We start from the raw sequence: 487,587 nt of genomic DNA, 5'->3' as shown, positions 1-487,587 counted from the left end.
GAAACGAGGCTAACTTTTTTTTTCAAAATTTCAAAAAACATGGGCTATAACCTTTCGTTTTTGTCATTTCGTCATTTTTTTCAAATCTTCAAAAATGATGAAAAACGGCGCGCTATAGTATGCCGTACGATATGGGCTATAGCCCATGGTCCAAAATGATGAGAAACGAGGCTAACTTTTTTTTTCAAAATTTCAAAAAACATGGGCTATAACCTTTCGTTTTTGTCATTTCGTCATTTTTTTCAAATCTTCAAAAATGATGAAAAACGGCGCGCTGTAGTATGCCGTACGATATGGGCTATAGCCCATGGTCCAAAATGATGAGAAACGAGGCTAACTTTTTTTTTCAAAATTTCAAAAAACATGGGCTATAACCTTTCGTTTTTGTCATTTCGTCATTTTTTCAAATCTTCAAAAATGATGAAAAAACGGCGCGCTATAGTATGCCGTACGATATGGGCTATAGCCCATGGTCCAAAATGATGAGAAACGAGGCTAACTTTTTTTTTCAAAATTTCAAAAAACATGGGCTATAACCTTTCGTTTTTGTCATTTTGTCATTTTTTTCAAATCTTCAAAAATGATGAAAAACGGCGCGCTATAGTATGCCGTACGATATGGGCTATAGCCCATGGTCCAAAATGATGAGAAACGAGGCTAACTTTTTTTTTCAAAATTTCAAAAAACATGGGCTATAACCTTTCGTTTTTGTCATTTCGTCTTTTTTTTCAAATCTTCAAAAATGATGAAAAACGGCGCGCTATAGTATGCCGTACGATATGGGCTATAGCCCATGGTCCAAAATGATGAGAAACGAGGCTAACTTTTTTTTTCAAAATTTCAAAAAACATGGGCTATAACCTTTCGTTTTTGTCATTTCGTCATTTTTTTCAAATCTTTAAAAATGATGAAAAACGGCGCGCTATAGAATGCCGTACGATATGGGCTATAGCCCATGGTCCAAAATGATGAGAAACGAGGCTAACTTTTTTTTTCAAAATTTCAAAAAACATGGGCTATAACCTTTCGTTTTTGTCATTTTTTTCAAATCTTCAAAAATGATGAAAAACGGCGCGCTATAGTATGCCGTACAATATGGGCTATAGCCCATGGTCCAAAATGATGAGAAACGAGGCTAACTTTTTTTTTCAAAATTTCAAAAAACATGGGCTATAACCCATCGTTTTTGTCATTTCGTAATTTTTTCAAATCTTTAAAAATGATGAAAAACGGCGCGCTATAGTATGCCGTACGATATGGGTTATAGCCCATGGTCCAAAATGATGAGAAACGAGGCTAACTTTTTTTTTCAAAATTTCAAAAAACATGGGCTATAACCTTTCGTTTTTGTCATTTCGTCATTTTTTTCAAATCTTCAAAAATGATGAAAAACGGCGCGCTATAGTATGCCGTACGATATGGGCTATAGCCCATGGTCCAAAATGATGAGAAACGAGGCTAACTTTTTTTTTCAAAATTTCAAAAAACATGGGCTATAACCTTTCGTTTTTGTCATTTCGTCATTTTTTTCAAATCTTCAAAAATGATGAAAAACGGCGCGCTATAGTATGCCGTACGATATGGGCTATAGCCCATGGTCCAAAATGATGAGAAACGAGGCTAACTTTTTTTTTCAAAATTTCAAAAAACATGGGCTATAACCTTTCGTTTTTGTCATTTCGTCATTTTTTTCAAATCTTCAAAAATGATGAAAAACGGCGCGCTGTAGTATGCCGTACGATATGGGCTATAGCCCATGGTCCAAAATGATGAGAAACGAGGCTAACTTTTTTTTTCAAAATTTCAAAAAACATGGGCTATAACCTTTCGTTTTTGTCATTTTTTTCAAATCTTCAAAAATGATGAAAAACGGCGTGCTATAGTATGCCGTACAATATGGGCTATAGCCCATGGTCCAAAATGATGAGAAACGAGGCTAACTTTTTTTTTCAAAATTTCAAAAAACATGGGCTATAACCCATCGTTTTTGTCATTTCGTAATTTTTTCAAATCTTTCAAAATGATGAAAAACGGCGCGCTATAGTATGCCGTACGATATGGGCTATAGCCCATGGTCCAAAATGATGAGAAACGAGGCTAACTTTTTTTTTCAAAATTTCAAAAAACATGGGCTATAACCTTTCGTTTTTGTCATTTCGTCATTTTTTTCAAATCTTCAAAAATGATGAAAAACGGCGCGCTATAGTATGCCGTACGATATGGGCTATAGCCCATGGTCCAAAATGATGAGAAACGAGGCTAACTCTTTTTTTTCAAAAATTCAAAAAACATGGGCTATAACCTTTCGTTTTTGTCATTTCGTCATTTTTTTCAAATCTTCAAAAATGATGAAAAACGGCGCGCTATAGTATGCCGTACGATATGGGCTATAGCCCATGGTCCAAAATGATGAGAAACGAGGCTAACTTTTTTTTTCAAAATTTCAAAAAACATGGGCTATAACCTTTCGTTTTTGTCATTTCGTCATTTTTTTCAAATCTTCAAAAATGATGTAAAACGGCGCGCTGTAGTATGCCGTACGATATGGGCTATAGCCCATGGTCCAAAATGATGAGAAACGAGGCTAACCTTTTTTTTCAAAATTTCAAAAAACATGGGCTATAACCTTTCGTTTTTGTCATTTTGTCATTTTTTTCAAATCTTCAAAAATGATGAAAAACGGCGCGCTATAGTATGCCGTACGATATGAGCTATAGCCCATGGTCCAAAATGATGAGAAACGAGGCTAACTTTTTTTTTCAAAATTTCAAAAAACATGGGCTATAACCTTTCGTTTTTGTCATTTCGTCATTTTTTCAAATCTTCAAAAATGATGAAAAACGGCGCGCTATAGTATGCCGTACGATATGGGCTATAGCCCATGGTCCAAAATGATGAGAAACGAGGCTAACTTTTTTTTTCAAAATTTCAAAAAACATGGGCTATAACCTTTCGTTTTTGTCATTTCGTCATTTTTTTCAAATCTTTAAAAATGATGAAAAACGGCGCACTATAGAATGCCGTACGATATGGGCTATAGCCCATGGTCCAAAATGATGAGAAACGAGGCTAACTTTTTTTTTCAAAATTTCAAAAAACATGGGCTATAACCTTTCGTTTTTGTCATTTTGTCATTTTTTCAAATCTTCAAAAATGATGAAAAACGGCGCGCTGTAGTATGCCGTACGATATGGGCTATAGCCCATGGTCCAAAATGATGAGAAACGAGGCTAACTTTTTTTTTCAAAATTTCAAAAAACATGGGCTATAACCTTTCGTTTTTGTCATTTCGTCATTTTTTCAAATCTTCAAAAATGATGAAAAACGGCGCGCTATAGTATGCCGTACGATATGGGCTATAGCCCATGGTCCAAAATGATGAGAAACGAGGCTAACTTTTTTTTTCAAAATTTCAAAAAACATGGGCTATAACCTTTCGTTTTTGTCATTTTGTCATTTTTTTCAAATCTTCAAAAATGATGAAAAACGGCGCGCTATAGTATGCCGTACGATATGGGCTATAGCCCATGGTCCAAAATGATGAGAAACGAGGCTAACTTTTTTTTTCAAAATTTCAAAAAACATGGGCTATAACCTTTCGTTTTTGTCATTTCGTCATTTTTTTCAAATCTTCAAAAATGATGAAAAACGGCGCGCTATAGAATGCCGTACGATATGGGCTATAGCCCATGGTCCAAAATGATGAGAAACGAGGCTAACTTTTTTTTTCAAAATTTCAAAAAACATGGGCTATAACCTTTCGTTTTTGTCATTTTGTCATTTTTTCAAATCTTCAAAAATGATGAAAAACGGTGCGCTATAGTATGCCGTACGATATGGGCTATAGCCCATGGTCCAAAATGATGAGAAACGAGGCTAACTTTTTTTTTCAAAATTTCAAAAAACATGGGCTATAACCTTTCGTTTTTGTCATTTTGTCATTTTTTCAAATCTTCAAAAATGATGAAAAACGGCGCGCTATAGTATGCCGTACAATATGGGCTATAGCCCATGGTCCAAAATGATGAGAAACGAGGCTAACTTTTTTTTTCAAAATTTCAAAAAACATGGGCTATAACCTTTCGTTTTTGTCATTTCGTCATTTTTTTCAAATCTTCAAAAATGATGAAAAACGGCGCGCTATAGTATGCCGTACGATATGGGCTATAGCCCATGGTCCAAAATGATGAGAAACGAGGCTAACTTTTTTTTTCAAAATTTCAAAAAACATGGGCTATAACCTTTCGTTTTTGTCATTTCGTCATTTTTTTCAAATCTTCAAAAATGACGAAAAACGGCGCGCTATAGTATGTCGTACGATATGGGCTATAGCCCATGGTCCAAAATGATGAGAAACGAGGCTAACTTTTTTTTTCAAAATTTCAAAAAACATGGGCTATAACCTTTCGTTTTTGTCATTTTGTCATTTTTTTCAAATCTTCAAAAATGATGAAAAACGGCGCGCTATAGTATGCCGTACGATATGGGCTATAGCCCATGGTCCAAAATGATGAGAAACGAGGCTAACTTTTTTTTTCAAAATTTCAAAAAACATGGGCTATAACCTTTCGTTTTTGTCATTTCGTCATTTTTTTCAAATCTTCAAAAATGATGAAAAACGGCGCGCTATAGAATGCCGTACGATATGGGCTATAGCCCATGGTCCAAAATGATGAGAAACGAGGCTAACTTTTTTTTTCAAAATTTCAAAAAACATGGGCTATAACCTTTCGTTTTTGTCATTTTGTCATTTTTTCAAATCTTCAAAAATGATGAAAAACGGTGCGCTATAGTATGCCGTACGATATGGGCTATAGCCCATGGTCCAAAATGATGAGAAACGAGGCTAACTTTTTTTTTCAAAATTTCAAAAAACATGGGCTATAACCTTTCGTTTTTGTCATTTTGTCATTTTTTCAAATCTTCAAAAATGATGAAAAACGGCGCGCTATAGTATGCCGTACGATATGGGCTATAGCCCATGGTCCAAAATGATGAGAAACGAGGCTAACTTTTTTTTTCAAAATTTCAAAAAACATGGGCTATAACCTTTCGTTTTTGTCATTTCGTCATTTTTTTCAAATCTTCAAAAATGATGAAAAACGGCGCGCTATAGTATGCCGTACGATATGGGCTATAGCCCATGGTCCAAAATGATGAGAAACGAGGCTAACTTTTTTTTTCAAAATTTCAAAAAACATGGGCTATAACCTTTCGTTTTTGTCATTTCGTCATTTTTTTCAAATCTTCAAAAATGACGAAAAACGGCGCGCTATAGTATGTCGTACGATATGGGCTATAGCCCATGGTCCAAAATGATGAGAAACGAGGCTAACTTTTTTTTTCAAAATTTAAAAAAACATGGGCTATAACCTTTCGTTTTTGTCATTTTGTCATTTTTTTCAAATCTTCAAAAATGATGAAAAACGGCGCGCTATAGTATGCCGTACGATATGGGCTATAGCCCATGGTCCAAAATGATGAGAAACGAGGCTAACTTTTTTTTTCAAAATTTCAAAAAACATGGGCTATAACCCTTCGTTTTTGTCATTTTGTCATTTTTTCAAATCTTCAAAAATGATGAAAAACGGCGCGCTATAGTATGCCGTACGATATGGGCTATAGCCCATGGTCCAAAATGATGAGAAACGAGGCTAACTTTTTTTTTCAAAATTTCAAAAAACATGGGCTATAACCTTTCGTTTTTGTCATTTCGTCATTTTTTTCAAATCTTCAAAAATGATGAAAAACGGCGCGCTATAGTATGCCGTACGATATGGGCTATAGCCCATGGTCCAAAATGATGAGAAACGAGGCTAACTTTTTTTTTCAAAATTTAAAAAAACATGGGCTATAACCTTTCGTTTTTGTCATTTTGTCATTTTTTTCAAATCTTCAAAAATGATGAAAAACGGCGCGCTATAGTATGCCGTACGATATGGGCTATAGCCCATGGTCCAAAATGATGAGAAACGAGGCTAACTTTTTTTTTCAAAATTTCAAAAAACATGGGCTATAACCTTTCGTTTTTGTCATTTCGTCATTTTTTTCAAATCTTCAAAAATGATGAAAAACGGCGCGCTATAGTATGCCGTACGATATGGGCTATAGCCCATGGTCCAAAATGATGAGAAACGAGGCTAACTTTTTTTTTCAAAATTTCAAAAAACATGGGCTATAACCTTTCGTTTTTGTCATTTCGTCATTTTTTTCAAATCTTCAAAAATGACGAAAAACGGCGCGCTATAGTATGTCGTACGATATGGGCTATAGCCCATGGTCCAAAATGATGAGAAACGAGGCTAACTTTTTTTTTCAAAATTTAAAAAAACATGGGCTATAACCTTTCGTTTTTGTCATTTTGTCATTTTTTTCAAATCTTCAAAAATGATGAAAAACGGCGCGCTATAGTATGCCGTACGATATGGGCTATAGCCCATGGTCCAAAATGATGAGAAACGAGGCTAACTTTTTTTTTCAAAATTTCAAAAAACATGGGCTATAACCTTTCGTTTTTGTCATTTCGTCATTTTTTTCAAATCTTCAAAAATGATGAAAAACGGCGCGCTATAGAATGCCGTACGATATGGGCTATAGCCCATGGTCCAAAATGATGAGAAACGAGGCTAACTTTTTTTTTCAAAATTTCAAAAAACATGGGCTATAACCTTTCGTTTTTGTCATTTTGTCATTTTTTCAAATCTTCAAAAATGATGAAAAACGGTGCGCTATAGTATGCCGTACGATATGGGCTATAGCCCATGGTCCAAAATGATGAGAAACGAGGCTAACTTTTTTTTTCAAAATTTCAAAAAACATGGGCTATAACCTTTCGTTTTTGTCATTTTGTCATTTTTTCAAATCTTCAAAAATGATGAAAAACGGCGCGCTATAGTATGCCGTACGATATGGGCTATAGCCCATGGTCCAAAATGATGAGAAACGAGGCTAACTTTTTTTTTCAAAATTTCAAAAAACATGGGCTATAACCTTTCGTTTTTGTCATTTCGTCATTTTTTTCAAATCTTCAAAAATGATGAAAAACGGCGCGCTATAGTATGCCGTACGATATGGGCTATAGCCCATGGTCCAAAATGATGAGAAACGAGGCTAACTTTTTTTTTCAAAATTTCAAAAAACATGGGCTATAACCTTTCGTTTTTGTCATTTCGTCATTTTTTTCAAATCTTCAAAAATGACGAAAAACGGCGCGCTATAGTATGTCGTACGATATGGGCTATAGCCCATGGTCCAAAATGATGAGAAACGAGGCTAACTTTTTTTTTCAAAATTTAAAAAAACATGGGCTATAACCTTTCGTTTTTGTCATTTTGTCATTTTTTTCAAATCTTCAAAAATGATGAAAAACGGCGCGCTATAGTATGCCGTACGATATGGGCTATAGCCCATGGTCCAAAATGATGAGAAACGAGGCTAACTTTTTTTTTCAAAATTTCAAAAAACATGGGCTATAACCCTTCGTTTTTGTCATTTTGTCATTTTTTCAAATCTTCAAAAATGATGAAAAACGGCGCGCTATAGTATGCCGTACGATATGGGCTATAGCCCATGGTCCAAAATGATGAGAAACGAGGCTAACTTTTTTTTTCAAAATTTCAAAAAACATGGGCTATAACCTTTCGTTTTTGTCATTTCGTCATTTTTTTCAAATCTTCAAAAATGATGAAAAACGGCGCGCTATAGTATGCCGTACGATATGGGCTATAGCCCATGGTCCAAAATGATGAGAAACGAGGCTAACTTTTTTTTTCAAAATTTAAAAAAACATGGGCTATAACCTTTCGTTTTTGTCATTTTGTCATTTTTTTCAAATCTTCAAAAATGATGAAAAACGGCGCGCTATAGTATGCCGTACGATATGGGCTATAGCCCATGGTCCAAAATGATGAGAAACGAGGCTAACTTTTTTTTTTCAAAATTTCAAAAAACATGGGCTATAACCTTTCGTTTTTGTCATTTCGTCATTTTTTTCAAATCTTCAAAAATGATGAAAAACGGCGCGCTATAGTATGCCGTACGATATGGGCTATAGCCCATGGTCCAAAATGATGAGAAACGAGGCTAACTTTTTTTTTCAAAATTTCAAAAAACATGGGCTATAACCTTTCGTTTTTGTCATTTCGTCATTTTTTTCAAATCTTCAAAAATGACGAAAAACGGCGCGCTATAGTATGTCGTACGATATGGGCTATAGCCCATGGTCCAAAATGATGAGAAACGAGGCTAACTTTTTTTTTCAAAATTTAAAAAAACATGGGCTATAACCTTTCGTTTTTGTCATTTTGTCATTTTTTCAAATCTTCAAAAATGATGAAAAACGGTGCGCTATAGTATGCCGTACGATATGGGCTATAGCCCATGGTCCAAAATGATGAGAAACGAGGCTAACTTTTTTTTTCAAAATTTCAAAAAACATGGGCTATAACCTTTCGTTTTTGTCATTTTGTCATTTTTTCAAATCTTCAAAAATGATGAAAAACGGCGCGCTATAGTATGCCGTACGATATGGGCTATAGCCCATGGTCCAAAATGATGAGAAACGAGGCTAACTTTTTTTTTCAAAATTTCAAAAAACATGGGCTATAACCTTTCGTTTTTGTCATTTCGTCATTTTTTTCAAATCTTCAAAAATGATGAAAAACGGCGCGCTATAGTATGCCGTACGATATGGGCTATAGCCCATGGTCCAAAATGATGAGAAACGAGGCTAACTTTTTTTTTCAAAATTTCAAAAAACATGGGCTATAACCTTTCGTTTTTGTCATTTCGTCATTTTTTTCAAATCTTCAAAAATGATGAAAAACGGCGCGCTGTAGTATGCCGTACGATATGGGCTATAGCCCATGGTCCAAAATGATGAGAAACGAGGCTAACTTTTTTTTTCAAAATTTCAAAAAACATGGGCTATAACCTTTCGTTTTTGTCATTTCGTCATTTTTTCAAATCTTCAAAAATGATGAAAAAACGGCGCGCTATAGTATGCCGTACGATATGGGCTATAGCCCATGGTCCAAAATTATGAGAAACGAGGCTAACTTTTTTTTTCAAAATTTAAAAAAACATGGGCTATAACCTTTCGTTTTTGTCATTTTGTCATTTTTTTCAAATCTTCAAAAATGATGAAAAACGGCGCGCTATAGTATGCCGTACGATATGGGCTATAGCCCATGGTCCAAAATGATGAGAAACGAGGCTAACTTTTTTTTTCAAAATTTCAAAAAACATGGGCTATAACCTTTCGTTTTTGTCATTTCGTCATTTTTTTCAAATCTTCAAAAATGATGAAAAACGGCGCGCTATAGTATGCCGTACGATATGGGCTATAGCCCATGGTCCAAAATGATGAGAAACGAGGCTAACTTTTTTTTTCAAAATTTCAAAAAACATGGGCTATAACCTTTCGTTTTTGTCATTTCGTCATTTTTTTCAAATCTTCAAAAATGACGAAAAACGGCGCGCTATAGTATGTCGTACGATATGGGCTATAGCCCATGGTCCAAAATGATGAGAAACGAGGCTAACTTTTTTTTTCAAAATTTAAAAAAACATGGGCTATAACCTTTCGTTTTTGTCATTTTGTCATTTTTTCAAATCTTCAAAAATGATGAAAAACGGTGCGCTATAGTATGCCGTACGATATGGGCTATAGCCCATGGTCCAAAATGATGAGAAACGAGGCTAACTTTTTTTTTAAAAATTTCAAAAAACATGGGCTATAACCTTTCGTTTTTGTCATTTTGTCATTTTTTCAAATCTTCAAAAATGATGAAAAACGGCGCGCTATAGTATGCCGTACGATATGGGCTATAGCCCATGGTCCAAAATGATGAGAAACGAGGCTAACTTTTTTTTTCAAAATTTCAAAAAACATGGGCTATAACCTTTCGTTTTTGTCATTTCGTCATTTTTTTCAAATCTTCAAAAATGATGAAAAACGGCGCGCTATAGTATGCCGTACGATATGGGCTATAGCCCATGGTCCAAAATGATGAGAAACGAGGCTAACTTTTTTTTTCAAAATTTCAAAAAACATGGGCTATAACCTTTCGTTTTTGTCATTTCGTCATTTTTTTCAAATCTTCAAAAATGATGAAAAACGGCGCGCTGTAGTATGCCGTACGATATGGGCTATAGCCCATGGTCCAAAATGATGAGAAACGAGGCTAACTTTTTTTTTCAAAATTTCAAAAAACATGGGCTATAACCTTTCGTTTTTGTCATTTCGTCATTTTTTCAAATCTTCAAAAATGATGAAAAAACGGCGCGCTATAGTATGCCGTACGATATGGGCTATAGCCCATGGTCCAAAATGATGAGAAACGAGGCTAACTTTTTTTTTCAAAATTTCAAAAAACATGGGCTATAACCTTTCGTTTTTGTCATTTTGTCATTTTTTTCAAATCTTCAAAAATGATGAAAAACGGCGCGCTATAGTATGCCGTACGATATGGGCTATAGCCCATGGTCCAAAATGATGAGAAACGAGGCTAACTTTTTTTTTCAAAATTTCAAAAAACATGGGCTATAACCTTTCGTTTTTGTCATTTCGTCTTTTTTTTCAAATCTTCAAAAATGATGAAAAACGGCGCGCTATAGTATGCCGTACGATATGGGCTATAGCCCATGGTCCAAAATGATGAGAAACGAGGCTAACTTTTTTTTTCAAAATTTCAAAAAACATGGGCTATAACCTTTCGTTTTTGTCATTTCGTCATTTTTTTCAAATCTTTAAAAATGATGAAAAACGGCGCGCTATAGAATGCCGTACGATATGGGCTATAGCCCATGGTCCAAAATGATGAGAAACGAGGCTAACTTTTTTTTTCAAAATTTCAAAAAACATGGGCTATAACCTTTCGTTTTTGTCATTTTTTTCAAATCTTCAAAAATGATGAAAAACGGCGCGCTATAGTATGCCGTACAATATGGGCTATAGCCCATGGTCCAAAATGATGAGAAACGAGGCTAACTTTTTTTTTCAAAATTTCAAAAAACATGGGCTATAACCCATCGTTTTTGTCATTTCGTAATTTTTTCAAATCTTTAAAAATGATGAAAACGGCGCGCTATAGTATACCGTACGATATGGGCTATAGCCCATGGTCCAAAATGATGAGAAACGAGGCTAACTTTTTTTTTCAAAATTTCAAAAAACATGGGCTATAACCTTTCGTTTTTGTCATTTCGTCATTTTTTTCAAATCTTCAAAAATGATGAAAAACGGCGCGCTATAGTATGCCGTACGATATGGGCTATAGCCCATGGTCCAAAATGATGAGAAACGAGGCTAACTTTTTTTTTCAAAATTTCAAAAAACATGGGCTATAACCTTTCGTTTTTGTCATTTCGTCATTTTTTTCAAATCTTCAAAAATGATGAAAAACGGCGCGCTATAGTATGCCGTACGATATGGGCTATAGCCCATGGTCCAAAATGATGAGAAACGAGGCTAACTTTTTTTTTCAAAATTTCAAAAAACATGGGCTATAACCTTTCGTTTTTGTCATTTCGTCATTTTTTTCAAATCTTCAAAAATGATGAAAAACGGCGCGCTGTAGTATGCCGTACGATATGGGCTATAGCCCATGGTCCAAAATGATGAGAAACGAGGCTAACTTTTTTTTTCAAAATTTCAAAAAACATGGGCTATAACCTTTCGTTTTTGTCATTTTTTTCAAATCTTCAAAAATGATGAAAAACGGCGTGCTATAGTATGCCGTACAATATGGGCTATAGCCCATGGTCCAAAATGATGAGAAACGAGGCTAACTTTTTTTTTCAAAATTTCAAAAAACATGGGCTATAACCCATCGTTTTTGTCATTTCGTAATTTTTTCAAATCTTTAAAAATGATGAAAAACGGCGCGCTATAGTATGCCGTACGATATGGGCTATAGCCCATGGTCCAAAATTATGAGAAACGAGGCTAACTTTTTTTTTCAAAATTTCAAAAAACATGGGCTATAACCTTTCGTTTTTGTCATTTCGTCATTTTTTTCAAATCTTCAAAAATGATGAAAAACGGCGCGCTATAGTATGCCGTACGATATGGGCTATAGCCCATGGTCCAAAATGATGAGAAACGAGGCTAACTCTTTTTTTTCAAAAATTCAAAAAACATGGGCTATAACCTTTCGTTTTTGTCATTTCGTCATTTTTTTCAAATCTTCAAAAATGATGAAAAACGGCGCGCTATAGTATGCCGTACGATATGGGCTATAGCCCATGGTCCAAAATGATGAGAAACGAGGCTAACTTTTTTTTTCAAAATTTCAAAAAACATGGGCTATAACCTTTCGTTTTTGTCATTTCGTCATTTTTTTCAAATCTTCAAAAATGATGAAAAACGGCGCGCTGTAGTATGCCGTACGATATGGGCTATAGCCCATGGTCCAAAATGATGAGAAACGAGGCTAACCTTTTTTTTCAAAATTTCAAAAAACATGGGCTATAACCTTTCGTTTTTGTCATTTTGTCATTTTTTTCAAATCTTCAAAAATGATGAAAAACGGCGCGCTATAGTATGCCGTACGATATGAGCTATAGCCCATGGTCCAAAATGATGAGAAACGAGGCTAACTTTTTTTTTCAAAATTTCAAAAAACATGGGCTATAACCTTTCGTTTTTGTCATTTCGTCATTTTTTCAAATCTTCAAAAATGATGAAAAACGGCGCGCTATAGTATGCCGTACGATATGGGCTATAGCCCATGGTCCAAAATGATGAGAAACGAGGCTAACTTTTTTTTTCAAAATTTCAAAAAACATGGGCTATAACCTTTCGTTTTTGTCATTTCGTCATTTTTTTCAAATCTTTAAAAATGATGAAAAACGGCGCACTATAGAATGCCGTACGATATGGGCTATAGCCCATGGTCCAAAATGATGAGAAACGAGGCTAACTTTTTTTTTCAAAATTTCAAAAAACATGGGCTATAACCTTTCGTTTTTGTCATTTTGTCATTTTTTCAAATCTTCAAAAATGATGAAAAACGGCGCGCTGTAGTATGCCGTACGATATGGGCTATAGCCCATGGTCCAAAATGATGAGAAACGAGGCTAACCTTTTTTTTCAAAATTTCAAAAAACATGGGCTATAACCTTTCGTTTTTGTCATTTTGTCATTTTTTTCAAATCTTCAAAAATGATGAAAAACGGCGCGCTATAGTATGCCGTACGATATGGGCTATAGCCCATGGTCCAAAATGATGAGAAACGAGGCTAACTTTTTTTTTCAAAATTTCAAAAAACATGGGCTATAACCTTTCGTTTTTGTCATTTCGTCATTTTTTCAAATCTTCAAAAATGATGAAAAACGGCGCGCTATAGTATGCCGTACGATATGGGCTATAGCCCATGGTCCAAAATGATGAGAAACGAGGCTAACTTTTTTTTCAAAATTTCAAAAAACATGGGCTATAACCTTTCGTTTTTGTCATTTTGTCATTTTTTTCAAATCTTCAAAAATGATGAAAAACGGCGCGCTATAGTATGCCGTACGATATGGGCTATAGCCCATGGTCCAAAATGATGAGAAACGAGGCTAACTTTTTTTTTCAAAATTTCAAAAAACATGGGCTATAACCTTTCGTTTTTGTCATTTCGTCATTTTTTTCAAATCTTCAAAAATGATGAAAAACGGCGCGCTATAGAATGCCGTACGATATGGGCTATAGCCCATGGTCCAAAATGATGAGAAACGAGGCTAACTTTTTTTTTCAAAATTTCAAAAAACATGGGCTATAACCTTTCGTTTTTGTCATTTTGTCATTTTTTCAAATCTTCAAAAATGATGAAAAACGGTGCGCTATAGTATGCCGTACGATATGGGCTATAGCCCATGGTCCAAAATGATGAGAAACGAGGCTAACTTTTTTTTTCAAAATTTCAAAAAACATGGGCTATAACCTTTCGTTTTTGTCATTTTGTCATTTTTTCAAATCTTCAAAAATGATGAAAAACGGCGCGCTATAGTATGCCGTACGATATGGGCTATAGCCCATGGTCCAAAATGATGAGAAACGAGGCTAACTTTTTTTTTCAAAATTTCAAAAAACATGGGCTATAACCTTTCGTTTTTGTCATTTCGTCATTTTTTTCAAATCTTCAAAAATGATGAAAAACGGCGCGCTATAGTATGCCGTACGATATGGGCTATAGCCCATGGTCCAAAATGATGAGAAACGAGGCTAACTTTTTTTTTCAAAATTTCAAAAAACATGGGCTATAACCTTTCGTTTTTGTCATTTCGTCATTTTTTTCAAATCTTCAAAAATGACGAAAAACGGCGCGCTATAGTATGTCGTACGATATGGGCTATAGCCCATGGTCCAAAATGATGAGAAACGAGGCTAACTTTTTTTTTCAAAATTTAAAAAAACATGGGCTATAACCTTTCGTTTTTGTCATTTTGTCATTTTTTTCAAATCTTCAAAAATGATGAAAAACGGCGCGCTATAGTATGCCGTACGATATGGGCTATAGCCCATGGTCAAAAATGATGAGAAACGAGGCTAACTTTTTTTTTCAAAATTTCAAAAAACATGGGCTATAACCCTTCGTTTTTGTCATTTTGTCATTTTTTCAAATCTTCAAAAATGATGAAAAACGGCGCGCTATAGTATGCCGTACGATATGGGCTATAGCCCATGGTCCAAAATGATGAGAAACGAGGCTAACTTTTTTTTTCAAAATTTCAAAAAACATGGGCTATAACCTTTCGTTTTTGTCATTTCGTCATTTTTTTCAAATCTTCAAAAATGATGAAAAACGGCGCGCTATAGTATGCCGTACGATATGGGCTATAGCCCATGGTCCAAAATGATGAGAAACGAGGCTAACTTTTTTTTTCAAAATTTCAAAAAACATGGGCTATAACCTTTCGTTTTTGTCATTTCGTCATTTTTTTCAAATCTTCAAAAATGACGAAAAACGGCGCGCTATAGTATGTCGTACGATATGGGCTATAGCCCATGGTCCAAAATGATGAGAAACGAGGCTAACTTTTTTTTTCAAAATTTAAAAAAACATGGGCTATAACCTTTCGTTTTTGTCATTTTGTCATTTTTTTCAAATCTTCAAAAATGATGAAAAACGGCGCGCTATAGTATGCCGTACGATATGGGCTATAGCCCATGGTCCAAAATGATGAGAAACGAGGCTAACTTTTTTTTTCAAAATTTCAAAAAACATGGGCTATAACCTTTCGTTTTTGTCATTTCGTCATTTTTTTCAAATCTTCAAAAATGATGAAAAACGGCGCGCTATAGTATGCCGTACGATATGGGCTATAGCCCATGGTCCAAAATGATGAGAAACGAGGCTAACTTTTTTTTTCAAAATTTCAAAAAACATGGGCTATAACCTTTCGTTTTTGTCATTTCGTCATTTTTTTCAAATCTTCAAAAATGACGAAAAACGGCGCGCTATAGTATGTCGTACGATATGGGCTATAGCCCATGGTCCAAAATGATGAGAAACGAGGCTAACTTTTTTTTTCAAAATTTAAAAAAACATGGGCTATAACCTTTCGTTTTTGTCATTTTGTCATTTTTTTCAAATCTTCAAAAATGATGAAAAACGGCGCGCTATAGTATGCCGTACGATATGGGCTATAGCCCATGGTCCAAAATGATGAGAAACGAGGCTAACTTTTTTTTTCAAAATTTCAAAAAACATGGGCTATAACCCATCGTTTTTGTCATTTCGTCATTTTTTTCAAATCTTCAAAAATGATGAAAAACTGCACGCTAGTATGCCGTACGATATGGGCTATAGCCCACGGTCCAAAATGATGAGAAACGAGGCTAACTTTTTTGCTATAACCCATCGTTTTTGTCAAATTGCGGAATTGCGGAAATTGAGGAAATTGAGGAAATGGTAATTGCGGAATTTGCGGAAATGGAAATTGTGGAAATTGCGGAAATTGCGGATTTATTTTTTCATTTTTCATTTTTTTCAAATCCTCAAAAATGATGAAAAACGGCGCGCTATAGTATGCCGTACGATATGGGCTATAGCCCACGGTCCAAAATGATGAGAAACAAGGCTAACTTTTTTGCTATAACCCATCGTTTTTGTCAAATTGCGGAATTGCGGAAATTGAGGAAATTGCGGATTTATTTTTTCATTTTTTTCAAATCCTCAAAAATGATGAAAAACGGCGCGCTATAGTATGCCGTACGATATGGGCTATAGCCCACGGTCCAAAATGATGAGAAACCAGGCTAACTTTTTTTTTCAAAATTTCAAAAAACATGGGCTATAACCCATCGTTTTTGTTATTTCGTCATTTTTTTCAAATCTTCAAAAATGATGAAAAACTGCGCGCTATAGTATGCCGTACGATATGGGCTATAGCCCACGGTCCAAAATGATGAGAAACGAGGCTAACTTTTTTTTTCAAAATTTCAAAAAACATGGGCTATAACCCATCGTTTGTCATTTCGTCATTTTTTTCAAATATGATGAAAAACTGCACGCTATAGTATGCCGTACGATATGGGCTATAGCCCACGGTCGAAAATGATGAGAAACGAGGCTAACTTTTTTTTTCAAAATTTCAAAAAACATGGGCTATAACCCATCGTTTTTGTCAAATTGCGGAATTGCGGAAATTGAGGAAATTGAGGAAATGGTAATTGCGGAATTTGCGGAAATGGAAATTGTGGAAATTGCGGATTAATTTTTTCATTTTTTTCAAATCCTCAAAAATGATGAAAAACGGCGCGCTATAGCAGGGATACTCAAATAGATTTACCTGTGGGCCACATTACAAAAATGGCAAATTACGACATTAATGATACTTGATAACTTCTCTCTTTCAATTGCTTTATTTTCTTATTTTTTTAAAAGCACAACGTCAATGTCATAATATACAATGGCTGAAAATGAGATAAGATTACATATTTATATAAAGTGCAATAAAAATAAATGCAACACAGTGAAGACCTGAACACTTACTAGACCCCAACGTACAGGGGTCTTCAACAGGGGGCGTCCTCAGGGTGTCAGAAATTCTGGGGGATGGAGTTTTAGACCAACCATCCAGATTCTCGGGGGAACATTGGCAGGGAATAGCAGATCTATAAGAGCAGATTTCAACGTGCGGCGCCATCCATGTTTTGGCCATGTCGTGACGTCATTTATGCATCCTACCTGGGTCAGTCCCCGTCCCCCATTCTGAATTCCCATAGACTTGTTTAATAATTTAATAAATAAGAACTGTATTCCAAATTAAACCAAAGAGCATGGCGGTTTGATTAATATGGATATGAAGTATCAACTGACTGCGAAAAAACACTAACACACTAATATTACACACCGACAAATTAGTAAACATTTCGCCAGAAACGGACTGTATCAAAAATGAATGACTATCGTAAACGATACAGAGCCACGTACCTGACAATATCGCCAGGACAGTTTATTTTTGGACCACAATTCTTATGAGATGATTCTGAGATGATCCAATTTTATTGACGTCTGGACTTCGGTACTCTATTGGCGTAGCAGAATTGGCTCAAGAGACTAAAAGCCCAATATCTCACCAGACCCGTGGCGGAAATTACCCTTTAGGCTAGTGGATAAGATGCTTCCCAGCGTACGTGGGAGACCTGGGGTTCGAATGCCGGGTGTTGCATAGACGAAAATGGTGTCCAGGCTACTGTGCAACATAGGTACAGAACACACCTCTTCTGCCTACACCAAACTATCAGCTATGCCCTTCCTAAAAAGGTCTGCATATAAAAATAGTAACACCTCTGGATCCCTGTAGATTCTTTCTACAGAAATGTCTTCTTGCGCACACACAACAAAGTCACACCAATGCAAGCCTGACATTAGGAGCTGGCCTTGAACTTGCCAGTAGTAGGCATGCTGTTTCTTCAAGACCGGTGAGCCATTCTTCATGGTCATGTACTTGCAGTCTACATAGCTAGATAAATTGGGACACTTGAACTCTACCAAACCGAAAGGTGGGTACTCAGGATCGAAAACCTTGCCATCAGGAGAGGCTGCCAGCCAGGGAGCATCAGGGTGAATCACAAGGCCACACGGGTGATAATTGATGTTCTTCCTCTTGGCATACTCCATTGCTGCCTCCATCTCCATCGCCAGGCCCCTCTTCATGTCAGCTGTTTGTACGGTGCCCCTCAGAATTCTTGTAGCCAAATTAGTAGCTGAAGCCTGCCCCCTAACATGGCACGCCTCTCGAAACCTGTAGGTAGTGCAACAGTTCATATAATCACAGGGTCATCTTATGAGCTTGTAGATCAGCTGTTTTTGGTATTGTTGTGGTGATTTCTTTATACGTCCGTGATTAGACATGGTAACGCCGCGCCTGCCTCTGAGGTGGTGGAAAGCCTGGGTGAGGCGATATTATATAATACAAGAGAATGACAGCTTGGCACGCGCAACAGTAACTTTTATTTTTTTTAGAAGAGGCAAACATTATTGTACTGTAAAAAGGTATCTTTTCCCTTGATCTTTATCTTTTTAGTATTAGTACTATTAGACAGAAATCATTATGATTATTATGATCATCCAAATCAAATCATAGTTGTTCAATCAATTATTAAATCAAAGCAAACTGTACAAACAATATTGGTTTGCCTCTTAGTTACAAGTTACTGTCGCGTAAGTTACTGTCGCGTGGCAGGCAGGCGTTACCATGTCTAATCACGGACGTAGAAAGAAATCACACTTGATTGAGAAAGTATTAAATAGGGCTTAGAAAGAAATATAGTTCTTGGTATTCTAATTTAAAAGTAAAAAAACGTTAAGCGTTAATAAAATATTCAATAGTTTCCATACCTGGAAGAGGTCAGTCTTTGCTTGCGCAGCGTCTTCCACTCCAAACTGGCACTCTGCTCCGTTGTTGCTTCCTCAATTTTCTGAGCTGTAGGAAACGTGACCTGAAGAGCCTTAATGTGAAGTTCTTCATGTTCACTTAGGACAAAGTCTGGTCTGGTCTGGTCAAGTCTATAATCATCCAGGGGGAGTGGGGGGAATGGTGGAGCATCTTCATGATGCAGTATGTAGCGTGTTTTCACTGGGGGGTGTTGGTAGGACAGAACACTTCCAGCCTGGACAGGTCCAAATCGGGAGTGAACCAAGGGACTATCTGCAGACATCCCCATGGTGCAGACTAATGGCCTGGACAGGGGGTCAAAGTTCTTGTATGCCTCATCAACCTTGAGCACAGACAGGTCAATGAGAGGTCCAGCAAGAGCCTTGTAGAGTGTGCTTCTGTAACACAGATGAGTGACACTAGTTGGTCAACACATTTTCTAGACTCAAGAACTTTGTAGGAAGTATTTCTGCACACGTACAGGGACAGGTGTGTCGTAGCAGGCAACCAGTGCAAATAATGAGACAAAAAGGAGATTGATATACAGTGCATCCGGAAAGTATTCACACTCCTTCTAGTTAGGTAAAATTAGCTTAACAAAATAATCTTGTCATTGTTTATGATTGTCAGTAGACGTAAAACAGCAGTACATAATTACATACCGAATTCCTCCTTCCGATGTTCTTGTCTTCGATGGCTTCATGATGGTCATTTGGCCGACTTGACCGGGTTTAAGCCCCTATGAGTTAATTCAGGAGTGCTTAGATTTATGCTAAAATATGACATAACAAAAAAAAATATATATATATATATATACCATATTTAACTCACCATGGTTCTTGGCTTATGCCACTGTTGCTCAGTTTCAGTGCAGCTGTGGACGGGGGGGACAACTTTGGCACCTGTCTCTGAGTAGTGAGCAGACTGCAGCAGGAGTGCAACGATGTGGTTGCAAAGTGCAGTTCCAGCGACACACGAACACTGATGCCGAGTCATTATGACTGGCTTTGAATGTTTCAGGACAATCTGAACATTAAAGGGAGGGAAAAAAAGAGGGAAAATTAAATTAGAAAAAATAGATTGAATTTGAATGTTTCAAATATTTTTTGGTAACACATGAGACAATGAGACAATGATAACCCAGCAGTAACTTACCTGTTGAAGACTGCTTTGATACTTACACAATAATTGAGAAGACATACCATGAAGAGAGAACACTGCCATGAACAGGCTTTGAACGAAGAACAAGTTAAAGAACATGCAATCAACAGAAAAATAGGCCATGAACGGGCCATTAACAGAAAGCTAGGCTGTGAACGGGCCATAAACGGCAACGCAGGCAGTTGACAAAAGTCAATAACTAACACCACAAGGGCTCCAGAGTGCACCCATTTTGGGGATAACATGCACCCAAAAATCTGTACAGTGCAACTACAAATTTCACTTGGTCACACTAGTGCACCTTACATTCAGCAGGTATGTCTATGTGTAGGTGCATCTTTAACAGGGGGTCCAGGAACCCTAGGGGGTCCGACTCCTCAGAGTTTCTACATGGGAGCTGTCAAATCTTTGTGCGATAGGAACCTTTCATTTTAATGTATTTTACCCTTGTATTCCCTCTGAGGGGAGCATTAGCTGAAATAGCAGTATACAGGCTCGATAACACTCGCACCGTGAGATGTTGTGAGCTTGTAGATCAGCTATTTTCAGCAAAGAGGTTTGTTTGTTGTAGGGGGCACAAAAAAGCAGACTAAGAACACGTTTTTGAGGATTTAAGTGGTTAACTGTCTGAAAATATGAATGTTATATTTGTGTAGTGTAGTGCTGTCAAATAAATCTATGAAGCTATCTATGAAAATGTTTAATCTGCAACACAATTTTATACAATACTGTATGTAGTGGGGGCCTCATTGGCCTGAAAAACGTTGAAGACTCCTTAACTAAATGCTGTACTGGTGATGTCTTATGTACATGAAAAAGATGGGTGCACCAGTGCAACCAACTAAAACGTTAGTCTGGAGCCCTAACCCAACACTGCACCATCCCTAGATTTCACCCTACACTTAAACTGTGAGGCTTCTCGTTCTTCTTCAGTGACCTGTAGCAACAGGCTCTGATGCTGACTTCTCCTGTCAGCTTGTCTTTATTTGAAACTGTCAGACATAAAATATGACAAGATAAATAACATAGATTGACCAAGACTCATGTGTTAGTGTTCATTGTATTCTGTCAATGCAACTTGAAAGGGAAAATGAACGTGACTTACCTTCATAGTTGAATACATAACATGGAGACATACAACCTAAACCCTTTGTCCAATAACGATGTTGAAGCTTTACTGCTCGCCTTTGCGATTCTGTGGACATCAGTCACTTTCATTTTTGGCAGTTCGTCCAAGCATCTTAATTGTGTAGAAGAACACAGCTGCGGCAGCCATGGCTGAACGAAGTAGTACACCTCAGTAAAACGATGCCTAAACCTAACCCTATTCTTAAACCTACCCCCAGTAAAACTATGCCTAACCTTAGCCCTGGTCCAGTGCTAACAGCGAGTCTCTGGGTCGGCGGAAAAAAGCTGGGGCGAGATGGAATTGTGGCGACCGGCCGGCACCGGACCTGTTACCCAGTGGTAGCTTGTAGCTGGCTGACTGACGTTACTATACTTAAAACTAATAAATAACTGAGAAACTGACAAAACAAACGATGAAAACGAACGGTACGTACATTAACAACATAAACACAGACTTGGACAAAACAAAAAACGAACAATTTAGCTTAGTTAACAGTATCGGAATAAAGCTATGATATTACTGAAGCAATCCCCATCTGTTTTGCATAGACGCGGAAGTAAAGGGGAAGCCCCGGCCTGTGTACTTGGCTAGACTCCGCCCCTTACTCTTACTAGACTTTGTGCAAGAGGAGAATAGTAGTACCGGTATTTAAAGTACACAGACACATCTTTCTCCACCCGGGTGCACGCCTGTGTAGGCACGCACACACACTCTCTCTCTCTCTCTCTCTCTCTCTCTCTCTCTCTCTCTCTCTCTCTCTCTCTCTCTCTCTCTCTCTCTCTCTCAGGTCCCCAAAACAGGTCAGCCCGGCCTCTCGACCGGACTGTGCAAACAAATGGCAGTGGCAGGGGAGATGCACATACACAAGGGGAGGGAGGTACACCGGGTCCAACACACACACACACACACACACACACACACACACACACACACACACACACACACACACACACACACACCCTAACTGATCTAAGTAAGATTACAATGACTGGCACATTTAAGGAAGCTCACACATACACACACATAAAGATGATCTCATAATGACTGACATTTAATTGAACACAACATGTCACATACACCCACACATATAGGGAGCAGAGTCCGGAATAAAAGACCAACGTCTATGGGACCAACGCGACACTTCAAAAGAGGGAGGATGCACCCCCCTGAAGAAATGGACTATTCTGATTGGACTATATTCAAAACTTGGAACTATTAAATATCTCTCCATCCCATGGAATATTCACTCTCTAGAAACGATGTGGCACCGAGGACGGAATGGAGAGTCCAGAGGTCTACCGGTGGCTAATTCGTTGACTTCTGTCGGTAACATTGTCCACATCCATATTTGATTCCTTATGATTGTAATAGGCTCATATTATATTGTTGTAGACTATAGGACCAAACATAAATGTACACTATTTATTAGGGCTTTGATTATTAAAACGTATAGATAATTATAACTCTTTGCTGTGTATTTATTCCAGAGGTTGGTACCATTTTATGGGAAATATAATCATGCAAACGAACACGTGTTGATATCTGGTTTTCTGTCTGTACCTCCTTGGAGGTTAAAGGTGGAAGGCCAGAGGTTAAAATCTTCTCCACACAGCGAATCAGGCTGGATCCCAGACTAGCAAAAACTGTGAAGACAAAAACTTGTTAGGTGGAAATGGGCGTGGCTTATTTAGGGAGTTGTGTAATGACATTGCGCTCATGATTTGCGGCATTTTGTGCAAAACGGGCGACTCTTGCAAACTTTTGAAGCCATCGTACGTAGCCAATCAGGGTTGAAGATTTAAAAACGGACCAATGGGCCTCGATCACATGACAGTTGAGAGAATGTGTACTGATTTGCATCAGGTTTGGACAAAATTGGTATAGATGTAATATAAAATAATGTGTTGGCCACCTCCTAGTGGCACTATAACAAAAATGTGTGTCAGAGGATTTCCCTTGGCCTTCTGGGAGTGTTCACGAAGTTTCACACATTCATAACAAATGAATAATTTGCAACTTGCAACTCATATTTCATACCACATAAATAATAATACAGAACTGGACTAAAATGTCATCATGAAGTCATACTGAGTTTGTTACTTAGGGTCAGGTGAAACACGTATCAAATAGTGTGGAGAAATGGGATCACGCATCGAAAACTCAAGAGAAAAAGGAGCATTGTATGAAATGCTCAGAGGAATAGTACTCTAGCTCATTGTAGAATACATTAAAAGTAAACATCCCTTAAAGTTACAAGAGCTATTACTCTTAAACGAAAGTACTTTCTCTCTGTGTCATATGCAAAAATACACCTTAATTGTATTCCAGTATCATATTTCATTTTAATAGGGACTTGAAACAAGAAGACTCAAGCTCACTGACATCAATAGTATATCATTGTCATCTATCTGGCATAGAAAGGGTTAGAATAACCCATAACATTTTTTTCCCCTTCTTCTTATTTTTTATTACAGGCAAGAGAGAGTCTCATTGGTTTTTGCACAAACCTTCAAAAGTTAGTTTACATCCTGTGGCATAGTTTGTGACAGGCCGCTTCATCACCATTCCAAACACATAATGCAACAGTTGAGTACAACAAAAGCATTTCCAATTACACCAATCTGACTCCTGTTGTTAGAGCCTGAAGACACGTACACATAGGAATGCATACAGAGCTTACTGTAGAATATAACAGGGTTCCTTGAGGGGGGGTTCTAAATGGACCCTTACAAGTCTGTAACTCCATTAAGTGTTCATTTGGTTCCAGAGTTATAGGGGTCCTTAAAAAATAAATAAAAACAAATTAGAACCACTGGACTACTATACTGCCTAATTTATGCTTTGTCGTAAGATGAAGCATAAATGAGACTCATGACTCATAAATTAGATTCATGATTTAGGCTTAACAAAGCATCACATTATGAGTCACTTGTGCGGTATGTACGTTTTAGCCTGGAATTGTTCTCTATTTTTCAGTCAAGGAAACTTAAAAGGTCTCCTGAACACAACATGGTTGCAGTAGTGTGTGTGTGTGTGTGTGTGTGTGTGTGTGTGTGTGTGTGTGTGTGTGTGTGTGTGTGTGTGTGTGTGTGTGTGTGTGTGTGTGCACCTAAACAAAAGCTTTGTGTTAGCAAAATTATTCAAGATGATTAAACTCTCATTCTCAAACTTTCCTAAGATATTCATGTAACATCTACTCCATCTGCAGCTTAGAGGTGGAGGTGTGTACCAATTTAGCCAAGCAAGGATGTTTTTTCTTTTTTTCCCCCTCCTCGGTTCTACTAATGGAGATTTATTTAGCCCTCCAACGCTACAGTGGTCACTTACTGAGGTCACTTACTGTGATTCAAAATGCATTACTTGGCTAACAGAGCTTGTGTGACCTTGAATACAACTCATAATTGTATTAATCACATTAAATAAAATAACAGAACACTTCAGATAATAAATAAAATGTACAGCCAATTGCTAAAAGCGAATACTTAGTATGCCAAAACTGAAGTGACTGATGCTAATAACCGGTGGTCAGTGTGTGTACACATCCCGGACTGGACTGTGGCATACGTTTTGTTTAATCATTCATGGTGCAGAGATGGAAGGCCACCCCCCACAGAAGCTTCAAAGAGCGAGACACTGATTCTCTACCAACTCTGTTCTGCCGGTGACCCTTGCACTTTAAAACTTCTGATAAACAAGGGCACAAATTACAAGCCCTTGAGTTTCAAAACAAGACAGCTCTCCCCCTCCGCTATGGGCCATAGTAGTGCCAGCACTTCCCCAGGCTCCCCAGCTATTGTCTATCAACACATACTGACTACTGTCTACTACTGCAGCCAAAGCCGAAAATAAAATTGGGAAACCAAGAATAAACAAATCCACCCCAGTGTGTACATGTGCACGCGAGCGTACGTGCTTGCGTGCGTGTGGAGGGTCTGGCAATAGTAATGAGTGACTAGGCTTTGCTTGAAATGTAACAGCTAAATAGAGTAGGCCTAGCCACATTTTGAGTTGTTAAATCATCAGCTGGATTAATTCATTGGAAAGATTCACTGCACAATTTTTAACATAACTAAGCCATTTCTCAGTTAGCAGCATTAATTATACTGTCTATTAAGCAGCCATATTTATGTAGCTATTAGATCATGTCAACTTTACTATACAACACATAATATCAATTTATAATCTGTAGTGTCTGTAGGCAGTTTGGGGGGCTTAAAATGTTACATTCCTGCACATTAAACTGGCACACGGTTCCACATCTATGACATAATGACGCATATTTCACATGAATACTTTATTTAATCTGACTAAATGGCGTGAATACTCAAAAAGGTGTTACAAATGTCCTATTAACCAGATTTTAAGTGTTCTCATTTTGAAGACAAGGTGCTGTCAATACTGTGCATAATTCAGTTTCCATTGTACACACACAACAATAGAATGCAATATCCAGATGAATTCTTCCATAGGACTTTGCCTGAGAAATTATATATTATATATTATTCAGAGTTTTGTACTGTTTATTGTGAATGGCCTGTTCTTTCTGTTCGTTCTTTCTGCATACAACTGTAAAAATACAGTAAAATTCAACAATTACATTACATTTCCCATTTTTTTCTTTACTTAAAAAAAGCTTATGGTATCATACAGAGATCATACAGGACGTGACACACTATTAATCTGAATGTACACTTCAATATTGGGCAAAAACAGTCAACTATCAACAGGTACTTTTTTTCCGCTTCTCACATACAAAAGGTTGGGGAGACATAAACTCAGTAGTTCTACCATCATCAATTAGTGCATGATTCAAATCCTCCCCTCCCCAGTTGGACGCGTCATCTCGTCTCTTGGCAGGCCCACAGAGGACATACCCTGACGCCAAGCCAGAAAGAACACACAAAAAAAAGAGGGACCCACTGCCATTCTTGGATTTTCATTCTTCTTACAGGACTGAGAGTCTGTTGTTGCTGTTCCAACACTGAGAGAGGCTTGACGATGCTCATTGTCATATCAGAACTTGAGCAGACACAATAAGGTTAGTGTCAGGGGATATGCAGAGCAACGGGGAAGTAGTGCCGCTCGGCTGACATCGTGAAGGGCACCAGGACCTGCCGGGGAACATTTTCAACATGAATACCAAAGTAGATGAAATACACCTTGCCCTGAGAAGCGACCAAGCTTTAGGGCTGGGCGATATGACATTAGTTCAATATCACAATTTCATTTCATCTTTTGCCTAAATTTTAGATCAGCTATTTTCACTATTTTTGTACACCACCATTGTACAAGCTGCAAGTGCTTATCAAATTAATAGATTCAGTCACTTATAAGAAATACATTTGTTGATATAAGAAATTAAAAACAATTATCCATTCTCGATTAGGACTACTAGATTATATGTTATATATTTTCAAGTTAATTGCCCAGTTGCCTGGTTTATTGTTGTCCATCCGTGTCTCACACCGAAAATAGTGTGATGTGTTGTGAGCTTGTAGATCAGCTATTTTCAGTGCAAGACATTATGCACAACTATTTTCTTTTTAAACATCTGTTTATTATGATTTTTGGCATAGAAGCATTTCAGTAATTATTAACCATAAAATTACAGATCGGACAAAAAATAGCAAAAAACATACAAACAAGAGACTTACAATAAAATGAGACAAAACATAACTCAAAGAAAAAGACAAAAACAATAAAATTATAACTGACAAGGCTGATGACTACACGGCACTCCGAGGACAGAAACAACATCACTATCAATTCTAAAAAACATTTCTGATGTGAAAAAGAAGACATATGCATACATGTGTACCCTCATAGAAAATACAAACATACATACAGTATACACATATCAAACATTAATTAGATGACACTACGGGGCAGAACAACATTAAATTACACCACTTCAGTCCAATGTAACAAGCATTTCAATAATGGGCGACCAGGTTTTTAGATAAAGGTGTTCCCTTTTTGACAAGGTGAATCTGATTTTCTCCATATGCAGCACTCCTCCCAGCTCCCTTAGCCACATTATGCACAACTATTGATGTGAAATGTATTATACTACTATAAATCAGGCTTGTATAACTTTAGACTAGAAAGGTTCAGAATATCTTCCCACAAAGTAAGTTGCATGAACATCCATTTTGTTGCACGCGCACATGCACACACACACACACACACACACACACACACACACACACACACACACACACACACACACACACACACACACACACACACACACACACACACACACACACACACACACACACACACACACACACACACACACACACACACACACACACACACACACACAACACAGATACTGTGTAGAATCTACAGTATCAAGCCTGATCTACTATCTACAGTGTATATAGTAGATACAAGATACACAAATCACTCTGGGCAGGGTAATAATTCAAGAACGTATTCATTCTTCACAGTGTGCATGTTTTATTCTGATGCAACACTAGACAAAATCATTCCTTGTCCCCAGGACAAACTACAATATGAGTAGCTGGGGTTAAAGTGTCAGTGAAAGACAACTACCCTACCCGTGGTGTCAATTACAGTCAGGGTTACAATGTTTATTTTAAGTTTTAACCCAGCAATGGAATGACGCTCATTCCTGGAGCAAAAAACCCACAAGAAAGAATCCCACACACAGTATATGCTCATTTAAATTCAAATTAAATATAGCCATCAGTAGCAGAGCTATACAGTGAGGGCAAAGGCTGTGAGAGTCCTATAGACGCCATTGCTCAGTGAAGGGCTGTCTTTAGTGTGTTCGTTTTATCACGTGCCAACCAAAAACTTTAATATGTGATAAAACATGGCAAAATGATTGAATAATGTTATTTCATTACAATCTGGAATCGATCTGAGTTTTTTCACGTTACCGGTATGTGCAGTTGCGTCTGTCATGACCGCTGTGCCGCCGTGTTTTATCTTAAAATAGGCTTCATAATGTTGTAGACTTCCGCATCTAACTTGTCTTTCAATGTTTTGAACTTTTGTTAACAGCTATGTTGCCCAATACGAGTATTATACACAATGACAACTAATTTGTCATCCACAATGTAGCTTGTCATTGCATTGCATTCTGTCTATCTCTTTGCATCTATCACTGAATCTGTATTGTTCCATCCGCGACCCATTGTGGGCTTGTAGGTCTGCTATTTTCGGTGTGCGGTGAGCAAAAACCAGGCTTCAGACAGTCAGGCGCCGGCTCTCCATGCTGCTTTGCTCTCTTGGGTATTATTTTGCATGTATAAACGGCACGGTGCTGCCGGGGCACATGGTGCATGAATTGTGCCTGTTGCTGTCCATAGGCGGTGGTGCTGAACTATTGCTGTCCATAGGCGGTGGTGCTGAACTAGCCACCAATTGATGCCTTTTGTAGAGCGACCTGCTTTCTTTTCTGTGACCTTCAGCACAAGCGTGTCAAGCGTGTTTATGAAAGCTATTTTACAGCAATCAACATTATTATAATGCACTTGTTTGAGATCCATTGTTGTTCCTTGTTGTTCATTGATGAATTGAAGTACAGAAAGACAATATAGCTCTCTCTTAACCACTTAAACCTTATAGTGTTGCCATAGGGCAAATCCATATTTTATTTGTAAATTGATGCCCTACAGTACTTCATCGTAGCTTGTAAATCGAGTATTTACAAGCTTTACAAGCTTAAAAAAGTGGTTAAATGTGTCTCTGTGTTTTTATAATTATTGAACCAATGGAAAGTATTAAGAAGAGCTTGGTGTGACTAAATAGTAACATTTGATCCATTGGAATGAAGGTTATTTTCTTCCATGTCCTGAAAAGTAATCATTTCATCCAACATGTACTGCATTGAGCACGGTCTCCCAGGGCTGCATAAGGTCGGGCCTTTTTCCCCTCTACACCAAATGTCTTGGCCAAGAATAGCCAATCTATAAGCTAGTACAGTTGATCTAAATTACTTGAATGTTCGTCCCATAATAGGGAAGCTGGTGTTCATGTGGTTAAGATGACAACTCATATGTGACCAGATTTGACTGATAGCCTGCCATCGCGCAAACTCCAGCTTTTCACCAGACGAGAAAAACGTTTATTTTTATTTTTATTATGAGTTAATACCACAGGCAGACTCTTCACATACATACTAGAGCATGTCTGAAATAAGTGTAAGAGCTGAAATCGACATGTAAATATGAAATAAATGAACAACCAATATGTCAATTTGAAGCTATATGATTCCCTGCTTTCATATATGACATGGAAAAACGAAAATTCAAATAAATCCAATGGCAGTCCCTCACTCAAATGTAGTCACATATTATCTTGGCGTGTACAGTAAATGCATGTTGCACTTCATTAGAATGCAGAACATGGAGTGCCATGTACTGTTATGCTAATTCTGTTCTATATTAAAAATTAAACTGCTTACCATAAAGGATTATGCTGGCATTGGTGTTTCCCATGGCATTCATGGCCACACACGTATAGTTTCCATAGTCTTCTTCCGAGACATTGAAAAAGACGAGCATGGATTGTTTACCCTCGTTCTCTATTTTCACTCCATTCAGTCCATTGAAAAGCCTGTGAAAGAAAATTGGCATGTTGAAGGTTTATACATACAATGTTGAAGGTTTAGACATACAATGCAAAACAATTTGCAAAACAAATCTGCTGCCTCTATTTGTCCTCATTGTCAAATTATTGGATTTACAGTATGTATTTATTTATGTACTGTATATGACTGTATGTCTACATACTACATAAACTAGGACAATAATGTCTACACCAACACGTAGCCTACCTCTTTTTTGTACTGAAAAGCTGTCTTACAATGTATTAGTACAGTATACACCACATTATCTGTTTGTTTTATGCATTGCATTGCATCATGTCGTTTTGCAACTTTTGCCTATTTTACAGGCAGCTGCAGAAATACCTTTCGTTATATTGGTAATTACACTGTGCAAAGACCTTATGATGTGTGGAATATCAGCGTCACAATAAGTAGATTGACAGAAAGAAAGTACCCGAGCTGAAACAACCTGACAATGTCATCAGGGTTCTCCAAAGCTCATATGGCATGTTTTTGCTTGTTACACAGTTACGCCTGATATTATACGTGGCTGCACATCAATAATCTCATCTAAAAGCTCACAGCGGCTCGCGGTGTGACGTGTTGTGAGCTCGTATGGCTGAGTTTGACCATCGGCTATTTCCGGTGAGCGACACCGGCATGCAGCTAAATATAAATCAGGCTTTTCTCTTCCTGTGCCTTTATTTCCTTGTTCCATGTTTGCAAGTGGTACACATTTATTGTGACAGTGTTGTCAGCGGGGACTGCAGGGGTGTAAATATAGACGGTACAGGCAGTGCATTTGTGCTGGGGCCCGTGGGGGGGGATAGGGCCCGTGGGGAGAACGGGGCCCTCCAACAATGTGTTGAGGTGGAGAATGGGCTCTCGTGAGTGATTCAGATAGCCGGTGTTCAACTCATGTTAAAATAAATATTTTCTGTACTGTATGCCCTTGAAAAGTTTTTGTTTAGGTAAACTAGTCGGTTGCAATCTATAACAAAATGCATGCTGATTCTATATAATCTATATAAAATAAACTACGAATAAACTATAACAAATAACGGGTATATAATAATTGGTATATTGTGATAATGTGTACTGATATGCAATGACGAGTTTAGATCAGGATCAGGTTCTCAAACTTTTTCATTTCAAGGACCGAAAATATAACATGTATTTAGCTGTGGGCCCCCATTTGAAAAGATGTAGAAAATGCGTATTGTTTCAAACATATTGAATTTCTTTCAATATTTCTTTTTTTTAATGTTTTTTTTGTTTTTGTGGCTTTCGCCTTTATTTTATATTTTGTATGGAGGGACAGACAGTAGGCTGACAGGAAATGGGGAGAGAGATGGGGGGGGGGTGACATGCAGTAAAGGCCGTCGGGATTGGGAGTCGAACCCGCGGCCCAGGCCTTCTTTCAAGCTTTTTTTTTGGTTCGTAAAATATAACCAAGCTATACTATACTTTCAAATAGCTATATAGCTAATAGCTATACTATACTTTCAAATAGCCGATGGGTTAAACTGGTCCTACGGACCCCACTTTGAGAACCACTGGTTAACTGAACGTCTATACGTCAAGAAGCAGAGCACATCTGGGAGAGGCAGTAAGAAACAACCAGAGATAAATTAACAGGAGGAGAAGGTAGTGTAGCAAAACTCCCTAAATTAGATTCCTCTTGCTCTATAGCTAAAGCATAGAGCACCAAAGTCCTGACGTCACTGTCGGAAGAGGGCGTCAGTCCCCAGGTTCATGTATTTTTTATTTGCATTGAAATCCCCATTTTAGATTTGAGATCTCTTCAAATAAGAACTGCGTTTGAAAAATAAACCGATCATCCCGGCCTTTTCACTCCTATGGATATGAAGCATCGACTGAAGGTGGAAATGTACAAATATACCCAAAGAGTAACAAAATAAGCGTTAGAAATGAGTCAAACAACCCAGAGACTACATTTCCGGGTAGGCGGGTGGCGGACACTCCTTTCCCCTTATCCCTAAACTTATTTGCCAAGTTTGAAAAACATTTTAAAATAGTCCCTTCTCATATGACCCACCCTTTTAGTTTAAAAAATAATCACACCCCTCCACCTCTCTCTCTCTCTCTCTCTCTCTCTCATTAGCAGGCAACATTGCAGCACTATCTCTCTCTGTTTCTGGCGCCCCCTACTGGTACCCTATAGTCATATACTCGTGCTCATGGCCACACACATGGGTACATACCACACACATGGGTACATAGGTGTACACGGACATTGCTGGTTGTAGGAGTGGTTGCACCACTCAAAAAGCTGTAATCTGCTAGCATGTCAAACTCGCAAAGCCATACATTTTGCTGCTAACACTATAAATGCCACTTTCAAACTAGAGGCCTCGTAGTCAAATAAACACAGGCTTCTGCTGTACATTATGTTCTGTAATATCCTCTACCGAGCAGGGTAACCCATTCACATAAACACATTACATAAACATAAATATAATCTGCCTTTGGTGGCCGTGGCTGTTTTGTGAAGGGTGTGACTATGAGGAATCGTAAGCCAATGATGTGATTAGATTAGGTCGTTGCCAAAGGGAGAGCTGAGAATCACGGAGATAATCTTATGCTAAACAGTATGGGGAAAAGCCATCACCTACAGTAGTATTGCTAATGTGGGTCCTTTTAAATATAGTAAATCAATGCCCTATACCTGCACAGTTAAATCCTCAGTGTTCATTTATACATGTGTAAAACTGCAAGTGAACAAATATATCCAAATGGACCCGTACATTATATGAACACTCAGGATTCTACGGCATGCTTTTTTAACTAGTTGGTGTCCCAATTTTACACATCAGATTATAGGTGATAAAAAAGAAGAGAAAACAATACTTAATTGAGCATGTGAGCTTGTAGATCGCAATTTTAGAAATCATTTTGAAGTCAAGCGGTTAAGTGGTGCAGTGTTTAAAATGCAGGGAACTTCATTACTGCAAATCTAAACTTGCTGCAATATATCCTGGAATTGATGATAAATGTGATAGATGTGCTCTCTCACCAGCTAATCACACACACATGTTCTGGTCTTGCCCCAAGCTGGTACATTATTGGACTAAAATATTTGAGATTTTATCTGATATATTTGAGGCTCGTTTGGAGCCATATCGCTATTTTTGGGGTACCACCAGATTTTGAACTTCTAACCCAGAAACAGTCTGATATGGTAGCATTTGCCACACTGATAGCAAGACGTAGAATATTGTTAGGATGGAAATCCCCAACTTCCCCTTCTATAGCTATGTGGCTTAAGGATATTATGGGATTTTTAAAATTGGAAAAAATAAAGTTTACAATTAGAGGTTCAACAGAAAGGTTCTTTTCTAACTGGCAACCATTTATCACCTACTTTGAGAATCTGAGAGTACTTCCGACAGACTAATTGAATCAATACTATGTGTTTTTTTGCTTTCTCATAATGATAGAACTGTGTATAGAGGGTGATGTATGACAACGTTCCGAACACAATCTTTTCCAACAACTTGTGACTATCTTTTGAATTTGAATAACCCAACTCATACTTGTATTTATTTTGTTTTATTTTATTTTATTTTTTGTTATTAGTGTGATTGCCCTGAGGGCAATCAGACTATTGTTTTACTGCACTTTTCTTTCTCCTTTATTTTCTTTATACTAGATAAACTTTATTTTGGCGTGCTACTCCTCCCACAGTTTTTGTGGCACGCACTCGAGCCATATGTCAAAACGACGGGCTACATCGGGAATCGTGTGCGTATCAACTGCTAAGACATTTGTCGGATAGTTTAATTGATATGAATTAATTAGTGCATTAAATTTCCACATAGACATGAATGGGAAAATGCAAAAACTCACTTTCAAGTATTTTTTCCTCTGAGACCGTAAGGGCTATACTTACAAGACTTGGAGGAGAGATTCATCATAATTACTCAAATTAATTACCTTAGAAGTATATCGGTCGGCCTCATGGTGGCGCTATAACAGCCAACTTTACGTTTTTGGGTATAACTCTTGAACCGTAGGTCGTAAAATCAAACATATTTTTTCCCTGGATTCCTTGGGTCATGCCGCATCTCCCCATATAGGCCACGCCCATTTGCGTCTAGATAGATTTCCCGGCATTTTGAATTTTGTTCAAAACACACTTTTTGCTCCTCCTCCTACAGATTTTGTCCAAAACTCACAAAAATCGGTACACATGATCTCCGGACCTATCCGGTTAAAACGGCACAGTCAACGGATTTAGATCTTCCGTATCGTTCGGCCGTAATCGTCTTCCGAAGTTAGTGGGAGGGGCCTATTTCACGCAAAACCCCACAACTCACGCACGGAATGTCCGATCCGTCCCAAATCTGAACCGTGTGTCGAGGGTGGCTTAATCAACGCGGAGCCAAAAGCGATTCCATTTTCGACGGCTGCGATGTAGGCAATCACACTTTGCAATTTCCCAGAATTGCCTCTTTCTAGTTTATATTGTTTTTTTTATCTGTACCTAAATTATTATTTTTGTATCCTACTGTTTATATCATATGTCTGTATGTATGTTTGTTTTTGTATGTCTGTACCCAATTATTGATGTTATGTCTTTATATTGTTTTAATGATGACGATAACTGGGGGGAGGGATGGGGTGAGGGGAAAAAAAATGGTATGTTCAAACTGTACTAAATTGTTGATGCCTACTACCAATAAACATATATTTAAAAAAAAAATGCAGGGACAAAACAAGGCCAGTCCTAAGATAATCACTGAACCGAAAAGAGGGACTTGCCTCCGGTCTTCTTTGTACCACTCAAAATCTGCTTTCGGTACAGCAGATGCCTCGCATTGGAGAATTCCTTTTTGTCCAACCGGAGTACCCGTACCTCTTGTCTTGGAAATGAACGGAGGATCTGCAGAATGGACAACGCATCAGAATTGAATACGTTCTACAGTAGCATGCTATAATCTGCTAAATATGCATGATAGTACAGGACAGCAACACTCTATATGTTATGACATAATCATACTGGGTGAAGAAATTATGGTGACTGCAAGGTAAAAAGTGTAGGGTACCGCTGCCCACAGTCCCTCAAGTATGACATGAGAAGTAGGAGAATAATGGCCACACGTGTGTTTGTTTTTGTTTGTTTGTTTTTTGTTCTTACAGTTGACGGTGACTTGAACTGTCCTAGTGTCCGTAGCGGAGATGTCACTGGAGGCAATACATTCATACGTTCCCGACTGTTCTTTGGTGATGGCTGCCAGCTCCAGATGTTCCCCCTCTGTGACAAATCTATGTACGCCTGTAGAAAATACAAGGATATAGAAATAATCAAATTCAACACATACAAAAGCTTCAGAAGGACTTAGATGAAAACAAATACGTACAGGTGAAAACAGGCAATGGTGTTTCTTATTTCTTAGTAATTGAGCCTGTCTGAGGTGGGTGTCTGAGGTGGGTGGGTCCTTGGGTACCTTCAGGATGCTCAGTGACATCATAGAAGTTACAGTAGTTTTGTTTTCCTGCCCACATCCCTGTTTTTGAGGAGCGCTAGCCCCTCCTATAGCTTTTGTCCCCACAAAATTTCCGCAACACAAACATTAAATGCCATTGACAGTAAAGGGAAAATGTACGTCATCTTGTCCCCACACGTCTCATATTTGCCATCGACAATGAAAGACGTTGCCTGTCCTCGTTTACATTTGCGCAGTTCAGGCATTCAAATGCTGTTCACAATGAAACCACCACCAGCCAAGAAGAGATTTCCCTGCTCATTATAAATCACATTCCGTGCTCAGCCAATCAAATCATCACAAATGTCATTCCAGCCAATCACTTTTGGCATCTTCACTTTTATGTCCTCACTTTTATGGCTCAATATGTACTTTGCTCAGCCAATCAAATCATTGCTATGGGGTGATCAGCCAATCATCAGCCAATGTTTGTGTTCACATAAGCTTGGCATCGGATTGTGCTCCCACAATGGGCAGTTGATGCATTTATTACTGGACCATTCGCACATGTCCCAGGAAGGGTGGACCAAACGAGAAGTTTCCAGCTCCATTATTTGCTTTTAGGAATATTTTAAAATAATACGCACAAGTTTTCACCACCCCGGTAAGATGTGCACATGCACGCACTACAGTGGGGGGGGACGTGACAGGCCAACAGAACACACACCAAGGCCCGCCCCCGCTCGATCATGATTGGCGGAAGTGCCTATTCTGGGCATGTGATCTTGGCAAACATTCTGAACAAATAGGTAAACATTTGGCTCACAGCACAATTTGTTGTGAACTTGTGATCAGGCAATGAATATAGTGTTTAAGACAGTATAGTAGTTGAAAATACCAAGATGCAGATTTCATACATACTGTAGGTCTGTGACTTACTGCATGTTCAAGTTTGTCAACAAGTTACTGTGTGGAACACAAACACACTGTGCTGACTACTCATTTTCAACAAGACAATGGAAAAAAAATGCAGACAACTGCTCATTATACAAAGCAAACGAAATCATTGCAATCAAACTACTCCGCTTGAGTAAGACCACAAATTGTCCCAGACACTTCTAGCAATGCTCAAAGCATGTTCTGGTGACAGCTAAACCCTATAAGCTAGCGCTTGTGTGGGTGGGAAAATAGATAGCAGCACTTATCCCAATCAGTGGAAATGTCAATCCAGCAATATCTCTACATTAGCATAATATCATTATGTTTTCCCCAAATCCTCTGCTGCTGCTGGCTGGGGATTCACAGGAAAGGTTGTATAGGCTATGGATAATCAGCTTGTCGCAGAGAACACCATGGGAACTGCTAGAACAGAGAATTGTGTCTCTATACATCTATGAATAGATGTAAAGCAAATGGAGGAAGAAAAACTGAGGTGATGATGGTGATGGTGATGGTGATGGTGATGATGATGATGATGATGATGATGATGATGATGATGATGATGATGATGATGATGATGTCATGATGATGACTATATAATACTAACCTGGCATGGCCAGACTATAGAACTTTGGTGTTGAAATTCATTCAAACTCATTTTGAATAGTGGGCTCAGATTGGTCACTGATTCTGGGGTGAGCGAAATGTAATTCAAACGGAGGATTGCAAGAACAATCTCCCCAGGGATTTATTTTTTCCTGTGACAGAATCGTCTGGTTTCCAGGCATTACCGATTCCTGAATGAATGAATATGTGCCTTAAAGCTGTTTATATCCATGGAGAATCCATGTTTCTGATTATTTTCAGATAACATTTCTCTAAATGAATGTGATTTGAGCTAATACTGGCTACAAGCTATCCTTAAAAACAATGTGGATTTCAAAACAACGTTAAGGCTTTTTGGGGGAACATAAAGATCTAGGAGCTGATGAGCTGTGGTGAAAGAGTTGGTAGCCTATACGTTTCTAGGTCACCTCAGCATTTCCCTCATGCTGGAGTCAGTGGAGTGGTATATCATGTTATCATGATGTATATTCAACCTTTGATGAATTATTCCTTGACAAATCTTTAACCGGCGATTTGTCCGGATTCTCTGTCAATGAGCTCATCACAATTGCATTAGCGCTTTATCAAGGTCAAGGTAAACTTAAGTATCCCCCAAGGGACAATTTGTTACGCTGCCAGCAGCAGTAAATATGTACAATCATCATCAACAATCAAAACACAAAAAATACCCATTAGAAAGAAAATTACATTGACAAGGCCACTAACAGTAGGGACAAATTAGTTTTAAAATCACTTGGTCCTGCATCTTGGCAGATCATATTCTGCGACCAGATGGGACTAACCTGAACTCACTGAACGGGGGTGATTAGCGTCAGCAAGAATTGACTGGGCTGTTTTTGTAACTCTGACTCTGAGAGGTGAAGTTTTGCCCGCACATTCTGACAATACCTTCCAGCCTGTTTCAGTTTTTTCATCAAACCAGGAAATAAAAGAAAAGGTTAAAACAGATTCAATAAAACCGGGCCCTTGCTATTTATAATGAGAAGCGGACGGGCGCTGGTGCCTCTAGGACCCGGAAGTAACCTAGCACTACAAAATGACGACTAAAATACTGAATAAACATCCTTTATGAGGATGTTTGTACACTGAAGGGCCTTTGCCCTAACCTAACAACATCAGTGTTTTCTTCAGAAGTTAACTTGTAATCAGTCTCAGTCAGACACATTCTAACTACGTGTGTTATTTTGCCAAATATGGCAGCATCTTTAGCATAACATAGAAGATACAAAATATACAGGACAAAAAACATTGAGCGCTGAGAGGAATTTTGTTTGGCAAGCAGCAACTTATTTACATAATGCATGACAAGGTAACACCGTTGGAAATCTAAAATATGCTGTAATTGGTACCAGCCAGGTAGTCTAGACCTAGCCCTGGTCCAGTGCATCAGCGAGTCTCTCACTGACGCCCTGCCGGACACCCATCCACTGCCCTCTAGCAATTTTCCCACTGAAAATGAAAAAATGAAAAAAAACGATGGGTTATATGTTTTTTGAAATTTTGAAAAAAAAAAGTTATCCTCGTTTCTCATCATTTTGGACCATGGGCTATAGCCCATATCGTACAGCATACTATAGCACGCAGTTTTTCATAATTTTTTAGGATTTGAAAAAAATGAAAAAAACGATGGGTTATATGTTTTTTGAATTTTTGATTTTGTTTTTATCCTCGTTTCTCATCATTTTGGACCATGGGCTATAGCCCATATCGTACGGCATACTATAGCACGCCGTTTTTCATTATTTTTGAGGATTTGAAAAAAATGAAGAAAAAAAAAACGATGGGTTATAGCCCATGTTTTTTGAAATTTTGAAAAAAAAAGTTATCCTCGTTTCTCATCATTTTGGACCATGGGCTATAGCCCATATCGTACGGCATACTATAGCACGCCGTTTTTCATCATTTTTGAGGATTTGAAAAAAACGAAAAAAACGAAAAAAAAAACGATGGGTTATAGCCCATGTTTTTTATACTTTTATCAAGGTCTAGCAGGCTTTGTTTCGGTGAGTAGTTACGTAGTTTTGTTTATTTTCGGGGAATTCTAAAACTACAGAGCAGTAGCAGGATGGGTGTCAGTGAGAGACTTGCTGACGCACTGGACCAGGTCTAGTCTAGACCTGTCTATCATTTAAATGACAATAACATGATGTCTGCCACTGAAACCATAACATAACTTATTGTTACAGCAATTCAGTATTTACTGAATTGCTTGATTGATTGATTTTGACAGCTATTTAGCTGTCAAAATCATCATCAGATCAAAATTAAATTATGGGTTGATCAGGATGTTGCAAAAATAGTCTACGTTTATTATATGACACACCCAAGTGGCCATTGGCCACTTGGGTGTGTCATATAATAAACGTACCAGACAGGTAGTTCTTTGTTTGGGAAAGAAGGACCAAACACTTTTTGCTGCAAAGCCTGTCTTCCTCACAACAGAGAACAAATACATTTACAATATGACTATGGCATAATAAAAACACACAGAGCAGACTAAGTACAAAATACAAAACAGCACAACACAGGCCATCCAGGCTAGTGAATGTAAAGAACCAAACCATAGCTGACAGATCTACTGATCAAACTACTTAACATTTGGCACTTGTCCGTGGCAGTATATCCTCACATCACATGCTATTTATAGGACCACAATGGAAACAAGCCCCCTGGACCTTTTTTGTGCGATCCTTCTAGCCTGAATGTCTAGTAAAGTATACAGTGCATGGTCATGATATTGCACTACAAGTAGAGGTACTATGCTCACCACCTGGGATGCAAGGCATGAAGTCAAGGCTGAATTGTTCACTGGACTGTTCTTGAACCAAAGACACCTGAGATGAGGCGCTAGGACTAGCATGAAAGGAACCAGCAGCTGATTCCAGAATTGTTGCAGTTGAACTGTTGCAGAGCCCTGTGGCCAGTCTCCAATTTACTCACAAACAACTTGTATTGCCACAAACCTATGGACCATTTGATGGCTAGACACTTTGCCTGCCCAGCTGACACAGCTTGTGTGTCCCACAGGGACACTTTTCTCCCGTTGCAGGCCACTGGCCTTTTCTCTTCTCCCTCACCTATTGCAACAAAGCAATACTAGTCCCCCTGCCTGAGGCATCAGTCTGCACGGTGAAGGGCAGGCTAGAGCTTGGGTAACACCTGCTGCCATCTTTTATCCTGTGTGATGACCTTCCTGTCCTACCTTTAACTGTCCCTTTCACAGCTCCCTCTGAAGCCAGGTGAGGTGAATGTAGCCTGAAAAGGTCCTCCGGCACCACTCATAACCTCTTCACTGAATTACATACTGCGGCTTCCACCCCATGGCAGACCCCTACTCAATGGTACATCCCCCCCCCCATCTTAACATAGCGCCGACGATCTCTCTGGAGACACCAGATGTAGAAATGACAGACAGGAGCTCTACACATACTGTAGTAAGAAAATGGAATATATTATTGCATATATATAATGCATAATATAATGCATTATTGCAAGTGATTCTGTGTGCAACCTCTTCATTTGTAGGAACTCATTGGTCAAAAATGTTGACATGATCCTTATCTCAAAGTATATACTGTAGATTGGAAGGGATCTGGTTGGTTATAAAATAAAAATGAACCGTGTGGATCTTGGGATACAGTATCTGTGATGTACTGTAGTATGACTCCAAATTTGGGCTAGGTTTCGGCATATATAAGTTGTGGTGTACTTCTCACGCGCACGCACGCACGCACGCACGCACGCACGCACGCACGCACGCACGCACACACACACACACACACACACACACACACACACACACACACACACACACACACACACACACACACACACACACACACACACACACACACACACACACACACACACACACACACACACACACACACACACACACACACACACACACACACACACACACACACACACACACACACACACACACACACACACACACACACACACACACACACACACACACACACACACACACACACACACACACACACACACACACACACACACACACACACACACACACACACACACACACACACACACACACACACACACACACACACACACACACACACACACACCTCGCAGAGCAAGACCAAACCACTTCCCTCCTAAGACATCCATGATTCACCCTCATCTAAACCTCTAATCAAGCAATTTAAGTGCCAGCATCTGAGTGGGGCACAACCTTGCTACTCCTCAGTACAAGCTCATTTACAAGGGAAAGTGGGCTTCCCCATCACACTCCATAATTCTCCAAAATAATGGAGGTTTTATGAAGTGTCCATATTTCACTTAATTTTCACCCTCTCCACTGAAGACCATCTGTCTTCCTCCTTATGCCGATTTATTCATTCATCGTGCAACGTTGTCGTGTGCCAAAACTAGCTGATTTACAAGTTTGCAATACATCTAAGCATTACACGTAGCTCTCATCTGCATTGTGGTACAGTAGTTCACAGCATGTCTGTCTACTGCATCACCGTAGAACACAAACAGGCATGCCAAACATAGGGGTTAGGTTATGCACACGCAGATTACACAGATAACGGCCATGGTGTGGCGGTTGTGGGGTTGTAAAATATTTGGATAATTACCTACTTTCTAGTATAATTTTTCATCCGTTTACTTAGTACCACAAGCATACCACAGAGCGCATAGCTTCAAGCGAACTCATAAATCGCAAACACACTATTTAAAGTGATGTTTTGCTGTGGCACAAACAGCAAAACATCACCTTAAAATAGTAAACTGAAGTAGGCCTATAACTTAAAGAGCATTCATGGCACACAGTGTGCCATGAAAGCTCTTTACCAAAGTTATACTTCAGTTTGTTCTGGACTGTCTGATAGTTGTTTTTTTACAGAGAAAATACACAAGCAACTGAATTCATCAAGTAGATGAATACACTTATATACTGTACAATAAAGTGAGGGCTATAATCTAGTGTGTTCAAGCTACTGTACGTTAGTCTGAGGAGCACATATCACCAGCTACTGCATGTCTGCCTACCAATAATCTGGATTTTAAATTCATTGTATGGGCTAAAATTGGATGGCCGCCGAAGGCAACCGGTGACACAACAACGCCCTCGTGGTTATTTTTAAGGACACGACCTTAGCAAAGAGACTGCATGTCCGATTAGTAAGGACCGCCCTCCATCCTTCACATCGAGTTTTATTTTTTTCTTCTCCGAAATTGTTACCACCATCTCGCCTACACAGAATTAGAGCATGGCCACATTTATCAGGAAAATTAAGTTTGAAAGTATGGCTACGCGAGACTAGAGACACTTTGGTCTGGCTGCGAGGAGCAGCACATATAGTAGCACTACTAGACCCTTAATGTGATCCATTACCATATTCATATTATTATAATACCCTGGCTATTGAAAACTGTGATTTTTCTCCGTCAACTGCGGTCACAACAGGAAGCCCAATTAGAATAATCAATGGCTGCTGCATTCTCTGTGCTAAAGAATCTGGTTGTCAGAGCAACCAAAGTGTGAACGTTTCACTGGGAAATATGGACCCAATGTGGCTGTGATGTGAAGCCATCCAAATAAATCTGATGGGTTTTGTGAAAAAAAAAAAGACAATAATGGCGTGGTTTGGGCTTTCAGACAGTTTCAGACTATTCAGCAGTTATCCGACTAGTTGGAGTTAATCCGACTAGTTAGTCGGATAACTGGTTTGAATCCCTACAATAATAAACAATATCTTAAAATCAACTGCAAACTAATTTGTACACTCTCAGAGTTAAAGACCCATGAGTTCTCTATAGAATAGATGACTGGCCCCTTCAACAACACACTGTAAATATCTTTGGCCCCATTTATACATCATTCACATTTCACACTCACGTGTCTCTTATCACGCTATCGGGTTACCCACAAGGAAAACATACAGTCCTGGATGTAATGTACGTACGTGAAACATCACTCCAATTCACTGATTTATGTACCACTGCTATAAACACAGATTCCCTTTGTAATCTTTGAAATAGATTTGAAGAAGCCAATGTACTGGTGATAACATGTTTGTTTTCTCTGTTGCTGTTTGAGCATTATCCCTGAGCTGTAAAACAGAGTAGAAGCAATCATATTTCCTATACTCATATAAAAAACACCCGACTCTGCTCTTTCTTTTAACCACTTAAGCCCCATTATGTATTGACTAAGGTCCCCCAGGGCTCAATAACTCTCTCCCTTTTCTTTTCTTCGAAGAAATAGCCAATCTACAAGCTTGCAACACTTCAAAAAAGCAATGTGTGTGGTGAGCTTGTAGATCGCTAGTAGAAAATGACAGTGTTCATTTCACATACTGCAGTATACAGGACAAAGCTTTTACAGAGTTTTTACACGCATATACTGTAAGCATATACTGTATATATACTGTACTTGCATGTACTTTTGTGAGTGACCAATATCATATGTGAGATCATCACATCAGGTTCTTAGCCGATGATATCAATTGACTGCATGTAAACAGTTTTCGGTTAAGTCTGGAATGTTTAGCTTTAATAGCAGAGCAATGGTCACAGAGTGAAACAAGTGACATTTAGATTTGCATTCTCATGCCAGACCCCTGAAGGGTTTGTGCCAGCTTTGGTGTGGGTCGGAGCAACGGTGCACCTCAGCAACGTTTGGCAGGATTGTTGAATAGTACATACCCATCATACCCATCAAAGGGATATTTTTGCTCAAAGATCACAAATTAATGTAGTCAATGTATGTATGTCAATGCATTTTAAATACAGACTTCTGTGATGTATTGATTTTATATTTAGCTTTCAAACATGTTTGGGTTCATTTTTCTACTCAGGATTTTGTGAGCACCCCAGACAGTTTCCAGTTTACTGCTGTAGTTCAGCAAAAGATCAGCAAATGGTATCCCAATGTGCGCCCTTTGGGGGGGGCAAAAAATATGTACAGTAGGCAATAGAAAACTAAGATAAATGACGCATATCAGGAAGAGCCTGAAAATACAGATAAATCGCCTCACATTTCCCTGGATGACGCCGTTCTATTGAAAAGGATATCGCTGCTTAGACATCTACTCTAATTAAACAAATACACTACAGTATACAGTATGCTGCAGCTTACAAAACTAAAGATTACTAAAGATGTATTTGTAAACACAGCATGCATTAAAACAGCAACATTAAAACCCACCATTGCATAAAACATATAGGCTAAAGGGATAAAGATGGTATGATAGTTATTGTTAAAATAAGTGGTAAAAATATACTAGACTAGTCCTTATACCCGTTTGAATATATGAACACGACACACACACACACACACACACACACACACACACACACACACACACACACACACACACACACACACACACACACACACACACACACACACACACACAATGCGTGCATGTGAGACAGTGTTGTTATGAGGCTTGGAGCTGTGGCAACCACGCATGCGCAGTAAGGGTGTACTGTAACAGTGGGAAAATGCAAATAAACAGCGTTCAGTTTGTTAATTTGGAAAAAGGGCTTTGTGGTGCCCTGCATAACATGATGGTCGATATCTGTGTGCAAAATGCAGTTGAACTGTGCAAGTGAGGGAGAGCATGGGGGGGGGGGTACGACATACAGAGAACACACACACACACACACACACACACACACACACACACACACACACACACACACACACACACACACACACACACACACACACACACAGACAGATATTTCTTAGCTTAGATTCTGATATCCCACAATAATTGCTATACAGTTCAGCAGGGCTGTACTGGGACAAACATTTGGCCTGGTCATTTTCATGCAGATTTGTCACTCACTGATAGGTACAGTGAAATTATCATGATGGCCCTGGCAGAATGGCAGAAGACCCGCAGTGGTCCGCAGGACCACCGGGACCTTTCCAGGTGGCCTACCACCAATTGGCCTGCCTGCCTGCCTGTCTAAAAGAATAATAATCTTTTATTTATATATATATTTTTTTAATCATATGATAATTTCAGCGGCATCCTACGGTCGTGGCCCACCGGGAATATGCCCAATACGTCCTGTGGCCAGTCCGCCCCTGCACTTCAGTGAAGGGTCTCCCTGTCTCTCCAGCTCTTAAACAGACAACAATACATTTTCAGATCAGGAAACCAATATTATCCAATCAGGAGAGAGAACTCATACAGTATACAGGATAAATAAATGCAATTGGAAGTGATGCAACCAAGGAAATGAGCAGACAATATTGCAACTGGAACACTATAAAATGCTCTACAAGCTCACAATGTGTCATACACACACTGTGTGATGCATTGCCTGCTATTTCCGCCTATTATGTCGTACCCAAAACAGGGACGCTAGGGTTCATGTTCGCATTTGATTACATACATAGCTATGGTCCTGGAAAACATATTCCTCATAGTTTAATATCGTCCTAATTATTAGACTGGAATTCGGAACAGCAAGCACAAGCATATTCTGTACCAGCCAAGACACAGAAGCCATCATTGTTTCTCCACAAGAGTGTAAAATAGCAGTGCATTGTTCAAAGCAGCTATTGTCAGCTTAAAAGGGAGGAAATATATTGGCCTTCTGCTCCCACCAGCCATTTAATTCATGTATGACTTCTGCCATATGCCCTTTAAATCTGGAGTGGTCGTTTAGCATTCTCCCTAAATATTAACTACCAAAGCTTCATTGAGATACCATCTGTCCGGGGAAAAAAAAGGTTTTTCAGTCACAGCTGACGTTGGAAGGACGCAGGAACCTGTCCATGTCAAATGCAGATAAAAGGCCATCAGAAGATTTGAAATGAACTGCGTGCGTGCGTGCGTGCGTGAACAATGGCCTTTAAAATGATCAAATAAAAAAAGTCCAACGTATCTTACTAACTTGTGGACCTGTTCTGTGCAAAAGTAATACAATTAATTCACCAAGCCAAATAATGCATTTCCAAGAACAGCAATACAGTTGTTTTAAATAGAATAGGCCTATATACAATATAAAATATGTTCATAATGGCCTTGATTGGAGATCATATTCTTCTTTTATTGTCTCTTGCTCAGGCTGGTTCAACAGTCAGTCACTGTGTAACCTCTACCTCACATGCCTCACAGCCCCTACAGTTTGCCATGATTTAATATAAACACATCACAGGATGCATTCCAGCAATTATGAGATTCCCCAGTGCCAATGATTAATGATGAATTGCTGACCATTATTGTTGCCCAAAACATCTAATTGTGATATGCAATCATCCATGAATGTAAAAGGTCCTTTCATATGACAATTATGACTTATGTGAGAGTAAACTACACTAATTAAAAGACTGTTGACATGCGTGCAGGCGCTATGTTGAAAGTAATGGGTGCACCAGCACATTTGTTACTCTGCAATGCAATGGAAAACTAAACATTATCTTAACCAGAGAGATGCCACATGCAAATCTATTCCTAATTTCCACTCAATTGCAAACCATCTGTTTCACATTTAGTGCTATCATTTATTGAAAAATTAGGGCCTAATTCACGGCAGCATTTTTTCCAGTCGAGCTCTTATTTTGAAAAGCCACATTTTCACTCGACCGGAAGTGGATTATCCCTGCCAGCTAGACGTTGCCAAGACAACCTTTGTTTACATGATGGATCTATGCCGGAGCACTGGAGAGCTCCACATCGCCGTCTCTGTGCCGTCAAAGAAACGCTGTTTTGACCAAAATGCCATCTGGGACAAGGAATAGGAGATACAGGCGATTTAAAGAAACGGATAGAATGGATTATTATGGCGACGACGATCTAAGATGAACGATCCAGTGCTGTGCTAACAACACAGCTAGCTAACCGGCTAACGTGAGTAGCATTATGGGTCGCTCGATCGAATGCACTATAAAAGCGCAATTGCCGAAGGGCTTCGGCAATGGCGTTAAGCGTCAGCATCAAAATTAGGCTTCAATTGCCGAAGGGCTTCGGCAATGGCGCGGAAACGGTTAAGTACTAACTAAGCCCCTTCCTTTTTTCTTTCTACAGCAGAAACGTGTTGCAGTATGCTTGTAGATCAGCTCTTTTCAAAGATTGTTGGCACAGAATAGGGACGGTGCGGTTCATGTGGTTAAATAATGGGTTGATCCAACATACTGTACTACAGTATGTGAGATAGCGGCCATGGATCAGCAGGTAGAGAGAGAGGCCATCTGGGAATAGGAAGGTCACAGGTTCCATCCTCGGCTCCTCCAGACTCCACGTCTGAGTATCTCTGAACAAGACACTTAACCCCCAACTGCTCCCCGGGCGCTGTTAAAAATAGTCACCCACTGCTGCTAATACTTAGGATTATATAGAAAAGGCTAGATGGCGCAAGGCGGTGTCTATACAAAACAGTTCACCGTCATCTTGCAACAACTTTTCTGGTACGTTCTATGGTAGCTGATGATCTGCTCAAACAAAAATACTTTTAACTCGCTGAAATTTTGATGGATTTACGAAGGTTTTGTTTTTTTCTTTTTACAAATTTCTGCTTCACTATGATCCTGGTCGTTTTAAATATGCTATACATACATTTGAGTGGAGAGTTGAGTAGGCTTTATGAGGTAAAATGTCGGTTACATACAAATCTGCTTAGCCTTTAGCTTGTTAACATGCAGCAATTGACCAATCAAATGTGATAGTTTTGTATTGTAATGTTTTCACCCTGCAGGATATACTGTAGCAGTTATGAGTTGCACAAAACCTGGGTGAAAGGTTGGCCGGGGAGCGGGGACCATGGAAGAAATTATTAAAACTTCACGCCGATTGGCCAAAAGGGACCATGGCCAGGCACAAAAATGCACAACTAAAAATAACAGTTAATAATAGATAGAATAACATAATACTACAAAACTTTGAAAAAAGGGGTTGTGTTCATGCAGCAGCATCGTTTAACGTGCATGTCTCCGATTGGCTAGTTGGCTAGTATTCCATACACACTTTTTAGATATTCACGATGGAATGTACACTATGTGCTTGGCATGCTCAGCATGCATGACACTGATTGGCCTAGCAGTATGAACAATTTGCTGTGGACACGCAGGACCGAACGCATGGTCTCTTAAGCTCGCAATAGAATAAAGTTTTTTTTTCCATTGACCTACTCAACTTAAAGCGGATTACTGTAGCTCTGCTTTCATGCCTGTCACATAAAATAAGGAAACAGTTTCACATCTATGAATAGCCCCTACTCGTGTCAGCAAAGGCCCGCCCAAATCAACACCTGAACACAAAGCAGCAAAAATCCCAAGATATACAGCGTAACAGCGGGGTGTGAAATTCCCTGGTTGCGTAATTCTACCTGATGATAATTAATAACGATTCACCAGTGAGGCATTCATGCACACGATCTCAGCTGTACCCTGGTGGCATTTGACAATGCCCAGGCGGAGACAGTAGTTACACATGTGAGATGATTCTGAAAGGGGAAGTGATGTGTACAGGGAATACACATTGCATTCAGGCTTCATCAGGTATGTGACTGGTTTAATAATATGTGGAAAAGACTGATTGTGCATAAAATTCAGCGAAGGATGCCCTGGTAATGATGTGATATGGGAGCTAGAGGAGATAAAGTTTAAAGAGCTCTCGGGAGAGACCCTAACCCATTAGCAATTGCTTTTGGGACCAAAGAGCCTGAGCACATTGAACAGTTCATTAATGTTTTTAGTTCCTTTGAAATCTACAAGAAGACTAGTGTTCAATGAAATGTGCTCATGAGGTTTCTGTGCAGGTGAGCCGGATGTGAGAACAAAAGGAGATTAGGCTACTATTGAGTGGAACAAGACAGCGGACTGCGTGCTAAAACAATGATCTATTACGTACATCTGAGCATAGTGTACAGTACATTACGTATGCAATAGAGTTGGTGGTACAGTACCTTCAGGTCTGCTAACATACAGTAATGTCAGATTTGTACCACAAATTAACCTAAACATTGTATACCACCAACCATGTCAAAATGCATTTCTGCCGGCCTGGGCCGACTTAGCGGTCCAGGAACCTTGGCTGGTAATCCAGCATTACAGTGTGTTGCAGGTTTGAGCCCCAATCCTGATAAACTTTGCTGTGTGTCTTCCCCTATCTCTCTCCCCGTTTCCTGTCTACCTACTGCGATCTATCAAAGGCAAAAAAGAGCCCCAAAAATATGTTTAAAATGCATTTCTGCTCATAGGCAACTCTTGCATGGCCTTGCTATAACCTATTACCTGGCCACGGGCGGCTTGCCATGTGATCACTTCCATGAAATCAAATATGTTTTGAACACAGAATCCCATGTGCCGAAGTTCTCATCATATGTGTATTTCAAAACCTTTGTGGGGAAGCTGTGATATTCAATCACGTGTTACCCTTTACCCTCACTCTCGAGATCAGAGTGGAAAATCTTTCTGACAGGCATCACCTACAAGAATGACTGCAGCCTGCTCTCTTCTAACTAACGTCTGACAGCCACTCAGCATGTGGCCCTTTTCACCTGTCTGCCAATGGCTCTGTCATCCCTGGTGGGCCAGGATGGCGATATGTCAGAGGTTCTGTCATAAAGAAAAGCTCTTCACTTAGCTGCAACATTAGTTTAAGTGCATGGAAATGCCACGTCGACTTATAGGAGACATTGCATTACCTATACACTTATCTGCAATGCCACATTCTGTCAGACAGAATGTTCAACACATCTATCAAGACTTTTAAAATCACTTTTTAAAGAATTCTTTTGGCTTTTTCTGCCTTTATTGATAGGATGAAAGTAGTCTGACAGGAAATGAGGAGAGAGAAGGGGGGAAGACACGCAGCAAAGGCAGTCGGGATCGGGAGTCGAACCCGTCGTCAGGCTGGCTCAACAGCCTAGGTGCCCAGACAGTTGAGCTAACCGCCTTTGGAAAAGTGCTACTGCTGTAGCGACTATTCTAGTGATCTTCCAGTATTACAAACCGGTTTATTATTCCTCTCACTCACAAACAATATAGCCTTAGTTTGGCCCAGGCCGGCTGAGCGGTCCGGACACCTAGGCTGGTAATCTAGCCTCACAGCGTGTTGTGGGTTCGAGTCCCGAGCCTGACGACCTCTGCTGCGTGTTTCCCCCCATCTCTCTCCCCCTTTCCTGTCAAAATGACTGTGAATCTATAAAAATAATAATAAAGAAATATATATACTGTATATCTTAAAAACAATATAGCTTTAGTTCTATACCTTTTGATGGTAGAATAATTATCATACTGATAGTTTTTTTAATTATTATTATTTTTACTGGCACACTGAAAATACTTTATTCATATTGTAGACTTAATAGTCCATTAGTTATTCAAGTAGTGGTTTTAATCAGTCAGTGTAAGTGAACCTTATTCTAATCGAGGGGTTCTCAACCTGGGGGTCGTGACCACTCAGGGGGTCCCTCGGGGTCGCGAGACATGGCCAAAGCATTTTTTTAATATTTATTGAAAAGATAATAATCTTCCACTACCCCCATCCCTGAAACTAATTTACTTATACCTAGACATACAGCTCTTGACGGGAAGTCCGTAATCTATAATGATGACAATCTTGGATGGTAATGGAAGGGGACTATCACTTCACAGAAGTAGACATTTGCATATCTAGCTCAATTTAGAATATTCACAATTATTACTTTGTCTTTTAGTTCTACTGGATCTCTTCTCAATTAGTCCCACTAGTCAAATCCTTGGGTCAAAAAGTTCCATCAACAAAGCTACAGTACAGTTTACCCAACAGAAAAAGAATAATAAAATAGGCAGTAGACACTCATTACAGTACAACCTCCCATACAGATGTGCCATTTGATAACTTCAATTTACAATTTACAATTTAGGCATTTAGCAGACGCTCTTAATCCAGAGCGACTTACATTAAGCAAGAACAAAAGCATGGGAATACATCACATAAAGACATTTATCATGAAACATGCGTAGCTAAGAAAGTAACAGTGGAATATCTATAATGAAACTATACATATAAGCTATACATCTATACTACTATGCTACACATATGTACTATGACGTGCTATGACTACTAGAATTGCTATCTAAGGGGGTGGGGTAAGTGCTATGGGCCATGATGGAGTCTGAAAAGGTGGGTTTTCAGACTGCGGCGGAAGATTGGGAGTGATGCTGCAGTTCTGACTGCAATGGGAAGTGCATTCCACAGTTTTGGAGCCAGAAGGGAGAAGAGTTTGGGACGTGTGGAGCGTTGTCCCGGCGTTTTTAGTGAGGGTACTTCCAGCTTCCCTGCGTTCCCAGCTTCACACGTCATGCCAAGACTGTGAGGCCTGTATTATCAGTCAATTGTCAGAACATTGTCAGTGAGAAAGTAGGGCATTTGCAAAGGTGTTCTTATGAAAAGCTATTCAGATCATATTTTTTTACAATGAAAAGAAGTGTCGAAAAGTATTTCCAGGAAAAATGCAGGAAAAGTACAGGAAAGCGTTGGAAGTGTTGGAATGTCGCATCTGTAGCTTTACATTCCTAGCTTTGAATGTGCTACTCTACTGAATCAAATTGACACGCTCACTTACCGTCACAGAAACCTTGTATTCCTATATTTCGTATATTTGCCATGCATTGTGAGCTCGTACTGTAGATCAGTTATTTACTATGCACAATGTATAAAAAGATGTCCTTCTTTTATAGAGAGGCTGCAGCTAGGTTGAAAGCTGTTAAGTCTGTCTGTGGATTTGATAAATATTTAAACAATGCAAAATATTAACAAGAGCTTGTGACTATAACAACTGTACTGGATCAATTGGAATAAAGCTTTTAGTTATTTATTTTTGTATTATTTTTCATTTCCTGAAAAACAAAGTTTGTGGCTTAGTTTCCACCCAAAAAGCAATACTAAATAATACAGTTGGATGTCCTTGGAATAACATTTCACAATCGAATGTGAGGAAACAGCAGCCCCCGTTGGGCAGGACTACATTTTAAAGCAGTGTAAATGAAGTGAATTGGGAATAAGGTCCCGGGGCTGCATTTTGACCTTATAAGCCATGTCCAACACATATACAGCATGTCTCCAGAGGCCTGGAATACAAATATGACAAAATACATAATTCCACGATCTCAGTAGAGAGAGGCTTTCAAATGAGTAAAAACAAAAGTCTCATGGAGGAATACAGAAGAGTAAGAAAGATTAATCAAATCAATTAATTTGTCTCTGATTTAACGACAGCATCTGTTTGTGCCTTCATTTTCTAGTGACCCATATCCTTGCTGAACAGGAAAAGAAAATCCACTCTCAGCCAAGAAAGTACTCTCACTTTCTTGGTTGGGTCTTCTTAGAAGTTGACAGAATGGGGGCAGTCTAATTTGATATATGGTGATAAAAATCTTGCTTTCTCAGCAGTGCATAACAAATTATATATTGAAAAATGGTTACACTTTATTTCACAATGCCCTAATTATGGCAAGATAACAGCATAATTATGAAAAGAAAAAAAATGCTTCACTTTGCCAGTAAGTAGGTTGTTTAAATGTTTGATAAATAATGCACAGAGAAACAAAAGTTGGAGGACGCAGACTTTAAGAGTACTGTATTGTATACTCCACAAATACCCAAATGCTCAAGCTCACATGCAACAGGAAAACAGAACAACTTTTCTCTTTGCTATGTAGGAGTACTGAATCATGTATCGTAGCCACAGTACAATGTTATTGAACAGTGGGGGGATTTGCACACCTGAGTCAGAAACCCAGTGTTCCACAGTCATTTATGACTAAAATACACAGAGAGAAGAGGATAAACTGAGTTTCTGCAGTCTCAGTCCATGGTAAAAACTAAAAAGCAATATAGGCCTACTACTATAAGGGGCAGCTCTCAGTGTATACAGTACATTAAATGTATCTGTGCTTTCTCCCTGTCGACAAAGTGCAACATAGATTTAGATTCACAGGCCACATATGGCACATACTGTATGACTAAGCGATTTCCCCACAACTCCAAAACTTCTTCAAATAACTAACCAACCTAAAATAAATAATAGGCTAATAGTAAAGCTATTGTGCATTTGTTCTGTGTCTAATACACACAACATTGTCTTTTACTGTTGTGGCTCTCTCCATGCATGTGCAGTCAATGCACATTACACACCATACTGTAAGTTTTCTGATGTCTGAGGCTGTGGGCATATATTGTCATGAGATGGCAGGTGAGGTTTGCTTTGTTTAACCATAGCTCGTCCACTGTGTGTTTGCATTTGTATAGTTTCTCAGCAGAGAGAGATAGAACAACATTGAACTGTGACAAACATCTCTGTTTCGTTGTAGTCCCAGGCTAAATATGCTCTGTATATAAATAACAATATACATTAAATTGATAGTATATTTTAGTAGTAATTCTAGTATATTGTATGCATGTGCATGTAGTGTACTGTACAGTCCCCTCCAACACCCACCCCTGAAAAGTAATAAAGCCATGATGTGATTTGGACACTGAAGTCATGTCATGAGCGCCATGACTGCCATGACCGAAGTGACCACTATACTGAGAAAAGCGAACCATGATACTATACAAAATGTTGTCATAGCCGCCCATCATTAGCCTATAAAATAAAAATATCCTTTCACTGTGATCCCCTCACCAACTGTCTGACTTCTTCGACACATCTAATAATGAGTCTGTCTGTCTCTGTGCTAGTCTGTTTGTGTGTTAGTGTTATTAGCGGTGAATTCAAATGTCAGCTCGGGTCGTAATGTTTCCAACCCCAGATTGCCTTGTCTCTCCCAATACTGCCCTTGCTCATTTGACAGAAGCATAATTTTCCCTCCGGTTCCCCGAGCCTTTCTTGATCTCTCTCAGTCTTGCTATGATGGATTCACTGGTCGTTCTTTGAAGTTCGGCCCCAACTCCCTGACCCCTCGATGTACACCACCTCCGCTAATCTGTGGACGTCGTAATTTAATCACGGGAAATTATCCCCGTCTCTCAGACCACCTCATTCACTCCAAATGCATGACCTTTACAGAAAAGAATACGCAATCACTAGTTGTGTTTTCCCCCTCAATCAGACCTGTTCTGATTAAAGGCAACCGCTAATGAAAAAATAAATAAAAAATATTATGAAATGCTGTTGCCACTGCATGGGTTCCACCCCATGTGGAGATAAAAATCATTTGATGCATTTTCTGAAGATTATGTCATTAACTATTCAAACAAGCTTGTCCATAAATAAAACTACTAATTAACATCACATTACATACCTTCTGATTCAGTTCCCACTGGAAACTGCAGGGCTCACACTACTACTAAGAACAGCAACTTCAATACATTGAACTAATATCCATTATGTTTCTTGTATCTGTGCACAGATTTCTCTTGGGATTTGCCTGTAGTACAATGATTCACCAGAATCACCACAGGCTACTGCATTATTAATACGCTTTCTTAAAACATCTGGTTCTGCATCTGGGCATATTAATAGGTCTACCTAATCTGCTATCTTGCCTTCTGTTATCAGGGAAGCAATCTGTGGACAATGTCCAGTGCAATAAGGAGAGTGCACATTGATAGAAAACAAGTGTCTTTGCCAAATAATCTAGTTAAAGAAAAATATATTTCTTTACCGCTGGTTTTACAGCTACAGTATACTACGTATTGCTGTTATGTGCAAAATAAGTGTTGCTCAGATGGTTCTTCATACTGCAGTGATTTTCTTTTGGAAACAGTGACAGTGGGGCGGCGGGGCTCCATCCCCCATGAGAAATTGGACCTGAATATATATATTCGCCTCGGTTCGTCCCGTTTGTACCGCACCAGGTAGCACCGCGCCCGTTCGCACAATTCTCAGGGGGGGGGGGGTGAAGTGAGCTGTGCAACTGTATTGTGTGGGGGTCCCCGAAACATCCAGACCCCTGGTTCCGGCGAGCCTTCCCGCATCCGAAACGGTCGAGAAGTGACAGAGTTAACGTGTTGCAGCGTTCCGTGCTCGGACACGTACGTACACACACACACATACATACACGTACGCATACGGACACACATAGCTGCGTAATGGAGCGGAGGCACCGCACAAAAATGTCATTGACAATGAACAGAGAACTAATGCTTGTGTTGTCTGAACAAAAATGCCATTGACAATGAACGGATCATTTACGTCATACGTGTCTGAGCAAATCGGCATACCGATATGTTTGTCGATGGAAACTCTTGGCCACCATTCTTGATGCTGATGTACGATAATGTACGATGATTAGAGCGCCACTCACTTCACACAGGAGTGACTTTTTCTTTCCCAACTCGTCATATTCCAATGTACCTGGCCAAGCTGACGCAGAGGACGTCATTTCGCATACCATGTTGATGACAATGGATGGATCATAAGCGATACGAATCCTATTGGATTCGGTATGCAAATCGGTCTGCAGAAGTCATGTTCAATGTTTTTAACTAATTTTAATGTTTGCCTAATTCTCTATAATGTCCACATTTTGTCACCGGTTACATGACAGCACAGTCTACTTATCAGACTAACACTACACATGAACAAGTGATGCCAGCCAGGGTGTCCTGAGTGTTGTGAGTGAACAAGCAATAGGCCTACAAGCAGTGGTTGTTATTCAGCCTTCAACATAAAACGCAGAATGTGCAACACATCTGTTTTGCAGACAGCTACAGTAGCATGACATCTCGTTGTTCTCCTGGAAAACTGAAGGCTGTGGGTGGTATCCATTATCGCCGGTAGCTGTAAGAAATGCCTCCTTCAATATCTCATCATCCTGAGATGATATGTTGCGTTTGGCACTGTGTGTGGATATCAAGAGGATACCACACATGAGAGTGAACGCTGAATCCTCTCTTGATTCACTCTCCCTGCATGGGAAAGAATGTCTCAAAATAACACTTTTAGCACATAAACAAACACAGACTATGAGGACTCTGCTCTAACACAACAAAGTGTATTTTGTTGGTAACAATATGCAAATTACCTTTAAATGTCACGATAGGTGTCTTGTGTCAGTGTATGTCAAATTGATGTTGGCATGCATACACATGGTATAGGATGCTGGATTTTTATTGTATATCGCCACACAATTCAAGAACTTATATAATGGCCCAGAGACACACCAAGAGCCATTTCATTGGCACGATCATCACTATGCACGTCGATTTAGTCCACTTTATATAAAACATTACATGATTGAATTGATGGCGTCGTAATGGCTGATTTTACATTTGGCTGCATGCTGAAAATATAGGGTATGCACATGCATGAAGTGAGTGGCAAATCGAGTAGCAAAGTGAGTTTAACGCAATCAAATAGGACTCAAATAGGACAGACTAGGATGTATGGGCTAGAAAGTAGTTTATTTGCCATTCCCGCATAACGTCCGGATATGATGATTATGTCATGTCACGTCCATACCCTCTATAGCCGATTGACAAGCTCACAACGTGTTGCAGCACGACACGTTGTGAGCTTGTAGATCTGCTATTTTCAGAGTGCAACACCCGAGCGCAACCAAACAAAATGACTTGTCATTTAGTTCTGGATCCACTAGTCCCATACTAACATAAAATCATAGTTCTAGTCGACAAAATCAACACTGCCATAGAGAACTGTGAGGTGCAGTTCTGACGCACAACCCTTATGTAAAATTCCTTTTCAGTTCAAGGAAGCGCTATTTAGAACTACTCTAGATCTACTCACAGATAGAAGAGAGTGTCCATTTTTAAATAGGCTAACATTTAGGTTTCTCTAGTGTTCTTGAGTATCCTTGTATTTGAGGTCAAAACTCGGCCACTTCTACTGTTAATAGTTTTCTTCTGTTTTGTACCCTTTTGTACTCCTTTGTGTCCTTTTGTAATGTTGCTTTTTGGGCTTTTTCATGCCTTTATTTATAGGACAGTGGTCTGACAGGAAATGGGGAGAGAGATAATTTGAAGCATCAAATCATCTCTGTATATTTGGCTGCACTGCATGTTATCAATCATTTGAACGGTATTGCACTGACCCAAATCAAACGAGGGATAACAAAAGACACACATACGCAAGCACATACACACGACAGTGTTGATTTTGACAGCACATTTTCCTTTCGTTTTAGTAATAGTCGTTTTAACAAAAAATACATTTAGTTTTAGTCACATGTTTGTTTGTCATCTGAAATGCATTAGGTTTTTAGTCGACTAAATATCCTACGATTTTAGTCGACTAAATCTAGTTGATTTTGACGAAAATAATACATTTTGACGGTGCCTTGATGACATTGTAATGTCAGGTTTTCGTCAGTGAAAAAAGTAGGTAGTCGACAAACACTGACACAGTGACACACGCCCACTGGGACTGTGGGACTGGGACCTTCATCATTCAATTCACTCTTCTCTCTCTCTCTGTTCTACTCTGCTACTCTTTTAGCTGCTTAGGTGTCCACAGAATGTTTTAACTGTTTTTATTCATATATTTCTTTGTAAATATTTCAGCTTGTAGCACTTTGAGATTTAATTGTTTCAAATATAAAGTGCGTTATAAATAAAATGTATTATTACTATTATTACTCTACATGGACTCATGCTGGCAAAGAGGTATTGAACTTCAATGTAGTTTCTATGCACACACAAATATCTGTGCTATAATTACAACAATTTATTTTTCAAACTGCAATACACGCTTGAACTCGTTATTACGGTAACTTAATAACTAGATGCAATGTACACATAGTCTGGAAGACGCATCAGTCTACAGGTTTTGACACGTCCACTTGACGCCTCTATTGTTTTTGCTTTTGTGCCTTTATTAATAGTTACAGTGAAGACGGACAGGAAAGAGGGAGAAGGGGAGAGACATGTATCAAAGGTCGTCATGAACGGGACTAGAACACGCAACGCGCTGTCAGGCCAGAGCCTATATGTGGCATGCGCCTGGACCACTAGGCCAGTGGGAGCCCTGCCTCTATTGTTGTTAAAACAATGGGTGTGTTTGATGGCGGGAGCGTCTCGACACTGTCAGGTGTCACAATAAATCACCACCTGCACAGTCAACATCCTCCACATGAAACATATCTTTCCTGACTCGGAAGGAAGGCTATTGTTCACATCATCTCCCAATAACAGCCTGGCTTTGAATGAGTTGGAAGAGTTATGAGTCAATTACTCCAATGTTCTCCCCGTCCAAGGTTAAGTGTTAGAAGTGTGATGAAGGTTTAATTGCTTCATTCAGTCTCCTGCAAATGGTTTCTGATCTTTTTCTCAGTTGATTTCTAGGGAAATAAGTCTGTAAAAGGCTTTATTTTTATTCAAGTGTGACTCAGTAGGCACTTTTACACAGAGATCGCGCAGTAGTGGTGCAACAAAGAACCATCAACAGTGTCAGTGTATATGTTATGCTGTTTATTCACATCATAATGTGAATAAATCTATTGGAGTGTGGGTGAGTTGCGTGGGAAGCAATTGTTCCAATGATGGCCAAGGTCATACATTCAATGAGAAAATAAAGCTATAGCTAACCTGACATTGTCACGTTACATTGTACAATCTGTTTATTTCTGGTCAGCTCACGTAGCAATTATATCCAGTAACCAGCAATATAAATAAAAAAAGAAAATCAACTAGGTGCTCAATAGAGGTCCAGAAAAAGTTTAAAAGGTTGGCTGGTGCTTCAAGGATCAAATGGACTGAAATAATGAAGAAATGGCGATCCGAGCACTCAAAAAAGTAGGAGGAGAGTACTTTATTAATAATGTTAAAACGCCAACATGTTTCGACTCACAAAGGAGTCTTCATCATCTTTTGAGTGGTCAATATCATTATCATTAAATTTGTGTAATAGTCACTCTTTTATCGTTTTGTAATAACTAGGCCTGGATTTATTTCACAAAATACCAGCACAAATGGTTGTTTCCCCAAATGAGACAATCATATGTTGTGTTAGCCTGGTAAAACATCCAGGTCAATCACAGGGCCCTGAGCACAGACACTGAATTGGATCTTCCACGTTTTGGTTTCTGCAAAACGCCCACCCATTGCTTGGGGCCAGACCAGGTCTGCAGAAGACACATGATAATGTTGTGAATTCACCCGAGGAGGATGGTTTTACTAACGTTGTGGCCCACAAATATCTCTAAAGTTACAAAACTCACTTCATGATTTCACTCTCTATCCCTTTCACTCACTACCCCTCTCGCTCTCTAGCTGTCACAACATGCATGAGATGATAGCTGACTTTAGACTTTTTCGCCTACAACAATTCTATTTCACAAAATACAGACTCATAAGATTTATGTAGCATATGGATATTCATTTAGGGTAGGTGAATAGATTTAAATCTGTTGTTCTAGCAAGGTAGGACTGACTTGTGTCTCGACCATTTTGTCCCAAACTAAAAGCTTTGTATTTTTCTACAGAAAACACTCTGTCTTTGCCTTTATTGACAGCAGTTCAGGTTAGATTGTGAAAATAACAATGTGTTCACAATTTATAAATAATATATTAGAGGAGAAATTGAATGGAAGCAGGGAGCGGTTCAAAGCAGACAGGTGCACAGATCTTAGACAAGTGCTTCTCAAACGGTGCGTGGTGGCCCAATGCTTTGCTGTGAAACAAGTCAAGTTGTGCCTTGGGGATTTTGTGTCAACCATACATTATTATTGCAATATATACAATAAATTATACAACTCAACTATACTTTTCAATTTATACAACTATTATTTTATTTGTTTACTTACTAAATCAGTACTTTGTGCACAGTATAATTTCCAAATACAGAGGAAATTCTATTAAAAACATATCAATTTAAACCACTTTAGACCATGGTATCCCTAGTGTGGGCATACCATTATCCACAAAAATATTTGTTTTTGTGTGGCGCTTCTAGCCACTCCAACATTTGACGGTGTGTGTTTGGGTGTCTATTTCATCTGAAATGGGTGTCGATTTCAGCACGGTTACTGTGGTTACTGTGTCTATTAGTCTATTTCAGTGACTTATCGATTACTTAATCTAAGGCATCGCTCACTTCACACTGGTTGTGATTTTTTCTAAAATAGTGATCTACAAGCTCACAACGTGCCACGATACAACATGTGAGCTTTTAGATCTGCTATTTTGACTATGAATACAGGTGTGCCTTGAGATTTTGACTTGCACTTTGGCATCCACAGACTTCGATTCGGCTCTGTGGCTACCACTGCCGGCTCAAAGGCGCCACGACAAATTACATTTCTGTCCCTTCTATTCATAACAGCAAAGTGGAATAACAGGCTCAACAGCCTTGAACAGGCTGTGTAAAAGGATCCATTGTAAAAAAAGATTAAACAATAGTAAATAGCAGATATTAACAGACACATCTTCTGACTTCAATCTTAAAAGGATAAGACAATGACATTTAGACCTTGAAACATTACTACATTCAGTGGGAAAACAATACATAGAATGCCTGTCTTCAGAAAGACATTCAAGTGAAACAAGTTGTTGGAGAGAAAACAAGGGACAACAGGGACATTGTCCAGGGACATAATTACCAAACAATGAATAGAATATGTGCAGTAAAAAGTCTTCACTAGCATAGTAAGCCTTGCAGAGCCCTGAAGCCCATAAGGCAGGGGCCAACCTCCTGTTTCCTTAGTGTGAGGCAGCTAATGTAGATGTGCAAGTACATCCCTTTGACATGACGCTAGTATGTCATAGGGACTTACTCCAATCCAACCCTTGATGCAGAGTGCCAAGCAGGGAGGCATTGGGTCACACTTTTAGAGTCTTTGTTATGGCCCGGCCGGGGTTTCAAACCCCGACCTCCCAGCCTCAGGGCGGACACTCTAACCACAAGGCCACTGAGCTGGTGACTTCACAAGCTAAGCAACAATTCCAGTATTTTCAATCAATGTGTTTCAGCTGCATTTTTAGCCATTGGTAAGTCGATTGATAAATGTGACACGGAAACGGATTCACAGACCACATTAGAAGCAGGTGAGGTGTACGGTAAGATGGATAGCAGTATTTCAAAGAGTCAACCTCCAAACAAGAGCTTGCTTAACCACAAGTGCTTCTTCTAGTCGTATCTTCTTTCCATGCATTGAATATAGCTGAGGAAACCTGCCAGTTGAAAGAAGAGGCTAGCTTTGCTGTCTTCATACTCAAGATTTTTGACCACTTAGAAAGATCCTTGTTGTGTCGGAATCCATAGGAGAGGTGCAGGGAGAATCTCTTATTTCACAGCGGCATCAAGACGACGCCACTGAGTTCGAAACGTTTTAGTTAGTTATTCGAATTACTTGCAAGTAGATTTAAACCACTAATTATCTCATTAAAATGACTTAGTATCTCGTTGAATAGTCGTCGTCGTCCCCCCATCAGAATGAACTAATCTTTCCCTTGAGGACAGCAGTATAAATGAACAATCCATTATCTTGATATATAGCAATTAATTAGAAAACACCACTCCTCCTAACCTCCAGTCAAAAGATAAGATGCTGCAACCATTGCCTCCCTCTAAACAGAAATAGGAAGGGGGGAAACAGGTGTGGGTCCAAATGTCCACCTTACTGTGTTATTAATGACGAGGGTTTGAAGAGGAATTAGCTGCATTTGTCTGTGATTAATGATATAGGACACGAGAGCAGAAGCCATTCAGTTAGAACGCGCCGCACCTGCCTGAGGCTTGATGACTCTTACCTTGAGAACGCTACGGATGAAACACCGTTCGGAGCTCCGTGGTGTACTAATCTGTCCTTTAGCCTCCTAGCCCCGTCTACTCTTTCACAGCACCCCCCCCTCCCCTACAGGTCTCACATTGTTGTGCTTCCAAACTATCTATACCTGGCTCCGACTTAAACCCATTTTCACTCTAACTGTACACTACTTTATGTTCTCACAGCCTTTTGCGTGTGTGGGCGGCAGGTCAATAAGAGAAAGTTTAACTAAAACCAACATAGCCCCCCGGAAAGCTTGTGCAGACACACATGCGCACACTGCACACAAATCACATTCTACTTTGTACTTTGCGCTCCCCCCTCTCAGTCAAACAACATACCATACTCCCACACTGTGATTCTGGAAGTGTATTCAACCAATTAATTTGAAAAGGAAGCTGGCTAAGAGACTACGTATCCCCAAAGGACGCAAGCCCATGCAACAGGCCACCGGCAATAGCTTAATTTAATCTCCTAGGCATTATTTTTACTGGTCAGGATCATACAGTGTCATGCTGGCAGGTCAAAAAAACATCTTCAACGTTACTATTAGTTGTTGGCTCAAGTATGGCTTGGCGTTCTCGCTACAGTAATGCATTTCTCATGCATCCTTGCTTAATTCTTGTTACAGTTTGAATCATAAAGACATGAACAAAAACAAAAACGTGTTACCGGCATGGAGACCTTCATTGTCACCACCGGTGATTATTAGCATTAGCTTACACTGTTTACCTTTCGCCAGAAACGTTTACATGTCAGGAGCAATGCGATACAAAGTCACAAATGCCATCTGAACATCAGATGAATCTGGATACCATGGACAGCGAAAGTAGAAGCAGAGTTATGGCACTTTGAAAATCCCGCTGTTAACTCATGTAAATGGAGTTGATTGTAAAGAACCCATAGCTGGTGGTGACGGAGGTGCTGTATAGCAGCCGGACCAATGTAAAAGAAAATATTTGGTGCTCAACGGCTTCATACTGTATATGGAGTATAGGGGGGTAGGGGGGTACGAATATATACGTACCTAGCAGATAACGTCACATAGCTGGGGGGTACGGTAAATAATTACTGTAAGTTAATGGCAGTGTGTCAACTTGCCACCTTTCAATGCAAAATGCATTTCTATTTCTATTCAGCAAAAGCTTAGGTGTATACCATGACAATCAATGGCGTGAAAGTGATATTACTCACTTTAAAGGCTCTATTATAGATTTAAATGTGTTTTTCCTAAAAGCAAAAACAAAACATTAGGTGGGCATAAATGGCTGGAAACACTACTGTAAGCTTTCAAATGCATTCTCACCTTCCTATGGTAAGTTGTGTAGGCAACACAATGTGTACATCAATAACAGTGGCCATGCATCATTCAGCAACATGGACAGCGCAAGTGCCAGAGCAGAAGAGGGCGAAATTATTCATGGAGGTTTAAAAACAAATCTTTTAAAACGGGTAGTCCCAATACTTCATTCTGATTGGCTGGTTACCGTCACGTGACCAGTGTAAACTCACCGATAACCCACTCCTTCAATCACTTTGTATCAAACTGCAGCCTTGTAGCTGAACTGGGGATTGCTTTACAAACACATGCCGTGCGGGCGTCTAAGCACCGCCCGTCTCATATGACTGTGAATGTGTGGCTCCAGGCAGCCCCGTAAAGATATCAAGCGCTATTCTCCCGTCACATAGGCTACTTGTGGGGAAAAACAAGGAAGTGCTGTGGCTCTGGCTCGCTCGCTCTGGTGGCGCAAAGCGTAGATACTTTTGTGAATGTAATAGTTTTATTAGGTTAATATTGCTATAATGTTTGTAACCGTTTTAGAAAAGCAATAAGCCACTCGAGGCCCCAGCTTACTGGGTATTTTACACTGGCTGTGGGGGTAAAAGACCCTCCGCTGCGCGTCGGGTCTGCCTACGCCCCCAGCCAGTGTAAAATACCCGGTAACCTGAGACCTCTCGTGGCTTATTGCTTAATTTTTGAATTCATCACTGAGATGAGGCCTGTTCCGCTTGTGATGGCAATTTCAGTTGAAACTAATTAATATAAAACATTGTAAGCCACATGCGGCCTTGACAAGCAACTGATTCCATCCATACTATTATGCAACAATATTACACAAAACAACATGTTTGCAAGATCCACAGTTTCACAACCATTGGCATGAGATTAGTTACCGGGTAATCTAATAATCTATCATCACTGGTGGTGGTCCTCCAGTAAATCAGAACTCATTAAAATATAACAGAAAAAGCTCTCATTTGATCTTAGACTTATAGATAGGTTCTTGCCGGTTTACTTATGATCCTAGATTACTATTTATATGGATGTATTACCTTGTGTTGCCCTTGTAAATCGCACTGGATTAAGAGCGTCTGCTAAATGCCTACATTGTAAATTCTGAGAGTTGCTTATGTCCTCCTTACTTCAGCTCAGTAAAGTAAAACCTTTGGCAGTTTAGCACTGGCTCTTACTGAGCAGGGTGATGTCTATTGGATTGTGTCATACATTGGTCTGGTCACACCTATCCATTGTACTCGGGTCCATGAAATTGGGAAGAACAATCAAATGCCCGACTGCTCCTCTGCAATCTACACAGGGAGGAGCAGCAAAGCCAAGAGAAAACAGCAAAATTAGCATTTTCCTGAATGAGCATTTAACCTGATGAAAATGAGTAAAATAAAATAATAAAATAATTAGCGACTTGCAAAGCGTTAGGCTATCTCTGGCGATACCCCACTACCTTGGTTGTATTTTCTTTTACAACAATTGAATGCTGAAATGTTTCCTGAAATTAATTTCAATTCTGACCAGGGAGCAAAGATATTGCAGCTGCCACACCTGGCCACAATTGACACACCTGACAACAAGGACAACAGAAACTTTCCGTAGCAGAACAAAATCCTTGGATAATCACCTTGGATTTGACATTATATTACATTATATAACGCAGTGATTAATTATGTGTCTTGTGTTGTTCCCCAGCTACATTTCCCTTACATTATCACCATTCTGGAGAAGAGGGTTACAATTTTGTCCAGAAGGAGATCTATACACCTTTGACATGGCACGCTCAATGGTGTCTGTATTCTTGAAACAGTGCCATTCCAGAGGGAAGAATGTACTTTCAAACCTGAGTGAAAGTCCTCTGTCACAGATAGTGCTTCAGTCCTTGGCGCGACAGCATATTCTTTTTTATTTCACTTCTAGTCGAGATTCTTTGATTTTATATCAATTTGGTACCATGATGATTCAACACTGTCACTTTTGTTCTCCCACTGTGCCTTGCTTTTGCTACATGCCATTTCATTATTTTCCACCACCCAGTAGCAGCAGAAAACAAGTTGTATGATGTTTAATCTGAGATGCCTGCTGACCCATGTCCCTCATTTATATTAGAATTGTCCTGTGCAGCAATAAAAGGGGTATTTTGAGCTCCGCCAGTCTGCTCTACATACTGTAAGTGTAGATGAACAAAGCCCTATTTATTCAAGGACTATTAGGAATCCCAAAGTATTCCTTGGAGTGCAATAACTTTCTATTTGGCCCAAGTGTACTCTGTAATTGTCCCAACTGGATTATAGTGTTCGGGTCAAAATAGGCAAATTATGAGCAGAAGAATATTTCCACATCGTCGATTGTCCTATTTCTGCTCGGATATAGTCTAGTTCTTTCCAAGGTCTTTTCTGGCATGGGACCCTGACGCAGGCTTGTAGCCGAAACGCGCTGGTCCTTCCTTTTTTAATGATCTTTGCCATGCCATAAAATAAAATAAAGACCTTTTCACTTCACTGGAAGTGCCTGCCTTGGACCCCCTCTTTTCTGGCATGCTTTAGCATTTTTTTAATATAAATCCGGTAATTTTGTTCTTCTATCTATCAGCCTGAGCAATTTCTTTGGAAATAATTCCCATTAAAATAATACAAAATTTTAAAAAAAAGTCCAAAAGGCTATTTGTTTTACAAGCCCACAACATGTACATCGAATATTTTCAAACAATGTCAGAAAATTGTGAATTTAAAAGTAATAATAATAATAATAGTTACTGCACAAATTGTCTGTTTTGGGGGACCCTGGCACAAAATGTAACTTGCAGATGGGAGTGAATACAACGGGGGACTGCCCATAACTTCAACGAACACTGATGACAGTGCTATCAAACAAAGATTTTATACAATATGTGGTGGGGGCCCTGCTTCAATTCTCTCTCAGCTAAGGGGTCCTTGGGCTGAAAAGACTGTGCTTGAAGACCCCTGCCCTAATGAATCACAGCAGCAGCACGCCGCAGCACAAAATAGCATAGGAATGGCCCCGGCAGCACATTGGTTGTCCAGGTGTGTTATACCTGTCAAGTACTACAGCTAACGAGACGAGACAAGACAATAGTATTAAGAATGAATTTGGGAAAGATGCTAAGAGACAAAAGACATACCCTTTCCAGGCAGGATGGGAAGAGAATATATCTTTTTTATCATGTCAAAATGTGTTTGCCTCCGCTGCAACACCTGGTGAAAGATAACGTGGAAAGACACTTTCTGACAAATCATTTGACAAAACCTTTTCCAGACAAAAGTGAACCGAGACAAAAGAAAGGAGGAAGTGAAATCTCAAATAACAACATGCCAGTCTGTTTTCACAAAGCCGGATGGTAAAGTTAAAGGCGGCAAGGCGGCCACTTCAGCCTCTCCCATTGTGTAGGAGTTGCTCACAGTTTAAGGACACACGATTCATGATGTTCATGATGAATGCATGGACTGTCACCTCCACCGGTGCTTCTCAACGTGGGGTGCAGGGACCCCAGGGGTCCTTGAGGCAGTTCCAGGTGGTCCTCAGCTAAATTGTTGATAGTTTGGGACTAAATGGACCCACAAAATGTTGAGAACCACTGACCTACACTGTAAACTGAACTTCCTTCGTTCAAACTTGCTTTCATAACGATAGTGGTAAAGCACAGCTAGTTGCTCGACATGACCATGCACACTTTTCTACTATAATTACACTATTTACCAGCAAGCACTGAAGGACGCGATGTCTGTGGTTTCTCATGAAGGCTTTCAAGTCATACGGATCATCGGTGACAGACGACCAGCATGTTACCTCCGAGAATTGCAACCAGCAGCTGGCAACCTGCCTTTAACGGACTGGCACCTCGTTCCCAGTGCCAACTCTCCCACTAAGTGTGAGACACCACAGAAGACAGTTTTGTGTTGCTGCATGCATTAGACGGTAGCCGACGTGAAATTAGATTTCATGCTATCATTGCGACTTTATTTTTCCATTTGATTTTATATTGAAGTCATACTTGCTTGGACTATAACAGTGATTGTAATGTGATGTGATGTTTTGTTGCCAAATAATCCTCTTGAAGTCTGAGAAACTGACTTCTTTCTTTCTTGATCGAGAATTGAAATCATCTGGTTTGCCGGGAATCGAACCAGGGACTCACTGTCAGGCAGTAAAGCTTAGGGTGGTATGTGCCATAACGATTTGTCGCACAATTATTGTCATATTATGCGTTTGTTTTTAATACAAACGCAGCACTCCAGACCCTTTGCATGCATTCAAGAATCAGTTTGTCATTTTCTTGTGTAGTTACAAACAGTACTGTAGCTAAACAAAACACTTGTCTGAAGTGAGGGGCGCAGTGAGGGCAGTATTTATCAGCCAGATGACGTCTTACGTTGTCATTTACTGCTCTAGACAAACATTAAAAGTCCATAGACTTGGCTGACCTATGACTTAATTTTGTTATAGGCTAGCGCTTTTGTTATAATGCTGTTCATCCCAGCCCATAGCTGGGGGAAATAAATCACACTTGTGTGAAGTAAGGGGCGTTCTTAGCATCATACATCATCACATTCCCTGCTCAGCCAATCGAATCATCACATTCCGTGGTACACATAAACACACCACAAATTAAACAAAAACATGACAGAACCAATTTCAAGTGAATATCTGTTTCAGTTCTTAACAGCTGGTATATTATGTCAAGGAGTGATGGGGCATGTTGGGGGTCAGAGGGTGGGTGGAGGGGGCAGTGGGAGGCACAGTCTGTATATGGTCCTGACAGCTTGTAGACAAAAGATAGAGCATTTTGCTATATTTCACACAGACGGCAGGAAGGAATACAGACTGTGGGAAGGGTGGTTGAGGTCCTTGATGATGCTGGAGGATCTGTGAAGAATGCAGTGTAGATAATAAGTCACCAGCAAGAAGGGGAGAGGGTCACCAATGACCATCACTGTCAGCTGGTACCGTTTATTCACTTTGCAGTTACCAGACCAGGATGCTGTGCGTTAGAAGGTTTTCAGTGGTTCCATTGTATAAGGCGGTGGTTGTTGATGGGGTGACGTACTCCCCCTCCAGAAGGGATGGATACACTGTTTTTGATGACGGCCGAGGTGTTAGTGGTTGAGGTCAGATCGTACCGTAGTCGGTGCACACCACACTGTTAGCTGCTCCACCTCCATTGTGTAGTGCATATCCATTATTATCACTGAAGACGAGACCAGACTATTGTATCGTCGGTTGTGTAACGTGATTGTGTCGAGTCTGGCAGTACAGTCATGGATTAGCACTAGCAGGAAGAACAACAGGGGACTCAGAAGTCAACTCAGGACGCAGACCTGGGGTGAACTGAGATGGATCTTTTTTTCCTCCTCCCAATATTGTTATGCCAATTCCCCGATTTTCCCTACACCCATGAGGTCCCTGTCGCAGCTAACCCCTACAGTTGGTGGGAGGGTGCAGATGAGCATCACCATGTGGAGGAACGCGCTATCCGACCTAGTTCTTCTTCGTGCTGAACCGGCTCCCTGACAGACTCGTAGGAATCACTAGTGCAGCGAAGGAGATTGCACTCCCCGCCCAGTGTCCCACCCTCAAACATGGCCTATTGTCAGGATTCAAACTCCTGGTCTCCTCGGTGGTGGGCAGGAACATTTCCCTTAAACCACCCGGATGCACTGAGATGGGTTTTGATGTGCGGCTGCCAACCCTGACAGCCGGCTGCCTCTGTGTCAGGAAGCCCATCACCCAGTTGCACAATACAAACATAGCTACAATATATCCAGGATACTTAGACAATTTACAATTACAATTTAGGTATTTAGCAAAAGGTTTTAATCCAGAGCGATTTACAGTAAGCAAGAACAAAACATGGTAATACAACAAATACATAAAAATAGCCATCAAGAATCATATGTAGGTCAGTGGAATATCTATATAATGATTGCTCCTCTTGCTGTTTGAAAAAGCATACCCTAGGACAGTGGTTCTCAACCTGTGGGTCAGGACCCCCAGGGGGTCCCCGAATGATTTTTCTGGTGTTCCCCAGATGACATTGAAGTGCTTGCAAGCATAAGGAACATATCGTTGTTGTCAGGCAGTTACCTTGTATGTCCAAAATGGTTCCAATGGACCCAATTTTGTTAATATTTAGTCACAAGCCATTGTTAATACTTTTCATTGGTTCAGTATTTAGTGTTGCGACACGGAGATTGTAGATCGTCTATTTTTGCTACTTTTGCGTGACACTGACGAAGTAGGACATTCATTTATGATAAGAAAATATAAAAACTTTAAATATGGATATAGAATTTAATTGTACACGGACATACTGTACAATCACATTTGTATTCATCTTCACAACTGCTGGTAGCAGTGGCAGTAGTGTAGCCAAATCGTTTGGGATGTTTATGCATAATAAAAGATGCCTATAGGCAGTTTCTTGTCCAAAGCGGGCCTGTATGCGTATATTGTACATCTCCAGAAATAGAGGATAAAAGAAAAAGGCACACATCAAACACAGCAACAGCAGGGGTTACCACAATGAGATTGTGCACTGCGAGTTCAATTCATATCTTGTGATGAATTTGTCTCAGCTTGTGCATCCCGTGGCCAACCTGCGCATTTCGAATGAATTGCTGAGTGTCATTTCTCTTAAGAGCCAAATCGTTCAATGTCAAAGCAAAGGTGCAAATTAAATCTCAGTCCATATGCCCTCAATGAAGGTAAATAATAATATTATTGTATGACAATACCAATAGCAGAAACCACTATGATTTTAACTAACAAAGAGATTATATTTGGTGTAAACCCGTACTACTTGATGACTCTGTCTTACATCAATGTATGATTTCATGTATGAGGTACAGTATGTCTATACTCATTAAAACCCAAATACTAATGTTAGATGTGGTCTCCCTATGTTTCCATAGAGGAATGTTGACCGCGATTGAAAATGTCAACAAAGGTATCTGAAGCAGACGGTGTCATGGCGGAGCAGACTGGACACAAGCATAGACCGTAAAAAATACAAGATGCGCCGCCATCTTTATTGTAGTTTGAACATCACTGCAATTACAGAGACATAAAACGTACACAATGTGCTATATAAACAATAGCTTTAACTTTGTGGGGTATTAGTGTCAGTGATGAAAAGTGTTTCATGCAAATGAATGCCGGCACTAAAGAAAATATGAATATGTAAAATTATTTATAGGCCTGCGGCTAGCCTTGACACTGCACATTTCATCATAGATTGCAGCAGGGCTGTTTCCAGATTCTCTCCTTACAACAAAATTGCAGTAAATCTGACAACTGCACCCTCTTATTCTCAGCTCGACAAAAAGCACTAAACACATTAATTATAATCTAAAAGTTATTCTGTTCCACCCACGGTCACAAGGTTCTATAGAGCAGTGTTCCTGTCCCGTGGGCCATTAGATTATTGCAAGTGGGCCCCCAAATAATTGGCAAACCACTTTTTTGGGGGGTTGATGATTTTAATGATAAAACATTATTATTTCAAAAAATAAAAGGTTGGGAACCATTGCTATAGAGGATGGCTAAAACAACACAGCACGTCAGTAACCACCAGGACTGATCTGCCTGTCATATGCAGTCATGCAGCACTCATACACCCAGATGACCACCAGGGAACCCGGTCAAATTGATTCTGTTCATGACATTGTTCACACTGCTACCACCTGGCAAACAGTACTGGAGCACCAGGGCCCTGCATGCAGCAGGCCCAGGGACACTGTCTATGGACTGTGACTCCACCAGGGCCCTGCATGCTGCAGGCCCAGGGACACTGTCTATGGACTGTGACTCCACCAGGGCCCTGCATGCAGCAGGCCCAGGGACACTGTCTATGGACTGTGACTCCACCAGGGCCCTGCATGCTGCAGGCCCAGGGACACTGTCTATGGACTGTGACTCCACCAGGGCCCTGCATGCAGCAGGCCCAGGGACACTGTCTATGGACTGTGACTCCACCAGGGCCCTGCATGCAGCAGGCCCAGGGACACTGTCTATGGACTGTGACTCCACCAGGGCCCTGCATGCAGCAGGCCCAGGGACACTGTCTATGGACTGTGACTCCCACTCCCCATACAGAGTTGACACAGCTTGTGTACAGTGCATTCACAGTGCTATAATGCATGGTTCACTTTATCACCACGACACGACTACTACTGCAGGCTATGTAACTGACCTAATTATTGCTGTATACAGTGATCTAGTGTAATATTTACCATATAGTATGTATGTGTGTGTGTGTGTGTATATATATATATATATATATATATATATACACACACACACACACAGTTTTATAGCCTCACAAATACAGCTATGCAGGTGCTTTTATTCATTTATTCGTTTATTTGTTCATTCATTCATTCATTCAATCCATTATCTGCACTGTTGAGGAATGATGTCATTTGACATAGATGTACATATAAAACGTTTTCTGCCAATATGCATCTAATAAATAGTGTCAGTTTTGGACAAATTCATATACAAAATAGAGTGATACTAGCCTGGCTCCAGCCCTGCTCCAGCCCATTAAGAAAATATGTTCTGGCGATTCAACGAAATGAATATTCAGAGCTAAAAGTGAATTCTAATTCTAAACCACTTAATTTTTCAATAAAATATTATTTCATCACACACTTCCCTGACAAGCATGACACTAAATTATATTCATTGAGGTGGAGGTCAGATGTGCGCTTTGAGTTATCAATTAAAATGCCTCAGGCAGATTGAATTAAATGACTCTCATTAGTCTTTAAAAAAGTGGTAAAATATGCAGATGGTTGAAGGAACAATGTGCAATTTTTGAGTGAAGCCGTTTAGTAACTTATTTTGAAGCAATTTCCTTAGGATTGGTAATCAACCAGCTGTACAGCTAATTGAAAAAAACTAAAACAAACACAACATGCCTCAGATCATTACCATTTTGGAGTTGTTGGTCTTTTTATTTGCTAAATGTTGTGCATTTCACAACCACTGACATACGTATTACAAGAATGAAAGTTATACAGTACTTGTTATACAGCTTTCATCATGGTATACCCTTTTTATTATAGTCTAATGCTCTGGTTCTGAAACTTTTTAGCTCGAGACCCATTTGTCCGGGACCCAAATTAGTGAAAATAGCAGATCTACAGGCTCACAAGGCAAATTTGTTTTTAATTTATGAAATATTTAGCATTTTTGGGGGAATGGTTTTTGAAAATGTTTTGAAATAATAATAATACTAATAATAAAAAAGGAAAAGTAGGAAAGAAAATACGAAGGGAAACAGTGGTCTAATGAATGTGCTTCTGCAACTTTTTCTGTTGGTATGTTTTACCTAGGTAGGATAATTTAGCAGTGAAGAGAACAAACAACTCTGAATAAGCAAGTCTTTATTTAGCAAATGCCTCTGGCTGCTTTGATCTCAAAGTAATTCTGAATTTGCTACAAGGCCGCTTTTCTCTTAAACGCGGCCTACACTACAGCTTTCAACTCCCCCTCATAGACCTATTTAAGCTTAATATTATACCCAGAATTACGCTATATTGTGGGTCAAATGTCACATCTGAAGCATAAATTGATTATAATACAATAAGGATTTCAAGCACCATTCTTCAAAACAGCAGTTGAAGTGGGACTATAGCCTTTCATTGTGTTTACAGTGTGTGTGTGTGTGTGTGTGTGTGTGTGTGTGTGTGTGTGTGTGTGTGTCTGAAACAGAGGAGGGAAGGAAACCTGAAAGAGGGTGTTGGGCAAGGTACCCGGATGGCTCACTCCAAAACCCCATTTTATTCCGCCGACCACACACTGGGGCCATTCTTGTATCCTTTTATTTGTTTTACTGACGATAAGATTAAACTAGACCAGGTCAGGTCAGGTCAGGTTGTGGCCTCCTGGTGGCGCTATAATATGCCAATGTGAAAAGGGTGCGATTTCCTCTTACGCCTTGGATGGCAATTGGATGATTTGAGGCATTTTGTTCCAAAAATGTGTTTTGTGGTGTTATAACAGGCCAATGGTGCGAACGAACCTATGACTCAGACATAACAATATAGCGTTTCTACTGTATAATTATGTTGTATTCTTGTATGAGCTTGTACATGTAGATCAGCTTATTATTCATATTTTTGACACATCCACACATCCAACACACCAGCACGCAACAAAGTCTAAATGAGGCATAACAGTATATGCCTAATCAAACAGGCTTATTGCAATTATTGCTATGTTTTCCAGAGGGAGGGAAAGATTGCTGCCAAGTGGCATACAATCCCGTTTACTAAGGATACATTCTCTTAACTACTTAGTGAGAAACACAACACCTGCTGACGTCTTTTTCTTCTTTACCCCCTGCTGATTTCTGCGTGGTTGATGTCAACCAGCCTGACTGTTATTTTCACTAACAAACGCGTCAGGGAATATGGCATGCCATACATTTACGCTGTATAATAGTGTGAATTGCACTCATTGTGGGACCAATCACTGACTGACAATGTCTGTCTATGGTGCTATAGTTTTGTCAATCACATGAGACAAAGGGGGTGACAAAAGTCTTCCTCACACTTGTCGTCACGTCAGATTGGAGTGACCTTAGGGAATTATAATTTTTTTCCCCAGGTGACCTTTCCTAACTACGATTTATATTAGGGGAAACAATGAAATGAAATAAAAAACTACTCTCTTTTTTCCCTTTCTTTTTTTTGCCCCCGCCCCCTTGTCAAAAATAGCTAAAATCACTAAAACGAAAGAAAGCAGCAAATGAAAATGAACTAAAAAGTTCCCCTCGGGGCTGCAGGTCTCCACCAGGCCAGGTCAGGTTGAGGCTTCCTGGTGGCGCTATAATAGGCCAATGTGAAAAGGGTGCCATTTGCGCTTACACCATTGATGGCAATTGGATGATTTGAGGCATTTTGTTCCAAAAATGTGTTTTGCAAAAATTCACCTATTGTTGGCGCTATAACAGGCCAATGTGAAAAAGGTGAGATATACAGGTATATATCTAGTATACGGTACAGTATATATAGTATATTATATATATATATACTTGCCTAGTAGGAAAGTCTGTGAAAGATGTCACGTAATTTTGGGGCAGAGGTTCATCGTTGGCATCCAGGGAGTGTGTGCGCAACAATTGGCATTGACCGGGTTAACGGTGCCGGAGATTAGCTGTTCACAGACGGACGGACGGACACACGGACGGAGTGCAAAACATACTCTCTCCCCATGCCTTTGGCCTGGTGGAGACAATTAATACTCGTCTTTTACTTTCTCTAATAACAACCTAAAACATGAACCTTGGTTGAAACAAGAATTGATGAACATCAATTAATTATCAGCTGCCTTATTATATCTGCCGAATTGTGCTCTCCTATAAACACACCAAGCCTGTTTGTGTGACACAACTGTGTGACACAACACACACACACACACACACACACACACACACACACACACACACACACACACACACACACACACACACACACACACACACACACACACACACACACACACACACACACACACAAAATGTCTGGTTGCCTAGAGATGAGGCAGCCAATCAGGAAGCTAGGTGGCAACTACAGCATCCAATGACATATTGGTCACGAAAGCCATCCCGGGCATTTATTGACCAGTAAAAAACTAAAGTTGTCCTTTAAGTAAAACATTTGAGTACATTTTCCCACCAATGACAATTACATTAATGGGACAAAATAACAACCAACTGACAGGAGAGTGAGTACATGTTCACAACCTAATCAATATAATGAGTCTTAATGGGTCAAATTGATCCATTTAGTGTTGTCCTTTGAATTCACTGCTCTCTGCATATATAAATCTTTTTGGTGGCCAGCAGCCAACGATAAGTGGACATTGTTGAATAATTGATGTTGCACTCACTGACTTGAAATAAGAACAAGGGCTTGTAGTCCACAAAACAAAGCAGAAAGGTAAATTGATAGGATTTGTGGCCATGGCAGCTAAGAGATTGTGGGTTTCTCCTATGCGCATATCACAATAGAAATATAAGTTATGGATGTACTGTATAGAGTGGAGCCTTCAATGTCAAAGTTAAAATAACTTCCTTTTTGTTGACAATTAGGATTAGACCGGATTAGACAGCAAGCTTTTTGTATCGTTCCTCAGGACAGTTTTCTCCTGTCACTTGCAATGAAATCTGTTAAAGGTTGACATGCCTTTCTGCATCACTAGCTCCTACAGTACATTTGCTCGGATTTCTGGCACCAGTGAGTGTGAACAGCTGAAATTATATACACTGGGAAGAACACGCCACTAAATGGAAAGATTGTGATTTTCTGGAAACGCTATCCAAGGCCCATAATCACTGATGTTGACAAACATGAAAAGCAAATGGTGAGGGAGCTACAGTAGTCTGGAAAATGCCATGCTGAAGGGAAAACATTTCAAGTTCTCATTGTCAGAGAGGACTTCTTTGTCTCGCCAAACATCCTCACCATAGCCTTTCTTTTCATTAGTGCTACTGGAAAAAATGTCAGATAAGATAACCCACTATGTTCTCTTCTGACAGCAACCCGTGACCAGCACAGAGCACACAACAACAGTCTCCCTACATGAGCCCAGGGGTGAAAGTTGTTATTTTATTAATCCACCACCGCACGCCACGGACTGGAGGAGAGAGAAGAGTTTCTCCCTTCGGTTGGCTCGCAGGGCCGTGCAGGCAGAGCGCCGTGCAGGCAGCACCAGTTCACTTTGCAGGTTGGAAATCCGCTAGAGAGCGGATACGGAAACGGACGTTTGTCTGCCTGCCTAAGGTATGCGTGCAAATGACCGGATATAGAAGGCGGGCTCTCTACTACGACGAATCCACCAACGTTCAAACCATGTTTCTGGTTGGCTGACAAGACTGGCACAATGCAATAAAATACCAGTTCTGATTGGTTCAGGAAACGAAATGAAATGCCGGCGGCAACTGTTTTGAGAAGTACAACTACAAAGTCAGTAGAAGAATGCGCTAAAAAAAAATATAAGCAAAATGGCAATGCAACCAACATTAGCTCAGCTCTTTAAGAGAAAGGAAAGAGTTGAAGATGAATTGCAGATGCATTTTTAAAATTCCTGATATAATAATACATTATTATTATTATATCAGGAATTTTATAGCACTTATTTTCTAAGTACTCAAATATGCTTTACATGTGTCTGGGGGACCGGGGAAGGGTATCCAGAGCAGGTTGCTGGGCAAAGGAAGAAGAGCAGCTCACTCACTCAACGGGTTGACTCAGGACAAGAGGATAAGGATAACTACCACAGGCCTCTGTGGACTTTGTTTTAAGTGTTCTGCTCTGTTCTGTTCTGTTACCCGTTCTGCTCTATCAATCCTCAACAAAGATATTAGGAGATGGAGTTTTGGGTAATTTTTGTTATTTTGCACGTTGACAAAATACATTCTTAAATGATAATCTGTTTCTCGTGTATGTCTCAAATACAAAACTGATCAAATTCAGGTTTGTGTGTCTTAGACTAGTACATGGGCTTATTGTAGATATCTGGTATATGGTTGAAGCATTCCATTTCCTTGTGATTATGGTATAAATAGGATAGGAGTAGGACTTGTTACAATCGATCATGTTATAGTAAGTGTAATGAAATAGGTAGCCTAATGCAGGTGTAAGACCTGTTTTGTGTTATATTGTGTTATAGGTTAGGTATAACTGTGCAGTTTTCTATGCATTTCAGGGGTACTGTGGGATTTCAACCCCAAAAGAAAATTCGTCCGCGCGTCCGGGTGTCGTCGCAGAATGACATTTCTGGGAGCTCCTGTAAGAAATGAAAGCCACTTTCACCCCAGCATGAGCCCAAATATTATCTTTCAGATCAGTTATTCCATTGTTTCTGCCCGTGGTCTGTAGGTTTGTTTCCATAAACATATTTCATGTTTTAAAATATCAAATGGAGAGGATTTTCTTTTATTCAAAAATAGGCTACCCAAATTAGCTAAAATGTTTCATGTTTCCAAACACATTTTGATTGTACCAAAGAACAATTTCTTTCAGGTGATAAAATAAATGACGATTTCCACTATGAAACACTCTTCAGTAGATTACACTTGCACGCTTCATTTCTTCATACGGTATGTACTGTAGCAGTTAATCGCTGTATCCAACAACACAATCCATAATTTTGCAGGATTTCACAGAATTTTTCAGGAGGTGCCTACGAGCAGCCTTGACAGTGCTGGGCTTCACAACATACAGTACATAGGCTACCTTGGTTCACTGGCACTATAATGCTACAGTATAAGTAAAAAGGTGCTCAGGTCTGTCTGTAACAAAAACATTCAGTAATTCCCAAATGAAGCCTAATTGAAAGAAGTTTGCAGCTAGCACACCCTCTCTGCTCAACCAATGGATGTGCACATTCTTTTTGGACTAAAGAGTGTGAAATTGCCAATGTTTGAGTCCATCAGCTCTAATAATTGTATAACCTGGACTGGCACCACCTATTGTACTACTTATGTCAATAATCCAACTCATATCATTCATATAATAGTAGTTATCTCTGGCAGCAGTTATCTGTGTGTGTGTGTGTGTGTGTGTGTGTGTGTGTGTGTGTGTGTGTGTGTGTGTGTGTGTGTGTGTGTGTGTGTGTGTGTGTGTGTATGTGCGTGCGTGCGTGTGTGCGTGCGTGTGACTGCATGCGTGCGCGTGACTGCATGAGACTGGAGCTAATCTCACAAACTGATGGACTGATCCGCATCAAACCTTTCATGCAGGCAGCCAGAAAGCCAAGGAAGGCGCTATACAAGCGTGCATTACATTTTGGGCTATGACTGAACCACAGGTGTTACAATCAAAATGTATTTTTCCCTGTATTCCTTGGACCATGATGCAACTCCCAAAACATTTCCGCCTCAATAGTTTTTCTTCCATTTTGAATTTCCTTCACAACACACACCTTATCTCTGGAATGATGTGATACTGTATCGTACTGATTTTTCATATTCCATTCCAATTAGCTACAATTCTGGCTTCCAAAGTTTGCAGGAGTGGCCTATTTTTGGGGAAAACTAAAAAGGCCAAGAATCATAAACACAATTGACCCCACATTTTAATTTGAGCCAATAGTGATTTCACTTATAGACCCATAGGGGACACAACAAAAGCTACAAATGTTACTGTTTGTAGCAGAAACAAGATTTTTCCACCACATGATCTTGGGAATCATGTGACAATGATGTGATTAGAAACTGGGCATTGGGCACATGTCTCTGCCAGGCCTGGCAGATACATGTGCTCCACAGAACGCCGCTTTCTAGGTTTTTCATATTTGTGAAAGTTTGGTTATAATTCACTTGATATTTCATGGAAAAACACCGGGTTGTGAATGGTTATCGACTTCCTGCTTTTGGACCTGAAATTTCAAGCGACTAAGGCTGGTATAGGACTAACTATGTATAAAGACCCAGTTCCTTTAAAAGCATAGTGTGCACCAACTGTCTGGGGTTTCAAAGCCTTCTGCTGACCATTTCTCAATGTGATTAGGATCCATTCTTCAGTTGAACAGTCGGTTAGGAGATTATGATGTTCAGTGGTCATAATAAGGAAAATGAGGGAGTGAACATGTTGACGGAGGAGGTAGGCGACAGTGTCTTGGCTGCGGCTGGCATACTCCTTCTGGCTTCCTTGTACAGAAACGGGGAAGGAGGGAGGAACAGCTGGGCTGTAGATATTCATGTCATGATGGAGGCTGCACATCTGATCCTATGGCAGCGCATGACTCACGCTGCTGAATGTTCAGTGGGAAGTGCGGGGCCACCGCGATTAAAGCACAGAACTCTGTGTGTGTGTGTGGGGGGCACACAAACAGCTACTTGGCTCTCCTTCAGGCTTTAGGTGCCAGCACAACAACCCCTACCAAGCCAATGTTGGCCTCGGGCCAAATCATTTGCACAGTTGATTGGAGCCTGGCCCCGTCGGGGCACAGGTTGCGTGGCACCAACCCCTTCATCCTCCATATTGAAAAGAAAACACAGCCTCACTCAACAGATTAAAGGCTGGCATTATTTATCATCGTTTCAGTCAGGATATATACAAACAAAAGCTGTAAATTAATTTAATCCCATAGGAAGGGAACAGCTTGTGTAGGCAAATGTTCTCATTGAAGTGTAGGGAGAATTTGCATTGCCTGGGAAGATTGGGTGCAGGTCTTTTTTCCGACAGCATATTGATCCGAAACCTCAATCCTAACCTAACCCTAACCGCAAGCACGGGAGCAGCGCATGTCGGACCATCGCTTTTTCGCATCGCAGCGACGGTCCCCTCGCTGCGGAGCGGACCGTTGCCCCGTCGGCTAGAATGCTGTCGGAAAATAGTCCGCCTCCCGGGAAGATTGACAGCAGCCACATGCGGAGGAATTGATTCAGTAAACTAAGAACTTAAAGCAATTCTGTTGAAGCTTTGTCAATATCCATTATATAGGAAAACATCTCAAATAACCACTTCATTAAAACTCCAGAGTAGACTCCAGAGTAGACCATAAGTGAAGTCTTCACTCTTCACATCATGAATGATATGACAAAGAGTGGCCATTGCACAGGAATTCTCCACATGGTATCTCTTACATCAGGGATAATAAAAGAGCATATTAAGCTGATTGCTCACCTCTTGCAGAATGATGCTTCCATATGACACTTGGCTCAGGTCGACCAATCGCCAGGCACATTAGATTGACATTGCTGCCCTCATTTACTGCGATGTCCGTCGATATGTTAGTGATTCTCGCAGGTACTAAAAGAAAGAAAAGAAAAAGAAAAAAAAACGACAAATGACATATTTTTGCTGTTTGGTAAAGATGGCAAGAGGCAAGTTGTCACATGAGTTAGTCTGTCTATCAGTATGTAACTGCATGTTCCCAGAGTTAATCATTGACATTTTTGTGCAAGCTGCCAGCAGGCAAAGACAGTAATTGTGCATTTTTTTCACCACATTATGTTTAATGTATTTTGAAATATATTACTTGAAATGGCAGTATATGGAGTCATATGCCATACTTCATAAATGACTGCATGGAGACCAAGATCCACATGGAAGCCAACCCGATATTAAAACTGTTCAATTAATGACATGCACCTATCTTTCCCACTAAGTACACCAAAGAGGTTAGAAAATGTAGAGGATTTGGGGACTCTGTGATGATGCAATAGCTGAGAAATATGACCTGGCTTACTGTGATATCACATGATTCATTTGTACACTGCTCATTAGATAGAGGAGCATTAGCTAGATATAAAGTAAAGCACAATTGACAGGCCAGCTAGATTTAAGTACAGTACTTGTGTATGGCTAACCTGTGACTGACTGTGGGTCGAGGTCAAAAGGCATTGATTAGTCTTAGTTAGTATAATTTAATTCACCCAAAGTGACTGAACATTATGCTAATAAAAATCTTCCTCACCTGATTTACACTACACATGACCCTTATGTTCAACTTGCTATAATATGGATATTCAAAGGGATTCACTCGCAATTCCGACTGTGTGTCTTCACGTGGTGTTAGAGTTAGGTTTAGGGACAGGGTTAGTAAGTTGGACCAACACGCCGTCGGAATAATGATGCTGACCCATATTCAAAGCTGGAACTGTTTAGCATACCATTTTACTTTACTTAACTGATATTTAAACATTTAAAAACTGGTGAGATGCGTTACAGTTACTCTTACAGATTGACTATATTGAAACTGATCTCTGAAAACAAATGCCACATTACCATATGCAAAGTATTCTGATTCATGTTTTTCTACTTTTTAAAATCTGTACACAGGAATGAGAATAATTTATAGTGTGCATGATAGGGTATCAGAGTAGGCATTGAATATAGTGATTCACATTAACATTTATAAACTGAATGTTATTTAACAATATTTGCAATTATCTACAGAGAAAAATACTTTTCAATAATCTTACACTATATCACAACCTCTGTGTGATAGAATAACACATAATATGTACTGTATATTGTATGTACAACTGTATGTACAAATTATGTATTGCACATACAGAATGCATGTGTAATAGGTGATGGTTTTCACATTTTCTTTTGCCCAAGGCACACCAATATAGGCAAGTCAATATCTCAAGGCATTTGTATTCACTGTGAAAATAGCCAATTATAATGAGTTGTGAGACTATTTTAAAATGGAAAATTTAATATAAAAAGAAAATATTATGCCTATAATGAAATGACCAAAAGAGGGACACTGGTTAAAGGGCCACTTCACCCCATTTGCAACTAGATCTTATTTTAATGTTGTTTGGGTGACAAGAAACACTTTCCTGGGGTTTTGATGTGGGTAATATGCATTTTTTGATATTGTAGTATTTCAAAGTGTTTGTGATCTGGTCTCACTTCCTTCCTGGATTACATGTTGTCTCAGTCTCAGTCTTTGTGAACCCCTCGAAAACGAGATATTGTATCTCAAGGGGTATTCCAAATAAAGAAAGAATTTCAATCAGTAAGGTGTGTATCTATTTTGCGTCCAAGCCATAGACTGTAAAAAATATGGACAAAGCGTTCCCCGGGTCTAACATGAACGTAAAATGAAGCCTGTCAGTCCTTGCAATGGAAGTCGCCATCTTTCTAGATCCGTTTGGGCCCAGCTGGCCCATTGGCTGGCCCCGACAACGAGGCGGGACTTCCCCCCTTCTTCTTCGTTGGTTTTTATTTTGACTCGAGTGGGTGGGGGATCCCGTTCATAGACTGTAACGGCAGCCACGCCCATCAGAACATGCGAGACTTTATGGTAAAAAAATATATAAATGGGACCATAATTTATAAAATCCTTATATTATATTATATATTTCATTAGAAATTAGACTTTAAACTAGTGACTGGAAGCAAAAAGTATTCATGACCATGTTTATTAAGGTAATACAGTCTAGGTGAAGTTGGGCCCAAATACATGGACTTCTATGGGGCTATGGGTTTTTTTGGGCCCAATGACAGCGCCACAACAGGCCATTATATGATCCCGATTTCCTTGTGGCTTCACAAAATATCTGTCTGACTGCCCCCCTGGTCCAAGCATAAACATGGTAACGCCCCCGCCTGCCTCTGATTGGCCTTGGAAATAATACAAGAGAATGACAGCTTGGCACGCGCGACAGAATGCAGCCTTGTAACTAACTTGTAATTTGTATTTTTGTAGAACAGGCAAACTAATATTGTTTATGCCGTTTGCTTTGATTGAATAATTGATTGAACACACGTGTACGTTGTATGATGATTTGGGTGTGTTCTAAATAAAGCGTTCGTGTTGATTATGGTGTATTACTCTAATTATAGTAAACTAATACTATTATACTAAAAAAGATAAAGATCAAGGGAAAATAGACCTTTTTACAGTACAATAATGTTTCAACAAGTCACGTTTGCACTTGTCTCATGGCACACCGCAAAAGTAAATCAAAGTCTAACTATAAGGTGAGGCAGAGTTCTACTCTCTTTGCTGCATTTATATTTTGTTTCCTGCTCTGTCAGTAGTTGTAGTTATTAGTTAACCTAACTAATAACTAACAGCCTATGAATACAGTTCATCTCTCAGATGAAGAGTGACAGGCAAGCAGGAATACAAGGACGCTCACCCTGTGTCAAATGCGGCGACCTCAGAACAGTCCCCACCAAGTATTCCTAAATGTAACCTCAGTAAAACTATGCCTAACAATAACCTTATTCTTAAGATTAGGGGGCGAGCGGCCAGTGAAAAAAATGTGGGCGACTGTGTTTTGGGGCGAGCGTTCCGGTTACCACAGGCAGCCCGCTATGCTTGGCCATAATGAGCTCTAACCAAGATGAATGAATGAAATACTGCCAGTGTGTGGAAGAGGGGACAGGTCCATCACCTTGATAATGCCAGGGGCTGTGTGATTAAAATGCATCTGTCTTGCCACAGGGCCCTATAGTAGATGGTGTCTGTCGTTCCATGGACATGTCACTCTTCATATCGGCATGGCAAAGGTTTTGCAGCAGTAATTAATTGGGAAATGGGATCAAGAGGCTGCCGAAAGAGGAAATAGACACCTGCTTTGGGCGCTTATTTAATCATAGGCCTCCAGTGATAAGGCTTCTTCTCCACTTATCAGTAACATTTTCATCAACATTTCACAATTAAATGTGCTTATTTGAGAGCTAAAGGAGCAGATAGTTCATTAGTGACACAATGTACGGTTTCAACCCATGTTATAACATGGGTTGAAACCGTACATTGTGTCACTAATTAACTATCTGCTCCTTAACACTGGGGCAGACAAATGCAATGGCAAACAATACATTAAGCAGTTACCAGTAGTGTAAAGTAAGTACATACATTTACTCTAGTACTGTACTTAAGTACAATTTTGGTACGTACTTTAATGGACTATTTCCAATTTTCAGTACATTTACTTCTACTCCACTACATCTAAATCTTAGTTATACTCCACTACATCTCAATCTTAGTTACTAGTTATTTTTATAATTATTATTACAAAACACTTCTGAATACATTTTGGCCATTTGAAAATAGCCGTACAGTACTGTATGTGGCCACTGATTTGACCATTTTTGTATTGAGTTGTGCTTAGGTAAATGGTGCATTTATATAGCGCCTTTATCCAAGGCTCTTTACATAGATTGTGCATAATACATTCACCCATTCACACACACTCATACACCGATGGCGGTGGAAACCATGCAAGGCACCAACCAGCACATCAGGAGCAATTAGGGGTTCAGTATTTTGCTCAAGGACACTTCGATACTAACTCTGGGGGAACCCGGGTTCGAACTGGCAACCTTGCAGTTACCATCCGGCCACTCTACCCCTGAGTCACCGCCGCCGTGCTTGAAATGTACTGTAAATGTAGGCCTACTGTAATTCTTCAAACTGTTAATAAATACTTCAATCAATCAATCAAAAACAAAGTTATTATAGTATCATTTCTCAATTTGTATGGTATGAAGAAAGGTGATAATTATGACAATTGAATGATTATGAATTCTTACAGAAAGTGAACAATGAACAAACAATATAATTCAGCCACACAAGATAAAGTTACTGCTGTACAGTATGTGTTAATTAATCATCACATCGCAATTTGAAATGAACAATGTAGACTACAGTAATACATTTGTCCTACAATTGAGCAAAGCAACAGTGTTTGTGTATGAGTGGGTAAGTGAGAGATTTCTCACAGCTACCATGTCATGTCATGTCATTGGAAAACCTCATTCATATGTCATGTCGTGTTCAGTCATTACAATTTCAGTGAAGTACACAAGGACAGCTGAACGAGAAGGAATATTCACAAAATGTTGAGCCTGATAAAACACATGGGGCTGCCGGTGCTTTGGAGGGGCTAGACATGAACTAGGTTAGTTTTCCCACCGGTCGGTGGTGACACCTGCCTTCAAACTGCCAAATGTTCTCAGTTCAAAGGCAACTTTCCATGGGGGACTTACTTAAACCCATTGCATGTTGTGTTTTAGGCTCCAGTCCAAAGGGATGAAAGTGCCATTGAAGTGAAACCAAATGGCAGTGTGATGTTTTGTGAAAGCTCTTGTGACTCAATCAACAGTGATGGGAAATGGGAATGCCATGCATTCATGACAGTTCGAAACATTACAATATTGCCTTGGTACCCTTGTTGTGTAATACTGTAATGTTCAAATATATAACCACTTGAGACCTACAGTATATATCGGTACCTACATATGGTGAATCGAGAAAATAGCCGTGTAGATCCACAAATCGCTATTTTAGAAGTTTGAAGTTTTGGGATAACCTATATATTGTTTTACCTTTAATGCCGGATGCTACCTCTGTGTCACATATACCTGTGTCTCATATAGCAACATATATATATTTTTTTTAAAGATTTTAAGGTTTTTAGAAAACCTTAGGTTAGGTTTTACGAGGCGTTTTTAGAATCGGCAATGTCATACGTAAATTAGAGACGGGGTTAAAATGGTTCAATGTATGACCCTATGTATTATATCTGGCTAAGTAAAATATAGTGAATAAAATCCAAATCCCTTGCATAACTAGGTAGTGGCTGCAACCATCACGACAAGGTAACGTCACAAACAAAACTACCCAGTAGCTCAGAGCAGTGAGACAAAAATGAATCCATGACCTCAACCCAGAAATGCGTACTTCATAGTTGACTGGGTTGTAGCATGGGATGATGCAGAGCAAACGAAGCGCTTAGGTGCACAGAGTTTTTCCCCTCTGAAAATCCTGATTATCATTCAATCATGACTTTCAGCGTGTCCTTCAATTATCCTAAACCAATTCTGACTCTGAAATGATTGACTCATCCCTTGGATTCAGGTAATGAGGCACACACAAGCTGATTGAAAATATAAACTGACATGAAGAGATGTGCACAATATAAAGACTAATGCCTAATTTATGCGTCACATGACAGTGCCACACGCTGAAAATATCAGAGATACCTTTATTAAAACAAAGGTCGCAATGGCTATCTCAAGACCAAAGTGGCACAGTACTTAAAATACAACCCATATAATTACATGGTTGTTCACCACAGCTGTGTTGGAGGTGTGTAGATGATTATGCATGAGTGCGCGTACTTGGGCACGGCATGCATACACGCACGTACACACACACACGGCACGCACGGCGCACGCACGCACACCCACACACCCACACCCACACACACACACACACACACACACACACACACACACACCCACACACACACACACACACACACACACACACACGCACATGCACACGCACACGCAGAGGGGTGTGTCAGTGTGCGTGCGTGTTATCAATCAAGATAATCAAATAGAAAAGGGGCAGGACACAGAACAACTCTTGACAATTCCACACAACAAGATTGTCAAGAGTTGGTCTGTGTCCTGCCTCTTTTCTATTTGATTATCTTGATTGATGTGAGCACCCCCACCCCCACCACACACACAAGCACTATAGACATATATTTGTGTCTAGTGTCTACAGTACATAGGTGCAACGCATTTTACTTGTCAGCTTGTGTATCTGTTCTTTTTGGGAAGCGACGGCAACACTGATGTGCGATGAAGTATAACTTAAGCCAGAAACTACAATATTACAAAGACTAGTACTGGCCTATGGTCTACTATTTTACTACTAAAAGTATGGTCTTCTTACAGTAGTATATAAAACCAGAGGGCATTGACAGATTTTAGATCAATTCTAGACAACAAAACAGTCAAAACTGGAGGCTGTGTGCTTACATGTGAGCCATCCGATCAACCCCTGTCAGCCTTCCACACTGCATCAGGAGATCGGATCTACCTCAAATATACAATTATTTCTTTGAAATATGGTGCTTTCACCTTTATATAAATTAATTAATCAATCATTATCAGATCTTGCTATATTTGGAGAATGTCACATTTAAATCTCAAAGCTCAGCACACTTTGTGATTCAATTGGAATTATCAATGACGGCATTAACTTAGATGTTCCATAAAGGCCTGTCTGCTGGTGTGTATTTGCCTTCTTCGATGTGTTGGTCAATCTCCTTTACTCTGTGTTTTCTCTGTGTTACCTTTACGTTCTCTAATATCGAACATATTAAACAGCTTCTTCTGAAATAAACCGTGATGTAAACTCAAGCAGAATGCTACTGTTCATTTTCTGTTTAATTTCTTGAGGCAGGTTGGTGTTTGAGAGAAAGAGAAAAAGAAAACTTCTTGATCCATTTAATGAAATATTGTTTTCTGACTGTAGTGGCTATACGTGTGTAGGTGACTCAACAAGAGATTATGCTCAATCTGCATGGTTTGGCTATGTGTGATGAAAATAATGAGACTGTTGCACCTTGGTGGCATACAGTATCAAGTGTGTGTGTGTGTGTGTGTGTGTGTGTGTGTGTGTGTGTGTGTGTGTGTGTGTGTGTGTGTGTGTGTGTGTGTGTGTGTGTGTGTGTGTATGTGTGTGTGTGTGTGTGCGTGCGTGTGTGTGTGTGTGTGTGTGTGTGTGTGTGTGTGTGTGTTAAGAACATTGAGTTACACTGCAAGCCTTATGTCGATTCTATTGTTAAAGGACCACTTCACCACTTTTCAAAAGAATCTACTCTGTCTGTGTCTCATAGGAGGGCTGTGGGCAGTTCAGAAACCGTCCTCCAGTAACATCATCGATGGGGAATACAAGCTAATAGAAACTGCAGGCTTTCTATTCCTGAAAAGTTGCAATGCAAAAATGGAAGCCATCATTCTCACGATAATGAAAATCTAGAAAAAAATCGCGCCATTTTCTCATGATTATTAGTGAGGACCTATGAAGATTGAAAGTTGAAAAGTGGTGAAGTGGTCCTTTATCTTCAAGTCCTCCATAAAGATCTAGCTCAATAGCAGCTGGACCTCATTACAATCATCATAATTATATTATTTAGTTGAGTTGTAACTGTTTCAATACCCATGTTGATGTTGTTTTTGCTATTGACAATACTGACAAACAACAAAATCAGCCTAGGGTTGAATGCACCTTTAAAGCATTTTGATTTGATAATGAACACTGCAAACAATGCAATGCATATTGGTATTCAGTTACAGTACACATGGTGGTACGCCTGTGTGTTTTGCACCAGTGCACTGGTGACAGTATTAAGTGTGGATATCTAACATCAGCTGGGTTTATCAGCTAATGTCAACACTGACCGCATATCTATCTTTTCAATCTGATCATGTAATCCTGTGCTAGCCAACAATAATCACTATTGGGAATGTTGCCGTAGTGTTGACGTTACACAGGGGTGCAAAAGCAAATACGTGTGTAATACCTGAAAACACTGAATTATGTCTCCAGTACTCATTTCAGATGTCTTTATTGTTTTATTTATATATACATACATACATATACGGTATATATATATATATATATATATATATATATATATATATATATATACTGTATATATATATATAAAGCATATATCGTCGAAACGCATCGCAACCTCTTCTTTTCTGTTCAAGATGTCTTTATGTAACCACATGCTAGAAGTACCTGTCCACCACCATGGATTCAAGGTCTCCCATTCACCGTGCATGGAACATTCCAGCTTAAAAATGATTGGCTACTCTAAATAGAAATCGGCCAACTATCAATGTCCTAGTAATTGCTCATTCAATGCTCATGCATTGAATCGCTATGCTACTGCAGCTTGTAATAACAGTAAGGAGGTTTTCCTTGCATTTGCGGTTTCAGCCTTGACACTTCATTATGTGTTGGATGTCAAGAATCATTTCCCCATAAATCTTTAGGAGACCCTGTTGAAGGGCCTGATGAAGTGGAAGCTACTGTAGTATACACTGCATTTATGTATCACAATGTTAGCTAATAACAGACAGTCCATGTCATGACAGGCTGATGGGTGCACCAATTTCTGATTGCATGAGTCTTGTTTCAGCCAGGCACAATTTCATAAACTGGGCTATAAAAACGAACGAGCTTGTTATTGTGTGTGTGCCTGTATACTGCATTTGTCGAAATACGGATATTGAAATGAGCATGGATTCCTCGTTTGCTACACATCGGTGGCAACATATACCGCATGCACAGCAAGTTCCTGTATGTTCGACTGGGTCTAAAGGCTGTCAGTCACAATCTACAGACTATACTTAACTTGACACTTTCAAAGCAAAATAATGTTTTTATTTGACTAGGCAAGTCAGCCAAGAACAGATTTTGTATTCACAAGGAGGGCCTGGGATAGCCATTCTCTGGCTTCTCCGAACCCACTCCGGCCATGCACTCAGGCCAGTGCCCCTGGACAGTATTGTATTGTATGTCCGCAACATAAATGGATTTTGGTGTCATAATGAGTAAAAGTACTCATTATTATGCAGAAACGTTCAAACGTCCCATTTCAAGTTGTATAAAAATCTTTTGAAAATAGCCGGAATATATATACAGTATATAGTGCTGTGTGGTTCATGCCTATGTTTAGACTTTAGAGCTAAAGTTTTCAAATAATTGTAGTGCAGTAAAAAGTACAATATTTGCCTCTGAGATGTAGTGGAGTAGAAGTAAAAGTATTGAACATTGTAGATACTCAAGTAAAGTAAAAATACACAGTACAGTACTTGAGTAAATATACTCAAGCTACAAGCTCACAATGCGTTGCACTGCATACAAGTGTCTAGATCCGCTATCGATCAAATGGTTAATACAAGTAGCACGCTGAAGAACCATCTCCCCATCAATCAGCGTCAAAGAGGAACAATAAAATAACATATCATTTTCTATTGTCATTGTGAGCTTGTATAATTGTAAAATAGAGCATTTCACTTGTGAAAAATCATATAATGACCAAATATGGAGATACAAGGTTTCTGCCCAACAGTGATGAATATGTTATATGGTACCGTTAAGCACAAGTAATATAGGCAATAAGAAAATGGTGAAATAACGATAATAACAAACAAAAGATTATGACTATTAATAATAAATGATTACAATATTAAGCGGTGCAATTGGGATTATCATCCTAATCGTGCAGCCATACTTAGTGGCCTGTGTCACTGAGCGGTTCTGTGTTCCATCCCTGACTGACTCAGATCAAAGACTTAAAATATGGGAGCTGATGTTTCTCTGCTTGCCATTCAATGTTTAAAAGATAGATTTGGGGTAAGCCCCTGTAATGGACCGGCTTCCTGTGCAGAAGCGTATACTGTATGCTCACAGTAAGCAGTTTCATGCCTCAGAGACAACAGATAATCTCTTTAGCAATGAGCCACATCAGCTCCAACAAGGCTTGCTTACTCTTGAAATTATGCATCAGATGAACCTATTATTGTCCAATTTTAATGGCTAATTGGCAAATACACATTACGCCACTCTGCCAGGGTAGCCCTAGGGTACAATTCAACCATAGAAATGTGCAGACAATTAATAGTAAACAGTTATGGAATACTGCATTTGAAAGGTTATGTTTGCCATCGGATGAAAACCAATAAAGGCATGTGCTCAAATTGTAAACACTGTCGTTACACAAAGGCAACTGAACACAGCATGTATCAGGTCAAATACCCATAAACCTCAGTAGGTGAGAAATGTAATGAAATACCCACACAGCCTCAAGAATACAGGAACACTTTTAATATGTTACACAAGTAAAGTTTATAGGGCTTGCTCTCCAATTTCAGTTATCCTAATGTTGTGGAATATTTCAAATGCCTCATTACTTGCACTCTGTGGAAAGAAGAGTAGCTTCTCTCTGCTCTATAATGAGGCCTGAAGCTTATTAGACCAATGTGCATTGAATTTGAAAGGGCCAATGCTTTCCCTTTCTTTTCCTTATAGCAGAGAAGGCTTGGGTCCTAATCACAAAAACACAGAGCCACATCATTACACTTGACGAAACTAACGGGGATAATCCTGAAGTCCATTTATGGTGTTATGTATATAATTGAATTTAATTACTCTTGCACTTTAACATATCACAATGTCTGTGGCATTACTTTCAAGTGATGGTGTACATATGTATGATCTCTCAGTTGCCCTGAAATGGCCATATGAATCACAGTGTTCCTTAACCAAGTCTAATGTGAGAAGTGTTGCTAATGCAGAGTCTCCCCGTGGTCTAGCCCTGTGTTGTCAGTGTGTGCCACTACCACTGGGAAGGCTAAACGGATTAACAAATGCTCAACTCACTGCATCTTCACTGTTAGCTAGGATTGAAAGAAGTAAACACTTTAAGCATGGCTATATAAAAATTTAAAATTTAAAAGTTAGGGCAATGATCTTTTGTGTTTTTTTTGTGTTTAAATGTTAGAAATATGCAATAATCCAAGCAGGGACAATGTCAGCTTCATTCTTCTGTCCTCAATATAAAGAAGCCTGAGGAAGGTCGCAAGACCGAAACGTTGCTCAATAAAATGCTCTGAACCAGCAAGTGGCAGTGTGCGGATGTCCCTCCTTTCACTTCATCTGTCCTCAATATTGAAATGGAATGGTTAGGTTTGGGATTGATGGGTTCAGTGTGCTAAAACCATTAGCTACCATATGGTCCTACTGTATATATACCATATAATGGATGGGCTCATATCCTTTTTCTCACACCTGGAAGACACTGAGCGATGTATGATGCATCAATAGCATGTTGCATTAGTAGCAGGACCATGCACAGACTCTGGGGAGGGCTGTCGCTATAGGATAAAGGGCACGGGGCCACCCAACATAAGTAGAGATTGGCATTTTAGACCGAGTGTGGTGCTAGAGGACTGGCCATTTGATCACTTAAAGGATTAGGGTTCATCCTCTGGGGAGCATGCATTTCTTCAGCAAGTTGCATAGCAATCCATCCGCCCAGTCGATTTTTTCATTTATTTTGCAAACGTGTACAAATGTCATGGATCACCAAAATCATCAGGTTCCATCCTCCGCAGAGCATGGAGGTGCACTGCACATTCTATGTCAATTCATGCAGTAGTATTCAGGATAACTTGTGTGGGCATAAGACACACAATGGAAGCTATAGCAAGTTCACACATGAGGGTGTAACATGCATGAGACAGACGTTCTAGGCATGTCATAAGACCAGAATTGTCGGGAGGGAAAACGTGGGTCTCTGCCAATGAACGGATCAAATGATTTCCTGAAAATCTGTACTTCATGTTGGCAAATGCTGGTTGACTGCTCCTGAAATCCTAACCATAACCCAGCAAAATAAATGTGGCCATCATCAGGGCTGCACACTTTACACTTACAGGATATAGGATATGTTATGCCAGAGTTAAAACATTGTCTATATCTGCCCAGTGCCCAGCCATTCAGGGCGTTTTCACAAATAATATTATAATATTATTCTTCACAACGATCCACCCGCCGATCGCTTTGAAAAAAGCAGTATAGTCTTGTAGAGTCGGGGGGGGGGGGGGGGGGGGGGGGGGGGGGATTTGCCGCCACAATAATCGGTTCCATAGCTATCTTTTTCAAACAGTGTATTACATTTTACACTGAAACACTTGAATGATTTGGAAAAAAATATAAATGAAATATTATGGTTCGATTTCTGTCAAATATGTCCTTACTGCTACAATTCTACCATGCCAAGTTTCTCTTCTCTGACTTTCCAAAAGGGTTGTTCAGAGTGATACAGCATAATGTTATTTATTACTGCCACCAACCAGTCAGGACATTTTCTTTACTGCTATCTGCTTCTGGCCTTCTGTGTGCTTGCAAGAGTGGAAATGGAATCCATAGTACTCTCAATACATCAAGAAAATAGTCCTCTTGCCGAGGGTATCAAATTCACAAGGGCCATACTGACAAATCCAGTCAAAATAATACCACATAAAGAATTGGACATTCAATTATTAATTGTTTTCAACTTTAAATGCCGGTTACCATAGGGAAATGCACAAAATAAGAAAAAGAAAAGCTGTGTTATGGTATTTTGAACTGGAAGTGTTAAACGCCCATGTTAATTCTACTACGGGTCACGGCTGTGTTTTAGCGAGTGATCCATTGATATGGTTAGCGGCAGCTCAAGTTAATGTTTTATTAAGCTCTGAACATCATACTTTATCCCATTATGAGCCCTAAAAGCACTTTCACACGCGTGAACGGAGGATTTGGAATTCTGGCTGTTTCTACCATGGATGCTAGTGTGACTAGCGACGGAAGCTAAAATAAGGTAAACATAAGTAAATAAATAAACCAAGCCCACTACGTGTCACATCGCAATGCGATGCAAGCTTGTAGATCGGCTATTTTCAAATATCCAATGTATAGGGTTAAAGCAGTTAAACTGAATTTTATGCTATATTAACTAATGTATTAATTTAAATGTATGGATGGAGGGATTACACCGAATCACTGGCCTTGGAACACCTTGGGATCCCCTAGGAGGAAGTTACCAATGTTGTTCTGGAGAGGGAAATCTGGAGCTCTATGGTGGAGCTGTTGCCCACACGACCCGACTACGGATAAGCGGTTGAAGATGGATGGATGGATAGATGAACACATTTCCCAGGACCCCTCCCCCCGCAAAGACCCCTTTGAGAACCACTGCTATACCATACAGTTTCTCTTAACTTAGACAGATCTATACTAACTTATGAAAACGTTTCTCAAGTACCATATCTCTAAAGCAAGTTCCCTAACAAGTTGCACACAGTGCAACCGTTGCAATATAACAAAATGATGCCAAACACTGCAGACAAAAATCTAAGCTTACCCTGGCACGTGCAAGTTAAAGACTGTGTGGGAGAGAAGAGAGTTCATGAAGGTAATGACCCTGAACTAAATTACTCAAGTGTTCATTATGTATTTAAATGCTTGTCAGTCTGCCAAACATCAGTTCAGATTTAACTACATTTCGAGGTTTGAGTTATCCAATATCCACATGAACCCTGTATACTTAGTTGACTGGAGTGACGGAGTCCCCCAGGTTTCTATACTAGGCCCCCTCCTGTTTCCCAAATTTTCACCCCCAGAATAGGGACGTATGGGTTTTATAGTTGCTAAGAGGGTAAGGTTAGAGTAGTTGAAATGCAGCTGTTTCACAATCTTCCCTTTGTATTTAGGGTTTCTTCTGTTCCAATATCATCTGTTCCCCCAACCCCTCCCCCTTTATCATACAACAGCTGTGGGTGTGGCTTCAGTTCAGGTGGATCACCACCCATCACCACCCACCAGGCAAACCAGGCATATACCGTACTTAATAAACTGGTGGGCGTGTCCACATGACATTTTAACACTAGAAACATTTTTGAAAAAAATCCATCTTTAAGTTTGCTAGTATCAGTAGTATTAGTGAATTAGAAACCCAGCTGTTAAAAATAAATGTGTATGTTATGAACTATGAAGTATGAAGTAATGTAGATGCAATATTTAGACTTAGGCTATAGACTTTCACGATCCAAAGGGGGAAAAAAGCAACCATTGCAGGCATGTTCTTATACAAAGAGCAGAGTAAGCTTACATTGAGTCAGTTTAACCACTTCTGCAATAACCGTAGCAATATACTATAGGCTATATGCATTACAACGCATTCCTGGATGGTATTCTTTCTGACACTGTTGCTTAACTGCAGACGGTCTGGATTTTCTGTGCAGTCACCATGCCCTATATTCCTGCGGGTATCACTTGACAAGGTCACTGGGCTGATTGATGCTAGCCTCCAGAGTCCTTCTCTGTGTTCAGGTTCAACTCGGATCTCCATTTCAGTGGTGCTAGAGAGAAGAGGGCTTGGGAGAGTCTATGGGGACCAGAGGAACACTAACACCCCCATGGAATTTATATTTCATAGCCATTAAGGTGGGATTCTATACTGTACTCAGGCACAGCTCGCATTTGAGTGTGACACAAATGTATGCAACCTCCCACCAGGAGAGGGAAATTTGCTCAACAAACGAGCTGAGAGGCAATGGAATTTACATGACTTCATGCTCACTGCATTTGAACTCTTGTACTGTATCTACAATCACACGGACACAAACTATACATCATGCGACCACGGAAGCGGTTCCATCTTGCAAGACATATTTGTCACACTATTACGTTTTTCTGACCTAAAAAACAGTAATACTTATACTGTACCGGTATATGAAAATAGCCTGTTGCAAACCCTAAATAAATTGTCCACCCTTAAGGTCTGTGTGTTGGTTAAAAAAAATTTAACCAATGAAAAGAATTTAAAAGTACTTTGACAAAAACCTCCACAAAAACCTCCACAGCTGGATATTTTTTCATTTCCTGAAAAAATTACATTTTAGAGTTAGGCGGTTTCTTCCAGACAGCAGGTCTGGAAGAAAGTTTAGGAATTATTTATTTCTTGCAAAACTGGTGACAAACTTTGAAGTATCATTCTTACATTATGCCTTGAAAATGGGGCCTTTGATATCGTCTTCACCAGATTATACTTTACTATTAACAATGAGGCTCGTCTTACGCCAACATATTAGAACCTGGTGATATATTTTCATTACACTGAATAGCTGCATAATAGCCATACTGATAATTTCTAACTATGTATAAATAGCCCAGTGGGTGGTGAACAAGGGAGTGTGCTAAATTGATGTAGCATGCACTCACTATGCTCCTTATAGGAACAATTTATGTCTCAGCCCAAAGTATGGTAATACCTGTGGTTTGCTGGTTACTGAGATAATTTATATGAGGTAATCTGACAATTTCACATTTACAGTCAATTCTGGAGCAGGTGAACTCTAAGAAGGATCTTTCCATGCTTAGAAAAGGCACTTTTCAGTTGTTACTTGTTGTTACTTGTTTTCTTGGTGTATCATAAAAACGTGCCGTGCCCGTGAGCCCAATTGATACATTGTCCTATGATGGTGTCCCACATCGGAAATAGCCAATCTACAGTACAACCGTTACCTCACGATGCGTTGCGGATGTGCTGCATTGTGATCTTGTAGCTCGGCTAATTTTGGCATGCGACACTGTCGTAATAAGACTGAATTAAGCTTTATAACTAAGAAGAACAGTGTGGCTCCTTTTGAGTTTGAAATATGAGCTACGTAGCACCATCCAGGTAATTCATGAGGTTACAGAAGGTCAGAAAAAAGGACTGATAAAGTGCAGAGGAAAATCTAATTGAATATGTCTATCCAAGCAAATGCTAAGATATAACACCCTGGCCTTGATTAAAAATGTCCTGTATAAAGCACCTTCATCTGAGCTTCAGTAATGAGTTAATAACACATCATTATGAACCATATCGCGTGACAGAAAAGCTCCACGTTAATTACACTTTTCAATGAGGTCTCAGCATCACCAATTTGTTCATGAAGGACACGTGTTGATGCATTTCGTCCGCTAAGATGATAGTGACCGCAGTGTTTCTCAAATAATTTTATTACCACATTCTATAATTAGGATCAAAGCGTAATGCATAAAGGTTAATTTGTACTACGTGAACTTATGAAGTTGCTTTTGCTTTTTTTTAATAAGGCTCTGTGGTTTCAAATCTCTAGTGGTGCAATCAGCTGACCTTCAGGTCTTTGTGATTATATTACTTTTGTCAGTGGCGGTGTAGTCCTATTGTAAAAAATATGATTCAACACAAGGAGGAATCTCCTACAATTATAATCTAATTTTTAATTGCCAGGTGTTAAATGCTTACATGATGTGGACTAGCTGTGTGTTGCTTTTGGAAACTAATGACGCAGAAAATTGATTTTATTTGAAAAGATAACGAGAGTCAATCCACTGGCAGCTAAGTTCAATATCCTATATACAGAAGCTGACCCAGGTACAGTACGCATGCTGTATCCTAAATAAATTATATCAGCAATCTGAAATGTAGTCAAAATCGGTTCCCAATCACACGGTTGTCAAGTGTGGTGAATTCCACCCAGTTACAAAAGCAGGGATTTCCTATATGTAGTATATTCACTGAACACTACCCATAATGTTCAAACAATTAATCTGGTTATAAAGTACTCCTTAAATAACACCAAAACTGGGATTGACTAACTATTTGTATTTTTACAAGACTCTCAAAAAATAAACGTATAAATATTTTTTCTTTCAATATTTTTCAAAAATGTTTACCAAATATAAAGTCTTACCAAAAAGAGCAGATGTACAAGCACACAATAACCAACGCTAAAATCTGAAATGATACAGATGCTGCTGTGCAGGGACAGAGGGGTGAGAGCATGGTGACGTGTCATTGAACCGCACACAGAGTCTTAACCGGTCATATAGTCAGAATAATGGATTGTCGTTTAATTTACCTTGAACAATGAGATGTACTTTAGTGGACTTGGGTGTCTTGTTTGTGAGGATGGAGCAGACGTAGGGTCCCTCATCGTGGACGTCCACATTCTGGATTATGATGCTGTATTCCGTCACCGCGGTGTTCTCCATCATCACCACGCGAGGGTCCAGGGACCATTTCTCGTTGCCCGCAAACAGAATGGTGGTCCGGTTCAACCACGCCACACGTGACACCAGGCTGTCCACGCTGCATCTGGTAGGAGGAAGATACAATAAAAATAGGTCACTGTTTAATATTTAACCCTGGCGTCCCTTTTTGGGGGAGAACTTTCACAAAAACAAATGCATTTTTGATGTATTCAAAAGTAGTAGATAGGGAGGGAGGGAGGGCTGTCACAATCATGGCATTTTAAATACTTGATGATTAATTGTCACAAAACTAATTGTGATTAACAATTTAATTGTGATTTTTGGCATTCAACATGGGAAAAGTGATTAGCCTTTTAGGCTACATAAACATCAGAACGTTCAGAAACTGTTGACAAAAACAAAGAGAAAAGGTTTTCGGTAACATGTGTCACCACATATTCTCCTCACTCTCGTGAGATAAAGGCTATGTTTAAAAAGCACTGGCATATTTTAACCTCTGACCCTGAATTATCGTCATTGTTTAAGTACCCTCCCCTGTTTTCTTTTTTAAAAGACCAGCTTGTACATTCTGACTTTCAGTCCCCTAAGGTTTCACTCAGACGGGTGCAGTACTTAGTTTAGACAGTATTTGGTTTAGACTAGTCATTGGTTAGACCAGTCATTAGTCCTACAACTACAACCTATCTCAAACCCTCACCCTAAACCTAACCTCCCACGGGGCAGCACACCTAAAGCTAACCTTAACCCATGTCTAACCAATGACTAGTCTAAACTAAGTATGCACCCCACTCAGACAGACCTTATTGAGTCCTCTGCCACAGGGCAATGTGCCCATGTGGCAATACACACAAGACTGTGGCAAGAAGTTCAAGATTTACAGCATTATAACTTGTGTCTCAACCCATGTGGTATACTATACATGATCAGATGTCCCTGTGGTTTAGCATATATCTACTAGACAGTTAAAACAGAGAATAAGAGCTCTATTCGAAGAAATGACCGTGAATATCCTGTTGCCATTCATTTCAATGATCTTAACCCATTTAGGCCTGACGTCGAAATAAATAAAAAAGTCTTCTGAAAGAATATAATTTTTCAAAAATAGCAGACCTACAAACGTGCCACCGAGTGACACGCTATGAGCTTGTAGATCAGTTATTTTTCAATAGCTAAAGCATAACATAATGCTAACACCAAAAGGGGTTCCCGTCCTTCTCTAGAACGTTTGCTGCTCTGCCAGGACCTATACGCACCTGCTGTAAATTTAAACCGGGTGTGTGGAAGTCATCTCTCGAATAGTCTACTCTACGTAAACAAGAATTGCACAGATATTGTGCAACACAGATATTGTGCAATAATTGAAATATGCAATATGAAATTATAAAAATTAAAACAATGTGTCCCATTGCAATAGAAAACTATGTAATTATTGTGACAAGCCTGCATTAACCCTGGCATCCCTATTGAGTGGGAAACAATATGTATTTTCTTTTTATAGCAGTTCTACTGTACACACTCCCAACGCTCACTGTGAGCTTGGAGATGGTCATGATTCATGTCTTGTTGCAACAAAAAAAAAGCCAACCAAAGAAGTTTTAGAACAAATAGGTCAACCTGTCTTACTCTCAATAGATTTTCAAACTGAAGCCCTGTCTGAGATTGGTTTCTGAAAGTGGTTTCTAGAAGATGACATAGCTAACATGATATTCACTGCTTGAAGCTATATACTGTAGATAAGAGCAAGATAGAGTCTCAGAGTAATCAACAAACACAAATAAAATAAAAAATCTTACACTACCCACATGGCCAACATACTGCATAACCCTTAAGCCCAGACCACATCGGGTCGGGACAAAACGTTTTTTAAGGTAAACCACACCAATGCAACTCAAGTTGTATTGGCATGGTTTACCTTAAAATCCGTTTTGTCCAGACCTGACCCTTTGGTGTGGTTTTGACTTTATACATTACATAGACATAGAGTGGTGACATACTGTATAGCACAACCCTTATTATGCATGGCCACTGTCCATTTTACCACAATCCACTAGACAAGACACTACTATGTTTCCCCAATATGGAGACACTTGAATTTATTTCAGCATCTATTCTAAAAGTGACCGCAAACCAATCAAAGCTGAAATTACAGGACTTTCTCTGTGGAGAGGACTAATGCGGCCAGGACAATCGGGAAATAAATTAGTCCCTACCTGGTAAAAATATTACATTTGTATAGTTTTCTTTCTAAGAGGTTTGGTGGATTCAAATATGTGCAGGAAATGTGCAGTACACTATGCAGAACAGCTACAAGAACAAAACATACAATAAATATTTACACCCCCATTTACCTTACTATTTTAATCCCAGCTTCAACACATTTGCCATGTGCATGTTGCTAAAACACCTATATTAATTTATTCACAGTTAGGATTTGTTAAGATCACGTCATAGGATTTCTCAGAACATATTTTGGGCAAGTGGCGCTGTGAACAATGAACATTCAGAGAGCCACAATGAATTTTAAAATGTCCAACAGTACTTAACACACTGGTCATGAAAGCCCAAAGCCTATGTCTTTGTACCCAAGCTTTGTTTAAATCCACAGCACAGAGAGTCTCCCACACAGATGAAGGACTTCAGCCTCAAGGGTCACATGGCTAGACAGTACGCAGTTTCAGCCAGGGCATGTTCTACACCAGTGGTTCCCAAACATGGGTCATACATATCCCTCTCTCCCCATTTTTTCAGTTTCCTAATTATAATTTTGATTTCAACAGATTTTCTTTAAATAGGCCTACAATAAAAAATAAATAAATAAAATGTTCCAAAATGTATATTTGTTGGAAGAAATTCCATATAATTTTAAATAAAATAAGGGGGAGGCGTCATAAGCCGGCATGTGGCATGAAGACAGTTAATGCATGCATACATTTAAAGAATTTGTGAAAATAGCAGATCTACAAGCTCGCAATAGTCTGATTAGTATCACGTGAGAAGCAGTCTGGAGTGGGCGGGGTCTATGGTCGGCTATACCAGAACACTCGCCTCAAAACAACAGCAAACTCGATCTGAAACGGTCTCTACCTGGTATTCCTAAACCAAACCTCAGTAAAACTATGCATAACCCTAGACTAATTTCTAACCTTATCCTCAGTAAAACAAATACAAGAACCCCACCACCGAGCGGTCAGCGTGCGGTCTGCATAAAACAATTAGGGCGAGGGCGTTTTGAGGCGAGCATTCTGGTTACCCCATGGTCTGGACTCTGGAGCCAGGCCAAGCTCGCAACGCTCTGTGAACTCAACTTGTTTCACTAGTTTGGGTCCCGGGAGACATTTCTGGATCTCAAGCCTGTTGTACACAGGCCTAGCTAGCATAAAAGGTGGCCTACAGTATAAACAAAATATTCTGCACACAGATTTTCAAATGAATAGACTACTTTCATGGTATTTATTTGTCTAAAATGTGTCTTTCTTTCTTGAGTAAAGACAGTGAAGAGAGACAGGAAAGCAAAGACAGAAGTTGCTGAAAAGCTTGGCAGCCACCCTCAACATCAAAATAGGGGCATTGCAGATATGTGGTTGGTGTGCTAAAAGCAATCATCAGTGCATCTCAGCACATCACATGTTGATGAGTTTAAGTGAGGATTTCAGACACTTTTTTTCGTCTATCTTATTTTGGATTTGTATACTGAGAAACAAAGAACATTCATGATAGCACTGAATAGAGTGAGTGAATGGACACATATTTTTAGCCTGTATTTTTTGTCAGTAAGAAGAAGATTATCTGAGTACAAATCTCTATATTCTCTTGGCAACGAATTTCATTGAGAACAATTAAGGCGGGAAGTGTATTTCGAAGTGTTGAGTTTTTAATCAGTGAACTTTAATTGTGACCGCAGGTCGCATTTACTATGAAAACGTCCCCATACTGTAGATGGTCTCGTGACATCATCAGGGATGGTGATCCCTTGCTGTCGCAATTTAGCCCATATTTAGAGATCCCTGATGTCATCAATATTGACCGGCAACTCTACATCGGACCTCAAACCCTTAGATCTCCATATATGGATGTCAGAACTTGTTCTGACATTCCATATGATATCCATAAGATATCCTTCCTCTTCGATGTCTCCCTTTTGACTGATACCTGTCCATTCAAACTCTAGACGGTCCCAAAGTTAATAGTGCAGAGTTCTCAACAGGCCCGAAATTTAAGGCCCAGCCCTACCTGGGCCCTCATCACACCCTGTACACTTAAGAGAATGTCCCCGCTACCACCCTTAGATCTCCATATACGGAGCTGACCTGTTCTGAACAGAATTCATTCCATGTTGATCTGACCCCCCATGCCAAAGCGCCAGAGCTCGCCCAGCAGTCTGCCGTCGAGTAGAAAACATTTATTGGATTGAACACTAAAGTGAATTACCTTCATGTCTTGATATCTTCCCTTAGGCTTTAATCAAGCATTGGTTGATCAGTATATGATTTTCTTTCTTCCTTTTTAATGTGAATGTATATCTGCAAAAATTAAGTCAGTGGTGCCCAACTTTGTGTCTACAAGCTCACAAAGTGTACAGTAACGGGGAATTAATGTCTCTTGCATTCATCTCAAGGGAAGAAGAACGTTAACAGTAATAATAAAACAAAAGAAAAAAACAGGATTCGCCCCTCATCCTGACTACTACAGACCATGGCCTGAGATCAGTCAGGTCAGACATTGTGCGCCTGTGGTGTAGTATATGTGTTCGGGATAGGAATTGAGAATATGGAATTATAGCTAAAATGTGCTGGCTGTGGCTTATCTAAGATTGTTGTTCCTGCATTAGAAGCCGAAGAGAAGGAAAAACAATTTCCCCCGACTGAACAAGGCTAAAAAGTACTCCGTTATCGATGGGAGACACGGATTGTTCTTAAGGGTTGGGTGAGCAACAAACACAGACACCTCACTTCTACTGATGGCTGTGTACACACCGGATTAAACCTATAATATAGGTATAGTGGACTGGATGCGTATACTGTATACTGTAGTATTATTAATTTGCAGTAGATCCATTCTAATGGGCCCTTGTGTCTTGTGTAACATATACATCTCCATTAAAGTGTTTGCTGTGACAGGGCATTGGTAGGCCTACAGCCAAATTGTACTGAGGTCTGCTCTTACAGAGTGCTTTCATGCGAGATATTTAGTACTCAGTTTTGACAGGGTTTTCTCCAACTAAGGGACCTTGCTGACAAGATGGCACATCAAGGTCTTCAACCTCTATATCATAATCCAGACAGTTTTCAAAGAGGGTACATTTCTGAGTATTTGGGGACTGTCCAACAATGGGTGACACTGTCAAAAACTATTCTCCCATAACATGGGAGAATAATAGAACATGTCGTGTCACAATTTATGTACTTTTCTCAATTACACCACATGGCAAAGGGCTTTTTGCAGTCTGTCTTCTATACCAGTGGTTTTCAACCAGTGGTGCGGGGACCACCAGTGGTCCTTGAGGGGTTTCCAGGTGGTCTCGAGCTAAATGATGTAGAGTTGGTAAACAAATGGACCCTTCAAGACAACAGAATATTTTTAGTTTTGGGTCTGAGACAACACTCATCAAATGGTGAAGTGCTGAATAATGGGCCTGTTCTAAACACTTTAATATGGTGAAACGTTTAAGACTGAATAGCGGCCTACATGTCTACAAATCTACTCTAAAAAGTTATATTTACACAAGGAAAAGTAGATCCAGGTCATATTGTTCACATTCTCAATATTTCATTTTATTTTCTGTGCTAAAAGAATATCTTTGTTCAAGGAAAGTCAGGTGGCCTACAGTTTGAGGAAATCCTCAAGGACTAGGTTAAATTAGATCGTTTATAGCACTCAGTTATCATGCATGTCCTCATGCATATGTATGAAATATGAATAAATGAAACTGCGAGTTTGTTCTCAATATAGGGTCTAAATACATAGTTAGATGCTTAGTAATTATAGCTCAGTTTGAGACTTATGTGCTGCCAAGTATTTAGGGTAACGTATTCCAGATGTCTTCTTGCAAAACACATTAAACAATAATACTAGTGCGTATACTTCCAGGTTTTAAATCAAAATTTGCATAATCCTCTGTGTGTGCTCCGGTCCTATTATGTTTGCAACTGTCCTTCATGAAACTCCTGTTTATTTTTTAACTTTGCTTCATACGTATATGAGAGGTGATGTTCAAATAACAATGTAGCTAACCCCTGCAAAGAAATATCTCCCCAGTGATATGCAATATGGAAGAGGATTGCTAAGTACAATAACAAGTAAGACGCGTGAAGCGAACAAAGCTGTTGTGGCAGTCTGACACACACACACACACACACACACACACACACACACACACACACACACACCTCTGTCGTTCCAATTTCAGTTCCTATTGGTTCTCTGTATCGTTCCAATTTCTTCTCTGTGTCGTTCTAATTTCAGTTTGTAAGCCCTCTGGTGGCAGGCGGGTGGTGTTACAGCGTGACACACACAAACTGTCTGAACCATCCCTAAAGCATATGGGACAACGCTCCACACATCACAGACCTTTCTCCCTCTTGGCTACCTAACTGTGGAACAAACTACAGATTCACTCCCAATGTTCCGCCGTGTAGCCCCCCCCAACACACACACACACACACACACACACACACACACACAAGCTAGGCCGGCTTCTAATCACTTCGTTCGCAATCACTTCATTCGCAATCACTTCGTTCACAATCACTTCGATCGCAAAATAAAGTACAGCACATGTGCATTGATCCTTTTTTTTTCTTCATAAACACGTCTACCCTTTTTGATTAGCCTTTGTACATCACGCATACGGTAGTCTGGTATGTTCCACTCAAGTACTTCTCTGCAAATAAATAGTTGCCAAGCACTGGGAAAATGTGGGCAGATCGACCACATTGTATGTTGTACACAGGCTGTTTCAAATATCAATAGTGTTCTCTGAGGACAGGTACAGTATTTGAAAGCTCTTTGATCTCATACAAATGTGGGTACAATGATTTCCACAATATATATTGCAGTTCTTTACAATGATAATACAATGCCTTCAATTACAGTAGTCTAGTCATATCCTGCTGATCCAAACAACAAGTTGTGCTACGCTTCCTCACAGATGTGTGATTCAAGCTAATAATAGCTTGAATTTATATAGCCACTTTCATGAACCCAAGGACAATGTTTCATGAACAACCAAACAAACAAACAAACAAACAAACAAACAAACAACTTTTCTCCATTAGCCTGAGAGACAGGTGTATTTTCTTAAAAGAGTCCCATGTTGGATCATGGCGAATCTCCATTGGGAGAGTGTTCCATGTACAGGGTGGGGGCTGCCACAGTGAAGGCCCTGGCTACAGGGTGGGGGCTGCCACAGTGAAGGCCCTGTCTACAGGGTGGGGCTGCCACAGTGAAGGCCCTGGCTACAGGGTGGGGGCTGCCACAGTGAAGGCCCTGGCTACAGGGTGGGGGCTGCCACAGTGAAGGCCCTGGCTACAGGGTGGGGGCTGCCACAGTAAAGGCCCTGGCCCCCAAGGTCACCATTAGACCTGCCACAGTAAAGGCCCTGGCCCCCAAGGTTCGCTTGCTTGTTTTGCGGACAGAGAGGAGGTCCAAGTCTGTGGACCACAGGTTCCGTGACAGACTAGGTTTATGGAGGAGACCTGAGACATACTTTGGAGCCAGGGCGTTTTGACATTAGGTGAGAAGGAGGAATGTGTAATAAATGCACAGGAAGCCAGTGCAGTTGTTTACGGGTGGAATACAATACCTTATTTCCCCACAAACTTTAGAGTCTCATATTTCATATGATATAGTACTTCCTGTCACCCTGACATTAATATTTTTTTATACTGTAATACCCTGCATCAAGAAACGCAAAGCAAAATAATAAATGAAACTCTTTTTTCCTGAACCATTATAACAATATAATTAGGCACAATTGGTTAATTCCACGACAGGAGATATTGCGATGTTGTTACCTGACATTAGTTTGGGTGAAAAAAAGGCTGCATATATTATCTATGGGTTGATATGGGAAATTAAGAATTGGACAATATTGGGAAATTCGATATCGCAAAAAAGCCAATATCGGACATCCCTATACTGTATGTACATTTATATGCCAAAGTTGAAGACAGTGTTGTCAAGCCAATTCTATTCTATTTATACAGCATCACATTTCTCTCACGAGCAAGAAGTTTGCAATGACAACAAGGAAAACACTCCCCTTTAATGGGAAGAAACCACAAGCTGAACCTGGCTCTAGGTGGGCAGCCATCTGCCTTGACTGGTTGGGTTTTAGAGGGGGGGGGGGGGGGGGTGGAGCGTGAATGAATGAGTGAGAGAGAGCGAGCCTATCTATAATAGCATTCCGCAGCCATAATCCATGTAATAATGCTATAGTCCATTGTATAATGATCATCACGCTTCACTGGGTGAACTGTCAGCACGTTTGAAATTTTCAATTTATAAAGACTCTGGGCTGATTTGCATATCTTTAACATTAGCTGGAGAGCACAATGGAACATTTGGCCATCCTTTTACAACAATAAAATACACCCTGAACTCGCTCTCTTTTTCCGATTGGTGACAAAAGATTCATATTCAGGACAGATTCATGTTTTCTCCGTGCCTAGCCTTCCACTCACAATGGATGAATGTCATAACGTGTGTTGTTCTGTATGATGCACAGTCAAAGGAGAGAGCTAGGTGAGAAAGCAGATCTATTACAATGTTCAGGGTCTCCATGTGAAGCATAAGTACATCTGAATGCAAGTTAAAGACGTAGTAAAAAAAAAAAGTATAATCTGAATACAGTCATTTTGGTTGCTTGTAAGAAAGCCATCACGCGGAAGTGGCTACTAAAGGTCTCACTACCAACAACAAAAAAACTAAACGCCATATACCGTGAATGCAATGAACCCCAATTTGGAATGGAATCCAAATCACATATTGAGGGGCATCATACAGCCGAGGGCACCTCCATAACCGCTTTCACTTCTGCCCACATTTGTGAAGGAACCAAATATGTCTCCCCCCTTTTCTGCTCCGTCCATTGGCTCCCATTGCCTGCAGCATCAGGTACATAAACAGGTCTACAAGGCAGCCAAAGGCATGGCACCCCCATACCTGCAAAACTTGATTGAACCTTCCAACCTCTCCCGCTCACTTAGATCAGCTAACACAGGGAAACTATCTGAACCATCCCTAAAGCATATGGGACAACGCTCCACACATCACAGACCTTTCTCCCTCTTGGCTACCTAACTGTGGAACAAACTACAGATTCACTCCCAATGTTCCGCCGTGTAGCCCCCCCCAACACACACACACACACACACACACACACACACACACACACACACACACACATGGGCCTGTTATAGCGCCACCAGGAGGCTAAATATTGCAAAACACATTTTTTGACAGTACACCTACTCATTTTGTCCAAACATCCCGCAAATTGGTACATAGTCTCTCTATAGCCAGTAAACGAAAAGGGTCTTTCAGATTTTTTCTCCCATCGAAGCCGGAGATTTGCTGGTAACAGACGGACGCACACACACACAGACCGGGTGCAAAACATGCCTTCGGCCTGGTGGAGACAACAAAGGCTATTTATTTCTGCAGCTTTTGAATGTACACATACGTTAGTGTGTGACGTTTGTGTGTGTGTGTGTGTGTGTGTGTGTGTGTGTGTGTGTGTGTGTGTGTGTGTGTGTGTGTGTGTGTGTGTGTGTGTGTGTGAGAGACAGTATTTGAAGCGTTCCAGCGGGTCTGTCTGTCTTGTTAACTAAAGGTAAAAATAAGAATTGCCTGGCTGTCACTCTGGGGGCAATATAACCCAAAATAGAACCGAAAATACGGCAAATAAAGGTGATATACTCGATTTTTGTCCGTCACGAGTGCGTGCATGACGGCCCAGCTATCTGTCGGCAGGCCCATCTTGGACTGCATTTCTGGCTGTGCCATGCACTGAACTGCACAAATCTGTGTAAAACTTTGTATGCAGACTCCCTAGAGGCAAAGGAAAAACCTTTCTAATGCATTTTATTTTTTCTCTTTATAGGACCAGGACACATCTTTTTATATTACTTAATTTCACGCTAATCGTCGGTACACAAGATCTCTATGGTCATGTGTTTGATTTCTCATATTCCATCCTGATTGGCTAAGATTGGCTTCCAAAGTTTTCAGGAGTGGAACGTTACTCAAATCATGAACGCAGCATCCTATTGCGGTGAAACTGTGCATGCATATTCCCACTAGCCTGAGGAAGAAATGCCACTTGACATTTTTCAAAAAAATGCTCCTTTCCTGGTAGAGACATGCGCCCTGAGGGGCACTTTTTCTAGTTGGTGTAATGTGGCAAAAGGGTCTCAGCATGCACACTAAAATTAACAATATAATATAAAACAATATAATATAAAAATGTGTAATATTTGTCAAATCATGTTAAATCTCTTTTAATAACCTTCTTTTAGGGAAATCGTCAAAGCCACAGTAAAGGGTCCTTCTAGTTGTGACACTTGGATGCACTATTGAACTTAAGAATTACCATAAACTATTCATAATTATCCAGGCAGCATACATGTATTCAAGAGCAAGGTCATCAGAACTGGATAAAGTGTATACCAAACGGCTGTTACTATGGCCTGTCTGGCTGGCAGCCTCTGTCAGAGTAACTTAATATGATGTTCTACGACTACAACACACATTCATTGTATTTGTGATGTTCAACAATATACATTTTAGTAGTCCCACAGAAGGTGCACATTCTGCTGTGACATACCGGTATGTGAAACTACTTATCTATGCAGATTCAGTTATTGGGGGTAGCTGCCTTGATTTCCTGAAGAGTGACTAATTCTCGTGCCAGTTACTGTACCGTGCGCTATATCTTATAGGTCCAGTGCTGGACTGCTGGTTGATGTATTTGTAAAGAGTTATACTTTTAGTTTTACGATTTCTTTGCTCCCGATCCGATTCCGATCATTAGATTTTTGAGCATCTGCCGATACCGATATTTATAATTTATATAACACGTTTATGCCATATCACAAGAGTACAATATCCAAAATCATAGACAATTTCCAGTCTATCATAATATGGATATAATATTGACAATAGGGATGTCCCGATCAAATTTTTTGGCTCCCGATCCGATTCTGATCATTTGAAAATGACGTGATCGGCCCCGATTTCCGATCACCCGATCTGATCGGGACAACCCTACTATTAGTATTTATTATAGAGCGCCAAAGTCCTGATGCAATCACTCATCCCCTGGTATACTCGCTGAAGAGAGCTCTGATTGATTGCATTATGGGGAGCAGCATGGGTGTATTGCTAATGCATTGTGATTTGCTGACTGCTTAGCCAGGGGTGGAGTCAGAGTTTATATACAGTAAAGGGGAAATGCTTCCATGGAGAGAGGTTTGAGTTACTTTTCTTTTGGTTGTCCAGCTGTTTCCTATTATGTTATCCAGGCCTGGAACACATTAAAACTAAAACATTTTCACCTGCAAGTCTGTCTCCTGGTCCATTATGTCATTCTCACTGACAAACATCCAATACAATCCCACTTGGTAACACTATGACCTGTCACAATTCATAATAGCGAGTAGATAAGTAATGGACTGGCTCCAACCTCATGTCAAGGATTCCTCATCAGAGCTACACAATTCACGGCCACAGTCAAAATCTTCCTCACACAACACGCGCACGCTCACATGCCACCACATTTCACACAACACTAAGTACCCCGCCAAGGTTTGTGATCTATCACCCCGCTCCCAATGTCTCCATATTGTACAGTATATAAGCAGACATTGCCTAATTATGCAACATCACTTTATGCACTCCCCCTTCTTTAAATTCTCCCCCCCTCTCCACAATTAAACAGATTGGACTGATTCAGTACAGTATGGTACAGTACGGAACGGTACAGTACGGTACAGTACAGTGCGGTAAAGTACAGTACAGTATTGTATGGTACAGTACAGTATGGTACAGTACAGCAAAGTACAGTACAGTACGGTACGGCACAGTATGGTACTGTAAAACACATCACAGTACAGTACAGTACAGTACAGTACAGACACCCATTGACCACTGCAGCAGCAATCTTTCTACAGTATAATTACGATAGTGGATGCCAGACAGCACTGAGTGCATAGCCTGACCATGTTCTGCAAATAGAATGCACTTAAATTGGTCTGAAGTGCATTTAACTGGTTTCCAAAGCATGTCAGTTTCCAAAGCATGTCAAAACGTTATTTCCCCCCACACATTGAATAGACAATTGCCACAGATATTCAGGCCATTTTATTTGTGTCATTTGTGTATGTTATGCTAGTAAGTACACTTACTTCCTTCAGTCTCAAACTCATAAATCCTGTGCCCTCCTGCATAACGGATGCAGTGCTTGGTGTATAATGTATTCTTGGTGTTTAATGTATTCTTAATGGCAATGGCACCTCTGTGATACTTTCATGAAGGAAGCCAAACTATACTTGTATGTACCTGTACACAAGATGTAACAATAAAGTACAACCTTGAACGCTGAACCTTAAGCTTTGATAATGTACCCATGCACAAAATATAGAGCATTGACACTGCATGGTGGGGAGTAGTGTGCACAATTACTGGAGGGTGTTTATCTAATAATATGAATTAATTAAATCTGTGTAACTCACTTCATTGTCGCAATATTGCTTGCTCTGGGTTGTAAAGTGTCTTGAGACAACTTGTTGTGATTTGACACTATAATAAAATTGAATTGAATTGAATTTAACTTCAATGTTTAGGATACTATATATGCTCTAAATAACCAGCATGCTCAGTCAGGCACTCTTTTTGCTATATGCAGATAACTTATTAAAAATATAATCCTAATTGTTTTTATTTTTAATTGTTATTATTTGTATTTGTGTATTGTGTCCAATAATTGATTCATTCCTGTTATTTTTTAATATGTATATGTATTTGTATGTGCCTTTTATTGGGTTTGTTACTTTTGACTCAAATGTGACTTGAAAAAAAGAAATATAATCCTGCTGAGTCTACTGAATGCATAATTATCCTATCTAACTGATTTATTTGAAATGACTTCATGTATTGTGTCATCATCAAGTGTCATGTCATGGCACTTGATAACTAGTAACTACCAATGCATTGGGCCAGAATTTAAGTTTAGCAAACATCAGTATTTAAAGAGGATGATTTCTGAGCTTGTGCATTTAGATATTTCCAGGGAATGCTTTACCAGCAAACACGTTCCTCAGTCCAGTCCCACACAATCACACATCTCACAGAGATTCCCCAGGTGTGACTGGGGCTTCCTTTGAGTCAAACGAATGCATCTTCCATTGTGCACCTGGCTTGGCCCGGCGCTCCAGCAAACACAATTGGCTGTGTTTGTGGGTGAGAAGCCGGGAGAGGAGGGTGATCTCTGTCTCTGCCTGTTCAGCGGGGATACTGTGTTCCTCCGCAAGAGTGACTCCTCGCTTTCAGGTGATAAGAAGTGGCTAGACACTAGATGATCATGTTTGTCTACACCCACCCTCGTTACCGACTGTAGCCCTTGGTAGTAGTGACACACAAGCGTGGTGCAAATCGGGAATTGGTATAATGATGACTAGTTGAAGAAGAAAAAGAAACAACATAATGATCTGCAAATCGACATACACATACAAACATACACAACATACTGTACATATGCTACCAATACCATACTATAAATAATTACTCATCTGGCATTCCTTTGCATCTTGCACAATTCTGTATCGCAGGACTTTTCACACTGAACCACTTTTCAGCCCTAGCTATTATATATTCTATCACGTCCATTACTTATTTACAGCATCTCATCCTACAGTGAATAATCTGCTGTACAGTACACGTGTGGTCTACTGTCACTACTCTTGGACATAAATATTGAATGTGTGTGTGTGTGTGTGTGTGTGTGTGTGTGTGTGTGTGTGTGTGTGTGTGTGTGTGTGCGCGTGCGTGCGTGTCCACTATATTCAAGACAGATATCTGTGCATTTTTGTCAGCTGAAAGGTTAAGTGGCCGTGATTAGTACTAAACCACCTAATAGCATAACCATTCAGATCTCATTTACTGCCAGAAATCTGCTGAGGTCACATCATGGTCTATTGCTCGACTGTTTACACTGAAAAGGGGGAACGTTACAGTAATTCAATTGCCCTCCCAATCCAACGTCATTATTCTATCAGGATTAAGATAGTAAACAACAGTGACAGTGGCATCAATTTGTGTTCATTGGATTTCTCACAGTCACTATACAAACTAATCTCAAAATGATTTGTTCTTCTTTAAAATGTTATTTCCTCCATGGCAGCTTTGGACAAGGTTCACAAAATCATTTTTGATTTAATTCAAAAGCACTTTAATGCTTTAATGGTAAGAAAAGATAAACACAAATAAAACACAGGGAAATAGTTGGCAATTTGGAGAGAACAAATCTTTCTCCGTGTATCTTATCTGGTCAATCTGATCAATCAGTGGTTCCCAAAGTGGGGTCCTTGAGGGAGTTCCCAGCTAAATGATAGACCCTTATGGGTCTGCAACTCAAAGAGTGTACAAATGGAACCAAATGGACCCGTTAACAAATGAACCCTAACGGGTCCATTTGGTTCCATTTGTACACTCTCAGAGTTAAATTAGCTTTGATTTTACAATATATATTGGGGTCCCAGAGATAGAAATGCCATTAAATAGGGGACCGTAGCGTAAGTCAGGTCAAACCGGGGGCCCTTGAAATGAAAATGAAAACTGTTATGGGGGTCCTTGGCATATATTTTCAAATGGGGGTCCGCAGGCTAATGAGTATCATTTTGGGGGTCCTTGATATGAAAACGTTTGGGAACCACTGCCCTAGGGCAGGTACCCTCACAAAAAACATGAAGTACTCCTGGTCTCTATACGGTACGTGCCTGATGGAGGGGAAAGGAACAGGTTGGAATAACGTGTTCCTTCCACGCCATACGTCCTACCGGGGAATGTCCCCCCTGCCAGGTGATAAGAAGCGGCCTGCTCTCTCCTCATGCATGAAGAACGTATGAGCTCAGTTCCGGGCTCTCCCCGGGTTGGCAGAGAGAGAGAGTAGCGCCCAGGATTACAGCCTTAGACAATTGGCAACGGGTGAAAAAAAGGGTTACAAAATGGTGGGATAAAAAATTTAAAGAAAGAAAAAAACCACTAAACCACAACAAAAAACACTATTACTACCAGCACAACTAATAATAGGACCAACAAGTCACTGCAGCATCAGCCTTTAATTACACAGGTCTTTGGTTACATTGATAATAAGGCAACACCACCTCTACACAGCAACATCCTAAGTGATATTTTAACTCTGAAAGGGTCAGTGTTTTATACTTCTACAGTTAAATTAACACTCACAATTTTTCTGTGTCCAATATTCCACCAATGGAAAAGCAACTCTGGTTAGAACTGGATCGATGAAATAACAATTGTCACGCTCTTGTTATTCCTCTAATTCAGCTGGAATACAATCACAGTGAGTGTTACACACTGTTACTCCGAGTGCAAGGTGAATGAGGCTGCGAATAGAATAGAATGGGAAAAGATGGCCAAAGGAGGTGGTGCTGTAACATCAAAGTATTGGTCAATGAACTTTTCAAGGCTATATCACACTTTAGCCTATCCACTGCTGCCACCCTGCTACATTCACTGTGAAACAAAAAAAAATCACTCAAATCAAGTCATAAACATCACTCCAAAAGGGGAAATGAAAACAGCAAAACATCTTAGCTGAGCTTATCTTCTGCATAACATCTCATATTCCGATAAAGGCATTCTGTCAATCTCTGTCTCATTACAGACTATTTTGACCAACTTACTTACACATCCTATTAAGTAGGAAATATCTATTGCATTTGTCAATATTGTCAATATCCATAATCACTAGAACTTGAGAGCTCTAGTGAAGCTGTCCTTTAATGGGTTTCATTCAGCTGTTTCCACTGTGAATGTTAAATGGCTAGACAATGTGTGTTAACAGAAGCATACTGTAGTGTTATCGGTGGAAACTGATGGAGGCTTTAAGCTGCAGGTAGAGTACAGTACATTTACAAAAGCTGACACTTGAAAGTGGCTCATCTATATGCTGTATGCTAGAAATCAGGTCAATATTCTGATGTGAGTCTAACACTATGGGAATTATGGTACACAACAATCTCCTCTGCCCAGAAGAATCCCAGCGCCCTTCCAGCAAAACAACTCAACTCTCGTGTGACGTCAGAGTGACAGATAGATAAACATGGGGATAAATGCATACTATTATTCTGCCACCATCCATCAAACTTTGAGACTTCATATCAAAAACACCCTAAAGAGTACCAGTCCGCGAATTGATAGTATCAGGTCTAGATACGTCTTCTAACATGCCACCAGAGAGTACCGTCAGCAAGTCCCCTCCCTTCCCCAACGACCCCTTGCGATCGATTCCAAACAAGCCACGATTGTTCTCACAATTTTCTGTCGATTGAATTGATCCCAGAGGCATTGGCTCGTTTGTCGTTAGGCCAACATGGACATACATCCCATAGGCCAACATGGACATATACATCCCATAGCCTAGACGGGATTAGTGCTCATGCAATTGTTTCAACAATGGGGAGTCAGTCTCATAGCCAGTCAGTAACTAATATAGGTGTGGCTAAAGCTAACCTCTCTTTTATAGATTATATTTTCTGAATAAAACCAAAATAATGCAATTAATGCAAAAACTGCAGTTAAGATACTGTAGCATCTCATTAAAGGTTAATGCGAGAACTACTGGGGTGTCGTGTATAACAGCCTAGAGTACATACGACAGATGGTGTCTCTAGACAGCTATCCAGTGAACAGAATGTCTATAACACCTTAATGCATACACATTACATTTAGATATGCAATACTATGAATTAAAGACTAGGATATGATATTGTTTGTTCAACATGTGGTAGTGTGACTGAGACTGTTATGTAGTGGTATTTAAAGCTAAGGGCTTCTCCTCAACGCATTGTTGTGAATGGGGATTCTAGTGAAAAACAAGAGGACCTCAACAAAAGGTAAACAATATTTAGCATGTGGTGGTGTAGTGATAGGAAATGCTACTCCAGTTCAGGAATTGTACTTCAAAAAGGATCTGCTCTGAAGCTTAAGACTTGCCTTCAGCACTACATTGAACGAGCGTGACTTTAATAGTTTGTAAAAAACGAAAAAGTAGTCACGCGCGCACGCACACACACACACACACACACACACACACACACACACACACACACACACACACACACACACACACACACACACACACACACACACACACACACACACACACACACACACACACAAATACAGTACACACCTAGTAGCAATTACAAAATGATGATCTGATGATCAAAAAAGAATAAAGTCTGCACACTTGGTCATGCTCCAAAGCTTAACATATTATTTGGTTCTTCACTCCATTGGGCGTTACGATCACACATCACATGATCACAAGAAAGTCTGGTGACCATGCAGTATGGGTTGGCGCCCCAGCCTGTGTCCGCCGTGAGGAGGAAACCCAACAAACCCTCGGTGAGGCCTTTAGGGAGTGAAAATTACCCTCCCACAATGCATGTCACTTCAAAACAATCAAAACTGAGACTGAATTAATTTTGTGAATTAGTAGTCACTTATTGTGTTAAACATGGATGTGAGCCGAATGTGAGCTACAAATTTGCGGCAGTCAAACTGTTAAAGAAAGCGAGCCATAAAATATCCAATTTATCCAATATCCAATATAACAATTCCTTACAAAACACTCAATGCTATACCCAACTAGCAACTTGCTTAACAACTGTTTTGGTACGTATTTTGGACATGTAAATGGACATGTAAAAACAGCAGATGTGTCACAATGCAGCATGTTGGGAGCTTGTAGGTTTATTTCTTTTTTAATATTGAGGTTGCAAACTATAGTATTTAGAATTAGAAAATAGAGTTTAAGTGGGTAAATGACTGAGCAATGGTGATCTATCATCACAGCTTTCTGGACATTCACTGCAGGCCCTATCAAGTGTCATTTTTGATCAATGAAAACAGCTACTTCCTGTGCTGCTGCTGGAGCAAGCTGTCATGTTGTGAAGGACTAGATTGACAAGTTCCGTAATCTATGAGGTGAGACAACAAGGAGGTGATTGAAAAGGGCAGAGCAAGCCCTTTGGCCCAGAAAAAAAGGCTTTGGAGGTAAATAGTACTTGCTCTTCGGCACAAAGGATTATATCTTTTGTTAGTCCGAGCATGCACTCAGTGAAGCAGTCAGCAAATAGCTATATGCCAATACATGTTTATTACAACAGACACACATATGATCACGTTTGGCACATCTGCCTCAATTTGAATAATAGTGCATCAAATTGAGGCGGATGTGCCAAACGTGATCACATGTGTGTCTGTTGTAATAAACATGTATTGGCATATAGCTATTTGCTGACTGCTTCATTGAGTGCATGCTCGGACTAACAAAATATATAATCCTTTCTGCTGAAGTTTATTTTAAACTGAATGGATGGAAAATGGAAATGAAGAGTTTACATGGTACACATACTGTAGTACAGTACATGCATACACCTCCCTAATGATTATATCTGGTTTCAGTATTTATTTATGGTGTATTGTCTCTATTATTAAGGTTATTGTAGCAGTCAATATATATTGGGGGTCGGGAGGGGGCGGGGCGGGGGTCCCGAGACATGGCCAAAGCATTTCAGGGGGTCCCCGGCCAAAAACGTTGAGAACCCCTTAGTCAAGCTAGGCAATAATATAGAAGTAAAGTATGGTAAGTACATTTTGATATAATAATAAAATTATGAAATAATCAAAAAAGCCCTTTCAATATATTTTACAGCTAACCAGACAGGTACTCAGATTATGCTGTTACAGTAGGTTATTACAGAATCCTCTGATGTGGAGAAAATCATAATTTTACATCCTCACATACAGTAGATCACTCAGATCTTAGCTTCAGGGGTCAACCAATCGTCACACTAAAATGTTCCTTAATTTACTTTACTTATACATTGTTCGGGGAATAGGCTATACCCGTACGGCGTACGTATGTCAAGTACACCTATCTCCTCAGATACTGGGGAACTTCTACCGTTGTGCCATAAAGAGCATCCTCACGTACTGCACCACGGTCTGGTACAGAAACTGTACAGCCTCTGACCGGAAAGCACTGCAGAGGGTGGTGAAAACTGCCGAACGCATCACCGGAACATCTCTCCCTGTCATTAAGTCAATCTATGACAGTGGGTGCCTGAGGAAGGCTCATAACATCATAAAAGACCCCTCTCACTCCAACCTGGAGTGGAGTCTGTTTGCCCTCCTCCCTCTGGGAGAAGTTATAGGAACCTTGGTTCCAAGTCCACCAGACTTAGAAACAGCTTCTTCCCCTCCACTGTCATCTACCTAAATTCCTCATCCACTCCTCTCCCCCCTCCAGTGTCAGCCCCCCCTCCCCCCAACCCATCCACCATCCCTGTTGTATCTGGGACTCTGGACACATATAGTCTAGCACTATGTGGACTCGTGCAATAAGGACATATCAATGACCCCCATGACAGATTTGTGTTTTTAAATGTTTCAAAAATATTCCACAATTGTCACTTTTTTCCAACGACATAATCCATAATCCTTGGGAAGTTTGCTTTCATTTGCTGTATCACACCCGATTCTATTGTCATCCAGTCAAACATAGCAAGCAAAGACCATAACATCGGGTTATGCCATGACGCACAGGGAAGCATGCAGGTGGCATTTCAACGTATTCCTTCATGAATGAATAAAATAAAATACAATAAACGTTATTTTACTGGTGTTTTTCAACAGAAACAAATAAAGAGGGTGTGTACTGTGCAACAGTGCATGCATGCGTGCAGCAATATCTGTCGGATGTAGCTGTATGGTCTCAATTAACCCAAATGTGACAAAGTCATGTTATGCCATGCCTGCCTGCCAGGCCCGGAGTGGAACTCCAAATCAGGCCGGGAGTTATACGCCCTGGCAGGCCGCACCGTGCGCGCGCGCTGAAATGTTGGGGGCCCTTGGGGGACATTTTGGGGGCCTTTACAGCAATTTCACATGAGAAATGTACCATCTGATGTTATTTATATTATTAACTTATTCCCTCCATTAACAGTGTTTATAAACTTTTTATAAAGGGCAGTGCGCTGCACTGTGCTGCAGCAAGACTGCCTTAATATAATTGAACTTGACTGAAATTGGGTTGATGGAGGTGACGCCCTAAACACACCCATGACTAATTCATGGCCGTTTTGCGCACGCCACGGGTGTCGGAGAGCGCATCTTACCGTGCTCATAATTGCAAAATGACATTGGCCACGCCTCCATCTCTTAAATTATGTCATATTGTATTATATGTCATATAATCTGAAGTTCAAAATGGGGCCCTAAGAGTATCTGTTGAAAACACTATTGGCATTTTCCAGAGTCGACAGTACCAATCCTCTGCCAGCATACTGTGGTGAGAGATGAGGACTTAAGCCAGAGAAGACAAGAAACATCAACACAAGGCAGACAGCATGGGCTGTGAGACATTTTACCAACTGGCTGCAGCTGAACCAGATGCACACTGACCTTTTGGAAAGGAGGTATGCATAACATGGTAAGACAAAAGGGAACTTTCATTAAAGCAAAAGTGTTAGGTAGCTAATAAAAAACCCTGTGCTAAATTGTAATGCTAGGGGAGAGAATAGAGATAGTCAAGTAGCTAGCACTGTTACACGATGACCGGGAAACAATCTGCCAGTCATAAACCCGGAATCACCACATCAAAGCACACCCATGATAACATTTGTTTTAAACTCTAGCTTCACTTTGGGGGTCGAGGGAAACGAGGTCAGCAGAGAAGAGACGTTCATCGTTCATCATCCAAACAAAGCGAGGAAAGCTCAATGATCCCTTGTGACCAGTTTCAACCGTGCAGGAAATACCTTAGCAAGCTGCAGCATTTGATTTACACCCACATAAGCTCACGAGCCACCTGGGGTTATTACGAACACTTACTCCAAGGTTTAGCTAGGGGCTGAGACATCACAAAAGAGTGCCGATTCATACACACGAATACCAAGTCACTTTTTACGTGTTTGTGGATTTGTGTCATTACACCAGCCACATGTGATTCTTTCCGCATGACACTTAGGCATCTGTTGTGTGGCCCAAAAAAATACAGATGACATGCCTCCATGTTGTTTCAATGATGATGCCAAAATTCCTGAAATAATGTTATAAGCGAAAGAATGACTCAACACTCAATGACTCAATGCTCCTACGCATTATGCAATAAAGTGTCAGAGCAAATCTGGGGATCATCCATTTGTCTAGGACTACAGTAAATAAAAAAGAACCCCCAACTACTATAATACATACAGTCCTACAGACAAGAATGTGGAGAGTATTTTGACATAGCGTTGTACCTTGCATGCAATCCATAAAGGTACGTATGGACTATACCACTATTAACAATATAATCTGACACTCAATTCAAGTATATTTTATGAATAATCTCACTGTGCAGGACTTCAGTCCTGTAAGAGTGATTCACTTTCCATCATGCTCCCCCAGATCTGTAAGTGATACTAAGATTCCAATATTGAAAATGAGGGTACTTTTTGGTAAAATTTGGTTGGCAATGGACGGACCAGTGTTAATTTTTTCACAATATTTTGATTTAGTCTTAGTCTTTTGAATAACACACCATTTAGTCTTAGTCCTATTTAGTCTTCTGAAAAAAACTTAAGTCAACTTAGTCTTAGTCTTAATGCAATGTAAATTTTGCCAGAAAAGATTTAGTCTTAAGGGCCTTTCAAACGGGAAGCTAGGAATGCAGACGTTGTTGCCTGGATCAACGAGAGGTCTGCTACAGGTCTTCTCAAGAGGGGTGCGACAACGCAAGCGTTACAGAATCCAGGTCTGGTGAGTGAAAAATGCAGGTCTCATTGAAAACTAACTATAGGTGCGTTAAATCGTTCGAAAGGCCCTTTAGTCTTTTGAATAACACATCATTTAGTCTTAGTCCTATTTAGTCTTCTGAAAAACTAAAGACTTACGTAGTAGTAGTCTTTAAGTAAATAAGTAGCCTTGCCGAGCCATGAGGCCTATAGGGCAGGAGCCTATCTCCTGTTTCTGTAGCGTGAGGCAGCTTGATGTACAAGTACACCCCCTGGACATGACGCTAGTATGTCGCAGGGACTTACCCCAAATCCAACTCTTGATGCTGAGTGTCAAGCAGGGAGGCATTGGGTCCCATTTTTACAGTCTTTGGTATGACCCGGCCGGGGATTGAACCCCAACCTCCCAGTCTCAGGGTGGACACTCTAACCACAAGGCCACTGAGTGGTCTTTAGTCAACAAAATGAACACTGGGACGGACACAGCCGACGCACGCACGCATGCATGCACACACACACACACACACACACACACACGCGCACATGCACGCGCACGCGCACACGCACACACACACACACACACACACACACACACACACACACACACACACACACACACAACAAAATAACAAAAAAGCTGATGAAAACACATGAGGTGGATCTCAATTGCCGGTGCACACACTTACTAGGTAGATACTAGGTAGAATAGGGTGGTGACTGCACTGGCACTAACGGGGTTCTACACTGCGTAGGTGGCACACTGGTACACGTTATAGTGTACACTGTCGTTTGGGACACTGAGCTGGGCGGAGCCGAGTGGAGCTGGGCGGAGCCAAGCGGAGCTCAGATTTCTCGACTGGCAGCCATTACTGTTTTGTCCGCACTGACCGGAGAGTTTTTAAAAGGTCTATAAACTACTTTTTTAGCCCACGGAATTTACTTTCAAGTTATTTTTGGGGAGTATTTAGTTGTTTGAACTTCATATGTGTGGTCAATTAATCATAAAAGATCCTATTTAAAAATATCAAACAACGATGTCGGAGAATCAGAGAACCGTGTTGTCTCGCTTTGGGGGCTGCCAGCAGAGAGACGTACCCGTGTCTGGCTCCCCCTTGTCGGCATAGCTAGAAGCAATTCCCCGTTGCTCCTACGTTGTTGTGGAACGACATGATGCCGTGGCTCTCAACGCTGTAGCCTATGCTATGAATCTGTGGATATTTACAGCCTACATGCAATTCGTTTCCAATTGTTTTATTTCCCCAAATGTCAAGTGCATTATAAATAACAGCTATTATATTATTGTTATTATTATTACGTCGAGTCTATGGTCGAATCTGATTTAACCCGAGTCCTGATTCCGTGCAAAGAGTTGCTGAAAGGAAGGATATAGGCTACCTGTAACCTGCATATATATAGCCTATTCACTTAATGATAAATGTTTTTACATTTGGATAGAATACAGACTATTGTCGCATCTGCTGTTTGATTTGTATTAGCAGGCACCGATCAATCACTGATCTACGCTATGAGCTTGTAGATCTTCTAAGTAAGTTCATGGTTAATTTGTGTATGCCTATACCTTTACAGCCAGCTAACAGTTAGTTCGTTTTCATATAGGCTAAATTTATTGCTATAATGTCATTTAACTTTGACAATATAGGTCTACTTTTACATTTAAAACAACCACATATAGGCCTATATAGCCTACTGTAAAGTGAGTATAAACTGTTAATTCAACTGAGATAAATTCATTAATCAGAATGCTACTCTTAATCAGTTAATTACATTTGCATTTACATGAATGAAAAGGTTAAACCAGGCCAACTCTCAGCTCCAAATAGATAGGCTACATTTATCACAATAATATTTTACTGTGTAATCTAACACAAATCTTACAAATGCTGTCACTCAGTTATTTAATTTAGGCAGAAAATATATCACTGAATAGTGTATGCAATTAATGCATTCAAAAGAGCTGAAATGTTTTATGGACCCATAATAGTGATTATTTAATAATAATAAAACTGTATTTGTATAGCACCTTTCATGACATGAAATGCAGCTCAAAGTGCTTTACAGAGCAATGGAGGGGAAAAAAGAAAAGCAAGGCAACGACATTAAAAAACAAGTAGTAATGCAATGCAATACAGTGAGGACATAATAAATAAAAGATCAATTAAAAGCAATGTTGTAGAAGTGGGTCTTGAGCTGTGCTTTAAAAATGTCTAGAGGCTGCCTGTCGAAGGTACAGTGGGAGCTTTTTCCATGCCGACGGCCCGTAGAAGCAAAAAGCTGCTTCCCCGTATTTTTTAGTTGCCATTTTTTTAGGCAAAGCGAGCAGGCCAGCAGTGGAAGACCTTAGGGGGGGGGCGGTTTGGGACATATTTAGGAAGGCAGTCGTGTAGGTAGGAAGGTGCGAGACCATTGAGAGCTTTATACACAAGTAAAATAATTTTAAAATCAATCCTAAAAACAACCGGAAGCCAGTGCATGTGAAGCCAAAACTGGAGTAATATGTTCTCTCATCTTAGTTCTAGTTAAAACTCTGGCTGCTGCATTTTGGACAAGTTGTAATCTGTCAGTTGTTTTCTTAGGCAGTCCTGAAAAAAGTGCATTGCAGTATAAATCAAGCAGAGAAAAAACAAAGGCGTGGATTAGCGTTTTTGCATCGTCCAAAGACAAATAGGCTCTGATTCGTGCAATATTTCTAAGGTGAAAAAAGGCAATCTGGGTAACATGATTAATGTGATTAATTTAAGTTGTTTCGCCATACCCATTTATTTTGCCATAAATCAGATAGCTTTAAGGTACGGCCATGACAGCAATGGTATAGGAAAAAATATATATAATATTAATCATATTCGGATATTCGGTTTTCGGGGGCCAACTGTTTCCTATATTCGGTATTCACTGCAGTTTCGGCCAAGAATTTCCCTTTCGGTGCATATTGTATGACTGTATGTACGAGTACGGGTATGTAAATAGTTCAATTCAACTTTGTAAATACAAAATGTATTTATTGTTATTTTGTCTTCAGTATAAAAATGAATGAACATTGAACAAGGATACCGTATCTCAGACTCAATCATGTAAAAAATAACGTCAAAATCAAGTCATTCCAGTAGAAAATTAACACAAATACATAAATAAAAAGTACATTCATTGAACATTAAACACAAACAAATAGATTGCACTGAACTGAAAATAGATTGCACTGAACATGAACATTACACATTGCAGAGAGAGGATGAACTGGCTGTTCTCTAGAGTCTCTACTACATTTAAATGTAAACTACTACTACTACTACTCTCCCCCTCTTCTTCGGGCCAGCCTGCACATTGGGCCCTGGTGTTCCTGACCCTGCTCCAGACCCCAGTGCAGCTGTACCACTATGGTCAGCAGTCCGGCTCCGCTCCAGAGACTTCCAGACATGGCAGTCTCACGTGGTGGTGCTGCTGTAGGCCCGCCGCTGCAGGCCACCTCCTCACCCGTCTTTGGATCCTAAGGCAGTGGAAAATGAAGGTTTCAGAACCACTGGCTTAACAGGTTATTTGTATGGCAGTAGTGCTACAACTCAGAATTCCCTTATTGTTAAAAAAAAGGCTTTTGTGCTTGGGTAATATGTTCTGTTGTGGTCCAATGATGACTTTACAACAGGTTGCCAGGTTGTATTCTATTGCTAGTTTGATCACTTTCACCTTAAAATAACATGAATTAATAAATGACTGAAAATAGCCAATCTACAAGCTCAGAAGTCACAACATGTCGCACTGCAACGTGTTGGGAGCTTGTATATCTTCTATTTTTGGTGTGGACTTTTCTAGTCCTCTATAGCAGTGCTTCCCAAACTTTTTCATGTCAAGGACCCCCAAAATGATACTAATTATCCTGCGTACCCCCATTAGAAAAGATATGCCAGGGACAGACCCCCCCATAAAAATGTTTTTACAGATCTAGCAGTGATTTTCAAACAGTTTCATTTCAAGGGACCCCCAGTTTGACCTGAATTAGGCTATGAACCCCCATAATGGCATTTCTATCTCTGCGGGACCCCAATGTATATTGTAAAATCAGAGTGTACAAATGGAACGGGGTTCAACTAAGAGATTGTACCATTTATACAATCTATCTCTGAGTAATAATAACAATAATATAATAGCGGTTATTTATAATGCACTTGACATTTGGGGAAATAAAACAATTAGAAACGAATTGCATGTAGCCTAGGCTGTACATATCTACAACGGATCATTCATATCCTACAGCGGTGAATTGCTTCGGGCTACGCCGAAAAAGGGTAGTTCTCACACGGGTACATCTCGTCTGTGGCCGCCCCAATGCGAGACGACACGGTCCTCGAATTCTCCGACATGATTAATTATAATCTAATATAATGATTAATTGACCACATATATGAAGTTTAAACAACTAAATACTCCGCGAAAATAACTTGAAAGTAAATTCCGTGGCCTGTGTGTGACAAGTTTTAAGAGGGCTTAAAAACCACAACAGTAATGGCTGCCAGTGGATCTTTTTTATTTGGCTCCGTCTGTCATGAATACATTTGATAGCATAAACAACTAACTAAATACTATCCCAAAGATATTAAAATTCGTCGTGACAACAACGCATGTTTAGTTTTGCTGTTGGGGGACTAACGTGACTATCGTAGACTAACGTGACTAACGTAATACTTCAAAATCTCCGACGACAACATTTCTTATTTTCTTTATTTGGCTCTGTCATGATACATTTTATAGCTTAAACAACTAAATACTATCCCAAAACATATTACAATTACCTTCCGTGACACAACAACACTTTTAAAAGAGTATAAAACTTACTAGTTTCGGACATTTTTTTCCCTGCGAGGGCTGTCTGCTGGCTGCTGGAAGAAAAGGGAAAGATCCATGGGGTTGCGCAGTACGGCTGCGCCGTGGCGATATACCCTGCATGGCTCAGGGTACATCCGAGCTGGACTTTGAAAGCAGGCTCGCACGGGGGAGAATAGTGCGGTGCCCTGTGTAGTGTCAGCGCCTGTCTTTTTGTGGTCTGTGGATTGGGAAGTACTGTCGCGCACCGTTGTGACGTCACACACGCCGATATACACCCTGTCCAGTGTCCACGCTCCGGTTTGAGATTCACCTATTGTGTTTTTAGTCTACCAGGGCCATGTTTTATCATTACTGATCTGGGAGTCACTGAAGATTTATTGGACACCCTTGCTTGACACCCGAGACAGATGGAGTGATATATCTTCATTTCCCAGTTGCCTGACAAGCCCATTGCAGCAGTGAAGTTTTTGAAATCGTTAAGTTAACCAGTGAAATATGCTATTGTTTAAACAAAAAAGAAACTTGTGGTTTGTGTGTTGGCTCACCTGTGACCTGTAACTTCAATCTGTGGGAAATTGTGCATGCATAACCGTGAAATACAACTAAAAGGCATTTCCCAAAGCGTCGAGCAGACATCAGGATTGTTCAGACTTATGAACCGTCGATATTGGGTCTGGAAATCTGCACATCATTTCATCCAATCCCTGCATGCACACGGCAGAGCTAACATGCATGACAGAGGCAGAAGAGAGCCTGTACAATTGTCAATCCAGCCGGATGGGAGATGCCCAGATGGATCTCTGATGCAGCTGTCCATCAGCCTTACAATCACCTTTCTTTATCTTTCATCAATCTGAATTAATACAGACAGGCTCGGATAACTAGAGTAGCAAATCCTAGCCTGCAGACAGTGCTTTCATTTCCACATTCACCAGGAAAAAAGTGACAGGAAATCTGATAACTTCTCTAGCCAGAGATGTATCAGTCAACAGAACCATTATCCATGATCCCATTATGAATGCTATATCAGTTCTAATATGGAAGTGATAACCTACAAAAACAGGTACTCCACAATGTCTAAATCTACCGAAAAAAGGAAAACATTAAACAAATTATGCTTACTCCCCGTTTGAATAGTGGGGGGAAAAGCTAATTTCCTACTTTAACCTGATTGATGCTATATGTATAATACAGTGGAAAGGAACTCAATCACGACACTGCGTCAGATACATCGGGATGTCACACGTATACAGTAGGTGATAAATGCACTTCCATAGGTGATAATGAGGATTGAGGAATGGGTGGGGTTTTCCTTTCACAGTGGGACGAATACTTGCGCAGAATAATTAACACTTTGTGGGTTAACATAGAAAGAGATCCCTAGATGGTGAGACAGTGAGAGAGATATGCGTGATGCAAACATCCTCTTGTCGATGGCGAGACATTCAGACATCCACATTCTGACATCCTCCTTTCAATGTTGAGACGTGCCCACGTCATCTTCTCGATGGTGAGACATGCAGACATCCTCCATCCTCTTGTCGATGGAGAAACGTGCCTACATGCTTGTTCTCGGGGTAGGCAGGTCTAGCAGGCCTCAACCACCACGGGATTTTCACTGAATAGCTCCGCCCCACCCCAGGTCCAACGTCAATGCCTCTGAACAACGTCTATCCTCCTCTAGGTGTTGAGCTTGTGTACTGTATCTGACTCGTCTACTTTCTTCTGCTATTCCAAGACCATCAAACCAACCAGGAGGCTGGTTTCACACACAGATACAAACTGCTGCCAATCACAATGTTAACACTACCATTACCAGTCTTACATGGCACTACACTGTTGAAGAAAGTACATTTAAAAAAAATGATATATACCAGACCAACCTACTTGGGGACCACATTCCCGGAAAATCGGAAACGATGCAAGTTGGGAATTTATGCCCCAACCGGTTATGCTATAGCCATTGTTTCCGTTGTCAAGAGTACCCAGTGCGGCGGGTAAACCACAACCAGTATTATACTGTGCAACCATTTACTATAGGTTATTTTAGCCCCTTCACTAAATTATACAAGAATAATCAGTACACTATTTCAGGTTCTATGGACCAAAAATAAATAACTATAGATATCACTATGATTTGCTGTAGGGTATAAGCGAAACAGTGTAGATTGGTACACTGTTGGGTTGATTTTTACACTACACATTTTACTGTGTCGCAATGGGCCAGCTGATATGTCTGGTAGACCCTTTTCTATTACCACGAATACATTTCAGATTTGCAATAATGAGCAGCAGAAGTTATTGCAAATGTTTCTGTCATTTAAAATGACATTTCAAATGACGTTTGCGCAGACGCATGCACGTACACACACACACACACACCCACTCCCACGCGCGCGCGCACACACACACACACACACACACACACACACACACACACACACACACACACACACACACACACACACACACACACACACACACACACACACACACACAATACAAACACCAGGGGATGTAAGACACAGCTAGTAACAGATCAAATGAATAGCTACGGTATGGCTGCCAAATCAGCAGTTCAAGCAGAGACCACCACGTTATCTGGATAGGATATAGGCCTAGACTTCCTGATGATGATTCACAACATGACATCCCTTTCAAAAACACATCAATCCAGGAACAAATTGCCAATAACCAGAAGAGACGCTGCATGAACCATTAGGTTCACCATTCCACCCACACACACATGGTGGTACAAGAAGGGATATGTGGCACAGCATACATTTGGTAAAGCATCCATGGTTCATACAGTGTTGTGTAGATTTGGGGCCATAATTAGAAAATATCTTGCAGCCTAAATGAAGCAATCAGAATTCCTCAATGTTGTTACACCAAAAGAATATATATAAAATATGCACGCACACACTTTTTGAGAGAATGAAAAAAGTGATTAAAACCAAGAAAATCAACACATGATATTCAACATCCGATGAGTCTCAGTATCATATCACGATGTATAATATTGATATATCGCCCAGCCGTAGTCGCTATGTAACTTGCTGTTTTGTGTAGTTTATGGTGACAGACTGAAGAGGTCGAACATGTGATGTACACAGTAAACCTCATTGTTCAGTGATTCAAATTGAATATGTATAAGTAAACAGCTGCGTGTGGCTTTAGTTGTTTAAATAAATCCCAAACCGATTGATCATTTATTCGTCTGGTGGTTAGTGGTTACTAAATGTGGATACCACAACAGATTAGTCATTATTGGACAATAAATCCGGAAAAAGTTAGTCAAATCCAACTCACTGTACATCATGGGCTATTATTACTGTACACTACAGTGTACAACTGTACATGGCTAATTATAATACTTAAGACAAAGACAAAAATAATCCTGTGTCCCGAAATACTGTATTTCTAAAGATTAAAGTTTCCGCCTCAATGGTAACGTGAACAGAGGCAGAGCAGCAAACAGTGGTTCAGTATTGTGAAATAATAACAGTATCCCTTGATTGACCAAAGAGAATTGTGCATTTAAGAAAGATGCGTTACTAATCATATCTGGTACCACATAGAGGGAGTCATCAAGGGTTTAAGCAAGAATGTCAGGGATATGTTGCTTTCTCTGCAAGAGGATGTTTTAAAACTTTGGACATTAGATGCCACAGAATTCCTCGCCTGCATTACAATGAAGGATATGCCCACAATCTCACTGTCAAAGTTCTATTGCTTATCTTTCTCCTAGGACACGCAAACGCAACCAAACGTGTGTGTGTGTGTGTGTGTGTGTGTGTGTGTGTGTTTGTGCACAGATATGGGGTAAATCGCGATCGCTGAAATCCATTTTTGACAGCGGTCGTTGCTAGGCACCGCCTTGCCGGAATACATCTGGCCAGGGTCCTTCTCGATAGAATTACACCTACTATTGCCAAAGAAGTTCAACCCGAAAGCCAGCGTGGTTTTAGAGGGGAACCACATACATGGCTTTAGTCCTGAGGCAGATCCACGAGAAATGTCAGGAGCAGAACATGGGCCTTTATGCTGCCTTTATGGACCTCACAAAGGCCTACGGTCAGCAGGGAGGGCCTCTAGAAAATCATGTACACACTCGGCTGTCCCCCAAGTATCTCACCATCCTCCAACAACTTCATGTAGTGCAGAAAGGACAGGTCAAACACACTGGCAGCATCTCAGAGTCCATCCCCGTAAACAACATGGAGAAACAAGGGTGCATGCTCGCACCAACCCTATTTGCCATATGCATGATGCTTCAAGAGGCCACAGCAGATGTAACAGAAGGCATTAGATACAGAACTGATGGTGGTATTTTCAATCTATGCCGGCTATACATCACAACTACTCTTTGCAGATGACTGTGCCCTCTTAGCACACACCGAGGAGGCACTTGAGCACACTGTGAGCCGCTTCTCTGCAGCAGCAAAGGCGTACGGACTCACCCTAAGCCTCAAGAAAATAGAAGCACTCTACCACTATCAGCCACCACCCCGTGGAGAGTACAATCCACCATCCATCACCATTGACACTACCTGTCTAAGTGCAGTGATGCAGTTTACATACTTGGGCAGTGTAATTTCAAATGATGCTTCAAACACAAACATTGACAATAGACTCTCCAAAGACGGGTGTGGGCCAAACCCTTAAGGCCTATTCATAGTCTGGATTTTCGGTGGTGAGGTGACCACCGGAGCTGAAATAATGTTGAGTGGTGGTGAGTAAAAACAGAGAGAAGGGCAGGAGCGGTAGCGGTGGTTTGCTCTTCACCGCGGCTCGTGACGTCATGTAGTTCGGTCGTCACCTAACCACCAAAAATCCAGACTATGTATGAGCCTTCACTGCGGCTCACCACTAAAATCCAAGTATACAGGGCTGTAACGGCTGTCATTATGCTACTGTATGACTCAGAATCTTGAGCAGCTGAGGCTGCTCAAGTGCTTCCATCAACGTTATCTGCGCTCTATCTTAAATATCAGATGGCAGGACCACATTACCAACATCATGGAAGTCTTGGAGAAAGCCCAGTTACCCAGCATAGAATCCACACTGCTGGGTCGTCAGCTGTGCTGGACTGGGCATGTCTCACGCATGGAGGACACCAGGCTGCCAGAAGCCGTTCTTTACAGTGAGCTGTGTCAGAGTAAGCTGGACAGAAGTGGACCAGCTCAAATACCAACTTACGGTAGCAGGCTTGGAGACAAAAATTGTCTGCTAAACCACTGGTCTAGAAGACAGCTGCACAAACAAACGTGCTCGTTGAAAGGGTGACAAACCCACCCAGACCTCTCAGGACAGGAGTTCAGGTGCACCAGCTGCCAGAACATCTGTGGGTTAAGGTTCGGATTATATCAACATGAACGTGCCTGCCGCAAAGCTAAGCAAACTCTAAATTCCCCCTATGATATTCGCAAGCGAAGAACCAGCCACTGTGTGTGTGTGTGTGTGTGTGTGTGTGTGTGTGTGTGTGTGTGTGTGTGTGTGCACACGTGTGTCTCAGACAGACATACAGAGACGTAGAGGCAGACAAAGAGGCAGCTCGGAATTACAATATAAAAGCTGTGCACAGTACAGAATGTATCCCTAATGTCTTCTTCTGTACGTGATGCTTCCCAGCACCGAATAATGGTATTTCTTTCTGTTTGGCTTTTGTACTTAAAATATAAAAAATAAAAGTGACAGCTTCTCTGCACATAAAAAATGAATGCAGGCCAGAACTTCTTCCAAAACAGAATAACTTGTGTCTGTAGAGTGGAGCAAAAAATATAATAAAATTTTGAACATATTCTGGCATATACAAGTAGTCAGAAAACACATCCCCACCCTGCATACAAAACCCAGACACAAGCATCTCTTTTTCTCTTTCTTGTGCTCTCACTGACTGCCTGACTGACTGCCAGACGACTGACTGCCTGACAGACAGACTGACTGCCTGACAGACTGCCTGACTGATGGATAGACTGACTGACTGACTTGTACTCCTTCCTCTCTTCCTTGAACACACACACACACACACACACACACACACACACACACACACACACACACACACACACACACACACACACACACACACACACACACACACACACACACACACACACACACACACACACACACACACACACACACACACACACACACACACACACACACACACACACACACAGAGCCTGAAGCATGCATCCACTTTTCCGTTATACAAGGCCAGGCCATTATAAGGGAAGGATGGGGAAGAACCGTTTCCTGCGTCCCAGGGCCAGTGCAGCACACACTGAAGATGATCCCAAAGTCCAAGCATGGAGTAAATTCCTCCCATGGTAAAAGCATGTAAGAGCTTATGTAAGAGCTTATCACTGTGCTACGTCAGAGAGCATGCATCCAACCCTTAGCACAAACTCCTTGCGAGGCTTATTTATCAGAGTTGTTTTCTACTGTTGTTAACCACTTAAACCCTACAGACTTCTTTGTACGTCAAATAGTGAAAATATCCAGTCAAGCTCACAACGCGTTGTGTTGTTGTGACACGTTGTGAGCTTGTAGATCTTGTAGATGTTTTGGCATAATGCATGCATATTTTGGTCAAATGTTTGGATGCTTATTATGATCCAGAATAGGAATGCTATAGGGTGCATGTGGTTAAGTCAAACACTTGGACCTTTTGCATTAGCATTGCAATTCCTAGTTTTGGTATTACAGTAGAAAATGTAAAATCACAAATCACAAACTGAAATTCTAGGAAGACATTCAGACATTAGTTAGTTGATTAAAACTAACTAAGCTAATCTGTATTGGAACAATAACAAATGTACTCAGGGTCATTAGTTTATCAGCAGTCTGTGCAGCTCAGTTATGGGATATGGGGACTGGTCTCTTTTGGGTTCAGTTAAGCTGAATGGGCCATGGTGTGTGAGGCTCAGTCTGTTCAGCATATGGCTGGAGAACAGTCAGCAGCTTTCATTTCGATGCCCATTTCCCATTACTGACAACAAAAGAGCCTTCATTTGTTAGACTACCCATGTAAAATTAGAGCATTCTGATTTCTTTGAAAGATGTTACACAATGCTTATTGCATACCAGTATGATTTGCAGACCATTGGCTTTTGTCACTCATTTTTCTCATTTTCCTTCAATAAGAGCCCGTTCTTGACTTCAGAGCATAAATCATGTCCAGCAACTAAAAATAGCACTGCTAGGCTCTCTCCAGAGTCTAGACCATCAACACCTCTCTGCAATAAAGGGTTCTCAATTAACTCGAAGAATGTCAACATGAAATCATTATCTTGCTGATGAGATGTTGACCTCATTCCAGACTGCAGATTTAGACAGAGAGAATCTATAAGGGTGTGGACATTGCAAAGCCTACGAGAGATTTGTGAGATGTCACTGCACCCGGAGCGAAATTAAACTGGAGGAAAGAGAAAGAAAAGCAAGAAGCCGCCTGAGCTGGCAAGGCGATGAAGCTTAAGGCGAAAGGCCGTCGTTCTCCACTGAGTGCTATTATTCGCAGATTGCCAGTCAGACTCTGCCACCTCGCTGAGAACCTATCCTCTGGTCAATCAAAGATCCACTCAACCTCAGAGTAGAAGTTAATACCACGCCCGCAGCCCGGCGCCTCTTGTTTTTCCGTTAGAGGTGTCGCCGAGAGGTGTTTTTGGAAGCTCTTCGGTTGGCTTGAAAACCCTGTGCATTCTGTCACAGAGTGGCCGTGGTGCTTTCTGTTCAATTTAAGCTGTCAAGCATCACGGGTGCAAAACGGGCCCAGATGGATTCGTATGAGCTTTCCATACTAAGATTGATGAGGGAGAGCCTGGCAGAGTGAAGGCTACATGGACGGACGTGCCTCTGTGCACTTCTGTATGTACACAGGCATCTCTGCCATTGCTGCAGAGGATCTGCAACAGCAGATTAAATGTCACAATGGATTTGCCATCAGCCCAGTACACATTCCAATTGAATGTGTTAGAATGATTTTGTTAAGAACGATTCAGTGTAACCTGGGATTAATTATGCACGCTTGTGCAGCATAGTTGGAATATGTCACCCAAGCAGACCAAAACATAATTGATAACTCCATGTGTAAAAATCACATGACAGTAGGCCTACATCATCATGACAGTGGTTACCATTTCTAGTGCAGTTTTACATCAAAATCAGACGCATCTAAAGATGGGATGGCGGAAACCCCATGCTGTGTATTGGGACTCGAAAAAACTTGCACAACCAAAACAACTCAATCACGATATGAATTTACCCAGTTTCCGACGGTGGTATAAACCACAAGAGGTTCTAATGAGAAATGTTGACATTTCTTCTTGCAGATGTAGTTAGAGTGGGAGTGTGACTAGAGGAAAACATCCTAATCTTCATAGCATTCCGAGTGTGTTTATATGCATAAAGAATTCTGTGTAATCACTTGTATCCCAGTTGAGGTTTCCTTAAAACCACTTAAATACATTGTTGACTGGGGTCCCCCACGGGACAGACATTGGCCCCCTCCTTTTCTCCCCTCTACAACTACAGCTACAACTTTCTCCTCTCTACAACTTTACATTATTAAAGGATTGTAGAATAATGCAAATGAGTTATATAGACTCATACAAAACAATGGTATAATTGAGCATCCTGAATATAAACAGGCTATGGGTGAGCATATTAATGTCCTCACTACACTAGACCTTTCGCCAATGAAAAATATGCAAGCCTTTGTTAAAAGAAATGATTAACAAGTCTATTCACCACAACTTTTTCCACTCCATCCACCTTAATTATCCACTCTTCCAGTGTTTACACTCATTAGAGCGTTGCATATATATTAATAGATTATGACAGACAGTAAGTCCACATAGTGTGGGCACACTCAAGTGGGCTCACTCAAATGATGGTAATGATTTGTCAGAGACTGGAGAAACTTCTGGCAAATGTATTTTCAAACAACATCAACTTCAACATTATGATTTAGTCTCGCACCACATTGGCATGGCTTTGCGTGAAGAACGCAATGCATAATATATGTGACACTGGCTGACTACAAACCATTGTCCGTACAGCATACCTCTCTATACTGACTAGTCTATGGAGTTCCCCAAAAGAATCCCTGAAAGTCTTTGTTCCAGTGGATGTGTAAGGTCTTACTTTGTTTTCTGTCTACTCTACAAGAGCAAAGCAAGATAAATTGTGCAGTAACTTAAGGAGCATGGGAATCTGAATTCAATATAAATAACTGTTCACAAAATAACCCAAAACATTCCCCCCAACCTAATTTAGCAAGAGTTGAATTTCACTGGAAGCCGGGAACTGTTTACCAGGCGGCACAGTAATGTAGCAACAATATGGAGACAATAAACAGAATGCTTGGCATAATCATTTGAGGAATTATGGTAATGTGTTCTGCTATGAATAGATTCAGAAAATTCGAGTCATGCTTATGTTTCACTATGTATTTGCATAACCTCTCATTCCAGTCAAGTCCTTTTGGCCTATTACACAGTAAATTCCTGAATGTTCATTTAACTACAGTATGAAAAGTATAAACATGGCTCCTTGGAAAACCTCATTTTGAAGACAACTCTATAATGGTTAGCATAACTCTTGAGGGACCGCATAACGCATTGAATTACAACTCCTCATTTTATTTTGTACACAAGGTGTGCTCATGAATGGAAGCTTGAAATGAAATAAGTGTGGTGGGTGATAAACTCATTTAGATACTAAAGAATCTGCTAGACCTCATTCAATACCCTAACAGCACAACGTGGGACAGATACCGACAGGAGCCCCTTTGGTCAGAGGATTTCATTCTTGCATCCACACATAATTGTCTTGCCCTGTATATTGGTGTGATGTTCTGTTATTTCACCATAATTTACTATATTATCTGCTGCCTTATTGGGGACTACATCAGTATCTCAGTTTCATCACAAAAATGAATAGGATGTTTCAGGTCACACACAGTTTAATTGCAGAAAGACAGTGTGGTGAAGGGCCTGGATGGACATGAACACAATTATCACCTACATGGCTACTATACACATGTGCAAACCACATGAATGTAAAATTGGTAGTACTTTTAATTTGCTATTAATACAGCTTTAAAAATATGTTTTTATTTTATTTCCTTATTTATATTTTTACTCACATGGTAGAAACAGCCTACATCCGAATCTGACGCGTTCACGTGTCATTGCCCCAATAACATGAACGTGCGCAATGATAGTCAACGGCCCAGCGCTGGCTCGAGCTGCAATACCAAATTCGCCTCAGGGTTTCATCTCAACCCAACTAGGGACAAGAGTTGAACATTTGCAATAGCTTATATTAAGTTAAATTTCATTCTCCATCACATACAATTCAAATAAATAAAATAAATAAATAAAAACAACACCACCATCTGTAGTCATTTTCATCAGTGTCTTTCTGCCAACAGTATATAGGCAGTTGTGTAATTCTGGACCAAATCAAAAGATCTTCTTAGATTGGGGTACCAAATCCTGGAGGTTCATGGCCTAATGCATATCAGTTTGGGGGCCATCCCCTGCAACACAATCCAACATAAAAAAAAAGGAAGCACATAAAAAATATTAAATAAAATCCAATTTTTTGATGTATACTGGATTTGGGTTTGGCACTCCACTGAAAACCGGTTGATGCGCAACCTTTTGTTCTCATTTAACAATCCACTTGTTGTCTTTGGCTAGTGATAATGATGACCTCACTGCTCTACAGAGGCAGATAAAGAAAGTGAGGAGGCCTGGGTATGGATTCACAAAATTCTTACATGAACATTGCAGCATGCGCAGTAGGCTACTTATTGAAATAAACTGTCTTAACTTGGTTCTCTCCCTAGACCCCCCACCACCACCACCACCACTCTGGTCTCCAAGGATGCATGGAGACATTCTTATTATTATGCAATATATGGATAATCTGGCCCAGATCATTAATTAATGTTTGAACCTCAAAGCTGAGTCCCTTGGCAATGTCATCTGCCAAGTTGAACACAAGTGTTGAATTTTGATTGTAAGCAGTGTGAGTGCATTGTGTGAACCCACCTACGTACATAGGCGTGCATATTTGTTTCCCCCTTGAATTTAGAGTAAGAAATTATTAGTCACATGTCTCTGTGATGTAGTTGTTATAGCAATTAATTACTCCCCACACATTTTGGTGTTACCATGCACCACTGCTGTTGTACCTTCTTGGCTCATCTAATTCTAACTCCCATTGAACATCCATTCCCCACTGACAGGTGTTGCCCCAGCACGTTGGAGTATGTGCAGCGACAAAGATCACCCTCCCTGCCTGGCTGTCCTCTCCTGAACACGGCCAATTGTGTTTCTATATAGACCCTTGGCTAAATGGATGCAGCTAGCTATTGACGAATATATTAGTAATTTCATGTTTGAATATGGTGAATGGGTGCACCACCTGCGTTCCATGTTTGTGCTGGTTTGTGCTAAGAGCAAGATTGTCACCGGTGTCTTACCCTTTATAGCCTTCTTTTCAAAGAGCCAATCTACAAGCTCACAGTAGATCGGCTAGTTGAACAATTATTAAATGTTTTTCAAAAAAATTAAGACAATGAAGTTTAGTTATAAGGGGTAAGGCACGGATGAAAATAAGGCCCAAAATTCTTCAAACCTTCACCAATGTGGCTCAAACAATTATGCATGATCCTAAATATTAACATTTCTTACCCCATTCTGGGTGGGAACCTAGGTTTTTCAGAAAACTTAGGTCAGGATTTAGAGGCGTTTTTAGAATCGGCCTCAGGCCTAAATGGGTTTTATCTGGCATCTGACAAAGACAAAAAGGACATCGCTGATTTGCAATGAACGCTATGAGGGATTAAGAAATGCTCTTGCCGAATTAAATCGTGCATTAAATTGTGCATTACATCACAGAAGATCTCTTAAATGCAGAGGGAATTACAGGGATATCATGCATTTTCACCGATGATACAGAAAATGGGCATGGCTAATGTTGGAAATAACAGGTGTGCTAAATTGCTGTGAACAGAATGAGCTCTCAGCATAGTGTGCCTACGTGCCATAAGCATGATCGTATGCTGGACCACTGAATCCCAATTGATTAAAAAGCTATGAACCATCTGCCACCCTTTGAAGCTGTATAGAGAGATTGATGATGTTTATCATGCTTCTATAAAACTCCTGAGGTGGCTCCGGAGCTAGATCAGAACTGGCCTGCAAATCAATATATGTAAGACAGACAAGTCCAAGCTGATGGAGGCATGATTTGAGCTGTGAGTGTCTGTGTGTGTTTGTGTCTGTCTGTCTGTCTGTCTGTCTGTCTGTCTGTCTGTCTGTCTGTCTGTCTGTGCGTGCGTGCGTGCGTGCGTGCGTGCGTGCGTGTGTGTGTGCGTGCGTGCGTAAAAAATAGCAACGGACAAGGGCTCATTTCAACGATGGTTGGTGTTTTCCGAGCATTTGAGCGTAGGCGATGAAACAATGTAATCCAAAATTGTAACCAGTGTTGGGCTTCGTTACTTTCTAAAGTAACGTCGTTAGGTTACTGGATTACTGCCCATAAAAATAATCCCTTACCGTTACAGATTACCTTCTGAGAAAAGTAACAAGTTAGATTATTTTCCGTTACCAGACAATTAAAACCCATTTTTTTATGCTTGCGCAAGTTGGTTACATTGTATTAGCCCTACTGCCTACCGTCAATGCGCCGCACGGCCCGGTTAAAAACGAGAATGATACACATGCATGAACTGACCATAGACAATATCCCCTTTACAACTCTCTTTATTAACGAATATAAGTCGCCACAATCGCCAGCCTATACACGTAGGACTGGACAGAAAGAGCTATAGTGCAGACAATACCAGACTAGGCTGTTGCGCTGCGCTCTGATGCCCTCTCCACGCCGCGCACCGTGGCCCATGAACAACAATAACAACTCCACGTGGACCCACGACGACCCACGTATGAATTAGATAGTTTATAAGAAATGGCACGGCGGCCATCCTTGCAGGCAGTGACAGTAACATAATGAGAATCCTGTAGGCTGTGTAACCTGTTCATTTTGGGGGGCATCATCAACAACAGCCTGTTGATGAATGATGAATGATACTATGAAACTTAACAATTCATTTACTAGTACTCACCTAATGACGCCGCCACAGTGGATATACCATGTTTAACGTAATTCCGAAGTGTTTAGCCTACATTGTTTAAGTCATAGACGCATGCGGTTTTTATGAACTTTGGCTAAAAGCGTGTTGTTTTTATTATTCCACTACCACCCGGCACCACTGTCATGGTAACTGGCTACAACCGAAACAACTTCCTCTTCCTCTTCAAAATAAAAGTTGCTTGTAACAATACTTTTATTTCTTAAGTGAACTACAGGATGTAGTAGACGCAGGATGTATAGTAGGCCTACATGGTATAGTGGGCTTGTAAGGATAAATCACACAGAACAGAAGGCAGGAGAAATAAACTCCGCAGACAGATCGGGGCTTTAATATTTTTAAATCTTGCCAACAGAATGAACAGGGACACATTATAGTAACGGGTTTACTTTGTTGGAAATGTAACTAAGGAACTAACTACTAAATTGCAAAACTAACAAGTTACTTAGTCCCTTACATAACGCCGTTATTAATAGCGCCGTTACACCCAACACTGATTGTAACACACTGCTGATTTGCAAATCACACACACACACACACACACACACACACACACACACTTCTATTTCTTTATTTGAGTCCACATTTATAAAATACATTATCAAGGGCACAAATATTTGCAGTTGCTTCTGATATACTACGCACTCGAAACATCACATGTCTCAGTGCTTGAGTCCAAACAAGCCCTAAATGTACAGAATTATAGGCAACACATGAACTTATTCACAGCCAACATTGGTCACTTCAGTCTGTCATATTACCAACACCGAAAGTAAAGCATGGGTACAAAAAGCACCTTCTCCTCCAAATAGACCGACTGCCTATAATGGAGGAGATTGAACAGTAAGTTGCAAGCTGCTTTGCCTTACACTTGAACAACCCTATAATCCTCAAGCCTCTGACCACTAGCCTGTGGACATGGCCCAGGCTGCCAAATATAAAAACAATGAGCTGACACGTATAATGGCCTGTACTATTGTATAATGGCCTGTACTGTTGTATAATGGCCTGTACTAATGGTTGATATTTTACTTGTTTAGTAAGGAAAGCTTCCTCTAAACTTGAATCAAAAGCACAGCCAACTTCCAATAGAAAAGCTTCTCTGCTGTTCAATTATAATGACATCTGGTGTATTTGCAGTTATATTTAACACGGTTGGGTCATTGCATTGAAACATTTCTGGTTTCACACAGGAATCTTTTGTGAAACACAAGGAATGAAACATAGGTGACACATCTTTGGCAATAATGTTCACAATTCTGTCATGCCTGGCTATATACAGTCCTTTGTAAATATTACAGCAGTTTAATATATGAGACATAGACTCTATGGTCTGATGCTGTCCATGGTGTAGACAGTGAGGGTCATGATTATTGGGATACCAGATTGATAGATTCAGTTTGGTTGGCAGCACTTGGAGGCGTGCCTTTACTGTGAAGATGAGAATGTCCTCATCAATCGCTGCGTTTTTTAGAATTGAGCTGACTGGAGGCACGCAAGCTTCCCTTGCAGCCGTAGTCCTGTCCAGCGCCGTTTTCTTTGTTGCTCTCTGAGCGCTAGAAGATGCGCACGTGCGCCGTTGTTAGGGAGCGCGCTTGCTGTTCCTGTTACTGTTTGATTGACAGTTGACAGTTGATGTCGTCTGCGTACCCCTGCACAGGGTTGGGGGAATACACGTTAGGCGCACACTGGCACATCCACTGTAGCCATCCATTGATTGCCAGCACAAAGTTCACCGCGCTCCACGGGCAGCCTGTTTTTATGCCCAGTTGTAGGGAGATTGGGTCTGTGAGCCTTTTGCCACTTGGATAAATGAGTCCTTATAGACATCCTTGACTATGTCTATATACACCTGGATTTCCTCCAGGGATCTAAACATAATGTCGTGAGCCAGGGTTCCTAATGCGTCACGGAAATCTAAAAACACTGTGTAAAAGCGGGATGACTCGTGCTTAAAATCATCAATGCTGGTCTTAAGGCAAGTTCATTCATCCCTTGCCTCTCTATGTAGGCCTTTTGTTTTGTGGACAGGATATTATTTTCCACTAGCCATGGCTAGTGGCACACACACACACGCACACGCACATGCACACGCACACGCACACGCACACGCACACAAAGAACATATTATGTTCTGTGTCTGTGTGGACTTGTGGAATTGAAGCATCTGCCACCAAACATACATTCCCTTTCCTTTTTCATGCAGTGTGGAAATGGGTTTCAAACAAACCAAAAAGTTAGCTCAAAATGGACTAGCTGAATCCTAGGAACGAAATTAACAAAGAGAGACCATGTGGATTCCTGTCCTGCTTCTACCTCATTAGCTAAGAACTATCCACTTCAAATATGCAGTATTTTCCACAGATGAAAACAAAAATCAGACTCCATATTCCTACACAATTTTACTCCTACACTCTTGAGTTAAATTATCACTGAAGATTTGAATGTGTAGTGTATCATTCTTGCTCACAAATATTACGGAATGCTGCATTAGTCTGACATCCCGTACGTGGACAGTTAAGACTCACCCCATGTTTAGGGTTAGCGTTTGGGGATAGGGTTACTGACGGATTATTGGGACGTCAGACTAACGCTAGGCACCCAATCTTAGGTTCGTCATAAGATCATTGTAACATATCAGTCACCTTTTTATTAAAATATGATAACCAATCAAAAATCTAATGGTTATTCATATTTACTGTCTTATTTTATTTTTTACTTGCTTAGGCTACAGTAGACTTCTTTCCTTCTTTGCTTTTGTCCAGCCAATTAAATGCAAGTTAGCCTATGTATATGTATGCAAATTGGATCCTGTGGATCTCAGGATTCATACGGGAACAGTGTGGCTAGTTGGCTACTATGTGGATCATGGACTTCATGTGGCGGACATGTCTGTTACGTATCCACAATGTATATGACTCTAAATTTGGGTTTAAATTAAAAGTTAAATCTTTCAGGCACCTCTTCTATACGTCTTTGCGTCCTACAGATAATAATAATATAATAATAATAATAATAATAATAATATAATAAACCAACAGCAACAAACTGTTTAAAAAATCATAGTATACACAGTAGAACAACCACCATTCCCGTTTAGTGAAAATGTGTTGTTACAGATCAATCACACCATCCCCATGGATGCTGCCATGTACCGCTCCATGAAATGTTAAGAGGCCTCAGGGTTTGAAAAATGGCGACCTTTCTGTAATCTGCAAATACAGTCTAGAGTTAACAAGGATGTTGAATGCAATGTCAGAGAGAGCATGAGGAGTAAGATACAGTAATACTCCCACGGATATAGCATGCAAATAAAAACAAAAAAGGTCTCTGCTCTTCATATTTTGTGAATTTTAACAGTTTATTTCTACACTCAAATGACTCTATAAAGCAAATTGTTTCTATTCCCAACATGTAGCAAACACATCCCAAAAGAACATTGGACTTGAGGCTCAATAAGAATAAATGTCCGCCAACAAGAAGGTCCTTCGGGGGTAGTTACTGATCTTGTGAAGCCTGAGAAAACTTTGTGAAGAAGAGCCTAGCAGTTTTCTAACTCTGAAGTGATAAAGCAGCACCAATTCGGGGGGCCACGGCTCATTTCACTCAAGACAAGGGTATGGATTTGGAGCAGTGCAGGAAATTTCCCACTAAGTTTAAAAGTGCACCAGAAAGACAGTCCACGATCAAGGCTTACAAAGGTGGCATTGTCCTTGTTCTCGAGCTAATTTTATCAGATGTACTACCACGGTCTGGAAGCATTCTATTTTATTTGCAGGACAAATGTGCCACCCATGAGGCAGACAAATGAGTACAAGGCACTTTGTGGGGAACAACATCGTTGGCCCTGTGAACTCTCACAGCCATAGATTCTCCACCAGTGTGAGCCCTACAGTATATCCAAGAGGGCACAAGCAAGGCCCTTTTAGTGATTAATTTAAGTACTATCAGTGTCCTGTTTAGATATTAATCTATGGAGGGCACCTTCCCATAGAATGGCATTCGTCAGCAAATATAACCATATTATATGGGCTCCCTCCCTAAATGAAATGTTATCCGTTATCTAGTACATCATCATACTGGACATACTGTGCTCCATGTTCTCTCACGCTGTATTTTTGGTTTTGTAGTTCTGCAAGGTAGGCAACACCACCAGCAGGAGAAAGGGTTCACTGTAGCAAGACTGTGTAATGTGAAGAGAGCCCACTAAGGGGGTTGACTCTGGCAATGGTTCACACTGACACACACAACCAGGGGGCCAAGCAAAAACGAATGAACGCTACAACACTTTGACAGTTTAGAAAAAGAAAAGACAGATACTATAACCTTTTCTGTTGTGAACTCAGTCAAAGTGGTTTTCAATGAAATTGAACTGCACAACAATACAGACACAAGATGCACACAGTAATATGAAACTGTAGTGAAAAGATGCACGTTTGATCTGCAACAGCCATTTCTGACCTGCTAGAAGGAGGAGGCGAGCAGTAAAATGCCACAGAAAGAAATAAGTGGATTGAATTGGAAGACAAACAAAATAATGTTCTGTAAATGCCTCCCAGTGAACACGTGGCTTGCAAAGCAATGTAAAATATATCACTGGACCCCTACTGTGTACATTCCCTCATAATTATATCACTGCTTTTGCCAGCTCAACCTCTCTAGGGAATTTCAAATACACAGGCCCTTTAGTAGTTTGCCAAAGTAGTACTTCAATGTTGAAAAACAAAGCAATGGCTACATTAATGATCACTTCTACAGATTACGAGCTTTTGTAACGATGATGTGTAGTGCAGTGCAGTATGTCTACATTTATTCCAACAGTGGTGCATAATGTCTCTGTCGGGTGGAAACCTCATACGTATGTACTTTATGTCCAAAACTGTTTCAAATTCACAAGCATCAAATGTAGCAGATCGGCAAGCTCAGAATGTGTTGCGAGCTTGTAGATATGCTACTTTTGATGCTTTGTGTGATGATCAAGTAGAGCATTAATTTACAAATAAAACACAATGAAGTTAGAATATGGAGATAAGAGGTTTCTGCCCGACAGCAACGATAAGCTAGAAATTGGATAATGTGCAGAATTGACCGTTCCCAAATGCACTCATTTGTGCTCATCACTGTGATAGTATCCCAATTATAAATTATGATTTTGGTCAAGAACACCACAGCTGGTCACAGCACAATGATTAATTTCCATCCCAATATCCTTAGCCTAAAGGGGCTCCTGTAGGATAGGAATCAGCACATTTTTAATCTGGCCTGATATATAATCACTATCTGAATTGTGCCATATATATTATTAGTATTGTTATATCGTTATCATTATACGTTTTATTATTACTCAATTTGACTGGAAATAATTCCTTTCAACCTCCAGATCATTGTATAATTGGCACCATATATTTCTCAGTACACTGCACAATGTATGGTATCCTATCCCATCATTATTAGTTATGCATTACATAGTGTAACTGATTAATCAAACTTCATAGGGACTAAAGTGTATCTCAAAGCCCAGGCCTACAATTAAATCTTTATGGGCATCTTACCTCTGACCTCCACAGCCGGTAATATCTCGTCTCTACTTTGGGGCTGTAAATTTTATGCCGAGTTTTAGAGGGGTCACTATAAACAACCTGCTGTTCATGGTTCTCATTATTCCCAATGCCAAATGGGAAGAGGGGCAAAGAGGTGCAGCGAATTGAAGATCACAAGATCATAAAATGTCAATATGCATGGTCTGAAGCAGATACTGAGCATAATGTATGGGCCTTGTTGGTACAAGGAGATTGTTTACAACTCAAATATCCTTCTGCAAGTTTCACATTAAACACAAACACTGCCTGAGATAAGTGGTCCATGTGTCATAATTATGCCCCTCTAGTCAGTATCCTGTTAAGGCAATATTCACTGCTTTTCATCATGAAAGGCACAAAGGTAGGCAAATATATAATGATGATGATAGTTCAATGCCAAATTTAATCTCGTCTTCCCACTAGAGTCTCATTAAGTGCTGGGCGGAAATCCCAATTTTTTTGATGAAAAGGCAGGTTAAAAGCAAGGCCTTCTCAGGTTTGTTGAGACAGATGTTACAAATTCAAGACAATCTCTTGATTTATTCCTGTCTTCTCAAAATTATGTACCGACAAATTGTTTCCTCAGGTGACATGACAGATGGAAACAGCAAATTACCTATCAGTGATTATTTATTGCTGAATCTCAAAAACTTGCAAAGGCATACATAACAAAGTCAAGCTGAGAACTGTACAATTGCTGTGTGATGTAAGAAAGGTGGCATGTTTTATTTGTGGAACAGTGCCAAGAAACAGGTTTCTATAGGCTACATTCAAAGTAAAAATTTGAAGATCATATACCGTCATATTAACCTTTGGTGGCCATGTGAATTAGTTCCAGGGACAATTGCAATACCCGGTCGATCCCGAGGCGGGTATGGGCCTTCCTGTGTGGAGTTTGCATGTTCTCCCCGTGTCCCCTAGGGTAGGTACGCTCACAAAAACATGCAGTAATCCTGGTCTCTAAACTGCCCCCCCCTGGCCAGCCTGGCCAACTGGTCGGAATAACGTGTTACTTCCACGCGCTACGTTCGGCCGGGGAAACTCTCCCCTATCAGGTGAAAAGAAGCAGCTTGGACTCCTCATGCATAGAAGGAAGCATGAGGCCAGTCCGCTGCCCCCCCAGGTTGGAAGAGGAAGTGTAGCGCCCAGGATTACATTAGATAATTGATACTGGGTGAAAAAACGGGTTACAAAATTGTGGGATAAAACCAGCTACATTGACTGCCAAGTATTAATTAATATATTATTCCGCCACTGCCACAGTACTTATCCTATCACGTCGTGATGTTGAAACACATCTGTTGCTTGTCCATGAGAGGTAAATAAATCATGTGAAAAAGACATTCATTGTGTGCTCACTGTGCTGGCTACTTCTTCAATTCCATTGTATTATTGAGCCCTGTACCTAAAAAACTTTAATCTAATGTGGATTGTTGCGGGCCTTTTACAGATATTTCTCTCAATGTAAGATTATCATGACTCCGCCTCCTGGCTTTCTTTATGTCTGTACAGCAGTAAAGTAAGGTCATCATCAATATCCAAATGGGGCTCCGACGGCTCACAGAATGCACAGCGTTCTTTCTGTCATCCGTCATTTAAATAGCCACGGCATGGAGCAGGCACACCTGCTATTCAAAAGTAATGAAAGCAGACACTCTGATTGCTTTAATTAATGTAAATGTCCAAAACACACCCATGACTAATTCAGAGTCTAAATACAACCCCGTTGCGCTGTGTGCCACACTTTCCACTCAGATAACACGCAGTTTAACTACAACAATTGGTTTTGGACACACCCCAGACGCAGCTGTGCCCTGCGTTATAGACCATGTGCCATAGATCTTCTATAGACAAATCCACAGAGGGGTGCCCTGGACGCGGCCATAGCTGTGGTGTACCATAAGCACAGATTTACACCACAGCATTGATTAGCTGCACCTGGCCTACAGGGCACTGCTCCATGGATTCGTCTACATAGGGCACTCAGTGGACATTTATACATTTAGGGTACCGGGCTGTATTGCTCGGCTATGTGGTTATACAATGCCAAATTCAGGTCGAATTAGGTGGCCACCCTAAAGGTTAGATGAGGGGGGAAATGGGTGGGGATGTGAATGGCCACCACTTACCCCTAACACCGCTGACATGCCCTTGAGCAGCAAGACACTGAACCCCCAGCTGCTCAGTGGCCAACAGTAAGACTGTGGTTGTACTGGGTAGCTCCCAGGTTGTCTTTATCAATTAGGTCAAATGTGGGTCTGTCTGTGTGAATCATAGGAAACAGAGTGATCCTGAAAAAGGGACTTTGTTCTCAGCGAACCACCCCTGTATGCGTAAATAAAGGTACAAAATAAACAAATAAACAAATAGATTGCAACCACACGGTCTGCACCATTGTTATGCACACACAAATCAGGTGGTTGAATGGCCCACCACAGCGCCGTGGGCTTGCTGCTTCCATGTATTTATGCTTGTTCTTGTCTTACACTTTGCTCCTTGTCCTAATGTTTCATACCCAATTAGATACGCATGTGCAAAATGAGGCATGCTAAATTACGTTCATACATATTAACACGCACGCCACGCATGCACGCACGCACACACAAAATTGCTGATCTACAAGATCACAACGTTCATGTCGCTAATGATCTACCGGTAAGCTGATGCTGATAAATGACCAGATTTTATGTTGGATAGGCTAAGGCTATACAATAGTAGTTAGGTCATAAGGGCCATAATTTCATCTTTACAGCAAATTGCAGAACTTCACTGATACAGGGATCTGCATAGCACACAATGAATCCACAAGCAGTGGTGGAAAGTAACTTATTCTTGTGATGAATTGCTTTTACTTTAGTAAAAACCTGACTAGGCTTACAGTACTTCTTCCCCTATGAATGAATTACTTCCACTTACTTCCTTGCTAAGTCAGAGCCATTGTGTCCACGTATAGCATTTGTAAGTGACCTGATAGCTAAAGTAGCCACGGCAATGCTGAGGTAGCAGAACCGCATTTGAATGACGATTTCACATACTTACTACTATTTTTAGCATATCTTTTCAGGTGCACTACGATCTCTATTATCTGTACACTGTACTTGGCAGTATTTTGCTAAACTGAGCCTCATGTTTAGTGCTTTAGTTAGACATTTGCTACTGGGCAGAGCTGGAGCACTATCACTAACCATCTGCTTGTTTCTAAAATACACAAGTAAATAACACAAGTAAACACAAGTAAATAACGTTTGTCTGTTCCTTTTTGATAGCCTGCAAGCACCCCTCTGGTTGCCCTTTAGACATATTGTTTAGCTATCAACCTTTTTGTTGTGTCAGGAACAGCTTTTTTATGAAACGTCTGGGATCTTTCTTGCAACCATGTTTGAGCTGTCACCTCTTGCTGTGCACGCACACACACACACACACACACACACACACACACACACACACACACACACTCCAGTAAAAGTCATCCAGCTTTCCAATACAAACAAATATGCGAGTAAACTACAGATACAAAAACAATGTACTTAAGTAGTACTCAAGACATTTGTACAAACCCCCAAACAATCATGGTATAAAGTAAAAATCTAAATAACCAAATCAAAGTGGTATGCTATATAGACGGTAAGGACATACCACTATAGACTCTATACTGTAGCTATAGTGTGTAGAGGATACTCCTCGAGGGGATTGAGATCAAACAGTAATAGTATCGCATATACTGTATGTCTTGAAGGCAGGTGCAAAAGAATAAAAAGTTGAGCTGAAAACTGTTGTTGTTCTCTTAGTCTTAAAAATCAATTACAAGTGACGTTTCAAGCCCAGACTCAGACTCATACTCAGTCTGAAGAACAGAACCTTTTATTCCTTGACGACATTGGCAATCTGGCAACAACCTGAAAAGTGACCAGTAGATATGTAAATGGTAAGTGTAAATGGTCTGCATACTGTACAGCATATTTTCATGCAGAGCACTTTACAATGTGCTTTATACATTCATGCATAAACCATACAAGTCACCAACATGCTCATTGATAGCAGAGTGCCTTAATTGCTCAAGGACACTTGAGCAATTACCAAAAAGATTGAAGGAACTTTCCGGCTTCCAAATAGGCACTCTAGCTCCTGGGCCACAGCCAGTCGTAATGGTAGTAATAATAATACAATTATATGTATACGATACACGATTTAAAACAGCTGCAAAGAGCTTCATAATACAAACCCATGGGTGAGGTCTACAATAAGCAATTAAATTGTTATTTTGATTGTAGAAGGCACAACATAATAATGGAAACAAAAAAGAAAATATACAGTGTAATACTAATAAAAAACCAACACATTGGGAATGTGTTGGTCTTATATCATCAGGCAGGTTAATCCAAATTCTAGGAGCCCTTGTGGGGAAGTCTCAAACGTTTTGTCTTCAGTCAAGACCATACAACTATGAAAGATGAAACTAGAACAACACTTTTAGACCCTGAACACCAGGACAACTTCCACAAAAAGAACCCGAAGAAGAGAGCTATTGTTAGAAAGATGACCGGGAGTGTGCCCTTCGATTAAATGAGATACTGCGGGAAAGCATCAGACTTCAAACATCCCCCCCTGAGCCCTCAGCATAAATTAATCTAGGTTGGATCGGCTAGCTGCTACAGCAGCACCACAAGAAGGTTCAGTTTCATGCAGTAGAGGAAGATTTGTAGTTTTGGATTCATAAACGAACGCTAAACAACACCAGTTTACACACTTCAAGGAGTTTTCATTTCAGTGCCAAAAAGCAAGCAAGATGAATAAGGTAGCAGACGCTTTGCATTCGAAAGAAGAAAATTCAGCACCTTGATAAGTCGATTGAGGCTTCTTCCCATGCCATTAATCATCAACAAAGATGGAGTCTGCTTATATCTGTGTGGATAGTTATTTTGTTGACACCCAAATGCATTGTGCTGTTTATGCAATGGCCTAAAATAGCATGCAAGATGAATCTTACAATGGGTTACTTAAACAAGGTCTACCTTACAGAAGCTACAAACATTTTGATTTAGTTTCATTTACATTTCAACAATTTTCTTTGCTAAAAACTACTGCAGGATTGGAATATACAGTATACAGTAATTATTTTCTATCACATCTGAAAAGTAGGTATTTAATAGATTGCCTATATAGACCCCTGGCATCAAACAGTTTTACTATTTTGCACCAAATAATTGTTAGTCTTGATGACTTCCAGCATAGCCAGACTTTGGTTTAATGGCAAGCGCATATTCGTCTGAATGGTAAAGGTTATGGAATACCGTATGTGGAGGAATTAATTACGGCTGGAGGCAGGTATGACATTTATATGGCCAAGGTGATCCTCCATACAACATAGATATACAAGTCTAGGATGTGCTAGTAGGGAATAATATATAAAGCAGCAGTGTTGGTAGTGGTACAATATAATACACCAAAACCAAGCATTGGACAATTCATATAAGGAGACAGTACAATGGTGAGATGACTGGTACATTCAGTAATTCAATACATAGGTTTACTGATAGAACTGTACCAAGATATACATTTCTATGTCCCTAACCCACTAATGATGCCACAGATGACATCCGATTTAGGAAGCTTGAAGCTTGTACTTTAAGTGATATTTATTGTATGCTATTCAGTCAATGGGTTAGGTTAGCTATGCACATTCAGGCCAATACAGGCGAACAGCCGCTGTGTGATGGCCTCAGTGGCACTAACTCTGTTTGCAATGTCCGGTTGCTGTTTGATCCATTGCTACTGTATATTGGATTAGCTAACGTTGTGCCGGTTGGCAGGAGAAGAAAGACGTCAAACTGCTTGAAAATTCTGCAGGAGGGAGTTACAATTCTTGCTGCATTGTTTGCAGCTTACTGGACCTAGCATTAAAGCTGTGCCGATCCTTTTGATTGAAAATTGCCTTGTATTTCGTCATTGAGACGTCGTTTTGGTCGTCTCATGTTGTATGTTGTATTTTTTTTACCTTTGTTTCAAATTATTACCATGTACCATGTACATCTCCATGTCCGAGGTCTTTTGACCGTTTTTATTTTATTTTGAAGTTGATTATCTTTGCCCATGAAGCATCATCATCCATCATCTCAGATCAAAAAAGTTCAAAATATGAATTTAAGCACATGCTACTTGTGTCTGATTTTACTTCAGTCATGCTAGTGTTAATGTCTGCAATAATCTGCTGGTCCACCGCCCAACACTGCAACAATATCAGCCAATGGCCTAAATCAACCAAATTATTGCTTGCATTTTATTAAATGTATTATTCTGTAAAGGGGATCTTGAAAGACAATAAAGTATTGTAGCAGATCTTCAGTGTGTGAATGAAGAATAAAAAGCATTATTCAACCTGTTCTGTTGTACTGTACATGTTTCTACAATATACTGTCCATGCCTAACAGAAACAAACTTATCAATATTACCCGTATTTCTTTCAAGATCATCGGACGTCCCACACCCACACTTTCTGATATGAACAATGAGACCATGACACGGCTAGCACTTTCAATCAGGACAAAGATACAGAACCTTGCCATGGAAAAGGTCAGTTTTAGTAGGAGTTTTGTCCCCTCAGCCATCGCGGCATTAAACAAACTCATGATTTTGTATTGTCTTGATGATATGTTTTCTACACTGTGTTGTTTTGTTGTGGGTGTTTGAAGAGACCTGTGAAGATTAATATTCTTTTGGACAATAAAGATTATTATTACACGTGTACAGTACGTACACATGTAATAACTAACTAACTGACTGACTGACAGGAAATGTACGTTTTCATAGTAAATGCGACCTGCAGTCACAATAAATGGTATACAAAAAGGTGCCATACTTTTACTGTGGCTGTCCAATGTAAATAATGCTTGTTTATATAGAAACCTTAAGCAGCTTACACAATACCTTAATTTGCTACCTACGTACTGACTCACATCATTGCACACATACAGTACAGTACAATATCCACACAAATGACATATGCTCTATAGCTAAACAAGAATTCAAGCCCGATCACAATTCACTTGAGCAGCTTACCAAAGGAAGCATAATGAATGGATGCAGCAGTACAGATAATTACATTTAATCCAATTTTATCCAAAATGGAGCACGGCAAGATAAATGAAGAATGGTTAGCACTGGGGAAAAACAAGGCACTGACAGGGGTTATCATGCCAACAATTATATAATTATCTGTGTTATTTATAAGTAATTTAACCGGAAAGTAGATAAAAGCTAGGCTGTATTTTCATTCGACACATCCATTCATATCATGTCCTCTGAATTCCAAAGATCCCCCCCCCCCCCCCCATTTAATTTGACTTTTATTATGTATTTTCCCATAACATTAGGTCTAATGAAATTGAACTCTAATAAGAGACCTAATGATTCCTGGCATTCAACACTGGACTTGAAATGTTCAGCTCTGTGACATTGTGACAGCATGAATACCAGGGTGGCTGAGAACACATAATGGGCATAATGGTTTACACATTGTCTAAATATTCATCCATGACTGCACGTCATCCAGGAAAAGACCACCTTCATCAGGATACAAATGCGTCGCTTCAGGTTTAAATAATGGCTTCACATTCAATTACATAAAATTCAGCTTCTAAAAAAGGTGGGTGCATCAAAGCAAAAAAATGCTATAATGAAACACATACTGTACTACATGCAGTGTATTCTACAAAGCTATGACAAACACTGTGCTTTCAGTACTAGTTCTGTCTGGATGTTTCACTCATAATTGTGGAAAAACCTGAGCCAACACTTAATACACAAAATAAAGCACTTTAAACAAGTGCAATGAAAAACTAGTTGACCACAACTCAACAATAATGCAACACTGCAGATAATAGCAGCTCAAAGCAGTCAAAGGTGCATGAGAATAGCATGAAGGGGGCAACATGGTTTGAAACCAGTTGAAACAACGCTGATGGCTCATTACATTTAACAGGTGGAGGAAAAGTACCCCCAACGACTCATAATAGCATACATGTCATGCCTGAGGTTAATTACAGCCTGTAGTGTTGGCTTCACAGAGACTATGGCCTTGTAATGACACATTTCTTTTTCTGCTCTCAATTTTGCCGTACGTGGCCATTAGAAATTTATATCGATCAGTGAGAGAGTGGTTCTCTGCTCTGTTTCACAACGAAATATTGTTTGCTTTTTGTCACAGACTGTCAACATTTCCCTATTGTATGGATGCCAAATATCCATTTTAAGATATGGAATTTTAAAGTGACAAAAATAATAATAATTGTGACCCCTTTACATTTATTTACATTATAAATAAAATAAAATACATTATATTAAAATGTGCGCATACCTGGAACTAATCATGTACATTGACGGTACACATCCTGGGAGCAGTGGAACAATTTGTAACAGCACCTGGGGCTGAAGGAGCGAGTGCATTATCCGGCAACAGTATTAGCCACGACGCTGCCGGGGGGGGGGTAGGTGGCAGCTAAGACACTAGACTGCCGCTCGCTTTGGCGGCAGTGCGTTGGTCCGACATGCATTGTGCCGTGCTTGTGGTTATGGATAGGTTTAGGGTTTGGGGTAGAGTGTCTGACTGATGCCGCTGAGAAACACTAGTACCGCCTGCCGCGGGTGTTCTGCGGCTGATGCCGTTGCCAGAAAATGCCTACAGTATGAAACCCCAGTGACTGGAGTAAACCTTTTCAGGGCACCTTCCCCAGTGTTGTTTCAGAGACACAAACATAGCTCAGTGCTATGGCTTCTAATGGAGGGTTTATTTATATTTTTGTGGTGGGTGGTGAGTGGTGACAGGAAATGGGGAGAGAGATGGGGGGGGGGGGGGTGACACACAGCAAAGGTCGTCAGGATTGGGAGTCGAACCCGCGACATGCCGCCAGGCTGGCTTAGCAGCCTATAGGTGCCTGGTCCGCTACACTAGCCGCCCGAGCCTCTAATGGAGTGTTAAGCTTAACCTTAAACCCTACAACATTTAAGTCAGATTGAATGTTGATACCCAGGTTGAATGTTGAAATGGTTTCCCTTTCAGGTAATCTGAAAAAAAATATTTAAAATATAAAATAAATGAATGAACGAACGAACGAACGAATACTCTAGCATACTCTTTTCAGTAAGAAAGTATGTAAAGCTATATGAAGAAGCACTCTTCATGGGTAGAACATATTCTAAGCTGGTCCATAGATTCATAGAAAGGCATGTACACTGGAAACATATTCCAAAGTCTGAAACTCTGTTAACTGCTACTAATTATAATTACACACACTGACAGATCTAGTGCACAGATAGAATGACAATTTTCAAGATTTCTAAATGGAGATCCATGTCATGAAAATCAATTCATTAAGTGGTTTCAGCTACACAGTAAAATAAATCCATTTCTAACTCCAAGAGTGTAGAAATGTAACCAAATTAACCTTTCAGGGTCATTCCCATATTCTTCATCATTATTAACAACAACACTGCCTGAACAGATTTTCTCTTTCCAAGAGAAACCTCGTTGCAATAATGTATCAAGGAAAAATGACGCTTTTGATGTATTTGAACCAGCCGGAGAAAAACCACTCCACGTCTATCAAATACTCTCGATCAGAGGAGGAAAAATGGACAGATTTTATTATATGTTTGCACAAATGCCAGATTGTCACCTCCTTGCTGTGTTTCCACTGATAGCTAGACATTGCCAAACACAGTTGAGTAGGGAAATGTGTTAAACAAACACTGTGTGCAAACGCTAATCAAACTGTCAATTTGGATTATAGTTTGAATTAGCCAATCTGTTTTGTCTATGGCTTTATCATTCCGTGTCTTATTTAGCATATAGTTCACAGTACATGCAATATTTATTTTATTAATTTCAATTTGGCACTATTGTTTTATTGTGAAGCCATTGGCATAACTTGTGAAAGGAGCAGTCCCTATTGAATGAAATATTCTCTATTTATGAAATAAATCAAATATTGGTGTTTTTATTTTATTTATTTAGTTATAGAGGGCAAGTATAATGTTTTAAGGCATATTTGTCTTATTAGCCAGGGATCCTTTTAACGCCTGGAAAGTAAATATGTTCTTTTATCAAATAAATACATTTCTTAAATGCCTCAATAACTTGCAGACCGTTGTGTGTGTGGTTCTATTTTGCGAATCTTTTGAGACTTCATGGACAAATCCATGTCGTATGTCGCATCTCCACTAGATAAAGAGTCCTGAGTTGCGACCCGAAAATAGCTGATCTACAAGCTGTCAGTGCAACGCGTTGTGAGCTTTACTTATCTAATCTTTACAGTTATACTTTTGTCCGGTCACCTATTTCTGATCATTGGAGGTGGGAGGACATGCGTTCCATCGTACAGGCATGGTGGTTAGCCTCACAGTAGACAAAGCACAAGCACTCAGAAAAAAGAGGCAGTGTTTCAACAGACTGATGGTGACAGACCAGGTGAGACCGGATGTGTCTTTGTATTGACTATATGTACCTCCTATCACAGATGCTTTGTTGAATACACTCAGGATACAGACAGTTGAACAGTTCATTTCATTGTCTCAGGGTGCCCCTCCAATAGACGCATGCACGCACGTGCGCACACACACAGTCTCTCACACACACACACACACACACACACACACACACACACACACACACACGAGAAGTAATTGGTAAATAGTTACAGTTAAGAATTAAGTGTACAGTGGGGTTCCATTCGTTTATGCCAGCCCAGTACCCATAGTTACCTCTAGGTATTTAAAAGTACCTGGGTACCTATGGAAGTCACACCTCTTATGGGGGTGGTTTAGTCTTAAGGGGAGTTTTCTTTTCACCTACTGTGTAATATAATAAACAGACAGTAGGTGGCAGTAAGGCAGTAGGACAGAGGCCAGTGCAGTATTCAGCTTGCAAATTTAATGAAAATTTGAAGGGATGTGCCAGGGACCCCCCATTTGAGAGGATATGCCAGGGACCCCATAAGAGAACGTTTTTACAGCTATAGCAGTGACTCTCAACCCGTTTAATTTCAAGGACCCCCAGTTTGACATGCATTAGTCTATCTATGGAGTATGGAGGGGGGGTCCCTGGCGTGTCTCTTCGGGTGGGGGTCCCTGTCGTGTCTCTTCGGGTGGGGGGTACACCCCCCCACCCAACTATACAGCTTGCAAATTTAATGAAAATTTGAAGGGATGTGCCAGGGACCCCCGTTTGGGGGGATGTGCCGGGGACCCCCATTTGGGGGGATGTGCCAGGGACCCCCATTTGAGAGGATATGCCAGGGACCCCCATAAGAGAAGGTTTTTACAGCTATAGCCATTAGTCTATGGAGGGGGGGTCCCTGGCGTGTCTCTTCGGGTGGGGGTCCCTGTCGTGTCTCTTCGGGTGGGGGGTCCTTGGCGTGTCTCTTCGGGTGGGGGTCCCTGTCGTGTCTCTTCGGGTGGGGGTCCCTGTCGTGTCTCTTCGGGTGGGGGTCCCTGTCGTGTCTCTTCGGGTGGGGGGTCCTTTGCGTGTCTCTTCGGGTGGGGGTCCTTGGCGTGTCTCTTCGGGTGGGGGTCCCTGTCGTGTCTCTTCGGGTGGGGGTCCCTGTCGTGTCTCTTCGGGTGGGGGTCCCTGTCGTGTCTCTTCGGGGGGGGGTCCCTGTCGTGTCTCTTCGGGTGGGGGGTCCTTGGCGTGTCTCTTCGGGTGGGGGTCCCTGTCGTGTCTCTTCGGGTGGGGGTCCCTGTCGTGTCTCTTCGGGTGGGGGTCCCTGTCGTGTCTCTTCGGGTGGGGGGTCCTTTGCGTGTCTCTTCGGGTGGGGGTCCTTGGCGTGTCTCTTCGGGTGGGGGTCCCTGTCGTGTCTCTTCGGGTGGGGGTCCCTGGCGTGTCTCTTCGGGTGGGGGTCCCTGGCGTGTCTCTTCGGGTGGGGGGTCCCTGGCGTGTCTCTTCGGGTGGGGGTCCCTGCGTGTCTCTTCGGGTGGGGGTCCCTGGCATATCTCTTTAATCTGAATATTGTGTTGATGATTATTGATGAAATGTTTGCAATGAAACACTTTTTGTACTTTTGGTAAACACGCTTCTGCCCACTTTTTTTATATAATTATATATTTAGTTACATCATACCCCCTGTTCTGAGGACCCCCTGTTCTGTGGACTGGGGGTTAACTGTACATTAACTGTACATTAACTGTACACTAACTAAAGTTTGCAAATAAATGTAGTGGCGTACAAATACAATATTTGCCTCTGAGATGTAGTGGAGTAGAAGTAAATAAAATACACATTAACAACTATACACAATTTGGCCATTTTAAAATAGCGTGTGAGCTTGTGGATCTGCTATTTTCAAAATATTTTTATATATTTGAAAACTTGAAATGAGACAGAAAATCTAAATTAAATTAAATTCAAAGGAGCTTTATCAGCATGAGAAAATGTACGTTTACATGTTTTCCTGCCTTAATCTCCTTCCTTTTTTTTTACTTGTAAAACTGATGTAACAGCTTCTGATTCTGAGAGACAGAGGAAGTTTTTTTATCCTTTATTGTCAACAGCAGATCTACATTTCCACAACACACATTATGTGTGTGTGTGTGTGTGTGTGTGTGTTACTGCTTTGGGGTCTCACAGTCACTCTCTCAACCCCCCCCCCCCCCCCCCCCCTATATGCCCGGTCTGTGAGGTGTGAAAACATTTCCCCACCCCCACCATGCAGGCACCTCTTAGTGTTACTTTTAGTAGCAAATTCACAACAATCCATTGAACTTTAGGCCTGCCTAGGCAATTAAACTATCTAGTCTTAGACAACAAAAATTTTACACTGGCTTAAAATAAACTAAAACATAATTGCTCAGCCTCTTCAACAAAGATAAAACTAACCTTCTTTGTTCTGTACTTATACATACAATTGTATAGTACAAAACACAGATTTTAAAACTTTAGTTACTATTGCAAACCAGCACTATAGGCTATGTTGTAGCCAATTTGATGATTTTATTTGTGGTTAATTTCTTGTGAAGTTGCTATGACAACCTGGGCAGAGGCGGGCTCAGTCAATCACAGGCACAGCCTACTTGTATGCGTCACAGGTGCACGGCAGGAGGGATTTTGGGAAACGTCACAGGGAAGCCACACCGTTTTTCAACCGTGCGTGTTTTGTTTGTTTTCAGTTGTTTTGAATTATCCTTTGTTTATTTTGCATCACGAGGTATTGTTTAAGTTAAAGTTTAAGTACCCGTTTTATGTCATGCCTTATCCACCCCTGCAAGCAAAATAAAACATTTTTAAATGCACTCAACGAGACGACCTGAGTTACTGTCATCATCACCACGTGTTGGAAAGAGCTTCACACCATATCCCTCACTGGCTACTTTGCATGATCTACAAGCTCATAATGTGGCAAATGACGACATATTGTGAGCTTGTAGATCCGCTATTTTCAAATAGTCTACTATACTGAGGAAGTGGTTAATGCATTTTTTTGGCGTACAAGTACAGTATTTGCCTCTGAGATGTAGTGGAGTAGAAGTAGAAGTATTGGAATTCATGAATACTAAAGTAAAGTACAAATGCCTCAAAATTGTACAGTACTTAAGTAAATGCACTTACTTTCCACCACTGTGGAATGGTGAGTGACTTTCTTAATATCATTTAAATATAAAAACTTAAATTAATAGGTTTACCATGCATGCCAAAATAGGATTTTTTCAATGGTTTTGTGATGTCATCAGGAGTAAGTCAGTAACAGTTTATATTTACCCCTGATTGTCACTAGGCTCTTTGAATATGCGTTTAATCCTATTTAGGCCTATCCGTTTTTTTCCTTCCTGAAAACCCTAAAAAAAATTACTCTCTCTCTCTCTCTCTCTCTCTCTCTCTCTCTCAGTAGCCTCTGTAGTAGCCTCTGTAGTAGGCTGACTACTGTATACAATTAACATAACCTGTTTGGCTAGACATTGTGGGGACTCTGGGGAGAGATAGTCAAATACTACTAAAAACTGTACAGAGCCTGCTTTTAATTAATTCAGATGGCATATGAAAAAAACAGGGGGTCCTCAGAACAGATTGTTCAAAGACTGAGCTTAAATCTGAATTTGCTACACCAAATCATAAGAAAACAAAAAGAAAGCTATCTCACACACTGGAACAGATCTACTCAAAACCAGAGCAAAATGGAATGCTATTTAGCTCTAAACAGGGAATACACATTAGTAGAATACTTGAGCACAGTAACTGACCCAAAACTAAGGAAAACTTTAACTCGATATAGACTCAGTGAACACACAGGAAAAAAAACACAGGAGAGCACAGTTTGAAGTGAATAACAGGCACCATTGTTTGGGACACAGCTAAAGGTGTTGAATGCGCCGTGGGGGGTGGGGTAATATGAACTGTAAAATTAAATACAAATTAAAATACTCTCTTGCATCCAAAGAGCCTAAAGTATTGCCGATTTCCAGGGCTTTTGCTTCTACTCCACATCTCAGAGGCAAATTTTGTAATTTGGCAGGCAGGCAGACAGACCCTGACTATCTATGCCAGTGTTTCCCAACCTGTGTGTCGCGGAGCTTTGGTGCTCCGCTTGATGTGTCCAAGTGCTCCCCGTAATTTGACCGAAATTAAGTTATAGTGTTACTTTCTGTCAAATCAGGCGGCACACTAACTCTCCCCCTTAAGCAATATTATAGCTACTGGGCTGCAGGCTTATTATTGTTGCGTCATTGTTGTCACACGTCTAACCATTAGACGTGCGATAACTACAACACGGAACAATAGACTCTAACGACCCTCGGCCATTGAAATGTTAATGCTTAGATGCATCCAGAAGACGCTACATTTCGCTCCCTCCAGAAAGACTGGAGCGCGCAGAGCACATATGCACGTAGACAGCAGACACATACAGTCCCGACCAGGAGGTAAAGTAGGCTAAACGTGACGTTGTTGTGATTAAACATAATGTGCCACGAAAAATAGCTGTCCATAGATGTCCAAACATGATCGCCTCGTTCGGCCAACAAAATATATCTCCCTCCCTTCACAGAAGCGCAGCGATGCCTGATTTATTCTTCGTCGTACACGTGTTATGCTTGCATGCTGAAAATGGCTGATCGACAAGCTCACAACGCGTTGCGGACGCAACGCGTTGTGAGCTTGTCGATCAGCTATTTTCAGCACGTGGAAATAAGCAGGCTGTGAGAACTGAGACCCTTCACAATAAAAGCATGCAGCGTTCACAAGTTGGCCCATAATAAAGACAAGGAAAAGGATTAGGTGGCATTTCACATTGCATAATGAGCATTTTGTTTTTAAATGAGGCTCTGTCTCTGTCCTTTTCTTTCTCTTTAAAGTTATTTGATGAGTGCTGTCATGTGTGTTTTTAAAAGTATATTTACTTTTACGTTTTACTATATATTTAATATATATATATATATATATATATATATATATATATATATATATATATATATATATATATATATATATATATTTATACCACTGCGTTCTACAGTAGCCCTGTGCGTGAGCTGCAGGGCATGGCAGGCCACAGACAGACAGGCAGGCAGGCAGGCAGGCTTGTGTAAAAGGAAAAAAAGTATTGCAAATTGAAAGGTAACCAAGGAATTTGAACTTTAAATTTGAATTGAATTTAGAGAGAGAGAGAGGGGGGGGGAAGAGAGCGAGGGAGATGTGACGGGGACCCCCATTTGGGGAGGTGTGCCGGGGACCCCCATTTGGGGAGGTGTGCCGGGGACCCCCATTTGGGGGGGATGTGCCGGGGACCCCCCATTTGGGGGTGTGTGCCAGGGACCCCCGTTTGGGGAGATATGCCAGGGACCCCCCCATTTGAAGAGATATGCCAGGGACCCCCATTTGAAGAGATATGCCAGGGACCCCCAATCCCCCATTTGAAGAGATATGCCAGGGACCCCCATTTGAAAAGATATGCCAGGGACCCCCATTTGAAGAGATATGCCAGGGACCCCCATTTGAAAAAGATATGCCAGGGACCCAGGGGCCAGGGGTTTTTACAGCTATAGCAGTGACTCTCAACCCGTTTAATTTCAAGGACCCCCAGTTTGACATGCATTAGTCTATGGAGTATGGACCCCCATTTAATGGCATTTATATCTCTGGGACCCCCAATATTTATATTGTAACATCAATGATAATTTAACTTTAGAGTGTAGAAATGGAACCAAATGGACCCTAACCGCTTACTCAAATAAATATGACTTGTAACAGTATGTATTTCAATGTATTTCAATATTACAGTATTGATACTTTAGTTTACAGTACAAATTTACTGCATATTGCTAGAAGCTACATATTAAGACTCAGTGCATGCAGCTCTGCTCATCATGGGCCGACGCCACCTGGTGGTTGAATAGCCACTCCACATATTAAAATAAACCTGTGGGTGTGGCTGAGAATCTGGGGGTGTGTCTGTGGGTGTGTCTAACATAAATACCCATAGGTACCCATCAATGTCATTTTGAGATTGAGGCACAGACGAATAGGACTGTACCGTATGTTGATCAGTGACAGTTAAATGTTTAATATAATGCACTGTGTTCTTGTGTACTAGTTTAACTCAAGTAAGGGCTAATTTATATTGTCACACAACCATTACAGATGTGTCTGCTCTGAAACCAAATGCAGTGTCATCTCCTTAGTAGTCTGAGCTACATTGTTGGTTGAGTTAGTAATAACAGTAGGGATGCACCGAAAAGGAAATTCTTGGCCGCAACCGAATACCGAATATAGGAAACAGTTGCTACCATATTATGGCAAAAGACATGATTATGGTCAAACTTAACTTAAATAATAATCACGATTATGGGTCCATAAAACATTTATTCAGCACTTTAATTAATTCCAGACTGACTGCTGAAACATTGTAACAATATCTCTGATGTTTGGAAATATTTCCAAGCCGCAGAAGACTTACATGTTGGCAGTGAGCCAGCTGTGTATATCAACCTACAACGTGATATGTTGAAACATGTTTTGTCAGCCAGGCATGTGTGTGCGCTGTGCTTGTAGCCGCATTTTGATTACGTCATCACAACAAAACAATAGGTTACGTAGGTAACCCCATGTGTTGACTATTCGGTGATATATTTGGTGACCGAAACCGAATAGGCCGAAAATACATTTTTAGCTATTTTCGGCCGAATATTTTCTGCAGACGAATATTCGGTGCATCACTAAATAACAGATTCAATAATAATTCAATAATAAAGCTTATATGGCGGAACGCCAGGAGCAGTTAACAGTTGGATTTTAATTGGCGGAATGCTCCGTCATGAGTAGTTTTGTGTTAAAACAGCACTTCCTTGCGCAGGGCACTCTCGACACCCAGAGAGAATCATATCAATCAAGGAGATACAGTTCAATCAATTAAAAATGTTCCGTAAGTAAAGTTGAATGAATAAATTAGCAGTTTGGTTTTGCTACCAATCAATCCTAAAAGCAAACCCACAAAAGGACGTTTGCAAGTCAGCACACTACTTAACAGACTCTATGGTGTTCTCTACTACTACTGTGGTCAATATTCAACTTCCCTCTCAGTCATGATTGATTGACTCTCTTTCTGACCTCAGCTGGTAGTTTAATGTATGTCACACAGACTGACCATTCAAGTTGAAGTGATATGATATTCTGTTCTTGTCCCCTTGAAAAGAATCCTTCAGTTCTTCTCTTCAGTAACTTAAGAATATCAATACTCGACGCGGTGTGGTGCACTAAGGTAGTTTACATACCCGGAGGTCAGGTTTTAGATGTGCCATGCACGATGGCTCACAGAGGCTACATCAGTCTTCCTCTACCATTCCCTGGACATCCATCTTAGACAAGTAAGGCTTCAGCATCTTTGTGTTGTCGTAAATCATGGAGATAGTCATTAATTTTTAATATCCAGAAACCTATGCACTGTGCTGCAGTCCAAGCAGATCCTCCATTCCTGTGAGCAAGCCACATCCATTACAGCCTGTCTTTGCCCTCCCCTCCTCACACATGTTTGGGTGCACTTTTCTGATATCATTAATACTCATCAGTGGGTACAGCGTCCATTCAGCCACTCTCTGCCAGGCCGTTCACGCTTGGCTGCATTTAGTCTCCCTCTGCGTTTCTTGTACCATTCTTGCCACATTTCTATTCCTCTTACTTTCAGTATATGCGTAGAACATTAACCTTTTAATGGACAATTTGACAATGAACATAACAAACTGGAGAAAGTCAGCACCAAAGCTGTATTAGAGCTTACAGAGGAAGTCTCTCAAGCACTGAGGAGACGTCTCAAAGGAATTCATGACCCAGAGCAAATAGCTTTCATATGTTTTAAAAGCTACCATCTTACAGTTTGAAAAAATGTTAAAACCTGTAAATCTGAATATATAAATAAATAAATGGAGTTTCATATGTAGGCTACTGTTGGGTAAAACCTACCATCATTTTACATTCAAACACCCAGCAGCCCTGACAATTGTTAGAATAAACTTGGACAATAGTGATGTTATTTAAGTTGCTTTTTCCTCTCAGCAAATGAAAAGTTGTCCAATGACAAACCCGAACAAAACTCCTCTTAACAAGATAGTAGACAAAGTTGACTCTTAGTTGCTGAAGAAGTAGGACATTGCAGAGGTAATCAAGGTACCCTTGGAAGAGTTCTGCGGTTCTAGTACTGTGTCAGCAGCACTAACTCTTTGCTCACCTACCAAGTGGGGAGATTGTGTTAATTCATCCATTACAACTCAGGGGGTGAACAAATATAGCCAAATGGACCCGTTGCATTTGTACACTAGAAATAGCCCACTATGTTATGGTTGCAGCACCAACCAGTTTCCGTTTACATCTGTGTCTGTCCAGTACATACAGTACAGTATTTGTTGAGAATGAAGACATTGAAATAATTCAAAAAATCACACCCGTGTGAACTGAGTGGTGTGCAGCTCCACCCCCCCCCCCCCCCTACCTCTCTCTCTCTCTCTCTCTCTCTCTCTCTCTCTCTCATATTAGCAGAGCACTATCCCTCTCTCTATTTCTGGCGCCCCCTACTGGTACCCTATGGTCATATACTGGTGCTCATGACCACATACATACATACATGACCACATGGGTACATATTGTAGGTGTACATGGACATTGCTGGTTGTAGGAGTGGTTGCACCACTCAAAAATAATGCACATGTATATGATCAAAGCCAAGGTCAAGGTCAAACCTTGCTTTGACCACCTACTTCTAAATAGTTTATCCGTGTGTTGATATGTTTGCCAAATGTACAATTTACAATTTAGGCATTTTGCATTTAGCAGACACTTTTAATCAGAGCAATTTACAGTAAGCAAGAACACCACATGGTAAGATATCAAATACTGTACATAGAAATAGTAGAGGGTTCAAGCCTGATCTGAAATGTCACCGAACTAGTCAGTCTGGAGAGTCTCCTATTCTCCACAGGTAGTGCGGGACATTATGAAGACTGAAATAGAGCCGAGGCTTCTGAATGGTCTGTGGTGCGGGTTGAGGAAAAACATCAGTTTGATGTTGTATCATTGCGCACTGTGCAGCTACTGCTGTTGTCCTACAACGTCCCCTTATCATTCACTAAACTCACCCCACACAGCTACTGCTGTTGTCCTACAACGTCCCCTTATCATTCACTAAACTCACCCCACACAGCTACTGCTGTTGTCCTACAACGTTCCCTTATCATTCACTAAACTCACCCCACACAGCTACTGCTGTTGTCCTACAACGTTCCCTTATCATTCACTAAACTCACCCCACACAGCTACTGCTGTTGTCCTACAACAACGTCCCCTTATCATTCACTAAACTCACCCCACACAGCTACTGCTGTTGTCCTACAACGTCCCCTTATCATTCACTAAACTCACCCCACACAGCTACTGCTGTTGTCCTACAACGTCCCCTTATCATTCACTAAACTCACCCCACACAGCTACTGCTGTTGTCCTACATACAACGTTCCCTTATCATTCACTAAACTCACCCCACACAGCTACTGCTGTTGTCCTACAACAACGTCCCCTTATCATTCACTAAACTCACCCCACACAGCTACTGCTGTTGTCCTACATACAACGTCCCCTTATCATTCACTAAACTCACCCCACACAGCCGTCACTTTTTGTACTACTTTTTGATATTACAATATTCAATAGATTGTAAGACATTTCATCAATGATATATCACGATATCTGTACCTGAATAAGTAGCAATATGTAGCAAGTGCTACGTGTGTCATGGAGATAATCACATTCACAATGTACACAGTCAGCATGGACAGACGGACGTTCCTACAGAACATACTGTATGTACACATACGACATGCGTACATGGACAACCCAGATGTATTATGGCTTTTTCCAAGGACGTCACTGCCACATGCATTGCGTGCTTGCCCATTTAAGTCATGCCATATGGGTTGATCCAGTGCTGCTGGCCATTACAGTGGGTCTTCAAATCTTGTTTCATGTATGCTATTCCGTTGAAGTCTGAACTCATTTCAGAAATTAGATGTCTCCAATCATCTGTCAACACAAAGTACTGGTCTCCCGTGACCACACAAATCATCTAGTCTCTTTTCGAGCTCGCAGCCCTCACTCTTCCAACAAAACAGAGCTCCCTAATGGGCAAATATGATTTAGTTCCCTGGCCAATCCCATCTCAAGCATAATGCAGTTGAACTATACTCAGAATCACAGATGAGGAGCATCTACCATTCTGCAATCTTTGGGGATTTCTATTGTATTTTAAAAGCACTGAAATGGTGGGATGGACATTTACTTAACTAGGGAAGTAATATCACACGTCGGTTATATCATATAACAAATTACGTGATCGGCCCTGATTTCCGATCACGTGATCGGATCAAGACAACCCTAGTTATGCCTAACCAACCAGTTGTGGTTTACATCCATGTTGTCCAAACTGATTTTCTTTTCTGATTTCACAATGACCTTTGACCATCTACTTTGCAGTTCATCCTCGAGTCCAAGTGACTGTTTGTGCCAAATGTCATGAAATTCTATCAACGTGTTCCTGAGATATCACATTGACAAAAATGATATGGAAGGAGTGACAACCCAAAAAACACATTGCCTCTGGCCACGGCTGTCGCCGATGCAGGCATAATGAAGTAAAATATGCTGTGCTGAAAACCATGTAGCATGACTAAATCTGTCAGTTAGCAGAATATGCATCACCGTCATAACATTGACAACTTTGTTTTTTTATAATATACATATTCTCACAGCTGCATTATGTTGAAGTCAACTTTTAATTGTGTAGCTCTAGGCAACAAAGTCTTATGCACACCTGTATGCTCTGAGGGGGGTGCGTAGGCACTAGGCAGGGCTCAATGTATTCAGAAAAATGCACATAATATAATATAAAGTGCACAAAGACCCGCACACCGTCAGCACTTGCAAAACTAACTTTATTTAGTGTAGCTCTAAATCACAATTGTCCATGTGTGGAATGTATGGAATGCATATGCTATTTTTATTTTTTTTATATTGCTTTGATGCTCATATTAAGTATTACGTTGTTTTTATTAGCATATGCATTCCATAGGGATGTAGCCTATGCCATACCACACATGGACATATGGCATCATCAACCTGCGACGGGAGCAGTCCCCCTATTGAGTGAAAGATTCTCTATTTTTGAAAGAAATAACATTGATTTATTTATTTTGAATTTTAGTTATAGAGGGAAAGTATAATGTTTTAAGGCATATAATTTGTCTTATAGAGCGCCAAAGTCCTGACGACTCATCCCCTTGATTCCCCTGGTTCACGGAAGTAATTTCTCTATGGAGAATAACATGGGGTGATCTTAAAATCATCTCATATAAGCATTGTGGTCCAGAAATAAACAAGCTGTCTCTGTGTTATTGTCGGGGAGGTGTCGTTTGCAACAGTCAGTCACTCATATATGATACAGTGTGTTTCTAACGAAAATGTAACTAATTCAGTAGCAGTAACAATATAGCGTGTTCTCTCAGTCAGTTGATTCTTCATATCCGAGTGAAACGGCCTGGATGATTTGTTTATTTTTCAAACACAGTACTTATATATGAGGCGATGTAAAAACCCCCTATGGGGATTACAATGCAAATAAAAAGTACATGAACCCTCTACCGATATTGACGTCAGACTTCGGTGCTCTATTAGCCAGGGATCCTTTTAACCCCTGGACATTTTGACAGTCCCATTGATATTTTAATTCCCACAGTGTCATGGAAGAAAAGACTGTAATTAATACATCTGGCAATGCTCCTCTGAGAAGTGTTTCTCAAGCCCAGTTCATAATCCATCACCCCTTAATCGGCAAGTAAAGTATTTTGATGTCTGCAGAGTCCATGTGGATGAGGGGACTGCTCATAACTCAGACATCCCATTACTCTGACTGTGTGGCTAGGGTTTGGTACATGGGGCGGCAGTAGCCTCGCGTAGCGATTCTAATATCACTGCGTGGATATTAGTCTCGTCCCTCTCAGTACTCGATTTATTTCCGCAATGTCCCGCCCCATATTTGCATACTGGGCCCTGGTTGGTTATAGCATGGTTCTAGATTAATCTGGTTGGCTCGTCACCACTTTGGCCGTAAAGTCCTCCCACAATTGAGAGGGGTCAGACTTAATCTGCCTGGGGCAATATGCATTGTAAAGGTAGATGAAGGCTGGTTACACGAGGCAAGGGCAGCAGTGACTCAGGGGTAGAGTGGCCGATAGATCAGCTAGATGGGAACCGCAAGGTTCTCAGTTAGATCACGGGCTCTCCAAGAGTTAGTGTTGAAGTGTCCTTGAGCAAGACGCTGAACCCCTACCTTGCGTGGTTTCCGCCGCCATTGGTGTGTGCTTGGGAGAATGTAATGCACAATCTATGTAAAGTGCTTTGGAAAAAAGTGCTATATAAATGCAACATTTACATTAAGAAATGGTTTGATGATGTCTGGTGAGTCAAACAGACATGACAGTATAATAATCTATGTAGTAAGTACACCATTCAGTAAGCCTTTCATTATGGACCGGAAATCTTCACGACTCAACGCAACAGTGTTGGATACAAGATACAACCTTTAACCATCGTTAACACACACACACACACACACACACACACACACACACACACACACACACCTCTCCACAGCTCTTTGTTGGCCAAAGTAATTACCTTCTCGTACATTACCAAATGGGCATTTTGGCATGCTTCAGCAAAAGCGACAAACTGGCACCTACATATTTTCCTTTGTCATTGAAAATGTTTGCAATTAGTGAAGAGGACTGTCTTCAAGAGCAAACCAAACAACAGTATACATTTACAAGATGCAAAATTCAAGTTGACATTCACTGATCATCCAATATCAAGAGTTACATTGGTAACTGTTGTTTTCAAACCCCTATGCCCATCACACAGCAAAACATCCCATCTAGGTTCAGGACAACTGTCATCTGAAAGTAATGACTGTCACTTCTGCCTCCTATTAAACCAGATTCATGACTTGCCATTTGAATGAACTTGACAGGTTTCAACAGGATGTGTATGAACTTACACAGGCTGATACAGTTCCTCTAAATGATTGAAGGCTCAGATCCAACAACAACAAAACACTGGTGCTGTGATCAGAATGAAAAGGTCATAATCACTGGGCATTTAGAACACATGGTCACAAGCAGAAACACATGATAAAGGAGATTATTTTAAAGAGACAGGAATGTTGTGATTCTTGCTATATAAAATATACCCTGACAGGGTGGCGCAGGGCCGATGCAAAGACGCAATACAAATAATTACATTGATTCAAAAATGCTTATTAGCATTCAACCTTCCAATGGCATGACAGCTGCTTGTTATTCAGAATGGTGTTCTGCCATCTGGAAATAACAAATCACCGAAAATTGACCAATCAGAATTGTTTACAACAAAGCAGTGTGATAAGCTATGCTGGTTATTCGTGACCTAGTGTGAATAAGACCTGTTTGAAAATACTGTGATGAAGCTCCATCTCATTTAGAACTCACCCTCTGAGTAGCGAGAACAAGAACTTTCTCAAAAATAAAGCAGCATGTTACAAAATATAATTGAGTAAAATAAAAATATTTTCAAATGAATGTCAATATTGAATGGATTTAAGATATTATTATTTGAGTGAAATAGTAGTTTTTTGTTTGTTTGTAGAGAAATAAGAAACATGGAAGAGTGTCAGGAGTGACATTCAGGTCCGTCCAGGCTGGGAATCAAACCAGCAACTTGCTGTCAGACATCAGAGCCTACTGTATGTGGCACATGCCTTAACCACTCAGCTGCCATCTCAAAAGAACAGTATCATGTAGTTATAGCCAGTTAGTTACATATTGTTTAGTTGCCAAGTTAAACTGGGCATGAATGGGTAAAAAAAACAAAAAAAATATATAAATTGACAGTGCAGAATTCTGTAAAATGGTATTTAGGCCCATTTGTCAAATTTTACAGCTACAGCCAGACAGGCTATTTTAGACGTTATTGATTAAAAACTAGATGTCCAGGTCCAGGTTTGTTTATTAGTACCCAAGGGTAAATGTGTTGTGCAGATGAGCGATTCAGCAATCCAGTGTTAAAAAACAAGATACCACAGGAATACAGATTCAAAGATATCAAAACAAATAATGCATAGTATGCAAAATGTAGGCCTATCATAGTATTAAAAGTACTATTAGAGTATTAAGAAAATAACTCTAGGCATTACAAGTGACTCTCTCTCACTCTTTCACCGTCGCACACACACACACACACACACACACACACACACACTAAATTAAATGCAAACAAAAACTCATAAAAACAGGCTCAAGATCTGAAATTAACATTCATGTATTCCAAATCATATATCCTAAGACTAGCATATTTCATGTTGAAGATACAGTTTCCAAAGATGGGGAAGTATTTCTGCCTGTCTAAATATGAAAGAGTTCATGTTTACTCAGTCCATAATGAATGATGATAAAAGCAGACGTTCATTTAAAAGCAGGCTTATTATAACTCTGCAAGCCATCTTTTTGGGGGAGTTATTGGTAGGATATTTCTCCTATTCCCTCATAATTAATGGAAATGTCAGCAGATGTAGCAAAGGGTTTTTTTGGAGGGACAATTATCTGTCACCAATTACAGACTCTCATGTCCAATTATTATACCCAGCCTCCAAATATTATTTGGGTGACCCCCCCCCCCCCCCCCCATATTTTTTCAAATGAGATTTGGCCATACAGATGTAGAATGTGTTCTTAATATGTATTTTTTTATGTGCCCTCTTTCTTGGGTCTCTCTCTCTCTCTCTCTCTCTGCCGGCAGAACAGATCTACAAGCTAACGTGTGGCATGCATCCAACGGTCCTTTTAATTGCCTGCTGCTGTTGGCAGACCAGTACATCGCCCAATAAAGTTAATAAAAACTAACTACGGTAAATTAATATAAACTTAAAAGGACAGAGAAACTTCCAGTGTCACGGGAGAGATAGCATTTTGGATGTGTAGAACATATTAACTAATGCAGTTTACTCTGCATTAGTTAAAGCAGAGTAAACTGGCTCCTCAGAAGGAGCCATTTAGGAGACTTAAGGACTTCTAGAGTGTATAATTCAAGTTGGTTTATATATTGTAGTATGCAATTGTGGCTATACTTGGTATTAAATAGCTCGAACCAGTGCTGGTTATTTAGTTAGGACCCGCTACAGTGGTGTTCGATACGAACTTAACCGGGATGTATAAACCTCTACTTCAATGCTCTACGAGTTGCTTAGCCATTAGCCAGATATTCTGTCTCATCTAGACGACTCGTGCCAAAGGTAATATAAGCTATTCAGGGTATCTGGGTTGTAAAGCCAGACACCTTGGTTCGTATGTGTTGAGGTGTTCTTGATCTTGGATCTTGTGTCTTGCTTGGTCTTGTATATTCTGAGGATTTGAGATCGTTGGAGATACCGCGTGTGTGGCTTGGTATCTGCGTTGTAGAATCTGGGAGCCGCCTTTTATGCTATGCGAATCTAGTGTCACGATGATGTCACCACTGTGTATGATCCATCTTTGGGGTTTCTACACTAATCCGATGTCAGTGCTGGATATCGCCGCCGTCTCCATATATGGGACTATAGGTTATCCCCATATATGGAGCTCTAAGTAAAAGCCAATTTAAAGTAAAGCTAAACGAATCTTTGTAAAGAAGTGTTTTGAATGTGTTAAGAAGACATTTACAGCTGACATTAAAGTGAATCTACTGTACACATTCCACTGTATACACAACTGCACCTGTCTTTCCAACAGAAAATAATTGCATAATGTCCTCTTTCATCCTCCAGAAAGATGGCAAATGCACTTAAGGAAAAGCAATGTTTCTGATAGTGGTATAGCACCCTGGTTGCCTATTGCGTGTACAATATGTACTGTATGGATGTTTGATCTCCCACACAGTCCACTGTGGTTCGAATTGGTTAATTCAGTTTCTGTATCCCGATTGGAGGCACTTTGCAAATACGCTTCATCATTAATCTGCCAAATGCGTCTCTGACCACCTTTGGAAGCAGCTTTGGTAATTCAACATGTATGTGTTTTTGTGCAATCCACTTACAATTCAATCACTCAGGACACTATAGGGTTGTCAATATTCCAAATTTGATTATAATCCAATTGTACAAAAATAATCAAATGTTTGAATTAATATAAAAACAATGCACAGCACTATTGCGGATGGCTGCCTGCATTGCACGTTCTGGCAAGGACTGATGCACTGAATGTACAGCATGAGGGACGGGTCATACAACGTCACTTTTATTGATGGAAAATGAAATGCACAATACCTTAGATCAATATGAAACAAGTGAACAATTCAACAACAACTGTATGGTAGGCAAAGAGTTCACTACCCAACTCAGCCGCAGAGAGTGATTCGCACTCAGAGCAATCTAAAAGATCCCTGTTTGGAAATACCTCTGATTTTGGTCAGTAACTGGCTTGATTATAATTTCCTGTTCAAATTTAGTTGATCACAGCACAGCTTGCTCTGAGCACTCAATTTCCATTTTCTTTTTGCACAAGATCTTGCCCAACTAAAGGTCAAGAAAATACTATCAAATTGTTTCTTTAAAGCTACAATCTGTAGCTTTAAGTAATGGCAAACTACAGATCTTTAAACACATTCCCTCCCGTTACCATAGACGGCGATCTGGGGCCAGTGCCAACAGAATGCATGAAAAAAGCAGAGAAGAAGAGCCGTGATCCGTGATCCGGCAGTTTGAACCGGAAGTGATAATCGGCCATTTTCTAGCAAAGGTCGCGGCTGTAATCTGTCATCTGAAACATTCATTTGCAAACCGGGATGTTGAATTAATGTTTTAAAGCTGTGCCCTAGTTTATTTTTCTGCTTTTAACTGTGTTGTACTGTTTTTTTTGCAAGCAAAGCTGACCCTCTCCAAAGACTGAAAAGAGGACTGGTCTCCGTTCATCAGCAGATAATGAGTCAACTTTGAATTCACAAAATAAATCATTTAAATTACAAATCATTAATTTGATCTCACCTCAGAGAGAGAGGACGTTCTCAGTTCTCGGTATAGCACCATCCATGGGAGAGAGCGAGCGAGCGAGCGAGCGAGAGATAGAGATATATATATATAGAGAGAGAGAGAGATAGATAGAGAGAGAAAGAGAAAGAGAGTTCTGCAGTAGTTGGGTCTGTACATTTTTCCCTCTAGTCTACACCAAATAGATTTGCTGAAAATAACACATAAGCTGACAATACAGTACATCGCTATGCTTGATCTGAGCCTATAGATTAGCTATTTCTGCTAAATGTCCCCCCTTCCAGAACAGGGGGGTGTTCAAGTGAAAATGTATGTATGACATAATATTTGTTAATTTTGTAATGTATTGTGTAATGTATATGTGTAGATCTTTTAAAAACATGTTCCTGTTGAATGAGTAGTTACAGTATGTCTCTTGTATTTGGTTGCCCTCTTATGGACATACAGATATATGCAACAATGGATATATTATGTGTAGGCTATTTGATTGATTTGATTTCTAAGGGCTTCAAAGGGCAGAAATTTACCATATTCACAATGCATGAATATGGTAGGTGGGTGTCCACTAGCCCTCTGCACAGATAGAATATGGTAGGTGGGTGTCCACAGATAGAATATGGTAGGTGGGTGTCCACTAGCCCTCTGCACAGATATAATATGGTAGGTGGGTGTCCACTAGCCCTTGGCACAGATAGAATATGGTAGGTGGGTGTCCACTAGCCCTCTGCACAGATAGAATATGGTAGGTGGGTGTCCACTAGCCCTCGGCACAGATAGAATATGGTAGGTGGGTGTCCACTAGCCCTCGGCACAGATAGAATATGGTAGGTGGGTGTCCACTAGCCCTCTGCACAGATATAATATGGTAGGTGGGTGTCCACTAGCCCTCTGCACAGATAGAATATGGTAGGTGGGTGTCCACTAGCCCTCGGCACAGATAGAATATGGTAGGTGGGTGTCCACTAGCCCTCAGCACAGATAGAATATGGTAGGTGGGTGTCCACTAGCCCTCGGCACAGATAGAATATGAAGATAGGTTGTCCTTTAGCTTAATCCCCAAACATGGTTGAGGGTTAAAAATGGGTGAAGTCGTTCTTTAACTTAAACCCCAAACATTGTTGAGCGGAGTCCATCAGGGCTCTATATTTTTTTCTGTTTTCGCTCTACATTAAATATCTTTTCTGCGTAGTGAGCATGTAGATCTGGTATTTTTTGGGTTTAAGTGGTTAATGGAATAGAGTAGTTTAGTGCAGTCTTCAACTCTTAAAGATGCATATTCAGATTCAATAGGTCAGTCACAAAATTAATCTAAATCTCTGAGACACTTCCAAGGAAATATCTAGATAAAATTAACAGCTAACTTTATTAAAAGTACCTTTACTGCCTTTGGTAGCACGCAGTACAGTAGAATCCCAGTGAGAGTAGCAAGCCTATTTCCATTTTCTTTCTTTTTTTACCCGACTGGGAAAAATATAATTATGAAATATGGTATCCCTCTCTGAACAGACTGCTTGGTTAACTATCCTTATAATATAGTTCTATATACCTCAAGCACTCCCAGACCCTTATTAATATGAGATTCTCGAGCAGAGGAAAATCCACCATAGCATAATACCACAGTGTCATATTATGACACACCTACTGGCTCCCAATCCAATTCAACAACCTTGAGGCTGGTCTCGACGGATTATCTTCCCAAATGGTCTTGTAGATTTGTGGTGTTTACAGACAGAATATTAACACAACCCATTTTACAAACCTAAATCTAAAACCTATATTTCATCATGTATCATCATTTTAAAAATGATGGAGCGTGCACAAAAACAAACCCTGATTCTGATTTGATAGTCATGACTTGAATGTCCGGTTGTGTGACGGCAACAGCTATGGAAAATAAGTAGTTGACTCACAACAGCATAAACATGGTAGTGAACAGTCAGGAAGAAGGTTTCCACTGTCTTCCAAGTCCAAGTCCAAGTGGATGGAAGACATGAAAGATAAGCTTGTTAGATTGTGGCAACACTGTGAACAAGTATGAAATGTTTAAACAAGGCACACACAACAAGCATGACAAGATGTGTATGTCTGCTGTCTGCCTCCATGTTTGTGTTGCACGTTAAATGTGTGATGCTATGTTCTGTTTAGAACAAAAACATCTCGTGTGCGTTGTAAAGACTCAAACCCAAAACATCTGCAAAATATGTCCTTATATGAGGGTTCTGCCAAGTTGTCAACACTGGTTAGGATTTGAAAACTTGTCTAGCAGCAAAGACATGGCAACAGATTGTGTTTATTTATGCAAGTCCCAAACACTGAGCCAGCAAGCTAATGTGGTGCTATAACAGTCCAAATCCATTAGCACATTAATGTTAACATTCCCTGACTTCTAGACACAGTTAGCCTAAATCAGTAAATTCCTATATTTAAAATGTCAAGGACCCTATATGCATTGAGCCAAAAGCCCCCCCGATTAGATTTGTGTCTCTGTAAAACCATCAGTGTTCATTTAACTTGAAGTGTACAAATTGAACCTTAATAGATCTGGTTCCATTTGTACACTCTTTGAATTACAGACCCATAAGGGTCCATTTGGTTCCTAACTATCAATCATTTGAGTACCCCCTCGAACCTCCTCGATGACCCCTGGGGGTCTTCAGACCTCACATTGAGAACCTAAATGACTGAAATATACACTATAATAATATAGTTAATATGGCTCAGATATTTGCACAAATTTTCCCTTAATATTAAAGTGTTCTGTTTGTCAGCTTATGCCATATCTTGTTCTCAAAAACCCAGATAAGCCGTTATCCAGGTTTTAGAAATCCTGGATATGTTTCCTGTCATTTTCTGATATTATCTGGGATACTGACATAATATGTTATCTCATTTCATGTTGCTTTGTGATCTGAGCTTTCCATTCATTCTGAATCCACGACAATACAAGTACAGTAAGACTAGTTATGGGGTTTGATGAGTTGGCAAACGTATCAAACGTGTGGAGATATATTAATTCCACTTGCAGCAACCAATGCCTTGTGGTATTGATGACAACCTCTAAGAATAGCCACTGTCAATTAACCTCCCTATTTTGGTAATAATCTTTCAACAGCAGATCTACAGGCTCACCATATTGATATGTATTGTGAACTTGCATCTTCCCCATTTCTCTCAATTTAGTCATTATGCCTGCACCCTCCCCCGACCCCCGCACATTTCTGTGTTGCCACTTGCCACTGCGCCATACTGGCTCACCTGCTACGTGAGAACCCCCCACCAGGAGGACGTCGTGCCTTGGTCCATTCAACACCCCCCACTGACAGGTGCTGCCCCAGCCCGGAGCAGTTGCTAGAGCAGCAAAAAAGGCTGCCCTCTCTGCCCAGCATCTCTCCCTCGAACACAGCCAATTGTATTCATATAGTAATAGATGCTCGGCCAAGCCAGGTGCACCAGGCCTATACATGTTTTAACATCTTACTCTGTTCTCTAAATATATTTGCTATAACAAAACCATGGTAGAGATGTTAATGTCCATTCAGAAATAAGGTACACTGCTTTGATCAATTAATGCAATTGTGGTCTAATGGTAGGATAATCAAATGCAGAAAAAGAGAATATTAGTTCAACCTTTTTACACCTATTTTGACTACTCTGAAACTGTGCTGGACCCATTGTGCTGCCTATGATTATTTACTCTCGTAGATATACTTGATTGATTTTGACATGTCAAAATCAATACTATCTGTACACCTTAAAGCTTTCTTAGATAACAAATAATTATAATACATCATTAAAGCTTTTTTTCCCACAAATGAGACAAACAAATTCCAATAAATTACCAATCTGCTCTGTAGCTATAGCTGCAACATTATGTATAGCCTATTCATAATCTGTTACTTTTGTGTTCATCAGTGTTACAAAACATCAGTTTCATACATCATTTTGAGTGCACTTATCATGTTTAATCTACTGTATAATGCGTGGGCTATTCAGTAGATTACCAGACTACAGTGTTATAGCTGAGAGGGCTGCCGGTGACCACCAACTTCACCTTCTGCTTGAGCTCCACCCAAGTGAAGTAACAGCCCTATTGATTTCTGTGTTATCTCCTGTCAAAGTTCCAAAGTGTGTTCACTTTGCATTTTTACGACATTAGATAGATGTATAAGATATCATGCATTGAGTTTCAATCAAGGGGGGTATATAGGCAGCCTTGCCAGCCTAGGGTGGCCCTGAGTGGCATGTTTCTGCTGAGCTCTTTATTTGCAGCAGCACCACATCGTAACTGATAAAAAAAAAAGTCCTTGATCTTTACAGTCATTACGACTAAAATCAGATAAAAGTAAGACATATAGACCTGAATATTCAGTTGGCTAATCTATAGGCCTATATACCAAACCCAACCCCCAACTCACAGACTCACAGAGAGTATCTCAGCTCCGAGAAGCCTCGAAAGACATTAGCCAGATCAATAGCATTCAAGGGCAATGGCAAAAAACACGAGTTCAACGCACTAAACTCAAAACGCTATTAAAAATGTATAGGCTATATAGTTGCATTGTTTAGGACAGATATCATACACCATGATCTATGTTATGTATTATTGTAATTGGGTTATAATTATGCCTTATAATAGCTCTGGACCATATAGCCCTGCGTAATTCGGCAGAATTGGCATTAGGGCTATAGCCTATGGACCAGAGCTATACCGTCCGGGGCTCGGGTCCTGGGCATGTGCATGGACTTAGCCCTGGTCCAGTGCTGTGCACGGACTATACTTCAGCAGATCTATACCGGTGTTGTTTTGTCAACACGCACGCACACAATAGCCTACCATGGACAACAAAACATAATATTAAAAAAGAAAAAGAAAAAAAAGACTTACTTCAAAACGGCACTGTCCCCCTGTCTCACGGTGATGTTGTCCTTTAATAAAGAATCCCCGCTTTTTGCTGGAAGTCCTGCAGATACAAGGAATAACAATTTTAGTCCGATGACAACCAGGCATTTCCCAGGTACCGCGAAATAGCCACACATCCCCATGTTTGTTCGTCTCTGCGCAACTTCCACGAAAACTTAAAATGTCAAATATTATTCCTTGCGTCTTTCTTCCGCGACGTTAAGCTATAGCCTACTCCTCCACAAAAGATGCGGTGATTGTGGGCGACCTGATTTGCCCCAATTAAACACAGGCGCTGAAATGTCTCTGTTCGTCGCGCAAATGTAGCAGAAAAGTATATCTGCTGCCTGCACGCCTTGAATTTCAGTAGACTAAAACAACAGTCTCTATCACTGCTGAAGAAATATCTCTCGCTGCCCTAGAAGTGGCTTCGGCGAAAACTGAAAAAGCACAGACGGTGTTTGTGGGAGAGATTCGGAGCGTCTATCGTCTCTGGCTCAAATTGTAATCGCCGTGAAATGGATGCTCAGACTGAGCGCACAGCGCAGAGATGCATCACCCGACCCAAGTCGCTTGTTTCTCTGTCTTGATCATCAAGACTTGACTGGAATTCTCTGGAAGTAGAAGAGACTGTAAAGCTGCCGACTTTCAAGTCAAGTGCATGAGCTGAGAGACTGAAGTATTCATCAGTCTCTTTATTTGTAAACTAGCCTAAAGTTAATAAAGTGCACGCAGCTGACTTTCCGTAATCACCATCACTTGATAAGGCGTGTGTGTGTGTGTGTGTGTGTGCGCGCGCGCGCGTACACTGAGAACACAGTCTGCAGTATATAGCATACTGTATATATTTTCGTGTCGTGTGCTTTAGGTTTAAGCTCAATCACTTATCACGATGTCGCTGACAAGAACTGAAGCTTCGGAGAGTTAATTGTGCTAGAGTTTAAGCTGTCACCTGCACACATAATCATCCCGTGCATGATGCATCGTTCAAGCACGCTTATACACACTGGAGAATTAACTAAAAGTTTTTTTTAACGTGTAGGCTACTTCAGCCTCTTCAGGCACACACAATTTCCATTTCCAGGTGACTTTCAATATTTAGACAGCTAACAGACACGTCCATCATTCGTTTGAATATTGCAGCTTGTATAAATGTATTTGGAAATTATGTGCAAAGAGCTCTAGTGGCGAAATAAATATGTAGCCTACCATTTATAATCACTACGTGCGTGCGTAGTGAGTGAGAGAGAGAGCAAGAGAGAGAGAGAGAGAGAGAGAGAGAGGGAGGACTAGTCCTTTGAAGGAGCGCGGAGGGAGATATGGTGGAAATGGGTGGGATGCTTTGATGCTGCTTAAAACGTTTAGTGTGTGTGTGTGTGTGTGTGTGTGTGTGTGTGTGTGTGCGTGCGTGCGTGTGTGTGTGCACGCGCAACGGCGCGACTATGGCCTCTCTCCCCGAACCAACCTCACCCCTGCCCATTTTGACAGGCTGGAATGACAATTAGGGTTGACGACAGATTACAGCATCTTGTAATGGGTTTGGTCCACGAGATGCAAATCCCTTGACTGCTTCAAAACCGCTCTCAAAGGGCACCTACGGAGGCTCTTTGACTCTTTGTATTGAGTTGTGCTTTCATGCAAACTGCAAACTGTTAATAAATAGCCTACTTAAATCAATCAATCAAGAGTGGCTATAAATATATGCATCCAACAGAAGCATTAATTTGACCACCAAGAGAAGGCTTGAGATGTTTTCCTTTACCATAATCATAATTATGACTTTGTCATGGTAGGCTATTGATGAAATATGATTTAGTGAAAAGTAAATTTCATGCCTCCATAGTGGAAAATGATACAAGAATTCCACTTTGCATCATAGGCCTATACTGTATGCCTGCTGTTTTGCTGATTTGCATTAATCAATGTCAAATTGAATTCCAAAACCTTTTTTGGTTAAAGCACTTATGGTATAAAAGAGAAAGGCATCATTTAGTCATGCACTGCATGCAGTCTGTGGAATTTATGTATTTTAGTGCAGTGTTGGGTTCTGCTTAATTTCTAAATTACAGCACCAATGCGTTAACACACAGGAAACGTATCAAACTACATTAACCAAGTATATCCTCTGCCTAATTTCTATTACCTCTATTTCCACCAAACCCATGTTAGTTTCAAGGGGGTTCTTAACACAGTTGGATACAGAAAATACAGCACATGAAACAATACAACACAACACAAATACTCACTCACTTTACTACACATAAAGGCGTATAGCTACTCCCACACACCCCACAAAGTGCCAATGTACACCATTTGGTGACAGCTATACTACAGCGTTAAAATTAACTTATTCTAATGCCTGAAATGAATATACAAATATTACAATTGATTAGAGGATAGAGCAGTGTTTGTTTAGACAAGAGAGCAGACCCACAAATGTACCTATAAGCAGTTGTTGAATTTTTATTGAGATAACTTGATTATGATGATGACGGGCCAGAAAATTGGGCTACGATAAGAGTTAATTAAAACTAGCCTGCAATGCAAAATAAGTCCCAGCTAAATGCACATGTTAATGCTTTTTAAATTACATCCTCACCGCTGACCACAGCGGAATCTAAAGATATAGGCTTAATAAGAGCCAGGGGGGGGGGGGGGGGGGTGTGTGTGTGTGTGTGTGTGTGAGTGCGTCCTCACCACCCTCATCTCCCACTACTCTCAGGTGATTAAGGTGCTATACAATTTTGGTCATGCAATGTGATTTAAAAAAAAAACCCTGCCAGGATAACATTTTGGCTACCGTTAATAATGTTCTATACCGATAATAATGAATGAACGTGCAGAAACCTTACTATCTACCTGTATTTCTACATTTTTTCTTTCAATTAGTTATACCTACTCTGTCGTACAAGAGTGTCTCACAAAAAAAGCTGATCTACAAGCTATCTACAATTAGTCTACAGGCTCACAACATGAGCCTGTAGATCTGCACTTTTCACAAATGTTCGAAGATGCTGAGCTTGTGACTAAAAGACAACTACATTTAATCCATTGGAACCTTATTTTTTATCTGTATCCATAAAAAAAATGAAAAAAATACATACAAGCTTTAAACCTGACAGTGTGATATACAGGTATTATTGTGCACTCAGCTCTTGCAATGTTATTTTAGGGGTTGTTATAAGACTGCAATCCATTCAATCCATGTCATATGCTATAGGGTGCTGAACCTCATTCATTGCCTACAGAGGGCCAGGTGCCCCTGGCCACCTTGTCAGACCTCCAACACGAGCAAGGGTGCCATGCATGCAGGAATGACAAATTAAAATGGCATTGGTTGGTGCACAGCCTGTATGAACCTTTCATCTTGCACAAAATAAAGGAAAGAGTGTTAAACTACAATTGCTATACACTAGGAGTGCATAGTGAAATCCTCAATGTTAATTTAACTCTGAAATGCAACCAAACTGACAAATGGATCATCTAACACTGAGGATTTTACCGTCACGTGTATAGGCTTGGTTACCGTGTTTAAGTGGACGGAAACAAGACAAGAAAACTTATATCAATGACTCTTTGACTGTTTGTCTGTGCCAACACTTCTTCATAGATTTTATTGCTTATTATTTCACTTATGCATGCAATGACATTCACTTAAGTTCCTGCTGAAGCAACATTTACATTGGACCCTGACTGGTATTCAAATAATGCAGACTCATCTTTATTCATATCATGAAAGGATCCCGTCAGTGCTGATGATGCTCTATAGCCAAAACAGGCATTGGGAACTATTGGTTGAAAGTGTTTATTGGATATACATAACAGAATATTGATACCAGATGACTTCAGCTGTCCCCACATAATTACTTTCAGATGTACATGTATTTCAGGCATAAATAATAAAGATGTTTTTCTTTTTTCTGTAGCTGTAGATTCAAGTCACTCATTGTCAGCAAAATGTTTGGGAGACAAGGTATACTGTGATTGCTCTACATGTGGGGAGGTGAAGTCATAATTAAAATCAATTTTCTATCAGTCTGTATGGTAGAGTATGTTAATACAATAACTAGCATGTCTGCAGTTAAATAAATACAAGCTTGAATATTATATGAGCAATTGCTGGAATGACAATACAATAGCTTGTAGATCTTCTATATTTGCTATTTGTTGTGTGATCAAGTATATAGGACTTATATTAAGTGTTAAGGGATCATACTGTATGAACAGTTTTGGTCTCTGTCAGATCAAGGCCTTTCTCTGCTAATGTACGTCTAGTCTATGACTACTGTCAGTTAGCCAACGTGTGCTCGCCACTAAAACATGAAATATTTAAGAAGCTGGCACATTTGATGATCCAAATGTTCAGACATCAGTTGGTGTAATATTCGCACTGCTTCAAGCGGGCACATGCTCAGCACATAATGCTGATACAGTCTATCAGAGGCTCCCCATCCGACCTCTGCATAACTTTCTGTAAGGGTGTGCACATGTCACCACGGATACAGGACATATTATTTATGATCTTGTTCAAAATCTAAATGCTCTCCAAAACATTTGAAACAGCAGCCAATTCAAGCTACTCTGTACAATCCAAGTACAGTAGTGTCATCAAGCAGCTGTTTGACGGACGCAATTCAACCCTCCGGCAATAAGGAACAATACTTTTAGCGTACAGTATATCGTCTATATTAAACATGAGAGATACGTAATGATGTGAAAGGCACCAACAGACACAGTCTGTATGTAAGAAGGGAAAATTATAGTGTTCAACAAGGGTAGGAATTATTGCACAATGTTAGACATCCCATCTTTCTTTCCAAAGTCAGATGGTATACATTTTTATTATTATTATGACTATTTTGGATGTCACAGTATTGCATTTTTGATATTTTTATCTCTGCTGCTGAGGAGGCTGTAAGTAAGAGAATGTCACTGCCTGCAGTCTTGCCACATGCAGTATGTGCCACAGAAAAACAAACTCGAAAATGTTACCTTCTGTTTCAGTGTTACTGAAAAACAAAACACCAACCAAGGTTTACAGTTCTGACTTCTATCTTGATATAATGACATTTGGGATTAGCACTAACTGATTGAGATAATGATGTCATCAAAATGGCATGATGGCAATTACCAAGGAGGAAAGAGCCTTAATACGGTCTCAGAGTGTGCTAGAAAAGAAGTGATGAGACTAATGGGAGACCTAGTAGATAATCTCCCAATTTTAAAGCTACAAACCATAGGTTTTATTTATGTTGACTCGTTCTCCTGATGGAAAGTAGTAGCAACAATGTCAGAAATAAAATAAATGTCCCCTTCTGGGGACATGTATTGACATTGACAATGTCAACCAGTATAGGTGTCACCACCATCGCCAGAATTTAGGGAGACCATCTCCAACCACAGTTTTTACAATTTATTTATTTAACAGATGATTTAGTATAATAACTAGTAAGACCTCGCCCTAAAGAGCCGCCACCCATGTATCCGCCTGGGTGACGGCAGACAGCAGACCGCTGGACGAGTGCTGGTGCTTTGGGGGGTCAGATCAACATATGGAATGAATGCTGTACTGGCCATATATGGAGGGTGTCTTGAGTGTACAGGGTTTGATGAGGTCAGATCAACAGATGGAATGTCAGAACAGGAAGGACGGGTGGGGAGGATCAACATATGGAATGTCAGAACAGGTCAGCTCCATATATGGAGATCGGGGTTTGAGGTCAGATGTAGAGTTGCTGACCGGCCCCTTATATGCAGATCTAGATGATGATCCATGGGTTTTCCAGGGTTATATGAGGGTTATATGAGGTCAGTGTCTTGATCTTCAATATGGAGGCGTGGTCATATATCATGGAGGCATGATGTCACGAGGCGTGACCATATATGGAGACGTGATGTCACGAGGCGTGACCATATATGGAGGTGTGATGTCACAAGGCGTGACCATATAAGGAGGCGTGACAAACGGACGGGATATGCAGGTTTTCATAGTAAATGTGACCTATGGTGGCAACAAAAAGACGTTCTGGATTGTAGCTTTAAACCAACAACATTTGATAACTAGCTCATCTGTAGAACAAAGCAAAAAGCAGTATAACCTTTTCATTGGCAACACACAAAAGGCTAATTTAATTGATGTCAAAGTACTTTAACAAGAAGCATCATATTCTATCATTCACTTTGCCTACTGCTCCTGGAAAGAGAGTTCTGGCATGATTCAGAAAGATGGAGGTAGTCCCCAGGGACAAATTCCACAGACTTATTGTCAATTTCCAAAACGCTAAATTGATCATTTGTATGTATGCAAATATAGTTTGTATTTAACCCTGAGGTTATAAACAATTTAGATAGCGACAACAAATTTGCAAAATCTGAATTGAGTGTAGCGGCTCACAGTAATGCCTATTTAGGTAGAAACTGTCACCCAGAGATGGATTCCGTTCACTTCAAGGTGAATGCAAGTGAGAGAGCAATTTCCATTCAAATATTACTCAAATGGAACTAATATCTTCGGATAAAATGAATCAACCACTCAGATCAAATTTGACATTGACATATGGATTGCAGTTAAGAAACTAGGGAAAATATATACGCAACGAGGGAATATCTCAAAAGAGGTTATGCTCAATTTCAGATGGTTAATCGTCCAATTTCCAGGCAGACAGGAGCCAATCAGGTCTTATCAATAATTAATTAGTTTTCAGGGCCAGTACAATTGCCTCCGATTTGGAATTACCAGTGTATGTATTAATAAGTGTTTGTATAGTTTTATAAAAGCCCTGCCTAGAAGATTTTTCAATGGTGGATTTGTGGCATAACTAACCTTACCTATTCATACTTGCTTGGTAGTATATGCCATGGCACCTTTCTGATCACCTGTCTGTGCGTGCGTGCATGCGCCTCGATTGTTTGACAAAAAGTGATAGAATAATAATTGAGAAAATCTTAGTTGCAGCCCAATTTTCATCATATAAGAACAGGTGCATTTGTAGCCTATACTTCTGAATTGAACCTGACAAAGATCTATTATGATGGACACATTTTCTTTGAAGATGCATTGGAGCATAATATACTGTACAGTACAAGTGTGCACTGTCCCGACTCTGTCCTATTTACTGAAAACCTCAGTCAAGAACCCTAGAACATGATGTGTGAATGTCTATTTCACACTGTATGTGTATGAATATACCAGTTATTCTCAAAGTCACAGAGGTCCTTGAGTGGGTGTTCCAGGCCAAGGGGGGTCCCCAGGAAAATTGTTTAATATCGCATCAAAATCAGTTAACCACTTAACCTTATACTGTACATGTGCTATTTTAAAATCTACAAGCTTAATAACAACGTGTTGCTTGTGAGGTTGTAGATCTGCTGTTTTCCAAAAATCAAGAAAAAAATAAGAAAAACTTGGAATATTTTTGAAACATTTGAACTACACAAATCTTGTATGGGGGACCCTCACATGGCACAACTAAATCTTTTCAGTTGGGGGTCGGTGGCCAAATACATATTCATTTGGGGGGCCTTAATTTAGATGAGAAAGTTTGAGATATTCAATATTTCTCTTCACAAGAAGTGTCCAATGTTAAGTAGTTGCTGTTAAGTAGCGTTCTTCTCAAGCCAGTTTGAAGCCCATAATTATCTACATTGGATTCGTTGTATTATTCCACTGCCATTTATTGACCTCCATTAACCAAATGAACCCTAGTTTTTCCTACTCGGGGCATAATAGTCGGTCTAAATAGAGAATAAAATGGCAAATCAAGCCAACATAATGCTTTGAGACTATTTTCAGTGAAATTAAAGCACTTATTCCTTAATGATCAGGCTGCATCAGGTATGTAAAGAGATGAATAAAACAAAAGACAGTAAAAAAGAATACAACATCCTGTATAGCCTTTAGTGCTCATGGCCTTGTACCTAATGCACCTTTGGCATTCTGTTGAAAAGCAATTAAATTTGCTCAGATAAAGATATACAAATTCATGTTTGTTTTAATGTATGTGGGCATGCCCGTTTTACACTACACTTAGTCCAGGAATGCTCTTTGCCATGAAACAATCTGTTCATAAAAACGTTAAATTATGCTTTCATTTAACCCACAATGTGAGACTTATGGTCTTTTGATCTGTTAAAGCTCCAATTAGATCTTTAATTTTAGAGTTGCCTTCAGGCCAAACGTGGCAAGGTCAGCCTTGGTTCCATTTATCATTCTGTTTTGTTTAATGTCTACTGCAGTGATTCTCAACCTTTTTTAAATTTCAGTAAGCCCAGTTTCATATGCTTAGGCCACGGACCCCCATTTGGGACCCTAATCGACACTATAAATGTTAATTTAAATCTGAGAGTGTACAAATGAAACCAAATGGACACGTAAGGGTCCAATTGGTTCCATTTCTCAAATGGTTACATATACAGGGCTGTATTTTGCATGTCTTAAGTACTAGGTCTTATTCCCTAACTTGAGTAAACTAAAGACCTGGAGGTGTGATCAATGCCATTTGGCTATTCTGAGTGGCCAAAGAGCATTGATCACGCCTCCAGGTCTTTAGTTTACTCAAGTTAGGGAATAAGACCTGGTACTTAAGACAGGCAAAATACAGCCCATAGTGTCCATTTGGACTCCTGGTGGTCCTCCGAATGGCTACAATAGGCACACACAAAAACAGAAAACTACATTTGATGCAGATATGGGAAGTAAGATAATATTGGGTTTAATTTGACGGAACATACTGTAACAGTATGGTGTATCACTGACAACAGTATTACTGTCATTTCCGTTTCAATTTCAAAGTGTCAGTGAAGTGACTAAGGACACCGGTACGCACGCACACACGCACGCACGCACGCACACACGCACGCACGCATGCACGCAGTGTGACATTCTGCACAATGAGTGGTTTTACATTTGGTATACTTTAAGCATGATCTGTGATTTTCGGCTAAAATGAATAGTGTGTTTAGAGACATGCTGCGGCAGTTCTGTCTGTCCTGTCCAGCCCTGGTCAGCGAAAGCCGCCTGTGTCTGCTCTGAGGAGTGCTGTGGCTATCCACTGTGGACAGAATGGCAGGAGATCGTCGGGGATCCAGAGCGCGGAATCTGTGACCGCCACTCCAGAGCATAGGAAGCGATAGCGGAAGATGGGAAAAGAAGGCTTTCATTTCGAAACATTCGAATCAATCATCAAAAACGAGAACGAAACGCCCCCATTCCGACATGTCGATATACAATAGGACTTGGGCTACCAACAGGCATCCCAGTCAAAAATGCATGGAGGTACGTATGTGGCCTACTGACAGTGTGCACAAGACATTTGGTGCTGATCGGTCCAGCAGTTTGAGATTAGCCCCAGAGAGACAGACACACTGACAGACCAATTTGTAGACAAGCCGCCCGGGTTACCTCCTACAAAACCATGCTGTCAAATAATTAGAAATACCTGATACTGTATATATACACACAAATATTCTGGAGAGGCTGATAACATGACTCATGACTGCCATCTGGGCCTATATCACTATCACTGTCTTGTTACTGCACCTCTCACCCTGTCAAACTATAAAGCAAAGCTGTACATCTTAAAGGCAAATTTAGAACAGAGCTATGAAGTGACCATCTGTGCAGGGTTATCTCATACTGCTGGAAATGTGAACGTGGAAATTGTCTCTGCAAACACCCCAACAAATGATGATTCTTTTGTTAATCTATTTGATGACTTGCAGCAACAATTAAGCATATTAAGTCATTATGAGGAAGTTTTGTGCCTTCCTTAGAGAACAGAAATCAAATTCCTTTTTCACCCATTATTGTATTCAATTAACTCTGCTCAATAAAGGTGATTGTTTATTTGTATATTTCAGAACAGCACCGGCAAATGGCTCACTAGGGCATTGCGAACAGTATTCTCTTTGACCAAGCAATTTCTGTGTTCCTTGTATAAAAGTCTGGAGGGCACAATTACAACTGGCAATGGGAAGTAAAATGCTGGCATTGAGAAGAAAAATGAGGTTAAATCTCATTTTTTCAGATCTCTGGAGGAGAGAGAACCCTGAACACAGACAGTATTTCCCATGTTACAAGCAAACATTATATTCCACTCGCCTCAACTTTAAAGGACCACTCCACCACTTTTCAACTTCTCTTCCTATAATTCTTCCTAACTAATGTTCATGATAAAATACCACAATCTTTCCTACTCAGTCTGTGTCTCATAGGAAGGCTGTGGGCAGTTCAAAAACCCATCCACCAGTGACATCATCGATGGTGAATCCAAGCTAATAGAAACGGCAGGCTTTCTTTTCCTGAAAAGTTGCAATGCAAAAGTTGAAGCCATCGTTCTCACGATAATACAAATCTAAATATATTTTAAAACAAATCTTGTTTAAAAAAAATCTGTCCGAACTGCCCAAAGCCCTCCTATGAGACACAGACTGAGTAGGAAAAATGGTGGTGTTTTATCATGAACATGTTCATTTATCATGAACATGTGAGGACCAATTATATGAAGAGATGTTGAAAAGTGGTGAAGTGGTCCTTTAAAGTTATTAGCACAATGCCATCTCCACCATCTTAACTTGGTATTTCTTATTGGTTGCTGTTATTTACATGAAATAGGGCCTGGGGTGTACATTATCAGTTTGTGAAATCACCGTTCTTTTCTGAATCTTCATATGTAAATATATAAAGTTTCAAATAGTACCTACAACAATAATAATGATAAGCATGCTTATTATGATAGGTAATTATTCCAATTATAGCAATAGACATGATATCAGTAGAGGAAGTAATTGCAGACAAGATAGATGCAGGACCAATGATGGAAGACATTAGAGATGGTATGACTCGATTAATTCCAGACACTAGATCTTAATTAACTTGGCATAAGCATACAGATGATTTGTGAGCCAGTGGGATTTACTCAATGAGGAGTTTGAGGACCGTTGCTTAAAGTAGATCAGCTCCCTCACCATTCATTTTCTCTTTTTATTTATTAAGGAGTAGAGCAGGTCCATCCTGTCTGAGGTCAAGACATCTGCTCAAGAGCATTAAAAATATGATTTCAAAGGTTTGTGTTATAGTAGGTTACTACCCATTTATCAGCCTCAAATTTGTATTGTTACAGTTACAATTGTGGAAAATAACTATATTGTATGTTAACTCCTCAGTCAACCCATTTGATTTTTTTTTTGCAAAAATAGCTTTTAACGTTGTGAGCTTGCAGACATTTGATTTTGTTTTACAGCCTGTGTCTGTAATAATATAATATAATATAATATAATAATATATATATATATAATATTATAATTATATATATATATATATATATACACACACACACATGTATTTATTCTGTCATGAGCAAGCTTGTAAATAACTAACTTGCCCCTAGACCAAGAGTGGTCTGTTTAGCATGTGCAGCTATAATGACATGCCCAAAATAGGGATGCCAGGTTGAAAGTGGTAAAAATGAATTCATAATTAATTACAGTTTTTCCATTCTCAACACAATATCCCACAACTCTAATTCTTCCTCGAGTCAAAAGAGTCCTCTGAATGGTATTAGATAACTAAGAATGCAGTGGGGCACTTTCAATTTCCTGTATGTCCTCCTTAACAAGGATGAGTCAAAAGGCCTGGAGGAGAGATTTATTAACCTTATCAAAAGCTAAAAAAGAGGACAAATATAAACCATCCTTCTTCCTCACTGTGCTCCTTCAGTAAAAAGAAAAAAGCCCTAGGGACTTGTATAAAGAGTGCTAAAAAGACGATGTGTAAAAGTGTGCTGGAGAGAAAAAGGTATACTTGCACAAACCCACTTTAATATTATGTTCGGAAGCGGATTGAATTCGGCCCATCTCTATTGTTGCCATCACATGAATGAGAAGAAGGAGAAAAAATAACAAAAGTTGACCTGATCAGACAAACCACATGATTACTTGAAATGACCAGTCAATTCAAGATTTATCATTCAGGCATTTATCAGATCAGACACTTTTACTTATGCAGAGTGATGTACAAAAGTGCAAGGTCAAAGTGTACGTTCAATGACCATTAAGCATACAGTGAAGTAGATGGGGTTTTATTGCTGACTTGTCATGTGACCACAGGTTCATATTTTAAGCCAACCCAATATTGAAAAATGAAACTGTGCAGCTGTAGCAAATGTCAGTTGTCTGGGCAACAGGAAATGTCACCCACGGGGCATTTGATTTTGTGTTCAGTTGGGAAACGTATTACTAGTTGGAAAGCGTTATCCATGGCAAAAAGGTTACACTCAGTCAGTGTTCTTCTCTCAGAATAAATGCAGCTGGTCGACACTGAGAACAAGAGCAGTTGTGTCAGTATGAAGATCAACAATGGCCAAGGCAAACTTGGACAAATCGTTTGCTGATTTGAGGAGTATAGTATGAATGAATGGCTTTATTTAGGTTTTAAGCCATGTAAAATAGCATAGCCTACAGTTAGCGTTAAAAGCATTATTGCCTTGAGGGCCTACCTCCAGGGTGGAGAAGTCTTCACCCACCTGCCTGAGTGAATTAACTCAATCCAATAGTATTATGGTATGGTATCATTGCAGAGGAGTGTGGTGAATAGATCTATTCAGTTTAGAATAGATCTAAAATGATAATGCAAACAGAGGCACACCACACAGGGCGAAACACAGGACAATACAGGAAACCCAGCATAACCTACAACAATACAATGATCCAGCACAGAGAGCAGTCACAGGCAGTCTTAAATAGTCGCTGAGGCCTTAGCCAACTATAGGCTCAGCTGACACCAGCAGTTGAGTCCACTCTAGGAATCGGCACGCGTTAGTCCGACATCCTGTTAGTCCGACTACGTGGCCGGTTAAGACTCACCCGTGGCTTCCGCATGCAGTTAGGGTTTGGGGATAGGTTAGTATGGGGCGGAGTAACGCTTACGCACCCCTAGGAATCAGAGACCAAGGAGGAGAGGGGAGGGGCTCCGCTGAGGAGATTAGGAGGAATACACACTGGGAAAAGTCACTCACAGGGCCAGGGCAGCCACAGGGCCAGGGCACAGTACTGTACATCTGTGTAAATCTCCAGGCAAGAGAATCAGTGGAATGAATGTGACTGCTTCTTTGAAAGTGTGAAATCATTTATGTCACCTCAAATTAAAACATACATGTTTGCCTTCCAAGATGTAAAGAATTTAAGAATGTAGTCATAAACTGGGGACGAGGGAAACAAACAATAACCACGGGCCATCATAGCTGAATGAGTAGAGAGGCCTTTTTGGGTATGAGGTTTTTCTCCCTGGCTGGCCCTATGTCTATATGTTGAAGTGTCCCTGAGCAAGATACTTAAATCCTAAGGCTATATTAGGACTCTGAGTGGGAGCAACTCGGAGCAACCCACTACTCATAATAATTAGGATGGGTAAACTTTCAACCATCCAGAGGACAACGTTCATACTGCACGTGTAAATGCACTGTGACAAAAATACCAACGGTCCCAAACATTTTCATGCCCAAAGCACACCAATGGGCAAGTCAAAATCTCAAGGCACTCCTGTATTCATAGCAACAATAGCAAAAACAATCTGGCTGGCATGGTTCTCCTATTACACAAATACTATTTTAGACATAGTATAGTCTAAGGGACACTTGAATCAATGCAAGATTATGTAATAATAGCCAAGGGTTCGGTCATATGGCCTTCATCAGGGCAGAGCCACCTTCACAGCCCATAAACAAGCTGTCTAACTCTAGCCCAAATGGGAGATGTAGTTCTGCAAACATTTAGTTTGTAGTACTCTACAAATGGCTAACTTACACTAATATATTATGTGTGTGTGTGTGTGTGTGTGTGTGTGTGTGTGTGTGTGTGTGTGTGTGTGTGTGTGTGTGTGTGTGTGTGTGTGTGTGTGTGTATATATATATTTAGAATTCTCAATATTTTTTGAAAAAACCTCACAACGTGTCACTGTGAGCTTGTAGATCTGCTATTTTCGATGTAAAGTGGTAAATCACTAGCCTGGCCCAAGCCCTGAATCACTAGCCACGGCCATTAAGAAAATATGCGATTCAGGTCTGGTGACTCTCCTTACGACAGTGTCCGAACGCAGCAGCTGATTGGCCATCAGCCCCCTCACTCGACAGCGTCAGACAACAAACATGGCTGCCCCCACTGCGGTGACTCACGACTGTATCAATCTTGCTATTAAATCGACGTATGATAAATACAGGTTTTATAAACATCATCATTTTACCGCTTTTGTTTACATGCTAGTAGCTCTCGTTGGCTGTGTTTGTATGGTTAGCAAAACGGGTTTGGCATAGCCACATGTTTGACAACGTAATCTGCTTTCCTACTATTCTGATTGGTTGGTATGAACCAATCGCCGAAGACTGCCGCTTTGACAACGCCCATCCCAGAAACTGCTGCCGTGGGGAGGGCTTTCAGTCTGAATAATGAAGTGAAACGAAATGAAAACACAGCCTAGTTGCTTCTTTTGGGCTTGTTTTCATAGACCTGGCCTGGCTTGTTTCTGTTTGCAAAATCTGGCAACACTGGTCACACCAGCAACAGCACCCAAGATGGTAATAGCAAGACATGCCATCTCCAGTTGACATCCTGTATCTGTGTGAAGTAGGTGGATGCCTTTTTTAGAAGACCATTTGTAGGATTTGTGTACCATGACGCCTATAGTGGCTTCAAACAGGATGGACTGTCTTTCTGAATGAACAATCTTTGGCTACAGCCAGGACGAAGAGGATGTGATGCCCACATTTCACACAAAGGCTCATGGGACATTGGAAACAGGTGGATACGTTGTATGGCAAATAGCTCACAACGCATAGTATCACGATGTGGCCAACATAGCTTTTGAGCGGCGTTAACCGCTCCAACTTGTGGCTTTGTGTGTGCCCCCCGCTCAATCATATGGCAGCCAAGTCTATGGCCATTTTACGGAACAATTTACAATTTACTATAGCGTAGTAGTGGGTGCCACAGTACACTATGACGTATAGTGGGTTCCACACAGTAAAAAGCGATGGATAATGACTTCATGATGATCATCGTGATAAAGGTGCCGCTCACTTCACACAAGTGTGATTTTTTTTACCGGTAGCTTGTTAAACTGTGATATTATTGTCATTCAAAGGTTATGATCTATTATAAGTAAACATCCGGAATTAAAAAATTACTTGAGTAAAAGTACAAACGTTTTGGTATCAAAATGTACTTAAAGTACTAAAAGTATTCATGCGGATGCATTGTGAGCTTGTAGATCGACTATTTTCAAATGGCCGTAATGTCTAGAGCTAAAATGGGTAATGTGTGTTTTGTAATACTAACTTAAATCTACAAACTAGTAACTAATGTTTTCAAATAATTGTAGTGGAGTAAAGGTACAATATTTGCCTCTGAGTTGTAAATAGAAGTGAAAGTATTAGAAATGGGAAATACTCAAGTAAAGTACAAATACCTCAAAACTGTACTTAGTTACAGTACTTAAGTAAATGTACTCAGTTACTTTCCACCACCACTGAAAAAAGATCTCCATTGACATTAAAGCGTCCTGACAGATTCAGTCACTTCCTGTCTATTTTTACATTCCCGAGCAAGGTGACAATTTTATTGTTGAAAGTATGATAAGATTTAGTGGTTCATTTATTTTATTTCAGACTTGACATGACAGATACAGCGAGGGTTGACATTGTGATGTTATTGCACCATCGTATGAAAGCCTTTACACGATCTGTGATCAGCTCATTTTTCATTTAACAACAGCAGTAAGTCTGCTTTATGATTTATTTTCGTATACGGTAATTCATACATGCCAATTTCATCTTGGACTTTTAGGTGAATGGATAGCACTTTAGGATTCTAAATCAGCATTTTGCTCTTTTGTTTTTAACCTAAATCATTTTAGACCCATGTTCTGTGCTCTGCTGTAGGCAACAAAGTCTTATGTACACCTGTATGCTCTGAGGCGGGTGCGTAGGCACTAGGCAGGGCTCAATGTATTCAGAATAATGCACACCTCTGCACTACGCAATATTAACTTTATTTATAGGCAACGTGTCAGGCATCTGCTGATAATAGGTAGCCACATAGCTATATACATACACATAGACCCATAGCAGATGGTGAGCTCATTTGATTAAGTGATCACATGTGTATAAGCTTATAACAATTAATACACATTCTTCAATTAACTATACAAAAAATACAGTGGATCATCATATATGAAAACTATGTACAGATCAATCCATCAATTACAATACACCTCAATATATCACAATAGAGCAGATCATTTTTATTTTTTACAAATGTCAAACATAAAAATAAAATAATAAAACAGGCTGTGTTCGGACAGGAGGTTATATCCTAGTGCCTGAATAAAGAAGTGAAAAAAGCAATAATTAGAAAAACTATATTTGATTATAACATCACATTAAGTATAGGAGTTCATCATTAAGACCTCTAGATGTCAAGTTTGCAAAGTGTGTATCCAAAAGCCCTCATGCTGTCTGAGCAGAACGACAAGTTTACCACCTCTCTTATAGGGAGGCATACTTGTTCAATCTCAATGAAATTAAATGAAAATAATCCCGGTCGTTCCTACGGATCAAACTTTTGTGTTCACTCATTCTTTGTTTGAGTTGTCTAGAAGTTTTGCCTACATAGGCCAGTCCACAGGGACAGTGTATAATATTTTTTTATTAATAAAGCTTCAGAGATTAAATCTAAATTCACCCAAAGAGGTTATGATTTGGAGTGTGTGGAGAAGGCCTTTACATTGGCCCTAAACAAACTCCGCTCTCAATTATTACAAAAAAGCAACAAAAAGGACAAGAAATTCTCTGTGACATGTGTCACTACATATTCTGCTAACTCGCATAAGATCCAATCTATCTTCAAGAAACATTGGCACATTTTCAAGTCTGACCCTGAATTGGCACAACTGTTTAAATACCCTCCTCTATTTTCTTTTAAAAGAGGTACAAATTTGAGGGATCATTAATGCTTGATTTTCAATCTCGCACCCTGGCTGCGCATGGACTGACTCTCCTTTCTCCTCTCCCTAAGGGGAATTATCCATGTGGTCATTGTGCGCAATGCAACAACACGACTAAAACTACATCCTTTAGTTTAAACATCCGCACACAGGTAAACAGTTTAAAATCTAATTAACTATTACTTGTGCGTCAACTATGTCATATACCTTATACACTGTCCCTGTGGACTGGCCTATGTAGGCAAAACTTCTAGACAACTCAAACAAAGAATGAGTGAACACAAAAGTTCGATCCGTAGGAACGACCGGGATTATCCCGTCGCAATGATTTGAAACATGATATTTCTAGTTTTCATTTCATTGGGATTGAACAAGTACGCCTCCCAGAGAGGTGGTAACCTTGACATTCGGCTCAGACAGCATGAGGGGTTTTGGATACACACTTTGCAAACCTTGACATCTAGGGGTCTTAATGATGAACTCCTATACTTAATGTGATGTTATAATCAAATACAGGTATAGTTTTTCTAATTATTGCTTTTTTCACTTCTCTATCAGCCCTTCTCTATTCAGGCACTATAGGACATAACCTCCTGTCTGAACACAGCCTGTTTTATTATTTTATGTTTGACATTTGTAAAAATAAAAATTCTCTGCTTCATTGTGATATATTGAGGTGTATTGCAATTGATGGAAAGTTTTCATATATGATGATCCAGTGTATTTGTTGTATAGTTAATTGAAGAATGTGTATTAATATGCTATGGGTCTCATCCCTATTAACGAGGGTGAATGTGATTGGTCATTGTGGATCTATGTGTATGTATATAGCTATGTGGCTACCTATTATCAGCAGATGCCTGAAGAAGGTCTTTGACTGAAACGTGGAATGTGTTGCATGTTGTCTCACGCTGGGTCAGAATTTATACCCTAGCATCTTTTTGGCCCAGATTGAAGGGAGTGATATAAGGGCATGAGATGCTGAACTAATATCAACCCTAGGGATAACTGTTTTTCAGATCTGGGGCTGAAAGAAGCTGACAGCCGCTGAATCAATGAAAGCTAAATAAAGTGCCACCAGGTGCTGAACTGTCACTGTGAGTGACCTTGCCATAGAAGGAACTCATAGGTTGTACACGCATGTTGTGAGCTGGTGTACAAACCATGGCCGAGTTCCCAGCTAAAAAATAAATAAAAAAGAATACATCGCATGGATGCACCTGGGACATATCCTTCGTCAGGTGCTTGCATACATATGCAAGCACCTGACGAAGCCAAACGGCGAAATGCGTCGTGCCATAAAGAAATGAAGCATAACTAATCTTGCCCTGAGTCTCTGGAGTGTGCGGTCCCTTCCTTTCCCTGGGGAAGTTCTCTTTGGCCTGCATTTACACCTTGCACCTCCCCACCTGGATGTGCATGAGAAGCTATCTGTTTTACACACACACATATATATATATATATATATATATATCCCATTACAATGTACATTGCATATCAATTAAACCATTAAAGTATATACCTTACCAGCCCAATTACTTAATGTAAATGACTGGTGTATGTATTCTTCTTGCAGGAATCATTCTTTTAATGAAAACACGTTCCATAATGTACCCCATCACTCATGGTGTAACCTAAAACCCTATAACATGAATGGATAAGGAATGAATGACACAAAACATCATGGCACATGAATCCCTAACCCTAACCCTAACATGTGTGCATAGCATGCCACAATATGATGAAAACAGTACTCAAACGGAGCAGAGGAGATAGGCAGACAGACAGACAGACACTTGTGTAGGTCGAGAGAGAGAGAGAGAGAGAGAGAGAGAGAGAGAGGTTTCTAGTGCTGATTTTACAGTCTGCCTAGTGTAATCCAGCCCTGTACACAATCCCTACCTGATGGGTTCTACTGTCCCTCAGTAACCCACTCACCCAACCCACAGTCCCGGAGGTGCTGGTTCAACTGTCTCTGTCTTTCTAGCACATCTGGTAAGGACCACCTTGCTGCCCTGCCTGCCTGATTTTTTCCCTGCATGTTTATGTGTGCACTGCAGTATACAGCAGTCATGGCAATCTCATGCCATGATCATGATGACTGATGCCTGCGTTAGCTGTTGACACTCCATTGCCTCAGCCGACTATTCATATTGTGTCAAATGGAAGAGGATGAAGATCACCAGTTTTTCCTCTTCATTTTCAGTCATATCTGTAGTACGGCTGAACATGAAAAGGCAGAACCATCGAAAGCAGAAAAAAAGAGCATGAAATGAAAAACTTCACGTGGCCAGTCTGTGATGTCAGTCTATGACATACGATGACATAGGGCTCCATATTTATTTCAGCCCGAACTTGACTTCCGGTATAAAATGTATATTCAAAATTTGAGCACACTCACAGACCCATTTCTAGACGGCTCACCTCCTGCAGAGCCACGCCGTTTATCTATGTATACAACACGTAGCAGCCTGTGATGGTTCACAACATAGCAACCATGAGGCCCACCGCGCAGCAACACCTGCTGTGTTCTCAGCCAACTGACTCCCTTCCCACACTTCATCAGCTGGTGTTGATCGAATCCTACAGTACATTCCTATCGTCTTAGTGACTAAATAAGGCTGTGGTAATGTGATGAAAGAATGTTTCACCGAACATTTGGCTCTCAGTATCCAACCCAGGGCGCATCTCACCTCATGTGGGCAAGGAAACACACCTACCTTCTATAATGTCACTGAGCATCTTGAAGGTACCCCAAGGACCCACCCACCTCAGACACCAGCAACATTATGAAAATCACATAAACATAGGGTTTATGGGTTCAAATAAAATAGGAAGAGCTGGCGTGTTTGCGTAAAGCGTATTTGCAAATCCCCTCATAGGTATCACATACTGTAATGAAGCTTTACAGCTACGCCGGTATTTTCCAGAAAGTTGGTATAGGTTTTGGCCACTTTCTAAGGCTATTAATGCATGTTCTCTAATCAAACTGCATCCTTCACACCCACGTTAGTTCATTACATGTCAAATATATTTTCTTAGTCATGGGCTGCTTTCTAACAGTGTACAAACTTAATAACTTAAAAGAAAAAGTCATTATGCAGTAAATATGAAGTATAGAACATAGAAAGTGTGTGGGACGGTAAGGCATAAACTTTACACATCAGAATGGTCCCATAGGCACACCTAGAAGATCATTAGAATACAAATACACTGCTTTAATACGCCAATACAATATTTCTCTAGTTGCTACGATTGCTATGAGGATAAACATGAGAGGCAACAATCCAAAAATGACCTTTCTTTTAGCTTTTCATTGATTGCAAGAAATGAAAATCTGGGCTGGCCAGAATAAGAACGAATACTATCTATTGAGATGTTTTTATGTATGTTTTATTGCATATGTTTTTGTTTTGTTCCCACTACTTGGCAATAGGACTGGACACATGTAGTTGAGAATTGTGTTTGTGTGGTGTGGTACTATTCTCAAAGTGGTATGAAGTGCATATTAAATATTAACAAACTGCACCTTTGGGCTGTTCTCTATGTACAACTGTAGCATGCAGTATGTCAGATTTAAGCACATGAATCCTAGCGTCCCTATAGTGGGCATGTCTTAATAGGCAGACATTCCGCGAAAATAGCAGATCTACAATCTCGCAATGTGTCACAACAATAGGTGTAGGTGATTAAGTGATTACAACAGTAAAATGATGAGGTTTGGCCAAGTATAGGCTCATGGTGATGGGTATAGGTAGTTCAATGAGATGGGGGATGTCTTTTGAGGAGGTATAGATAGGCAAGACATAAATTGCATTATGGCTTTTCAGATGTCAATCCATATAGACATGGTAAATGTATATGTTGCCGGTAAGACATGGAGTCCTTGACAGTACGTCTGTTGACAACAGCGCAAGACAATAGTCATAAATAAGGAAGGTCACCAATGATCTGGCTCGGCACTGGCGCCTCCCAACGGCTGCGGACAGGGTATTTACTTACTCTGTCCATAAATAACCCCATCCTCCTTCATCCAACAAGACTCTCTCAGGTCACCACAAGATTAATACCCTGGCCTAACCCTGAAATGACTGAACTGGCAATGATGACTAATGTCACACCAGGAAGGACTTGTGGCGCCACAATCCCTCACTGTCACAAAGTTTTCCTTCCCCCCGGAGGACCCTCCCCTGCAACAGCACAGGAATGGTCATTACTGGCTGGAGCCGTTTGGAGTTCTATCAGGGAAGATGTATAAAGTTGAGGGAGTGCTGTATTTCTCCTTCCGTGTCACCACACAGCAATTTGACAACATGTTGTAAATCAATACAATTCTATTTTATTACAGAGACCCAGATGGTTTATTCATCTTCATCACACAGTAGGGAGACCTCTATCACCCATGTTCAAAAAGTATCCTTCTTATTCTCTTTTTAAAAGATTATTCTGTTTGGCTGTGTTTTTTTCTAATCTTGACATAACTTGGCTAGAGTAGCCATACTGTATGTTCCATATCTATGAACAATTACTTGTTTAAAATGGTTCCAAGTCCAAGACAGTGAGAATAAATAAATAAGCTGAATGTCATGACTGTGATCTGAATAAGAAGGAATTTGATATAGTACACTGTGTTTCAGATCACTTCACCATCACAAAGCAGTGTCCTGACATTACTGCTTGCAAAAGAAGTGCATACAGTATTTCTGACAAATTATAGTGCTGCATTTTTTTATTAATTAAAATGTACAATGTACAGTACCTGTAATTAATTCTCTTCATGTTTCAGATGAATAACCACAGAAAAAGGGTGCCATGGTTACTTGTCAAATTAGCCCTCATTGACATTAATTGGATACCCTCACCCAGCAGTAATAATTATTCCTTTTACCCAGCAGTAATAATTATTAATTTTCTTAGTGTTTTTCAGAATGTCTTGAGATCTGGGTTAATGTCATGTACAGATACAGTATGCCATTGACACTGCAGTCCAGTGGAACATTTTCAAATTAATTAAATACAATGTATTAGCTTACCGCTATAGAGTTATAAATACAATGTTCTCTTACCCAGCAATTACTGTAGGCTAGTATTCAATGTAAAGCATTCTTCCTTCCTTCTCATGCATCTTAGAAAATGCACCATGGCTCAAGCAGGCCCACTACCAGAGAACATAATGGGTACCTACACAACATTCAGCAGGAAATAAAAGCTATTGGCAGCTATTCCTACAAGGAGACCACAGTCTTAAGAATGTTGTGCTTTCAACAATAATGTGGTTAGTATATCACCAATTCCATGCTCGCAGTAGAGCTTGCTCAGATAAGCGGCTGTCATTTGAAATACCACTATCTACTGACAGTTTGTGGGACTCTGCGAAAATAGGATGTGATGCTTGCGTATTTAGAGAAGAGTTATTCACGCTTATCAATGACTGGGCAAAGTGACAACTTGCCCATGTTAAAGTGAAGGGTCAGAGTCAATCACACTCCCCTTTTCCAATGAACCATGCACTCAGGTACTGTTGCGGCAGGGGTGGCAGTGGATCAGGCGTTAGAGAGAGGCCACTTGGGAACCAGAAGGTTCGGTTCAAACCCTGGCTCCTCCAGAGTTGAAGTACCCTTAACAATCACCAGGTGCTGTTCACAGTTGCTCACTGCTCCTAATAGTCATGATGGATTAGTACCTGGATTTAACGAATTCCGCAGGCACAGTACAATGTGTACCAATTCTCCAACAGAAATTATTTATGTTTATTTTATTATTTAGTGAACAGTAAATTTTTTCCCTAATATATAAAATATATTCTATAAAAGTGATCTGGTGGGCATCTCGCCGGTTAAGGCAGGGGATTTTCTTTCAATGCTGGAGTTGCAAGGTCAAATAGCAAAAGAAAATGTCTGGGAACATTTTGCTTGCAACATTCCAGCATCTGATACGACCGCAGGTTTAGTATTGGATGTGCTCCAGTAATTTCCAGGTCATGTGTTTGTACAGGAGGCTGGACAACATTTGTGCTTGAGGTGCCCCATTATTAGAGTTTTACATGGTTTACAGGTCTGATAATACACTATTATGGGCACTGCAATAACGTAGCTGCAATGACATAGCTTTTCTGCGTTACAGAAACAAAATAGGCCTTGTGAGCTTTTAGACTGGCTATATTCGGTACGCGACACTGCTGTACAATAAATAATTACCCATAAGCCCCTGACTTTTGCTTCCACACTGATATCCAAGCTACTATAGGAGAGGAAGATTTCTTAAAACGACTACCATGGCCCAGATAGTATAGGATTCTTTCATTATTCCCTAGTGGCCATAGTTAGTGTGGAATGATTTGCTTTCTTTTTTACACAAGAAAAGAAGTGTATAATCACAGTTAAATTAGCACGCAGATGATGGCAGTAGACAAGATGGCATGTAGTAGAAGGCTTGTTAATAAAAAGAAGGAACAAAAGATATGCAAAGTGCAAACAAAGCGGCGGGTGGAAACCTTATGTCTTTTATTATTAAATTTTTTTAGCTATACAAGCTCACAACGCATTGCGATGCTGCTATTTTTGCTACTTTTGCTACGTTACTTTTACTGTCGCAAAGGGCATGAATATACAGTATGGGGGAGAAAAAACCCTAAAATCATTCAATAATATATATATATACAAGGTTTCTGCCCGACAGCAACGATAAGCACTTTTTCACAGGCATTTGACTAATTGTCTTTACTCAGCACCACTGCTTAAGGCCTATTCATAGTTTGGATTTTCGGTGGTGAGGTGACCACCGCTCCGGTGGTGAGCTGACCACCGGAGCTGAAATAACGTTGAGCGGTGGTGAGTAAAAACAGAGAGAAGGGCTGGAGCGGTGGCGGTGGTTTGCTCTTCACCGCGGCTCGTGACGTCATGTTGTAGTTCGGTGGTCACCTAACCACCGGAAATCCAGACTATGTATGAGCCTTTAGGAACTTGTGGTTTCCATGAAATGAGCCCACAGATCGTGCTGCAGCTCCTAAATCCCTTCCGTATCATACCCGACAAGGCACACTGGAGCTAAGCAGATAAATACAAAAAATATGATTCACATTTATCATACTGATATTACCTTAATTGTGTCGCACTAGGGAAGGAAATTAAACCCTCACCTATTTCTCTGCCCCATTTGTCAGAGTGTGTGAATGGCAGTTAACGTGTTTTGGGAATGCCTGCAAACGCTTGCTGCCGGGGTATAAGACTAATACGCTCCATTGTCTGAATTAAATCAGGGAAAAAGCTGGCAGTTAGTTGCAGAAGCTAAGCTACAGCTTGACATTTGAAACAAATAAAAAATAAACCAAAATAAAAACGAAACGAAAGGGTAAGTTCTCAGACTGCATGTAATGCTTTTGCTGGTGTTGAGTGTGCAATGAACTTGATATTATATAGGCATTAGGCAAGGCTAAAGTAAACAGGTTGCTAGAGATTCTGTCTGATTCAATGCATGTCTTGAACAAATCGTGTGTTTCCATTTTAATTTCCTTATTTCAGCCTAGCAGAGTCATTTATGAACAGGAATACAGTAGATATAAACTAGAGCTGTGGTAGCCAATACAGTTTGTGAGCGCTACAAGAACATTTCTTGGGCATTTAATGCCCATAATGCACAGCAGACACCAGACTCAATTATTCTACAGTATATACTGTACTCTATGTTTGCCAAAAATAGCTTGTAGATCTGCTATATTCGGTGCAGGGCACCATCTTCCGATGGAGAATAAATTATAGCATATTATGTCTGTGCTAACAAGGACAAGTTGGAGAGCAGAGAATCCATTATCAGCCCCTGCCCTGCCAGGCAAATCATGACCGAGTCATTTCTCTACGATATTTAGGCCAATAATATGTACATTTACAGTCTATTTTAGGATGTTAAAAATACTGGTCAATTAATATTTGCCTCATCATGTGTTTGATGGGGTGGCGGCTGCAATCAGTTAAAACACACAGCTCTAAGTTTTCATCAGTGAACCTGAACGTGTCACTCCCTGCACCATGAGCACTCCCATGAGGGTAAGGATCTCTGTCATCCAGTGTGCAACTCATTTTACATTTTCTACCCTATGCACCCCATACTTCATCATGGGTTGGACATGAGCAGTCCAACAACTCTGATGTTAAGACATTCTGCTCATTAGAAAACAAAACCTATAAAGACTACTAGAATGATGCATAATATAGCTTGTAAACGTACTGTATATGTTGGGCATTTACATCTTGCCTGAAAGGGAATAATTGTCTATATAAAAGACTCAAGTCGAGAAAATGACACCAATAATAAAAATAAAAAGTTATTGCAGACAATGTGTTTAATAGTCCAATATGTCAGTGGCCAGCTAAAGGTAAAGCAATAATTATGTCAATAATTGAAAATCACACCCGTATGAAGTGAGGGGCGCACTTATCATCATACATCATCTCATTCTGGCCAATCACAATTTGTGTCCTCACTTTTATCTTCAATGTTTGTGTTGACACAAACCCAGAAATCTGGGAATATAAAAAGGTATTAGCCCTGCATAGATTGAGAGCACACTATAAAACTACTACATCCACTTATGTTCAGAACGAAGTAAGTATTTTAACATGGCACTTATCATACAAAGACAGACTCCACTCCATACAGCCACACTTCCACTATATCCTTTTATTTTGGTTTCTGATTAGTGTATTTGACCAGCTCTTCCTTTGTTTTCCTGGCCGTTATTTGTGCTTACATGATGGCATCTTGAAAAGCCTCTTGTGATCTCAGAGTGAGGATTCATTATTTCTTAAAAAAACATAAAACATTCACCAACACTAAAGGTTGATTCATACTTAGTTTGTGCGTCTGTGTCGAGCGCCGAAGATAGCAGATATTCAAGCTCAGAATGTGACGCACTGGACTTTTCAGGACACGTGACAATGACACACAACTATGACTGACACTTTGAACACCCGACATCAGATGAACATTGGATTTTGAGTGACGTTAGGTGTGATGCTAGGTGGAGACCTTGGTGTCTAGCACTATTTTTCTACTCTCAATCTCACCCGCCCACTGAAATCCACCAGGACAATGTTCTCTCCTTGGTCTCCCATAGATGAGACAAACCCTTCTGTAATATACAATGTAACAAATATTGAACCTTGAATCCCTAGTGTTGACTTCAGCTATGAGTGTCTCGACAGACTCTACTAGCAAATAAAGTAAAAAGCCTTATCACACAAACTATAAGTAAATGTTGGCCGGTCACAGAGACTGGATGCTTTATGTAAACGTTGGCCAGCCAGAACTGAATAAAACAGAGGTTGGTTTGTTATCACAAGAAGGACAGATTCCACAGATGCACTACACAACCACCTACGCTCTGCATCTAACGATTACAATTATCACTATGACCTACATATATATTCCTGCAGGCAAAAATGTTTACATTGGCCATACGTCATACTGTATATGGAAATCCAGCGACCAAATGAAGTCAAATTAATTATTTGATTATCTTAAAATGGCCTTTAGTTGCGGCGATCTTTAGGTCGCATTTACTATGCAAACCTGCATTTCCCGCCTCCATATATGGTCACGCCACGTGACACGTCACGCCACATGACGCCTCATGACACTCCATATATGGCTGTCTGGAGAAGACTGGATCATCACCTACATCTGCATATATGGAGCCAGTCAGCAAATCTACATCTGACCTCACTGACACCAGATTAATAATTTAACTCGTGCTTCTCAACTGTGCCTTCTCAATCTGTTGTTTCATCAGACGATGCCCTAATGCAATCCCTGTTACTGCATGCCCATATATGGAGAACCCTGATGTCATCAATATTAAGCCCATATATGGGAATATCACTATATGGCCATATTGTGACAGTCTCATGATAACCAGTGTGGTTGCCGTGACACAAGTGGGGTTTATGCTAACAGCAAGATACAATTATAGAGTTAATAATTTAACTCCTGCTTCTCAACTGAAGCTCTGTTGTTTCAGTGCGACCTTACTGGTATTATTATTATTATTTTACCTACATTTTGTCCAAATGTAGGTAATCCATCATATTAAAAGCGGTGAAAGTGATTACTGAAATCATAACAGATTACCCCTAATCAACATGCATAAAGTGAGCTCAGCTGTTGTACTGAACAGTGGAAATTATAACCTTGATGGGCTGTGTCCATCAAGGTGCTGTTTTTCATCCTCCTGAGCACAGCGTATGTTATGAATTGTTTTCAAAAGGAACGCCACGTATTCACACTGTGCTGGAACTGGCTAAACCTTTGCACTGTGCATCAAAAGTCCCTTTAGGGGATTCATAAACATCGCATTAACAAGTGATTTTATAGGAGAATGCCGTTTTCAGATGGTAAAGGAATGCTTTGGTGGACAAACAGTCTCCTGTGATAAAATCTTTGCCATTTGGTTGACATGTTGGGGTGCAACAGTTAATCGATATACCGGTAATCGGTAATTGATTATAAAAATACAGTAGCAAAAGACCAATATTAAAATTGTCTACAGTCTGGGAGGGCCAGTGGGCGTGGCAGCCGCCAGACCACGGCCACATAACCATAAACAACACGCTTTCTACGTGTTGCAAAGTGACATATTATGAGATTGTAGATTGGCAAAAATATATATAAAGTGCTTTACAATTATTCAATTAATCAACAAAGTTATCTATAGAATATTCACTAACAAAATAATCGATAGTCGCAGCCCTATTGACATCTTTTATGAAGCACTGCCAAAGCTGTGCTAGATGTACCTGATACCTTTATTCTATCACTAGCTACCCCAAAGGGACATCTGCCATGGGGCATATGCATTACCCAAGACATCAGCACTATGGAGGTATAGAGGCTATTGAGGATGAGGTTGGAGAACATGGTGCCACAAGAGGGATCCCTTTGAAGGATGGCTCTCTGTTATATTAGGGAGGGGAAAATTGGAAAGCACTTGACAGATCCCTTGATCTCTACTGACTTTCATCAAAGGTTGGAGGGACCGAATAGCAGATAGAGGGATTACTTCGCGGTGTTTGCAGGCTTTGGTGTTGAATTAGTTATGGCTTAAGAACACAGGGAGGTTTCTTGCCATTTAGAACCGCACTTGTTCAAATTTCTTACAAGGCTCGGGTGAAATGTGAGCTCTGTATCCCAATATGACCTGAGATCATTATACTTCACAATAGAATGCACAATGTTCACCTCTGCGCTTAATTCAAGATTATTGACAAATGTGTTATTTTTAATTGACATTAGTACACAGTAAAATGTTAATTTATCCATTTGTAGTGATGACAGTGAGCAAATGTAACCAAATATAGCCATAAGGGTCCATTTGGAATTTTGGTTACATTTGTACACTCTCAGGGATAAATTGACACCGAGTATTTTACGATGTACTTGAAAGTGACTATTGATGGTTTGAGGTCACTCTCCCACGAAGTTCCTCAAAGCAGGTTAGTGGGTCTTTCATCATCACTTCCATGTTCCCCTTTGACCATATCACCACATGACATGGCCTTCATGTTCACTGCTATGCGGGTGACACAGACATCTACAGCGGCGGCACACGCAAGCACGCACACACACACACACACACACACACACACACACACAAAACTGATTCTGGCAAATTTCATATTGTGGTAAGTCTTAATGTACAACACTAATATTCAAGATAAGTAGAAAACTACATGAGGTCCCATTTCCAATTAATACAATTTTATGCATCTAAGATAAACCTAAAGATGTGAAATGGCAATGGATCGTAAAGGAACTACCAGTCTTCCCATACGTACTGTTGTCCGTTACACTTAATGTTTATAAACTCTACCCAAGTCAACCTGCATTAACACCGACAGCTAATCTATTATTCTACGCATCTCCACTGTCCTTATGGAACCATTCTGAGCATGCAACTGTCCAGATGGTGTAACATACATACACATACTGAAGACAGCGAGACCTCTAAACCGCAATCTGTAGGTGGAACCCCACAGGCTACTGGAGACCGAATCAGCAACACACAACAGATTGCAAAGTCAGATAATATGTGAGAGATACAGCAGCTATCACACCTAATACGTGCGGGCACACACCACACACCCACACACCCACACACACACACACACACACACACACACTTCCTGTATGCATTGCTATGGATGGCTGACTAAGGCTTTCAGACAACCAAACACGCCTTCAAGAGGCAGTCCACAGAAATGGAAATAGAGATGAATATTGTCTGGCCAAAAGCCAGCTCAACAAGGTCAGCGTTACTGCTAAGCAACAGTACAGTACAGTACAGTACAGTACATGGACAAAATGAGTGGTTCAGTTTGTCAAGAACGACAAAGGCTGAACATGGCATGTCAGTCTGCCTGCTAACCAGAACGGACATTCTTCATTCACTTGTAATTATCCTCAAACTGTTTTTTTGTGTTGTATTTTTCTTTCTTTTTTAACAGGCAAATGTGCAGGCGTTGTTCAAGATATACGTTACGTATGGACAATTGCACATGCGATATAGCGGAATGTAAAAGGATGAAGGAAAGCTGTTCAATCATACAGTAATGATTGCGGAAATGTTTTGAATTTGCAGTTTAAGATAATAGGCTATTATGTTGGGGGGGATTTAAGCCAGGAAGCCAGATAACTGGTAATTAATTTAGCTACAGTAACTGCCAAGAGAATGCAGAAAGAATCCACAGTCATCAGACTCTTGTTTTATTATTACAGAGTCCTCCAATCCTCCTGTTATTGTGGTTATTAATGCTACGGCCTGACTAAACTCCCCGCCACTTGTCAATCAAATGGCTTAATCTGGAAGATGACGTCACCCTGGGTGTGTTCTGCACGACTCATCACCTACAACCATGAATTGATATGAAGATGACGTCACCCTGGGTGTAGTCTGCACGACTCATCACCTACAACCATGAATTGATATGAAGATGACGTCACCCTGGGTGTAGTCTGCACGACTCATCACCTACAACCATGATGAATTCATATGACGCCCTACCAACGGCCATTAAGACATGCAAATCCCTTGACTTTCAAAACCGCTACAAAGGGCACCTACGGACGGCTGCAATTAGAAAATGGCACCCGTAAAATCTGAACCTTAACCCCCTCACTGTACTGTATATGTTTTCTTTTCCCTTTTTTAACCTCCTTTATGATGATGATTTCCTGTTTTTTGGCTATATAGAAGTGTATATTTGTATGTCTCTAAATGTTATGATGAATTGAACAAGGTGGAACCTCTTGTGAACAAGTGTAGTGCTTTATTGGGTCGTCCACTCACAGTTAACAGTTTTTGTATTGAGTTGTGCTTGAAATGTACTACAATTCTGCAAACTGTTAATAAATACTTCAATCAATCAATCAAAAGCTGAACAGTAATTAGCAATATTTACTCGAGTGCCACACTTGTATCTGTACTTTACTGTAGTTTTTGGTTTTCATTCCACTATTTCCAAAAACAAATGTTTTACTTCTGACCCCACTACATTTCTATAGGAACATAATGATTTAACCACATATGGACCACTTCACCCATTGTCAACCCAAAATATATCTTAAAAAAAAAAAAAAAACATAAAATTGGTCCTCACTAAAAATCATTATATGATAGCACCATTGCTGTCTACAGTAGGTCTGTGTTTCAGAGGGACAGAGAGATTAGATACACTCAAATCGAGAAAACTACAGCAAAAGGTTATTGCAGAGAATGTTGAATGATTTATAGTCCAATATGTCAGTGTCCAGCTAAAGGTAAAGCAATAATGTAAGTTATGAGCCCTGCGTAGATTAAGAGCACACTATAAAACGTGTATATCCCCAGTATATCCTCTTATGTTCAGAAGTAAGTATTTTCAGATGACACTGATTAAGTGATTATCATGCAAAGGCTCGACTCCATACAGCCACACTTCAAAAACTAAAAACAAATCCTTTTATATGAGTTTATTTGACCAGCCCTTCCTTTGTTTTCGTGTTGTGCTTACACGATGTGAGAACATTAAATCTCAGAGTGATTTCTTTCTTAGAAAAACAGATATTAGATAAAACATTCCCCAGCACTAAAGGCCAATTTATACTTAGTTGTGCGTCGGCGTCGAGCACCAAAGAATGCAGATCTTCGAGCTCAGACGCGTCACACTGAACCTTTTTTACAACGTGTGACACTGACGACGACAACAACAAAAAACTGGTTCCGGTTAACGATGCATTGTTTTTCTTCCCCACACAATGCGAATCCATTCATTTATTCTCCATAGTCGTGATACGAGGTAGAATAAAAGAGGAACATACCAAGTTACCAACCATTATTATACCAACAGAAACTAAACGATTATACCAATTTTAAACTAGGGGAATTAGGCTCTGATCGTTGGTACCGGCCGCCTGATGATGTAAAGCTCCGACAGAAACCAGAAAATGGTATTGATCCCAGGATAGCTGTTTTCACTATTGGATTTCTTTCTATGTTCCCTAGAATATTTCTGGATAATGGTTTAATTTTTTTTTTCATATAAAAATGTAAAAACAGTACTCTCCAGTGCTTTGACTCACATAGCCTTCACAGTGTTTAGCACAGTGGAATACTTTGTCCACCACTGTCCCCATTCCCTTCCCGTCTAAAGCTTCACCATGCAGCGTCCTCAGATAGGATGAACACATGGCCTTCTTAATCATCAAACAATAGCGGATTTTGGTTACTGAATGAGCTCAATGTCTCACAGCCAATCCCCTTCCAACAAATGTCGGCCAAGAGCATCCTGCTGTCGTCGCAGTCCGGTAGAGACCTCGTATCTCCATTATTTCAAAATGGGTACGCCTACTACTCCGTCATATTGGATTAGCATTGTCACACAAAAGTATAGCAGCAATAGCCAATCTACGACCTCACAGCGCATCGAGCTTGCAGATCTGCGATTTTAGAACGGTTTTGGACCTACGAGGTTTCCCACCCGACAACGACGCTGCATCCTCTGGCTCTGCTCCACCTCTGTTCCGCAGTGACAAACTGTGTTATTGACTGAATGACACCAGGCTGAAGAACATCGCTCATTTAAGCATGCCAATACAGCTTAAGTACCCTGGTTCTTTTAGAAGGCTTTGATGGAGAGGTGGTACTTATTTAAACCACTTAAACCCTATATACTTCCTTGACAGCCGCCCTCAAGTCTATAATTGGTCCCTTGGTTTTTTTTCCGCTCTACACCAAATCTCTTCACCGATATACGGCCAATCTACAAGCTCACAACATGTTACTTGATTACAGAGAAAGGTCTGTTTATTAATTATTATTATTATTAGTTGCTGTTCATAGCTACTGTGGAAGCAAGTGCTGCTGCATGGGGCTGAGACATGGATAGATACTTTAGATTCTTTTGTGTGACACCCTATTATGAAGAAGGCATTCATTCACCATATAAAAGGTTAAGAAGTTGACACATGGAGAATGGAGATATGAGGTTTCTGCCCGACAGCTATGCCATTCAGAAGGTCATCGAACACAGATGGAACAGCCTTCACAGACGGCATGTACAGTATTATTTACCTATAGTATACACCATGTGCTTGCTGGGTGGCACTCACATTCCAAGTTCTAATTCCAAGTCAGCTATTTAAATCATGTGAACATGTGTGTCTGTGTGTGTCATCCGTTTGGTTGATGAATGCCAGTTGGACTTCTAAGAGAAAGTATGTAAATCAATATTAAGCTATATTTGTCAATGTCAAGCAATTCTCGTAAAACAAATGTGTCACACTAGTACACTGGTACGCAACATGGGGTCATTAAAGAGGTTCCCAGGTCAATTATTGATAGTTTGGTTCCATTGGTTCCAACTGCCATTCTCTCTCAGAGTTATAAAAGTGAGGATTTTTCTGTGTAAAAGAGATTAAAGGCCATATCAAATGGGGGGTCTAATGCATACTGTATCAAACTGGGGGTTTTTGAAATTAAAATGGTTGAGAACCACTCTGCTAGTACATCAGTATAGTGTAGCCTACTTACTGCTGTACTAGTTGTGGAATCAGGTTGTGTTACTGAGGTTTTGAGGTTACTGAGGTTACTGAAACTATCACACGTAAAGATTAAATTACCTACCTAGGTTCCATCCTGGAGGCTAATCTTTCCGGTGATAAAATGGCCACCAACGTAATCAAAAGAGTCAACCAAAGAACACGATTCCTTTACAGGATCTCCTCACTAGTCAACAAAAACACCTTGAAGACCTTAACAGGAGCCCTCGTACAAGGTGACTATGCATGCACCTCCTGGTACCACAGCACCTCAAAGGTTCTTAAAACTAGGCTCCAGACTTCACAAACTGGTCATGCTCCTACTTGGCCTCACCCCCCGAACCCACCTCACCCCTGCCCACTTTGACAGGCTGGAATGGCTTAGGGTCGACGACAGAGTACAGCATCTTGCAATGGGTCTGGTCCACAAGATTCGATACACCACCAAGATACCCATGTACCTGTCTAGATACTTCCTTAATGTTAACGAAGTCCACACCCACAACACCAGAGGGAGTGCAACGAACCATGTACAACCCAGATTCGGCACAAACAAGGGACTAAATTATTTTCGCTCCTATGCCACCAAAATGTGGAACGCCCTACCAACAGTCATTAAGACATGCAAATCCCTTGACTCCTTCAAAACCGCTCTCAAAGGGCACCTACGGACGGCTGCAATTCGAAACTGGCCCAAGTAAAATCTGAATCCCCCCCACCGCACCCTTTTCCCCCTAACTGTATATGTTTCTTTTCCCTTTTTACCTCCTTTATGATGAATTCATGTTCTGTTCTTTGACTATGTAGAAGTGTCTATTTGTACGTCTCTAATGTTTTGATGAATTGAACAAGGTGGACCCTCTTGTAAACAAGTGTAATGCTTAATTGGGTCGTCCACTCACAGTTAACAGTCTTTGTGCTTATAATGTACTGTAATTCTGCAAACTGTTAATAAATATTTCAATCAATCAATCAAACAGACAAGTAAAGAGTGTGATGTTTATCTGTGTCATTTTAAACTTTTGCGTTGGATATACAGAAAAAGAAGATATACAAGCTCACATCGTGCCACTTTGTGTCGCACCGCAAGCTTGTACCTCTTCTATTTTTGCTATCATTGGCATTCGATCTTACCAATTTTTTTCCACAAATGTTTCCACATTTTCTCCTCAATTTAGTCATCACCAGTTCCCCCCATGTGTCACCGGGATGGGTGTAGACAGCCACATGGCTTCTGTGATACACATGGAGTCGCCAGCTGCTGCTTTTCAAAAAGATACCCTTGTCAACTCAAATAGAATGTAATATTAGTTGATCGCAACAACATCAATCTCTACTCAAACAATTTGTCCTTGACGGACGATGCTCTTCATTTTGCCCCCAAACTGCTAAACAGGCACACAAACACTCGATAATAATTACGCCACAAAACATAATCAGCAATGAGATATGAACACAAATCTTTCAAATGGTTCCTACTGTATGGTTTTAGAGAGGTTTTGAGCAGATGGTTGATTAACAACAGGTGCACTAGTAGTGCATTAGTAATATCATCGAAGCTAAGAAGAGAAAAAATATGTTAGCCTTATCACCATGTATTATTGTTTTTTATCCCACGATTGTGAAACCCATTTTTCACCCCTGTGTCAATTATCTAATGTGATCCTGGGCTCTACACACCCTCCGCCAACCTAGACCCCATATATATGGGGGACATGGGGAGAGCAATGTACTTGAACTCATGCTTCCTTCATGCCTGAGTGTCCAAGTTGCTCCTTTACACGTGACATGGGGGAGTTTCCCTGGTTGAACGTAGCGCATGGAAGGAACACGTTATTCCAACCAGTTCCTTTCCCCTCCATCAGGCGCCCCGGCTGGCCAGGGGGAGGCAGTTTAGAGACCAGGATTACTGCATGTTTTTTGTGAGGGTACCTACCCTAGGCCTAGGGGACACGGGGAGAACATGCAAACTCCACACCGAAAAGCCCTTTTGCCAACCCCGCCTCGGGTATGGGCACTGATGACACGGAATAGGAAACACGCCGCCAGCACCCACAGCGTCCAGGAATCGAACCCAGGACCTTCTAGCTGTGAGGCGACAGCACTACCAACTGTGCCACTGTGCCCCGTACTCCCCAGCTAGTTCATTCCACAGTTTTTGATTTTATTCCTTTGTCTTAGTGTTTTCCCTCCTAATAAAGTTGTTTTGTTTTCTCATGCCCCCCATGTAAAGCACATTTGAGTATTCATATAGACACTGAAGACACTTCATATAGGCACTTGTAGCACTTGTTTATCTGTTGGATTTGGATATTAAGTAGCCTTTGATTAAAACAAAAACATAATGAAGTGACATTATTCCGGAGATCAGCCCTGCGGTCGCTTCTCAGCTTTAAGGCGTCTTACTGGTATAATGCATATGAAAGAAAGAAAGAAAGAAAGAAAGAAAGAAAGAAAGAAAGAAAGAAAGAAAGAAAGAAAGAAAGAAAGAAAGAAAGAAAAGAAAGAATAAGAAATGTACTTTTATTAAAGAGTGTAAAGTTGTTGGACAAGTTCTGGTTTGATGAAAAGCACCTGGAAGCACTTCATATTGAACGTATGAAAAATAGCAATGATTTAAGAGTGCTTTTCAAGGCAATGTATTTCTCCACTATAACTATTGACGGCATCATTTTGGTTGCTCTAAATAAAGAAATGTTCATTATCTCCCTTCAGAAATCTGCAGGGATGTATCGATAAAAGCCCTCTTGTGCTAGCCAGTGAGCGATGTTGTCGCCGCGCTGGTTATAAATACAGTATTGATTAGCCATTCTACAGAACTTTTGCTGTCATTTTTCATACCAGTTCTCAGTAAGAGATTGGTGGACAGTGGTCACTGTGAATCCCATAGGCAGTAACGTCCACCATTAGAGATAGGCCATTGCGGCGGTACCCGATAAATCATACTCACACACTTACAGCAGATCCACCTTTCACCATGAAGGATTTAGCAAGTAGAAACAGGAAAATATTGGCTTTGCTATAATGTTGGTTGAAAATAAGATCTGATGATATTGTCGCACACAACCTTTTCCACACAAACTGTAAAGTGAATACATATTGTAGGTCCCCAGGACTTTTTCCGTGATATCCTTTTAGCCCAAATGTCTTACTGTACCGTTTACATTTCTGACTAATAAAGTATTCAATCAATCCATCAAAATCCTTTCCATATTGTCACTGTTTGAAACCTTGCATCTCTATTAAACTTTTTTCCAAAAATAAATGCCCTATTTTATACTAATATTAACTAAAATAAGTAGTCAAAATAGCCAAGTTCATAACGCTATATATTTGGCAAAGAGATATTGGTGTAGACTGGGGAAAAAAGTGGTCCAAGTACAAGTACAGAGCCAACTGATCAGGTCCGGTTTGCTAAGTCTAGAGGGTTTAAGACAAGTGGTTGAACTTGCACAAGTTGACCAATGAGGGTGTGGGACACGATTCAAACCAAGTGGGAGAACTTAAAAAGCCTCGGTTTGCTATAATCTCTTCAGAGGACAGGGATGCAAGTTATTAGATGAATAAATTATACGCCACAGGGCTTATAAACAGCCCTACCAGAGGGAAACCAGACAATTATGAGACCCAGAGTCCCCCTTTTTTGGTCAAAAGAACACATTTTCTGTACACACACTGGGTTATGAAATAAGCTGCGTTGCTGATGAATTTGAGCCTAGGGAGACTGATACTATAATGAAAGTCATCCATCTTTAAGGTTTTCAGAAGGCTTTCAGAGCCTTCAGTGCCTGAAACACTTTTGTTAGAGCAGTGAATTCATTCATAGTTATGTTATTTTATTTTCTAATTGTGTGCAATAACAATTAGTTTCATAATTGTTTTAATGTACACTGTGTGCGTGTGCGTGCGTGAGGTTCACGTACAGTATGACCGGCAGACTTACTTCAGACTCTAGACTAGAGTATATGCGCGCACAGATTGGCACCAGAGAATAACTTGCTCCTAAGGGGCACTGGAAAAGTCGGCAAGGCACTCACACTATATATATATATATATAATTATATGTATATATGGGCATAAAGGTGACAGTTTCATCATCTAAGTCAAGGGCTCATGCCGATGTTAGATTAACATTCTAAGCAGCTGTACTGTACATGTGCTTTTACAATACTGGACATAACTATCACAGTTAGTCTGATCCAGCCAAAGAAATTGATCCATCTTTTTACATGAATCATATAGATACCGGTACCCTAACCTAATGGACCAAATGTCATGGTTTTCCGCTGAACTGAATTCTGATCAGATTCTGTCAGTAATGATTAACCACTTGAACGCAAGTCTATTCTGTAGGGAACATTTGCCATGAATTGCAGATCTATACAAGCTCTGACACATTGTGAGATTTAATGTAGATCACCTGTGGTATCCATATTTCATGATATTCATATATAAGCTATGTTAAAATGTCGTATCTAGGATCAATAATTCTATGCATGTTCTTGTGCAAAAGTACTCAAACTGTTTTATTCGGTGGGAACTGGCTTAATATGCAAGGCAGTTCGTCTCAGAGCCTGTCTTTGTTATTTAGAGTCAAGGTGTTGTTACATGTTTAAATTCAGATCCTGGGTCACACCTAAAGATTTTAGCATGCGAGAAGATGGACAATGGATCAAGGCCTACAGTAATTTACCTTCCAGGGAGGGGCCAAATGGCTGTCTGGCTCAATGTGTATGTGCTGTATATAATGCCTGTAAAATACAATGTTAGGGGGTCTTTCAGGCTGGCCGCAGCAGCGGTCAGTGGTAGAGCCCTGAGCTGCTCCAGGCTCAGGGTCTAGGCGAAGCTCTCTGTCTTGGTCTCTGTTTTGGTCTCGGTTGCAATAAATGATCAACAACACTTCAGTTCATCTTTCTCTGCCTGGTTTTTTCATTCAACTGATCGTCCGGTGCTTTTGACTACAGCCTACAGCCTGCCGTTTGCTCAGCCGTTTCTGTCTCAAATAGATAGAATTAGTCCGTGTAAAGGGAGGAAATTACACGACACACCAATATTTTTGGCCAAGAGATTAGGTGCAGACGGAACAAAGAGGTCAAAGTACAGTTGTATCAGTATGTAACTCAGTTCTCTAGGACTAGCTCGGGCATAAAGTGATTAACAACACCCTGTTCCTTGTAACACCACATTGGTAGTCCACAGCTAGCTTTGCATACTCAATGTTATCAGTTATCTGTCTCATTCCATTTGTTAAATGAACGAGTGTTATCCTATTAAAACTGATTTAAAAACACATGCATCAGCCTAAAAAAAATCTATCTATATATATATATATATATATATATATATATATATATATATATATATATATAAATAAAAGGATTAGCAGATATCTATTCCATTATTCTGAAACATAATTTACAAATAGGATCTTATGTCACAGGACATTCTTTCATTAATAACCCCTTTGCACAGTATACTGCTCCAATCCAGCTTGATAAGGTAAAAGAGAGAAAATTAAAAGGAGAGAATAATGTGACTTTTTATCAGGAGCTGTGAACCTGAGCAGAACAAATTGCTCCCATTATTTCACTTCTGCGTGCGAGTCTTCTGTTTGCACAAAAGGATATTTCAACTTTTTACTTCACTGAAGTCTTGTACAATAACAAGTTGACCATTGAAGGCGGACATAGAATCTTTGGGATCGTTCCAAGAACTGCTCCCACAATGAAATGGATGGATTATTCACCTGAATTAACAATGAATGTCATCTCGGAATGCAAGGCCCAATCTTTTTCAATGCAACTTCGTCTATTACGAGCTGAAGTTTATTTCTTTCAATGGCATTCACTTAACAACATACCAAATGCTGCTGATGGTGGTAGCTAGACCAATACAAGATTGGTGTATCTGTGCTCTGTAGCAGAAAACCCTGAGGCTATTCTATGCCTTAGAAGCTTGTTTACTAGGATGATGGCCATTGAGTGTGTATTATCTGCTTCAAATCATAACTTATAACTCCAGAATGCCAGTTATTCAAGGTTTTCTTAGAGTAATTCTAGAAAGACACAAATAAGTCCCATTTTAACATTATATGTGATGAAAAAGTATTACAAATGTATTATTGTTTTGTTCATGCAATTTCTGTGCTGTAATTCAAACTAGACAGGTGCCCGGCTGTAAAGCATCGAGTCGGTAACGATGGAAGTTGGAGATCCATGCCCCACCCGGTAGTATGCACCCATGTCAGAGCCGTTCCACCCATCTGTCTGTGTCCCTTTTATGCCCATATATGGGGATTTCTGTATCCGTGTCCCTTTATTCGTATATAGTGTATGGATATGGATGGATATGCCCAAATATGGAGTGTTGTGATGTCAGAACAGGCCAGAGGTCTTTTGTGGCAGTTCTGGACAACCGTGGGTCCGACCGACTCGACACCGGGCACTGCACTCCCTGTGGGGGTGTGGAACTCGTGTGTCGAATTTGAAGTCGGTTGGCCGAACGGTTCTCGAGTTACGTGCATTACAGACGAACACAAGTACAGACAGACAGAGACGTGGTGCATTTATAGATAGAAGTTGAACTGCATCAGCATCGTCAACTATTGCAAATTCTGAGTAGAAAATAATCACAATGAATGTTGATATGTCTAATATGATGCATTTTTTCTGGGCATACACTCAGCTCCTGGTATAATATACCAGGAGCTGAGTGTATGCTGAGTGTATGATAATATTATTATCTGTGCATTGTGCTGGGGGTGGTTTGCTCAAGTGAATCAGCAGGGAGCTCTCACCTATTGTCACAGAGGCCATTGCCTTTGGGTTAGGGCAGATTCATACTCCTGTTTCGGCGCTGTAGTGCCGAAATGATTTCGGCTCGTCAGAAAATTTCAGTAGCACCGAAGAGCCGACTTTAGGACGGTACCCGCCCCCCCCGAACCTCAAATGACGTCAAATTGTAGGCTCTACAGCGCCGAACCGACTTTTATTCGGCTCTAAAATAGGAGTATGAATCGACCCTTAGTTTACTCTTCAAATCTGGGATTTTCTTTAGCCCCTGCAAATTGTATTTATAGGTTAGAAAATGATCTTTAAACAACATATTTTCATTATGGTTCACTGTTATATGCAGTAGCCTATGCAGCCCCGGATTCGGGAATCCATAAACCTAAGCACAGAAAATGTCTTATCTTATGTTCTTGTATTTGCAAACTAATTCCAATCAATCAAACTTGTGGATTTGACCTTTATATGAGGGGCATTGAGGACAGCAAACTTCTGCCTGCTGAAAGCACACATCTACAGCTCAGAAATGTCTGTAAGCCTCTTTCAGGCGTGCTGGCACATCCATAGCTGCTTGATCAGAAACACGAACATTGCCAGCTAAGTCACCATGGTCTTCACTGATTATGTCACATTGCCTTCATCTTCCAGTTGCTCTTGGCTGCCTCATGCTTCTTGAATGCTCTCTAGTGTCAGAGGACCACATTTCACTCCCACTGTTTTATTAGAGGTAATGTCTTAACAATCAATTAAAATGACAAAAATGGCACAGTAAATAGAGGTTGAGCAGGAGTGCAAAATACCTCGATCACAATGTGCCCACACTGAAATTGGCCAATGCCAGGGCCTCAGGCGTAGAATCCCACAATGATTTATACATGGCTAAATGGATTTCCCAATATGCCCTGTGTTTACAAAACCCTATCATTTAGCAGATAGATAATTTATGATCCATTCAGGGTCACTGGTTCTTTAAGTGCAGCTACCCACGCTACAATTCTCCACCCGCCACCTTTCTCTTTGCCGAGTCGATTAACCTGGCCCGCAGCAATTGGACGTGGATGGGGCTATGCCTGGGTTATAGGGCTAACTCAAAGTGGCTCTCTCCTCCTCTGCAGTGACTGCAGGGCTCAGAGGTCAAACCGACCCCCTCAGTGGCTGAGCCAGCCTGCTGATCTTTATTCAAAGCTACAGCAAGCACATAACTCACCAAGATAACAGCCTCCCTGGCTCTAACAGCACAGTGCTAGGTATAGGCCATATTCTATTTTAAATATTCATTTCATTGCAATGCATGCCTGCTTAACAGTTTGAGGGCCGCTAATTGTTTAATCCAGTGTTCCACCGCGCGTAAAACGCTATACCCGACATTTGTTTAATTCGCCGTTTTAAAATAATTAAAAAGAAACAACGGATTTATCCGGGACCTGATGACGAGGCTGTTGTGTTATGACGACGAAACCGGAAATCAAGTCATCATCTGGACTGCTAGGGCTTCTGGGAAATTGAGCCCAATGCAAGTGAACGGGGGGCTGCAAATACTTCAGCGTATGCTCCAAAGGTAATAAAACAATCTCGGCAGCGTAGAATATTTTTATGGAGTCAAACTGTTAATTGTCATTGTGTCAAATGTGTGTGTATATATTATAATAATTTTTGATATAACTAAGAATTCAGCCTCTGCATTTAACCAGCCTAACTATTAGGAGCTCTCTAGAGGTCGTCCTCAGACGAGTCCTCCATCATCGCTTCAGGTCATCCCGGTTCTCCATACACGATCTGGCCATTTCGTTGGTGCTCTGTGCTCCTTCGTCGTTCTTCAGTACATCCACATATGTTAATGTGGAATGTCGCGTCCTCGTAACTGGTGCCCGTTTGTTGGTTCCCACAGCACCAGTTTGCTGGCTGACAGCTCTTCATGTCTTTGACAGTGTCTCATTCTCCTGGCTGCTACTTTCTCGCACTACCTGGGTATTCCATTATACAGATTCTTGTTGGTAACGTGTACTCTTGATGATGTTATGTACTGCACGCAACATTCTGGTGTAGCACCCGTCTAGAGATTTCTGCAGGGTTGGTTCCAGGGTCCAGCATTCACTGCCATGTAGGAGAACAGACTCTACCGTTGCAGAAGAAGCAGAATTGTATTTGTCGGGGAGGTTGGAGTTCCATACACTGCTGGCCATGCCATTCAGGGCCCTCAAAGCAATTGCCTTCCTCACAGAAGTCTTTAACAGAGCAGCCTTCTGTTGTTGTCAGAGGTGGATGTTCCAATAGGGTGTTATACTGTAGGTGATAAGCTCAGTTTCTTGGCCTTCAGCAGTGGGATAGGCAAAACATTTTGGGGAAACAAATTTTAAAGGAATAAAAACCTTTCAAAAATAGTTAAAATAGCATGAAACAAGTGCCATGCCATGTCCTTTACACTAAGACACCATATGACGGAATTGTGAGACTACAAGATAAGAGTTGTAAACAGTATGAGGCCAAAATTGTCTGTTAGTCACAGTGTGTGTATATAATGATTGTTTCTCTGTATATATACTGTAGCGAAGTCTTAAGAAGAGCATTAGCCTGAAACGTCACTTGTCGATGTGCCAATACATTACTTAAGGGAGCCTAAATTGTGTGAACCGTTCTTTCATGTTGTTGCTGTATTCTGTTTGGTCCAGCATCTACTTTAAAACGGCATTTGGATGTGTGAGACTTCTATGCATTGTTTATCTCGCTGTACTTTGAGCAATTAACACACTGGAACTGCTGCCAATCAAAGCCTGCTGCTGTGAATAACCTCACATTGGTGCTGTCACTGTGTGCAGGCTGCTGCACAGCAAGAACCCTGAGGAAGTATGCATGATTCCTTCGTATGACACATATCTTGCCCAGAAACATGCCATGGGTACATACAGACAATATATAGGCTACATAAAAATCGATTCAAGGTCCAGGATTACACATTAGCTTTTACTTCTTCTCAGCAGTCCAACTACGCCACAGTTAAAATGTATGTATGTGCGTCCACATTGCAGACACTTGGGTTGGCGTGCATTTTTATTGTGGTGTCATGCTTCCATTAGCAGGCTCTTAAAGGGCCATGCCACCGTCAGCATGACATTGTCTAGTAATCAATACTAATCAATGCTTCAGCCAAATAGCATACATAGTCTACGAGGTCATTCAAATGTTACCAACCTTGAAGAATTCAGTGCATGTATGACCACACACTTTAACATATGTCAATTTATTACTTGCGCAAGCAGAGCGCGCAAGTAATAGTTTCGCCCGGTCCGTATGCACCGTCCAAGCCAACCCGCCACTTTTGATGCGTATGCAAATAAAACAGCAAATTGTGCCTGATTTCCTGGGACAGATTACATACATGACCATATGTCTTACGTCATCATTGAGAGCTAGTCATACATATACTATATACTGTATATGTAATTTGTAAAATAAAATAGCAAATTGTGCCTGATTTGCTGGGACCAGAGTACATGGTGTGTATATGTATAACTAGCTCTCAATAATGACATAGGAAATATGTGGATTAAAGGACCCAATGCCAGAGTGTAATTTGTCTTCGATTGTGACGTAATGACGATATGTTTTAGTGTTGGGAGGATTAAAGGTAATGTTCCTGTGTATACATGTATGTAACCTGGTCCCAGCAAATCAGGCACAATTTGCTGTTTTATTTGCATACGCATCAAAAGTGGCGGGTTGGCTGGAACGGATTTTGGCGCAAAGTAACCACAGTATACCGCTAATCAACTTACAAATTACAGTATATGTATGATTAGCTCTCAATGATGACGTAATAAATATGGTCATGTATGTAATCTGGTCCCAGCAAATCAGGCACAATTTGCTGTTTTATTTGCATACGCATCAAAAGTGGCGGGTTGGCTGGGACGGATTTTGGCGCAAAGTAACCACAGTATACCGCTAATCAACTTACAAATTACATATGTATAACTAGCTCTCAATGATGATAAAATATACAGCTAATCAACTTACAAATTACATATACATACATATACATAGTATATGTATGACTAGCTCTCAATGATGACGTAATAAAGATGTGGATTAAAGGACCAATGCCAGAGTGTAATTGGTTTTCGATGGTGACGTAATGACGATATGTTTTAGTGTTGGGAGAATTAAAGGTAATGCTCTTATGTATGTAATCTGGCACCACTGCCATATCAGGCACAAGTAGTCATTACGTAACATGCATAAAGTAGGTAGGTAGCAAAAAGTTAAACCTAATCAACATTTCAAACGTTCCTTCACAGAGAAACTGAGATTTGACAGTTTGTAGCGGTCGAAAGTATTTGCGCGCTCTGCTTGCGCAGTAGTAGGCCATAGTGTGCAACAAGCAAGTATGCACTCGACAGAGTGCAGTTCTAGTTTTTTAATCGTTTCACCAGGGACTATGCTGTGCTTTGAAATGCAACGATAATGTTGCAACGATAATGGTAATATATTACCTGTTAACTTAAATGTAATGATCAATCAATTGATTGTGTTCCGGCTTAGATCAATGGAACCAATGGAACGTTGTTTTGATTAGCATATTCAATCCATACATTCCATAGGGCATCACACATGGGCATATGCCATCATCAATTTGCGACAGGAGCAGTCCTTATTGAGGGAAAGATTATCTGCTCATTGGATATCACTCAACAGACCTGCATTCCACCTGTTTTGAATTTGCACATAATGCAGGAGGCAGCAGGAGGTTGTTTTACTAAAAATCACACCCGTGTGAACCGAGTGGTGCAACTCCCCTCTCTCTCTCCCTCTCTCTCTCTCTCTCATTAGCAGGCAACAGTGCAGTACTACAGCGCCCCTACTGGTCCCTACTGGTATATACTGGTGCTCATTAACGTCACATAGGTGCATGTACAACACATGACACGAACATTGCTGTTCCTTGGAGTGCACCACTCAAAAACGAGTGCTTCCAAACTCCAATACTTCACCTGCAAGGAATTTCTTCACAGGAAGTAGCTCATAACATGTCTACAGTGGATTTTTATGAAACAAACACTTTGCAGATAGAGAGAGGATAATTCAAGCTTTTTGCACAGCTGCAATGTTGGTGATTTTGATGTTGTTTAATACAATCAGATAGGACTTTTCTGTTTGGGTGAATGGGCTGTCAATGGGAAGTTGCACCTAGTTAGCACCTTGCTGGCAAGATGGCCGCGGTCTGAATATTGTCAATACATTATATACATAAAGAAGTATAGTTATCATGAATCATACAGTAAGTAAGCTAAGAACGTAACAGTGTAATATCTATAATGAAACTATGCATATAGTGCTATGCTATGCACGTTTTTAATCAATTTCAATCAAGGGGTCATGCTGTACTTTTATTTTTATTTTGATGAGACATTTTTTTAATGAAAAGCCCTATTTAAAAAATAGTGAAATTAGCTTGTGCATTCACGCGTGCCGTTTTCGCCTACTTGCCAGGAGCTGAAACACAGGGCAGTTGGAAGCGTTTTTACTAGGCAAGCGCCTGCATGGCGTTTTTCAGCAGGGAAGAGAAACACTTTAGTGGACACAAAGCCTTAGGCCTCAACCCTCCCCCGTCTCTCTCTCCCTCATCCATCTCCATCTGTGGCTTTCCCTCTCCCTCCTCTCCACCTTTCCCATCAGATTAGCTGCAGCTGGATTGTTCTCCTCTCCTTCTAATTGCCCAGTGGCAGGGTGATTGGCATGTGAATCGCGCAGCTGTCAGAGGCGTCTGAATATTAATTAGGTGTGTAGGTGGGGCACGTAGGTGTATCGCCATCACCTGCTCACTTTCCATTACGTCCAATGATTTAGGAAGTGCACATGTTTTGATCCCTGGCGGGCATTATAAACAGCCTGTCGTGTTCTGTGATGTTCGACGGCTATATATAGGCTAGCATGCGCCGAGGCGGTGCGGTGCCGATCAACTGAGGGGAGTCTGGAATAAAAGGAGCAAATTGGGTGCAACTATCATTTTGTTTGATGTCGGGCAAAAACCTTGTAGCTATCTCTGTATTTCCACTTTGTTTCGTGTGCGTGTCATAATATAGTGTCACACAAAAGTAGCAAAGAATTGCCGATCTACAAGCTCACAATACGTATAGCGACACGTTGTGAGCTTGTAGATCTGTTTATAAAGCTATTTATTTATTTTTCTTGAGAGTGAGAGTGGTTAAGTCAGTCTGTCATTCGCAATGCGACCTGTTGTGAGCTTGTACTGTAGATCTGGTATTTTTGAAAATGTAATTTAAGTGAAACTGAAAGTGGTTAAGTAAATCGACGGCAGCGTTGATCTGTATTGTCTCCGTAAAGTCATAAATGTCAGATGTCAGTAGGGCGGGCCGAGGAGAAGGGCTCCCTCATGTCACGCATACGCACATTGTTCAAAGGAGCTGTGCATTTTCCATTTCACAATGTGTTGTCAGTGTTTTAGTTTTAGTATATAACTTATATAATGTATTACTTTCCACTATATTTTATTTTCTTCCTTGGACACGGACATCCAACACAAGCCTAGTAAGCACCCCCAAGCCTGACAGAATGGTATTATGAGTAGCTGGTGCTGATTTTAAATGAAATCTTCAAGCAGCTGCGCAGAGTAGAAGACCATATTGAACAAATTGACAAGATTGAAGAGATATGTTTGAACTATCTGAATAAGCTGTGTTAAAGGTCATTCCAGATATACAGAATACATGATAAGATGTCACACGAAATACTGTCGTGATGTCACACAAATTCCTGTAATTGGAGTGTCCTCTCAAGTTTACTTGAGAGAGCACTAGAGGTTCTTGGCCAGCATTAAGCACGCACACAAGCACACATAGACATCAGAGTCACAATACTGTTGTGATTGCCTTTGTATCCCCTATTGAGAAGCAGTGTTAGAGCTGGAGTTATTGTTTGTCTGTGTTTGTACAAATACTGTATACCCATTGCTTTGTCCTGTTTATGAGTAAGAGTCTTCCTTGCCCCCAGCCTCCATAGAGTATACTGTACCGGTATTTGGCATTTTGCCTACAGGACGATCTCATTTCAACAGCTCCGGCAATGATAATTCTTTATTAATTGTAGGGACTGTACCGTGCCACTGCATAAAATACATTCCTTTTTCAGAGCAATCCATGTCTGAATATTTGTATGCAGAACTGTGTTCCACCACTGTCTATTATTGGATGGGGGTCTATTGGGGGTAAGCAGAACAACTACAAACGTTCAAAGTCAAAGGTTGCCATTTGTCCATGGAGTCAGCGGGCTTCTGAATGCCAGACTGAGCAAGGCAAAGATGACAGTTGGGAGGCTAATCCTCTGAAATAATTTGGTCGGTAGTCTCTGAACTTCTGCATTATCTTCCCCTGCATACCGCTGATGATTTTAATGCTTGAGCCCGCATTTTGACAGGTGAATACAAGGTAGAGACTGCCTTTATAAGTGCAAAATATTATGGAATAGCTGCATGTTTTGGCCCAGAGTTGGAATTTTGTGGACACAGAGGGTGCGAAGGACATTTATGATTAAGATAAGCAAAGCAAGTCATCAGAGCCATGTCACAGAGCTAAACTGAGCCTGCACCATGATTCCAAGGCAGTGAGTGATGGTGGATGGCATTATTTGTGGATTCCCCATCAGTACACAAACCATAGTAGATATCTTATTTAATGTGGTCGGTGCCAATGCAAAACATCTGCTAGATGGCGCCATGAGAGGAGTTGTTTATTTCAAAGGAATAACTAAACGTACTCACTCAATAAAACAATAGAGTAAGAGTTTAATTACAAATGTAATATCACTACGTTTGAAACGAGTCTTCTCAGGGCTCTGTTGAAGATTCTATATTGTAGATTTCTCAAGTTAATTTACAAGCCCTAAAACAATAACAATGAGCAAAATGAAATGATTGTACAGCTCCGTTTCAATAAGGCCTGTGCTCACGACCGATATATAAGCCAGCTATAGAGTTTAGAGTTTATTAGGATCCCCATTAGCTGATGCATAACAGCAGTCTTCTTGGGGTCCACACAGAACATAAGAACATGACATCTGACAGTACATTACAGAGCATGAGAGCAATGATACAACTAGAAAAAGTGCCCCTCAGGGCACAGGTCTCCACCAGGATAGAAGCGTTGTTGGAAAAATGTGGCATTTCTTCCTCAGCCTAGGGGGAATTATGTGATGTACATAGATAAAATGTTTAAAAGTAATATAAAGAAATGCATTTTTCTAAAATCGGCCTGATAGTGGCGCTATAACAGGCCACTGTGGAAAAATTGGGGCAGAGGTTCGTCGTTGGTGTGTGTGCATAGTTTGGAGATTGGCATCGACCGGGCCAACGGTGCCGGAGATTAGCTGTACACGGACGGACGGACGGACACACGGACGGAGTGCAAAAGATACTCTCCCCATACCTTCGGCCTGGTGGAGACAAAAATAGACACAGGACACAGAGTCCTGATTCAATGTTATGGATCCACACCTCCACCATTAGGTATAGTCCCACGTTCAGTTTGCTTATTGATTAGTTCCCACACAACACAACACTGAAGCCAGTCACATTCTTGTACTCCAACCTTGTGAATTCACTAGATGCCTGGCTCCAATCTTCCCTTAAACTAAACTTTCTAACTTGCTCTGGCACAGACAACCGCAATTCTATTAACCTCCCTCCTGGGCAGCTCGACTGCAGGTCTCTCTGTATAGAAGTTGGAAATGGATGAAATTCTCTTTTTCCCTCCACGATTAATTCCTCCCCACACACATTCCTGTGTGTTGTCAAGGCTGTTGTATCCTACTGACTTAGCTGTCAGTGAGGAGACCCCTTCAGGAGGACATAGAGCAAGCTACTCCTCCCACCCTACACTCCCCGCTGACAGGTGTACGTACATGTAGTGGCACCCTCACCGCCTGGCTTCCCTCCTCCAACAGGGTTCGTATAGATTGAAGCTTCGAACCCACGGCAGCTACTTCAGCAAAAGTTGAATGGCATGCAAAACAGTTTTTTTGTAACAAGTCGTTATGGCCGATCCAACTAATACGTTCATATATGGCCCGAACCACTAAGGTGAAGATCATTTTAGAAAATATCTGGAAGATCTTTTGGGTCACGGGGCTAAAAGGTTTGGGAACCACCTCAGAGTGTCCTCGGCGTGACTCTCCAAGGACACACACGGTCACCTGGAGAGTGGAGAACGACGAAACCTGGAGTGTGTTGAAATAGTCAACTGTATAAAGTGGCAAAACAACAGCACTGGTAGCCGAGATGACTGTGAATACATCTGACAGATGACATGCCTGCCTGCACAAGCAAAGCCAAAAAACACGGCATGCATTTCCTACAACCGACTGAACAGAACATTTTTTGCCATCTGGATATTATTGTTAGAAACCAGCAAGCATGGGCTTATAAAAAAAGGCTGAAAGATCCTGAACCTCAATAAGGCACAGACATGGGCTTTGGGTTTCAAGGAGACATTGTGGAGTCAGATACCGTGCAGTCTGCTCTGCGGCTGTTGTGTTGTTCCTTATTCCTGCTGCACACACTCACTTGAAGTGAAGTAGGCTAAGGCCTTTCGGAACTCCCCCAAGTTACTTATCTCAGAAGCATGGTTAGGTACAAGCCTCCCTCTTTCCTCAAACGACTTGTTTTACAAGAATGCAGCTATTCCGCAACCCGTCATGCATGTGAAAAAGTTACACAGACTGTTTCTTGGCAGAGGTGCTATTGTACAGGGAGTGTAGAGAAAAACAAATTGCCTAAGCCTGTCTCTGTAGTTGAGCATTATTGCAATTTATTTAATATTATAATATTAATACTCTTTGTTGTGTGTTGATGGTGAGTAATTTTACTGTTTTGTTGTCTTTTTTTGTTGTTCTTGTTTGAGTCAGTCAGTATTCCCTGATTTAAAAAACAAGGCTTTCAACATATAATACCACCACGAGGGCCAACATTGAGATTCATGAACATACTGTATTAACCACTTAAAGGAGTAGTTCACACCCCAATGTGTTTTTTTTCTAGCAATATATTTATTTTTGTCGCATCCCAAAAGCCAATAATTTGATGACCGGTGGAGTCTATCCAGAAGGAGACTCAAGAGTATCCCACTGAGCAGCCACCCGGTCTTCAAATGATTGGCTTAGGAATGCAAAAAATAAATAAAAATAAAATTGTCATTTTTGGGGTGAACTACTGAACTCCTTTAACCATATCGTTGACCAGGGCCCTCCGGGGGTCTACCTTTCTTGCCTCTTCATGGAAAATAGCCAAGCTCATGCAGTTATGATGTGTTGTGTGAACTTAAGTTGTACTGTAGATCTGCTATGTTTTCACAGAATATAGTTCAGTTCTATGCCCAGAATATGGATGCTACAGTAGGGTTCAAGTTAATTGCTAAAGAAAGAAAGAAAGCCTCAAATAGATTGCCTGCTGTTGTACTGTACAACGTACAGTATAATGATGTCTGCTGTCTACCAAGAAAGATATTTTTAGCATTTCATGGCTCAAACAGGTGACTGAATTGCAGTAATTTGCAGTCGCCGTCTATCTCTGTAAATGGTACTGTAGGAGGCAGGTGGATCAGGCTTACAAGTCTGAAATACGTTAAATGCTTTGGAACGGAATTCCCATCTTGACAGTTTATCTTCAAGAGATAGACTGACCCAGTGTATTATAGTGTTTCGGTCAATAACGAGTAAAATGTCCAGGAATCTGCCAAATCTTGGATTTTTGCAGTGATATGGTTTCACTCTAAATCATAGCCTTGAAGCATGGCAGCATATTCAGATATTAATTTAATATACATCACATTAAATACAGTAGCCTATATGATTAATCAATACAATTAGTTTCACATTTCGCTGACAATTTTATAAGAAATGGTAAATAAAAATTATTAAATGTGAATTTTCTTCTTGCCTAGAGTTGCATGGGTGAATTTACATAGGTTTACACATTGCAATCAGTGAGTTGTACGTGGTTGCACAATGTTGCGATTGTTACATCAGAGAATAGCTACAGTGTTGATCTTTTCTGTGGGCTCAAATGGGCAAGCTATTTTCAGTGAATACAACACAGGAGACAGACAGGACACAAGGGCCCTATGTCACAAAGCAGGATTAGTGGGTTAGCCAGCATACTGACTTTTAACCCAGTTTAACCACGTAGACCTTATAATACTTTGTTGTACATCAAATGATGAAAATAACCAATCACCAAGCTCACAATGTGTTGTGGCGCATGCATGGTAAGGTTATAGATCTGCAAATCTATCTTGCTAAACGTCTACCCGTTGTGAAATGCCCATAATAGGGAGTGTATAGTTCATGTGTTTAACCGTGGCATTTTGACATCACATTTGTAGCTCTCTTTACAGAGATACATTGCCATGACAACTTACTATAGGCTGCGCTCCTGTCCAGAACAGTTTATGTTCAAGTCAACAAATCGAAAAGCGTAAAAAAAACCTCCACCTCCTGACTCATCAGCTCTCTGGGAAAAACAGCATCACCCTTCCTTGACATGAATGTTAAAGCTAATCTGCGGTGAGGGCTGGCAGACTTCTTGAGAAAGGAATGTGGCTTGGCGTTATAGTGGAGAGAACAGTATGCATTGCAACCAGCACGCTTTTACAGTAGCTCAAAACGTTTTAATTTCAACGACCCATTAGGACAGTCATTATATCAACCTACTGTATGGGCCATGAGGACATTGCAAGTGGGCCCCCAACTAATTGGCTAACACTACGATTTTAAGGATGATACAGCAATTAGCATTATATTTTATTAAAATAAATGAGATTTTTTTTTGCTTTTATTGTGATGCCGACAAATACGAACTTAAGGTTAGTTCCATTGAACCAAGTCAGGAACACAACTTATCCTGCTCTGAAGATCAACCAACCCATCTGACTGCTTTTGTTCTGCTGTGTTAAAGGGACACTTCACCCTTTTTGCATAAAAATATATGTTAATGACGTTTAGAAGCTTTAGAACACACTCCTGGGGGTCTTTATGTGTGTAATATGTGGTTTTAGATATTTTAGATTGTAGCAGTGAGCCTGTTGTCTCTGATGTCATGGACACTGGGCTCACTTCCTTCCTGGACTACATGTTGTCTCAGTAAGACAGCTCTCCCCCCTATCCACAAGGAGGAGCAGTGCACCAAAGAATTATGGGAATTGTAGTCCAGGAAGGTAGTGAGACCAGTGTCCATGACATCAGAGACAACAGGCTCACTGCTACAATCTAAAATATCTAAAACCACATATTACACACATAAATACCCCCAGAAAAGTGATCTAAAGCTTCTAAACGTCATTAACATATTTTTTTTTGCAAAAAGGGTGAAGTGTCCCTTTAAGGTCTGATGGGTGGGTTGCAAACTCTTTAGAGATGTTCAAGTGAACCTTGATTCTCTGCATTAGGACACGGACCCGCCATTTTTATTGCTGGGATTCCAATTAGCCCAATATGGAACCTCTCCCTCACTCAGACTGTAGCTCCGAGATGAGGTCCCACCGGAATTGGATTTTCCCCCTGCATGTTCTTGGAAAATCCAATTCAACATCTGACCAGGGGAGGCAGTAATGTTGCCACTGCGGCCACAACTTCATTGAAAAACATGGAACCAGCCGACTAAATAAGCTACAGTATATTTAAATGCTTGTTTCAAACCGTCAGAACTTAGATGTTCTTGTCCATTAATAAACAAAACATCTGAGAGTGCTGGGGCTGCTTTTTGGATATGATGCACGGAAAAGGATTTTTGTATAGTGGAAACTGGAAAATATGCGCTGGTTCTGAAACATGGCGGAGTGGTAAGCCTCATCTCGGACCTCATCTCGGAGCTACAGTATGAGCAGAGGAGAGGTTCCATATGGGGCTAGGAGTCCAATGTATACTTGTAAAATCCACTATGTTAATGTAACCCTGAAAGTGTATACGATACGGGTCCATTTGGTTCCATTAGAACACTCTCAGGGGTAACAGACCTGTAAAGGTTCATTTGGTTCCTAACTAAATCATTTAGCTGAAGACCCCTCCTGGAACGCCATTAAGGGACACCTGGTCCCAGGACCCCACATTGAGAGCCAGGGCAGTATAGCCTAAGCATTTGACCTTAGTTAATGTACCTGCAAATAGTTTGAACTTTGATTATGTCAGTAGCATTTCCTCGCCATGTACCAACTGGACGGATATTATGCCACTGCACGTACTAACGTAGCCTTTTGCTGCAGCTGTATACTGGCTCTTAATATGAATACATGTTTTACGAAACAGGCATAATTACACCACTGCAATTATTCATGGCTTTGAAGGCATGTACTTATTGGAGGCCAACATGTCTTTGTACTGCTGGGGTTGCATTTAAAAGGTTACAGTAAGTGATGAAAATATAGCATGGACCACAAACCATTTGCCATTAGAGCTATTGGATACTCCCAATGAAGGTGAAATGGGTTTTTATTTTTAATAACGATGGGTGCCACATAACGTATGCATTAACACATTCTACATTTTCTCTCAGCAGTCCTCTCTGACTTGTTTTGTTATAGGCCACCAGTATGTCCTGGCCCGCTGGCAGCGTGAAGCTAGTGTCACAAAGATAGATGGATGTACATTATGTATGCACGTGACACACACACACACACACACACACACACACACACACACACACACACACACACACACACACACACACACACACACACACACACACACACACAATTAATCACATAATTAATTAATCATGAATAATCACCATGTTCCATTTTGTGGGAACGTAAAGATAAATGACCACCCCCCCCCTCTCTCTCTGTGTGTGATCTGAGCTACTGCCCATGTAAATTTGCGCAGTATTTTCGGACAATAGCAACAATAATGCTGTTTTCCCCCCGTCCACTTAGGGTCAAGCACAACTTCTCTTTCCATCTCATTTAGATTATAATTTGGAACTACAGTATCAGGTTCTATCTATCTATATATCTACAGTATCTCTATCTATCTATCTCTCTACGTATCTATCTGCCCTTCAGGATTTGCCCCTGCCAATGCCCTGGAATTTCAAATCACCTCAGCCTGTGAGGGCAGAAGCGCATGCCTCACACCTTACAAACACAAACGCTTCCTTTCACCAAACAAAAATTATAATATTTTTCCTGCAATACAACTCATTTATCTTTATCCCTGCACTGCGAGCGAGCACACACACACACACACACACGCACACACACACACACACACGCACACACACACACACACACACACACACACACACACACACACACACACACACACACACACACACACACACACACACACACACACACACACACACACACAATGCTAATCTTCAGCCGGCATCACTTTGAAGTAAGAGAGGATACTTGAGGTGGATTATTTATGGTCACATAGCAGTAGCCTAGTCTCAAATCCTGTTAAGTCCCATGAGTATACTCAAGATGCAAGGTTCAAGATTCACAATTCACTCTCAAGATTCGAGAATCTTCAGAATCTTGAAGGCACAAATATAATGCGGGGGATGAAGTCACGGTGGTGTTTTCCGTTGGGAATAAGCAGGTGCATGATCATTCAGTATTATTAGTGCTTTATTAAGGGTGTGTGCCACGTTGTCGTGAGCTTGTAGATTATTCTCACTGTACGGCATGTATAAATCAGTCATTACCTCCCTCTCTCTATCCTAATGACAAGCCTTGACCTGGTGTCCACAACACGCTAATGACATGCTTGCCCTTTGTTGCAGTGACACAGCTGATTGATATGCTAATGCCTTGTATGTTTGTGTGAACATGCATGTTTTTCCACTTCAAAGAGGCATTAACAAATGCTGGAGCAGATCCACAACATTTGGAAAATGGGTCAGGGCTGTGCTAAAATGATGATAGTGCTACTTTGCCCCCCAGTGGCATACAAGAACAGTGCAAAAAAGGAGCATTTCATTTATCATAACCTTCAGGCTGTTGACATTACCAAAGTGGTATAAGCAGTATACACTTATTCCAATATGTAGCATTTGAATAAAACGTTGTTATGAATAGGATTAGGGTCTACAGTATCGTCTACAGTGTGTACACATGTTCATTTTATCATACTTGGTTATCCTTGCCAATTCAATGTGTAAATAATTATATTACAGTGGCATCATCTTTATTTGACATCTAGTTGGTTTTATTTTGTGTTACAGTATGTCTTAATAATTATGTAGGAATTAGAAGCATGCATAATGGACTTAGTTGTACTTATGTAATGTATGTAATGTAGGCCTAACAATGTTTCATATAAGGTGTTGGAATTCTGAAAAGTATTGGGCAAATTAAAACTGAAATTACAGACAAATACTACCGTATGGCCCTGGTATAATAAAAACTAAAACAGTATAATATGGTGAGCTGCAATTAAGCTACTCTGTCCTGCCATAATTACCATACAGTGCCATTATTCACCAGAAATCGTACTTTAAACACGAAACCTTTTTCAACTTCAAACTGCACTAATATAAGGCGGATACGGTGCCTCATACTTGGCAATAAAGGTTCATGAAATGCGTTTCATTTCTAACGTCATACTGTGTCATCTTTCTTTCTTAAAAAAAAAAAAAAGATTTCAGGCTCATGAGGCCAACAAGATTGATTATCGTATGGCTGATATGGTTTCACACCATGTCGTGAAATGCAATGAAAATAGCAGATGCACAAACACACTGCGCATTATGATATGAGCGTGATGTGTTGCGAGTGTGCGATGCCACCGCACCACTAAATATAAATCAGGAAATATAGAAAACTGTAACGCACGATGGCCATTCAACTGGAAACCGTGGTGTGTTTGTGTGTCCAATAAAGTTGCCTTGATGAAGTGGAGACGCTCGGCTGACACCCTGGTATCTGGTGTCCTATTGTACTCTGGTGACTGCCACCGTGCTCCTCAGTGTGACTGAGACGGGGACCAAGAAAAGGAAGGGGAGGAAAATCTCACAAGTGGGTCTAAGTCTCACATACAATCAACCCTTTGACTTTTCCTGCACACTGTGTAAGGCTGTGACTCCAAAGTCCTGTATGCCACACAGCTGCTAACTGAATAACTCCTGGGACTTTCTTCATACTAGAATGATATCTACAGTATGTGGTATATTATCATGGGACTATTGAGGGACATGATATATATATATATATATATATATATTCCGAAGCAAACCTTTTGGCTCAAACTCAAATCTTTGCTTCTGGGGATCCCTGGAACAAAATATTTTGAGATGAGGGTCCATGGCCAAATACATTTTGGGGGTCCTTGACATGAATATGTTTGAGCACCACTGATATAGCAACTTACATGTTTTTTTTCCCCAGAACAGTTAGGATTTAGAAGACAGGTATTCTTAATGGGTTCATAAGAAAGTGAAATCTGCATGGACCAACTGTCACTGGGTAGTGGGTATCCCATCTGGGATACAGTTTTTCAGATACCACTTGGCCTTGCATTACCCCGCACTCACCCGTCTCCCCGTTCTGCACCACTGAGTATCCCACCTATCAGAATGCTAATGTCCATGTCATTGATGTCAACAAGTAAATCAATGTGTCACCTTATTACTGGCAGGGTTTCAAACTAAATTAGTCATTAAACTAAGTTCCTTGAATTATTACATGTTTTAAATGATGAATATCAACTGTTGCCCTCCATGAGGCGGTTTAGAGTCCCGAAATATAATAAAAACAGGCTAAAGAACTATTTTGTACACCAGTCTGTAAACCAAGAGGATATGTTCTATTGTTCTTGTTCCTGTCTGCTTCTGTGAAATTTTGTGTCCTGTAATGTATATTTTGCAATGTATTGTGTATATCTTGTCTGTATCTTGAACGGTGACGTCATGGACGCAAAACAAATTTCAGTGAAAGCTGACACAAAGTACGATACAAAGTTGTATCGTATCGTATCGATTTCCTCTCCCTTTGGCCTACTGAAAGGTGGATCTTCAGGCAAGTTTTTTCTTTTTTTTTTAAGATATTTTTTTGCGGCTTACGCCTATTATTGGTTTTTTTAAGGGACAGACAGTAGGCTGACAGGAAACGGGAGAGAGATGGGGGAAGACATGCAGTAAAGGCCGTGTCGGGCTCCGGAGTCGAACCCGCGGCACACTGCGACTGGATTACCAGTCGGGTGCCCAGACGGTTACGCCACCGCCTGGGCCAGGCAAGTTTTAAAAGAAGCCAGTGATCTGCATTTTTGAGGGAAGGGGTTAGGGCATTCCATACTTGGGTGGCAGTGCTGTAGCCCACTTCAGACAAGGTTTTGACTTGCTGACACATATTTTGCCAATGCCTTGTGAGCACAATAGCTAGTACCAACAACAACAGCTGGATAATATGCTTTGGACTGAAATGTCCTCCCCATCTCATTTGCTGCAAAAACATGCCCAAGCATTGACCGTCTGTCAGCTTGATGACAATTCTTGCTTGATGGCTGATGCACTGGAGCTGGGAAAACTTTGCCATAACTTGCAGATCTAATACTTCTGTGAGGTTAAATATGTTGGTCATTTTCTTATGCTCTGGTTTGCTTTGGTATTGTTTTTTATCTTCTACGACTGCAACCTCTCTGCAAAAAAGAATGGAGGGGGTCCTTATTAGATCTTGTAGAAGACAGGAGACTGGCATTGGTATTGGTATTGAAATCCTAACGTCTCACAGCTGGCATGTCATGCTCCGGATCAAGTACTGTCAGCTGGGGGGAATGATAAATAAATGCATTACAAATTAATAATGCATACCTATCTATTCATAATGGATTATGGAGTTTACTCAACAAAATAAAGCATTTGTTGGTATTTATCAATTCATCTGGGTGCCCACATTGTTAGCAACCACTGGGATAATCTTGTTTTGTGGAAGTGGAGCGGCACAACAAACAGTCAGGGGATTATCAAACCCTGTTTTGTTTTTTTTCTCCCACAGAGGATAGATAGTGTCTGGCACCTGAGACCAGGGCTTGATTCCCGAACAGTAAACATTGGCGTTGTTCTTGTTGGAAAAAATGTGGTCTGTCTGGACAATATTTCATATTGATAATAGCATTTCGGGGCGCTTGAGTAAATTGAGTCGGATACCACAGGTGAATGCGTGAGGTGACCTTATCAAACTGTGATAAACTGGAAATGGGAAACCGAAAATCAAAATACCATCACATGGAAAGGCAGACAGGACTCATCAGCTCTGCTTTTCAGACCCCAGCAAGAGGAAGAAATGAATTGCCTTGTTCAAAAGAAGATTGTATGACATGCTCTTTGCCAACTCGATAGTGCAGGCAGCAGGATTCAGTCTAAAGCTCACTGTCAGCAAGCTGCGTTCCCCATGAGATGGGAAAACATCTGAAATGATTCCCCACAAGGTCTATCTTCAAACGGACCGAAGGCCCTGTAAAAGGGATTTTGGCTAGGCTAATCGAGGAGCATGTCACACTGTCGGAGCAGAGGGAACTGTGCTTTAGGAGGGGACATTAGTATTCAGAAAGTAACAAATGGCAAATGGGACCTAATTGGGTCTTAATGGCACCTGCTCACACACAAACACGTAGAAATGTGTGTATAAGCGAGCATGCACGCACACATACTGTACACACACACACACACACACACACACACACACTCGTGCGTGCGCACACACGGTATGTCTCTTTCAGTCTCAAAGCATTAATAAACTCATTCCGTCAAAGTCTCCAGGCAACATCTAAGGTCAGAACCAATTGAGAGCCTCAGCAGGAGTGAGTGAATTGTAAATTACCAAGATGAGTATCAACAGAGACAGATTGACTCAAAATAAAGCTGGAGGGAGCAATCAACGTATCTTGTCTCAGCTGTCATTCCCCAATGCTTTCTCTACAGGAGATATGGACTCATCTGCTTTAATGGTTTTTAGTTTGAAAAGAGGCCTTGATATTGAGAAGTGTATTTGACTGCATCCTGCAATACCCCTCAGATACAGGAGGTTTTCATCAATGATGATGACAGAGAAAGTCATCTTACCCTCGGCAAGAAAAGAAAAAGAATGAGAAAAGGGGCACCTATTTGGACGTGATGGTGGGAAGCTGGGAACTGAGTGCAATTAGAGTGAAACGTGCCTATAGTTTAAAGCATTATGCTTATCAGTTCTGAACACACAATTTGTGGGCAAGTTACAAAACTTTAAGCATGCCCCTACAACAGTGCGGTTCAGTCTATATGCAAATCCCTGTCTCTTACACATCATTATGCGGATCGGTGAGGCTTTGTGTCTAAATACATCTCACAGAAACCTCTGAGTCTCTTTAGTCAGTGCTGCAATTTGCTCCCAGCTCTCTTATTGCCTGTCCACCTACAATACAGTTCTGCACCAGGCCTACGTATTTCACTGGCTGTGTAGTGGAGAACAATTTGATGCATATTTCAAATCTCAAAAACAGAACACACACAAACATACACACTTTACAATTTAGGCATTGAGCAGACACTTATTCCAGAGCGATTTACAGTAAGCAAGGTAATCACAAGGTAATACATCATGAGGACATACACACACACACACACACACACACACACACACACACACACACACACACACACACACACACACAACACACACACACAAGTAATAGGAGCTGTGTACTGGCAGTACATGAGTCTCCAAATCCCAAGGACATTTTCTAGCCAGTTGCGTTATGCTATCCCAGCAGATGTCAGTGTGACTCAAGACATTTAGAGAATCCCAGCTGTGTTACAGGAGCAAATACATTAGACCTTTGATTAATTAGCACGTTATATAAAGTACCAGAAGTATATTTCTGAATTGAAAACAAGATTATGCAATTTTGTCACATTTCAATGACAAATTGTAAATTTTGAAACATTTCTTTGAATTAATTATAGTTTGTTTTTGACATTTGCCGTGACTAATGCAAATACTACTGTATGTATTATCACTGAATTTGACATGTGAGGGACAAAAGTTACTAAAAGTGGAATTAAGGTTCTTGGTGGCCCAACCAGCTACAGTATGGCTATTTTGAAGGGGATTTTTTTAACATGCTTTCCTATAATGACATGCCTAAGTGCATCAGGTTTAAAGTCGTACTGTGTAACATTTTCAGTTAAAACACATTTGGTGCTAATCACAGTTATACTCGTCCTATAAATGAATTATGCTGGGCGCTCATGACGTCATAAGGTGTTTGATATCGCTGGGTTTCATTTTTGGAATCGCTCCGGTGCCTAGACACGGCTGCTAGGCCCCCGCCCGCCCCAGTTTCTGTTGATCCATAGCCATTAGCTTCTGTTTTAGCCACGGCCTTTGTACGCTCTTTTCTCAGAAACTATGCCACTGTCCGTGGTTTTGAACAGATCAGCGATGTTTGGAGGTCATTTCTGATTTAGGATTGCCCTAACTTCAGCTCGTTAGCATTGATGCCATTACTGCTAGAATCCAAGATGGCGACAACAGGATGGCTTCATAGTACAAAAATGCCCCTGATCACGTGGCAACCAAGCGCTACCCATTTTGTCCACCAGGTGGCACTCAATGTGTTGTAACAAAAGTTTAATTTTGTACAGTTCACACAGAGCACAAAACACAGACACGGCAACAAAATAGCTGAAACATGAAAAGGACAGCATTAACAAACAGGGTTGCATGTGAAGACACAAACAAAGTGCAGCACAATAAAAACTAATTTACAATTTAGCCATTTACCAGACGGTCTTATCAAAAAAGTATTTAAGGTCTTTTGACAGGCCGGGCGCCAGCTCCTCATTTCAACCGAGGACATTTTTAGATAGAAAACTGAGGCTGAATCACAGCTAACCTATATATAAAAAGATTACAAACCCAAGAGAGAGAAATTCAATATAGGTTCAAGTAGGCCATTAGTTTCTCATTCAATCCTCCTGCACAGAATAGTTCAAAGAGTGGATGTGCAATGGTTTCTCAGTATTGTTGTGGTTACGTCAAATTCTTACAGTGATGAATATGACACCCACTGTACAACTAATTCAACTAAGCATTTCCATCACTATCTGTTCTTGTGCTCACTTGGGGAGACACCTTTTCTGTGGTTAAATGGATTCATGTGCCATTTATCCAGAAAAGGGTTCTCCTCAAGTGAGTAGGCCTACACATATTTTATACTGACATTTTATAAACATTTAATATTTTTATTTTATGGGATCTTGTCTCTACTTATTCACAAGTGCACTTCAATGGTCAAACTCAAATGAGTCAAAATTGACTAGATCAACCAAGATGGGAATGCATGGGTGACATAATATATTATATTGTATTGTTTGTTCCTGTTCTGGGTATGTTAAAATAGGCAAATATTAAGTGAAAATACCAGATCTATAAGCTCACAACACGTCACGTTGTGAGCAATTGTTGATAAAATTTACCTTACCACAGCAGAGATAGTGAGTGAGTTAATAATTTCTCCTTTGAGCTACAAAGAACAGATTGTCTAGTAATAACAGTTTTTGCAAGTAATTCTAACACCAGGATCTCTTCTGAATATGATCTCTCTCTGATTGAACTCATGAACTGTGAAACTTATTCTGAATAGTTACAATGCACAGCTAACTGAGAATAACGTAAAATCAAGCTGACGGAAATTCAAAATCAGAGCAGACGGTAGCCTTGGGCACCGCAGGCGTTTTGTTTTCAAAAGTTAAAAAAAAGACAAAAGCTTGGGTGAACGCACCAGAAATTGTGGCATATAGGAGCACTAAGCAATAAGTGCAGAGGTGCGTCACTCCAGATTTGGTGATGTCAGCGTTCTCCACTGTGTTCTAAATGGGAAGGGAGGGGGAGGAAAGGCGGGCACAGAGGTTGGTGAACCGATAGGCAGCCGGTGTCCGTTTCCAGCGCTAGTTTGATCCGCCCCTCTAGGCCAAGAAAAGGGAGCATTGTTTCAGACTCGGCAGACAGTGGCACAATGTTCTTGCCAAGAGAGTGGCTATTACTGAGCACCTTGAGAGCTGCAATGACACAACCACTGCCTGAATGAAAACCACATCACATTATAGAGAGTGTAATTTACATCAAGGTGTTCACTCAATTGCCCATTGCATTACTATGCTGTAAAGTGTAGATAAACACCATCGGAGCAGCGTAATGAATAGAATGTTAGCGATATACAACAATGGAGTTGGCTGCAAAATGTTCTCGGGGGTGAGTAGGGTTGTGGTGGTGGTGGGGGGGGGGCTGTCAATATGGGCCCAACCACACAGTTAAGCACCACGGACAGTTTATAGCTGTATAGGTCAGTTGATTGATACTGTATGTGCCAATGAATGTGGCAAATCAATGGGAAATAGTTACAGTATACTTCCTGATTAGACAGCCTTATGGGGGAATATAAGCTGAATCTCTCTCCTCAGAACTCGCCGGTGTGTGCATGTGAGTGTGTGCATGTGACAGTAAAACAGAACGGGGGGGGGGTGGTACTCCTTTTTCTGGCCTGGTTTTCTGGCACGGCAAAACGCTCCATCGGCAGGCCCCGGTCGCCAGCGTTTTTTTTCTTTAACTGTGGCTGCCCTCGCACCTGTCCCAGCCCTGTCCCTTCCCATTGGGCACGACATATCCAGTGTCCATCACAGTCACACAGTTATTGTTTTCAACAACGGTAAATGTCAAGTGAGCAGAGATAACATACTGAGCACTCCAATATTTGTTTCTCTGATCCATACAGCTTAGCAACAACAGACGAGACCGTTGGAACTGTGAGCTGACTCTGATTACCAGTGTACCAGAGGCCCCTGCATGGGACTAAGTTGGCATACAGCAGGCTGCTTGACCTTCAGGGAGAGCAAAGGAAGGCCCACTGCTTGGCAGATGCTCCAAGTGCCATCGATCCTTGGAGGGGAAATCATATTAAATGGCTGAGCCTGTGAGCATTACCTAGGTGGGTAAATTGCCAATTTAAGGGACTGTAATTAATTTTGGGGTTGAGATGAAGGTAATCACCAGCCAGGCATGTGATGTAGGAGGTGTTCATTAAGAGTGTGTTTGAGAGGCAAAGAGTGGTTCTCAGGATGAGGATCTAGAGTGGACAGGATCTAGAGTTAATTATAACACTTCTTAGAAACAGTTTATCATGGTGACTGCTGAGAAATGTTAAAGGTGATATAGGCAAGTTTTCAGCCAAAAATCAACATATTTATCTATCTATATTTGTGGCCTTATTCCCTCTATCTTCCCCTATATTTTGATGCTGAGCTGCTGCCCTGTAGACATACACTCTCCCTTTGTCTCCCTCTATGTGTTTGTATCTGTTTATATCCACTGTTGTTTATGTCGCGGGACGGAAGCGTCGTGTTGGGAGGAGGGTCTGTGTGGGGGGTGACGCGGAGTCTTAGCCAATTGCAGGCAGCGCGAGGCTGTGACTGTGTGTTCGACCCAGCAGTATTATAATGAAAACGCAATGCGATTTCATTGCAACTTGCAATGAAATCGCATTGGTGAAACTAAGATATGGGGATAATATTATACTTGCAATTTGCAAGTATAATATTATCCCCATATATTAGTTTCACCATTGTTCATGTGAAATAGTATGTTTATGATGTAATATGTAAGCCTGTTGAAATTATGAGAATCGCTATGTATAGCGCATGGTTTGGTGGTCCGGCCGGCTTGAAGCTTGCATTCAACCCGTGCTCGCCAACGGTGACAAGCCGTCGCTGATCATCATAGCGATGAATAACCGTGGACAAAGTAGTTCACATGAACGATGCTGTAGTGGCTGGGGCATTTGAGGGGCAATATGTTTTATATGCACGATTACAAATGAAAGATAATTGAATTGAGAGCCAGTGAGTCTGCTCCACTACTTCCTACTTCCTCATTTGCGGGACTCGTCGTGTCAGTCTTGTGATATTGTGATTACGCTACAGTTACCCTTAAAAAAACATGTCAACTCAATGTCATTGTTGTAACTATGATATCGATAGAAATTCATAATTTTTTAATGTCATATTTAGCCATACGAGCGCAATATCCATAGCGTCCCTCCCAGCAGCAACAACAACCCCATAGCCTGAAGTGACCTGGCTCAGCCAATAGAATGACGGGGGGAGGGGGGTGGAGCTAGATTTTAATTTGTTTGGAAACACTCGATCAATTCTGTGTACAAACACTGGAAACTTGCCTATATCACCTTTAAAGATGGAGTGCCACGATTTTTTTCCACCCTAAAACATGACCATCTGGTATTATTATAATGGTGCTTTTATGTGGACCAGTTCATTAAGTATGCCTGGTTTGCCTGGTGGGTGGTGATGGCTGGTGATCCACCTGAACTGAAGACGCACCCACAGCTGTAGTTGTATGATAAGGGGGAGGGGTTAGGGGAGGGGCTGATAGTGTGATGTCACTATATTACTGTTTATTTCATTGGCCCGTTTGACTGTCAAGGGTTCAGCCTCCAGGCCATTGCACAAAAAATACAAAAATTGTGGCAACATCTTTTAAAGTGACAGATATTATGGTATGTTGAGAATGAAGTTGCATTTTGAGTAGGAGGTTTTCAGATTTTGAGAGTATGCACATTTTCAAGGCAAATGTAATAGTTTAGATCTGCACTAGGTGCTGTGTGTCCATTGAAAGAAGTATTATTTTGAAATACTCAACAAACTATATTTATGGAACAGTGTTAATTTTCTGTCAGTCACATGTACTCTGTGTGCAAATGGCGGAACTTTGCGCCATGATGCATGCAGGTCTTAACTTGCACCTTGGGGCTATTTAAGTTGTCTCTCCCTCTCTCTTTGTCCTCACATGAGTGTAGACTGTAGAGACCTTCATGCTTCATTTTTATACTTTTTTGCACACATGCTGCTAAAGCTTCACCGGAAACAAAGCTCACACCACATCTCAGTGTGAGCTTGTAGAACAGAAATGTTAGGTGCAGCTCTGCACACAACCAAATGAGGCATACGCTCCGTTTCACCACTGATCTAATAGCATAGCAGCGGCACATTTTTATTTTATTTCCTAGGATTAATGAACCTCTATAGGGAAGAATGGGCTGACGTCACCGGCATACCTGCACCATCTTGGATGTGTCTAGCCTACATATTCAAATAACTATGCTCGCTCACTCGCGCTGGCTGGCTGGCTGGGTCTCTCTCTCTTTCTCCTTTAGCTCAGTGCACAAATCTAACCAAATGCACCAATAAGCGCTTCAAAACAAACAAGCAAGCCAACGGTATCTAAGCCAGGTAGACGCAATAGCAATCTGGGAACCCATTGGCAAAACAAAGGAAAAATAGCACATTTCCTTTGAATCCACAGCCTGTCTCGAGAGGCTAGAGCAATAGTGGCTAAATGTGTCCATTTGCCAACTGGCTGACAAAGGGTGACCCTGTGCCCTCGAACCGATGGCTACCCTGTGACAATGGTACAAAATTACACCTCGTGTCTTCTGTCACAAGAAAAATATGAGGATCATGAACTGGCATCGACAAAATAAGGGCTCAGGTGCATGGCATGTCCTGATGTGTGAGGCAGTTATCATGTTCTCTGAGATGAGAAATAATTGTAAGGGACACTACAAACCGAAGGGTCTCTTAGTCGTTGTAGGACGTTTGAAAGGTTTTCTATAAGTGGAGCTTGCATTAGTCTCATTGACTAATGCATAGCACAGGTCAGGATAACAATGTTTATTAATGAAACTGAATAATAAACATCTATCACATTTTTATAAAAAATACTGTAGAGCAAGAGAGCTCAAAGAAACCATAACCATAAACACAGATCAACATAAAGCTATACAACAAAATTACAAAAAAATAACTAATCACTTTTTTTTTACTTAAAAATGTTATCCCACTATTTTGCAACCCATTTCTTCCACCCAGTGTCAATTATCTAATGTAATCCTGGGCGCTACACTTCCTCTGCCAACCTGGGGGGGGGGGGGGGCAGTGGACCTCATGCTTCCTTCTATGCATGAGGAGTCGAAGCTGCTTCTTTTCACCTGACAGGGGAGAGTTTCCCCGGCCGGACATACTGTAGCACGTGGAGGGACCACATTATTCTGACCAGTTCCTTTCACTTCCACCAGGTGCCCCGGCTGGTGAGGGAGAGGCAACTAATCACTAATATTAAAAATATTGAAACTAAAATGTTCTCATAGGCAATTCCACAAATTAAAAACACCCGTTGTCAAGCTTGTGTGATGCAATAGCAAGAGTGGCTGGCTATTTTCTGGGTTGTCTATGTCTTAACATTATTGCGAACGCAGTGATTAACAGGTACTTCTCAAAAAGCAATTGTGTACTCAAAAGATGTGCTGAAGTTGCATGCAATGAGAATTCTAAAAACTTTAAAAAATAAATCACATCTTGGATATTTGTATGAGATATATGGCTCTGTAATCATGCTAGCTGCCTACTGATCTGAACAAAATGTCTACATATGAACATAATTGACTGCTGTCCCATAAGGAATACATGTATGAGCTTTGAGTTATTTATGAGATGTCAGGCTTGAAGATTTAATTGCGAACGCAGTGAGCACTTACTATGAGACCTAGCAGATCATGTTCTGTGTGTGTGTCTGTCTGTCTGTCCGTGTGTCTGTCCCGCTATCCAAATATGGAGTGTGTTGCATCAGCAATCACTCAGCTCCATATATGGGCACAAAATGGGCCAGGTCCACTCAGCTCCATATATGGGCACAAAAGGGGCACCATATAAGGAGTCCCCAAAGCAGCTATATGTCCAAAACCCAAATATGTACGAGCTGCGTTCGCTTCCCGCGTTTGCGCGTCTTACTCGTTATAAAACCTGGCTTGTAAACCGTTTCACCCACTACCATATTAAAAAATCCACCACCTGCTCCACCACAGTTCTGTTGGTCTTGGGAGAGAGAGTGATTAGATCCTTGGATTCAATCCCAAATAAAATTATGTACATACACTCCAGAATGTAAATGTCCAGACATATTCCCTCTTTCCTGCAGCATGGAGCCGCATACCGAAGCAAGCTGCACTCTATACAGCAATTATAGTTTGATTGCTGAAGGACATTTTGCTTGTAATTACAGAAGTAGACGGAACCACTTGTCAAAGTGGATATTTACCGAAAGTTGAGCTTTGGATTGAGTAGTGGTGGTGGTCAATATCCGCTGTGGAACTGACATTTAATCACTATGGATGCAGTTTTTTTGTTTAAATATATACAATTAAATCTTCAAGCCTGACATCTCATAAATAACTCAAAGCTCATACATGTATTCCTTATGGGACAGCAGTCAATTATGTTCATAATGTAGACATTTTGTTCAGATCAGTAGGCAGCTAGCATGATTACAGAGCCATATATCTCATACAAATATCCAAGATGTGATTTATTTTTTAAAGTTTTTAGAATTCTCATTGCATGCAACTTCAGCACATCTTTTGAGTACACATATGCAGGGCACCAGCATAACAGCTTCATTTTCAAAGTCTAGGCTATGGTGGACAATTGCTTTTTGAGAAGTACCTGTTAACTACTTAAATCCTCTATGGACTTGAATTACAATTGTACATTTTTTCAAGCCCAAAATGTTTTCAGCTTGTAGATCTACTTTTTAACTAACTCTCTCCATATTCTCCATAGGCATGGGGGGCTACAATATCTGGGTACACATCTGTGAGAACTCAATGGCTAAGTATATAAACAACTAAATATGCAAGACAAGTACGTATTTAGACACTATAGGATATATTTACTAATTTTGGAGCATACTATATTATTTTGATTATAGGGGTAGCTATATGGCACATTGACCATTGAGAAAATGAAAACAAAAATGGCAATGGTATCGCCAAAGTAAAATAATTAGGAACTGGTATGATTATCTGTTACTAAATAGCTTAGTCTAATGTCAGTAGTATCAGATATAGTCCGGCAGCCGACAGGCTTCTTTTGTTTAAAGTGGAACATTTGGTATACAGTATGTATATATAGAGTGTTTTTATTGGCCTAAAATATTGTCTATATACATGTGTATATAAAAATGTGCCCAAAATGTGCTGACCTCATCACATTTCATCACATTTGTGATGACGGCTATGGCCGTTTTTAGCCCAATGCTTGGAATGGATTCAGAATAATGAAAAACCCATAGTTTGACATGTCACATGCTACTTAAAGCATAATGAAATTTTGACATTTTTGCATTATATAGGATGGTAATGGATACCCCTATAAAACAAACCCCTATAAAACAAATTGCTCAATACAGACAGCCGGTCAGCAAGTGGATTCATGAAGGTATCTATATAGAAAATATTTTATGTCCCGCCACACAAGCACGGCTGCCGGACTAATAATAATAATAATAATAATAATAGTGTAACAATTAAAATTCCTACCTACAAACATGACATTGTACTGACAATGACTAGATGTTTTCAAAGCTTTACACTTATCTTGTTTTGGAGTAAAGTATTTTGATATCTTGAAAAGAGTGCATTCTCCAGGGAGGATTCATCCAGATAGATCTGACCCCATATAGACCTTTCCTCCACCGATTCCACTTGCTCACCCAATATCTCAGAATCCACAGGGCAGATTGCCATGAAACTTTCTGAGTGCATTTGCGCTCCACATAGGATGAACGATTTTGACCTTCCCCTTAGCATCACCTTCAGAGAAAAATGTCAAATTTGCACAGAAGGAAACTCTTGCAAAGTTTAAAAATATATATAAATAATACAAAAAGTAAAACAAATGTAAACATAAAACATCTGATTTCTCCCCCTCATCAGTTCTTCCTGGACTAAAATGGACAAACCATGTTTCCAGTAGTTCCAGTCAGACTGACCCCTGTACGACGGCTGTCAATCACCTTGTTAAAGACTGTCAATTTCCTTTGTCAGGCTGTAAGTGCTCAGGCAATAGAGTGGTGTAGTTCAAGATTTGTTTTGTTGTTGTTCTTTTAGTTATTTTAGTAAGTTATTAATAACTTATTAATCCCTGAATTACACTGTTTTGTTTACTTTATAGCATATTATTTTTGTTATATTATGCTTCGGAAATATGTAATTTCCCCCCCAAAGATACGGAGAGTATGTCAAGAGGAATACTCTATATACTGTATCGTATATAAGTATTTTCAGTTATTTTCAAACTGTCCTATAATGGAAATAAATATACAGTATATTTATTTCCATTATAAGACAGTTTGAAAATAACTTGTATACTTGGCATTTATACCACTTAAACCCCCTGGACCAGGTCAAGGCAACCACTTTGAGAAGCACTGCTTTAGAGGGACCAGTCTGACTGGAATTACAAGAAACATGGGCTGTAGTCCACTGTAGTCCAGAAATAACCTCCAGTGTGGTAACTTGCGACTGTACCAATCTGGCTATTAATTTATTATCGCCCTATGATAAATAGTTTCTTTACAGAAACGACAGGTTTAAGAAACAAAATCACGGCCCAGGCGGTGGCGTAAAACCGTCTGGGCACCCGACTGGTAATCCAGTCGCAGTGTGCCGCGGGTTCGACTCCCGAGCCCGACACGGCCTTTACTGCATGTCTTCCCCCAATCTTAAAAAAATATATATATATATTTTACCGTATTTGTTTACATGCTGGTAGCGCTCGTTGACTGTGTTTGTTTGGTTAGCAACCGGGTTAGCCATAACCATATGATTGACAACGTCATGCTTGGGGTGCATACTTAGTTTAGACTAGTCATTGGTTAGACTGATTGGTTGGTAACCAAATTGCCAAAGACTGCCGCTTTGGCAACGCCTAGCCTAGGTCCCAGGCTTACTCATCTGCGAAGAGAAAAGCCTGGTCACAACAGACGCTATCGGCGGAAGTGTCGGTCCGGGAACATCCGACAAATGTACGATACAAATGTACGATACGATATACGATATTATTCCGACCAATCACAACACTTGTTTCATTCACGGAGAATGTAAACTGATTTGTATAGCATCAACGTCATTTCCTTGAGCGGTACTTCCGCCAAAATCCCGCAACTTCCACCCAAAACAAATGATAGCCTCTACAGCTTAGTGTTAGGTGTTGTCCAGCGTGGGCAATGCCCATCCCAGAAACGGCTGCTGTGGTGAAACAAAAATTAAACAAAATGAAAATGGTCAGGTTTGTCAGGCTAGGTGAAGTGCTCCCGGCAGTGGAATTGTTTGGATCCTTTCTATATTTCTATGCTGTCCATGGTGCTAGTGTGTTAGCTTGACTAGCCAGATGCTGTCCATGGTGCTAGTGTGTTACCTTGGCTAGCCAGCTTCTGTCCATGGTGCTAGTGTGTTACCTTGACTAGCCAGATGCTGTCCATGGTGCTAGTGTGTTACCTTGGCTAGCCAGATGCCGTCCATGGTGCTAGTGTGTTACCTTGACTAGCCAGATGCTGTCCATGGTGCTAGTGTGTTACCTTGGCTAGCCAGATGCTGTCCATGGTGCTAGTGTGTTACCTAGACTAGCCAGATGCTGTCCATGGTGCTAGTGTGGTGGCTTGGCTAGCCAGATGCTGTCCATGGTGCTAGTGTGTTACCTTGGCTAGCCAGATGCTGTCCATGGTGCTAGTGTGTTCAAATTTTCTGAAAGTGTGTGTGTGTGTGTGTGTGTGTGGGTGTGCGTCATTTGGTAAAGCTGACATTTCTATCAGCTTTACCAAAAATATATATGACATGCATGACCGCACTGCACTGGAGCTATAGCACACTGGACAACCATTCACTGGAGCTAATACACTGGACGACCAATCAGCTAATACACTGGACGACTAATCACTGGAGCTAATACACTGGACGACCAATCACTGGAGCTAATACACTGGACGACTAATCACTGGAGCTAATACACTGGACGACTAATCACTGGAGCTAATACACTGGACGACCAATCACTGGAGCTAATACACTGGACGACCAATCACTGGAGCTAATACACTGGACGACTAATCACTGGAGCTAATACACTGGACGACCAATCACTGGAGCTAATACACTGGACGACCAATCACTGGAGCTAATACACTGGACGACCAATCACTGGAGCTAATACACTGGACGACCAATCACTGGAGCTAATACACTGGATGACCAAACACTGGAGGCGAGCTAATACACTGGACGACCAATCGGCACTGGAGCTAATACACTGGACGACCAATCACTGGAGCTAATACACTGGACGACCAATCGGCACTGGAGCTAATAAACTGGACGACCAATCACTGGAGCTAATTCACTGGAGCTAATACACTCACTGGACGACTAATCACTGGAGCTAATACACAGGACAACCAATCAGCAGTGCTGATTAGTATTCCAATGTCGACCAATCAGGTAAAGAAAGATTATGGCTTATATCAAAGACGCTTTACCATCTGCAATGGACCATGTCCACTTTGAAATAAACATCCACGTTTGAGCATCCTGGCACTTCCTCTATCCTGGGCAGCACACAAATTGAATGACAAAAAACGTTGCTGCAGCATGTCCTAGACTAGAGTCTAGACAGATCTGAAGAACCTGCGCACACACGCGAGCACACACGCACACACACACACACACACACACACACACACAACGACCACACCCACAGCTCAGTGAACCACCCCCTGAGGTGAAAACACAGTGTTCCTTTCCTTTTGTACATCAGCCAGTGCTTCAAATCCAACCTTCAAGCCTACGGCCACCATGTGCATCACCCCTGCTCATGAACCACCTGCTGAGGACCACCATGCCTTCCAAACCATTGATCCAAATTGTACTGTTGCCTTACCAAAATAGTCACGGCCTACAATGTAGTGCACTTGCTTCTTTTGACAGCACTAATTAAATCCATAATTAAGGCCACACGTCATAGATAACACAGCAAGCAAAACCAGTGCATACAGCTGACTGAAAAAGATATCAAGGTCTTTCTCTCACACATACATTTGACCTCTATCTATGTTTAATTTACTGTAGATCTCATTACTTCAGGGGCAGAACATGTGCACTGCAATGAAGACAGGAGATGAGGATTATAGTGCTGATTAATATCTCACTTTCAGTACATATGTATTATGCATGTATAGTGTAGTTTTATTTGCTCATTTGATGCAATGCAATTTATTAAAATGTACTTCTGGGGAGTTATACATGTGATTGTTTTCATGGAGGAACTATTGTAAAGCATAGATCATGGCTTTAGCAATCTCAAGGCCCTGTGCCAGTACACATCAGACTTAACATCTGGGTTATTTTCTTGGTCCAACAGGTCTTAAGTCTGTGTGTGTCTGTGTGCGTGCGTTATGAAAGAGTATATAGGGGCACCACTTGATCTTTCTTTGTCACATTCAAGAGCAAAGTCTGAAGAAAACAAGTGGTGATGGTTCATGTCATTTCACAGCCCTCTGTACCTTTAGAAACACTGATCACTTATGCCATTTCATTCAAGACCTTTGGCAACAACATGAGTTTCGGGTCAATGCCATTATCATCCTAAACAAACATATCAACACTACCAGTCTTGTCAAACTAATCTGCTGCTCTGTAGACTCAAATGATGAATTCTTACCAGTACAATCAATGTCATGGCACAATTAATGGCACAATCAGTCAATCAGCCAAGGACAAGGCCAAGCTGCAGCGGGTGATACGATCAGCAGAGAGCGTGATTGGCTGCCCTTTGCCCCCCCCCTTGAGGCTCTGTTTAGAAGTTGGGCAAGATCATGGCTGACCCCTCACACCCAGGCCACAGTCTTCTGGCCCCGCTCCCCTCAGACAGGAGGTGGCGTTCCCTAAAGACTGCGAAAGCCCGACACTCAAACAGCTTTTTCCCCACATCTACCCGGCTCCTCAATGCTGCTGGTGTCCCTCCCCTTCTATTCTCCCTCCACCCCCACTCAGAGTGATATGGACTTGACTTGTGCACTGAACTGACCGGAACACTTGAACTCTCTGGACTTTAAATGTATTCATTATGTTGTTTATGCACTGTCTTGTCCTGTTTTGTCCTAATGTTGTAACTGCACTCTGCTGTCCCACCAAACTAAACCTAAACCTAACATGTTTACATGTCATGGCAATAAAGGTCCTAAACATCGATCATTAAAATAAGATCTGGTTGCAAAAGTGGCAAATATGAGTGAGTACAAAATATGAGCACTGAAAACAATTCAGTGAAATCTAAAAGCCCAACACCACCTGTGGAAATGTATTCTTTGAGACACACATATTCCGGGGCGTGGTCGAATCCGCTGTGCCTTCATGGGGTGAAAACAATACAGTTTAGTATAATTTTTTTGTCATAGCGCAATATATGCTGAAATATTGTAGTGCAGGTGATTGCAACAACCAATGCAGTGAGAATTTTAAATGGGGCCTCCAAATATTCTAAAGGTTCTGAGATTCTGCCAATATTGATATTCCGAGTTGAATCACGTGACGTTGATCCCGTTCGCTCATACTAGGACATGCCGTACTGTATATGTAGTCAGAAGAATACAAATGTGAGTCAACTTCACTAATTACAACGGTTAATAAGTCTTATAAGATCTCTACAGGTTGTTGCACCCGGCCTAAAGCAACTGTCTTCTATTCTCAGCTTCTTATGAAGTTATGAGAATGACTATATGTCTTCCTTCTCCATTTGCTTCCCTATGACAGTTTCATAGCCCTCATGAACATCATATAACATCTGGTATATTTATGCATCATCCGCAGGCAATTCCATTAAGACCTGTGGCTGATGAGACTCTCTCATGTCTTACTTTATTTTCGAACATCCAGAAATTGCTCTGGAACTGTAATGGGAGAGATATCTGAGGAGAAGATTATTGTCTTTCTTATCTACACGTATCTCTTTAAGATTTCAGCAATCCAATATTGTATACTCATCATTACCAGAGAGTAATTTTAAGTAAAGTAAAGCAGAGATTCAGCCACCAGTTTAGTCTAGGCCGCACCATCGAGACTTCATTGTACAGAGCACTGAAACTAAAAGTCTGAATAAATATACGACTATGGAATTAAATACATATTGTAGATCACCTTGTGTTGTGAGGCGGTGAGCTTGTAGATCTGCTATTTTTTGCAGAATGGGTACATGTGGTGAAGATATTCTCTTTCTGAAATTCTTCTGTTTAAACAGTATGTGCACATACTGCTGTACCTGTTATCTGAAGGCCTATCACCACCAGAGAAATGAACTGGTCTAAAGGGCTGTCACCTACACATTTCTGCAGACTTTCCATTCCTTGGTGGAATGTTAAAAGGCACTTTAAGAAGGCCCACTGAAGTGTAAATGGATATAAATGAATGTACAACCTCAACTCATGCTTGCTGGAATGTGAATTAATATTCCATTGGAGAAGTCATTTTCCATTACAGAGAGGGATTTCTTCTATAACTGGTAGTCGTCTAAATGTAATAAATCTACTGCCTCAGTCAACACCAACACTCAAAGGCTTCCATTCGTTATAACATTGTTATAATACAGTTGCACAGCTTTGGGTTTACATTGAAATAAAACAAGGTGATTCAACCTAATTCAAGGTGTCTGATTCAGGCTTATCAAGCTGCTGAGTTTATGAAAGTGATCTTTGTCAGTTTGTACACTCATTTATGTTATTCTGTGCAAAATCACATTGTTTTCACAACACCATGACCTAATCTAAGGTGACCAGACTACATCCTACATTCCCCAAAAATGCAATGTTTGTGCCACATCGCACATGAGCAGAACAATGTACCACGTTTCAAAGAATACATTTTATTTAAAAATAGTTCTTTAAAAGTAAGTAAATAGATGTGACACCTCTGTCAAAAACTCTGTGCAGGTGTGGTGAGGTGGGAAAGCTGTACACGATCAGCACACTGGATATAGACCATCTTTATAATTAGTTTTGGGTTCTGTTGCCATGACGAGTGACAGACAGATCATGTCAAAACAAAATAGCACAGCCCAAACACACCACACGTGAATATACTGCGGTTCTGTGTCTTAATACATTTGCAGAGAAACTGTTTTCAATGATGAACCAATCAAAGGAACAAAAAGAGAAGCCGTTCAAACATTAAATACAAGGTCAAGCGCTGAATCAAGAACACAGTAAAGTTTTAAATGCTTGAAAATGTAACAATAGCCCTATGCTGAATGTACGCTATCGTTATGCCATGCACTCCATAGTCTGTTTGCATCAGTTTCTCTTCCTGAGTTAGATGCATTTTTTAAGCCTGTTAATATGAGACACACATTCCATACTGATAATTTACAGTAGATTAATAACAAACAACATGTGCTATTTGCTGTACTATACAGTTGCATATGAAATCAGGGCATGATTCAAAGGTAGGGCAACAGAGAAAACTTGCAATGTTTTAATTCACCTTTAGCAAAGCTCTACCACTTAGACACTCCCACTTGGACACTTTCCAGCCAGGCTAATTCATTCCAATGTAAATATCATGGATTTTACACATTAAATACTGGTTCATTTTTGGAACTAGAACTTCAAAATCTCTTCCAAATCCATCAACAAGGTCTGCCATATAGAAAATATGTGTGTGACATTTCTTTTTTTAAAACAATGTTTTATCATATAGGAAAACTATTGGTGGAGAGGTTTGTCTAACCTGTGATTGGACCATATAGTTTGGGGAGGGGCTTAGCTATAGGTCAATTTTGTGTGTGTGTGTGTGTGTGTGTGTGTGTGTGTGTGTTAATTCCTATCTCAGGAGTCTACTGTTTGTGCCAAGACCTGCAGGATTTGCTTGTTCTCTGGCCCAGTGTCTAATTAGTGACTGTAATCTAGGCTCACGGCGGGGCCTCCACTCCAAGGGCACACAGGTCCCCCATCGCTTGTGCCCACCTGCCTGGCCGTCTGTCTTCCCCCTTGCACACAGATGGTCTTGAGCAGTTCATGCACTTCATTATTGGTTCTTCAGCCCTTTCCCCGGAGCACCTGATTAAACTCGTTGCATCAATCCATCAAGGAGATAAATGGTGCTGGTCTGGAACAAGGGCTTGCACACTACGTACACTACCCTTCACACCCAATAACCTTTGTCTTTAACCCTTTTTTGGTGTGTTTGTTATTCACCCAACGTCTGTTGGACCCAATGTGATTCAGGCTTTTTAAAACAATACAATTATAAGAATCTATGTCTGCTGGACTATTTCTCAGTTAGAAATAGGCTATGGATAATATTTATTATGAATATCATTTTCCTCACAAAGGCTGCAGAAGATAGGGTCCTTAATTGACGCATGATGCCCCCTGTGGATTAGAGGTTATCAATGCTTTGCCCAGAAATTCCTCCAGAAATTGTCGTTTCCTTTGGAGGCGTCCCTATGCTGCAGATCCACATTGTATGCAGCAGAGACATCCCAGGTGGTGGAGAATATCAGCAGTGGCCAGTGTGTAGGTTGTCCTTTTGCAGCTGTAGATAAGTCAGCAGCTTGTCCAGATTGTCCACCCCTCCTTTTGTGGCATTGTAATCCATTATGATGGCTGCCTTTTGATGCTGCTGGCCACATATTCTTCCATCCCTATCCCTATGCAGTGTACCTTTGCTGTACGTGCGTGCGTGCGAGCGCATGCACTTGCGTGCGTGCAAGCTTATGTGCGAGCATGGGTGCATGCTGTCCACAAAGAGGCTGGGAGGCCATTTCTAAATAAACAAGAGTCGCAGTGTGCAGTTTCCACATCAAACAGCAGGTGTCATTCAAGCTCTTGATAGCAAATAAAATTTTAAAGACACAATTCTCGTTCTCAATTTTAGTGCCACCCTACACACGCACACAGGCATGGTTGATTCAATACATGTCCACATACAGCACGAGCTATAAAGAGAGATAAGAGGAAACACGAGGGGGGATCGGCCCTGAACCAGACCACCTCCTCAGTCAAGAAGAATCTGAAAAAGGATTTTGATTCTATTAAAATACTATTAATAATAAAATTCATGACACCACAGGGGAGCTGCCAAGGGTGGGCCGTGGCCACCCAAAAAAGAATATATAGATTAATAATTTTCATAATATCTTTCATTAAAATAATGTTTTGTTGTTTTTTTATGTGATCAGACAAAACCCGATTGTACGTGATCGGACACCGCGTGCACAGCACATGCACGGCCCGCACCCACTCCTGGCCAGGCCCATCCTAGACTGCCGTTCTGGCCTCGCCACTGCGATACCACAACACAACAAGTGCATTGGATTTTGCTGTAGAGATAATAATTTATTACAGTACAGTGGGAAATGTGTAGTCAAGGACAGTCTATTATGCAATATAAGGAACTGTTGGTTGGCTGGTTAAGCCTGCGAGTCCCTTCCATATTTTACATTGCTTAGGTAAAAACATTCGCCTGAGCAAGATGAATTAGTATGCAGCAGACAAGGATAGAAAAAAAGGTCACATGTTGTAATGCAACATAAAGGGAGCATTTATAGATTGGCAATTATAACTATTTTGTGTGACACTGTTGTACAACACTGTATGAAATAGGGCATAAGTGATCATCGATTCAGTCAGTGATAACAAAATATATAAAAAGTCTCTTGAAAAAATCTATAACAGGTGTAAATTACTGGGTGGCATTTTGTGTGAAAGCACCATCATTCCGTTTTCAGATTCAATGATATAAAAAAAATTACTAATGAAGGAAAAACAAATGTATGGAATTAAATCAAGTGTGCCAGACGACCTCAGCAATGACAAGCAAGTAATTGGAGGCATGCTGCTGATGAGACCAATTGGTTGACTACACTACACATTCAAGTAAAGATCATCAAGCATGGGTGGCTATTTGGAAAGCAGCAGCATTTGCAGCAGCATTTGCGAGGAGATTTCAACCCTGGTTAATTTCAATCAGTGTTTTCAAAACCTCCCATATGCATTATTGAATTCCTGGTCTCAAACGAACTGCCATTGAGGGGTGGGGTGCAGCTATTGATTCAGTTGATAAGAGGTGTCAAGTGGGCGACTGTTTTGTCACTATTTGATTACACACCGAGAAAAAAACCTAGTGATGGACAAAGCTTTCAAACAGAAAAATAAATGCTACATACACATCACAGGGTTTGCGACTGAGCAAATCGTTGAAGATGTTGGGGAGTCTTAGTTTACTATTAAGTCGGATGGAAACAAGGACCCTACGGGCATTGAGAATGTCTCTCGGGTTGTTTATGTGCAAGAGATCTTGTCAATGTTGTCCGCAAACAATTGTGGTGCCCTGACACTCACTAACTTGTTGCTTGAAGAGCTGTGAAATGTTGGTTCGACACAGATAACAAAATAAAATAAACACACTAAGTCAATGTCATGACAGAGCCAGGGTCAGAGAAGGAGACATGCAGAAATTTGCTCAAAATGTATTATTCAGAGATGTTAGAATATTAGTGTTTTAACCACCAATTGCATTTGGTGCTTGTGCATGCATTTTCAGCAAAGACATTTGGTGTAGAAGGAAGGAATACGTACTGTATATGTGTACAGTGTCTATTTTGCGTCCGAGCATAGACATGGTAACGCCCCGCCTGCCTCTGATTGGCCTACCGACACTGCCCGTCTTGACTGTCTGATGCGAGACTAATTACTCCGTGGTGGAAAATAGAACTGTAAGTTTTATTTTTGTAGAAGAGGCAAACTAATATTGTTTATGCCTTTTACTTTGATGGGATAATTTATTGAACATGTACGCCGTAATATGATTTGGGTGTGTTCTAAATAAAGTGTTTGTGTTGATTATTGTGTAATTTATTTGTACATGTATGTGTAAACTTGAAACATTATTGTACTATAAAAAGGTCAATTTTCCCTTGATCTTTATCTTTTTTAGTATAATAGTATTAGTTTACTATAATTAATACACGATAAACAACACTAACACTTTATTTAGAACACGCCCAAATTAAATCATGGTAGAACGTTACACATGTGTTCAATCAATTATTCAATCAAAGCAAACGGCATAAAATTAGTTTTCCTCTTCTACAAAAATAAAACGTACAAGTTAGTTACAAGGCTGCATTCTGTCGTGCGTGCCAAGCTGTCATTCTCTTGTATTATTTCCCACCACGGCGTAACCAAAAATCTAGTCTGCTGAAAGAGTACATTTCATTGTTACACCAAAGTCTGTAACTGACCGGTGATTGGTTACGGGAAGAACTAATCACTGAGGATACCCTTTTTTGAAAAACGGCTGCAACATGAGCATTTCAGACTGAATAATGAAATGGAACAGAAAGGCTGAGTGCAAACGGATGCCTGGATCAAAGACAGCTAGGTCTCCTCCAGGTCTGCTCAAGAGGGGTGCAACAACACAAGCGTAAACAAAAGCTAAACAGTATCCAGGTCTGGTGATTCGCGGGTGTGTGCACGAAACGAGCATTCACGCAACAAATTCATGGGACCGTGCTCACGTAAGTACGCTTGTAAGTGCTCTGTGCAAAAAAATAACTTTAGGCACGTTATACAGTATCACTTCATGTTTGAAAGGCCCTTAAGGCTACTGACAAAGTCATTTGAAAACCAAATAACAAAAGCCCACAGCAAAGAGAAAAGTAGTAGTGGTAAATGTGGTTAAGATGGTTGGACATTGGGCTTTCATTATAACAAGCATGTTCATTGCCAGCTTACAAGTGATAACAGTGCTAAAAAAAAAGCCTAACCCTAACTGCTTGCATCTTCTTAACAAAAGTGAAGTTATATAATGTACTTTATACCAAACTGGAAGTAACAGGCCAAGTTTGTCCATTTAAACAAAATTTACATAATGTCCACTCACTTCTTTTTTGACGCTGTAGGGAAAAAATTCAATGGCCCAAACCACACCAAAGGGTCAAGACGGTTTTAGCGTTAACTCCTTGCAACCGTTTGGACCCAAGGAGTTGCATGGTGACCCTTTGGTGTGGTTAGGGCTTTCACTACCAGTGACACTTGGTGGTGAAAACGCTATTTACGTGCTTGGACAGACCCACCAGGGACCCAGCCAGGGACCCACATAGACATATAGGAGTGGTTGCACCACTCAAAAAGTACATGACTTGATAGTGTGTGTGTGTGCGTGTGCGTGTGTGTGTGTGCGTGCGTGTGTGTGTGTCACGTGTGTGCGTGTGTGCAGGCGTATATGGGCATCTACACAGTATGCTACCTCTGCAAGATTTTTTTTTTGCCACTATTTTGCAAATGTAGCCAGCATGATATTACACAAACACTGTTGTATGTGACACTGTACTGATTTCCCCAGAGTGACATTACACAATGTGAAATTGGTTCACAGTCCCCCGAGTAATAAAATAAAATACCAGCCCCCTTGTTCAGCGGGTTCAATCTCGCTCTAGCACTCATCCTCGCATGTACAGTGTACAGTACACAGACATAAAAACAAAACTTCTCCCAAGTGCGCAGGATGGGTCTGAAAATCCCAAAGGTTTGGTTAAGTCTGCAAATATAACAACCAACCAAACACACAATACATGCTATTGGCATTTTCTTATTTATTTTTCTAATAATAGTCGAACGGCAAAAACAAGTACAGTGTATACAGTCAAATTTAACAACTTATGGACCAGATAAATCATTCTGTATCGAGTAGATTTGCGTTTTGTCCTGTAATAATTGCGACTGAAGGTCACAGTTAAGTATGGAATCGTGCATTTCCCATCAGTGTGTGTGTTGGTTGGTCGGGGTGAGAGAGCATGTGACATCACGTGCTCTCTTGGGAGAATGTGACATCACGTGACATCATCAGGGATGGCGCATGTGACATCTCATGACATCATCAGGAATGGAGATCCCTGATGTCATCAATATTAAGCCCGTATATGGAGATCCCTGATGTCATCAATATTGGCCAGCAACTCTACATCTGACCTCAAACCCCAAACCCTTAGATCTCCATATATGATGGAGACCTGTTCTGACATTCCATATGTTGATCCTTCCCCTTCCATCCTTCCTCTTCGATGTCTCCCTTTTGTGAGCAAAGAGCATTGTCCAAGCAAACACTTTCTCTGTAATAGAGATAGTCCTCTTTGTACGCTATATATACAGTACATTTTCGTTTACTGTCTTAGTGAAGTTTTCTATTGAGGTGGAATTCCTCTTTTGCACATCTGACAATTCAATTCCGTTCACGTTCAAATCTAGTTGGAATATACAATTCTAGCTGTTGTGTATCACAATAGAATGTGTTTTAATCACAATGAGATTCATTGAGATCTGTATGCTCTGGCTGTGCTCTGGAATGCAATGCCTTTCCAAAGGATCATTGGGCCTCATGCGCCAATAAGTTCCTAACTTTTCCTCTTACATTTCTTCCTAAGTGAATTCCTAAGAGAAGTCCAGTCAGATTCATGAAACGTTCTTAAGTAGGCAGAATTGTTCGTAAGCATGTTCTTATGATGATGAATCCAAATCCTCGTAACTTGAAGGGGTGTGTGCCAGTTCATTCAAGTTATCATAGGTAGACGCCCCACATATCCTAATTAGCATCCTAATTACCATAAGGAACCGCCCCACCAATCCCATATAAGGCATTGGGAATTCACTTTCCTACCCGTGTTCACCCAGGTGGGTGTGGTTTTGCATGATTCCATGGCCTTGCCTGCAAATTAGCATATTATCCATATGTCATGTTCAGAAGTAGTGGATAGTAGTGGATATAAAACATTTTAGCACTGGAGGGTGGATATGGAGGGGCTTTAAGGCAGCAACTGCTTGGTATGTAATGGTGAGGAAATAGGGGTGCTGAGGGTGACATGGTGGTGCAAGGGGTGGGATAGGGGAGCTTGCAGGTAGGAAGCTTACAGGAAAATGGAGGTGGTGGCTGTCGGTATATGGGGTGGGGGTGTCTGGGATTCTGTTCTTACCTACGAACAAATCACAGCTAAGAAAACATTGAGGGATCCCAAAACCTTCTTAAAAACTTCCTAAGTGGGTCTAAGAACAAATTTCCTCTTAAGAACTTATTAAGAATGGTTGGTGCATGAGGCCCATTGACCTCTATAATAAGAGGGGGAAATCTAGGGCACATGCTTGTTGTAGTCAGGGTAGGCAGCTGTCCTTTTGGACTACATTAAGTCCAATAAAGATGTTTCACTGACCCAGTAGCAAAAGAAACGTCAACATCTATGGCATGGCACATTTCTAAAGGCTTGTAAGTGGACTCTATTGCTCTACCCTGAATGTCCTTTCATGTACTAGCTCAGACAATAAATACTTAGTTCAGAAGGAACTGCATTCTGGAACAGAATACACTAGTATGTCTGTCTATATGACATGCCCTGATGCACAAAAAATAAAATGTAATCCGTAAATTAAGATCATTATCTGTTGTCCCTCATCTTCTGTAATTAATGTACAAAAGCATTATTCAACGTGTTCTGTTGTTCAGCAGGTTTCTACACTATACAACAAAACAAGATCATTGGACTTTCTACACTCACATTCTATGAACAACAATAAGGCCATTGCACGGTTATCACTTTCGATATCAAATGACACTGATCATCCCCTGTATCGCTTTTTCAACCTCATGCCATCTGGACAAAGATACAGAATTCCTTGAATGGAAAAAGGTCCTCTTTAGTAGGAGTTAAACAAACTGCCTTGCCGCCCGATAGGGTGGTTCTTTGCAGTGGGGACCTCATGTTTATGTATTGTCTTGGTGATGTGCTTTTCTGTGCTATGTGTTATTTTGTTGTGAGTGTTTTGAACAGACCTGTGAATACGAATATCCCTTTGGGGACAATATTATAAATTATTATTTCAATATTATTATTACGGTAAAATGGTGCAATTAAAGGAAGGGATGGCGGCACCATTTAAATAATGTTTCTTCTTATATTGTAAGTAATATTGTATAATAACAATTATGTAAGGGGACAACAAAAGATTATTTGAATGTGCCTAAATAGTCCACAGCGGTATCAAGAGTCAAACCATGTCATACTATAGATGTCAGAGCTACAATATGGGCCACACCTACCAGCAATACTTTACATTAAACCACATGCACTAGTTTATTGAGATCAAGTTCCTGCATAAAACAACAACAAAGTTACCAGATATTACCATTATGTTCTTTCATGTGACTGGTGACTGCTGACAAGTCTGGCAATGACCCTGCCAAGCATGGTGCATTGCTGTCACAGTTTCACATTAGAGACTTCATTTGGGTTTGATGATACAAATCCCTAGCCGCCTTACTCAGCAGGTTTTTATAAACATGGCAGATAAAAGCTTTTCCAACCAGCATGTCTGCGTGACTACTCATGAAGCTTCCTCGCATCAAACTTTCAAGGGGTGAACGTGATAACAAATGCAATCCCTCCTCAAAGTATGTACATGACATGACAGTGGTGGAAGTACAGTACTGTAGTACTCAGAGTAAAAGTAACAATACAACAATGTACTGTAGAAATACAGGCCTGTATTCAAAACCGTACTTATATACGTGCAAAAGTATTGGCATCAAAATTCTTAAAGTATCAAAGTAAAAGTACTATTTATTTTAATGTAAACAGCTTTTTGGAAAACATCAGATCTACAAGCTCACAATGGGTAGCGATGTGACACGTTGAGAGCTTGTTGATCTGATATTTGTAATAGCCAAAGGATAAAATAGGGCTTAATTAATCTGCCAAATGTATGCTTTGTAATAATCCTAAATCTGCAAAGTAACTGTTAGCTAAAAGCTGCATAATTGTAGTACTTGTAGTAGTGTAGCATAATAGTTGCCTGTGAGATGGAGCGGAACAATACAAAATACAAATTGAAAAAAATGTAAGTAAAATTACTTCAAAATTGTACTTAAGTAGTTGAGTAAATGTAGTTACAGTTCTTTTCCACCTTTCCACCTCTTAAGGTTCCACCTTCAAAGTATGTACTTGTCTGACTTCTAGATACAATTCAAACTACCGTAAGAAAGCTTTGGCCCTGTGCCAAAGGTGTTTTGGACCTCAACCAAATGGAAGTGCTCTGCTGTGTGGAGTCAAACATGATTAATGAATCATCTTCCTGACATGTGTGACAGTGCAGATGACAGTTTATGTCTCCCTTATGATATTCCAGTCACATAAAAGCATGCTGTTCCCTAGACAAGGGCATTTGGAATCAAGCCCCCAGGATGTAGCTAATGTTAGTGGTGGAAAGAAGTACTCAGATTATTTTTTACTTTAAGTCAAAGTAGCAATACCACAATAGGAAAATACTCTTTAACAATTAAGTTAAAAATCAAAGCAAGATTCTCTTCCCTGGCGGGGTGATGGGAGATACCAACACATTTTGGCACCATTTTACCTCTACTTCAGTAGCCCTAGGAAACTATTTCAGATCTTTTTTCCACGTTTGGCTGGGCATTTGGTGCCCCCCAGAGCTTGGGCAATGCAATAAGTTGGGCCTGCAGCTGCCCCGCTGCCCTCAATTGACCACTTACTTGAGTGGCATTGAAGCTGAAGCATTTATCAGTAACTGCCACAGTGCCATATACTGTACTGTAAAAAACTTCACAGGTCTAATTGAACCAAGAGTTGAGGGAGTTAACATATATATGTCATATATGTTAAACTTCAACGAGATGTAAATCTGCTTCAAGGCCAGTAGCTGAAAATAGAGGTTTGAGCCAGTCGCGAAACAGCCGTTGCCAAAAAAAATTGCCTGTCGGCAGATCGACAGTGTGATATTAGTCTGGCTTTGAAAATGCTCATTTTTTTAAGCTTCAGTGATCTACTTCAAGGACATGGACATTCATGTCACAGGACGTAGACATCCTGCAGTTTAGTGAAGAAGAAACAATAAATCCAAGGGACATCCCCATGCCACTGTTTTCAATGCCTCAGCATTATGAGAACAAAGGTCAGCAAAGGAGATGCTGAGCCATGGATGTCCTGCAATGTGCCGTTTGTATGGACATCAGCAGTGACATCACTGCTCCCTACTCTTCCATCACTCATTTGTGCACCAAAAATAGTGTACAAGTGTGTAGATTGGCTACTTGCTGTGTATCACAAGAGTGTGTAGCTATGTATAGCTCGGACAGATTTATTTTTAGAGGGAACATTGCCTATGACATATTATTCATAATTAATATTTTGCCATATTGATGCCAGCCTTTTAAGTAAGAGCAAAAAGGTGGCTGTGCTGTGCAAATAATTTATTTAAAAAGACTAATAGCTGTTGAAAATGTCTTGGCAAATGTGTAATACCTGATATCAAGAAGAGAATAAATAAATAATCCACGTAAGACCAAGAAGACCAAATGACCAATTATACAGACAGTATAGCAGTTTTTATTCTTTAGCTTGCCGCAAGCTGCTAGAAATTATGAGGACTGTCATTTGTTACAACACTGTCAAATCATCTCTACAACAGTAATTTCTGCAAATGGACTGACGATGCCTCTGCAAATGGCTGGGACTTCTAGCCCTTATAGCCATTATAAAAGATAGATCACGTAATAACGGGGGTAAATGATGCGTTGATACAAGCCAACACCGTCCTCCATTTTCACTCCCATTTTACAGTCCATCACATCCCCAACATTTTAGAAATGAGACCACACAAGTATGTCCTACCACATGCAAACATCCCTAGTCTCTTTGACCAAGCGACAGAACCTAGTAGGTCATCCCTTCTGACTTTGCCCAATGGAAGATATGTTTCTCTTGAACCACTACTGTGACCTCACCATCGCCAGGAGAAGTCTGAGCCATACCAAGGCAGTGACACTGTGAGGACGCTGCGCTGCCTGAGCAGCTAAAGGCTATTAAACATAACACCAAATTGCATGTGACAACTAAAAAGAGAAAACAGGAAGAGCTGACGGGCGAAAATAGGGATTGTGCCGTTTCCTCCTCCCTGAGCATAACGTTGCATAATATATTATGCAGTATCATATCCTAGGAATGCACGCCCAGACAGTTTCACAAGTACAAATATGTGTGATCTCAAGGACTTCTCATTGCGATAACATAATCTGCTGTAACAACAATATTCAGCTGGGTCAACATATTTTAATCCAATTAGTGCAGATTCTTGTGTGATTTCTAAAATGTTTGCACCTTCACATACATTTCACTTTGCACATGGATTATACTTGTCTGCTGTGAAACCCTCAATGATCTTGTTGGTGTGTAAAGTATGGGAACAAGCATGTTTCACATTCAGCTCAGGGTCTGTCTGTCTGCTGAAGATGGGAGCTGTCTCCATGATGTAAAGGGTGGCTCGACAAAATTGTTGTTTCATCAATAATAAATGGTAGACAGACGGCTGATGGTCACAGAGCAGCTCTGATGTATGATCAAACAAAAGACTGCACAAATCCCGCATACACCGTTTCATAAAGACATTATTTCAACCCCTGTATTTCAATTAAATGCATTATTTAAACATAAATACAATCATACAAATAAATTATACATTAGAAGAGTACATGTCAATTTCCCATGTTCATAGTATTCAAGTTTGGCATTGTGCCATATAGGGTAAATTACATCATGAGAATACTGTGAATACCAGACCCTCCCCCCCTTATTATTGTTAACATAAGTAGAAAAGGTTGAAACAGAGATGCTGTTCGCAAAAAGAACCCAGCTCATTGCTGACTGGAATCGGTCTCGCTCACTCACTCACACACACACAAAATGAATAGAGAATATTTTATTCAATAGGAACTGCTCCTGTCGCAAGTTGATGTCATATGTCCATGTGCCTATGGCCCTATGGGAATGTATGGAATGCACGTGCTAATAAAAAGTATTTAAAATATTGCTTTGATGCTCATGTTATCTTTAGAAAGTATTAAGTAATTTTTTTATGCACTCCATACATTCCATAGGGCTAAACCAGATATAGACATACTGTATGACAATTATGACATCATCAACTTGCGATAGGAGCAGTTCCTATTGAGTGAAAGATTCTCTATGGAAGAAATAAAACATTTAAGGTGTTTTTATTTTTTGAGTCGCTAGCCCCTCCTATACACAATTCAATGTTTGTTTTGTAAAAGCATCGACAATGAAGGGAAGATTTACGTCATAATGTGTCATTTACATTATTGTCTCTTTATTGTTGGCGTTTAAAGTTTGTGTTTGCACCGTTTGTTTTACATCACCATTACATCACCTAATCAACATGAGTTAGACTTTAATATATTAGCGCCCCTCACTTCACACGGGTGTGATTTTTTATTTTAGTTGTAGAGGGCAAGTATAATGTTTTAAGGCATATTTAGCCAGGGATCCCTTTAAGGTCTCCAGTGGCGTCAGTGCTCCAGCCTTTTATATTTCTCAAAGATTCCATTCCCTCTGTAGTTGGCACAGTTAACCCAGGCTCACTTCAGGAGGAATGTCTCTGTTGACCTCTAGCACAATGTCAAGTCCTGCAGATGTTCAGCTGATCACCGCTGGGATTCTGTGCTCTCGCTGAAACCCTTCAGTGTTTCTTCCTTATTTCTATTGTTAGCACTGTTGCTGCTGTCCACTTTCTGATCCTTTCCTCTTCTCAAGAGCTGGATTTCTTGTGGCATACTGGCAGGTCTCTCCCTTTACACCAAACATTTATTTGCCCCAGATGAGGGGAATGATATTGCAGTACAGTAGCTGACCAATCTGCACAAGATTCAGTGTCTGTCACTGTGAGTGACCTTGATGCAGATTGAAATGAATAAACACTGTTTGCTGCAGAGAGTAGAAAACAACTAGAACTGCACTCCGTCGAGTGCCTACTTGCGTGTTGCACACAAGTTAATGGCCTACTAGTGCACAAGCAGAGCGCGCAAGTTCTGTTGTGCCAGGAGGACTTCAACTATTTCCTTGGAGCATAACACCAATTTCTCACCACGAAAGTCTGCTATATTGAGTCTATATTCTAATTCTCTTCTATATTTCTCACAGCGATCATTTCCATTCTTAAAGATGGAGTACCGTGATTATTGTTATATAAGGAGGTATAATTTTTTCAAAGAAGTGTACAGTATTTGTTAAAATGACCCACTTGTCCTAATCCCTCCCACTCCATGGCTCTGCCCTTTTGTTTACAAAATGACAAATTGGTGTCTGTAATGTAACAAAAACTTCCCATATTTCTGAGATGTCGGATAACCACCATTATGCACTTATACTGCCACCATTTATCCATGTATAGGCCTATAATCCACACATCCATACCATATCAGACCTGTTTTTTCTTTTAGCATTTATTTATTTCCTCCAATTATATTGACCCTATTGTCACAATCAGCTCATCTCATCTCATCATCCAATTACATCATAGTTTAATTGGCCTGTTTGACTGTCAAGGGTTCAACCTCCAGGAAGATACTCCAACTTTTAAAGTGAGCGTGTATGGTGGCACCTGGAACTGGGATTTATGCTAACAGCTAGCCGCAATAAATGAGTTAAATGAAAGCGAGGATGAAATGTTTTTGTCAACAAATAAGGCTATGAGGAGTCTCAGTTCATGTCCTCATCCAATCTGGAAGGCCAGTGGGCCACAACAAATGTCCCAGTCATAATCTATATTTTATCACTATCTGCCAAATCTCTCAAGACATATTTTCAATTTGTAATGAATTTAGATGAATTGAGCAGAAAGCCAGCAAATTAGCATAAAGTGGCATGGCCAAGCATGATTTCCTGTTATTCAGGCACTGAAATGAGCTCGCATCCAGAGGCAAAATAAATAATTAACAATAAAGAATCTACAAATATTTGTTTTGCTCTTTTTCTTTCTCTTGTGTAACTAGAGTGGCATCAGCACTGCCTGATTGGATATGCTGGGGGTCTAAATCTGAGGCTCCATCAATGCACACCAGAGAGACCAAACCATAAACTGCTGCAGGAGCTACTGTACCTGTGACTTGTGCATGGGGTTAATTTGTGGTTCTTGTAGAAGGTTGTGTAACCAGTAACTAATGTCCCTATTTTGGCAAGTTTACATGCATTAGTCAATATTATAACTGCACACAAGCTAACCAAAGCGTACCTTCCTGGTGCAGAGCCCGTTTACAATTCTGTTGACTATCTTGTCTTACACTTCCACTTTAATAGTAGCAATCCTGAACATAATTGGATGCCTTATGACCATGAAAAATATGGTTTTCAGTCATTTGTTCATGAGAGCTAGAAGGTCACCCCTTTTACTGAGGGGTCCCTTTGCAGAAATGACTTGTTGTATAATGGTATATGACTTGACAATGATGTAATATAAATGTATATGACAGGGATTAGATTTTTTTAGGTTGCTCAGTCCATTGCTTTTGTTACAGTTGGTCTAGGATAAGACTGACATCTTCTCCACTGCAACGGATATCCCTTTTAAATTTCAATCAATATTTCAGTGAGGCCTAAAATATCTTCTCTTGCTGATGCTGATGATCTTTGAGAGTCTCACATCTGTCCAAGCTGATGCTGCATACAGTAGGTACTGTATGCAGGTGTTTCCATTACCCTTACACGCAGCCTTTACTTGACTATTTCTAACAATAAATGTATTACTTTGATATCGGAGCTACAAGCTGCTCTCTCTCTCTCTCTCTCTCTTTTCGCTGCTCGTCTCCAACACAGTTGTTTTAACCGGCCAAATATGACACGATTTGTGAGCTTGTAGATCAGAAAAACAAAAAGACATTTTGAGATATAAGGTTTCTGTCAGTCAGCAACGGATATGTTGTAATGAAAGTGTTTGAGCAAAGTATGTGAAGATATGTCCAAGTGCCACACTAGATCCCAATACGTTTCCATACTGGGCAAAAAGGTCAGTGATTGATGGTGTATTTCTCTATATTCACTCGACTCGCAGCATCTGGAGGCGCCTGCCACCAACTGTTAGCTCAGTAATAATAGCTCAGCTTTTAACACAATCATACCTGGGCCATGTATCACACATTTTCCATCACTCCATGACTGGAGTGGAGTGTCTGGGTCAAAATCAACACTAGATGTTCAAACTCGTTGACCATTAGCACAAGTGCCACTCAAAGTGACGAATGCACACTGACACTACACATGCCCACAACTATTTACCGTCTACCGCTCCCACCTGAAACTAAAATTATAATGCCGTTTAGTCCTACATAAACAATATTGCTGGCGCCTACTAGTACTGCATAACCCTGTAACATTTCCAAACAACATCAAACCATTCCTATTTTGTCTTATATTCGAGCTTAGATTATATTTTATACATTGTGGATAGGCATTTATATGGGGCATGGACACATGCCGCACGCGCACATGTGTGTGTGTGTGTGTGTGCGTGAGAGGGATTTTGGGTGTGATTTAATTAATGGAACTTATATTTCCGAGATAATTCTATGATCACAGATCGCATAATCAAAGTGATCCAAATCTTGTTGGTTTTGAACTACCCAAAATCCAGATCTGACCAACTTGGATACATGTTTGAACGCTTTGGACCTGGGGACCACAATCCCTCACCATGCAGAAGAAAGCTCAAGACTATGTTGCCACAAAACTGATGACGTCATATCACCTTCATACAAGGTGCAGAGAATAGAAGTACAATAGAAGTTCATTAGTACAGTATTAGAGCAGTGTTAGTACACCAATTAGAAGTATAAGAAAGGAGGTATCTAAAGGTAGAGTGGGTTGTATGTATGTGCTTATTTGTTGAAATGGTGGAAGTGGAAGTGAGTAATAGTATCATGTTACCAGTCACCGCCGTGGCGACTGTCTGCCCGGCCGGCTTGAAGCATGCATTCAACCCGTGCTCGCCAACGGTGACAGCCATCGCGGATCATCATAGCGATTTTTCTTCATTGCAATGAATAACCGTGTACAAAGTAGTTCACATGAACGATGCTGTAGTGGCTGGGGCATTTGAGGGGCAATATAGGTTTTATATGCACGATTACAATTAAATAAAAGAGAATTGAATTGAGAGCCAGTGAGTCTCCTCCTCCGCTACTTCCTCATTTGAGACTATGGAACTCGTCATGTCAGTCGTGTGATATTGCGATTATGCTACAGTTACCCTTAAAAAAATATGTCAACTCAATGTCATTGTTGTAACTAAGAAATTCATATTTTTTTAATGTCATATTTAGCCATACGAGCGCAATATCCATAGCGTCCCTCCCAGCAGCAACAACATAGCCTGAAGTGACCTGGCTCGGCCAATAGAATGACAGGGGGAGGGGGGGTGGAGCTATTTGAATTCTGTGTACAAACACTGGAAACTTGTCTATTCAGCTTTAAAGTCAAACCTGAAAAAATTGAGCTACTGTATTGTATGTGTCCCAGGGGCATGGAGGACATGGAGGTGTGGCCCTTGCGCCAAAACACAGGTTGACAGGCAGGCAGGCAGATCGCGACATTACACAAGCTTCTGATATGAGGTAAACATAAATATGAGCTCTGTGACATTATGTACCCTACAATTCCTTTATTTTACATATTATTTAAATATTATACATTCTATAACTGTAACTGACCATCGGATTGATTGATTGATTGAAACTTTTATTCAATCAATGCAGAATGGGTAGGCCTACATTTCAAACGAAAGCACAAGTGCATCACCTGTCACACACAAGAGATACAATTGAGTTATACTGTATCAATCAATCTCTCTATCTATCTTTCCATGCAAATAAAATAACTATAATAAACACTATCCTGCTTCTTATCAGTGCTGCCTGCATGTCAGCCTGTCACTCAACACAGCCGTCTGTGTGTGTTTAGGCGCAAGGGCCACGCCTGCATGGTCTTTTGCGGTCCGGTTAGAAAGAAAGTACTAAAGGTCAGTAGCATGTTCTCGGCACACAAAGAAACACATCAGCATAGAACAGAGAAAGACTTTTTTTTTCCAGGCAGCAAATGAAAATAGTTATTAATTACACATTAAATAGCCTAATTGTGCATTGTAGCAGTTCTTTTGTGAAAACAGACCTCTAAAATACCATGCAGGACTGCTTCGCTCTCCGGAGGTGGTGGTGTGTGTGTGTGTGTGTGTGTGTGTGTGTGTGTGTGTGTGTGTGTGTGTGTGTGTGTGTGTGTGTGTGCGCGCACGCACAAGCATGCACGCACGCGTGTGTATGTGTTAAGGTTAAGGGGGTTCATTGGCCTTGCATCCATTCGCTTGCAGCACTTTAGCATTAACAAGTCATGTTGGGGGGCTGGGGGCTGAGAATGTATTTTATTTTTTTATTATTGGCATTATGCTTTATTTCAGATAGGTCAGTGTCTAGACAGGAAACCAAGGGCAGAGACAGAGGACATGCTGCTCACAATCTGAGCACCCCACAGCATCTTTCTGTACAACATGACTGACTGACTGACTGAGTGTCTGGCCTTGGATCTTGTGATGGCAGGGTTAGTGCAGTCGTTCTCAAAATATTTCAATTCAAGGACCCCCCCTAACTCACCCCACAGAGGGTACATTTGGTTCATTTTGTACGCTCTCAGAATTACAGACCAATTCCATTTGGAACCCTGAGTGTCCCTGTACACCTCCCTTTGTGAACCACTGGGTTAGTGTAATGCAAGGCATGTCATGCACTTACACTGTCACGTGGGTGTAGGTAGCTTTTGTCCTGCATTATTAGAAATACAGCATGACACTGTATTTCCTATTTGTACACTGTTATCCATTGGAAAGGCATATAATTATGCACAGAGCACAATAATGGGCAGGCCACCCATTATTCTAAAAACCCAACAGTCTGGAAATTTTGACAAATGGCATGGGGCACCGCGACCTCAAATGCCAGAGTGGGTGTAATCTGAAAACTGTACTATAAACATACTGTGTAAATGCTGCGGTAAAGACAGAGACTGCCTTTCCCACTTATACATTTTCAGTCTCACATGTACTGTAAATACATCACAGATAATTCTATGCATACACCAATTTACAAGAAAATAGCCTGGCCATGATTCACATTAGAATGCAATGCTACTCATTAACCCTTAGTACCCAACATAATGAGCGGAAAGGATAGTTGACAGCACAATATATAATGTCACAATGTGTTTGCTGATCACGTATACTGTACACACTTATTAGAATTAGAGTTGGCACACAATTCACTGGCACAAGACTAGATCAGATTACCCAATTATAGCACTGGAAATAGAATCTTTGAAAGGTGGTGGCGGTGATGAAACAAAAGAAAAATGCACAGCAGTTTTGCTACAACAACAGCCACTGTCAACACTGCCAGGCACAAGCAAGTTGGACAATAAGGAAAAGCATTTCCGTCCAAGAAAATCTCTGCTCCAACTTTCAGAAGCTGAATGTACTAGTATCCCGTCTGTCAACAGCCCGTTGTCCATGTGGGATGTTTTAATGCCGTGTTCACACAGGCAGTTACAATGTTGATATGTTGATCAAAACGCTTATTGACGTCAAGATCTGGCTGACAGTAATCATTAATTTTTAAAAGCAGAAATCGTGTCAAGAGAGAAGTTGAGTGGAAATGGTTAAACACTTGTTCTGTAGCTGGCCTGGCACTATAGTGCCGCAGTTGAAGCCAGCCCAAGTTGGATGTAGATTTTGTAGCAGTTACAAACATTGGGCTTCGCTTTGTATTTTCATGTCGCTGGCTTCCATGAATGGTACGCTGCAGCTTTGTAGCGGCAAGTGTGAATGCAGCATTAAATTATTGTGCAGTTTGCTGGAACAAGAGTGTGTGGAGAGTGGTCAACATTGTGGCATGGAAGTGCTTCCAAATGTTCAATTAAGCTATGCCAAAGTGACTGACCTAAATCTAGTGTTAACAGTGTAGGGCCAGGCCTACTGTTAACAGTCAATTTAATAACTGCACTTTGTATACAATACTTCACATTACTTTATAACTGCATTTAGCTTAGATTAGCCAATAGCAACCCACGGTACAGATCGATCGATCATCCTTTTAAAATCACTTTCATCATTACATGGCGTCCTTATTCGGGGCATGTCATCATAGAAATCCACACAGATTATAGTATTGGTTATAGTATATATTAGCATAATGTTCTTCTTTTCAGTAATAGGGGACAGAAGTAAATTAATAAATGACTGAAATTAATGACCTATTATTGTTAACATAAATAGAAAAGGTTGAAACAGAGATGCTGTTCGCAAAAGGAACCCAGCTCATTGCTGACTGGAAGCGCACGCACACACACACACACACACACACACACACACACACACATAATAGATCTCATTCTTACTTGCACCATCCATCTCCGATTCAGTGACAATCCATCCGAGTCATTCATTCTAAGAGTCCGATGCACTCGCTTAACTGCCAACATTCAATACATTCTCACAAGGGAACTGTCAATGATGCCAGGGAACACAGTCTCTACTATAAAAGGGAGGGGTGATGAATGGATAAACTTCTCTTATAATGAGTGTTAGTCGATGTTGACTGTCTTTGCATTATCATGGCTAATTGTAAGGAATGAATCACTACATTGATGTTTGTCTTTGTCCATTGAACGCTTAAAAGCTTCCAGGAAAATAGCCCAATCCAAGTAGATAAAATGGTCCTCATCAATTCTAGCGGACCTTACACCAGTTATGTCTTTGCACAATGCATATTTAACACTAAGAACAACAACTAACTACTGTAACTACAGCATCAACATCAACAATTTCCAAAATGACTTAAAATTGCATAAATAACACGTAGGCTTACATTTAAGAGACTCTTGAGGTTAAGGTGTACTTGATTTATTATTTAATGTGTATTATCCCCTTGGGGAAATTTGTCCTCTGCATTTGACCCATCACAAGCACTTAGGAGCAGCCACAGTGCAGCACCCACTGCCTGGGGACCAACTCCATTTGTAATGTCAGTACACTAGTCAAGGGCAATGGCAGGAGTAACTACAGTAACAAGCTTTTTGTTTTCGTTTTTTTGGGGTTTGTTTTTTTGCCCCCAGAGGAAACCAAAGCAAAACATAGTGAGAAGATTTAAACTCCACATGGAAAGGCCCCCTACAGGGGTTCAAACCCAGGACTGTGTTGCTGTGAGGCAACATGGCTAACTACTGGGCCACCTGGCCAGTGTAACTTGTAATAAGTAGTTACTAGTTATAGTTATTAGTTTCTGCTCTCAAGAGGTAACACAGTTACTTTACTAGTTACTGCATTATAAAAGTAATTAGTTATTCGTTGCTAACATTATGCTTATTTGTTTCAGTATTTATGTATACATTTTCATGTTGCACAAGACGGCCACAACTGTCAACTTTCATCATTTTGTCACTAAACTCACTAAATATAAGTATAATAGTATAGCATAGCAAGGGTTGACACTGGCATAAGTGTGAGAACGGATTCTTCTTCCTAAATTAAATATTCCAAAAAGTTTAGACTTACTGTACATCCTGCACATAATTCTACATTCATAACTCTGACTGGGGACAGTGGAGAGTCTAATGGGAGATATGTGGGTTATTGCTAGCCTAATGATCATATACATCCTGATGTGAAAGAAAATATTTCTAAAGGTTATGAGTATAAATATAGGAATCATGTCAATAACCTCATACTGAACCATGAAATCATTTTAGTTCTGCGTGACTTTAGACTGGAGCAGATGGCTAAACAGGGAGTCGCATTTCTGGCTGTCATATTAAATGCACAATTTGGGTTGGCCAGTTGTTTGAGACGGTCGGAACTACAGACATTTGCAGGATAGCTCTCTGGGACTACCTGAACATTTTGGATATGATAGAGAAAAAGGTAAGAAATGAGGAGCTGATTATCCCCTCAGTCAGATCCGGTTCTCCACACACAGCGAGTTAAGGAGGAGGTCACAGATAGGGCTAGTCATGTGAGAGTAGAAGTCGGATGACTAGGATCATAAGAAACCTTTCATCATCTGAAGTTGTGGGCTATATTCACCCAAAGTACTGATCCAATTAAAATTTCATGAACTGTAAGGGCATTATTGAATTGGTTAGAGCAACTATAGTTACACTACTAGTTATGGCAAAACGTATAGGCCTAGTTGTATAACAGTGACGCGTTACTTTGTAACACATTAGTCACAATTAACAGTTGACTGAAATGCCCCTGCGTGCCATGAGCAAGCCTCTATTCTACTGCAGGCAAGGGAAATGATTGTGCACCTCCATGGCATCTATTGTCACATCTCATCTCCTTTCCTGTCATCTATCATACAATGTGAATTTTGAGCATGAGACTCATGCATGCATGTACAGTATATAGCACAACCGTTTTCTTTATGTCGATATTGCTCAAATACACATTCATTGTATTGCATTTCCAATAAGCGTAACGATACACTCAACTCACGTTGCGATACGTATCACGATATGAGGTTCACAATATGATTTTTCACGATATTTTATTTTCCAGACAAATGAGCCAAAATCTTTTTTTTATGATTTATCTTCCCCCCTCCCCCGAGCTTTTTCACAATTACAAATTACTACATTGCATTACTTTTCATGTAAAATGTCTTAATTTCTGTGCAACTGTAAACATGCTTTCTTGTTTAGAACCTAGCTCGAGTTAACATGTAAAAAAAAATATATCGATAAATGTTATATCGTTACATGCCTAATTTCCAACTGTTGCTCTTTAAAGGGGGTTCCATTAAAAAATACAAAATTAAATAAAGATTGCAAATGTACAAGCTCACAGTGCAACACAAAGTGACACTCTGTGAACTTGTATATCTGCTATTTTTGAGAACTACTGTTGTAAACCACTAGAGTTCTGAATAACTTGTTGCTAACTAACATCTAAAATGACAGATGCTTTCCCGGATTTAATGGGTTAATACTGTAACTCATTATTAATGTCAGCAAATAAATTATGATTATAAATCATGTTCACGTGTTCTTGAATAGGACTTTATCATACAGTAGGGGTACAACTATTGGAGAAAGTGTGAAAAGTCTTGAATACTTTTGAATATTCTTAACACAAATCCTCCCTTTTAGTTTGATAACTGATACATAAACATAACTGTCTGATCTAATGACGTTAACATACTGTACTGTATATCATTTTTGTACATTTGGAAGCGTTTGGATGAAATGCAACCAAACATAGACCAGTATGGTCCTAATATAACTGAACAAATTCCTCCTCTTCCACAAATATATATTTCACATAACAAAAAAAAATCCATGACCCAACTACTACACTTTTGTGTAAATGTTCCCTTATGTTAGTGAGTGTTGTAACTATAATATACAGGCACATGAATCAAGATTCTGTTAATCTGTTTGTCTACAATTCTGTGAGATTCACTGGCCTAACAGTTCAGCAACCATTATTGTTCACAACTAAAATGTTATCTTATTCATATATAACTTTGATTCAGCTTGGGAACAAAATAATGTACTTGTGGCTCTTTAATTAAATAGAAAATGACTCAATAGTGCAGTCACCCATATCAATAAATCAATCAATAAAATGTGCGTATGTATATATATTATATAAATATATCCATCCCAGTTCTGGGACGTCTCCCTCTCATTTTTGCTGTCATGCATTACTAATAATCTAAATACACTTACATGTATTAACATTTGTAAGATTCACAAATGCACACACAAGCACACAAGCACACACACACACACACACACACACACACACGTTTGCCATGGTTACCACAATTCGCACACCCACTGGCTGTTCCTTCGTGTTTGGATCCTATCAAATTTTAAAAAAATAGTGTAGTAGTCTCTCTCTCTCTCTGCCTCCCACGTTTTCCCATTGTGGGAAGAGCTTGATGACTACCAATTTGTCTCATGTTGCTGGATAAGCAATTAAGGACTTCTTGATAGACATTCTTAGTTTTTGGAAATAAATATACATTGGTGACTAGAACTATAATCTACCTGATCTTGAGGCCTACAAAATCGTGGATTTACTAGTCGACTACGGTAGTTGCTTAACGCCCTAGTGTGCACTAGCATCCCAAAAAGTATACTTTGTTTTTGATTTGTACATGGACCAAGCTTTCCAAGATGAACAAGTACCAACCGTTAAGAATCAAATCACAAACTTTAGGTATAAATTCTGCATAGTCATAATTTGAAGCCTGGGCCAAGTATATAAACTGACCATGAGTGGCCTGACAATCGCTGGCATAACAAAGAACAAATGAAAGCCAAACAACTTGCTAAATATTTAGGTACGGTAGTTACTCTGTGTGGAGGAGAAGGTGCTATACGTACCCTCCTGTGCCCGTGAACTAAGATCGTTAAATTTGTTTCCATGTCAATTAATAATCATTATTTTGTGGATTCACGTGCGTGGATTCACGTGCGTGCAGCAATTATTGCAAACAGCTTGATGATCAGCACGTGTGCACACTGGCAGTACAGATCACAATTGGTAGATTTTAGATATAACAACTCATGTTCTAGGCCTAGGGTATTTTATTGGCATCATAAAGTTATGAGGACATACTGGTATGGTATCTCTGAAGGCTGTGTGAATGAGGATGCATCATGGATTCTCAAATGATGGGGCATGACTTCCTGAGCTATGGGAGTCTGACCCATACTCTGAAACGCCACCAGAAACGCCGCCAGCCAATCACGTAGTATGATTGCCTGCCTCCTAAGCTATGAGACATGCACCGTGGAAGGGCTGATTTCCGCACCACAGCCAGCCAGCCACTCTACGACCGCAGATCGAAGCGACAACAGCTGCTAATGTTATGAGCTAACTAAAGGATAGCAGAAAAGCCACAACAAAACACAGTAATTGAACTACAAACTGAACGTCGGAAATTAACGCAAACAATGTTGCGACACAGAAAAATACACGTTACTAAAATAATAATATTATGGGGGGAAACAAAGACAAAAAGGGGGACAACGGAGACAGCGCCTGTTTCACCTGACACATTATGACTATGTCATAATTTCTTGTTTTAAAATATGCTGACCATTGTTTGCACACAGCATATTTAATATTAATGGCACAATGGCATGCAAGTGAAAGAAAGAAAATCTCAGCTTTACATAAAGGCATTCCAGAATCCAGATTATCTGGCAGTGAACTGAAAACCAATGAGCGCGTCATGACTTTTTCAGTCCTTGGTAAAAGGCTGACTTCGAAGCAGACTTAAAAAAATTGTTTGTTTAGAGCACTTTTAACAAAACAGTGATTCTGCAATGAATGAAAGTGACCAAGTCTATGGACTCGAAACGTCACTTGTTTTGTTTTGTTTTTTCTTCTTTATAGAAGATAGCTACAGTGTGCAAACTCTTATTCTGCCAGTGATGCCAGGTTATGACTCATGCAGTCAGACTGAGAAAACAAGCTTTTAGAATATATGCATCCATAATAACTCACAGCTTTCTGATCTGCTCTCTGTTTCAGACACAGTAAACATCAAATGTAATGGATCTCCTCTACCTGACTTTGAGTGCTTTGGCTTGTACAACACAGATTTCAGTCCTGTCTTTGTTTATCTGTATAGAAAGTTCTCCTGCTGCCTCCCCTGCATGCTTTGTTGGATGAGACTAAGGGGCACAGTCAACCCAAAGGTCAGAAAAGTAGGCTTCTGAGTTAAGGTTCTTGCAATGGCTGGAACAAAAAAAGGAAGGAGATAAAACAAACTTTCCTCCCTCAACAACAACTACAACCAATGTTGCTTTATTTAAACAAGAGCTTTTCTGCACAGTACCAGACAAATCTGCCACAGGAAAAAGAAAATCCCTGGAGAGACTGGTCTGGCACTCCTCAGTTTGAATTCCATTTAGCTCACCCCAGAGTTGTGGGTGACCAATCAGAGCCTACTACTACCAACATTTTTTTGCTGCAACGTTGGAATCTGTTTGCAACCACCCCTTTGAATTAAATATTCCACACCAAAGTTCCAGAGACTAATATGTACGCAGTGATATTAGTCCATGTCAGGCTACAACAGTACAGGACTGCAGTTGTACTCAGTACTGTCCAGGTGTGGAGGAGGTGCAACTGTGTAAAACTGAAGCAGGGCAGCATTGAAAAGGAGCATGCTTACTCAGCAAAATCCCTTCCCAGGACACATTCGGATACAAAGTGCAAGTGCAATATGTTTTGTTTTTTTGCTGAATTAGCGTCAACAAAACTTTTGACAAATGTCACTTGGCTCAAGTGTCCTAAAAGTACAAAACGAGCTTGAATTGCGACTGAGACACACGAGTAATCATCCCTAACCCTGCAGAGGGCCATATAAAAAAGCCACCTGTCTCCATGTAGTGACAACACCTCCTACAACTCACTGCTCTCTTGATGAGACCTGCACCTAATGAAGTGTGCATGTCTTGTCTTGTCACCTCGGCCCAGTAGAGACGAGGGTACTTAAGGATGTTTGTGATTCGTGAGACATTGTTGATAGGTGTCATACACACGTTGCTGGAAGACACAGAGGCATTATATTATGCAATTGAAGTGTCGGGATGTCTTTGAAACAGGTAACCAGCTGAACGCCTCCGCATAGGTTGTTTGCATTAAGGAAAAGATAAACACTTTGATATATATATAATGGCAACATCAGAACGCCTGCTCTAGCAGAAAAATGACAATGTAAGAGAACAAGCATACCTGTGACATGATCACTTTGGACAGGTAGATTCAGTTGTTTTTTGTCACATTTTTGTCAACCAACACTGTCGACAGACACTTGTCTGAAACTAAACAAGATTGAATTAGGTACACAAGAAGTCTTTGGCACCAAAGCCTATAATGCACCACACTGACATGATGTCAAACACAGCCGATGCCAGTACAATGTAGTACAATGGTTTGGAACAACAAGCCATGCGTTATCCTTCTCTACAGCAGTTGTTTTTTAGTTTGTATTACAGCTTGAAAGGCTTTCGCTTGAATCCATTAACGCCGCAGCAATGTGTTTCTGTCTTGTGTGTTTGTTCTTTTGTTTGTGCATGCGAGATGTGCCTGGGAGTAAAGGTGTGAGGACAACAATGATATTATGTATCTATAGGAGACAACGGAAACGTGGGAGAAATCGCATTAACCGCCGATGCCGTTAAGTATTTTTTATCTTTTTTTGAAGTATTGGCTGCTCTGAAATTCTCTCTTCCTCACTTCCCATGTCCCGCCTCCCACAACACATCAGCATTATAAACATCCTGCATGTACGTAGTCGGCCAATCAGAGGCATTAACTAGGACGTGCAGCTAGCCAGTCTTGGTGCGGGAGGCGGTACAATTGGAAGTCAATAAGGAAGTCAAGGAAGTGAGGAAGAGAGAATTTCAGAGCAGCCAAAACTTCAAAAAAGGATAAAAAACGGCATCAGCGCTTAATGCGATTTCTCCCACGTTTCCGTTGTCTCCTATAGCCGCTTTATGCATCTTTGAAACATCTCACCAACAGAGGGTATGTACATCTGTCTCCCATGGAGAGTGGAATAAGCACTCGGGGACCCTGGGGTAAGCGTGTCCGAACTTCAGAAAAGCTTAACCGAGGGTCCCGAAAGGGGCTACATGTTCTCCTGGTTCTTTCATCAACCCGTTTGTTTAACCTCATCCATACATTTAATATGCTCCTCTCAATCTTGCCATTCTGAAATAAAATTATTTTAAGAAAAAGTGAAAAGACAGATGACACTGCCTGTTGTGATGTCTTTTCAAAGAGCTGTATATCAGAGTGTACTAAGGAGTCAACATGGTTTATTTATGCTGTTTGTTGCGCAGCTTGGAATCAACTTTTGATTGTTGCATATCGATTTAGTTTCACAGGCCATTTCTAGATTGTGGAGAGAGAGAGAGAGAGAGAGAGATAGAGAGTATGAAGGAAATAGAAAGATGAGATATGCTGCTCTCTCATCAACTCTGTTTCCACAGTGCATCACTCTGCCTGAACCACAACTTAAGAGGAACAGCTTGAGAGAGATAAAGATCAGAGAGAAAATAGGTAGTCTTACCTGGGAACATAAGCACAGCAAACACCCACGACAGGATGAAGAAACACACTGAATTATACATTCTTACAAACTCAATACTGATGTAGTCGGTCTTTCACTCTCTGTATCTGAACCTCTCAACAGAAGGCTTCAGAAACCTGCCCAGAAAAAAAGTGTCTTGGCTTCTCCCTTGCGTCTCACAAAATGTCAGTTGCTTTTCATTCCCACTTTCAGGATTAGTGAAGATGCTTTAAATCCAATGCAAGTTGTGGCAGCACACACAATCTGGCTTCTCGGGCAGAATTCTATCTCCCTCTCTTGCACATACTCAGAGTCACAGGGACCAACGCTCTGCCAGACAGGGGAGGAGGCAAGTGGTAGCCCGCCTCCACTTCTTTCTTATTCGCTGAGGTGTCTGCCTGTCAGTCATAAACAGTCCCAGCTCTGTTTTCTTTTCTTTTTTTCTAGCCTTCACCCTGCTTTTTCTTTCTTTGCTTCTGTGACAGAACCAGAGCAGTATTAAAACAGCTGGTGAAGGATTGATATTCAGCAAAGGTGAAACAAGAAGTCATTCAATTAGAGCTGAAGGTGTTCCGCAGGACAGTTTTCTAAAAATCACCCCTTGGTGAGAAATGTGGTGTTGTACTACAATTCCTCAGTGTGTATTAATGAGGGTTCTTAATTGTCTTTCGCTTCTCAAGGCACATGGTGATATGACAGCTCTGGTAGATTAATGTTGCCGTTGTAGACACAGGAATAAGCCCGTCTTTTGTAAAGAGGTTAGTATGCCCTTTACCGTTGCACTTAATATTTGCCATCAAATTGCCTAACACGGTAATAGCCAGGGCTACAATATTATGACTATCGTCTCAATTATTTTGGTTAATATTGTAAATCACAATTATTTATCACAATTATGAATAATAATGTTTTTTATCACCGGTCCTCCCTCAGTATGTGGAGTCTTATTTCCTTTCAGAAATAATACGCTATTCAAATAATTTCTCACACAATCACACCACCACCCTCCTGCAATCTAGTCTGACTACAACATTATATCATAGTATAATATTGGTCTCATCATCTCGAATGCTGTGGGGTGACAAGCTAACAATAGATCAGCTTATTAATATGTGCCATAATGTCATGTAATCAAAGGAATCTTACTTATTAATCAAAATCATTATGTTGCCATTTTATGTCACCACTAAATGAGACAGCTGTCACCACCCTGTGGCCTCAGGCGAGTAATTGGCAGGACTTTCATATGACCTCAAAACTGCAATCAAATGCACACCACGGATAAAAAGGAAGCAAGACGTTGTATTCTCAGTCACAACACCAAATCTTAGCAGTAGAGAGCATCTGTGAGACTCTACAAAATGAGAATGGTAATTTAATTTGAAAAAGGCTGCCCTCTGGGGAATTCTGAATGTGCTGCATTGAAGAGAAGATTGTTTGCCTACTGTATAAGAATAACTGCTGAGCCTTTGTTTCTATGACATATTAATGTATCTTTAAGCATGCACAATGTGACATTCCAGGTTAACAGTGGATGATTATCAAAAATGTTTTTGTGGCATGCCTTATAGACCGTTCAAGTAAACAAGAATTGGTCAAAACTCAGTATAATTGTATAGTTGTTATTACACGGCTTGGTTGAATGCTTGATTCTGATTGGTCAATAACCAAATTCAGTGGTCTGTTATTTCTGGATAATGACCGCTCCGCTCTATAACAGACCGATGCCTAATCAAACCCTCGGAGCGCACCTGCTATGCCCCGCTGATTTACTGCTGTTTCCAACATGACAGCCATGTAAACAGACACAATGTCATTTACAGCTAAACATTGCTCTCAAAAATGTTTTTGAAAACATTTGAGCAAGGAATAGACGATGCACACAATAGACGATGCAGTAACCGATGGATTCTATTAGATCAACTCACTTTCTTGTTTTCCGACTGTGCTGCAGCTGGGCAGACGCCGGCCATAGATATATATATAAGAAAGGCTAGATGGCTCACCCGCGCTGCTGGCCAATGGAGAGTGACGTCGTTACGTGGCGGTCAGAGACGTCCACAAACTTATGTTTTTATATGACGTTCATATAAAAGATATCAAACAAATCATGCCATAGAACATACTGTACTGTAGCACCTCAGCAAGGCACATAAGTCACATATGCCAACACTTACACCAGAAAAGAACAATAAACTCACACATCCACTCACTAAAAACAATGTGCCGGGCCAAGGTCAGAATCCAGAAAGAAAGTAACTGGATTATGTTCCAAAAGCTTAGACCAGCTCAGTGCATTCGTCTTTTTGGCAACACCTCCAGTAGCTCCGTTGTGTGTTAGAACTCAGATTCCCAGAATTCAGTTTGAAACAAATTCATGGAGGTGAATTCTGCACAATGAGAAGCTTATTCCCTGAATTTGCAATTACCGGTAGCAAAGTGCCATTGAAATAATATATGATCAAACGCAGCAACTAAATAAAGCAGAGGATCAGAACTACTGATCAGAAAAACTGAAATTGTGAGTTTTGAAGATTATTTTCACACATGCTCAGCTTAACATGCATTCATGCTTTGATTTAATATAGTTAAAACTTTACCCCAATGAATAATGCCGGATTTTCATCATCATAAAAATCTCTCAGACAAAAAAAAAACGCGTTGTCAACATTATTCTGTTTTGAACACAAACAATTGTGATACATACAGTAACATGTCCTGAGCCAAATGTAACACTACGGTGATGGTATAGTCTCAGGTTTTCTTAATCTATTTCAAAATAATTAAAGTTATATCACATCATCCTCACCCACCTGTTTTCTTCTTTTCTTTTCCAACAGCTGGTGGTAGGGACTGGCAAGTGACAACACAGACTGGTGGGTGGGTATGACGCGGTACTGAAATCTGTTGAATAAATAAAAACAGTTTTAAGCCCTAAATGTTGATAGAATTTGTTTCCGACACATGGCATGGGTGATAAGGCAAAAGTACAGCAACTAAACATTTACAGTTGGGGTGATCACACTGCAATGTATGTATGGCTACATAAACAGGCTAGCCTGGTACACCACCCCGGTTGCGTGAATTTCCATCTTCCCAATTGCTGGGTAGGCATTTCGCAGAAACAAAAAAGTGGAACAGACGCCAATTAGCTCTTCCACTTTTTGGAGGAAGGCACCTGAAAGAGTCTTGGTTAATCGGTTCAGGTGTAGTGACTGGCAGTGGTGAACAGGTGATGGTGACCATAAGGAGAGGTATATTACTGAAATATTTGGTTGTGTGGGTGCTGTACAAAAGGAAACAGAAATATACAATCTAATAAACTAAATAATAAATAGCAATTAAATCCATATGCAATAAGAAATATTCATAATGTAATTGGTCAAATCATTCACAATAATCATAATTCATAATTTCAGGTGATGAATGAAAGCATTAAAGATAATGATAAACTATTTAAGCAGGATGAACTATTTAAGCCGGAATAGGTGTGAATCATTTCAAGTTGTAACATTCAACAGCTCAAACATGTGCAGTCCATAACTATAGAAATGCACCGTGCACACAAGTAGGCCATGGATGGCCTACTTGTGTGCAAGCAGAGAGTGCCATGAGGTGCACTCATCACTGGTTTTGTCTGAATTTTGATTGCCGTCACAATGTTTACCCTTACCCGTCTTCTTATCTGTACTATTGACCAACTTAATTTTTCTTATTTTGATTTTGATTACACCTTCTTTTAACAGAATGGAAAGAGTGGTCTCCTAGTGCAGCTGGGAGCCGTTCGTGGTGGTTCGGCACTTCAGGCACTTCTACCCTTATGTGTAAGGAAAACAGTTCTTGCTCCATACGGACCACACATGGCTCACACATTGTAAGGAGCCAAAAGGACTGCTGTTGCTCGAGATACTCCAAGGACTTCACTTCACGTTTTGCTTTGGCAATGTAAACATATTTTTTCTCAAGCCAATAAAGCCCTCTGAATTGAATTGACTTTAAAGTACACCACAGAGTGGGCCATCTACATAGACACACTGGTGACCTTTAACTGCAACCCTGTGAGGAGGTTGAGTGCCATTACTGTCAGCGTAAGTAACGGAGCACACCAACACCAATGGTAGCAGTTCTCTGACACACAAGGGACTTCCCAGCATGCCCCGGGGAGCACACAGGTTTACTGTTCTATTGTTGTACTGTTGTGTTATTTGGCCATGTGTATGAATGATTTATGTGTCATTTGTCATTAATGTTATTGGTTTAACATTATCATGGGTGGCACGGTGGCACAGTCGGTAGTGGTGTCGTCTCACAGCTAGAAGGTCCTGGGTTCGATTCCCGCTCGGGACGCTGTGGGCGCTGGCGCCCTCCGTGTCATCAGTGCATACCCGAGGCGGGGTTGGCGAAAGGGCCTTTCTGTGTTAAGTTTGCATGGTCTCACCGTGTCCCTTAGGGTAGGTACCCTCACAAAAAACATGCAGTAATCCTGGTCTCTAAACTGCCTCCCCCTGGCCAGCCGGGGCGCCTGATGGAGGGGAAAGGAACTGGTTGGAATAACGTGTTCCTTCCACACACGACGTCCAACCAGGTCAACTCCCCCCTGTTAGGTGTAAAGGAGCAACTTGGACACTCATGCATGAAGGAAGCATGAGTTCAAGTCCGTTGCTCTCCCCATGTTGGCGGAGGGTGTGTAGAGCCCAGGATCACATTAGATAATTGACACAGGGGTGGAAAAATGGGTTACAAAAACATTATCATGGGTGTTCATTTTTCAAACCGTGAGCGATAGGGGTACATGCAGAGAGTGATAGGGCCACCTGCAGGAAGAATCTCTCCCATCCCAAGTTTTTTGGAGACACAGGTGGCATCAGTGTGATAAATAAAAATCACACCTGTGTGAACCGAGTGGTGCAACTCCCCCTTCTCTCCCCCCCTCCTCTCTCTCTCTCTCTCTCTCTCTCTTTCTGCTCCGTCAGATTAGCTTTATTATGGATATCAATCCGCGTCACTGAGAAGTATGTCACATACTTCTGTCGTTCCAATTTCACGCATGCGCACACCACTCGTACCACACGTACACAAACAAACAGGTACACGGACATTGCTGGTTGTAGGAGTGGTTGCACCACTCAAAAATCATATAAAATAGTTGTCTAGCAAGTATAGAATTCACACCAGGGTGTCAAACTGTGAAACTGTCAACATTGTCAAATTGTGTTTTAATCGTTTATTCTATTATGCACAGTCTGGGCTCACTCTTTGCCTATCTGGATGCTGATTGCATTGATGTTATTGTGGCTGACTGGCTGTCAATGTTGCTTGTGGAAGCTTATTGTACCCACAATCTCCTGTTTTTGTTCATTTTGATGCTCGTCCTGAACATGTTTGCTAAATAAATAAATGTTCAAACCAAACAGATGTCGGTAAATGCTAACATACTGCTTTTTAAATGCAAATTATAATGGGACAATATAAAATTGAATAATGCCTGGTAAAAGCAAATGATGAAGCTAAGTTAAATTAACAATTTATACTTTTACCAAATAAAATCTAATGAATAGGCTGTAACTCTGAGAAATGAAGTGACAAATGGACCCTCACAGGTCCATTTGGTTCCATTTGTACACGCCCAGACTTATTCAGTCAGGGACTTAATGATAAAAACAATTTGTCCGTGTACAGACCTATTGAGGAACATAATTGCTGATATGAATAACATTAGCGCTGTACTTGCTCTTGTCATCATCGCTTGGAAGGAAAACCACCGTTATTTTCATTGCCTTGTTTCAGAGAGGATCTAAATGGCATTACAATAGATCAAATCATGATGGATTATCTTTCTCTGGCAGATACAGCAAGAATTCCCCTCCTGGATAGCAAGTTATTTCAGGATGTGTACAAGCTCTCTTGGATGTGGGACCAAAGGTCTCTGAGGACATTTATTTTTTGCACAGTAGATACAGCCCCTTGTACAGCAGATTCTTTCTCCTCACGGACAGCTGGGGCACATGAGTTTTAAGTCAGATAAAGGAACACGGTGGTGTCCTTATCAGATGTATTGAGAACATCTGTGTTTAGCTGTACTACTGGTGTGACATAACTTTCACCAGAAAGGTCAGTGAATTCAGACTGTGGGTTTCAATGTTTGCTTAACAATTTGAAGGAATGCGATATCTTTAAAAGTTACTGGTGGTGCCAGTCATCCACCAAGCCGTTTAATGGCAGGCATTTGTTCCAGAGTTCATCCACACTGTCCCCACCAACCCCATCAAGTAACACAGTCTTACAAAGAATAGACCTGTTATTTGTCACACTACCAGTCGTCACTTATGACACTTATGTCCAAATGTTTACAGTCTATGCATATATGCGTTTACCGTTTAGTCAAAAAAGATGTACCGGTAAATCAATCAATCAGAAAACTTAACAGGTGAGTAGTTGAGATCACAATGAAGGCTAGATAACTTATTTTTTTCCTAAAATATTTCCATTCATTGAATGCAGTGAAAATAATGCTTAGGTCTCTCAATCAAAGCAGCGGTATTGAGTAGTAGAGGGTAGATCATAAGGCACAATAAGGCATTGTATGGTCACCTTCTCCACATTTGCTGGTGATTGTGCCAGTTGGGCAGCTTTTAATCGTCCCATTCCTGGGAGTGACTTAGAGGGTTCCCCAATAGGTCCGTACACAGATAAATCATTCATAAGATCATGAGTGCAAATTACTGAGTAAGTCCCAATTACTGAATATCAGTCTCCAGATTTTCTTCAGAATATGTATGACACCGATTTAATATGTAGTGGTTTTCAAGGATTTTCATATCCATGTCCATTATTTATTTGCCATTTGACCCACAGACTACTGAGATTTAGCCTCTCAGACCCAAGACTAAACTAGAATATTTTTCTGATGTTGGGTAAGAGTTTGACCACATTTCCATGCTGTATTGATGTGGTACCATGGGACAGATAACAGGCAATTGTTGTCGATCAAAATAACAGTTATTCTACATTCTCTAATTGTATAGACTTGTAAATTAAGTAATGCAGATGTTTAACAATAATTTTACTCCATATGGACCCTTCAATTTACACTCTCAAGAGTTAAAGATACAATAAAGATCCATTTGGTTACCAACTCTCCATCATTTAGCTGGGGACCACCTGGAACCCCCTCACTGTACTACTATGACACATTAGGAGTCCACGAGGACCGTTTTATTTCTAGCCCTTTGTGTTTGTGTACTCATTGTTTTGTATGTCTCTGGCAATAGAGTTTAAACAAATGTCCACCACAAGCCAGCATGGTCATCATCCACTGAACCCATGGTGCTTGTGAGCCAGGAGGGAGGTCTCGAGAAGGGGGCATTCTCACAATCTGTTAGAGGGTCATTCTCAAGCTTTCTTATTTATTTTTTTTAAGATATTTTTTGTGGCTTTCGCCTTTATTTTTATAGAGGGATAGGTATACAGTAGGCTGACGGGAAATGGGGAGAGAGATGGGGGGGTGACACGCAGTAAAGGCCGTCGGGATCGGGAGTCGAACCCGCGGCACACTGCCAGACTGGACTACCAGCCAAGGTGCACAGACGGCTACGCCAGCTGCCCGGGCCATTCTCAAGCTTTCTTCCTGAGCCGTTGTCAGGGGCTTGACGTGGCTGAGGAAGCTTCTAGTGGGCTGTAGTCTGCCGTTTCATTCTCACACTCACACACACTCACACACACACACACACACACGGCCACTGTTATTAGACAAAGTTTTGCAGTGACTCATTAAAGCTTCCCAATGCAGGACTTTTTAAGTTTTAGTCTAGAAAAAGGTTGGCACACTTGGGCTTTTGAGAATGAGGCAATTGGATGTCTATTGTCTAGGAACAGAAAGAACATTTGAATTGCTTGTCAGTACTGTCAAGTGTCAATGAGGGATCACTTTTATTGCTGAAACCACAGACGCCATGAATAAAAAGAAAATCCATATTGTAAGAGTTTTCTCTGTTAACGACAATACACTACTGATAACGCCTTGAAAAATGCAAACAACCAACCACATGTATATTAACACAGCTAGATTATTATATTTTGAAAACCTCTCTCTCTCACGCACGCGTGCACAGACTGCGCACACACGCAATCCATACACTATTAAACTAGAGTTTAATGTAGCCTAGATGTCAACTGAATGCCACATTACAAGCAACCCTCCTCTCTGCAAAGTAGCTCTGCAAACACAATACAAACGCTCGCCAATAACTTCCAGAGCATTTCAAGATGTCTTGCAGGTTCAATATTTGGCTATGTCGCTGGACGGTGGGCGGTGTTGGATGGTGTTGCGACCACACCACGAGAAGATCTGTGTTACAGCCAATGAGAGCACAGGACAGCTGTACTCACAGACGGAAAGTGTCTGTCTGCCTGTCTGTATCGATATATGGATATCAATATAGGCTATATAACTTTATTCTGTGCGTAAATTCAGGTGTCAATGTGTCATATATGTTGGTAGCTATATTAATATTGCTGTTCAATATAAAACCAATGCATCTCACTTATATTGTTATTATATTATATTGAACAAAGCGTTGGTGGGTGCACGGTGGCACTGTCGGTAGTGCCGTTATATACTGCTGTTCACAGCTAGAAGGTCCTGGGTTCGATTCCCGCTAGGGACGCTGTGTGCCCATACCCGAGGCGGGGTTGGCGAAAGGGCCTTTCTTTGTGGAGTTTGCATGTTCTCCCCGTGTCCCCTAGCGTAGGTACCCTCACAAAAAACATGCAGTAATCCTGGTCTCTAAACTACGTCCCCCTGGCCAGCTGGGGTGCCTGATGGGAGGGGAAAGGAACTAGTCGGAATAACGTGTTCCTTCCATGCGCTACGTCCGGTCGGGGCTTAGCAGCTTGGACTCATCATGCATAGAAGGAATCATGAGGATTACATTAGATAATTGACACTGGGTGAAAAAAATGGGTTGCAAAATCGTGGGATAAAAATGATAAACAAATACATTTAAAAAAGGAATGCCTACAACCCAAAGTTAAACCTGTTCAGGAAAAAGTACCCACTGTTTAATGACCTATTCCCCTTTTGGGGTCAGATCAACATATGTAATGAATTCTGTACTGGCCATATATGGAGCGTGTCTTTACAGGGTTTGATGAGGTCAGAACATATGGAATGTCAGAACAGGTCAGGTGGAGATCTAAGGGTCGGGTGATTTTTTATTACTTCCTGAAAACGAAAACGTACTGCGTGATGACGTGTCACATCAATAAAAGCCAAGCCGATAAAAGCTCACTCGTTTAATTCCCCATATGTGCGCATCCGTTCAGCACAGCTGCTACTGATTACAGAAATCCTCCATTTTTATTCCCATTCAAGATAACATCCAGACAGTGTATTACTCGGTTTCAACTTAATCATCACGCTAAAATATGTACCTGAAAACATTATAGGGTAGAAATAAGCCACATATCAGTAAACTGGTACAGCTGGCCGACCATCTGACTTGTAAACAAACACACTCCATGTGTACTGCGTGTAGCATAGCTACCGTCCCTAGCTACCATCCCATCACCTGAAGGGATGCGACGCTCTGATTGGTTCAGAAACTTCAAAGCAGTGTTTCAACTTGAAAGCGTCTGAAACTTCAAAATAAAATCTCCACCATTTCCGTTTCACTACGCCTTTAAAGCCTGTGCTCTTGGAGTAATGATGCCACTGATGAACTTCAGCTTGGCCAAGAACAATCAAACATAGATGCCAGTGAGAAGCAGAAAGCAACAGAGCCCTAGACCCTTGGGAACAGAGCAGAGAACACACAGAGAGAAAACAACATAAAGTCAATAGCAGCACCGATAGAGACAGAGAGAGGAGACAAACTGACAGAATGGTAGAAGCTGTACAGCAGTGAAAGATAGCAAGTGCTGGCAGACGGTGAATTCATCAGCTTTAGAAAGCATTTGGCAGAGACAGTATAATATGGAGGAGAAAGACAATCCTGGGAAAACGTGGAATTTTGGAACTAATTTTAATAATCCACTGTTTACAATTCACCAATATTTTAAATATAAAATGTAAGTGAGAATGTGCAAGAACTGACATTCTTCTGCATTCAAAGAAATATGAGGCTTGTATTGCTGCCCAGGGTATTCAGAGTAAACCAACTTCACTCTATATTTCACCTATGGCCCGGGGGCCACATTCTGAAAATGTGGCCCTCAGGTTAATATCCGAATATTGATATATTATTATTGATTTCAGCTGTTACAATTCCAAACATGCAAACATTACCTGCTTTAATTACTTCAGCCAATAAATGACTAGTATTAAAATGTTATTGGCCCGGTTTCCCAAAGGACACCTCTGACACCATGGTGTAAGAGGTATGATGTTGCACATGCTCAGCTGTCCTCTAGGCCGCACATGAAGCCTGTGAACATAGACATTCCGTGCATAGATGTGCCAAGCAATGGTAGGCCTCAGGCCTGAGGCCTGGTATGGTAGGCCTCTGAAATGTAATTTAATAATATTTGGACAGCAGGCTCTCTTCACTCTTACTTTTTTTAATTCAATTTAATTTCTTTGATGCTGAAGGCCTTCATTTTTTATACATTTAAATGAGATGAAGAAAGTCACCACTCGCACACCACACATTTCTCTGCGAATGGTTTGGTTTATGTAGGCTGAAGAGGCTTTAGGGAAACAGGTTTGTGTATTCATGCAGGAGGCCTTACGTGCGCAATGAGGACAGGTATGGCTGTGCTCTAGTCTAGGTTGTGTATTTCTATGTTGTTGTGTTTGACAGTGTTTCCCAAAAAAGGACATTGTTTGATTGGCTGCCATGCTTCTCCTATATGAAAGCCTATTGGCCCATTTAAGAATGATTGAACGGCAACTGTGCCATTTTTGCCTATCCAAAGCATGCCTAGCCTCGGAAACCCAGATGTTTTTATTTCCAGGGAGGAAAAAAAGTATGGGTCCGAGTCTACTTCAATACGGCATACATGTAGTGCAAACGTCGATCACTCTATGCTGATTTCTGATCGTCCGAACCTTTGTTAAATTGACGCACACACGTGAACACACTCTGTCGTTCTAATGAATTAGTCTCATGTCGCGCAGCTGTGTCTAGATTCTCCCGGCGGATCCTGCAGGGAGCTGCCTATGCCATAGAAAGCATAGGTGGACCCCAGGCTAAAGCATGCCTCCCTGGGAATTTTGGCCGGCAATAGCCTAAAATAGAACTAAATAAATAAATAAAACACCAAATTATGCGTGCAAGCTCCCCACACTCATCCTCCCCCCACCCGCAGATACCCTGTGACACCCCTGGATAAATGTCCTTTTTACAAGAATAATCTTGTCCTTTCTTTCTTTTTTATGCAAAATGTAATTGTTTAATTTGGCCATGGCTTCAAGTCTCAATTAAAAGTGTATTTTAATGCCCGACAACTGATTCTCCAAGGCCATGCAAACACTTGCCCCTTGCTCTTTGACTCTGAATACACAACCACCCATTACAGTTAAAAGCATGGATGAAACTGCGAGTGCACTCACTGCTGGACTAAAGCCGTAATAAGTTGTTTTAAAGGCAATTACTCAAGCACTTAAACTCAAGTGAACTTTTTATTAAGAGACTTTGTTTGACAGCATGTACAGACATCCTAAAGTGTTGATTGCTTTTCCAAAGTTACGTATATCACGTCTTCTTTCTAGAACTAAATCACACATCCCTGTATTGGTTGACGTGTTAACGGGGGCTGTGAAAAATAAAAGTCTTACAGCTTGATAATTAACTGAACAGCATGGCCTATTGGGAAGACATGGGGTAAAGTTAAATAAGGTGAAAGGTACAAACCGAGTCAGCCATCTAAAATAGGCTGTCAGATCTAACAGTGCAATTGTAACCTTAATTGTATTTTGAAGGCTTTGAACTCACAATTGTAGCTGAATAGACTAGATGACCCCCAGTCCTCTGCCTTTTCTTTCACAGGCACACTTAATTATCCACATTTTAGTGTTAGATCCTCAACTGGCAAATGTTGCTTTAAAGTCTTCAAACAGATATTAGACTTAAATGTCACTTATTACAATGTATAACTTTACGGCAAATATAAAGGTTAAAATTTCACATACAAAAGGTAATCAAGGCCCAGGGCCCGCAGTGCAACTATTATTCTCATTCTGCAACCATGGTATGACTACAATTTATAACTAATCACATCAGTGTGTCTTGCAAATATAACCCTTTTTTATTAACATCGTATATCACATTCATTTCTCCATTGTTGTCGATCATTGAGATGGAAATAATTGGTTTGTATGTGCGATAGGGAGAGAGTGTGGGTCCTGTGGGAGACTCCTGTCACCATAACAACTATACTACGCAGTATCCATGGTCAGTGCTCTTGGTCTCATCTTATTTTAATATTTCATGTTCCATACAGAGACAATAAACATTTTATTGCGCAATTATGTACTATGAAAACCTGAAAAACCTGTCAGTCCGTCAGTCAGTCCATCCGTCACGGCAACATATATGGCCATCAGTCCGTCACACCTCGTGACACGCTCCATATATGGCCGTCTCCATATATGAAGATCACAACACTGACCTCATCAAACCCTGGATAGCCATACATGGAGAAGACTGGATCATCACACGTTTCCTTTTTGACTGATACCTGTCCATTCAAACTCTAGATGGGCACGCCCAAAAGTTATTAGTGCAGCCGTTCCGGGCAGCCGGCGAAAACTAGAGTTCAACAGGCCCGAAAAGTAAGGCTACCTACCTGGGCCCTCATCAAACCCTGTACTCTCAAGACTCTGCCACCAGTGCCGCCCTTAGATTTCCATATATGGAGCTGACCTGTTCTGACATTCCATTGTGTTGATCTGACCTAATCAAACCCTGTACACTCAAGACACGCTCCATACAGAATTCATTCCATATGTTGATCTGAACCCCCATGCCAAAGCGCAAGCGCTCACCCAGCAGTCTGCCGTCACCCAGGCAGATGCGTGCACGCGACCTTGAGGGCGTCTTACTTCATTTGTGACTTTGTCTCGCATCGCTCCGGACATGTAACCGTTTCTGACGAGAGGTAAGGGGTATGCAACGATCACTGCTCAACAACAACAGCCCCCACCTCCCCGATAACCCGGAAATGAAACGGAGGCTTGTAGAATGGACAAGGCTTAGCTGTGCTTATGCTACCACCTAGTGGGCAATAAAAGAGTTAAGCCCTGAACTGCCTGAAGCCTGCAAAATATAACCACCTCTGACCTACTTCATTAAGGTGGACACATATCAACCCCTACTACAATATATTTTGTTCCCATAATTAGCAACCAAACATCAGCTACTCTGTCCGGTCACAAGTCACTAAGAACTATATGGGAACATTTTGCAATATATTTATGCATTCACAATATTAAGTGTGTGCCTTGCCTTGACGTCTCATTTGTGACCTGAAATCTATGATCTTTTCATTCCAAAACGGAATCATCTCTATGCGGCAGTCTACTGATCATTACCACCAAATTAATTGTGTCCTTTACCTTTTACACACACACACAGAGGAGTGAGGGAAGGTAGAGAAACTGGGAAACGAAATTGAGCAAACTGGGGTGCCGAGGAGCATTGATGCATGGCTGAAGAAGCGTTGTGTGTAAAAATGAAAAAGTGTGCAAATCTAAGAAGGGACAGTGCACACTTTGGAAAGAATATTAGATTATTTCCACCTGAAGTTTTATTGAGGAATTGAGTGCCCTACTGACATGTGTGTTTTGTAAAAGTAGAACAATCTTTAAAGCTATGCATTTTGAGCTTTCTGTATGTTTGTTTATGGCTTCAAATGGCAGCGAGAGGAGATCTGTTTTGATACGTTTGCTGCTGTCGACAAAGACAGGCTCTCGCTTGCTAAGTTAAATCATGCCCTGTGCACCAACATTCCTTCCTCAAACATGCTCCATATACTTCTGCTTTGATTTAGCAGCATGCATAATTCCTTCACATTGCCAGCAACATTAAGAAGCCAACTTTCATTTGCCTCCAATTCTAAATGGTCTGCATTTATAAGCACTGTCATTAAAAGATCTTTACAATGTGCGTTAAATTCACACCGACGGGAGACACAACCATGCAGGTCAACAACCTGCTCATGTGGAGCAGTTACGGGTGCAGTGTTTGATTCCGTCTGTGAACTCATTTTATGTTTCAAACTTTCAATATAATGTATCAGTTCACAGAGAAGATTGTGTGCTCATCTCAATGCCTATATTCAGGCCAGGTGCTGGATGTCAGGCATCAAGGCAAACATCAAGGAAGAGGAAGAACATCCAGTTTGTAGAGCTCTGAGACTTACTTTATTTTAAGGCAACAAATTGCAACGTTTCATCAGGCAAATATGCCTGATGTCCTAATTGGACCGTTACGGGTCTGTAAACTATAGAGTGTCCAATGCACTGTAACAGAGTACATGTACTGTCATTGTCTCCACCAGGCCGAAGGCATGGGGAGAGAGTATGTTTTGCACTCCGTCCGTGTGTGTCCGTCCGTCCTTCCGTCCGTCCGTTACCAGCTAATCTCCGGCACCGTTGGCCCGATCCATGCCAAACTGTGCACACACACTCCCTGGATGCCAACGACGAACCTCTGACCCAAATATTCACAACGGCCTGTTACAGCGCCACCATGAGGTCGATTTAGGCAATACACATTTCTGTAGATAACTCGTACACATTTTATCCATACATCACACAATTCTGTATACTACACTATCTCCATAGTCATGTGATCAACACGGATCTGCACCATTTTCCATCTTCCATCCTGATTGGCTGCAATTTCCGTTAAATTATACACACACATTTCCACTAGGCCGAGGACGACGTGCCAATATTTTTTTCCCAAATCAGCCTCACGGTGGCGCTATAACAGGGCAATTCCTTTTTATATCTATAACTGCACCGATCTGTCAACTTTGTATGCGCACTCCCTAGAGGCCATGGAAAAACATTTTTCCTGCATCCCTCCACATCTGCCAGATACAGCGCCACCATGAGGCCGATTTCTGCAAAACACATTCTTTATATTAGTCGCACAGATTTAATCCAAATCTCACGCAAATCGCTACACATGCTCTCTTTATTCATGTGATCAAGACAAGTGTGTTGGATTTCTCAGATGCTACACTGATTGGCTAAGATTGACAGTTTTGTGGCCCGTTTTGTACAAAATGCTGCACATGTCCTGCTCATCCAGAATTCTATCATCAGAGATGCTATGAGTGATCTGGCTTTGCATTTCCTCAACAAAATGAAGAAAAATGTTTATGTCACTCCTAAACATTTTGCCAAACATCGCACACACTCCTATCCTCCTGGTGGAGACCTGTGCCCAGAAGGGCACTTTTTCTAGTTAACTTGTGTTTCTGTTGTCAGACGACTGATTACGCCAAATGTTTGACAGTTTGAGAAGTTAAACACTGCATGATTAATTGTGTCATTATTTATTATCATCACTTTTGATGGCAGAGGTCACCCCACTCAAGTGCCCCACCCCCAGAGTCCTATTATTCATTGCTTTTGACATTGATGGGGAGGTTTAAAAGGAGATGTTAAATAGGCTATAAGGCACCTTCAGTACAAAGCAGGTGAATATAGGTCTTATCATTGCTGAGCTAAGTTATAAGGTCTGGGTGGGGGTATGGGTTGCACAATGTATTGCTAAACCTTGCGGGGGAATCATGGATTTAATCCCCCCAATCTGTGGGGGTGTCAATCTGAAACCACTCAACCCTCCTAGAATTTACATTTTTTTAGTCACACCCAGGGTCTTCGGGTCATTTTTTTGACCCAGTTAAACCTCAAGTCCTGATACTGGGAGGTCGGGGTTCGATCCCCGGAGGGTCATACCAAAGACCAAAGACTACCAAATGGGACCCAGTGCATCCCTGGCTTGACACTCAGCATCAAGGGTTGGATTGGGTTAAGTCACTGCAACATACTAGCGTCATGTCCAGGGGGTGTACTTGTACATCATGTCCAGGGGGTGTACATCAAGCTGCCTCACGCTACAAAAACAGCAGATGGGCTCCTGCACTATGGGCCTCAATATAATAATCTCAGGCACCACTGACTGTACCAATTAGTTGACAGGCACACCCCCAGGGGGCCTAGGAAGAGCCTCCTCCCCAAATGTTTCACATCGGCCTGTTATTTTGAACAGATTAAAATGTATTTGTGATTAATCGTGAATTGATTATGAAAAATCACGTGATTAATATTTGTAATTGTTTGACAGCAAAGCTATCAATACATTTAATTAATACAGAATCACCCTAGCAATGTTTTCTTTTAACTCTCCACTCTCTCTGCTGAGAAACAATAAAAATGCTAATGGTCTGTTTACTATGTTAAAAAGACTAGACCTACAGCTAGTTTGCATCCCATGCACACCTGAAGACGTTCAATCGAGACTCGAGAGACAACGCTCAAAAGACTTCCAGGGGAGCTGAGCTCTGCCATATTCCCAATCCTGCTCTCCCGCCTCTTACAATCCCATCTTATTTTACTCAGTGATTCTACAGCGGTGTGCATGAAGTGCTGTGGAATAAATAGAAGCAGGGCACCCTATAGCTTCACCGCAAGATGTTTGTTTGATGTTGACTCCCGAGGGGGATGACTGGCCTGATTTCTCATCACCCATCCCCAGTCCACAGCTACTGAGCAGATACTTGACCAGAATTATAATACAACCACATATTTGTTGCTGTCAGGCAGAAACGCAGATCTCCATATTTATTTTAATTTATGAATGCCCCATTTTATACTTCCTCATATTATTACAAGAGTAGTGCAGAGGTTCTCAAAACATTTTGGGCCAGAGCCCCCTTTTCCAAGGGTGTTGGGCGCTATTACTGATGACAGATTCAAGGTCAAGTCCATACCTAGGCCTATTTTACAAAAAATGCAAGAAATGAAGAATGAAACATCCAACAAACCACACATTTGAATCACATGATCAACTAAAATAAATTCCACTTTGACCCATAGTGGGTGCCACAAATCTAAAAAAATCTAACCAATCCCCTCCAGATTAGTTACACATGATTTCAGGAGTCATGTAACAAAGTAATTGGCATGCAATATTAGTGGGAGGGGCCAATTTCTTTAAACTTTTTTAGCCTTTTCAGTCTGTGCACACTGGCGGAACAATTGGTACCGGGCCAAGGGGGTGGCCGCACCATCGGGCCACGTCCAACCTGACTGAACCCCAAATGTCTCTATCGTGAGTGACTGTGCAACGCTGAGTGATCGTCGATCGATCATCTGACAGCCCGGGCCCCTGGAGTCACGGGCTGGGGTGAAACAACCCCCCTCCCATCCCCCCCAGTAGCTCTGCCCCCGAGTCTGTGTCCATTCATGTGCCAAGGGTATTTGAGCCTTAAGGGCCTTTTTTCAAGTCTCGAAATCTGGGATTAGATTCAGATAAAAAAGGCTGGGAAGATTTCGGCCAACGTTGGAGTCAATGAGGGGGAAACCATTATGCAGAAGGACCATCGACTTCCGGTTTGACACAAACGCTGATAGACAGTAGTATATAGAGCGATCTCTAACTTTATCAATATAAAGACTAGCATCCGACGTGTTAAAAACAAAATGCCATCTATCATAAACGCACAATCGACGTGGTGATGGGAGTGGACGAGCAAGCGTGTTCGTGGAATATGTGCGTTGGAAAAGTTGCATTACCAAGTAAATGGTAAATGGTGCATTCAGCGCCTTTATCCAAGGAGCTTTACATAGATTGGCACACATTCAGCCATTCACACACATTCATACACAGATGGTGGAGAAAACTGTGCAAGGCACCGACCTGCTCGGCAGTGAGCAATTAGGGGTTCAGCGTCTTGCTCAAGGACACTTCACTTCGACACCTGGGGGAGTCTGGGATCAAACTGGGAACCTACTGGTTCCAGAGCAGCCGCCTTTTTTGTATGGGGAGAGAGTATGTTTGTCTCCACCAGGCCGAAGGCATGGGGAGAGAGTACGTTTTGCACTCCGTCCGTGTGTGTGTGTGTGTGTGTGTGTGTGTGTGTGTGTCCGTGTATGTGTCCGTCCGTCCGTCTGTGTACAGCTAATCTCCGGCCCCGGCGTTAACCCGGTCGATGCCAAACTTTGCACAAACGCTCCCTAGATACCAACGAACCTCTGCCCCAAATTTTCCAGAACGGCCTGTTATAGCACAACCAGGAGGCCAACTTTTGTAAAACAGATTTTTTTGATATTACTAAATTTTTTGTCCAAAAATCCTGCAAATCCTAACAGTATCTCTAGTCATGTGCTCAACACAGATCTGTCCCATATTTCATATTCCATCCTGATTGGCTAACATTGGTTTACTCGATTGACCCCCTGTTTTGAACAAAAAGCCTCAAATCATGAACGCAGTGTGCAATTTACATGAAATCTTTCACAGACGTTCCTACTAAGCTGAGAAATATATCCCACCCTTTTCACATTATAGCGCCACCAACAGGTGGATTTTTGCAAAACACATTTTTGGAACAAAATGCCTCAAATCATCCAAGCGTAAGAAGAAATGGCACCCTTTTCACATTGGCTTATTATAGCGCCCCAGGAGGCTACAACCTGACCTGCCCTGGTGGAGACCTGTGACACTTTTTCTAGTTTTCCCTCTCTCTTTTTAAAGTAATGTACATAACATAAAAGGTTTCCATCCAACAGCAATGTCTTCAGAAGCACAGCTGGAGGTGGTGCAAATACAGCCAAGCAGATTCAACACTAGAAAAAGTGGCACAGGTCTCCGCCAGGATGGGAGCGTTTTTGGAAAAATTTGGCATTTCTTCCTCAGCCTAGTGGGAATATGAGTGCACAGGCCAACTTAGTAATATAAAAAAATATGTGTTACATAAGTCGGCCTACTGGTGCCGCTATAAAGAGCATTATGTGAAAAATACAGGTCAAAGGTTTGTCCTTTGCCTTTAGGGAGTGTGCATACACAGTTTTACACAGTGGTTATAGGTAAAAAGTAAAACACAAATGGGACAGTTATAGCGCCACCATGAGGCTGATGTGTACATTTTCAAGTGGCATTTCTTCCTCAGCATAGTGGGAATATACATGAAAGATTTCCCTCAAATTGTGCAAAGTCTTGCAAACTTTGGAAGGCAATCTTAGCCAATAGAGATGGTATGGGGAAGTGGACCGGTCCGTGTTGATCACATGACTATAGAGATGGTGTATACCGATTTGTGTGATGTATGGATCAAATGTGTACGAGTAATATTATAGAAATGTGTTTTGCAAAAATCTGCCTCATGGTGGCGCTATAACAGGCTGTTGTGGGAAGATTGTGGCAGAGGTTCGTCCTTGGCATCCAAGGAGTGTGTGTGCACATTTTGGCACCGACTGGGCCAACGGTGCCGGAGATTAGGATGGACGTACGTACGGACACACACACACACACACACACACACACACACACACACACACTGACGGACGGAGTGCAAAACATATTCTCCCCATGCCTTCGGCTGGTGGAGAGAAAAAAAACATCAGACAGACAATAGTAAACTGCATGGGTATTGTGAAGGAAAACAATCTTTTATAAATGGTGGTTGGCAATAGCCAGATCCATTTATTCCCCTTGACAGAAAATATCTCATTATAATTACACATGCTGTAGGTGTGCTGGACTGGCCTTTTGCTACCCACCTGCCGCTTAAGCTGCCAGCAGCACATTAGAAGTAAATGGTTTGTCTGACTTAGAAGGCTGTTTGCTACTTGGTTCTCCTCATGGGGTTCAGAGTGATGAGATTTTGATCCCTTGTGTGAAACCATTACCTCTCTTCTGCCCTCAGTGCACAGATGGTACTGTGCACTTCATTCTCCATTTGGCCCCTAAGTGGGAAGCAGGACAGCAGATGAAATGGGAACTTGGGATACGTGCGGAAAGGAGGCTTAGAGAGACTATTAGCCCTCTCCTACCACTTCACATGTAACACATTCACCCTGCCTAATCTCCAAAAGCAAGTTGATTAATGGGAGAGTGAGCCAATTGGGGTTGTGGTTAAGAGTGTATATTCTACCTGTGCAATACCACCATGTTCTACACAAGTGGACTGTTAGCAATTTTGTGTTTATGTTAATACTGTATCAGGGATTTTGTAATCACACTGTTAAGTGTAGGGCGGCTGTGGTTCAGGAGGTAGAGCAGGTCGTCCAATGATCCCGGCTCCTCCTGCCCACAGACATGTGGAAGCGTCCTTGGGCAAGACACTGAACCCTAGATTGCCTCCAATGAGTTGGTCGGTGTGAGCTTGGCACCATTGGTGTGTGAATGTGGGAAGTGAGGACGCTGGCGTCGACTGTTCGCTGCTTCACCCCCCATGTATGAATGAATGAACCATTGTAAAGCGCTTTGAGCACTTGGAAAAGCGCTATAAAATGCAATTAATTATTATTATTATAAGCTCTGTGTACAACTCAATAAAGGAATAAACAAACAAATACACAATGTTGCTGTATGTTAGATGCATTGCATGTGGGTGGGGTGAGTTCACACGCACGTGCATGCCCTAGAGGCCTGGAATAATACACGTTGCTGTGTTATGTGTGTGACAGGTGGATTATACTGAGAGAGTTGTTTAAGTTGTTATGGTTTTTGTTACTCTCGGATGATAATTTTCTTAAATACATCAAGTATTCTCTTTGTTTTTGGATTCTTCATTTAACATGAAGGAACACAAACACAACGCAAACAAAAAATACCCCATGGATTAAAGACTTCACAGGGTGAGTAATTCATAGAAATAAATCATTTTGGGGTTTACACATTCCTTTAAAGAAGCCCTTTCATGTTCTCCTTAAAAAACAAGTCAAAACATTTGGTCAGACTGAAATTTCTTTCAAAAGCTGCTATTGTTTTAATAGTTAAGGGATATTTCTCTTTCAAAATAAAATAAACAAAACAAATACTGCATATATAATATAAATGAAAAAAAGTAATGGAAAAGTTACAGCCCATCACGCATTAGGACCTTCTAATGCGAGGCGATGGGGACTTTTGTAATTGTAATGACTTTTGTAATGTATTTTTAATATATGTTTTTTATTTGTAAGTAAAATATCCCTTTAAGTTAAAAGTTGTTTATGTGCAATGACAACTGTCTACAAGCCATAGCCTAGTTCTCTTTTGGGCCTCTACTATATACTGCTTTTCTATTTCAGAACTTAAACTGATGAAGTATGTGAGGTTGAGACCAAAAGAAGTGAACAAAGCCAAGGTCTGAGTAATTACATCAGCTGCAAATTATATTGTCTCTGCTAAGAAAGGCATGAGCAACTTGTATAGTTGCTTTCCCCAAAACTTCTCAGAGTTCACAAACCGGTTGGATGCAAGACAAAACGGCAGACATCGTTCATTAAAAAATAACACTCTGTGCCACTGTTTACGATTACTTCTTTGTGCAAGGCATTGCACCATGTCATTGATCGTGCCTGCTCAGTACATTAATACCCATCTCCACATTGATTGTATGCAGAACGGTATACCGTACTGTACCTGGGGCCAAATGCATTCGAGGGCATCCTTACATAATAATTACTATACTGACCACCATACAAACACCCCAAACTATTTATTATTACATTACAGGTACAGCAAAAGAGGCACGTGGAGTGAATAATTGAGCAATAAAAGGATCACTGAACAGAAAGATCTCAAATAGTCAGTTCTAAAAGTGTGGTTGATTGATGAGTTGACTAAATTGATGCATTTACTGAAGCCTGCATCTTACTAGGAGAATTCAATCTGGATCCCGTTACAAAATCACATAGATTGACACAACATACTTATACCGGTAATATTTGTTTTACTTTGAAGAGAGTTCAAATGTCTATCATTCAGGCTCATCAAATAAACAAAAGCCCAGCCAACCCAATTAGAGTTGCGTATTATGATGGATGAAAGGCCCTCCGTGTAATGGTTTGTTAATAATACACATAACCACCCTCTTGCACTACAATTGTCTAATTAGGGAATGGCTGTTGGGACATGACCCATTTATATAAAACATCTGCAAGCACTCACACAGTTATTGCATTTCTCTGGCATTTTAAGCTCCCAAATTGTGACAGATGGGGGAAAACAATGGTAAGAAAGCAAAAGCACTGATATGAAATGGTTGGTAGGCAGCAACAGTTGGTGTGGGAGCACTGCCAACATGTTTAACAGTCTAATCCATAAAGATGCATCGCTTTGATCACTTTGAAGGTGCTGAAATGCAATCTTTATATAGCAGTATATTGAACATTATTACAGTATACTGTTTTTCAGTGTGTTCTCACAAATGAACTATTCGGATAGCATCGTTATGATTGTTATTTCCTAAAAATGTCTCAAAATGCTTTAGTTGTAACCATGGGGGGGGGGGGGGTATTTGGGGTGTCTGCTCTCACGTGTGTGTGTGTGTGTGTGTGTGTGTGTGTGTGTGTGTGTGTGTGTGTGTGCGCGCGCGCGCGCGCGCATATATTACAAATATCTCTCAATTTTGCAGTTATAAAAGGTGTCTCCTACAAGACATCCCATCACACACAGACACAATCGTGTGCTGGGTATATCAAACCTATGTTATCTCATCTCATTATTGAGGGATTTGATGATATTTCTTACAAAGAATACAAGGACATCTTCTTATTCACGTTGGTCAGTGTGTTCATAACCTGTCCCATTGCCTAAGCTGTTGCCAGCCGCTAATAAATATTCAATCGATCGGCCGATTTCAATCACCTCCATTCATGATATGCCATTGGGGAATGAATGCTTCCATACGCTACTGTATATTTCCAAACACAGAATCCTCATAATGGAAGTTGATGAAGCACCCGTGGGTTATTGTGCTTTCTTGGTCTACTACTGCATGCACAATAGTGCCAGCACTGCCAATCAATTGTGATTTCTGAGCTCAGTTGCTCTAATTATTTCTTCTGAAGATTTGAGACTTCCAGATTTGCACATTTTGTATTGGAAAGTAGGTATTGGAGAAAATAATGATAATTAGATTAGCTAAATTTGCATTGTGCTGCTTTAAGGTAAACTCACAAAAAGTATCTACTGTGTGTGATTGCCACAGATAAATTGCCATTGCAACTAAATCAGAGTTCTTAATACAGTTGAGAAGCAACCAATTAAAAGAGACAAAGGAAAGGAGCGAGCTCTGAGCAGTATTTGCTTATTCTGGGTGCTTCAGCAAATTTAAGAGGCCCGGCAGCTTTGTGCTTTCCTAGTACAAAAGCAAAAAGACAATGAAGTAGGAGAGCTCTTATTTGTTAATGCCAGAGTTCCTTCACTACAAATCAGCATTGCTAATAGATTTTTCACCCAGCAGTCCGTGGCAACTTCCTGCTGCCAAGTCTAATATGCCATGGCTGAGTCTCTGCAGTCTGTGTCTCTTGAAAAAACTTCTTTGAGGGAAAAGGTGACCTTTTGTAGCCAATGGTGACGAAGTAGGGATATTTACGTCCCAGTGGTTGGACAAACCCTGTTATCTCCACCAAGAGATTCTGTTTTCACCTGTGTGTGTGTGTGTGTGTGTGTGTGTGTGTGTGTGTGTGTGTGTGTGTGTGTGTGCGCGGCTAATTTTATTTCGTTTGATTGGAGAATATAAATATTCTCTATGTTCATATACAATAAATACCCTTTATTTTTTCGCTTTAACATGTTGTTCTCCAATTTCAATGCAACCAACTGTTAGTTATAAATTCCGAGCAGTTCCAAGCAACCAACTGCCGAGATATTTCTAGGGAGTACAAACTGATAAGTGAGGACAAGGTCAGGAGGCCTCTCTGAGCTCTGAGAGCAATGGGCAGATGCCGCAGTGTATGTTCTACTACTCGGCGCTTCCTTGTTTCTCAGGAGTTTCACCTTATCAGGTCAAGACACTTTGCTACATCCATCAATAGGGCCAGTCAAGCTACTGGTTTAGACTGGTGCCTAGTCGGCCGTTTGCCAGTTGTCTCCCATTATCTTTAGAACCTGTCATCTTAAGACCCACCCATCAGCTAATTCTGTGCCTAGATATACTCAATGAATGTGCATTTATGTTCATGTTGTCTCAAACCCTCCAAAAGAGAGATGGTGTCTTCATCACTTTGTAATCTTAGAATACATTTTTCATCAGACCAGACTCTTTCTCCAGTGTTATTTAATTTCTCATCTTGTGCTTAAATAATATCCGATCAAGTTCTAGTTCATAAAACAGGCTAGACAACTTTAACCCTGGGTATGGTTTGGCTGGAGATATACTTTGAGCTGTTACACCTTCTTCTACTGTATACGCCGCGAGCATGGAATCTCAAACCTCTTCAGGTTTGAGTAAATGATCCCACCCACTTCCCTGAATTCAGGGTAGTTGAATACATGCTTCTGTATCAACACTTGAGTCAGCTGTGTGTACAACTGTACACAACTGTGTACTACTTTTCATTGTCACAGTGATAATAGTTTCAATTGAGATGAAAGTTGAGAAATTCAGGACGGAAAACTGCAAGGGTGCCTGTGCAAATTGGCATAGTTAGGCATGCATGACAATTGTTTGTGTTATGTTATGTCATATCAGAGTTCTGGTCAGCTTTCCATTATGCACTGAGAAGCATTTTAAGAAGCCTGTACGAACCATTCCTCTCATCAAGGAGATTATAGATGTGAATCTTGCCCACATTGCAGGTGCAGGTGAGGTCTTTCATTCAAGAGAAAGATGTAACAACTCCAACAACTACACAGTTATGGATTCCAGGAAGCAACTGACGTTCCAGCTGATGTTGAATGTGGTAACGGCCGTAATCGGTTCTTTCCAGTTTGGCTACAACTCTGGGGTTCTTAATGCCCCCCAGAAGGTCATTGAGATGTTCATCAAGGATTCCTGGTATGAGCGCTATCAGGAACCCATCCCAGCATCCTCCCTCACTGCCCTCTGGGCTGTCACAGTTTCCATATTCTTGGTCGGTGGCATGGTTGGCTCCTTTTCGGTGGGACTCTTTGTGGACCGCTTCGGAAGGAGGAATTCGATGCTGATGGCCAACATTCTGGTCTTCATCTCTGTGGCTCTCATGGGGTGTTCCAAGCTGGCAGGCTCCTGGGAGATGCTCATTATTGGCAGATTTGTGGTTGGGTTGTACTCTGGACTGTCCACTGGCTTTGTGCCCATGTACATTGGTGAGGTCGCTCCCACTGCCATCAGAGGGGCCCTGGGAAGTGTCCACGAGCTGGCTATCGTCATAGGCCTTGTGGTTGCACAGGTGTTGGGCTTGGAGGCTCTCATGGGCAACACCACCCAGTGGCCATTTCTACTCGGCTTCATTGCCATCCCTGCGTTGCTGCAGTTTGCCCTCATGCCCTTCTTTCTCGAGAGTCCTCGCTTCCTGTTCATCAACGACAACAATGAGAGCAAGGCAGAGACTGTGCTGAAGAAGCTACACGCGACCAAGGATGTAAGCAACGCCATGGAAGAGATGAAGGAGGAGAACAGGCAGATGATGACGGAGAAGAGGGTGGCCATACTAGAGCTGTTCCGCTCGCCCCTTTACCGCCAACCCGTCTGCGTCGCCATCGTCCTCCAACTATCCCAGCAGCTATCAGGCATCAATGCTGTGATCTACTACTCCACCAGTATCTTTGAGAAGGCCAAAGTGGAGCGGCCTGTTTATGCCACTCTTGGAGTCGGTGTGGTCAAAGCAGCTTTCACTGTGGTCTCGTTGTTTTTGGTGGAGCATGCTGGTCGTAGATCTTTACTGATGGTCGGGCAGCTGGGAATGGCTGGCTCCGCCATTCTGATTACCATCGCTCTAAATCTGCTCGACAAGCTGAAGTGCATGTCATATGTTAGTGTCATGGCTGTATTGTCCTTTGTGGCATTCTTCTGTATTGGGCCAGGGCCCATCCCCTGGTTCATCACAGCAGAGATATTCTCTCAGGGACCGAGGCCCTCAGCCATTGCTGTGGCTGGGTTATTCAACTGGACCTCCAATTTCATCGTGGGCTTAACTTTCCCGTATGTAGAGGAGCTGTTTGGCCCATATGTGTTTCTCATTTTCGCTGTGCTGCTGGTCGTATTCTTCATCTTCACCTTCTTCAAGATGCCAGAGACCAAGGGCCAAACATTTGATCAGATCTCCACTGCATTCCGCCAGTCGGCCGAAGGTTGAGGACAGGGAATGGTTAATTGTGAGGCCTGAGGAGGAAGCATCATCTTCCATTTAGTAAAAGAGGTTGATGGAAGGGGCTCGGGTGGTACATGTTCACCATTGCAGAGTATAGGGGTTCAAATCCACTGGGGTGCAGCTGGTTTTCCAGAGCGAGGTACAAACACAATTTACTTATGTTTGGGGTAGAGAAGCCCGGTGGGCAGAGCGATGCTAATAAATAAAATCACACTGGTGTGAACTGAGTGGTGCAACTCCGTGTGGGGATCCCTGGAACTTCCTACCCACAGGAAGGCGCCCAGGGTGCCAGCCTGGTTAGTGGCCTTAACAAAGAATAAAGTCCATAGACTCTGCTTGCTCTAAAGTGCTCTAAACAAACAATCTCATAGACTTGGCTGCCATATGATGTAGTCTTCAAAAGCCATGCATTGGACAAAAATCACACACGTGTGAAGTGGGGCAATCTTATCATCGTACATCATCATACATCATCTCATTCCGAGTCAGAATTTGCGTCCTCACCTTCGTCTTCAATGTTTGTGTTGCGCAATGATTGTGTTTACATGAACACTCAAAATTGTCCATTCATTGTCAATGGGATTTAATGTTTCTGTAGGACAAAGTTTGTGCACATACACGAAAAGCTGGACATAGGAGGGGCTATCGCTCCTCAAAAATCACACTTGTGTGAAGTGAGGCGCGCTCTTATCGTCATACATCTTACTAATACAAGACAAAAGTGCCATTAACCCTTTCGGGAGCGTACTCTGGTCACATGGTGTTATGCACCTACGCTCTACACCACTTTACTTCTGACTTCTGTTCTTTCCATTGACCACATACAACCAATGACTCCCACATGGCTAGAGTGGCTGGCTTTGCACCCCCACCCCCCCTCCAGTTTGTTCTCGAGGGGAGGAGGGCGAGAGTGTGATCGCGTGGATCTTTTAATTATTTTCCCAGAGTTTAGCACACAACCACATACAACCAACGACCACATTTACAACATGTATTGTCCGTGTGGAATAAGTTATCATCATAATGACTACAGGCCAGCTCAGTCTCCGGGAGCACAGCAGCTTCACAACTCTGTTGGACTCTACAACACTTTACTTCTGACTTCTGTTCTTTCCATTGACCTCGACGCCAATTCACTGGGCGCCACATGCATAGCCCAACAATAAAGTTGACATTTGATTCAATTGGCCCCATACTGATTGTTAACATTTCACGTGGTCCACTTGACTTCTGTTCTTTCAACATAAAAGGTAAGAATAACTTATGTTTGTTTGTGTGTACTGTGCACCCGCCGACGCAGCGAAGTGGTGGGTTGCATAATCTTGACGCTTGGATCCAATCCTACATAGATTAGGACCCATCCCCTCAATTACAATCACAGATGCCACATAATGCTTAATTTCCCCATTACGTGAGCCTCAGCCTGCTCCGTCTAGCGACCTCCTCTCCGCGCCAGCACAGCGGACGGTAGCATAATATTAGTGCATTTACACTTCTGCGCCAATCAACCAACACTTACTAAAAGCAATCTGCTCTGCTCTGTCCATTTACCCTGGGGTGCGTGTGTCTACGCTGTGTGACCATCCGCTCTACTACATGTGAAGGGCACAATAATGGGTTTAAAAACACAGCTGAAACATGACATGGAGGCTGTCAAATCCCACAATTTCCTTAAACGCAACTAGAGTGGAGCCGCCCCGAAGGGCGGCGACATTCTAGTCATCATACATCACATTAGGTGCTCAGCCAATCGAATCATTTCAAATCTGGTACATGCAAACACAAAGCTGGGCACCACTCGAAAACTAGAAAATAATGTTCCTGAAACAGTGTGGGCTCAAGTACTTTGCCAAGTGCATTCTGGCCCTGTGTAAATGAGATGTAACTCCCCTCCCTCTCTCTTCCTATTGGTTGACCCACATGACGTCTAGGGGGTGGACTATAAAACGGGAATAAAGAGTGACAATAACAATAGTGGGCTCGCTACTCGAGCCCAAGATAACCAGTAAGACGCCCTGAGGGCGAGAAGCTACCTTGCGTGCCACGCATCCGCCTGGGTGATGACTGCTGGGCTGGCGTTTTGGCATGGGGGGGTCAGATCAACATATGGAATGAATTCTGTACTGGCCATATATGGAGCGTGTCTTGAGTGTACAGGGTTTGATGAGGTCAGATCAACACAATGAAATGGCAGAACAGGTCAGCTCCATATATGGAGATCTAAGGGTGGCAGCAAGAGCAGTGTCTTGAGTGTACAGGGTTTGATGAGGGCCCAGGTAGGGTCGGGCCTTAATTTTCGGGCCTGTTGAATGGACAGGTATCAGTCAAAAGGGAGACATCGAAGAGGAAGGACGGGTAGGGAAGGTTCTATTATGGAATGTCAGAACAGGTCAGCTCCATATATGGAGATCTAAGGGTTTGAGTTGCTGGCCAGCTCCATATATGCAGATCTAGGTGATGATCCAGTCTTCTCCATGTATGGCTATCCAGGGTTTGATGAGGTCAGTGTTGTGATCTTCATATATGGAGATGACATATGGAGCGTTGACCATATACAGTATGGTGGCGTGACGTGTCACGAGGCGCAACGGGCTGACGGCCCTATATGGAGGTGTGACCGGACGAACTGACAGATTTTTCAGGTTCTCATAGTAATCTGCGACTACAATCGCAATAATAAAAATCACACTTGTGTGACGTGTATCAGCCAGATGGCGTTGTTTACTGCCCTAATCAAACATTAAAGTATATAGACTTGCTGGCATCCGGTTATTTCGGTTCTAAACAAACCATAGTCCATAGACTTGGCTGCCACATGACGTAATTCCATAATACCTCAAGTAATTGTTGATCCTATATACAGCTTTTGTCCCCACACGTCTCATATTTGCCATTGACAATGAAGGGAGAATTTACGTCATATGTAGACAAGCAAATCGGCTAACCAAAATCACATACATTCAGTTGTTCATGATTTGATGTATAATTATAAGAGCGACCCTCACTTTTATTTGACAGTTTCTGTGTTTTATATCTGTATATGTCATTGTAATGTTGTGTATGTGATCTCTGCAGCATTGCGAATGAGGGTGAATCTGAATGCTTTTTTCCAAGAACAAACAGGTTTCAATCAATCAATCAATTTCGGAAAGCCGTGCAGCACCTCAATAATATAAAATAAAAATCACCCCTGTGTGAAGTGAGGGGTTCCCTTATCATAATACTGCACATCATCTCATTCTGTCCATTCACAATTTGCGTCTTCAATATGTACTTTGCTCAGCCAATCAAATCATCGCTATGGGGTGATCAGTCAATCACAAGCCAATGTTTGCGTTCACACAAACCCGGAAAGCTGGGCATAGGGTTAACCTGTTATTTCAATGGTAGTGGATTGGGAGAAAGGATTTTTGTCCAACAAAGAAACGGCACAACTCACGGACGTCTTTCTCCATGTCAGAGGTTTGTCTATTACTCCAATAGACCCCCAGATGCGGTTATATGCACATATGTCTTCCTGGTGTATTCCTGGCTTCTTCCTGAAAGCTAAGCGCCCCTCAATATTATAATACTAATCTATAGTTCATTTTTTAAATACATCAAAGATGCGAATATAATCCATTTCTAATGGATGCATTGGCCTGGAGGAGAGGTCATCCGGTGGTCTCCAACCTTCTTAGAGTGTTTCAACCCTCAACCACTACACTCACCAGTTGTCAGCAGTCAGCAGTGATTGGCCAAGTCACTGCCCCTCTCCTCCAGGCTTCCAGCTATAGACAAGTCCACGGAAGCCCCACCTGCCTCTGATTGGCCTCCCGAAAAAAGAAACTCACAACACACGGGGAGTTACCAAGGGTGGGTCGTTGTCTAGAGACGGATGTAGATTGTAATCATACCTCACAGAAACATCCAAATGGCATGGAAAGGCTGTGGGGGTGATAAGGAGACGATTACACTAATCTAATATTGCAATTATGAGGTCTTCCAACAATCCCTGGCACTCTAATAGCATGGTGTTTAATAACAAAGTATGCCAAAGACTAAAACAATGTTGTCTGTTGAATTTTAACATCCAGTAAAGTTCATGGCATCTGTGTAACTGATATGGGACTCAGTAGTCCGCAGACAGCATGAACATAAACATGCTCAAATGTTAGCTTGCAAGCTAATACAGCAAGGAATTTCTGCAATTAACATGGTATAAAAAAAAATTACTCATTATGATCTGGCCCATTGCACAATATTTAGAGGACCCGATGTGGACTTTAAATTAAAATGATGTGGGCTGCAATTTCTGTCTCGCCTGACTATTTGAAAGCCAGCTTTATCTTGAATGCAAATTCAAATATTTGACTAGAGAAACTGCTTTGAAATGTCAACATGTTTTCACAATGCACAATGGAACTAGGAATGGAACTAATTGTTCTGTGAGAGATACTGAAAGAAAAGAAAAGTGAGAGGAATTAGCATATTGACTAAAGGCCCTAAGATTCTCCATATCATGCCTATATTGATTAATTCAAAGGCTTTTGGGAGTGAACTATAAAAACTCAGTTAATTGATCATTAGAAAAATCTACATAAATCCTTTACTTCAGCTACAATTCATGTCTCTGAGGACCATGGTTCAGTGGCAAACTAGTTAATATTCTTGTAGGAGAGTCTCAAAGACAATGTGCATAGTTTGTTGCCTCCTGCAGACATAATATGTCTGCTATATTATAGCCTTTTCTCCTGTTTTGCTCTGTGCAATGAACATTCTTCAAGCTACCCTTTTTCATCAATGCTGGCTGTGCCCAAAAATGCAACTGTTCTGGGTGTTTTTAGCACCCATTCTAACTTATTACATCAATCGTAACTTAGATCCACCTAAGGATACACATGGCACCTTCTCCTCCACACAGACAAACTGACTATAACAGCTGAAACAGAGCGGTATTTGGTTAGTTGTTTGGCTTTGCTCTTTGTCATGCCAGCTATTGTTAGGCCACTCGTGGGCAGTTACATGGCGCAGGCTTCCAAATATCAGTATTACGAATCTACATCGATACCCAAGGTTTGTTATGATTCCAAGTAATGGTTGGTACTTAGAATGTTTATCTTGGAATGCCTGGTCCGTGTACAAATCAAAGACACAGCCCAACTCCAAAATCAGGACTTCCTTGTGGCTAGTGTCAACAAAAACAACATCAGGTGTATTTGAGCATATTTATGTTCATGCTGTCTCTGGTTGGCATATATTTTCAAACTGCATAAGACACTAGGTCAATGATACAGTCGCAATATTCAGCACCATTTTTTGTATGCACTACATCCATTTGTTATGTGTGCAATGGATTCTAGGTGTTGTTCAGAATCATGATGGTTTATACAAAGTGGAGTGTGGATGTCAGGGTACCAGATTGAAAGATTGTGTCTAGACTAACGCTACTTGATAACGCTATGTGCATGTGATAGTATTTGTGCTGCACTAATAATGGTGCTGTTAGAGCAGCAGTTCCCAAACCTTTTTGGCCATGCACCCCGTTACCTCCTGACCTAGCTGACGCACCCCTACCCCCAAAAATAAGCATTTTATAAGCAGATACGCATTACTTTGACATTCATGGTAGTGTAACGAAAAAGGAAATTCTGGAATTCAGGAAACATTGAGACTGCATTCCTTGAGGACACCATTCAAAGTAATAGGCGACAGAAAAGAACAGGGCGGCCACTGAGTTCAATGGAGAAGTGGCTCCATGTTCTATTCAGTTCATCAAGCTATACAGGGAACTGCAGAACCATTGCATAAAAAAGGATGTGGGAGTTGTGTCAGATGGCGCGAGCATTAGTGGACAAAGTATAGATCAACTAGTAGGTCAAATATTACTCAATTACAGTGCAAGTGAAAGCTGTTCTGTCAAATTGTTAGATTGACACCACCATTAATCACAAAAATAGGCTATCGACAAGTTATCTACACGCCGTATGTAGATTGGCTATTCTTGCTACTTTAGTGTGACACTGTAGCATGAAAAAGTCATTAATTTAGGGAGAGAAATCAAACGAGTCTGAAGCGAGTGGTGCAACAGCTATTGGTACTAAACATAGGGACATAGGTTAGGACTTAGCGACATTGCTGTTCCTGGAGTGGTTACACCACTCAAAAACATGTGTGGGTAGGGGTGTCACGATTACAATTTTTTCACAAAATTGCGATTAAGGATTAAATTGTGTTTTTTGGCATTGAACATTGGAACATTATGAATACAAAGAAATTAGACATATTTAATTCATAATATCCTTTCAAGAAAATGCGAAAATAGCTGATCTACAAGCTTACAACATTTTTTCTACTATTTTCGGAAAAGAGCTGAAAATGTATGAACATTTTTCAACGAGGAAACGATTTTGACGATAATGCAAAATAATTCTGCATCTAAAAAATAAAATGTGATTAGACGATTATGTAATAATTGTGACGGGTCTAAATATGGGCAATTGGACATACAATGGTTCTGCTGACAGAAACCTTGAATCTAACTAATGTAATTTGTATGTAGTACAGTACATACTGTAGTCACTGGTCAGTGTCATACCTTCAATGTCTATAGCTGCAGAAAGTAGGCCGTCTTGCTGCCTGGTCAGCCGAAGCAGAGGGACATCCAGAAGGTCCCACATGTGGTCAACGCTTGGGATAAACAGTCCGATGCTTCCAGAAAGGTGTTTGTCACAGGAGTCTGCAGTTAACAGAAGACAATTTCACCATTAAATGTACAATACTCAAACTTTCTTATCAGACGAGTCTGAAGCGAGTGGTGCAACAGCTATTGGTACTCTAAACATAGGGACATAGGTTAGGACTTAGCGACATTGCTGTTCCTGGAGTGGTTACACCACTCAAAAACATGTGTGGGTAGGGGTGTCACGATTACACATTTTTCACAAAATTGCGATTAAGGATTAAATTGTGTTTTTTGGCATTGAACATTGGAACATTATGAATACAAATGAATTAGACATATTTAATTCATAATATCCTTTCAAGAAAATGCGAAAATAGCTGATCTACAAGCTTACAACATGTTGTATTTCTACTATTTTCGGAAAAGAGCTGAAAATGTATGAACATTTTTCAACGAGGAAACGATTTTGACGATAATGCAAAATAATTCTGCATCTAAAAAAAAAATGTGATTAGACGATTATGTAATAATTGTGACGGGTCTAAATATGGGCAATTGGACATACAATGGTTCTGCTCGACAGAAACCTTGAATCTAACTAATGTAATTTGTATGTAGTACAGTACATACTGTAGTCACTGGTCAGTGTCATACCTTCAATGTCTATAGCTGCAGAAAGTAGGCCGTCTTGCTGCCTGGTCAGCCGAAGCAGAGGGACATCCAGAAGGTCCCACATGTGGTCAACGCTTGGGATAAACAGTCCGATGCTTCCAGAAAGGCCATGTGTTTGTCACAGGAGTCTGCAGTTAACAGAAGACAATTTCACCATTAAATGTACAATACTCAAACTTTCTTATAATCTTGCTTACAAATTCTACCTACTACTACAAGGGAAGGAACTTAAATATGTTTTATCTACCTGGCTTGGCTGGCTACATTTCAAGTGTGATTATTTTAAGCCTTAACTAGGATTTAAGTAGTTATGGTTGAACTAGTAGTTAAACTGGGAGGAGTGGTAAAGTGCCTGCCCACCACTACACTGACTACAGTGGCTTTAGCCTTGGTCCAAAGAAGGAGGAATTCATTGGTTTAACGACTAAATTGGGGAGAAAAGGGGGTATTTTTACTGTGTGATTTTAATCATTTGGAAAGTAGTCATGAACATTGGGACATTGATCACAACATTGATCACAATGCCATGAACCCCATCGATCACGGCATTGATCACAATGCCATCAATCCCCATTGGCGCAGAATGCAATACTTTCCCCCCCTGTCTCTATTCAAACAGCTGACACCAAATAACAAAACTTTCCTAGCAGCTCCTCTGCTATGGCCAGCATGGTGTTGCCGGGGGCCTGTGGCACCACAGCCACACAGATGCCAGAGGCCCTGCACTTCTACAAGGCTATGTGGATGATATCGATGTTTTGTGAGTGAAGTGACACCGTTGACAGTTGTTTACATTTAGAATTGCCTGGTTCCAGATGGCAAAAAAAAAGGTACGGGAGGTGGGGGGCATTCAGGTGGGTGATCAGACCACCTCACCAACATGCTTCTCAGGTTTGGGGGGGGGGGGGGGGGGGTGTCACTTGAAAACCACGGATCATGGCACAAATGCTCTTTGAGGACAGGGTCTGTGGAAACCATATGCCAGTGTTAGAGGAGAATAGTGAATATATAGCACAGATGATCCTGTTGTCACTGATTTTGCTGCTGGACGTCCGACGTGTACAACTGTCAACACTGTCACTTCACTCGCAAAACAACATGTATAGCATACATGGGCAACTGGTGGCCCCATACTGACCCCACCTTCACTTAATGTGGCCCGCAGGTTAATATCCCAATACTGATACATTATTTGTTTCAGCTGTTACAATTTCAAACAATGACTAGTATTAGAATTGTCCATTGTATTTGTATTTAGTAATGTTAACATAACTATAATTAAAGGTATTAGAAAGGCATCTACAAGAGCTTGTAGATCAGCTATTTTTGCTAGGACAGTAATATGCAATATGAGTTGTGGAAATATAGTGGCCCTCTCCATCGTCAAAGTTGCCCACTCCTGATATATAGTGTTCCTTGGTGTGTCCAGACCAGCTGAAGCACCATGGATCAAATCAAACCCCAGTATGATGGTGCAGTGGGCTGGTTTACTTTACCCCTGAGCCACCAGGATGCAAGTAACCAAAAGAAAAAGTGAAGCGCATTCTCATGTGCCCACATTCTACACACATCCCTAGTAAGGATACATGTGTGTGATTTGGACACACACACACACACACACATGGTTTTCTGCCATGATTCACTCCCATCTCCCTCTCAGCCGTACAGCTGTGTCACACAAAATAGCAGATCTATAAGCTCACAATTTGCTGCATCTGCAACGCATTCATTGTGAGCTTATAGATTGCTGTTTTCGGCACACGACACCACAGTAGTGACAGTACGACGAAGTATAAAATGAATCAGGTCATAAAATGAGTCAACACAGCCTTCCCTGCATCAAGCAGCACCTGGTGATATTTACTCTGAAGAGGTCATATTCAACTGGTGCCACATCTGGCCCTCCCGCTCCATTCAATGTCACCCCAACCAAATGTATGCAGCCTGTTTTATTTGGCCCAGCAGTGTGGCACTTACCACAGCAATATAAATCCATGTCATATTGTAGCATCCTCAACCACAGGGGAAAAAAGGAGGCGAGCTTTCTTTCTATACGAGCCAATAGTACAGAGCCAGTATAAAAGAATAGCCCGGGTTATGCTTAGTTGTGCTGCACTGGTTTGTTTCATGCACCAAAAATAGCAGATCTACACATCGTGTCGTGGCGTTGTGAGCTTGTAGATCTGCTATTTTTGATGTGCGCCGCCGCCGGGCAACCAAGTACAACTCAGGCAACGGAAAAACAAACTGGATTATGGTATATGTAATGTTGACACCATGGGAAGACCACGAGTCATCTTTGCAGGAAATGCAACTGCAACATCACAGCGTTTCTTGCACTTGTCAGTCGTGAATGAGTGCAAACTTTCAGCACAACAGAACAAAATGAAATAAGCCCTAGGCTAGGTACTAGTACTAGGCTACTACTACACTATGCAATGTCACTGTGGCCTGCTATGCTGCGGTCTTTGTGCATTTCAGAGCATAACTGAAAAGGCACAGCATTGCAGAGAGTCGAGCATGTTGTTGATAGTGCTTGAAGTAATTTACCGCTGCAGATGATGGAAAGTAAGATGGATGAACAGCGGAAAATGCCCGGAGAAGTTTCACTCACTCACACACACACACACACACACACACACACACACACACAGAGAGAGAAATCAGCACAGTTTTCCTCACTGACACACTAGACAACACAACTAATTGAATGTGTAGCTACAAGGGCGAGGTCAAACTGTTTGTGCTCATTGCGGTCATGTAAATGTGTTTCAGGGGTAACTAATGTGCCCGTTCAAACATCGTCTGTCATCCTGACTGGATCGCACACAGGTTACAGAGTGTGAAGAACTGCAGCAACAAGGATGCGCTTAGGTGGATAAGGAGCCACATAGAAAGACAATTGAACATTTTATGTTTAGTATGATATGATATGCATTGCTTACTTGGGATCGACCTTCGAGACACCACACTCAAGGCTCAGGAGTCAGGGCACAAGACACAAGATTCCATTATCAAGATCAAGAACACCTCAACACATACGACCCAAGGTGCCTGGTCTTACAAGTTTCAACCCAGACCCCCTCGTACTCTATATGACTCCTACACTCCGAGGTGTCTGGCTTTACAACCCAGATGCCTTGCCTAGCTTCACCAAGACCACCGTTCCAATTGCACCTGTTAAAATGGGAAACCACTGAGGCGAGCCCTAACCTAAACTTTGAATAACAGTCCTTAATCCTTATCGATCCTATTTAACAATATACAGAGTGTGTCTACATACATTACAGCTGCGTGCATTTCTATTACTTAAGTAACGTACTTTTTCCACCACTGTATTTGTATACTGTAGCTCCTAATCACTGCTGCAGTCTGAAAGGGAATTTAAAGGGACACATTTTAGCAAAGGAAACAAAACAACCCTAACTCTGTCCTTGGACTCTCAATCGACCAAGCTGTAACTCACTCTCAGAATTACAGACCTGTAAAGGTCAATTTGGAACCCCCCCAAGGAACCCAGGGTCCCCACTTTGAGAACTGCTTTAACACAAACATTCTCCTGCTGAAGTACACCACAGAGCAGAATATCTGCACCTCTCAGTGGTATCAGTGATGCAAGTGACAGCGCTGAGTGGCAAATGTCAACCTCTTGTCTGACGCGCCCAGTTGGTCGATGGTTGTACTTAGAGTTGACACCTGAGGCAGCTCACCAGCCATGTCAATACTGTGAGTCATGGATGATGGAGTTGTATAGTATCTTTTGAAGTTCCAAAAGTAATCATTTGTGAGCTGCAAGACTCAGTATAATTATAATAATAATAATTATTATTATGATTATAGATCTGAATATTGTATTAAACAATGTTAAACTCACCAACAATGCAGCTACAGAAAGCTTGAATTAATATCCTCTTTCTATCTGCAAAGTGTTTATTTCAGAAAACTCCACCATGTTTTCATAATTATGACTTATATGAGCTATACCTTCTGTCAAGAAAAGCGCTTGTCCTCTTGCCTGGCTGCATTAGTACAAATTCAAAACAGCTGGCAGGGCCTTTCCGCAGCTATTAAGCGCTTCCAAACTCGAAGACGAAAAATAATCACCTGCAGTAGCTCATAAACATGTCTACGGTGGATGTATAGCTGTCAATGGGTGTTACAGCTTTATATCAACAATAGTGTTGCAAATTGCAGCTAATAATTTTGTCACAAGATATCTTCACCACCCATGCAAATAAATAGGCCTACATACAGCATAGGCGGGGACGTCACCCGATATGTGTGAGTAAAGAAAAGATACCTCTGCCTACCTGTATTTGGATAGTCTGCAGTTGAATGATTTGGTTCATGTTGACATGTTCGCTCAAAATAGTCAGTGACATTATGGCGGGCATTTGTTTTTGTTTTGGTAACAAAACGTACGCACTGCACGAATATCCTAACAAGACGAGCTTCAGTTCAGGTGTAAATAATGTCAAAAAGCTAATGTTAGACATTAGTAGACACTAGACAATAGGTTGCAGAATGCAGACAGGAGATACGAGATCGCTTGCAGCCATACACAAAACACATTTTTGCTAGCTCTCAAACAGGAAGTTCTAAATTTGCTCATTAGACGGAGCCTTGCCGCCCTTACCTTCTAAACAAACTCCTGAGTCGCTGCTCCTCAAGCACAACTCAATGATGCCCTCAAGTGGCCTGAACTGCAGCTGCAGTCAAACCATACGTCGTCATAAACCATTGTCTGATGATACATTAAGCTCATTTCCTCTTGTCGCCCTTTGCATTAGCGTTATTCTTAAAAAAAATACAAGCAATTTATATACAGACAAGTAAAAGCCTGAGAGCAGTTTTCTTCTCCTCAGACTGATTCAGTGCAGCTGGTGTGGAAAGGGGGTGATAAATCATGAAAGATGGTAGAGATTTGGAGTTATTTAAGGATAGAGCTCCTCCTCTGTCCATGGCATTTGTGGCTGTGTGAAGCAGCCAGCAGTCAGTGACCATTAGCTCAACAGAGAGAATATCTGATAGATCAAAATGCCTGCATGCTGCAGAATAATTAATGATCTGGTGGTCGTTGTAATTTAAACATGAACAAATAACAGGCCCATTAATTGCAGTTTCAAAATATAAAACCCCCCAAAAACTGCAGGGAATAAAAGAAAACAAAAACATTTATTGAATTTATAATTGGACTTCTGTTGAGGCATTCGATTTCTCTCCATCTCTTGCACTCTTGCCATTCTCTCAATCAGTTTAGTCTTGAAGGAGTTTCCAGAGCAGTTGGGTGCTTTTCCTTCACCCCAGGCCACCTGACTCACTACTCCATCACTCGCCTTTTTGGTTAAATGAAATAGCCCTTACATAGCCCGGAGGTTTGGGGTCATTGTCCTGTTAAAAATCACACTCATATGAAGGGAGTGCACTCTTATCATCATACATGATACACATCGCTTTTTGCGTCCTCACTTTGTATCCTTACTTTAATACTTTTAAGCCCTGAGCCAATTAAATCATCGCTATGATCGCACACAGACACACAAAGCTGGGCATAAGAGGGGCGCTAACAAATGCTGGTCCATTCTTCCTAGCCGAAAACACCTAGCCAAAAACTAAACCTAAGGTTTTTTGACCCCCAGGGGTTAACTGGGACAGGGAGGAACTCCTTATGGTCAGCACACTCTATAGTAGGGAGGATTATCACAACAAAACAAAAAATAAGTGATATTTGAAAAGGTTTAAGTTTTTAGGACAGAAGCATGCATCATTTGTGTCCAGTGAGTTCCACTTAAGCAGCTCTATGGTGGCCTTACTAATAAGTCATTACTAATGACTCATTAGTAATGACTTAACAATTTAGTTCTACAGTAATGATCTAGCCACAGGGAGACAAACCTAGCAACATTCAATTTGCACTGCGTAATCTACCATAGCGGGAAGCATGTATGGGAGAAGGTGAGAGACAGGGAGGTGGTTCAACAGATCTGGGAGCAGTTTAGTCTTCTCTTCGGAGGAGCTTAGAGTTGGTCCAGCTTTTGAATAACACAATATGTGCACGGCCAGCACATACTGTACACATACTGGTCGGTAGCATAATGTTCCAAATCTTCTCTTTTCCTACAATACAGATTTCACCTTTGACATAGCTGCCAGCTGTACACTGATTATCAATGATGGCGACAATGCATATACTGTAAAAACTTAATTTATTAACAACCACAGATGCACAATGCATTTTCTTATAATTTACAAAAAGACAAAAACAATATTATTATTTATTTTATTCTACTACTATGGTAAATAATAGTTAAAAGAAGTCAAGACTTTAAGGATGATTTATTTTTCATAGAATGTAGAGAACCATTATTGTTATTAGCACAAGCACACAGTCAACCACTAAGAAAACTGACCACTGACATCCTATTTTTATACCTGGACATTTGATAAACTGCAGAACTCTGTTACTGGAATGATTTTAGGTCTATTATCAAGTTATCTGTATCATTGCACAACATACTCCCAACCTGTTACTTATTTGTACCAAAATGATTTTATTTGCATCATAGGGTAGTGTTAACTATTGACCTTTGAATCACAGAATTTTTGTGTTAAGGAATTAGTTGTGCACCTGCTTATGAAAATGTATAGAAACACACTGTACTGCCATACTGTTTTCAAACTTCTAATACAAGTTTTCAATCAATCAATCAGCCTTAATCTTCGTGGTTATACGTCTGCAGTGGTTGACAAGTACATGTACTCAGAGGTATCAATGCTAAAAAATATTAAAAATAAAATAAAAGTGAATACAGTATGTCAAACAGTAAACCCATTGGCACCCCCCTGCCACAAAGCATTTACCTGTACTTCTAAAGGAGGCTTTTGGTCTTCAGGTCACAAAAAAACCTTCATTGGTTTCCAAAGTCATTGTGACTAGTGACTACAGTAGCCTACCGTAGATACAGATCCCCACCTCCCTGATAGCTATCATATCACATTTATTGTTCAGTCCATAGGAGGCCTAGTAATGACTAAATGGTGCAGTCTCCTTCAACTCATGGTACCCCTGGTGGTTTGGCTCTGTGAAGAGACAAAGAGGGCAGTTAGGGCTGGGATGTACCACAAAGTCTACCTGTTTTCCTACATTACACCATTGCTCTCAATTTCTCAAAAGACCCTTTTAGAAATAAAGGCTCTACATATTGATTTTAAAGTGAAGGGATAGAACACTCACTTTTGTGCGCATCAAGCACAAGTCGATGTGTGCAGCAAAAAAGCAGTGTTTCTGTTTTACAAATGTGTGTTACTACTGTACTCTTTGAGTACCAGCCATTTAGTGTTCTTACAGACGTAGCCTAACTGTTTTTGTTAAAGTTGTTTATTCAAGCCCATTTGGATTTTCACCTCATTCAGTTACAGGGCAAGAACTGCTTTATACAAGCATAATATCTATTTTCTTTGTTTTTTTTATATTTTGCAATTGTAGTCTGTAAAAGGCAGTCACATAATAATTTTCTGGACACCCCAGGTGATGTAGACAAAACAGGCCACTAGCAGAATGCGTTTGAGAGTGTAGATAAGAGTTACGGTACCAAGGGTCATATTCTCCTCCACCAGGGGCCTCTGCTCACTGCAGTTGACCACTTTTCCCTGAGCTGCCCCCAGGATGGTCATGATATCCACAAGGTTGAGCTTCCCCTCTTCTCTGGCCTCTTCCACTTCCTCCTTCAGCTCCAGCGCGGCCTCCTCGCGCTCCTCAATCTCCTCTTGCGTGAGCATCTGGCTCAGGCCCTGCCCCGGACCACTGTTCCCCACCTGAGGTGGAGCCAGTGAGCACAACGCCCTCACCTGGCCGTAGGACTTCAAATGCACGCAGTTGGCACGCAGGAAGAGCAGCAGCACGTTGAGGTCGTTCAGCGGGCAACCTAGTTTGCGGCCGCTGATGAGGCCCAGGGCTGGAAGCACCTCGTACACAGACAGGAAGGTGGTGTCCCAGATGAAGAGTCGCACCAGGCTAAACAGGACGATAGGACCTAACAACACGTAGATGGCACCGTTAGCAACGCTTATGACTTGGAAGACCAGCTGGCCGGTCATTTTACACTGGACCAGCTCTGGAATCCAGTTCTGGTCACGCAGCATGCCCGTGCGAACGAAGCAACTGAACTCATCCTGCAGGAAGGCAGAGAGGTGGAAGTAGGCCAGATAGAGGCAGGCGGCAGTCATGAATATGAGCAGCAGGAAGCCACGCAAGAAAAGCATGCTAACCAAGAAGTAGGAGTTATGCTTGCACTGCATGTATCGCTCCAACAGGGGGTACTCAAAGTAGCGCTTCCTTTTAGCCCTGGGAAAACAAAAACAAATAAAAATAAGATTAGTTCTGTATTTTAACCGTTTTTTACACATGCCAATAGCAGCATTGTTTTAACTTGGAACGTAACCTTGTGACAGGCAACGACAAAACGTTTTCTATCCACTATATGCCTTGAGGCACTCACCTCTCCAGCTCAGCCTGAAAAGTGAGTGGGTTCTTGGTGTTCTGCCGTATGTCCAAAATGCTTTGGGCCATTCGGACTGAGCGGTTGTAAGACTTGTCAAGCTCGTCAATGATGAAGAGCAGGTCTGAGCCCAGCGTGGGCATGACGAGTTGGCGCCAGATGAGAGCCGGCAGGTACATCAGAACTGCCATGGCCAGGAGAGAATAGGGGAACATCTGGACGGATGTATAGAATGGAGGAGAGAGAAAAGGAAGGGAAAAGAAAATGGGAGTGAGGATGAGAGTGAAAAAGAAAAACAGAGAGTTACACAAAATTCTATTATTCATCATCAAGGTATTTTTGTAGAACTGCCTATTACACATTCAACCACCACATCTAGAATGTCACGTTTATTATTTCACAGACCGAATAGTTGGAAAAGGCTTCAGCAACAAAAGGGCAGAGAGCGGAGAGTCCGGTTTACTGCTGGAGGCTTACCTCAGTGTTTATTTTAAATTGTAGTCATTCTCTGTCCACACAGCAAAGGAAAATGTTTCACCATGTTTTAGCTACCCTAGAACAATTTGGAAGTGTAGCCACCCTACAATTACAATCTGTTTTAGGGTAGCTAAATGACGAAATGACGAAACATTTCTCCTTTAGTGTGACTGCTACAGGCTCAATGGTAGGCCAGATGACAGCCAAGTTTATATTAGAACAAAGTAATTTATTTCCCAGTATATCAACACACTGCTTTTCGGTGAAGAGGTGACCACCGAAAACTACAACATGAGCTCACACAACACAAAACTTCAACATGAGGTCACGCTGCGGTGGTCACCGATCACACAACACATCTAAAACTACAACATGAGGTCACGCTGCGGTGGTCACCGCTCACACAACACATCTAAAACTACAACATGAGGTCACGCTGCGGTGGTCACCGCTCACACAACACATCTAAAACTACAACATGAGGTCACGCTGCGGTGGTCACCGCTCACACAACACATCTAAAACTACAACATGAGGTCACGCTGCGGTGGTCACCGCTCACACAACACATCTAAAACTACAACATGACGTCATGCTGCGGTGGTTACCGCTCACACAACACATCTAAAACTACAACATGAGGTCACACTGCAGTGGTCACCGCTCACACAACACATCTAAAACTACAACATGAGGTCACGCTGCGGTGGTCACCGCTCATACAACACATCTAAAACTACAACATGAGGTCACGCTGCGGTGGTCACCGCTCATACAACACATCTAAAACTACAACATGAGGTCACGCTGCGGTGGTCACCGCTCATACAACACATCTAAAACTACAACATGAGGTCACGCTGCGGTGGTCACCGCTCACACAACACATCTCTCCATTTGTTTTTATAGTCCTTAACTGTATGGTAGTTAGCCACAGGGAAATAAGAAGACACAATAAATAATCATGTTATTAGGAGGCTCCAAATGTGTGTGGAGATGACTGAATTGTGTGCATTCACATCACACCTAGCAAAGAGTCCAATTAGTTTGAGGTGTGACTTCCATCGCTATCGGCCACCCTACGATAACACACTGTACAGTACATTCTAAAGTGTTGATTGAACTCATAATAACGCATAATAATGAAACACAATATAACAACCAAATATAATGAACGCTGACAACTTAAGACAAACAGCAACTCCAATTAGTGTGGACCCCGTGAAGATAACTGTTGTTATGCACCAGCTAATGGGGATCCTAATCAATAAGCACAATAACAATAATCCAGGAACTTTTCTTTCCAGCTTTGCGAAGTGTCTGTTGATTTAAATATACCCCAAAGAATTCCCTCTAAACAACAAAGTCATTATAATAATTATAATTTCTCAACTCAACTTACTTTGTGCACCCAGAGAGAGCGTTCCTCAAAGTTTCCACTGGTGTCAAACTCGTGATGCATGAGGGAGTCCCAACAGTATGTGTCTATGTAGCTGGCCTGCTTGATTGAGAAGTTGCTTGGAGGAAAACAGGTTATCTGTGGCCCTGGAGAATAAACAATATGTTTTAGATTAGATATTGATATAAATTCCTCTAAGCTTCATGCATACAGTACATTAGTTATTTATACACATACACTGCAGCATAGTGTGCCTACTGAATATACTGTATGGACTTGTGCATCGATGCTTTTCATTGAAAAACAAGAGAAATCACATGTTCTCAAATGGCAACCTCACACAGAGCTGCGGGCCCTCGATTCCAAATTTGTGCTTCTCTACGGTATATTTAGTTCACCTTAGTTTAGCCACATATGCGGCCCAACCACTTGAAGCCGTGTTCCACACCCATCTCTCATCTCACACGGGTGGAGCACGAGGCTGGGAGGCAACACACATGGGTGTGGCCCCTCCACTTCAGAGCTTTAAGAGAAGATGGTGCTTCTATATTTTACAAGTAGCCACCACACATACCCATACCCAGCACTCTAAAAGCACAAACATACTATCAGCAGATGATTCATCTAGCCCATCCAACTCATTACAAGAAACTACATGGTCAAGTGTACACGTTACTGTACACTGTACAGTGTGTGTGTGTGTGTGTGTGTGTGTGTGTGTGTGTGTGTGTGTGTGTGTGTGTGTGTGTGTGTGTGTGTGTGTGTGTGTGTGTGTGTGTGTGTGTATTACAGTATGTGTAGTGCTGTGCAAGGACAGCCTGTATCACATCACATTAGCCTACTGTTAATCTGTGGTTCAGGCATTTACAATAATCTAGGCTTTTATCAGACGCTCTTTATCCAAAGCCACTTTGTCTTAACAATGGTTCAAGCATTTGTTGTTCAACCACATGAACCCTATAGAGTCCCTCTTCTTTGGGGAAACATTTGGCAACAATAGCACATCTACAAGCTCAAAATGCACCGCAAAGCGATGTGTTGTGAGCTTGTAGATTGATCTTTTCAATGAAGAGATTTGGGATTGATTGAGGGGAAAAAGGAAGGTACCTAGTATAGGGCCCTGGAGTACACGGATTAACTATTGTTTAAGTGGTGGTGTAATGGCAAGCTCTGCTCTGCTGTAGGTTTCGTAACGTATTCAACTCTTGCAATTGAACCTCACTCTAGCACTATTTCTATGTGACGTGCTATCCGTTGTCGGGGCAACATCCGTGACGTCACTATACGCGCTATCCGTTGTCGTGGCAACAGGTATAGTATGGTTAAACATATTAAATGTTGTTATTGCTGATGAGGATATTGTTCGTTGTAAATGTGGCAGAGAGGTGTGCCCAAGTTTAAAAAAAATATATATACTAGCAGGCTCACTGCCAGTTTGTTGTCCGCCGAAACTATGTAGGCTGTTTTTAGATCTGCCATGAACTATCTCTAAATATCCATGCATATACTAACTAATACTAATTTACAATACTAGGTTACTAACGGATGATCGGATTCTAATTGAGACCAGTAGTAGCCTAAATCTAAGCAGTTGACAATGAACAAATGACCTGCATACAGTATCTGGTCACTATACGTGGGGCATTTGCAGGCCACTACATAGTGTATGTATGATACACTATGTATCATTCTGCAGTAGGCCTATCTGTAGCTTTGAAGAGGCTTCTCTCATCTGGGACTTTAGGTACAGGGATTTTAACAACTTGGCAGGCACCAACCACTGATTGTATTGGCAGCCAGGGCTTATGTATATAGGTTAATGGAGAGGACCAGTCAGATGAAAGATCTGCCATGGAAGAGGGCCAAATTGTCACAGAGATGCCATTCATTGTCAGTCCTTACTGGCAGCCAACTTTATCTGTAATTAAACAAATCTTGGACAATTTGTCTTCATTTTTTAACTGTGGACTGTCTGTTTGCTGGGCATCCGGGTGGCATAGAGGTTAAAACACCATGCATGGAGGGACGGCCGGGTTTGTTTCTATTGTCATCTCAGATGGAAACGGGATTGTGTCCTTGTGGCTGTGGAGATAGCATGAACCTCCACATGCATTACACATTCACAGTGAAACTCCTCACTGTCGGTTGAAAATAAGTGACTGTATCAGAGCAGGCAGGCATGCACGTGCTGTGAGTATGTGTGTATAGTGTCATTTATGTTGACAATAATCAACATAATTAAAAAAATGGGGTGTTTGAGTGATTTGGCAGAGGCAAGTGTGCTGTAATCTCCGCCACCTCAACTGTCTCATACACCCATGTCTCAATTATTAACATTATTTCCATTTTATCGTCACATTTTGTGCTTTGTACTAAAATGTTGGCTGAGGATCCAGGTGTGAGCGAGCCAGACACACCAGTCAGCACAATCAGGGGCTGTTGTGAAACTGACACCGCCAAAGATTAGGCAGCCAAGATCCATCACTTTAGTTGCGTTCCCCAGCAGCACCGCGTCATGTTCCACGCTCTCTGGCTAATCAACACATCCTCTCATTTGACTCAAATAGAGGGAGCCGCCGCACAAGGAGCCTGCATGTAATTACAGAGCGCCAGTGTTAGTGAACGCTGCTCTCAATCATCCCATGGCAATTAGTATCAGGCAAAGGCTGATTGTGGACCAGCACGGAGGGGGGGAGTAACTCAAAGTCAAGGGAGTCAGCCTCCCTGGCTGTAGACTTTGGCAGACACTGTGGTGTATGAAGCCTGATTTATGCTTTGTTGTACGATTCACGAACAGAGAATAAGCTGATCACAACATGTTGCAAATATGACGCGTAGCCTACTTAGCATAATAGATCTGCTATTCATTTTCAGTCTATTAGCCATTAGAAAGAGATAGGGCTGGTGTGTTTATTTGGGGATAAATGAAAAGAAAACAATACTACATGCTAGCCTAGCTACTGCATGTCTTTAATATGGTCAAGCAAGGCCATGTAGGATTTGCTAAACAGAATGCATGTCCCTCTGGTAGGCACATTTGCAGACAGTGACTTTATACAGAGTCAGACTGACAGATAATAAATAAACACACAGCCATTACAGTAGTTTTGCAATGCTCAGCTGAAAAGCATCTTATTCCCAAGGACCTGTTTACATTCACAAATGCTGAAGTCAGCGTTGAGTTGGCTCCCAAGCTCTAGAATTATTTCCCGAAATACACATCTCAATGACCACAGAATATAGGGTTCTTTGCTTTTTAAGTTTGGAATAGATGATGTGCATAAATATTAATTTCAATATTCAAAGCCTCATGAATAATATGTGTGCATGTTTATGTTCTCAATATATCCCTTTCTTGTAAGTTCAGTTGAAGCAAGTAAAGTAAATGAAGTCCACGAACCAACAGCCTTGTTGTTGTCGTTGGCCTTCCACAAAGAAAGACCACAAAGCCAGTAGGCTACTGTTCAGGGAACTGAAAATACAAGAACCTGTGTTGCATTGGATCCAGTGCAGTTTTTTGTCAAAAGCTCTTGTTAATACTTTTCATTGGTTAAACCCACAGACAGACTTAACCACTTTAACTTTCAAAATGTTTCAAAAGTAGCACAAATAGCAGATCTACAAGCTCACAACGCATTTGCGACGCACCGCGAGCTTGGAGATCGGCTATTATTATCACTATACTTTCATTAAGTAAAAGTATTGGAAATTGGAAACACTCAAGTAAACTACAAACACCTCAAAATTGTACCGTACTTAAGTAAATGTAACTTGGTTACTTTAGTTTACACCAGTGAAAAAACCATTTGAAAAGTGTAGGCCTATACAACAATAAGTGGAGCTGCATGCTCACCAAGGGACACCTCGCGGGCGAAGGCCATGGAGACCAGAAGCAGTGGCAGGCCGACCGACACAAACTTGATGACCTTGTCCAGCGGTAGCTCCAGCTCCAGGTGTGTGAGACGGTTGGTGGGGGAGCCCTCCTGGAGCAGGGCGTCGGAGAGCATGGCCCTGGCGGCCGCGCTGGCGATGGACATGTTGACGCCTGTCCAGCCAAAAGGAGAGCCGTTTCATTAATGGATTGCATTTATATAGTGCTTTATGCACAGAGTACTTACTCAAAGAGCTTACAATGGTCCATTCATTCATACATTGGGAGGTGAACCATGGTATCCTTAATTAGGGCATGGCTGTATTAATGAAAACAATCTTTAAAAAAAAAGGTTTTCAAAGACATTTCAAAACGTTCCACATTATAAAAATAGAGAAAATAGCAGATCTACAAGCTCACAGTGTGACGTGTTGTGGCCTTGCAGATCATCTATTTTCTTTGTCATACAAGGACATATATAAGCTAAGGCTTATGTGGTTTCCGGTAACCAATTCACAGTAGTGGTCGGTCGGGTTACAGTCAATTTCAGACCATGTACTGTGGACCTGTTTTCTTCAAGTGCCATTTTGTCCGTTTCTTTGTGCTGCTATAAAGTGTCAAGTGACCAACCAATAATCACAATAGCAAAATTAACATTATCCCAAAAATAAAATCCTTTCCATAATGCAATACATATATCATTGTAATGTTTCATGCAAATGCTATAAAACATGGAAAAAAGTACTTTCATCACCTTACCTTAACCGTATGTTCTCCACGCTTTGATCGGTGACTCCAATTGAAAGTCTGTTACAGTTACAGTATGTCGCTCTAAGGACCAGAATGCTGTTGGAAAGGGCCTTAAGTATTTAGGGAGGGCCTTGTTAAATGAGAGGTTGAATCTGGGTTGGACCCGGCCAAGCCGAGCCAGGTCTGTCTCTAATTAAAGAGAAGGACATCTGGGAACATGTTGGAGCCCAGATGGCACTGTTAGCAGACCTCCAGCACTGGAGTGTGTGTGTGTGTGTGTGTGTGTGTGTGTGTGTGTGTGTGTGTGTGTGTGTGTGTGTGTGTGTGTGTGTGTGCACACGCCCATTCCGTTAAACATGCTGTATGGCTGTGGTATACGCTTCAAACCATTTGGCCACTGCAAGTGGCTTTTGCTGCCTCTGTCATTCACCAGCCTATTTTTACTACACTTTAGCCTCAGAGCTGCTGCTTCATCCTGTACAATGATGGATGGTGCAAAGGCTGTGTCTGACCTTTTTGTTCATGTGAATGTCAGAGCTTCAGAGAAAGCCATGTTGCTGCTCATGAATCAGCTGCCATTTCATTCCATGGATTTGACCGTGTGAAACGCAGCACTGAATTAACCGCTTGAACCCTAGCATCCATAATCCATGGGCGGAACAGTAGCCAGAAATATCAGATCTACAAGCCTGTAGCGCGCCACAGCACTGAGCTTGTCAATCAGCGATTCTTGGCGAAGAGATTTGGTGTAGACGGGGGAAAAAAGTCCAGGTACAGACAGAGCATACTCAGGTCCAGTTTACGAAGTCTAGAGGGTTTAAAAACAAAAGGAAATAATTCAACAGGTTATTGTATTTGCACTGGTATAGATACAGTATGAACATTTGGTTTGGATGTGAGATGGTGGGAGGTAGGCTACGTATGTTAACATGGCACCCCATCTGTGTGGCTTGAAAATGAAGGCAGAAAACAGCAATGTGACAGTTGTTCATGAATACTTACTAATTACTGGAACAATTAGTGTTCCAGCGACTATGGCTACTTTGGACGTTTCCGTGAGCCTTGCATTGAATAATATATATCTGGGGGGGGGGGGGAATGCAATTAATAAAATCTTCCATTGCATATAATATAATAATTATATTGCAAATGCTGGTTGTATTGCGAGTAGTGTTAATTTATCCATGTGTAAATTATTTCAAATCAACACTGAGGATTTTACTGTGTTGATGTTTTCAAAATCCTTTGGAATAAAGTTGTGCTCGTATTGGCCCTGCCAGAGTGAAAAGGCATTTGGGTGGTGCCCGCCAAGCAGGCTGAAATCATAGGCATGCAGTAGGCTAACCAGTGGGTGGAATCCTAGACATGTGACAGGAAGCATGGGCCAATATTTAGACGCCTAAAGTACTGTAACTCTGTAATCTGGATATATACAGTATGTCCCTGGACTGAGACAGGACCAGAGCCCCCCTGCACCCCCAACCAGACCAAACCTTAAACGTTTTTTGGAGAAGGCTAGCTTTATATTCATGTCTTATGTCAGAAATGTTCTACTCCGCTTTTCTATTCTTTCTATTGCTCTGTTCAGCTGGTCCCACCACAGCCAAACAGTCTACTCTGGCAACTACTGTGGCAACTACAGGGTGCAATCCAGTGCTAGTGTAACAACATTTAACCAGTTACAGCTCTATGCTAACGCTCTGGATTGGATTCCACCGTGTATACTGTATGTACCGCCTTCTGCTTGTTAATATCATTCAACCAGAATGCTTAGCTTTACATGTTTTAATTATTAAAGTTGGTCTATTGAAACACAATAGATTATGACAACAAAGTGTACAAACGAAATAAAAATATTTCTATTGTCACTTGCTCTGGAAGATCCATTAAAAAAAGCAGTCCAAAAAAAAGAAAGAAAAAAGAATATTAATGTAGAACATACTTCACGATGAACAGTCAGAACATTCAATAACATGGTTTTCTTTTCTAGACATCTTCACATTAGAAACAAGCGTCTCCATTTTGTGTCGCTTTGTTTTTAAGCACAAAGCAGAGAAGCTGAGACTGTTTCACAGTTTCTTCTCAAATCCTTCACATAAAATTGAGAGATATAATTTGAGGAGCCGGGACTGTTTTCTTCCTCCTTCAACTCAAAATCATCTTCTTGCTTGCAGCTGTTTGTCAGTAAATGCCATTGGTTGTCAACAAACAATGGGGATCACATGGTCATTGCCTCTCCCTATGTACTCCTCCCTATTATGTTCATCTGGGTGCCATTGATAAAGTGTATGGTGGCTGGCCTTGTTTGCCATTCTCCCTTGTGATCATCCCAAGTCACAAGAAATATAAAAGTGATCTTGAAAACATCAAAACTATCACTTGTGACTTAAACCATAGGTTTTAAGTTGACCTCTTGAAGGGCTGTATACTAGGCTCCCTCCTGATTTTGCTAATATCTTCATTGAAAATAGCCTATCTACATGCTCACAATGTGTCAATTTGCGAAGCATTGTGAGCTTGTGCATCTGCTATGTTCGCCAAATGTTAGCCCCAGAATAGGGATGCTATGGGTTCAAGTGGTTAATGGCTGAAGTCAAGTATATGCATGGCTGCCAGTTAGGTCTCATTCAGAAAACTTTGTAATACCTATAAACATAAGCAACTAGTTGTTTCTTCAGTCACCTTCTGAGATCAGGTAGAGAAACTGAATAAATATGCAAACCTTAAACACCATAATGAAGACATAATGTAAAATTCAATATTTTGTGCAGTCAGTATACACTGGTTTACTGATTCAGGTTTTTGCTCATGGGAGAAGTAGAAACTAATTTACATTATTTCAAAAGTCATGCTCAATAAGTTTTGCTGCAGCAATGAGTGCATTTTTCATTCACAAGAAGAAACATAGAATGAAGCCTTATTTAACCTGAGAACCTATGAGTCATTTAAAAGGCGTGAATGAATGTCCAAACAGTGGAAGCAAATATATTTCAGTAAGCTCCATAACTGTTTGGAGAGTAACATTATTTTAATTTCATTGTATTTGTTTTGTTTTCTAGGCTCTGTGATTTTAATCATTTGGGACACAAAATGCCACATTGACAAGAGTTTAAAGTGCAGACTGTCAGTTGTAATTTCTGTATTTCAGCCATTACAAATGAAAAGTTTAAGTACTGTACTATGGGCTCTTTTGTACTTTTGTATTTCCATCATTGTACTGTGAAACATGATGATATTCAGTTTCAAACATTTTAATGCGAAATGATTTAAATGAGTCTGCCATCCATAAGTATCAGGTTCTCGGTCCATTCTTTTTTGCATGTTATAGTTTGCGGTTTCCTCACTTACAATATAAAGTATATATAAAGTAGATGAAGTAAAAAATAATTACTTCATGGGCCTGATTGTTTCCTTCTGTGATTAAGTTTCAGTCATGAAACATGTAGGCAGGAACAACCAACCTGAAGTATTCATTCTGTGTACACAGTAGTTCTTTCTGTCATATATTCTAGAAAATCCTATAAGGGATAAAAACTGATACACTGTACTTTAACCTCGCCACCTTGGGGCATTTAAGCAATAATACAGGGGAGGGAGAGCCATCATGGAACACAATATCACAATATAGCATGACCTCGAGTGTATTATTGCTATTATACCAGTTTCAGTATTGATGTATCATTAGAAATTGAAGAAAAGGTGACAAAACGCTGGCGGCATCCTTTGCTATAGGTTCCAGGTGACGTAAGGTGGGTGCATTAGTAGTGTTGTCATTGGGAGATATGATGATAATGCCTCTCAGCCAATCACCATGCGTGGTCAGAACTAACTGTGGTAACAAAAAGTGTTTGGCACCAAAAATAAAAGCATGTTACTATCCAAACTATTAGTGCTCTTTGTATGGGCAAGTACAAACGTACGATGATGCAACACAAATTCATCAACAACTTTTTTTCCCCATCATAATAATGACACTCGTTGTAGTCTGATTAGACTCCAATATGCTCTTCCCAAGAAGTCTCTAGGAGCCTTTGAAATTCCACAAATTCATAGAAAACCTAATATGCCCTCGAATGCTCTCAAGTGTTACCATTTTCTTTTTGACATTCGCCAAACGATGTGGAAACCGAGGTCAAAGTTAACGTCATCCTTGTCCGCTCTCTCTCTCTCTCTCTCTCTCTCCCCTACTCCAGGTCTTCTCTGTGCTCCATACTCAGGTCTCTCCTCCCTCCACCTCTCCCCCCGCCGCTCTCCTCCACTCCATCCAGGTCATCTTCCTCCTCTTCCTCCTCCTCCTCCTCCTCCTCCATCTCTTCCTCCTCCTCTTCCTCCTCTTCGTCCTCGGTGCCGTCCATGGAGTCGTCTGCCCCCAGCATGGCCTGCTGCATGGCCAGGGTGGCAGAGTCTGACGACAGTGGCTGCAGTCCGTCCATGCCCAACGGGTCTGGGTGGAGAGCAACACGTTAGAATCTCAGTGCTTCTCAAACCCTTTCTTATAACAAATAAACACTAGACTAAAATGTTAGGGAGGGCCCAGTGGAGAAGAGATCCATTAGAATTAAAAGACAAGTAATTTTATGTGTGGTCGTGCTCGGGTGTTGCGCTATGAAAATAGCAGATCTACTGTAAACGTTGTGAGCTTGTAGATCTCCGCATACCACCAAGTGTAAAATCAGGCATTACGACGGCATCTTATGATATTTAGTCGACTAAAACTACACTAAAACTAAATCAAGATTTGCAGTCAAAATCAACACTGGCGTGTAGTAGTGAGACAAAAGAGTGCTGGCGTACTGTCTGAGTTGTTGCCCAGCTGGGACCTGTGCGTCTGTAGAACTCCGGCCACAATGGAGTCAGGCCAGAAGCGCTGTGTGGGACGGTGCTGGGACTTCATCTTCTTGGCCTTCGGGGCTGGATCTGGGTTACTGGCGTCCAGCATGGGCTGCAGGATACGTCTACGAGCGTTGATGAACCTGGAAGAGAGCAGTGGTGGAAAAAGTATAAATACTGCAAAGTAGATGCACTCCGTTACAAGTATGGCCTCACTCACACCTTAGTTTCGATCTAGCATACAACATTGATGCATGCTAGCTGTAAGCAACATGTGTCATGGCCGCCCCGATGCATTTCCAATGGAAGTCACATGGTTTGATACAACATTTTGGACTAATGGCTTTCGGCTGTGTTTCGACTGCCCCCCTCCCCCTCATACAACACAAATGTTGTGTCAAACCATGTGACTCCCATTGGAAATGCATTGGGGCAAGATGTATCACACCCTTTGTATACAACAAGCATACATCAGTCTGTTGCGAAGGTGTGAGTGAGGCCTATAAGTGCTGTATTCAAAATACACTCAATTAAGGCCTCACTCACACCTTTACAACAGACTGATGTATGCTTGTTGTATGAGATGTATAGCTGATGCAAGCTCGCAATGCATTTCCAATGGGAGTCACATGGTTTGACACAACATTTGTGTTGTATGAGAGGGAGGGGGGCAGTCGAAACACAGCCGAAAGCCATACAACAGCTTGTAGTCCAAAATGTTGTATCAAACCATGTGATCATGGAAATGCATTGGGGCAGCCATGACACTTACATCTTGCTTACATCTAGCATGCATGAATGTTGTATGCTAGATCGAAAGGTGTGAGTGAGGCCTAAAAGTGCAAACGTATTGGCATTCAAATGTAATTAAAGTACTAAAAGTACTCATATTGCAGAATGTCCCATTTCACAAGTTCCAAATGTGTACAACATCTCTTGAAAATAGCAGATCTACAAGCTCACAATTGTGCAAATCTGCAAAGTAACTAGTAACTAAAGTGTTCACATTATTGTAGTGGAGTAAATTACAATTGTGGAATTACAAATACCTCCAAATTGTACTTAAGTAAATGTACAGTTACTTTCCACCACTGCCTGGAAGAGAGTCATGTTGATGACACGCAGACAATCCCATAGCATCGCTGAAAATGTTTTGGTTTTAGAGAACTGGACTTGAGTTACAGCTGCACTTTGACTTCTTTCTTCCGTCTACACATAATCCCTTCGCCTAAAAATAGCTGATCTACAAGATACAATGTTGTTGTGAGCTTGTGGACCTGCTAATTTAGGCGAATGTTCCCTCCAGGATATAGGCATGCTGAGGTTCAAAATATACAGCATGTTTTGAGGGGACAAAATGATTTTACATACTATACTACTATATTGTATCCTCTATTTTAGATATCAAATGCTGCTAGTTATTTCCCCACAAAAAGGACATCTCACTCTCTTTTTTTTTTTTACATTTAATGTAAAATAAGACAGTATTTTGTTGCACTTGATATACATGGCCAGAAGATGGAGCCACAACACTGACAAAATATATGCAGTCGGACTCAAAATCAAAAATTCAGCAAATATCACCATAAGTAGTATTTGTAATTCTACAGGCACAAAGACAGTCTTATATAAAACGCCAATGCCTTACCAGTTGTTGACTTGTAGCAGAGTTAGATTTGTTTGTCCTGCAATCTGCCTCTTCTCATCTTCTGTTGGGTAGGGATGCTACGAGAAAGAAAAATAAACAACAACCACCACCTTAGTTTTCTATATTTATTTAAAGATGTTGGTAATTTTCAGTTTAGTCATAGTATTAAGAATGAACTTCATATTGGCCTTAATACTAGTACACTATTAACACTATCTACACACTGACAGAACACACACACACACACACACACACACACGATTCGAATTAGAATCGTGATTCCCGTTATGAACGATTCAAAATCTATTAATAATTTTCTTTCTTTAAATTTTTCTGGTTACAATTACAGGAGTTTTCACTACGTGTTTGTGATATGAAATGTAGCCTTACCCTAATCACAGTAAACATCATGTCTTCAGTCATTTTTCAGTCAAGTTACTGTAGTCACTTCAATTCAGCACAGCTGAGGTGTGTCTGTCAACGAGGAGCCAGTTGACCCTCATTGACAGGCAACAGGCATCAAGGCAACTCGTTAGTGTGAGTGTGTCTCTAGTCTCTGTACAAGTGATTGAGTTCAACCTGTGCAATACATTATGGGTTTCTGCATTCTTTCTTTGCATGTGTGCATTTTTACTACCAGTTAGACTAAGCCTACCAATTTTATTCATTTTACAGATGTTTTTACTTGAATGTATTGTTCCGGTAACTGAGTGAGAAAAAGTAACTGAGTGTCAGAAGTTAAAACGTTTTGTACATGTTGTCTTGGATTTACCTTTGTGTTCACATCATTCAGTTGATAAAACCTTTACAATAAGCTTTTTTAAGAAATGTACTCTGTTTTCATGCCATGAGACTGGAGTAGATTGTGATAAAATCGTATGTATTGAAAGAGAATAATTACATTTTGAATAGAGAATCGTTTTGAATCGACACACACGCACACGCACACACACACACACACACACACACACACACACACACACACACACACACACACACACACACACACACACACACACACCTACAGTAAAGTGTGCTCCATCATACGCCTGTGTCCCGTGCCGAATAAACCAGACCTACAAGCTGTTGTGGGCTTGTATGGTCAGCTATTTTCAGCACGCGACACTGTTGTGCGACAAAGCAGGCTTTAACCCTTTCACCTGTCTCACCATGAGATGTTGGAAAAGCCAGGAGCGCATGATGTTGGTGGCATGCTTGGGAAGTACACCTCTCTTATTCTTGGACTTCTTCTCATCGGCGTCCAAGAGGGAGGACAGGTCCAAGTTTATCTGTCAACAGACAAGCCAAGGTGCACAGGAGAAAAGACAGACCCAGCGTATTAGGGATTGGTTAGAGTTGCCACGGAAACAAAGGAGCGTGCCAATTACCTCCTCAAGCATCACCATGGCAACAGAATTTGAGTAATTATAGTTAAAACATAAAACTTGGTGGGGAAGAAAAAGAGGTCGATAGTCTGAATTACATGAAAAATAATTAAAAATAATATAATCTCATAATACATAGGGCTTTTTATGTGGAAAACTCTCTGAAGAACAAGCCTTTATTTATTAACACAAGTTTAGATTTGACATGAGCAAATTATGTCATGTTTTTATTTGTTCTGCTTACCGGTAATTGTAATTTTTTTTAGGAATTTAATAATGGCCGCTGTTATTCACTGTCACAGAACAAGAACTGAAAGGTATTGTGATATTTACAGACATTATGTGTGTGTGTGCGACTGTGCGTGTGTGTCCGTGTGTGTATGTGTGTGTGCATGCATGCCTTTGTGTATTGTATGTGTCCTAATCGCATACAGTACACAAATACAAGCACTATTGTCCCTTAAGTAATAATGTTCAAATTAAACAATTCTCTGTGTCATTGTAGCAAGTAGGCTACAGTTATTTAGGTAGGACAACATGCATGAATACATAAGGTAAGTCTGGCGAAAGAACGGATTCATTTGCTGCAGACTGGCTCTGGGAAGTCACAGGGAAAGAATCCCAACTGAATTTTGAGATCACACACACACACACACACACACACACACACACGCACACACACACACACACACATGCGCGCGCACACGTGTGTATAGAGCCTGAACCTGCTGTATTCCGTCCGCATGCGCACTTCACTCCACGCAGCCCATTTACACATACAGTAGTAATCCCCTGCAGAGCTCACACACACAAACAAGCCTCATTACGGTTGCAGCCGGGGTGTCACGTGTGCCCTTCCTCCTCCAATCCCCCTCAGAGCCGGGAACCTGTGTTCCGGGGGAAGGCGCGGTTGAATTAATTGGCGGCACAGAGGTGGAGTGTGATTACCGGGAGCTTGTCGGCGAGTATAGCTGTGGGGCCCGTGTTCTATTCCCAGCCCGCGTGTAGCTCTCTGCCTTGGCTGGGTCCTGGGTATTCACCCAGGTCTCCTCTGTCTGTCAAACACTGAATTACCTGCCTGACACTTTGGCCCACACGCACGCTGACACCACTTTGACAGATTGAACACTGCTAAACTCCCCTCGCTGCTCACTGCTGTTTTTATTCATACCCATAGGCCAGTGAGCTGGTTCTCGAGGCTTGATAAAAAAAGGACCACAATAAATCTAACAGGGGCAGTCGGTAGCAGTACTGAATCAAGAACACTTTGTTTGTAGCCTACGGTAATGACCCCAATTTAGTCATTATGCCAATTATGACCACTGCAATTGTACTTATGGTTAACCTGCCTGTTATGAGCCTCCACTGGGAGGGTAGTGTGGCACTGGTCCGACTGCTCATTATAGTCCGACCCAAAACCCTAACCATACGGCACGTGGACGACACAGGGTGAGTCTTAACCGCCCACAGGGTGAGTCTTAACCGGCCACAGGGTTAGTCTTAACCGACCACAGGGTGAGTCTTAACCGTCCACAGGGTGAGTCTTAACCGACCACAGGGTGAGTCTTAACCGGCCACAGGGTGAGTCTTAACCGGCCACAGGGTTAGTCTTAACCGACCACAGGGTGAGTCTTAACCGTCCACAGGGTGAGTCTTAACCGACCACAGGGTGAGTCTTAACCGGCCACAGGGTTAGTCTCAACCGGCCACAGGGTTAGTCTTAACCGTCCACAGGGTGAGTCTTAACCGACCACAGGGTGAGTCTTAACCGTCCACAGGGTGAGTCTTAACCGTCCACAGGGTGAGTCTTAACCGACCACAGGGTTAGTCTCAACCGGCCACAGGGTGAGTCTTAACCGACCACAGGGTTAGTCTCAACCGGCCACAGGGTTAGTCTTAACCGTCCACAGGGTGAGTCTTAACCGACCACAGGGTGAGTCTTAACCGTCCACAGGGTGAGTCTTAACCGTCCACAGGGTGAGTCTTAACCGACCACAGGGTTAGTCTCAACCGGCCACAGGGTGAGTCTTAACCGACCACAGGGTTAGTCTCAACCGGCCACAGGGTTAGTCTTAACCGACCATGTCGTAGTCGGACTGACGGGATGTCGGACTAATGCGCAGGGCCCACTGGGAGGAAGTAGCACCTCCGTCATACTCTTCCCACCACCCCAGACTGTACAAGTCAATAGCGCAACAACAAAGATCAACCTCCCTGCCCGACTTCCCTTCCCAGAACACGGCCAAGTCGGTTAATATAGACGCTCAGCCAAGCCGGATGCACTGCAGTGGATTTGAACCCCCTAGAGACTCCAGGATGGTGGACAGATAAACTGGACACAGCTGACAGCGTCAGCCTGTTGCACTGTTGCACTTGAAAATTGAATATGAAGGGTGCTCAAGGGGCAGACACAAACAATACCCACAATCCACTACACACGTACACTCACATTCACAAGTCCACCGTCAGGTAAGTATCATTATCACTACATATCATTACATTAGAATGGATTCTCTCCACCATTACACACACACACACACACACACACACACACACACACACACACACACACACACACACACACACACACACACACACACACACACACACACACCATAGTAAAGTACTGCATATCTCATATCCCATTAGACAGACAGACAGACAGACAGACAGACTTGGAGCGCGTGTATAAAATGTCTTGATATTCAGTGGGCATGATTGTTGCCCATGAAAGATCTACTGCACTGCAAAGAACGCCAAGGATACAGGTAAGGTAAATACAATGGACTGAATTCTAAATGGCTATATTTGGAAAGTTGGAAACATTGACAATGCCTCTCAGCCAATCACATTGCGAGGTCAGAACAAACTGTGACATCACCACCCACATAAAAGAGATTGCTCAAGCTTTTGAATTACATATTGCAATAGTGGACATCATTGAAGAGTAAGAAGACCCTTACTGGCAAAGCCATAACCTTGGAGTTTGAGCAAAGTGATAACATTGAGAATGTCATGGCCAACATCTAGGACAAACAACTGGATGTGCATGGGAGGGGCTAGCACCCCTCACACATATAGCCTTACACTATAGCCTTATTTATGACTCAGTGGCTCCATTTGTGCCTCTCAAAATCCAACCCTACGTCCTCGTCGTGAGAGGTAGAAGCAGGTAATGCTGACTAACAGGGCTCTGGTAAAACCTGCATAGGCTAATGTCCTGAGCAGCGAATACATCAAGAATGAAAGAAAGTGCGAAAGAAGTAAAGTACGAAAGAACGTTGGTCTTCCCCATGGTCCTCTCTGGTAAGGCTAATCATATCATCAAGGATGGATAATCATATCATCAAGGATGGATAATCATATCATCAACGATGGATAATCATATCATCAAGGATGAAAGTACTGATCATGCCCACTGAATATCAAGGATGAAAGAATGAAAGAAAGTACGACAGAACGTTGGTCCAGCATGGTCTTCTCTTTTTTTCCCCTAGGTAAATGAGGTCAATGGTCTTTGACTGAGATTTGGAGATTGAGATGAATCTGAGATTCAGAGTGAACGAAAGAACGAAAGTACGTTGAAGATGTCGTCTGGGTCCAGTCCAGAACAACAACTATGCCCAAAAGAACAAAAGAATGAATGAAAGAATGAAAGGTTCTTTTTTAAGAGCCACCTCCTTTCCTTTTGCTGTGACCTTGCCGTGGTGGAGAGGCTTGAGAGACTCGATGACCCTGAGACTGTGATGCCGCCCGTGGGGGTACCGAGTCCACAGGTTCAATGACCCTGAGACTGATGCCGCCCCGTGGGGGTACCGAGTCCACAGGTTCAATGACCCTGAGACTGTGATGCCGCCCTGTGGGGGTACCGAGTCCACAGGTTCAATGACCCTGAGACTGATGCCGCCCCGTGGGGGTACTGAGTCCACAGGTTCACAGGTGAGAGTCCATACAAACAACAGCAAAGTCTCTTTCTGGAATTAGTGTGGTGTTTCACTGTTGCCACAGCAGTAATAATTGCTTGGAGCTGTGCTGGCAATGTACGCACATGAAAAAAGTCATTAATACACTGTTTAGTAAACTCCCAGGCCAAAATGTATCAGGACAAAGTTTCACCACTAAAGATCAGACCTGATGAACGTTGGAATGTTTAATACATTTTGCCCTGGTAGCTTCTGGCCAACGTCCTAACCCAAGTGAAAGAGTTCAAGTGGATCTTGTTCACGAGGACGGGGAGGACGGTGCATAACAAAGGGGCCGTGTCAACAAGCATCTGCCAGTTGGCCACTGGCCTACTCTGGAATGCATGCCACTCCCCAAATACCCATTGTAACATTCTGTCTGTGTCCCTTTTATGCCCATATATGGAGATCTCTATATCTGTCTGCCCTTTTATTAAGTAATGCCCTTTATCTAAGTAATCCTGGGCGCTATCCTGGGCAGCGGACTGACCTCATGCCTCCTTCTATGCATGAGGAGTCCAAGCTGCTTCTTTTCACCTGACCCTTGGCCCTTTTATGTCCATATATGGATGTACCGGTCAGATTGGCGGTTCTTGACAACCGCCTATCCGACCTCCTTGATGCTGGCCAAAGTGGCCATGATGTGAGTCGGTGGTTGGGCAGTTTTCAAGATGCGTGAACTACAGGCGAACGGACATACAGAGTTTAGTACATTTATTGTAAGATAGTTGGAGGTAGTAGGCTGAAAGTTACAGAGGTTACATCTCCACAGTGATATATTATGTTCATATCCACATCTCTCGTTGGTGTTTCTAAGTACAGCCTTCTACTGTATAATTTTCATCAGCCACAGGGTATTATTGTTATGGATGCAAGAGGATACAGTATATTCTTTTATTGAACAAAGCAATAATATGGATAGACAAGTATTACAATCTTTACGGGTGTTTATAGGCAAACACCATCTATCCTTTTCATCAGCAAATGGTTATTGTTATGGTTGCCAAGATACAGAATACTATTTTATTGAATACAAAGCAATATGAATAGTCAAGGATTACCATTTCTCTCTCTTTTTTTGCTTTAGGGTGTACTGTACAGGGAGCTCTAGAAGTGTTTTGACAGTGACTTTTCTGTTAGCTATTTGAGCTCCATTCTTTTGTTGTTTTGAAAGTGAAAATACATAGATCATGAGGTGAGAGTACTGTGTGAGATCAATTTCCAAGGAATTTTATTTTATGCCAAATCAGATAAAGATGATAAAGACCCAGAACAATTTATGTTCATTGCCTTCCCATTTCAGAGTGGCACGTGTACTGTATTGGGAAAGGTCTGCGGTAGTACAGTAGGCCTATGTATGTGTACTTTAATAAAGGTCTGCGGTAGTAGGCCTATGTATGTGTACTTTAATAAAGCAGTCTGATGAAGGAGATATAATGGAAAACACATTAAAGGTCTGCGGTAGTAGGCCTATGTATGTGTACTTTAATAAAGCAGTCTGATGAAGGAGACATAATGGAAAACACATTAAAGGTCTGCGGTAGTAGGCCTATGTATGTGTACTTTAATAAAGCAGTCTGATGAAGGAGATATAATGGAAACACATTAAAGGTCTGCGGTAGTAGGCCTATGTATGTGTACTTTAATAAAGGTCTGCGGTAGTAGGCCTATGTATGTGTACTTTAATAAAGCAGTCTGATGAAGGAGACATAATGGAAAACACATTAAAGGTCTGCGGTAGTAGGCCTATGTATGTGTACTTTAATAAAGCAGTCTGATGAAGGAGATATAATGGAAAACACATTAAAGGTCTGCGGTAGTAGGCCTATGTATGTGTACTTTAATAAAGCAGTCTGATGAAGGAGATATAATGGAAAACACATTAAAAAAATTAAGTATTGTGCTCATGCACTAAGAAATATAATTATAACAGCCTAGAGCGTCTACGGATGGCATGTATACAGTATATAAAGTTGTCATATTATGAACAAAAACTGCATGTTGAAAAGGATACATCAGCAATCCATCAATTTGTGTGAAATAAATGTATGCTATGCTTATGCATCTACAATGCAATATGTTCTCTCACCCACAGGCAAGGACAACAAATAACTTTCTGAGCGTTTATTTTCTCCGCGGGGGGTATTGAATTCACATTGTTTAGAAGTGTAAATCGTTATATTAAGATGTGTGATATTGTTGCCAATCAATTTGACTTAATACCCATAATACCATGGAAAATACTTGCTTCTGATAGGCTGTCAGGTGTACACATGCAGTACATGCATTTGACACGGTTTCTGCTGTGTCTGACATTGGTGCATGTTGTAAATCTCCACATCATGTGCATTTGACACGGTTCCTGTTATGTCTTTAATTATTTACATTACATGTCCTACTAGATGTCTACATACATACTGCACCTGCTGGCCTAGGCTGTGTATGTACAGTAGATACCTATCTTTGATTATATATTTATTATTTACCTTTAGATTTTTCTCCTTGCTCAACCCCGCCCCCCAACCCCCTGTTTCACTTTCTGAATGGAGCTTGCACAAAAACTAATTTCATCCACTTTACACTGTGAACCTGCGATGTGACTGAATAAAGTTGATTCTGATTATGATGCATTTCCCCCCTGATGATAACTGGTACCGTGTCGGCGTTAATCCTCACAGATTATGCACAGAGCCGCAGTGAAACTTCACAGCATAATCTTCACAAATTGTCCATAGTATCATGGGAACAAATTCCACTTTGTGTGTCAGCAGGCGGGCTCGTTCGGAGACAGTGAGAGGAGGACGCCTGCCGGGGAACCTCCTCTATGATCACATAAAGGGCCCCTTTTAAAAGAACAAATCGTGGCAGTGGGTGGGAGAGAATTATTTTGGACAAAACAGACGCTCAGCAGCTCACCTGTGAGTTCTGGATATGGATGGTTCCCGGGGCCAAACCCTGAGTTAACACCTGCCCTTGTGATGTAACCATGGCAACCGGCTGGTACAAGGTCCCACCTGAGGGGATAATTTGCGGTTATGAGTATCAAGTGGCTTCCCTCTACCAGCGAGCTGTCTGCCAGTAGCAGTCTGATCCCACATTACCTGATTGGCTTATTAACTTTCCACCAGACAACATGAACCATGTAAACAAGAGAGGGAAAGATAATTGAATGTGTTTCTTCTCTTAACCCTGAAGAAGAGATAATGTTGGGTTGGTATTGATCAGGACACCCTTCATTACAGTCTGTTAGAGCCTTCAACGTTTAGTGATCAAAGGCAAAGATATCGATTGACTTCGTGTTGAAAGGTGTTTCCAACATTTCATTGTAGACGCGCTGCATCGTTCACCCTGCCGCACTGAATGACGATATTGTGTGAGTGTCACATTAGAATAAAAGCAAGTAAAATTATTGAATGGCAAAATGATAGGCTTTTCCTGTCATTATGTACACAGATCTGAAAGCCCAATTAGCCCTTCGCTAAGCTCCACCCACTCCACTCTGCGATGGCAAGCTGTCCTTCTCACCCATTGAGATGCATGTTAAGTGACAGGATTTCTCCATATAAATAATCGATCATTTCAGTAGCAAGAGCTTCAAAATGTCTTCTAAACGTATTCAACCAGGCCTGCAGTAGGCTATGCACTGGACAAATGTGCCTGACATTATTTCAATAAACTAGAAATATGAGGAAATGTTAGAGGGAGAAACAGTATCCAATTAAATTAACTTACGACGTCTGACAGGAGTCTTCATTAATGCACGGTAAGACTACGGTGTTTAGTATTATTGCCATCACCTGGGTGGGTCAGTCGTAACTTTACTGACGTTAACCTGCGTATGTGTTCAACAACACAGCCATGCAAAATATCACTGACAGCTATGAGGTGACGAAAGCTTGCCATACTTAGCAAGGGTTTCTAAACTATTTGGATTGGCATTGGACAATCGCTTTATTAGGGGTGGGCTTTAACGAAGGGCAAATTGTAACAAAGCAGGTAATAAAAGCAATGATATTATGCTGAATGCTGGACCTTCTGAGTAAAGTTAATAATTTAGGTCCTCCTTTTAGGTTGAGGGGCTGGCACTTGATGGAGAGATGCATACTCAAAAGAAAGGAATTTGACAAGTTGTCACTGGTTATTATGGCATTGACTTCAAATAAAGTCAATGCCAAATCTATACAAGTTAGCTCTGAAACCTGCTTATATTAACCACTTTCAACCTGAGAGCTAAAAGTTAAAAAATTCGTATATATTTCAGAAATCTACAAGCTATTTGATTCATTTTCTGATTCAGTTCACTGTATAAAATGGGGCTTAAATGTGGGCTTAAATGGTTAAACAATAACACTGTAGAATCTAGTTTTCTAAAGAAGTGCATATTAATTAATGGGGGTGTCATCTGCTTACATTTTTGTGTAGTTGTAACTGATTAATAACAGCAAATATAGCAATAATTTCAGGATGCTTTCACACACTGTATTACAAACAAACAATTATTCGGTGTGACTTCACAACCCATCTTGACAATGCAGTGTAGTGAACACATGCTCGGAGGTGATTTCAAACTAACAGGGGTCTCTGCGGTTTAAGGTACTAATGAGCACAACAACGTTTAATGTGTGTCAGTGAGTGTGCACATGTCTACTCACCTGATACCACATGGGAGTTAAGAGTTGCCATGGCCACGTTGCCCTGTTGCAGACCCCCAGTGGCCACCACAATCCCTGAGGGGTTAACAGAGCTGGAGACAGAGGTCATGGATGGAGAGGAGGTCTGAATTAGTTCCTGAGGGATCATAAAGAAGAACTAGTGAGAAAACCTAAAGAGCTCATAGTCGTCTCCCTCATTTAAATGAAACCTAACTCCCTCCAGTCCCAATTTATCCAGTGCTGTGTCGGCCGGGGATATTATCTAAAACTAGTGACGTAATGGAAACTAGAGTTGACAGAACATTTTAGAAAAAAAAAAAAAAAAAAGAAAATCATTGAAACTGTCTGTCTGTTTGGAAAACTAACTAAACTAACTCAAATATTAAGATAAATTGTGTCAATATCTGTCATACATAAGCAAAATAGTGAAAATAGCCGATCTACAAGCTCACAATGCTAAAACTAATACAACCTAAACTAACCTAAAAAATAACCAAAAATAACTAAACTCAAATATTAAAAAAAATAACAGAAATTGAGAAAACATAAAGTCAAAAGAGAATAAATATAAAAACGAATGAACGATTCCAGAGTATAATAACCTTTAGTTGGGGCAGCTTTGAGAGGTTTGTTGTTGTTTACTCACATGAACCCTATAGCGTCCCTAGTCTGGGAATATGTCAGAATAGATAAATATTCGCACTCACAACGTGTCACAACGCATCAACGTGAGCTTGTAGATCGGGTAGATCAGCTATATTCGGCTAAGAGATTGGTGTAGAGGGAAGAAAGGAGGGGACCAAGTAAATAGACCCCTGGGGGGCCCTGGTCAATCAAATATGAATGTACAGTATGTATGCATCCCTCATTCTCTCTCTCTCTCCCTCTAGGCTAAGACTCTGAACATATACAGGATCCATAGCTGACCTGGTGTAGGCCAAGAGAGGTTTGTGAGGGAGAATAAGGTCCTCCCAGGTCATTGCGGAGCAAGTTGTCGCTGTGCATCTTGGTCTTGAGGCAGGTGATGTAGCGGTTACAGAAGTCCTTACAGAGCTCATTGACCTTCTCCAGCTCCAGCAGATGGATCCTCAGCACCTGAATGGCCTTCACCATCTGACGGGAAAAAGTAGGGTTTTATTCCTACATGTACTGTATGTACACGAGATGTGACAATGAAGAAACTTGAATCCTTTAACCTTGAGTATAGTATGACTGAGTTACGCTAGACTTTCCGCATCAATTTCTGGCAGCCGGATTCATTTAGCAGACTTTCACACGGACAACTTTTGCTGAAGTTGGAAACAACCAAACCGCAAGTAATGTCAAGAGACCAAAAAAATGGACCTTTTGCTTCCACGATGTCCACGAATTGGAAACGTGTTCTGCAGACTATATCACTATGGACTTTGCTGATTACACTGTTCGCTGAGCTTTGTTCAGCTTTCATGCCCCAAAGGGGCTTTCTTCATAGTAACAGCTGCAAAACAAAAATGATGTGCTCATGTCCCTGTAATATCATCCTGGATACTGTACTGTAAATATTTCCAAAAAGCATGTCATCCATTATTCACCCATGGCACAGCTCCAGCTTTTTGAAAAGTCTAGGCTGAGCTGTCCAATATCCCCAGTGTATTATGTATGAATTCTGTTTAAGGGGGGATTTATTTTGAGTAGAATCTACATTCTAGGATACTAAGCTTATCCTAACCACGTGTAATTTTCCAAACCACTGGAAAATATTAATATAATATTGGGTTGTGTTCAGATACTTTGTATACTATTTTGTAGCTTTGTATACTACTTTGTATACTTTGTATCTGAACAGTTCTAAACTTATTTTGGATTTGAATACCGCTTGCACCATTTGTTGCATGACATCCCTGTTAATTTTGTCCGCTACCTTTCCTGTCACTTGCTACTTTATAATATTGGGAAGATTATATTGTTAGCTAGCTTATTAAATTATAACTTCTAACAAGTTCATTTTAACCCCCTTTTTTAATTCCTCCGCACACACAAATATTTCTGTGTTGTCACTGCTGTTGTGTCCTACCGACACACCTGCCAGTGAGGAGCACAACACTCCCTGCTGGTGCCGCCACAGCCAGCAGCTTCCCTCCCCCGTCCTCCGAACACGGGCTAATTTTGTTTGCATAGACGCCCAACAAAGCCATGATGCACTATGGTGGATTTGAACCCACAATCTCCGTGGTAGCTGGCAGAGTCTTTACCCCTGCGCCACCCAAACTTCGTGTTATTGAAAGGCGCTAGCCCCTCCTATGCCCAGCTTTGTGTGTTTGTGTAAACACAAACATGTCATTGAAGACAAAAGTGTGTAAACAGAAACATTGAAGACAAAAGTGAGGACGTAAATTGTGATTGGCCGGAATGAGATGATGTAAAGTGTAACATTGGTCAGCCTTATCTTTACAGTCATGATCTATAATATTATAGCATCAATATGGTCCCCACCCCCATCCTCTCTGCATGACTTACTTTAGAGAGCTCTCCCTCAAAGTCAGCCCTCAAGGTCAACTGAATGGGCTGAAAAGTGCTGGGCCAAGGAGGAGATAAATCAGCTAATTAAACCAGACTCGTTTAATCAGGGGACCAGTAACTCTGGTGCCCAGCGCAGTCAGTCAGGCCCTGCCACAATGTTCCCGTCCTGTGGATGACTTAGTGTCCACTGGGAGAGCTGCCTGCCTGCACTCGCTGCTCATAAACCACGCAGATGCCCAGTTAATTGACTGTTCAACACTTGTCGGCTTTACCCCCTCGTCTTTGTCTTCTACTGCAACATCTCCCTCTCCCGTCACAGTGAACATGATCAGCGCCCACCTATCGCTTCTCCACGTTTTTAATTACAGCTAGCTGCTGTGTAAGGGGGCAGTGTGGGGGGGGGGGATGTGTGGGGCTTAAATGAAAAAGGAGGTATTGTTTGGCAGCAAAAACAATAAGACATCCTGTAAACAGATAGGGCTATATATTTTATGAATAGCTTGTAATGTTTTATCATCTCCCCATTCAGTCAAGTTAGGGAGGTTTACCAAAATCACTGCAATGCAGGCGACGGGCACAAGAACAGCAAAGTGCTGGTGCTTAGCTGCAATCTGGAACTAATTGCAGCGGTTGGAGGTGGTCTCCCGAATCTTCCATTGAGACTCTGAGACCACCCTGGTGTCAGGTGACTCAGGTAGGAGGACACCTACTTGGTTGACAAGCACCACTGCCTGAAGCCTATAAGCAGGGATTCTGTCTTGGAGAGTGATAGAAATGTGGCCTCCCGTAGCAACATAATTCTATAGGAGCCAGCGTGGCGTGGATCCGCATCCCGGGGAGACTCACCAGATTGTCTAGCTCCGGGTCCTCACTGAAGAAGGGCTTGTGGTCCTGCTCCTGTTGGTGCACAAAGTTCTCGATGTCCACGTCAAAGCTGGCCGAGGTGATGCATTCAGAGCCCTGTGTGGCCTGCTCACACTTCTCAAAAAGCAACGCCAGCAGAGGGAACAGTGGATGTCTGCAGGAAACACAGGGGCAAGGAGAGGAGGGGTGAACATTACATGTTACACTCATCATCATACGCCGATATTGCGTATAAAAGACCTGAGGCCGATTATACGAATGCCTTCTAAATCAGTAGTTCTCACACTTTCAAGATTTTTCTAAAATGTTCAAAAAAAGTACAATATCTTCAATTTTTGAAAAGCCAACGCTAAAATCTAAAGTGACACAGATGCCTTCCCGGTTTTAATGGCTTATGTTAACCAAATGAACCGAAGCATTCTATTATATTCTGGGGTGGACTACAGATCTACAAGCTCACACTGCGGCTCGTTGTTTATAAATAAGCAATTTTTAGCATGCCACATGTCGTACAATTAAGTATAAATCAGGCTTATGTTGTTATTTGGCTCGCTGGAAGGGAATATTAGGGTTTTATGAGCTTCAGAATGTGGGGATGTGAACAAAAGTAAATAAGACTTACTTAAAACAAAGACTTACAGAGAATGATATATATATTTAAATTCCTTTAAAAATAATGCCACAATAACAGCCTCAATTAATTAACAAGAATAAGCATAGATGATCTGTCTTCACAGGATTAAGTTAAGTGTTTCTGATCGTGCATACTTGCCAATACTAGTGGTGGAAAGTAACCAAGTCAATTTACTCAATTTATACTATTTACTTCTACTCGGTGGCAAAACAATACAATACATCAACCAATGTAGCCCTACTATACTTTCCCTTTTCAAAATCACAACATGTTGCGATGAGTCGCATCACAGCTTAGATTGTATGACAAGTTTGGAAAAACTATACTTTTCCTTTGGTAGACTTACTAAAGTGAAATAATGAATGCAGGACTAGTATTTGATATATATGGTATGTTAATTTACTTAAGGCCTTCCATTGCTCTGGTTTTAAACAACATGAAACAACGTGAATATAATAGACAATATTCAGCAGAGACATCTTTAAGTGGGTGCAATATGATACAGCGATGGGGGAAACATCATTCAGAAGCAGTTTGTACGTATGCCACACATTGACAGCTCCTGCTGAATTCCTTCACAACAAGCTATAAATTATGAGTTCCACATTTTTTGAGTAAAGTATGCCTCAAGACTCTGCAGGGTGTTCAAAGAGGTCCTAGCCTGCAAACACAGCAGCTGCCTGGTTCTACTTGGTGCGGTTGGTAGAATATAATAATAATAAGTTACGATGGTTAGAAATGTTTGACTAAGGCAGAAGTCACGTCAGTCGCCCCTTTTGCATACCAAGTCAAATTGTGACAACAACCAATCATAGTAAATAATAACGCTACTGTAGATGAAGCTGCTTAGCCTATACTATTGGCCGACTATTCAAGTCGCTTTTAAATGCTTGTCCGCCTAACGAAAGGGATCCTGCAAATGAGAGCCATTGGAGTGGCGACAAATGAACATGAATTAATATGGTAATACCCACACTGTATATATTGTATATGTGAGGATATCTGATGTTAGAAAAGTCTACCGGAAGTTCTGAAACACTAATACTAACACATCACAATAGAGCGGGCCTAGTTTGAATGTCTTTTAGAAGAGAAGATCTAAGGGCCGATTCATACTCCTATTTTACCGCTGTTTCGGCGCTGTAGTGCCGAAATGATTTCGGCTCGTCATAAATTTCCAGTAGCACCGAAGAGCCGACTTTAGGACGGTACCCGCCCCCCCGAACCTCAAATGACGTCAAATTGTAGGCTCTACAGCGCCGAACCGACTTTTATTCGGCTCTAAAATAGGAGTATGAATCGGCCCTTAGTACTGTAATGATGCTTATAAAATTCTAAATAAATATGATCGCGTTTTGTCTATTTTAATTTATTGTTATCTGCATCTCTCTATGTTTCTTTGTACCATTAGTGCCACCACTGGCAGCCTCTGTAGACATCTTTAAAGCAGAGCTCAAGACCTATTTTTTCCACCCTTGCCTTTAGTTGAGTTTTTCAAATCTCTTGTGTTGTTATTTATATACTGTTGTGCCTGTCTCGATTAGATTGTTTTTAAATCTCTGTTGCTATTCATGTACGGTATTCACTGTTTTTCTTGTTTTGCTGCCTTTTTTATTGGTTATTATTGATTTATTATTATTTTGCTTTTCTTTTTGCTCTGTAAAGCACTTTGCGCTGCATTTACAGTATGTCACGTTATGGCACTGTTATGTGTGATCTGAAAATACCAGATATACAAGCTTGTCCATTTTCCACCGACGACACCGCCGTACGACAACATCTAAACCAGGCTTAATGTGGTGCTATATGCTGGGGGGGCACTAACCCGTGGCTCTCATTTGCAGCCTTTAATAGTCGTCTATATTATACTCTAATCTGACTGATCCCAATTTAATGTCGCTCCCTCAGCCACACGCGCTAGGAATACTGAAGAGGAAGGTCACGTGCACAGTGGGCGGGCTGCAATATCATTAAATGTGTCTGTGGAGACAGAGAATGAGATTGAGACATGGAGAGAGGGGGGAGAGAGAGATGGAGAGTGAGAAAGAGAAAGAGAGAGAGAGAGAGAGAGGCGGAGGGAGGGAGGCATGTTGGGATGGAGAGAGAGAAAGAGAGAGAATAATGTTTGTATATCTAGGAGGGTGAAAGGGGGGAGGGTATAAAGTGCCAAAACAACCCCATTAGCACATAAGGAGTAATACTTTGTGGGAAAGAGCGAGGTACTGGATGTTTACTTTACACAATTGATCTACTATAAATGCACCATGTGTCTGACCGTGTGCACGGCTGAACCGTTCGCCCCACCAACTTCAAAAGCGACACACGCGTTCCACACCCACACAGGGAGTTCAGTGCCCGGTGTCGAGTCGGTCAGACGCACGGTTGTCCAGAACCGCCACTAAAGGCCTCTGCCCAGGCTCTGGACAGGGCCCCTGCCCATGGAGCTGGCCTGTTCTGACGTGATAACACTCCATATTTGGCCGACCTTCTAAACTGAACTTCTCCTGCTCTGTTCATGTTGAATTAAAGTTATGCAAAGTTATTCCAAACTGAACAACAGGGTGCTGAGGGCCCCTACCATCCTCTTAAATAAATGTTCAACTGTACGACATACAGTACAATATACAGTATGACAGATACATGTAATAATTAATTCTATGCATGTATGTAATAATTACTATTAGGCCTACTAATAATCAGCTGCTGCTCTTGTCTGAGCTGAGGGTGCAAAAACGTTACATATTTTACTATTGACAAATGGGAGATAATTGTATTATTTGTTTAATTATTTGCTTGTTTGTTTGTTTGTTTGTTTATGTGGCAACCATAAGTCTAGCCATGTTATTTTGTATTTCCCAGTATGATATTGTTATATCGTTTCTTTCTGTCTTTAAAGATGAATCTCTGGCATTTGTAGAGACAGGAAACCATGGCCATGAGAGAGGAGAGATAGAAATGTGAGACACTAGAATTTCGCCGGCCTTCGGCCGGCGAATCCTAGTTACATTGCAGCGCAATATGGGAAGAAGGAAATTGCGTTGACAGAGTTGACAGACTCCACTTCATGTTTCAGCTGTGTTTTTAAACTCAGTAGTGTGCCCTGCACATGTAGTAACGGATGGGTTATAAATTATTATAATAACAGAAAGTGTTTTTTATTTCTCATAAATACGCAAACATGGTGAAACAACTACAGTCACAGAGAGCAGTGCCAAGGTAGCTGCTGCCTGCTAACGATGCAAACAACAGCCTTGCCTGTCGTGTGTGTGTGTGTGTGTGTGTGGGGGGGGGGGATAGCACTAATTTTCGACATTTTACTGTGTCATAAAAATTTACATCTGTAGCCTATATTGTGATTACATTTGACCGTACATTTGACTCTTGTGTTATATTCTTGTGAAATATTCAGTAAAGTATTGTGGTGAAATATTCACCCCAAGTTGATAAGATATGCAGAGAATATAATACCAAGAAGCCCCAGTTTGAAATGCATTAGGCCACAGACCCCCATTTGATACCATTTGCTCTCTGGGAAAATCAGGGTCCATTTGGTTCCATTTGTATGCTCTTGGAGTATGATGACTGTGCTAACAGTATTATCATAAAATATGTCTCAGTTTGAAGATTAAAAAAAACATATTTCATATGTGTGAGCTTGTAAAGTTGAACGTTCAACCTAGAGACAGTGTTGCCAAGTCTGATCATTATAAGCTACTTTGGACTTGTTTATCTATTGGTAGTCCTTGACATGGAAATGTTTGAGTTCCACTGCTCTGAAACAACATTAGACAACAAAGTTTGACAGTCAACACTATAATTGATTATTTTAAGACTAATTTCCGGACCATTTCTGATTTACCTACTTTGAACTGGCCTATTAACATTTTTATAGACCTGGTTGCTTGTTTCACTCTCACATCCACGATATGTGGCAACCCTGGTCCCTGGTTTGTTTTGCGTGTGGATGTTTTTTTTGTGTTGCTTTAGCATCTTTAGCACAGTAGCTATCAGAGGCTGCTGCAGCTGCTGCTGTCATGTGGAAGCAGGAGGGAAAAAGGAAAAAAGACGAAAACACACAGCATTGCGCGCCCGCAGATCTGCCCTTAAACGGCAGATCTGTCGTTTTATGGATCATAGAACGAACGTACCGGTACTATGCTGTTAGCTTGTTGCTCCCCCCCCCCTCCCCTCCCTCTCTCTCTCTCTCTCTCTCTCTCTCTCTCTCTCTGACGTTCTCTCTCTCTCGCTCGCGCGCGTTACTCTAACACGTCTTTCTGTCTTTCTCTATCTCTCTATCTCTCTCTCTCTCTCTCTCTCTCTCTCTCTCTCTCTCTCTCTGTCAGAAAGCGTTGTCAGTTTACTCACAGCACCGTCACTCCTGTCAGTTATTTCGTCGTGTATTGGTAGCCTATATGAGCCCAATATTGGCGTTACGCATTTCACTTGAATAATGTTGTGTGCGCACGTGCGCACGCTGAGAAAGACAGTTATTTAATGAAACTGAAAATTATAACGTGCTGCACTGCTGTCTCGGCCGTATAGCCATTCCTGTGTGTGTGTGTGTGTGTGTGTGTGTGTGTGTGTGTGCAGGCGTGTGTAGTCGTGTGTGTGTGTGTGTGTGTGTGTGTGTGTGTGTGTGTGTGTGTGCAGGCGTGTGTAGTCGGCGGTGGGCTGGCAGGCGAAAATAGCAAAAGCTATACGTGTAATGTAAATATTTCGGTACAATCCAAGTAGTGACAATGAACAATGTTGATTTAACTAAGGGATTCGCTGAGTGTTTTATTTTGTAAATACAGGGATTTAGAAGGGATAAGCACTAATTTCTCCCCTTCCTTCTTTCTGTTATCCTGCGAGGGCCCTAAAAAGCAAGATGGCTGATTGTGAGACTGAAAGAAGTAGTGTGGGGGCGGGCCTGGTGGGCCTATGAGAACACAGAGCAGTGTTGCCAGGTTTGCGAATTGTAAGCGAGTTGTAGTGTGTGCAAGTAGCCTGGTTAAAAGGCCTTGTTTCTGCCCCTGTGGGGCAACAGCAGTTTCTGTCGACCAGTTTCTGTCCACCGCTTTTGGCACGTGACCAACTTAACAAATGTTAAAATAGAAGACAGGGGTCGGATTTGAACCCGAGTCTTCGCGCTGCTAAGGAGCTTAATGATCTTGTGCACTAACTAGCTGAGCCACAAGGCACCCCTCAGTAGAATTCAATTCACCTCCATTTAAATGTGCAGAAAAGAATAGGACAACCGGCGCAAAATTCAGTTGAATCGGTCTTGCATAAATTAATATTTAATTGCATTTTTCCCAATTCGTAATCTGTAATTTATGTATTTATGTCAAGGAATGGAAACACCTTATACAAGCGTCTCTGAAATGTGTGAAGTTGTTATAAATGATTACATGACTGCTCATTGAACGATGTGATAGAAATCATCATGTGGCCTTTCTCATTGTTTCTGTAAACCCTGTACAAAAAAAACTATACAATGATGATAATTAAAATTATGTAAGACTTCAAATGTACTATTGGTATTGATAATTGGAATGTTTTGGCATTGAGATAAGATGACGTTTACCAGAAGTGTGTACCGAACACTATTCTCTAGTAGGATTGAGTGAAAACACACACTTTCTTCATTGCTGGGGGGCTTTCTCACAGCAGTTCAACCTAGAAGAATTTTCCGGAAATTGGAAACATTACCACTTATCCTTCATTGACCGGGGTCCCCTGAGGGCCTATCCTCTGCCCCCTTCTTTTTTATTTATTTTATTTGTTTAAACTTCTACAGCACATCTCTTCGACGAAAGAGATGTATAGATCTAGTATGTTCACCAAATGTTCAACTATTATAACCTGCCCAGAAAAGAGACGCTGCGACATTCTAAACTCTACGCGGCTTGTGCTTATAACCACGGCCCGCTTCTGTGGCCAACACGGAAATGTGCCTCTCGCCTACAACAACTGTGGACTGCTTTTTGGTCGATGAAGTATAGTTTTAGACCGCGACGGAAGAGCGCCGTCTCAAGCTAACTTGAACCGCGTGAGGCACCACGAGCAAGCGAAAGCGAGCAAGTCCGATTGAGCCGACTCGCCGCGGTTCGAGTTGCGACACGATAGGCACAGAATAGTAAATCATGTTCTGGTGGGAGCGTTTGCTCCGACTGCCACTCAAAGTGGCTACTGGCCAATCACAGCACGTCCTTGCACAAGTCCAAGTCAAATCGTATCAAGTCAACCCCTTTGATATGAGAGACAATATGAGGATTTTTCTGTCTCGTTCTTTTCACTCAATATTTTAGTTTGAATAAAGGATGCACAAGCCAATCTAATGATGAATGCAATGTGTGTTTCCCGTTGAGGGGGACACACCACAGGGCTCAGTCAGCCTTCACCGGCACGAGGCAAGGTGAAAACACTAGCCTAGGGTGGTTTGTGTGACCTTTATACAGGAAAATCAGGATTAGGGTAGGTAGATGGAGTGTGCAGTGGCATGCATTTTTATGAACGTGAATGCAGCGATGGTGGTACCATGGTGGTGCATGTTTGTTCAGCCTCTCCGTCTGCTTGCAGCCGCTGTACTGTGAGCCCCCCTGCCAAATGCGTCAGCTTCTATCTGCAGTGCGACGGAGTGGAGATTGCCGACTGGGGGATCATTACAAGGGCCATAAAAGAGCGATTTGCAGGACGACCAGCAAGTGGGGAGTCAGCAGCACATGTCCCCCCCCCCTCCCCCCCCAACCAGCGCCGCCACCACCACCACCATCACCCTGTCGCTCTGTGCCACGGTGGGTCGCCAACAAAATGCTCCAAGATGGCGAATCAAAGGCCAGCGGGGTACACATGACTACACCATGACTTAAACATGAAGGGCAGGAACGTGCATGTTTGAGGATTGTGTGGATCCTCTCCTCTCAGGCAGGAGATAAAAAACACTTGTGCAATGTGCATATTGGTGTGATGCAAAGGATGCTTGATAACAAAGAATATATACTAACATGTTTTACAATTAGATTTTTTTATGAGTGAGTGAGTGAGTGAGTGAGTAAAAAATCATACCCATGTGAAGTGAGTGGTGCAACTTCATGTGGGGGTCCCCGGGGGGTCCCCGGAACTTCCCGACCCACAAGAACACGCCCAGGGTGCTATCCCAGTTTCGACGAGCCGCCCCGCGTCCGAAACGGCAGAGAAATGATAAAGTTACCGTGTGGGGGTCCCCGGAATATCCCGACCCCCAGGAACGCGCCCAGGGGGTCGGGCCGGTTTCCGGCGAGCCGCCTGCGTCCGAAACGCTATTTTCGTGCTCGGACACAGCCAGGGACACAGGGACACAGCCAGAGACACACAAAGTTCCGGTACTTTCACTGTGCTGTACTGTCACACCCAAAATCATCATTTATACAGTTAATGTGTGTGTGTGTGTATTAGGCTGAAAACCAACCAATCGCTATTTTCGTGCTCAGACACAGTCAGCCAGGGACACAGCCAGAGACACACAATGCTCCGAATAGGAGTGGTTGCACCACTCAATAAATGAATAAGTATAATTCTTAAGAAAATAGTAGGCCTACACAGTACATGATGACACATCGATATCTAAAGGGATCTCCAGTCCAGTGTTCTTCACAGCTAAAGGCCTATTCATACCCCAGTGTTAGGTGATAAAGTGACCACCGTTGTTAGTAAAAACAGAGAGATGTGTTTGGGTGAGCGGTGAGACGCTTACCAGCACGGCATGACGTCATGTTGTAGTTTTCCCAACCCACCGCAGTGGTCACCTTATCACCTAAAACTGGGGTACGAATAGGCCTTACCACGTTGGTCCTCACGACGGCCCAATGCACCAACTTTGTCGACTCGTAACCCCAGTCTTGCAATAACCTTGCAGACCACCCAGAGGCTGCAGAGGGAGATGTGGGGGGTGGTTTAAGAGGGTTGAATGGGAACATGTTTGTGTGTGTGTGTGTGTGTGTGTGTGTGTGTGTGTGTGTGTGTGTGTGTGTGTGTGTGTGTGTGTGTGTGCACACGCGCATTTTCCTGTGCGTCTGGGTCTCTTTCCCAGCGTGCTCCCCACTGTTTGCCATCCTAATCACGGTTGCTGTATGCTCCTACAGTATATTAGGACCCAGTTTGTGGTGAAGTCATGCTGTGCTTGCTCCTGACAAGCCCCCCCCCCTCCCCCCCCGGTTCCCTCAGGCTACATGTCTGACGCGCACCCCGTGCTATAGCACACACAGACACACACATAATATATAGGTAAAGGTGTCTTTGCTGTCGGGTTAGCCAATCTACAAGCTCACAACGTGTCGCAACGCAATGTGTTGTTGAGAGCTTTTAGTTATTTTCACTATTTCAATTTGAAATAATAATAAAAAATGAAATGTAATGAGACATAATGAGGTCTCCCACCCGACAGCCGACAGGGGCGATATGCAATCCGTACATGCAAACAAAAGGCATGGCTGTGCAAAAACCTATACACAGAGACAACCTCCCCAACACCCCCCCCCCCCCCCCCCCCTCCCTACACCCCCGGTGCGTATCTTATTAAATTCTGCCTCCATTTCTCTCACTATGCCGCCCGCGCCCCCCAGGTTATCCATAACCTGCAATGCAGGATGAATGGTCCTGGTGCTGTACACTCTGAGTGTGTATGTTAATGGTCCTGCATGGTGCACATGCTGTACACTCAGTACATGACCCTGCTGTCTTTCTCTTTATTCTCTTCTTTCACTGTGTTGAAATAGACTAGGCTATATCTAATGGTAAATGGTAAATGGTGCATTTATATAGCGCCTTTATCCAAGGCGCTTTACATAGATTGTGCATTACATTCACACACACATTCATACACCGATGGCAGCGGAAACCATGCAAGGCACCAACCAGCACATCAGGAGCAATTAGGGGTTCAGTGTCTTGCTCAAGGACACTTCGACACTATCTCTGCTGTCGGGCAGGAACCACCTAACTCCTAAATGTTATAAAAACATCCAGCTCAAGTGGAGTTCCTGTCCGAAGTGCTTTTTAATACTGATTCATTCGTTCAATATTTGTTGTAACCAACACATAGATTTAAAGGGTGTTCGATAGCACTAATGTATGAGTTAGCTGGTTTCTGCCAGACAGCAACAAAGAATACAGTGATTCTCAAATGTGTGTGTCAGCTCACAACACATCACACACAAAATAATAACAAAATAGGGTAAAAGAGATGATTGAGATGCTATATTAACTAACTAATTTTGCTGGGGACACACTGGAACTCCTTCAAGGACCCCTGGGGATAACCCGGACCCCACCTTGAGAGCCATTGGTAGAATATACTCCTACTTGAAAGATTAGTCAAGCTTTCCTCCCAGCGCCATTGGCGGACAAGCTTTCGAAGACAACATTGAATGTATACTATATGCTGTGGTCTTCTCAAGGGAGCTTTACACTGCATTATGATCTTTTTTCTGCAAAAAAGACACAGATTGCTAACTCGGGCCACAAAACGTGGACTTCCTTTCTCATCCAAAAGTCAAGCAGTGAGGAAACTCATAAAAGCAAATATCTGAAAGAAACAAGCCAATAAACCACTTGAGCTTTGACACAGTTTCCTGCATTCGGCAGCGGCTGAGCAGCAACACATGCCGCCCTCTTAAAAAAGGAGGAGGTGCAGAGCTGGTTTTATTCCTGTCAAACGCGAAGCTGTTGGAAGTGCGGCACACACAGTAATGATCAACAACATGTTGTCATGGCTGTTAGACGGCGTGGTGTGCTGCCGTAGATGGCCACGGCATGCAAGTGTCCCCGTATCGTATAAGATGCCATTCGGGAACCTGATTATTTCAAAACCTGTATGGTGTGGATCTGTCGATCCACACAGGAACATTGGATCTGTAGATCCACACAGGAACACTGGGTGTTTTCTGTGGATCTCAGACTTCATGTGGCCAGCCAGTGACATCATTTGTTTACAACGTATCTATGATGTCACCATGATGTAACCATGATGTATGTATGATGTATCTATACTGTATGATGTTATGTAACTATGGTGTATCTACGATGTGTCTATGATGTATGACTATGAATTTGGTCACGGTTTCACTTTCAGCCAGATCCAAGCCCTATTGACTTCTATTATAACGTTTCTTTCCTTTTCGTAAATGAATGCTCATACTACAGTGTCAAAACAAAGTAACGCGGTTTCATCTTGTCAATCTGCTACTTTTACTATTTCAGTTTTGGACATTTCCACCTGACAGAGATGAGAAAATGCAAGTTCAATATTTCAAGAAATGTTTAAACACGTGGTACTGTACCCATACTGGCAGCGCTCACAAGAAATGTAGCACTGATTGGTTTTCAAGATTAGCCTCGGATAAACACACACAGACAGACCGACACCTTGACCGTTTATAGAGGGTCGTACACAGCCAGTACAACGTGAGAGCCAGTATGTACACAGCCTCCTAAGATGTACAAGTACAACGTGAGAGCCAGCATGTGTAGATATGGTCAAACGTGCAGGATACTGTGTACTGGATGTGATGTGTTTACTGTACCTTGCAGAGTTTCACCCTCAAATCATAATTTCATGAATGCTCTCCACAACGAGTATACATAATATAAGCAGCCATGTTTCTCATGCTCAGTTTCCATTTCTGTATGAGCTAAACTGCTAAAGAGTCAATGTTAACCTCCTTACAACTGCATGCATACTGCATACTAGCATCGTCTCTGTCGGGTGGAAACCTCATATGTCCAAAACTGTTACTTTTGAGGCTTCTAATAAAAAGAAATAAAAAAATATCAGATCTACAAGCTCGAAACACGCCGCATGAAGACCGGCTACCTTTTTGTGACGCTGTAGTGTTATCAAGTAGGATGTACATTTATGGAAGAAAGTGCAAAAAGTTAGAATATGGAGATACGAGGTTTCTTGCCCTACAGCAACTATAAGCAGCTAAGTTTCAATTTCTGTACGTGTTAATTGGGACTCAGTGTCAGCATGTTAACCTCCTTACAAATACATGCAAGTCATGCATGTATACGCTCAAATCCAGTCTCAATGCTAAATGCAAAGGCTGACCATGCAGCGTGAGAAGAGGCTTTCAGCAGCCAGGAGCCCTACTGTGGTGGCGAGTGAATGATAATATGTCCCAGTGGGAGATTTACATTACAGCATTGGTCTGTTTATACAAGGATCTCACCACTGTCAAAGAACTGGAGAAATCCTACTCCTTTAACCACGCGAACCCTCTAGTCGTAGCAAAACAGACCTGAGTTGCAACTGTACTTGGACATTTTTCAGTCTACACCAAATCACTTAATAGCAGATAAAATAGCAGATCTACAAACTGTAGGTCGACTATTTTGGGATGAATGTGTTTTTTACAGATTTGTTTTCTTTCTGGTACTTCGTTGTAACTTCTACAAAAACAAATTTCACCCACTGTTTTACTCTGTAAATCTGTGACTTGACAATACAATTCTCATTCTAAATAAATAATACCAAGAGGTTTCTTGTTAACCAGTAATCTTGCTTCTATCCACAAAATGCAAAATTGAATCCACTACTAAGACCTATATATCGTGCAACATCATTACAGTGTACCCACTGCAAGGTCTGAGCTGCTCTGCTGCTCCTCTCTATCCTGTGTGTGTAGTATACTGTGTGCTGTGCGTGCGTGCGTGCGTGTGTGCGTGCGAAGGAAGGAGGAGGGAGAGTGTTCCAAAAAGCCTGTGTGGATCTAGGCGGCTGATTTGGAACCCCCACCCCCACCACCCGCAGCCCCTCCAAAGATGGCTGCTCACATCAAAGGGAGCCTTGTATCTCAGAGGATTTTAGAAATTCAGCCGCAGGCTTGGTGAGGACTTTACAGCAGCAAGCCTCAGGGCTGCGCACAGGGGCTCGCACCTACTCAGACAGTAGTGGCGGATGCCCGCAGGGGGGAACCCAAGGAGCCAGGGCAGAGAGCCGAGCACAGAGTGCAGTGTCATCACTGCAGGCCTGAGTGTGAATTTTGTGAGGCAGCTTTTGTGTCTCTTTCGGTGAGACAAACTCTGTCCCACGCCAGGAGACTGCTGGAGCGATTAAGAATGCCTGTATTTTGAATAATTTACTTCATAAATAGATAATCCTAGCTCATTATAAGCGGGCATCAATATTGTAACGATAAGCTGAAGGAGGAGTGAGGTGTATGTGTGTGTGTGTGTGTGTGTGTGTGTGTGTGTGTGTGTGTGTGTGTGTGTGTGTGTGTGTGTGTGTGTGTGTGTGTTTTTTAATTGGCGTTTGGTTTTCAGTTGCCAGTGACTTTCAAAGTGATTATTTTTTTAAGCCCAAACTTATGCTGCAGGTGAGGAAGTAATGGTAACAAATTAAACAGAAAATCACCTTCTTCTCTGATTAGAAAAAAATTACTGAAAAAAATCTAAATATGAAATTTTATGTATATGACCCATGGTAAAAAAAAATATGTTAATTATGTGACATTCTTCCAAAATCCTAAATGATATTCTTATTATTCTTCACTTACTCAAACAGTGCACAACAACAGGTGATTTGTATTTTCATTCCATCCAGGCAGTTTAAGACTAACACCACTAATTATTAGCTACAGTACTATTCTGCCCAGGAGTGCTTGCGGCAAATGAGGCAGAAAATGAAGTGGTTTGCGCTTCTTAAAGGTGCAGTAGTAAGCGATATATACGCGCATATATTAGGCCTATTTGTTAAAATAACGTAATAGCTCTATATTCTGATAGTAATTACGTAGTTTGTTTGTAGTTTGTAGTTTGTTCAATAGCAGGGGTCTAACCGTCTCTCCAGCTCATTAATAAACGTAAGAAGAAAAAATACATTTTGTGAAAAAACAGTGGGTTGCCATGCCAATTCCAACCAATCATTAGAGCGTAGTACAGCCCAGAGCCATAGAGTAGAACAGAGTTACGACAACTCCGTTCACTTCATGGGGCCAGTCCAATGGCGTCTTTCATACATAGACTTCTATTGGTGTACCAGCGTACCCATTTGTCAGCTTCATTGTGTTCCAGTTCCACTTTTTTATGCTCACATCTTTGCATCGTCACTGCAATAGACCATATCCACATGTTGACATTTTGCATTAATGTGCCTTTATCCAAGGCGCTTTACATACGGTAGATTGTGCATTACATTCACCCATTCATACACAGGAGGAGCCGGGATTCGAACCGCCGACCCATGGATCTTTGGACGACCTGCTCTACCTCTTGAGCCACAGTCGCACAGGGTGGCAACAGGGTGTTGGGAACAACAGGGTGGCATTTCATTAACAACTTAATGCCGCATGATGGTCTATTGTTTATCCCACATCCTGTATATGATTCTCTCTCCTGATTGGATAAAATTGGTATCCTGACCTTAAAATGCATTTTCTGTTTAAAGAGCTGGAAAGACAGGGAGGCCCCTAGCTGTTACGGAACACTCCATAGCAATGATTGTTCAATAATATAGAGATTTTAAATCTTGAAAAAACTGTTTTAAATAAGAAATATCACTTTCACTACCTTTAGATTTACCGTACTTCACTAGATTGCCCAAAGCAAGCAAACACAGGAAACTATGTTTATTTTATTCTAATAATGTCCAAAGGTAACACATTACCATAGTCTAAACCTAACCATATACAAACTCTCATCGCAGTTGCAGTATCACGCTAAGCCCAAATTGTGTGTGTGTGTGTGTGTGTGTGTGTGTGTATGTGTATGTGTATGTGTATGTGTATGTGTATGTGTGTGTGTGTGTGTGTGTGTGTGTGTGTGTGTGTGTGTAACTTGTCTGAGATGGATGTATCGTACACAGTACTCTACTGTAACGTGACAAATCACAGATCTTTGAGATTCACACACCGCTGTGTGTGTGTGTGTGTGTGTGTGTGCTGGGCACGCTCCTACCTGTAAACAGCCCTCTTGTCTGACTCCAGCTGGGCCTGGGGGTCCAGGGTCACACTGACTGGGGTGTTTCCTGCTGCCGAGGCTGCTGGGATATGGACCTGTGGGGTCTTGGTGCTCTGTTGACTGGTGCCCGTCATCTGGGGAATAACCAAGCCTGTTACTTTAAACAGAAAATACAGAGCCCACACAGTGTGACTAAGTGAGGGAGAACTCTCCATTACTCACCACTTGTCTGTTTAAACATGGTTTGTTTGAGACATAATGTATTACGTGACATGACAGGCTTGAAGCCTTGAACATTGTAAAATCCTTTGAACATTGTAAAATTATTTTGTTCATTCTTAAAATGGTTTGTTATTGGTCGGATATAGCGGTACATATTTATCGTATTGGTGATGTCATTGACTGACATCAATGTAGGGGTTTCTTTCTTTTTCTTTGTTTGTTTGTTTGATTGATCCATGTTAAAGTCATGTTTTAGTATTACTTATCATTTAGATTTGGATTTGTAAATGTCCTTGTTTGAAAGGTCACCCTTCAGACACATGTCTTTTTTGGCTGGGGTACACTCAAGCTTCTACTACACACAGTAAAATGATATTGGTCCAAACAAAAGCTAAATCAAAAGTACACATACAGTGCACAGCACTAATAATTGAGAAGTGGGCAGACATGTAGCATCAGCTTGTGTCTGCTTACAAACTGGAATATGCATGCATTCCTGTGTCATATTACAAGCACTGGTTTATAGTATTTAAATAACAGTGGAGTGAGCAAAATATTTGTAAACTACTGTAAATACTGTAAAACTTTCTTTTAGATTTGGTTCACTATAGTGGTTTGGATGGGAATCTAATGTGTTGGGGCTAATGTGGTTAAAAACATGTGTGTAACACTGCTAAAACGTGGTCATTGGAGGCAAACATATTCATGAGGATCACATACTAAATCTGCTATTTGGCAACATTCTACTGCTGTTGACATACCATTTCCTTACATAAACACGTCTGACCCTGACTACAAATAAAGAACTATAGCTGCAATGAGTGTTGTTATTGCCTGCTATAGTTCACATAGAGCGCTAACACTGCTAATTGCAATGAATGAGATAAGATACGTACTTCACTAATTGAATGAGACACGCTTGTTTTATATAGGCTACCGTATAGCTTATTGTTCATGTTCCCAATGCACAGATTTTGGTTGATTAATTTGGGTTATGAGCTCTGAAGCACGAATTACCCTGCCAATAACCACATGTACTGTTGAACGTCTGTTTAGTACTAGTGTACAAAGAGTAAAAGGTGCACGTCAGAAGTACAATGACAACCTCTCAGCCTAAATGGTCTGTGTCTCCTAGCGTTGAGTGAGAGGTTTAACTTAACTGAAGGTCTGAACTTCGATTCTGTTATAGAGATTTTCAAGCGAAAGCCCCACCGTCTCATGTTCTGAGACATCACTAAGCGTGAACACTATTTGATTTAGCTGTTAATGCTGTCAATCAGTCACTAATTTGTGCTGGCGTCATGTTCGCCTTATCTGTAATGCTGCAAACTGTCTGTGCAAAGACACCTTATATATTTATATATATTGTCTTTATTAATGTTTCGATGTGTTTCTGTCGTCGCCCCCCCCCCCAGGGGGTGTCAGCTTTTCGCCTGGCCAACTTGTAATTCCTGCATTCGCTACTGGACTGAGGGAAACCTCTTCCCATGGGCTGACATGCTTCATGAACATGGCCCATTGTCTACGCACCCTTTACCTCCACTTCTCAATTGCACATCCCCTTTTGACTCTCAGGAAATGAGACTACCCCACCCACCCTGCCCCACGCATCCTCTTTCCCATCACCCACGGTTTTCAACCGAGCGTGCAGGGCTGGTGTGGTGTGGTGGGGGGGGGGGGGGGGGGGGGGGGGGGTTGCATGAGGAAGCTTCAAGTCTTAATCCCGGCTCCAAATGGGAAATAAATTAGCTTCTTCACACTTAACTAGCTCTCATTTGCATTTGCCGAGCGCAGGATGCAGCTCAGGAGCTCTCCCCTGGCACTAATCCTCTGGGCGAGGGAAGACGGATGTGGTGTGGACGGAGAGGTGGTGCGAGGTGGTCTGATGAAGCTGCTCTACTTCCCATCATTGGGGTGGCTACATAAACAAAGGTTTCTCCCAATGCCGTTTGCCTGGGTGAAGGCATTGCACCGACTTATAGCTGGTGGAGGTATTACGCGTGTTAAACACCACGCACAAGGTTTATTGTTTCTTTTTTCAACCGCTCTCTTTTATACTACCATACTAATACTAAACCATACTGTATTACTAATACTATATTACCTCTCACAGTCTGTACCCACATTAACAATCTTACTGATAAACTATGCTAATTCAAGCGCTAACATCTACCCCTGTAATACAAGGTATAAAAACATTACCTCTTATTATAACAATCACATATAAGCTGGCAAGGTGGTTTAATGTTTAGGTAAGCATTGAGCTGAATGCGGCTGTGACCTCTCTGACCTGTTGGCTCTCCTGGTACGTTGGTGGAGGAACACTCTGGGTGGCCATCATCGTCACTGCTGGTGCTGAGGACACATGTTGCATCATGGGATAGGTTCACATCGAGACTGGGAAAGAAAACACATAAATAATGATCACAGTGTCAGCAAAGAAACATGAATTACCACAAATGGGTGGACTGGAACATAAGACATTTAAAAATGTATATCATGAATAGTAATAGTTAACTGTGATTAAAAGCGGTTACTCGTAAATTAGAGCATGGATAATACGCAACCGTGGGAAGGGTTTAGATATATGCAAGATGAAGCGGCCAGTAACTTCTATTTCAGCCTCAACCACCAGGTGCTGCTGTGATAAAATAATAGGACAATCTTTAGTCTCACTTCACTGTCATTTGTTTCTCGTGCACAACACCATTTCCTAATGTATTCTCTCTCTCTCTCTCTCTCTCTCTCTCTCAAGCAAATGGGACTCAGTGTTTACAAACTCAACCATGCAAGCAGTCTTGTTACCCATCCTAGCATAAAAAACTGTGTTCACATGGACACAGTATAAAGTACAACCCAAGTTTACATGTTTACCAATTACATGCGGCCAAGCTTGTTCACCAATTACAGCTTGTTCTAAACAACATGTGCCGTAATAAGGTCACCTTGGTGACTGTGTATTGGTTGCTGGTGTTGTCTCGGCCACCAATCTAATCAAGGGGCTAATTAGGGCTCTTGCCAGTGGGTTTATTGCCATTGGCCGGGACCCCACAGGGCTGAAGGCCCCCCCCCCCAAACACACACACACACACACACATCATAACTATCACCACCCAGGAGCTAATTGGTTCAGCGTTGCTTACACACCTACGTACATGCTCACACACACACACACACACACACACACACACACACACACACACACACACACACACACACACACACACACACACACACACATACAGTACGTGCGAGCAAGCAAGCAAGCACACAAGCACAGTTGATAGACTTGACACACCCACGCAGCCCCCTACCTGTATCCCAATGTATGATAGGCAAACACAGCATGTGCTTCACCCTGGAGCTATAATCAACCTACAATATGTTTCGCTATTTGCTGCTGTGTATTATTAGTTTGTTTTAAACTTCCCTTTTATTTAATTATCTTTTTAGTCTGCTTGAATTGCATGCTGCTCAACCTCCATAAATGCTTAGTGTTAAGCGTGTAAGAGTAAAATAGGGATATCGAAAAGATGAAATTACCTACCATTCTGGAGGCAAATCTTTCTGGTGATAAAATGGATACCAACGTAATCAAAAAGGTCAAACAAAGAACAAGATTCCTGTACAGGATCTTCTCACTGGTCAACAAAAACACCTTGAAGACCCTAACGAGCCCTCGTACAAGGATTCTTCGACTATGCATGCACCTCTTGGTACCACAGCACCTCAAACTAAGGCCCTTAAAACAAGGCTCCAGACTTCCCAAAACAAACTGGTCATGCTACTACTTGGCCTCATTCCCCGAACCCACCACACCCCTGTCCACAGGGTGGAAAGGCTTCCCTTTTGTGTATATTTGTACTTCTACAATTGTTCTGATAAATTGAAAATGGTAGAACCTGTTGTAAACAAGAATGCTTTATCAGTGACAGTAACAGGCTTTTGTATTGAGTTGTGCTTTCACGTGATATATACCCATTCAGCAAACTGTTAATAAATACTCAATCAATAAATCAAAGATGATCATTATTGTGAATTGTCATAATCACACAGCCCTTGTGTGTTCACTTGCACATTCACAAGTTCTTAATGTAAAAATCTCTCACACACACACACACACACACACACACACACACACACACACACACGACAGAAATGTTGGCGCAGTCATGGACTCTAGACGTGAAGTTCAACAGCCACATTAGAAAGTTGCAAAGTCAGCCTATTATCACTTGGCTGCCAAACACGAGTTACCTGAGGGTTTTTTGATAGTAAGAATGTATCAAGGATTAGAGTATTTGTATGCCTAAGCATAATTTGGAAAAACTTGTGTGCGTTCATCTTAAGTACACTTCGCAGTAGACAGTTAAGTCCAAAAGAAATTGACCAGACAGCTGTAGTTGATTCAGAACGCTGCTGCTCAAGTCGTTACTAATGCCAAGAAAGTGGTTCATATCGCTCCAGTTCTCTTCACATCGTTACACTAGCTTCCTCTCTGTTGAATAATTTATTTCAAAATATCACTATAAAGCGCCAAAATACATTTCTGACCTTCTGCTATGTTCTGAACCATCCGGACCAGGTGGTCTGTCCTGGGACCAGGTGGTCTGTCCTGGGACCAGGTGGTCTGTCCTGGGACCAGGTGGTCTGTCCTGGGACAGGTCTGCTTTCTGTCCCCATGTCAAAACGAAACGTGGAAAGAAAAGCAGCATTCCGTTTTTTTATGCACTACTTACAGGTGTCTGGAACAAACTCCCAGAAAACTGCAGGTCTACTGCAACTCTCAATTGTTCAAATGCTGTTGTCTTTTACTGAGTATTTACATCACTTCTCGTGCTGCTCTGTAGCTTTATTCTCATATTTTAGCTTTATTTCAGCTTCACATGTAATAGTGTTTCTGGCATTTACTGTAGGGCAGCACATTGTGGGTACTTTCCTCCTAAGGTCTACTGTCAGGAACACGGTTAATAGTTTAGAATATAATGTGCGGGCCTGGGCCATGGCTCAGTGGTCCAGGCACCTTGGCTGGTAATCCAGTCTGGCAGTGTGCCGCGGGTTCGACTCCCGATCCCGACGGCCTTTACTGCATGTCTTCCCCCCATCTCTCTCCCCATTTCCTGTCAGCCTACTGTCTGTCCCTCCATAAAAATGATAAAATACAGGCGAAAGTCACAAAAAAGAAATAACATTACGAATATAATGTACACACACACACACACACACACACACACACACACACACAGTTCCTTACTGTACAGTCATGTCTTGTTTATGATGACAGACTGTAACAATTGCAACATGGTTCCTGTAGGTCAAATGACTAAACACCCAGTGATGCACAGAACGTATTTGTTGTGGTCAAGTTAAGCTATAACCGGGGCAAGTTCGAGAGAACTATTACCTCTAAATTCAGCTCGCATACTGGTGCAATGTGGCCATACAAAATGAAAGCCAATGCATTGCAATGAATCAAATTGGAGACTCAAATATGTGCACCGTGCTCATATGTCATATCATGCGTTTTAGCTCTAAAGGTGTTGCACACAACTTTTTTTATTTAGTAACTAACAATTTAAAGAAAAGGAAGCTGTGTGATCCTCCTGAGAATCACAGAATCCACAAAAGGAGTTTCTCTGAATAGTGTCTGGGTCACTTATACTGCCAGATACTCAGACAAGACAGGAAGTGATGGCAACAGCTCATCCCTCTCTTCTCTTCGGATGCTGGACCATACGGAACACACGTTCCCCTCCAGTGAGCTCATCCCTCCTCCCCTGACATCAGAACCTGGCAACCCCACCGAGCAGAACGGTCAACATGCCAGTTCCTCTTCCCACCACACCTTTCAGACATGAGTGGCAAGCAGTCCAGTCGTTCCCATCCAAACCTTCATGTTAATAGTGTTCTGTAACTAAGTGCATTTACTGTACTTAAGTACAATTTCTTGGGTATTGTTTTTTTACTTTACTGGAGGATTTCCAATTGTCGGTACTTTTTTTACTCCACTACATTTCAGATGCAATTATTGTAATTTTACTACATCTACAAGCTTGTAGATTGGCTAAAACTTGTGAAAAGGGACATTCTGCCTATGAGTACTTTTTAGTACTTTAAGCACTTTTGATACAAATACACTTCTCAAGTAAATTTTGAATTCTGGACTTGTACTTGTAACAGAGTATTTCTACATGGCAGTATTGATCATTTTAATTAAGTAAAAAATGTGAGTAGATTTTCCACCACTGGTGATGGTGCAGTACTGTATGTGAATTTTGTAATTTATGTAATTCATGTTTCCTGTTGACACATTCACATGTTTGTGTATATTTGCCAAGCATGCATGGTTTGTATGGATTCAGTGCCATGTCGTATACTGTATATGTGTGCACAAGTGAGATCACATGTGTTTGCGTGCCGTGTCTGTCTGCGAGCCATTTTGTAAACCGACTTCCCCTGCTTTCTCTTCTCATTCCAACTGGTATCAGCTGAAAGGCATCTTCTCCGTTATCAGCACCTAATTTTAATTGCAAATGCAGTAAGCGTGTTAGTGATTAAATGGAAAATTGCACATTAATTGATGAGACTAAAGATAAAGCAATTCCAATTACTGCACAGTATTTTAGACGGCCTCTCAAGTTTTGCCATCCCTCGAGGAATAAGCCACCTAACGGCAGATTTGAGGAAGCAATGGCTTGTGCATAAATGCGCGCACGCACGCACGCACGCACACACACACACACACACACACACACACACACACACACACACACACACACACACACACACACACACACACACACACACACACACACACACACACACACACACACACACACACACACACACACACACACACACACACACACACACACACACACAGGTAGAAATCTACCTGCTAAAACAAGCAGAATCATCTCGCATCACTTCTCAGTTCTCACTGAACCCATGACTGATTATGCAGTTGTACGATAAATCATAAAATAAGTCTTTTAAATGACATGTTTGTTCCTTAACAATAGAACTTTGAATTAGCACAGGATTCATAATGCATACAAATCGAAAATTGCCTGTAGTCATAATCAAAATTCAAAAGCGAGCATAAAATGGAAAATGAAAAGTAAGCATAAAATTATTCTTTAAAAAAAACATCAAAGGCTTTTTGTGAATTTGGAGTTGAGGCAGCTCCAGTCTTTAATCTGATTCTGTAGAAACACCTCTTTTCAAATCCAATCTCAGCCATAAAATTGTCCCATGGCATGCTATATTGATATAAAGTCAGTAGGTGGTATTATCAGTATTATCACACTTTCACCCAGTAACCACCGGATTAAAAAACATCTCAGGTGCTATTTCTATCTATCTATCCATCTACGGTATCCATCCATCCATCCATCCATAGTAGGCTATCTATCTAATATATCTAAAGTATCTATCCATCTGTTTAGCTATGTGCATTTGAGCGACTTAGTCGTCAGATTTTCATCATTGGCTGGCCTGGCTAGCTTCTAGTCTAAGACAATGGGACACTTACCCATAAAACCCATACTGAAAACGCTGTAAAACCCATATTCTAAAACGTTGAACCTGAACTCGTTTTGTAAATCAATGCCCTACTTATACTGTCATTCTACAGTGTCACACAAATAGCATATGAGGTTTCCACCCCAACAGCAGCAATGCATTGTTTTAAAATCAGACCAGTCTGAAATGAGTGGTGCTGTACTGTACTTGTGCTGTACGTATTGTACTGTACTGTACTGTACTGTACTGTACAAGCCCTGGCCTGTTTGTGCATGCATGCGTGTGTTACGCAACAGTGACACTTGGTGGTGAACAAACGCTATAACGCTATATCCGTGCTCGGACGGACCTAGCCTGGGACACCATGGCATACATCACATATATAAAAAGTATCATAAAACATGCGTAAGCTAAGAACGTGCAATGGAGTGGCTGCAATGGAGTGGCTGCACCACTCAAAAATAACGAAGTAGATGGACAGAGGTCAATGATATAGCTATTGAGTTAAGAGTTATTGTGGTCGGTGTGTATCTGTCTGTAGGATATTATCACAGCCTACACACAGTCAAATCAATGTCCATTTGGTTCAAATAAAACAGAGGATATTTACTGTGTACTGATGAGTCTCTGTTTAAGCACATATAAATAGACATGTTAGTCATTAGTGTGTTCAGTGAGTTCAATACGAATGTGTGTACAGTGTACACTATTTTGATGTTACAGTTTAGCCCTGTAGAGGAGGGTGCAGAATAGATCACTTTCCTCACCAAACCAAAAACAGGTGATGACTGTGAGTCAAAGGGATGTGGTGAGATGATTGTGGTCATGTGTGTGTTTCCAGCCCTGCACGCATACATACTGTAAACTCACACACATCTGTCCGAATAAAGACAGATTTTTCTTGTTGGTTTGTTTGTGGTTTGCACTTTTGATGTTGCAAGCATTGTGTTTTGGAGGAATGTGGTGGAGATGTTTAGGCATAATGTGGATCAAGTAGATGGGTATGTATGTACAGTATGTATTGTGATTCTGGAAACATCACCATTTCCGGTTCAACGTATTGATCAAAAGTCTGAAACTCAAAACGAATCAATGATGAGTGCTAATATTTGTATTTTATTCAGTCCCGGGTTCCTATAATGCCAAATGAAATGGATAACGTGACACGCTGTGAGTTTGTAGATCTGCTATTTGCCAAATGTTTGCCTGTTTTGACATGCTCAGAATAGGGGCGCCAGGTTTCATGTGGTTAAAAAACCTCTATTAGCACATGGCTATGGGTTTTGTGTTTTTAGAAACCACAATGGAGTCCTTTTATTGCATCTGTTAGCAATGCTAAATGTAATTCAAGTCAACAGGATTTGCCACAATGACTGCTGTTAATATGCTGTTACCGGTATTTGGGTTTCACTGTGCAAGTCCGCAGCTTGTTAATTAAAACATGTTAAAATGTTTTACCTTGGTGGCACCACAGTACCATCATGGTATTCTGAGGCTTGGCACATACGTACAGTAGACCGATTCACAGAGGGTTTCCTGGGTGCGGCCATTACTGAGGTGTACCATTAAGCGCAACAGCACTGATTAGCTTCACCTGGCCTACGGCGCACCTGCTCCATGGATTACACCTCAGTAATGGCCGCGCCCAGGGCACCCCTCTGTGAATCGGTCTATAGTGGTCTGTAAAATTCGAATCAAGTTCTGCATATTTACCAGATACCACTTGCACTGGTCCATGCACGCATGTGTGTAATTCCTGTGTACTGCATTCAAGTCATGAGAGCGTAGAAACCAAAAAATGGATGAGGGATGGCATTTTAACCACTTCATTGACCAGGGTTCACCAGTGGTCTGTCTTGGGTGCCCCCCCTCCTTTACCCACTCATAACATAAAATCTCTTCACCGAAAATAACAGATCTACAAGATCACAGTGCACCGTGCAACTCAATATCGGCGTGTAGGTCTGCTTATTTTGGTCTGTAACCAAGTATAAATCAGTCATAAGACTATCACACAAATATGTGGCCAGTTAGTTGCCCAAAAAAAGCCCCCCTCCCCATCTCATTTAATCTCTCCAGTTCGAGCCTTGCGGTAAAGAGGTTGACCTGGAAATGTAATGAATAATATTTGGAAGTGGGTCTGTCACCTTGGCCACATATCATGCATCTTAACACCCTGAGTCACCAGCATTAGAGCCAGATGAATAAATAAATCAGGTGTTTTGAATTATGTGCAGGATCTAATCATCGCCTCATTGTCAGCACTGATTTGCAATGCAAACACCGGGAGCGGCCTTGATGGCATTGAGTGAAAAGCTAGATATAATGGGCTGAGCGGTAATGAGGTTGCGCGTGCTGTTACGCGTGCCTGTGTGCGTTTGCATGTGCGTGTGTGTATGGGGGGAGGGGGCACTGTGTACTTGTGGTTGGGTGCTTGTATGGATGCAGGCATCGAACCACACAGATCAGAGTGAAGCCACACAAACGTGTCGTATACAATACACCGTGTCAGTGGAATTGCGTTGCTAGGGAACAGCTCAGGTCCAAGTTTACTTCCTGTCAGCGACTGATATTGACAAACACTGTGACAACAGGAAATAAACCTGGACCCACTTAGAATGTCATCAAGTGAGAAAAGGTGCTACACATTCATAGTTCTGGGGGTGGGGGGGGGGGGGGGGGGGGTGCAAGCACAAACATATTCATTAATTAATGCTCAAAAGTAGACACAAAAAGGCTTTAGCCAGCATCATCCTGAGGGCAACACACATATGCACGCACACATGCGTGCAAATACGTTCATTGCAGCTAGGAGCAAAGACAGGCACACCAGTGGTCCTAAGGCTACAAAGCCCCTCAGGCTATGACGAGAGATCCTCTCACGTACTGTAGCTCGCTCTGCCCAAGTCTCCACTCCCAGACCACCTCATTAACCTGAGCCGGCAGCCGTCTCTCTCTCTCTCCACACCGTGCTCCTCACCTTCCCGTACTTTGAATTCAAACCAGTTGTCTATCATTTATTCACCAGCTCTTGTTGACGGGACTCATCCTCGCGGGCGGTTGAAGTTGGGGTTTGATGCGCCGTAGTTAGGAAAGCAACTCTCGAGTCTCGACACTGTTATAGCAAGCACTGAATTAAAGTTCACGGTCAGAGTAATGAAAACTGAAAAGTGTTATTGTGGTCTGATTAGTTAAAGGAAGTTTCTTTGTCGAGCTCTAGGAGCATACACTATTCTAGTTTTTAAAATGGATGGCCAGCTAAAAAGAACCTTCACGCAAATGGTGAACAAGGTGTTTTGCTATGGAAACATTTATTGTTTTCAACATCAGAAGATTAATTAGGAGGTTATCACTTTCAATATCAAATGACACTGATCATCTATAATCTGTATCACTTTGTCAACCTCATGCCATGTGGACAAAGATACAGAACCTTAGCGTGAAACAAGGTCTGCTTTAGTGAGAGTTTTGTTCCCTCAGCCATCCAGGCATTAAACAAACTGCCCCACCGATTGGATGGTTCTGTGTACAGTGCAGACCTCATGGCTATGTATTGTATTGGTGATGTGTTATTCTGTGCTATGTGTTGTTTTTTTGTGGGTGTTTTGAACAGACCAGTGAAGACGAATACCCCTTCGGGGACAATACAATTTTACATTATTATTATTATCACTTATACCATGTATAGTATGAAAATTTGCCTTAAGGTTAATGCGTAATTTGGGCAAGTGATTAGGTTAAAAGCAATGCTTCTCAAGCATTTCTGGTTCAGGGCCCAATTGAAAACCATGAAATAATTCGCCAATTGCGGCCCACCCATCTTACCACTCGGTAGGCCGACTACATATTCAGAGCACGTTTATTTTAATGATCAATCTTTGTGTTCTGGCTTGGATCAATGGAACCAATATAGCATACTCAAAGTTCCTAATTATTTGTATCACAAAGAAAACACATTAGCATGGTTTTAAAGAAAATAATGACAACCATGACTTTCTTTTTTACATTTTAATATTTTAATACTAATCAAAATCGTTTTGCCAAATATTTTGGGGCCCACTCATGGGCCCCAGGCTGGGGATCGGTTTACAGCTACTGTATCACAAAACCTCCTGTTGTGCTTAAACACCTGCTAGGCCAGTCTATGTATCGGCCAAGAAAATGTAATTAGACATTAGACATTCCCAAACAAAAAAAAACACACTGAATGTAAAACGGTCCTTTGTTGTACAGTAAATAGGATACAAGCTGGAAAATTGCTATTTTAGTTGTTCACAATTCTGTGCAGGTTCTTTGTGTTGATAATTAAAATGTAAAAACCACCATGGTTCGAATCCACCATGGTGCGTCTGGCTTTGTTGCGTGTCTATACGAACACAATTGGCCCGTGTTCGAGGGAACAAAGCCGGGCGGGGAGGGTGATATTTTGTAAGTTCACACGCAGTCCTACGGTCTGGGGCAGCACCTGTCAGCAGGAAGTGTTGGACGGGAGGAGTGGGATGGAGACGCTATACATCCTCCCGGTGAAGGCTCCTCACTGGCATGTGAGTCAGTAGTAGAATACAACAGCAGTGACAACAACACACAGAAATGTGTGTAGGGAGGTAATAATTGGCGTATAGACGAAATTAGGCATAACAAGGGGTAAAAAGCACCAAAAAACAAACAAATTACATTTTTACCCCGACCTTAAAACTGCAACCATGGCAACATATTCTTTCACGTTCAGCCTCCTAATGAACGTCCTTCATATATTCAAATATGCCCCACAAATATAATGAAGACAGTAGGATTTCCCGTGGGGTACGGCAATGTGCAAGACGTTGTTTTCTTTCCTCCTCCTGACAATGGCGTCAGCGGTCCAATCTTACTCCAATTCTTGTTTTCATTGTACTTATGTAAATGACTGTTTGGATATTACCGATTGCGATTTGATTGTTTTTTCGTCCTGCTTTTTAAAATTAGATTAAAGTCTCAACTAAAATGGGTGATGGTAAAACTACAGTGCACTGAGTGTTGTTTTTTTCTCTCTCTCTCTCTCTTTTTTAATTCCCCAAGGGCAGACGGTTTGCATGCAAATAACCTTATTAGCATAGCTGAAAGCTCTTATTGTAATTAGGTGGGGGGGGGGTTTTCTGAAGGGGCTACATGTAAAGATGAAAAGGAGATTAAAATCGCAGATAACTTATTTGACAAACTTTAATCAGATTGGTTAGACCTTATTTTACCCCTTTTCAGGGTGCAGCAGGGAGGAGGGGCAGAGGTGTTCCCACTCGTTAGTGTCACTGGTGAACTGAGCACATATACTTGCTAGTAAAATAAGTAAACTACATTCTCTAAGACAGGCGTTCCCAAACTCTCGAGACCTAATAAAGATAAATGTTGATGCGCTGTGAGCTTGTAGATCGTCTATTTTCAATACTTTTTTTTCCTAAATTAATATCCTACAGTACATCAGGGGTGTTTATGGACAGGGACACACCCTCACTCCAGCCACATTGTCAGGCAGAAACCTCTTTACTCCGCCCTTAATGCCCTACTTCTTCATTCTATGTCACACAAAAGTATATATACTTTTATAAAGCTATATTTGAATTGGAATCCTGAATTAGTTTTTTACTATTTTTGAATTGGAATCCTGAAAAGTCGGCTAACATTTTACTCCATTTCAAAAGCATTTAGTTATACTCATGTTAACTTTATATGAACTTAAATAGACAATACATTTTAACACTAGTCAGTAAGATACTAGACTGAAGTAATTAAAGCGGGTTATGTTTGCATGTTTGGAATTGTAACTAGCTAAAATCAATAATATATTAGTATTTGGATATTAAGTCGAGGGCCGCATTAAGTGAAAGTGGGGGCCGCATGTGGCCCCTGGGCCGCCAGTTGCCCATATTTGCCCTACATTGTCAGCCCAAAAGTAGCAAAAATAGCCCATCTACAGTACAAGCTCACACTGTGTCGCATCATGACGTCACGTCACGGTTAAGGGTGTCTTTGGGTTTTATGTGAATGAAAAGTATTAACCAGAGCTTGAGAGTAAACGATCCACTGGAGCACAGGTTCAGGGGTTGACAGACACTAAGTGTGAACACTTAGTCATATTCATATAGCTATGTGGGTATTTGTCCTAAAACATAGGTACAACATTTTTTATCACACAGCCCCGAAAGTGGGCATGACTTTTGGGCAAGTAGAACATCAGAGACCTTAGTATCAACCCCTGCAGGTTCATATTTTTTTTACCCTTTTCTGAAAAGTAACGCTTTTGGACATGCAAGGTTTCCACGCGACAGCAATGATATCGACATCGTTATACGTACTGCAGGTATAGTGCAGGGCTGAATGCCTGTGTCCTGCGGTTGACACACGGCAGCAGCATTTCCTCCCCTTAAGCTGATAACCATCAGAACATTGAAGGTAGAAAGATTCTGCTGAAATTGGAAAGGCCGAGCTCGGTGAGAAGGAAATGTAATCTTCAAGAGCTTCTCTGGCGAATCGTCTTGCGACGCTCCTCTCTATCCCGTTCCTGCAGCGATGTCGTGTTTTCAGACGACACATTGTGCATTTTATCTGCTATTGCATCTCCGGGGCCCTTCTTTTAAATGGATACCTCCCTTATCACAGAGCAAGTGAGTGCCATCTGTGTCACTCCACATCAACTTCAGTGTGTGGTGGGGCTACGTGACTGAAAAGTGAATGCCATGGGACACACGGTGTGTGTGGCGTGATCTATTCTCCATCCAAAAACAGCAGATCTACAAGCTCACAATCCAAAACACTGAGCTTGGCATTTTCTGTGAGCGACCCTGTCGTGGGGAGGAAGTATAAATCAGGCGCATACTGATTTATGCCTACGGGCTTCATGGAAAATAATCTCTTCAACATTTACAGCTCAATGACCATACAATAAAATATTATATTTCATACACACACAACAGATCGAGTGCAGTATGTACTTTATCTGCAGTTCAGTGCATCAGGGTGACAACATCTGGGACAGATGTTGAGGAAGAATTCAGCAAAAAGTTGACAAGTCACAAGTCTTGCCATTAATCTACATACGGAGTGGCAGAAGACAAAATAAATAAACCAAGACGCCTATTTTAGCAAAAAAAAAATTTACCTATAACTGGACCGATCGGTGTGAAACTCTGCACATACATTCCTCATAGGCCAAAGAAAAATCGGCCTTTTATAGCGCCACCAGGAGGCCGATTTTTGCATAATACATTTAGCTCCCACAGATTTTGTCCAAACGTCACACACATTGGTACACATTATCTCTATTGCCATGTGATCAAGACAGATGGATCTGTCTGATTTGAACAGTTAGGAGCTAATTGTCTTGCTCAAAGACACTTGGACGTGTATACTGGGTGAGGGTGAACCGCCAACCTTCCAAGTCCCAGATGGTCTCTAAACCCGCTAAGCTGTACAGCTGCCCGCATTGATTCAGTCTGCGTCCCTCACTGCCTCTGGAGTCTGGATGCAGTGGGGACTTTTATTTTGAAGACCCCCAAATGAAGACCCCCAAATTCACCCCAAAATAAACCAGCAGCAAAATCACCTAAAGCTAATGTGGCTACAGTCTTTTTAAAAGTCATCAGAAGCATTAATATTGTAACCGCGAGGTAGCGACGATTTAGTAATGAGCCTCAAAACACAGACACACACACACCTCAATCAGAAAAGTTCAGATCACGGTTACAATTGGCAGTGGACAGGGGGGAATCATTTCATTGAAGGTCCGGACCACAGGCGAGCCGAGTGGTGGATATCAGAGAGACAATTCTAATGAATAAAAACCTAAAGAAAGAGACGCCAAAGACGTCAACGGCAGCAAGTGTCATTGTAAATAAAGACGTCAAAGACTGCGAGTTAATTAGCTCCATAATCCCTGTCAGCAAACAAAACATACGTATAGTTATGATTGAAACATGGTCACATGTGCAATTGTGCATTCATTCCTAGCAGCATGTATGCATGATGCAGCTACATTGATACGAACACCTACCTTCAGGCAAGCACACAGAGAGAAACCCAGTAATGAATCATTTGAGCCTGTGTGTGTAATTATCAACGTTGAGAGTGAGGGCAGGGTTAAATTGTCAACCCTGGTCATCATAGCTGATAATTATAGCTCCTGGACATCAAACAGTTGAAAAGCTGTTGCCCAGGACGGAGATTAATCAAAAGTTCCGTCTTTAATCATATCATAACGGAGCGCACCATGCAGTCTACATGCTGGTAACGTCGATTGAGCAACATTCAATGTCATTTCCGGTTGGGACGTCATCCAAAGTGGTCCCTCTCCAAAATCTTCAAACGTAAATAACTCTTGATCTAAAATCTAAATCAATGCTTCCAATTCCAACTAACCAAAGATTGTGTTTTTGACTTCCCGTTGTTGTCGATCCACTCGGGGGTGTTTTGGCTACAGCTACAGCTATAGCTGCTTCTAGCTACTTCCAAAATGGCGCGGAGCAACCTTGAAATAGGCCCTAATGGTTCCATATAACCCCGGGTATTCGGGGTGTTAACCCTGGCATCCTTATTTGGGGCATGACATTATAGGCATGGTCAAAGACCCGGATATATTTCTACTTGCAAAAAAGAGATTTCAACCTTACTACTACTTTGTACTACTAGGACTTATGTTAAAAAAAATATGTAAAAAAAAATAAAAAAAAAATGAATTTTGATGAAAATGTTATGCACATTTATAATAATTATATAATAAATTAATAATTTACATTTGGGGGATATCTTTCACATTAATGAATAAAACATGTTCTAGACATTCTAATGTTAACAAAAAAACATATATTACAATTATTTTACTTACTTTTATTAGGGTTAAAGGTCAAATGTCATAGGTTAAAAAAATTCTAAATTGTCCAAAATTGTGTGAATTTCAGCCTCTGTGGGGGTATTTATATGCAAATATCATGACCAATGGCATTGCAATGAACATCAATGATGACGTTTAGGTGAAAAAAGAACAGAAAGAAACAATAATAATTAAGTAATTCATTAAAATAAAAATGTTACCGAAAAGCAACGCTGGGTCTTACAGGGTAGGTTAAATGGGCACAAGCAGCCAAGAGTGTGTAAAGAGAGAGAGTGTGTGTGAGTGTGTGTAAGTGTGTGAGTGTGTGTGTGTGTGTGTGTGTGTGTGTGTGTGTGTGTGTGTGTGTGTGTGTGTGTGTGTGTGTGTGTGTGTGTGTGTGTGTGCGTGCGTGCAATATTTGGAACCAGAGATGTAGTGGAGTAGAAGTAAAAGTATTGGAAATTGAAAATACTCAAGTAAAGTACAAATACCTCAAAATGGTACTTATGTACAGTACTTAAGTAAATGTACTTAGTTACTTTCCTATACCACTGGCAGTGAGTGGCAGCTCAGACTTGCATAGTCTAGCGCGTGAAGCGAAGAGTGCAGACAAGAGACATCTGGGGGAATGGTTAAGCCAGTGTTCTTTTAACTCTAAGAATTTTTTTTAAAGATAAACTACTAGACTACTAGCTGATATCGGTATGGCCGATGCCAATTCTGATATTTAAAAGAAAATATCTGATCAACAAATCTCACAACGCACACAATTTTAATTGTATATATATTTTTTTTAAATCACACCAGTGTGAAGTGAGGGGAGATCTTACATCATCATTCTGGCCAATCAGAATTTGCGTCCTCACCTTCGTCTTCAATGTTTGTGTTGAAATGCTATGTTTGTGTTTACACGAACACTCAAAATTGTCCATTCATTGTCAAGGGGATTTAACGTTCGTGTAGGACAAAGTCCCGTGCTGCTGGTGATGTGTGGCACTCGTGCCTTCATCATACAGTGGCAGGAGTTGGCCGGGCTTGACGTGCCGGGACGGCTTGTACACGACCCACTGCTGTATTTAATGTCTGGCCCCACGTGGCATGGGGCTGTAATCCTTTGCCTGGAAGACTTAAGCATGGGAAGGGGACTAACAGACCAACTCCACGACTGCTTGGGCCAATCACCCATCCAGCCGTAAAAAACGATTACAGAATCTGAAACCAGAAGAAACCATACCCACTTGAATCAAGGAAGCCACCCTACTAGCAGGGTACGGATGAATTCCTTGGGCCAAACCCATAGCGAAGCCCAAGGGAGGAAAAGCCTACTACAGTTCAAGTCCAAGTCCAGACTAGGGTGCTGGAACGTGAGAACTCTACACCAAGCAGGAAAGCTAGCACAACTAGCCAAAGAGATGAGAAGGTACAATGTTAGCATAATAGGAGTTAGTGAATGTAGATGGAACACCTTTGGGGAAGTCACCACAGCCACAGGAGAGAGGTTTCTGTACTCGGGGAGGGAGAGAGAAGAAGATCCACATATGTATGGTGTGGGCTTAATTCTCTCAAAATATGCTACCAAAAGCCTCCTGGAATGGGAACCCGTTTCCGAAAGAATCATCACTGCTAGATTTGCATCCAAGGGCCGAAATATCACCATCATTCAGTGCTACGCACCGACAAACTCGGCTGAGAACGAAGAGAAGGAGAAGTTCTACCAACAACTACAAGCGCAAATACAGAAGTCCCCAAGGAGAGATATCCAAATAGTTCTGGGAGACATGAATGCCAAGGTCGGGAGGGACAACACCAAGTGGACAAGCATCATGGGAAAAGAAGGCCTCGGAGATGTGAACGAAAATGGAGCTCTTTTTGCGGACTTCTGCGCCTTCAACGAACTAATCATTGGAGGGAGCCTATTTCCACACAAGCCCACACACAAAGCCACATGGATCTCCCCTGATCTAAATACAGAGAACCAAATCGACCACATAACCATAGCAAGAAAATGGAGAAAGCTGCTCCTTGATGTTAGGGTAAAGAGAGGAGCTGACATCGACTCCGACCACCACCTACTGATAGGAGAGTTTAGACTAAAACTAGCTGCAAAGCCAAGGACAGAAAACAAGGCACAGAGAAAGTTTGATGTCAGGAAACTAAGAGATCCCCAGGTTAGAAAAGATGCAGGGTTGACACTGAAGAACAGATTTGCACCACTAGCAGGAACAGGCGAGGTGGAGGAAGAATGGGGGAACTGCAAGAAAGCCTTCATAGAAACATGTGAACATGTTCTGGGGTACAGGAAGAGTGAAAGAAAAGACTGGATTGCGGATGACACCTGGCAGGCCATAGAGGATAGAAGGGACCTCAAAGCTAAGGGCAACAGGGAACCTGATAGGGAAAAGAAGGAACAGTGGAGACAAGAATACCAGCAGCAAAGCAGGACAGTGAAGAAGAAGACAAAAAGGGACAAGAGGAGATATGTCAACGACCTGGCATGCGAGGCAGAGGTAGCAGCTGGGCAGCGGAACATGAAAGACCTTTACAGGATCACAAGGCAACTGGCGGGGAAGAACAGGACTATCAGCCGACCAGTTAAAAACAAAGAGGGACAACTCCTCACAATGGAAACCCAACAGCTGGAACGCTGGAGGGAACACTTCCACGAACTCCTAAACAGACCTCCTCCAGAAATAACACCAGAGATCCCCATGGTTCCAAACAAAACCCTGAAGATCAACTGCGGGAGGATCTCAAAGGACGAAATAACAAGAGCCATCAAGAAGCTGAAGGCTGGAAAAGCACCAGGAGTTGACAACATCAGCCCTGATATCCTGAAAGCTGACCCCAAGGCAACCACTGAGGTTTTATACCTCCTTCTCAACAACATCTGGGATACGGAAGTCATCCCAACAGAGTGGAAAACCGGCCTAATGGTCACCCTTCCTAAAAAAGGAAACCTTAGTGAATGCAGCAACTGGAGAGGCATAATGCTATTGTCTATCCCTAGCAAAGTCTTCTGCAGGATTATTTTAGATAGGATACAATCAGCCCTGGACAAACAGCTAAGAAAAGAGCAAGCTGGGTTCAGGAAAGACAAATCATGCACAGACCATATTGCAACCCTGAGAATCATCATCGAGCAGTGCGTAGAGTGGCAATCCCCCCTCTATGTAAACTTTGTAGACTTTGAAAAAGCTTTTGATAGCCTAGACAGGGAAGTGCTGTGGAAACTGCTAGGGCACTATGGCCTACCCTCAAAAATCACCAACCTAATAAAAAACATGTACCAGGATTTCAGTGGCCGTGTGATCAGCAAGGGCAAACTTTCAGACACCTTTGCAATCACAACAGGAGTACGGCAGGGTTGTCTCCTCTCTCCTCTGATCTTCCTCATTGCCATTGATTGGATAATGAGAAAAACAACCAAAGATCATCGGACAGGAATCCAGTGGACCTTGTTTACACAGCTCGAGGACCTGGACTTTGCAGATGACCTCGCAATACTCTCTGAAAACCACACACACATGCAACAGAAGACAGACAGACTGCAGGCAAACAGCGAACAGCTTGGGCTCAAGATCAACACCGGTAAAACGAAGACTATGAAGATAAATCCGCGGGTACACGACCCCATCACACTTGGAGGAGAGGCCATAGAAGATCTGGAACACTTTACATATCTAGGGAGCAACATCAGCAGGGATGGAGGAGCAGACAGGGACATAGAGCAAAGAATCAGCAAAGCACAGCTGGCATTTAGGATCTTGCGACCAATCTGGATATCCAAACAGCTCTCTAATAACACCAAGCTACGGATCTTCAACACCAATGTGAAGACCGTCCTGCTCTATGGCTCTGAAACATGGAAGACTAACGAGGGCCTAATAAACAAGCTACAGGTGTTTGTAAATAAATGCCTGCGTTACATCCTCAAACTATGGTGGCCCATCAAAACCACAAATGAGGAGTTATGGAGGATCTCAAAACAGGACAGTATAGATAATACCATCAAACGCAGAAAGTGGAACTGGATAGGCCACACCCTTAGAAAGGACACAGAAAACATCACAAGGCAGGCCCTGGACTACAATCCACAGGGGAAGAGGAAACAGGGTAGGCCAAGAAACACCTGGAGACGTTCCACTATCCAGGACCTTAAGGACATTGGAATGAGCTGGCAGGAAGCAAAAGCGCAGGCCCAGAAGAGAGTGAGATGGAGAGCTCTGGTGGACGCCCTATGCCCCTCGACGGGGTAAAGAGGATTAAGTCAAGTAGGACAAAGTTTGTGCACACACACACACACACACCATGGTACATGGTTGTACTAAACAAAGTACAGTATGTTAAGTTGGCAGTTCACTAAGAACGTTTTTGTATCCATCCATCCATCTATCTATCTATCTATCTATCTATCTATCTAACATTAAAATTCTCAGTGTGAAATTATGCTTTTGTTAGCACTCTCTTTGTACACTCTCAGAGTTGGATGTGAGCGAACATGTGCACCTGAAAGCCATCGCGAGGAACACAAAACAGGAAGTGTTGAAAGGAGCACGAGGCTGCATGGAGTCTGTGTGAAATGAGGAGACCAAATAATGAGGCCAGCGGCGCTGCTGTTTGCTGCTCTTGGCTGGATGGCTTTGTTTGTCTTTAGTGTCAGAGCAAAGAGAGGCGGCAGCCAAATGGAATTCTTGGAAACACCAAACAAACCCATATTAAATTTCCCCCCTGTCTGAAATACTATGGAGAGAGAGAGAGAGGAGCCGAAAATGTGTGTGAGAGAGGAGGGTGGAGAAAGACACGTAGAGTGAGAGGGACAGAGAGAGAGAGAGAGGGGGGGGGGGGGGTAGAGGGGGTTTGACAGAACAGAGAATGATAGAAAGGACGGCCAGAGAGAGATGGAGGGTAGACCTACAGAGAGAGGGGGGTTGAAGCTGACAAGACATGTTGTCTGGAGAGAGAGAGAGAGAGAGAGAGAGAGAGAGAGAGAGAGAGGGAGAAATGGAGAGGAGGGACAATGGGGGTGTAAGGAGTCAGAGAGCAAAAACAAACAGAGGGAAAGAAAGGAACGAAACAAATTATGGGAGGTAGAGAGATATAGAGGGAGAGGCGATTGTAGCATTCTGCACATGGACTAAAAGCACCAGTGTGCACGGTAATGCTGTAAGGTAAGGAGGGGCCTAATGCTATGAGCAAAGAGAAGGAAAGCAAGAGAGAAAGAAAGAAAGAAAGAAAGGAAACAGGTGGGTGGGATATACACCATCGTATGGAACAAGAGATACTCATAGATATTAGTGACACACGCTAACGATGCGCTATTGTTTTGCGACACCAGAGCTGCAGGTGCGTCAACATCTCCCCAGTCCAACCCCGACCCCAGCACCTGCACTACCAAACTATGTACCGTGCCGTACAGTATGATTTAGGACGGCAGCCTGTCAAACTTCACCAACAGCCAAAGTCTGGGTCTGCTTGTACTATAGCGCTGCAACATTCTCCCTCTCTGCTCCCCCCACTACAGCCCAGAGGACATCTGGAGCGCATTACGACACTAAGGACATTGGATCTCCCCAAAGCGGACGGCAGGATGGGTGGCCCACTGTAGCCCCTTTTCAGCAGCAGGCCTGGATCTGCCTGATTGATAGAGGGGACGCACGCACGCATGCACGCATGCATGCACGCACACACGCACGCACACATGCATACACACACACACAAACGCGCACGCACATACAGCCCCCCCCCCCCCCACACACACACACACACACACACACATACGTATGGAGCACTGTCGAAACAAAACAGATCACATAATGTAAGGAACATTGGTTGATATGTTGCTCAGCCATAAACACACTACGATTAAACCAATTAAATCAGTCACCCACCGGACATTTGATACACAGCATTTAGTGAATATATTAGCTGCAATGTCACCACACCAAGTATACTTCACACGCTGTGGCTACTTTATACGTCATCGCATGGCCACGTTGCTCACTCAAATCTTAAATAAACAAATACAAAACACAAGGCATCAGGGTGTTGATGGCCTAATGATTATTATGGTAAGCTCTAATGCGAGACAGCGGGTTTGATCCCAGAGCCCGACGACCTTTGCTGCGTGTCACTCCCCGCCTCTCTCTCTCTCTCTGTTTCCTGTCATTCTCAACTGTACTAGGCTACAATAAAGGCGAAAAAGCTGAAAACTAAAGGCATCGCGTTGTGTAATTTCCATAAAGATATATTACAGAGGATAAATTATGCGCTGTGTCACGCATCCAACGTAGCCCATTATAAGCTCATGCAAATAAGTATCAATCAAAATCACCCTTTACTTTTTTGCTCAGGGCACCCCAGTAAAATAAATAACGTTTTCATCCACGGCACCCCTGAATAATGTTGTACTTCCATGGGCTAGCATCCGGCTTGTAAATTGAGGACATATAGGAAGTACATACAGTTCATATAAATGGCCCGTAGTCTCGCTGTTTTCCCCTGCTGGGGTCAGAACCAATAACGCCCTATTCAAGCGGATGGGTTTTTAGACGAACCTTACACCTTAATAAACATTGCCATATTTATGCTTCCAGTCGCTATTTTAAAGTCCCCTTTCAATCACCATGATATGCATTTTGGTAAATTATGGTCCCATTTATTTTAAAATGTTTGATAAAATAGGGTAGGCTGTAGGAGGGGCAGGCTCACCCATTGACCAACCCTCGCTCTGGTCCAAAACAATAGCATTCATATCTGGTTCCATTTTGGGACAGGATATAGAGTGATGGCAGATTTGAAATCTCAAAAAAATAGGCTTCATTAAATGTTACGATCTGTAGAACAAACCAATGGCATAACGCTGTCCCTATTTTTGACGGTCTATTTGGTCTCTTCTTAGTACCTTACAAATTATGACTTTACCCCTAAGATACAGTACAGTAAGATACAATACGTCACAAGGAAAACTAGAGAGAATATTAGTTTCCATTGGGACAGATTGAAAATAACTTCATATACTTGATGTTTACTACTTGAATCACAGTATCCCCTTTCAGGGAAAAAAAATTAAGTAGGTTGGGAGTGGATTTTTTGTTGGTATCAGCCGGTAACGTGCAGGAGTCTGTCCCCCGTTACAATGCCCCTAGATGCTGAAGTCAGCTCCCAGTACCGCCGTGCTACACATACGCTGAGTTGGCAGTGCCCGGGATCCAACCCATGAACTTGTGGCCCAAAGGCGAGAGCTCTACCGACTGAGTTAACCGGACACAAAGACATTTGGTATAGATAAAAAATAGAACACACCATATACAGGTCCATTGTTACTAACTAGGGTGGTTAAACGGAAGTGATATTGCTCAATTCCAAATATTATCAAAAAGTACTGGATTTGCGTCACGACACCCATAGGGTGCCATGGCACCCACTTTGAGAGATCTGCTTTGGTGATGTTAGCTAGAAACGGTCACACTCACATTCAGTGCTACTGTACCGTGTTCACTCTGGAACATTTTAGTTTAGTTTGGTTTGGGATTGTTTGTTTACCACTCAGCAAACACTATACAGCAAACACTATACCACTATACCACTATACCACTGACTTGACACATGGAAGTGATACTGACTGCTCTGTAGTTCACCAAGCACAGCGTAATGCATCGACACTCTTAAGATTCACAAAGCATTGCCGCTTACATTCCCCGACAGGGAGGACACAAAGGCTAATCAAAGCCCATCGTGTTGCTCGTTACCGCAGTTCTTATGATAGCATAATATGGAAATGTGTGTCGTCCCGTGACTTCACAGCACAGGCAGACTACGCAATGAGAAAATAACTTTTTTTTTTTTATTGTGGGCGATAGAGGAAAGTTCAAAGAATCAACAGATTTCGAGTAAATTGCCTTGCCATTTCAAATGAATTGCGGTGCCGGACAAAATTTGCAATTCACAGGAAGTTCTACCCCCAACCAACCACACAGACAAGGTTAATCCATATTTCACGTTTGAATGTAAGATGGAAGCGAGAGGGAGGGGATAAAAATGGGTAAGGAATGGGAAGATAGGTAACTCCATGCCAAGAGATGAGGAAAGGAGGAGGAGGAAGGGGGGGGGGGGGGGCAGAGGGGGACAGAGACTAGGAGGAAAGGGAGGGGGGCAACAAAAAGGCAGGAGAATAGAAAGAAAACAGGCGTCATTTAGAGTAAATGGCATCCAAAAACCCACTCCAATTATCTTTGCCTGCCATGCCAGTGAGACTGACTTAATTAAAATGACTTGAGAGGGAGGGGAGAGAGAGGGAAGAAGCTGCCAGTGATTGAGGGGGCAGGCGGGCAACGTATCTGCACCGAACACAAAGCTGAGGCATGGCGTGCGCCGGCGACCACTCTTCCCTTTTCAATTCCGACTTCAAAAGAGAATAAAGAAATAATAATAAAAAAGGAGAGGGGGCTCTCGCCATTTGGAGCCATGTAATTGCGCTATTTAAATCCAACATTTTCACCATCGTTTGAATATTGCGGGGTGGGGGGGTTGGGGGTAAGGAAGCTGGAGGGAGGATGGGCGGGATGCTTTTTAGCTCTCCTCCGAATCCCCATGCCTGTAATCCTTGTGCCTTTTTCCCGAGAACACCTCTGACAGTGACCTTTTCGCATGAGGTCTGTTACTATGGAAACAATGTGCAGCCCCCTACACATGTCGGGAGGTTTTCTTTGTCACCAGTAGGCCCGAAAACTGGTTGACTTGTGTCTAAGAGGAAGAGTCACTTTTCAATCTATTCAGACTTCAGATTTTATGGTTCCGGTATGAATTCCCTGCAGGGAGCCGTAGAGAGACCTGCAGTGACTGTAAAATGTGTAAACGATGTTCAGGCTAACGCACTAGTGCAGTGGTTTTCAACCCTTTTCACATCAAGGCCCATTATGTATTCAGCATTTGAGCCACGGACCACCATTTTTTATGAGATTTTGCCTCTCAGACCCAAGAAGAGAGAGAATATTTTGTTGTTGTTGGATAAACCTTTGTTCACATTTCCATGCTGTATTGATGTGGTACCATAGGAGAGATAACAGGCAAATATTGATCAAAATAACAATTCTTGCATGTTCTCCCCGTGTCCCCTAGGGTAGGTACCCTCACAAAAAGTAATCCTGGTCTCTAAACTGCCTCCCCCTGGCCAGCCGGGGGGACTGATGGAGGCGAAAGAAACTGGTTCGAATAACATGTTCCTTCCACGCGCTACGTTCAACCAGGGAAACTCCCCCCCCCCCCCCCCCCCGTCAGGTGTAAAGGAGCAACTTGGACACTCATGCATGAATGATGAGTTCAAGTCCGTTGCTCTCCCCAGGTTGGTGGGAGGGTGTGTAGAGCCCAGGATCACATTAGATAATGGGGTGAAAAATGGGTTACAAAATCGTGGGATAAAAAAAATAATAATAACAATTCTTCAACATTCTCTTCTTGTAAATTAACTAATGCAGATGTTTAACAATAATGTATCTTTTGAGAGCGTGACATGAAACCAAATGGACCTGTAAATAGCTGTTCTACAAGCTTGTACATCTGCTATTTACGCTCTCAAGAGTTAAAGATCTATAAGGGTCCACTTGGTTACCAACTCTAGATAATTTAGCTGGGGACCACCTGAAACCCCCTGAAGGACCACTGGTGGTGCCAGAACCACTGGTTGAAAACCACTGCACTAGCGGAAAGCAATAGGACTTGGGATACATCTTTTATGTTAATGCTTTGTGTTTCTGTACCCTTTACCATCAAGCCTTTTTCCATTTTGTACTGAATCGGTACGATCATTCTGTTCCGTGGAAGTAAAAAACATCAGTCAGTCAGTCAATTATGCATAATTATTTAAAGATACACTGCTATTGAAAGTTCAACTGATAATGCATTCTATAGGGAGGACTATTTATTCACATAATTTCACATTATTTGTATTATGTTTATGACAGTATTGATCTTATCTGCAGGGTGTGATGTGTTACCATTATGTCATAATTTAAAAAAAGAATACAAAAATACAGCCAATGCCATAATAAATTATGTATTTGTTGGCCAACTATAGTAGCCAAATATTGTGTGTTTGTTTGTTTATAAAGAGTTTGTTCACACACACACGCACTCCTCTGACCTGTTGATCAGCCAACATATCTGCTCATGTGTCACAGTTAACACCTGTTACTGTGTTTTGTCGTAATATTTATTCTACTTCAGCGGAACACTAAACTAAGGCTCTACTGTCTATTCTACAGAAGGTTGGTGGGCGCTTTATTCTCAACTTTATGCCTGGAAATAGCTAGGCTACAGTACATGGAGCAGCTGATTACAGAGCCCCTGAGTGGTAAGATAATATCTCGTCCGGACAAGATCATTTATTTTTCTTACCATGGCCACTCAGGGGCTCCGTAGCTGATGACTGAATCGACTCAACAAGAACCACTGTATGCTTGGACAACGGTAGGTATAGGTTAGTATTAGTATAGAGTATATTAGTATAGAGTAAAAGACAAACATAATGGGAAAAACTCAAATGAACCATTGTAAATGTCACCAAGGCATTGCCTGCACATTTGGCATAATACTGTTTGCCCATTAAGACCAGCATTTTCATTACGTAGGCTTGCATCATGATGATAATGCAGAGATACTGATGGAGGTAGGGAAGTTTGCGCTCTAAACTCAAGGCTTACTCTAGGGCTGTAAGCAGGTGCGAGAGGCCATCATGAAAGTCCATAAGCCAAAAGAAAGGGCTCACACACTGAAGGATGAATGAGGCTCTTTGGATGAAAAGATTAGAAAGTATGAAGACCTTTTTTCTTCTTCTTGCAACCAAAGAAAGAACCTCATTCTTCCTTCAGTGTGCGAGCCCCTTCTTTTTGCTTATGGACTTCAGAGTATGCACATGCAGTCATGCACCACATTTCTACCGGGACACGCCCTCCTCATCTAGACTGAGTGGCAAAACATTGAACAGGTTGGAGCATTGGAGTTTGGAAGTGCTTGTTGGAAATCACTAAACAGTCCTGCGTACCACCTGCTTCTAAATTGCACATAATGCAGGAGGCAGCAGGACATTGAGTTATTGAAAAGGAGCGCTTCCAGACTCTGACACTTGGAAAAAGAATCACCCACAAGGAATTTCTCGACAGAAAGTAGCTCATAACATGTCTACGGTGTAGACGTGTTAGAAAGAGTATAATACAAGCTTTCCGTACACCTGCAATGTTGGTGAGTCTAAGGTTGTTTAATACAATCAGATAGGACTGCTCTGTTTGGATGTGTTGGCCGTCAAGGCCAGAAAGTTGTCAATCAGTAGGCGCATAACGTCCGGGTACGACGATTTAATGCGCATAGCCTCTATACTTAAACAAGAAGCACCAATGATTTGATAACATTACAACGTGAGATTTGTGTGCTATGTAAGTGATGACATTGACTATGGCAGGGGTTCCTAGACCTTTCAGCCAGAGACCCAAAAGACATTTAGTGTCTCCCCAGGACCCGAACCTACAGAGTCACATACAGGCAGACCCTGTTCTAGACCTGTGATTCTCAACCTGTGGGCCGCGGGGTAATGCAAGCAGGCCCCCAAATAATTGAGGAAAAAAGATTTAAGGATAATAGTAACAGCAATATTCAAAAGTTATACCAATAAATAGGAACCAAAAGTATAGTACGTTAATTCCATTGATCCGAGGTGGAACACAATGGATTGATTGATCATTAAAATAAACCCGTGACCACGGGTAAAAGTGTAAAGTGGTCAGATGGGTGGGCGGCGAATGCTTTCAAGATTCTCAAGTGGGCTCTGATCCAGATAAGGTTGGGCTCTGATCCAGATAAGGTTGGGCTCTGATCCAGATAAGGTTGAGGAACCACTGTTCTCTAGGTCAGAGTCTAGACGCCTGGCCCCTGCGATGCCACGCTGTGAAAACAACAACCAGTTGATTCTAGGGTAGGACAAGAAGGTGCTCCATGTGATGCAATGTATTGTGATTGGAAGCGGGAATAGTACTGCTATGCATTGATTAGACACTGTTTAGGGGTTATAGGCCACGTTATAGGGATGAGACAGACAGACAGACAGACAGAGGAAGGAAGGTTGGGTTGGGTTAGCATGACAACCACTATTTTGATGGGGCCAAAGCCAAGCATCTCCACATATCCTCTTCCACCCCCCATTCATCTTTAAAAAAGAAAAGAAAAAAATCCTTCCCTTCTCAATCGTTCTGTCTGTCTCTCTCTCTCTCTCTCTCTCTCTGTCTCTGTCTCTTGTTTCCCACCATTTCTTCTCCTCTTTTCACTCACTGACCATCTCAAAATCCCTCCCCCTTTCCTTTTCCCTCTCAGTGTTTCACCCTGTGCAGGGAACTCTACATTCCCTTGTGTTGGGCTCAGAAGCGTGAGAGAGAGAGAGAGAGAGTTAGAGGCAGAGACGTAGAGAGAGAGAGAGAGAGAGAGAGAGAGAGAGAGAGAGAGAGAGAGAGAGAGGATCGTTGTTGCTATACCCTTGGCCCCAGCGTTCTCCTTCTCACTGGCCAGATTGTTCTCCCCACACAGACTGTGCTCCAGTTGCCAGGGAGACCGCCATACCAGGGCTCTGACCCAGGAGGTTTGGGACTGTTTTCTCTCCCCCCCAGCAGGAGACGGATGGCAGCTGTAGGACAGCTGTTACTACCAACCAGCCAGGCCCGTGTCTCAAACCCATCACCCGTCAGACCTGGCCACCACTGCCGCAAGGACCAAAACACACACAAACCTAATAATTAAACACGTCCCGTTGCTAGCCGTAGAGTTTTTGTTTGTGTGAAGTGTGTGCCCACTGTGGCTGACACATTCATTGCAGATCCAGTGCCATGAGACAGGAATGCGGTGCGTTATTATTGTATGAAACGAAATCATTTATATGGTCAATGTTTAACTGATTTCATTACGGCGAGTTTGGCGGTGTGGCTCTGCTCATGTGATATTACAGATTACCTGTGCAACATACACAATCTGAGATCACAAAGCCCCCCAGATCAGAGCATAAGATAAGTCATTACATGAACAACATAACAACGTTCAATGTATGCCATACCAGATACATTATGATACATATCACACAGAACAATCCATAAATCACATCATCACCAAATCACCCATTAAGGAACTATAGATATCACATATCATAGACTAGTACAACCCATAAATCACATATTGGAAGGGCTAGCGTCCCTCAATAAATAAATAATAATAATAATGCACAATGGTTCATCGAAAGATGCACACGGAGCACAAAAGGACAGCACATCTTTGTATTTACTTCATGTTGGTTCCTCATGGTTTATGCTTCCTTCTTGCACAAAACCACATCCCTGTGATTCTGCTGGCATGTGGCATCCAAACAAGATAATTACTTCCCACTTGGCCCTTCAATGGAAAAGTTGACATTGAAGAGCCAGAAATTTGGTATTCACGATATTCTCCAACGATGGTAAATTTGTTTTCTTTTTCATGTGATATTCACATAATCCTTTGATCTGACAGTAGTTGAAGAGATGGGTGGAACTTGAAAGAAATTCTAAAGAAGAAAGAAGCCAGGTGCAAATGCATACACTTGTAATTTGCTCCACAAATATTAGAAAATGAAACGTGTCGTTCCCAATGCGACGAATAAAAGTTATAGGCGTCAATGTAATATCTATCTTTAAATGCATGACATCTGTGTACTCCCACACACACATACAGTATCTATAAAAGTGTATCTGTGGGGACCCGAGGGAGTGCAGTGCAGAGTGGGAAGTCGGAGGGATCAGTGCTAGTCCAGAAAAATCTATAAATCCCCAAATGCTACATAAGGTACATATACAATATGTGATTGGTTAGCTGATTTGCTCGTTTACATATGACAGAGTTTTCCCTTCAATGTCAATGGCGTTTGATGTGTTGATGTTTAATTTACGTCATATTTTGCGGAATTCTGACGTAATTTCTCTGTTCATTGTCAATGGCAAATATTGAGATGTGTGGGGGATTTAGTGAGGTGCGCTCTTATCGTACATCATCATACATCATCTCATTCCGGCCAATCACAATTTGTGTCCTCACCTTCATCATCAGTGTTTGTGTTACGCAATGTGTTTATACAATGACGTAAAATTGTCCATTCATTGTCAATGGGAATTTAATGTTTGTGTAGGGACTGCTCTCGTCACAAGTTGATGATGTCATATGCCCATGTGTGGTCTATCTAGCCCTATGGAATGTATGGATTGAATATGCTAATAAAATAAATCACACCCATGAGGGGGCTCTTATCATCGTACATCATCATGACGTAACATATTGATTTGCTCAGACACATATGACATACATTCTCCATTCATTGTCATTAAGAATGTAATGTTTGTGTAAGACGAAAATATACACTAATAGTTGAATATAGGAGGGGCTAGCGCCCCTCAAAAAGAACGTAATACTTCCTAAGGTTAATATAATATGATGTATTAAGGTATATTTGTCGGTATTGCATAACCGGAGGGGCATGTGTTTCCAAGGGGCATCGGCCTAATGTTTAATAATAATAATAATAAATATAGCTGCAAGCAGCGATAAGACGGGGTCAAGCCTTTAAAGCTCCTCTCTTCACAGCGTCTCCTCTATAAATAGCTGGTTGGAAACTGGAAATTACATCACTATTTTGTTACGCTGATTGGCTGAAGGGGTTGTCTGTCAACGCTGTACTCCCGCAGCCAACCATGCATTAGCAGGGTCCAGACTACACACAAATTAATGGAAATGCGATTTCAAGGGGGAGTTGTTAACCAGGCTATGAAAATACTTGATGTCACTTTTTTTATGTAAAAAAAAGTGGATAGAGCAGATCATATAATTCATTCATTGGGAGATCTACGACCTAAAAATGCTAAGAATTGTGGGGTCTACGCCCTTTGGGCTTGACCCTTAATAATAATAATAAGAAGAAGAAGAATATGGTACAGGTTAGTCCTACAAACAAACACAATAAAATGTTATCCTATAAATGTGTTATCAGTTCAAAAGCCTTCATAAAAGGTCAAGAAAATGGTGACCGGTTGTCTATTTATAGTTTATGTGCTGATAGCTTACATGGCTTGAGTCCTATCATCTGTACCCAAACAAAAGTATCTGTAACAAACTAATGATGCCAAATGATGCCAAGCAGTCATGCCCTTTGTACCAGTCAGAACACCCCCCACACCCCCCGGCCCTATAAATAAGCCGAAAATGCACAGCCAGAGAACAGAGTTTGGTACTATCGTATCGAACCCACTTACTTCACAATATCCATTACCCCTCTGACTCCAAATGCTGCTGCTCACAGGTGAACACTTTGCTTTATTCAGCGTGTAATAGAATTTGGCAGGGCCCTCATCTACAGGAGCCAAAACGACCATTGAGCTGAAACCCAAAGCACACAAACCGTGTCAGCTTTAAGATGGCGCAGCAAATTAAAATACGGTCAACTGATCTGCAACTGCAGAGCACACAATATAGGTATATTCCAGTGGGGAGGAGACATTTTCTCCAAAATGGATGGATGTACAGTACACTTAGTTCCCCATGCATTTCAAGGGCGGGCAGATCACAGTGGGATCATAATTTTTGACACAGAGCTGGTTAAGTGGATTGAAGAGGGAAGGCTGCATCTCCACACTCACGGAAGACAAGAACTATACTACAGCTGCAAGAATACAGTACCCACACTCATAACCACAACACAGAGAAATACAAATACTGCCTGTTCAGTGACAGACGATTCCTAGGCTTAATCCGTTTGTAATATCCATCAAGATATATACAATATAGGACATGATCACTGCCTTGTAACAGTAATGCATACATGTGGTTGCACACAACTTGAGATAACTTTTGTTTACCGGCGGCCATCGAAGTCCTTTTGTCTATATTCCGCACCCCTCTTAGTTCCACTCTTGTATAAATAAACTGTGAAAAGTGTGGGAGGATTTAGACATCCACACTCTCCTAAAGTGAGAGTATTTCTGTTCTTTCGCCAGTAATGAAGTTTTTCCTGCGAGTTTGTTCGGAGGACAACTTTCTTATGAGAAGTTACTTAGAGGAATTTCCTCCTAATATTCAATGCCTGAAATGGCTCCACAATGTGATAATTGGCCAGAACCCATGGGCAATTATGCATGGTTCTGGATGTGCCTTCTTTCTCCCCCACCTCACTATAAATCAAGAGTCTTTTAAGAGTGCTCTGTCTCCATCTTTATAGTTAGGTGGTGGGAGAATGGTGATCTGGTTCATCTTTTTATCTGGGCCGATAGAGAAAGGAGCAACCCAAGTTAGAACAGTGGTGATTTCCGTCCCTCCCTCCATCGGTTTTGTTTTCCTTCCATCTCCCTATTTTTGATGAGCTGGGTCTTCAGTCCTCCCTATAAAATCCCATTAGCCCTTAATGAAGTCGGGCTCCTAGCCTCTCGGCCTCACCTCATTTAGCACGATTGTCTGGCGGCCATTAGCATGGAGGCAATTACAGCCGCGCGACAAGAGTAATTGGAAATGCCGACAGGGACCCAGAGAAATGGGAATAAATAAATATTTTTTAAAATAATATTCGAACTAATAAGCTTCCATTGAGATGACGGGGCGGGGGAGCCACATGTGTCTAAGTTAAATCAACATAATTACAATTAGGGTTGGTAGGGTAAAGAGCTGCGGTGAGGGAGAAATAGATACGGATGGATTGGGGGAAGACGGGCACAAGGTGGGTGTTAAGTGAAAAAATGCAATGGCACGCTGAAAACTAGCAATGAAGGCCATAAGCAAAACCCAAACATTGTACAATATAAAGGTCACACAATTATTCCAGTTTGTCTCTCTCTTTTAGGGATGATCTTTCTCTTCCACTGCCAAAATGAAATCTCCAGCTTGCTGAATTGCCTTGAAACGATACCTAAACTTTTTGGCTAAATTGTAGGCCCTTCACAATGATGATTTCATGAGTGGGATGGTGTCATATTTACATGCAGTGAGGACAAATGAGTCATATTACCGTCTCTGGCTACAGTTTGTGCTGGTGTCTATTGTAGAATTTGAAATGCCAGTCTGTTCCTCTGTTGTAGCCTACAGTAAAATCCACAGTGTTAATTTAACTGAGTGTGTAAATGTAACTAAAGGTGAACAAGATCTTCACCTTAGTTATAGCAACACAGTTTAAAACACTCAATACTCAAATGTGCCTAATAACACACCATGAGAAAAGACATAGTTTGTCTGCACATGTATGTGTGTGTGTGTGTGTGTGTGTGTGTGTGTGTGTGTGTGTGTGTGTGTGTGTGTCTATGTTAAGTCTGTCCCTTAAAAAGTGCTAGTAGACCAGTCACAGTTCGTGTCTATATACATGTGCACTGCATGACGTAACAAAACTGAAACACGTTTGGCCAAGAAAGCATGAAATTCAAGGTGAAGCAAAAGTGAAAGTAGACCATAGTTGAAAAATCAGACCTGTCTGAACTGAGTGGTGCTGTACTACTGTACTATGTGGTTCCCAAAGTGGGGTCCCGACACATATCCAGGGGGTCCGCAAAATAATTATTTTTTCTGCCAGTTAATTATGGTATGTGTGATATGTGAGCTTACCATAATCACAGTAATCCTTAATCATATTCCATCATTCAAGGGCCTTTGGATAGAAATGAACAGACTCCATGCAGTCACTTTCAGTTAGAGTGCTGCAGAGACTGAGTGTCTGTGACTGTGACCAGCTGATGGTCGTTGATGCTTAATTGATGCATCAAGGAAGGCAAAAGGCAATTATGTTTCTGCACTGTCAAATAGGTCTACATCTATTCTATAGCATCTTAAAGAAAATGTGTTGTAACTTGTGACTTTGATTGAAAAGTTTTAATACAAATAGTTCCAATGGCATCTAAATGTAAGGTTGCAAATATGGAGGATGAGGGGGTACCTGGAAAAGATTCTTCCCCCTAAGGGGTACCTGGGCCAAAAAAGTTTGGGAACCCTCCACCCTGCAGGATGCAGGCTCTGGGAATCGCATGACGTGAGTGGGTGACCCTAGCCACGCATGCGCAGTGACGTTTGTGAAGGTGGGAACAGCAAGCTAGCCAATCAGAGGGCTCAGACGTTCACGTTAACACTAACTTTAAACTTGTAATAAAGGATACAGTGGGATATTATAGCGCTGGAATAACAGCAGGCCCATGGCTGCTGCCAGACTGCCATGGCATCTCACCTGCTAACCCCACAACGCCTCTTGCCTCTTCCTCCCTCTTAAGCTGAGTGACAGGTGGCAGAAACATGATCAGTGTCGGCCTTCATCAAGGAAGCGGTCCCCTCTGAAACGGGCACATTGCCTACTGGCCCACCCATGGGCCACAGCGTAGGGGCTTCCGTGGTTGGGGCCGAGCGAGGGAAGAAGGGAGGGTTGGGGGGGGGGGATGAACTACAGTGGGAGTGGGAAGGTCGGGGGAATGGGGGTGTAATGGATTTCTTGGCCGGAGCGACGAGCACCAGCGCTGGCACCGGGAGTCCAGGACCCAAACGGGAAACAGGAGGCTAGTTCCCACAATAGTCAAGGAGAGCGTCCCACAGGGGTATCCACAATAGCAGCGGGGCAAGCGGCTGCTCTCAACAATGACCTCCAAGGCCTTGCTGCTTTAAATGACACAGCCTCACCCATCAGCACTTCCCTTTTGACGTTGCAACATAGCTAAAGCAGGGATTATTATTAGTGCCTAATGTGTTGTGATTGAAGTGCTTTCACTTGAGTTTGTTATTCCTGCTCCGGCTATCGTGTGATCAGATTAATTAATGTATCTTGCTGCTCAGCAGAGTAGATTACTCCATCACACTGTAGAGGATGTCATGTTACTGAGGGTTACTGCTGTCATATCTCTTAATAACGGGAGTTGAGAAATGCATCTAAAGTATAAGAACAAACAGCAAGCAGCCAGCCAGTGGGCAAAGACCTGCAGACAGCTTCTTTTCCTAACATTGCACAGAGGGGGATATCTTGTGTATACTGGAGCAGCTTGGCATGAAATTGAAGGACCACAGTGAAGCACAGTTATTCCTTGTGCAGCCTACTGTCCCCGCTCCCTGTAATAAAAATGTTTATTTGTCTTAAAAAAAAAGGACTAAAAGCAATCGCTCCGTGTGCCTGGAGTGAAAGAGGGACCATGCAAGCAATGAAGGGGGGGGGGGGGGGGGGGGTCTCCTACCAGGAGGAGATTTAATTAGTAAAATCTCATTAAGTCTAACAAAATTAAGCGTAAAACAATCCTTGGCGGGGATTCTGCCTGTTCTAGGCAGGGGAGGCAGCACAAAAATGGGGAACACTTAGGGGCTGAGAGGATATGGAGACAGGCAGCTCGACTAGCCTGTCCTCTGTGCATGAAGTCGGAAATTGCTCAGAATACCATGCCACTTTGGTATTCAATTCAAGAGACTGCCTTTTCCTGTATAACATCTCCCATTGTCATTGTCTTGTCACCCCTCATGAAAATGTAAGGTTTAACTGGTTGTTTTCTCATTGTCAAAACACATGGGGCTAGGTAAGCATATGGAAATACCATAAACATAGCCGACTAAGTTACTAAATCTCAGGATGGGTAGGTGTAAAATCAGTGATCAGTGCTGAGAACTAATGTAGCTCTTGAAGTTATTAACATATTTCAATTAGTACCACCAAGCAGATGGTGCCAAGCACATAACGTCTACAGTATACCTTAGAGCATGTAACAATTCCTGTGCTCATAGACATGAATGACTGTATTCTTCTGCTGTAAATTATGGTCACTCACTCATGGGACGGCAGGTGGATGGTCAGTACTTGTCTAATCACGTGCTTGCATACAAATGACCATCGGTGCTTGTCCAATTGTATACCTTCTAGGCAAATGAAGTTCAAATGTAGTTTAGTCAGCCTCTTGGCCCAAAAGTGTTATTTACGCACGCACACGCACGCACACGCACACACACACACACACACACACACACACAGAGCTGCTAACAGACGTGCTGGTGTCTCACACCAAAATTTGCCGAAGCCCACAATGCAGCTTGCAGATCAGTTATTTTCGGTGCAAGACATGGTGCACATTCTGGTATAAATCAGGCTTTAGAAAAGCTCATCATCCCTTGACAGAGACACTAGAACCAACGTTTGAATACAGTATGTACATGTACTTTGCTCTCTTCCATGTGTAGAGAGGCAAAGACGTCAGAACATACACTGATCATTTTGTAATCATGACCCCAATAATTAACATCACATCAAATCATGAGGCTGTAGGGAATTCATGAGGGAATTCACAATCATACTCCCCACCCTACATTTGTACACAAGATGCACAACAAACTCCTTCTCCTTCCCAACAAGTTTGGTTTATATTTATCCTGGTCTATTTGGCACAAAAATAAAATTCCTTTTGAATAAAACAAAAAAAGAGGCTCTGTGTATAGCACCAAAAGCCATCGTGAAATTATCATTTGGGGAGATGTGGAGAAGAGGCTTAAATGATTGAAGTGGTTGTTTTGTGTCGACTGACTGAAATGCAGCAGGGGATGGGAGATCATTAAATGTGATTCTGACAGGGCAACATGTTCGTAGTGTGAATTACATTTGATTATGTGCTCTTAAAATGTTATCACAGAGTGATGTGATTATTAGCTCCCAGAGAAGCAGATTAACTTCAGCAGATAGTTTGTGAATGTAGCAGTATGTGTGTATTTATGATTCAACCACACCTAAATTCCATGCATGTAATCCCATGGGAAATTTACACAAACCACACACATATCCATCTGACTCAAGCTGAGACTGAACTTCCGAACTGTAGTCTAATTTAGTTTCATTGTCAAGTAGAATAGTGTCATTTTCAAAACAGATTATAACTGATTCCTAGATTTACTATCCTATAGGTAGGTATGCAACTTTGACAGCACTGAGCAACAGCGCAGCCATCATCGGCATGGGGACTGGCTATCCGAAGTTCTGAATGACGGCATTATGTGGTTATCACATACGCTGTCCAAAGTTCAGACATTGGATAGAGCATGCTATGTTTCAGTTAATTGACTTGGTGTGCCTCAAGCCAGCGTCTGTTGGCACACCTGTGACCTGCCTTCTTTTCAAGCAGGGGTCTTCAACAGGGGGTCCCGGGACCCCTAAGGGGTCCTCAGAGTTACAGGGGGGCCACCAAATATTTTGTATTTGAACATCCCTATTCTGAGCACAACTTAATCTACAAGCTCGTTGTGAGCTCTATTTTCGGCAAAGAGGTTTGGTTAGGAGGGGGAAAAGAGCAGGCTAAGTACAGAGTGAAAGGTCAAGTTTACTATTATAATTATTATTATAGTAGGATGGTTAAATGTCTGAAAATACACAATCTAATAAATAAATAAATTCTGCATCGTGACTACGAAATGTGCAACCTCTCCTTCCTATTTTCAAGTTTGTCTCCCGTGGTTGGCACCTCCCCACTATTGGTGTGCGCTCCTACCTCTTTGTTTAAGAAAATACACATTAACATGATTCCAACATGATAGTGCTGTCAAACAAATCTATGAAGCTATGAAAAGGTTTAATCTGCAACACAATTTTATACAATATGTAGTAGGGGGTCCCTGCTTCATCTCTCTCTCAGCTAGGGTGGTCCTTGGCCTGAAAAACGTTTAAGTCCCCTGTTTTTAAGTGATGTCAAAAGTTGTGCATTTGTTGTAAAACCATCATTATGCGCAATATGCTGCAAAATCTTTGAGATAGCAAGAACCGAAGTTGCCGTGGTTGTTGCACCATCAAATGACATCCAGGGGCACAGGCCGCTGGCATAGCAGACTGGGCAATACATAAATGAATAAAAATCAACCAGGACAGTGTAGGGCATGTTTTATGTATATTTTGCTCTGGGAATAGCATACACAGTACACCTTATACAGAGGGGTTGGTTGATCGGCCAACTTTGATGATGGCACATGAAAACATAAGCTAAAAAGAATGGAATGGAACTTACAAGTTGTTTGCCCACAGCAGCAACGCAGCAGGATTGGATGGTAGTTGTCTGTCTGCTCCGTGGCCAGTGTCCAGTTGTCCACACAAACCCTGTTAACAAATGAAGACATTTTAGCAATGTAGTCTAAACAAGTAGGCCTACAGTATATCACATTTATCACAGATGTCCTCAATACATTAATTATACATTAATGAGGAAAATAAGTATATGGATACTCCGACTGAAACGTAAACCAAACACTGGAAGATTTAAAAAAATAAAAAAGTAGAGACATAGTGAGTAGACTTCTTACATACATGCATCTAATTACAGTAAGTTTCTTTTTCTTTTTTTTAAAGGTGTGAACAGAGAGCTTAGGGGCTTACTGTGACTCAAATTCCTTCGTGCATTTCGCTGGCCTGCTATTACTGAGCCACCCTGAGAGCTAGAAGTAGTGAGGAGTTATGGCGCACATGTAAAAGATTTAAGTTCAATCAAGCATTCAGGGCCGGACACCTGATCTTTCGCTTAAACCGTCTCCAGTCAGTGGGAGTGTTGCAGGGCCTCACAGTGGGCCCTATACCTCCAGCTATATCTGCTAACACAGAGGCTCTGAAGGGATGGTATTTATCCAGTACTGCACGGCTCAGTGGGGACTACTGTGTGTGTGTGTGTGTGTGTGTGTGTGTGTGTGTGTGTGTGTGGTAGGTAGGTAAAACCCAGGGCCTGGACTGTATAGAATGGCAGCTGTGACGATTACTTTCAATCATGAAAACAGGGTTTATGTCATGCTCTTCTCCGCAATGTTCACTCGAAATGAAAGTAGTGTCTAGGCTACTTTATCATACTACTACTGGTGGTGAAGCATATTAACTCCAGTCACAGAGATTTTCCAGCAGGACCTTGAGGTGACTAGACGTACTGTTTTGTACGTAATGTAAAAGTACAGCCCATTATGTTCCCGTGCAGTTAAAATATCGGTTTACCATTCTACGTTTTCCAAGCTTACAAAGAACTTCCCCCCTTTCCATTCATGTTAACCTCTATTTAAATCAGAAAACATCAGTCACGCATGGGAATTAAACTCTGATCTGTCTAAGAGAAATGCATGTTTGCAGCAGATCGAGGCGTAGATCAGGGTGCTGAAAGTCGCATGAAAGGACATTTAGGGCTATTCAAATATGTTTGTTGTTTAGGGTTCCCAAACATTTAAGCTCAAACCCCAAAAGAGAAATTAGATGTTGCAGACAGGATGCAGCAGACCGGAAAGGAGGATCAGGAGTGGATAAACGCCCGATCAAGGACACCAGGATAACTCCAAAATACCAAGAGTGCTCAGGGACAGAATCTCACTGCAGAGACAAAGACAAATAAGGCTAAGAGGCTAGCTCCTACAAATAAGGCTAAGAGCCCCAAACCCCAAACCCCAAATACCACTAAGTGAAGAAAGGCAAATTCCAGTTATCACAGATTCATCACAAACTGCGCTCTGCCCACAAGTAACGGGGCATGAACAGCTTAAACCTGGCCCTGCGATCGCATCCGATGAGCCTCAAAGTTACGTGCTAATCACCAAGAGGACAAAAGAAGTGATCCCTTAGTTGCCCGTGATGTCCAAGATCTTGACGACCCTGACCTTGTTGACAAATCCCCTGAAACTACTGCATCCAATGGACGATGCATGGGGGGGGCCGGACCCTACTACAACGAAGCTGAACGACAGTCCACGCCTGGTGCAGTCCATGCCACCAGTCCCTTATTCAGGACCAACAGTCATAGCTACAATTATAGCCGTGCAGAGCCTGTCCCCACTTCAACAGCCCTCAATAGACACTCAGGGGCAGTCTATTATAGCTCACATAAGCTCAGCCGAAAAAACTGACGCGCAAGAGTTGAAGAAATCAACGTTCCGTAGCCAAAGAATGGGAAGGCCTAAATCGCCTCCATCAACAACTGCATTCCTGATGGAGGCAGGGGGGACGATACCCATACAAGGAGCCGCGACAGGACCTCCCCCACTAAATTCCAAACAGAATGACAATCTACTCCAGATCCAAGTGTCCATCACCCTACGTTTCATCGTCCTGCTGACATCACCTGCTGCCACTGTCTGCTACAGCAGTCCAATCGCCGCGGCCAGCTCATGCTCGGTGCTAAAGACTCCATCAAACACAAAAGGAGGAATGAATTCCGATCGGCCGACATCCGTAGGTTTGCAACCTACAAGGCATGACCACACAGGGGTCATGCCCCTATTGCAGTCACGTCTCCTTGGTCAGACGAATCATCACCTCGAGATGTTGAGCTCTCCAACCGAGCCAGAAACAAAGTATTAGAGCCTCGGCCCAATGGTCCGAATCAGGGCCTTGTGCGCCTGACGAATGCAAATTCCTTGAGGGAGTTGTCTTTGATACACCAATGGGCTTACACTACCATGCTTAGGCAGTGGGCCATCAGCTTAATGTGGTGCCTCTGCAATTCCTTACAACAAGTGGCACCTCAGACCAGACTAGCAGGTCCCCAACCCCCGTAACTATCATCAGGAAGACAGCAAAAGGAAGAACGTAAAGTCCGTTACCGTGGATAGTTCAAATAGTGAATTTGAAAACATCGAATCCACTGGGGGACTGTTGCCACGGAAACGGATGATAGTGTGATGTCACAGCATGAAGTCATATCACCTTCATATGGTGTAGAGAATAGAAGCATTAGTGCAGCATTAGATCATTCATTAAGTATATAAGAAAGCACTAGAAAGGAGGTATCTAAAGACAGGCTTTAGACTCAAACTTGACAAGCTCTGTTCCCTCCCCAGATCCTTAAGCTATAAGGCCTCCCCAAATAGGAGCCCTTATAGACTTCTCCGACGGTTCCCTACAAATAATCTCAGTTACACGGTCTGCTGATGTAAAACTATTCAAATTCGTTTTTTGATTTAAACATGGAATTACTTTGAAAATATTTCAAAGTAATTCAATGTTTTAGGTTGTTGATAGATAAAGTGGTGAGTACTTGTGTCTCAACCTGTCGTTACCATTCAAATTCTGGCAGTCTAAAATGTATGCATTTTTATGATAGCAGAGAAGAGCCTTTGAATACAGGAAAAGGTATACGGCTTTTGAGATACTGCCTCTGTACAGCGTCCAAAGCAGCCACCCTAAGACCACAGGAGGCTTGGGATGAGAGCATTTCTTCGGTTTCTTTCAGCCACAAAGAAAACATTTTAGCCTCTCAGAAATCCCTAAGCTCCGAGGGCCCTTCCTCCCTTCTGCGCCATTCCTCTGTCCCACCTGGGAACCCGGAGTAGTGTCTCTCCTGCCTCCTCCAACCACAGTCTCTCCATGACCCCTACGGGACCTGGCCGCTCTTCCTGTTGACGTCAAAGTAAATTAGAGCGGGGCCACATGGCAAGGGGCTCCACCCAGGGGGCTGGAGGTCTAATCACCTTGTTCCTCGCAAAACCCACAGAGGAAGCATTAGCATTCCTGGTGCCGTGTACCAACCACTCTGCACCCGTGTAAGATATTATTTGTATGTACATGTGTACACACGCACGCACGCACACCCACACACACACACGTTTGTTCCATAATCCTAGACCAGGGCTTCCAGCACAGAAACAGGAGGTTATCAACAATGTATGACATTCAATTTATTCTCACCAAATGAGACAGACATTATACAGGAGGTTGATTTAACCAGTGTCCTGAAACTGGGGAAAACATTCAGATTCTGGCGAAAAATAGCTGATATTTAACACGGGGGGATAGACTCAAGTCAGCTCAAGTCAACAAAGAATATATAGAGTTTAAATGGTTGAATAATACACATAGCCTACCTGTACAGAGAAACAGACAGATTCTCACGCACCAACACATGCACACATTTCCATCTAACCCCACCCAGTACAATGAATCCTTCATTAAATCAAACAGTGGGAGGATGGGGCGCTTGGTTTGTTCTCAGGTTACATTTTCACTTTATTAATGCTGAAGGAATTGGACACGGTGAGTGCTGCTCCCATGACAAGTTGACGTTCCCCTTACACTTCTTTTTGTGGAGGAGGGGGGTGATTAATTGTCACTATGTGTGTGTGTACGACAATTTCTCTTGTCAATAATGGGATATGCTCGAGTGCCTTCAGCAAACCCAAGGAGACAATTGAGCTCATTTTGCTCATTAGATTTTTACTGTTGCAAATTTTAGTTTGTTGTTGCAGCATACTGTTTTAGAGCAGAGATAGAGGTGTTGAATATTCACCATTTATTCTTATTCCCTCAATCGTCTCTAATCACATGGAGAGACATGGCACGGTGTAACGGCTCCAGATGGACATCTTTAAGATTCCAAAGTCCTCCTCTTTTGGCAAGCAGGAGGTTCTGGGGTCAAGGTGTGAAGGGAGGACCAAAAGACTCATTTCCCACAATCCCTTGTCAGCCGTAGCCCCCCAGCTGTTCCAGGACTTCCATAACAACAGCTGCGCAGAGTGCTTTAGTGCTTCATGTTGCTATGACAACAGCAGGACCAATTCACATACACAGACTCGGTGCTAATAGGGAAAGTGACATTATGCCATAGTTTCATTTCCATAAAGCGCAACCATGGTTTTCGCCATGCTGAGACTCTGTGTGAAACATAAAAAGAAGCAAATAATTAATATTGCATACTAATGTACGTGGCTCGTTCACCCCGAACTTGGAGAAATCGCCCACGCCATCGGAAAGAGAAAAAAGGAAAGAAAAGAAAAACAAGCTCACACTTCAACAATATCCTTTGGCAATAGAATTAAGTCAATAAAATCTATGAATGTGTCCGGGCTAGTACAATAGAAGAACAACTTTTCATAGCCGGCAGCTGGATGTGCCACAGATCACTGTCTGGCAGGATGTACAACAATTAGAAACAATTCTCTTCTCCTGACAAACAGGATATCAGGTCACTCGGCCATCTTAACATCGGGAATTCAGCCGCTGTGGTGGATTTTCACACCATTGTACAAAGTCACACAGAGCCGACCATGCTGTAGTCAGGCTTCGCTTACTGTGTGCAAATGAATGTCTGGGAATTAGGCAACAAATGACAAGAAATCTTCACAAATTTAGTGCAAAGTCAAAGCACAGGAAAGAAATACAAAATCATTGTATTTATTAGTAGGCCTAAGTTATATATTGTTGCCGTCAGGCAGAAACCTATCTCCATATTTCAACTTTTTAAGGTTTTTCCACAGATGAATGGCCTATAGTCACAAGTGTCACACGGAAGGAAACTTCTATTTACACAATTTTAAAATGGTTTTTTTAACAAATAGAAAAGGACATTGGACATTGCCCCACAGCAACGATCTGAAAAGCCACTCAAAGTTCATGGTTGCGTGCGTGGTGGGGATCCATTTGTGCGTGTTTAACAGTTATTCTAAGCCCGGCACTTGGGACCGTCACTCGGTCAGCTCAGCGTTGACTTGGCGGTTTTACTGCTCGGTTTACACACCCGGAGTCTTGTGCCGGAAACAGCCGATCTACAAGCTCACGGCGCGTCGCGTCCTGGACACGCTGTGAGCTTGGAGATCGGCTGTTATCGGTGCGGCGCTCCGTCTCGCAATGAAGTATAAATCAGGCTTAAGGCTAACGACTACAGAGTTCCAAGGAATTACAAGGGCTTGGGATGACAATGGCAGGTATTCCCATAGGAGTAACTGGACCCAGCATGGCGTCACAGCAGTTTTAAGCCCAGTGTTTAACGAGCATGCCGCTGATATTGGCAGCTGTGCCAGACAAAGCACAGGACACACATTTAACCTACACATACACGTATGCACAAACATGCAAATACGCATGCTATGGAAACGAGCACACCATCACGGCTATAGAGTTTCTATCAGAGGTTCTACACATTTACATAAACACACACACACACACACACGTGGGTGAGAGTGAGCTTGTGTGTGTGTACACGCGTCCACACTCTCACCCACAAATGCAGGCTTGCACGCACACACAAGAAAAAAACAATTTGAATGACTATTCAAATTGTGCGGACATCTTTTAGGACAGCAATTGTTTTAGGACAGCAATTTTGTTTATTCTTTTTAATAAGTTGGCCTTTTTAACCCTAAGCATTAAACCGTAAATAGTCGATCTATAAGCTCACAATACATCAGTGTTGTGAGCTTGTAGATCTGCAATTTTCGGTGCACGACCGAAGCAACTTAAGTATAAGTCAAGCTCAAGCAACTCTGACCGACCCTAAACCTAACCTCTAAAAGCCTAATCATTAAGCCTGACACCAAGCCTAACTCTAAACATCATGTTGAACCATAAAACCACCACATTTCTGTTGTGAGGGCCAGGGGAGATTCGACAATACTTTATACTTGGGGACACTTGACCCTCAAAACAAGTGTAGTAAAACAAGTAGACCTACCCCCCCCCCCCCCCACACACACACACACACACAATCTAGCCAGCTTCAAACTTCACTTTGTTACCGGACACTCTTCCTTTGAGTTTGTTTCTGTGTCGTACAGTCAGGCTGGTTTTCCCAACATTGATTCTTCTTCGCTGTCTGCCAGAACAGGATAGCGCCTCATGAGGGACAGCTAAACAGGAATCTACCGCTAAAAATATCCCCAGTCTGATGAGTCAGAGTGGACAGCACAAACAAATCTTTTCATTTTTTATGCCTAGAAAGGTTGAACGTACAGTAAAGCCGTAATGAACAGCTATGGTAACTATTATTTTATGTGAAATAATTAAGAGCTTCCGGTGGGGTTTTCATTTTAGTTAATAGAGAAGTAAAAAAGAGAAATAGAAGTGTGGCCTAGTATTCAGATGGAATGGTATGTTGTTCTTGTTCTGAAAATCCTCTTTTTAACACCAATTTGCTTTTGCTATAGCAGGCAGAACGATCTCCCACTCTGATGAAATTGGGATAATATTTTGCATACATATGAACCCATATATCTCTGTATTCAGTGCAGTAATTCAATTTCAGTGCAACTTCTCAAATGCAATAAAACTAAAAGGAGCTAACAAGCTACTGCACATAGCTTGCATCATGTGAACCATGCTTTTCAGGCCCCTTGGGTCGGGTGAGGCCTTATACTCATATGCTCTTTCACTTATATGAGCCACAGAAGACGCAATCCCAGGACTACACATACCGTTGCTACAAAACCAGCAAAATACAGTATACTGCATCACAATTCTGAGGGCAAACGTTCAGCAACAATTCTAGATCTACAAGCTCATTGCATTGGCTAGAGATCTTTGGGGGTGAAGATATTTAGTGTAGAGCGAGTATAGACTAGCTGAGCCCTATAGGGTGACTCCTGTCAACTACTGTAAGTATTTTATTTACCTTTATTTAATCAGGGCAGACGATTGAGAGCATGCTCTCTTTTGCACAACATGATCACACATACAAAACAACAAATTACACAATTTGACATAAGGTGAAATTAAATATAGATAGATGAGCAATGTTAAAAAGAACATATACCGGTAATGCTAATACACTGGGGCTACAAAAAACAAGTACAGTCACTATGTGTTGCATCCTCAAGTAGTGCCAAAGAACAAGATTCCTATACAGGATCACCTCACTGGTCAACAAAAACACCTTGAAGACCCTAACAGGAGCCCTCGTACAAGGACTATGCATGCACCTCCTGGTACCACAGCACCTCTCTCTAAGGCACTTAAAACAAGGCTCCAGACATCCCAAAACAAACTGGTCAGACTACTACTTGGCCTCACTTCCCAAACCCACCTCACCCCTGCCCACTTTGACAAGCTAGAATGGCTTAGGGTTGACGACAGAGTACAGCATCTTGCAATGGGTCTGCAACCCAGATTCGGAACAAACAAGGGACTAAATTTATTTCGCTCCTATGCCACCAAAATGTGGAACGCCCTACCAACAGTCATTAAGACATGCGGAAATTGGGAATCCCTTGACTCCTTCAAAACCGCTCTCAAAGGGCACCTACGGACGGCCGCAATTCGAAACGGCCCCCGTAAAATCTGAATCCCCCACCCACCCCTTTTCCCCCTCACTGTATGTTTTTTTCCCCTTTTTACCTCCTATGATGATTTCCTGTTTTGACTATATACTGTAGTTGTGTATATTCGTACGTCTCTAAATATTTAGATGAATTGAAAATGGTGGGCCCTATTATAAACAAGTGTAATGCTTTATGGTGTCGTCCACTCACAGTTAACAGTTTTTGTATTGAGTTGTACTTGAAATGTACTGTAATTCTGCAAATTGTTAATAAATCAATCATTCAAGTGCCTTCATTTTTTTTTTTTTTAAACATATTTTTATTCATTTTCTTTACAGTACACATAAGTATTTTCAACAATTGACATATATTTCCCCCCCCCCCCACATCCCCCTGGCAGCACAAATACAAACAAAATCTTATCACAAAATGATTTGACAATAATAAATACAAAAATTAATCTATAGAGACCAGTTTGTCCATTTTCAGAGAGTCCTGGATTTACAGACGGTACAATTAATTTTACAGTAGAGTTTAAGTGGTTGTGGTTAAATCCACTCTGCTAGAAATCATGTATCATTTTTTTATTGTTTTTTTTATTCAAACAGAGCTAAGTTTTATATTAGCTTATTTGGTAGTGGCCATCTGTTAAGCTAGCAGATGAGGAATGTGGGAGTGAGTTTAATCGTTGCTAGTATAAATAACATGGGTGACATGGTCAATACTGACACAGAATGTATAAATATTATATAGATTGTGTAATATACATGATGTACATGTACATTACAGTTCATGCCTATTACTATTATATAGTAGTATATTATATGCTGCTTTATAACAGTCTCATATACCATTGTCTTTCTCATGAAATTCATGAGAAAGACAATGGTATATGAGACTGGTATATTCATGACATCTGACTGCCTGTATATTTAATATATATATATTTCTTCAATCTACTAGTAGGAACCTTTGATTATCCTGCTTTCCATTGCTCCTCGTTAGCTACATTCTTCTTCCCCTTTCCTGAAAACTTCAAATGATGGAGAATGTCACGCACCTGTAAACCTGTGATGTGACAATAAAGCTGATTCTGACATTAACCCTGGACATTAACCCCCTGACCCAGAATTCACACTCCATTCGCCTTTCAATGCTACCGCCCTACTGTACATGCAAACACACACGCACGCACGCACGCACGCATGCACGCACGCATGCACGCACGCGCTCCTTTGTACATCTTCATAGTCAAAGGGAGGGGCGGAACTGACCATGAATTATCATCAGATTATCATCAAATTTCTGCCATATTGCCTTGACAACTGCAGCTGTCTAGAGAATAGTGATCAACCCACGCTGGGGAGAAACACAAAGCAAATAAAACATCTACCTGGAATTTCTCCAATAACAGAAACGAGCAGTTCATGCTGTTTATGACCCGCGGGCGTCAGTATACACCAATGTCATTGGTTATCTCTCTGTGCTGAGCCAGAGGCGAGGGGAGTGTGTGTGTGTGTGTGTGGGGGGGGGGGGGACGGACGGACAACAATGGACATGGTTAAGAAAGGTCATGGCAGTGGAGAGAGTGAGGAATTCCCCATCAGTGTCTGAAGTGGAGCTAACCTTGTTGTTTTTTTATTCCCCGACTGACTGTCCCCTCCCGCCGGCGAGCGCAAAGGAAAAAAAGTTAACCCCTTCACCATCACGCAGGAGATATCTTCTCTTCTCTCTGAGTCTGGTTTCAACCGTTATTTCTTTAGAAGACAATTAACGCATTTTGTTTTATATTTGTATATTTGTTGAATGTTGGCCCAGAATACGGCCGGTATCTCGGGTTCAATTGGTTAAGACTATAGAACTGAGAGGATGGTTACTGCTCCGTAAACGCTGCTATTCATTTTCACACATTACGAAGGCCTAAAACCTAATTCACAATTCCTCAAGTGCATTTACAGAATGTTTAAAGACACTACACACTTTCTATCCCAGGAAAAAGTGTCTTTAATGGAGTGTTTGAAAACTGAGATGCGTTCTGCCATCTGTATTGAATATCCGTGGCAGTTTATAAATACCACTGACGCAGAGGGAACAGGGAAGGCAGCGAGTCGGTTTGTGAGAGGAAGAGGCTTGTTTGTACAGACACACTCGCAGGCGTACAATGTCATACTGCTGGACATACAAGTACATATACTGTGGGTTACATGATAAAAAGACACACACACGTACGTTTACAGGGAAACAAATGTAACAGGGTTTACAGTTCATGGGCACCTTCTCCTCCACACAGACAAACTGCCTATAACAGCCGCAACAGAGCAATGTTTGGCAAGTCATTTGGCTTTGCTCTTTGTCATGTCAGCTATTATCAGGCCACTCGTGGTCAGTTTATATATATGTATATATATATATTTATGAGTGAAAAATCTACATCTGTACACAAAGTTTGTTATGATTCTAAGTAACGGTTGGTACTTACTGCATGTAGCGCGCGCACGCGCACACACACACACACACACACACACACACACACACACACACACACACACACACACACACACACACACACACACACACACACACACACACACACACACACACACACACACACACACACACACACACACACACACACACACACACACACACACACACACACACAAAACTGGAAATAAAGAGGCAGGTGTATGTCATCTCTCTTCTTCACTGGCTTACTAACAGGACACGCAGATTAACTTCTTCCAGCCTCTGGCCCCAAATGTATCCGTTAAGACTAAACAAACAAATATGGCCCCCAATCAGAACTCTCGCGTTTCAAAACCCATTTGCACCATACTGACACCACAGCAATGCCCAGGCTCATGCCAACTAAGGGAAACGGCCATGCACGGCCCGCAGAGGGGTTTGGAGACCTTGACCACATTGCCAGCTGGCAGCAGTTGCGGCCAGTGCAGAAGAGCTTCTTTCCTCGCCCAGCGAGGGTCTGGTCGTGTAACTGCAGACAGACATGGCAGAGAACCTCCACCATGCTGTTGCTTTTACACCAACCCTGGCTCGATCGCCAGCTGTTTACAATTCACTTTCAGCGCAGGGCCATCATCACCCTTTGGAGATGAAACTTTATAAATACATCCCATAATCCCATCCACACTGCACTAGTCATCGCTCAGGTATCTGATGGCTGATAGATTAATAACACCATCCTACCACACTGGATATATCCGCCTTCTGTCATTAATCTTTCCATTCCCACACAACAATATGCAGGAAAAACAATTGCATATTTTGGATATAGTTTGAATGGTGATTATTTAATCTGATTATTATTTTGTATCGTTTGACAGCCCTACTATACTGTATTCTGTAAATTATGTATGTTCTGCTCTTTTATTCTGAGAAAATTAAATAAAACATGTTTATGGACGGTTGCTTTCCAACAAGGTTGCCAGTGATCTGTGTAGGACATTAAGGGCAATACAATAAATATAAAATAGATAACTAAATATCCAAGTTATATAGAGCCTTCAAATGCATTATTGTTGCCATTCAGTAAAAGGTAAACGGCTCCTAGTAGGTGATGACAACTCCCACTCTTCTAGTGATAAATAACTACTAACAGTTTCTGCAATGCTGCAGCTGGGTGGCTCTCAGTTTCTGAGCGGGCAGTATCGCGAGAATACTGCATTCTCTCACACTTCAGTGAATCAAAGGCAACAGCTCAGCTTATCTTATCTTAAATCACTTTATTTTAATATAAAATAAACATTAGAGACTTCAGTTGTCACTGTACAATACTTTAAAACAGTTGCCGATATTTGTGCAGCTCTCATTGAAAACAATATATTTAAAACTCTCGAGCACTGCATGGCTCATGACCGGCGCTGTTTTCTGCCCCTTTATTAGCGCAACTCTTCTCATCATATAGCCCTGATCAAGACTAAACATGATTATGGCCTGCTTCGTTACGAATGTAGTGTTGCACATCTGTGATATGAATTGACCTAGATCTATAGAGTGTAGCAGCAAATCAGCATGTCAACTCACAGTGGTCGTCCCCAGCCTAGCATAGTTTCTTCAATACAGCATATGCTCCATTATACGTTCTCCACCCTGAACCAAAAGCAAGGAGTAGATTACAAGAACCAGACATTAACGCTTTCATCTGTTTTACTAAAGAATCTATCTTATGTTAAGTAGTAGCCAATGACTAAAACGAATTAGGAAAAGTGCATATCTAGATTTTAAAGAAGGCTGTAGCGATTCAGTCGTTCTATCTACATCTCTCACCTTTGAGGAATGTCTTGAACAATGCATTCATTGGAAGAGCAAACCTCTTTATCGTGGCACATATCCGAACATGCTAATTACCCTGCACACAGTTTGAGTTCATTTATTATGCATGAAATAATCTAATATGATGACTGTGATAATTATGTGCACACAGATAAGATAAAAGAGTGGTAACCAATTATGGGAAGGGAGTCGGGAAAAGTAATTTTTCTTTGTAGTGGAAAAGTCGTAGTTCAAAATAGGATTATGTCTGCTCTTTCAATTCTGAAAGTATCGCAATTAACATGTGGAATAATGTCTATGTTCAAAGATAATGTTTTCGAAAAAAAGAATAACTTTCCTTTTGTTTAGTTTTTTCAGATAGTTGTATAATAACAGCTTAATTCACATTGTAGAGTACAGATCCTGTGTAGCAACTACATACATTTTAAAGATTTAACATCATCAACATACCAAAAGAGTAATTAAATTCTGCAATGGCAAACACAACACAACCAAGCTGACATAAATAATAAATCTGCACTTTGCTTTTTTGCCACAGCTGCTGCTGACAGAAAAGCGATTTGTGAACAGAGTCATTTACGACCATGTGTCTGTTATGATAATTCTGCTGGAGCTTCTTCACACACTTGAGAATCTGACATGTTTACATTATGAATTGAAAGGCGACATGACTCGCTAACTCAGGCCTCAGATCAGATCAGACGCAGCAAATGGAAAAGGACAGTAAGGATGAAGCAGCAGCATGTTGTCGTCAAACACTAGAACACTGCTTCCCAAACACTGGGCCGGGACACATGTTTGGGTCGCGGACCAATTATTATGGGTCACGAGTTACTTGCAAATATCGCTTCTTTATTTATTTATTTTTTACTATTATTTAAAAATATATAGCTATTGAACATTTAATAAATACAATATTTCATAGACTTAAAAATAATAGAAAAGCCTTTAAGTAGTAGTAGAATAGCAGATGTACAAGCTTGCCGTGCGTTGTGAGCTTGTATATCGGTTATTTTCACTAGTTTTGGTCCCGGTGCGACATTCAAATTTGTCTTTGGGGTACTATCGAGCTATAAAGTTTAGGAACCACTGTGCGAGAAAGTCAGATGCATTAACCATTAAATACTCCCATTTCCTAAATCTGAACTGGCATGTGGTTAGCCCCCCAAAAAACACTGTACAAACATACTTGACACTGCACAGCTTTCACTGAGAGGTTGTGTGTGGCAGATCTGACATGCTGCCTACACCTACAGTAATACAATTTTGGCTTGATTGTTTGTCCTAAAATAAAGTTATCCAGGAATGTCACATCCCGCCAGGACACAAAGTTGTTGAGTCGTGGATTGTATAAATTCAGTAAAGCCGTTTGTTTTTGCAGGTTAGAAAGTAGAAACTATTTCCCAGCTTCACTCACGTTGTCCTTAGAGACATCTATATGAGGATTGTCTAACTGCGTTCCATTCTGACTGGGAGCATACAGGTCGACTTCACACCCTTCCCAGAAACCTTTCTCAACCCACTCTCTCAACCCACACGCCACTACCCAGTGGTGTGGAATCCCAGTGTCAAAGTATAGATACCGGGTCAAATATCACTCAAGTACAAGTGAAAGGTGCTATTTGAGTTAGTATACTTTCTTTAAAAAAAACCTCTTAACTCCATTGGACCCTCAAACTGTCTGCTAAAACAGCCAACTCCACCACCTCTCCCCCTCTCATAGACGTCATTGACAATCTATAAAGTCACAACACCAACTAACACCAAAGTATTGCTTTGGTTTCAAAATATAAGATTTCCTTAATTTCCTGAAAATTTATATTTTTCATTTCCTGAAAAATGAACATTGTGGAGTTAGTTGTTTCATCCCGACAGCAGAGATATATAAGTATGCAAAAGCACACGTTTTTAAATATACTAAAGTATTCAAAAGTCCAATTTAAAAAGTGCCCTTTGTTTCTAATATCAATGCATTGTACTGAAATGTAGAAATAATTTCAAAGATTTCCCATAAATGAAATTAAATCTAAATTGGTGAAAATAAGCTGATCCACAAGATCAGCTGATCTACAAGATCTACAACGCATATAGTAGGCCCTGAAGTCCTGACATCACTTGCTCATCCCCTGGGTTCCCAAAGTAATTTCTCTATGGAGAATAACATTAGATAATCTTAGAATCGTCTCATTGTGGTCCAAAAATAAACAAACTGTCTCTGCGATATTGTCGGTGAGGTGGCTCTGCACGTTTACCATAGTCAGTCACTCATATTTGATACGGTCAAGTTCAGTTCTGGCGAAGGTTTTGCTACCGGTAACAAACGTTAGTCGTCATATCCATTATGAGTAAAACCATATAATTTGTTTATTTTTGGAACACAGTTCTTATTTGACGCAATATAAGAAAAGTCTATGGGAATTCAGAATGGGTGGAAAAACACAACCGGGGTAGGATGTGTAAATCACGTCAGACTTCTGTGCTCTATTGCATCGTGAGCCTGTGAATCTGCTATTTTCACTAGGCCTATTTGAAATAGGGCGTATGACTTCACCATTTTCAACCTATCTTTGTGCTCACTAATGCTCACGATAATATGGTTAAAAAAACTGTACTCAGTCTGTGTCTCAGAGGAGGGCTATGGACTGTTCAGAAACCCGTCTACCAGTGAGTTTCAAACTAAATTTCATATTTTTATATTTTATTAACACGATAACAATGGCTTCCATTATAGCATGCTAACTTTCCAGGAATAGTAAACCTGCCGTTTCTATTAGCTGCCTTGGACTCCCCATCGATGATGTCACTGGTAGGCAGGTTTCTGAACTGTCCACAGGCAGAGTAGACAAAACCTGGTGCCATATTATAATGAGCATTAGTTAGGAGGACCAATAGATGAAGATAGGTTGAAAATAGAAATAGAAATGTGGTGGAGTCAAAAGTACAATATTTTCTTTGAAATGTTGTGAAGTGAAAGTATCCAAAAATACAAACGCTCAAGTAAAGTACAGATACTTAAAAAGATATAATTAAGGTACTCAAATAGCAAATGATTAGGGCTGCGATCCAAATTTAGGGTGCTAAGCTAGTTAATAAGCTTCTCTGTGTAGCTAGAAAATGCATTTTGTTTAATTGGATTCACGAAAAACCTCGATCAGTGACTCAGTGGTATAGAGAAATCTACAGAATACTTAAAAAATAAAATAAAAGGTACTCAAATAAATGTACTAAATTACTGTCCACCACAGCCAGTACCCTTCAGCTACGGAACCAGGTCCAGTCAACTAATGGTCCTCGCAGTACATTCTATTAGACTAACCCGATCAGTACATTCTATAAGACTAACCCGATACTCAAACATCTTCAAGAACAATGTATGCCCCCGCGAAAAAACCTAATGGCACAATGGTACCAAACAGATGTTCACATTCACAGAACATGAGAAGGAGAAAATATTCTTGTGGTTATTGATCCTGCAACCATTAAAAACCCATTCAGACCTCAATGCCGGGAAGACGTGTACGTAATTTTTGATGTTGATAAATGTCAGCCTCTGTAGCAGACAGACAATTACTCTAATTTGCCCTAATGTTCATTAGAAAACATAATTTCCATAAATCTCTGTATGTCATTGTTTGTCTTTCCTTTTGTATAGATTTATTTTTTGTTGAAATGAACATTGGGAAGATTTAAGTAATTTCAGTAAAAGCCAAATGTTTAAAGCTACAGAGTAGGTGAACATTCCCATCGGAATAAGTGTGCTAGGGTTCAAGCGGAGTCCCAACGGTTCCCCTCTACATAAAATCTTCCAAAATGAATGAAAAATACAAAAAACATCGGCAAGCTCAAAACACATTACATTTGCAACGCATTGCAAGCTGCTATTTTTGGACAAATGTTCACCCCAGAATAGGGACGATAAGGTTCATGTGGTTATAGGTTAACATCAACTTTTTCTCCGACTCTCTCACTGACTGCCAAAGTCATAATGTTCTGAAACTAATGAAGTGAGAAGGAGAGGGGAAGGCAATGACAATGAACAAGGCCGAGCTGGCAGGCTCAGCATTCTGTGCACTTCACACAGACAGCCAATGTGCTCTAAATTGTATTCAAAACAGTCAGACAATTTTGTGATGTGATTTCAGTGCCAAAAGTCAATTGATAGTCACGTTCAAGAACCTAAAATTTCTAATTAATTCAAATCAATATAAAGGTGTAGTGAGTGGATATTTTGACAATCTTTTATGAAGTTTTACAAAGAACATTTATTGATCAGCATTACAGCCAGTATACTGAATATAGTACTAAAAAATAATTCTCAAACAGTATTGTATTTTTAGTGTTAACAAGTATGGCATGTTTTGATAATGCACTTATGTGCAACAATTAGGGGTGTAAGAAAAATATTGATAAACTTTTTCTGGATTTTATTGATAGTTACAGTGGAGATGAACAGGAAAGAGGGAGAGAGAAGGGGAGAGACATGGGTCGTCATTAACGGGACTCGAACACGCCATGCGCTGACAGTCCAGAGCCTATAGTGTCTTGCGCCTGGACCACTAAGCCAGCGGGCGCCCCAAATATTGATAAACTTGAGTAGTGATATTGTTTTGTGGTATCCATTCTCAAAAACATTGTATATATTTTGATTAATTAAAAAATGTTTAATTCCTTTGCTCAGACAGACTGTACAAAAAGTAGTGTGACTGTGACTGAGAGTTTGCGTTGCAATTCATCACTCCGATGTAAAGGTAAGATGCATAGGGCTCTAAATTGTCTAATGTGTCAAAACTTCAGGAATCCAGCAGCTCTGAGATTTCCCAGATGCCAAAATACTTAATACCTTCTATTATTGGGATAAGGCAGTACAACTACTCCTTCAAGTATTTTAAAGACTCTTATTAAATACTGTTAGAAAGTAGAAACGCAGCACAAGTGGGAAAATAAATCACACTCCAAAAGCCTGTGCTGACATAAAGTCTTGGCACTTTTACAGCAGGGGAATGGACTGCATAAAGGAAGTCGTCTGCGGCTAATAACGAATTATCACCAAACTGCATTGGGACAAATTATTCTGTCCTTGACATTTAATGACGCTTGTGCTGTGGTTTGTTGATAACCTCCAGAGTTCTTACAGTTCTACATCAAATATTTCATAATCAGGCACCACATGGAGAGAAACAACAAGCTAAGCTAAGTGGTGAACATATTAAGTAACATTGTGAGAAGTAGCCAGGGCTTGAACACACTCTACTGAAGCCTGATTTCTACTTAGATGTACGCCTGTGTCATGTGCTAAAAATGTGCAATCTACAAGCTCGCAATGCATCAATGACGTAATGTTGATCTGCCACTTTTGGCACACGACACCGGCGCACAATCAAGTATACGTTAAGTATCATGCATTTAAATTACAGAACATATGACTTGGTTGAAGGAACTTCCAGTTCACTATCATAAAAGAGCATTATGAGAAATGTAACTGTGCTTGGTGTTTGCAACCATGATGGATTTGCAATTCCTTTTCCAAAAGCAGCAGTTTTATGGGCTGACCACCAATACCCATTCACTATAATTTTGATAACAGGTGCCAAAGAAGCTAATCGCTTATGCTAGTGCACATATAAATTATTTATATCGTCATTATTGGCAGTAAACAGTACTGAAGAGCAGAAGTTGCTTTAAGAATAGCTTAAGACAGGTTTTGAAGTAAAACAGCAAATTTATAGAATATTGGATATCAACCTCAATACATACAGTATTAGATTTTTGGGCAACACATTATCAATACTAAATGAGAACAAATCAACAATTTGCGTATCAATCATGGTAGGTAAACAGCTACATTTGGTAATACTGTATGGAAGTAGAAATAGCACACGTCACATAGGCCTACTGAGTGAATACCACTCTTGGTTGGCAAAAACCGGATTTGAAGACTATAACATTATAGAATATTTTCGAGGAAAAGTAGGGACAGAATATTTTTCCCATACATTTATTCATGTTAGAAGGAAGTGCAAATATGCAGCCACACAAGTGCTTGGTGGGATTTTCTCTGCTTTGATCTGCTGTTGAATTCAAATAAAATATTTTGAACCTCACCCAGCTCAGCTGTTACCAGGACTCTCCAATATAATAAATTCAGGATTTACTGGCAGGCTTCATATTTCTCTCTGTGAAGCTGTATTAATTTATTAGGATTATCTACATTCCAGAGATAAGAAACAACGACACAATGAGGTTCAACGTCTTGTTAAAGGCTATAAATTCAGAATTTATAATAAGCTGTTGCTAATTTGATTTGGTGTTTGATCCTTGAATAATAAGCATTTATGTATATATACACCGGTAAATACGAATTTGTAATTGTTTCTGTTACAAACAAATAACAAATAAGTAGAACTGATCAAAGAAAATACAAAACATATATTATTAAATACATTAAGTTGTAAACTAAATATTCTGCAGCTGTATGTTACATTATTTGACTAGTCAATTCTATGCCACAACTTTGAGGTAATTTAAGGAATGTGTTCCTGCTGGTTTTTCATTTCCCCCGTCTCAAAAAGGAATGCAATCAAAGTTCTGATGCAAAAAACATTACCTAACGACAAAAGTCTTTGTATGACTTCTTTCATGCTGTGCATTCAATTTTATAGCCAACGATTCAGGCAGCTACCCTTAATTGTTAAAAAAATAGGCCTCAAACAATTAATATACATTAAATTAAAAAGGTGATTCTGAGAGTGGATTCAAAAGTGCCAAGGTCAATCGAAGAATTGATCGAGCTTGGTATAATCAATCCATCAATCAATCAATCAATCAAATAGTAACCATATTTAGGAGTAAAAGGGCCACTTCACCCCTTTTGCAACCAGATCTTATTTTAATGATGTTTGGAAGACAATATTGTGTGGAAAGCATGCTAGAACTTTGTGAAAACTGGGAGGCACGTGTTAGTCCGACATCCCGTTAGTCCGACTACGTGGCAGGTTAAGACTCACCCGTGGCTTCTCTGTGTGGTTAGGGTTAGTAAAGGGCTCTATGGTCAGAAAATTGGGTAGAATATTGGGACGTTTAATACATGAATACCATAATCACTTTTATTTTACTACCGGTATTTTAAAAGTATACTAGCTGATGCTCTGTAATGTGATAGAAAAGCCATGCAAACTAAGAGAATGTAACATATTATCCATCTTCTCACTGCCTACCGTGCACTAGTTTACTTTAACTTGCCAAGGTTTACAAGCGATGATTCTCTTACTAGTTGATTCCCAAATTGGGGAAATGTAATCTTAACTATATTGCATAAAAATTACATTACTTGACTGTGACTGTAGCCTAGCAACTTCTATACATTTTACAGCCTTAGCACAAATGTATTTTCATGACATGTCTATGTCCCCTCAGAGTGAATGATTTGCCTATCGCACGTGATTCCGACAATATGGAGGATCGTTAAATCGGCTGGGTTCTCTTCTTGGAGCATAAATCAAACCAATCCATCTCCCTGACCCTCAGTCCCTGGTGGCTTACTTAGAGCCATGCCAACGCAGCAGTGGCGGTGGAATGAGCAAGGGTAAGCATGCAAAGGCTGTCTTTAAGCTGAGCTGTCTGACGGTATAAACAGGCCTCCGTGCCTCCTCCTGAGAGCAATAGGGATCAACCGGGCTTAGTGGGCATGGCTTGCGAGGTCCCAGACAGGGCCAAAACATGCAACACGCAACACAATTGTCTAAAGAATTGCTGCACTATTGAGCATAAAAAAACCCGACAGTGCCTGCCCCACATCACATTGCTCACGGGCCCGGAACAGGACCTTGATGCACTCCACTGAGGATACCCGGCCGACTAAGACCTCATGAATAATTCTGAACACTTTTTTCAGGGTGATTTAAGAAAGTAAGACTGTCAAAAACAATTAGAGATCGTGCTGAGATCTGACTGCCGAAGAGAAGGAGACTATAAAGTGAGGGCTATTTGTTCTAACCCCCCCCCCCCCCCCTCCCCTCAATCTTCTGTGACAATGAAGCACTATTACAATACTTTGGGGCTACAGTATGAAGACTAATACTAGAGGCAATGGCGAAGGAAATGACAACACATTTGCTAGTCCTTTAATTCCCTCAATTGCTTTATAGCCATACATAAATGCTTAAATTGGTTTGTAACATATGCTCTCCTCGCTCTGTTTACTTCCTTCATTTAGTGTGACTGAATCACTTTATTAGCGATTATCCCCCCAAAAGCTACGGGAATGCACAGCATCACAGCCCATAATGTAATTTACTAATTTACCCATAAAGTAGGAATGGGAATATGCAAATAGTAGCTGGGTGTTTTGCAGCTTCAAATATGCCCCAAGGCTGCCTGTCCAATGACACAAATCATCAATTAAGATCTCAGCAGGGTTTAGGGAGATCATCTAAATTGGCAAAATCCCTATCTGCCAATATTTAGAACCATGTGGGGTGCACAACAATGAAAACAAACAACACTATTGTTCATCATCACCAGTGATGCTGATGGTTTTAGAGGTTAAGTGTGTACGTGCTTGTGTGTGTGTGTGTGTGTGTGTGTGTGTGTGTGTGTGTGTGTGTGTGTGTGTGTGTGTGCTGACTGTGCGCATGCGTACATACTTTTATATTTTGATTACTTGAAACACAAACAACAGTCCATGATTATTAAACAGCATAAGAAATACTGGCCTACAGCAGTGGTTCTCAAACCAGGTCAGGGACCTCCAAATGAATGATTTTTGGCTGTGAATCTTTTTTGGGCCCCCCCATACAAGATTTGTGTTTTTTTGAAAAATGCAGATCTTCAAGCTTACAACACATCACGTTGTGAGCTTGATGATCAACTAATTTAATTTAGCTGGGGACACCCTGGAACCTCCTCAACGACCTCTGGGGGTCCCCAGACCCCACTTTGAGAACCGCTGGCCTACGGAACTTTCCATTCAGTGTTACAGATACTGTACATTTCTTCTGAGGCCTATGTTTAGTTCCTCATGTGATTTTCTTTCAGTATTGTCCATTTGCCACACATACTAAAATGGGGGAAGTAACGTTTTGGAATAGTACAAATGGACAGTACACAACAGTGGTAATTCCAGCTAAATTGATAGAGCTAGATTTCATCTATCCTTTACCATAACATGCAGCATTATAACACGATGGAAGATGAGAGTGCTTTGATAATCACTAAGCTACTGTATTTGTAACAAGGCTGGGAAATAGATTGATATTATACAGTATCAATATTGTGATATAAAATTAGATATCTGAGAGTTGTATGGGAGAAGTGTTTTCCTGGTTTTAATCATTTAGACCTTATTTTATACTTTCAGAATTTCTCAAAAACATTTTTCACAAAAAGCAGTCTAGAATAAAGCTCACAACACTTCACAATACCATTTGAAAATCAATATTTTTGTCACCATCTTATCTGCTCCAAAATATTGCCCTAATTTGTAATCAAAGACGTGCGAGATGTGCTCTCCCACAAGTTATATGATAAGTCATGATGATAATTAATTCTCCAGGTTTTGAGGCAAAGGCCAACACTTCTAATTATGACAATGTTGTGAGTGATGGTATTTTTTTACATTTGTTGGAGGTCATTATAGGCCTAGATTTACTGTAGAGACAAAATTTGTTGAAATATCTGGTCATTGCTGCAGAATACTGTAGGCCTATATATTCCCAAAATACTAAAGGTATTTAATTCATGATTCAAGTCTTCAAAACTGTTATTTATGCCAATCAAAAGCAATCTTATAAAATACTCATTCATGCAATTGTGGAATAACTACTCATCTCAAATAGAAAAGGGTGAGCACTGCAGTATACAAAGAGAGCCAGTGTTCAGTGTGGGAGTTCTTTCAGGGCAGGGTAGTCTAAAGGTAAACATTAGCCCACAGTGTTGCAAACAGTTTGGTCTTAATCCGAAGTAGACTTAATTTAAACTACCATGGATAGAGGGGGAAATTACCAAATTATAAAGATTGCTACATAGTATAATACTACACACTTTACTATACTCACCTGCAAACATTAGTAATTTGTGTATTTACTTTTAGAAATATACACAATATTGAGTTGAGAACATAAGAAATGCATGCAGGCAATTGGTTAGAAGTGAGCGTCATAAGTATAATTCCAACATTTGCAGACAGGAAAACTGTAGTAAATGGCACCAATGCAGTTCATCTCTCCAACTAATCATTCTTTATTTTGAGTTGTATAGAATCTAGATACTCACTTGCACTCACACACTCACTCTCTCTCTCTCTCTCTCTCTCTCTCTCTCTCTCACACACACACACACACACACACACACCAATTCCAGCAAGAATAATTGTAAACTATAAACCTTGATTGAACTAATTTTAGCATGCCAATCACAATTAAGAGTATAGGCGCTATAAGGAATTAAATAATCTTACAAACAACTAACTTTCGTTTGTATAGCTGTTAATAGTCCAACCACCTCAGAGGAAAATAATCTGCACTAAAAACAGATAGGCCTACCAGTATCAAGTATCAATTAAAATCTAAATTAAAATCCTCGTGAAACGACCAGAATGCAATGTCCCATCCTAGGTGGCAATCAGGAGCCAACTGATCAGTCAATAAAATATCTGCTTTCCTCCTATTCATCAACGGTCCACATTCTCTACAATCACATGCTATGCTTATATTCACCTGTTACAAAATCAGAAATGCTCAAACAGTAAACACACAAATAAACTTGGTAAATAACTCGAATAGCTTAACTGCGTCACATACATTATTTCCATAACACATAAATAATAATCCGATCGCTGCATCATGCAACAACAAAAATCCAATGCTCTTTCAGTCCCGGCACAAAAATGCATCTCCTCTCCCGTTCTCTCCTTCTCTCTCTCTCTCTCTTTTCTCCCTCCTGCAGCCCCCCTCCTCCCCCCTTATTCTCTCCCTCCTCCTCCCTCTCTCCCCCCCTCTCTCTCTCTCTCTCTCTCTCTCTCTCTCTCTCTCTCTCTCTCCTCTCACTCTGGCCTGGCTTGTCTGTATGAATAATGTCCTGCCTTTTGTACTGAGGGGGGGGAGAAAGCCGCCGCGGTGTTATCCCTGCTAGTCCATGGTCTGACATTGAAAATGAATGACAGCTTACCTGAATGCCAATCTTCATCAGACTGACACCAGGCTGACAGCACAGCCTATACTCCTCGACACCAGCGGTGACGTGTGCCACGCGAGACCCCTCCCACTCCCACCACCATCAAGCCCTCTCCTCTCATTTCACTACACCGCTCTGTCTCTCTCCACGAAAAAAAGGAGGCGCGCGCGGCGTGCGTGTCGCACGCCGCGCGCGCCTCCTTTTTTTTATTAACCGCGGATCTGGCCAGCCCCCTGTTGGTGCCCATCAATAATTACACCCTTCAATTTTCAAAGCAAAGCACGCTGTCACAATGTTTCCCAGTGTTTAAAGTAACACTAAACACAGGGGTTTCTCTCTCTCTCTCGCCCATGCTTTGTCTCTACTCAATTCTACTACTACTAGCTACTACGTTTGAAAATGTAGCCAAATTATGTCTTTTTCACCAAGGCATGTCAAGGTCGCAGCCATGCAGGCATGTAGACTAGTGAAAACAAAGTAGCATGCATGCCCTGGCCTGAGCGAGATTATTAAACACGCATGGGCAACTTTCACTTTTTAGCAGCAGCTAATTAAGTAACTGCATTTTATTTAATATAACGCGATTTTGATTATCGTAAACCGAAGTCAATGTAACCAGGTGTAGAGATAGTAGACAGTTTCAGACTTCCCACGCAACGCTGCCAGTAGCCTGCCTGCGCATGCATATAGTGTAGTCAGTCAACACCGTCCCTCAAGACGCGCTCCTCGTTCAAAGCGACACACTGGACAACATTTCCCAGCATTCTTTTCGCTGTTCAGTAAGAAGCCCCCTGAGTGGCTGATTTCAACCCTTCTGCAACTCGCATCCAGTGAAATTGAAGTTCATTGTTGCTAAGACAAAGCGTGCAGAGCTTGTGTTGTTGCTAGGAAGTTGAGCGGTGCAATGGAAATCATACTTTTGATACTTCGAAACGTTGCTAATGTAAACGTATTTCCTGATCAACTCAGTTTTACGTTAAGGGGAGTACGCTTTTAATTTCAAAAGTACATTATTACGGGAGAGTTTGCCGTCGGACGCTTTTCATCTCAAACACTTGTCAGCACACGATAAGCCTGCATGCTAACACTGAGTTGGTAGTATTGAATAGTATTAATAACCCGTTTTTAAGAATGGCTACCACTGTTTTGGGCGTTGGTTTGGGAGTGTTCATCATTATCCTCGTCTGGATTCTGACTCTAGTGTTTGCGATCATCCTTTTGAGGGGATCTGGGTCGACAAAGTAAGCAGGAGAAACACATAAACATCCCATTATGGATGCAGTTACACACACACACACACACACACACACACTTTAACAATGTATTTGTCAACATAAACGAGAAACATAGGCCTACAGGGATACAAATATTATAGGTGCACCGTGCAGTAAGGTTATACTTTCACAAAACACACACACACACACACACAAGTTATGCTTTGAATAGGCCTAAAGAATTTAGATTCCAATCATTATGATTTTAGCAGCTAATAATGCAGTAATTACTGTATCTATATGTTAGTCGCTCTATGCAAAAATGCATCTGAATTTGATTGATAAGTTTGATTTCTCTGGGATAAATAGTCTATACCATACTGCCCTGTACAGTATGTTACATTCTCACTTGTCCTGACCTGACTACCCTACCCATAAGAGAGAATCCAGTGACAAGCATGTGCTCATGAATATTTGCCAATTTGAGAGATTCAGTTCAGTTATAACTACATCTCAACTCATAAGAAATAATTATAAAGTGCTTGTGTCAGTACAGTTTGTACAATCTAATCTGTCATAGCTGCCATCTAGTGGATGAATAGTTGATTGCACATTATAGACCGACGAAAGCCTACAATAGCGACGTAACTCACGCGGGGACTCTGTAAGGACTAAATAACCTTGCGTGTTTTGTGTGCGTTTTCTCTCACCCCTCCGCAAGGCAAAACGGACTCTGTCGAGGCCTTTACAGGTTTCTTTACAAAGCCTATAAAAGGCCAACAGATATGTCATTGATGTTTATATGTTCTAAGAAGCGGCAATTGGTCGTCAAATAATATTTCATGATGTTGACAGCCCTACTCACGATTTGACATGAGGATGAATGATGTGTGTTGTCTTTCACCAGGCTATTGGTGATCCCGCTCCTCCTCATGGCTCTCTTCATCACTGTAGCCCTGGTGTTTTTCCCTCGCAGGTCAGAGACCACCTCTCCTGTCAGAGAGAAGGAGGTGAGCATCATATACCCTGCCTTTTGAAACATCATGGACACTTATATACACCACCTCAAGACACACACACAGACACACACACACACCCTTGTTTCATGTGGTACACCATGTCAAGACAAATTGTTTACCTAAGTCCCTACCAAGAATATCACTGGTAAAATTACGATGTCACATTTAGCTACACAAAAAAATCCAGTGTTACTCACAGTGGATGTCAGAGAAATATGTATTTCAGATTAAAAGAAACAGCCAAATGGTGCTATTCTTATATTTGCAGCTTCTAACAAAGTCAAAATATAAATTGACAAAACTAAGTTTAACATGAATAATCATACCTTGATGAATACAGCATTTAACTAAACTGGACTTTTAATTGAGGATATAAGCTGGTTTGTGGTGCACTACATTCTTGGACACAAAGAGCACTGAAGATGTTAAATCCATGACTAAATTACAAAGTTTAAGCTTAATCATGCTTAAAAGTTAGCACTTCCCTAATGGCTAGCATACTTTATGGCCAAAGAGAAACAACATGAATGATCAGAATCATCTTTGTCACATCACAGTTGGTGGGTGAATTAGTTTTTGTGCATAGTTCCCATCATGTTATCCAAGAAAAACAAAGAAAGGGAAGAAGAGACGGGGGGGATTAGGTGATCAAGGCAAGAAAGAAAACAAAAATAGTTAAGGGCTACTTTATTCACTTTGTATTCACACATCACTTTTATCATTCACAAACAAAACAACACAATGTATGTATTCTCAATAAGGCATTCACAATACCACAAATCTGTGCAGCCGAAAAATATTTATTTTTACTTTGACTTTTACATTTTTTAGTAATTATACTTTGTGGTATTGCTACTTTTACTTACATCCAATGACAATGTGATGCTGTGATCCTCTGTTTCTACTAGTTGATCTGTTTTATCACCCGCTAGTGGACACAGTTGCAGACATAGTGCACAAAGACAAGCAGCTTCAATATAATAGTTAATATGCATCAGTTTTTGGCTCAACCAATAGAGCGCCTCAGTCCCACCCCCTACCAGGGCCCAGGAAATTATTCCCTGTTCATTTTCCTCATAGACATTTCAAAAATAATTTATTTACAGGTGTAAAGGAGCAACTTGGACACTCAGGCAAGCAGGAAGCATGAGTTCAAGTCCGTTGCTCTCCCCAGGTTGGCGGAGGGTGTATAGAGCCCAGGATCACATTAGATAATTGACACAGGGGTGAAAAATGGGTTACAAAATCGTGGGATAAAAATTATAAAAAAAGAATGAAAGGGGGCGGGACTTTGATTGCTATCAAAGCAACAAAGCTAGATGAGGCCTAATGGTGTTTATTATCTCTAACATAAACCTCTAGTCTTAGTGAAACGGACCAGAGTTGCAACTGGTTAATTTTTCCACCTACGCTTGATATTTTCTGCAAAGGCTTATCCCTACAGTACAGATGCTGGGGCTTAAGTGGTTAATGACCTCTAATAGTGTAATACCCTGTTCCTAAACTTAACCCCAGTAAAACTATGCCTAACCCTAAACTTATTTCTAACATTATTCTCAGTAAAACAAAATAAAGAATACAAGAACCGCCGCACCAAGCGGTCAGCTTGAGGTCGGTGGAAAGAAACAAGGGCGAGATGGATTATTGGTGACCGTACCCGTTACTGACAGTACATGTTATCCCCATGCTGTCCACAATTATGTAAAAGGAGTCAGGACATGAAATAAATTGCAATTTGAGTGCATGATTGCAGCTATAGGAGAGTACTGTATGATAACTCGACAAGTAACTCAGATTGGAATTGAAAGTAGTAAGTAAAGTAATAATTAATTTAAAAAGAAAAGAAAAAAAAGGACTCGGAGGTGTGTGGGTGTGTCATGGGAATATTATGCATCAATTTGCATTTTGCATGGCAAACATATTTGTTTTCAGTGAGTTCTTTCACATGGCACATGACACAATGTAAGGCCTATTTTCATGATGCCAGTTGTACCACCTGTGTGTGTGTGTGTGTGTGTGTGTGTGTGTGTGTGTGTGTGTGTGTGTGTGTGTGTGTGTGTGTGACAGCAGAGAGGTTTTTCTATTGGCTGTGCTTTTGATTCAAGTTTAGAAGAAGCTTTCCTTACTAAACAAGTAAAATATCAACCATTAGTACAAGCCATTATACAACTAGGCTATACGTGTCAGCTCATGTTTTTATATTTGGCAGCTTGGACCATGTCCACTAGTGGTCAGAGGCTTGAGGATTATGGGGTTGTCCAAGTGTAAAGCAAAGCAGCTTGCAACATACTGTTCAATCTCGTCCATTATAGGCGGTCTATTTGGAGGAAAAGGTGCTTTTTGTACCCATGACTTTTTCTTCTCCCAGCTAATATGACAAACTGAAGTGACGAATGTTGGCTGTGAAAAAGTTAATGTGCACGTGTTGCCTAAATACGTGTGCCCTTGATACTGTATTTTTATAAATGTGGACTCAAATAAAGAGTGTGTGTGTGTGTGTGTGTGTGTGTGTGTGTGTGTGTGTGTGTGTGTGTGTGTGTGTGTGTGCGTGTGTGTGTGTGAGAGAGAGAGAGAATGTGTATGCGCTTGTCATAAAGACCTGTTCTGCTTTATCTTATTCCAACAGCAACACAGAACAAATACACCCCCATGTTGCCTGCTGCTGGCCAGTAAGCCAGCCAGATCTGCCAAGCAAGCTGCCACCCCACAGAAATAGCAAAGCAAAGCAAAGCGCTGTCCTGGCCACTTTACATTTTATAGCCTTTGTGTAAGAAAAAACAGAGACACTGGGAGGAAGGAACATGTCACTTCCTAGGTTTCTGTGCAGTAAAATCAGCTAATGTTGTCTACCTCAGCGAATGAGGCCCGTAGTTAGTGGAGCCATGATTAAAATCAGGAATGATAATGAGGTATGCTAATGGTGTTAAAAACGTGACTGCCACCATTACAACATTTGGTCTAATTTGTATTCCTGTGAAAACCCCTTTAAGGTTACTGTTAAATATAGGCCTATGCATCAAAATTAATGTGGGAGTCTATTTAAAGCATGCTCAAAGGGCTGTAGAAAGTATTTCATGCAAGGTTACCATAATGATTCAACATTTATATGTATTCAGCAGATCTTTTACCAGAAAACTATCTTAGAGTCTTATTTAAAGTTTTTCCCCACCATTTAAAAACACACACGTGCGCACGTCCCGTCATTGCAAGACATCCTGTGCCTTGCAACATGCTGCTATAAGTAGTGCTAACGTTGAGCTATACTCTGGGGCTGCGTGATAGGGCAGTGAATGATGTCCGTCGTTGTGGTGTAGTTAAGACGTGAAGGTAGCATGACAAGTGTAATCAGTGTTCTCCTGAAGCTGGGTTTGAAGTGTCAAGTGTAGTCTCTCTGTGGCCAGTGAACTGACACATGCGCAGTACGGCAGCTGCATCTCTGCATGTTACTGCATGAAGTCAACAAAATCTGATAGAAAACTAATAATGGTGTAACGCAACCATGCATGCGCAGTAACGGCAAAAACTCTGCTCAGAGTTAAAAAGAGTTTCCAAAAAACGCTAATAATTAAACAGTGTTACATTGAAAAAAGAGCCTCATTAAAACCTCCATAATGTAATGGTCAATGCCTGTATGCAAATTCAGAGACATTGGTGCAGCCACTGAGGAGCGACGATATTGGCTCATACAGACAGACTAAAATTATTGGTATATAATCGAGCACATCTTTTTGGGATACGTAATTCATTTTATTCTCATGAACAAATCGACTAAATCGCTTTGTCTGATTAACCACTTAAGCCCTATCTTATAGCTGTACAACAACAACAACAACAACAACAACAATAGTTATAACGGTAGTTATAATAGCACCCTTAATCAGAAACATAAGGCAAACTTACACACATGGCAGCCAGTTTAATTTAGTTTTGTTCTCTGATCAGATGTATTCTTCAGTGAACCTGCACAGATGGCATGCTAAGCTGACATGGTATCCTGATTGATAACTACCTTGAATTTTGTCAGTGTGTGTGTGTGTGTGTGTGTGTGTGTGTGTGTGTGTGTGGACGCACCAGCGCATGCGTGCACGCCGGTGCACTTGTGTGCAAGTAACTTGCTGTAAGGAATGTGTAACCTCACTGCTAACTGAAGTAAAACATCATAGTGCCAATTAGGCTAGTCCCAGACCAAGGGTGGGATGTGGCTGGGGGTGTTTTGCAAAAGAGCCCCCTGCCTTTCTGGCTTGCTCCCTCTATTGTGCTCAGTGCTGCATTAATAAAACATGGACCTTGCTCTGGGTTGCTGCTCGCTGCCTAATTGGCAAATTAAAAGTGAGATGCATTAAATTATTTCATAAGAGACAATATGCCCCACTCTGTTTCTCCTGGACTCTACCATAGAGCTGTCAAACTAATGGTGAATCATTCAGTGTTCTCTCTATAAACAAATGGGCATTTGTTTTTTTTATTATGTTGATGCATCTTTGACTTTGGAGAATTTGGAGATGGTGCCAAGGCATTGCGTAGCAGAAGCCTGTGATTGGACGGGTGGTCCGACGTACTAATAGTCCTACAGTCATGAGTCCGAAAGCCTACCCAAAGTCACAGGAAGCCACGGGTTAGTTTGAACCCGCAGCACGGACTAGTTGTAACCGACAGTGCATGTCGGAGCAATGGTGTTGTCGAACTAATGCCTGTTGGACTGATAGTATGTCTAACCAATGTATGCACCCCAGTGGTAATCAATAACCTAAATTTGATTATAGCCAAGGGACTAAACCATTGTCAATTTCATGCACTTTTGTCCCAATAGAATATTGACCATGGCCTACCCTGCCACACTGAATCTGCTTTTTGAACAGGATTTCGGAGAAGAAAAGTTGTTACAGTGCTTGAATTGGTTTGGTACTCACTACTCTACCATTGCCTTGGGGAAGCCCTGTAGTGGAGGAGAGAGTATCCCAATTTAAAATGCGTCTAGTTCACAGGATTAGAAATAATGTAGCACTCAAATATTTCTGTGACTATTTTTCAAAGGTTGATACTCACAGGCACTACACCAGAGGGAGCCCTACTGATTTTAAACCCTGCCATTTTTTGTAACAGTAATATGGGGAAAACATCATTCATTATAGCACAACTTGTCCAATAGTGACTAATTACACTCTGATGTTGCAATAATATCCATCTATAAATGCACCAAGTCTCTGTACGTCTGTGTGTATGTCTGTAATGCACGTAACTCGAGAACAGTTTGCCCCGACGACTTCAAATTCGACACAGGTGTTCTACACCCCCACAGGGAGTGCAGTGCCTGTTCTGACATCACAACACTCCATATTTGGGCATGCAGCCTGACACAGAACTCCATATAGGAAGAAAGGGACACAGAGAGACAGATACAGAAATCTCCATATATGGGCATAAGAGGGACAGACGTGTCAGACATATTCTGACACGGGTGCAACAGGTATTGCATAGCCGGGTGGGGCATGGAATGGATCTCCAACCTCCATCGTTACCGACTCGGTGCTCTACAGCCGGGCACTGGTATAGTGTACCACAATTGACAATGCAGGTGGTTAAAATTAATTAATTAATTACTTGTATTACTTGTCCACTGAAGGCATAGTTTTACATGCATTGATTGCTTTTAGGCCTTGTCTTGCCCTTTCACATCAGTTAACCCATCACAGATGTAGGTCAAATTAACATTACACTGTTCCATTAACTTATGTTCATTACAATCACTAGACACATTTTCCAAACCAACAAGTGACTGGGAAATTATGGTAGAATACTGTACTGTAATTTGCCCATGGCATTAACCACCTCGGCTCACACAGCCCTCTCATGACATCTAGTGGCTAAGAGAAGAAACAATCAATTGTCAACTTGGGGATGGGATAAAATAAAAATAGCTCAGAGTGAATGGCTAACCCTCTTCTATTTTCTTTTACAGATAGTGGACTCGTTCTTCATTGGCCGCTACGTGCTGCTGTCAGTTGTCAGTGCAGTGTTCCTGGTGGCACTCTTCATGATGCTACCCCTTCATTTCCTGGAGCCAGTATATGCCAAGCCCTTAAGAACACACTAGAGCTGCCAGGGTCAAGTTGGCAGCAGGACTGTATTGTCAGTGTACACAGCTCGAGATGAGCGGGGCCAACAAGAGCCCCCCCTTCGTTTGGTAGTGGACTTCAGAATGAATCCCAAACAAAAACAGTGGGAGAGCCAGTGTTTCCTTTGCAGTTGTTGTATTTGCCATTTTCTGTAGGTTAAGGGCCAACTTATATACTTAAAATATAAATTATAAGTTGGTCCGATTGCACACTCGTTTTAGTTCAGTTAAATTGAGTAATAGTTAAATTGTTACTGATTTAGATAATTTCTTAAGGTTCCAAGAACTCTTGAATACTACTACAACCATCTTGACCAGCAGCTCTATTTTCCGATGAGAGACATGCAGCCACACAGCCTCCTTGAATGTAAAAGTTAGTTTTTGTTGGTAAATCACAAAAAAATATGAAATGCAAATGAGTTGCATTATATAGGCTTAATCCTTCCAGTGAAAACATGGCAACTAAAGTAATCAAAACATTCAACCAAAGAACATTTGTGTACAGCATCTCCTCACTCCTCACTGGTCAGTGAGAATACATTGAGGACTCATCCAATGTCACTTTGACTACGCATGCACATCATGGTACCATGGCACCACAAAGGCCTTAAAAACAAGGCTTAGACATCCCGGATCAAACTGGTCAGGCTACCGCTTGGCCTCACACCTACATCTAATTGAACCCCTGCTCATTATGATAGGGTGGGATGTCTCAGGGACCAGGGTAGAGGACAGAGAGCAACTTGGTGGTCTGGTCTACAAGATACTGTACACGTCCTGTACCTGTCCAACTACTTCAAAAACATCAATGAAGTCCACAATCACAACACCAGAGGGAGCTCCAGAAATCACGTTCAACCCAGATTTGTCTCAAAGTAGGAATTCAATGTGTTCTCCTGCTTTGCCACAAAAATGTAGAATGCCCTAGCAACAATCATAAAGACAATGTGTTTTTTTCTTTTTTTTTTTTTTTAACATTTTATTTCCCCCCGTTTTCTACGTGTTTATGTTTTAGCATAGTATTGTATATTTGCCTATCATTAAATGTTTAGATGAATTGAGTACAAAACCCCAATGAAAACCAGTCATAGGCTTTCTTGGATAAATCCTTTTAGCAGACCTTGTATTGAACTGTACTTCCCTGTGCTTTCCATGCAAACTGTTAATGAAGTATTCAATCAATCAATCAAAGCAATTTGACAAAACCTGACTCTAAGGTCTATTCAATCCAAGACGTATCAGGACTGAGCAAGTTTGTGGGTCCACTCACTGCTTTATAAACAACTGCCTAGATCTAATTGAATTACTCATTAAATGGCGTCCCTCACTTTTCCTATCAGGTTTCACAGCAGCTTTTTGGCGTCTTTTTTTTTCTTTCATGGATCAACTGCATCTTAGCCTCTGTCATTATTTTGTCTAAGAACATTTGTGCAGCTGGTCGCTGTGCTTCTCCACACTCTTTTGTGAGGTTTGACCACTGTATGGTTCAACCAACCCACTGAGTGAGTTGAACCATATGGACACTGCTGCAGAAGCATGCAGCATTTTATAACCATCTCATATGACTTGACAGCAGTTGACGGAGGTACACATGTAACCTCTGTACTCATTCCCCTTGCACAGTTTATGCTGGGGACATTTGTGTGAAATGTATTAATTGGGTCTTTACAGGTGAAAGTAGTGGTGCCAGCCATGCACTAAGCTCTAATGGGCCAAGTCAAGTAACTGAGCATGGCTTTAATGATTGACCTGTCCCATGTGAGATGTCTACATAAAGCTGATGTACAAATGGGTCATTTAATGTGTCATTGCATGTTTTGTAATAACATTTAATTGCTGAATAATTACTTGCAAAAGGAAGTCAATGACTTCAATGAAAAATTCCATTGAATGTAATAGATGATTCCATTGTGTACGAGGGACTTTTGCAGTAAAACCCTATACTTGTGTTGCACATGTGTGACACATGAGCTTTAAATCTGCTATTTTCACAGAATGTTCGTTTGCTAGAATAGGGATGCTAGTGTTCAAGTGGTTAGAGACTCGATTATAAATAGTTGCCCCTTCCACCTCAATTTTGAAAGTGTGAAGCCCAAGGAGACGTGGAGTGGAATTCCAACCAGGATGATGAAAGCGAATCTAATGAATCAAAACCAATCCTATTAGTTCCAGCCCACATCTCCATACAGCGGCCCTTGTTGTGCACAACAATCCACCACAGGATTTCACACAAGCTGGGGAACCGGGGGGCTTCAGAAGGATGAGATAGAGGATATGAAACCTTTCAACCTGGAGGGCCGTGTTGTCTGTAATTGACCACATGATTACCACAATGTGACTACCTCTGCAGAAAGTGTATCTAAGAAACAATTGTCTTCATACATTTTCATCCCCATTTTGGGCATGCCATTAAATAAAGGATATATTCTTTGAATAAATATTCAAAAGATTGACAAAAAAATGTCCCAAACTTTTAAAACATAAAAAAACTGATCCACAATGCTTCGGGTTGCGTTAATTGCTAAATCAAACTTGCTTATGTTTACTAACATACTTTGCTGTCAATGATATTATGCTTGAACTATGAAATCTGTAAGAACTGATACAAGCCCAGAGGTTGAGTTCTAGAACAATCTGGTTATATAACCCAGTCTGTGTGTCTATTCCTCACTTTCTTACTAGTTTATTCCTCCCTCATTTTAATTTTTGCCGGTAAACTCCTTCTCTTGGTAGTGGGAAAATGGGCAGAACAAAGCATGTGGGGGTTTGAGGATCATTTAGAACTCAGAGCCTAAGTCTTTGTGGAGCAGCCAGCTGGACATATAAAGAGATGGGGGCGGGTGATACGGAGAAAGAGAGAAAGATGCGAGGGCAGAAAGCTCAGGGTGCTTGGTTTGGAAGCAGCAAAGAAGGGGATGGGCTGTGCTCCTCTCTAGTAGATCCCGTATTGAGATCAACTCAAGCAGAACGCTTGCCTTGCCTTTCACACCCTCATCAGTCTCTCCCCGTTTGCGATATGAGCCACCCCCCACCCAGCTTTTGCATCGAGATCCCCCTGCTCCCCTCCCCAAAAATGTGCTGCTTGAAAATAGCTGGTTATTCGTTTGCTGTCAGGGAATGTGACAAATGTACAAGAACACCGATATTGCTTGATCCTCTATCCATGGGGGTAAAGACTTAATTAATTCTGAAACCTACTGAGTGTGTGAATTTGACATGGTCTTATGAGCCAACAAAGTGGAAGTCTAGCAAACATGGAGATGCCATCATCCTGGGTTTCTTGGCTGGGTGTCTGACTAGGGCTTGAAAAATCGTATATGGTTGAAGGAGGAGAAAACGAGCTGGGAACTAGTTGCCTCAGTGACAAATTATGTATTTTTAGAGCCAACTGAGGTGGATTTCTCAGTGGGTGGATGGCTCTAGTCCATCACTCCCCGTTGTGAGAAGCCAGAGGGTGCCGTCACTGAACCACACACTAGGAGGACAATATCGCAGTCCCTATGCCCTGGTGTTGTCTCTCGTTTTTACCTTTCTCTTAGGAGGGAATTACCCTAAAGCTGCTTTCCTTTGGGGGAAGCTGAAGTTTAGAGGTCAGAATGCTTCCCAGTGGCTCTTTTTGCTGCTTGGACATGACGCCCTGTTGTGTGCCAAAGCATTGCCCTATGGGGGTCCCATTTCTACAGTGTTGAAAAAGTGATTGGACATTTGTAAGATCTTGAAAGGCAATGGCTACACTGCTCAAAAGGGAGGCCCACAATGGTAGAACAGGGGTGGTCATTGCGGTCCACAGAGCATGTTCAGTAGTGTATGCAGTTAGGTTGCTGTGTCTAAGGTGAAGTACAGGTAGGCCTACACATTTTTTACAACAGAGTGGAAGAAGAAGAATGTAAGAATGTATTCAAATGGAAATAATGACGTATCAGGCAATAAATTACTTATTGTTTAGGTTTAACTTTTTTCCTTCTTCCTTTTTGAGGGGTTGAAATGAAAACTGGCCAAGGCAAGACTCCAATTACCTCATGTTATGTCTTTTTGAGGGGCGCTAGCCCCTCCTAAATACAGGTTTAATGTTTGTCTTTAGTAAACGCCATTGACAATGACGGGAAAATTTACGTCATAATGTGCCTCATTAATACGTCACATTGTCTATTCATTGTTAATGGCGTTTAATGTTTGTGTTGGCAACGTTTGTTTTACATCACCATTACATCACCTAATCAACATGAGTTAGACTTTAATATATTAGCGCCCCTCACTTCACACATTGTTTAAATAAGTATAGGATAGGAGATAACAATAATGCTGATGTAATGAAATAATAATAAATATAGCTGCTAGCAGCGATAAGACGGGCCAAACAATAAGAAAAATCCCACCTGTGTGATCTGAGTGGTGCAGGCTGCTCAACAACACCACTGGCCGGCTGCAGTTAGTGCTCAGTGTGAATGGCCCTTTTAGGCTGCTCAACAGTGCCACTTTAGGTCACCCAGCGGTATTGCAGCTGTTCGTACCCCAAACATACATACAGACCGACAGACTTGCTTGTTCAAAGTGCCTGTTATCGCTGCTTGCAGCTATACACCGATATACTGTATATATTCTTTTTAACACATTTTCACATACATACATTTCAACTGGCATTTCAGATAATGTTCCATAGATTGTGTGTAGAACGTTTCACACAAACTGCTCAAAATGGCTTCCAAACTCTGAGGGCGGAGCTTATACTGGTCAAAGTGACAGATGTGTTCCGCATGAGTCAAGGCACATGTGTAAACAAGGTCCATGGCTTTTGGCCAAACGAGGCATGAGTATGGCTGTTCAAAGTTTTCATTTTCAAACGATTGCTAATTGCTCCTTTGGCCAATCGGAGTAAGACAGGTTGTGGAATGGTTGTGGGCTTGGCATAACCATATTTCCAAGTTTAGCTAAAACCTACTGCACGGTTAAGCAAGAACTGCAATTTTTGGCGGAAGAAAAAAAACAGACTAATACAATAAGGGAACATAGGCCCTTCGGACTTGGCCCCTTAATAAACATTGTGCATAAGACGGTAAAGAACCATTAACAAGTTTTCTTCAAACTGTGAGTGGCAAGTGAAAATTATGTATGAGCTCCATACTGTGCAGAAAAGCAGCTACAAATTTCTTGCACTATTGACTGGTGGGGGGCTTAGGGGGGCTTGAGATGTCTCACTAAGGAAAACGGTGAATGAGGGAAAAGAAGCCTTTGTACTCGTTTCCCTTTTAGCTCTTCAGAAGAAATGACATTACTGTGGTCTGTGGCCAGATAATTTGCACATGATGAGCCCTGACAATTGAAAATTGTCACCATGCAGCACAAGTGAGCAATCTCCTCTTTTGGCAATGCTCCAACGTTTCTTTCATTTAGATTTAATTTGGCACCTATACTTCCTGCCAACCAAGCAGGAATGTTTCTTAACAAAAACTTTGCCTCTCTAAGAAGTTATGATAAGGGGGTCAAAATAGTTTGAACACAGTTTTGAACTCCCTTGTAAATGTAATTTTACTGCCCATTTTATAACCTCAATTAACTGCTGTGAGCATGCACCCTAAAGTCCAAGAGCATGTCACACAGTTTATACTTTACAGAGTTGCCCTCAAATAATCACTGTGTGAGGTTTGGTGATTTTGTACCGAGCAGAAACTGCTGTCGTGCTGCATTAGACCAGTCGAACGGCAGACATTTGATTGATGAAGCGGATCCAGTTTGAGTAAAACAGGCTTTTCTGTGTCACCTCCCCTCGTTCCAACCTCCTCTTCCTCCTCCCCCAGGCTAGGCCTTGTATTCTTCCCCCACACCCCCTGCTCTATGCAGAACGAATGCCACAGATGTTGTTGGACAAGACAGTACCCCTTGGACCCCTTCCCCACACTCCTTGCGCAGCATGGGGTCTGAAACTTGTTTTTTAATCATCCCCCCCACCCCCCCTTTCCCTCCTTAAGAAAAAAGAAATAGGCAGAGAGGAGGGTGGCACAGTGAGTGAAGCCAACTTAAAGAGGGAGGGAAGAGGCGCACAAAAGCATGTTTACGAAATACAACGGCGGAAAAACAATCTCTAAGCATCAAATTGTGGGCCAGGGTCTTGTCTGGGAAATGAAGGTATCGTGGAGCTGCCCAATAGGAGGTCTCGAATCTCAAGAGGTTATGGATGGTGCACAAGCGCCTGGCATCCATGCATAGGCTTTATTTCTATCCAGGAAGTGCACATTGGACCTGTGAAGATGTGGGTTGGTGCATGGCTGTTCTGGGCATCCTGGTTCTACACCTGGGCAGCAGGATCACATCGTTGCCAGTGTGAATACATTTGTCCGTCAGAGTCAGGACTGGACCAGAGGTCAAAGACCCCGGTCAGGGAGCGTGTTCGTCATGGTTTGGAACACCAGCACACGCGTCATAAGAGCAGGCCACACCGAAGAAAAGGTAAACTCTGCCTTCATGCAACTTCACCTCACATTGCTCTGATTTGAAAAGACAGATACATGTTGCAGAAGAGTTCGTTAAATTAATGTCAATGTAGTTTGATGTTTTTGATAGATTGTGATGTACTGCTATTGACTTCAGAAACACTGGACAGATCAGTTACTAACATGTTTATCACTTGACAAAACTTAACTTGACTTAAATTTAACATTGGACCGCAGAGAAAACCCTCACCACAAGAAATGCATTCATCAAACTTGTATAAATGGAAAATCACTTTTTCTTCTGGTCTTCTTTTAGTTGTAATTGAATCTCTTTCTTTTTAAAATCATATACATAAATGTTTTGTTTATACATTTTAATAAGCCATTTCTTTTAAAAATAAAGTTCTTGGTTATTTTGGTGACACCATCATCTGCATCCAAGTTCAAATATGCAAAGTGTTGGCCACGATTATGAACTTCAACATACCGGTAATATGGGTGAAAAATAAAGTAAATATTTCAATAAAATATTTTTGCTTAAAAAAACTCAAATGCATTTTGATATTATAATAATTTAATTGTTTAATGTGGCAGATATTTCAAAATGCAGAGACTGCAGTGCTTTTCAAGCAGTCAAGTAACACTAAAGAATTGACTCTTTAAGTCAGTATTTTACACATTCCTTACTACAGCGGACAGATTCATTATTTCTTTGCCCCATTATTTCATCCCTCCCTCCTGCCCATTCCAATAGTACTTGTGACCTTTGACTATAGAGCATGAAAGAGGTTCATTCCCTGGGCACATCTCAGCCCACCATCATTCCCATGGGTTGTGTTGAGCAGACTCATCCCTCATACTCTCTAAAGTCTAAAGCCTTTGTTGCTCACTGAAAGCTGGCCGATGCAGAGGCCATCTAGCCCAACTTGTTGGATCAATATAAGCATCCATCATTTGGCCCCGGCCCTTTCTGGGCCTCACAATGACCAGTTGACGGAACAATACTTTATTTATGTGTGCCTTTGCGACGAATGAACTAGTGGTAGTTCACTTTTCTCTAGCCTGCCCCTGCTTTGCTATGGCTCTTGGATGATTGACTATTAGCTTCTGCAGTGTTCTTTTTCCACACCTCACAGTTACGGTCGAGCTCAAACCTATTGTTTGAGCCACAGTATACGATGTGAGTATACTCTAAACAAAGGTGACTGTAATGAATGGCAGCATATATTATTCATTCTGAATAATATATGCCAAAACATAATGAAGTCAATTACATTGGGAACTATTTTGCCATTTTCCTTATAAAAAATGCCACAGCCCACAACCTACCCCAAATAATGTGTAGTGAAGTAAGTTTTTTTTAATAATCTACTTATACGTGCATATATGTAATATAGACTTGCTATGGTGAGCAAAGTCCAGTCATAGATTGAACTACAGTACAGTATGACATGTAGCATCTGTGTAGACTCCTTAGATGTTGAGAAAGATGTAGCATTTCCTTCAATTGTTTTAATGTTTGAGAGTCTGAATTTCCTGTCTCCTTGGAGTCCTTGCAAGTGTCGACAGAACTGCAGCCACAAATTGACATTGGATTGTCAACACCTTGAAAAATGGAATGGGTACTTAAGTTTACACAACCTAAACTGTTAGTAGTATGACAACTATTCAGAGCTTGTAGATCAGCTTTTTTGTGTGTGCCATTTCTGACAATGTTTGCCTATATTAAATGACATACAAAAAATGTTTGATTGAAGTGGTTAAGTAAAATTACCAGTACGGCAATGAAACAATACTTGGACATCTGGGCACCTTGATTGGCTATTTTTTCCGAAATGTTAAAAAATAGAATATTTGAAAAATGGTCTCATATAAAGTAAAGTATACATGATTAGAACATGCTTAAACATTTGACAATTTAGGTCTAATATTTCTACAATTGCTACAAATTGGCACAACATCTATATCCAGTCATTTGGGGCATAAACAAGAAGTTGAAGGATAATGAAGTTGAGTTGAAGTCTGATACTTCGTGCATGTTCACATCATGTATAGGCCTACTTTATATTCCTTAACCATTTTTCAAATATTTATTTTTTTAGCATTTGAGAAAAAAAAGAGACAATTTCACATCAAGGTCACCAGGTTTCCAAGCCAAGGTGCCCAGTTCTGCCCACATATCCTGTATCCGTTTGAACTAGCTATAGTTTAGTCCAGTGACTGCCAACTATAGGGGCCAGGTCCCTCCAAATAATCACCAGATACATCTGAAGGGTCGTGAGAAGATTAACACCCTAGTCTATTCAACCCGAGTTGCCACTGTACCCGGACTGCTTTTCCCCCGCCTACATCAAATCTCAGTCTCACCAACAGAAATCATATTATCAATTGTCAAATCTTCACCTGAAAAGCAACTATAGTAACTAAAGCTTTTATAGCAGAGAAGAAAGTATGCCATTGCCTATGTATTTTCCTTTGAAGAGGAGAGGATGAAAAGGCATAAAATGGAAATAGCCTACTAAAATCACAAAGGTATCTCATAATTATTATACTATACTTTCCATCAGTCTTAAAATAATCTTTTGAATATTTGGCTTTTTCATTTGCAGGCTACCTAGAAGTAGGCTACACAGTGGGATAATTTAAAATAATTCAAAAGCATTGAGTTATGAGATGAGGAAATATGTGGATTTAGTTATAGCCTTGTTTTGAAGTCAGATTGTTGAAATGACACTTTTTGCAAGGGTGGCCTTGTCACTGGATAAAGACAGTTTCACAAAGGTCTTCAAAATTTGAGCTTTTTGGTGCAGTAATTTATGAATTAAAATAAGCCTTAACTAGTGTATTCCTATAGTAGGCATAAGCATTGTTATAATGGAATGTTGTTCAGTAACATGCTGCAGCCTGCATGCATGTCTGGTCTCTCCAGCTCTTCAGTAAACAGAACATAATTTACAAGTTACATGTCTGTCGGGATACCACTTTCATCCAATCAGGAGAGAGAACACACGGGATAAACAAAAAGTGGAAGTGAGGAAACAAATACACCAAACAGCGAACACAGCGTTCGGAAATGCGCACCGGGAGCGCACTCGCCTATAGTTTGCATTGCACATGCGTTCAGTGCGCTACCTCTAGTCTCTCCCGAGTCCCGATTGGATTGATTGATTGAAGTATAGGCTATTTAATAACAGATTGTAGAATTAGGCTACAGTACATTTCAAGCACTACTCAATACAAAACTGTTAACTGTGTGGACGACAGCTTTACAATAGCTATAGGGTCCACCATGTTCAATTCATCATAACATTTAGAGACGTATACACTTCTACACACACACACACACACACACACACACACACACACACACACACACACACTTCTATAAACTTCTAAGTTCCAGCCAAAAACAGGAAATCATTAGAGGATCGAGGTAAAAGGGGGAAGAAAACATTAAGGATAACATATAAGTAATCCACCTGAGCATGTATATTTGTATTATTTTCTGTTAGTAGCCTAAGTTATAAACCCAACCCAATCTAAACCAGCTGGAGAGAGGGATGGAGAGCCTGGGACTGAGCACTACTGATTTGAACAGTGAACAAACACTATAATGATTAGGCATACGATCAAAGAAAGTTTTCGTTTCAACCAAAGAATATCCTCCACCTTCCAGAATTAAGCTCAGCTGCTTGACTGTCCAACGACAAACTAACTTCACACATTGACTGTCTGCAGACTGCAGCCAAACCTGCGCAGCATCCTCAGACTCAGAGGTGCAGCTGTTGGTCACAACCGTCACATCACAAATACACACAAACTGAGCTGGCGCTAGACTGACGTCTGTTCCGTACGTTTAGACAGCCTGGAATTCATTACACTTACAGCCGGGTCGGAATTTACAATTAAGTGGCTCTCTGGTGTATTAGCAGATAGTTGAGACCGTTTGAATTTGGCATGGTAGGCTACAGTATCATCTATTGCGTAAATGCGCCGCGCGTTACCGACGCTGCAACCATAACTGTTCTTATGCACAAATTATAGCCTACTTAAAATGACCAGAAGCGTTTTTATTAGAATGGTGGCGTTATGGGGGATCATTGGAAGCCCAGAAGGTACGTGTACTTGTATTCATTTGTTTGTGTATCACTACTTTTACAAAACATATGTCCATCTCTTTTCAGCCTCGATAGCGCATGGCTCTCCTCTCCTCATATGGTTGTTGTTGGGGTTTTTTTAGGCTACTTGAAAACATATTTGGAGCAAGACTTGGGGCAACTTATGCTCGGTTGCTTTGACATTGACACAATTATGTTAAAGTGCATAGTTGAGGCATGCCTGTTAAAGTCTTACGACTTGATTAGATTGGGTTGTTCACTTGCCCTACTTGAAAAGGCTATACCTGTCCTGCCGTGTGTCTTATTGTGTTTACTGTTTATTAACTACCACAAATCTCAGCCTGTCACTTTCGGATAGTTCAGCTCATTTTGCAAGTAGATATTGGGATGGGGAAGCAGGTCCCAGAAAATGATAATTAGTCAAATTGTGAATCTCACAATGTCTCGGTTGCATATATAGTTTGTTAATGAGTGTTTCACTGAACTGAACATTAAAAATGTCACAGTTGACTGTGTAGTGATTGTAAATCAGGATGCTGTCAACAGCCCTGTCCTAATAATGGCAGACCAAGAGGTCATTGAATGATGACTTCAAAAAAGAAAGAAAAAAGAGCATCACAACCATTATTCTATTTTGATTTTCACTTCTGGGCCACACATTCAGTTTACAGTTTACACAGATGATGACTGCATCAATTAAGCATTTTAGGGATTCATTTAAAGTATAGGCTGCAGTCACATTTCTGAAATGAAAACATAAAATGGTATTCTTTTCTTTGCATGTTTATTAGTTACTGACTAATGAGACTGTCCCCAAGAGTGAGGACACATAAAAAAGTAAACAAGTGTGGTAAATGTTGTGTCCTTAATCTCTCATAATGACAGCCTAAAAGTCACTTTTAGTGGAATTCCTGTATAAATGTGATCTTTTGTTCTGTTCCGGATACGGTGTTGATGAGGGAGTTCCACTGGCTTTTGTTGTGGATGACTGAGCTCAAGTTTCCTGTCCTGTGCAGGAAGTTGATCTCAGTCCCCCCCGTTTCCTTGAATGTGGTCATCTATTCAAACAATAGCATTCCAACACTGTTGGTTGCAAATAGACGTTGTTTGTTGGGGTAGCAGCACTGAATACTGTTTGTTGCCATTCTGAAAACCTACTTTAATGAAAGCATGGATGGTGCTACCTACTTCTAGGGGGCTGCTGTTTGGGTGTGGTGCTTCCCCACATAAATAAAGAGTTAACTACAGCCTTTTACTTGAAAACAAAACCACATGGTTCCAGATGCAGCCTAACGGCCGTTGGTTTTGATGGAGACTGACGTTCACTTGCTTTGGCTCCATTCCTAACCTTATTATGCAGCATAAGCATGCACGCCTGTACAGCCACCTCTCCCGTTATCAAACATCCGTACTAGATACATGTTAAACTATATAACCAATACCATATCCCTTCCCTTCTTTAGGTTCTAGGGTACATGCAGAGGATGTTCCACCGCGCATTATACACCATCCCTCTGATGTGGTGGTGAAAGTAGGCTATCCTGCCACACTGTCCTGCCGGGCAGAGGGAAATCCTGAGCCCACCATTGAATGGCTGCGCAATGGCCAATCCGTGAACATGGACGTCCAATCGCCGTCGACAGCAATCGTTTTATCAGAAGGAAGCATTTTCTTCCTGAGTGTGGACGGAGGAAGGAGGGGCCAGTCAAACGAAGGCGTGTATACATGTGTGGCGAGGAACAGTGCGGGCAAAGCCACCAGTCGCAACGCTTCATTGTATATTGCAGGTAAGACTTGTGCAACTGGCTGAGGGATTATTGTGTATTGGATATAAGGAATTAAGGATTGAGATGAGCTGGAGAGAAAAGAAAAACCCAGGATAGATACAGCTCTATCACTTCAGAGAGAAGATGAGAGCAATGTGGGACACACACGTATTTATGGTGAAAGAGTCAGAGGTCCAATGTCAATTGTTTGAGAGGAGGGAGTCAAACAATGCTGGTGGTTGACCTCTGACCCTCAGTGTTTACTTATTGGAATCCCCTTGAGGTGCTGCACATGCTGCTACTCTTTCTTGGGTCCATGCAGCTTCAATGGATAAGACTAGCGTGGAAACACACCTTTCCTAAGACTGCAACACAAAAAAGATAAAGAAAAAGAAAATGCCCCATGCTAAATGCTGTTCCCAGGATTTAGATGGAACGCCATGCAGTATCAAATAGTTTATGTACGCATTAAAGAGTCATCTGCAATCAATGTGATAAAAGGCTTTAAAAAAGCCTTTGAAACTTGTAATAAAAGTCAATGTGCGTTCACTACTGTACTACATTCCATGTGTTGAACAGCAGTACATAGCACAGGGTTTGACACCAACAGGTTGCCCGACTGCCCGTGGCAAGTACTGTAAATAAAATATTCAGGCAAGCTGAGTTTGCTTTCAGGTTGCCCGACAGGCATGTGCATTCCATCTTCTTCATGAAATATTGTAGGCTATTTATGAAGAACAATGCTACATTCATTCTACATTCAACCCCTGGCATCTAATTTACAGATGGTAAAGATACCTTTGATTGCATGGCTAACATGGACTGGTCTGTTGGTTTGTTGGACAAGTTTGATTAATTGCTGCTTTTTTGTAATCCATCAATTACAAAAGGGGGCCCCAATACAAAAATGAGACAATTTGATGAGGTTCGGCTGCCCCTCGTCCATTATCTGAATAGTGGTAGCACCTAATGAACAGGATACCATTGGTGTGGTCAACTGTCTATCATCATCATTTCAAGTCTTGGTTTTTGTCATAAAAGAATGTACATTGTACAAATTGTATAACGTTTTATAATCTGTTCTTAATAAAACTGCGGAGCGTATACAGTATCTCCACCAGGCTTAAACAGGGCTGTGGAATAGTTGTGGGTTGCAGCTGCCAGGAAGCGAGGAAGCTTGGGGGTGGAGGGTATATGGTTCAACTTTCCACATTTGTGCTGCTCCTTGTTTAGGAGGTGCACTCTATAGAGGCCCCACATCAGATTCCAATGTGGGGTTTATAGAATATATGGCATTGTTTTGTAAGAAATACAATATTAATAAAATAACAATATTGCCAATGCTACAACTAAATTGTGTGACCAACCGTTCTTCTACCCCAATAAAGTGCTACGGGACGAATTCAAGGTTCAACCCAGTGATGTGGTGGTTGCGGAGGGAGAGGTAGCCGTCATGAACTGTGCCCCCCCAGTGGGACACCCTGAACCTAATGTCACCTGGAGGAAGGATGGACGTCCCATCAACAGCACTGATCACCACTACACCGTAAGACCCTCGGCCTGCCCTGAACTTATATCCTATTGTGTCACCTGTGTGTATATATACTATACTTCTTCCTACTCCGTTTTGGATGTGTAAAGAAAAGTCATAGTACTTTCTTTGTGATTATTATTATTATTTGTTTTAAATTGCACTTATTTAAATTCTTTGACTTTGTCGAATTTTAACATGTTCGTAATAAAGCTTTTCATTCGTTCTATCATTCATTCATTCATACTACATACAGTAAAACTAATCAATTATTAGTTTTTTCCGTTTCTACACTGAGTTTTAAGCTCAATACAGTATATGCACAATCGCCCAACATTGTGCTTGCCAAAAAGCACATTGTATATCCCATCCTGTTTTCCAGGAGCTGAGTGGAAAGCTGATCATAGCCCCTGCAGAGAGAAACAACTCAGGGGAATATGTCTGTGTGGCTACCAATACTGGAGGAGTGAGAGAGAGCAGGGCTGCTCGGTTGTCTGTGCTGGGTGAGGATGAGAGCACTGTGTGTTTTTGTTTTATCCATGTACAGATCCATCTACAGTATGTTCTCCGCTGTTTTGTACTGGGGAGGGGAGGAGGGGGCAGATCTAGAAGCTCACGTTGTGAGGTGTTGTATATCAGCTATTTTCTTTTGTCTCTTACATTATTTGACAATATGGCCAATGTTTGACTATTTGTATAGTTTGTTAATTACTTTTGATGTCATATCCTCTCTTTTATTCTTTTTTAGAGGTATTAAAAAGGTCTAAGGTCCTTGTCACTGTTACAATCATCATGTGGGTGATCCACAGGTTGAGAACCTACAATAAATCCTTTTGTGTCAGGCTTACCGTCCTAAACAATGGTCATAATAAGCAATCGCAAAGCCAGTATACCTTCAACATGTCAATAATACTACAAACATTCGACAAGCATAAAGTGGTATAGCAACAATTAATACCGACCCACCAGTACAGAACTAAATTCTTGCAACCTCCTTCTCTAGCCAAGCCTGTATTGATGCTGAAACCAATGAACATGTCAGTGCGGACTGGGGAGTCGGCCCAATTCCACTGCCAAGCCAAAGGGGACCCGCCACCTGCTGTGGTTTGGAGCAGAGCGCAGGGACCATTGCCCAATGGCAGGTACTACAAACCATAACCAAATTCAATTTTATAAATGTATATAGTGCACTGCTAACCCCCAGCACTCCTCCCCCAGCAAGTATTTGGTTACAGTGGCAAGGAAAAACCCCAAGTAGAACAAGGTAGTGGGAGCGGCCATCTGCCATGAGAGTTCAGTTCAGTTCAACTTCAAACTCAACTATATCCAGTAGTGAAATACTACATGTGCTTACTTTTTATTCATGTAACAAGGACTGGTAGAAGCATTAGTGGTAAGAAGAGCATACGAGCAGAGTGCTAGAAATGCCACTCAGTTCTATCGCAACAATGTCTGAACTACAATAAAGATGGCGACACATCTAGCGTCCAATCAAAAAGAACGGTCAAATCTGCTTCCAATAACTTTATTGACTTTGTCAACAAAAGGGTCTACATTTCTCAATGGAATAGTAGGGAGACCACCTCCAACCACTGCAGATGTGTTAGTTATATTGCATTGGACCCAGATTGTAACTTTAGTATATCTTAGCGGGGATGGTGAAAATGTTCTGGCGTCATTATTTCTTTTATCATTGGTTCATTTATCTATTTGTGCAGGTATCTGGTGAACCCAGACCAGAGTCTCCAAATCCACTATGTGACAGCCCAAGATGCTGGGATGTACACATGCACTGCTGTTAATGACGTGGGTGTAGTCACTGCCAGTGCACAGCTACTGGTTGAAGGTAAGCACTGCTGTTAATGACTTGGATGCAGTCACTGGAAGTTAAGCTAAGGTTGCCACTTGCCAGAGTCAGATACAACCATAACACTGCCCAGGATGCACATTGGTGGACAAAATGACCCTGAATAGTGTGTGATGTGAGCCGTTTAAATAATATAGTAATGTTGGCCACCTGTTCTGGCTCCTCATTCATTCAAAACTATAATACTATTTACGCAATAAATAGGGCCTTACAAAATATGGAAAGCTTGGAGTGAAGCATCCACTTCACAAAACTAAAAGGTTTACCCCCAAATTTGAAAATGTAAGAATAGAAAATACAATCGGCCAGGGTGACAATTTATGATGTTCAATTAGGTTATTTGCCGTTTCTAAAACTAAGTGTATTGTGTTATCAGAGGCAGCCAACACCAAACTGAAAGATCTTCACAGAGAGCTGTCTGCCCTGCGGGTGGAACTGGAAAATGTCACCATCATGGCCCCTGCATCGAACATGTCCCAAGTACAGTGGAAGGTAATGTGGGACAGTGCTTACTGTGCATCTTTAGTATAGTTTGGCTTCTACGTGATCGCACAAAGATGTTAATTCCTCCCGTCTTTGTAACTTGTCAGAGTATTTTGTTAATTTCTAAATTTGACAAAATAAATGTAAAAGCAGCTTTTGCACAAAGTGCGTGCTTATCACAGCCGTCGTGCAATTATTCTGACAGTAATCATGTGCTCTTTCTCGCTACACAGCTGCAGTCCCTCCCGGCCGAGCCCCACTACCTCGATGGCTTTGAGGTCCTCTACCGCTCTCTGCTGCCTGCCAGCTCTGACTGGGCAGCAAAGAGAGTGACGCTGCCTTATTATCAGGCCCAGGTTGGCCCCTTGAAGAGAGGCTACAAGTATGAGTTCAAAGTCCGTCCCTACGGCAGCAGCCTGTACGGCAGGGAGAGCAACACGAGACACCTGAGAGTGCCTGAGACAGGTGAGAAATGTTTCAGTGTTGGCCCCTCACTTCACACGGGTGTGATCTTTTTACTTAAGAAAAAGTATTAATACTGCAATGTAGAAAATACATTTAGTAGATCGGCTAATTTTGTAGTAAAAGTACAAAGGTTTTGTTTTCAAAATGTACCAAAAGTAGAAAGTAACCATTGATCCTGGTCTCTAAAACTGCCTCCCCCTGGCCAACCGGGGCGCCTGATGGAGGGGAAAGGAACTGGTCAGACGTACGTCCGGCCGGGGAAATCCCCCTCTGTAAGGTGAAAAGAAGCAGCTTGGACTCCTCATGCATAGACGCATGAGGTCAGTCCGCTGCCCCCCCCCCCCCCCCCCCCCCAGGTTAGCAGAGGTGTAGTGCCCAGTATTATATTAGATAATTGACACTGGGTGAAAAAAATGCCATTGACAATGAATGATCAGGTTTGAGTGTGGTGAGGACGCAAATTCTGATTGGCCAGAATGAGATTAGAGGATAAAGACAGAAATTGTGATTGGTCGGAATGAGACTAAGTATGATGACGTATGATGATAAGAGCGCCCCTCAGTCACTTCACATGGGTGTTGATTTAAAAAATGCATCACGAAGCATTGTAAATGGCCAAAATGTATATATAGCTGAAGTGGTTCACTGTAAGTTTTGTAATCATAATCAAAATATACAAAGTAACAAGAAACTAAAGTTATCAAATAATTGTATTGGAGTAAAAGTACAATATTTGCCTCTTAGATGTAGTGGAGTAGAAGTAAAAGTATTGGAAATTGGAAATACTCAAGTAAACTACAAATACCTTAAAATTGTACTTAATTAAATGCACTTTCCACCACTGCAAACATCCGTATTGCTTCACACTTTGCATCCCAAGATGATACTGTATGTGTTGTGTGACCCTTGCCATGTTCCCATAGTGCCCAGTGCATCACCGCGGGAGGTCTCTATAACGATAAACCCTGAGCAAAATAACACAGTCCATCTGAGCTGGGAGCCTCCACCTCATGACGCTCACAACGGTATCATACAGGGTTACCAGGTACAGAGCCACACCGACAGTACACAAATGTTCTTTCCACAACGAGTCAGTCTAGTTTTAGTCACTTTAGTCATCTGAAATGTTTGTGTTTTAGATATTTAGTTTGACTAAATATCATAAGATTTGAATAGACTACATTTACAGTTGTTTTCTTCCTGACAAAAATCTATGTTGGTGGGCCTTGATGGCTTCATAATGCCTGATTTTAGACTTGGTTGTATGTTGAAAATAGCCGATCTACAAGTTCACAATGCATAGCTTGTACATCTGCTTGTTTCAGAACGACCAAGTGCGACCAAACATAAACTTGATCTCTTCTCCACTAGTCCCTCCCTAACATTTTAGTCGAGTTTGTATTTGTTGACGCGAGCATACATATAATCCTTCCTCCTTGAATTCAATTTGATTAACATATATGTTTGCCGGTCTGTCTGTCTGCCTGTCCAGGTGTGGTGCATGGAGTCAGTGGGTCAGCAGCAGTACCACAACTGGACAGTGGATAGTGGCCGACACAGTCTGGACATTGTCGCCCTGACCCCAGGAAAACAGTACTGGGTCACTGTGGCGGCTGCCAACGGAGCAGGGACAGGGGCAAAGAGTGAACCCCGTGGCTTCATCATAGGTTAGGATTATAAAATAGTAGCCAATTCATCATAAAATATTTAAACCCAGCCGGCTGTGTTGGACCTGTGCTCTTTAAATATCTCAACAGAAAAGCACGGAGACCACATCAAGCAACTGTAGATATGCGATAGTTATACATTTCTTCATATATAACACCTACCTCCTTGGCTCTCAGATCCTGTGAAAGGTGGCTCCGCTCAGTCAGACAGCCGTGGTGGAGAGTCCCCGGTCCTGGCCTTGCTCAGAGATCCAGTGTTCATTGGCAGTGTTGCCGCCCCCATGTGTTGCGTCCTGATGGCCGCAGCTGTCTGCTTCTTCCGACGGCACGGGAGGCCAAGGCACCTGGGAACAGGCAGCAGGAGGAAACCTAAAGGTACAAACGGAGGAGGCAGCTTACCTTTAACTCTGCACTGAAAAGTGTTCATTTTGTGTATGTATACACAAAATATACATTACTTAAAATATACATTAAGTACAACCTAGAGTTAAATTTACATTATCTCTGTGCTTGTCTTCTCAGGTTTACACAAACTGGCCAGTGACGACCTCATCATAAAACACAGGTAAACAAGCACAGCACAGGGAGTGGTACAGCAATAAGAAAGACATTGGTTAAACTGGCCTCATGTTTTTCAAATTAAATTCAAATGTCACTGCCAAAATGATTTAATGTAAACAAAATGTCTCTTTATTTTCCATTTGGGAGTTCAACTTCAGAGTAGTTTTAGTCTTAAAAGCCTTTATATACCAATATTATTTTTGTATACATCTACCAGAGCACTGGAAAGATGGCAACGAGACTAAAATGTATCTCTTTTTGTGTGACCTTTAAAGCACCGTACTTTGATGCATTACTACATCATTGTTGTATAGTCATTCAACAAAAAGCTAAAGGACCAGAAATATAACTCACTAATTGATTTTTTCCTTTTTCCCCCTCCTATGAACACAATGTAATGCAACTGTAGTTACAGCCGAATCTTAGATTGCCCTCACTCCTGGTTTGTTTGATTTATCAATTATCTGTGATACCTGAAACATTTCCTCCTTTAGCTTGGTGGACCAGGTGAGAACAATGTCATTCAAATTGCATTGTTAAGCCTGAAACATACTCCACACAAGAACGTCAATGTGGATTGACAAGCTACACAAGACTGATTTCACATGTTGCATTCTGGATTGTTTCACCAGAAAATCATAATGTGGCACGAGTATTGATGTTTTCTATACTGGCAGGCAACTACAGAATGAAGCTGTCATTGGATTTGTGTCCTCTTCTACGCTTTCAGAATAATAGCAGGTTATAGGAATATAAGCCTATGTTGGTTTATTACCTAGACCGTTGAGTACAGTATTGTGTGGAGTATGTTTCAGGCTTTACAATGAAGACATCCTTCAGTTTAAAGTGTCACAGGATGCTGTGACCACACATCTTTATATTTGACTTCAAGCAACATAGCCTGCTATTCCCCACAGGATGGCAGCACCAGACTCCCCATGGATGTCTGGAGCATGGAGACCAGCCTATTCCAATGAGAAGTACCAGGGCCTGTGGGTCCAAACTCAGCAAAGTCCAAGCACCAGAAGTGCCAGTGAGTGTCGTTTAAAATGTATAACTGTATGATTGTGTATGTGTATATCTATATATAATTATGTACACACACACACACACACACACACACACACAACCACACCCCTTCTTTCCATCTCACAGGTCTGCCTGTCACAGCCAAGAAGGACCCCAGCTGTGCTGACTCAACTGTCCCCATCGTGCCTGACAGCTGTGGCGTCTACGGTACCTTCTACGTGGACCTGACAGCGAACGGTCTCAAGACCTTTAACAGCCCTGGCCGGCGCCCAAAGATGCCCCACAACGTGGTTCCCCAGCAACAGCATGGCACTGAAACCATCCGCATATCTTCCCAACCCGTTTCCCAAACCCCTGCCTCTGGCTGCCACGAGGCACTGCCCTGGAAACAGGCTCTTCGCTCCCAGCCCAAGATGGGCATACTAAGAGAATCGTGGGAGAAGAACCAAAACAAGCAAGGTGAATAACTACAGATGGAAGCCTATGCCAAGGGGTGCACTAATGTCTTTTCTCTCTCCATATCTACGAGTTGCTGTTAGTTTTGTTACTGCTTTAGCAACTCTTAAGTAAATGGCCGGTAGCTTAGTGATGAGAGAAACTCTAAAAGGCTGACTTGAAGCATTGCGTTACATGTTCATTAAATGTGAACACATAAGATAGTATTTAACCCTGTTTTTGAGTGATTTTATACTTTAACAGTTTGCAGAAAAAGCACAGGAAAGTACAGTATAATACAAGGTCTGCTAAGAGGAAAAACCCAAGAAATCCTATGGCTTGTTTCCAGTGGGGTCCTTCATATTCAATTAATCTCTGATTAATTGAATATGAATTGAAACTCAGTGTGGTGAGTATTTCAAGAAAGGCAAATCAGGCCTTTAATGGCATTAATACTAGAACTAGAATGGAAACTAGAACGGTATTCCTATATAAATGCAATCCATTTACCATTTAGGATAACACTCACAACTCTTCTCTCTCCCCTAGAATTGCATGCAGTCAACAGCGTGCCTTTGGTGCAAACCAGGAACCACACATACGTGTCTAATGCCTACAAACAGAGACTCGGTCATCTGCCACCAGGTCCGTTCACCTACAGTTCTGTCAGTGCACTCTACTCACCTACTTAGTACTGATCCACTGTGTGCATGAATGTGTTGGCGTGTGAGAGTCCAGGGTAAAGTGTTTGTCTTTGTCTTTAATTCAGGGTTGATTGCAGGTGTGGTAGTCTCAAACACATGAGAATTAGGGTGGAAAGATTCTTCTTTGTGGGGTCTTATGGCATACAAATGGTTGCATTACCACCCCCTTCTGTTAATCGCAGTATCTTTACTTAGTCTATCCAATAAATCAGTTTATTTTATTCTAAACACTGTGCCTCTCCCCGCATTATCCTCTGCTGCACATTTTAAGGAAGACAGAGACTAAGAAAGTAATATTCTCCCTTTTATTTTTCCATGCTCAATTAAAGTGCTCAAAGTGTGACATGTTTCTAGGGCTCTAGGCCAAAGCAGTTGCTCATGATCAAGGTCATCAAGGAATCTAATCAAGTTAATCACCATGGAAATTACAGGGGAAACTACTTTATATATAACCCAATGACATAGAAGGTAATAAGGTATAGCATTATTTTGTGGTTGGATGTACAGTATATAGCATTATACTGTACATCCAACAACAAAATAAATGGAAAAGCTGTGTGTGAGAGAGGTAAACAATTCATGTTAGATGGTAACTAGCATAACATTTTAGGAAGTGCACACTGCATGACTGGTTGCAGTTGTTGGCTTTTTGGTTTTCATTATTAACTATTTAGGAAATCTTATCTTACTACTCTAATCTAGCCTATATCAAAAGTGACTGTTACAAAAAGCTGGTGCCAGTAGCTCTACAAAACAATAGTAATCGGACAATCAGTCAGCCAGAAGCTGCCCTGAAACTCTTCATTTTAACATGCCAAAGGCTGCCCTGAAACTCTTAATTTTAACATGCCAAGAGAGAAGGAACAAAACAAAACACTAAAGACAAAAGGGTGTAGGTCAAGAACATGGTGACAGCGTTCAGACCACACACCCACCATCTCCATGGACAGTGTCTAGCGTTCAGACCACACACCCACCATCTCCATGGACAGTGTCTAGCGTTCAGACCACACACCCACCATCTCCATGGACAGTGTCTAGTGTTCAGACCACACACCCACCATCTCCATGGACAGTGTCTAGTGTTCAGACCACACACCCACCATCTCCATGGACAGTGTCTAGCATTCAGACCACACACCCACCATCTCCATGGACAGTGTCTAGCATTCAGACCACACACCCACCATCTCCATGGACAGTGTCTAGCATTCAGACCACACACCCACCATCTCCATGGACGGTGGTATAGTTAGGTATAGTATATTTTATATGGGTATTAACATTGTGCACCGGGTGTCTGTGGTGGCCCCTGCAGGTGGACGCTCAGAGTGTGCTAAACTGGCAGGCTCTCCCCGGAGTACCCGGAGTCCCCGCATCCTCCATTACTCCACTTCGCTCCACTATGTCGACATGCTGCCCACCCCACCGCCCATACCCATAGACGACACCACGGACACGCACAGCCTCACCTCCGAGGAAGGGTGAGACATGTGCAGATTAATACACCTACAGCTCACAATTATGGAGGGTGGATTTACTGGGTTATACAGTATGCGCACAGCCGCACACACAGTGCACACTCACACAACTCCTTTTTCCGTCTTAACTGTCCATTGTTCACGTTGTCCTGTATCCTGGCTTTTGCCAGACACATAATGTGGATTCACGTTCTGTGTCTGGCAAAAGCCAGGCTAGTTTACCTTGCACCTTTAAAACATCAGAATGCTGTTGACTGATCCATCTGGCACAGTCTATATGAAATTGAGCCACCTGTTTCCTTCAAGAAGGGAACATCAAAATGCTCATTTTGCTTCATTCAATAAAATCAAAACACGTTCCGAGGTCGAGTCTCAAGGCCAAGGATTCACGCAGGAGGCTTTCCCACATAGCTTGTACATTCCCGTCCAGGTCGGGACTCGGGAGATGAACTGCTAGCTCTGCTTGTGCGGGGAGGCAAAGGTTGTAGTATGTGAGGAAAAGAGATAACACTAACAGGAAAGTGGACCCGGCTCCCTCAGATCCAAAAAAATACAGAATCAGATAAAAAAACAGGAACACACGATCGAGGCAGCCTTGACTTGTACAACTAGAAGGCGAAGGTTAGGTAGCTGGTAGTCTCTCGAGACAGACTGTTGACTTTTCAAAGGAAAAGAGGGCACCGTTTTTCCTTTATTTTTTGACGATGGGTTGGCTAGCTGGTAAATCCTGTTGGATAATATATGTCATAAAAAACTACATTCATTCCCCAAAGAAGGCTGTTACCTGCCGAAACGTTGGTTTCATTCATCTTCTTTTGTGGCTTTCGCCTATATTTTATGGAGGGACAGACAGTAGGCTGACAGGAAATGGGGAGAGAGATGGGGGGAAGACATGCAGTGAAGGCCGTCGGGATCGGGAGTTGAGCCAGCGGCACACTGCCAGACTGGATTACCAGCCAAGGTGCCTGGACCACTGAGCCATGGCCCAGGCCGTTTTCATTCAGCTTTGTCCAGAATAGAATATTGGCACTTGGGCTACCAGTGTGTGTGCGGCCACTTGATTGTCCTGTTGCTGGATACGAGTACATTTCTCGTTCTAATGGTATTTTGAGTATATTCTTATTCTGGTTGTAGTTAATTTAGCTTATTCAATGTATTCATCTTCACTATAGGTCACAGACAACTGAGACAAGAGTCATTGACACTTCTTCTGGTGAAGAACCACATACTATTTTGAATAATTGAGATAAAGTCATAATGTTCTCCAAATCTCCTGCATCCCACTCAGCTCCAGCCGGTCTACCAAGCTAACAGTGGACGTGGGGTCTGTTCGCTCGGCGTGTCCTGCATCAGGCCACCGTAGCCCCCCTGACACCCCCAGCACCATCGGTTGTCCCTCCTACAGCCACTTCTCCACCGCCTCTTACCGCATGTCATTGGACCGGGAGCAAGGGGCATCGATGACATCACAGGAAGTTTCCCAGTACCTCGAGCTCAGCCCCAAGAATGAGAGGCGTGGGTAAGGTCAACACAGAGGCTAGACTGGAATCTGAGATTTTCTTACTAACCGATTGGTTTTCAAACCTTTCCTGCCCAAAGCACATTAATGGGACAGTCTAAATCTCAAGGCTGTATTCATTCATTCATTCATTCATGCCCAAAATAGAGATGTCAGGTTGAAAGTGGTTACATTCATAATTGTTCCCTTTTTTAGGATTTTATATAGGCCTACAATTTACAATTCAGGCATTTAGCAGACGCTCTTAATAATACAGAGCGACCTACAGTAAGCAAGGACAACACAAGGTATCGAAGGTAATGCATCAAATTACAGCGGAAGATTGGGGCTGAGGGCAGATTCACACTATGGTCCCGGGTGCGCACTCGGGACCACTTGGCAGATGTTGTGGTAGAGTGAATGCTGCGTAGTGCGTACTGTTCCCCGGAGCGGATCGCCCAACCATTCCGGGGCCACATGGAGGTAGTCTCGGAACGATTGTAGTGTACTCAGATACGGATCGATGCAATGTCAAAGCATTGAATACAGTTGAATGAAGTGTACTCGGGTGCGGAAGAATCAAGGCTAATGTGAATCATGGCCAGTGGTGACCAGGCAATCATATCCGGGAACAGTATGAATCAAACTGACTCACTGTGAATCTGCCCTGATGTTCGAATTGCAATGGGGAGTTCATATCATTTCCGTACGATTTAGTAAAACATAAAAAACTAAAAACTAAACATGCAGAAATAATGTGCGATTGTCACAAAATCTCACGGCACAAGTACAGTATGTATGACAAACTGTCTGGGAACCACTGCAATATAGCTCATGTAAACAAGCACACGTTGTCCATCCTGTCACACTCTGTCCCCTCAGTGCCCTGAAACAGCAGCCTCCCTCCACGTCGTGTCCCTTCTCCCCCACTATGGGATACATCTGCGGTCCCCACCCCTCAGATCAGCTGGAGGATGACACTGCCGGCGCCGACGAACAGGAGGCCGCTCCGCCCGTGTCGCGCCGGGCCCGCATCCAGAGCACGCCTTCTTCCTGCTACAGCGAATGGGAGGGCTCGCTGTGGAACAGCTGGGGTTCAGTCATGGAGGGCGACATGGCCAGCGCACGCACCAGCCTCATTAGCTCGGCCGACGGCTCCTACATGAACGATGCCAATTTCGCCCGCGTCCTGGCTGTGGCGGCAGAGTCCATGAGTGGAGCCTCCCTCTCAGGTAAAGACTTGTTTTTGTTTGTTTGAAAATTATGTATTATGGGGCGGGCGGTGCAGGGGTCCCGAAACATGGCCAAAGCATTTCCGGGGGTCCCCAACCCAAAAAATGTGTGAACCAGTCTTACACCACTCGTTCCCAAACACTGGGTTTTCAGTTTTTGGTTCTTACACTTTTGGTTTCAATTATTACAAAAATACATCAGACGGACTGACAGCCATATATGGTGGCATGACGTGTCACGAGGCGTGACTGACGGATCGACAGACTGACAGATTTTCATAGTAATCAGCGACCTAGTACGGTGAAATAATATAAAAGTAAATACTGGCCAAAAACATTCCAAAAATAGTTAACAAAACACTTGATGGCTAAACTCAGGAAAAACAACAAACCACAACTTAAAGAAAATGAGCAGGCTATGCCATTTCATTTCCTTTCCTTTCATTTCATTTCATTTCCGGGCTTACCTGGTGTTGTCACCTGCAAGTCCCAAGCCAAACTGAACTTCCATCACCTTTAGCATGCCTGCCTTTTAAACAGGTGGGGCAAACCATCCCAGTAATCAGTAATGCATAACGCAATTAACTCACCCCTGTCTAACTAAGGCCCATGAGTAAACTTTCACCATTACTATTACTTTAAATGATTTACAAACACTCAACTATATTTCAGAGGCCCAATTCTTTTACAGATTATTAATTAAAATATAACGTTAAAACACCCCTCCTCATCTACAATACTTGGCACCCTCCTATCTAGAGAGGAGGGCCAGCACTGATGAGGTGAGCTGACCAACAAATACCGTAATTCAATTTCAGTGTCAACAAACATATTTAAAACTCTTTCAATCATTCTGTTAAATTACTTAAAATTGTAATTTGTACAATATATGAAACATGAAACAAATTGAACAGTCACTTCCAATCGAGCTGGTGTTGTCATGATGGCTGTGTGCATCAGTGCGTCATAATAAAGTGTATTACTGTGTCTCATCATCATAGGAAAAACAAGACAAACTAAAAAAAGTGTCCGTTGGTCAGTGCAAGAAAGCGTGAGAAACCAGATCATGCTTTGATTACCAAGCAAGGATCGAGGCATTGTGTCCCATTTTATAGCCTTTGGTATGACCCGTACAGGAAATTGAACCCTGACCTCCCAATCTCAAGGTGGACACGCAAACCACAAGGCCACCGAGCTGGTCAGCCACGGGAAGTGAGCTTGTAGATATAGCTACAGTATACTGTAGGAAGGCTATTTGGGAAGAAAAGGAGGGGAAGTATAAAGTTATGAGGGACACCTGTTAATTATGTATACAGGGTTAAATGTGCAGTTATATCAGTTGAATTAATTTAATTAAATTTTCCCTCTGTTGTAGACTTTTCTCCACCGGCATCGCCCCTCAGTGCCCTGTATCCTCCATTCCGTGGAGAAGGTGAGTCAGTCGGGGAACTGGACCCCATGCCAGCGTGGGACTGGAACATGGCCTGGGTTGAGGATATGGAGGCCCAGTACAGAGCCCATTACCACGGAACACGCAATACCACACCCTTTGACACCTAGGAACCAAGGCAGGACAGGGTCAACGACATGAGGAGACTGGAACAACCGTGACATTGTGAGAGTTGACCATCGTATGACAGTGTCCAGCACCGAAAATGGCAGATATACAATCGCAGCATGTTCTGAGCTTGTAGTTCTGCCATTGTCAGCACGGGAAACAGCTATATAAATGAGTCATTAGTGATTTATGGCTTAAAGACTGGTGGCCTTTTTCCACAAATGTGTCCCCGGGGTGCAGACATAACAGCTGTATTTACTACATTTGAGATACAACTGGAACCGGATCCTCAGTGTTTCTGTGACACCTGCTCTGCAGATATGAAATCTGCTGTTGTTCTACATTAGCTGCAATAAGACTTAAGCCAGTATTTACCTCAGAGCAGCACTACCACCTGCTATTTAACATCCTTCAGGCGACTTTCACTGTGTCTGTTCTCTGTGCAATGTGATGTCTTCTCTCTTCTCTTATTGGAGAAGAGAATAATGACAGTTCCTGTGAGAGGTGGCTGTAAAGGCAGAGGAACTCATGGCTGTGAGAAGTCATTTGGGGAGAAAAGTGTTTTCTTAAGGAAATACTATAGTAGCCACTAGCCTCTATGAGTACACATGAGCATCAGCTTGAAACACACAATATGCTGAATATTTTACATGGGCTGCTGTCCTACCAAATAGAGAATTTTATCATGCAAATGTGTATATTTTATTGATCATTCAGTCAGTGTAAATATGCCACATAATGAAACATTATTTAAAGAATCTTACAACACATTCTTTTTGTTTAGTATTTCTACAGTCTATATTATTGTATTGCTTTGTCTGCATGTTTGTATATTATATACTGTTTTTTTATGTTTGATAAACGTACCAGTAAATATTAGGCAAATCTAACTTTAAAGGCAGGGCAACAGATAATTTTAAATTCTGGATATTCAAATGTGCAAAGAAATAAACTTACTTAAGTTCTAATATGGAATTCTAATAAATAAATATGATTTACGTGTTACTTAAAGGGGTGTGAACAGTTCAATCTGCAGCACCCCCAGTTGAGTGATGTTGTGTGATGTCAGGAGTGGAAGAAGTCATATAACACTGGTAAAACTTAATTCCCTGAACAAATGGATATAATTAATATACATTTCATTTAACCTTTTACAATACTATAAAGACTTCCACAGCATTGCAATATATCTGGATTTGAATGCTATATATTTACCATTTGTATTCATGCTAATATTAAGCTACAATAATGTGTGCAGCTTCCTCCACTGGGGATGTCATCACTGCGATTCCATTCTGCTAGCTGTAGTGTCACATTTTCAAAGATTCTCATTTAATATATCAAACATCTGTTGCCCTACCTTCAAAAATGTGTAGCAACATTTGATTTGATAATGTGTTGTGGTGGTGTCTCAACCAACTAATTGAAAGCTTGAATAACTTGAATTTTAGTCAGACTAAAAAAACAACAAACTTCGAATGTATTCATTTATTTCTTTGCTGGGTCTGTATGTTAGACCTGGTAGGCCTCATGGACTTTTTTTTTTAAACTGAGGAATAAGTAGGCTATAGTTTTATATTAAAAAGTCATGCAGTTTTCCCTAGGCTTTACAATTTTGTATGACTTAATGTGTGTGATAGTTTTAAAAGCTCTGACTTCATTGCAATCCAATGTAACACGTTTCATGGTTTGTAATACAGTAGGTTTCAATTTCAGCATGACATCAGTTGAGTACCACATGTCCTTCTGAGCTGAAGAATTATTATTCCCTGCCATATTAGGCTACATATTGCATGTGACTATTTGAAGTGACAGTTTCTACCACAGTGGCCTTGTTTAATAAAGATCTCTCATCTGTAACTGGGTTAAGATGCTAAATCGCTGATGTCCCTTCATACAATGGTTTGTATGAACCTAAATTATTGAATCATTTTACTGCTGTGGCAGTGACACACGTGTCAATGGCAAAATACATTTACTATGATGTACAGTAAGTGCACGGGTGCCACAGCGTGTGGCCCCGGTGATGTCATGTGGCATGCAGCCATTGAAGTCTATGGACTTTTACAGAACAATTTATTCCGTACAAACTTTCAGGCCAACGACATCATACATGCATGATAAAAAGGTGCCACTCAGCGCCCACTTCACAAAAGGAGCACTAGCAACTCCAACGCTTGGCTTTGTAATTTGTATGTTCCACCCGTGACGTCGTGTGAGACCAAGTCTGTGGACTTTTTATGATTTGTTTGTGACGTACCCCCGTGATTTTCATCGTGATAAAAGGCACTTCACACGAGTGATTTTAAGTTCTCAACAACCATTGGTCCGACTAGTACAATGGACTCATACAAGTCAGTCAACCACTTCAGCTGGCTTTATGTATGAAGGTGTTGCGTGATGAAAATAGCTATTCTACAAGTGCACTTAAATTGGATTTTTTTAAATTATATACGTTTACCTATGACTTGACCAAAATAGGATCACCAGGTTTAAATTGGTTAACTTCATAACACATTCATGGCAATGCTGAAACAGTGCAATGTTATCGTTTTTGTCATGTAAGTTTAAATTGCGGCATGCCATCAAAACCTTCAGTAAAAGGGGATGTTCATGTACATTTCACTGATGAACTAGAAAGGAGAATGCAGTATACCGGCTTTTCATTGGCTGTTCATGGTCCGCACATATTTAACAACGAAATAAAATAGAACCTTTACCCCATTTCCCAGCTAGCAATCATACAGGACAATAATGAGGCCCTCTGTTCTCCCCCCCAGTGCCTCCCCGTGGATATGCTCCTGAGGAGGAGGATTCTAAAAACGACTTATAAATCCTAAAGCCTTGTTTATACTTCACTGTGCAACGGTCCTATGCTGGAAAATAGCAGATATGCAAACTCACAGCACATCTCATTCAAGACTTGCAGATCTGCCATTTTTGCCATCCAAATGCATTATGGTTAAATGGGCCCTAAGAGATGCAGAAATTAACTAGAAAAAGTGCCCTTCTGGGCACAGGTCTCCACCAGGAGGATAGGAGAGTGTGTGATGTTTGGCAAAATGTTTAGGAGTAAATTAAACATGTTTGTGTGCGTGTGCGTGTGCGTGTGTGTGTGTGTGTGTGTGTGTGTGTGTGTGTGTGTGTGTGAGACGCAACTTGGCCTGTTGTAGCGCCACCATGAGGCTGATTTGAAAACTGTCAAGTGGCATTTTCTTCCTCAGCCTATAGTGGGAATAGGCATGCACGGCTTGGGAAGCCGTGGATATGCACGGCTTGGGATACACTGCCATGTCTTCCTTCTCAGAATGCATTTCTTTCATGTGGATTCCAAGGGATTCGATTTCCCAAAAGTTGCGTAACTGATCTGACAGTGCCTGTTCCTCTCTGACGCTGATGTGCATCACTTCAATGTCCACAACTTCAGTTATGATATTTACTTATTTAGCGTGGTGACTTCTCCTTGCACCAGCCATGCAAATAGCCTACACTTTCCAGTGCAACTAGTCCTTCATTCAGTCTCTCCATTTTTCCTGTGACCATTTTCCAAAATTGGTCTCCGCCAATTAGGACTCCTAATTCCACTGCATCCATCCCTATGATGGGTACGTCATCTGCTATGGGCATTTATTTTGCTTCCAAGTCCCTCCTTATCTTTCCGTTTGGCGCTTTAATCATAGAAGAGCTCAACTTGGGTGTTTCCAATAAATGGACATCAATGCTTTGATTGTTCTTAATATTTCTCAAACGAGCCTTCACTTTCCTGCAGGTAATTCTCTGGGGTGTTTTGGAACCAAACATACATATTCAACGTTTCTTTTATACTATAACTGGCAGGTTAAGTGCTCTGGAAATATCCTCATGAAACTGCGGGTGCTACCCTACCCCCATCTAATAGGCACCTGGCTACTTGGCTTTGCGTTGGTGCATCTATCCAAATGGTAGCTATCTGCAGTAATACTGTACTATTGTCAGAGTTGCTTGCTACACTGGTCAGCCTGTCTGTCGTTGCCGTGGTCGGCGCGTCTATCATGCGCTGTATATTGACTGGCTGTTTGATTGCACACACACACACACACACACACACACACACACACACACACACACACACACACACACACACACACACACACACACACACACACACACACACACAAACCCAAACAAACATGTTTAAATTACTCCTAAACATTTTGCCAAACATCACACACTCTCCTATCCTCCTGGTGGAGACCTGTGCCCAGAAGGGCACTTTTTCTAGTTAATTTCTGCATCTCTTAGGGCCCATTTAACCATATAATGCATTTGGATGGCAAAAATGGCAGATCTGCAAGTTCAGTGTCTTGAATGAGCTGTGCTGTGAGTTTGCATATCTGCTATTTTCCAGCATAGGACCGTTGCACAGTGAAGTATAAACATTAAACAATGCTTTAGGATTTATAAGTCGTTTTTAGAATCCTCCTCCACAGGAGCATATCCACGGATATTCCCAAGCCGTGCATATCCACGGCCGTGCATGCCTATTCCCACTATAGGCTGAGGAAGAAATGCCACTTGACAGTTTTCAAATCAGCCTCAGAAAACATCAGGTAAGTGATGACACCCATTGCAGAAATCTGCACGGCGTAGCACCTGGTAATTATAAAAGCCTAACTTAATTTGCTCACTTCTTCATCACAGCTGACTTCCTATAACACCCTAACACCCAATTAAAATAAGAAGCTGGCCTATTAAAACAAGAACTATATCATGTCTAAATGTAATTATAGAGGGCAATTATATAGTGTATTGAAGTCTGACTTAGAACCTTAGAGTATGCTTAGAACTGACACCACCTGCTGGACTGTGAAAGAACTGCATCCGGGCGATTGGGGGGCACAAATGTCACGTGGCCACAAAGCGATTGGAAACATCCACAAGCGTAGAAAAGAGCCGCAAGACTGTAAATAAGATGACGTGCTTACAGATCCTTTGTGTGTGTGTGTGTGTGTGTGTGTATGTTTCTGTGTGACATGCACACATTTATTTGCAGGATCTGGAAAACACAGGCGAAACACGGAAAGCATGTGTGAATTCTCTTGCCGGTTACAAGTCACAAAGTTGATTTGCAAAATGTAAAATACAAATTTGGCGAGGGTCAACAAATGTGTAAATAATAAATAAATAATTAAATTGTTTGCAAACGCTATAAAACAGTGAAAAGTGAAGGAGTGCAAATCTTTGCGAGTTGTATTTTGCAGACAAGTGAAGCAGTGAAAACACAAGTGAAGCAGTGAATACATTTGCGACGTGTGATTTGCGAGGTTTAAAACACAAGTGAGGAGACCTAAAATACACGTGACGAATGATGGTATGTGTGCCGAATAATGTCATGTTCTTACTTCCATAGTTCCATTCCATAGACTTCGGTATGTATATTTATTACACATCAGTGTAATAAAAAGTTCAGAACATAAACACAACACTGCATTGTGGGTATTTTACTCTTCTTCTTCCGAGTTTCTGGCAGACTAGACCTAGTCAGGTTGGGGTATTGCTGCCCCCGACTGTTGATCTTGGGTAGTGCCCCATTGTGCATGTACAACAAGGTAACCTGAAGAGTGGGCACCTTCATTCACTCCTTTCTTTGCAGACTGGGAACCTTTTGGAGATAAAACTGGCATATGAGGTGTGATGACTGGGCTCTTCTCTTTTCCCTTTCCCCCCTAGAACACAGATGCTGGAGTTTAAGTGCAGGAGTTTAAGATTATGTAGACATCACTGTCTCACATGTGGTTGCCATAATGATTGATTGATTGATTGAAATATTTATTAACAGTTTGCAGAATTACAGTACATTTCAAGCACAACTCAATACAAAGACTGTTAACTGTGAGTGGACGACCCAATAAAGCATTACACTTGTTTACAAGAGGGTCCACCTTGTTCAATTCATCAAAACATTTAGAGACGTACAAATAGACACTTCTATATAGCCAAAGAACATAACAGAACAGGAATTCATCATGAAGGAGGTAAAAAGGGAAAATAAACATATACAGTGTGGGGGGGGGGGTGCCACCTCATAGGCGAGGCCATCCTTCACATGAACATTATGGTCACTATAGAACAGGAGTACGATGACCCTTGAATAGATAACATTCAGGTCATACAAAATGTTATTGGTTGTTGCCACCATCTTAACTTTAGATGAGATGGTCTTGTAAAATACATTTGACCAGGTCTTTTCAAAATCTGTCTACATTGACAACTGTGTGTGTTTATCTACCCACTGATGATGTTCACAATACTCTTGCTTGATGTTGTAAACAGAGCTAAGTCACATTGCATCGCTATTTTATATGCAGGGTAGCCTATAAAGCTATTTTGAGAAAAGTAGCAGCCTTTTTCTTTTTTGGTTTTATTCCTATACTAATACAACATTACCATGTTATAAGGCAGTTACTCCACAAACATAGGCTACCAACCGAAATAAATCATACATATTTTTCTTTCATCCTTTTTTTTATTCTTTTTTTAATCAATCTTAATTAAACATTGAATGATATTTGGATGGTATACTACAAACACAAGCCGATCATGCTGCTACTCAACACTCTCGCTTGTACAGTCTCCATTCTTTAAAGCCCCCTGACGTCACGACTAATGTCCAGCCACACGCGGATTAAAGATGGCGCCCTCGCATGTACTGAGAGTCTGTAAACGGGCTCTCAATTGGATCCCCATAATACTTGTAAACGTGGTTGTCTTATGGGCTTATTATGCGTACGTCGTGGAACTTTGTGTCTGTAAGTATATCTCTTTTTTTTACCCTTAATATTCGGTGCGTTTCTTTGACTGTTCCAAGCTGTTGTCAACTTCAGGTGAGTAGTTACAGTAGCAGCAGCTGAGATTTTAATCTGACAATCTATCCGATTAATAAACCATTAAAACCAAATAAACCATTCGCAATATCTTTACAGTGCGGTCAATATTTATGAAAAATGAAGGACATTACTTAGCAGAATTGGCTTAAACGTGATATGGTACCATGGACAGCGCCATACAATGACTGCCACAGACTGACATTGGGCAAAAGTAAAACTAATGCATGCAGTGTTTTCCTCCTTACACAGACAATAAAAAACAGTAACACATGCTAGCCTAGCTATTTCGTTGAGAGATGGATGTGCATATATTAATTTTCGACTATTGACAATAGTGGTAGCTGCTCAGTCTCAAAGAAACACGCGGTGTAAGTGTAACTATAGGATAAAACAAATCACACACAGTAAAAACTCTAAGAGTGTACAAATCGACTTGTATCGTTTTTTTCAATTAACACTGAGGATTATATTGCACACTATACTGTGTAGACTAGGAAGTTTTAGCTTAGTTTTTCAAGTGGTAGGCCTACCATGCAGGCACATGGATACAATATGTTAAAAATGTAGTATAACAAATTAATTAATGTTTGAACTATTAAACGTGTAAAAAGGTTGGCAAATGTGATTTTAATTTGGTCAAAAATCTAAACAAAAAGGTAATCTGAATCAGCTGTATAAACTGACTAGTGGTCAACTTTTCCTGTAATGGAACAGTGCATGGTCCCATCAGTCATCATAACACAACACTATTAAACACATCACGTCTGAAACAAGTTCCCTGCACACACCGCTGTATGGATAAAACAATACTTAAAAATTATACCAGTTGTAATCATTTCTTGGCATCTCATTAAAGTGTAAATTGCAGATAATGCCAATATATGGTTGTGCCAACTGCCAAGTCATGATATTTCTATAGGCCTATATGGACCGAACAGTGTGGGCCCCATTTGATTTATTTTGTACACCCAGGAGTTAAATTAAGGATTCTACTATACTATCCTTTTACACAATGTTACTTGTTCAGTCTTTCTGCACACAGTAGCTTATTGTTTTGGTTCCTTTCAGCCTGGAACTGATACTGTATCTATGACCAACATGTAAGGAGACCAGTCAGTCAGTCAGTGCCAGTGGACAGTGTAAAGTACATTTAGTACATTAACTTAAGTGCTATACTTAAGTACATTTTTAAAGTATATGCACTTTACTTTACTTGAGTATTTACATTAACCACTTCAGCTATACATTTCGGCCATTTGAAAATAGCAGATCTCTTTTCTGCTATTCAAAACATGTTTAAACATTTGAAATCTTGAAATGGGATAGTCTGCATAATGAGTACTTTCTACTTTGGTACTTTAACTACATAGTAGTACTTCTTGTACATTGCAGTATTGATACTTTTACTTAAGTAAAGCACTAGTACTTTCTCCACCACTGTTCAGTGCCATGGTCAGGGCAGGGACATCCCTACTGCGTAGACAAAGCACTCCCTTATAGGAGGCTCACCGCTGGCTGTGCCAGGCTGCAGGCCGCATGGAGTGGGCGGGTTTGGGTGTGGGACAAGGGGCTGTTGGTGCGTAGGCCCTATGGAGACTGTAACTGTCCAGCTGGTAATTGTTTTACTATTGTGTAGTCGTCTCTATGTAGCCTGTAACTTATTAGAACTGAACCTACTGTATCAGGTAGTAGTAGACATCTAAATTCACTGTACTTAGTTGCTATACAACTGGGTGGAAACGATTCAGACCATCGCTGAACCAATGGACAATGTTTGTTTCACTTGTGTGTATTAGACTTCTCTAATCCATATATTTTCTTGTTGGTCTCATACAGTTACAGTCCCAAATAATGACGAACGAAGTAAGTATCACACACACGCACAACGCACACATGTACATGTACGTGCACACACACACACACACACACACACACACACACACACACACACACACGCACAAATTGTTCCACTAACAATCCTTCATTATCAGTGTACAACTGCAAATGTACATTCCCACACTCTCAGAGTTAAATAAACAATAGTGGTTATCTATCTTGTCATCACTCTATTTAAAGATACATATTTAACATTGCCATGAAATCCTCAGTCAGCAAGCATGCGATGGTTTAGTGGTTCTGAATGTAGGTGGTTCTGATGTGGTAGTGAAATAGATTCACCTGGTGTCCGTGTTGACTAATCATGGAGTGTAGGTTGAGTAGGTCTGACCAGGAACACCTACTGTACAGTATGTTTTCTTACAATTAGTTTGTAAAAGAGGATTACGAGTAGGTTTTTGTAGAGTAGGTTGAGTGGGTTTTGGCCTCAGTGTGAGCATTGTGTGGCTGTGTGTGTGTGTGTGTGTGTGTGTGTGTGTGTCTGTCCTACTCCATACAGTCAGCTACCTGGTCGTCTTTCACGTCTTCTTCTTCATGTTTCTTTGGTCCTACTGGAAGACCATCCTTGTCAGGCCAGCTTTCCCCTCCAAAGAGGTAGACTGTGTGTGTGTGTGTGTGTGTGTGTGTGTGTGTGTGTGTGTGTGTGTGTGTGTGTGTGTGTGTGTGTGTGTGTGTGTGTGTGTGTGTTGATTAGAATAATTTTGATTAATTTGTGTCAGTGGTGTATTCTACCGTCCGTTATACTCTTGCGTAGTATGCCGTGACGAAGTACTTCAAAAAAAGGTGTGAACCATCTGCTAATAATTTCATCCATTTCATCTAGACCTCTTCAGTACTGATTTGAGTATGTCGCTCTACTTTATGATGTGTAAATTATAGATATAATGAAAAGGGTATTTTTCTCACACTAAGTAGGCAGTCTCTCACTAAGTAGCATCTCTTTTCTATGAAACGTTGTGTGTGAGGCATCTCTATTCTATGCAACGTTGTGTTTTCTCTCCTCCAGTTCTGTCTGCCCAAGGCGGAGAAGGAACTGTATGAGAAAGAGGAGAGCCCTGAGGTGCAGCAGGAGATCCTGAGGAGAGTGGCCAGGGAACTGCCAGTGTTCACACAAACAGCTAAAGGCGGTGAGGCAGTAGAATATGGCTGTTGTAAATTAGCGTACACTATAAGCACTAATGTGACTTGCATTTGATTACTGTATGTACAGTTGTACGCTTACTATATCTGTTCCTTTCAAATCAACCTCAATAATTGAATCTTAAGGCTCATTTAAGTTGAGCGGGGGCATTCGAACATGGGGCTAAATGTAATTTCCTGGGGTCTAGTAGGACAATAGTAAATAATAATAAAGAAATCGCCATACAATTCAGTAAAAAAGTACATATTTAGCCCCATGTTCGAATGCCCCCGCCCCCCTGTCAAAGATAGCTAAAATCGCTAAAACTAAAGAAAGCAGCAAATGAAAAAAATGAACACTCATCTTTTATTTTCTCTAATAACAACCTAAAACATGAACCTTGGTTGAAAAAACCCCCCAAAGTTGTCCTTTAAGTGATTAAAGTGAAAGAATATTGTCAGAGATTACCAGCATTACCGAAATGTCCTTTGGGCACTTCAGTTGGCACGCAGGCAGCATGCCTGAAGGACATTTCATTGAATGCTGTCGTTTTGGAGAATCTGGAATTTAACTGTACACTGTAATGTAATTTGTGGCCTTTTTGCATTTTATTCCAACAGTTATCCGATACTGTGACCACTGTGAGATTATCAAACCAGACCGCACCCATCACTGCTCCACCTGTGAGATGTGAGTGTTAACTGTCTTACTGTACATTGGAACATCTGCCCTTGACGTCTAATACATTTGTAATAACAAGCACTCATCATCTGTTGTTCTTTTGACTATGTTCTGAAAGGTGTGTGCTGAAGATGGACCATCACTGCCCCTGGTACGGTATTCCTCACTTGATTGTAGCACTGCAGTAGCCATTGTATAAGCTACATTTATTCAATATGTGCTTGCCTTCCCATTCCATACATGCTATCTACTCCATTAGTTTGAAAATATTAAATAGGATTTTCTTAACAAATTACTCCTGTGCTCTGCACTTTCTCTTGTAAAATCTGTCAATATTGCGGTATTTGACGGTTTCTCTCTCTCTCTCTCTCTCTCTCTCTCTCTCTCTCTCTCTCTCTCTCTCTCTCTCTCTCTCTCTCTCTCTCCCCCCTCCAGGGTGAATACCTGTGTGGGATTCTCCAACTACAAATACTTTATATTGTTCCTGGTCTATGGCTCAATGTTTTGTGCAGTAATTTCGGCCACAGTTATCCAGTATTTCATTCAATTCTGGACCGTAAGTATAACATTACATTTTATTTTTATTCCAAAGGGAATGCAATTTGTATTTTGTACATTACTCTCACAGTTAAATTAACACTGATGATTTTACTGTGAATGGTCAGACAAGCAGGGAATGAAAGTTGCACCATGTCTGGTGATCAGAGTATCCTTATCCTCAGTGTCTCTCATTATTATTTGATAGATAAGAATGACCTACTCTGCTTCCAAGGTAAGTTGTGCCCCATGTAGGATCCTAGCCTACTATAGGACAATAGATAACTCCCTGCTGGCTTCTGTTCCAACTGCCAACTTGCCAAGAGCCTGGGTGTTGTCCTACAAAGCACACACATTGCAGCAGTAACCCGCTGCTGTAGGTTTATAACATCCGAAGGATCAGACCCTTCATCATCACCCAGGAGTCTGACCAGCTCCTTATCCGAGCCTCAGTCATGTCCAAGCTTGACTATGTAACTCCCTCCTTACTGGCTTCCCAGCATGCTCACATAAGCCCCTCCAAATGATCCCGGTTGGCTCCCGGTTCCTGCTCATACAAAACACTGATGTTGGTGGATAGGGCAACCAAAGGCATGGCACCTCTATACCGTCAATACCTGATCCTACCCTTACAACCCTTCCCGCTCACTTAGATCAGCTAACGCAGAAATAGTGTATGAGCCTTCCCTAAAACACCCAAACTGTGGACTCACTCCCAATTTTCAGACTCCACCTCACCCCGGCCTAGCACTTCACTCTCCATGTACCCCTTCTTGACACCCTTTCTTTAGATCGATGCTAACCAAGATATGGCTAGTGGCTACTATGACATATATTGGTCACTAGTTCTCATGTTTTTGTTTCTTAGATTAAATAAAATAGTAATTTAGATAGCATATTATATAGATTATTTATTACCTAGTAGTGTCAAATGTAAAGACTTTTATTTTGGTACCATGTTGCTTAGACAGATGCTAGGTTCACTATTTCACCTGATGTCCTAGCTTAATTTGAGGCACTACACTGTGCACTGAGTGACTAGAGTTCATGCTTACTCTGCTTATTTCCATCTCACAATTGTAACTCACTCTGGTTAAGAAGAGTGTCTGCTAAAGGCCTAAATGGTACATTGTGCTTGTTCACATCAGATGAGTCTAAGGTCTCTCTCTCTCACTCTGGCCTTACATGGCTTCACTTGAGACAATGATGCCCTTGTCTTCACTGTCCAACTGCAAGAGAGTGTGAAGTGCTATCGAATTGGCTGCTTTTAGAATAGTATGTTTTTTTACTGTGCATTTTTGTTTACAGTACGCGGCCCATTCATACTCACTGCGGTGTACTACAATATTGCATCACTCACCCTGACACGTCTCTCTGTTTTTACTGACCGACATCTCCCCTTTCACTGGGTGTAAGCACACTTGGGTGTCAAGGCGCTGCAAAAATCCGCTCGTGGCAGGCGTCTTCCTGGATTTTAGACAGCTGGTGGATGGAAATTAAGCTCCACTCATCGGCCAGATTCCCAGAAACGCCTGGAGCTTCATTTCCATCCACCAGCTGTCTAAAAACAAGGAAGAGACGCATGCCATGAGCGGCTTTTGGCATCTTTGTGACACTACAGTGTGCCTGCACAGTGCACTGACTCTGGGCTATCACCCCATTCACTGATTGGTCCAGAAGTTGGGTGGGCAGTCCCCTTGGTTTTGCAGGTGGTTGCACATCTGAATCAGAGGGAGGCGGGGTCAATGCTTTAAGTACGATGGCCTCGACTCATTATCACCGTTTAGGTGATAACGACTCGAGCAACTTATGGTGAGTTGAGTTGAGTTACTTATCACCTAAAACTGTAGTATGAATGGGCCTTAAGTCCCGTCCTTGCACGAGTTGATATGATATGATATGATATAGTACTTTATTGTCAGTTCACACTGAAATTTGTCTTGCGACACAGCAGCCAAGTATGCAGAACACATATACAAACACAAAGAACAAGACAATTTACATACATAAAGACATGAGCAATATCCACCGCTTAGATTATCCTGTGGCTACTACATCTCCTGATTAAGCCTCAAGGTCGACTGGTAGACAAAGGACCTCTTTAGTCTGACCTTATTGTATGCTGGTACACCATATCTCCTTCCTGAAGGTAGCAACCGATATTCTCCATACAACACATGCTTAGTATTAGAGGTGATATTCCTTGCTAACCTTAGGATGCTGTTATCATATGTGGATGTATAAAGTTTCTGAAGTTGTTGTCCAACAATCTTGGATGAAGTTGGTCTAAATTCCACACTATCTGGGTGTTTTGATATTTGTCACATAAGCAGCGTATTTTAGTATTTAATCTGGAATGAGGACGTCTTCCCCACCATCATGCACTGACTCAACTAAAGTCTGCACTGAACATTTGGAAAATGGAAAGGTTAACCTGTTGTCTCTTTCTTTTCCCCTCTTCAGCAACAGCTGCCTGAAAACCATGCCAAATTCCACGTCATATTTCTGTTTTTTGTGGCGATCCTGTTCTGCCTCAGTATGGTGTCACTTTTAAGCTACCATCTATGGCTCTTAGGAAAGAACAGGACAACTATAGGTACTGTACATTTTTCCATATCGATTAAACAGGACAACGGTCAGTTTCTCATACAGTAGTTTCATTTGATTGGCTCAGCAGCAGATTTGAACCGGAAACACATGTGAAGGTGTCATGTTTGTTGTTGTTTTTTTGTAAAACATGCTTCTGAGCCAATCAAATGAAACTATGTGAAACTTACCCAGAAAAGGAAATGTTTATGCCGCCTTCTTGAAAAAAGAACTACAGTTATGCACAGTTGTGCACAGTTGTGTGCACAAGTGTGCAGTATTGCTTAATTTAACAATTAATTCACACCAAGCCAAATGCATAAAGTTACATATACAGTAGTATGTATGAGGCCGGAATAGCATTGCACTTATTATATGGGAGGCAGGCATCAGAAGCAGACTTGTACCCAGTGAGGCATATGCCAGAGTGAGGCGCTTGCCAAACGAGTGCTGTGATGTCTGTTCCTGCCAATTCATACTCGTCAACCGACATACAATGCAAAACTATATGCACATCCCAGTTTCAGAATACGGTGCTGGACCCAAAAAATGACTGAATGAAGAAAAAAGTGTAATGTCCGCACAGGATATAGTTCTGCTCCCCGTCTTTTTTATTTCAACCTAAATACAACAACGTTTCGCCCCTCTGGGCTTTCTCAAGTTACATGGGTATGGCCTTGAAATCCTTAAATAGGTGGAACATAACAGGGTGTCGTCATTCAATCAATTGATAAGCCAATAGGCTGTATGTGAAGATCCACTCCAGAGCAATACAAATACATAAATTAAGGCCATACACTCACGAACAATAGGTTTAAAATACAATAAATACACCAAAACATATATACAATACAAAAGGAATACACAGAGATAATAATAATAATAGATCGGAATGTCAGGCAGGTGTATTAAAGGAATGGTCTGATATCTAGGTCCAAATTCATACCAAATGGTGTAAGGGTTCTCAATTCATAGATCCAAAATGCTTCTTTTTTTAGCAGGAGAGACTCCCAGTCTCCTCCCCTATGTGGCTTTTCCACTTTTTCTAATCCAATGTATTTTAAAGCAGACACATTATGGCCAGCTTGACACTTTAGCATGTATACTAATACATACAAATATATTTCTTTCCTGTAGAAGAATGATTAAAAAACCAGAGAGATATTCTCTCCCGGAGGGGCGAAACATTGTTGTATTTAGGTTGAAATAAAAAAGACAGGGAGCAGAACTATATCGTGTGCGGACATTCCACTTTTTTCTTCATAAAGACTGGCACTTGCTCAGATGTTTTCCAACTTGTCATCAAAGTAATAGTACAAGAATGCATTGCTTCAGCTGTGCGATAGCATCTCAGCCAAGTTACACAACAACAATCTGTAGCGGCCAGTAGATGGCAGTCTGAGGCAACATTTAACAGTGGAGGAGACTAGAGAATAGAGATGAGACTGAGAGGGTTACGGGATTGAATGAATACAGTAGATATCATGTTGATTTGGTTAAAATAATAAAAGTTTAAAAAACAATTTAAATGCATTAGTAATAATTAGATTTTTGTAATATTGTTTTTATTAGGCATTTTGTATTGTCAAAATGACTTTGACAAATAAGCAGTATAAAGCAAAAAACATTATAGTGACAGAGAAATTATGTAAATGTTCCAGATGAATACAAATAAATAAAGTATATAAATGCAATAAACAAGAAAAAGGTTTTTCAACAATGCCTTTTTACATCATCTTGATTTGGTATTCGGTGTCAAGACTCCCATCTCTGGGTCTAGATTCCCACATGCAGGCCAGGTGTATGTGTTCCAAGTGTGAATGTGTATATTCATTAAAGTATATAAACTGTCAGTGATGTGTAGGGCTGTCACGATTACACATTTAAGTTGACGATTAATTGTCACACAAGTAATTGCGATAACGATTTAATTGTTTTTGGCTTTGGAAATTGGAACAGTATGAATAGAAATTAAAAGAAATTGAATTGCAGATATGACAAAAATAAGATACAAAATAGCGGAAATAGCTGATAACGCGTTAGATCTGCCATTTCTGTTTTTGTTTTTTATGTATGAACATTTTTCAACACGATCACGATTAGACGATTATGTAATAATTGTGCCAGCCCTCGTGATGTGTTCTCTCCATGCTGTGTTTCAGAGGCTTTCAGTACTCCTGTCTTCAGCACCGGCCCGGACAAAAACGGATTCAATTTAGGCTTTTGCCGAAATGTGGCTGAAGTCTTTGGAGAGCAGAAGTTGTCTTGGTTTTTTCCCGTGTTCTCCAGGTGAATGTCCTCCTCTTGCCACAAGTGATGTTATGGCATGCAAGTTACTTAAACTTGCAAACTATTTGAGGTCGACACACGCAAATGTTTAATGGCATTTGTAATGTATTGTGATGGAACTGCATGTGAATAGATAACCTTGCATGTCCAAAACCGTTACTTTCAAAGAAATGGAAAGAAATAACCTGTGTTCGAATGAATCCAATGTGGTTATTATTTAGTCGAAAGGTCTTCTTAATACTTTTCAAAATGTTTCTAGAATAGACGATCTACAAGCTCATAACGGATTGTGATGCCGTGCGTTGTGAGCTTGTAGATGGTAAATGTTCGCTACTTTTTGCGACACTCCTGTATGACTAAGTAGGGCATTCATTTAGAAAAAAACATTGTCCTGGCCGACAGCAAAGATATGCAGGTCATTCAGACTATTTTAACTCCTGGATCCCCTTCATTCCTGACAACCATCTTTGTTTGTCTCTGATGATTTGCCAGTCTGGGTGATGGACATTCCTTCGTCACCCGATTGGTGCATATCGACCCAGAGCGAGCCAACGCTATCCTCCAGCAGAATGGAGGTGAGTCCTTGATCCCATTTGACAGTTTGATTCTTTCACGTTCAACACATCAAGTGTTAACCTTTAATCTGCAACAAAGCATAAAACACAGCACTTGCTTGTTTTTTGTTTTTAAATTGTATTTAAATTATACACAAAATAAATGTTTCTGACCTGTCTTTTTTTAATAATAGTTTCTGAAACTGTCTTTTTTTATATATGTTTTTTATTTTATATTTTTGCCTTGCAGATGGAGGAGGGTTAGTCTCTGTCAAAGTGGAAAATTAAAAATATGTAAGTACTGTAAGAAATGTATCCAATCATTCTAAATGTATTGAAATTGGCCGGCAGATTTGGTCTGAACCTGCTCGGTTGTGATTGAATTGCCCTGCCCCCAAAGTTGTGGAGAACCAATCAGGGCGGGTTATCACCAGAAGCATTCATTTTCAAATTTAATTATTATTTTTTAATTTTTAATTCGCCCATGGAAATGCAGGTTCCACCCACAGATTCCAGACTAATAAGTGATATTAGTCTGGCCATACCAGCCTACATCTACTGCACTTGTAAAAAGATATAGTAATACAATCTTAAACCCTTAATGCTACAATATGATTCTTCAGGACAAAATCATCGCTGATATTTCTTTAACGTACTTAACCAGTGTGAACATCAGTGGCTTGATCAGTGTTGACTTTGGGGTGTTCTCTTCTTCATTGTCCCAGGACATCTGCCCAGTGAATATCTAAAGCTATCAACTCTGATGCCTTAAAAGCAGGAGCATTGACATCTCCGTGGAACATATAGTCTCTTTTGTTCTGTGCTACAGTAGTAAGTACAGCATCCTCTCACACAACAAGTACCATTGGTACCATGGTCAAAACAGAGGCTGCGCATACAGACTGCACCAGACTCAAGCACCGTTTTTAGAGACTCTTTGTTCCTGTTAAAAGACACTCAAAACAGCTACTTTACATTTATTTTTGCAGCTGGCACTGGTATATTTATTTTTTGTTTCAATTCATGTAATTATTTACTTTTACTCTTACCGGACTAGGTTATCCACTTTACAGCTTTAAGCAAGGGAAGAATTTGGAATAAGTATGTGTTGAAGCACAAAAACAAGATTTATTCTCAGGGGCATTAGCACTAAATGACTAATGCTAATACTTGACATGTGTTCGACTCCACACTGAAAGATTTGCACTAGGGCTACACAGTCATGGCTAAAACAACCGATTGTTTAGCTGAATTAGCCATGACATTTGGATCAACTGTGATTTGGGGAACAATTTAGATTTTACTGCACTTTTTGAATCTTACTGTACTGTATATCAACATCTGTTAACCCTAGCTTTGCATCCCATGTCTATAATGCATTATAAACATACTTCTAACGTATTGCAGTCTACTTATATCACGGTATAATTTTGTTGTAAGAAAACATAAATACTCATACTTCTTTATCACAATAAAAGCATTTTATGTTTACTTACAAGGTCAATTATGAAGGCATTGTAATGTGTGTCACTGTAGAATTACAGTTATAAGCACTCTTAGTCTCTTAATGCAATTATAAGTCATCATAAAGCCTTTTATAATTACTTATAAAGCCAAGTATTATAATACAATTATTGCTGGGCACTGGCAGACGTATGAAAATGACAATACATGATCCTTGAACAAGAAATGCCAATGAGTTTCCAGCAATTATGAAGTATTATAATACTTGTCCTTAAATAACTAATTATACCATTTTATAAGCAGATTATAATACATTATACGTATGTTTCTAATGCATTATAGACATGGGATGCATGGCAAGCCAACATCTTGACTATTTTCAAACACATGTTTACAGTGTTTACAGTTTTTATATTTGTTTTTCTAGTTCAGGGTTTTAGGTAACAGGACATGTACAAATCATATAAGCTTAAAAAGCTATGAGGACCAAATTCCTTCTTGAACTATAGGCATTATTCATGCCAACCTCTTGCACTTGCAATGTACACATTTTTGTTATTTATCTATTGTTTGCAGCACATTTATTCTGCTGTAGTATGTTTTTCTTCATTAAGACAGTCAGACAGTAGGAATGCTGAGAATGAGACTACACAAGGGAACACATTAACCACTACACCCCTCACCACTGCTAGTTAAAATCTCTCTTCGTGTATCAGACCTGCAGTAACGCATACAAAGGATTAGAGATACTGCAGTTTTCTTAATGATGTTTTTTTATTTTATACCGTACTGCACTACATTTTGCATTTTATTTATTTTCATGCATCTAGAACGCGTTTGGAATAATTATTTATTATTTATGTTGCTGTTGTTAAATTGCCATATGTGCTTTTTACTTTGCTTTTTATGGTGTAATGTGAAGCTTTTTTTTCTTTATTCTGGAATTTATTCTGGGGACAAATGTGGCACTAACCAGTTATTCTCTGACCTTATGCATTGTAATAGCATACTGTAAATAGTTTAATCTTTTGTATTAATGCCAAGCATTAAATTTGTCCAAAGCACACCGGTTTCATTTCCATTCTTTCTGCCACCTGGTGGACGCAAGTGCCGAAGCTTGACTGCCGACCCGGATCTACTTTGTTTTAGTGTGACGCACGCTGGATGCACGTCAGGTTTGGGCGCCCATCTTAGATGCTAAATAATTAGTGTCAATGCTAGCGAGCCTGTAGGTGTGCAAAAGCCTTGCTTTCTAATGCTAGCGAGCTAAAATGATGCTCTAGAAAGCACCAATGTTCTATTTGGGATCACCGGATAATCAGAAAAGACCTCCGAACATTGCGCTTTTGTCAAAACCATGGAGAGCTCCATAGATTTAGAGTTATTCAGCTTTTTAGTGTGCTTTTATACAAGAAGTGAACGGCACAAAACCCGCCTAGGATCGCTGAAGAAGGAAAGACCAAGCAAAAAAATTAAATCCTGTTTGATATCAATAATAATGCTGATATGATGGAACGTTCCGCCAAAAGCGGTTGCCGGTTGGATTCTATATGGCGGAACGTTCCGTCATGAGCAGTTTTGTTACTAGGATGTATAGCGGAAGTTAAAAGTAGAAAAAGCAACAAACATATTGTTGCTGTCGGGCAATCTCCTGTCTCCATATTGTAACTTGTATGTTTTTTTCTTTGTAAATGAATCATCATCATCATTTTTCGACCGCGGTCGAGATCATGGATTCCACAATGCTACGCCAGACTTCCCGGTCCTTCATTGCCACCCCCAGTTCCTGCCTACTGAAGCACCGGCCCTTCATTCCCACCCCCAGTTCCTGCCTACTGAAGCACGTGTCCCTAGCGATGACATCAGGGAACGACAGCTTTCTACCTCTGGTCCGCCCTGAGGCAGGACTCCAGAGAAGAAGGGAAGATATAACCTCATTGTCAGCTCTGTAGCAGTGGCCGGCAAACTGCACTCTTCTGGATCGGACCAGTGAAGAAACACGGGGAAGGTTGCCGTATATAACAATGATTTTACTGTGTACTACTAAAGTGATATGGATGAAAGGTGCTTAGTTGAAAGAAGCGCTGAGTTGTGACTGAACCCTAGGTGGAATCTGGGTGGAGTGTGCTTTGCTTACGCAACATCTTCCTGAACAGCACACACACCCAAGGGTCAGTGAACGAGGTGCCAAGATGACGCACTGAGGAACTTGGTGACTCTTGGTGACTCTGCCCTGCAGTTTTGTGAGACCATTAAAACACAATGTGGTAAAACACTGCTTGTAGATGGTTATCTCCTACAGGTTACAACTTTGGGTTGCTTTACTTTCTATGCCAAGGGAGGGCTAGAACGTGACCAACCAGGGACAAGACAATTTACAATTTAATCCAGAGCGATTTACAATAAGCATGGTCAACAAAGGTACAGTAATACACCAATTGCATAGAAATAGTAATCTAGGTCATACTGTAGGTAAACCAAGAACCGTAGAACAGTAGAATATCCCCTTAAAAAAAAGTACAGACTATGACCCATTCAGGCAGGGGTCTGCTGCCCCGATTTGATTCAGTCTCCCACTTCCTCCCACATAGGCTGTGTACATATAGGCTGGCACAGTGCCACCATTGAGAGCTGTCCAGCTGGGGTTTGGCCAGCATGGTTTAGGACCACTTTCTTGAGTTGGTGGTAACCCATGGTGGCAACTTCACAGTCCCTGTATACTGTGCAGAGGGGGTTCAGTGACACTTTTGGGAAGGCTGGGGGGCAAACCCTGCTGCCTGCTGGGACCTCTTGATTCCCAGAAAGCCACTCCACCCATTTGGGACTATAAAGTCTTGGAATGACTACAAACACACCCTGACAAAGGTCATTCCTCTTTAAACACGCTGTGGGTTAAAACTTCAGCCTTTGAACCAAAGTCCTGCTCCTTCTACTACCTATACGCATTCCTACTACACTATAGTTGGGTATTGCTCCAAGAAAACTCAGTGAATGAATGAGAGAGGCAGGTTCAGCCATTGGCCGAGGTGTTCCCATAAACTGAGGAAACCTTACTCATTATACCTTCCTTAAAAAGGCCTCATACGGTGAAAGTTCACTAACTAACTAATAACAAGGTGCTACTTTGAGCTGTTATATACATATTTATCAATGTTTTTAACAAGCCAACAGTCAAGAATTATTGCATGTTTGGAAAGAAGATACATTCAAGTGAACTATATCCCTTTTGAGGCTTTTTTTGTTTTGTTTTAGTTTTTTTAATTATTTTTTCGCTTAGTTTTGGCTTTAAATCCTTTCTACTGGTCATGGAGGAAGCCCTGAACAGCACGATTGATCCGTCTTGTTTACAAGAACCCCCATTGGCCATTGATGTGATAAGGGGTAAGTTAATCTTTGTGTGTCTAAGAGATAATGTTTCACTATCAAGGAAGCTGACCTAATAACTCACATTATCTCCATTCGATATCAATCTACAGCAATAATAAAGACAAATTAATAAGATTGCAAGGAAATGCCCACACAGTAATATCATATCAATATATGGTATGAACTTGCTTTTGAGACGGACAAAAGATATTGAATTATGAGCTATTTTATATATTTTATATGCACACAGGAGTGAGTCAGCTTCCAGCCAATCCAAAACAATAATAGGCCTAATGTTCAACTAACCAACTAATTCAAAATCAATTGAAAACAGCTTAAATGACCAGGGTTATGCATGGACGACGTCTAATTGTTATCACTTATCATCAGTGAGTTGCTAATTAAGTGGTAGACTAGAAATTAGAGGAGCCTGCTTGTGACCAACAACCTGGATAACAAAGGTAGGGAAAGTGAATTGGAAAAAGTCTTCTGTCCCATAATCTAATCTACTGTACCACTAAACATTTCAACTATTGCAGTGCCCTGGAGCAAGGCAGTATCCCCCAATGGTTTTGTTGTAGAAGCTCCATCACAATATTAGAAAACTATAAGACTAAGTCTTACAGATGTGTACAACTATGTCATTGTAAAATGTTAAAACATTGCTCATCGTGCTCAATCGACGTTGCCTGGCAAATAATGTCAAGAACAGTATAGATGGAAATTGGCCTTCTAATTAACAAACGTAACCATGATTTAACTCTGTCGTTATTTCATCTATATTCTGAAACCTGTCCATCCTTTCTTCCTGTTCTCCTTTGAACCAGATCTGGATATGTTTGGGATGTGTCTCTATGGCATGCTCACCTTCATGTCCACCCTGTGCCTTCTGCTGTACCTGGAGTTGTGTGTTTACCTGTACAGGAAACTGCCCTATCCCAAGAAGACCACCACTATTTGGGTCACCGGCGCCGCACCAGTAGGCATTGAAGTGGCCATTAATGATAATAATAGTGCTCCATGTTGATGATGATGATAATAATTAGGGATGTCCTGATCCGATTCCGATCATGGGATTTTAAGTCCAATCCGATATTTATATCACAATAGTACAATATCCAAAATCACAGACAATATCCAATCTAATATGATGATATTGATATATTGATACTATAGGGATCCGATCCGATTCCGATCATTTGAAAATGACATGATCGGCCCCGATTTACAATCAATTGATCAGATGGGGACAACCCTAATAATAATAGTGATGAAGTGGAAGAAGACTTCAATTTCCTGAGTGTACTGTAATTCTATTGAACTGTTTCAGGTCATTGCCACCATGTCTTGCTTTGGGATGTGGATCCCTAGGGCAGTAATGTTCACAGACATGACCTCCAACTGGTAAATTGTCTCATATTCATCTATGGTAGTGTATGGTTTAAGGGCACCTAAGCATTTCTTAAAATAATGATGAAACAAATACCAATAGAGGCATGGGTCATCGTCATTGTTAATATCCAGTGTAAGTCTTGAAGCAGCACAAAATCCTCATTAGAGGTTACATCCTTTAACTGTTCTTATTTCTTGTGTGCCACCCCTGTACCCACACATGTCCCTGCAGGCATAGAATTAAACTCTCCCAGAGTATTGTCTCCTCTGCCTGCCATATGCTAGCTGTCTCCCTCTGGATTCAGTGAACAAAACAGCAACGCGCGCTGTCTTCTTCTTTACGTTCCATTTTTCTATTTTCACCATGAGCTATCCAGGAACTTTAATCGAAATATGCCAAAATATCATACAGAAAGGGGGCACACACACACACACACACACACACACACACACACACACACACACACACACACACACACACACACACACACACACACACACACACACACACACACACACACACACACACACACACACACACACACACACACACACACACACACACACACACACACACACACACACACACACACACACACACACACACACACACACACACACACTGTCTGTGGTACAGAATGTAACTCTGGTACAATGCAGCATAATAAAACATTATAATACAGCCAGTCCAAGAAATAAAATAAAAGTAAAAGCACAGCTTCTATGGATAGAATTAGGCTATTTCTCTCTCAAGAGAAGCCCAACAATCAGCCAATTGTTATTTTAATCATAATCTTTATCTGGCAGCCATATAAAGTGGTGAATGTCACAGAACAAAGGTTATATTGCAGGGCACCGGTCCTGCAGTTTCTTCCTGTTCACATTAAATTACATTACGCAAGTATTTACGTATAGCTCCATACTCCATTCTGTCTTCATATAACTTATATAACTGCACATTATACCACCTTCTTATCCAGTTTCGCTGTGTGTGTGTGTGTGTGTGTGTGTGTGTGTGTGTGTGTGTGTGTGTGTGTGTGTGTTTTTTTTAACATACCCGTTACATACCTGACATACTGTTAAATACCCTGGCACACATCTGCTGGTTGCATCCCTTGAGTCAGTGTCCTCTTATCTATAGTTAAAAGAAAAAAAAGAGGACTCTACTGAAGGCAACGTCAAAGTGAAAGCATTATGTGGGCATAATGTAATGCTTAACCATTCAACGGATCATTACACCTGTCAGAATGAGCAGTGGGTCATAAAACGTGTTGCGGAATGTACAGAAAGAAATATTTACAAGGTTGTTCCACCACATTATGGAGCCCAATAAATATGTTTTATGTGTTTCATTTTATGTGGCAATAATACAAACATCACAGGGAGTACAGTAGGATGTTGTGGGATGTAGTTCAAGAAGAAAGTAAAACAATATATGCTGCAAAATCAAGTGTTAATTTAACTAGCTGTAAAGCGTGAGTTATACTGGCACTGGTGTCACACACCAAAAAGAGCAGATCTAGCTTGTCTATTTTTGGTGTGTGACACCGGCACACGACTCTTTCAATCCCCTTAAGGGTCTTTACTGATGCACAAGCGCACTGTATCTTTGCATTCATCAGGTCGCTAAACGGTGTCCCTGGCCTGGTCTGAGGTTGTGTCCTGTAGAAGTTCAAATCTAATATACAATCTTCAAAACACAGTCTGTTATATTGTCTGGTGTGAGACAGAATTGTTGCATGCATGTACATTATAGTAAGCCCATATTCTACTGTAATTACCTCTCGTACTCTGTAGTTACTTTGCAGTGGTGGTGTACAAGATTCTGGTTCTGATCATAGAGGAGTTGGGAGGCACTGATGGCTTTCTGAAGCGGAACTCTGGTCAGACCTTTAATATTAGCACCGGGCCCTGTTGCTGCTGCTGCCTCTGTTTACCCCGCGTGCCCATCACACGGTATTTAACCCTTCATCTCTCTTCCATCCCTTGAAGCATATGAAGCCTACTTGGTTGCGTGTTGTGTCGTGCACCAAAAATAGCAAATCTATTAATAATCGCATCTTGTACATCTATTTTCAGTGCACGACTGGCATTACAGTATAAATCTCCCTTCTCATGTCAAAATGATGTGCATCCATTTAAAAAAAATATGACCTAATTTTCATTGTTCAGAAATTCCAATCCAATTACTTTCTGTGTAATGTCACTAATGTGTGTGTGTGTGTGTGTGTGTGTGTGTGTGTGTGTGTGTGTGTGTGTGTGTGTGTGTGTGTGTGTGTTGTGGCAACCCAGGGGAGAATAGGCAAGATTCACAATAAAATAAGAGGCTCAGAGTCAGATTCAACATGTAACTTAAATTGTCTTTTATTAACTTGTTAGGGAAAGGGGAAAACGGGGCAAAATATCAACTTAGGGTTCCTCCTGTATGGGGCTTGGGCTTCTATGCTTCCTGTGGGCAGAGCAGAGAGAGAGAGCTATAACTAATGTATTCAGGTGGGGGAGAGAGCTGTATGCTCTCCCTTGTGGAGTTCAGTCGGACTAGGAGGGAGGGAGAGAGAACGAGACCAGGTGAGCCACAATACACGCACAGCACATCCAAGTGGGTCCAAAGGTTTGAGTTCAATCTTGTACTCACTTATGAGATATCCCTCATACCAGCCTCCTCATGAACAGAGTGATTCCTGCTTCCTCAATCCTCCATTAGTCCAAACTGACTCCCCAGGCAGCTTGGGCGTCGGCTATTTAAAAGCTTCTGTTGATTGCCTTACTGGCTGCAGGTGCGTCCATGTCCAGGCTCCCATTGGCTGCCAGCAATACCTGTAGGGTGATATACTCCCTTTATCACTTCCCCCAGCCTCCTTCTGTGGGGAATAGGCCTGGCTGTTTCCCCTGGTTTGCCACAGCTGTGCACATGCGTGATTGTGTGTTGAATAATCTTAATAACAATATGATTTAGCTTGATCAACTAGCTGGGGCCATCTCATTCAGTATTTTGGTGTTTTGGTGCAGTAGACAATGTCCTGTACCTAATATACTTTCATCTGGATTACGCGGTCTATACAGTTGATTGAGTTAGTAAATTAACCTTTACTATAAGAAAAGTGTCAAGGATAGTGCTGCACAATTAATCTAAAAAATATCAATATCTACAGTAGATTCAGACACCTACAGTATGCAATTGCAATCTTACTTTGAGAAGAATCGTGGAAAATGGTGCAGCACTATATATAGTTGACTGTCCGATTCATTTTAGTGACTTGTGTTTTTGCTTTGAGAGATTTCATTCAAGCACTTTGATGTTGTCACAGTATAGTTGGCTCCAGGTGCTACATTTTGTAATGTTCAGCAACTACAGACTATAAAGACAATAAATATTTTCATGGAAGGTTTCATGGAGAATTGTGTGAGAATCGTGATCTCAATTCTCAATTCACATTTGTGCAGCACTATACTAATATAGGTATTAATGTTTCTCTCATGTAATGTAATAATCATTTTTAGTTCAGTCTTGTTCATTTCCATGACCATGAACCACTGTTTTTAGATCTAATACATTGACTTGGTGTTTTTGTCTGATGATGAAGTCAGTAATGTTGGTCACTTTTTGTTCTTCAACATGCAGGCGAATGATATTCCTGCTTAAGTTGGGGGCTCTTCAGTATGCTATCTTAAAGACAGTACTCTCTGTCCTCTCCATAATACTGTGGACCAATGGGAACTTTGATCTTTCTGATGTAAGTTATTGAAAGGCTTCCGTGGCTACGTCATGTGAACTTTACATGATGTTCAACGCCCACTATGCCTAAATGGAATATGTCATGTCCTTGTCCAGCTAGAGATCACCGGCACAGCAATCTGGATCAATCCATTCATCGGTGTCCTCACCATCACCTCCCTTTGGCCTGTTGGCATCGTGTTCATGCATAGCTGCAATGTCATCCGCAGCCTCAAGATGATACCCAAGTATGCCATGTATCAAGTGAGTCTCCATTTCCTGGTTTAAACAATGCTGACATCAACAACATACTGTATCAGTTGCCAGAGATTATGATTTCCTCATTGGTGTGCCTTGGGCACAATACAACGTTGAAAACCACTAGTGTAACTGATCTTTTTACTACTATTTACTATATGCCTCCATAGCTGGTGCTTGTGTTGAGCCAGCTGCAAACATCCATCATAAACATCCTGGCCTTGGATGGAACCATTGCATGTGCACCTCCCTTCTCCTCCCAGGCTCGCGGCTCCAGTAAGTACAGTGTCTCTCATCTGCAGGGCAGTGGAAGCAGCACAATGTATTTTATTTTTAAGATACTTTTATTGGTTTTTTGAAGGGACAGACAGTAGGCTGACAGGAAACGGGAGAGAGATGGGGGAAGACATGCAGTAAAGGCCGTGTCGGGCTCGGGAGTCGAACCCGCGGCACACTGCGACTGGATTACAAGTCGGGTGCCCAGACGGTTACGCCACCGCCTGGGCCACAATGTCTTCAGCCCCTATCTGTTCTTTGGTTTCATGTCATGGTACTTCTTACCCCAGCACTTTAACCATCGCATAAAAAAATAAAATAAAAAGCCCAATTAGGTAAGGCATAAGGCAAGATAGGGCCCTAAAACTATTGATGTGTGTTTGTGTCACAGTGTTGTCTATTGATTTGTTTGTGCTACAGTTCTTACAGTATTTACATCTCTCATTAATGCATTGTATTTGCGCTACAGTGTTGAGTCAGCAGATGATGATAGCGGAGATGTTCATCATCACTCTGGTCACTCGGCTGCTGTATCGTCGTACATATGACCCTCTTCCTTCTGGCACTGAGGAGGACGACAACAACGACAACATCAAGTACTACCTCCAGACTGCAGGCCAGGAGCATGATGTCTGAGGATGTTATAATAGTAACTTACTGTACAACAAACTATGTCACCATGGTGGTATATGTATTGTAGGCCCCTGGACACTTAACTCTGGGATGAGGGGGATGAGTACTGGGTACAGGGCCTTTTTATTAGCTCATTTATTTGTGGAATATTCTAGAAAAAACTTGAAACTGTTCTGGGAATGTGTATACAGTAGCATATTTGGAAGGATTTGTTTTTTTCTTATTATTATAATATTACATATTAAATATCTTATTGAAGATAAAAAGTTATGTCTGCTATATCTCAGCTCTTTGGAACATATGGACTGTATTAGAACTTCACAACCAATCAGTTACAGCATTATGTGCAGTTCTCACTGACCAGCGGCTGTCAATGGCCAGTCTGGCTACAACACACTTGGCTGTGGATCAAGTGCATGTTTGTCATACAGTACCTAATCTTACTTGCATTACAATAGTTTGATTTATGTGACATATTTGTGGTACTGTGTTATACACTGCTGTCGCCACTGACATCAGGGATGTCGTTGATGTGGATCATGATGTTAATGTGACTTTGCCAGTTTGCCACTAGGTTTGTACAGAATTCACACACCTGTTTTTTTCCCCCAGTCAGGGTATATAGTAAATAAGTAACATAACGCACATACACACCCATACGGAACATACCAAAAAGATGAGAATATGTTTACATATAAATGTCATATACCACCATTATGCAAAAGTGTGGTAATTCACACTTCTGATAATGATATTATTCAACATGATGCTAAATGTATAATATTTCGCTACGCTACATAATTCATTATTTTTCCAAATACAGTATATTATGCATTGCATGCCAAGCTACCACCCTGTTTAACTCCATTTATTTTTCACCATGGTGTTGCACCAGAGGGGGTGCTCACACCACACCAACTGGAGAACACACAAACCTTACACTTCACAGAGAGTATGATCCATTTGTATATACTGTACAAATACTATACTATACTGTAATCGATTATGTGGTGTGGCAATGTATAGAGATATTTAAATATGTTCTGAAATGTTAAGTCTGAAAGCAGCCTTTATCTGATGAAGGCTGTAGGCCTGAAATATTTGTGACCGTGATCTGTGTGAGGCATATGAGAGAATAAAAACATCTGATCTATGTGAGGCATATGAGAGAATAAAAACATCTGATCTGTGTGAGGCATATGAGAGATTAAAAACAAGAAAATGGCTTTATATCCAAGTGTGACGATCTTATTAGGATAGCACACCAGAAGTGGTCAGAGCACGGAGTGATCAAAAACAACGTTGTTGTAAAACCTGAACACTGAACCTCCTCTTGAAATCTGTAATGGGAGATGTGATTATTTTTTTGCCAAGCTAAAATTCAGTCTAAGGGCTCCTCTAGTAATCCCTTGAGTCCATGCAGCTCCTTACACCCAACCCAAATGGTTGTGACAGACATTGCCATCCTCACTAATATGGCTTAACATTGAAAAGCTTAATTTAAAATCATTATTAGTGCTGGAATTGGGGTGTCTCTTTTACAGATCAAGAAAGAAACCACAAAAAAAGAAATATCAGACCTACGAGCTCACAATGTGTCGCGGATGTGACACGTTGTGATCTTGTAGATCTGCCATTTTCGGCATGTGACACCATCGTGTGACAAACTATGAATCAGGCTTAAGAGTGCTATAGAGCAGTGGTTCCTAAAGTGTGGTCCGGGGCCCCTTAGGGGTCCTTGAGGGACTTCCAGGAGGTCCCCAGCTAAATGATGATTAGGAACCAAATGGACCCTTATGGGTCTGTAACTCAGAGAATGTACAAATGGAACCCATTTGGTTCCATTAGTACACTCTCCGAGTTAAACAATTAAATGGGTTGAGAATGTCTGCTAAAGCCTAATTAGTCTAATTAGTCCCTAGCCGCGGGGCAAATTAGTGTCAGTTTGGGGGGTTTGGGAACCCCTGCTATAGAGGAAAAGAGAGCACGAGAGGTCACCAGAATAAGAGTATGTTCATCCTCCAGGGAGAGGGAGTATGTGCAAATAACATTTCTTAGCAATCCAGGAAGTAGTTTAAGATATTTAGTTTCGGTCCAAAGTGTTGGACAGAAGAACCGATGGACCGCGGCCGACTGACTTTACTTTTATTTTACTTTATTTGTTTATTTAGTGTATATTGATGAACATTACATAAAAAAATGCAAAATCATGCTTATTTCCATCTGTAGTCCCCACTGCAGACATCAAACATACAAACAGGACTGACATACAGAACATAGCATACAAATACCTAGTACATTTCAAACGTAATAAGACTAGTAAGAATAAAAAAATAAGAAAAGATTAAACTATTATTAGGGTAGGTTTACTCTATTTTGGACTAAGCGTCATACATGATCACAAGATCATTCTTTTTTAACCATTGTTTCAATTGTCCTTTAAAAGCTGTGAAAGTGGGGATCTCCCTCAGTGAGAGAGGGAGCTCATTCCAGTATTGACAACCTTTTATGGACAGTACATTTTGACTGACGGTAGACTTTCTGCCATGGACCTCACCATGACTGACCGACAATGCTTCCTTAAAAATAAATATTTTAATTTGTCAACCAAATCTACCAACTTCTAAAAACGGACAACATTATGCTATCTGACACAATGATAATGTTTTGTTCAAATGATGTACTTTGTCTTTAACCCATTCTGACCTGAGATAAGATTCTAAAAATGTCTTCTACATCCTTTTTTCTGTTTTCTGAAAAAGCTATGTTTCTATGTCAGCCGTTAGACTATAGCAGACTATAGCAGACCTACAAGCTCTGTTCTGATAAATGCAAAAATACAGTATCTATTCGAATGTTCCCGAGTATCGGTATGCTAAAACTGGCCAAAAGATGTATTTGAAAATATCTGCATATAATATTTAGAGCACCTCATTCTGTTTCAAGTGGTTATATCAGGTCAGAGTATTTGGAATAAAAGAGTAGGCTATAATAAGTCCTATTAATGGATTATTCCCTCATACTTGTTATGTAAACAAAGTAGTTAGACACCGAGGGAGAAGGAGGGGGGTAGACATGAAGCATGTGAGAGAATAAGAGAGTTAAAGAGAAAGCTGTGTTTTGGGGTGGGTGGATGACAGCCTCTGGCTCCGCATTGCTGACGAAAGCTGCTTAGCTCCTCAGTTGCTATGGCGACCAGCGAGGGCAGCCAGAGAAAAAGAGGCAAAGGGGAGGGGCGGTTTGAAGGGAGAAATAGAGGAGAAAGGGTTGGATGGGAATGCTAGGCAGAGGGAGGTAGGAATAGACAACTGAC

The 487,587-nt window shown here is 41.1% G+C and overlaps 9 protein-coding genes across 15 annotated transcripts; 5 read left to right on the top strand and 4 right to left on the bottom strand.

Annotated features, from left to right (window-relative positions):
- Nucleotides 1-16,933: 16,933 nt before the first annotated feature.
- LOC308326593 (uncharacterized protein) lies at nt 16,934-19,898 on the bottom strand. Its single transcript, XM_080779537.1, has 4 exons — nt 19,703-19,898; nt 19,534-19,610; nt 18,835-19,269; nt 16,934-18,238 (listed from the first exon to the last, which is right to left on the bottom strand). Exons 1-4 carry the CDS (start codon nt 19,865-19,867, stop codon nt 17,722-17,724), a joined length of 1,194 nt encoding a protein of 397 aa, XP_080635663.1. The 5' UTR covers nt 19,868-19,898; the 3' UTR covers nt 16,934-17,721.
- A 4,327-nt stretch (nt 19,899-24,225) lies between these two features.
- On the bottom strand, nt 24,226-276,719 carry opcml (opioid binding protein/cell adhesion molecule-like). 2 transcript variants are annotated; one of them, XM_080780138.1, is made up of 8 exons: nt 276,448-276,719; nt 174,661-174,736; nt 96,460-96,695; nt 79,366-79,491; nt 34,907-35,044; nt 34,531-34,651; nt 29,602-29,753; nt 24,226-26,272 (listed from the first exon to the last, which is right to left on the bottom strand). In XM_080780138.1, the coding sequence occupies exons 1-8, from the start codon at nt 276,506-276,508 to the stop codon at nt 26,175-26,177; spliced, it is 1,008 nt and encodes a 335-aa protein (XP_080636264.1). In that variant the 5' UTR covers nt 276,509-276,719; the 3' UTR covers nt 24,226-26,174. The 2 variants fall into 2 exon arrangements, with proteins under 2 accessions (XP_080636264.1, XP_080636263.1); XM_080780137.1 differs by lacking the exon at nt 276,448-276,719 and having other exon boundaries at nt 174,661-174,859.
- A 24,536-nt stretch (nt 276,720-301,255) lies between these two features.
- LOC308327553 (solute carrier family 2, facilitated glucose transporter member 1-like) lies at nt 301,256-302,674 on the top strand (the record flags this gene model as incomplete). The annotated part of the gene is made up of 1 exon (XM_080781074.1): nt 301,256-302,674. The coding sequence occupies one exon, from the start codon at nt 301,256-301,258 to the stop codon at nt 302,672-302,674; it is 1,419 nt and encodes a 472-aa protein (XP_080637200.1).
- A 13,540-nt stretch (nt 302,675-316,214) lies between these two features.
- On the bottom strand, nt 316,215-325,119 carry LOC308326543 (pannexin-3-like). 2 transcript variants are annotated; one of them, XM_080779477.1, is made up of 6 exons: nt 325,030-325,119; nt 324,253-324,444; nt 320,403-320,545; nt 318,524-318,738; nt 317,618-318,369; nt 316,215-317,105 (listed from the first exon to the last, which is right to left on the bottom strand). In XM_080779477.1, the coding sequence occupies exons 2-6, from the start codon at nt 324,434-324,436 to the stop codon at nt 317,047-317,049; spliced, it is 1,353 nt and encodes a 450-aa protein (XP_080635603.1). In that variant the 5' UTR covers nt 324,437-324,444; nt 325,030-325,119; the 3' UTR covers nt 316,215-317,046. The 2 variants fall into 2 exon arrangements, with proteins under 2 accessions (XP_080635603.1, XP_080635602.1); XM_080779476.1 differs by having other exon boundaries at nt 316,215-318,369.
- A 1,680-nt stretch (nt 325,120-326,799) lies between these two features.
- Nucleotides 326,800-421,596, bottom strand: pknox2 (pbx/knotted 1 homeobox 2). Of its 3 annotated transcripts, none has more exons than XM_080779807.1 (12): nt 421,465-421,596; nt 398,028-398,116; nt 361,927-362,033; nt 359,412-359,548; nt 344,843-345,014; nt 342,425-342,610; nt 341,498-341,633; nt 339,762-339,859; nt 332,668-332,787; nt 331,499-331,575; nt 329,815-329,993; nt 326,800-329,464 (listed from the first exon to the last, which is right to left on the bottom strand). In XM_080779807.1, exons 3-12 carry the CDS (start codon nt 362,011-362,013, stop codon nt 329,205-329,207), a joined length of 1,452 nt encoding a protein of 483 aa, XP_080635933.1. In that variant the 5' UTR covers nt 362,014-362,033; nt 398,028-398,116; nt 421,465-421,596; the 3' UTR covers nt 326,800-329,204. The 3 variants fall into 3 exon arrangements, with proteins under 3 accessions (XP_080635933.1, XP_080635935.1, XP_080635934.1); XM_080779809.1 differs by lacking the exon at nt 421,465-421,596 and adding an exon at nt 421,098-421,135; XM_080779808.1 differs by lacking the exon at nt 421,465-421,596 and adding an exon at nt 410,053-410,113.
- Nucleotides 421,597-422,363: 767 nt separating this feature from the next.
- tmem218 (transmembrane protein 218) lies at nt 422,364-431,610 on the top strand. The gene is made up of 3 exons (XM_080779675.1): nt 422,364-422,711; nt 423,592-423,694; nt 429,663-431,610. The coding sequence occupies exons 1-3, from the start codon at nt 422,602-422,604 to the stop codon at nt 429,795-429,797; spliced, it is 348 nt and encodes a 115-aa protein (XP_080635801.1). The 5' UTR covers nt 422,364-422,601; the 3' UTR covers nt 429,798-431,610.
- Nucleotides 431,611-440,033: 8,423 nt separating this feature from the next.
- robo4 (roundabout, axon guidance receptor, homolog 4) lies at nt 440,034-458,490 on the top strand. Of its 3 annotated transcripts, XM_080781268.1 has the most exons (19): nt 440,034-440,361; nt 441,828-442,151; nt 443,519-443,676; nt 444,044-444,164; nt 444,665-444,803; nt 445,380-445,507; nt 445,905-446,020; nt 446,245-446,476; nt 447,400-447,521; nt 447,969-448,143; nt 448,321-448,518; nt 448,666-448,708; nt 449,622-449,737; nt 449,860-450,192; nt 450,718-450,813; nt 452,191-452,356; nt 453,642-453,872; nt 454,734-455,083; nt 456,459-458,490. In XM_080781268.1, the coding sequence occupies exons 1-19, from the start codon at nt 440,301-440,303 to the stop codon at nt 456,641-456,643; spliced, it is 3,294 nt and encodes a 1,097-aa protein (XP_080637394.1). In that variant the 5' UTR covers nt 440,034-440,300; the 3' UTR covers nt 456,644-458,490. The 3 variants fall into 3 exon arrangements, with proteins under 3 accessions (XP_080637394.1, XP_080637395.1, XP_080637396.1); XM_080781269.1 differs by lacking the exon at nt 453,642-453,872; XM_080781270.1 differs by lacking the exon at nt 456,459-458,490 and having other exon boundaries at nt 453,642-453,877; nt 454,734-454,744.
- A 4,820-nt stretch (nt 458,491-463,310) lies between these two features.
- Nucleotides 463,311-475,421, top strand: LOC308326569 (palmitoyltransferase ZDHHC20-A-like). The gene is made up of 11 exons (XM_080779508.1): nt 463,311-463,429; nt 465,344-465,370; nt 466,410-466,530; nt 467,144-467,213; nt 467,323-467,355; nt 467,640-467,760; nt 470,205-470,337; nt 472,490-472,616; nt 473,109-473,191; nt 473,421-473,464; nt 473,896-475,421. Exons 1-10 carry the CDS (start codon nt 463,403-463,405, stop codon nt 473,456-473,458), a joined length of 780 nt encoding a protein of 259 aa, XP_080635634.1. The 5' UTR covers nt 463,311-463,402; the 3' UTR covers nt 473,459-473,464; nt 473,896-475,421.
- Nucleotides 475,422-477,939: 2,518 nt separating this feature from the next.
- LOC308327552 (organic solute transporter subunit alpha-like) lies at nt 477,940-484,277 on the top strand (the record flags this gene model as incomplete). The annotated part of the gene is made up of 8 exons (XM_080781073.1): nt 477,940-478,015; nt 478,828-478,979; nt 479,331-479,404; nt 481,190-481,348; nt 483,015-483,126; nt 483,225-483,371; nt 483,536-483,641; nt 484,111-484,277. 8 exons carry the CDS (start codon nt 477,940-477,942, stop codon nt 484,275-484,277), a joined length of 993 nt encoding a protein of 330 aa, XP_080637199.1.
- Nucleotides 484,278-487,587: the final 3,310 nt, after the last annotated feature.

This window comes from Protomyctophum bolini, assembly GCF_963924005.1.
Source record: "Protomyctophum bolini genome assembly, chromosome: 13".
Lineage (NCBI taxonomy): Eukaryota > Metazoa > Chordata > Actinopteri > Myctophiformes > Myctophidae > Protomyctophum > Protomyctophum bolini.
This window is presented reverse-complemented; position numbering and strand designations above follow the sequence as displayed.

Coding starts and splice junctions, on each gene's coding strand:
- LOC308326543 (XM_080779476.1), bottom strand. CDS start 324,436: ATGTCCATCGCCAGCGCGGCCGCCAGGGCCATGCTCTCCGACGCCCTG. Junction 320,546..324,252: donor CGCCCGCGAGGTGTCCCTTG/GTGAGCATGCAG, acceptor TTTATTCTCCAG/GGCCACAGATAACCTGTTTT. Junction 318,370..318,523: donor TTTCAGGCTGAGCTGGAGAG/GTGAGTGCCTCA, acceptor TTGTTTTCCCAG/GGCTAAAAGGAAGCGCTACT.
- LOC308326569 (XM_080779508.1), top strand. CDS start 463,403: ATGCGTACGTCGTGGAACTTTGTGTCT. Junction 467,356..467,639: donor ATGGACCATCACTGCCCCTG/GTACGGTATTCC, acceptor TCCCCCCTCCAG/GGTGAATACCTGTGTGGGAT. Junction 470,338..472,489: donor AAAGAACAGGACAACTATAG/GTACTGTACATT, acceptor GCTGTGTTTCAG/AGGCTTTCAGTACTCCTGTC.
- robo4 (XM_080781268.1), top strand. CDS start 440,301: ATGACCAGAAGCGTTTTTATTAGAATGGTGGCGTTATGGGGGATCATT. Junction 446,477..447,399: donor CCTGAGAGTGCCTGAGACAG/GTGAGAAATGTT, acceptor ATGTTCCCATAG/TGCCCAGTGCATCACCGCGG. Junction 448,519..448,665: donor CAGCAGGAGGAAACCTAAAG/GTACAAACGGAG, acceptor TTGTCTTCTCAG/GTTTACACAAACTGGCCAGT.
- tmem218 (XM_080779675.1), top strand. CDS start 422,602: ATGGCTACCACTGTTTTGGGCGTTGGTTTGGGAGTGTTCATCATTATC. Junction 422,712..423,591: donor AGGGGATCTGGGTCGACAAA/GTAAGCAGGAGA, acceptor GTCTTTCACCAG/GCTATTGGTGATCCCGCTCC. Junction 423,695..429,662: donor CTCCTGTCAGAGAGAAGGAG/GTGAGCATCATA, acceptor TTTCTTTTACAG/ATAGTGGACTCGTTCTTCAT.
- opcml (XM_080780137.1), bottom strand. CDS start 174,818: ATGGGGATGTGTGGCTATTTCGCGGTACCTGGGAAATGCCTGGTTGTC. Junction 35,045..79,365: donor GAAGCATCATTCTGCAAGAG/GTGAGCAATCAG, acceptor TATTTTCTACAG/GCGTACATAGATTTGTCACA. Junction 29,754..34,530: donor TGGTACAAAGAAGACCGGAG/GCAAGTCCCTCT, acceptor TTTCTTTCACAG/GCTTTTCAATGGACTGAATG.
- LOC308326593 (XM_080779537.1), bottom strand. CDS start 19,867: ATGACTCGGCATCAGTGTTCGTGTGTCGCTGGAACTGCACTTTGCAAC. Junction 19,270..19,533: donor ACATCGGAAGGAGGAATTCG/GTATGTAATTAT, acceptor TCTGTGTTACAG/AAGCACACTCTACAAGGCTC. Junction 18,239..18,834: donor CAAAGACTGACCTCTTCCAG/GTATGGAAACTA, acceptor CACTACCTACAG/GTTTCGAGAGGCGTGCCATG.
- pknox2 (XM_080779807.1), bottom strand. CDS start 362,013: ATGATGCAACATGTGTCCTCAGCACCAGCAGTGACGATGATGGCCACC. Junction 339,860..341,497: donor TAACTCCCATGTGGTATCAG/GTGAGTAGACAT, acceptor TTATCCCCTCAG/GTGGGACCTTGTACCAGCCG. Junction 332,788..339,761: donor TCCATATCCAGAACTCACAG/GTGAGCTGCTGA, acceptor GTCTGTTGACAG/ATAAACTTGGACCTGTCCTC.